Genomic DNA, 520,942 nt, shown 5'->3' with positions numbered 1-520,942 from the left:
AATTAGTATGTAATACAGTGCCAGCCATAAGTGGAAAAACTTTTAAAATGCAATTGATATTTCAACCACTGTAATGATAATCTAATAAAATGTTTATGTATGTATGGAGAATAGTTTGTAAAATCTTAAAACACACGAGTTTTCAAAAATATTGTGTATTTTCGAAAAATATAAAATAATAATACATTTTCTGCGGTCATAAATGGAGAAACTTTTTTTTCAACTAACATTTTTACATTATTGTTGTTGAAGAAATGTCTTAAATTTTTCATAGTGAATTTACAGTATTTAGACAAGATGCGTCGAGGTAAAAATTTATCAGATGATATTAGAAAATTAATGGCCGGTACTGTAAGTCAAAAATTGATAGACAATTAAAACAATGTAACTTTAGGTCAGTAATTTAAAATTATTATTCGTCGAGTAATGCTATGAGTGAGGGACAAATTTAACCAGAAAATATCAAAAACTGGTTTGCACTTAGGTCACGCCCATTTTTTGACTAGTTTTTTTCCAAGCATGTAGAAAAATATTAAAGATCCCAGAGAGCATTAATACTAAAGGTGAAGACGATTGGATAGGAGATTTGCCAGATTTGACCCTACTATAAATTTTGTTAAATAATAAAAAAACATCGATTTGTCTGTGGGAATTGGAATCCTGCAGGTCAAATTCAAAAGATTCATAATCTCGAAAATTAGATGTATAATTTTTTATTTCGCACGTGATGAGATAATAAAAAAAGACAAAAACTTCTAATGTATCACTTTGATGGTAAGTTATAGAGCTGTTTCTTGGGGAAAATTCAACGTATTTCCAATTTCTTCATGATGAATCTACAAATTTAATTCAAAAAAACGGAAATTAAAGATGCGTAATTTTGCATAAACCATATTTTTGACCACATTTTCATACAAATTTGCACGAAGAATACGCCAGATTAATTTCAGTTTTTTTATGTTAGTCCCATGCACCTGACATTTCTTCTAATTGATCTATTATATAATTAATAATCAGCGAGTTATAAAACTCATTATTTTCTCTAAACAACCGAAAAAGCCCGCCGGTATATACAAGGTGTAACGTAAGTAGGGGTTTTCCTTTTAACACGACATAGACTTCAAAAAACTAAGCAATGTTTTTATATAACATTTTTTCGAAATCTCAAAAAAAACGAAATATGCCTAGATGAGTTTTCAATAAATTTTTGTATAAAATCTAAATCCATCCCTGTATAAAACAATAAATTAAATGTAAATGAAATAAAATGTCCCACAAAAAATGATCAGCTATTGTAAAAATGTAAAAAACATTTAATGTTTACTGTTTTTATGTAATTTGCCCACGCCGCTTAAAAATCAGTCGTGAAGTTTAGCTCCAGGTGTTATTTTGATAAACTATCTCTATTGATACTATTAAATTGACAATTATTGTCCATTATGCAATGTTATTGCACAATAAATAATTAGAGGAAAACCATCTATTCTAACAGAGCATACAGAGTCGTGGATAAGGTGAGCGACAATTTGTGCAAATGAAACCAATGGCGACAATTTCGAATGCCTTTTGTAGCCAGTCCCGGAGTGAGCGGCAGCTGTGGTACTTGTTAAAATTTTCATAGACGCATATTTCGGTTGTTTTTGAGATTTCAAAAAATTTATATAAAAATATTGCTTAATTTTTTGAGGTTTATGTCGTGTTAAAGGGAAAACCCCTACTTATGTTACACCCTGGATAATCACCAACAGCATATTCTTTAGGAGAGGATGACAATTGTTCAACTAGTAAATTAGCACAGAATTATTTATTCTGATATTTTTTAATTCGACCATCGGCTTCAATAATAACAATAAGTGACACATGTGATGTAATTGATACTGCAAGTTGATACTTTTGGCATATCACACACATGTTGGTCACTTTTGATAAACGTGTGGACAGGTAAAATTTGTTATCTTTTCAAAATTTTTTCTATTCCTAATTTCTGAGGATAACACACCACGCTGTTAACTTAATTTCCATCTATTAATTTAATTTTTTTACTATTTGTTTTGTTGGACAATGAGTACTATCCTCATATCGTCACGATTCATTCAGTGGTAACTAAGGGTTCATGGACGAAGTAAACATGAAGAATTGACTTCTCAGTTGTGATATCTTTCAAGTTATTTATTTTAACAACTATACCAACAAAGATAACAACTTAAGAACTTAAGAACTTAAGACAATGCTGGCAATAAAAGTTCCGGAAGGATATCAAGCGCACCCGCCTCGATTAACTTGCCAGAGTGTTCTGGCTACCTTTTTTTTTGTACATCGCCATTGCCTATCTCCCTGGTCCTTGGTCAGCTGCACACCATGTGCAGCACATATGTTTCTTACCCGTTGTCCACCTGTAAACGGCACAAGTGGACCCATGTGATTTTCAAATAAAGGGTATTATTTCCCTTGGCAATGATTTACAATGGGAGGTAGACAATGATTTATTACACGCTAGAAGTCCGAACATGTTTAATTACTAATTTAATTGACCACAAGACAATTATCTAGATGCATGGCCCAGAATATACTAATACTTCTACAAAAGCATGCAAAATTCAGAGATAAAAAAAAATGTGTGTATTATGTGCTTTTGATAATTAAATTTGGTTTCTACTGAATTAATAGAGATTGTATTGAATTTCAAAGCTACTTTGAATTCAAGAATCTAAAGTTCTTGTTTACTAAATATTTGGTTGTATTGAATACATTAATTATGCGGTAGGACAGGCATATTAAGAGCTTTCGTACTAGTAAAATTTGATTAAATTTAAGGTAATTTAATTTTATATATATTCTAGTCGGTACATATATGTCAAAGATACGTCAAGAAGTCTCCTATTTTGATTTCATAACATATTATTGAGGATCTGGTACCACAATGGTGCCTCTTTAGACAAAACAAATAGTTTTGTATTACAATGTAGAATGCATAGATTAATTTCTATTATATATGCATACTAAATAATACACAAATAAATATTGAATCTGTAAAAACATTTTCATGTGCATTAACCTGTTCATATTAATGTGGTCTTGAACCAGGGGTTACACCCATACATTTTGCAATATTCATGGCCTTATAAATTATGGAAATAGTTCAAATTACAAACGTGGGTGGTATATTCAATATTCAATTGCTATTATGTCCAAAACTATTGAATTTGGTGCAAAATATTGTAGATTAAAAAAAGGACGCTTAAAATTCCACGTAGAATATGATTCAATTATGATATTATGATCAATTTATCCAGAGCATCATTGTTAGGTCCAAATTTTGGCGCGTGTACGTGGTTGGGTCGATTCACCCCTTTCGATACGATAACCGTGAATTGCGTAGATCGTGGACTGGATTGATCGATTATGAAGGACCACCCTGAGTTCGCAGTCTCAGAGACACTGTTTTCGCGTATAAAAGAAACTAAACCTTCTTAACTTAACAAAGGTTTATTGGTAACATTAACAACTATACAATATCGAGAAATGCGTTATTTAAAGAATGTTGACGAGAGTTTAACGCGTACGAGTTCGTGATGAAGTGGCGAGAAAAGAGAGCTTCTTCAGTTTCGCACCCTCCTTAAGTATTGATACGGAGGCGTAACGCCCATAGACGTACCCCCGATAGGGCCCCATTAGCGGCTTCTAGGCTACCTTGTTACGTTAAAGCGTAGCACTTAGAGGCACGATCGCTGGGCTTTTATTGGAGCCCAGCCATTGTATTCGTTTGGCGGTACCTTTAATTTAAATTCGCAATGTTAGTCCGACAAAGAATAGTGCTGGAAATCCCAATCATAAAATAACTTCCCTCAGCCGAAGATGGGTGTTAAGCGCTGGGAATTCCAACAGTATTACCCAATGGCTGGGGTTGTCCATGGGCGTAACATCAGTTTGTTAAACTAACTTTGAACATTTAAACTAATAAATAACCCAACCATAATCCGTGATAAAACAATACGTCGCAAGTCCTAACAATCATTGTGTTCACGAAGTCACTCTAAGGTATTTTTTTACGAGGAAAATCTTTAAAAAGACACCCGACCTGCTATTCTGGCGGCTGGGTAGTGTGGGATTCATCAAAGCCTCTCTCTACTAAAATCTTCTAGATACTTAAGAAACCGACCCTCGACAACCCGGAACTCTCCCTGAAGGATATATCTTCAGTGTCCAGGAGGCATTAAAATTCTGCTTTTTACAATTCTACAATCTAATCGTTATCGTCGTCTTTCAAGGATCTAGAGATTATTGCACCTCTATTGTGTGGCATGTTGTTGACGCATTCTTTTAGCGTTTTTTTCTTCTTTAAATAATGAGAATTAAAAAATGCAGTGCTCCATGGTGTTGCCGACTATGCAGTTCCTGCAATTAGGGCCCGTTTTATCTATACGATAGCTCTTGAAGCATCCATGTCCGTTGAACCCTGGAGTTAGGTAGTAATTCACGAATACACGAAGTCCATGATCTTAAGTCAGGGAAAAATCTTTTTGTCCACTGACCCTTGTCTCTGAGATTTAACCAGCAATCCCGCAATTTCTGGATGCTCTTGTTCTGATCGCTCTCCTCTCCGCTTCTCTTGCTCGTGGAAGAGCACTGAGGGTTGAGCGTTCTTCCGGGAGGAGGTCGATGAGGGGGTGTCTGCTACATGGCAGATGGAAGAACAATTTCCATTAATACCATTGAGCACTCAGTCAAAAATATTCAGTTTACCTAGTCAGATTCGTTCAGTTTCAGGTGACTCGCACTTCGAATAATCCATAAGACTTTCGCCCAGACAGAACTTTCATCGCATGCCCTTTAGTAACCTCTTGCTTGTTAATTGGAGTGATTTTGCAAAAATGTCATTGTTTATATGGGCATTTTACGTATTAAGTAAATATTGACAGTAATATGGTTAATTGTCGGACTAAAACGTATATTCAAAATGAATATGCATTATGCATTTTGACCCGTATGGGTCAAATGAATTTAGGTTTATAAAACCTATGTGGCTTTGTGTTTTTTATGTTATTGAAATATTAAATAAAGAAAAATGCTTACTGAAGGTAGTAAAGATGTCGAAAAAAAACATTAAGTATATACAGGGTGTTTCATAAACATACCGACAAATTTTCAGGGAATGTAGAGTTCACAAAAACAAATATTCAGGCCGAATAAAATTAGATCCGAGATCGCTTCGTTTCCAAGACACAGGGTATTTAATTTCTTTTTTTAAATATTTTTTAAATATTTCAAAAATGTTTTGGGACATGGGCGTGAACTAGGAACACGCTATGGCGGGATAAATATGCATGTTTTCAACATTTCCACCTACACCAGTGGCATCCGTGCCGCCATTCAATGGCATGTTCTTAATGAAAAAAATGACACGCCAATGACTTTTTCTAACACCAATATATTTTTTTAATATTCCAGGAATTTTCACAATAAAAAAGGTCTCTTAGTGTTTTGTAGCTTAAATAGTCGTGTCTAAGATAAAAAAAATAATTTCCCATTCTTGTGCCTACCAAAAAATCGATGCGCTCACCATTTACAAATCGTGTACATTTGTGTAATTATGCAAGGATTCGTGGCAATAATTAGTGATTTCTCAATTCATTTTTTCATTGTTCGAATAAAATTATTATTATTGGTCCACCTCAGTTGAAAATATATATAATTTTTTTTTATTGAGGTGGACAAATAATAATTTCATTCGAACAATGAAGAAATGAGCCTGTTAGTAACACGTTAATAATTTGGCCATAAACCCCATTTGTTCTACTTTTCTTGTAAGAATAGCTCAGTAACATTTTACTAGATAATTAAGTATCAAGTTGATAATTATTTTTTAGCTCCCAAATCAGATTTACTTAATTTTAAAATGGTAGTTTAATAATGTGCATAGTTACTAAAAATTTTATTTGCTTTTGAAGGTTCAATGCATAATTAGCCATTGGCGCTTTCATCGGTTATTGCCCACATTTTGCAAATTTCTATCACTTTGCAATTTATAAAGTTGCATCTATAATGTGGCACAATTTCTCTGAAATAAAAGCAAACTCCACATAAAAAGATCTCACATATTCTAGGTCAATCTCGGTATTTCACAGGTATACGTTCAGTGGCGCCGCGAGCGGTGTGTGCTTGAGTTACGGCAGTGTGCACAATTTAAGTCCCATTCGTGGTATTATTCGCTTTTTCAAAGTGGTCGTAAAATAAACAAACAAATAAGCTCGTTTTTTATTGAAATGTTAAGTCGTTTTACAGTGGATTTACAACGATTGTTAGTGATTTTCGCTTAAAACTCGCTTGGTTAATTTCTTCAAAATATGTCTTGAATGTATACAAAATTGGGAGTATATAAAACACCTTATAGTTATATAAACCAGCTGGGTGGTATCAGCACTTTAACAATTCAGCCCTCAAGGAGGCCAGTTCAGGTCCAGGTAAAAAGTTATCCGGTATCCGACTAGTGGCGCCTAAAACTATAAAACGGACGGTCGCCAAACTAACGAATCTGCCCATTGTGCTCTCCTTGATGGTGGCGCCCTGGCTCGAAAGTGGAATTACGACAAATTAAAAAATTGATCGAATTCACATTTAAGATTTCTACATTAGACCTATAATGAACATTATTTTATGAAAATCATCGTTTAGATGTCACTGATATCTGATAACAAATTAAGTTTTTTGGGAATAACTTTACGATTTTTCTTCCATGCTTCAAGTTCACCGATTCGCGTAAACGGACAATGTACTAATGCATGAACTATACATTAACAGCTACCTCTGGTATTAAAAATTATGCTTAAATCTATCATAATCTGATATTTGCAATAGGGCAATTTACTAGTAGTAACAAGTTCGCAAATTAAATGAGCATTTAAGTTCAAAGGTTGAAATGTGTTTCTACTTATAGGCTTCATCAGGCATGTGTGCGTACAAAATAGGTACACACACATCATGCTGTGCATATCCGAAGGCAAAAGTGCATGAGTATGTAGCCTGGAAAGGATAAGAGGAAAAAAAGAGAAGGCAGAATAGGATGAGATGATGCTTGATTGTGATCCTTTTTTACAATCATCACCATTTGTAGTTGTTGTCAATAGATATCCTTCACTCAATCACAAAAAAACACTCCTTAATTTCCAATAGCTTCATTCAAAATACCCACAAATTTAAACCTTCCCATCCCCTCAATTCTAGAGTTTGACTGTCTCTTTCAGTCAGTATAAATAGTACACATAGTGTCTCTTGGGTCATACGCCCGAACAGGCAAAAACGTTGAATTTGAATTGAATTAAAACATAAAGAAGGGGAGATGTAAACAAGTGGCAATGAAACTGGAAAAAATGTCTCTCTAAACCAAAGTCATGAGAGTGTTTTGTGGTTAGTTTCCATGCTATGCACCGGATTTTCACGGAAAACGTACACTTCTCTGAATTGTTTTAGTCGAAGACTTATGTATAATTTCTTAAGAATTTTACAATTTTAAAGACAAAACAATTTCTCATCGCCCTTTCGACATATGACCAAAACTCGTGTCCTTTTAAACGGGAGACCCCGTATAATCTTCTCATTTTCATTTCAAAGATATATAATTTTTTATAGAATAGGAGTTTATGCTGCTATTTTAGTGTTTCATAAAAGTGACTACTCTTTAATTGAAATCCCCCTATCATAAAGTGATTTCAGGTATACAGGGTGTTCCAAAATTAGTGCGGAACAATTGAGCAGCGTATTTTACGTCGAAATATGAACATTTATTTACAAGGCTTGGATACGAAGATACAGGGCGTTAAATTTTATAGTTTTATTTTTTTCTTTCTCATAGCGTCTGCAATTTTAAAAAAATGTTATTCTTTGGAGCATCTGCAATACATTATACTCAAGTCAGGTAGACTTGTCAAACCATTGTGAGAACAAGGGTTATATTTTTTCCTGGAGTCAGACCCTTTTGCCGACCCCAAATTTTTTACTGGTACACCAATGACCGCCAGTGACCAATGACCTTAAAATTTATATTCCTGGACAAATAATTGGCTTTTTACTTTATTCCTATTTGCAACGATTTTTGAGTCGTTTGCAAAGTTATGAATAAAAGCGTTTAATTTTGGACGGAATTTTAATCGAAATACATAAATATTTAACCAAATAACTTAACGAGATATTGAAGTGAAAAAATAAAGTAAAGTCCTAAGCTTTAACACACCATATCTTGTTCTTGGCGGGTTTCTCTATCTATGTTAACGTGAATTTCTTGTTGTATATTTTGACGTAAAACATGCAGTTAAATTACTGCATACTAATTTCGGAACACCCGATATTTCAGTGGTTTTATTCATTCATACAATGCACAATTTATAAATCACCATAATGTTTTAAGACAGATGTGTAGGCCTGTAACTAAGAAACGCAGTAATATTCTTCACAATACCTCTGAATTCGTATCCAAAGCAAACGACTGGCCGACTAAAAAAATCGATACTAAAATAAGAATCGTCTCCCCTCTTAAAAAAAACCGGGAGGCAATCAAACGACCCTTCTAAAGAGTCTAATTCTTCGCCCCTCTTAAATAAGTTTTTCGTCCCCTCCTTCGCCGACGAGTTTTTCTTATAATGGGGACTGTCAGAATCAGCTCGGGTGAAAAATGAAGGAAATTAAACTGTGATTTTTCAGAGTTTTCCCTCGAGACTGGGAAAGAGTTGTGCAATTTTCTTAATCTTGATCCCTTTTAATTTTATTTCATAAAAAATCGGACACTATGGGGATTTTTAGTTGATGCAGTGCATAGCCGATGACAATATTTGTGTTTTTGTATTGAACGACATGGTATTACGGTGACTTAAACATAAAATGTTAAATTAAAATTTGTTTCATTGAAAAAGAGGGAGAGGCCAAGCAATTTTCTATTAAAAAGTTTTAAAGAGAGTTTTCGCCTTTGAGAGAAAAGTACAAGACTGCCTCGTTAAAAACTTTAATTGCGAGAAGTGGACGATCGACAATTCAATTTTTTTGGTCTCTTTGCAATTTGGGAATAATTAAGGAAGAAATTAAAGTTAAAAAGTAATTTTCGGTTGAATCTTTTAGAATGTGGCCGCGCCATAATTTAAGAGGTTGATTAAAAAGTTTCGGTAAATAAATTTTAGCTTCGAGAGCTTTCAAAGAAAACAGACTTTCAAGTATATGTTTTGTTTGCTATTTGTTAAACGCGCTACGAAGTAGTCAAGAGCTTAAATTTTTATATCTTGCTAAGATAGGAAGAATCGTAATTCATTTAATAGCTCAATCTTCTTTTAATAAGGATATTTTATGACTTTTCAGAAATTAAATAGTGAGAAGATTAAGATAATTTTAAGACGAATTCTTGTATAACGTATACATATAGATAAAATATCCTAGATAAGTGGTACACTTCAAATATTTTTTTTAATTATTCTTATAAGAGAATGTTAAAATACGTCAATTTCGGTCAAATTTATTGGAGGACATTGCCTTTTAATTTTCACCTCTCTATTTTTCAGAACCACCTCTTTATGGAATTTTCGAATGACGGTCGTGATATGCCAAATTTAAACGATACATTCATCTCACATGTATGTAGTCAAGTTTATATCTTTTATTTCTGTACATCATTCTTCTATCAATTAAAAACAGCTTCATAAGTCATAAGCAAAACATTTTTATTAATTCAATATCTATCGAAAGAAATGTTATAGTGTCCCCCATTCCCTTCATTATTCAGCATTTTTCGTGTTATTGTCCCCACACCGGAATGATTCAACCATCCGGGAGAAGAGAATCAAGTTATGTGGCCATCAACCAAAAAGATTTTGGTAATCACAAGTTCTTCATAGGAGAAAATCCAGTGGACTAAGGTCAGGAGATTTGGGGGGCCACTCCGCCGGACCTCTTCTACCAATCCATCTTCTGTGGAGGTTCCTCCAGTGAAAAATCGTCATACATCAGCATTGCAGTGTGGACGCGTTCTATCCTGTTAAAAGAACATTTTTTTAGTTATCCTGTAAGATATGGCTCGGAGCTTCTCAAGGTGTTAAACTTGGTAAGAATAACCTACAAGAATATGTGCAGGTATTTTTTTTAAATTTATTTTTTATTGAAATTTTTGTTGATGCTAGCATTTATATCCATCCATAGACCTCAGGTATTTTCATAGCTCGCCACTATGTATCTTAAATCATAATAACACCTATTAACAATCTGAAATCTGTTTTCTGTCAATAATGTCACTATCTGACTATCACTGACTGTCGAGAATATTGCTCTAGGGATCAGATTCCTGATCTTGGGCAATAGAATACTCCCAGAGATTGATGTCAAGATAAATTGGTAAATTACTCTTGTAACCGTTCTATAATTTACGACGAGTTTGCTGAGTAGGACAGTCCTGGGGAGTGACGTTAAAATATATTGTGTGATGCGAATGAGATATCAAATCTATCTTGTTATATACAATTTTCCTTTATCTTCCTTCATCATTGCTGTTGTTTTACTACCCGGTTTCAAGCATCAGCTACCTGTATTATTGGGATAACCAGCGTAACGCTACGGGGAGATAACACATCTCAGGGGATTTATGCACAACGTTCGACAAAAATGAATTTAGAAATACATTCAGAATTCAACTTTTATGTCTGTTGCTTTAGTGATAAGCGCCTATCTCACTGAAGGTTTACATTTCAAGGTCTGGGTGGATGTTGTCCTTTCCTTAGTCTGATAAATGCTAAACAGGGCTTTCATCTCAAATCCAACTACTCTCATTTGAGAAAAAAATTTATCTACATTCGGAGGAGGTGATCCATTTCGAGTTGGAGGGGCAGGACTCTTTTTCCACTCACCCTTCTCATTCAGTTAACCTCACCACTTTATTGCCGTTAATTAATTAAAATTAACACGTAACATCATACCGCTAATTGGGATTGAATTGGGACTAAATACTCTCGGAAACTCATTTATGACTCGTTTAAAGGTCGTTTTACGTTTAAGTATGTTTTTAAAAGTGGCGCAAGAAGATTTTAAAAATGCGCAAATAATTAAATTTTCGATCGAAGAACTAGATAGGTCATAAATGTTAAATAATTTTAAGGGCAGACCCGATACTTCAGTTGCAAATCTTTAATGATTCAATGGTTGAACGTGATCAGCCCAGACATTTTACATGCCCACTATCCTGGCTTGTTGTTGTTCCAGATCTCAACCCTTAAATGGAGAAGTGATACAGCATTTTATTGACAAGCAACCCATTAACTGCTATTTGTAAGAGTTCCCCCATTTCAAATCTCCCGAGCTATTACGCTTTCATTATAATAGTAAATGAATGGCCATTAGTCTCTTTGAGAAAACGAAGACAAAAAACCGATTCTTAGGGGAAAGGGTGGTCCCCAATATAAATCAGAAATGCTAATTTAAATTTGGAACTGAAGAGAGAGTCGACTAAGAAAATATGCAAATCGTCGTCAATAGTTTATACTATCTTTGAATATTTGGGCGTAACACGTCGGGATTCCTCTATCCCTCGGCTTAAAAAAACCAAACAAATTCATAAATAATTATTTATTTATAATATTCACTAGAAAGTTAAAAACCCCCAGATCGGACCCTGGCTCTGCATTTTGTAAGCCTCCGACCCCTGAGTATCCCATTTAAAATGGCGAGCAGGAAAATATCCTTCTCGTCGCCAAAAGAAAATCATTTATCAAGTCCAATTTGGTCTCTTAAATTTGGCACTTGTAATTCTAAAGAACGAATTTTAAAGTATAATTCCATTTGGGCCATTTTGAAATTAAGGGACGTGAATAAAATATTCAGGGCTGCTACGAGGAAGTTTTCACGTGAAAAAGGGGCTTAAAAAAAGGGGACAGGGTATTAATGTTATAACCAAGAGCAACACCAAAGATTTGGGTAAGATATTAGAAGAGGACTGGTCCGAATTTTTCGTTTTATATATAAGTGGAACTTAAGGTGTTGAGGATCAGAAATATTCGGGTCTTCTTCCTTGGATCTCTTCATATCTCGCGCGTGTGTTGTTTAGGATACTTTTTTCCTCTGTGCAGGAACTCGCCTAAACTGATCTGATTATAAGAGAGATACTACTTAGATTTTGGAGTATTTGATGAGATAAATGAATTGACTCACAAATTTATTTTAAAATAATTATGATCACGTTCACCAGCGTGAGCCAAACCTGCTCGGTCAGTAACATTAAATATTTCTCTACTCCCTCTATACAACATTACGTAAACTTTTCGTATCATTCCCCCCACAAAATCAGATTTCCGTACTTCCTTTTCCCACTGCTATAAATCCGCCATTGATTAAGGGTATAATCTAAGCGAAATGTTCTTTTCTCTATCTGGATTTCTTATCATTCTTTAAGAGCCCAGCTTCGTTTGATATCTACCCCCCATTTAATGGGGTGCTACAAAAATGGCTCAGAGATAAGCTTTTTAAAGCTAACTTCTTTGAAACTGGTAAATGAGAAGGGGAAGGCGATATTCTGAAATGGGGGTTTTGCAATAAAAGTACATGAGTTCAAAGTGGAATTATTTGCATTGTTGTTTAACTATTAAAAGCAAAAACAACTAAAATATTTAATCGGAATCGAGGAAGTCTGTAAGGGATTTTTATTCACTGTTAAAGTTTTATGAATTGGAAAACAGAAAAGAAATAAAACTTTCGCGAAACTTTTGTCGAAGTTTCGTTGAGCGTTGAAAAACTATTAAAAGAAAAGTTGGCAAGTTTAAATTAATTCCGCATAAAAACCGATAATTCCTTGGACTTGAGGATGAGGATTTTAAAAATTTATTATCAAGTCTTCTCATCATGGACGTTTCTCTATTTATGCAGCTTTTCCATTAAAACCAAAAATGCCGATTAGGAGCTCCTCGCCATTAAATCATATATAAAAACTGCGTGATGAACTAATCCAAATGGCAATGAATATTAAAAATAACGAAAACAAATATTTTTTGATGAAAAATTTATCAAAAATGAAAAGCGATATCGAGTAAATTAATAAAGCCAATTTTCTCAAATGGAAGGCCCTAATTCATGAATTTTGATCAATATTTCAAGTTTTTCTTATACAGCATACCCTATACTTAAAATACGATATGGCTTGCACGGTATTACCTTACGTTTGGCTGATCTATCAGACACGCTAATTTAAAAATTTTCAAAATTCGTCAAAACGGCAAATGAGCCTCAATGAAAGTACTTAAGATCCAGGGATTATCAGATCAACGATTATCGACTTAAAAAGTTTCAAAAATTTCTTGGAAAATGCGAAAGGGCCACGAGGTTCCCACTTTTGACCATTTTTCTAATTTTAAACACAAATTGGTAATTGATACAATGAATGTTATTAGTAATATTTTACATGGGTGTATTTCTAAGATGGTGCATGACCTTAATGAAATTCGGATCCTAAAAAAAGAACTTTGGCAAAATTAAGGACCCTACGTTTCTTAATTGAAATAGGTACGCGCATTAAGTGAATTTAAAAAAATCATGATTTTTTTTGAAAAACACGTCAAAACGATCAGTTTCTTCAAGCAGCTAACAGAGCCTAGCTCAGAAAAAGAAAAAGAATGAAATCCGTATATAAAGTTCTTTAACGTCGTTCTTCTTGAAGGATGAAAAGAAATGCCAAATTCCACTCTACAAGGAGTGATTATCTGATTGTTTTGAGCTTAATAAGGTTACTTGTTATGATTTCAAATGTCCAGACGAATATGTGCGGGAATTACTTAAAAATACTTAAGTTTGTACATGTGAGAATCTACGATTTTATATTTATGACGGAAATTAATGGAATCATGAAAATTAAGTAAAATATAATTATTTTTTCGGAAAGTTTCTGAAAATTTAACTTTGAGAAAATAGAAAAATACAGGGACGGAGCGGAACGTTTTTAAATTGTTATTAGTGACTGGCGCTACAGGTATGCGCAAGACCTAAAATAGGCTAGTAATTCAGAAAAGGCAAAATCGATGTAAAATTCGAAAATTCACGTGGAAAATATTCATTTTCTCAAAATTCAGAACGCGTGGCAAGACATCAAATATATTTTTTGGCAAGCTCTTGAAGACCCCTTTAGCTATTCCAGCACGAAAAATTAACAATAAATACCTCCATTCCTTTCATGCTTATTTAGCTCATTTAAGAAAATAGAAACGAAAATCTCAAATATTTGATACCCTGCAGATCTCTAACGAAACGTCTATTCGTTAATTATTATGTTGAATTTTAGGAATTTAAAATTATTTTTCATATTTTACTTTATTATCTGTCTTCCATAAGCCATGTGATCATAATTCTCATTTTTACTCAGTATTCCAATTATCGTATGTCTGCCACACATGGTGCTGGGTCCCTCGAACTCTGGGCACCTGGCGAGTGGTACCTTTTTGGTACTTTCAGATTACAAATTAATACTCGTGATTTTGTCGAATAAAAATTAAATTGTACAAGGAAAATTAACGAATGCTAAGTACTATAACGGTCGGTTCCTCAAAGTAGGAATCTCCTTAGTACTACCTACCCTAGCACTATCTAACCATGGTACCTGCCCTTTAAAATTTTATATGGTAAATTAAAAAAGAGAGAAATTAGAGAAAATATTTACTTACAAATAACAGAAACACAGGCACAATGGCGCGTGGGTTCCACAAACTATGGGTGCCCCGCGTACCGTTCCGCGTAGTAAGTACTTGTGAATATGAATATGTCGGGCGCTGTATCGGGAAATCTGGACATTTGGCTGGACATAGACTTATGAGATATCTTAGCCACATGACTTGTTAGTTATTCCATTATGTGTTATGCTCGCCCCTGTCATACGAAACATATAGTATTCCAACTTGAGTAATAAAAGTACGCAAAATAAATTCTTCCATTCTCGATTTGGTCCTCGAAACTAAGGCAGATTATTTTTCGACTCCACCACCCCCGCCTGTCCTTTATCTTGTCGTCCTAACGACTGGATATTTTTCACTGAACTTTTCCCCGAACTTTTAATTAGTCCAGCCCGATTCGAAATACTTTAAAGGGCCCAAATAATGCCCCTTCTACCCGTTCGCCGACCTGCGAGCAAAAAACAATTCGCAATTAATTAAAATTTTTGGAAAATTCTTTAATTAACTCGATTATTTTCCTGGAAAATGTCTGGATGGAGGGAATCTGGAGGTAGACGTTTTTTGGATACGGCCAGTAAGTATCTAAGACTATCAGACTGGCTCCTCCAGGCGAGATCTCTTAATTTTTCAAAAGAAAAGAGAGATTTCTTTGATGATCCCGCTGGCAGATCGGACCCTTTAATAACAATTTGAAATGCAAATAGCCTTCTTTTCAGTCGGTGCAACTTAGGGGATTTTAATTAAAAATAAATACAGGGCTCGCCGAATCTTCTTCGAATCATTAAAATATTGATGACTTCTTTTTAGCAATGGAATGCAATCTTTCGCCATTTTTACATGACTGCTGCAGAAAGAGGGAGAGAGGGAGCACGGTTTTCGAACAATGAGGGACAAACCCAAATCTGTATCAATAATTACGGACCCTTCCTGCTCTTTAAGTGGCTATATTTCTCTCCAAAACAAAAGCACAGAGAATCTAAATTGCGTTTTTGTGATATCTTTTTAACGAAGTTGGCTGTTGGTCGTTTGCCAGTGGCTCGGATACAGGGTGGGACACGTTTAGTGTTAGCACACTTCCCCCAAAAATGGAGTTATTATTTGTCTGCATTGGTCCATCTTCACTGTTTAATTGCTGTTTTCGTTCGTAACGGTTAGATCGATGCCAGAAACTTTTTTACCTACACCCATTTCACCTAAATGTATTCTTAAGACCAGAAGCAAAATATATACAGGGTGTTCAATAATAACACAAATGAATATTGGGTACTACGGTATGAAAAATAGAGCGATTTAGCTAAGCCAGTCTTGCTGTTTTTTATTCTACAGAGCGTCAAAATATTTTTTAATCCGGTAAAAAGCCATCTAGTTCTTTTTATCAGTGCTGATAACTTCAATATTTTTACGAATTCTTATACTCCGAACTCTTCGATATCGAAAAGGTATTGTGCAAAAAACTCGCATCACTAACGGTTTCCGAGATATTTTCACTTAAGTTTTTTCAGCATCACGCAGGGCCCATTTTTAACGCATTTTTAACGATTAATGTGTGGTTTAGAATTTTAGGAGATACGATTGTGAGACCAGTTGAGATTCCGGCAAAATCAAATGGGGCATTGACTTACCTCTAGTATTGGAGGATGCTCCTCTAGCTTTAAGACAATGTTTCTGGTTCGTGTAAGATGGGGCTCTTGCTCATTACCGCCATATACATGCAAGGGAGGTGAACATCTGTGGCCACTACGAAATCCCGATTTAAGCCCATTAGATTTTTTTTTCAAGTCATTGATATACAAGTCCGTAGCAAACAGCAGAGAGGAGTTTTATATTAAGAAGGTCTAAATGAAATCAAGGACCTATCGCAGAAGCCATTTATCCGCTAGCTTAAAGCAGATATTTGAAATAAATTAATCACACCTAAAAACCGCAGTAGAAGCAATTTCAAGTGTGAAAACCAAAAACTGTGAGATTTATTCTCAGTTTATAGGATTAAAAAAATCAATTGGACCCCCTGTGAACGAGAACGTCTAATTTTTTTTATGAAGCAAGTTAAGGTGAATCCTTTTATTATTTCAGAGAAAAGGACGACCTTTTAGGTAAGTCTCGTTATCAATTTTTGCTTTCTTCGTTACATGTTTTCCTAATTTTTAAAACCTATATGTAATTTCATTTGGGTGGGAATAAAGCACCTAGAGAGCTCTTAACAACTATATAGATAATTAGTCTGAATTTTGCGCTTTTTTTAGTTTTTGTACAGGTAGTTTTATTCAACATTTTTCGATTTTTTATAATTTTAACATTTAACATAATATGCAACTCTTCAGTACCAGATTGAGGGGACTGTATTGATATACATCCTTTTATAGGAGAATACCAACCAAACGTTTCACGTTTTACGTGTTTTTAATAGTAAAGAAGCCCTTTTTAGCTTCATATAACAACACTGTAAGATAACACTAAACTCACTGAAATGGAACCGATTAATTAGCAGAGTAAAAACTTAAAAATATACAATGTCTATTGTTACGCCACTGCGTTCTTTCATTTATTTCTTTGCTAGCGAGTCGACCGTCCGCAGTTACTCTTTTGTTTCCCCCTAACAAAATACAACCTTAACTACCTTTTGTCCTAGTGTCACTTTCTTTTGTTTCTTAGCTGAGCTTCTTCTGTTTTTAAGACCGATCGTCGTTTGTCGCTCAAGTTTTATGATGCTGGCTCCGGTTTTTATCGACGTCTCTTGAGATTTGGATCTTCTGGAGTCTAAACATGGAAAAAGGGACCTTATTATTGATCGAACTTTATGATTTTTAGCCGGCAGACAAAAAAAAATTACGAAAAGAAGGTTTTTCACTCTGCGTTTGGTCGCTTTTTGCCAGTGGATCGGTCTTAAATGAGATGGAGTAAAATTTGATTAACAAGCATTTAAACAGGAAACAAACAGCCAATTAAAAACGAGATGCGCCTGCAACAGAACGTCCATATAAGAAAATCGGCTTATCAAGACAGTCCACATTGAATAAACTGAAAAGTTAGGAACGCCATCATTTCTTCTCGCCAAGGACGCTACCGAGCCCTGGAAACAATTTAGACTTTTCTCCGACATTAATTTAAAGCATTCAAGCTCGTTTTCCAAAAGAGAAATATAAATATTCTGGCATCAAAGGCGAAATCTTTTAAAAGCATTTTCGCTAATTCTTTATTAGAAATACGGCACTGCGCCGCTCCTTACAGCGAAAATGTTTTATAATTTGCAATATTTTAATATTCAGACAAAGAAATTCTCTCCATCAGAAAGGAGCAAACTAGTTCCAGAGATGACGATTTAAGTGACCGAACGCGGGGGTGGAGACAAAGCTTTGCCGAAGGATATCTAGGAGGTTCTCATCGCCATTATCATATATTTTTGATATTCTCTATTCAGTTCGATACTCGGTTCTCTACTCAGGCGATGGGGCATACGTAACGCATCTTCACCTGATGGTTCTTCTCCAAAAGGGGCAGATCAACGATTGCTAAAACGAGGTGCCCTGCACTCTCCTTGCGCTCTATGGGTTGACTCAAGTTAGGTCGGTTCTCCGTCATTTTGCTCAAAATTTTACCCTTGAGGGAAGTTAATTCAATGCAGCTTTCTCTATTGCTGCAGGTTCTAATTTTGAACTCTCCTCAGATCCTATATTCATATTAATGGACAGGCGTTACAAGATGCATTATTTTAAGGGCGGTAAGGCTGCCAGCCCTGTGCGTTTAATTCCAAAATAACGCACCAATTTCGCAGTTTTTAAGCTTCATCAATTAAAATATCAGATTACGATCCTGCCCATATAACTTTTTCTTGCCACGAGTTCGCTCCAAGTTAAAATAAGAAAACCTTTTTAATATTCCGACCCGATATTTCAAGAAAATCAATAAAAACAGGGATCCCATTAATTTTTTACCCCCCACCTTCCATTCCAGATGGAAACGAGGTAATTTTTTAACGCTCCTTGATTAAAATCTCGGAGAAAGGAGTTTGAAATTAGTTTTTTATTACGTTAGTCTGTAATTTTTGCGGCGAAATTTGCGATTTAATTTTGATGCTGTTGATTCGGGCATTAATTCCGTCCGAAAATTTTGTTTTCAATTTGATTTACGCCTAGAAATGTTGCGATAAAGCCAAAGTGGCCGGTTTCCGATATTATTGACAATGTTATGGAATTCCTCCATGAACGCCATTTCGAAGAGGGTTCATACCTCCTTTCAATCGCCCAATCTGAAAAAAGTGTTTTGAAATATTTTGATGAAATTTAATGCAGTAAATAACGTGGCAAATGTGTTCCATACAGGATATTGCAAAATATCGTTCAGAGAACTCCATGAGAGCTTCTACATCTGAAAGTACGAAAAAACTTTCATATGGGTACCGAAATGATTCTTTGCTTCTTCAAAATGTTTCTTTTGGGGTTCTTTTGGGGTGAGTACTACTCCTGTTTAGGTCATTCGCGATAGAACAACGATTGGCGCAAACAAGCAATTGTTGAATGAAAAAAATGCCTCAAGTTTGGTTCCAAGTCATATGTGTTGTTTTGAATTTATTAGTGTTAGTCAGCAACAAGAATGTGCTCGTTAAAAGTGTTCACATTTAAGTCATTATTGCAACTTTTTTTTAAAATTTACTGCAGAAGGTTCTTTAAAGAAAATACGCGAACTTCAGGTCTGCAGAAGATGTTGGCGTTCGGGCCACGCCAACACAGTTCCATTGTTGAAAGTTGCAAAACTTGTAAAAAGAGTTACAATGTGTCATTGGAGTTTTATCGAAATTCTGACGTGGAAAATGCTAAATTCCTACAAAAAGTAAAATTCCTGATCACTGGCAATGGACTCAAGGGATAACTGGTAATTCCTTATTGAACACCAAGCTTTTAAACCAAAGATTATTTGATAATTATATAATTCTATCTACTGTTATTTCTTTATGGTACTATAAAACTGGAAAGCCTCTTTATTCACTGTCCAGCTTTATTGGACTCGGATAATCAAAATTCGGAATTTTTAGCGTTTACGTCGCAATAGATAGACCGACTATGAATTAAGTAATAAAATTACAAAATGGAAATTTGCAAGCAAAACTGCTTTGCGGTCACTCCACTGATTGCAATTTATTGTTACATTTATAGAATGACCGCAAAGCAGTTTTGCTTGCAAATTTCCATTTTGTAATTTTATTACTTACTTCATAGCCGTTGTACCTACTTCTGCGTAAACGCTAAAAATTCCGAACTTAAATTGTTTCTCGCAGGGAATAAATCTTCTATTCAATTAATCTCTGGCAGTCAACCCAACCACATGACCAACAGATTAACTGAGCCAACTGAGTATTCTTTGGGGTAATCTTGCGATCACTCCAAAGATTACCCTAAAAAGGAACGATTACTCCAAAAATTTAATTTTTTTGATACTGGACAAGGTCACTGATGATCTTTCAATAATCACTGCATTGCCTGATAATGTTCAATAGGTAGATCAAAATCTTAATGTTCATAAACTAATAGATCTTTTATTAGAGGCAGGTTTCTTTTGGTTCCTGTTAAGGGTGGAATAAACAACCTTGGGTGATGGATAGCCCCTTTTGCAAAAAATCTATGTAATCCGGTTGGAGTCTATAAACTTATTGTCCATAAATTCTTGCTCCAATTTGAGTCTAAATAAATCTACAGATTCGCAATTAACAAACAGAAGAGTGTCTACCTCAATCTACTGCGTTGAGGAAAGATGTATAGCGTGAGGAACATTTTTTGAGAACAACAACACTTGATAGTAAGGCAAATTTGCAGTTAGTTTACCTAAGGAGGATAATATGTCACTTCCGGGTAATAAAAGTTTTATAATCTTGGAAGGCAAATTGAATCTTTAAAAATTCAGTATCATAATTTTATTAAGAAATACAATGGACTTGGTCATATGGTGCTGGTTCAAGCGAATTCTTTCAAGTTCACATCTTACCATGCTCCGCATCATCCAGTAATTAAGACATCAAGTTTAAGCACCAAATGCAGGATAGTTTTTAACCTTTCTTGTAAAACTAATTCCGGTTTGCCCCTTAATGCGGCACTAAAGAACGGTCTTACTATTCGAGATGATCTTTTTCAGATTGCGCGCCGCTTTAGAACTCAAAATTATGTGATAATAGGCGAAATGGTCAATATACAGGGTGTACCAAATTAAGTGCGCACCACTATTAACTTTGTTATTAGTCGAGATGAAACCCTGGTTTAAATTGCAAAGAGTTGTATTTTCTTGGGTTGGTTGCGATGGTGGCACCAGAAAAACAAATGAACATCGCATGTAAGAGTAATTTTAAAAAACACTTTTTCTTTAATGGAACACTGTGTATATTTATAAACTAAAATAAAACTAATTTAATTTTATACAAAAAACTGCAGTAACTTTTTTTCTAAAATGAATATTTTTTAAAATATTGAACTACTTTTGTTTCTAATTGAATAAGCGGCAACCAATGAAATTAATTTAAAAAAAAGATAAATATATTTAAAGCAGGTATGTAAAAATACTCCCTTATTGTTGTATGCACTTTAGAGCACGTCTTTTTACACCATTACAAGCTTTAAAAATTTATCGACCATCTAAATTGCGAGGAACTTGACGTATTTTCTATTTAAGTTCCTTCACGTTTTGATACTTTTTCCGATACACCGCATCTTTTGCAGTGCCATAAAAAAATCTAAAGGAGTAATGTTTTTTTTTTTTATAAAATTGAACTAGTTTTCATTTCGTTTCTAAATATACACAGTGTTCCATTAAAAAAAGTGTGTTTTTTTAAAATTATCTTTACAACACGATGTTCAATTGTTTTTGTGGCAATCAGCCCAAAAAAATACAACTCGTAGTTTAAATTAGGGTTCTATCTCTACTAATAACAAAATGATCAATGGTGCGCACTTAATGTGGTACACCCTGTAAATAATGAGGAACAAAATTTTTAAAGAATTTTATGGCGAACAAACAATTCCGAAGATATTCAAGAAGTAACACAAAAACATACAGATCTACACCTGCTACGTTATCTACAACAAGTTGTCTATAATCTTATAAAGAAATATTCGAAGAAATTTCAGATTATATTATAAGACTTTTACGTCGACGATAGGAATACCTGACTCGGCTTTTATTGAGGAAACTAAAAATTTAAAAATCGAGATTTCAGATGCATCACATACTGCCAGGTTCAACCCAAAAAAATAGTCTTCTGAGCCACAAAATGAGCAGGATGCAATTTCACGGTAAACTCCAAATCCGAGATTCTGCCAGTCAAAACTGAGATTTCCTCTCAGTGACCTTTTGCCTGTTTAAATATGCACATTCGGCACGACCCTGAGATCTTTCAAGCAATCTGGAGAAATATGCATCTTCTCTCTTCTCGAGGAGTGCAGGGTAACTTTAACTTCGTAAGCTTGAGTCATGGTGCATGGCACATCCAAATGTACCCTTCTGAATAAAAACCCATGGGTTTTTGCATTTAGTAAATTTGCCCTTACGGCACAATTGCATGATGATACTATCGCCAGTCAATGAACGATATTGGTGTATTAAGATACGTATCCATTAAAGTTTTGTTCCCAGGGCGCATGCGCTTAGTCACCTCGTCATTACTTTTCCTTCTTCATGATCGGTAAATGGAGCATGCTTAGGCTTTTTTGATAGACGCATTTTTTCCGCGTGTGAATTAACTAGAAGGAAAGCTGAAATAATGTTAATTTCGCAAAGGTGGAGACCCAAAGTTCCTTTGTACTAACTCAAAGTCGTCATTTTTTCGATAACGCATGGACCTGTTTTGTATTGAGAATTTGAGTTTCCTGAACACCACATTTTGTAATACCCTGTATATTAACTCTTGGCGCTATTTTTACTTAAAAGGGGATTTCCTTTGATGACGGACAGAAACAATAATAAATTCATAACTAAACATCAGTCACGTCAGCCATATTTATCGATTCGCAGAGGGACATCATCCATTTTAAATCAGGCGAACAACCCTTTTCGTTTTTTCACAGAGCACCCTTGTTTAATAAGACTTGCCACCCCCTTTTTTGATCAATCGCCGAATTTCTTTACGAAGCACGAGGCGAAGTCTTTTTGAGGAGTCTGCATAAATTTGGCGTACTTCGGTGATTTTCTTAATTAAAGAGTTTGATTTTTGATAATTAATATAGATTCTCTTTGGCCGACTACACCCTCCGTCAGGACCTCACTGAATTGTTTTGTGTTAGTTATATGCTTCGATAATCAGAAGTTGCTTGAGTTGATACGGAGCTATTTATAATTAGCGAAGGGGGACCCTCTGTTTTAGAAAATAGCGGTCACATATTGTAAGTTTGATGACATAAAGATCTTTGGGGGATATGCAAAAGTGTGTTTGAAAGTGGGCAAGAACGGCATACGATTCAGCAATAAATTCCAGAAAGTTAACCGGGAATTATTCAATTTATCGGTATTAAATTCCTTTATTCCGTCGCATACTGAATAAAGGAAACTCCAGTTGGTTTGGTAATTTAACCAGAAGCGTAATATTGAGAACACAATGAGAAACCTTCTTAATCTCTTAAGATGAGCATCTGAGTACGTTGAAAGTCGAAGTGTTTTGTCCTGAGATTAACTCAAAGGTTGTGGAAAATTAAAACGAGTGTAACAAGTATTTATAATACAAGGGAAATTATAATTTTCTGAAATATCCGACTATCAAGAAATCCCGCCACTTCCAAAACCATTTTACAACATTCTTTAAAGTCCGTGTGTTCATTGAAGTTTCTTGCGAAACTCCATTTTAGTAATTCATGACCCCTATTGGATTCCACGAATTTCCGAAAATCGAATAGAACAAAGACGAAAAATTATCCCTGATATTCTACCAACTAGCCTACCAACGGATTAACGAAACCTAATAAATCGAAGTACCATGGTACCTATCACAATGTTCTCCAAAAGCCATTCGAGGTTTCCAAAAATCAAAGGAAAATCTATCAATGACATCTTAAGAGACACTTTTTCAGGTTTCATCATTGCAAGTTATTTCGAATTGGCTATCGCCAAAAATATGAATAAACTGCTGATCAAATCAACTGCATAATGCAAATTTTTACCAGAAAGTTGAAAATGTATAATTTGGAAGTGCAATAACGGATTTAAATCCAGTTGCAATGACTCGAAATGGCAGTTTTGGGGACTCTAAATTTAGAAAACACTGCAACTAAAGGATCTATACGTGTCTCTCCCTGTAGACTCGTTCAATAATCGTTTTCTCTTACAAAACCGGGTTTAAAATATTGATGAGTATATCAAAAGAATATAATGTAGAATACAAGAACAATTTTTGCGATTTTTTGATAACTGCATCATCTGCATTCGATATACAGGAGAAGCTATCACTTCTTACAACTTTTTAGTAAATGTGCTTTAGGAAGGTTTATTTTACGATATTTTGATGGTGCATACTATATCGCATATACCAATCGAATTTGGCACTCAGAGTTTTTCCAGGTAGCCGAGATTTCGAGTAACTATCGATATTGAATTCGTTATTTTTGAGCCACCCTGTATACGCGTTTATCCCAGAAACTATCGAAATTAGGCATGATGTCCTTCACAAATAATACTAATGAGCACCTTTGGAATTAGTAAAAACAGGACATATTATTTCACAAGTGAATTTCTGCGATATGAAGGCAAGGACCCCCTCCCTAAACTAACCTGAACTAACTTGAACAAGATCTTCTTGCTCAATGCGTTCAATACAGTTTTTCTTAATTTCAGAATTTTTAATGAAAAGTAAATTTTTATGACAAAAATCAATGAAAAGTATCATAGTATTTGAATTGAAGACAAATACGCAAATAATTTTTAGCCTCAGGAAAAGACTTACCGTTTCCTAAGGGCACGGAGCCGGAATTAGAAAATGAAATCCCATTTTCTTAACGATTAGGTACTGAAACATCTTTCAGAATGTAGAACGGTTTTGCAAAGTATCACTTTACCTGGAATCCTTAATCGAAAGAAAAAGATAGACTTTTGCACTTATTGAACCTATTGATAGTTGTTACTGATGGTCCCATTTAGCAACTGTGTTGGGAAATGAAGACACTTGCTCTCCTTTCAACAGTTGTAAAATTTTCCTAGTTTAGTCCCTAATTTCTATTACATCAACTATTACTTTATCAAAATGATAAGAGAGTGTTTTGTGATACAGCTCTTATATCGTTGATGTATTATAGAAGGTGTGCAAAAGCAAGTAATTTATGAATTTTAACGTGAAACGATAGATAGATCTACTAATAAGCTCAAGAATCGTCATTATTCAAAGACTAAGCTAAAAATTACTTTTATGAAAATGGCATAAAGGCCGTTTTTGAATCTCTTAGCAAACCTAATCGAAATTGATTTTTAACAACAAGAAAAGGCAACAAACCGGGAAACTAATATCCAAACAGGTGTTCATGCATCGACAGACTATATGTTCCAATTGGAAATAAAAACGAATCTCCAAATGCCATCAAGACCCTGTACATCATTCCCCTTACCACCCCCTTCCACGGCCCAGTCCTTTTCCTCTTTTGTACGATTAATTTCTTTACTTTGCTTTTAAAATGCCATTAATTCTGAGAAGAATTAGAACAAATTGCGAATCGTTTCCAAAGGGCTTAAGAAGTGAAACTTTTTACAACGGCTCGGGGATTTAGTTGAGAGTTACTTAAACGAAATATTTAGGTTAAAACAAAAAGCTTTTTCGCAGTTTTATCGATTAATGGACTTTACGGCTTTACACCCACGATTTCGAATTCAATGACTAATTAATAGTGAATTTATGTAGTTATGGACATTGCGCAAGGAAGTGCAAACTTATTTGTTTCTACGTAATTTTACTAATTATAATTATATTCGAAAACTGTGACACAAACGGCTTCATTTCGCGACTAGTGGTGAAGCGAAAATGTGACCAGTAGCAAAGCAACGGTTGTTCTATAATATTTCTGCATATTCGACAAGATGCTCAGCTTAAGCTTGATCAAATGTCTGCATTTTTCTTCCAGTTCCATCACCGTGAAACACAATTAGGAATAATTGTGTACGAAACTCGTTAGTAAATGCATGGTATTGTGTAACGAGAGCGATTTTGGGCGGCGAGCGCAACAAGGTATCGCAATACTGAGTAAAAGCATTAGTTCTAAAGCTCTCTGTTTTTTACTTTTTTAGGAATCTGAGGTGACTTCGTCAGTTAAAATGATCTTTTTATAATTCTTTATGTTTTGCAACACAAATTACAGTTTTATCGCACTGTTGCGACGTCAAAACAGTATCGAAATTAAGCTCTTTTTCATACCTTTTTTGGGGAATTACTCTTTAACGGTGGCAATAGATACTGCCAATTGCGAAACTCGTCTCTTTGATCTACTTTTCGAGATTTTTAACAGGGCTTTTAACAGGAGGTTTAACAGGAGTTTTAGCAAAAGGTTTAACAGGGGTTTAAGCAGGGGATTTTTAAGCACTCAGAATCAATCACTTTGGTTTATCCAAGTCTAAAAAGATTAATTTTAAATTTTTGTTTAGGCTTTCTCACTAGTGGGGCATGCATTTTTTCAATTTTGGGATTTGATGAGTGTTAGACACCCGAAATTAGCCAAAACACGAATATTTTTATATTTGAATATTCCTTCGCCTTGTGCTTGCTCATATAAATGTCAGTTACTTTCTGAAAATGTATGCAGATAGGGGAAAGTCGAAGCAAATCGAAATGGCAATTCCCAAACGCGCAAACAATTAGTCATATGAATTCCCATGTTGAATGGTCATTTTGGGATTGGAGAATATTATAAAAATTATGTAGGCTTTAGTCTTAACAATACGCTTGAAGCGTTGGCCCGACGTATTTTTACCTTACGTATTATAATTTCTATAGATGTTTTACAGTCGTAATGTTTACATTCTGATTGAAAATAACTTTTTTGCTTTGGCGCAATATGAATCTCCGTACTTTTTTCAAATCCATTCAAATTGAAGCCAATTCGAAACGATCTAAGATGGCCGCCTCGGCAATCAGCACTTTCCGATGTAAATTCGGTCCCTTTTTGCCCCTTTTTTCTACCCCTCGCGCCACCCCCATTCCCAAATCCCTCTTTTATTCTTTTTCACCCTACTTTTACACTTCTAAAAAGGGGCCCCGAAATAATTTCGTTTGAAGGGAGACGGCAACCTGGAGCGCACCGAGAGAAACAGAGATGCGAAATATGTCCGACGATTGTGACGGTGGGTGCACAATAAAAGGGAATTTTAAGGTTCGAAGTCTCAAATTTTATTGATTGGTTGGTTGGTTTGGCTGACGATGAGGCCATTATTCAAGTTTTCCCTTTAGTACCAAATTGTGATGCTGCAAATCTAGAACCAAAAACTCGATGCTGACCAGTAAATAACTTGTTGAATGGCCTTAAATTTATATTGCCACTTTGAAAATCGTTGACATTCTGACAAATCGTTACATGGCCGAAGGGTCCAAGGCCCTTCTTTGGACCTATTGTTGGTTCAATTATAAAGCTCCAATCAGCGGGGGTTCCTTAATAATTTAGGTTTAGGTGACGCTGTGGTAGAATGACCAACATCAGGGAGGGTGAAGCACCTTTTGTTTAGCCTTATTGTTTCTAGAGTCAACCGCATTTTAACTGCAGTCTGTTCTGCAAGTTACACTAATTACTTCGGTTTCGGCATTATCACCTACGGTGAGCATTGTTTGACTTTCGCTTACCGGGGGGTAAGTGTGTCCAAATCGGCTACAATGAGGAAAAATAATTGGTCACCCAGAAAAAAATATTACAGGACATTTATTCGGCAAATTAATGATTTTTTTCTTGTACAAAAATACCTACGAAAACATCAACCATAAGAATAGAAAATTAAATTTCTTGTCCTATTTTTGAAAATAAAGCGCCAATTTTCTGGTTCTTTTTAACGTCGCAAAAGCCATAGTTCAATAACAGACTGAGAAAATAGTCTCGAACTGTCCCGGGGACTCTAATCACCTTGTGCTGATTTGCGGTCGGTAAATTCAATAGTACTCGATGCTGTAACGTTAATTCTAAGCAAACTTACTACACACTAAAGGGGGGGGGGGCTAATAGACCTATCGTAGAGGTATTACGTGTCTTATATATCTTTTTATCTCCCATGACGTGATATTGCGGTGGGATTTCATAGAAAGTCAGGGCAGTAAAACGGATATGAGACTCCGGCAATTTTTGCTAAACATCTCAAAAACTGCAGGAGCTTTCGGGAAGTGTTGAGCGTTCGGGGATGCATATACATCTTGTATTTGTTTCCGGTAGCTTGCACTTACACTGCCACTATATGTTTTTCGTCATTTGACCTAAGGTCAAAAGAACGATGGTATGCTAATAGGATGCACAAATCCCGGAGGACAGCAGACGCCTAGGAGGGTGTCTAAAAAGAAACAAGGAATAAAGAAATAAGGCATCAGCAAAACAGAACCCTTGGCAATAATGTAAATTTTTCGCCCTTAATATATTCCGTTTTAAATTTCTCGCAATAAAGACTGCTATTCTCCGTTTTAATTTTTCATTTTAATTCAGTTTTCGCGAGTGCTTTTCTTATTGGTCCGGGCCGAGCGGACCCGTTCCCGTTTTCTTAAAAGAAAAGCAGAAAAGCGTCGGAGACTTTTTATCGGGAATGGGAAATGAGGGAGGACGGTGGGTGGTTTTTGGGGACCTTGGGGGCTTTAAAAACGAGAGGGGTGTCAAAAGGGAGAAAAACGGCTTTTCTTGGCATTGCTAAAGCAGGGAAATGCGTCATAGTGAAGCTTACACGTGAATGAGGTTGCGATCGCTGTAAGTGGTACTAAGAGGTTCAATGGACGGTTGATACAGGTCTTGATTATTTTAATATATCGATGTTATATAGAAATCTGCTCTACCCTCGATAAGAAACCGTATGGATATTTGCAGCACAACACTTATTTAATTAATTAATTAATTAAATTAACTTATTTATTAAATTATGAAGCTAAGCGTGATTGTGATCTGTCGTTTGTCTTTATTATATTTGCGATTTGTTGCTTTTCAATTTATTGAGCAATTTTTGCTGTTTACAGTTTACTTGATTGTAAAGCCACATGGAATCTTGTATCATCATCATTTTCCTGTAGCTTTCTACACAATAATAATTGAATCACTGATTTCAAAAACACCCTAAGTCAGTTTTTTAATATATTTAAGTTAGACACGGGATGACGCTTAGACGATATAAATCTATTGGTTAAAGTTAGAAACGACCGTAGTCCAACATCTCAAACGAATTTTATTTGGTTTGACATTGTAGACAAGGTGGAGAAACACGCTTAGTCCAAGACTCAAATTGTCTCGCACTAAGCAGGGTCTACATGCTGAGGGAATCACAGAAGTCAGATTGAGTTGGGTGTATTATATTATGTCTTAGTAACTTAGCAACTTAGCAACAATGGATTCTGTGGATCTAGTGGATTCCTCGTATATAAAATATTTCCGAAACTGGTTGAGCAAATACTTCAAAAAAGATGTTGTTTCAATAGGAACGTCTTCAAAATAAGTACCTAGTGATGCAAACCATCAATTCAATATATCAAAGTTTCACTACTTTTTGATGACTGCAGAAAATGGAAAAAGAGTTATTGTAGCCAAAGACTTTATCGCAGGATTGGCAGTAATGCACTTCCGTTGCTACAGTTAGGGGTGATGAATACTGAGTTCCCAGAAAATTTAGTTATGCCCAATGGAAAAGTTCCAATTTCTATAAAGAAAATGGACCACATCAAAAAGAGTCATAAGTTTGTAGACCAAAACGAAGGAGTCCAAAACTTCTGGAATGATATTTTAAACTGGCCCACCGTTGCAAAAAGACGAAGACCAATGAAGAGATTTAAGATAATTTAGCGATATTAATATTTAAGTCTTCTTTTTCTCATTATTAATATTTTGTTGTAGTTTCTTTTTTTGTTTCTTTGTTTGTTATAAAATCGTCAAAAATATAGCAGGGATGTTCGACATTTGATGCAGGAACGATCTAGGTCCATGCGAAATTCGATCATCTTGCATTTTAACATAACCGATCTTCATCCATTCTATCATACTTTGCAAGCTATTATGTTATTGTATATAGCAGTCAATTTTTAAGCTAACGAGAAGAGAGTTTAGAAAACCAAATTAATATTTTGTTATTATTTCAAAACTTGTTATTAAGGTATTTCTGAAATCAGCGATTCAGTTATTTTTTATGAGTTTTTGATTTTCTTCCACATCATTCGAACATGTTGAATTAAAAAGAACGCTCTTTATCAATTTTACAAAAATCGAACACCGTTCTTCTGCAACTTCATTTATAATTGAATTACTCCTCATTTTCAACAGCAAATGATACCCTCAGATTTTTGGTTCAAAAATCTCATATTAGAGCATTTTCTTTTTCAAAGTAATACTCACTCACGTGACTTTTCCTCTTCTCGTAAACCAGCAACTAATTGCCCTATATTCACCATAATTACTCACACGTCACTAGACTAGGAAGAACCATGCTCCAAACAAGGAAGACCACATCAGAGACCCACCCAGAAATATCACTTATTCTTGTGCAAGATCTAAAAACTAACTAGAGAGCTCGACCCAATGACCATACCCGCAATACTAAATCGCACTCATTTGGACCAAATATATCCTGAAGGAACAATTAATCAACCCTTTATCCCCGTATCACATTCGGTCAGTTGCGAAAAGGGCTGAAAAAAGGGGTCAGCTGCCCTTCAGACCTGAGAACTGGTCAAACCGGTCTTATATGCTAATTTCTGGCCCTTTGTGTCCGGAAAGAATGACCGATTAAGAGAGGTTACACCTTTGACGTGTTCCCAGCTGGCTATTTGGATTCTGTTGTGGAAGTAGTTCTACTGGAGCGTGCGTTAGGTGCTATACTGCCTCCTCGTGAGTTAAAAATATCGGACTGACATTTTTAATTTAGCAGGTCCTCTAGGCATCTAGAATATCTTCTAGATACGTACGTGAACTGGCTGGAGTTCTTACACACACATAGAAGAGTACAGGTGCTATTGCACTCATGTGACCCCAGGTTTATTTGTATTTAACAGAAAAACTCAATGTATGCGAAGCTCAAAAGAAGATCCTGGAGCACAAAAGCCCAATTTCAAAAATCACTTGTGCGTTAATTTATCTGCTCGCTATCACACAATAACCCTGCACGGCTCCGAGCAAACATTTTTTTATCCTTTTCTACCTGCATTCGGCAATCATCCCCTCAACCCCTTTATCTCAAGGGATGCAAGGGATGATCCTTAAAAATAAAAATCTCCCGAAACCGGTTGACCAGTCTTTATGCCTTTGAAGGCACAGGTCGCATTTTTTAAATTTTAGTGACCCTTAATTTGCATACTCGCATGACCACTGTGGGAACGTTATTATTTGCAGTTTCAGTGATCACCCTTTGTACGTATAAGGGTTGGAAAGAAAGTGCCCGAAGGAACAATTGACAGTTTTTTGGTGAGGTCAACTTTCTAACGGACTTTTAGAGGATGTAGAGCGAGTGTGGATGGAGACCCAGGTGTGGGTACACGATTTACGATGAAAGCATAAAACAAATTGATACGCCCCTGCCAGTTCCGCTAAAGCTTATCTTAACAAACAGACTTTTCCAGCAAAAAACAAAACAAGGACCTGTTCGTGGAGCAAGCTATTTTGAAAAACGACCCATTTTGTTTTGTAGCCATTACAAGCTAATTGCAACGTTTTAAAATGCGCTCCTTTAAGATAACTTTTGACAATCTCTTGAATGCCATAATTTATTATACTTTTTATCTCGAAGGATATTGCCTGCCTGGCCGGGGAAAATCTTTTGACAAAATTTATTCCCTCGGGATGGGGCATAAAGAAAAACATGAAAAATTGCAGTTTGCTCGGAACTTTCTTCGAACTTTTTTGCTATTGGCGCGAATGCGGTTTTGTGAGTTTTGTTTATAGCACTTTAATGAAACTTTTAGTTGGAAATCCTGAATAATTTGACCAGCACGAATCGTGTGTCTGGGCATGAGAAATTAACTCTTCCGGAAGGAAAAAACATAGAAGTGCGTTCTATAATTAATGGATACTTATCAATTTCTTCTTGGGCGACAGTCTTCGGTAGAACTTCTTCATCTTGAAGGGATCTCCAAGTGGGCATGTGAGTTACATTGCTTCTAGTCGAGTCTACTCAACAAAAAAACCTCTTCAAAATAATTCTCTTCAAGTTTTTTTGCCATTTGACCGTTTTCAGGGAGATCTCTCCATTATATTTAATTTTATCTTTACTATTTATTTTCATTTATATCTTCACTTTTACTATTTATTACGAATGGGCTATTGGTGCAGTGAACTTAGCAGATTTGTGCTCTATTGTTTATTAAATTATATCTACGTCACTGAGAAGGTTCAGGATTCAGCTTGCTATGGAAATGTGTTACCGCTCTTCTACCCAAATGTGACCCAAATCGAATGTGTATAGTTCGGGTTTCCAATGGAAAATAGAGACAAAGGCAAGACGGAGACTAGACCAGCAGGACAAGATGCCTGGTATTAATTATGCAAAAGCTTTCTCGTCAAGTCCATAAAGCAAATCAAGGATTAATGGTGATTTGAAAACTGATATGGTTACATTTCACTTGAATAATAGTTTGGCTCCTTCCAGTCTTCTATATCACGGACAGGCTACATATTACTTATTGGAACAGTCGTTCATGGCATAATAGCCTCCAAGAAGCAGAAGGACATTGAGACGAGGCTCAATGCAAAGGAGTACCTATCAAGTTACCGTGAATATTACGATTACAAATATTCCTTCATGGAGTAAAAAAAATTGAACAACCATCTGAAGCAGCAATGGCCACCTTAAGCTGTGTGAATTCAAGATTATCCAAGATTGAAGATTAGATGCTGCAAAAGTTAGCTCAGATTTGATTTTGAAATAAAGAACGTAATATAGTAAAGGATCGATTAAGTAGGACAGAATTATATCCTCTAACGACTTGAGGGTAATATGGGAGTTCCATGGCTCCCCAAGGGGAAAATAAACATCGAACCTACTATATTTACGAATCGAGAGTCACATTATTCGAAATATGAGGAAAATTTTCACCCATACCTGAAACTGTAAAATATTTTTTATAATCTTATAATTTCTATAATTTTCTATGATATCTCTGATTTTTTAAAAGTTTCTGGACAAATAATCGCTACTCGGAGAGCGCCAATTTTCAATTAAACTGTGAATTATAGAATAAAAATTTCCGATAAGCCACCGTCCTTTAGACAGCCTCGGACGAAGATAGAGTATTAACATTTTTTTGGTAAACTACTGGTTTTTCTCATAAAAAGAATTAAATGTTCGTTCAGTTTGTTAGGAACGCTCGTTGAAGTTATTTCTTTACATCGTCTTGAGAGTCTTTTTCTTTAGAAAGAAAATGCAAATTTTCTTTGTTCAATCCAGTCATGATATTTTTCGAAAAATTACTGACGTACCGTGTTTTCCTTCAGATATATGCGGTGATAGTGCGAGCGCATATCAATGAGCGCCACTGATGAACTACAAAAACAATTTCTTTGCGACAAACTTTCTATATTCTATAATCGTTGATATCAATAAAATTTCATTCAATCTCTGATTGTTTCGTAGAAATAAGTGTAGTTTCTTAAATTAAATACCCGACTTGCTATCTCAAAATGTCACCAACCTCTTCTTGAAGTGTGCCAACATTTTCTCAATCACTTTGTATAACTCATTTTTCAGTGTCTGTTGATATGAGCGGCTCCCTGTTGATACGTACATCAAAGAGATTATAAGTTCATCAAAAATATTTTCCTAACAAGTAAATGCGAAAAGTCACGTTCAGAAAGGCCAACAGAGTTGGGCAACTGTTGGGACAACAGTTGGGGCGTTATTTTTGTCGTTAACTTCAACTGTTGCCAGCTTACCTATGCAGAATGCAGTTATTTATTCTTATATTTACTATAACTGGTAGTTAAACCGATTCGTCATCAATTGCGGAAAATATATCGAAACGACTCCTAGCCAAAAAGTGTTTATTTCAAGCCTAATCAACAATTCCAAATAATAGCCGAAGGGCGGGAATCATATTCGAATGCTTCAGGAAATACGTAGGTAGGGGTAGAAAAGTGGTGGGGAAGTCTTGGAGAGGGGATGAAAGAAACGTAAAAAGACAAGGCCAACGAATAATTTTTGTCTTATTTTATCTTCTCGCAGCCAGAGCATTTTATACAATCGCCTTTGCTACGCTATTAATACCCGGCCAGGGATGCTGCCTCTCGCTTTTTCCTTCAGTTCTCCTTCTTTTCCAATTTCTTCTGGGAGCTGATAGCGTCTTATATTGTAGACATTTAAATATATTTTCTTTTTTATTATGGCTTTATAAAGTGTAGTCAATGTGTGTAGTAAAATAAAATTTCTACACTTTAAGTCTTTTCTACGGAAAATAAAGTATTTAACACTTTGCGGATTATAACAGTTCTCCTCGTTTGACCACATTTCATGAAATGTTTCATGATACTTTTGACACCCTAGGGATGATAAAACACTACTCCCAAAGCCCTGATCTTGCTTAAGCTCTGACCATTCCCTAAGTTCAGCCAGCAGGGTACAATACAATATGTAGTTAGACTTTATTGCTGTATCCTGAAGCAATCCTAAACTGGTAGACCTAAGTTTTTATGTTTCATTTGTAAGTGTACGAAATGCGAGGATTAGTAACCCAATATCCATGTTAAGAGATGGATGCTGGTACGCGAGAAATGCATCGATTAGCGATCCATATTACAGCAGTGCCCATATCATTTACCTACTCATTTCAGTCAGCTAAGAGAGGAAATGTTTAGGAAGGAAAATATGAAATCTTATTTTTGTATGAGGTCTTATGCTGTACGCCTGTTCTCGATTTATGCGCTAAAATGTAGGTTTATGTCCTGGCAGAAATTTATCCTCAAAACCCGAACTTATGGAATAATCAAGTACTAATCCCATTTTATGTCTTGCTTTACTCAGCCTTCCACCAAACAAACACTGAGATTATAAGATTAAAAACAAAATACATAAAATTACCTTAATAACATTTATCGCAAAACTCATATACATATATAGAATAATTCAAAAAATGTTTAAGCGCCATCTATTATCAGTTCACTAAACTCTTTTCAACCCCTGCTTTAATCAATAACCCTGATTTTAGGGGTGTAAAACAGCAGTGAAAAGCATTGCAGATTCCTAACTCGAGGGTTGGCTTCGGTTTGAAAATTACCTAAAAGGGGTTTGAGCCCTGATTGTGAGGTGGCGTTCCCGTTAGACCATTGTTGATTCAAAGGGAGGTCTATTAGAATATTAGATTAAGAACAAATTATAAATTTACGAAAACATATACAGGGTGTTTGGTAGGGGGATAGAAGATTTTCAATTGGAGATAGATGGGATCGTTCTGAATCTATAAAACCATATTATCCTTATGCCAAGTCTCATCGTTTTTGAAATATCGGGCTCTTTAGATTTTTACACGAAATAATTGAATTGATACAAGCAAGTTCATTTTTTTTTGTATTAAATATTGTCCGTTTTCAGATTTTTTAAATATTCTTAATACATATTGACAAAACAAAAAATAAATAAAAAATTTTATTACAAACAATTATGTAGACAAATTAATGTGTTAAAATACTTTAGTTCCAATTTATTTCTCAATTTTAAACAACATATTCTCCAATGCGGCGCCAGCTCAAAAAATTAAAATACTCTTAAAGACTTCTCTGTTGTACCCTCTTCCAAATGATATTTAGCATTATAACAAAATTATAGTTTACAAAACTAAGAATAAAAGGGACTATTACTCACAGCAAGAAAATAATCGATATTGAAACCAAATAAGTATTAATCATTTTAAAACTTATAGCGCTAATTCTAAATTAAACTACTACTAATTAATTTCATTTTCAAAATGGGATCCTTCAATTCTAATGCATTTACTTGCCCCCTCTGCTCCTCCTCCTTGGCTAATATTTCAAAAACTTTGAGACTTTGTATAAGGATAAATATGGTTATCCTTCTAAATAATATAGAATTTAAAAGTTTTATTTTTTAATTAATCGAACTAAGATTGGAGAACCCGCAAAGAAACTTTTTTATTTTTCACTTTGGTCATTTCCATACCCTCTGTTGTTACGCCACTGACTATTTCTAATTGCATGCTTTAGTTAAATTTTTAGCGACTCATGGGAGGATCCTTTATGTAATACACGGTGGGGTATAATTTGCGGTTGCAGTAAAATTTCCGGAATTTTCAGCTCGTTTTATTTTTTGATTTTGTTATAATTATAAACCTCCCGTGCTGCGCCTCTGAATATATTTATTGGCCGAACTGTAAATTATTAGATTTATGGGTTAATTTTAATGCTGTTAATTAATTCCCAAGAGAGTGGCGTATCAGGTGCCTTTTAACTTCATCAGAGTAACCTGAATATATTTTACCCAATTGAGTTGTGAGCTCCGATTACCAAATTTTGCTTGAAAATTAGGAGTTGAGAATTTCACGATAAACCCCAGCTTGTAGCGCCATTGAAAGTTATATTTGGAGCTTCAATTTGTCAGCTTTATACGCAATTTTAATGTTGAGCAGCATACAAATCAGTGGCATGTCCTGCATTTGGCAGCGGTATGAAAGTTTTCAAAAATTTCAAATTAAGAAGCTTATTTTGTTTTTCGATTTAATCGCATATAAACTGCCCTTTCTGTACATCTGACTATAATGCGATTTGTAAATGGTCGGAATTGCATAGTAGCCCATTAAGTGCTTTTTAAATTTTTTATTTATCTGAATCCCGGGTTTTCAAATTATTAATAACTTTACCCGCAAGATAATTTTCATGGAACTGGAGAAATTAACTATTGGTCTGCTTTAATTTCGTCATTTCTATGGAAATTATTTTGCTAGCAAAGTCACTGAGTTTGAAAACTCAGGTACCAGTCCCACTAAAGCAATAGACTGGTAAATTTTCTGGAAGGTAATTTCCATGGAAATCATAAAACTGACAAATATTCTGTTTTTATAATAATGTTTCCATGGGTATTGATGGATTCTTCCGTGGATCTTTTTGGGACTTTGACCTATTGATCCTAAGGCACGGTTTTCCAAACTCCAGGTAACTTTGCCAGCAGGACCATTTCTCATTTAATTTTCCATGGATACTATCCTCTTGATAAATTTGTTATCAGGACTTTGATGCATTGTCCCTAAGGCTCGGTTTTCCAAACTCGTAATATCTTTGCCAGCTAGATAAGTTTTTTAAGAATACACATGAGATTTATGAAAGCGCTATAATTAAATCAATGATCTGCCAATATCCCCAATCTAAGGTCCTTTCCCAATAACACATGTAGGTAGTGTAGATTCTGCAAGTTGTTATCTATATTATTTTGTGTTACATTACATGAAAGGAGAATATTGCAAGAGTGCAACTGTAATTAAAATAATCGGATTGATTCGTAGTCTTGACCTTCTGAACATGAAATTCGTCATTATTCGGAGAAAATTGGGGGATGTTTGATTAATAGAGAGTTTTCAGATCTCGAAACTTTACCAACTAAAATTATTTGCCACCTTTGAAATATCCGATGTTAGTTAACGTTAACCGCTAACGAACAATACCTTAATTAATTCACGGTAGACTCTGCAATAACGTTACTCGTTCACATATTCACGCGTTTCCATATGATACATATCAAATTTTGTGTGTCATATTTTTCGCTTATTTCAAGACCGGTACATTGTATGGACCTTTGAAACTCTTCATCAAACTATTACAAATTTTCCTCCTCTTTGATTTGCTCCATGAATTGCAATCTGAACCAAGAAAATCTCTGCATGAGCTTTCTAAAATTCAATTGCTTGATTTTTTCCATCACGAGCTCTTATACACGCTTCTAATTCTCCTAAATCCCTTCAGATTCTGTTATGTCCATTTTCAATTAAATAGCTTGAATAATTCAGTTACAGAAATGACTGAATGTTGTTCATTCATTATTGGTGTAAAATTTTGCTTAACATTAAGATTTCATTTAACGCACTTCAGCAAACTGTGTCAGCTTCTTTCCTCCTTGTTGCCATTTTCCTATGTACATTAATATTGCAAGTTCTTTGAGTTTCCACTTTCAAAGTCCCTTAAAAGGAATTTTAATTCTGTAAAGTATGCTCATATATGTGTTGTGTGGACTATCCAAGCTTCTCTCCAGTTATTCAGGAGCCTGTCAAATAAGGGTTGTTTAATGCAAAGCAAAAGCAGCAGCGACTTCATTACTTTGCAAGGATGGTTGATTGAAGCTGTTGCATGTATTTCTCCTGCTGGTATGAGGTATAGAGGTTTTCTTCCTGGGACTGCACACTATACTTTCCATTAAATAAGTCTTGAACTCTGGATAACTGCCGAATTGTTCAGTTATTGTTGTTTGAAACTTCTGCCTCCATATAGGTTGAGTGTGTCTAAGGAGAGAATGGTGATGTATAGGGATCTCGGAAACGATAAGAGACGCGAGGTTGGTTAAATTAGAAGAAAGTTGTTCAATTTATAGGGCAAACTAATCTCAAATTTGATGGTTTTACGGGATATCGCAGTTGTTATTGATGTTAGAAACACGTAGTGTTCGTAATCCTGTGTTTGATTGTTATAAACGGAAAGTTAGTAAGGAAGAAACTTGACATTATCTTGGTTTCGTAGATACAGGGTGTTTTAAATTAAATTTTTTTGGAACTCTCTCAGTATTTTCTTTATGCTATGGGATATCGAAGTGAAAACGGACTCTGCTAGAGTTTTTAAAGAATAATCCAGGGGCGTCATTCATTTTTTTCTACGCTATATGATTTAACCTCAAATAATTATAACTATGTTTTTTTGGGACACTCTATATATAAGTATTTTGAATCGTTTCATCAATAGTTCGAATCCAACTCCCTGACAACCGAGGATATCGAACCCTCCACGCAGTATTTTTCCCAGACCTTGCTTTGCTTACATTTCATTATAGGTTCAAGTATATTGAGTAGATACTTACTCCACACTAATATTAATCTAAATAAGAGCCTCAATTTAAGTGAAGCGCACACTACATTCTAATAACAAATTAGTTGAGAGAGTTAATGAGTTTTCAAATTGATTGAAGTAATCTTAATTTATTAATTATTAGTCTTAAATCGATAGTTAACTTACAAGCAAATCTAAAAATTCTAAGTAATTAAATTTTCATTCCCTAACAAAATATTTCGCTCCTAAAACTACACACACAAAAACAGTGCTCCAGCCTGCAAATTCACCTTCCCAGTCCAATCCTCAACGACCCTCCGGGTTTTTAGCCCTCAAAACTACCCGGACTCCGCTTCCCTTTACCTGGCCCGAGCCCCTAGATATGTCTTACACTAACCCCACCTCCCCTTTTTAAAATTTGTCCCTATCTCACGCGAAACTAACCCTTATTCCCGCATTCTTAGGTCTAAATTCAAAAAGTTAAGACGTGCGGCATACTTATATCTCATTGGCTAGACGCGGTTGCCTGGGTGACGGCTATAGGCGGCGCCTTAGAGCAGGCAACCAGCGGCACGTCAATACTCTTAAGAAATTGTGTAAGGGGTTGGGGGTTGTAGAGCTGGAGGGGTTGCGTAGGTGATGAATAATGATGTTGATTTAAGGCAGGCTGATGGCGGAAAAAAGTAATGGAGCTTGTGCGATATTAGATGGGGAAGGGAATAATGGATAGAGGATCGATATGATATTCCAGTATTTAGCTTTTATTACATTCTCAATGGACGAGTAAATATGCTAAAGGATGTCGAGAAATGCCGTTACTTATATGGGGATATTTTTCTTGTCATTTTCAAAAACATAACTAAAAAAGTATTTTTATTTTTTTAATAACAATAACCTTTAAAATATCATTTACAACATTTTATTACGTGACCAAAATGTGATTTAGAGCTAGGCGAGTTCCCTATTAAATATGGGTATTTGCTTCTTAAATGGAAATGTAGCTTGATGAGCAAATGGTAACAGTAACAAAATCTGATTGGAAAATTAACACTTGATGATTCTGTCTCAGGCTAATAATTTGGAGAAACAAAAACTGATTGTGAAAATAGTATGCATAAGAGAGAGATGGATAAATATACGTGTGTGCTTTAATTATCATTTATTCATGTGTAACAACAAGTGCACAAGTGCGTTAAAAATTATAAATCATTTTAAGAGAATATGACTGAATACCATTTAAGATAAAAAAAGTAAGAGTGCACGTAATATACGAGACATTTTTTCCATGCTCAAGTTATATTCTGCGGAGAATTATAATACATGCTACGTGCCGTGATGTGCTACATGAAATACTACATTGTCTACTAACTTTTAGTTCGTAGACAATGCCCCCAACTCATCCCCTCGGCGCATGTGTGTTACGGAAAAAATCGATTTGGAAGTTTTTATTTTAAAATTTGATTTTCAAGATATCTCCGGAACCACGGGGGTTGCCTTATCTTCAAAAAGATATTTTGTTGATTGGCTAACTAAGCGACTTTGCAACAGCTTAAATTACCTGGTATTTCTTATGTTTTCGGATCCACCCTGTATATTTTCTAATTTCTTTTTTCTTCAGATCTGAATGAAAGCGGATCGGTTATTAAAATCATAAGTGAAACTGACATATTTTCAATGATGCCAAACCAGGCAACAAGCCAGAATTGGCCAACTTGGCGACAGTGCGGGTCATTCGGTGACGTCATAATCGATGCGCAGTAATCCAAAGCGATTTATGTTGTTTGTTATGTATATAAGCAATCCTATAAGCTTCATTATCCTTGGTTTCGGAGAGCTCAGGTTTTGACGGATATTCAATAAGCTCTTCTATAGAGACTTTTCAGCTGGCCAAATCCTATCGAATTTGGTACTGGTAGCGTATACATATAGATATTATGGGTTCGGATGGGCAATGGAGTGAATTGCGAACATTTATTAACTTACGGGGTGATGCGAAGTTAAGGAAGTCCCTTGAATTACATTGGTCCAAAAATTGATCCGAAAGATTCTCTGGGAGTTTCAAAGTTAGAATCCTTAACACACTTCCTCCCCAAGTTTAAAGTTGAAACCACCATTTTCAGCGTATGCCCCCAAGGATAATTGAATTAAATGGCATGCATGTGCATTTTTGAAATAGCTAAATCGAGGAAAAAGAAAATCTTATAATGTCATATGCTTCCCACGATGACTTCCGGGAAATCGACGATAAAGCAGCAATAACGAAATTCTTGAGATCGTTCGAAATGATAACTTAGTTTACGTTGGAGGAAAATATCTTTAATCGCGTTAATGTCATTATTTACATTTCTCAGAAGTAATAATTCTACTATAGTTTTGGATTTTTTAAAAATAGAATTGAGGGGGGGGGGGAAATTAAGTCAGTTCTAAAAAGAAATTCTAGTGTGTTACATTAGTGTGACACAAACAAAAATAGCACTGATGCTAGGTCGGAAAAGAATCTGGTTGCTGTGATTTGCGAGTGTAATCTGAATTTCATGCGGAGTCTGGAAAGCGGCATTTTGCCGTCCGTTCACGGAGAAGGTGTATTTTACCGTAGCCTTGCGAAAAAAGTGTATTTCGGCACAGTTAACTACCTGGCAATTATTAATTTTTAGGTTGGTATAACAACCCTTTTACGACTCCTGTTATTTTCTTTCCATTTCTCTGTCTGTCTTGTTACCTCTATCAAGCAAAAAATTTGTCATTCTCTGTTGGCAAAATATTTCTATAACATTTTGAAAAATGTCTTCTTTAAATAACAGAGACTTGTTTTGGATAATTTCATCTGTTATCTATTGTCAATGCTAGATGTTGCATAGTAAATAATAGAGGGTTTAATTGACGCCCTACCTTTGCAGTTCTCGGCATATTATAAGATTTTTCATTGATCACCCGTTATAGGAAACGAGTAAAATATAAGCTAAAGTCGGTAATATTATCGCAGGACTCTTCAAGCCTCCATGTCTCCATGTCCCGTTTCGCCTGCGACTCACCCTACAAAACACTACTTTGCGACCTCGTAACAGAAATAAATATTCTGGTTCACTGACTGTTCGCTTCATGGAACTCGAATTTCCTTTCCAATCTAGAAATCTTTTGTTGCCATTTACACTTTTTCCACAACTGCAATCGTTTTTGAGCTATTATACATGACATCTTGTATTTGGACAAAGCACCTTTGAGTAATTTAACTACAAATCAGCGTTTTGAATAATGTAAGGGATATACTGCCTTAAAACATCAAAATTCGATACACTTGTCATCAAAATGACCGACGGGCTTTTGATAAATTTGTTATGCTTCGTTGCTATGGATACCGATACGAAACCGTGGGAAATAAGGGGAATTCAATTGCGCGCGCAACCCGTAGGAAATGAAAGTATACGGAAATCGAGTGTTTTTCGTTATCGTTTGTCAGTTGGAAACAATGCGATATCCTGATAGTCGCAGAACATTTCAATTTGAATTAATGTATCGGAAAAAGTATTGTTTGATACTTATATACCTCTTTGGCCAATATCACAGACCAAATATCTAATCAAATAGTTCTCTCATGAAACTCGAGAAGATGTAAAATATACGTATTAAGCAGGGTTTAAACAGTATTTGAGCGCGATATAAGAACATATTACGCAATGAAATCTGTACGACGGTCTATATATCTAGCCCTGAACTTAATAAGCCTTTGCTCGCCAACCTCCGTTATCCTTTAGGGTTATTTCTCCGAGATTGAATTTCTAATATGTTCTGTTTTTGATTAAATTTATGCTCGTAGTTTTAGTTTTGGGGCCCTGTTAGGAATTTTAGTTCTGGCCGGGAAATTGCCAAAGTTTGTTTTAAATTACCGCCCCATGAATTATTACTTTGGATATTTTTGGAAAAGTTTTGTACAGTTTTAGTAACTTTTCGGACAGTTCTGGTTAGTTTTGTATGTGATGGGTCTGTGCTCTTCTATGCTTAATTTAGTACAGAAGCGGATCTGGAGCATTATACTGAGATAATTGGAATTTTGGGAGGTTTTACTTTGCTTATGCAAACCTACTCAGTATTATAACTTTCAAAGCTACTTAAAGAACAGACCGCGAGTAGAAAACTTCACACAGCGTTTTAAACTGGTTCGTTCTTTACGAATTTCCAGTTACATGAAACCTGTTCCCGATTAATTCGTTTCCCACGACTTCGAAAGGAGAAATCCTTTGAAGCCAATATCCTCGAAATGTAAATTTGTTACCCATCGGACTGGAACTTCTTTTTAAACCAGTTTCTAATATCAAGTGCTTTTTAAGAACTCAGGCTTATGGCGAGTCCACCTTTTCCATAAATATGCCTATAAGGATATAAAAGCGCCGTTTACGAGGCCTTTTGGGCCTATTATTTTATTTTGGGGCTATTTTGTCATTTAAGGGTTATTTCTCCCCCTGGGCATTAGGATAGCAGCTCTAGGACATCGTGGAATCTGGCCAATTTAAATGATAAAACGCACCCATTAACTCTAAGACCCAGAAAACAGATAAATTATACCTCGCTAAGGTTAAGTTGCGTAGATTTGTGTTGCTCGGGCTCCCTAATTAAAATTGCTTTGGGATGTATCCCGGGAGTAGTTGGTTTTAGTTTAAACATCATTACCATGTAAAAGTAGTAAAGGATTTTAGCCTTCAATTACCGTTACTGATATTTGATAATTTTCACCAATCATGAAAGCTCTCTTTGGTTTTCATAGATGGTTTTACAAAAATTACATATTGGGTCTTTTTTCCAGCAGCTTTTTAGTGATATTCCGTACGTAGAGGTCTTGAGAATCTCATCGTGCATTAAAAATCCGATTTCTTTCTCGTCTTTTTTAATATTTACTGACTTCGTGAGTGAAAAAGTTTTTCCCGATCTTAAGGTTTTGTCTTTTTGTATTTTTTTCTTTGATACTTCTTTGTTTTCTTGTTATTTGATAATTTAGTTGATTTCTTTTATTTAGGTTTCCTTTTTAGCTTTGAAAAATTGTACTAAACGCGGTCGGTAGATTATAGCGCTTCTAGATCGCTACTTTTCTTGACCAGTAGTTTAGCATTGATTAATCTGCCGATTACAACCCATTGAGGAATAAGTCTTATTTCTTTTTTTTCTTCTCCTTCTGAACCTTAACTCGCCATAGCTTTTGAAAGTCTGCCCATTGAATTGCTAACAGCGCTTTTTATTGATGGGAAAACCAAGAATAATGTAGTCTTATTCCTGTTCAATTGAACGTTAATGAAATAATATAGTAGGTACTACCACGGAACGTATAGTGTATTACCAACTAAAGTATTATATCTTGTCTGTGGCAAAACGACCAACTTTGGTTTTCTGCATTTTTTTAAATATAATGTAAACAATATTTTAGCAAAATTCTTGAATTAACATAAGAGAATATGTGATGAATTAAGATTGAAGGATCTTTAAATTTGTTGTAAAGTTCTGTATATTGATTCAGTAGGGCAGCTGGACCCCCAAAAATGAAATTAGTAGATAAAGGGGCAGAAGCTGACTAAAGTTTCTGTAATTATATATGTTGGATAGTTAAACAGTTGTTCTGCAGTCGATTTGCCCATAGAAAATCGTATTACAATACCTAACTATTCCTACAATAGATTCCAGTCTCCTCTTCTGTTCGAGGAGATTCAAGATAAATGACTTTTTTTCAGTTAAATATTTATTTGATTTCAGTTAAGTCTAACTTCTTAATTTCTACATTGGGTTATCTAATTATTTTCTATAATTAATGTTTATTTTATGGCCTTCCTTCTTCTCTTTCTATATTTCTTAAACTTTAAAGTGAAAAGTTTTGCTTCTTATCTCTTCTTCCATTTCTAACATCCTTTTGAGTTCTTGTTTTAATTCACTTATTTATTAAATATTCTCGTCTTTGTACTCGTTTCTTTCTAAGCATGCTCTTGGAACTCTCACGTGGCTTTCAATTTTTTCTTTTCGTTTAATATTAAATATATTTTTCTTCAACACGCTCGAGATAATTCAGGTTTTATTCTTATAATTGAGATAACGATAATCTCTAAATATTTATTGGCTAAGGTGAATGGGTTTCTTCTCTTCTACTTCCCTTTCTAATCTCTTCCTGTACTCTTGCATTTTATATCTTCTGTTTTATATTTTACTTCTAAGGGAGATATCTTGAAATCTTTCATTTTAATTGTCACATTTCCATCTTCCTACTTTTAAGAGAGTTTTCCTTGAATTTCCCATATTTGTGAGGTTTTCAAAGCTACTTTCATCTTATGAACTGATGCTGCAGGTTTCAAATATTGCTAGTCGCCACAACTAATAACCATCAAATTTTAATCTCAATATCTGGTCAATTGATGGAAAATGAAACTTAATATTTGGGTACTCAATTCGTGCCGTGCAAAAAATCTTTTTTCAGGAACAACTGGAGGCTATAAATCGGAGACAGTGATCAAAGTAGTTTAGGTTCCCGAGTTTATTTTCTATCTAAGAATGCCGAAAATACAATGGCCAACTTGGGACAAACATGCCTAAAGTGATCAAGAATACATGACACACCAAAATAAAAATTATGGAGCAATAAAATCTTTGGCCACGCCCCTTGCATCGTCACTATTTGATTTTTTAAGTTGATGTGTAATTCCAATTAGTTAATTTAAGTTTCACGTCAGCTAATTGCCGATGATATTTTTGTTCTGGTTTCGACACATGATGCAATGGAGAGAATTTTAGGAAATTAGGAATATTGAGTGACGTTTTTTCAGCCATGCGAGTGTATAAATAAATTATTGGGGAGATAGGCTTATAATTGGAATGTTTGAATGCTTATATGGATAAGAATATAAGTACCAATGCCCTGAGGGAAGCCGTCTTCAGCTAATTAAAGTATTATTATCTCATCTTTCTCATCATATTATAACGTGTGATTATGAATTTCGTAACGGGAGTAAATTCGTCGTTCATTTGCTAACCCAAGAAGTTGTACTTCTTCAGTAGGTAAACTGGGTCCCGGTGTATGACGCTATTGGAACCCAAATCCAACTTAACCCCGTTTGCTCTTCCCAAGTATAATTAATCAAAATATGCCAGTTTCTGTATGTCAGGCCCCGTCAGGCCTGCTTACTTTAGGTCTATGTAATTTCCTTACTTATACCTCTACGTCTCTTCCACCACCCTTAGCTATACACTTTAGAAGATATTCGCGGGATGGTATACAGATCCGAACTTGTTCTTGGCTGCTAAATATACCTCTCGGTCCACTTCTAAAAATTTTCTAATTAAACATTTGTTGTCCTCCAGAGGTAATACAAAATAAGGTTTTCCCAGCCAGAATATTTCTAATTAACCTTAAATGTGGAAATTTAATAACGTAGAGAAAGGTACGTCCCTGTGGCACCGTTTTCCACCCCAAAAGCTTTCAAAATGGCTTCCATGCAAATTATAGAGAAAACTTAAGACAACGTTCGCGAGGATATTGAGTTAGCGCTTCCACGTTACTTGCATCTATTTTAGCCCTTAATTTAAGGGACTTAAGGGCCTTTTTCGGGTACGGTCTGAGCTAATTGATTTTATATTCTGCTCCTTGCCTCCACTTCGAGTAATACTGTTTCACAAAGTTGTAAATTGTCTAAAATATTCCGATGGAAATTAAATTTTCAGGAAATCTTTTTGCACGCTTCTTTTTAGTCAATTAGAATAGAATAATATTAGTAAGTATGGAAATTTCTTGCTCCAATCCCTGATTGGAGTTCCTAAACCACAAGGGCTTTTTGTCCCCTGCCTCTCCTAACATAAATTATTTAAGAGCATTATCCCGTTCCTTCAAAACTCGACGCAATACGCAATATTGATCCTCTAAGAATCAGAATGTCTTGGTAAGCCTTCTCGTAAGCCTAGAATTATTATCATTGGGAAGCTATTAATTAAATTTTCACTTTCCGATTAATAGCATATGTTGGGAATAAAATGCGGTTCACTCAGAAAGAAAACGCATAATGATTATTTTAGGGGAAACGGATTCATGTTAAGACAATTGGGTGGCTAACTTCAGAATTTCCCCATTAGGGGTAAGAAAACGACTTCAAGACAATTTTCCACGGCACTGTTTTAATTAAAGTTCGATTTAATTGGAGCATGATGTAGACATGACGTGACGGCACTGTTTTTACTTAGAGGTACCTACAGAAGTTCAAACTAGTCTCGTGCAAAGGATGACAAAGTTTGGGATTAATTTCATTAGCAAGTTTCCTAATTTGGTCTGTCATGTGCCGGCATTTTCGCAAGAAAAATTACCGCATGACGAGAAGGCGGAATCTGCGAATGTCAGAAATTCGTTATTTGCTATAATTAGATACCTGCCTAGGATAAAACTGCAAGAAATATTTTAATTTGGGCCAAATGTGAGAAAAATGTGAAAAATTTAAAGATATAGGCTGATGAACCGTTTATAGCAGCATAACCGGAGCGATATGGGGGGAGATATTCGAAGTGAATGCGAAACTCAATCTGACGACGGTGATTGTTACGTGTAGAATAGCTACCGAAGACTGGTAAAATCTGTATTGAGGGGATGTTTTAAGTCTGCAAAAAAATATAAAAAACTTGAATAAAGTTAATTTGATCCAATATAGGCGATTTTGAAAATTTGCAGCAGAAAAGCTACACACACAAATGAATTATCTCCTTCCTTCCCTTCTTTCCGCTTTCTCCCCTTTGGTGCCGTCTTGAAATTTAGTTGCATCGCAATAGCTATTTTTTTTGTTCGTTGTTTTATAAAGTTACTTGGAATTGCTGAAATTCCAAGTAACTGCATTTTTTTTCTGGTGGTTAAATTCGACAACTCGGCCTTAACCTCGACCATGAAAAAAAGAATTAAGTTTCCTGTGGCCAAGCATAAAACATAATGTTTTTCTTTTTTCTCTAAAAAAAAAACTCTATTGACCCAAAACCGGATGTAGTGTCACTTTTCATGCCTAGACTGTCAAATAACACTATTACTGCTTAGGCATTGAAAAAAATCAATTATCGCATATTTATTAGAAAAGCGGTAGTAAAAGATTTTTACTCCCTAAGCACAAGAAATTCATGGTGAAACATTATGCTTAAAACGAACCATCTATTTTGCACAAATATTTGGCAAAAAAGCCTTAGGTGACTAACTAAGCTTTTTACGTCAATTATTTATTATCATACCTTCTTAATGTATGCAAAATCATTCATTAATACCTCCTATTAATACATGATTTTCTATTAACCTAAATTATTCAATAGACAGACTTGTGTAGTTCTAAAGTTGAAAAGTTTATTTTTTGATTAAAAATGCTAATGATAGAAAAATATTAATTAATTTTTATAATTATTAAAAATACAGCAAAACTAAGATGGTTTCCTGCAGTATCTTTCATAATGAGAATACTCGCCTTTGTCTATATGATGACTGGTTCACATCTCGGCACCAACAACAATTACACGTAAATATTGATAAATACGCTTTTTCTCAAATATTTTCTAAGCAATCGCATTTTGAGAAATAGTGAAACTGGACACTAACCAACACTCAAAAACACAATTTTGCCTCCATGTCTTACCTTTTTCGAAATCCTCTTGTTGAAAATTGAATTTGGAACTTCCAGTACATGAACATTATATTTGTAATGAGAAACGACATAGACACACTTTGAACAATTTTCTTAATTAATCGAAAATTTGAAATAAGCATCATGTTGAGCTGTATGCAGAAATTTAATTCGATTTTAAGAAAAATGTTTTCATAGACAATGGCTTAAGAAGGCACTAGGTAAGGAAGTGACACAAAAATGTAGGATTATAGAAATTCCCTAGTTAAATGATGAAGGAGTTATTCCACACCATCCATTCAAAACTGAAAATCGAGTATTAAAGTAATATTTACCTTCGTCCTCAGGAAGTTAATCCTAACATTGTTAAGTACCTACACAAAGGAGAGAAATCGCACAGCTCATAACATATTCACGCATTGACGCTCGAAAAGAATACTGCAAGCGCCATTATGTCAAAAATGGAGGTCCAGGACAAAAAAACATCATTCTCTCTTTTTTCCTTTCACACATGCGCTATATGGCTTCCTTTTTTATTTTTCCCATTTCACATTTCACCCTCTCTTTCGCTCTTTTTGCAATTATGAATGTGCAAGAAAGATGCGAAAAATAATCGAGGGATTTTCTGTCTATGGGGAGCGCGAATTCGAGGGCCACAGAAATCTACATGGATGAGAAGATATTAGAGAGAAGGGAAGTTTTCAACAAATTTTGATTTTTACAAATATGGTGTTAAAAAATTAAGTGATGGTCTGTTCGCCGTATTAAATGCGTGAATACGCTTTGATTCAGGTTTCAAATTATATCTTTAACCACATCGTGTAGATTGCTCTCAGCCATTCTCAAATTTCGTCAGCTACATGAAAGGGTGAATTGACCTTTCTTTTTTGGTATCGGGGAAATTCAAAGCTGATTCAATTTATTTAAGTAATTTTGATGTTTGCATAAAAATCCTTTGTAAACCATTTCCGATGACATTCTGAAACAGTGATTTTTACCCCTTATCATTAGAGCTACGATTTCTAGCGAATGCTTATGAGGTAATTTGCAAGCAGACATCCTAAGGTTTCATTTACGTAGAAATTTAATAAAAACCGTATAGAAAATGTTAACAAAATTATAGAAAAAAGTCAAATTTAACCAAAAGGCCTTGGTTTTTAATGCTCTTTTTCGTTTTTTTTCAAGATTTCAGTTTTTTTTTATTTTACATTGTACCCTTTTTAGACGAATTTCAAAGCTAAGAACTGAAAGATTTAAAAAATTCTATATTGGACATCTAAAATTCAATATGATACCTGATGCGCAATATCAAACCTAAGAAGATGAATAATTATGACATCATATTGGACATGAAATTATTTTTGAGAAAGTGATTTCTTACTCATTATCGTCAGTTTGATTGTACTGTATTATCTCAAGATTGTATGATAAACTAAATTTCCTATCAGCAATATATCGACATATCGTATGTGAATGAGGGCTAACCAAAAACAGTTATTACCCTATCTATTGCCCGCTCCAACCGAAATTATTATACTTTAGATATTCACCCAAGTAAGCAAAGCAAGGTAAAGATTGAGATCCATTTCCGAACCTATTATAAAGGATTTTTTTGTGTATTTTTAGATGTATAATCTGACCTAGATTTTTCCAGCACTCTGTATATGTCAAGGAATCACCACCTATTTCATTTGGCAGGTTTGGTGGTTTACCCGTTCGTGTTTTTAATTGAATGATGGCGAATTTCATTCATGGTTTATTCGTTACGTTACGTTTATTCACGGATAGACAACTCTAAATTGGAGGCGTGTATATGGAGAGGTTGATTTATTGTTGATTCATGCATAAAAGGAATGTCCGAGTGGATGAATGGGGAATGGAGTAAAAGTTTGTTTAGTTTGATCAGGTTATTGTTGAATGCAAAAGAAAAAGAAAAGTCTGAACGTGCGTCATAAGCCAGTGCAGACATGGAAAGGAGTTTCTTCGAAGAGTTGAAAAATATTTTGATTGATAGAAAACAGAGTTTCAAAGTGGAACATTTAAATTAACATTTGGTGATTACTGGTTACCTCAAGAAATAGCTCTATCATGAATTATTTAAGAGAAAATAATATATTATGCAAGATGTTGCGAAAATAGCACTTTCTGTCACTAAAAGTTCGTTAATGTTGTTATATAACGAATTCCGACAAGTAAAACACTTTTCTATGACCATGCATGATGCAAAAAGCATTTAAATCATTAAATTATTTAATTAATATTAACATCGCCAACCTCACTCGTACACGCTGTGATTCGACCATAAATAATTTTCATGAATTTTTAATGAATCAACCAAACAGGTAATCATCAATTCCATTGCTAAATAATTACTACACTATTACATTGTTGTCCTACTCGGCGCTTACCCAACAGATAGAGATAGATTAGAAAACACTCAGTTTTTGTTATGAAAGGAGTCGTCTAGAAAATGAATCTAGAGGTGAAAGTGAACGTTGTGTGATTTTATCTTTAGAGTTGCAAACGCCGTTTTCCATTATGGGAAAGTGTGACAAAAATTGGCTTTTTCACGCGGTGGTATCAAAAATTGATTTTAACTCATGTTTGAGTCATCTTCGAAAAGGAGCTTGTTGTACCACTTTCATGCATATTCTGGGGTTGTTAAGCTTAAATAATGCTTTTTTTGCTTCAAATCACGTGCTTTTCATAATGCATATTTGAAGATTTTAAATTCGACCTCTCTTCTACCTGGTTAAAAAATTACACCGCCCCTCCTCCAAATAAATGTCGCTCCACCCATGAAAACTACACGTCCCAAATTAAGTCCAAACATTAACCGAGTAGTCTAAGGTATACAGGGGGAATCGTACATTACTAAAGATCGGCCCGAAAGTTTCTTATCTCGTTGCGCCAAGCTTTCCCAAAGTTCCTATAAATAAACAAACTTGAGGCCATATATACATGACTAGGGTAAACTAGAGGATAGATAAACTAATATTAAGCGTATACACGGGACCCGTTAAGGCGTCCATAACTCCATATAAATGCAAATATCTTATATTAAGTTTGGGCCGTGTATTTTCGTTAAGACAACATACCGTCTTATATAAGTTGGAGGAAGATGGCCGACGAAGTTTGGGGACAAACTTTGGAAATGGGATTATTCATTCGCCACCATTTGGTGGCGTTATTCTCTTGTGGAATGTTTTCGTTTAGTATAATGTGAATTTTGCTAGTTGAAAATTTAAATATGTTTATGATTCTGCGTTAGCCGCACTTAATTTTTAACGTGTCAAATACCAACTTAGTAATAAAGTTATTTTCGCCCGAGTTTCATGCTAAATTTTTTCGCAGAATTACTTGAGCATTATTTGGATTTTGTCTGCTGTTATTCGAATTTCTCATTTACCAAGTGTTATGGGTATTAAGAAATAATCTAAACAAGAAATTACCTTAAAAATCAGTTCTTATTCTTGGGCCTTGGTCTGATTGGTCATCATTGAGCCTACCTTCCACCAGTTGAGAAGGTACTGGGAATCCTTATTTAATTTTTAATCTGAAAGTCATATGTTTTTTCTCAGTTCTCTGATCAGTCTGAATTGTGAAAATGAAGGGAAAGATTGTGATTCAATTATCAATCGGAAGGAGCTGCTTCTTTCTTGGCCTCTTCGAGTTTATTAGCTCAGTTAATAGTTCGCCGGACTTTTGACAATTATAAATGAAAAATGGAAAAAAAACTCTTTTATTGTCCGATCTTTAATAACACCTGGCCGTATTGCAATAATGCAGAGTTTATAGATTCACGTAAAAATGTCTAGATCGTTTCTGCACTGTTTAGATCGACTGCCCCAAATTGTAATAAAAAAATAGATTTTTGTAGAAAATGGACATTTCTATTGTCTTTAAGAATACGGGCTTTTAGCGTAGGTTAATTATCTTAAAAAAAAGACTGTTGTGCCTGTACAGACTGTAATAAAGCTTATATTATTCTGCGAAAGCTAGTGCGCCCCTGGAGATTTAAACGAGACAATTTTATTTGAAAAGCGCCGTTTTAAGTCCAAATTAAAGTCCATTGTGCCAAAAATTCCTATTTGAATTCAGTATTTTAAGAGGTTTTCAGGAAATACCGCTTTAGGGCGATGACATTTAGGGCTTGATATCTCTTCGGGGGGTGGAGGGAGGGCCTGTAGAACAGAAAATACAGCAATCTGTCACGTTATTTTAATGTATTCGGTACGAGTTCGAGAAGTTGCCCATATATTCTGGGACGCCCTGTATACACTTCCCATATGTCATAAACGCCATATGATCTCCCTGCTTTGCAAGGGTTACTTAATTTTGTACATATTTTTTTCTTCGTCTTCATCTACTCCTTGTTTTTTTTGTTTATCGCGCATATTGTACTTCTTGCTGTTCCAGGAAGATGTTTTTAGTTGGAAACGATTTCAAACTTGGTCCTCAGCAAAACATCCCTGTGCTAGAGAACCCGAAACTTATCTCTTGGAAAATTAATCAAAATTTATTCCCATCGTCTCGAAAACTTGTTTCAATTTCGAAACTTCCCGAGCTCATCAATCTTAAGCGGGCGTACGTCGGTCTCGGCGAATTTCGCTCCTTAAATTGAAAATAACCCTAATTAACTCCCTAACAATGCGGCACGGTATCGATTGTTCCCTTCTCCTTCTTAACGAGCCTAAAAAGGAAAACTAAAAACCGCCAAAGGGGCGTTTCCTAGGCGAATAGCGGCCCAGCTTCCTCCTTATCTCTCCAATATTTCCTTGCGTTTATACATGTTAAAACAGGTACGTGGTGCTCCGCTTTCTTGCCCTGCGTTGCGCAGATCGTTTATTGCTATATTTTCTCTTTTAACCCCTTAGACGGTGGATTCTTGTCCGCGAGGTGCGTCCGGAATAGGGGACACACTGCGATGTGTCCCTGGGCTGGGTTACGCTGGAATATGGAAAAGTGCCGATTTGTCCTTGAATTTTGAGGAAAAAAATTATAAATTTCTTTCAGGCTTAAAGGGATTCAAGGGAAAAGAATTTGAGTTTTTTTATCTTCAGAATAGCTGTTTGTTTTAAAGGACGAAAGAAACAGAAATAGTTTTGCTGATGCCGCGGCAGTCGCCTTCAGCTCGGCTATGAAGCACACTAAAATAGCAAACTTGCATTTTCGCCGGGTAAAACACACTTTTCCCCGATTGATATCAATTGATTTATTCTTCTTTGACAGACAAAAAATAACACAAATCGAGCTACAAAGTGCTTTACTACTATGTTTGGTGCCAATAGGTAACTTTTTGTCCATAGCAGAAAAACAACATTTGATCACTTCTATCGCATGGAACACAGTCATACTGAGCATTCATAAGATCTGTTCCAACACAGAGGACAACCAATTCGGAGTCGTCAGAAACACTAACAAATGTACGCTCCAACAGGTCAGGACTACTTGCACATATTTCTGATTATTCCTGATCGTCCCGACTCTTTTCTTTCCTGTTAGAACTAAGCTATCGACGAATGCTCCTGTTTTGCAATATGCAATATGCAATATTATGTAATATTATAAACATTTGTGCAATTCTTAGGATCTTTTCTGAGTGACTGACGGTATTTTTGTTACGATTTTTTCCCTCGTTACACAGTTGTACTTGTAACTGTTGCCCCTGTTGAATGAGTTGATAGATGATTGATAGGTCGCGTTCATGTGTAAGTTCAACAATTAATAATATTAAACATGATTCATTTGGTTAATATAGGAAAATTATCATCGAACTCATCAGAGCGCTCTATCCGGTAGGGACAGTTTGCACTGTATTTATGTATTTCTGACTATTTCTGCCGACCTAGATTTTTTCTTTCCTGTTAAACCAGAGCTCTTAAGTATAACAACTAATAACATCGAACATCATTCGTGTGGTTATGACGAGGAAGTTATAACCACATTCTGCTAACAGTAACTGCTATTTTTACCAACATCATGGGGATAGATAGTAATGAGCAAATCTAGACCAAAACCTAGATTGGTATGAGTAATCGATATTGCCTTTATGAATATTGTATTATTATAATTGTATTTAACTTTCCAGAAGGTGAAGGTAGATGTGTTCCGCCATATAAATATAATTTATAAGGTTCTTGCTCACTCGCCCGTTGATATCTCCGAGATACCAATAGGTGCACTTCTGCAAGGTACTGAACCAAATGCGAGTCATCAAAAACAGAAATTTCTGCATCATTACGACCAGTAAACAGGGAGTTGCGAATTAATTCAAACAATTAATTATATTATTGAAATTCTAGTTACGAAAAAAGACTTCAGAATTAAGAATGAAAACGTGTTGTTTATAAAGAAAAAAAAAGAATATTTCATCTGCTCGCCAATAAGGCACTTTGCTACAATTCTACTTGAGTGCCATGTGATTTATGCTGACAGTGAATGCAAGAAATTTATCGGAATGCAATTGGCATACGATCAGCCCCCAAAGGGCTGTTATGTCACATGAACTCTTATTTAAATAAATTGATTTTCTGTATTTCCAAATCGCCAATGAACAATATGAAAGTTTTTTTTATCAAATTGGGAAGAATGGAATGGCATGTTGTTGGTATATTTGTTGCATTTACAAAGCAAAAAAAATAAAATTTCTTTCATTTTAATATGAAGAACGTGTTTTCACACTCTAAAAAGTCCCTTTTCCTAACTATAATTAACGCATTATTAAGGCCCTTCAAAGACACATTGAGTACCGATTTGGCCGCAAATAAGTGTATTAAATCCACAATTATGTGAATTGATTTAAAGTAAAAGCCCTATTTCATTTTAAAGAATTCTTACTATAGATGACGAGTGATTAGAAAAATATTGCACATCAATTGGTTTGAGAAGACGGAAGATTCGTTTTCGTGTGTGGATAAGGGATCTCTGCTTTCAAATAACAGCTATATGATTCACAGAAATCATATCACCCATATAAAAATTATAAAAAATGGTTCTATTTAAAAATATGCTTGGACTTTAGCACAGACCATCAAACTTAAGAAAAGACCACCGCAGATATGATAAAATACGAATTTAAGTATAGGTATAATTGTTTCAAATTGACTATTGAAGTACCTACAAATGTACATGGGTTTATGACTATAAAAGCTTGGATTACGGCCGAGATCTTAATGTACTGGCAATTTTAACTGCAAGTTATTGCCATAGTTAAGTTGAAATCGATCCAAGGTATTGGTCAGATTTTTGGTTTCTGTGGAAACTACTTTGAAGTAAATGGGAAAACTGCTAAATAATTTTGCTTGAAATATTATGGTGGGGACTAATGCGAAAAAGTTCTAGCTACTCAGATTTTTGAGAAATTTGAAAAAATAATTAAATCTATTATTTTTGAAGACATGTAATTCAAATGTGGAATAATATTTCCCTGATAAATTTTTAAACAATTTATTCCTGTGTAGCATGATTCTCAGGATATCGTTTTGGTATTCTTGAACCGTTACTATTTTTATTTATTGCAAAAAAAACTTTTGTGTGTGATTGGTACCCCATTTGACAAATTAATTATAACAAAAATTGTAAAAAAATATATTTTTGTCTACTACTGCAAAGATGTTTGATACTAATTCCAAATTATTTTTAGCAGAGGTAAAATTCTATACCTACTAAAAATAAAATAAACAAATTTGCGGTAACCGATAAATTCCACAGGAAATCTGACTTGTAGACTTCTACTTAAAAAAACGTTTCAGTAAAGCAGTTGCAAATTAAATTTCTCAATCTCTAAATGTGTTATGAGGAATTTTCAAAAAAGTCAGTGTTCTAGATAACCTAGATAATCGTCGAGAACCTCTCTACTATACTTAGTCTGCCAATTTGGCAAAGTAATTGCCCAAAATTTATCTTATTTAAATCTCCCTCTATTTATTATATTTAATTCGCAAATTGATGATATGTACATTAATCGCAAATTCGAAACGCGCTGTGTATGAGTAATAGGTATCAAAGATACCAAAACATAAATCAATGTTTATTTACCATGTTCACAGAGGACGTTACAGCATCGGACCATATGGGCACAGCTATTTAAAATGGATGAGTTAAAAACTTACTTTTTATGCACAATTTTCTTATAGCTTAATCGCTTATATGTTGGATGCAGCTGACCTGAGCTCTCTTAGAAGACATAAGAAGGAGTTATCAAATGTGCAGATCCCCATAATGTAGTTTCAGCACAGATTTCCCCACAGTAAGTACTAGCACCATTAAAGCAAAAAGTAATTCACACACACATATATCCAGAAGTTTGGCTCCCAATCAATGTGTTCGAATTTGAACTGTCTTGTTGTGTTTCTTGCGAAACTTGAAAACTTTCTTACGTTTTTTGATCATTATTATTTCAAATTTTTCCGACGGTAATAGCTACGTAAAGTTGCCTTACTAAATTATCAACGCGCTCTATACTTATGGGAGTTGGGCTTCAACTGATTTTCTGAACCCCATGAAAAATATTAAAAAACAGGTCACAAGATAAAAAAAGTTAAATTATTTTAGCCGAATAAAATACAGTAATATTCCCACGTTACCCAAGTGAATTAGGAACTAAAAGGAAAAAGAAGCATTCGAAAACTGGAAATAGTATTATTCAATCCATATAGAAACTAGTTTATCAAGAAATTGTCCTACATATATAGCATTAGAAAGCACGTAAAGTCATGAGAATTTTTAGGGTTATTTGAAAGAAGTGAGGGATTTAAACTTGTTCTTACAGATACAGGTTTTTCAGTACACTTACAAGTACCTACATGGGTGAGTTCATGTTACTATATCCGAGCTATTCATTTTTAACTTGACTGTAGACCGATAATATCTTTTGAAGAATTTATGCTTAGTTTACAGAACAGGTATTTGGTGTGAATGACGAAGTGTAGTACAACTATTGAAGAAACTGGATTATTGCGAATACAATTTGAAGTCTAGAAAATGCGGTGAAGTGTAGAAGATGCCGGCGCTCTGAGCAAATTTGACATCGATAGACTTTTGACAAAATTAACCGAATTTTATTTAATTTTCTTGTTAATTAAACTGCATATTTTAAAGAAATGACAAGAAAGATGAACAACTACGAAACATGGAAAATGCCGCCCCTTTTGTGACAAACATTTCTTTGCAGCAAACTAAATTCTGCGATTTCAATTCGAAAAATTGAATGTAAAATAATTTGATATTCGAGACAAAAGTACAATCTCAGTGTTTTTTGTGATGTAATGGACTAAAAATTTGAAAATTTTGGAACAAAGATGCATTGAATCTATTAAAGTTCAAGGAGAACAAGGAGGCATGCCAGCATCAGTTTTTTTGCCAAAAAATCTAGAGTTTTAATTGCAAGTTCAAAATATTAAAAACTCGCAAATCTCAGTCAGAATTGAACATTTTATAGCTTTACTTTATCGTCTACAAGACAAAAATTTGAAAATGCTGCACTGAAACCGATCTTCGTGGTTCCACTTCAGCATAAAAAAAATCAAAGCTCTCTAAAAAATACCAAATAAACAACAGAATTTGAAATTTGCTGGTTGAAATTATGTTTAACTAATGAGTGCTAAATGTCAAAAATTTCCAACACCGGAAAATTATTAAAATTAATTTGAAAATGTCTAGTGTTTCTGGATATTTCTGGAACTATTGGGATTTAGCTTAATTCTAAAGAGTTGTTTTGTTGAGTAACTAATTGTGTAACTTTGCCATAATTTAACGGAAACTATATCTGTTATAATTTCTGAAATCCCATTGGTGAGCCTCTAATTTGAACCAATCTATACACACTATATGCACCGTCAGGAGTGGTGCTGGTGCCTAGTATTTTCTTTAACTCCACCATGGTTTGTATAGTTCCAGGTTAGTCTAAGTTAGCAAAATATCATCAAGCCCAGTGCACTTTAGGATGTTTCAATTTAATTTCGCTGTTTAAGCTGATGTTCAGCTCTACTTAAACCCATATTGCTCTCCATTCCCCTCCGAGGTGTTCTAGAGCCTTCTTTGTCTAAGTTGGCGCTGCCGAGATTCGCCCATTTTATATAATATTGATTTAAGATGGCGTCTGGCGGTGCGCTAACGCCGTTCCTTTGTTTTTCCAGGACGCTTCCTACGAAGCGAGATGCGGGTCTTCTAGGAAGCTGAGATATACTCTGTTCAACTGCCACTCCTAATCCAGTATCCTGCAAAAATTGTCTTTTCGAACAGCATAATTTTTGAAATATTGATAAGTTCGTTTATCACGGCATATCTTTGACAGTTATGCTTAGAACATTCAATATTTGAACCGTCAAATCGGCCAAAAATCTGACAAATTTTAACCAACCAGATTATAGAAATTAAATGAACTCCTAATATCTCCTTGGTGCTAGGGTGTAGAGCGAGAGGGAGCTGCGGAAAGGAAAGATAGAGATATTTTCCGCTATGTAGATTAAAGTTTTAGAATATATTAAACTGGAGAAGCAATATAGAGTCGAATTTCGTACGCTAACTTAGATTAATACCTTTGAGAATTCAGAATTTGCTCGGTAAGTCATTATTTATGCTCCAAGGCATCTTGAGATATATATAATTTCGCCCGTTTCAGCTAAGATTAACATCTGAAGGGCTGGAAAGGTATTTTCGCTCTTGATAAATTAAAATTAGTCGGAATGGAAATTAATGAGGGTGGTTTGTTTGCCAGAGAACGAAGGGGCGGTTACGTCTGATGCGATTAGTCTTATATAGGTTATAGGATGTTTGATCTAAATATATGGACTTAAGGGAAGTAGAGCGGATAATATAACACTTTTTATATTTCAAGATTATTCATAAACGTTATAATGTCCAATGGACACCATCCAAGTATCATAAAATCTTTAGGGTACCAATCAGGCATAGTCCAGAATTCAGGTGTGTCTAAATGTATCTGATTGATACTACAAAAATCACATTTAATGACACCGTTTCGTCATATACAGGACTTAGATATGTACCTAAAACAAGGGTCTTTTTCTATCTTGCTAATAGCGACATGATAGAATTTTTTTCTATCATGTCGATTCCCGTGAATAGATAATCTTTCTGAATTATCCAATAATCCCAAGCAAATCTACTGCGACTGTGGAATATGAAAGTTTCTTCATGTACTCAATTTTGATACGGTAAGTTTCCATTTCCACGAGGAAACAAAATCAACTTTTGGCTTCAATATTTCACTGTTTCATACTCTCTCTAGGCGGGGCCACAACAGAAAATCGGTTCAATCTGTAACTTGGTTGATTATTTAATATTCGTAAGTTTACATTTGGACCACTTTATTTCGCTGGCTAACATTGCGGATTTTCCGGGACAATTAATAACATCAAGTTGTTTCAAGCTTGCTCTCAAGCGACTGTAAATTTAGATTTTTTAGACGAGACACTGTGTACTTTTTGACATTTTTGTAAAAAACAGGCCATTTTTTCTCTGCCAGGGCTATTGTGGAAGTGTTTATTTTTTTATTTTGAAGTATAATTATTCTTTAACCTAACAACTCACTACAACATTCGTCCAAACAATTACCACGAGTACGACAACGCACACACATGACCAGAGCAACTGAGACTGCAGGCTCAAGTTTCTTCTTGTGACTCCGTACAGCAAAATTATAAAAAAATAGGTACGAAACTCGTTAGGAAATCCTCTTTTGCGTAATTCCTGTCATATCCTTGGACCTCGCTTCGCTCGCCCCGCAAAATCTTACTCGTTACACAATTATTCATTTCCTAACCGGGTACTTAAATATTTATTCTCTCTTCCTGAGCAGCTATTCTTGCATTAACGGCCGGTTGGCAGTAGTTTTTTTCTTTGTCGTGTTGGCTACAATTGATGAATAAAATCTATATAGCAAATTTCGGAAAATAATGTTCAGAAAGTTCAACTATTTGTAGTACTCACTCATTACCGACTCACTGCTTCGCTAATTGTTCTTCAGATTGGTCTCGTGCGCTATTGTGCTATTTTATGAAGTTTGTATGTTAATATACTATATTCAGAGTTCTTCTTACACAAGCAGCGAATGCTTAGTGCATGTCCTTTTGAGGAAAAGACTTCCGTCACAAGTGGACCATTCTAAATCCTGAACTGAAAGGAAATTAAAGAATGATCCGATAAATACATGGTGCGATAATAATTCTCGGGTAGATTTCTCTTATCAAACTCTGGCAACACGTAACTATAATGGTTTCTGAGAAACAACGCGTTAACATAGCAGTTCTTCAAGGGTGTTTAATATATTAAATTCACCATTTAATTTCATGTTTTTGTGATCATAAATTCAACCTGTTTTTAATTATTTTCAATATATGTTGTGGAAATTTTAATTATAACGAACATCCTGATTGGTTCATAATTTCAGCTTATGAATCTTTGACTAATAAGAAAGTGATTTCCCGTCATTTGGTTTTGGCATTCTTTCAAATTGTATGTAAGTTATAAAAGAACAGAGAATTTTACGTGTAAATTGTTTTGATCTTTTCTAGGCTTGGTAAGGTTAGCCAGAGAACAAAATATGGATTTTGCGAATTTATGAAAGAAACACAAATATTGCAGTTTTCAGCGGGTCCATCAATCACGACAAAGCAGCGTGTTTCTTGATTTCTATCAAAGTTTTGTATTCGGGGCTCTATTTATCTCATTAAGGCTCTCCACCAGATGAGACCTTTAAGCTTCAACCTTCGATCTGCAATTTTCACTTCTTCAAGCCTTATGATAATGCTTACTGAAACTGTCGTTCCTGCTGCTTCTGAATCGTTCATTCATTCTTAATATTTTAGATACGTTATTGACATTTTGCAGTCTGAAGGACCAGTAAGCGACGAAGACTTAGATATGGAGGATATTTTCTTATTGAAGTTCATAATTGTTGCAATTTCTAACGCTCTTGTCATATTGCACACAATGAAATGTGTTGAAAATGAGATTTTCGTAATTTTGCTAAGTTGAAGACTATTACCCAGTGCCCCACCAGGGAATATTGCCGGTTTAAAAGTTTTCCTTATGCACAATGATAGTCATTGCACTTGACGGAACTTGTGAAAATCATTTCCCACATAATTTTCAATACAAGGGCATGCAAATATGATTATTGAAAGCTATTTTCTTCCATCGACCGATTACCATTTCTCGTAATTCTAAATTTACACCGTCTTCGACTTAACTGAGCCTGGATTGCATAACATCAACTGTCTTGTTTCTTAATATTCAATCCCTGTGTTCGTTATATGCAGAGTTGTTCTTCTGAACCGGAGGATTTAGGCCAATTTCACGCCATTGCACCGAAAAAACCGCATGCATTTGTTTACGATGTATTAGGTCTAGAGGAAAGTTCTGTCCGTTTATAAAGAGGAAGAAAACAATACAGTTTTTAATAGATTTAACAATATTTACTGTACGATATAATTTCCATCGTTGCTTATGACTTCTTTACTGTAGTTAATATCGACGAACACATATGTTTAAATGCAGTCATAAAGAGACACAGCCATAAATGGTTCAAAAGAGTATGCGTATACTTGTTTAAACTTGAATCAAAATTATGGGACAGAACTTTCCGGCGGACATAATATGACGTGTCGACAAATAACAGAAGCTAAATGCACCAAACTCACTACTCACCTAAAATCTATTTTACTCAAAAATCTGTTCCACCTAAAAATTCCATAAAATTCATAAATTTAGTATTATCCATATAATAAACCTGAAATTTAATTCAGGCTAATACATCCAATATGGAAGCATCTTTTTCCCCACACCCCAGAGGGTTTAAAACATCGGACAGCCATTATTTCACTAGATAAGGGTAAAAGTAGTCGGAGTAAATGGGGGTGTCCTACCCCCGTAAAATTTCAATAAGCCCTATTTTGTCGCGATGCTATATAAGGCTCCATCCTCTTCTAACCCATAGGGAGCATGTTCCTAGCTCAAGGGATCCACCTACAAAGTTATGGCAGTGAAGCTGTTTTATGGTGCAGTTAAAGGAAGAATTTATACCAGTATGGCCTGCATAACACCCGAGAGCTTGTCTAATTTGAGTTAATATTGCATGCAAAACTAAATTATTTAAAGATAAAATCAAATATCTACAACTTTGTTCCCACTGAAAAAGGGCACAATATTTCTTTCATTGAGACTTGATTAAATCAAATCCAGTTTTAAAGTATACAGTTCAAATGTTTCTCATACAAAACCTTCAACGTCCCCTAAAGCTGACCCCTGGTCAGCTAAAAATGACCACCAGCAACCTAAGACGGTCACCTTTGGCCCTTGACGCGAGAACTAGTCTACAGTGGACGCAAGTGTGCTGGTCAGTGGGGTCAAACCAGAATTTCGAGAAACGCAGGGATTGCTATCTTGGGAAAAATGTAATGTTTCTGATAGTTATCAGTCGAGTTTTAGTGAGAAGGTTAAGGGTAAAGGGAGTTTTCTTTATAAACTTATTTCCCACGAAACTTGAAATAATGGCTATTTTTTCACATGTCACCGCCAACTGTGGTTATTTAAATAGCCGTGGAGTAATAGCTTCTCTCTCGCTTGAGAAATAAGATTTCTATGGAGATGGAAAAGGGGAGCAAATAGGGGACAAAAGGGGGGCCAAGAAGCAGGCACCTCCTTCCTTCCGAAAGTGGCAAGAAGACGTCGAGAACAAAGGATTGCGCGGTAAATAGACAGCGTTTCTCATTGGCTGTCGTTAATAAGTTACAAGACGAAGGAAGCTGAGAGAATTAATGAGTTCTGCATGTAGAAACTTAAAGCCGGCATTGTGGTGTGACAGGATGAGGAACTCGTCCCCCTCCCTCCTTACGCCGCCCCTGTTTCCGGCTTCCATATTTCCTTTGTTTGAAGCCGCGTCCTTTCGTTTTCCATTAATTTCTTTGGTTTCCATTATAGTTGGGTTTGACGTTGCTACGTGGAGGAAACATGAAACTCTGGGAAAACAAATCAAAAGACGATGCTAAACTTTATTACTTGGAGGGTGGCGTCAAGATTCTAAGATGTTTCATTTATCGAATGCAGTCTTTGGGGGTTCTAAATAATGTGTTGAACATCGGCCTTTTATTAGAAAGGGGCTCATCTTTGTTTTCGTCCTCAAATAAAAATTAGGTTTAAACTAGGCTAGAAAGGCTAAGTAGACTGTTAAGCAATAATTTGTCATATATCCGTTCGCGAGGGATCACCATGTATATCAGCTCCGCTACATCCTGAACCCGAAATCGAACTCCCGGCTCCGAGTTTATCAACAAAACTATATTAATGAATATTTTATATCAAATGAATGAGTAATTTGATTGAAACAATACATTTTTTATTAAATTTAACGAATGCCCTCACTGATTCGGTGTGTCATTTTATTCCATATTTATAAAATGTACGAATCAAAACACCGATTCGATTAACTAGTTTTAATACAGCATGTAAAATTAATGAATACAATAAAAGAAACATACAGACTGTTACAGTTTTAACCCGCATAACTTTAACAGCGTATTGAACGTCCAAAAACAATGTCAGTTTGGTATATAAACCAACGTCCATTTAGCAGATACAGGGGGTTCAAATTCGTGTGCCTACCTCCATTTTAGGGAATATTTTTTCAGAAAAAGTGGTACGCTACTGGCTTTTCTGAAAACAAAAATTATTCTTGAATTCCTTGATCAATTCTGGAGAAATAGTCTCTTTTGAGATTTTTTCATTACCTCAGGAATAAACATTATTGACTTAACAAAATTTGAAAACAATAAACCAATGAATTAACCTCGTCAGCAAAATGGTTTTAACACTAATTAATAATTTCGCGTATCAATTGCCAATTTAAATTCCTTTCGATAATGTAAGATGAATTTTAATGCAGTTTTTCATTGTCCTGACATATTATTTTGTTGCATTTATTCCACTTTTTGGTTGAGTGCGGGCACTATTCAAACAAATTTAGCACGTCCCTAATGAATACGGCACTTGCTAAATTCTAACTTCAATTATTCAGTCAAACACAGAAATTTCGTACATGCCTAGTAAATTTAGATATTTGCTGAGGTCAGTAATTGCAGTGTTTGGCTATTTTCCATTGGGTCCATTGGGTTCCATTGAGCCTTCAGGTTCCTGTCTACTCAATGGCAATAGCAAGTCAATGAGCAGTAGGACGGCATGCACTAAATTTGCTGAGAACACGGTATAACTTTATGCTGTCTACCTTCAAATATTGGCATTTTCGTACCTTTTATTACAGATAGTCAAATACAATTTAAAAGTTTATAATTTAAATTTGGTTAGAGAAAGGGGATTGACAAAGCAGGCGCAGTTGCGTCTTTGTGCAAAGCGATTTTATAGTCGCTCTGTGTAAAAATGGAGTTTTCGCAGACTTCTTGCAGAAAATGAGTCTTCTACTCAATAAAATTATTGTTTGAACTAAAGATTCTTTAAATTTTAGATATTTCTGCAATTTTAATCTCAGTTCGGAGCAGGGCATTAATGAGAAATTGTGATTGTGTTTCAAATGCCGTCGAAATGTCCATTAAACCCGGTTCCCCAGCAAACATCTTAAGGAAAAAGTAGTTAAGGGCCACTCAACTTAGGACAGCACTGGGAAAAATTTGGGTACCACTAGATATGCAAAAGAGGACAGTTAGTTCGATATAGAATTGTACTTGATAATATCGCGAAATAATGACTATGTTGGATTAAGGTTCAGATTAGTTCCTGGAATTGAAAATGATATTTTTGCTTTTGCGTCGCTATATTGGAACCTTTTTTGGTCTCCACGGTGAAAATGTAAAAAACATAAAAAAGTGCAAAAAGTAAAAAGTGAAAGGAGCAATTTGCAATCAAAAAAACAAAAATCGAAAGGTTATTTCATCTCATATCCATCGCAGTTATGAGTTCACCACCTTACAGTTCATCAATGAGACAGAAATCTATTTTCAAATCCCTCAGTAAAAGACTGAAGGTAATGGAGCTGATTTGGCGATTAGTCCTCTTCAGTCCTTACATATTTGTAGGAACAGCTTTAACTAGAAGTAAGTAGGACGTGGACTTGCATCCACATATACATATAATAATTCCCATATACAGGGTGATTCACGTAACTGTTTCATTAGAAACTTTTGTACTTGTAACAAATTTAAATTTTTCATATTTGGGGGTTAAACTAATATAGACACACTCTACTTTTTTAAAATATTTTGAAGGTCATATCACTTCCGGTTATACCGGAAGTTGAGGTCAACTTCCTTATTTCAAATGGAACTCCCAGTATATTTTTACTTTTTTAGAATCTAGTGATTAAGCTGATTATATTTTTATTAGATATTTCTATACCTAAACCTAACCGTTTTAAAGATATTTTGGTTTAAAAGAAAAATCTTTTTAAAACACCATTCCTATAAAATTTAAAATTCTCTGCTATTATTGACGCTGGCTTTACGAAAATTTGCTGACGTGTTAACTGGGCATGGCAGATTAGGTTAATGTGAAAAGTTTTTATAAATATCATACAGGGTATCTAAAAAAACACGTCATACTTAAAGAACTTTGATGGCAAAAAAGTCGCTTATTTCAAATGGAACACCCCATATATTTTTATATGTCTAGAATCTAAATTTAATTCTGAATCGATTACTATTAAGCATTCCTATACCTAAAATTAACGCTCTTGCTCTAATTTGCGATTTTTTAATATTGTACGATAATAATTGTACATACAGGGCGGCTTCCTGTAACATGCGTTAAACTACTGAGCGAACTTATTAAATTGATAATTACATTAACTGCATTATACAAACGCATTTTACAGGAAGCAGCCATGTTGTTTTCAAAGCCAGCTAAGATACTTACAATTATTATCGTACAATATTAAAAAATCGCAAATTAGAGTAAGAGCGTTAATTTTAGGTATAGGAATGCTTAATAGTAATCGATTCAGAGTTAAATTTAGATTCTAGACATATAAAAATATATGGGGTGTTCCATTTGAAATAAGCGACTTTTTTGCCATCAAAGTTCTTTAAGTATGACGTGTTTTTTTGGATACCCTGTATGATATTTATAAAAACTTTTCACATTAACCTAATCTACCATACCCAGTTAACACGTCAGCAAATTTTCGTAAAGCCAGCGTCAACAATAGCTGAGAATTTTAAATTTTATAGAAATGGTGTTTTAAAAAGATTTTTCTTTTAAACCGAAATATCTTTAAAACGGTTAGGTTTAGGTATAGAAATATCTAATAAAAATTTAATCAGCTTAATCACTAGATTCCAAAAATGAAAAAATATACTGGGAGTTCCATTTGAAATAAGGAAGTTGACCTCAACTTCCGGTATAACCGGAAGTGATATGATCTTCAAAATATTTTAAAAAAGTAGAGTGTATCTATATTAGTTTAACCCCCAAATATGAAAAATTTAGATTTGTTACAAGTACAAAAGTTTCTAATGAAACTGTTACGTGAATCACCCTGTATTTATATTATGTTCAAGATTTTCTAGCAAGTTTTCTAGATTAGGATTTAAGATCATCCCTATGATGACATGATAATCTTCTTCAGATTTAGAACATCATGTTATTCATTTATGCATTACGCATTACATTGTCGATAATTGATTCCGTTCCATAAGTACTGATTTTATAAAGTACGTGCCTCCTGATGTGGTTCCGGCACCAAATGACCAAAAAATTACAGATGTGTTTCGAAGATGTTGCCGGAATTCCGGAATTTACAAAATGACTTGCCAATGACTATGGGACCTATTCACGTGCGAATTTGCAGTTTCAGATCCACTGTTTGTGTAAAAAAAATAATCAACTTTTTGTAACTACAGCTAGGGTTTCTTGGTATCGAACAATGGTATGCGTATAAAAAAACCACATTGAACAAAAACGAGAGATTTACGTGAATCACAAGACATAGCGAGCAAAAACAACATTCAAAATGAATGGTGTTAGCAGGGTGCCTAAAAAAAGGAGTCTGCTCTGATACTTAAACTCAATCATAAATATGAATATAAAGGCATAAAAAACAGCAGCAGCGAAGCAAAGACAGCGACATGGTCATGTCCATTAGGGCCTCGTACGCCCACACGATCTTAACACCTACCATATTCCAGAGCTTAAGAAGTACTTTTTTTAAGGAATGGGACATCCTGGATTCTGTGCAACTGAAGCTAATTTTGTTGGTTCAATGATAAAGAACGGGTTTTGAGCTTCCTTCAAAAAACTAAGAAGCTTGAAAGTGGAAATTCAACTGAGGGAAATATTTGAAGCAATGTATAGATTGTGGAATTAGATTCTACCCTTGCGCCTAAATAAATAGGCTCCTTCTCTCTGCTTTCAAATTTAAAATAATTAATACAATATTATTGAAAATGAAAATTTACCTTAAATACCGTTAAAAAGGAAGCCTCGAAATCTCTACATACATATGTATGTGTTTTTGAAGGGACTACTGGATATTAAAAGAAAATGAACTAAAGATGTTTCTCCTTCTCATAGCCAATATACAGGGTGTATCAGAAATTAATACATTAATTTTAACTAGTGGTAGAACTTTTCAAGGGCAACAACTCTCCTTAATCATTTTTTTATTACCCCTCGTTATCAAGATAAAATTTTAAAAAACTGACCTATTCGACTGAGCGATAAACACATACCAGAAACAACTGTAAAAAAGGTTGACAAGTTTTTGCATTTATACCGAATTCTTAACGTCGGAAATGTATCATGATTACTGGTAATTTATTTTTCTCATGGAAATGCTAAATTTACTTATTTAATTTCCTGAAGATGTTGAATTACATGCACCAAAGTGCATTCGTTAGGGTTTGGAAACTCGGAAACTTTCGTAAGTAAATCCTGCGAGCTGCAACAGCATTTTCGCTGGAGGCCCCATGTGCCAAAACCATATCTATGTGTTCACTATATGAAAAATGAATCTTTTTTACAGATTAAAAAAAAAATTTTCATTTATTGAAACACTGAATATAAATAATAACTGGCCGCAATACAAAATAAATTTGATTTATTATTGAAGGCACCAGTTCAACCTCTGACCCTTTTTTAGGAAAATAACATCACTGGCACAGCATGAATCTTAAGAAGGGAAACGTAAAAATAAAAAGGGTTTTTCGAGAAAAATGGTGCATAGAAAAAATGTCGCCCTTAACGAGAGCTTTCACTGGCTTAAATTAATATACTTATTTCTACCGCACTTTGTATAATGTGATAGTTCGGTTTAACTTGACCACACAGGGTGTCCGAAACCGGCGTGCAGGGTTTCAAAGAGGTGATTATTTAGGAGAAATCGAACGATCTTTCATTTAAAGATGATGTCGCACACGCCTTATTTTTGAACCACAGAGGGTATTACAATTCAAGTTTTTGAAGGTGTTACTTAATAATAGTGATAATGGTAATAATAAACAGAAAATAGCGCGAATTATCCCATTAGTAGTGCTAACAACATAAATAATTCAGTGGACGTCCGCATATCTATTCGGCTTGAGCCTTGAAGGGAAAAAAGCCAATGGCAGGCATGCTGCATGAGTGTATGATCGTAAATCATTCTTCGATGATAAATAATAATCCGAGGGACTTGGCCACAGAGCATTTACTGAAAGGAAAATTACTGGCTGGAATGCTAAATTTTGAACGCCCAAAGCTGCCTCCACAGGATAGCAATAATAATAGTCCAGATTCTAGATAATTTTAGGATGGCCCTCAATACACACTAACCATACTGAACTATCATTTTCTACCACATTGGAATTATCTACATAGCATAATGGGTCGATATGTAGGTTTTCTTGCTTGAATGTTTAGCAGTTAAAAGTGTAATATCCAGGTCACACAGATAAAGGTTGTATAATAAAATAATTATAAAATGTACATATAGCTACATGTACTTTTACAGCTTTTATGTACATATGTACATATGTACATAAAAGTTGTGCCAAATCTAAAGAGATTATGGGGTACATTGTGGTGAACAATTTTTCCATAGAAACCCCTAATCAAAAATGATCCGTTTTGGCTTTAAAGCAAGTTTTGTTCAAAAACGTAATGTTTACTCGTTAGCACCAAAAGACTTCGACATTTAATTTATTTTTATAAAAAAAATTAATAAAGGTTCGCTCTCCCATTACAAGATGTACGCATCTTACTGGACGAGAAGAGAGGGTGCCATCAACCTTCTCAACCGATCCTCTATGGTGGCTACAGGAGTTTCATTCACCAACGACTTGATGTTACTCCAGAAGAAATTGATAAACTTGTATCAAGAGATAAAAAAGTGTCTATTTTGTTTGTTTTTATTATATTCACTTAGGTTGAATGTAGAAGTTTTTCGGATAAAAATGACTCTGGAGCAAAAACCGGTCGCTTAACTAGATGTTTCTATGCAAAAATTGCTCAGCGCTATGCCGCCTATGGCCCCTTAGGTTTAGCACAGCCCTTTGGGAACGCCCTGTATACTCTATGCATATGTAAGTATATGCAGCAAACACAAAAGGAGAGTTGTGTTTGCCGTTTTTAATAATGAATGTTCCATGATTAAACAGCAGGGCAAGGCTGGCAATTTGTGAACCTGTGTAGATAATAGACCACTCATAATGACAACTAAATTTTAAGAATTCAGCATCCGGTGTCTGATTACAGTGAGCTCGCCCTGCGAAGTTTAACATACTCAAATCCATAATGTAGAACTTTGCAGATAGAAACACAGATGACCTATTGGAATTATAGTAGTAGCAGCTCATCCACATACTATGCACGAGCTATATTTTTCCTTACAAAGGATAGGATTTTAATTAATTGAATCGCCTCACTTTTAACACAAAACTATAGTGTTGCCGGGGATATACAGGATTTCATCACAATTATCACGAGATACGTGCATATAATGTGACTAATTTAACACGATGTATGAGGCTCTTATGGGGCATTCTTAAAGGTTGGAGCTGCAAGGTGGGTGAAGAAAAAGTTGCGTTTTTGTCTGTCCAATAAGAATCTAGGATCATATTATTTTATGTCTTTTCCGGGGCATAGATAGCAGGTGAAAATAAAAATTGCTAAATTTTGGAAAACCTGTTTTGCTAAAAAAAAAGAGGTATTTTCGGGATCTCCGTGTTTGGCAGTAATGCTAATTTAGCGAGTATTTATTCGATAATAGAAGATATATAAGGTCTTAAAAATGTGTAATTTTTGCATTTTCACCCTGGTTCTCCCGTTTTTAAAGAAATTCAAACAATCTAAGATTATTATTACAAAACGGAAACATGTTCTTCCTAATTTATAATCCACCTCGTTCCCCCAACAGGAAGAATAGAATATCCCCATAAGGACCTCACGTACATTATATTAAACAAGACACATTGCACAGTATCAAATAAATAATAAATACACAATTGCAGTTCAGAAATGTAGAATTGCTCTCTGTCTAGATTTAGACCTTTTCACTAGTTATATCAAACAATATCTCTGTCAATATCACTCTCTGATATCGTACTTTTAAATTAACAGCAAAATCTCCATTATTCGTTAACCAGTTTCCAGTATATTTTTTTTCTTTTTTTTTTTGTATTCATAGTATCAAATGTAAAACTATAAACATATGTAGACTAACCTATCTTAACAAAATCCACAAAAGGACGATAAACATATTGCATAAAATCATTTTATTCACTAAAGACAACATGATTAAAGCAAATTATTCATTCATTCAAAATATCCGCGACCTTTTGCTCATCTCCTTCAACTCCTCATTTGCATCTTGCTATTTAGGCGGTATAATGTGTATTCAATTCAAATGGTATTTATTTTTGTATTATGTTCCAAATTTAGTTCAAAATAAAGTTTTTGTTAATAAAGTATATGTCGGAATAGCGTTTGATGCGTTTTCCATTTTATAGGAAAGGTATCTCTTTAAAAGTCAAAGAATGAAAAGACAGACTAGCGAATTCACTACCCCACGACCGCTCTTCTGCTCGTCAATCTATTAACTGCCTGTTCTTTGTCCCTGTTGTCTTAACTTTCCCAGTTCTGGTGAGTCCTTCAGAACCGTGGGAAAAGTACCTGCTAGTCCCTATTACAAAGGAACCAATAGTTTAGTGTCACCCAAATAATTAGCACACATGGCCACTTAAGAGCGTCGTGGTATTAGTGACCTCGCTCGACAATGCTTCTTCTTAAGAAAGCTGTCAGCCTGCCCTACATCTTATTCTCTCTTCTAATATTACACTTACAGAACTAAAAAAACTAATAAATCTCCGACATATACATTAATAAAACGTATTTAACTTCTTTAATTACAGTGATTAAATGGTGATTGGCAGATGAAAAATGTTAAGAGGAGATTAAGTTGTAACGAAAAGTTGTAGAAAAATGCTGGTCATAAGAGCCTGTTTAGAAGTAAAATAATCGATTCGATGAAAAAGCAGAGATGAAACTGGATTTACAAGGCTTTAATGTACAGCATTGGCAAAAATCAATTATAAATATAGAAATTTTAGGTGATGCGTAAATTTTTCTCATTAGTGTATATTTTATAAAGATTATAACTTTGTTTATTCAACTATAAATTTCGCTTGCTATCCTGAAAACCGCAATTCTTCGGCGTTTACCAAAAATTAGTGCCACAAGTGTTTTGTAAGTGTTTACATTTTTTGCGATCCCCGTACAGATGACAACTCTCAGGCCTTTTTTGAGGTCGCAAAGTCATTTTTTTAAGTAGGTCCCATTACCAGAGTAAATAACAGGCCGACAAAATATTCCTATATGGCTGTTTCCTCGTAGACTCAAACACTAACATATTCTCCATCGACGAAGTAAATTGATAGTTGAGCTGCAACCGAGACTAGCGAGCATTAGAGAGCTCGAGAATATTATTTCCCTGGTTGTTGAGTAATTCCCGGCGGCATATATAAGCAAAATCTGGGCCTATCTGGGCCAATGACTTTTGCGACGCCAGGAAGTTGTCATTTCTATGAATATTGCAAATCATTTCATTACAAATCATTTTCTCGGCCTCCTATGCTTGCTAGCCTCCATTGCGCTTTGCGTATCAATTTGAATCGTTGCTGGAAAAGGCGGTTTTAATTTAATCAATTTTTTTGCTTTTAGAAGACCGTGGCAAGGAATGTTCCTATACATTTAAGTGTTGCATTCCTGAAATAAATACAAATGCATACATCGATTGCTTGAACATGCTTTAACGGTAGAAACTTCTACATTGTGGGTCAATATTCTTGCAACGTAGAGTAGCGTTTAAGAGAGTACCGAGAGATGGCGCTACGCTTCAATTCTGCCGTAATAAAATATGAAAGAGGACAGCGCATTCACCAGCATGAACAGATTTTAGAGAAGAAAAAATATATTTTAAAATTAAAAATAATTTTTTTCAAATTAAAATTTGATAGGCCCGTTTCCTCATTTAAGGGACTAATCTTTCACTTTTGTTATTTTATTCAAAAAACTCCTTACAAATATTTTTTTAACCAAGAAAATTAATATGGTTCCTGGAGAAGCTTAGCATAACAACAATTAGTTTCTACGCTGAGAAAAACCCTCGGACCTATTTTGTTAGTTAAACAACTTGATTTACTTGAATTATAAAGTTAGTTATAGCAAAAGAATTTTAAAGTAACTACACTTGTTAAAATATTCATCCAACAAGCTAAAAATGTTTTGTCCTGTTAAAATAGTAGTAACAAAATCGTTCGTTGCGGAAATAAATAATTTTGCTATTCATAATTGTGGTACTCATTGAGGTTCTGATAATCAACATGGGACTCAATGGTTAAATTGCATGAATTTTGGCGCCTCCTATTGGGATTTGAAACAACCTAATTTGTCCATAACATTCGTGCCTTCAATTGAAGTTCTGGTTGATTAATTAATCGACCAGAACTCGAATAACTGTATCAATAGGTTAAAATGGATTATTCGATAGTTTCTCTTAAAATTTGAACAGTTAAGAAGAAGAAGAAGAAGGGCCTTCGTAAAGGAGAAAGACCTTCGTGTTCCTCAATGTTAAATAATACAGTTATTGTTAATATTAATATTTTTTACGTCAGGCACCTACTGAAAATTTATGGCAGGGAAGACAATAAACGTGGCACTTCATTAGATTTTTAAGAAAAAAAAATATAACGTGCGGATCAAGTAAGTGAGTCCTTCTAACATCTAGCTATACCGAGATATTGAGGCAAAATCAAAGCATTTCAGTTTGGGTTGTGGAAAAAATAGCTTCCATAGCAGAAATTTCAATTATCGCAATCAAAAATCATCCATAAAATAGAACCTTATTACCCATTCCTCTCAACTCACTTCTTGTATTTGATTAATTAATAGACACTGTTGATTGGAGTAACCGAAAAAGTTACTTGATAACGTAATCTGCTTATATGGGATTATCAGAGCTGAATATTCTTAGTTATCGTAATTAATGTATTCTGTTGGGACAACTCGATCACTAAGTAATGACAACTTTGCCTAATATCAACGCAATCTACAGATTGTTAGTCATGACTGAATTAGAGGATTGTCCAAATGGGCTTGCTGGGGTGCTAGAACCATGTAGGGTAGTTACAGCAACTTTATCGCACAGTATGCATTATAGACCGAAAGTCGCCTCCCTCCTTGTCCTCTAATATCTGACCGCTTCGAGATATTAAACCAAAATTTCGGATGTGGATCAGACATACTGTTTGACATGTTAACGACTGTTGTTAATGAACATATCTTTGTATCGTCACCGGGAGCTCATATAAGAAAGGTTTTGTCAACTTTTAGTGATTTTTGAAAGCATTCAGACCGGTACAGGGGGAACAAAAGGGTACTATAAAATTGATAACAGTTTAGAGAACTCAAATTGTTTAACCAGTCAAGAAAGTTGGAGGGTCCTTCTCGGTGAAATAATTACTCCATCAAGATGCTGAAATCTTGAACTTTCGCTGAGTTCAGCCAATTTTTAGTACCTACTCCAATGCTATCCCGATATCAAAATTCAGATCTCAGAAGTTTAGATCGATATTTTCATTATCAAGCTCCTATTTTATCCCCAGTAATGTGCACGAATAGTTTGGCATTCAAGAATTAATGGCGTGCAAAAGTTTTTGGACGCAGATAGGGTGACTTTTCGAGGAGATATTTCGAGCTATTAAGGGTGCTAATAGGTACGCTAAGTGTTGCAATTAGAGAGGCGAAATTGGTTTAAAGTTTTCGAATACCTCTCCCTTTCATGTAGTCTTTCTGGTGTGAGTTCCAGATATGTGCGATCTTGGAAAGTGCCAACTGCATTAATAAGCAATACACGAAGGCTACGCGTATTGTTGCTACAGCAACAACCACATTGCATTTTCACAATATGCAGCAATTGAAGAACTGGGCGGTTGCCGATGTTTGATGGAAGTTTTGCGACAAGTTCTAAGAAAATCCAATCACTTGCTTTATCCCCTCGTTTCATCCTAATGCTATAATTAAGATTCGTGACGTTTAACTGATGACTGACATTACTGCCTCGACTTAACGCCAAAACTATTATATTTAATCTCAAGTTAAAGTTAGAGGCGTTAAATGACACGTGAAGCGAATTTCGAATTGCGAATTGTTATGAGGTTTCTTTACATCTTGATTTAAAGTTTCAACCCTGTCGATCAATAGCGAATTTAGCGAATTTTATTTCCGTTGTGCGACCTTCTTCCCCTCAAAGCTTCAAGTGCCATAAGAAATCTGACGATTTTTGACCACGTGTTACCCCAAATCATGGGTACGACCGTTGCAAGCTTGGAAATCCCTATAGGAGGCTCAGGCACAGTGGTTACAATTTTTTTAACCCAAATATATATATCAGGTACCACCTTTGGCGTATGATTCTTAGCTGGAGCTGTGGCAGAGAATAAGCACATCAAAACTCTATTCTCGGGACAGACCCCAGCAGCAGCGGTGACCACTGACTGCACGCAATGCATCTCCATTCCAATTTTTCCCCATAAAGCCATTTCAAAAAATTCAAAAAATTAAAAAAATGTGAGAAACTTCAAGGCTCACCTGTTAAGTAAGCCAAAGTGCATCGACGAATTCAACAACGAGTTCGAGGTTACCAAAGAGGACGAGGGTTTCTGGTGGAGATGCTCCGCCTTATGAGAGAATGAAGGGGCCCTTAAGGGATAATTCTTTGGTCTTGCATTGCAAATGCACGTTCCTGCATCGCTAGACAACCGCCTAAGTCGTATGGCAGGTTAGGGAGCACACACTTCTATTTCGACTCTAAAGAAGGAAGACATGAGGATGGTGGTCGACATACTGATTGGCCATTGCCGCCTCCTGCCGCATCAGTATCCAATGGGCACACAAGTGGACATCTGGACATATGATGGCGAAATGTCCGGATTTTAAGCATTCCAGGACAAAGAAGTTGAAAATAAGGAGAAAAAGTTACACTCTACCAGATTCGTCGGCTTTTACCTGCCCCCTTCTCCCTCCCAAAAAAAAGCTTACCAGAAGAGTCCTTTTCCACCATAAAGTTGGTAGTGCGTTTAAAAAACGAAGTTTACCCATTTTGTATATAAAATTTATGATCCTCTACAAAATTTAAAGCTTCACTTTTCAGAAAACTAACGAAATGAATTCCAAACCATCTTTATTAATAAAAAAATCCAATACAGAGATACAATAACCATATAAAAATAGAATACAGAGAAACTTACAACTATTACAAACATTAACCGAAAGTGAACAAAAACAAATATCCTTAAACATAAATTTTCACATAACCTCGAGAGTGAAGTTTATACTCTTAAACAGTTGTATGTGTCACTAAAATTAGGGCCTAAAATTAAACAATACACCAAAAAATACGAATCGCATAAATTACCGAACGTCCAAAACCGTAAGGGAATTTGCCGCAAGAGTAGGCGAAATGGATCATCCATCAAATCGCGATTAAAAAAAGCCAACAGACATTTTGAAAAAATTAAACAAAAATATGTCGAAAATACAAAAATAGAGTGATTAGAATTGAAGGATCCACTTGCCTTTACAATAACAGTGATAAAACTTATAACGTTAAAAATGTTACAAGAAGCAAAAGTTGTTGGGGAGGACGCTTTTTACCAACAATTTGTAGTATCTACTCTAACAAGAAATTCCTAAAAATATGCTTTAAAATTACAAAAATTTATCTTCAAAAGTGCCTTAGATTCCGTGAAATCGTACAATAACAAGTTTTGACGACTGTACATTGTTCTTACTTATCATTAACTTACGTTTGTTGTGTTTGCGCAATATAAATAAATGTCTTCTTATATTATACCTATTTTAGCATTATATTTCCTTTAATAACCTAAAAATCGATATAGATTTTTGGACATTAAAGCAAACTATTGCAAATGACGAAGTCAATATTGGACTATGTCTCTATTGGCGTATTTTACAGAGATCGATGTCGTATATACAGGGTAGCAGCGTCAAATTTGCTGAGTGCCGGGGGCACGCACTCTGGTAATTTGAGCTCTACCCCGTATGTACTGAAGAATCAGTCAGGGGGTATGTGGTATGACAATGCATTTAGTTACCTATAATTTTTGAGGTAGAAGAGTCATTTGTACTTTTTTTAATAATTTTTAAATAGTTTACGTTGCACGCCTTAATTTTCAGTTGAATGCACTAAATTTCAAAAAGAAATCTGATTAAAGGGTTTTATCTGCGTGTCACATATATAATTTAACAACGAAGAATCTAATTAGTTATAAAATAACGCAGGAATTATTGATTAAACAAATAACACGCAGAATTCAATTTGAAATTTCATGCCGACTACGATGGAGTAATTTGGGATTTTCAGTGCTGGCACTAAACGAATTTTAATTTCACAACTTGTTTGTTGTTCAGGTATTATTCATAAGCCGTTTTTGGCTTATTTTTATATCAATGTCTCAAGATTTTTTCACCTTTGATGTCGTCGATGTGGTCGACGTTGTTAAGTAACAGTTGTATGTGTTTAAATTATCATCATGCAAATAAAATAATATAAAAGTTATACCTACCATGATTCAGCAGAGAGATATCAAATTGTGATCCAGGGGAATGTTAGGATTTGTAAGAAGTGAGGAGGAATTTATAGCAGGAGAAAATTTTGAGTTTTTGGCATTTTTTTACGTAGTGTCCAGATAGTGTTCCAGAAGGTTCAAGTTCCTGAAGGTATCGTAGATGTGAAATAGCGAGATTTTGCCTTTAAAAAATCTATAAAAGCTTGGTAGGTAATATTGTGAATAAATGCTGATAAATGCTTTTTAGTGTTCAAAAATGGTTTTTTTCTTATTCGTGAAAATGATCGAAATGCTCCTCAATGCTGAAAAAACATAATTTACAAGAATTTAGAAAATTTTAAGTGTCAACAGTTTGAGTATGTTTCATTTGTATTAGTGGTATTATGAGGCTGATAAAGTCCGATGTATGAGTATTTTATTAACAAAGAGAGAATATGCGAATAAATTGAAAATTTGGGTAATTAATTTATAATTTATCGAAATTACACTTACCACGTTTACACCACGTGAATAAAATATTTGATCGAAGGACCAAATGATCTCACGAATGTTTTCTTCAAGATGTAAGTACTCAGGATCAAATGTCTAAATCTTTGAGTTGATTTTGAGTTAATGAGGTAGATCAAATAATTTTTATGAAAAAAACACTTCAGTACTGGTTCATGTACCAAAAACAAACATGTTTTCTGTTAAACTGTGAGCAAAATTTGTTCTATATTGGATTAAAAATGTCCTTCAAAGTTACAGTGCAAAGGCTCATGTACCATATTTAATTGCCAATTAATTTGACCCTTGACCTAAATTGATCCACGCGGTATAAACGCACTAAATATCAGTCTTTTATGGACATTGTTTTAAAAATAAAACGTTTTATTTATTTAGAAATGCATAGAATTGTCCTGTAAAACGCCATACTTCTTTATTTGAAATAACTTGAAATTTTAAGATATAAGTTTGAGGTAAAAACTATAAAGGCAAATTATTTGGTTTGGACGTAGCTCTTGTTTTGATCTCCGAAGGTTGGTCAATAGTAGTTAGTGTTGGTTAATATAAATTGGTGTCAGGTTTTATAATAGGATTTAAAGGATATTTTGTACCTGGAAAATAATGATTTCACTGAAATATTGGATATATAATTAAATCCTGATTAAATTGAATTTATAAATCTACTGACAGTGGTCTTACAAAATAGAAGTGTGCCTATTTTGGCATAAATATGTATTAAAGTAGGTATTATTTTGTGAGTTTAAAATACTTTTTTGTAAAAGACGAGGAAATTTCCTTTGAAAGGTTTAGAAGAAACTGCATAGAATAATGAGAAAATGTCTTTGGAAGTTTGAAAAAAAAAGGCTAAAGAATGACATGTAAATTAGCTCTGAAGATCCTGGAAGAAACTTTACGGAGGGATTTTGAAGTTCCCTTGGTAAAAAAAAAGGAAGTAAATTCTTTTAGAAAATTAAAAAAAAAAGTCATAGAATACTAAGAAAATTTCTTTCAAATATTCAGAGAAGAAGTCTGTAGATTGCAAAGGAAATTATCTTAAAAAATCAAGAAGCTCTAGTGAATGACAAAGAAATTCCGTTAAAACTTCAGAATCAAAGTCTACAGGATGAGGAGCAAATCCCTTTAGAAGAAAATCCATAAAATATTGAGTGAAAGAGTAGATTCCTTTGAAAGATTCAGAAAAATAGTTTATAAAAAGCGAGGAAAGTTTTATTAGATAATTCCGGAAAAACTTCTCATAAATGGAAAAGAAATTCCCTTGAAAGATTCAAAAGTCTATAGAATGCTACGAAAACTCTTTCAGGAGATCCAGGGAAAAAATTCTTTTGGAAGCTTTAAGACGAACGTCAATAGAATAAGGACCAAATTCTTATCGAAGATTTAAAAAAAAATTCATAGAATACTAACAAAATTGCTACGAAAGATTCAGGGGGAAAGTATATAGAATTCGCCAGACCTAGTAGCAGCTTTTGTTTGACGAAATCTGATTAAGGATCAATTTCAATTGACTAATTTGCTAAATGATATAAATACATATGTTTATTTAGGGTACGAAAATTTGTTCATCCCAAAAAGGATTCTTATTGAAGAGCTTTATTTGGTCTAAAAAAAACCGATTTAGCATGTAACTTTCTTAAGGAGGTTTACTGTCGTTTTGTCAGTGAATGCATTCCACTTTTTAGTAAAAACTTAGCCGATTTTTAATCCACATTATTGTGGATAAAACATGGATTTGTAATAGTTATTTAACCAGTAAGTGCAATAACGAAGGGGACTAATGTGTGACACTAGTACATTAATAAAGGTGAGATTATCGATCGGTCATTAATACACGAGTTACTTACAATATTTTTCTACCGCCCGCAGGTATTCGTCATGGTTCCCGAAGATCAAATTTTGGATTTAACATAAATAAAACGGTTCCTAATTAATTCTGACTTTCAAGGAAAGCTTGACTTGCGCGTGAACGTATCCCGCCAAATTTGGAGTATTGCAGAAAGTATACCAGTTGACTATGTCGAAAAGTGATTCTTATTGACAGTGACAGGACCATGACACGAAGCAGACATATAGATAACAAAAACTTAATGTTTTATAACACGTCTTTCTCTATTGAGTGAGCGTCAAATAGGACAAGAATACCGTGTTTATTGATTTTGTATATTTGACTGCCTATAATAAAATCTCGTTTTAAAATAATACAACTGAATAACTAAGCGTTAAAATGGATCATTTACCAAATTCGATTTTGTATTCATTAAACAAACATTTTGATAGCCAGTCGACGGAAAAAGTAATTAATCTGATTTATATTTGGTTTTAAAAGTAAACTTTTTGCACACATCAGTCACGTGATATTTGTAACAAAGGACTTTAATTTTGGATACACATGGGAAACAGGTCTTTAATTATAAATGAAGTAACCTCATTCCTAAATAACAAGGAGTTAACGAATTAATTAAATATTTGTTTAACATTTGTGGAGTTTAGTTTTAATATGCTGGCATATTAAAAATGTTTAAAAATTTGGTATTTGCATGTGGGTAAGTAATAAATTGGTTACAAATCTCAGTATACACACAGTAGCAAGTTGACCGAAGCTACATACAGACCTGGATACAATCGGCGGAAACATCGTTGGCTAGCTGTATCTTTTCTTGTGTCCATTAAGTCGGCCGATTTGCAGCCGACGCAACAGCAACATTAGGCCATATTTTATTGAAGGAATCGTACAGTTGTCTGCTTCAGATTTTAATAGGGAAACGTCGGCAAGTATGTATTGGCCTGGGATGCATTGGTTTTAGTTTATGGAAGGTTTGGTTTGGTTAAGCCATGTACAGACCTGGATACAATCAGTGGAAATGTTCTAATCTTTAAAGTTACTTCGGCCAGCATAAGAATTAAATCTCATTTAGTTCGAGTTAGTTCTTTTTGTCAATGGCCTTTTGTCAAACATGGGCGTAAACTATTTTCAAAAAAATTGATTTACTAACTAAATAAATATAATTAAATATATCTAACCATTCATTAAATTTGGATTATTGGATTTGGACACGGAAATTAATTTCCAACATTTTGGTCCGCGTGAAACGCGTAGAATAAGCGATAAATATATAATTTGCCATTTTACTTGCATTCATGGGGCAGAAAATTGATCGGTTCTAAGGCTGTCCATGTGACTTTAATAAAAATTTGCATGAATAAAAATTGCATGGAAAGGTGTTTGGTGCTTCTTGTACTGCATATTTAACAATTATTAGAAGGCGATAAATACAATGGACGTAAAATTCAAAGATGACAAATTCTTAATAAAAACGTAGAATAAGTTTCGCAGATAATTCATTAATTTACAATTTAATCCGGTCAAATATTTAACAAACTAAAACAGATGTATCCCAGGCCAGTGCACAGTTGCCGATGTTGTCCCAACTGATGTTAATGTTGTGTCGGCTAGAAATCGGCCAACTCAATGGACACAACGATAGACACAGTTAGCTGACAATGTTTCCACCAATTTTATCCAGGTCTGCACGTCGTTTAGAGCTTAGCAGTTAATTATTATTAAAATTCATGACAATCCATTGTTCTATTTTAAATTATTCTTTATTTGACCCGCAGTTTTTAACAACCTTACTTTCGTCTTATTTTCTTTCTCTTGTCAATTGTTCTCTGCGTAGTTTATGTAACACCACTTTGTGTATTGTAAACAAAGTACAGTTTTATGAGCATACAAAATTGGGAATTTAAAACAACGAGTAACAATTATAAGTTTACCATTGCACCAACTACATTTTCCACTAACACAGCTCCAGAACTCCATATGGCCATGCACAGTGTTGTGTCGTGTTGGACGTTTTAAAGGAAATTTAATTATTTAAATAATTTTTAAATCGAAGGTGCATGGTTTCGACAAGGTATGACAGCCTTTAATGTACTATTTTAATCTGTTTTTAATATGAGTACTACCACTTAGGGCACGCTCCTAGGGGGTGGAAGTTACAATAAGTTAGAACTTTGAACGTATGTAGGGTGAAATGAAGCATTTGCAGTGGTGATCCATAATGGTATGCACATGTCTTTGCTAAAGTATTAAGATGCGAAGCAAACAATGAATTTTTGGTTTTATGTCTAAGACCAAGTAGTAAATTCTTCTTATTTCCCGGAATGAAATCGGATTTTGTCATGTTACCACTAAAAATAAAATCGTTTCTTTTTATTACAAAATTGAGTTGGATTTTCACTTTTTTATTTTTTTTTTAAGTTTTAAAGGCTCCCATTGTATATCGCTCAATGTGTAACCAGTGGGGCAAAAATGATAAAATATCAGCCCTGTTGTTTTTCTGTTATTTTTGCCTTTGCCGAAATTTTGTCGATTTATTGCGAATAACATTACATCTTAACCCGTAAAATATGAACGACATATACTGAACACAAATGGTTGATTTGCTTGTTTCTGAGTCGTGACACAATTATATGAAAATCGTATCATTGTGTACTTCTCTCTCCTTTATAATGCTGAATACATCAAGTTCGCTGTAAATTTGTTCAATTTTGGTAGAAACGTTAAGGGTGGCATACCTCTCATCTGCCTAAATTGAAATATACAAATATTGCTAATTGTTTTAATTTTTTTAAATTTTCGACTGTTTCCTTTTTTGATTAAGGCAATTTTGCTCTGAACATTGCACGGTGTTAGTAAAATTAGGTCGGTATGCATCAATTTAATTTTTACTAATTTATGTACATTTTCTAGTGTAGCCCATCTACAATTCCGTACCAACAACAATGAATATTCATAAAAAAGTGTCTTTACTGATAAAACCTGAGGTCATAATGGCCGTATTACAAATTATGTCAGTTAAAACCCATTTGTAGGTTTATCATTAATGTAATTTGTTGCAACAATAACAATTATTACTTTTGAAGTACATAACAAAATTATTTTTGCAGTGTTGTTCAAAAAGACAGATTTCAAAAACTAGAAATCTTGCAAATTGACATATTCCATTAATTCAAAAACAGATGTGAGTACGAGCGTGAGCGTGAGAGAAATACTGTGTGTAGCATTACATATACAGTTATGACAGACTTAGCTTTTAGAATTTTATATGGAAATTTTGCTAGTTAAACGACAATAATTATTGGAATATTGGTATATTTGTTTTTGACTTGAAAATGCAAATAAAATAAAATAATTTATCAATATCGTAGATGTACAATAGAGTATGATTTAAATTTTTAAATTGATTCAGTTAAAAACCTGTCAATCACAAACAGAAACATAAACAAAAAAGAAAAGTTCAGACGGTGATAAACACGACAAATCTAATTATATCCTAATTGAATATTGTAAATAGCGATGAAAAAAATTCTATTCTGTGCATATACGTATTAATATTTTCGAGAGTAACGATTAATAAAATTTTAAATTTATTTAATTAAAATCTTTAAAAATTTTTGGTTAATTGTAGGATCCGTGAAAAATTTGTTAAGACAAGTTTGTTAACAAAATACGACGAAGCGACATTACTTTTTTGCGTTTAGTTGATTTTGTTTTGTTGTTATGATTTTTTACTTGTATTTTGAGACTATTAGAATGTTTCAAAAAACGGTACATAACCCAAGAAAGCATGGATAGTGTGATGTGATTCATTAAATTTAATTCGAAAAAGATGGAGTTCTAAAATGGTAAGTTGAATCTCAGTGAAGAGAAAAAATCCCTCTCTATATATTAAAAAATTGAATTTTAATCGTCTTCCATTCAAGTTGAAAAGATTTCTCAAAAGTTGGACGAAATTCAACTTGACCTTATGCGAAAAAAAATTCTGATTAAGGCTCCAAAAGCTTTATTTGATTTATTAAAAATTTTAATAATTTGAAACGGATTTGGAATTTTGTTTTGAATTGATTGAATATGGCAATTTCAGTGAATAAACATATTAAAATATATGTCATCAGTCAAATCGGTATTAATTTTCATGATTTAATATTAGATTTTTTGGGCTGGTAGTTCAAGCAATATAATCGGATATTCGATCTTGCTATTATTTAATAATTTGGGTTTATAAACTATGAAATTTGATTTAAACAATTTACGTGCTTTAATCGCTCTCATAATTCACTTCTTTTTTTTTTCATTTGCATAATTATCAAAATATGGGATACTTGTTTAACAAATGGTTGCGAACTAAATAATATCAATACTTTGTTCCACACTGCGGTTTTATCCATGTTGTTTTGTGATTAATGTTATTTTGAATGTTAATACTTTGTCGCATTTTCTCGACATGAGGAGAAATAATGTTAATCACTGTCAATATTGATACATACATTGATCAAATTTGATACATTTTCCATAAAGCACATTTTTTCCATAAAGCTAATTTTCTTCCTTTTTTAGGTTGCGAAGGTTAATGCGTTTGAATTTAAATAATCAGCAGTGAACTAACTACCCTGAATAATTTGCTGTTCACTTCAATATATTTAGAAATTATTACAAAATTAAAATTTGTATTCGATACTTGTTGAGTCTTTAAAAAAAATTGCGTGAAAATTGTGAAAAGCACAATTATTCGTTTTAAATAAGATTTTTCCAATTTACTTGTTCCGCTTTTGAAATTAATTTGGCTGGTTAAACTTACCTGTACATTTTTTGAAAATCGTCAATGCCAGATCAATAATAAAAGATCGATTGATCATGTGATACCATTTGGATTATTTGTCATTTGCTGCCTATCTTCATTCGCAACGTTAAAAAACTGAATTAATAAGCAATTTAAAATATCAAAAGTGATAAAAAAATAACAAAGTGAGAATTTGTTTTCAACCATCGATAAGAATATTTTGACTATTTTATTATCAGGTTCGGTTAAATTGCGCATTGTAAGATTTACACTAACTGGATAACGTCCCTATAAAAGGTAGTTTCGTACAATTTAGTCTCTAGATACGATGGACAAATAACAGTACATACAATATGTAAATGCGTTTTAAAAAATTAACGTGCCAGATGAACTCTAATTATCGCGCATAAACCTCTACCCGTTAAAGTTCAGAAAAAAATTAATCAATCTCCATCAGGTTCAATTTTTCACCCCCCTCAATCTCATTAAAAACCGCATCATTTTTCATCGTTTTAACTCTCGAGGACCTCGCAAATTAACTGGGTGATAACACGATTTTGTTGGGGGATTAAAAAAAGGCCTGCGTGACTTCTAAAACGAGTTGAGATAAAATTAATGGTTGACAGATTTTTTTTATCCTGTGTTTCTCAGTTTGCACCCAAATCGCGCCAGGTGAGTGGAATTTTCCTTGCTTATCAATTAGATATGAATAAAGTTTTGCCTAAGGGCTACAGCTTTGTATAGAAGGGCAAAAAACTGCAGGAAGGAACGTATAACAACATTCCAAGATATTTTTTTTTGTTTCAGACTGGAATGAGCAATGAAGCATAAGACTTGTTTTCATTTTTGCTGATACTCGTGATGTTTTATTGAAGATGCTGCATTTTAGTGAGGAGCTTCTTCTGCGTGTGGCCTTTTGGGGAATTGTCGTAATGGCAAGTAAAACCTGTAACAATATCAATTGTTAGTGTATTCATTTAGAGTAAATAACAAACACAGTCAAAACTGAATGAATTAACTTAATTTAACTTAATTTCAAGTTCACTCGAAGACCTATCAATTCGACCAAGTATAGGAACTAAGAAACTATGTGGTAATGGTGCGTGTAATATATCGTATACTTTTGTACATTGCCTCAAGAAAACACGAATTACGAGTTATCATCCTCATCGGTCTGATGGTACTTCTGATAAGCACAATGGAACCCAATATGTACATAAAAGTCTTTTTCAACTTAAAACTTTCTGCTCGATTATTAGTACGCGTTCCTTCCGTATCGTAATTGGTATTTTAATGGTTGTTTAAATTAAATTTAGTATTAAAATAAAATTCCTATTGCTTTAACATAACATTCACAAACATAGATTTTGTTGCTATTTTATAAAATAATAAATTAGTTTGTAACAATTCTAATGGTGATTTGGCCGGAGCGCCTGCCAGAGGTACTCAGTTCTACTTTTAAATGCGTTCCAATTTGTCTCCTCGAAAGAAGAATTTTTGGATACGAAAAGCACACCAGTACCCTTCTTCCTCCCCTCCATAGCGATTAATCCATACACCTGAGTTTCAGATGATTAGCTCTAGCAGAGGTATCTAACAAGAACACAAGTATCTCCTGAAGCAAAGAAAAATGTTCCAAAGTGACAAATCGTCAAAATTATCCCATCAACCCCTTTTTTCCACAGGATAATCCAGTCAACCTCATAAATCACTCCTAAAAAATCCCTGGAAAGCTTTAAACAAGCTTAGCCGCAAACTTTTTAGCACGTTTTCTCCCTAAACCGACCAATTTATCTTGTTTCGTTTATAAAACAACTTGTTGCTCTGAAAAAACCAACCCCATTCTGATCACGCCTAAAAAAATTTGCGTGAAGCGTGCCAACCCTAAAAATCGGGAGGAAGGCAGTATTGAGTCATGAAGATAGGGGATGATCCTTAAGAGTTCCAGTGTGACTCATGTTTCCATAGAAAAGTATATGGAATTATCGGTACCTAGCTTGATCTGAGTAGTACAACGTAATTAAAAGTTGTTTATAAATTTATATCAAACCTAAAAATTACATTGCAATTGGGTTTTCCTTTAACCTAGATGCGAAAGAGAGAGAAAGGTGACAACGTGGAAGTCTTTTATATTCCAGAATTTTAATCTTCCAATCATCCTGGATAGCAGCTTATTCAAAATTATAAGCTGATTTTAATTTAGTTGATTTTGATTGGGAAAGGTTTTTAGGCTAAGTTGCTCAGACCATCAGATTGAAGGGGGGAGATCTTCCAGAGCTGGGGCTCTTAAATGCCTACTCAAACCTTTTATCCTCATTTTAACATAGGGCTTTTTTCAATTTGAAGAGGTCCGGCTAAAGTACGCAATTTAAAAGCAATTTAGCTCGGTTTTTTATGCCTAAAAAGGCTGTTTTTCACTCCATTTGAGGTAATTGGGTAATCCGTGCGGTTGTTAACTATTCAGAGCTCGTGTCCACGATTTCATTACGATTCAACGTATCTGTTTGGATTTTTTTAGCGTTTTTCCACAGTATTCATCCATGCTAATTAAATATCTTCAGGACATATATAAGGGCATATAGCGATTAATTAATTAATTGTACCAACACTAATTGATGGACAGGACGCTATTTCAAATAATTGCTAATATTGTGCTGTTATTTATTTTCAAATTTCATCACACAGCCATACATATATTGATATTACCAATTATGCTAAGCATATAATTATAATGTTTTGTCTCTATAATTTAATGAATTTGAAATCTATTTATTGTATTGCGCGCTAGAATATGATTATATTCATAATTTCCCCCTTTTTTTAACACAAAGCTTGCATTGCTTGTTTTAATACCATTCATATTCTGATTATGCTTCCTATTATAAATTACCAATAGTAGCACAAACTAATGGTAAAACCCGGATGTCCGAGGTCTGTAATTTAAAATTAAAGTTTTTCTTCACACCAAGGGGCCACTAAAACACAATTTAGTGCATCTCTTGACTAAACACATGAAAAGGAAGATTACTATAAAATTCCGCGATTCGCTGGGTACCCAATGGAAAACTCCAATGACTGGATGCGCTGTTTCTGCTAATCTGGACAGAATCATTATCCCAGAATAATAATTGATTAGTGAGTAAAAACGGCTACTTACTGTCTAGTATCTAGAGAGTTTCTTTAAGAACACCAGTAAGATTTGGCATTACATTCGACCAAGAATTAATCGCCTGGGCGTTGAACTATTTGGCTTGCTGAGTCGATGAGCTTGAGCTACTTTTATAATTGGCTACAAGAGACCTCCGTTTTCTCTAAAAGACCCATGCTTGAACGCATAATTTACTCTAACTTGAAACGACATTAGGGAAATATTTGGAACAATCAGATCTATCCATCGAAAATAGGGCGTCTTTGCCAAAATAGTCGTGGATATTCAAGGTCTGTATGTATTTAAGGATCTCTGTTTTCAATTAATACAATCAGCACATCTGTGGCTATTTACGATCCCATGGAACCTATTTGGGCTCTAGATATTCTATGGTAAAATTTGTCAAGATGGGGAGTAAACTATTAACGCTCCGGGCATCAGTGAGCCTCACTCCTGCTGACTGGAAAGGATGGCGAAATACGAGGGGTCACTGCAAATGAGCTCTTTTCTATGTCCATTTATATGATAATAGTGCCAAATAATTCATATTTCAAATCAAAAATACATATAAAGCGAAATATACTAGACATAAAGTGCCAATAGGACAATACTATGTCGGAAAATTACAGAAAGTTCTTTAGCTAATTATAAATAAAAATTTAGACCACGTAGATAATATCTTGCATTTCCTGGATAATCTTGAATGCTATGCGAGGTGGCTTTTATGTCTAGAACCGGTCGATTATCTGAAAACCATACGAGACAGAGCATAATCGTAAATGCAAAAGGTTTATGACATCTTATAAAATTAACAATTGAGGTACCCTTCTGTGCACCGAATGTCCTAAACACGGGACAGCTATCAACGCTCTTTTTTTAAATAAAATTTTACGAGTAAAAAAACTTTATGAATCTTAATAACATTTCATGTAATATGTCTTAATTCTATAACCTGAACAGTTTTATTAATATGGCCCAAAATTTGACACAATTTGATGGGTTGAGTTGGGTTTAGCTTGTTTAAAGTTCAAAGTTTATATCATTACAGTTTTTTGTTTTACAATGCGAAAAAGTAGCCAATTTGTTGCCGCAGCGATATTTATAGTCGACTCGAAAACGAGGCTATGAGGTAAGCTAAGGCAATAAATGTACTTTTTCACCGAGCAAAACGTATAAATTTGCTCCAAATAGAACCGATTGGTTCACCACTTATATAACCCAATATGTAAAATTTTAGTGGTAAATAGGTCGAAAACTGTTCAATTTAGATATAAAAGATGCTACATGAAACATTGTGTAAATTGTACCGGGAGTTCAATTTCAAATAAGAGAATTGGCACGGTTTTTGAAAACTGTGTATATTCGAGGACACCTCAGTTTTAAATCCTTTAGAAAATACAAGATGTCTCTGAACATAGTGCCATAAATTCAAGCACATGCTCTAAGTCCCAAAATATGACGAAATCTTCATATAAGCATATATCGAAAAGCTCTTCGTTTTCGATATATTATAAGATGTGAAACGTTGCTTCCTGAGCATGGTCTTTTATTAATATTTTCGAAAAGTTTCGGGATAAATTAATGAAATTTTTTACTGTATTATAACTTTTTGTGCTTGTTTTGAGTTTCTATAAAGAAATTGCCACATTTTTCCAGGGGCGGGTAATAGAAAGGGGAGTATTTAAAAAGTACCTAAACTTGTTTGTACTGTATTGACGGTTTTATAGGTAAAATATTAAATTTGAAGATTTTTACATAAAAAGGTACTTTTATTGAAAGTCGAAATTTCCAAGATTTTTCGAGAAAATTGAGATCTAACAAATCAGTGGATACTATGTTTCATTAAATAAACGTCAGATTTAAAACCGTTTTTATTAATTATATTATATTTTCATCCACTATAGAGATTTCGACTTTCAACAAGAGTATTTTTTTATGTAAAAATTTTCAAGTTTAATATTTTTCCTGCAAAATCGTCAATCAATTTAAGCACAAAAAAGTTTAGATACTTTTTAAGCACTGTCCTCTTATATTGTCCGCCCCTGGAAAAATGTGGCAATTTCTTTATAGAAACTCAAAACAAGCACAAAAAGTTATAATAAAGTACAAAATTTCATTATCGCAAAACATTTAAAAAATATTAATAAAAAACCATCCTCAGGAGTCAACCTTTCATAATTTATTTATCGAAAACGAAGTTTCGAAATATGCTTATATGAGGGTTTTGTTATATTTTGGAACCGACAATATGTCGTTGACTATATAACGCAATGTGCAAAGACACCTTACATAATAATTGACCATATAATATCCAAAAACGACCTTGTACTTACAGCGTAATTTGATGAATGGCTAATATTAGCTATATCCCGCAATTATATAGCTGCAATTTCAGATCTCATAAATTTTGTATCTAGACAGCGAGATTAATATAAAGTTTTTAGAAAAAAATAGTGGGAGAAAATAAATAATAATTGCCAACATAAGTGATGAGAAGGCGTGATAAAAAATTGCGTTTCCCAACTAAATCGAAAATCCCATTTAGTGTAACAGTTTTAAGTGCGCGATTTATCGCTGTAACAATATTAGATACCTAATTCCCTATACATAATCAAAATAATATTTCGGCATGGAAACTATCTCCATTATGGAGCGCGACTGCAAAATTTAATTTGCATCAGTATCGATTCGCGTGATTTATCATTCGACAGCAACGGCAATAACTGTCAGAACAAAAATATTTCAGTCTGATACACTAATGTATTGTTTGCTTGTATTATTATAATTTATAATACATATATTACATTTACAATCGGACAGCTAAATACACCTGAAACCTAACATTATTGTCCGCAAAAACGTCAGCTCTTCGTTGCTGATTGCTGGGCAGATTTTTGTTTCGGGTGGTCCCAGGAAGGGGCTAAATCTGCACCCGGGGACCACCTTATTCTCGTAGACGGTTTTTAATCAGGCTATTAAAATAATAAAGCCACGAAACCCGGTTTAAACCGCAAAACTCCTGTCTGCCTTGAATTCGCAATCCGAGCCCGAGTAATATAATATAATAGCTACAAAATCTGTTGCCGAAAACTAAGCTTAGAGGCAAAATTTAAGATTCATAGAATAAAATATGAGACTCTGTAAAATATTCATCCAATGTGCTCTTGAGTTTGTTGGCGCAAAACGACACGATATAGCATAAACAAAGCTCCGAGAAATTGAGGTTGGGTTGGAAGTTTACACCTCTTCAAGTTCGTGGCTCATTCGGTCTTTTTCAATAGTTCTGTTCCAGTGTACTTATCGTTCTTGTTTCCTTAAGTTGGCATTTACGGAATCTATGCAAGCCGGGGCGTAATACGCTTTATACGATTTACCTTTGCCAACCGAATAATAATCCCCAAAATAACTCGCCCATAAAACATACGACAACTTCCTGCAATTCTCCAGTTACTACAGGTCTTTCAAAATAAAAATTCCCCGGCCTGGGCCTTCGCCTTTTGCACAGTCATTGATTTCTTACTCGCGTCGGCCACGCCCATTTTCCTTCTCTCCCTTCCTTATTCTTACCCCTTCCACCCCTCGTGCCCTAGAAGACTTATACCGGTGCGATTTTGAATTTTTGTAGGGGGTGAGTTTTCCCCCCTCTCAAGTGAGGCGAGGTTGAACTTTCACAGCTCTGTCCCCACTCCTCAAGCTTGGACGTTTTGTAAAAAGTCGTTGCTCCTTTGGAATGTCCAGGGGTTTGTCCTTGGCGACGAGTAGGTAGGGCTTTTTTATATTAATAGGCGAAACACAGTTATTAAGAATTAGCAATCAAAGGGAAAAGTGTCGTTTCGCAACAGTCTCTGCTAAATAACGGCGGAAAAGTGTGGCGGATCATAAAAATACAATAATTCACAAAATTATTTTGCCAAAAGAATATCACAAAAATCTCGAGTGAACTCCAAAAATAAAATATGACGGCATAAATATTACGCAAACAGGCGTGTTACAGGTGAATAAGCGTACGTGGAAGGATAGCAGGACCATACAAACGTATTTAATTAGCCTTGTGGGGTTTATTAAACCCCCAATGCTCAACAAAAGTATATGCACCGGCAACCTTTTTAACGCTATTGTTATGCGGAATTTAAGCAATAATTACAAAATAAATCCACTATTTCATTGGTTTCTGGTTGTCATATTTGCATTGTTAGAATTTTCGCAAAATATTATTGCACGCATTTTTGGTCAAAGCATTGTGGCTTTCGGTCAGTTTGACAGATGATAATGGATTTAATTTTCTGGCATCTGGCAATTAAATGTCGTTCAAAAAGTCATGCGCAGATCTTCCAAGAGTTCGTAACACACTGAATTCATTAATCAAGTCAAGTCACGTGAACACCTATCGAGAAGGTATTTCACTCTGGCAAACAAAGAGGAGACACTGATTGCCAGTTTTTTAAACTGCGGCAAGTTTTGCAGTTTAATTCATTTTTTTTAGATTATTATTCCACTTTTTATATTTTTTCAAATGTATTTTAATTTATTTTCAGAGTTGACATAATCTACAAAGTGATAGTTGTTTTTGGATCAGGCCCTCGTTTATTTTCCCAAACAAATTAAGCCCCAAAGAAACTATCAATCGATCGACTTATAGCTCCAACTAAGATGTCATATCGCGCATATCCGGAAGAGAAACACCCTGCCCAAATCGGAATTAAAAATCCCTCATAGATTCTAGGAGCCGTAAGGCAAAGATTGAGAGCCATATTCGATTTACAAGAATTGTTTCCCGTACTTCTGAGTGCTGGATCTACCCTAGAATTCTCTGAACAACATGTTACTACACACAATACAAAACAAAAGGACGAGCGGTGAATGGAGACACCTTATTTAGGGAGAAAGCGGATAAAAAGGACCACAAAACCAAATATCCTTTGTGGTCATTTAGACTTTTCTGTCATTGCCCACCGAGAATCATTGCATGTCCAATTTGACCTTTGCAGTAAACCTAACATACATTATAGTTGTTCAATGTAGGAAATATTCTATTTAAATGGGAAAATAGATGAATTACAAGTGATTAAATTCTGCAGTGTCCTATGCGCAAGCACCTATAGTATAAATCCCATAGAAGATTTATAAAATGGTTAATTTCCATAAAAATCATAAAAATTTAACAAAAAAGAGTAAAAAATATATGGATAAGATGTGTCTTAGCTTATGAAAAAATAATATAGACGTCTCAGTCAAGAACAGAACAATTACTCGCGTGATTTCTGCCCTCGCCTATGGCTCGTGCGTAACGTTTCACGCTCATGTGTTATGAGTTCTCCGCTTGTTATGTAAATAATTACTTCCGGCACCATAAAGTAGATAGATTTGATTGTTACAGTTCTGTATATATATTTTAAAATATATATCTTCAATCATTTTATGTGACTTCGTTATTGAAAAATATGGGAAACAGATTTCAATTGAAAATTGGTACCAACGCAAACGATTGCTAGGAAGCTACATAGCTCCATAGAGGTTACGTCTATAAACCATTCAACCTAGACACTGTTAGAGGGAAAATCTGGGAGTTTGTCATAAGTTTTAAATTCTATTAACATCAAGCAGAAATCCATTGAGAAGCAGACCGTACCAATTGTAGGATCAATTGAGAAATAGAAAAAACCATTAAGTTCCAATACGATATTATTATCATGCAAGTCAGACTGGTGAATCATGGAGCGAAGATGCCTCTCTATAGTTGTGAACGTCACGCGGTGCTTAGGGCCAAATTATTAATATACTGTTAGTCTTAACATCGACCTGGTTTCCATAGAAATCAGTAATCGGACCAATATCTGGGCTTTCTTTGAAATGCTTGGATGAAGGGAATTAGCCTTCAGTTAAAGCTGACAGCATAGGGATAATCTAGTCCTTAAATCCGGAGGAATTTTAGATATCTGTTTTTTTTTCAACTGTTGGTTGAGCTTTAAATCAATTAAAAAACACTTTATTTGCGAGTTAGTTGTTAACTGACTGATCCTAAAAAATTTAGTAAATATAATTGACAAACATGTTTCCAATTCAATATATTCCTGCAAACAACGGATTTAGGCTGCGCAGGTGATTTTTTGGGTATTCATTCATCAATTTGAAAGCATCCTTTAGGTGGGCATCTGTTTGCAATATGAGCAACCTTTTTGCACCTATTTAATTGTATGTAAATTTGTTTATACGCTTCGTAACAGGTGCCGCTAAGTCGTGAAAAAGCATATGAAAATACCTTTAGAGATGAATCTACATATTGTTTTCGGAAAGACTTACCGTTCTTTTTATGTCGAAGTGATAAATTTGGTGACGGATTCAATCTGATATCTTTCTTCTATCCTTTGGTTCTTTGTTAAAATTAAAATTTATTCTGAAAAAGGGTAAGCCGTTAATATATTGCTTCGCCTGCAGCACTTATAAAAAATACTCACGATCAGATTTCAGGGGCCGAAGTCGCCAAATTTTTAAAAAGCCCCTGTCCACTAAGTTCTGAAATTCGAGAAAACTCCAAAGGATAATTGAGTCCGGCTTTGGTCCAGGTTTTAGTGAGTATGGTCCACGTTTTAAAATCTGAAATAAAATTATATTTTGTATGAACGTTTATGGAAACTTTTATTTAAAACTGTCGCAGGAATCGTATTTTCACGGCACCCTTATGAGCTTTTCAATTTTTCAGTTCAAAATCCACCCCGTAAGCACATATTATAGTCTCCTGCTAACCCTTGTTAAGTGGCTAATTTTCCAGAGTAAACCGAGTACATGAAAAATGTTCCCTCGACACCGTAAAATCAAGAAAAACGATACGAAAGAGTGCGGAAAATGCCTGGAAAACCGCCGGGTGAGCCGTTAACTTTTCCTGGGCATCGTTTTTTCCCGGTGAAAAATGGCCCCGGACACTTTTAGCTAAGTGAATTTAAAGTGGAGCAGATTGTTTTACATTATTTAGACGTCAGACCGGATAATTTGTTTCTTTCCTGGGGAAAGAGTTCACTGAAAACATCCCTTTAGAACATATTTTTTGGGGGAGAGACAAAAAAACCGAACTGAGTCCGGCAAAACTGGAAATATTTTATACTGAGAAAAAAATGATAAATTTTTGCATAAATGGCTGCAGATTGCCTGAATAAAGACCAATGTCCATTCCAAGATGACGAATTTAATCGATCAAACTTAATTAAATTTAAGCACATCAATTATACTGAGTCCAATGCGCTTGGACATTTAAGTTGCTTAAGTTCGTATGATGTGTGACAATAACACTGAGGCCAAAGTAAAGCACTCTATAGCAACGATTTCTTGATTTAAGCCTGGATTGGAGAACTGAAATTGAGCTTCCTGATTGTTGGAAACTCTCATCTTCGGTAGGCCACCACAAGTTTCCCTGACTATTTGAGCCATAAAACTGGGATCCAATGTCGTCCATCTACTTGAATTAACCCGAGCATCTATGTTAGACGACTGATTGATTCTTGTTGATGGATCGATGTTATATAATATATCGTTAAATAACCTGAACTAACCTGAAGATGTAAGTTGGACGACTGACCGGTTCTTGCGAATGGATCAGCGTTATTGGAGAACTAGATGCCTCCTATAGTATGTAGTTAGTCTTTCACTTAATTTCAACAGAGAATATTTGCTAAGTCCAACCAAATGAACAATTCTAGGATTCGCAAAAGCACTAAGTTCAAGATTACCATTCCGATCCCAGAGCACAGTGTCTTCGACTGATCAAAATTTACTTCGACCAGGGAACGTGTAGCAGTAACGTGTAAAACTAAAATCACTAAAGAAACTATTGCTGAATTCATGCTGCGAGATGAAAATCATTGGGGAATTATTATGGAAATGCTAGAGACTATTATGAAGATTAAGGCTCAGGATGAGATGAGCAGAAATAGATAAGAATCGGTCACTTGTGCCCTCCGAAGGGATCTCTCGGAGTGGGACACGAGCGGCTAAAAAAGGAGAGTTTCCTGCCCCCATTCGAAGTGATGTCAGTGTGATGGTGCCGAATGGAAATTAAGGCAGAGAGAGGAGATTTTTAAAGGGTAGGCGCCCCCATCAGGGGTGAATCCCACATAACCCTGTCGCCAGTTCAACAGGCAGGGTACCTATAAAGGTTCTATGAAAAAAAAGATTGCCATTTCGATGGTCTTGGATTAGACTTCGTTGTGTTCATTTCTCGGAAGCACCAATATTATGGTTCTCGTCTACCTCAAGTAGGTCATGCCTCCTAGGTCATTCGTTATTTTTATGACCAATGTTCTGGTATTTCTTGAGGAAGATCGAGGCATGCCTGCCTGCTGAATGGTTACTGGAAGCATCAATGGCATAGATAGCTACTTTTATAGGAGAAATATTGCCTTTTTGTTCAATAATTCCCGGCAACTTTGAAGCAAAATTATTTAGCTTCACTTCTTGTTTTTTGATGCCAATGGTGACACTTCATCAGGTAGAAAGCAGAAGTTCTTGGTGCTTTTTTTGTTGTTGAGGTTTATGTCTTAGCTACCGGTGGACTGAATACAAAATTAAAGCCCTTCGTCAATAATATTTATTGATGGTGCTTAAAGCTCTAAAAATCTATTCGTTAAGTGGACTGCCAAAACATAGGAAGCATTAAGTGAATCGAACAGTTGAAAAGGTTGTATTGAAGATATAGCTGGAACAAAGCGAAAATGTATTGAAAGGCACGAGATACTGTGCGATGTTGAGACCCGTCCACATGGAAGCAACCTTTATTGTCGACTTTTTGGCTCCATGTTTCTCGTTAGTAAATATGTGAGAACCTGGGTGTCGACACACGAGAACTTCTAGAAACATGTCAGCAATGACAAAAGTTGCCCTTTAATCCCTCGTATGCGGATCTTTAGATTACTATAGCTGAAATGACAGGCATTAAAGCCACAAGATCAACAACTCGTCTGCATTTTGTGGGTCAAATTTGCGGAAATGCCGAAAACGCTTTCCTAACATGTCCCATCACCCTCGCAAACACTTCCTTGTTTAAAACTTCCCACGGTTAGTTAACCACAGCAGGTAATCATGGCCATGCTAAGGTGGAGATCCTGGATGAATGTCTTGCACATGGAAACAGTTTGGGCGAACCTACAAGATATCAAAGCTTATGCCCGCCTATGATTTCCATTTTCTTTTGTTGTTATTTTTCTTTATTCCGTTTTCCATTTACGCCTACGTGTGCGTAGGTTTCCCGACATATGTCCCATGACGTGGGTGTACGCACTTTTGTTGTTACAAGGGGAAATAGTGCGATAGATGGGGAGCCCCATAACTCCCGCGAAGAGTACACACTAAGCTACTTGAGAGCTTGTTTAATATTATTTATTTTAAGTTTTGTGGGGAACACACCCACAGATGTACAAACTCCATTTTACTTAAATTCATACGTCTTGGTTAATTCATAAGATGAATTCGCTTGACTGCGAACGAAACGTCAAAACAAAGGAAACGGTTAGAGTTAGCTTAACTGAATCATTAAAAACTTTCCTTAAAGCTTGGCGGAGAGAGCCAAATACGGCGTTATAGCGAGAGCAAGGGTTGTTATTTTCTTATCTTTTAATTTCCGCCAGTAATATTAGGAAAGTTTGAACCCAACTCCGACTCAAAACTAATTAAAATTTGAGTATCGCGGAGTTTGGAAGTTTTACGGGAGTTTTACTTATTCATACTCGCCGGATGATGGATGTTGATTAAAATTAAACTCCAAGAAATATGATTCGCTTGAAGTTTAAATTATGGGCGGACTTTGTGTGCTTACTGTCTTCCTTAAACTCATGGAATGACGCGAAACTTTTGCAGTCTTAGTCTTTCCTATTTCCACAGGGGGTTTGATTAATAATAAAGGTGCATTATCTGCTGGTATTTTTGCTCTAGATCCAGCGATGTCACCTAATAAATCAATGCAGTACAACGGATTAATTCCAAAGGTGTCAAAGCGTACCTAAATCAGCGTCGACTTTTCCAAAAGGGCCCCAACAAAGACAAATATATTCCATTTGCCAAATTAATCTTAGACACAAAGCAAGCACTTTCATCGGTCTTATTCAGACGGTGGAAACTCATTTATTTAGTAGTTTCCAGCGTTAAAATAAAGGAAAGACTTGATGGAAAGTCTCTCTCTTTGGCAAAGCCAAGATGGCGTAATATTGTTATTATACTTTGAAGACGGAGATGTTCGTCGTTCAAAGTTAAGTAAATTTATTCCCAGGGCGACATTAGAATTTGTTACTTCGTGACGAATTCTAGAGAGTAATTTTAGATAAAATACCCCGAGCATATTTGAAAGAGGTTTTAATGAGCTCCTTATCTTTTTGCTGCTTACTGATGAAGTTTCCATCAATTTGGTGCATTTTTCTATATAGGGTTTGCCGAAAGTAGTCGAACAACGAGCAACGACGGATTTCTGTCATTAAAATATTCAGATTCAGCGCAATTGTTGCATTCCAAAAGTTAATATTAACAAAGATACAGGGTGTTAAAATTAAAATTTTATTTTTGATTTTATTTCATATCTTCACAGTCTTTTGCCCTATGGAACTAAAGTTAGGTATAAGGGGGTTTTCGGACGCGGCAAACAAGGTGGTGCTGATGGTTCTATTGTAACTAATAAGGAGCGCCACTTGAAACCGTCTTGGCTAGTTCCAAGGGTTTTAATTTTTTTTTACGCAGCTCCAGTAGCCCCTATCTCCTTTAATATGGTTGAAATCTAAGTCATTTTTCGTCAAACTTAGTTGATTAAATGCCATTCCATGATTATTTGTGCCACTTTTGAAAAAAATATCAATTTATCAATTTTGGTATATTTATAAAATAAAGGTGGTGTAAAGTTTTCTTAACAGAATACCCCTCGCGCTAAAATTAGTTCTGGAATTTTTCCATAAAACACGAATTCAAGTTTCAGATTACCATTTGGGACCAAAAAATGTTAAACAAATTCGCGTTTAAAAAAAAAAAATCGGAAATAATTCATGCAGTAGGGACATTATAAGTAAAAATGTCACGATTACATTTGAGGGTCAATAAGAAGTTTTGTTTGATTTTTTTGATTTCCTCCTGGTATAACCAACAAAATTTGTATAAATTTTTATACAGATGCCGTGTTTCCAAAACAGTTAAAAATCAAAATAGGGTTTGTTACCCTAATGCACTTTTTTGAATCACGCTGTATGTTTAAAGTTATGCTCAGCCAATACCTCTGCCTTCATCTCTCGTTTGTACACCGTTTTTTTCCCTTGTGAAGTTTTGGAACTCGTAAAGTCTGGGACACCCATTATATCTCCGAAAATTGTAGTGATGTTTGGACAAAATCGCTGTACGAAAAGGTAATGAGGGATGAGATATAACCATTTTGTATCGTATGTAAGACCTATGATGGATGGAATCTTCAGGCTAAGCTCAACTATTAGAACATGAGATAATAAATCAGAACTCCTTGACTATAACGGATTTTTTCCTGTAATGTTTAGCACTCCGGAGCCTGTGATTTATGCTGCCACGAACAAAATATCACCAATAAATCTTCTTATCTTGCGCTGAGAGCGCCTTAGAAATTTCAGTTTGCGCTAACTATGCGAAACCTTAAACTAGGAATTTCCATTCTCCAAGTATTTCAGGTAATAATATATTTTATTCGGCCATATTTCTACGCAAATTGAAGTCGGTGCCAGGTACGTACTCGAAGAAATTTCACATCTTTCAAAGACATACTTTAAATCAGTAATAATGATACAGAATTCTTGACTCTCCATAGACCTATTAGTAAGTCTGGCAGTAAGTTTTGAGTCCCAAAAGAAGATCAGCTTTTAGATTTATCGCAGAAATTCCCTGCAAGGTTACTTTTATAGGTCTCAAAACATTTTCTTATATATGTTTATCAGGACACACCTGGTTGTTCAGAAAATTCAAAAGATTAATTTGACTTTGACTTACATTATGCCAAATATTGACTTTTTTGACTTCAACTTAGATTATGTCAAACTTTGACCTGTTTGACTATGACTTACATCATGTCAAAGTCATGTCACAAACTGTATGTCAGCGGTCTGTCACTGCATATTGCATAAAGCGATTATGCGGATTACGAACTAATGCATTTAAAACACAAACTGTGCCTCTTTCAGAATCAATTCAGTACGGCCCTATTTACAATAGAACCGACTATTCTTATCAGGGTAAAATTCTCCAGGGTATTTAATTCGCAGTACGTGTTTGGCGTCGCCAGCCACTGCTACCAACCGACCGAGGCTGATAACGTCAAACGTTGGCTCTCTGGGATTCGGGTGTAAGATGCCGACTTAGCATTCAAATTTCAAGCAATAATCATAATCATCATTATTATTTAAGTTAACTGTGGTAGGTAGTTAAATTACCGAATCCTTAATTTGTTAGCAGTCGTTTTCCCTTCAGAGACCATTACGGTACAAAAGAGGAGAATTGTAGTTTCGGAATCAGAGTTTGATCCGGGAACTGCCACATGTGGGGCCATCACATGTAGATGTCTAAAAGGGGCTACAAATGTGCTTTTTGTTTATACATTCCTCGATCGCATTTATTTTCTAACATTTCTTACATACATATTTAATATTTGTTCTTTATATTGACATATAATATACTTTATAAGCATTATAATAAATCTGGAATCTGATTAATCGCGGTTGTGGTGTTATCTTCACATTATCACCAAGGTGCTCTTTTAATAGTGGCTTTTGAGCAACTTCCAGACTACTCCAAACCGTTAGGAATTTTATGAGATTCCAACGGTTAATTGTTTCAAAAGAATGATTTTTCGTGTTAGATCCAGGTCCTGGTAACTTTCTCAGATAATTGGTGAGTTTCGTGGTGTCCATGGAAATTTATCCTTCAGATAAAATTACTAGTACATTGATTTAGCGGCATTTAGAAGCCAATTTTTATGATCAAGAATCATTAAGTAGGTTAATACATCATTTGCAAGTAAATTTCCTAGACCAATTACCTTTACTATTACCGATACCTAATTTCTTAGTAATTCTTGGTAGAATATTTCTCTGTTTTGTTAAACTGCCTATTTACGGAATGCAATTATTGAAAGATTACAGCGGTAATTTCCCGTTAGCTATCGATAATTGCACTGCACCATAGATGCCTTGCAGGCTTATTGACGGAACCATAGTGTGAAGTACAAAATAGAAGTAATTTTGACATTTTGTATTTATTAATTGCTTATCAGTATCCCATATAAATAAATATTCTCCGTGTTCCCTGTCTTGATTTGTGGCGAAATAATTTCCAAACATACTCAACACAAACATATAGTTAGGTAATTAATAATATTCCTAAAACCATACTCGTGCATTAAAATACTCAGAGAATTTCGCATTCTAGATTACTTTGACGATATTTTATTCATTTATTTTCTTATTGTGCTACAGAGCTCTTTCACCACTCTATGAAAATACTCGGGAATTTTTTAATTAAAAATTTTTCATGCAAGAGTATCGCTAATTTTGATGCCCCTGTCCAATTACCCCTGACATTGACCGGTAGGTAAGGATGCAATTTTTCCATTTTTTGAATTCACTAATAAATTCCGCCCCGAATAATCACCAACGCACATAATGAAGTAATTGACAAACAAACAGATTAAATCAGATAAAAAATCAAACATTAATCGTTAACCTGCATAGTTCTGTTCATTTTCGTTTTCCCAATAAGTTTTTCGCAGGTTCTTAAGACAGTGGGAAATGTGTGACCACAACGTTAACAAGAGTTTTCATCCGGACTTCAGTGAATGCTATTCTCAATTAGAGAGTGAGAATAGTGCGCAATTCCACCGCTCTAGCGACCCGTGCGACCGTGTGAAGGGTTATTCCCGAACAAATTGAAAGCCAAAATTATATTGTTTTGTCTCTGGCGAATTAAAAAAAGTTCATAAATGACACTGGTGAATCTCTTCTATTCGATTAAAAATTAGAAACTATAAATTTAGACCCGAAAGTAAACTGGGGGCTTTAAGGCCATCAGAAGAACAACGGACATTAATCAAACCGAAAGGGACTCTGAATTCAAGATAATGATTCGTTTTTGCGGCTTTCTGGGTTTCGGTGATGCATTTTGTTCGAGGTTTCAACTAAGCCAAACACTTTCTTGTGAAAAAAGTGGATACTGCCTCATTAATTTATTTCTTGCCTTGTCCCCTGACTGATGTACTCTCTACGATATTTTGAAGACTAAAATCACTTCTATTCTTTCTACTCCTTTCAATTCGTTTTATTCTTTATTTACATTAAGGAGTGATATACATATAAACATGCATAGTTGTCTAAAGATTGTTTAAACTGAATTTGGAACCTTTTTAAAACGATGCAGAGTGTGGTTGTGAAATATATAATGAAATTATTTCAGAAATTCAGAACTACTAGAGAATACTTCGAAATGTCGTTTTTTTTTTTTAATTTCACAACCTCAGGGATATTTGTGATATGTGATATGACGCTTTGAAATTTTTAGAAGAGTCCATAATCCATAATTTCCATATTCCATGGAATATGGAATTTATTCATATTCCATGGAATATGGAATTTATTCATATTCCATGGAATATGGAATTTATTCATATTCCATGGAATATGGAATTTATTCATATTCCATGGAATATGGAATTTATTCATATTCCATGGAATATGGAATTTATTCATATTCCATGGAATATGGAATTTATTCATATTCCATGGAATATGGAATTTATTCATATTCCATGGAATATGGAAATTATGGAATGCCATTTCCATCCATGGAATTCCATTTCCAATTTCCATAATTCTGACCACCATATGTTAAGGGCATGTTACTTGGCGTCCGGATACACGCGACTCATGATAGAGAATAAATATTTCAAAACTGTATAATTTTAAATCCGCATGTTAAAAACTTAGTTGTTATTTATCTGCTTTAATAACTGGTTCTTCACTATCCTGCCAAAGTGCGTGTGAAGGAACTTAAAATCAAGGACAACCCTCTGTTAAAGCGTCTCTTTTCATTGCGAAGGTGTGCCAGATAACTGGTGGTCAAACTTTAACTTCAGTTTGAAAGAAACTTCATCTGCCAGTTCCTCGTAAACTGGCAACTATCTCTCCCGAATTTGGCTTTAAAGAACCTGCCCTTATGGCCAAATTATTGATCCGATGTTAGTTTTAACATCGACCTAGTTTTCTCAGAAACCAATAATTTCACCAATACTAACGCTTAGTTTCAATGTTTCTATGGAAATTAACTTTCCATAGAAACTAAATTTCTATAGAATTGAATTTTTATTAATAACTTCTGTTCAATAACACCTGGAACAAAATTTGGTTCAGTGACTATGTATCTCAGTATGATATTAGGTCTATCGGAAAGTTCTATCCGACAATTTTGTTTCAAGTTTGAACAAGTATGCGCATGCTCTTTTGAGCCACATATGGCTGTGTCTATAACTGGATTTATACACATATGCCCTTCGATATCTAACTTCGATAAAGAACTCATAAGCAATGATGCAAATCATGTCTTGCAGTAAATATTGTTAAATCTATTAAAAATACGTTGTTTCCTCTCTCTTCATAAACGGACAGAACTTCTGGTAGACCTAATCTTTCCCTCTGAGATTTATCTCATGGATTAAAGCATTTCTTGTTTGATGTCTATAGTTACGATCCGATCCTTTAACAAGCCCCGTCAAATCTAATTTTCTGACAGTTTAAGTCTTTACTGTAGATAATTTCGTCTTGCGAGTGGTATACGTTTATTACCCCAAATTAGTACATTTTATCCTTATTTACCTTCATGAATGGAATGAACACACCAGTTTGAGGTATCAGATATCCATCAATCACCGGCAGAAATAAATAGTCTTTGGATTGAGATACCTGCCAGATTTCAATGTAAAAAATGCGAAATCTAGAAGTGCAAAAGTTTCTAGAAACTTCAAAATCTCCGATCCGGAGAGTATGTATTTTTGTTAAGGGTGTGGTCCACGATAGTTATTAAAATTCCAAGGTCGATAATAAATAAATTATGTACAGGCTTCCCTTTTGATAGCGGTCTTTCTGTTAAATAATAGCACAAATGCACTTAAATTCTTGCTAGGGCATTGACAAGATTTTCAGCCATTTTACAGGCACTTAACATAACATCTACTATTGAGAAATTCCTTGATCATTAAACAATTACACCATTAAGCACATATCAGGACCACAAAGACGTTGATTAGGGTATCTCCAGAATTAGGAATTTCGACCGGCCACTCGGAAGCCATCACCCCATACTTTATAATGCAAGTGGGTGGTAGTACTCCTTTAGAATTTCTTTATCGCAGCGAAATAGCTCTTTTTTTTAAGAGTGTTCTGTTTTGTCTAGTCCATTTTATCATTTAACATGTTTCTTAAAAGGTAAAATTGATTTTAGTAATCTAGCCATGCCTGAGAAGTGCTTAACCTTACCCTTTCTTTGGTTAAAAAATCCCAACCCCAGCCAACCTCATTACCGGTTTCAAGAACCAATACGGTATAGGTATAATTTGACGTCAGAATAGCGGCGAAGCGCCGTCAGGACGTCTTTCTGCTAGTGAATATCTGACGTTAGATAACTGTGGCGCGAACGTCGAATTGCGACTTCCATTTCATTGGACGATCTTAAAAGTTACACCAAGTTTCATGTTGTAATCAGCTCAAATTTCAACAAATTATTTCAGGTGATGTCCGAAAAACACAATAGCTCGTATGAAGAGTAGCAGGCAACTAGGACACCGTGGATGGATATAGATGAATTTAAAGGTTAACTACCATATATCGATAAAAGGTTTGTGGAAAAGTAGGAGAACATAAGCAAGAAAGAAGAAATACATTAACTCTGGTTAAGCGTTAATGTATGTTCTGAAAGAAAGACTCAAGAATGTCCACTAGGATCACTTCTCTTTAGAAATAGACTGAAGAATTTTCCAACTCTTCAAGTGGCTGTTAACTTGTTTCCCAAATGATTGAGCTCTCATTTTTTGATTCCCCAAGTTCTTATGTGAAATTTGTTATGCACAGATGAATGGAAGATGAGAGGAATATTAGTGTGTTATACACATAACACACTACACACATACTATACATTGTACACATAACACACTAACACACTAATGCATACACATGTATCCAAGTCTGACATCTCTAGATGTAGAATATTATATTTCTTAGAGGTAAATCTAGGGGGTAAAGGGCATGAGATTATCCAAGAAAGTTAAATCGTTGCCATTAACGTATATCAGTGATAAAGGTGGCTCGCCAATTTTCATTCACATATGAAATCACCCACTAGCCCTCGAGCTAGTGACCAGGACGTAACAGTCTTATCAACTAGTCATTGCTGCACTTCTGCTGATTCCATCAGCCACTAAGACTATTTTATGCGAGAAAGACCAGCTATGTTTAGCTTGAAAAATAGGTCATCTGGACATGCTGAGAATTCACAGAAGAGGTGGCGAAACTCCACCATAAAGGTATAGCCCTCATCTGCAACTGCCATTAATCAGTCACTAGATTCCTGCAAAGGGGCATGAAGCAGAACAACCAGTATTGGCTCAGCTGCGTCACTATAATATCTATGAGGATGTGTGTAAGGTGAGGAGGATGATAAAAGTAGTTAAACCTTATTGGACTAATAATCTAAACGTAGATTTCGCTGCTTATTTTTAAGAACGACAATGAGCATTCACCACAAACACCCTCAATCTACCCCCAGTGATACCAGGCCATCCATGACTTACTCCCCAGGGCTCAAAAAGGGACAAACTTAAAAAAATGATCGTCTCCTTGCTCTTCACCGAAATGCCCTTCGGCAGTGCCCAATTTGAAGGTTTGAGAGGACTATCTGAGGCTCTAGTGAACCTCAAAACTTAGTTGAGAGCTATTCTCACTGAAGTTCGATAAACTCCGATGAATCTCAATGAAAATTTAACGGGTCAACAGCTTGAGTTGGCGGTCTGCATTATTATGAATTTATAGTCAAACAAACCTTAAAAACCGAGCGTTGTATACTTAACTAAAAACTTCCATCCTTCCAGATTATAAATTCGCCAAAGCATCTCCTTCAAAGTTATACGACCCCAAGCAAGCATCCGACTCTCCGCGTTTATTCCCTTATTTCCGCCCTTCTTTAAACCTTGGATGGAAATCCTCTGCATGCAACTTTCGGCTGAACTCACCCCTTTTGTAAGGGCGAAAATTCCCCGGCACAACTTGAAAGCCGATCCTTGTAGAAAACCTGCTTTTGCTCGCCCCTTATTTTATATGTACGGCTCCGTTCCTTTCCTTAAATGCGTCCGCCCTTATAGCGAGAGCGCCTAAGGGCGCTTTTTGGGCCGCATTTTTGTTTGCCCGGTGGGGTTCGGAATGGCTGCTCTATTTAATGTAGGGAGAATAATACCAATTTGAATTTCTCTGCAGATTTTAGTTGTGTTTAAGTTTAAGGAGAGATTTTATGGGGGGATAATTGGAACGTCGCGACGCCGACAGCAGGGGTGGGTTTGATTCGATATAAAGTTTTGTTGAGGACTCGATACTTATGAGAAATCTACAGGGCTGTTCCAGGAAATGGAATAATGTTCTCTGTCGTTCAATGGGAAATTTATTGGTTTTGAGTGACTTCATTTCCTCAAGCCAGGAACTTTTTGAATATATCAGATCATGTACGTGTGCGACGCACCGAAAATTGATAATTTATGGAATCAAGTTCAGACATCGCATCTACTTCTGTTCCTTAGGAGGTGGGACTTTTCCGAAAATGTCAACGCAGGTTTTTTCAGTTTTGTTGGCTGATGGTGTGAAATGTCATTAGGATGTTGATGGTCGCGTTGATCGCCGAGAATAATAGGATGGATGATTTCTCTCTGGCAAAGAAGGGAGGGACGAAGTTCTAGGTGAAGAAAATCTGTGATCTCCTATCGAAAATCTATCCCTTAGATGGTATTATTAACCACATATTTCTCCACATAAAAGCGGTTTTTCTAGCTCAAACGAAGCCAAAAATAACCCCAGCTCTCTCATTCTAGATAACTCAAACGTGACCAACCCTCGAAGAATTACAATCAAACAAGGGTTTCGAAATCAGGCAAAACATTTTACTAGTTTTGCTAGAAATGTTTTATGTCGAGGTTTAATTTTCTCCACTCTCTCAATTTTAATTGGGCTCCCTCCCCTTTGGGTAGCAACGTCAGGGCTGAGGGTAGGGGGTAGAATTTATTATTAAATTGTGCGTTCTGTTATGTCTCGAAGATAGGGTTTTTTAGGAAAAAATTGGCTTATAAGCATCGGCAGCTGATGAAAATGTTACAGTCGAAAATCGATGCATTCTCGTAGAGAATGTGTAAAAATATGTAAATGTAATATCGAAATTGTTTGTGTCCGAAAACATAATATGGTCCTGAATTCTCTAAATATGAAACTATTTCAAATTTGCATTAGTTATGGTGCAATATACGAGTATGCCAGTCAGTGAAATATTCAAAAAGCCTGACAAAAAGATGATAAATATTCATGTACTAAATATTGCCTAAATTTGAAACTTGTATATTATTATTGCAGTGTTTGCACTCGAATTTTATTGGAGTTATACAGATATTTATAAAACATTGGTCAGGCCATCGGATTTTTTCTTCTTCGTTGCAAGCTATTGTACATGAATGCCAGTATTAATTGCAAATTATTTTGAGAACGTCTGCTTGAGTAATAATCAATTCTCTATTTGGAATATCAAATTCGAGGGGAGCTAAAATTCCCCCAGATGTATTTAAATCTTGCCCATTTTTAGATTAAAATCGTTTTCATTGTAATGACGTTATACAGGGATAATCCATTTGAGTTAATCATCTGATATAACTATTTCCCCACTAGCTGTGATAAGCCAGCGAATTAGACTCTTTAACAGTGAATATCGGTCTTGAATTATGCATGGCTGCTTTGCAATTTTATCTTCAGTTAAATATATTATTATGAAAATCCATTAAATGTACATTATTCTGCGATGGAATAGAGTGAAAAAATATGTTTTTGTCGCGCACAGTTCTGTAGATATTTTATGTTAATGTTGGCCTTCAAATTCAATTTCCAACGGTTTATTATGGCTCTATATTGCTGGTTTGCAACGGTGAGAGTGATTTCATTCTCTCAAAGCTCTCCGCGAAGTCACATTTCAGATTCTTGAATTTGAAAATGAACTTCTAGTCTGGTTAGTCTTAGAACATCTGATCAGAAGGTGGAGAGGCAGCTACTGAATTTGAACCGGTATAACGATGCCAATTATCTTCCTCTATATTTGAAGGTGCAGGCCATTTAAGTGGGAGGAGATGGATGCACATCATTTCAATCCCTAATTTCTCTCTTATCCATCATCCATCGCGGTTATGAGACTTCCCCTGACATCGAGAATTCCCTTTTGTAAGCTTTTTATCCGTTTATTCTATATGTTGACCGTGACTCACTTTTCAAAACCAAATCCCATTCTTTGCCTATTTTCTTCTGTGTAATCTATTTTCTATATTTTATCTACGTGTAACACTCAACTGCAACCAATGGAACGGCCGCAGAGCAGATGTGCCTGCAAATTTCTATTTTGTTTGCTCCTAAAATTCGAGATTTGAACAATTTCCCACACAAAAATAAGTCTCCTATTCAATTCGTCCTCATCAGCATGATTTTTTACCAGGATGGGCCCAAATTCCCTGATTTCTGTAATAAAACGTCTCCAGGGAAGTACGTTAAAACTATACAGCAAAACAGTTAATTACGTAATCTACGCTATCAACAAGTACATGTTCGTTATATTGATGACAGTCCTTGTGAATGATCTAGCCCCAAGATCCTAGAACCTAGCCTAAAATTAAGGACACAAGATCGAAGTGAAAGTTCTCCTCACCTTTCTGTATAAATCAAGATGGTCTTTTGTTTTCCAACACACTCGGGAAGACTATTTCTCAAGCTTCCATTAAAGGGCAATGGAATCATTCATATTCATCCTTAACCCTTTGCACGTATCACTTTAATATGAATATAATGTCCCTCCCTTATTCAGCCACATCATTTCTCAACTGAACAAGATGCTGATGGCTTTTCACCGCCAAAAGCTTTGTCTACACATAACAGTTAGTGGTCAGTTTTGCAGATCGTGATAGATTTGAACTGGACTTGGTTTGAGAAACTTGCGAAAAACTGGAGGACTGGAGTTTTGCGTTCGAACACGACAGCAGACAGGTTGACTGAGGAAGACTAAAGTTTGGTCTATACGTAGTACTTTGTTGTAGTTTTACATGATCTGAGAAAACCACCAAGAATGTTAGTGCAACTCGTGCAGTTACATTAATCAAACTTTCGCCATGAGTCTATTGCATTTGTCATCAGTCTCTTGCAAGTTTGTCAAACCAAAAACGTTATGTGGAGGCCCTGAAGTGTGTTTCTCTCTATTCAGTTGCATTCTGTGCCTTGTTCTGATACGGTTATTGTATGGTCTCATATTACTGATAATTATAATTAATCTGTGATGGCCTCTGATGACCGCGGTCATTAAGTAGTATTGCTTCCTGATATATGTGCAATTGCATTTTTCACCCAAACATCCTGAGGATTCTCGTTGGAGTTACTTCGAATTACTCAAGGTTTCAGAAACATATTTCTCAAAATAATCCAACTTTTGGTTTATATAAGAGGCTTGTCTAAGGAAAGATGATACATATTCGTTCCTGGTTGCATTCACTATTGTTTTCTTCAATGATCGACAAAAGCTGGATGGCTTTCTACAATGTGTTCCTCTTTATGACGAACGAAACACTAATCTATGGCGAGGAAATTTCGTCGCCATATCTCTTACTCTCTTATATGAGCAGATTGCTGCGGCGCATGCCAGCTGTGACGATCATATGACGTTACTGGGGCACTAACACATGGCGGCCTTCCATTAAAAAAATTAGACCAATTTCAATGGAATGTTGGCAATTGTGTAATTTATGCACTTCTTTTTCGGCATTGGTTCTCGTAATACAATGTGACAGGCAGTACTATAGGGCTCATGAACAAGTGAAATGGGATTTGGTACGTGCCGGTATGTGCAGGAATAATAGTGTGAAGGGATCGGTGCTTTTGAAATAGTTTCCATTTTGAAAAATTTATTTGAAGATGGTTGCAAACTTGACACTAAAATTGTTCATATTAGGTGGGTGTATCTTCCATTAAGTGAGATATTCTCTTGGAAAACCAGGAGATTCCTTTAAGCTTACTTATGGTAATATGGCACGTGACATGCGGTAAATACCAGCATAACCGGAACCTTTTTTTGTCACCAGTTTGACCAATTACTACACCATTTCTCAAAAATGCTAAAACATCTTATATAATTTGATCATTTTCTACAAAATAAAGTTCTGACAACAACTGAAATATTCAACAGAAATCCCTGCAGAGCCATTTTCTACCGTCGTTGTTCGTTTGTTTTAGAAAGGAGGAGGGCCTCCGGCCACAGCCCTTTCTTCAATTGTTTCCCGATCGTCGATATTCAAAGCACGCTTTTACAAATTGTTTAATTAAATCAAGGGAGGCCGCGCACAACGCGACGTTCTCTTGTTTCCAGCGCCGACTGTGTCTTGGAAATTAAATTTAAGACTTCGCATAGACTTTGACGCGTTTTGGGACTTTGCGTTCGCTATTCAATTGCTTTGTTCGCGGAACTTTCTTGGCACAGCTAATTGAACGGGAATCGTCTTATTTCAGAGTCCCCCTTGGAAATTGTCTATTTTTCCTTGTCCTGTTTCCCGACGGGTTAAATTGAGTTAGTTGTTTTGGAACAGGAAGCAGCCATCAGGCGCACGTTTGCCGATGTGATAACCAGACACAGAAGCACACGATTTTTATGCTTAAAATGGTGATGGCTGCCGCACCCTCTATCTGAGATAGTATTCAATTGAAGTATCGATTCGTGTAAAAAGTTATGGCCGCCTTTGCGTTTCCTCTCGGAGCCCCGTCTTTTTTCACCCCCTCATCAAAATTTACCCCATGTTCGCCCTTGCGCTTCTTATTTCGCCCTCCTTCCCATCCGAACGTATTTAACGTCATTTGTATTCTAAACAGAGCCCGAAATGTTTTACTAAAGTAAACTGAGACTTTAGGGGAATTTCCAAATTTTAATTGAGAATATAAGACGTGGAATGAGGGTCGACTAACTTTGGGAGCACGGAGTCCCTGGAGTTTTGTGCCGGCAGTTCACCAAATCCAAACACAATAATGTATTTAACGTAATTGTTCATTTTGCACAAAGTAGCGCCGAACATAAGACAAATTGCAATTTAAAATATCATTCCAATAACACTCCGAATCATATTTAACGAGGTTAAATTCCTTTATTTCGCCCTTTATGTTCCGAAACTAAACCCTTTCCAGGGACCATAGCTCAAAGGCAGGGAAGCAGGAGGCAACAAAAGCAAAGTAAGATGCAATTAAAATCCTCAGATTTCTATTGGTCCGCGACTACGCGACTATTCTGCTCGCAAAGCTCCGAGAATAAGTTTGAATTTTCAAGTTGTAGCTTTACGATTACCATTTCAGGTTGTATTGTTGCCTTTAGGGCCCTAAGGAACTTATTTGTATTTACCTCCTGGAGAATATAAAGAGAATTTCCAGAGTTATGTAATTCTACTTTATACGTTAGTTTAGATGTTTAAAATATCTACGGGTAAGCTTAGTTCGGATCCAGATTGCGCATATAGAATGTGTCCAAGATAAGGATGTCTAGCGTGGGGACCTCGTAACCATTAATACATACAGACTTGGTTAAATGGGACGCAAAGACTCCCGGTGCTACGCAAGGTTTTTGAGCAACAACAGGGCAGACTGCACTAAGATTGACCATGAGGATAAGGCACACGCATGACAAGGGTAGCTGAAGGACTGCAGCAAATTCGGGCAAAATGAAAGGACAATGGTCACAACTGCACTATTGTGAACTCTCTTGACGAGCAAGATAAAAAGTCTGTTGAAGGATGAAAACACATCAACCTCAGGCATGAGGATGATTCGACCCTCCAGAAGAACAACGACGCAATTGTTAACGAGTATCTCCTGTGCACGTATTAATACTAATTTTTCTCCATTTGTTTAAATTATATAATTTTGAAGGACTTGCAGAATGCGCCAACCACTAAAGAGTGACCTGAATTGATCCACGGTCACCTGCGAGATGGGTTGGGCTTCAGAAATGTGACTCCATGTGAGGCAATGAGGGTGCTGATATATGAGAAATTATTAGGTAACGACTTCTGAGAATCAGGAAGAATGTTCTTCGTTTCATTGGAGAGAAAAGTCAATTTGCCACATATGATGATTCCAACTTGCACTCTCGGTTTAGTCACGTCGGACGTTTGAGTCCAGTCATAATGATCTGCATACTCTCCATTGCAATTCTCTATCATTTCACATGTGACCGGAGACGGCATGAGCTCGAAATCAATTGTTTAGTAATAATCTGACTAATTATTTTTCAGAAAACACGTTTCCTTTTCAATGCAAAGAATCCTCGGACAGTAAGGTGCGTAAAGATACTTGCTCCTCCATGCACGTCTCAAATTTAGGGATTATTGTTTGTCTTTTCATTTCCAAGATGTTTCAGTTATTTCATACCAAACAAAATAGTTTTAAGCAAATATCCATGTAAGTGCACGAGTTCATCGTTGTGGCTGCAGAGAGCAATGAGCACTGAAAACCAAAGACGGGCTAAGCTCCTCCCCTAATTTCATTAAAACTTACGACATTGAAGCAAAACCCTCTTATGTCAAGAGACAAGATTAAGAAAAGGGAAAATAAGATAAATGTGTCCGCCATATTTTAGGGGAACATTTTACTTGCTTGCATTTCATTCAATGTAGCTGTCGCCCGGGGAGAATATTCGACGAATTCTGTTTATTCTTACATACCTTCCTATGAAATATTTGTTCCTGCTCCTTTGTCAACAGCCATGGAGACAATAGTGTAATGCTTTTATCTTGGAAATTTCAAAAACTTCTTATTTTGGGAGTAGCGATCCTGTATACGTCTGGATAACAGGTTTTTTTTTCAAAACTAAGCTATCGATATTTCTACATTTTTCAAATCTGTGTAACCCCGATAAGATGTCTAGGGTCTGAAAGATCGTCTCTTGGAAACTGGGAAGACTCCCTCCCCAATTTCACTTGTAGTAAGAGCCCCATTTCCCAGCTCATTCTCGGAAATTGGCATGTTTATTTAGGGCTTTAGAAGGATTTATATTAGAACTCCAGGAATGATTAGAAAAATACATTTTGAAGTGGGTTGCTCAAATTTTGAATTTTGACATTTGTGAGTTGCGTGACATTTCTAAATCCTGCAATTTTTGAGTTGCGTGGCACTCCTAAATTTTAACATTTTTGAGTTGTATGACAGTTGTAAATTTTGCCATTTCTTTCATATCTAATGAATGACATGCTGCTACGTTACAAATTTCGCATTATTTTAAGATACATTTTTCATTATAGACATTAATTCGCAAGCGCTTCATTAGACTTGCTCATTCGCTCAGACACGCCATTTGAACTTCTGTCTTGTTTACTCATTTATGCAGAAGGCGACCTGAGAGTGATAAATACCATTGAAGTTATCCGATTGTTAACAATGGCGAACTTTTCTTTGTCACCTCTGAGGGTACCGAGGTGCAGGATGGTAAGATAAATTTGAAATAAAAAAACTGAGGAAGTTATAAGCGAAATGTGAATAAACTTGTGAGGCGTGTCATTACGTAACACCCTGTGAGCGTTATCTGAGCAATTCAAGAAATGATGTGTGTTACATCTTCAGTGGGTATTGTAGAATATTCTAGCTGGGAGTTTCATAGTTTCTATGAATTCTATCGCATATCTTATAAATTACGACATCGAGCTTTGGTTTTCGGTTACCAGGAGGAATGCAGATGTAGGTGTCTGCCATGTCTAGATGTCTGGTAGCTATTAAGTGTGATAATAATTTCTGGAATTTTTAGCAGAAGTAGGAAACATCGTAGCATTGAAGAAATAAAGGACAGGAAGTATAAAAATTGAACAGAGGAAAATTTATAGACAAATTTAACGGCAAAGTAATTGAGAGTTTAGGTCAAGAAAGAATAAATTGCTTTTATGACTTTTTAAAACGTTCTCTGTTAATTTTTGTAACCATAATTATTTGATGATACACCCGCAATACACAAGCTTTCAAAGTGTAATAAAGTCAAAGTATAATAAACATTATAGAATTTATTAGTGCCTCCCTTATACGGAAAGTTTCCTCTCTCTAGTACGAGAGAGAACGCAAGTGTTAATTTGTTTTGCACAGCACCAGATAATTTATATTAAAGACACCTTTCTAGTTCATAATGTCAAAGGAAAGTTTCATTTTCTTGAAATATACAAGTTTAAAAGCGAAGGGCGTGGCTTCCCCGGGAAATTTATCGAGGCGAAACGCGCGACTCGCGAGCGAGAATAAATTTTCCTTTTAAGATGCTATTTTCCTCCGAAGCAATTTTCCACTCGGTTACAGTCGGAGTTAGAATTGTCAAAATTACCCTTTAATTAGTAAGTCGGTTGATTTATGGGCAAAAATCTTAATTGGATATTATTAGAAAGTTTAATGGTTACGAAATGGCATATTAGAGTTACAGCTAAATAAGTGTACACTCAAGTTCGTCAAAGGCCTGCGGAGTAATTACTTCTTTTTCGATTTTCCGGTTAAGAGCTGTCGAATATCGTAATACTTACATGTAAGAATCTGCAGCAATATAGTTACCAAAACCTCTTACTGGAGAAATATTAAAGTTCCTCGTTTATTCGCTCATAGATGCTTTTCAGACGTCAATGGAAAAAACCCTTAAAATCAAATGTGGTTGAATGCGAATCAATTCGCTATTTAAGAATGTGTATTTCGATTACATAAATTAGTCAAAAAACGTTATACAAATACACATACTTATATGTTGTGTTTTGCTACTTTCATGGTAGCCATTTCAAATCTAATACAACGCAATAAATACAATTTACTTTATATTAGTGTTAAAAGTGTATAGTGTTAAAATTTTCATTTTAATGTAGATTACCCTTTTTGATTAAAATCTTTCGAGCTCTATGAGCGAGATAAACGTATGGTTCAAGATCGGCCTATAGCTCATTAAAGGCAAGTCGCCCTGTAAATTCTCTTTTCGCTATTCAAGGTAGTCTAATCTGTGGGAAAAACACTTGACCTACGCACACCTTCACTATGATTTTAAAAATTTCCAATAACTATTTATATTAATTTTTAAGCATTTTTCACTTTACTTAGATCCAATGTCCGAAAGCCGTCGCTGTTCTTTTTATATCTTAAAAAAACTCTTCATCATAAATCTTTATCCCTCGACTGGCTATTCACATGTTTGCTTAAAGTACAAAAAATAAGTCATTTATGATCCATGAATATATACAGGGAGTCCCAGGAATAACTTCAACAAATTTTAGCAAGGTATTCTACGTTTTAAATTAAATCTTGGTAGCTTCCTTAGTTCATTAAACATTAAACTCTATGTGCATCACACAGCATGCGCTGAATAAACAGAGATGTAAAATGAGCTTGAAAATTTACAGGGTGTTGCTCTTTCCGGCGGCTGATCCCTTTTTACAATATCAAATTTCTTGCTTCCGTCAACGTTCGGAAAGCTCTAGCAAAGCTATAAAGGTGCTCCGGAAAATTAGGGAAATCTAAAATGTTTCCCAATTTTATTACAATTTATTACTTTTTATGTATTCCCCGTAGAGGTGACAATTTTCCAGCGCGTTTTGACGTCGTAAAAATCATTATTCCAGTGAAGTCCATTGCTCATATAAGCGACCGAGAATGTTCGTTGCTCTGCAATCAGGGTAAATAACAGGCCGGCAAAATATTCTTATACGGATACTCCCGTATAGATTATGTCTAAAGTTTACACATTTCGAATTAATCTTGAATTACAGAAAATATGGTATGTATGTGCACCGACTCGGAAAATAATATTCTCGGCCTCTAATGCTTGGTAGACGTGGTTGCGCCTCGGTTATCATTTTTCATTGTTGGCCGAGAATATGTCAGTTTTTCTACTAAACACATCATATACCAACGTTATTGCCACCAGTTTCGTATTATAGTCTTTCTAACTGTAATCTTCGCTATTTTTATATCAATTACAAAACGAATAAAAGAGAGGCAAAAAGATCTAGAGGGATCCGTCCTAAACAATAAACCATGTAACTGAACCAGGGAAGTATTAATATTCCACCACGCTGATTACAGATTAAGTTAAAGCTCACTCCAGTACAAAATCCTTAAATCTTGAGGAAAGGGTCTTAGCACCGCAAGGGAAATTTTAATAGAATCTAACCGAAAATCAGCGATTTCCTATAATAAGGATCTAATACAGAAAATTGATTAAATTTTCCGTAACCCTCTCGAGCTTAATCATGTTAAGAATTAATTTTAATTTAATACGAACCGCCAAAATGTGCTAGGGGTGCTAACCAACGGAAAGACATTTATTATCACCATGGGGCTCAGTTTTCTTTGGCACATTTTCAATAGAAATACTTAAACAATACAAGAAAATAACTCACCGAAAATGCTCTTAATTTTTACGGTCAAACAACAACCAACTCGAATCATAATCACATAACTCAAACTTGCAAAGATGTTGCCGATCGAAAATTCAAAGCCGGACTAAAGACCTCATGAATATCAAGCCGCGAAAAAATTACCATATCTCAAAAACTAGAAAAACGAGTCGCCGGCTTAGATGGACAATTCAACAGGGGCTGCAATTGTCTTGACCATGGGCCGTTCGAATTCAATGAGGACGGACTCGGACCAAAGTGACCCGAAAAGTGACCCTTTCTTGAGTTCTCACGGGGAAGAAACAGGTTTCTATATGATGACCCTTTGGGATTGGAACTCTGATTATCTAAGTTTTCAAAAGTATAGGTTTACCTTTGGAGAAAAAATGTGTCTAAGGGTATGATTTGTAGTATGTGTTCATGTCTGTTAGTCAAAGCAAATTGATACATTGTATTGAGCGAAAGCATCGTTATTGATATTCCAACAAGGTGATCAAGGAATTGCTCATTTGAAATAGATTAGTTACAAGCCGAAGTGGGATGGCTAAAAATTTTCCTAAATTTGGCTACTAAAATTTCGGCATTTCTTTGCTGATGTTGGATATTCAGCCAAAGATTAAACGCGGCATCTTTGGCCTATGCGTTATTGGTGTCGGGTGTTTTTTCAATTCATTCTCGTTGTACAGGGTATCAGTTTAGAGCCGCGAAACATTTCAAATTTTTAACCAAAAATTTGGGAAATGTGGTACATCCAAGAATTTTTTTTCCATATTATATTTAAAAATGCTGTGGACTTTTTCGATTTTTTTGGATCACCCGGTATAATCAATCTCCTTTTCGAATATCAACGAATTACATGTATACACCACGTAAACAAACGGAAAAAACTGAAACTTTTTTTACGAATTTTAATCTAAACCGCATAGCTCCTTTTTACACGCTCTTGCATTTAATGATTTCCATTGGAAAGTATCCCCTGTTCCATTTTAGATGTTATCTATTATTGCTTAAATAAAAATACCATATTGAACACATAACGCCATATTTTAATAAAATTGCGATGTTTCCATAGCAACACAATTGTTAAAAACCCTCGAAGATGCCTTGAGGTATAGGCCCAATATTTCATCTAACATTGAACAAAAATTCTAAGGCCCCTCAAATTTCTGAAATTCTTGTTCCAAAGTTTCAAATATTTCAGCAAATCCTACGCTTCTTCTCCTTAGATGAAAATCCATCATCGGCAAAGAAGTGTTGAAGTTATAGTTAGCCAAAGTTAGGAAAGTTTTTGGCTGTGCCACTTCATGTGGCGCTTAGTTCACATACTGTGCCAACATACGAAAAAGAGATTATGCAAATTAAAGGGACATCTTTCATATTTTTATCCTGTTTAAATCCAATCTGCAATCTCCATGAAAATCACAATCTTTTTGGTCAGTGGCGGATAAGTCAGGAATGGTCTAGCAACTAATGAGTTGAAATCAGATCTTAGGTGTTTCCTCTATTATGTCCTGCATCCGTGTTTTTAAGGGCATTTCACACTGTAGCGACACTCACGTTCCACTCAAGCAAATCTCAAAATTTAATACATTTAAAAGTAATCAGTGTATTCACATTAGAGTGAGCACCACGCATCCTGTGCATTCAAATGTGGTGTCGCGGTCATTTGAGTGTGAGCGTGAGCATCGCCGACCCTAGATGAAATGGGCTTTAGGAGGCTCTAGTCAGGTACCTAATGACTTTTTTGCAGGTCTCGGTGCAAGAACGTTATTTACTTGGACGTGCTAAGAGGGGATGGTGCCATCGTGAAAATTTCAATATGGGTCTTTGATGGTATTTGCATCAAACCAGAAGTATTTCTATAAGGAATACTATTCTATAAGGAACAATATTTCTATAAGGAAACACTCGCAGTTATTTCAATTTTTGAAACGTTTCGACACTGGTCAAAGCCACCCTCAGGACAATATGATTTTAATGGTGAGAACTTCACGTTTACGATTGAGTTCATTGGCAGCGTGAATTAACTGCGGACAATACAGACAAAAAAATTACACCAAATATTCGAATTATTTTGATTTTGCCAAAATAGTTAAAATTCTAGAGAATTTCAGGAAGAGACTTTCGATAGGGACAACCAAACTGGACAAACTGGTGCTAATGTGCTTAGCATGAGCAACGATAGTCAAGACTGTTGAAGCTTTAGAACTGTACACTGGACGGGGAAAACTGTCCGATCTAACCTGAATTGTTTGAGTAAATACAGTGATAAAAATAAAAAAGAATAACAAAAGTTTGACCCGAGGCATAACCGAAAATGTCCGTACACAACCACTGGGAAGTTGTTAGTCGGCTTGTTAAAATCCAGCTGCGTAAGCATTGTGAACTTACAATGAACACTGATTTTAATTTGCCCGGTACTGACCAGTGTCCAATACGTCAAACTGGTTTTCACCCTTCAGCTCTACCGAACGAAGTTTTTCAATAATGTGGCAACAAAAGAGTGTAATCTAGTCCGACAACCTAAAATTCCATAATTGTGTCCGCACAGGACAACACACATCGAACGACTATTTAACCATTATTATACATTTAGTGCCCTGCTCTCGCAATTTATGAGATATATTACTTACGAGGATACGATTTTAAAGGTGGAGATTTCACATTTCTCACAATCCGGCTGCCGCAGGGGTTGTTCGTAAGATTTAGCGGAATCAGAACGTTTTAAAGTGCTAAGTCTGGTTAATTAGGGGCGCAATTCCGCACACCTGTTTACTTCTATTAAATTTGTTGCCAGAGAAATCTTAAGAAAGTGCTGAAAACGTACAAGGGACTGTTTGTGTGTTGTCTAGAATGGGAGAATCTGACGAAAGCAAGTTGCTCCGGAAAAACATATTAAAGGTAACTGAAAGCTTTCGTGTAAGTAGCTGAACAGATTTAAAGCATTATTTTGTAGTTTCAAGATTAGTACCTTCATCTGTTGGTTTACGACTTGCAGCATCTGGCTAACAACTTCTGATGAAGTCAAATAACAATTTCCTCTGGTGTGGAGGGCCAGCATATCTACTTCCATCTACAAGATGTCTCTGAACATAGTGCCATAAATTCAACCACGTATTCTATGTCCCAAAATGTGACAAAAACTTCATATAAACATATATCGAAAGACGCTTCATTTTTGATATACGAGATGTGAAAGGTTGGTACCTGAAGATGGTTTTTTTAATACGTTCGGAACGTTTCAAGACAAATTCATGAAATTTTGTATTTAATTATTGCTTTTTGTGCTCTTTCTGAGTTTCTATAAAGAAATTGTCACATTTTTCCAGGGGTGGGTAATACAGAGAGATGTTAGGGATTTATTAAATTTCAATTTTCTCGAAAGCTATTGAAGATTTCGATTTTCCATAAGAGTATCTTTTTTATTCCTATAAAATCGTCAACAAAGTGAAGTACAAAAAAGTTTAGGTTGAACACTATGCTTCTATATTACCTGCCATTGAAAAATTGTAACAATTTATTCACAGAGATTCAAAAAGCGATAATAAAGTACAAATTTTCATTAATTTTTCTCGAAACACTTCGAAAATATTTCTAAAAAACTATTCTCAGGAACCAACCTTTTACACCCTGTATATTGAAAATAAAACGCCTTTCGATATATGTTTATATGAAGTTTTCGTTATATTTTGGGACCTAGAATATGTGGTTGAATTTATGGCACTATGTTCGGTGACACCTTGTGTATCTAGACCGGGAGTTTGCAAAATCGTCTAATAAAGCATTACTTGAAAGATGCTATAGAAAAAAATTCGGAATTTTAGATGAAAGTGGGGTTGCATAAATTGCTGAATTTTATATATAATTCTACATCTACAATGATTGCTTAAAAGGAACTTTGTAAAAAATATATAGTGTTTAAATTTCCATTTTAGTTTAATTATGAAAAATAATAGGATGGAGATTTAGTGAACTAAAGTTTGCAAAAATTCCCTGATTAGCTTAAGGTTAAATTTTTATTTCAGTTTTTCGCTAATTTGTTACATTTTAACGCTCTGCATATTTTATTGTATTAATATTTTGTAATTCACCGCATGGAAACCAAAAAAAATTGCGTTTTTACAACCATGGACAAAACTTTCATCATACTATACATTAACCGAAGGCATCATTTTCAGCTTTAGGGAGAGAATATCCCTTTAAGGCATAACGTCAACTTCCGTCTCTAGAGGTGGAAGTTTCACAGTGACACGTGAACGTAATCTGCCATTCATGGAAGTATTGTAGGTAATATGCGACTGACCCATTTAAAAAAACACAAATAATTTTAATTTTCTTCAAAATTTGGTTAAATGTTGTGTAAAATCAGCATTTTTCAAACTTTACACTTTTTTTGTGAGCGTTTTTGCACCGTTTAATTAGTTTCTTAGAAGAATAATTTAATTTCTTTTTTTAATTTTTAATTATAATTGCTTCTTTGTTAGTTTCGATTACTTATATATAGTTAGGTCAGATATTTCACACATTAATGAATGGCTAATGTGTTCTACGTCTTACCTATTTTTGCAAACTCTGACCTATGGTTGCAGACTTACTGTTTAAAAATTGAGGCTTCGGGGTGCTAAATATGATAAATTATCTAAAAATTAAAATAATATTTTAATTCAGACTGATCAAGAAATTGCGGTAAAAAAGTTGTTATTTAAGACTATTTGCTCACAATTCATTAATTCTCAAAACTATTATTCGTTATAATCCAAAGGGAAAATTTCACCATTTCTTTCCACCGATTTCTTGAGTACTCTCTAGGTACTATACTGAATTTTAAAAGCATAATGTCGTGCATTAAATCAAAGAAAATGTAGCAGTCTTTCTGATTCCTTTTAATTGGGTCACATTAAAAGTACGAAACGGAGGCCGCTTTTTGTTAAATCAGAAATGGTGTGAAATCGATTTTAAATGGAAATTGAATAACTTAAATTTATAAATTTTGCTCTATGCCACATTCAAATAATTTTGTATTAAACAATGTCGTAGACACTCGATATATTTACATTATTGTACAGGGCCCACATTGAACCAGCAAAACAGAAACAAAACGACAACTTCTTGTTTTCAACAATTTTACGCCAAAGCGGGAAGACTTTGACGACTTTCGTGTTTCATTTCTGTTTTGTCTGCAAATTTCGCAACAATTTTGAGTCCCGTCTGTTGTCGGTAATTATCAAAAGGTTTTTGTTTTGTTTGCTATATTGAGAACTGCGTCGTTCCATTGTGGACGAAAGCATCGTTTGTGTTTCGCAAATGTTCATTTAGTACCAATTGCAGAAGTAAAGCAAAAATATAAGAAAATTGGGCAGCTGAATAAACTTACGAATTAATAGAACCGTACCGAGAGACGTCAGTCAAAGGATTTCCCCAGATAAAGCAATTTCGCCTTCATGAATATCTTTCTCTGGTGAGTTCATGAGTTTGCCAGTCTTTGAAATGTGATTCCAACTATTTTAATCCGAAACCGTCTTCTTTTTCGTTTTACTTTCAGTAAAATATAATATTAACCAGCTATTAACAGAAACTCTTCGTTGCGTTCTGCTTCACCATCACGAACACGATGATGAAACATTTTCCAGATTTCCAGCCTCCAGGTTTCCAACCTCCAGATTTCCAGTGTGGGCTGCAAAAATAAACCTGAAACTTATTGTTCAATGTTCCTGTTTTGTTTGAAATAAACACTTTGCGGCAGGGATGTGGTCTCGAAATGATTTTGCTACAAAAAAGTTCATCAAAATGTTGGTATTTTTTGCGCTTACGCAAAAGTAGGTACAATGAACATGAAGGAAGTAATAAAATTACAAAATGAAAATTTGCCAACAAATCCGCTTTGCGGCCGTTCTACTGGTTGCAATTGATTATTACAGATAAATAGAGAATGAAATTGAGCTTAATTACCACTAAATAAAGCAGATAATTAAAGAAATTGAGCAAAAAATTAGATATGGTTTTGAAATGTGAGTCACAGTCAACATATGAAATAAATGAATTAAAAACATTGATTCGACGTTAAAACTTCCAAACAAAAAACGAAATGTTCTATTCAATTCAAACGTATACAACGGTTTTTTTTCAATATTTCAAAAATTCCTGTTTCTTCCGGAGATATCCGCAAAATCCTGAAAAATGGCTTTTTTCTTAACTTTGTAAACTAAATTCCAGTAACGCATAAGATTGAAGACGAGTCACTTGAAGCACGGTCTGCAACGTAAAAATTGTTTTTGCAGGACACCTCCTTCTTTTAGCATCGCTCAACTGCAATTGGAGCCGACGTGAGGTAAATCATCGCATCCCACACTTAAATCCAGCTTAAATATAATACATCTCGAAGGAACAACACACAAAAACACCCTCCCAACGATGCATTTTTCAATAATTGAAAATTGCCTTAATTACAGCTAAAGACTTAAAGACAGTCAAAATGAAATTTTCACTTGACTTTGGATGTTAATAAATCTATTCTGATCGGTACCTGCCGGGCATTTATTATGGGTAGCTGCACTAGTGCATTAAATCTATCAGTAATTTTGCACGAAACCGCCTGTGGCCTGGAGCACTAAAGAAGAGCATCGATCACATGAAGATCGTAAATATTTCAAAATCTGTGACAATGCCGGAAAATTCTTATCCATGAAATGGATGCGAATCTATCTATCGAAAGTTGGATATGGAGCATCGGTGTTGTGGATATCCCGTCCCGTCGAGATTCGCTGTCGACATGCAGCTTCCAAGAAAACCACGCTGAAGATGGTTTTGTCAAAGTCAAAAATAACATTTTGAAGATACCAATTTGAGTTATACCTGTTACTGAGTTAACCTGAACTAACCTGACGTCGTAAAGATGAACGCGAGAGCCAAAGCAAAAAACCTCTATTAACATTAGGGATTTGCAAAGACTCAGCTTGGTCTCATCAAGAAATCTCCTGCAAATTTACCTCAGCCTAATGAGCACCTCTCTGTATCGTCGATATCAAACAATCGCGCCAGTTTTAGGGCCCCGGGGCTCGTTTCTTTACCTCCTTGGGGCCCAACTTCATTTATATTATATAACAGTGCCACATTAGATATGCAAATGAACACGGGGCCGCGCCGCCGTTCCTCCAGGCAACATACTCAACTAATTGCCAACTTCTTAACATCGTTTATACTTACTTTGCTATGCCGTGCACGTTGCTTTGACAAATTTACTTCTCTATACCCATTCTCTATATTCTCCACACTCTAATATAATTTTATGTACGGTCTTGACAATAGAAATTGAGATATGTAGGTAGATTCACCGGGATCGCTTGAGATATAAAAGGATCGATTTGATTGCTTCATATTGCAAGCTGAAAATTGTTAATTCCCCTGTTAATTTGCCTTCTGGGGCACTGTAGCAACTCTTTCCTGCGCTGCCCATCCCTAAAAAAACCAGTTGCCATTCCCACGATCTGACTTGCTCAACAGTGGACATCGGGACAAGTTTGAGCGTCTTCAGGCCGTTTTACCCCTTTTGCGCCCTAGCTGACCTTTGAAACTGGTTTTTCCTCTGGACATTTCAGTTATGAGGGTCAACGACGAGCATATGCTCTTGCAATACTTTAAGTAGATCAAGAAGTTAGTATTGAAAATTTCTTCGAAAACAGAGGAGTGTTGTGTGGCAGTTTGCGTGCTCCACATCCAGTTCCTAATCCCGTTAAAGTAAAACTACAGCTAATTGTATATTCCTAATGACGAAAGTTTGCAGCAAAATATACAGACGGTGCTAAAGTTTGATTCGTTTCTAACTTTGTAATTTGAATTGTAACACAGACACCTACAGTTTATTTCTATAAACTTCACGTGCCTAACTTCACTGTAATTATAAACTATTTTACTGAATTCCAACTTAAATTCGTTAGATTTCCAGGAGGCGAAATTACATTGTGGTTTATGTTATAATCTTTATTTGTTTTTAGAACTGCGACGTAAGTTTATTATACCCAGAAACCAATAAAGCTGCACTCGCAGGTAGGTAGCTTAATTGTTCTTAATCATTTGACATTTACTTCTGAACAGAACCCAAATATGAAGGTACGAAAACAGGAGTGAAAACAAATTAATTTTGCTTCCCTATTACTATTTTAATGGAGTTATTTGGAACTCTAGTAATATCCAGGTCTGGGATTTACTCTGTAAAGAAGTTTATGAGTAATATAGGGAAAGCGAGAGTCGGCCTTTTCCGCCACGGGTTGAGCGGCAGACTCGTTTGCCGAAACTAGAAAGCGTCATTGTGAAACTCTGTTAAATATCCAGATGCCATTCAAGTACAATATGCAGTTTTAGCATTAGATGAAAGATAGGAAATCGCGTTTTGATACAGCCAGAGAACACTTCAAATTTAGATTAGGTAATGGATTCAACATAAATGCTTCAAAATTTAATTCAAAATCATTTCGCCAACGTTGGTGCTCAGTATCGACATATAATTTATATGAAAACTGTAGGAATTGTATGCATTGTATTGAATTGTGTGGACTGGGACCATAATCCCTTACCGTAACCTCAGGTCTATACTGAGCCACTCGATGCTGGACATCACAATAATGTTGCTATGTTCACAGCAAAGTTGTGACGTGACACCAGAATAAAGTTTCCTCTCAGGCTGTTTAGATGAAATAAAAATACAACCAGCTAATTTGTTTCTATCGAAACTCATAAATAAATATCACTGGGAACTCACAAGTCTTGAAACCTCCAGGAGTATTGAGTAGGATACTTCTAGAACCAACTTAATATTCAACAAATCTGTTTAAAACCTGAGATTATCCTATACCGTATTCCAAATTCCGGTCAAAAATTCTCCAAATTTCATCATTTTGTCAACTTTTTTGTAAGACCAATATTAACTGAGATTTTTATTAACTCAATTATAAACCATCGTCCTGTATATTTAGGGACATGAAGTCTCACTGACCAATCCCTGAGAACCCAATTTTTTCAACACTCTCAAATATCTTACAAATAGTTGCTGTGATGACTGCTCTGGGTCCAATACCAAATTAACCCTTAAATAAATGAGGTACCTACCAGTTGTGTGACGATATGAAAAGACCATATCCCAGTTTGATCTACAGCGACATCTGACCCCTTTTGAAGGTTGGTCCAGGTCCTTGGAGGTTCCATGCCACGAGAAATGCACATACAATATAGTTTTTGACCAGAGGACAAGTCTTCATTTCGTGGACCCAACTCTATGTCAGTCCCTCCACTTTCGTCAGTGTGTTGTTAATGATTTTTTTCTACCCTTTTTTTTCTTTGGGTTTCGTGCATGTTAAATTCTTGCTCACTCATATGCCAGAAGCAGTTTCCATACACGTGGTGGAAGCGCCTCCCAGCCTAATTAAAATCGCAATGATATTTCTTTGAGCAATCCTTCAGACGTTCGCGTGTGCGCAAGTCAAAAATAAACGATTTTCCCGTGAAAATTCCCTTATTTTCGCTAAGGCGTTTCTTATTTTCCTCTCAAGGCGGAGCGTCGAGAAAACGGCAAAGATGGCTGAAAAGCGCGCCGGGACGCGCGGCGCGGCGGCTCGCTTTTGATCTCTCCCAGAAAAGGGTTGATGAGAGATGGAAGAATCCGGGGGCGGGTGGGGGAGGTTGGCATGGGTCGATAATAGTGCCCTTTTTAAGATGAACGAAGACGACCGGTATTATTGCATTGAAAGCCTAGGAAATTCGAAAGCGTACGATTAGACGTGGAATTGATGAGCTTTGTTATCGATTTCATTTTATTTAGCTTACGTAGCATGAGACAGGGAGTGTCATTTTCCAGTCCCTGAAGACAGATATGCGCGAGGAAGGCTTGAATTAGTGTATGATAAGTCTTTTGTGAAGAAAAATCGGCTTAAAAAATTCGGTCACAATTTTGTACCTATTGACGATCTTCTAATTTTACTTTCTTGGTGAATTTCAATTCCTGGGATGTTCAGTCCTTAACAGTGACCTACATAGATGCGCATTCCGAACATCTAATTTTGCATAGTTTTGCAAGGTACCACAGTCGATATCATAATTGAAGTCAATTGATCTTGCGGACGGTCAAATTTGGTAATTAATAGCCAGCATTATATCTCGGCTGTGATTCTGCTGAATTTAAGCCATGGTATTTAGTAGCCCATACTATGGGCAGGTGCAGTTTGCAGCGGACCATTATCAACCTAAATTGCTGGTATTTCGAAAGCATGCGTAAAGGAAATTCGCAATTTATATTTGAAGTCAAATTAAATTGAAACAGTGTTAGGAAAGAGAATACTCTCGAAATGACTGCGGTAGCCAACAGTGACGTCGTTTTGAGAGCTTCTTAACTGCAGATAATTTTTGTTTGAGCCTTATTCTTAGGTGTTCAGAAAGGGGTTATACTAAAGAGGTTCATCTTCGCTGAAATTTCTTATTGGAGGTTACTCGGAATCGTGTATTCGACGACAACGCGAACATGATTTATATCCAATTCCAATATACCAATTCAAGGGGGCACCGTAGCAGAAAGATGCAAATAGCAGTATACAAACTGATAGAGTTTGTAGAGAATACGCTCAGTCATGCGTTACTCCAAATCGCCTGAAGTAACCTAAACCAACAATACATAAAAGGTTCTATTGAAAAAGTGGCTGAGGCGCTCAAGTAGGGATGATACCTTTAATTCACATTGAGCACTCTACATCCGAAATGTCTTTGACCTACTGGGATTCATTTTCTATATGAAACTCATGAGAGTTGGATTAAATCTCTAAAACCCCCTATCGACATCCAAACTCACGAATATTTCCAAATATCGACGTTTCAAAGTTAACATTATATTTGCCCAAGTTACAGTAGGAAGCTGCTATGATCATTCTTTTTAAATTCTCATTATATTACGGTCAAATAACGTGGAGTTATCAAATAACAAAAAGTTGCGAATTCGAAAGTTATATGCTATTCCAAGTTATTAAAAATCCAGTGGTGCCATAGAACTCAAGTTTGTATCGCAGGCAATATTTTATCATTCGTACAAAACGGACTTCCTCGTTTGCAAGGGTGTGAAGGGCCAGTTGAGAAAACATTAGGACCCCGACTAAAATTTAGAGCAGGGGATGAAATAAGCGGAGTCATCAACCTCTTTCGCCTTGGGTTATCGATTGCTTCAATATAGGGCGCTCCCAATAAAGTTGGTATTCTCCAACAGAGGGCGCTCAGATCTGAATCTTTAAAGTGTCGGAATGACAATATAGATTGCGCTAGTATAACTATTAATTTCATTTCAGAATTTTTATACGTTAAATATCTCTCATGGTGTAAGCATGGTAGCTATGTCAAAGCTTTTACAGGATGAAACATGCATACAAAATAGCGTATTTTTCAAATTCCTGAAAATATCCGATAGGAAAAGCTTGAATTCATCTTTCAGCCTATGACTCAAGCCCGGTCAAGCCGATAATGGACGATCAGTGTCCTATAGCTCATATACGAACTTTTCCCGCAGATTGGATAATTGCAAAGTAGTCTCAACTATGAATCTCTTAAGAGCCTTCCATCGAGCTTCCCTGGCTTTGGAAGATCGTCAAAAAAACTACCATTTTAACTCCATGTGGGCTTTTGACAAGATTTGCGTGATTTGTTTTTTGTTACATTGATAGGTTCAAATGGTATTTAATTACCAGCCTACCACCTAGCCTTAAATGAAGCCAATGGTACCGCCCTCTCAAAGCCTCCATCATGTGTCTCCAGTCTCAGGAATGGCTTAATATCCTGCCTTTTTGGGACTCAGAACAAGCTTTAAAGAAGATCTGAAGACCACAGCTATAGGGAAGATTTGCGGAACTACGTTGCGACTTCCTGTTGAATTTTTTACAGATCATAAAATTCCCTGTGATCTCCAGCCGTTCTTTCAAAAATTCAAAGCACATGTCATCAATTCGTCATAATGCTGTAAACGCAGCATTATGAAGGAAGAGATTGCCGTCGACAATTGTTGCACTCATGTTTTGATTACTTATTCCCATGTTTTTCTAATAGCCGATGCAGTCAAGAAGCCCTTACAGCCTTCACATGATCCTTATAAGGTCATTAATTGTCTATCCGATTTTGCCTTCAAAATCTGTATCAATGAAGAAAACGCACAGTATCTACTGAGCGAGCGATTTTCATTGAAGGACAATAATAAGTCGATATCCATGGAAAACCGCCTCCATGGATTGGTTCCAGAGCCGTACTTTCTTCGTCAGTGCCATTACAAACCTTCTCTAGGAAAATGACGTACTTAAATGATGAGTATTTGTGAGACTTGGACTGGATACTTGGTACTTGGACTACTAGTCCATGCAGTACCGGGTTTATGGGACGAGTGAGGTTGGGCGATGGTCCAGGGCGGCAGACCAGAAAAGGCAGCGAACTTTTTTGATTGATGGTTTTTCTTGAGGATGGGGGGATGGTGATTAAAAAATTCACTCAGGGCGCCAGACTTGTTAAAACCGGCCCTAAGTCCATGGCGTCACTTGGATCTTCCGCTACCTAAGTACTCGGCATTATTTACCAGGGTACCAGGAACGTGTATCTTCTAAACAGTGGACCCCCGATGTTCACCTGACCATTTTCAAAGCAGCCGGACAATAATATCAATCGAATTCTGGTTGCATGTTCCCTATGACTATTTATTTCGATTTTACCTGCAATGTGTATTTTGGAGCAAATAGGGCTGTATCAAATTTTTTGAATTTCTCCAGTAGCTGGCACGAGGAGTTTTTCCACAGTTTTGAGGTGCATCTACCAAAAATAGACTGATGACCAAATGAACTTACTTTCTTACTCGGATCAGTCAACATGTATTTCTTCCATAACATTCGAAAATTCGGGTTAGTTAGGAACACAAGAAAAATCGCTGAAATATCGAAATAGTTTGTTCTAGAAATTAGTTATTAGGTGTTTTTACGCTAGGAAACTAAAAACACTCAAATTGCTTGGCAAAGAAGTATCAAATATTCGGGGAAGCTCGATTAGAAATTATGACTCAGCTTAATCCTGAAGGCAGATATTAATTATCTCATCTCGATGGACCCTTAATTGTTTGTGCTGATCTATCTAAACCTGCTTCATACCATCCAAACCACTGCCATTTAAAATTTTTCCGTGGCGCCCATGGCTGATGACTGTTTTCCAACCCCAGGGATATTTTTGATTAATTATCCGATTTTCTTGGCAGTTTTACTCCCCGCCTTCGCTCAAAAAGAAATTCATCAGAGGGCTGGAGTATAAGCAAAGTAATATCTGAAAACAAAGTAATTTATCAAATAAATAGACTCCATTGTGCCTGAACCTTATGCTTTTGTAGAAAATTGCTTGAGGAAGTTTTTGCAATGCTTTTATTTAAAACAGACAAGGAATGTTAAGAAAAAGTTCATGGAAAGTTTTTAATCGAGCTGTCGCGAGTGTTGTATCAAATCTTTGTTTGATTTGTCACTGTTTTGTCAAGAAAAATACGAAGGAAATCGGATACCCAAACAAAACAGTTATGTAAACGTAAAGGCTTTAGCGCTAAAACTGTGAACTTCCAAAATATGGTCTGAAATTTATCATCTTCGTTATTTTGTTCCGAGATTTCTCCTAAAATGCCTGGACGATGCCGCTTTTGTTTTTCTCCTCAAGGCCGTAATGTTTAGTTTCCGCTCTGATACTTACATAAGCCTACTATATGGAATTCTGGTTGGCAATAAGCACAAATTTGGATTTTTCCATAGCTGCTATTTGCGTCAATGACATCATATGCGCCACAGAAAATGATCGATCATGTTAGAAAAAGTTGCTGGAGCAGTTAAAAATATCCATCAAACCGCTAGAGTGAACCTTAACATGTGAAACGTCATCGTGCTCAGAAAGAAGCTGAATTCAGAAAAGTAAAAATCCTATACGGCACCCACAAGAAAAACCCCAGATTGATGAGGTTGGCGAAAGCCGAAATGTCGGATTTCAAATATGGAACCGTCAAGTTGTGGAAGAGGAAAGGTTGCAATGATCAGTCATTTTGAATTACGTCGCCAAAGGAGATGAAGAAAAAATAAAAACATTTGAAAAAATTTCATTTTTTCCTGAATACCTCTGATATCCATCGGAACTTCGAATTCTTCACTTGGTCCCAATTTAACCGACCTCATCTCTTTTATGGTTACCGAGGTCCTGATGGTTGATCTTCAGAAAGGGACACCGTAGAAAATTGATTGCATCCAAGCAACTGTACCTCATATGAAGCAGGTTCCCAGGCCGTTTACGTCATGATATTGTTCGCTTTCACTTTACAACCACCCACGTGTTCTTTGAACATGATTCTCAAAGTTCTGGGTGCATAACATTTTCATGTAGGTTCTGAAAACAAAAATCAATGAACAATCGACCCAGCAAAATGCTTTGCACTACAACAATTGGTTTGCTGTTCAATAGTACCATGTATAGGTCCATGTATATACGTAAATTGCAGTTAATTACATTGGACCCGACAGAATCGTACGAAAAAAAAATTCTGTTGTGCCCTTCCCCAACATGCGAAACAGCAACGATCAGAGGACAAAATTGTTTTGGGATACAGGTCGCTTGAATTTAGTTGCAAAAGGGTTCGACGACAAAGCTTCACCATTATTTCGATCCCGACCAGAAATACAAAGGAATGTCCGTGACACGTCTAGTCCTGCGACGTCCCATTAAGAAGGGAACCTCTGGTAAGGCTTTCTGAGAAGAATCCTGAGTCAAGAACTCTGAGGTTTCTAACAAAGGTCACTTGGACGGTTTATGCGCCAGTAATAGGAGTAATTGGAGACATCCATTTAATAAGAAGGACAAAAGAAGGACAAAAAAAAATCCTACCAAAATGGATCTCTATGTGGCACCAGGAGCATAGATAGATGATCTCTATGTCATCGACATGGGCTCTTCATCTCTTGTGTACTATTAAGGCATTCACCGTTGAGTACTTTGACTTGAGAATTGAGGTAAATTATTGTAATTTATTGAAAAGTTTTTTCGATAATAATTTAAATCGTATTCCTCAAATTGATTTTGGACGATAAAAGGTTATTATAATGAATCGAATGCATCTCTACCACAGTTGCAAGGTCACAGTTTGTTGTGTACCAACATAAGTCGTACCCCTGCACAGTAGGCGTGAGTTTGACAAACGCAACCGTCGTGACAACAATAAATTTGAGTGATAATATTGTTGTCAAAGGAAAAATATTCTTTTGAGTCTACAGAATCACCAAAACCCAAAGAAATCTACCCGGAAAACCACTGATCAACCCCGAAAATGAAACACCCCCTACGAGCAGTGGAGCTGGCGTTTTGCGTCTTGCTGATGTTCTCTGCCGCGGCGGACTCTTTGATTTGCTACAAATGCGAATCTGGCAACTGCTCTGAAAAAGTAGGCGATTTGGAAGAAGAACTCTGCTCTGCAAGTGAAGTAGAAACTACCATTACTACGGTTGGAACACTCGTCGAACACCAAAATGAATCACCTGCAGAAAGCCTCAATTGCTTCGTCTTTAAAGGAAAGTCGCTCATGGAAGATAACAATTTGGTCTTCAGGGGATGCTCACCGAATGGAACTTGTGATCACCTCAAAGATAAATTAGATTCTGCCAATATGGAGTGCATTCGATGTGACACGGATAGGTGCAATGTGGGGCAACATATAAAACCTTCCGGTTTATCCTTTATGCTGCTCATTTCCTTGACATGTCTTGCATATTATTTCGTTTAAAAGCCATTGCGTTCGTTAAATGTTGTAATCGTTCCTCATGTTTGAAATAAAAGTATATTGTATTTTTTTGTGTGTGATTGCCATTCGAAGTGATGTGAGATCCAAGGCTTCGGGGCCTCAGACTTTAATGTAGGAGCCTCCAAGGAACGATGTCAAAATGACGTCTGTTGGTCATCCTTGTATGTGCTAGAACTGCTTTAATAGGCCATTTTGACGTCACTTTCTGGGGGAACGTTCTGTTCTCTAGAAATCAAAGAAATAGGCTTCTGGTCCTGTTTGTACAATAGCAGCACAAGGTCTGGAAGAGCAATGTGATGTTCATATAAGCATGATTTTCAGTGCAATGTTCCCATTTAAAATTCAAGTAAGCATCACAATAATTGCAAATACAGCATAATGCTCGTTCCTCGATCATCCTCATGTAGGAATACTTGGCACAATATCTTAAAGTATATGTCTGGAAATGTATGTGTCTTCACTCCTTCAGATACAGATTGCCCCATGAGAGCAAGTTTTTATAAGACTTGTTGGATGGATGTATGCATCACACTACTTCTATTGGTGTCGCTCATGTGATTTTTGCTAGAAACCTCAGGATTTTTGAATGGATGCTTCTCTGAACGTTTCACCTGAGATATTTACGAAGAGATTTTGACTAAGATTCCAGGCGCACTTGCTTTGATTTATCTTCATCTTTTTTGAACTGTGAACCCTTGATAGTGGTCATTAAGTTCTCTTCAATGCAGATGGTATTCACACAATGGAAACCTATATCGTATCTACTGGTATGTATATGAACCATGGCGTTCGTTTTACTGACCATGACTAAAGTTCAGGAGAACAGATTTCGTAGGCAAATCATGGTCTTCAAAACTATATTGATGGAGTACACCTTTTCGAATTATTCAAAGAGAAATACTGCTATGTCCTCAATCAGATTCTGAAAAGTGCAAAACCTGTCATATTTCAAACGAAAATATCTAGAAAATGGTTGAAAATCGACAAAAGCGAAGTTGAAAATATGCTTAGAGTTTTGAAGCGATTCCAAAAATTTGGAAATTTACATTTGAAATTTCGATGGTTCTATTGGTTTCCGATTCAACTGACAACAATGTGCTCATAAAAATTACTTCTGTAGGATAGAATATGACCTTCCATGTCCTCATACCAAATTTGAGGAAGTTGTTTTGGGAATTTTCCAAAATTTTCTAATGGACGAGCAACGTTATCGCACTGTATAATTTCCAAACCTGACTGGTATAAGTTCCCACAATAGTCGCTTCTCTGCCTCCTCTACCTGATGTTCCACGAAGCTGATGTACCATACATCTACCTAATTTCGGGTAGTAGATCATTTTTTAACTGTGATATAGAAGAAGTGACTTCCTTTCTACTTTCCGACGCCCAGTTGAAAACGTTCTGAGGTAACTTTGTTAAATAAAATTCCTCATCCGCGCTTAGATGTGCGTACTTATAACAACAAAACATCTTATCCTTATTTATTCTAATAATCTGAACAGGTCATCATCATCAGTTTGCCGCGAAAATTTCGTTCCTTCGTTCTTAGCCAAAATTACGATTAACTGTCATATCAGGTCCTCTGCCATACATTTCTTAGTATTCTACGTAATTTCTCCTAATTATCATCCTGAATGCACATTAACAGTTATCAGAAAAAACAGCAGATTTTCTGAGGAGAAGTTAAAATTCTATTACTATAGTAGGCTTCCCAGATTTTATAAACTCCTTCCAACGAATGACGTGAAACAAAATAAAAGGGCCTCGGAGAGCTTTAGATAGAATTTCTACTTAGAAATATGGCATCATTAATAACTGTGTATTAAATGGTGCACTATTTGTATTCATTTTCAGCAAATTTTGCTTTTCTGCTTTACATGGAAAATTTTAAATCTTACAATATTTTGTAGCTGTCTCGCATTAAGTATGATAGTAAATCATTTTAATTTTGCATCTTCTTTATAGCTAAAATATTTCGAGTATAACGTGTCTTGTTATATATTATAAACGTCCCCTTTTTCACTTTTTTGTTTTTTTTTCGCTTTTTTTTATATAAAAATGGGGGTTTTTATTCAAAAAATGAAGATATTTTATGCGAATCATACAGGAAGTGCCAAAAAACTGGAACCCTATTGTGTCCAATTTGTCTTTTTTTAATAACACTTAGTATATGTGTTAATATTCTGTTAGATGTGCCTTTCTTGCTGATTTCAAATATGCGCACATATACGGTTTCATCATTATCTCTAATGGATTTCTTGGAATTTAATAACATTTATACCAATAGAACGTGTCTCTCCAAAATGCAAAAGCTCATAATATTATACTTATACACAATGTTCTAATGAAACCATTATTATTAACTTTCAAGAAGTCTATTAAAAATAATGCCAGAAAACCCCTTAACCCCTTATATTTGAAATTTTAAAATATTAAAATAGAGGGTTTTTCGATTAAAACAAAGCAAAAGTTTAGTCTCCCTCGCTTTTTTGGGACGCCCTGTAATTAAATTTTTCTAAATAAAATGCCACAATTTTCATACAAAACACTTTTTTCAAATTTGAAAACAATTTGAAAAAGGGGCATTTACAAACTGCACGGATCACGTTTGAAAGAGAATTGGGCGAAATACATGAATTCAAAAGTGCAATAACTAATTGAACTTAACTCATCATTAACATATAAGCAGTCAAAATCACCAAAATTTATCTTGACATAAAATTCATTCTCGAATCATAATCAAACGTCTGCAAGCTCGCTAAAACACAAGAGCACTAAATTAAGGACAAGCAAAGCGAGTCAACATAAACAAGAAAACACATTTGCATTGGAAGAAAACTGGTAAAATAGGTAGATTAAGGGATTTTATAAACCCAAAGTTAGCGGCATTAGGAGCAACTTGGAGTTAATCCAGCTACACGGCATATAAGGAAGGATTAGCATAAACATTTGCTAATAAGAGTGTAGGGGTCTGTTCTTAAATTTAAATCTAAGTTATTTGCTCACTTTGAGCAATGCTTATCTGCGAATTTGGTTGTTGAGGATTGTTTCTAGATGTAAATGGCCTCAAAACTATTTATTTATTTTTATTCATTGATTTTGTTGGGTTAGTTCAGGTCACTTATCTTTTTGGGGTTCGGAAAAATGAAAAAAACACTTTTTGTGAGAAGAAGTACTTTATTAAAAGAGATAAATTTTCGGTGCTGCATTTTCCGTACTGCCACACCACAGGTTTAGATAAGCAATAGGTAATTATGAAAATTATCAGCTTTTCCAAAACAGCAGCATTTGCTTGCCATATTGGGTACAAATTTTTTAAAAAACCTACAAGAGCAGGCAACTTAGTTCGATATATTTCTTATCATTTTCAGAGTCTAATAATGAAAAGTATCGTGCATTACACGTCCGGAAAAGCATTTTTCCATGCATGACTTACCGTATAAGGCGAAGCCGATTTTGTCAAGCGCGCACGGGAAAATGTATTTTCCGGAATCTCAATAAAATATGCTATTAGTATATTACTTCTGACAATGTAACAGTCTAGTAGTAACGATCTACTGCTAATCTAGCCTTTTTAGTTAAAATATTACAAGTCACAATATAGAACTGTATATTGTAGAATTTCTCTAAACCTCTCTCGAGGAATTTTGTTGCCACGTAAGCACAGATATTTTAAATGTGGCAACTTCACAAAATGAGCTTCAGACACAGAAGTTAAATTATTTTTTGAAAGGTCCATTGATATTAAGCTCTTGCACCCGCTAAACACATCCACGTCCAAATGACTTAATTTATTATTAACCATTGATAAAAATTTTAAATTCTCCATCTGCAAGTTTCCGGAAATCGTTAGGATATTGTTGTTATCTAAAGTCAGATGTTCCAGCTGTTTTAAAGCATTAAAGAGAAAACTATCAACAGTCTTCAGTGAATTCCCAGACAGATGGAGCACACTTAAATTTTCTAAACTTGAAAAAGGGTATGGGTTGAGGTCCTCGAATCGATTTTGCCGCAAAGAGAGTTCGTAAAGCCCATTTAAGTCAGCAAAAGCAGTAGGTGGAATAGTGGAGAGGCTGTTGTTTGATAAGTCCAAGAGAACCAAATTTTTTAAGCCTCCAAAAGATCTTCGGTCAAGTTGTGATAAGCCGGCAGACGATATTACTAAATTTCCTAATTTTTCGAGGCCTAAAACATTGAAGGACTTAGAAAGGTGTGGCAACGTAGGGTGATAATGTATAAATTTAAGGAAAGAACTCCTGAAGTTATTTTAACCAAAAAATCCCTTAACATATCTATGGCTGATTCGTCGTGGTTACGGGGTTATGAAAACATACGTAGTAATGACACATTTTTAGACTAGAAATGACCTCTAGATTCCCAAAAAGACAAAAATTATAAGGCATTATATTTAAAAATCGAAAGTTGAGGTCATTTCCGGTTAAACCGGAAGTGCTAAATAACTTCATCAATGTCAATCAAGCGGCTTTATTCTCATATAGCTTCCTTCCAAATTTCAACTTTCTAAGTTTAAAAACAAAAAAGCTATAAGGGCGAGCTACCTTCTTAAATCACCCTGTATTTGTTTACTAGATTTTTTGTCTAAAACGAGCTCAATAATGCACCCCTTGAGTTTGTACACCGTATCGTGCAACACCGTGTATATCGCGTGACTGATGAAGAACAGCGACTATCAAAGTGATGACTAACGATGAATAGAAGAAAGTTGATTGACTTTTTTTTGGAATGTACTCAGAGAGAACGTCCTCGGTGACTCACCTGAGAATGTATCATTCCATATTACTGGCCAGCTGGATGAAGTGACTTCAATATATTCCAAATCAGAAAATTGCCTTAATCCAAAAGGCTCTACACTGACATCTCCGCAAGATGATATAATCAGTGACCTGATTTCATAAGATTTGTTGAGCAATGACTCATCTTGGTGAAACAGCAAGCGATTCACATCTTTGAGATGTAGTGCCGTTGTTTGGTTTATGATTCTTAAAGCTAAATCTCTCATTGAAATTTTTGCACCTGAGCATTGCAAGATCGATGCGTCCTGAAGGAAGATGCAGTTAGGTTCGACGTTTTCTTCTTGATGTGATAGATCAGGATTGGCCACCATTGTTTTTAAGAACAATAGGATGATTAAAGGTGTAATCTGAAATAAAAATACGTACCTGTTAGCTGTGAATTTGAGCAAGCAAGCTGAATTAAAATCAATATGAATACTGACCATGATATGACTCACTAGCTTCTTGAACAACAATAATTGTTATTGTATCGCACTTCGTGGGTAATCGATAATTTAGCATTTTTCGTTATGGACTTTACTTCTGGACTTGAGAGCAAACAGGGTTATCGCAATATTTTTAATTTTTGCGATTTCGGAGCAATGTGCGAATAAATTTGGGGACCCAATTTTCGAAACTCGAAGAGGAGCCTCATGCATATGATCTCGATGTTATTCGAACTTTTTTCCTTGCAGCTGTAATACCGGTCAATCCGTTCCTTTTGATGTTAATTTAATGCGAATACTCGCGTTCGAATTTTCAAAATAGGGCCCCAAATTTTGATGCATGTTGGGGAGTTTTACCCAAGGAATCTAACACAGTGAGGAAGACGTCATTGTTTTCTGTGAGATAACTGCTAATATACAAGTAATAAAAAAATAATATATGAATAGAAATATGTAGTAGTTTCTTCATAAAAGCCCAAAAAGAGCACAAAAGATATAATAAAGTACGAAATTTCATTAATTTATCGCGAAACGTTTCGAAAATATTAATAAAAAGCCATCCTCAGGGATCAACCTTTCACACCTTGTATATTGAAAGCCAAGCGCCTTTCGTTATATGTTTATAGAAAGTTTTAGTAATATTTTAGAACCTAAAATACATGGTTGAACTGATGGCACTACGTTCAGAAACACCTTATATAATCAATACATATTCAACTTTTCGAGGATATAACTCAAAATCGGTTAAAGTGTTATGAACATTTATCAAACTTGTATGCTGGATGCTAACACCCTTTGGCTAATTTCCGCAACCCCGCATACCCTTTTAGGAATTAAAGTCCACTTTAAACCAAGTTTTCAAGGAAAACTTGACCAGCGCAGTATATTGGCCTCCTCAATAGGACCTGTAATAAGTCATTATTGTTTATCCACTGCCAATGATGAGACTTTTTGTTTAGTATCGTATCATTGAACTATAATTTCATCTATTTTTTGATAATAGACATCCTGAAACTTAGATACTAGATGTTTTCGAGATTTTAATAGTTTACTCTCGATTTGTTCCACTAGGAACATGCCCAAAAGAATGAATGGAAACGATAGATTGTATTATTTGTATAATACATCGAAGGCTCCTATGAGCCTTCGATATATTATCCTGAACAATGAATTTGAAGCAAATAATAAAATTATAAAATGGATATTTGCAACCAAATCTGTTTTGCGGTTAGTCGGTTGATTGCAATCGATTATTACAGATAGATAGAGAATGGAATTGAATATAAATAGCCACAAAATAAAATAGATCATTGAAGAAATCAAGCAATAGTGAGATTTAGTTTTGTATATCAAAGCCAACATATGGTGTAATAAATGGATAGAAAATACCTATATTTGGACAGAGGGACTCTAAAATTGTTTTCCTCAGGTGAGTAATGGCGCCGGTTTCGTTGGTTTAAAATTTTCCATAAAATATATACGATACAAACAACAATATCTGATGACGTGATTAAATTCAACATCATGTAATAATGTGTCTCTTCGATATTTAACAATGGCATAAATTAACCTTCAGCTTGTATTTAAATATACATTTTTAGAGTTTTTTTTTTAAATCTTTTAACCCAATTAATCAAACTCCACTTATGTTTATATTGGGTGTTAACTAATAACGTCGCAAGCGTTGAGGATAGATTTCTCTTAAAAAATTATGATAAAATTCGAAATAACTCAAACTAACTAAAAGGTCTCATTTGCATAATACCGGGTGTTTATTTTGACTTTTTTTAATGCGTTGACTGAGGTGGTAGATAGGCCCAGCAGTTTTTAAATTAATACAGAGGGCCGAGTACCAAATTTTGATTAAAAATGTGTGTAGTAAATTAATTTTACTCAAAACGAAAACACATTTTTCACTCTAACACTCTGTATAATGGAAATGAGACGTTTGCGAATATTATGTTTTTTTTGTGCAGAGAAGTTTACTCTTCGAGTTCGTACCATGATCACATTAACACTCTACTCATGTGTAAAATGCAGACTTTGGAGTTTTGAGTCAGTCATTTATGAGAGCTCATATAGCGGAAACGCTTTTGTTCGATTTTCTTGAAAGAAAAGAGATTCTGAAAGTCTGCTTCTTCTAAAATTATTGGCGAACATTCATCCAGCGAGAAACATTTTCTCTATACCATGCAGAAAAAAAATGCCATGCAAAATTCTGGGTTTTCAACCCATGCGATCAAAACTATCGCATTAATCTCATTTAGAGGCTTTGGTCTATACGTTTTTTGGGCGTTTTTTGGAAAATTTTAAAAAGTACAGGGTATTTTTAAAAATTCGTCATTTTTCATTGCAATAGTCCTGTGTTTAGGAAATACCTCACTATAAAAAAAATTGTGCCTCAAAGACAATTTCGAGCAGGATCAGTGGCGTAGGCTGGTTACATTAAACGAAACTTTCCAGTCCGGTGAGAACTCAAAGATAAAAAATGTAATGCTCAACTGTTACGTTTACATTAATGGTGTTCCTATCACTGAATAATTAAAAAATAAAGCTTACAGTGGAACATCTTTTAGGATCCCTGAACGGTTTTTGGGAACGTATTTTGGGGTTATTGGATTTTTGGTTTACAAGAAAAATTACAGCGGATTTTCTTAAAGTGCCTATTATTTATATGAAGATTATCACATGCGAGTGCATTACCATCTTACTTGCTGAATCACGAACATGAAGCTACTTACTGAAAATGGTGGTATTCTAGGCGGTCTGGCTGCCTTCAATTGCAGTAAAAATAAACTTCACAAAAAGCTCCGTAAAAATCATCAAGCTCTCGTTGATACCGTTAACTGTTCGTCCAATTTTTCTCGAAATCGTTACCGAACTAAACACAAGCCGTGGATCAAACGAACTTTCCATGCACAAGGGTCAAACAATACTTGCCATATGCCGCTCTAAAAACTTATTGAAAAGTGATTTTTTAAGTCATTCATTATACTGCCAGTCCGATGCGGTTTTCATTGATTTCACGGATACTTTTTCACGTCCTATTTTTTATAATCGACATTGTTATTACGTAAAATTTAATTCATTGCCAACAATAGACAGCAGAGTACAAATTATAGCTAATTAGTCAAGAGGTATTTTCCTTGGAGCGAGTTCTTACCTACCGCCTTAAAGTTGCCGAATGTTATTTCTTTTACGATGGCACGTCCAAGTAAGTTACTTCATAAGAGTCTTGTGCGAACCATAATGTTACGCACGTGGGCCGTAAACCTCATATTATTCGCATAGGTTGATTACTGCGTAAAAAGGGAAATAGGAAAAGCAGAAATAAATAAAATTTTTCAGTGTTTAGCGCGTTTATTTTTTAAAACAAAGTGATCGTAGCTAAACTCGTTATCCAACGTTTTAAATTCAGGAAAACATTACAAAAAAAGTTCTCCAATGCATTCGGTCTCGTTCAATACGGACCCTCCTAACGGCACCTCATCTAAGATAGTATCCAGATAGCTTGATCCAGATTAATGAAAGTATTTTCTGCTGGCAATTTATCTTAGAATTAAGATTAAGACGTCCCGAATCGCAGCCATCTTAATTTGTCACCCGTCTGCGGTGCCAGCGGCCATCTTTCTTCTCCTTTTTTGCGCTGTTTTAGACGTTTCCCCTTGTCTTCTTCTTAAGTACATCGGGAGGACGTTTTTATCGAGAGATAAAGTGCCCTTTCAAAAGGTTTCTAGCGGTATTGTTAAATTTATGGGAATGCGATAGAACTTTGTCCTTTGTCAGCATGTTACATCTACGTAGTAAGCATCGAAATGCATATGACATGATGTATATAGTTATGGATTGAGAAAGTAACCTGACCCCAGACCAGGGCCGGCTTTAGCAAGTTTGGCGCCTTGGGCGAAATTTTTAATCAGTGTTACCTACCCCAAGGAAAAACCGTCGACCAAGAAAGTCCGTTATCCTAGGCTGTCGCTCAACCTCAACCCTCCCCCTTCCCCCCTTTTAAAACCGGTACTGCCGTGGACTAATCTGAATTAACCTGAATTAACTAACCTGAACTAACCTCAGAAAAGATGCCAACAAATCTGACCTAAGATACAATGCATTTTTGTGTATTTCTTGATGGACTATGGAGGAACCATGGCAACGCATGTTAAACACTCAAGCGCTTAGTCATAAATGCAGGTTTTCCTGAAATAATTAATTATTCCATTTAGATTTAAGATAAATAAACGTTAATTTGTACCAAAACGAAGAAAATCTTTGGTCATACGTGATAAAAAAACGTACCATTCTATTTGAAAAAATCAAGAAAATTGAAGTCGAAACGGTGAAAATTAAAGTTGTTATCGTGAACACTCTGTATGTATTTTTGACTAAATGAGTATTTGTTCCTGCTAAAGTGATGATACATGAGAATTCATCTTAAAATTATAAAAATCTAACTTAAGCTAACTGCGATATTATTTTTTTTTATGAGGCATCGCAAATTTCTAAAATTTCTTTTTAAACCTCAAAGCTTCTAGTCACTACATCCTAGAGTAAAAAAATTTAGGAACTAATACAGAATCAAGAGAGAATTCTATCACATGAAAAAAATACATGTGCTCCCATAAAAAATATGCACTTTACGATGTCCCTTTTTTCAGACACCTTATAGGGTTGTCACTAGTTTTAAAATTTACCTTCATTGGTCTCATACCTATCCCCATAATTGGTTTTTTATGAAATCACAAATAAACTCGTAAAAGTCCGAGGCGCTTGTTAAAGAGGGCTGTTATATGGACAGCCTGCATGCTAGCATGCCTTTGATAATGGTCAAGGAATGAAATGGAACGATGCTTGCATCGTTACCAAGAAACCATTATCAAAGAACCGTAAAATTAAATTTTATATACTATATTACTTAATAAAAACCGATGTGTGGCCTCTTGTTCAGCAAGCATGAATAACAATTGATTACCTATGCTTGGGCGAAAGGTTAAATGAGACAAATAAAAACAGCTAAACACTAACAAAAACTACTTAAAGTAATCGCAAAAATAGATAATGAAGAAATAAACAAATTAGGTTTAATCAGATACAGTGGTGAAGCCTCTGATTGGTGGACCACTCATAGACATTAAGCCAATTCATGTTTAAAACGTCATTCCTCAGTGAAAGAAAAAAATCAGTAATTAGCGTCCATGCCTTCCATTTGCAGTTGAGCAGTACCCCAGACGAGTACTTTTTTCAAGTAATTTTATTTTTGGAATTTGATTAGTAAATTATAGTAAAGTTAGGACCTCAAGTTTCACTTGTGCCAAGTTTCATAGCTGCAGCTCTGCGAGAACGGAACTCAACCAGGGGGTAAATATTTAATACGTAAAATCGTATGTAACGCGTAAAATTACCTTAAACTTAATAAATTCGTTTTATCCATATTTTCCAGAAACTGAAGAGAATTATCAACACTCACCTGAAATTTAGTTTTTAGTCAGATCAAATAGTTAGCCGAACATTTTCGAAATCGCGGTATGTCTCAAAGGGAGAACATTCCATAAAACCGCAACAAAAACAAAATCACAATTTAATAACCACCCAATAAGGGCTGGAGCAATTAAAAACCGAGATTCTCCCCTCATCCTCTGGCAATTCCTTGAAAATTCATTAAATTTCTGTAGCGTAATGGCTTGAGCCGAGCCAACAACTTTTTATGCTCCTCTCGTCTAGTTCCAGATTTTATATTTCTCCCAGTTTCATTAAAGTTTTTAATTGAAAGCTGCCGAGTTTCCCTTTTTGTTGTCCTTTTTGTGTTGCCGTTAGCATATTTTGTCGTGATGTTAATATGGCTGAGTTTCATGGATCTTTGTAGCGAGTTTAATTATTTATTCAGGTTAAGGACTTGTTCTTCATCAATGTAAAATTTGAATTACTAGTACCTCTCAAAAATTACAGCATTATCACGAAAATATACACAGTAGAACATATCGGAAGACGGCAGCTCACTGTTGGACAGATTCAAGAGCTGGTTTGCAATCCTTATTTTAAAACTGTAATGACTTATGAACGAGAAAACCCCTAGTTGATTAAGAAACATAAAATAATGCAAGATAAGGTCAATTACAACTAGAAAACAGTTAATGGCCTCCTGATAAGTGCGGGAAATAACACTTTTCGTTTACGTGCGCCTTTGAATTTCGACGAGCCATTAGCGCGAAAAAGCGTATATTTCAATCCATATTTTGCGAGCCCACAAAGTACACTTTTCTGCGCACGGGTATTAGCACACTATTCGTATGTTGCGCGTGCGTAGATAGCTATATTTACTTAAAAAAAAAAGCGGCTCATAGAATTAAAATACCTTGACATAGGGATATTGGTCAAAAATGTAGAATGCTCTACTAGGTACGTCCCTTTGGGTATCATTAAAGGGTGCATAACACATAAAATTCACCGTTAAAGATTAACATATAGAACTGACAGAAAACTTAATTTTCCCCTTTGTTAATTTAGCCTGCTGAAGTTTCTTATTTCTGATTTAATTTCTTTACGTTCGCCTCTCAAGGGTTTCGACGAATAAGGAAATTTGTTGAAATTCTTACAAATTTCTCCCTTATAAAACAAAGAACGAGGCGCTGGCTGGCGAATTTAGATTTCTCTGGAGATTTTCAACTTTCCCTCCAATTTCCTTTCTTTCTCAGCAAATACTACAGTCACGGTAAATTTGTATTTGAATTAGGTGTGTGGAATAACATTACGAGGCACTTTTTTGTTGCGGCCTATAAACTCCTACGCCAATGAGACGCTCCGCCGCTTTAAATAATATTCTCCTTTAATGGAAGAAAATTGCACGAAGGGTCGTTTAATTTCGCCATTAATAAGTCTTTACATCGAAAACGAAGGAAAGTTTTTCGTTCATCCCCTGGAAGAAGAATCGGGAGAGAAGTACAAAACGAAAATTAATGGAAAGCCCGATGAATAATGGAGCCAGTGCAATTAACAAAGGCAGGGGCTTTGAAAAACAACTTGCGCCTAGACGCTTGCGCTAAACCTGATATTTAATTAGACGTTAAATAAAAGTGTATTATTAGTAATTAGAGCCGCATAGAGACCTTTTGTACGTATCTTATACTTAGGTTTATCGACCTCTAGCATGAAAGAAATTATGTCTTTTTAAAAACATCTAACTCCAATTTTGTAGATAATCAGTGAAAATATCTGAAGCAAAATCTGGTGGTTTAAAATTGAACTGAATCGTGGGACCTTCACTGTCTTTGCAACCGGGGAACTTATTTAGTTATTTAACTTTCTTGCTTTGGTAACTTTTGCTCGCCTCGTCGGGACCCGCAATATTTCTTATTCACTCTTAAAATATGGCTTCTATTTTATGTTAATAAAGAAGTTCAGCGCGCTCGTTAAAATTTTAAAATGCTTTAACACAGTCGAAAACTTTCTTAAAGTATACAGACCAAAGCTCGCAGGCGGGGTGGCGTAATTTAATACAGAAAAGCAGAGATGGATTTAGGGAAATATACGAGTAAATGACTACAAATTTAGGCAAAATGGAAAGACAGTCGTCACAACTGGGTTACTTTGAACACTCTTGTCCTAGAAGATAAACCCAACTATCCCGCTTCCTTTTCCCTTTGACCACTCTGTTAGAAAAAATCTAAACGCATTCTTTTTTCTTGCACTTCATCAATGATTATTTTTATGTAGACGTAAACGTTTTCGTCGTAAGGGCAGAAAGACCAAAAGGTCAGTAACCTTTTCTCTGGAAAAAAATTGTGTTATACGTAAATGTGAATTAAAAGCGGATTTTCATCGTGAGAGTCGTCGAAAATCGTATGTACAAATCTAAGTTTCATGCCAATTTTTTGGTAGTATATACAGAAACTACGCCCAAATATTTTTTCCTTGTAGGCACCACGTTAGCTGAATAGCTAAATTAAAAATACAAAAATAGTAATACATTTTAAAATCGTTTTCATTCGTTAAAATACCACTACTGATTGGGTCGCCAAAACTTAGATGGTGATCATTTGATCAAACCAAGTGGCGCACTTTATTTAACGAAACCAGTAACATTCTTAGTTAAATTAAGAGCTTGCATCAGGAAAATTGCAAAAAATAAACTAAAGTAAAGTTTCGAAATGCCTACAGTGTACATCAATAATATATTTTCTAAACCTTAAACAAACATTTTGTCGCACGCTGAATAAGGTTTTGGTTATTGTTTCCGATTCTATCTGCACCTCCTTGAGTATGATTCCATAACTCTTTTCTTACATACATTAATGACTTCAACAACCCTCAGGAAAAAAATCTAATGGGTTTAAGTCGGAACTGCGTGGTGGCCACAGATAACTACCACGACGAATCCCTCGATACACAAAAATTTATTTTTCAAGAACTCTTTTGTGTTCATAAGGTCATGAGCAGGAGCGCTGTGTTGCATAAAACATTGTCTTAAGGCTATAGGAACATCTTCCAAAACTAGTCTGTTCTCAACAAGTTCAAGTCAAGCATCGTTCTTCTTCATTCAGTTTTTTGACCGGAAGATCAGATGGTTCTAAAATCTTACACCATATGCTAATTGAAAATTCGTATTAAAATTGATGTTTTCTCATTAAATGAGGATTTTCTGTGTTCTAAGGATGGCTGTTTCTGAAATTAAATATATCTCTACTTGTAAATGCTACCTAATAGATGAACAATATTTTATTCAAGAACATGGAATCATAATGTTGCTTTTGGAGTAATAAATTGTGAAAATCAATTATCGGTCAAAAATCTCTTTGCAATATTAAATAGTGTTTTTTTTCTCTTCTCTTTCCTTAGAATTTTAGCAGTTGATAACTTTCTGATATCCGTCGTTTGGTGCTAGTACCTGCATCTTCCAGCATTCAGACGAAAATTTCCTCTGCTTGATTCATAGTGAGACTTTTTGGTTCTCCATTATCCGGTTATGAACGAGATGAACTAGTTGTACTTGTACACCCATTTGTAGCAATGTTTCTAGGACGCCGTATATACACACATATTGACCTCTGCAAAACTAAAAATATACGGGCACCTCGTTATTGCTGCAAAGTCCTCAATTTTCATTAATATTCCTAGAACGAAAAAAATGTGGCTAATTTACTAGCCACGATTGCAGAAAAGTAATTCTCTTACCAAAGCCGTATATATTGCATGTAAATACAAAGAACGGCGTTTTAACCGAACTCACGGACTTACAAATTCATTTAAGCCATTAAAAATATACCCACTTCTGGTCATTCCCGTAGTGAAACATTACAAAAATAGAAGTATTTCACAATAATCTAGTGTCCAGCCAACCAGACGCCACTATTATCTCTTCCACAAATCGGAGATTTTTATCAGAAAAAAGCGTCGGCCAATAGCAACTGTGCACTGAAAGAAAAACCTACACGAAAATAAAAATTTCACCTATACCTTTCGTACGCCCCAGGTTTCCATGGCTCCAATGGCATTCCAAAGTCCTGGAAACGCGCAAAAGAAATCGGCCAATTCCAGAAAGAAATATCAATACTTTGGGGAAAGAATCCCGGGTGCGACAGAGAGGCCCCACCCTTAAACAGAGAGCCTCGGCCGGGCCGAAAGAAGGTAAAAAGAGGGGTAGAAAAGGGCGAAGTGTTGCTATTCGCCAAGGGATATTAGGCGGACTTCTTTTATTCGTTTTTAGCTGCATTGGGGGGGGATTTTTAAAACACACCTACCACTTTAGGAGTGGGGATGAAGTGGATCTAGCGTAGTTTAGTTCTCAGGTAGGCATTCAGAAAATATCTTAAGCCCCGGACAAGGTAATGTGAGTACATGTTGTTGGAGACCCATTTTTAGCCAAGGTTTATAACCGGCCTGATAACAGTAGATAACAAAGTCTTCAAGTCGTTGTTAACTTTTACAACCCCGTTCTCGAAGATATAAGAGACGTTTATGCCCCCAGCAAACCCGTAAAAATATGCTAATAAGGCCCTTGAATTGGCGAAAATAACGACACTGGGGGAGGCTCGTTTTGTATAACTTTATGTATCTTTTTTAGTGCCCTCTTAAGGAGCTTTACGACTTATTAGGGGTAGTTGGCCTGGCAAATCTTCCTAGGGTATGTAAAAGTTATTTAGACCATTTTCTGGGTTATGCGAAGTTGCCTAATTAAGATTGTCTTAATAATAAAATTAGTGGTAGACGGCATCAACACTTCAACGATACACAAAAATATAGCCGAAATTTCGAGACGGAATAGTGCGAATCCGGTTCGTGTCCGTGCGCGATCGTTTGAATACGGTTTGAGCTGGGTTCTGTTTAAAAGGAACTTTGTTAGATTTAAAATATCCCTCTTTTTTCGTGATTAAATGCGAATCGTGGACGTGAAAATAATGCGATACGCAATTTTACCAGGCAGGAGGATAAGGGTTTAGTTTGCCTCCGATTATTCTGAAATCATACTGCCTAGCGCCCATACTAAAGGGTCGTGCCCGCTTTCTCTATTCAAAATTTTCTTTGCCTGCGAAGCATTTCCTTGGCAAGTTCGAAATATTACTGTCTTGAAAACTCTTTAGATCCTTCATATGTGTTCGTTCTAATAAAAATTTGTTTTACCCATGCTGACAGCACAAATACCTTTTTAAATACATAAAAAATCTAAAATATGTAAGAAGTGAAATATAAATTAATAATATTACGCAATGCACATTCAGTAGTACGTAATGCATATGTAAGCATTTTAGCAGTGGAAAGAGAAGTTCAAAGTTGGAGTGCTCCAACCTGAACACGATTTTATATCAAATGGAACGTGTTGGCTCTCAGATATTCGTCAAGATCACCATATGAGGACTGCCGGCTGGATCGCCCTGTTATGCGAATCTCGAAGGAGCAGCACAGGTTTTCTTTTTTTATCAAACAACGCTTTGCAGAACTAAGACAAACAGTAATAATCGAAGGAATTCGAGGAATTCGAGGAATCGAGGAAAAATGAATTCAATTGAATGCGTGCGTTGCAAGTGACGTCATGTTGGAGAGTGCCGATTCCCCACTTACATCTGTGTTCACAGATGACACAAAGACCGAACCTTCGCTCCGTTTATGGCCGCCGCAAATTTAGAGATAGAAAGGGAAAGCAAGAAACAGCCTTCGCAGAATATCCTAAATATAATAAGTTGTAAAAAATCTAACCCACCCTTGGGTGCTTCCATATGTTCAAAGCCGACACGTCAAAAAACTATTTAATTCATTAAGCATCTTTAAAAATTTAAATTTATGGTAACCATATTTCGTTTTTAAGGCTTAAATTATTCCAATAAGACGCGAATCCAATTTACACAATTGTAATAGAGGTTTCTCATTGATCATTTTTTAACCCGCCGGGGGGTAGTACCCACACCGAAGGAGATAACCTGTTGCAGAATAGAGATATTTACCTCTAATATTGTTCATACCTTGAGTATGGTAATAGCGAAAATCCGGATTTGTCTGGTACATCTCGTAATTTCAGTTAACATTATGTAAAGACTCCAAAAAGTATATATGTATAAACACGGGAATGTCGCTAACACGAAACCGCTCCCTGACCTCATCCCTGTGTTTCATTTCTAACATAACAGCCGAAGATTGTTTTAGCGTCTGAACTATACCTCCGATACAAAATTCCATAATGGCAGTGAGAGAAGGACAGGAAAGGGGTTTTTTCTTCATTTACAGACAAATTGCTAGGAACCCAAACAGACGCCTCGGACTGTACATTTAACACCCTCAGGTCCTTCAACTCCTTCTCAGATCTTATGGAAGTGTATCGATGCCCGGAATCCCCAAGTCAATATCATTAATAAATGTCAAAAATAGGAGAGGCCTGAACACCAAACTCTGTATCGACTACCCCTGATCGCTGAAAAGTTAGCATTAATCCTACTGAACTGGTGCTTATGTTTCAAAACCGAATACAAAGGTTTATGAATGTAAAAATATCTTCAAAAAAATTATCATATTTAAGTTAAGAAATTATGTTAAAATCAGAGTCACAATCAAAAGCCTTGTGCAAATCGCAAAAGGTAACTTTAAGGTTATGTTCCCCTTCGAATTCCTCAAAAGGTTTTCTGAATACAAATGAAATAGCACCACTTGGTCCTCAAAAAGGTGTTTATCTGCCTTTGCAGCACACATTCCTACACTTTTGACAAGATAGGTAAAATAGATCTAGGTCTTTCTATCATCCCCACCACAACCCTTATGAACTGGAACCATCTTTGCTATTTTTATAAAATCTGGAAATATGCTGTTTTCAATGCGTTTGTTAATAACTTTCGGCAGCGGTGGGATTAAAATATCCTTTCCGTATTTAACGAGATCGACCCTCAAGTCATAATGATTAATGGAGGATTCATTTTTCGAGTTATTAATGATATTGCGAGTTTATTTGCAGCCTTATTAGCGATCTGGGCAAAAAATCATCTAGATCATTAGGATTCAATGAACTACAATATCATTTATAAGAATTCAATAAACTTAAGGATGTGCTTCATTCTGCGGAATAATATCTTCATATTTATGTGATTTTGCTTGAGCAAGTTCATCGCGACAGTACCTTCTAATTCTATTTCTATATTACCTCAATAAGGAATTATCAGACCCATGTAGCATTTCAGACAACAAATTGACTTGCTCGCGTATACCCGAGAGTTCATCATCAAACCAGCAAACACACTTATCACTATTTCCAACTGAGGTCCTCTCAGGGAAAGCAACTCTGGTTTATTCTCTTAGTTCAATTGCTAATTTACTGAATTACTTGAAATCATTTGAATCAATCGATCCAGTCGTAATAAAATCACGATAAACCCTTGGGAGAATTTTATAAAACTGTCGTTTCAGTGTAGGTCCGAAAAGAGTTTTGACGGCTTTTCGGTCATTTCAGTTAAATTGATTTCTAAAAATGTCTCTGAGCCTTTTTTTACGTACAAAAAAATTGAAATAAATTAGAGATTCTGTGCTTGAACGAAACTTTTCTAACACCCGAAAACAAATCGCCTTCGGAGTAGAAAAAATACTTCATATCAAGAACAAACTTTGAAAACGCTGTCTCCTAAGGTCGGTTTTTGACTCGTATATATATTTGTCTTCTAAATCTAATTTTGTCAACCTCAAATGAAGACCGGAACGATAAGTGATATATCCACATTGGAATATCAAATTATGAACTAACCCAATTTTGAGGGTAGCGTACGCGATCTTGCGGCTTTAGGGGAGGTCAGGGCGCGTTCAAGATGAGGGAGACGCAACTAGTAAGAAGTTCAAGTTTGCCAACATATAGGGGAGAATTGTTGTGTATGTGTTATTTTCAAGGGATGATTTTGGTATACTGAATAGTGAAGCGTAACAAATGGAAGAGAAATAATTTAGTTAACTCTCCAATATAAATCCCGCCTGATGCAGCATAAAATGTATTGATGAAACGGTAGGGTGAGTATTATTTAGGAAATAAAGTTGATACATTATAACAGTAACTGAACCTCACGAGCGTTTTGATCAGTTCCAATGTCCAATCAGGATTATTCAGCTTCAATTCTCTGCGATTTCCGATTTTTTGTTTATTGTTGTGATACTATAGGTAACATGATATACTGTAACAATTAATGAATTTGTTTTCGCAGCACTGAACCAAAAAATACCGAACGCGTCGAAATCATTTTTCCATTTTATGACACTGAAAAATGAGTATTTCATGGTTATTTGACTATACTGAAAATGTATCTTTCTCGTAAGGAGAGGCATGGGAAAATATACCTTTCCCGTAAGCGCACGGAAAAGTGCCAAATTCGGGGTCTAATAACGAAAAGTATCAATCATTATACGTTCTGTAATACCGCCACTCTATTGAATTTGAAGCCAGTTTTGGCAGTACTTTTATAAGTGCGTTTCACTAAAATTTCTCCATCATTTTTAAGTGTGCCCTTCAGAATTTCAAAATCCAATCAAATACCTGAAGACATTCTTTGAGAGTAGGACAGGTACTGCCGATTTCTACGTTGAAGAGAAAAAGGTACAAAATTACATTAACGATATTCCTGTTCATTTTGGAAGGTGTCTGCACTAAATTGTCTGGATTATAAAGTAAATTTCTGTTATAATAAATACAAGCTGCAGGCTAAAACGAAATAGCGGGGATTTCTTGCAAAATTGTGTGGTTTAATAATGAAAAATATCGTTGATTACACGTCCGAATGCACTTTCCCGTGCTTACATGACTTCGCATGTTTGACTTCGCCTCACACGGTAAAATGCTATTTTTCGGACTCGTGATGAATTATATTATTTATCTTACATGCATCATAATCCTTGGAGCGGTCTATATTGTTACGGCTAGCGGATGATCACCACGAGTAAAAGACACGGGCAAAAAAGGGTTTTTCGGGATGCGCTCGACAAGAAATTTGTTGCTACTTTTATGCAAGCCAAACATTTTAATATATTTGTTTATGTTAATATTTTCAAATTTTTTGGAAAATTCTGAAATATTCTAGTCACGCGTCTTTAGCTATATAAGGAGACCGTTGCCAAGGGTCAATATTATTTTTCACTCTCAGCTATTCACTTTGAGACTAGTATAAACATAAGAACGCACCCATTGCAATAGGCGATATTAAAGAGGTTGTGTAAATTGTAATTGTGTTTATTTTTCGAGGTAATAAATAGTATTTGCTTTAAAAAGGAGTATACTGATGCACTATGTAATTATGTTGAATTGGTTGTGGTCTAAACTTACTTAATTGACCAGTAGTAATAAAGAGTATCAGCGGAATGAGGGGCTTTCACTCTTTTCACTCCATAAGGACCTAATCCTCCTCTGCCAAACGAACCGTGCTCTTCATGAAGTAGAGTACACTATCCCAGTTAGAAGGTGCCTTCCACAGAACCAAGACGGCTCTGAAAACCTGTAGTGATACTTTGGATGTGTTCGAGTAGGCAAACATATCATTTAATCTAGTGATACAGTTTAATTTTAGTCTTTTCCACGCGCATGTGCTTGACGCGTGGGAAATGTACCTTCTGTTAACCCCCAGGAGTTGTTCAGGTTCGTGGAAACCTGACTTCCTCCCTTGTGACCACCTCAAGTATAGTATTAAAACATTGGGCTGAAAAGCCGTCCTACCGTTTCCCAAGGGAAAACATTTCTTTTCAAAGATATTTCATAATAAATTCCCAGTTCTTAGGAATGTTTACTCTCAACAACGTCCGTGACTCGGAATTTCCTCCTCTAACAGGACGATTGATACGTCTCATCGAAGGAATCCAGTAATTTTTGAATGATTAGTTTAGGCTGGTGTTTGCTTGCACTGTTTGCAGTCCTCAATCCTCCTATGGGAAGCCAAAGCCTCTCTCTTAATCCAAATTGGAACCTTCAACAACTTCAGAAAGGCATTAAGTGCCACATCCGAGGTGATTATGAATGCATCCGTGATGACCAGGCACCACTTTCTTCAGTCTCGCCAACTTTAGCACATAGTATTCATCCATCCTTTCCACCACACCACGAATCCATTAGATGTGCTCTGTCTGACTAACGGAGTTAAAGGTCAGCGTAGCATATGGAATTTCAGGACCCGCGTCTTTTCCACTGTCCTGCGCTGTTGCCGTATCAGTTATATTGTCTTTTGACTAAGAAAAATATGGTTTTTATTTGCAATTTATACGCTTTCTTGAGACTGTCCCATTTTTCCCGTAAATAGATCTAAAAGCGATTTTGCCGCCTCTGTAATACTGATACTAACATTAATTGGCTTTATTTTTCCTTAATCTGGGCTGCGCGCCTCTAGACGCATTAAAGGAACTTTATAACGTAGTTTTATAACTCTCGTTAGAAATTGGATGTCTTTCCGACTCTTTTATAACTTATTTGCATTTTGCGAAAGTTTCCGCATTTAACATAATCACCATCGCCTGGCGGCAGTCTTCATACATGTCTTAATTTTCTGCATTTTTATTACATAAAGTAAGATTTTTTCAGAATAAATTTCCCTTCACTTGAAGAATAAATTCATCCAAGAAGGAAAAACTCCAACTTTTGCATTTGCGCGAGGGCAGGTTTCATATTTTTAAGGGCCCTGGTAAAAAGGGTTTGGGGATATTAATAATACATTTCGGGGAGTGGGCATAAGGGCACGAAAAGAGGGAAAAGATGTCTGTTTTTGAGTTGCTTAAAAATCTAATTAGAGGGTAGAAGTTGTAACGGTCTCGGTAACAAAAATTTATTATTTACGAAGTAAATTAGGGTTTGTTATTACTGTCGAGGGGGTTGGGCATTCAGATTTTTGTAAAATTTGCCTCCTGCGGCTTTTAACCTCCTGGTACGATCGATAGCCCAAAGAGATGAGCATGATAAGAAGTTCCCTCCAAGAAAATTATTCTATAAAGTTATAAAACCTTTCGAAACGAAGTAATATCAGTTCGATTTAGATAAGTAAAGTAATATAAAGTTGAAGCTACCAATTTAAAATTGGCCTGAAGGGACTAACTTACTCAATTGGTGCTATCTCTGATAAAACACAAGTAGAAATTACCCCGATATTTTGACTTTTCCGGCCGTTTGCACGTTTAATTTATGAACTTGGGGGCTCAAGGCAAAACGGGAGAGAGTTTGATTGTTACCAGAAAAAGATAAGGAGCTCTTGATTGTCAAGTACAGACATGCTTACCCACTCTAGTACCACATAACGAATATGGAGGATTCTATTAAATAATAGTTCTAAATATAGGCTGATTCTCCGAAGAAAGCTCAAGCTCGGTACGACAATGTTATTACAACATAATTTATAAAATGTATTCACCCCCGTCGGAGCGGTGAAAGGAAAGGGGGTTGGAGGAGCGCGGGGATGAGAAAGAAAATGTCCGCCAGCCCCCCAGAAAATCCATCACGTCTCGCAATTAAGTCGAATTCAAATTTTATTCATTATAAATTACCATCGGCGTATAAAACGGGAACGCTTCTTTGAGCGAGGATGGAAGAAACGCCAATTTAAACTTTCTACTTTAAGTTTTATTGCTTGTAACGAGATCCAGAGGCGGGGAGATTGTGACAAAGGTCAAATTTCTATGGAGGTACACTTCTTTTGCACACATGCTTTTTCCGGTAATTTTTCTATACGTTTTAACTAAACTTTCATACAATACCTTATACCTCAATAGACGATGAGATTTTCAAGAAAAAACTTCAGGTTCTAATGATATATTTGAGGGGCTTTATCATATACTGAGTGTCCCATGCAAACGCCATGTGGCTCTATTTTTATCTTCGAAATGGTATGAGCTAAGACAACAATTAAACTAGAAAAAAAAAGATTTTGATAGGTCTCTTTGACGTGTCTTTTACAAGATTGCCAAATTGTTTTCAAGTTTTGAAATAGGGTGGAAAATGACCCGGAAATTGATTAAATTTGTATTGATATTATATGTGTAGCTTGTACATTAAAGAATATCAGTCAAACCCTTTTTTTCTAAGAATCTAAAATTCAACGTAAATTTCGAAAATTTTAATAAAATTTAGACATTTCATAGATGGCTAAGGGAAATGGCAAAAAATTGATATTTTTGGAATGAAAAAGATATATTCTATTTTCAAAAAAAGTTTTACAAAGTGTTGCAAAAAATGAGGTTGATGATTCGTCAATTTCTGAAGCTCATTTAATTTGTTTACAGCCTCACAAAATAATGGGGATGAAATTGCACAACTTTGATGAAGCTGTATGACAGGGATAAAAATTTCTATATTTTATTTCTAAAAATTACTGTTCTTAACCCATAGTGTAGAGGAATATTTAATTAATTGGTTTAATTTATAACAGAGGGCCACAAAAAGTTTACAACATTTACAAAAAATATTAATTATTAAATTTTCAGTAACGAAACATCGGAAAATGTGCATTTGTAGTACATGGTTGTATTTTGTAAAAGGGGTTTCTCATTAACGATTAAAAAATCCAGGTTCATATTTATGATAAAAACCGATGTCTTCAGTTTCAATCATTATGATGAGGCAGTAATACCCTCGCAAAATGGAAGAAATGTTAAATATTCTGTAACCAATTTTTGATAAAATACACAGTATTGGAAATTAAAGTTTTCAACCAATTTTCTGTTTTCCGTAATATCTCGAAAACTAAAAGTAAAATGGCCATACTGCAAACACTATATTAAAGAGCTTAAAACATTGTACCCTATTGTATAATTTAGCAACTTTATGGATAAATATGTGGAGCTCTAAATCCTAAAAGTAGTTCCACAAATGGGAGATGCAGTATTTCGCCAATCTACCTCGTGGACGAGTGAACGATGCCGGAAGCAGTTGGGATTGCAGCAAAAATACTGAAAGATTCCGAACAAAATAAGAACATGACTTTTCAGGTTGGTTGACAAATTCTGCAACAAGATGCTCATTCTTCTCTATACGAATCGAAGCCCAATCAAAGGTTCCATACAATACACAGGTTGTACCAGGTTTTGTGAGCCCTAGGAATCGTTAGAAAAACGTATTGGAAGTTGCTCATGAAAACACAAATCTAAATTTTTTTCTTCATAAAAATTAAATTTTTATATATCTTTTTGGTTTTTAATTCATAATTTCTACAATGTTTCAAGTTTAATGTTGAAAGTTTTTATAATTACTACTGATACACACATGTACTTACCACAACAGAGATCTTAAAAATTGCAGCGTGAGCCTATGGTGGTTATTTTTACACCACTGGCTGTTGACATGCCGAAATTTCGTTTCGGAGGTATTTTACCGAATAAAATATGATTCAAAACATAATAATCAAGTTGAGTAGTAACGGAAGCTGTGCAAGAAGTCGTATCCATTACAGTTTGGGTGGTCCAGCGACAGTAACTTCACACCAAAAATTTTTAACTCTTTGCTAAAATTTCGCAAATTACAAGGCAACTTTTTGTCGAAAAGCTGCTTTGCATAGTCCACTATTAAATTTCTCCCATCTCCATTAATTAGCAAGACCAAAACTTTTGAGTTGCCAAGCTAACAAAATAAATAAAGTTTACTTCTTTGGTAGAATTTCTGCTCCGGCCGAAACAGTGCCGTGAGGGAAATTTCTAATTTTAACAAATATTCATTCATTTCAATTAAATTTTAATCAGCCCCACTGCGAGTTTCCAATTAAACTCTTAAAATAATAATTAAGTTTTTACTTTCTCCCAATTTCCTACGGAACTGGGAACGCCCAGGACGGTAATTGAAAAGAAACACTGAAATTGAGCATTTATACTGATGAGAAATATGAAGTTTATAGATGCTGGGGAAACGCTGGATTTCACAAAGCAATGTATCTCACAAACATCTTGCCCGGTGAAGCATAAGATGTTCTTTAATGGAATTAAAATAATAACGCATTTTCTGTTGGTGCCACGTAAGTTTACGCAACAACTCTTACATATAATGCATATAAGAGTGAAGGATAGACGCAGTAAACTATACATCACTAATAATTCTAACTTCAGTGCTATAGCTGACGTTCTTGTGAGACACACCCTTCTTTGACTTAGTAGAGTATCAAGTTCCTTTTTCTACAACACCGCACCCTTTAGAAAGTGATAAATTTCATTAAATTAAATGGATAAAAACCCTTTCTTAGCGGTTGATATCAACGGAACGACGACGGTGGGGATCCTTAATTGAAAATCGATACACCCCAAATGTCGCTCTGGTTTCGGTTTTATTCTTTCGGGCCCATTCTTAATGTTCGCCAAGAAGTTTTGGGAATGATATACGAGTATTTACACTCGGCATATGGTTTGAGGAGCTTTGTATTCTATTAACGCCCTAGAAATAAAAAAAAAAATTTTTTTAACATTCATGTTAAATAGAACTTTCCTTCTCATTTGGAGGAGGAAAATGGCACTTTTGCTCCCCAAGGAGGAAAGAGCTGAACTGAAATGTACTTGAAAGCAAAAGTATTTTCCCCCTAAGGGTAATAAACACGCAATAGGTATTTGCACAACAAAGCAAGAAAGTGCTACTTTTACTCCCGCTGGTCTTTGAAGCTAATGGTTGCGTACCGTTTGTTCAAATGACGATTTTTGATTTATGAAGTGGAACATCAGTCCTGGAAAGTACTAGTGCACACCTCTGGAGGAAAGTGCCTTTCACTCCCTTCACTACCAGTATCGGTCGTCGTGCCTCAAACTATTCCCAGGAGTAAGAGTAGCAGTTTCCTTCCTTGTTGTGCAAATAACTGTTTTAAAGTAGTGGGAGAAAACATTGAGTCAAAGTTTCTCGAAATTTCTTGAAATTGCGCTATTTTTGTTGTGTAATTACTATAGTTCTGGATCATCCCACAGAATATGAACGTACATACCTAGTGCTTCCAAAGAGAAAATACACAACGCATCTACATCTCATAATTTTCTTATTATAACAAGAAAGTCGCAACGACCCGCGTTATTTACGTAACTAGTTAGGAAACGCACAGTTTTGCGTACCGAGTGAGATACTGCGGGACGAGAGGAGTGAGGTCCCGCACTACGACACAAGTTACATTTCTAATTTACTTAATAAATGCGGAAAATGATGCTTTACCGCATGCTCATTTCAGTTGCCAGCAATCGAATACTAAGGCGATACTTTTGCATGTGTTAAGTGTGTGTAAATTTGATTGTCTTCTGTGAGTTTAGTTAAATATTAACAAAAGATACTATCTTTACATGCACAGGTGTAGCAAAAAGCCCCATCGTACGCACGTAAATGTCAAATTCCCTAGCAAGTTTTGACACTGACCTATGTGATTTTTATTTGCGTGCGGTAAAACAGTTTACCGCCCACCTGCGGTAAAGTATTATTTTCGGCACTCAAATACATATATGCGTTAAAGCCAGTTTTTTTATTAGTTCCATTATCTGTTTTAGTTTGTGGCTATTTATACTCAATTTCATCTCGATCTATCTATAAAATCCATTTTGTAATCAATGAAATAACCGCAAAATAGATTTGTTTGGTAAATACCATATTACAGAATTTGTTCACAATGATGGATGATGATGGAATTTAGGTAGGATTTGTATCAAAGTTACTCAGAAAGTGTTTGCTTCGAACAATTAGATGTATGATATTGAATTTCACTCGTCATTCTCCTTCTCACATAACCTAATCATGCCAAGTAAGAAAAGCTCATTAAAACGAAACAGTCAAACCCTCCCTCTTTCTTTGATTCTTTTCCTTCCCCCTTCGCTCGTTTAAATAAATTTAATTAAAATTCGAGAATGGCAAGGTATTTCGCAATCTAAAAGCTTTATATAATTCTTGAAATAATTCAAAACGAAAGCGCGAGAGAGCGTCGGCCATCTTAGGACTCTTTTCAACCCCTTTTTACACCCCCTCGGGACTCAGGACTGTATCGCCTGGTTTAGTCTGGGGTGTCCATGACACCGAGGTAAAATATCACTTTCCTTGCCTACGAAAATTCAATTAACAATGATATTGACCTCAAAAAAGGAATTTCAATTGTCGAATTTTATAAATGCTATGGAATAAATTACTAAAGAATGGGAAATTTGCTCCATTGTCGCGGTTTAAATGAACCTTTGATCTTTTCATGCATGTGAAACTTAGTTCAGGTTATTTAAGCTCCATTTTATATTCAGTTATGGACAAGTATAATTTGGATACAGCTATATAAGGCATCCCGAAAACATGGCTACAAATAAGTATCTTGTGCAAGGAAATAAAAAGTTAGAATTATTCAGTTATAATATGTCTTATGCAAAACTTGCTTGCTTTCATTATGCAAAGTGTTTTTTTTTTAGATTGGGAATCAATTTCGCAATTTTTGTTACACAAGCTTGAATTTTATCACAAGAGTCATTTTGGGTGCGACAAATTCATATAAAATACTCTAAACTATTTGACATCATACACAAAGACTCCTGTCTCTAACAGTTTTTGAGATTTTTGCAAATCAAATTTTCAGTGCAAATCTGTGAAAATTCATGGATAAAAAAACTTACACACCCTGTAGAATGAAAGTAAGCATCTTTTGTGGATGGCATCATGTCTAGCTGAATCTCTTTATTTTTTATCCACTATTATAGCACTATTATTATTATTATTAGGTGTACAACTTTGCTTCCGCCGTTTTTTTTCCGAATTTCGCGATTTTATTGTAAAAAACTAATTATACCTTTAGGATCCAAAGTATTGTCCATCGCTGGCCACTACTTTCTCCCATCTTTCGGGCAGCATACGAATCCCGTGTTGAAAAAATTGGACATCTTTTGAAGCGATCCACGATTCTATCCAATTTCTTACTTCTTCATAAGACCGGAAGTGTTGGTCAGCTAGCCCATGTGCCATGGATCGAAACAAGTGATAATCAGAAGGAGCTAGGTCAGGAGAATATGGCGGGTGGGGTAGGACTTCCCATTTCAATGTTTCCAAGTATTTCTTGACCACTTGCGCAACATGGGGTCGAGCATTATCGTGCTGCAAAATCACTTTATCATGTCTCTCGTTGTATTGCAGCCGTTTCTTTTTCAATGCTCGGCTCAAACGCATTAATTGGGTTCGATAAAGAGCACCTGTGATTGTTTCAGTTGGTTGTAACAGCTCATAATATATTACGCCGAGTTGATCCCACCAAATACAGAGCATGATTTTGGAACCATGAATAGACGGTTTGGCCGTCGACGTGGAAGCATGGCCGGGATATCCCCAAGTCTTTTTGCGTTTGGGATTATCGTAATGAACCCATTTCTCGTCCCCAGTCACAATACGATGCAGAAATCCCTTCCGTCTTTGCCTTGCAAGCAACTGTTCACAAGCGAACAGACGCCTGTCAATATCTCTTGGTTTCAACTCGTACGGCACCCAATATCCTTGCTTCTGAATCATTCCCATGTCTTTGAGGCGTTTTGAGATTGTTTGTTGAGTCACTCCCAATGATTGTGCCAATTCTTGTTGACTTTGACACGAGTCTTCGTCAAGGAATGCTTCCAAGTTCGCATCTTGGAAAACCTTCTTTCTTCCACCGCTATGTTGGTCTTCGACGTGAAAATCACCATCCTTGAAGCGCTGAAACCACTCACGACATGTCCTTTCACTAATAGTGGCTTCCCCATAAGTATCTGAGAGCATTCGATGAGCCTCAGCAGCAGATTTCTTCATATTGAAGCAGAAAAGTAAAACCTCCCGCAAATGACGAGAATTTGGCTCGTACACTGACATTTTCAATTGCGAATAACTTTATGATGAAGACACAAATAGACTAATATTTTTATGAGGTTATGTTAACAGGTGCCCAAGGCTCCTGCATGCCCACATGGGGTTATTTATTTCGATCATTACTTACCGCTACATACATCTATTCAAAAACGGCGGAAGCAAAGTTGTACACCTAATATTATTAGCTATTATATTATTATACTCATTTGTGCCAATGTTTCTAAGATACCTTGGACAAGGCAAAGCATCTTTCTCTATATGGACGTAAGTTTTGCCTCCCTCAAATTCCTTTAACCTTCCAACATAACACATTGCCTTAATAACCAAAAGAATTTTTCGAAGTTCTGTTTCGTGGTTATACATTTAACATTGTGCTAATCCTATAAATCCACTGAAGTAACTAAATTAAAATCGGAATTAAATAAAATCTAATGTATCATTTCCACAGTTCCCGGACTAAAACCCACCCCATCTTTCCATGCTTTTTCCGTCGACGCAATTTCGTTTCCCTTTTGTCTTTAATTTCCATGGCCGCCTTCTTTTTGCCCTCTTAATTCCACCCTCGTTTTTACTTTGAGGGGCGAGCGAGCCGCCCCCTTTCCCCCCAGCATCCCTCCCGGTCCTTCTTTAGGGGATTGTTCGCGGGTCCGTATTGATTTTGTTCTTATATTTTTAATGGCGGACGGGAGTCTTATTAAAACTTGAAACGCTCTCAAACTTCCGTTTTAGATGGGAGCTACTTTTCATATTATTCGTGGAGTAGGTACTCCAGTACTTTTGACGATGTCGTTTCTAGTTTCCGCAGTAAAACTTTAGTTTGTTAGCCAGGAAATTTCATATTATGGGAAAACGAATTGAGTGGACTTTTTGAAGTTTCTAAATACATATTCTATAGAAAGCTCGATGTTTTTTAGGAAATGAGAACACATTAGAAGACTCTCTACTTACAGTAGTACCAAGTAACTTCATATACAGTAACTCAAGTAACTTAACATACATATGTGTTAAAACATCTATAACGGTTATTTAGAGCTAACCATTTGTCAATGGATTAAAGATAAATCGACGATAGGTTAACTCAGGTTAGTTTAAGACAGCAAAATAATTTCTAATGAGGAATTCAACCTCTACTGAAATTCCAAAAAAAAGCTTTTCAGTCTTTTAATAGGAGCTAAACGGCCAGGAAAAATGGTTTTTAGATTTAAATACTTAGAAAAATGTAAAGTTAGTCAAAACCTTATAAACATCATATTTTCCGAAACTATTATTGAACGAATGTTGGACTCTTTATATGCTCTACATAGCATGATTTTTACTTCGTGAAGTAATGAGAAAATGTCTGAAGTTGGATTTATTTTCTCTGAATTTTACTTCAAAGTTAGGAAAACGACTTGCTCTTTCTGATTCTGATTCTGAGATATAAAACAAGTTCACGATTATTATATTTTCGTATACAGAGGGTTCCTTTAACATTTCAACGTTTTTTTCAAATGAAAAGTAAGTTCTAAGAAGATAGGTAAGATCTAAAATAATATAGCAAGTTGTTATTTATGAAGATTAGTAGATGTTGCTGATGGTGTTGTGATAGGAATGTTCGTTGAAGATTCGCAATGCAACGGAAACTTCTCATTAAGGTTGAGTAGCAGGCAAGTCTGTTATCAACAAACATGTTATCGATGGATTTTTAAAAATATCTGTCAGAAATCAATAAGTACCTGTGTTAGTTAAAAGATAAAATGTTAGTGAGTTAGAAAATGTTAGTTAAGAAAACACCATCTGACCACCTTAATAAATAATGACTTTGGCCATCGCGTATGGCCCATTAAAAGAACATATTGCTTTGAAATTTCTATAGCTCATGATAAAAGCGCTATGTATAAAAAAGGTAAATATAGAATGAAATCGACAATTTGCCAAATTTGGGGCTTCAGCAACATTCACTAAACTTATTTCTGTAAATCACTGAGTATCGTATCGTAATCATATCTTTTAGTGTCAACATCATCAGAATCGTAACACAATAAATCAAGTGAAATTATTAACACCATTTTCTTCAAATTCACTTTCCTGCCAAGTCAAGGCTCGTCAAGAAGACGAGACACATTCCGAATGCGATACTGAATCGCAATTTTAATCACCCACATTACACAAATATCAACAGCAATCATATCAATATTAACCCGAGCAAACACTTAAGAACTTCACACGAGAGCTTATAAAAATATACTGACCATTTAAAAATCAGAGTAGGACGGAACACCTGGCAAATAAGTTGAAAGTCTCAAATATGTCACACGTTCAAGAAAGGGTCAACACCAATTTTCTACTTTTTTTGTCTGGCTTGCACGACTCGTGCATTACATTATACCAGGATGGTCAAAAAAGTACATTAAGGGCGTCACAACGGCGTCCTTCCATGCATCTCTTGGGCAAGTCGGAGTGATAAATGAACTCTTAGTACATTGTCGGCTGAAATAGTTAATTTTGATTAGAGTTAGTAGGTACCTCATAGTCTTTAATTTTACTATAAATATTTTACTTTAAATTAAAGAACGGAATTCTAGTACTCCTTGTTTGAACGCCTTTAATAAATCTCCACCAAAATCGTACGCATATACCTGCAGGCATGCATACATTAAGGAGAAGGGGGTTGAAAAAATTGTTCCGACAACTGCTCAATCCTACCGGTCATTTGAAAACTGGACAAACCGGTCTTGGCCATTATATCAAGAAATGGTCATTTTTATTTTTTAATTGAGAGGGTCGCTCTTTATTTTCCGGGCAAATGACGTGACCTAACACCACCCTTAGGACTTAACACGTGGGAAAGACCCGACGGCGATGGTCCCATTTACTTTTTAATAGCTGTCTGTTCAATTATTTCATTCACTACCAGATTTGACTGAGACTGCATCAGTCTGGTAAGCGTTTCAGGGAAGATGATGAGTATGGAAGCATGATAAAAATATGGAGTTGAGACAATTCGAAAAACTGGTCATATTAATATACTACACTTTATTAGATAAATTTTTATAATCGGGATAGATGTGGTCTTCTTATTGTCCATGAACACTTTATTGTCATGCAAACACCTAAAGACACTAAAGAGGCCGGATGCACTATGACGATCAGTTAATTTGGACCACAATGCTATGTCCATAGTGATAACTATAGACGCCAAAGCATATGTCTTTCCGATGGATTTAATCGCATAAAAATTTATTTCGACTCTATGTCTAGCATAGAATACCACACCAAGCACCACTACATAACACCTACACCGAACAGATGCTCAAAAATACTTCCTTTCATCTTCTATTGAACATTCTGCATTTGGTAAATTTATAGTCAGTCAATAGCACTAAGTTATCAACACTGAAAATCTCTCAGTGAGTGTTCCAAAGGCTGCTGGACACACAGATTTCACAGGGCGTGTAGCTATTTTGCAAAAATACTTATGATAATTAGGAGTTAACAAGACTTTTGAAAAACGTTAAAAATTATCAGGTCCGCATAAAAAAAATAAGATGATGACGATTCTGAAAATCCGAAACGTCACATTAAAAATCTAATGGCATCATTGTCTAGAGGAAAAGGCCTATGGTGTATTATTTATTTTTTAAAATACGTACTCAAGAAAAAAGAAAAACATTTGAGTAAATATCGAATTTCTTAGAATATTTTCGTAACCAGTCGGGATTTGTTTAACATCAAAACGTGCTTTTGTTGGGCTTATTTCAATTTAATTGACTTTGTGCCCATTATAGTTTTCAATGTATGGAAGGGTACCCACCCAAAGACTTTCCGAGGTACAGGATATTAATTTTTTTCTATTCTTTTTTCATATGTGTGTCTGTTTTTGAGACATTTGGCTTAATTCTTTATGATAAGTAATCCAGCCTGTATGGCTAAACTTCTTAAACTTTTCAAGATGGCAAGGTGATATTTTTCACTATTCCGAATACAATCATTGAACATTTCAAGAACTTAACAACGTTTGGACTATTCTGCCAGCTGCTTTGCCAAATTGTTTTATGCAGAGCATCGAACTGGTCATTAAATTCCCCTCAATTTTTGCCATTTAACCATTTTTCTAGCTCTAACAGTTTTCAAGATACCCATACACGTAGGCCCAATTTGGGTTACACTGTTTATATACTAGATCGTCATCATGCTCAACATAGTTTCCCCTAGCACAGATAGCTAGGGAAGAAAGTAGTGGTTATTCTTCCCAGGATCAGGCTTCACTTAGCAAGCTTTTTCTGATCCACTGACTGTTCATTTTAGCATCTTCTAGTGTATCATTTAGTCCTTGGTTCGCTTGTATTAGTGTTGGAAAAATATGCTTCCGCTCATGCTTAAATTCCTACAAAAACTTTCTACCTAGTGTTGTCAGTAATTAGCATTACCACTAAAAAACAGGTGAATTAGCAGACGCTATATTCTATTCAGCATTTTCAGCTAGGTAATTATCATAAAAGGCAAGGTGCAGACAAGCCCTTTGTGCAGCATCCCTTTTTCGACACGCGAACAGGTAGGTACCCGATTCATTCATCTCACGAGAGGGTGATTATAAAGGGTCACTTTTTGTAAGTGAAAAAACAAGTTAAATTCAAAACAAGAAATTTAATTTTAAAACCACGAGAAATGAAACGCAATCGCGAGTTCCATATTCGAAGGAACGAAACCCGGAGTTATTCCCCGGAAACAAATGCTGAAACAAAGTATAACAGAAAACCGAAAACAATAGACAACGAAATGTCGCCGCCTGGCTCGATTTTAAAAACACATGTACGCGATTCACATGCAAATGTTTTCCTCTGTTTATCAAGAGACCCGTGGCGTGTCCGCGTCCGCCGTCGAGGCGCTCTTTTGTTTTCCCAGTCATTTAGCTTTTCTTGGTCTTCCTCTTCGTTTGTTTCTGTAGTGTCCTCGTCTTTGTTCGACCTTTTGTTTCCGAGCACAGGAGGCCGTAAAAGCATGACAAGTTTCACCTTATATCTGCGGTTTTACGCATAGTACTAACTCGATCGTCGATGGAAATATTAAATAAAACTTTGTTATTGAGGAAAAGTGTAGGGTATCATCTTGCGAACGCAAATATGTACTTATTCCTCGGCGTATAAATTAATTCCATGAAATCAGGTCAGTCTTTTGTTCGGGCCTTGTTTCAAAGGCGGCCCAAGAACACAAAAACAGCCAAAAAACAAACGACGAAATACAAAATTACACCCTTTCTCTCCATAAATTAAAACCAGGCTGAAACGAAAGGCTGTGTGTGCGACAAAAACAAAAGACTGTCTTTGTCCCGGCCATTTTGTTTTTGCTCCACTTAGTTGATTTAATGAGCCAAAATACGCAATTTCTTATTTAAAGGCTTTCCGTCTTCTTTCACATGTCTTGCGAGAGTGTTTTTCGGTCTCTACTCCTTTGAATTGGATAATTTCAAGCATCCCTTTAGCTTTGTCTAAAAGAATGCTGTTATAAAAATTGTTTTGAATGTTAAGAGGTAGTTTGAATGGAAAGTTTCATGAAAGTAAATCCGAAAGTGACCGTTACAGAGAGACATTTAGCCGCACAAACTTTCCCATGTGTTATTGCAAGGGACACTCGAGACCCTTTAGTCGCAAAGGAGCTATTAAAGGAAAAGGTAGAAAAATTTACATACCAAACCAGTTTGACCGCTCGAACCCTTTTGGTCAGCAATAGAAAACTGGCGGTTTTTTACCCCCATTATTTGTCCCTCGGGCATTCAGATTTAAAGAAAACTCTATCACTTTTAGATCTTACATGGGAAGGGTTGTGCACGTATTTCATGAGGGTTGCATTCTCATGTGGCACTGTGTAGTTTCGATTATAAAGCGTCTAAAATATTATTTTAATATTCGAAATTTTAATACGTTTCATCAAAACTTAAATTAAACGATAATTTAAACTTAAATTTAACTTTACTTTAGAAATTAAAGTTTTGCTCTAAACTACGGTAGGACAGAAACTAAAAGACAATTTAAAACGCTCCTCTCTCTCCCCCCTCCTTAGCAGTGTTTGAGACCTATCAGTATCTCCTATTCTCATAATCACGCCACAGAGATGTTCGTAGTAAGCGGAGATGTTATTTCAATCTATAAAAAATTTTATGATGTTATGACAGCAACTCTTTTGCCCATATAAAAATAACGGATACTGAAAATGGCCGCAGTTGACAAATAAGTGAAGGTACAATTTCAGCAAATGTCAAATTTGGTTATGCATATGTCGAATTTCTAACCTCACTCATTTATCAGATTTGACCACTGTCATTGTCGATTAATCGTGAAAGGAACATTTGAATTTCATAACTAGCCAAGATTTTTAATAAGTTGGAATAACATATTATAATACATGGACTTTGTTGAGTTTGCCACCGAATCGCAGGCGAGGTCAATAATTCCAGCTAGCAAAGTAACATGCGTTATTTTCGAGTTTTGTATAAAGGTTTTTCTACGACTTGCTGCTGTTTCCCCGCAAACTGACTAAAATCCTAATTCTACCATATTTCAGAAATAACGTTGGTTTCGTTTGTATTCCGAAATCCTAAAAGATCATATATGATTCTCATGAAAATGCCAAGACATCAGCGCAAACGTGTTGTTAACTGTTGCTACGACTGGCAAGATGTTGCATTGTTACCGAATCAAAAGCGATATTGAAATATTCTCGATTTTCATGTACTTTTATTTTTCATGGGTTGCTCAAGCAGCAATGAAAAAATAAGCTTATTTCCTACCACCTCGTATCGGTATTTCCAGCAAACGAGGCAAAATAAACAAATAACTCACCTATGGCTCGTGTGAAAAAGTCATATTCATAAGAAATGAACAGTCAGTCTTTTAGCAAAAAAATATTTCTATGGGGTTTACGTCCAGGACGAATACCACCCTCTAGACTTAACTAAACTTATTTGAAAAATTTTACTGTTTAAATCCTTACGCCGAGTTGTTGAATCACGACTTAAGCTTCGTTCGCGTAATCCCGACCCACGTAAATATTGACGTTCATAAGAAATGTATTCAGCACGATATGCAGCAATCTTAAATAGACTAACTCCTTATGTACATATGTGTATGTGTAAAATATGAGAGACATTAGGTTTATGAAAGCCATACTTACAGCAACTCGACTGAAGTTAAAGTATGCTAGATGTTATTCCAACTTATTCAAAATCATGCAGTACCACGGGTGTCAACTGTTTTTCCCTTATATAAATAACAAACAATAAGAAATAAGATAAAAAATAAAATCAGAGACTGAGTGTCTCTGTCTATGTGTATGCACCACACGATAGATAACAAACTTATTATTGGATTGGACTGTAAAGGGTTCTTTCCAACACTGTTTTACTGCCATAAACTGGTTCATTATAGTCCTAGTACAATAAAGCAGATGAAATATGTGTTTATTGTGGAGCTCACTATGACTGAATATTAAATATAATGATAGGCAATCAGTCTATGGCCGAGCGAGCTTACGAGTTAGTCAATAATTGAGTGATTTGAATATGTTAAATGCGTACGCATTACCTACAATGGTTTATGTCTAATTTCATGTTAATTTGTTAATAATTTTTATAGGTCAAAATTAAAATACCTCTGAAATACCTTAATCGCCAGTTAAAATAAATTTATGGCCGTTAACTTAGGGTCAGTCAGGCACAGAAAATGCATATGTATGTTACGTATCTCATTTTCCTACGCTCATAAATGCAGCCGCTTTATTGTACTAGGACGATAATGAACCACTTACGTTCGCAAAATAATATATTATAAATAGTCGCTTAACATCAAATTGGACGTAAATTAACTCTATTCGACAAAATAGCTCATTAACATATTGTTTTCTAATGATGTAAGATCATCAACCCAACAATTGTCACCTTTACTAGGTGTTATTTCGGCACGTGCGCATTAATTCAAAATTTGACCATCACTAAACGGAGTACGTCTCAATGGTCAGTGTTGGAAACGAAAAAAATTGTGGACATTTTAATAATGGGCCGTACCATCTATTGTTCCTTTAGTCCTTAGCTCACCTGGCTTGTTACGCGCCCTAACCCCAACAACGCTCTTTGCAACAACACGCTATTAATATGCATCGCCAAGCTAAATATCTCCAAAACAGACGCAAATTCACAAACGACACAAATTTACTTTTTAGACGTCATCCCATTCTTACCTAAATATCTCCCCCGAGTCCCTTGATAAATTCGCGAGAAAGGCGATACAGTGACATTAAGGCAAAAGGGCTAAAATTTTAAGAAGGGCGGCTTTATATTCCTTCTGCATGGTAATGGCGAGGCATTTTATTTCGCCCCCTTCATCCCGCAGCCCGATCCTCCGGGAGAGTTTCGAGGGCTTAAGACGACTCTTCGAAGACGATGATATTTTTCACGAGGGGGTGGAATATAGCCCTTCTTAAAACGGCATTTGTTCCGGTGAGGTATTGATTAGTTAGAGGGGGTTAGAGTGAAAAATTACTTGGCATGGAGAAAGAGACAATCAGCGTTAAAGGTAGACTATACAGTGCGATTTTTGTAACGTGCAATATAAGGGTTCACGTGGTAAATTTTTAATCCTATGTTCCTTGCTAACCTCTGAAACTTGGGGAAACTGCTAAGTTCATGCTAATAAATCAATTGAGACAAAACTTGCAAATAGCGCATGGTCTTTTCACCCTCGTTATATTATAAGCATGTCACCTCAAACTGAGATATCAATTCAACATACTGAGGGTGCAAAAAGATTCAAACGCATGCTTGTTCGTGGTTTAGTTTGTCCAAGAAATCGTCCACTGAAGGACGATTAAGTGAATTTGCGAACGCAGACTTTGCGCACGCGAAGAACAATTAAGGCTGCTTTGCGCCCTGAAATGGAAGGCTGAACTTCTAGTGCCAGACCTGTAGCCGTTAACATAATCCCAGAATTCAGAATCTGCCGATTTGTTTCGATCGTGTTCTGAAAGAAGATGTAGATCGTGGGACCTCTAGTTACAATCTGTCTGTTCTGTTACAGATATTCTAATCGTGCATATTGGTCCACCAGCTGTTACTCAGGTCTTCCAAAAGCTCCAACTCCTGCAAGCTGTTACTCTAGGTCCGTTATCTATCTTCAGGAAGATCAACCGGTATCACCCGAACTGGAACCACCAGTGCCAGTTGTGTCCCGGGTGCCGGACACCAGTCATACATCTAGATATCGATACATGTAATTTGATCATTGAGAGCATTATTTCTTTTACAAGGCGGAAAAGTCGATTATTTTCTGCCACAGAGATATTCTTGAAGGAAGTTAAGCTCAATAGATTTATTGGCCTCATTTCAGCTCTGCGTTTAATCAATTCGAGCACTCTTAAGACCAGTTCCTGGAAATCCTATTAGAGCTCGTCAGTTCGGTTCATCTCGAGTCAATTAAACGCAAGCAGAAATCGGCACTATCCGCGGCAAATATGTTGGGCCTGCAGGAGAATGTCCAACAAACGCCATCTGCCGTATCCTTTCTGCTGCATCTCTGCCGAATCTTTGAGCAGTAGGACTTTGTTCACAGGGCCGGCATAGAACCGGGAGTGATGAAGACGAATTCAAACAGTCGTAGGAATAATCTGAGAGTATTAAGATCTATTTCGACTGAAAGTTGCACGCTTTAATTGTAAGACGAACCGAGTCTAAAACGGGATTAAAATTTTAACGCGTGATTTCCTATGTTGCGCCGCTAAAACGCACTGTGTAAGGGTTGAATTCAATGTCCGTCGACAGCTGGACAGAAGTCGACGATTATGGCCGGCGGCACACGTTGCACATTCAAAATAATGCATTGGTCAAACCGGTTATCCAGTAGGCTGCTATGACCAGAAAGGGTCAACGCTAAGGATCACTCTCCTAGAACTCGGCTTCCGAAGAATTATTTATGTGCAAGTTGCGAAAACTTCATTTTATAATCTGTGTTCGATGCCACGGAGGAGGGCAATAATAATATCTTAAGGTATTTAAATGAATAAGTCGTTACCCATCCACACCACTGACGTTTAAATCTTCACTAAACAAAGATGGCCGCCTTAAAACTAACCTCAATTTATCAATGTCTTCAAGATAAGGCCGCACAATAGAGTGTGTAAAACATCCTTTTGTTTCCAGTTATACGCAAAACAAGGAACACTGGCTGCCGCTAAAACAAACAATGTTCGTACAATGACCAGGGACCTTACATCTATTATACAATGTTTTGTTTTCCTATTTTATGTTTCCTTTATCGCGTGCTCTTAAGGGTTGCGGATTTTCTTGCTTTTATTACCTCCCTGTCGCGGTTTCAGGCTCGAAGAGTGGAAATAGAACACATCAATTTGATTTAGAATAGCAGCACGCATACACATAGAGTGAAGGACATAATGGGCCATTATTTGGCAAACTTAGTATATCCATTTTCGATGCGGCTGTACCCCTATCCACCCATTAAAAAGTTTTCCAGCCCTGCCTAGAGTTTTAATAGTTTTCAAAGCGGAAAATATGTGATTAAATTTATTCTGTGTATACAGGGAGGCTCTAAATTCAAATTGAGCTATAACAAAAAATTCATATGAAAATGGATCCCCTAACGGCACGGCATTTCATCACAGGGTTAAAACTGTGAGTGAGATCCCTTCGTGGTGCATTTGGATTGAGCCTCTTCATGTAGCTCGAACAATTACTCATTTACCTGGTCATTAAAAAAATACTTCTCCAACGAGAAATTTGATTAATTAAATCACTTAATTTTGACATTTAAAGGTCTATGCTCAAGTGATCTCACGTGACAGTTGTCGAATTTGACAAATTAGTAAAGTTAAAATTTCAGCTACTGTAAAGTTTCATTACGAACGTGTTCAAATTTCTTGAATAATTCAGATCAAACGGTCAGTAATTTAGCACATACCTAATAAAGTTGAACGCCTGGTGAATTTATGACCTTTATTATTTTCCAAATTCGGCAATCTTCGTCAACTTTAATTCATAAAGAGGAAAAACATTTACATTTCATCTGCATCCAAAATTAACCAGCTTCAAACTATGACAAATTTGGCATGTCAATTTCAGTGTTTTCAATGTTTTAAACGACGCGTTTTTTTGGTATTATCGTTTTTTCACGTCGCCCATGGCAAAGAGCGTTCATCAAACCTAACAGTGTGTTAAATGCCTATATCGCACACTATTATTTCAATTTTGGAAAAGACAGAGTGTGTTAAACCTGAATTTTGTTTATATTTTTTCTCACAGAATCTAAAATTTTTACGTCAGCCTGTAGTTAATACGTTATGCTTTACCGATATCGACTTGTTAATTTCTGGAAAAAACCCACAGAATGATACATTTATTTGCGTCAGGCCCCCTTTTACTACCCCTCATTTTTTGTGGTAAGTCAAAGATTGTTTATATCTCAAAATTCATGTTCAAAATTCCTTGTCAAGAGTATAAACATTTTCACCTGTTAAAGCTGATTAAATTGTGGCTCAAAAAGTATATGTTTTAATCCATAATTTAGTAAGTAACTGTAACACGGTTTTAGATACGAATACAAAAGGCATTTTTTTCCAAATTCAACAAATAATGCTTTCAAAAAATAAATAATCAGTGGCGTACCATAAAAAAATTTGGACTATAGGTTTTCACAATTATTTTACAAGTATGTAATAATATATGTCAAAAATGTCAAAGTCAAACTTTCATAAGTAACGAGATCCATTTTATAAGTTGGCACTAAATAGGAACGCGAATCTTATTTTTACGAACTGCGTATGTAGAGGATTCGTAGTTTTACGCATGGATGTGCGTGTGCAAAGTTATATACTTTACACAAAGTTATGTGAAAACGAGTTACCTGTTCGCTGAAATTATGTGTATGTTAGAGATTACAGCGAACATTGATCTTAATGCTCTCGGGAACCATTATCGACGTCCCGCAAATAATTATCAACTTCCCCTAATCCCCCGGGAAGCGAGGAAACGTCCCGATTTCCAGGCCCAGGACGTCGCACGACTCGGGGCCATTTTTAAAAGAATGATCGTCCTTTCTTTTCCCTCGCCACTAACTTGACGGCGTCGAGAAGAAGAAGAAGAATTCCAGAGCCGATCAATAAAACATCCGAACGTCGCAGAATGGCCGCCTGCCATTGGCCAGGACAGGCCAAGAATAAGTTTTTCGCGGAGGGTTGCGCGGGGCTTCCGCCTTGTTTTTCGCCCGTTTCGGGGGGTTTTTCTCTCTTTAGTTTATTATTTTCGCCGCTGCTGCCGGGACGGATTTCTCTCCACCCCCCCTTTCTTTTGCTTGTCAGAAACACCTTGTTTGGTGCTCCCCTCCGTCTCCCTTGCTTATTAGATTGGTCTTTTATTGAACTAATGTATGTTTAATGAATGTTTCGTCAGCACAGCGAATGAATTTTCTTTCTTTTGTTCCAAAACAGTGATTAAAAACTGAAGTTAATAGAAAGAGAACAACAGAACAGCGGTATTCTCTTTTATTAGTGTAGTTTATCACTGTTATGTTACTGCTGCAAAGCCACAAGTAGAACGTGAAGCTTAATGGAAATCGGAATCTATGTCATTTCCTTTACTTTCTTGTATATCCGCTCCTTATATTTTTTCGCATCTCGCTTTACTAAAGTTTACTAATCTACATGTCTGGCTGTCCTTCTCTTTCACCTTCTAGCTCATGTGTTCTCTCTATTTAAATTTTTTTGTTTCGGATAGATCTGTTTACTGTGTGCTGCACTCTGCTGGTTGCGACCGGTAAATCGAACATTACAGTAACTGTTACTGTAATGTTGTTGCTAAGCAACCTTACCGGGCTCCAATTAGGGATCTAGCCTTTAAAAAACTGCATCCATTTCCAGAATTATTCGTTTACTTCAATTAAACATTTTTCTCTTACTTTAACCATAGTGGGTGGTAATTTTAACTTTTTAATATTCCCTTTTTTGTATCAAAACAGTCAAATATGTATAAAGTGGATAGCACATGCATTTAACATTGGCAGGTTTCGATGAACACCTAATTACATTCTATTGCACCAGAATGACAAATATTGCCAAATTTTGCTGTTGTTACAGTGCTTGTTAATATTTTCCAGGCTTGGCTCCTTCCGTCGCCTCGCCCGTAAAAACTAGTTATGTAATAAGTCACTTACTGAACATGTGACGTAAATAAGTATTACATCACGACCCGGTATGAAACTGACCGCCCCAGTATGAAGCAAAGATGTTATCCAAATGATGTTCAGAGGCTTGCAGTTCTATAGTTACCTCTCATAATTAATATTGTGCAGAAATATGCTTATCTGTAGAATTTGTAGGTCAGTGAGCATTTACAAGTCAGTAGATCCTTATGGATACTCACGTTGTTTGTTATATCCCTATTAACTCCTGACTTTTAATTAGTTTAAATTATTTTAAAAACAATTTTTGTTCATATTTTATTGCCATTAACCCCAAGCTATTCGCACGCTTAGGCCTATTCAAAAGTTAGGAATCGGCCCATAGTGTGTGACTACAAAGGGCTACTAAAATTGCAAGTATAACATATGATAACGATTGTACCGAAAACTACATTGTTTAAGTTATATAAACTTTCACTTTAGATGAAAAAGTAACTTTTTAAAGCAAATGAATATGTGAATGAATGAATATTCCGGCAAAGTTAAAAAGCTGGTCCCGCATGTTTGTATAAATCCAGTAAACTTTAACAAGGTTTTTCACTCATCCGACTTACCCCTGTGCAGGGCTTTTTAATTACTGAATATGATATTTATATTAGCCTGTTAGGAAAAAAAATGTTGCTCTTCGAGTTAGGAAAACTGGAGTGAACAATGTATAATAGAATTGTCCCGAAGACTAGCACCGCACTCTTTTTATTCATTCCAAATTATTGCGAAAATGTTGCAACATTCTACAAATTGAAATAAATGTACATAAATTGTACACAAATGTACATATATGTGCGTGAATGTACATAAATTATACACAAATGTACATACATTTCATAAATATTTTATTCATAAAACTTTCTATTCATTAATACATTTTTACGAAATTGTGCCGGATGGCATAAATTCCATTTGAGACGATTAGGAAGAGAAATTGAAGTTTGCTTTATCGGAAATCCTTACATCAGCAACTGGGCTCATAATTGACTGGTATAAAAATGTTCCCTACATGCGACTAATTTCTGAATGCATTGAACATTTGACGACATACGCACATGCGCGTGCCGAACCGAGATCAAGTTAAGTCATTCATTCCCACTTTATCAAGGTTCAGGTTAATATCAGTATCAGGTTAATAATGAAGGTGCAGTACCTGTATCAAGGAGTGCAACAGTGCGCACCCAGTATAGCAATAAGGTTGACTTTTCCACTGTATACTTATTTCACAATTAAGTTCGCTCACGTGATAGTCAGGCACAGATACCTCTCGTCGGCATACCATTTCGTACTTAGTACGCGAAATAAGTACCGGTGCCTGAATTCGCCCTAAAATTAACGCTGCACCAATAAATTTGTCGTTAAAGAGGAAAAATCGGATCCACGTGATGTAATCAAGTATTCAAATCTTTTCTAAAGAGGAATAATTTATATGTGCCTATTTCGTTCGCTCACTACGTGACATTTAAAATCCATGATCATCCGATTTAATTGGCGACGACACTTGATACAATCTACAGGGAAGAAGGGATATAGAAACTGGGTAATTCGATGATATGTCAAGCCAAACCCCAATATCCGGATTTTCCCAAATAATCACTTTCATTAAATAATCGTTCTATTCGAATCTACATGAACTGTAAAGTTCATGTAAATAAAGGTGAGGGCTTTGTAAGATAATGTAGTCATTGGATTGACAGCGCTATAAGCGCTGTAAGCGCCCTCAACCCAGCGCTTGACTTATTAATCGTTGGACCAGTCGTTGAACTTATCAGTCGTTGGATCAGTCATAGAAGTTGTGAATCGGTTCGCAGTTGTCTTAACCCAAAGACTGATTTATCAAGATCAATCTTTGAAGCTTTGAATAAACTGCGGCCAGATTCTGGTGTCTGAAGGGTGGGGATTCTCGAGGATGACCTTAGAACCACTTACGACCTACAAAGTCACTAATTTTCTTTATGGCAAATCTATAACCTAACAGTTGTTTTCAACATATTGATCATTCTGGGGAGTCGTATTACCGAATCAGCAATAAGTTTCAACTCTTCGACAGTCAATTCACCGTATTTTAGCTCTGAATTATCGAGGCTCGACGCTGATTGGAATATGAGGATCTGGTTCTGAACGTGTGCCCCATTGGCCCGTTTACGTAAATCAACTAATTGTAAAAAAAAATAAGCCCTAAGTAGATACATAAAAAACGTGCATTATTTATTTTTTTGTGAAAAACCCATGCTTAAATAAAGCATAACTTTAAAAAAATAAAAATTAAACAGCAACGTTGTGTGTTACCCGTCTGCTCCAAACACGAGAAAGCGGAAAAATAAAATACCACCCGCCGGAAAAAGCGTTTATAAACATTTGCATTAACGGCGCTTTTAATTCGAAAAAAGTTTTGATGCACTAATTAAAAAGTGTAACTTTTGTAATATAAATAAAGCGGCGTTTTAAATGCCTACCGAGAATTATAAAGCAACGAACTTAAAAACCTGGAAGTTGCATGATAATAAAAATATGTAAAAAATAGGGACTAAATAAATGAATGAAGTGTGGCTACACAGCATGATAAAAAAAAAACATTTTTTATTAAAAGTTCAGAACGTTGAACTTATAGTTTTCGACAATATTCTGACACACCATCAGGAATGCTTTAAATTTTATTTTGTTATGTATACTGTTGCGACTTCGGGCACTCGAATGATTCCAGTACACTTGCTTTCAACGTAAACCAGGAATTAACTCGACGAATAAAACACAACTATCATTCAGACAATCACTACTAAACACTTTAATATAGCTTATTACAATTGCTTTGTTCTTATATATAGCTGTGTTGGTTTTGGATTAATTCACTCTTAACAATGATCTCCTTATACATATATAGCTGAAGATCTTAGGAGTAAAAAATTCCACATTTCTCTTGTAAACACGAAAACGTTCACAGACATATCTGCAAGCAAAAAATCACTCGGTCGAGCGCGCACGACTTGGTGATTTTTTAAAATTTCTTTTCGCCTCTGTCCTTTACATGCGAAAGCCGCACTACCGCCTTAACAATACTTTATATTGCTCTAAGTATTTTTCTGGTGGAATCAAGAACATGGGGAGAAATACGGAGAGAATGTTAGAAATCTCGGTTAATAAAAATAGTAAATTTAAACTACGATATATTTTAATTTGTTCTTTAATCAGTTTGCATGCCTTAGGTCAGAAATATTTTGAGAGTAATTTCGCTTTAAAGACGATTTTCAGCCCAAATGGCGCAACCTTCTTTGTCCCAGTTTAATTTAAAATTTGTCACTGCCGCCATTAATAAAGAAAACTTGGGCTGGGAAAATGGAGAGCAAATATTTCAGAATTTCCCAAGAAAACCTAGTTGGATTGCTTAACGGCTGTTATCCATCACTTTCCGCCCGCCTTTTGGGTTTTCTCAATTAAGTGCAGTGGCAGTCCCATACGCGTCCGAAATTTTCCAAAAATATCTCTAAAGTGTAATCAAAAATCGGCAAAACTAAAGTGTTATAAGTTCAGTTCTTTAATTTGCAAAAGATCTGTTTTATCAGCTTGATATTTCACAAACGGAATACAGAACGGGCCAAAGCAAACGTGATACGCCAATGTTAAAGAAGTGTCTTTTATCTTCCGAAAACCGCAGAGAAGGCTCTTCCTCCGATATATAAAGTGTATTTCTTAGCTTTTCTGCCATTTATTTAATGTCTCGTAAGGTATTTTGGTAAACGCCCTGTCTCGGTTAATGAAGCCCGCGGAACGGTTTCTGGCGAATTAATTCATTACTATCCAGATACATTTTACGTGCCTATCTATTTCGATGAGGGAAAAGTTTGAAAATTAGGTCCCTGATGGATATAAGACCATTAATTTTCGCAAAAACTGTGATATAAGCAGTTCCGCTTGAACGGGTTTTAGTTGGTTGATGGATTCGAAGACTTGAGGCAAGTAAAGTTTGTCAATAGTCACAATACGCCATTTAGCAACTTTACCAGAGAATATAAAACTATTAGATAACTATTAAACTCTCTAAAACCATTAATATTCAAACCTATAACGATCAAAGATGGGGTAATTTTGATATTCGGCAAAATCTCCAACGTCCGAATGAAAAATCGGAAAAAATCACAAATTTCTCAAATAACAAGAAAATGAAAAAACAGAAAAAAATTGAAATGTTTATTTTTTTAGTTACGTATCTCCTTATCCTAAAATATTTACTTTCACATTTTTCGCACGTTTTTTCGACACGTACAAAATGAAGAGAGTTAGTAGACGAAAAAATGGAACTTTCAAAGCTAACGAGAAATATTTAATTCGTGGATGGGATAGATCAGCTATACCTTGGGTCTCTGAAAGTATGGTTCACTCTTTTTTTTACTTTTGTCATCGATTACAAATAGCTTGTTCTATAATATACTATTTTTATTCCTAGACGACATACTGCGCGTGTTGAATAACTTTTTAAATTTTTATAAATGCCATTTGGTTCTTTAGAATTTTCTAAAAAAGCTTAAAAAACCCTATTCCGTAATGTATGTGCTTGATGACCGCATTATTACTATTATATTTCGAAAATGTAAAGTAGACCGTTCTGAATGAAATTTTTGAGCCCTTTCCAAAAAAAAAACAAAATGGCCTCCATAAGAATTTATTATGCAGAATCGAGAACATTCTACGTAAAAAAGTGTCCTATTAACGTTTTATTTTCAAAATCACTTTCGTTTGTGATTTGGAGCAAAGTTAATATTATGCTACATTTTTCAGGGAAACTGTGGAGTCAGGTATGAGTTTGTTATAAAATTCTCTAAAACTTTGCGTTTTAACCACCTTTGTATCGTAACTGATAAGATTCTATTTGCCCTAAGGGAAGAATAAACTATTAAAAAAACGATTTTTTATCAATTTGTTTCAACTAGAAATAGCCCTTCATGGCGTTTTAAAATTCACAGATTTCTCGACCATATACAGCTGCTTCCACAAAATTCATGTTAATATTGGCCCATTTCTCATTTAAAAAATATGCAGAATTTAGTAGTTTAATTCGCATTGAACGTGAGGGTAAAATTTAATTTATAACCACAAAACCCAAAAATCGCCATATTTCTATATGTTATAGTGGTTAAATTTGATTTTTCCCAAATTTCAAAATTCACCACATTTATTCAACCGTGACCAAATTGTAACCTAACCAATGATATAAATCGTCCCAAACTTTAATTTTTGAGAGTACAGTCTAATGGCAATTTTATGATATTTTATGATCAAAAATGACCATAAATCTCGTATATAATTAAAAAAGTTTGTTTTTGCCTGTTTTACAACGCAAATAATTTTTATGGCCATTTAAAATTAGTACCTTTAAAGTAAATATAACTGAAGTTTCGCTTTTTGGTGCATATTTGCTGAACTCGTGTAGGATCTTAAAATGTGATATGCGAGTATATTAAATAACCGAAGATTCTTACGTCTTCTTTTCGCCAAGATATGGAAATATGTATCAAATTATCTTTTAACAGCGTCTTGCCTGACTGCAGCTCTTGGGTGTAAATTAGGTTCTAATGTCAAGAAAGTGTTGGCGGCACTCCCGATCTTGGGAATCATCTTTTTGGCTCTATGGCCGCAAAAAAAATTCTCAGGCTTCACTTGAATGTGAAGGGGAAATATTTCACAATGAAACGAAAACGACTAAAGACGAAACTGTAACAGATTATTTCAAGTAGATTAGAGAAATTTTAATTAGTGCTTTTTTGAGTTAATATATTAAATTGCATTCGACTATCTCTTAAAGGTGCTTGGTGTGTTATTAGGCTTTTATGTTTATCGTATTATGCATATTTAAGAGCACCTTAGGCTCCTGTTTTTTCTTTAAAATTTTTCCATCAATGAACTCAACAATTTACACATACGACACTGTGTACCTGACAATTTACGATTCTCGTGGGCGTCCGCATTTAGGAGGTTTTACTGTACCTATACTCGGTAATAAGAATTTTAAACGGCCATTACGCGCTTATGGGAACCATTCCATAAGAGCGCAGGAATTTAAATTGCTAATTCAAAAGGTTGAAAAATAGTCATTTTTAGTTTATCCTTCCTAAAATTTAACTTTTTGATGTGTCACTTATGCTTGTAAATAAGAATTTAGCTCGTACATTTCGTAACTTTTTCCTGCTTTTGCTTGCAAATAAAAGCGAGGAAAAAGACGCATACGGGAAAAATCAATGTTGAATTTCATCCTAGCTACCGCAAAAGCAAACTCTTTGAGTTGAATCAATTTTTCCTATTGGTCGTTGATATTTTCGAAAATCAAATGACACGATTTTAAAAAAAAATTAAAGTGGTTAAAATAGCTTCATTTCCCAAGACTGAAGACGGATAATGCTGAACTAAACCTATCTAAAGTTAGTAAATGTGACTAAAATGTAATAAAAGGAATGTTTAAGACATAAAAGGAGTCCTGAAAACTAAGTGTGCTGGCCGATGCAAGGGGAAAAGACGTGCGATATACTCGTTAGTCACCATCACCATCTCATAAATTCCACATTCAACCCAATAATGAGCCATAAAAAGTGTTGACGGAGGAGATGAAAACATGTGTGATGACAAGCGTAATACACTCTAACCAATAAAAAAAGAAAAACAAAAACAACCCCTCCATACGAAAAGGGACATAATACGTTAACACTCTGTCACTGAGGGTTAAATAAAGTTACAAAAAAAGACAGAAAAACCACACTAAGCGCTTTGTTAAATTTGTGGCCGGCGCTTTTCGCCTTTTTTAAAGGGACCAATAAATTTTTTTTAATACTAAATTTAAAGTAACACGAATATATTTTTTAATGATGTAGTTGAAAAGGCCTAATGACGGTAGACTCTCTCAGTAGACTAATGTGGCTTACCCGATTGACGTGAAGCGAACTTCGGTCAGCAAATTAATGAATTAAAAGCACCTTCTCACGTGTTAGATACGATATATCTCCTGCGAGCGCATGTGTGTTATTTTTAATTTTGATTAAATAGTAACGAATGATAAAATCTTACCGCGCACACGGTTGGTAAATAGTTTTACCGTAGGCATGTCGACGTCAAATCTCCACAAAAAGTATTGACCCTAACACATGCATCTTTGATTGTTATCCAGTTTTTACGGACTTGCCATTAAAGTGTAACTTTTAGCTTGCAATTGTGTGCAATAAACACGCTTTACTGCACAGTCGTAGGAAAAATTATTGACTAATATGCATAACTGCTTTTTTAATGCGAATATTTAGGGTATTCTCAGGTGTGTGTATAATAGTAAGTCAATGATATTCCACAAGCTTTTGCCCCCATACTCTAATCTAAACACAACGCTTAACTCCTCTTATTCGATTCTATCCTAATCTAAACCTCCCTACAAGAAATTCATCGCTCTACCTATATATCATGCATAAAAAGCTTCCACCCTAAATACTGTTCACCCTTACAAATTATATTTGGGACACAGTTTCTTATACCAATAATCCTGAGGAATGATCATGCACCCCATGGGTATTTTTTAGGGCCCTCAATCCTTTCGGTGGATCAATAGTTATGCAGTTCTCTTTTGCGTCGTCGAACGTCATGTGTTCCTTCTCGTACAAACTAGATGGCTCTGAAGGGCATGTAGGTTGGCAGGTTTGGTCATAGAGGGCGAAGCATTGTGTTTGGGGTTACAAAAGGGCTGAGTGATTTTTTCAAAATCTACGATATTCGTATCTAAATGGAATTGTTAATTCTTTATACAATTTTTCTCTTTTATATTGTATTTATTTGTATTACAATTTGCTCTAGTTTTCATGGATTTATTATTAAAACTTAAATTTACACAAATTATTTGTATAAGAATTATTAGGAGTATAGGAATGTTGTAGTAAATGATTGTAGCTTTTGGGCACATGCAAGGTAATTCAAATTCGCTGCTCACCATTGGCGTCTCGAAAACCCTCAGAGATACGAAGGCGGTTAAATTAGTGCACATTTTTATGCCAACAAAACTACGCTTTTAAATTTAGAAAAATTCTATTAGTTCAAGAAATATTCGAAAAAATCCGATATCTGCACAAATGGCCCTTATTTTTTTGATGCCCTTAAAACAAATTTCTCTTTTTAATGTAACGTTTCAGATTTCTTGCACGATCATCTACGTAATTTGTTAATTTATGGACCTGATATTTTCATTAATGCCTCCTAATTATTGTATGTTTGTAAAAGTATTTTTTGGGAAAATACGTGCAAACCCTGCGAATTTGCGTTTCCAAAAGCCTTTTGGACATCAACTTGTATACTTTGAACGCCGTTCAACTTAATGCTTTTGGATATAACATAATACGTTTCACGATGATGATGATGATGTGATGATTTTCTAAAGTTCAATAATTTGAGCAATTCAGAACAAGCTAAAACGAGTCACTTTCGAACATTGGTTGAGAACTATTTGTAACTATTATTGCTTTGTTACAGGATTAGGGTGATGTTAGGTGAAAGATAAAACAGGAATGAATATGAAGGAAGTAAAAATTACAAAATGGAAATTTGTAAGTAAATCTACTGTGCGGCTATTTCATTAATTGTATTAAAATAAAAGAGAAAGTAATTTGAGGAGACAAACAGAAACAACTACTTCGAGGACTAATACCCCTACGCCGACATTGAGCTACTGTTTGCTTCAATGAGAAAAGAATTTGAAAAGAACGCAATTTCCTATCGAGCACTATACCTAGAGTTTAATTGAATAGAGGATTTATTTTCTTTAAAAAATTGACTAAGTATTGAATTTTTAGCATTTACGCAAAAGTAGGTACGCTGAGTATAAAGTAGTAAAGTTACAAAATGGAGAATGCTTGACTGCCCTTTCATTGGTTGCAATTGATTCTTACAAACAGAGAAAGAAATTGAGTATAAATAGTTTCGAAATAAAGTAGATAATTGAAAAAATTAAGAAAAAATGCGATTTGGTTTTGTAATGTGAGTCAAATTCAACATATGGAACAGTTATATGGTTATTGCTCATGTTTAATTTTTTGATCCTTCATGCTCAATTTCATTCTCTGTCTGTCTTCAATGATCAGTTGCAATTAATGGAATACCTACAAAGCAAATTTGCTTGTCAAGGTTGATTTTGTAATTTTATTACTTCATATTCCTTGTATGTCCCCTGTGCAAACGCAATTGCAAACTTAAACTATTTCTCGCAGAAAAAAATCTTCTATTTAATTATAATAATCATATGATAGCTCATTGGTCAAGGTAGCTTTATTGTACTTTCTCACTGCTTATTCTTCTATATATTTTATAATAAGACAAACGATCGGCTGTTGGTCAGATGTATCTCAGAGATCATGGCAGAACATTGGAAATACGAAAATTAGCTAAATTAATCATGAGAAATTAATCAAATTTAATTTCGCAAGGACAGCTGGGAGAATACGAAAAATTAAAATTTTTGTAAACTTTAAATTTTTTTAAATTTGGCTCGAAATTCATCAAATATTGCATAATACATAATACATTCATGATTTGTTTTTGTCTAAGAAACTATTATAATTCTGAATTCTGGAAATATGTTTTAATAGAGACATAAAGTGGTTCCGATCCTTCAGTACCCGTTCAGCATTTTTTTTGAGGCTCCGCTCAATAACCAAAAAATAGTGTATTATTAGAGCTGCTTATACTTAAGGCTATTATCTTCGATGGAGAATTCTTCCGAGTGGGCACAGTACTATTACAAATGGACCGTAATAAAGCTCACATTCTATCACTCCCGATAGCAATTAGGGCACTGTAGGGCATTTTAGCACTGTAGGGATTAATAGGTGTATTCAGTGTTTAAAAACAAACGCAAAATTTCTATATTTTTATGGAACCGCAGATAAAAATGAATTTTCTCATACAATTCATGGTTTTTTTTTAAATCAATATTGATATTAACAAAAGAGTCACAATCATATTAATTTCCTAAATACAGGGTTAATTCGTTTTTTTTTTTTTCGTTTTTCTCCCTGTTCACCGTTTTTCTCTAAATTCAAAGGTTATTAAAATTCTCATACATGGACCGTTCCATTAAAATATATTGATTTGATCAATATTTATTGTGAAAAATTTAAAGTTTAATTATAAACATACCACAGGTGTATCATAAGACTTCTTCATCGAATTTTCAGGACAAAATCGCAATGCAATACAAAGAATGGTATTTTCCATGTGTTTTTCTGCACGCCAACTGTTCCATCCTATAGCTCAAACCGCAAGAATAATACTCGTTCGTTAACTACCTGAGTCCTCTTATATAATTTCATAACCGGCAACTGTCCCTCTCTAATTAAAAACCCCGAACCCTTTGCCCTTATGTCCAAACTCAATTAAGTTTGAAAAACGGAAGTATAGTTTTTTGCCACATCTCGTACAATAAGACAATACCTTTGTGTACTAGAAAGGTCCAAACCCAACTATCCCTTTATAATTATTAGATTTTTTTGGACTTGTGTTACGGGGGGACGTGCAATAGAACCTGGTTGGTGAGTGTCAACTTTCTATGGCCCCGTTTATTTGCAATTCCACAGAACTAGCAAATTGTCTTCGTGCCCATTATCTTCCTTCGTAATCCAGGCGAACGTTATTTTGTGGTGTATAATTTTTTTCTATCACTTTAATCACTTTAGATTGGGTTTGTTACTTTCAGAATACCCCAGGTATATCGTGGTTTTATCCAACAGCCGTAAGGGTTACACTAAAAGGGGACAAAATTAAAAATTCGTACCTGTTTCAATTGAATGTCCCAGAGGGGATGAAAATTTTTTGCGTCTGAATTGAGAGATTTTTGCATGCAGACAACTGACCCCTCAGTTTTTGAAGTCTTTAGTTCAACGGTCGAATCTTGTGAGTGAACATTCGATATCGTCGGCATTTTTCGCCATCGTGATGACTTTTTCGGGCAAAATCTGGACATATCTGGCGAAAATCAAATTCAAACGCAAATGGACCACTAGAATTTCCATAAAACATTCTTTCAGAAAAATTATCGGCAAAATGGGCAAATAAATTACGTCATCAACAATGCAACGTATCTCAGGGCATATCAGTGCAAATACCGGGCTATTTATTTATTGTTAAGTTTCGTTAATTAAGTTTCCCCCAGTTAATTTAATTAAGTTAAGTTTAGCGTTGTGCAACAAGCTGTAAATAGTGTTGAGCTTATGTGCGTGTACATAAAGAGCTTTCTAGGATATTAGTCTTCCGACCCATGGAAAGAGGGGCTGTAAGATCACGTAAGGTAAGCACTGCTTGGGGAAGTTGAAATGTTTAAAAATTCAATATAAAAAGTTAACTCCAACGAGGGAGAGTTTCAGTAAAATATTTCAAAAACCCGGACTAAATTATCTGTCCGGTTTTAATTAATATTCCATCCGATCTTAATAAAATTACAAATTAAATCCAAATTTCTAAATTAATCCAATTTTCCTAAACAAACCCAATTTAAGCTCGCCCTATCTCTTCAACTGGCGACTTATCAAATTTTAAATTTTAATATTTTTCTCAGATTTGAACAATTGAAAATTAATTGGAGTCATTTCTTCGTGTCGTCTTGTTAGGGATGTCGACCAGTGACGTCCTTAGAGAAAATTAGAGCAGTCTTTGTGTGCCTTCCATAAATTTTTGTTTGTTTTCTAATGAAAAGTATTATTGCCTAATGAAAATGTACAATTTTCAATTCGTTTTTGTGAATTTATTTTCCTGAATTTTGATTGTAAAAATCGCGCGTTCCCTTCAAATTGCGCCAATTTGACTGTATAACTATGAAGAATTATAAACAATATATGCAAGAAATATAAGAAATATACAAGAAATGTTTAAAACTGTCAGAGAACGCTAATAACAGAAAATATCAGGGTGATTTTTAATGATTTTATCCACCTATTATGCTATATCGAGAACTTAGCAAAAAACTAACGCTCAATTGCAGAAAGGTTTAGATGGGTGTATATACAGAGTGTGAAAATTTTAAACAAAAATTTCCTGTTTTAATCTCCCTAAAAGTTCGAGGGATGTGGTAATGAAAATTTGTAAGAATTTACAGCGTTAAAAGCTCCCATTTCGCGATTAATTTTCGATCTTGTCAGTCACCAGTGGCGTGCAAACTAGCAAGTCACTATTTCCCCCACATCTAAGATGTTCCTTAATGTCCCTCGGTATCACATGAAAACTATATATTGCGCTTGCGTTCCACAATGTTTTGTTAGCTCGAAGCAGCCATTGGCTTAATTCGAAACAATTGAAGCTCATGATAGCATGTTTTTGAATGTCAGTATATTTATATTTACACTAACATTAATGCATTTATGCAAAATTTGACATTATGGGAAAACACCAATACAATTTTTAAAATCTGCATTTATGGATGATCTGAAAACGATGGTTAATTCTGAAAGCGCCATTTTGTCGCATTGCAGCGATAATTGTCAATTAAATTATGTTATGTGCATTGCTGTTACAACCATTCACCAACGGTTTAACACCTTTTTTTGATAATGTCTTCCTCTCTACAATAAAAGCCAGATAATATATGGCGCTCATAATATCGATAGTAGTCCAATTTTTTTAAATGCGGGCCTTGATTTTTTCATTCTTAGTGTCGATTTAGGTAACGGCCTTGAATTGTAACGCGTTTATGGATATAGTATTAATTCAGGTTAGATTAGATTTTTTCGCTCTCACTGTAGTTGTCTTAGTCTTTATCCATTTCATTTCCGCCTGTTTCCAGAAATTATTCAAAAATAAATAAAGAAGATTTGTATATTAATTTTTAGCTCATATCGTCTCTTCCAGCAGCACACTTTATATGTACATAACAGTTTGATTAAAATCATTAAATCATTCACAATCAAACTGATTTAATTATCATGTTATGCAAATATAAGTGGGACAAAAATAATCGATAATTAAAAAAAAATTTGCATGAATGCTAGTTAAGTTAACAAAAGGCACTCATTTTCTGTTTGACTTGCATGATTTTCATTTCCATGAAAAGCCCATCAATTTTCTTGCTAAATTAAAACATTTTAAACGTATTGATGTAGTGCAACCGATAGTTGCACTTGTGCAATTCACCTTGTGAAAAAATATTGTGTTGTTAAGATACCAGATTTGTCAGGTGCACGAAACGTTCATCATTTTATAACAGTCCAGTTATTAAAGCATATGTGATCATGAAACTTTAAGCATGAAACATGAAATTAAAGTGATTTTTTCCAAACTAGATTATCCTGTACGTGGAAACTCATAATAATATTCAAGAGAAGAACGATAATTCTGCTTAAGAAGTGATCATACTAGACACCTTAAATCATACGCAATAATTGAGGAATTCCTCCATCGTCAAATTTAATGTTTCGACAATACAGATATTGTGCAAATCTACACTCGTGCGACAAAACAACCCGATAACTCTCACCTAAGCCTGTCTTAAAAAATTTTATTTTCATATTGTGCTATAGGAGAACTCTTCGAAGACGGGTCCTTTCGCCACAATATGAACATAAACTCATGCAGCTTTTACACAACAAGCTTTATGCATTTGTCCAATTACTCCGGAATATTTCCCTCCTATGTTCAACTGTTCATTTGAGGAATGCAATTATCGAAGAATTACCGCGGTAATTACCCGCTGGCTATTGATAATTGCACACTCGATTTAGAATTTCCCGTCTTAAATTATGATAAAAAATTTTCAAGGATCTCCGGTGTAAGGAAGTAATTAACTAAATAATATACGCGGTGGGCCAAAAAAAAATTCCTCATGTTCGTTTTTTCACTTTTTATGTACATTTTTCTCATTTTATCAAGAGCTTTTATATACATCACAGTAAAGCTTCTGTATATTTCGAAAAAATATATAGAGTACTAAGAAAATTTAAACAGGAGAAAAGAAGCAATAAAGTTAAATGTGGGTATTTTTTTGGTCCACCGGGTACTTCTTTATTTACTTAAAAAACATTCTTCAAAATTCGAATCGTTCAAGCTTTGTATCTTGGAGAAATTTGATTCGTTTATTTTTAAATTGTGTTAAAAGCCCTTCCCCTTGGTAGTCGGACCGCAATATGAAACTAAACTGATTCTCATGCAGCTTTTAGACAACAAGTTTCTAAGCACAATTATCCATAATTTCTATGCACTTGTCCAATGACCCCCAAAAATGAAAAAAAAATGGCAAATATTGGATAATTTCCTTTCAACTACCAATGTTATAACAAACTAAAATATTTGAATCTTACAGGTCCATTCTTCGGTGATATAAGTCACAGAATTTTCTTCTCAAACACAAGTTGTGTAATCAAATAAATATATAATTGTTGACAATTTTTGTACTTTTACACTGTAATTTTTACAGTTTTAACGCAATTATCGAAATTTTCGATATGAATCCATCATTCCAAATAATTTCTCATCTGGTGAAGTTCAAAGTTCAGTTTCACACAATCAATACTATCCTACCGGCAGTTGAATTTTTTTCTCCCCTATTGGCTTTTATTTTTACCCTTACTTGCATTTGCCCACCCCCTTAACTACCACCCTCCGAGTCCGAAGGGACTGACTGAATGCAAGATTAAGTACGCCATTTTTACAAGACACGCTGTTTTTGAGGGGTTGGCGATATTAGCCATTATGGTGTCCGGTTACGCTTTTTTCCATTGCAGGAAACCTCTACTGAAATTAAAGGTTTACTCCAAAGGCGTTCGCAATTATTTTATCTGTAAATAACAAGAAACGTTTAATACAATTATCCCACGATGAACCCTTTTAATTTAATCCTCTTCTATTTACAATTAGCCAAAAACTCGTCGAACCTCCCGAGCCTTCTCTCCAACAATTTTCTTTTGGGGATTTTCTTTCCGAAGGATAAATTGCCCAAGTTGGAAAAAGTTTCCTGTCCTGAGATTAAAAACAGCCCGCTAGAAAACAAATGGACGTCACCAGAGAAAGAGAATAAGAGTAATAAGGCAAGGATAGATAAATCTTTTCTCTCTGGCCTTTAAAAACTTGCGACTTGATTAAAGATACCCAGTTTTTGTCCCCTTTTACCCTCTTAGAAGATATTTTCGACTAATTTAAGTTTTGCCTGTTTCAAGGGACCTTTTCACTTCTGCAGATAAACGCTTCAAACTTTTTTAGAGAAATTGTTTTATTTATATTCGTACACAAAAAAGAAAGTGCAAAGAAGCAATAACGTTGTTAGGCCTATTTTTCATGTCAAAATCTTCTATAAAAGTAAGAAGTTGATTTCCTGCCTGCGTGAGAACGTTGGTCGCTTAAAACCGCTTTTTTAGTACAGGGTGTTGAAGATTAGGAAAAAAATCGTATACCATTTTTAAAACATGCTTAGAGTGATTTAATTAAAATTTTCGTCGATTAATAAAAATATCATGACGTTTTGATGATTTTAGATATATCAGAGTTCTTTCGGAGATTTCATCCAGAGACGTACTCGCCAGGGTGGGGACTGGAATTTTATGTAAAAATAGGAATACCTTATAGATTTTTGCAATTACTTACTTCTTATAGAGCAACTAAAAATATCACTTTTCTGTCTCCTAATATTTTTTGTTACTTCTTTGTATTTTCAAAATTAAATAAAAATTCCAGTTTTCACACATCTCTGAACAAGTCTAATACCACTCAAGAAATTAATGTAAACGTAAGTCGCGCTTTAAAAATCCCTAAAACTTATGAAAACAAGATTATAATTTTCTTCTAAGCAACTTTTTCGAAAATACCAGGGTTTTGTTTTTTAATTCTCTATATTTCGGAAATAACGTGATTCTAGATATATGTTTATAGGAACATTTTTTGCCGTATATTTAGGACACATACTGTATATAGAATTAAAGTAAAAAGTTGTTTTTACTGGCTCTTGGTCCTATTCATTAAATGAGTCATACAAAATGCATATAAAAATACCCGCTTCTATTCTATAACTAGTTCCAAAATGAAATCCGTTTATTCATCGGTTTCGCTTTGGAAATCTGTTACATTATTTTTGCCAAAATTAAAAACATACAGTATCCGTGAATATTACCTAAGCCATCGATTTAAGCGTAATTTTGCAAAAGGCTGAAAAGTGAAAAAACTCTATGAGGATTTCAGAAATTTGTATAAAAGGATCAAAATATTAACAAAAAAAAATGTCATAAATGAAAGCTCAATATCCATCAATCCGCATCCTGTATATGAAATCGAAGTCCGAAAATTTCCGTTTGTAAGAAACACTCGGTGTATGATATGTACAAATTTTCAACAAGTTGCGATAAAAAATTAACAAATAATTTTAAAAAGTGTTTTTTAACACCTTGTAGATCGAAGATGAAGCATATTTGGACACGTCTTTATATGAACTTTTCATCTTAAATTTGGCTCAGGATTCACTCATTAAAATTTTTGCCATCTATTCAGAAACACCCTGTAGTACTGTAAGAGGTTCCTGTGTACTAGGTGTGTCAAAAAATATTTGAAGCTTTTGATGAGCAACATTTTCATCCCTCTTTGGTTCTTAGCTGATAGCGGACTATTCCCAGGTTTTTTGGATCTCTTCTTTTACCTTTAAATTTCGAATCGTTTTAATACTTTGAATTTTCGTAAACTAAAATTGAATCGTCTAGTCAATGATTTTGAACTACCCTTAAGGTCTTTAAGGTTATTACTCAACTTGCATCGGTAATTTCATTTCCTTACAGATATATAAGGAAAGTGCATGACTTACTCGTGATATCAAAGTTCAAAAGGCTTAAGGCTTAAATTGAAAATGCATATCGTTTTCGTGTAAACTTTCTAAAAGATATTCTAAATGGATGATTTATCGGTCCAAACCTTTGATTCATTTAACCAGAACCCATAAAGCTGGCCGTAGGTTTAGCAACTACATATGAGCAATTCAGGAGATCTGTGATTGTTGCATATCCTTATTGAACAGTAATACTTAATAATTAATAATTACTAACCCTACATTGGAATCTTTTGTAAATAACTATTTCCTTTTCCTAAACCTCTAATAAAGTTCCATTACACTTTCCATAATCATCCAATATAATGTAAAAGGACCTTTTCTCCACGCCTTAACTCGATTATCAATAAAAACTACGGCAAGCTGGTGGAAAACGAGGGACTGTTTTTCTTCGCTTTTCTTCGCCAATTAAGTTTTTCCAGTTTTGTTATTTTTTGGATCGTTTTTAATTAGGAAAATAAGCTCTTAAACGGAAGCACGTTTCGGAGCAGCCCCGGAACGAACGGGGATTTTTAAAATTGGTTTCAAACCCGAAAATAAAAATAGGTAGTCGGTAGACGGTACGTATTTAAAGATTTTTGCAGAAAATTTTGTAATTTCACCACGAGATCATTTATTGTCATTCTAATTCCATATCATTAAGTGCAGTTGGTAAAGTTTCGGTTTTTTAAATGAATGAAAAAAAAAAGGAAAAACAAAGGGCGATCGAGGCCAGGTAACAATATGACAATCTGACCTGGGTTCATTCGACTAAATTGAAAGGGTCAGCTGCGTCGGCCGCAAACAAAAAGGTCAAATTTAGGGACATTGGCCATGGGCAGATGTTCAATTGTGTGCCTCTATTTTTTTTACTGTCTCGTGGCCTGCTTTCTAGTTAATCGCTGGAGAAAGGGGTCGAGATTAGGGCACTATACGGGGCGAATGTTCTTCCTCTATTTAATGCACATAAAAAATCGATAGGCAATCAGCAAATTGTGACAGAACAAAGTATCCAGCGAAACAATGCGAAGAAGTTCTCCTTTTAAAACATTCCTCGCCCGGCGAGGGAAAAATTCCATTGGTCCGTACTTAGTTTAAAGGGCAAAAAGGGGGCTCTATTTAAGAAGCGCTTTGTGCAGGTTTTCGTATGTTATGAATCATACTGAAATTTAGCGAGCTGAAATCAAATTAGTTGATGTAATTACCCTAATATACCTTCTGTGGCATTTCTTTGGAATTCCCTGGAAAATTTCATGTAAAATTGCCCACGACTATGGAGTAATAAATGCACGGAACATAAATAGAACATTGCACAGATGTTTAGGGAAAGGCAACCTAATATCTGCTCGTTTTTGAAGTATATCTGGAAAAAACGTCGAGGGAGAGAACCGGCAAAAACTGACTTCTCTAAAGGCTTTTTCTACTTAAAAGTAAAATGCCTATTGATTTTGCTGTCAGGTGTTGCAACAAGGAAGAATACACCAGTGGGCAATGCATTTAGTTGTCAACTTTGCAACGGCCCCTCCATTTTCTGGACGATGTGAAATAAATAAAACATCCAGATGCATGTTTCATGATTGCTGCCAAACGAAATGGAGCGACAGTGCTAGAATTTAGATAAAATCGGTAGATTTTCGGGCAAACTACCTGCATATGCTGATGGCCAATAACTGCATGAAAATATAAATCTCATAAATCTATAATAATTTTAAAAGTATTAATATTTATAAACCATGACAATCCTATTTTATGATGGAAAACGAAGAAATTTTGATATCAATTATCAGTATGCCGTTTGGCAATGGCCAATAAAAAAGGCGCTCGTGTTACACGGGCAAAGAGGGATTAAAAAATATATATTTTTTTCATATTTAATCTCTTAATTTAGTGCCCTTTTTGGCCTATAAATTTACCGTTTTATAGAATTTCCCTGCAATTCATTACGTTTATGCGTTCAACCTCAATGTGGCAATTTGCATCATCATCATCATCACCAGGGAAATGGGTTTCTTGCTCGGTCTAAGCAAACGTCTATTTGGACAATATCTAAACGAGACAAAATTCCTGAAATCGGCTGGATGTGTTGGTTTGCACAGATAAACAGCCTACAAAATGTCCTAGATATAGATGTAGGTTTGAATTGGATTGCTGATTTTTTCTACCGCTCTTTCTTCGGAAAAACCAAATTGGGATTGTTGGAGCGGTGGAATTGCGCGGTATTCTCAGTTAAAATGAAAGTCAGACTTAAACCCTCGCAAATCTCTCTTTGCAAAAGCCGAGGATTTTTTGAGGTATAATTATAGTATATTATGCAACTAGTGCTGGAAATAGCACTTTTCACACGGCTAAGATATTTTATTAATAGGAGCCAAAGGCGACTAACCACGTTCGCACTTTTTTGACATTATGCTTTTTTCTGTGCCTGCGGAAGCCATGAAAAATTCCCTTCTTATCGCGTTAATTTGTTTCAACCGATGATGACCCAGAAAGTCTTGCCCTTGCAGTCTCAAAATTCAAGGCGAAAATAAAGACCGGCTATGCAGGAACAAGACCAAGACCAACCTTGCAAAACTCCAAGAAATGCGAAACTTGTCTGGAAGAATGTTGGATTTTTTAGATCTTTTTTTTTGGTAAAAAATTATACACTTCGTCCCAAAATTATGCGTTAATTTATATTTTAAAAGTGAAAAATTTTAAATCTAAAATATTTTTTGGTCCATATCTGTATATATATAAATATTCCTTAAAATGTCTTATATTTATAGAGTTGGATGAAAAAAAACTTCTTTTTTGTGAATTAGTAGGAAAAATAAAAATATCTTATTTGTGATGATTTATTACTGTTTATTTTTTCACGTAAATGCGTCTTGTGGGTACTTCTATTGCAGTTTTGTACTAATTCTAAGCAAATTTGGATGTTAATAAACAACGTAATCGCAACTTATCCGTAGAAAAATGTGCAGTTGTTGGTGCTCTTCAAGAAGAAGGAAGAAACCAGGTTTGCATTGCTCAACGTCTCAATTTGCCACAGTCGACAATGTTGTGAAACGATTTTTTCTCCAAATATATTACTTATTTTTAAGAATAAATGTTAATTTGTTTTCATATTTTGCAATTTTTTTATTGCTCGTCTTTTAAAATACACTACATCACATTTGTAATGAGTTTGTGCAATTTTTATTATTCTGCGTTAATTTTACGGCGAAGTGTATTTAATGCTTGCAATATTGTTCTGCTATAGCGTTTCGTTCCTCAGGATTTGAAAAGAGAACTTTCAATACATTTTAGTCTTTCCAATCAAGTTCCCACAGGTTCTGAAGACGGCGCCGGATTTGGCGCTGAAACGCTAACAAGGGTTTTCCTCCTAGCCCTTAGTGAAGGGCAAACGAGATTCTCAGTTAGTTTCAATAGGAAATAGTGTAGAATTCCACCGCTCCAACAACCCCTACTAGGAGGTGAGAAAAATTCGCAAAAAATTATTATTATTTTTTAATTATTTGGTTAACCAGCAACTTTGCTTCGTGTTCAGTTACCGCAGGATAATTTTAAGAGGTGGTAATGTCCTACAACATTGCTATCGGAAATGATGCTCTTCAAAATCGATCACGATCAAATCTCCCCTAAACGTCGCCACTGTGTCAGCCAAAGAGCACTTCACCAAAAACAGGACTGCAACGTGGACGCGTGTGCGTTCCTATTGATTTTAAATTAAAATAATTAAATTAATTTTAGTAATTGCAACACAGAACTGGCCCGAATATAGATTCAATATATTCGTCAGGCCGTAACTAGCGTGCCATGATGTTAAATTTTAACTAATGTATATGGCCGAGGCCATTGCAAACATCTAATAGATTGCATCGATTCGCGTGTGTGATTTATTTATAATAAGCATTTTATGCAAAAATCAAATGTTGTGAATTAGAATTACTTACATTTAATGAATAACGAAAATGCAGAGCTTGTAGCGCCCTTTTCGCCGGAGGAGATTCGGCATCGGCCATTCTTTCTGAGACACTTCCAATGCCGCCCTAAAAAATGAAGGGTCGAACACGAAGGGGTCTCATCTTGACAGACAGTTTATCAGAAGCGCGAAAAAATAATTAGATCATTCTTTTGCCGAAAAATTTCCCACTTAAAATAACGCGGTTTTCCTTTTTCGCCCTCGTGTTCTCCCTTCAGGCTCTCCCCTTTCGGTTTTTTAATTTCTTTTTCGTGATTTGAATCTGTAAAAGTTTCTTTAGGGTTCGCTTCTTCTCGGTTACGGCTTTATGAAATATTTGATCGGTTATTAAAAATGGTTACAGTGCGTTTAGACAAATTTAAATCGATATAAAACACTGCTTACTGTCTGTGAGTGGTTTGGTGGTTTATGTCCACGAGGACGGGGCTTCTTAACTTCCCATGTTCATACATTTAGGATGATACGATCGACTAAACGTTCAGATTCAATTACCCCAATTAAGCACTTCGTTCTCTGGAGAGCATAGTTGCGTGCGTCATCTGCTGTTACCTTATAAGCCTAATATAATTAGCCATAACAGTCATCAGCAATGACTGATTTATCAGCAAGGTCATAATTTATTATTCTAAGTATTCTGTTATTAAAAGAAAAATTGGAAGAAGCAAATGCTTCACAAGAAATAGAAATGGTGTAAGCTGGAAAGCTTTAAAAGAAAAAGAAAAAAGGCGCTCCACTGAGATGGTTTTTTATCGTCATATGATTTCTAGAGTGAAAGTATATTCAGCAAATGGTCACTTCGGTTCTTCTTCCATTCAGCTTCTGTCGATGATTTTTTATGAAGAAAATTAAAAAGATAGGCACACGTAAGCATCATAAAAAAGGACAGGAGGTGGATGCTGATGTGGTGTGGCGGAGGTGGTCTTTTTTTTTAGAAAAACGAAGTAGATTGCCCTAATTGCGGAAGACCGATACGACAGAACAGGTCAACACTGCAATGACCAAGTTACCACGCAATGCTGGCAAATGAGCGTTCAAGAAGTTGAAGCCAATTAAGGAGAGTTCTTTGATCCATTTCTTCGCCTTTTTATATTTAATGGATATTTTGTTAAAAAAATACCTCTAAACATAGGCTATTAATTCAGATGTAAGTAGATGACCCTTTCCTTCAAAGCAACTGTCTCCCCAACATCTGCTCAAAGGAGGGAATTCCGCGTTGATTCAAATAAGGGGTGAAAACAGTGAAATCAATTAAAAAAAATTATTTACTCTTCAATTGCCAAAAGTATCGAGGTCGATATCTTGCTTCGTTTTCTTGTAGCTGAAATATAAAAAGAGACCAATTTAATTTAGTTTACTGACATGTGCAATTACCTGAAATATTTACTTGCCCAGCTTCTTGGCCATTTTCTATACTCGCCACTTGAACATGTTGAACGCTAATTTAGTGACTTGGTTTAATTACTTATGAGAGTAACTAAACTCCTATGCAAGCTCCTTTATTAAGTGAGTCACCATTTAGCTTGCAAAGACTGAATTCTTACTGATTACACTGATAGAATTAGTACTTGGATACGAAGTACCAAATCCATGGTTACAACGTTATGAATATGTTAAGGATGTCCTATTGTCACTTAGTCTTCTGCAGAATAGGAAAATTTCTCTAAAATTAAAAGGAGGTTTATTCTAGATGGAAATAAGGTCGTTTCCTCACCTTGTCCGATCTCTAAGTGGTTTTCTGAAAATACGAGATTCCTATAAGAGGATGTTATGAATTAGGAAAATTTTTTAAAATGGATCAATAGCTTCTATTAACCGTTACTTCGAAGTTATGAACGGCCATGCGTTAAAATTAATATATCCTGCTTAGTATGGAAAGATTGAATGTAATAGCACCTATCAATAAAGCAAATTCCACTTTAAAGCTCTTCGGCTATACGAGTACACATTGGGCAGTGACGCATCTTCCCAACGACCCTATTTTCTCTGCCGTTCCCGACTTAAACGACCTCGACAACAAGAATTGGTCGAGTTCCAACTTACTATATGGTTGTTTAGCTTTAATTACTTCATGGCTTACTTTTTGATCCCGAGTCCGACAATACTTAAAGTTAAACATTTTTCATCAAGCTGAATGTATAATGCTTATCAATAAAATTTCCTCATACCTACATCGTCATTTAAAAATCCAAAAATAACAAAAAACAGATTTCCACAGACAAATATAAACCATACGTTAAATCCGGATCTTAATCCTCATAATGCGAGTTAAGACTGAGGAATACAACTGGCCATTACACACAACGTTACATACTTGGTTAATTGCCTGCATTAATGAGGATTACTTTTAATTGAGATATTCAGAGGGATTTTTTTCTATCAATTACCTCTGTTACTGTGTTCAGCTTCAAGTTGGTCTATGATTAAAAAGAATTTTTATCAGTCTGCCTTGGTAACTACTGAAATAATCTCCTCATATCATGAAAGGGAGAGCTCAAGAGAGATATCGCCTTTCCAGGTTTTCCACTGTTGTACCAGAGCAATAGTAGTCAGCAAAAGTCTTTTCCTACATAAATACAGGATGGGGTAATCTTAGTGACAATCGCGATATGTTATACGGAATTATGCTGAACTATGCTGCCATGATGTTGAATATTCAGAGTATTTAGATGCGGGAAAGCGTGCTGCATTTCCAATGGGAAATCGGAAGTACATCGACCATAGCAATATTTGGCCTTTTATTAATCTGCACCCTAAGCAAATACATGCGTCTCCTATGAATTGAGATTAGTGTGGGGAAAGTAGTACTTTATCGCTTGATGTGGGTGAGGTGAGAAATTGAGACATATCAGTCCCACAATTGTCGTTGTCGCTGGCCCTAAGGGTGAAACTGTGTTATTTTAAGTTAATCCTTCGTCTCTGAATTAGAGTTTATGAAAAGTCTATTTGGCCAAGTCCATTTGATCCTATGTCGCCCAAGGATTTTCCTCTCTGAGTAGATTTTTGCACCTATCATGCACTCTGCTAGCCGGATTTACACCGGATTTTCTAATGTGCTTTTCATTGATGAAGCTTTATTCTCTCGTAATTCCAGCACTCATTTTCACCCAAACCATGTTGGAGCTGCAGCGAATCCGGTTGCGCTCACTGAAAACCATCATTAAGCACTATTTTCTCTCAACAATTTGGTTGGAATTATCGGTGATTATCTTTTAGACCGTGCATTGCTCCTTAAGAACTTCATAGCGAACAGTACTAAAAGTATTTTGAATACGATCTTCGTGAACATTTAAGTGTTGATGATGGGTGATTATTTAAAGGTTAGAAAAAAATGTGGTTCATGTGTGATCACATCATCCACGTCGAGCATCGCCACAATTTAGTTTATTTGCGCATTAATTTCTGGATACCAACCCTGACCGTTAGATAGGAAGAGCAGGACCACATGTATGGCCTTCCAGATGACCCGATTTGAATCCTCTAGATAATTCCTTCTGAGGTCACTTGAAGTCGCCAGTTCATCACAGTTATATCACATGTTAATATAAACTTTTTATTTTAAAAGTTTTCAAAGATTCACCCCTTAAAGTTTGTCTACAAATTTAACTAACACCCGGTATTTACAAGGATTTTCATCTACGCCTATGGAGATGCAATTTTCCATTCCATCCTTTACGCGATGCACTCCTGTCGACTGCACAGAGTGTCCCGTAGTTGCGTATATTTATAATGGCCACTTCTGAAAATGTATAGTCCAGTATTGCCATGATGGGAATTCTGTTTTTATTAATGGGCTTTCAGAAATTTAACGTCATAATGAGATTGCGTGGAATTATACAATAGGAATTATTATCACATAATTTACATCACGGGAACTTTTCAGGTACCCCTGCGCATTTTATGAAAATTGTTAATTTTTTGCAGAATAATGAAGTGACCATCGGATCTCGCCCATCCATACAGGCGATCTCTTTAATTTCATCCATTGAATACAACAATGTAAAGAAAACTGTTGCAAGAAGTGTCACATTATTTTTATACAGTTTCACCTATTTAATAGTAAATGCGAAATCACCCGTTAGTGACACTTAAATCCCCCTACTTCTCACATTTCGAACTGGACTATATCACCCTCATATCGATTACATGTGAGGCCATCATATTAAGGGTAATTGTCGCTGTCATATGAGAAGTGAAAAATGCGTTTAGGCAAAACAGGGCTGTACAGTCCTTACTTTCGGTCCTGGGATTTTCCAGGACCGGAACAGATCAACTGCGAGTAATTTTGCACATCAAAGAGTGGCATCGGTGTTATTTAATGAAAGGTTAAAATAAAAGAAGGTCGACTGGGCCCATTATAATTTCCTAATGGCTTCTTTTCCTTCGCCATTGTTATTTTTGACGATGTCTTTCCTCGAACAATGCTTAATTTTAAATCGATAAGTCTCTTTGGTGTCTTTTATATAGATTCTTATAATTAGGTTTTTTGGGGCAGGTATCTATGGAGAGGACGAGAAAAGCAATTTTCCAAATTTATAATTAAATGTGGTTAAGAGCAGTTTAGATTTATATTTATAAGTCACATAAACAAAACCAATAATTTCTTAATTATGAAAAACGTTTAATGAGATAAAACCAAATGAACACTATTAATTCAATAATAATTGTGATCATGTGGCAAAAAATAAAACAATATTTAAGATTAATTACAATAAACGGAAGCACAGATCATTCGTGAATAATTTAAATTAAATAATTTATAATGGTAAAATAAAACCCAAATTAACCTGAACTAACCCGAAAAAAAAGAAGCAAAATCACAAAAACGTTTGCCGTTACTGCCCGATCTCTTAAACTTTCGTTCATAATTCAAATTCTGTTTGGTCTGAATATGGTGATGCACTGGAATAGATCTGCTATAGCGGAGAGAGAAAAAAATGGAATGCAGAAAGTAATCCTTAACGCTTACCAGCATCATCAAAAGCACCTGGATTATGAAATTCTACAGAGTGGAATCTTAGTATTTGTCTAAAAATTTTTCTGTAAAAAAAACTAAATTTTAGCTTAATCTAAAGTACTAATACTTTTTAACGCGCGTTTATCAGGTGCTTAAGCGAAATGAATTCTTAGATAAATCGCTCAAATCCTCTGTTCCTAAATAGTTATCTTAAATGAAATTTTGTCGCCCCCCGTTATGTATTAACGTGTTCCAGTAACCCCTTTGCCACTCTTTAAGAATTACATGGTAGGAACGTTTGTAATAAAATTATTTATGCAAAATATTTCAAAACCTTAAACGTTATGCTGCAACAGTTCCCAGTTTTTTTTAACTAACAAATGATTTTTTTTTCATATGCAGTTTTTTAGCAAAACTGACCAGAGGTTCCAATAACCCTTTTTGCATCATTTATGCTTAATACGGCATCAGAAATGCATTTTTGGTCTGTAGTACCCTGTTCCCATGGAGTTTTTCGGCACTTCCTGGTCCCCTCTGTTCTCGGTTCGATTTTTGTTTGATCATCCTAACATGTAATTTCAATTTTTGTCAAAATTATGTAACTAACTAACTAACATGTAATTCAATTTTCAATAACCAAGTTTGACATTAGGGATTCCCTGCTCTGAAACTACATTTTTTTCCATTTAATATTAAATTTTTATTTGCACCATTAGTTCTGCGACACCCTGTATAAAAACCGTAATTAAAGTATGTGGGTTATGGCTAGGTTAAGTCTCTTCAGTTTGATGTCCCATTTGTGTCGCCAGAAGGGCAATTTGCCTAGCTATGGCGTCGGAATCGAGGCCTAATGTGCGAAAATAATTATCAGAGTCAGTCGAGCCGATCAGATATCGATCGATCGATCTATGGTGAGCAATCAGTTAGCTGAGGCCAGCAACTATTGTACAGTTCTGTTCGCGATGTAATGGGATGGCCTTTGAGGATAAACAACATGTCTTTGATTACTTGAGGCAGGTCAGACACCTACATTGGATGTTTATTGAGTAACTATTTAGCGCTATGCAGTTTAATTATGTTTGCTTGGGGAGGGTCTAATATGTTAATTTCGTGATGTTTCCAGAAGGTATTACTTTGCCGGACACAGCACAATGCGTGCCGATAAAACTAAATATTTGCTGGTCTGTCTACTCTGGATTATAGTATAACGAGAGTGAAACTTTGACCATACTTCACATACATGATATGTATATTAGGCAATTCTAGTCAAGTGTGCGTGCAAGCTTAATTGAATTGGATTTATTGATTCCAGAAATTTCTTCTGAAAAGCTTCTCCATTTTTGATGTCTTTCCTAGTAATACGAAATTTTATTTGACATTTTATAAAAAATAAAAATTATAAAATTCTCGACCCTCATCACTGTATGCGTTGTGATGTTGCGATATTAATAAATTATGTAGTTATTATTCACCTTCGGGCAATCAACCAAACTACTTTTTATTCAAACACGTTTAAGAAGCATTTTTAACTTTAGTATTGCATTATAGATTACTTTAATTACATATACATAATTAATTAGTTTAATTTAACACACCAGCATCACGTTTTTTATCATAAAATCAGCAATGTGTTTAATAACAAATGTGCCGTAATGTGGTGGCAAAAGCGACAGAAGCAGTGGAAAGCTTGTCAGGGCAAGGGGACTGAATATGTCCACTTAATGTCACATGCATTCTCTATGTGGAAACATGACCATCAGTGGCGTTCAATCTATGTTGTTTCATATTCGTACTGTATTGCTGGCTCTTCTCCTAATAAATTTTGCAATATATTCTTAAGAAATTTGATATCCTTTAATAAAATAATGGTATATTATACAGGATCTTTTCTAACATATGAGAAGGTGATATTTAGGTAAAAATTGCGTAATTATTCATATGAATATAAGAGATACATTATAACATAACAAAATATTCTTCTTCTTCTTCTAAATGATTCTCGTGGAAAGGTTGAGCTTTATAAATTAATTTTGATTATTTTTCCAAATTTGGACACAGCGATATTAATTAAACTTGGGAAACAGGATCTACTTATGCAGGGACATTTTACAGCATTTTTTCTCATTTTCTCTTGTATCCGAAAAGAGAAAAATGTACAGTCCCCTTCTTTTCTTACTAAAACTTTTTAAGTAGGCGCAATTATTTATTCTTACAATAAATAATTTAGCGTTATTAAAAAATACAACTATTCATCATCAAAATCGAAATGTGCCTGCAGAGATTTATTGTAGCTCTCATAATCTTTCCAATTTTATTTCCCACAGTACAGGATACATCAAATTGCATTCGCATAGGTGGATCAAATAGGGGGGAGAGGGGTTGAGAGAATGCATTTCGTATCACAACACCACCAAAAAATTTTAACTTTTAAATCATGGATGAGTTCAGCGTTGACAAATTGCACATACTTTTAAATGTACATTACTATCCTTAAGGGTGATTACTCTTTTTGTCTGAAACGCATCTATATTTTACACCAAATTGTAAATACCCGATTGATCTCGAAATCAATGCATTCAAAATTAATGCACTTTCTATATTTGTTAGGTAATTAACTAATAAAATAATTTCCTTACACTTAAAGCGTGAGCTACATTCATGGTTAAATTATCCTTCATGGATCTTCTATTATAGCTTCATTTCCCACCACAAATGTTAAGGTCTCAAAATGTGTAAACTTATGACTTAAACTTAAGCTTAAATCTTGGAATAAAAATATTGTCATCATTAAAATACGTCATTGAATGAATTCTGGTCTTATTCCGGTTTTCCACACTAAATTTATCCTACCATTCAATAGGAAGATGATTTCGAATTATGGCCACGTCTAATAGTAAATTATCATCCTCGTCTGACTGAACCCCTATTTTTACCATTACAGTCACATGATAAAGTTCTTACAGAGTAGAGTAGTCAATACCATCGGTTATGATACATAATATGTGCGATATTTCTACAGGATAGAAGAAACTTCAAACGTTTTCCCGTATTGGAGACATCTACGATGAAATTTTTTCGTCCTTTGTGTACTCACTCTTCAGCGTTGGTTTACCGTCCTCACCAATTACAAAGGCATGCTGCCTAATCGTAAGATTCATCTAATCTACTAATTCTGCAGGATCTGTAGAAGGAAGTTGGTTTTACATACAAGAAAATGGCACCTTTCCTCTCTTCACACCAAGAGCGCAGGATATTAAGTTTTTTTCATCAGAAAAACGTTCTTGTTAAGGCATTTTTTGCAGGATACCCACCCACAAACTCAGCATAAGTCATAGATTTTTTCTTGAAGAAGGCAGTAGCGTGAAATTTTTTTTCTTTGACAATCTTAGACCGGTACTGTTGCTCACGCCACTGGTGAAACCAAAAATTATTTATTAAAGTATACTTATTTTGCGATAATTTATGAGCGGTTTGAGTTTAACATCACAATTCAAAAACACCCTATACACACGTGTATAGGTGCATGCAAAATTCTTGGTTCTTGGTTTATAATAGTACGTTAAGGTACAAGTGTCATAAAAGAGCATATTGCCACACGAATCCAAGTTTGGAAGATGATTAGCGAAGCGATGAGCTGGAAATGGATAAGTACACTATTAGTCTTATGAAACTTATGAAATATTTTGATATAAAAATTTAAAAATTATAAAACTATAATTATAAAACTGGAAAGTAACCATAAGTTTGAAACATTTAATAATTTTACGAATGTTAAAAGTCAGGTTAAAAGCATTATAAATATTGCAAAATAATTTGTGTTTCTACTCGTCATACTGTTAAATTTGCCATTTGAATTGTATAACTACAGCAGTACGATAATGTAGCTCATAATCAAACTGCTATGAGTATGGTAAAGTAGCCATAACTATTATCATTTAGAAAAACAATCCACACTTCACACTTACTCTCATTAGCGAATTTTATTGTATTAATTTATTCTTTAAAAAAATTACTAAAAAAAAATTATTTGTTCTTCCAACCTTAAACCAGTAAAACGAAATTAAAAACAGCCAGCGCATTGAGCTTTTAAATGGAAACGCATTTTGTCATAAATTATCCCCGGGTGCATTTCGAAGGCAATAATTGTTAAAAAACGTTTTAGCGTTTTTATCCCTGCACCACCAGAAATTTATTAATGAAATATTCCGGTGCATTTCTGTATTGCACCAAAATTTTCAGAACAATTGTTTTGCTGTGCATGTATTTTAGATGAATTAATGGAAAGAGTTATTCAAATGCACACGAACGAGAGGAAAAATGAGAGAATATAGTTGAAATATACTTCCGTAAATTTTTTGATTTTTGTTTAATTGGATTTCATAGCAGTGGGACAACACATTGCTGCCTTTAGCTGACAACAAAATGATAACATGAAATCATAAAATAACATAGAATATACTATATTATTTCCATAGGGCATGTCAAACAACCAAAAGAATCTTATAACTAATTTATTTCCATGTGAATTATAATATTTGAAAAAAGATAAAAATTATGTACCTCCCATTCTTACAAGGGAAGGGACCCAAGTGTCTTCCCGGATTTAACAACGTCTCATAATTTCTCACATTTAAAGAATATCAAAATTTTAAAAATCTCAAAATCTCTGATAAATTATGTTTCAAAAATCCCTGGCCGCTGGTCGCTGATCCCTTTAGCGGCTAACCTGTGGTAGCTACCTTCAATTAGTAAAATCTGGCAAAAAACTGAACCTTTCAAAAGATATATCCTAGTTATTCGTAGGTCCAGATTTACTACAATAATTTACCTTTTTACTTTACTAATGCGCATTTGGATATCTACATTTGTGGCAACAGCATGTAGTGGCGTAATCACACCATCGCAAGACGAAGGAGCCCACTGATGGAAAAGGCTCTTCATCGTTTTCGAAATCGAGAGCCGCAGGGGACGCAAAATTTGTAATTACACCGCTGGATCAAAGATCAAGAGTAAGATTAAGATTCGCGGTTTTGAAAAAAAGATATCAAGTCAAGATGTAGTTTATATTGGAGAAGAGGTGGCTCAACGAATTCAATCATTTCAATGGGTACCTTGTGTGGGTAGTCAGGGTCTACAGAACCCAGACTAATTCAGAAATTAACATGTGGCTGATATTTAAGAAGAAATAGCTCAGTATATGGGTTCTGTTGACCTCCACTACCCACGCAAAAGTTTAAATACTTAATTGATCAGTGCCGTGCAGATTCTGAGTTCTTACCTTTCTCTAAAGAAGGTCAATGGCAAATATCTGTTTTAAACCAAAATTTCATAACGTTGCTGAACCCATGCCAAGACTAAAATTGTGAGGGTAAAAACAATATCGAGGCTTATCGTATTGACGTTTGTCTTGGGCTCTCTTTATTTATCATAACTCATCATGCAAAACTTCGTATATTCCTCCCAATTTTCTTTGATATCTAGTTGATCTACTTCACTGGTGATCTCTCGTCTCGATTGTAAACTTTATGAAATTTGCACCGTCTTACACACCAATACCATATTTAGTCTTAGAGTATGTATCTCCACTCTGACAATATCGGCTTTTCACCAAAGTTAGCTTCTCTACTACTTCTCCCACTTCTTGCCAATTATGCATCAACGTCCTCATTAATATATTCCACAAGAAGTTGATGCCGCTTTATCTCTTCAGTATCAGTTAATAATAATGTGGAGAGAATAAATTGATCCTCCAGTCGCTACGTTGCTCAGGTTGGTTGCTAAGACTTTTGTTGATGAATTAAGCAGCAGGAATCAAGTTTGCAGTACCTAGAAAACGCTTGTCGCATAGCAGCTGATGAGTGGAAAAAGAAAGAGAAAAATCTATGAGTACATTGGATGGTCCAGTCTTAATTCTCTTAATTTTCAAAGGCACAATTTAAATTGACGTAAGTGGTCGAAAACACCTGGATGATTGAACAAAATTTGTTCTATGAGGTGATTTTCTGCAATCGCCAGAATTTCTCTCGGGAAGCCATCCGACCGTGATCTTTAAAACAGATCTATTAAAAAGTAACAGACAAACTCTTTATCTGCCATACACTAGATTCTGATCACATTTTTGTCTTCACACTTCGTCGTGAATTTCTTCTTATGCTTGGCCAAATTGTAAGCTTTAAACATAAAAATAGTACTAAAGAAAACATAACTTGAACTAACCAAAACGTGATCTTATCACATGTATAACGTTTGCAATTGTAGACGCAACTAACCAAGAAGAAACTATAAATTCAAAATGCTCTCAGCACAATGAGTTCCACGGGGACCCCATCACACTTTCCCCATCCCCAAAAACCCCATCCTCCGGACTCAGCCCCAACACACCCTCCAGCACAAGTCTACCCCTACAACCCTGAGAGAGAGAGAACGCATATAGAGACTAGTGCTATGGCCGATAGAGTGGGAAATGCACATTGCTGATGGGAAATTCGTGGAAATATCAATTCACGTCTTGATGAACCAACTCATTTTTCCAGATTTTTAATACCATTTGGTTAGGGAGGGTAGGAAGCTGCTATTATTGGTTTTGGCAGTCTTGAAGATTTCAATAGCGGTTAGGTTCTTCTTGGGGAGCAGGACAGTTCTGGGGAATTGCCCACATAGAAAATGCACTCCATGGGAGACAGACATAGTAAAGATAGCCAGATGCAGCGATAGAGAGGACAGAGGCCCCCCTTTTAGCAAGCTCGGACTGCACAACGCGCATAGCCGATTTGTTATATACTTTACTTATATACTGGAAATTCGGGGTTTCAAAATTTCAGGGATGTGAATTTTCAGTATCTAGCTAACTGCGAAAAGAACCCCTTCACAAAATCCCCTCAACCTGTCTATACCTACAGTTTTTCTATTGGAAAAAGTTTTATACCGGATAAAAGTGAGTTTTTTACATTATTTACTATGAATGGATATTTTTGTCCCAAAAATTTAAGTTAGTACCTTCGATAGATGGATTATGAACTTTGGTCAGGTTTGATTGAATATAAGTGCATCCCTTTCTATATTTTAGGCATTTTTATCATTTCATAACATGCCCCTGCATGCTTAGGAGCACAGATTGCAATACCCGACGATCTTTTTCAATACATGATATTATGTCAGAGGCACTTGTGAGCCACTTAATGATTGATAAAAATCTGTTGGGTTTGGTAGGAAATGCTTTTTTTCATCCAATTGATTCCATTGGTACATTTTTAAGGTAGAGTCATGGTTTTACTTTTATCATTGCCAACAGCACACAAAAACGCGATCACATTTACCATTTATTACATATTATTAAAGTAGATTTTCTCTTACCAACACCATGTATGTATGGTTCTAACATGGATATGTTAAGCAATACATTTGATTTTAAACAAGTTTTTAACATTTAACTGCAAAGCTAAATCAAATTCTCTTCACATCATCGGTTGGAGCATGCTTGAGGCTTGTTTAAACATTTTCCACATCGTTACTTCTGCTTAGGCCCATTTTTGTATTTACTCATCTCCTCACGCATTTTTATTGCTTATTTGTTATTCATAAATATTTTCCTCTCTTCTCCACGATTCGATTTTCACTATGCTTCTCTATAGGTTGTTAAAAATCGCATGGACATATTTCAGGAAGTGAAAAAAAGTATTTCAGGAGAAACGTTACTAAAAACTAACGTAAATGTATGTGACTTATTAAGTATTGTATTTTATAACTCCTTCGGCTTCCGAGATATTCATCGGCATATGCACTTCTCTAGAATCTTCAAGATAAGTTCTAATTATACCCACCTTCTTTGGTATACATCGGTATACGTGGCTTATTAGATATAAGTTGGAGCATCAAAATTCATCCAGTACAGATAAGCTAATTGAGCAGTTTCACCTGGATCAATTGAGTTCTCAAACCCGAACTCTTCAGGGACAAGGAGACGTATAATATTCAGCATTATGTGCATTTTCAGACCAGTTTTTTGCATAATTAGAGAGCCCAAGGCCTCCGCTCCAGATGTAACAATTTTCTCTTCCCAGGGAGAAATAATCACTTCCGACCATCTATACATATTTTGTTCTGAGACTCTTCTTCTCAAGCCTCAGCTATTCTACTTTGAATGTCGGTGTTATTTCGCAGACTGATGAGTAAAAAGTCCTGAACTTGCAGTCTTGCTTGGTGCACAAAATGGCACATCCATACCAAATATACGAAAGCAAGACCTAGACTACCTATGAAAGAACAAGACCAAGACCAATCTTGCAAGACGGCAAGAAATACCAGACTCGTTTGTAAAAGGCTTGCACTTTTAAAACACGAAGCTCTAACTTCAGATTTAATAAATTCGCATTTCAAGTGATGAGGAGATCACGATATGCATCAATATTTCTGAGTTTGGACGAGTCTTTGTGTGTTTAGATCTAACTGAGGGCTAATGTGCCTGGTCTCTGTATTTGGCCTGATAAGTTCCAACTGCACCGAAATCAGTAGCGACCTGGTCAGAGATTCTGTGTGATCACTTCAATGTCGTTTTTCAACGTGGGAGTGTAATCTGTTCTGATAATCATGAAAGTTAGTCGAATTTCTTTAATTTCAAGTATTTACTCAAAAATTCCTTTGGAAAACAGTATAGTTCAATGCAGATAAGGGAGCCACCCTCGGATAGTACTTGTTTCTGTTCATTTCCATCGCAACGAAGCTTCATCAAAGCTATTGCTAAAGCTGCACTTGGGTCATCCAGCATGGAAGAAAATTAGTTTCAAAAACACGTGTATAAAACTAAAAATTAACAGATTGTTTTTGCGCTATTTGCAAAATGACAAAACTAGCAAAAGTCTTGCAGAACCAAGACTTTATCGACAAGCCCAAGATAATGTTTGATTTTGCGAAACCAAGAGTTCCAATAAAAAGCAAGGCCAGGGCCAGTCTCTTGGTCTGATCTTGTGTTGCTCGTCACTAGTTTTACAGAATTCGTTAATTTCGAATTAAATTCGATATTAAAAAAAAAAAACCCTCCCATACTCTTAGAGCAAAGAGCGACCATGTCGCTACGAAGAAAATACTACTGAATTAATTTTCACTTGCAAATGCAACCCTTTTGAATTTACTCTCCTTCAACAGAAGTTTTATCCTCTGCCTTCACTCCCCTAATACCATTACCGTTGTGAGTTCTCATCTAAGATTTCAAATCTTATACATCTACACTTAATATACACATGGGCTATTAGACAAATATCTTCTAATTCACTGATTCCTTAGGGCCATATTATTAATATGCTATTAACTTTAGCATCTCGATAGAAACCAGGAATCTGACCAACACCCAGGCTGTATGGTAATTCCTTGTAGTTAAAGTCAACGTCTGCAGTTAGAGTTAACCTCACACTCATAATTTGGCCCTTAGTGATTTCTGCCTCCACCTGCACTTTTCTTATCTCCAAATTTTTGCGCACTTTTTGAGATCTCAGACTTCTCCTATAAATCTTCTTGCTTACTTAGAGAAGCTTTTAAGTGTGTTTTAATGCGTTCTAGAACGTATACCGAGTGCATCCCACGAGTAAATCAAGTTATTCACAGTGTTTATCCCTCATTTAGTTTATAAAGCAGCCGACTCACCGCCGTTCACCCGACAACGACTGTGAATACGCCTCTAAGTCTCTTAGCTGAAAAGTATACGTTTTCGAGAATAAGTTTCCGTTTAAACTTGAAGTTGAATTTCTGTGTTTTCTGGAGGAGTTTCTTTGGGGAGATAGGAAAAAGCAGCAACAACTACTTTGAGAGCAACTACCTTTACAGATAAATTCCTAGGATTCGTCCTCCACTGATCAAGTATAGGGAGTTCTTCAACGCGCGAATGTAGTCTCCTTTGCGGTTAGTGAAACTGCCCAGATGTCAAGTACTTCTCTTAAGAGAAATTATTGAGAAAAATAGTGTAGATCAATTTTAATAGAGATATTATCACCCAAAGGAGTTGTTTCTAGTTACATCTTCCTCAACCACTCCCTAAACGAGGCCATTTACCTACAGCCGCCTGATGAGGGCGAGCAATCATGAAACTAGTAGCGGCCTGGCCTGGAATTCTGACGTGTCCACTGATGCTTTGTGAAACTTTTGCCACACTTTGGGAGGATGGATAAATGACCCCGACTTTCTGATGGTGAAGGTTTAAAACTGGATGCTAACACTGACAAAGGCCAATATTACTAACAACTGACGAAAGAAAAACATGTCGGACCCAAAAAATATGTGATACGGTTAGATGAAATGAAATGTGGAGAAAGATAACATGAGAGAGGAAAAAAGGTTGACTAAGTGCCATGAAATATCTAGTTTGATTTTTGGTATGTTAGACTAACTAAAAAATATCTCAAAGATGATTAAAAAGGCCACATACGAATTTGGACGCTAACCTTTCACAACGCGAGGCATTCCTGATTAACCTTAGCAAAACTGTTCTTTAATCAACGTATCATGGACAAATGTGTAGTGGAAAAAGGAATTTCCAGATTTACGATTGCTTGCAAATTTCATGGGAATTGCTTTACAATAATAATTCACCATTAAGATCATTCAATACCCACATTATTATCATTTTTACTGCTATGTGGCGCGTTTCCGATAGATATGCATGGAGATAGCCAATATGGTAATAGATAGATGAGATCTGATTTTATGACACAGAATTCAACAGTGTCATTCATTTTCTTCCATATCGAATGGTTGAGCCACGATAAATGGAATTTTCTGAAACCTATTAATGAGAGAATTTAAAACAGTTAATAATTTATAGGGTATTCCATTAAAAAATTGAACTCTGCATCACGATCTAAAAGTCGTTATCCATAGACAAAGTTCGAGCAGGCCATTGAATTCCAACTGAAATTCTTTAAAAAAATCACCATTGGACCTTTCGTTTTATCTTTTATAATAATAGAAATACGGTTCCACATTGAAGGTTTTTCAAAAACGCCCTGTATGTCAAAGATGAGTTAGCTGTGACATAATGATGCAATAAATTGTCCCGTGAAAATCGGACCCGAAAATCTATTACCATTTTGCCAATATCCCATAAATCCGCTGAATGGGCAGCGCCCTGTACAGAGTGATTCGCTACGTTTGGCCAAATGAATATTTCCGTTACTATTAATTCCAGGGAAACCTTGAAATTAGAAAAGTTTCATTTTTCCCTCCAACTCGTCAAAACCTGCTATGAAATTGTTCAAATGAGCATCACAAATCCGTTAAAGCAACGCCGCTTTGGTTCTCTTAAGTTTGAATCGTTTTACAGAAGTGGAGATATCTCTTTTCCCTGATTTATATGTATATTTACTCTTATATTTATCTCTAGCCGTTTCTCAGATATTTGAACCTAAATCTGGGTAATCAGGAAAAATGTTACAATTTGTGTAGGGAAAGTAATAGTAGATTCCGTCCTGAGACGCGAACTTAATGATGAGCAACGGCAAATGTTACCTTACTGTTTGAGCTTTTTTATTGTTGTTTGTAAGAGAAAATGATTAATGTAAGTTGTCTTCTTTTCAGAATTCATCACTCGTCGATAGTCAATCAAAGTGTTCCCTCCAAATTTCGGCTGAAGAAAACTACTACTACAATACCACAAAATACATATACCAGATGTCCCCTAACCTATTCGCAGTGAGCTATTCATACTACCTGAAGGATATTGAGGACTTAAGTTAAAAACCAATTTCTCAGGATCCGTTTCGTTGATTTCGCGTTAATAAGGGCGTATTTCCACATAAACATTTTTCACTGATACCATCACAATTTTACATTTTACATTATCGTTTAACATTAAAGTTAGCATATTGAAGGGCTGTTTCGGGCAACGTGAAAAACATCACAACAGACTCAATAATTTAACTTTAATATTTCCACGTCTCTGTTTTTTAGGGCTTCACTGATTTGGATTTAGTAGTTTAGAGTTATACCACATATTAACAGGGCAATATTAGTATAACAAACGGGCTAGTTTTATTCTCATACAGATACAATAAACCAGACAAGTTTTTAATCGGTTAAAGTTCAAGTTTTCGACAATTAATTCCAGAGTTATCAAACGTTCAGTTTAAAAGTTTTCAAGGAAACAAAAATCTGTGATCATATACGAAGAATTCTTATTCTTTGCCACTTCAGGAATAAATAAAAACCTATTTACCAATTATTTTAAAAGAAAAAAACTGCTTGAAAAAGTATTTTTCCAAGATTTCGACTTATGTGCCTTAGAGTGTCGGCCTTAAAGTAACTTACCTTAGTAACTTTGTATATTATTAAAAAAAACATATTGAAAAAGACGAAACATAAATTTTTCTCTCGTGTTAGTACAAAAGACATCTAAATTTTAAGTCGTGTTATATAAATAATAGGAATTGTAAAAATATTAACACCTGTACAAATTACACCCAACTGTGACACCATACCGATAACCATAATTTACTTATACACTACGTATACCGGGAGACGCGAAAGTGTCTTTACTCGCGATCGTGACAATATCTCGCGTAGTCAAGGAAGAAGACTTGGGAACTCCAAAGCACAACATACCGGTGAGTTATGTGTATGTTTCAGAATAGCCAGCTTAGTATTCTCACACTTTCACATTTACTTTGTTACACACAAATTCTGCTCTATCATTTTAGTTATTTTCATCGTATTGCCCAAATAAGTATGAGTAAAAAAAGTCGAAAATTACCTGCATATGGAAAGTGCTTGCTGATCGGTGATAATGCTAAGAATGCGGAAGCACTGAGACGACGACGTATCTCATTAAGCACAAAAAAGCATATTGAGGATGATGGAAATAGTCAGAACATCAAAACCGACAAATGCTAAAAATTTTGAAAAAAAAAATGAGTGCAAAAATTTTATCTTGAACTGAAGGAACGTTCTGATCAATTAGTAGTCGGGAAAAACGAATGAAAGATGGCCACAGCACGGTGAACTACTTTGACCATTGTATTGGTGAATTAGACAAAATATGTACCAATAGCATAGCTACGTTCTGCGCATCTCCAAAAGAGCAAAAAGACGTTAATTTCGATAATAGTATGATTAAAACATTCACGAAGTATCAAAAACATCAAGAAACGGCATCGTGAAATAATGTGCGAAAGTGGCTTTACCGCACTCTTTTGCTGGCCGAACAACGCGAAGTGAGAGCGGTTCACAATCACAGTACGGTAAAGTCTCATTTTTTCCGCTATTCACTAATATAATACGACCTATGAACTATAGTATGACGATATTTTCTAAATTACACTTGACAAATCTATAGTACCTACTAAATTACATATGATACTTCTTGCCTCTCAACTGATTATCTTCAACTATAATAATTGCCGTTTCCACAACGTTTTCGACAACTTATAGCGTGAAAATCATTTTGCCAAAGTATCAATTATTCTTATACAGGATGTTCAAAAATAATAATATAACACCTCACGAAGGAGAGATGGAATTGCGCACTATTTTCAGTTAAAACTAACCGAAAATAGCACACACCTGAGCTAACCTCCATATTCTACATAGGTTCGCAAGCAGAGTTTAAGCCTAATAGTGGCTTAAATTCGCACTTCTACATGTGAAAGTGTCAACTTGAGCCACGCGGGTGCTCTAACGGAGAATATGGGAGTAACGGCTCAGGCGAGAACCTTGGTTAAAGGTTCGGTGACGAATTTATTATCGTGTTCAGAATTTAGGGAAAAAACAATGAGGAAAACGAGAATTAACAGTTAACTAAAATGTACGAAATGGGAGCATGTAAAATGTGGGAGAATATGTAAAATGTGTGAAAATCCCTACAAATTCCTCTTCTTAATACGATGTTCGGGTTTAGTGGCACCGAGCTTAAGCCATGATTCAATAATTCGGCCTTTTAGTGTTATGAGTTTAAATTAATTTTATATATTCGAGGTGAAAACTATCTCTGGCAATTGTAGGGGTTAACTAGATGTAGGATGAAATTTGGTACGTAGGCGTAAAAGCATTATTTGCCTCAAACAGTCACTTCGGCCATGTTCCTGTATGGTACTTTTCAGAAATTAAGGGAAACATTTTATTATTAAATGGAATTACGACGTTTTTATTTTAATTTTGGATATTGGCAAATGCAGTATGATCTCGTATTAAAGTTAAGTTAAATTTCTCGACCGAACTTGATGCGACTGATAACACTATCTAGTACACAACTTTTAGATTTAACTTTTTAATTTAGTCTGAGGTTCAGAGAGTGAGCGTGAAGTCCAGAGGTTCCTCTGGATCTCGTGACTCTGGGAAGAGCAGTTCCTGGAAAGAAATTTCAATACCTGGCACCAAGCAGCGTAACACAATATTTATTTACAAAAATGGCATATGAATTATTTTTAACACTATTTGCTATCCTCATTTCCTGGCCCATTTTAACTCTAGAATTGTCTCGCACGTTTAGCATAAGGTTTCTTTGGTTTCTTCTATCCGCTCTTTTCTATAAAATACGCCCTTAGCAGTTTTAGAGCTTAAATTCTTCACGTTCTTGGCAAGAAACTAACGTTGATATGACGTTAGTTGATTCACGTCAAACAAACGTTTTAAAATGACTGATATCAAATCAAGAAACTTCATTATAGAATTATTTAGAATCATAGATACATATTATGGTTAGTGTAGAAAGTTTACAAAGTTTCGCTGCTGTCTCGAGATTATAACCTCGACGCTCCGCGTCTCGGTGAACTATCCATCATATCTCTCGACAGCAATGAAATCCTATCCATCTCGCCATGCAATTACTATAATATGTTTCATACGGTACTTATTCGAATACGTATGCACGTATTTGGTATTACTCAGAAATGAGAATGCTCTTACGGTTTATTTAAAAATTTACGTTACCGATTTTTTCAGTTCGGCTTCGTCGTTTCGAGTTAGTTCAAGTCAATTCAGGTTAGTTCAGGTTAGTTCAGGTTAGCCAGGTTGTTGCGCGAGTCAGCACTTTTTGCTTCGCTCGAGGCAAAGCTTATTTGTCCGTAGAATTTTCCAATTTTTCTGAGCGTACTTATGAATTTTGCTATAGGAATTAAATTTCATAATCTAGGATGAAATTTCACTGAAATTATAATTAAGTGTGCAGGTATAAATTTCCAGAAATGCATTTTAGCACTAAACCCTGAGTCCCATAGGATTGGTTAAATCAAATTTTCGATATCAATTACAGCAGCATTTTTCCGTTGCGAACTAAAAGTTATCGGAAAATTGAATCTCGTCACTCCCAAAAGTTTTGGCATGCGCAGATCGCTCGCAATCTAAGCCCAGAAATCCGAAAAATCCCAAAAAACAGTCTCATTTCAATATATTAAAACAAATGACCGCCGTTCAGCCAGCACCGTCCAGAGGCCTATGTAAAGCCCAAATCCAAAATGGCCGCTTGTATATAACGCTGCATCTGTGACGTGGCGCGATGGTGGGGCGCCAATGACGGCGTTGCAATTTAGCCGGCCATTTTTATAAATATAAAATTTATTGTCAAACCACGCCCTTTAATTTGTAGTTGAGTATTGATGTTAGGCCGTTTTGAAAAATGCTGAATATGTAATTCGAAATTGGGCAAATAGCGCTCGCCAGACCCATTTGCTACTGTATTGATCGCTGTTTGCGTTGCATTTATTTATGTAAATACATATTTTATTTAAATTGGTGGATATTTGAATTTACATCTCTGCTAGCAACAATGTTTTGTTCCACATGAAATTGTTCATTTGTTTGGGGAAAAAAATTGTCAATGGAGAAAATATGGGTTTTCCGCATTTGCTGATGCAACTAAAGCATTTTAAAGCGCATTATGAATACTTTGAAGTTTTAATCTGCAGTGAGAGCTGAAATGATATTAACCATCGGTAAACATTATAATCTACTTCTACATTCACTCTAAGTTGCAATTATTGCTATTCAAAATCATAATTAACATTCAAAGTACGTCTGAATGAAAGACATAAAATGAGTCTGTTAAATAGGTAACATTCCATAGTCATCAAGAACACGCAATCTTGGTCAGCCTTTAGAGTTGAAGTTCTTCTATAGCGGCCACCGGACATGCCTACCGTCCTCATGCCCAAATACTCTTCAATCAATTAACATAATTTAATTGTTAGTAATTTTAGTAGTTTTTTAATCGGATTTAAAAAAAAAGAAAAAGTCGCAAATCGTTATGTTTACTGTATGCACTATATCTGTAAAGGAATAAATAGGGAAAATTGTGAGGCAAAGTAAATACCTACATGATATTCATCGAAAATTGAAAATGATAGACAACAATCTGCAATAGATGTCAATCAAACCAAATCGAATTCAGCAATTAAAATTGAATGTCTATTTCATTGGAATTTACTACTCATTAATGTAGAACACATTTACCTAGTTCTGCAAATTCTTCCAAAACATATTTTCAGCTTCTACATGGAAGTTATGTGTCGATTTGTATTAGTGGAATAATTCTTATTGCTGAAGTCCAATTAATGAAGTAATACGTTTATGATTCCACTGTCTGTTTTGATCATTCCCACGTATTTTGCCACACAAAGCATTCTATCAAGAATTGAGAAATTCCCTTTAGAATGGAGGAAATAAATGTTTAAAAATCAACATCAACGGTGTTAGAAAACTATTTTTGAGAAAGGCAAATCCGTGAAAATAGCCAACTCCTTTTGCTTGTTTTACGAAAGAGAATATTTACGTCCACTGAGCTCTTAATACTTACTTTAGGTACCTCCCTTCCAAAAACCTCCCATGCACTCGTAGGGAAAGGACAAAGTAAACGATGTCTTGATTTGATACTTTTGCAAGTTTCTTGGCCATCAGTTTAGGAAAAAAGTAAGCAAAATATCGTGTACCTGACTTTCAAAGAAGTGGAAACACCCACAAATAAAAGTTTGTAAAAATTAAAAAATTTTAAAAAACGCAAATTAAAAATAAGCGGCAGTGATATGTAAACCGATTCACTCACCTGGTACATTTCTGACAATATGGTGAATAGACGACAATTACTTGGTACTACCTTGCACCTTACCAATACTGACTAAACTAATACTAAAGAAATTAAACATTTATTATTAATTTTTGGTTTTAAATATTGACTTACCAGTAATTTCCTTTAACGTCTGATTAGATAACTATCAAGCCCAGTCATCTCAAAAGCTGAAACTTAGAATTAAATTAGTTCGGGTTAAGTTTATCGCTATAAGAAACAAAGAAAAGAGGTAAAAATCGGGTTCCCTACGACTCTCTAAGGAATTAAACATAAGAAATGAAAATAGCAGTTGCGGAAAAAATGCTAAATAACACACGTAGATGTTAGAAAAACACATGAATGGTGGGCACAGTGAAATGAATTACTTCGATTTTATTTAAGGCCAGTTACAGGTGACATGTTAGGAATAGAAAAATAATTTAAAAAAAATAGTACTCTCGTTCTAAGTACTTTATGAAGTTCCGGTTTTGCAAACTTCTAATAACTTCGCCAGCAGGACCCTTTTCATGGAAATGGAGAAATTGACCGATGCTCTATTTTGCCGGCAAAGTCGCCAGGACTGAAAAATCGAATTTTGAATTTGGGTAAACTGTTAAGGGTAATTTTTACAAAAGTGTTGTAATTTATTCTTCTTAATTACTAACGTAACAAAAAAATAATTGTTATAGTTAATTTTGAATTAACATTTTTTAAAATATATTACATATAAATTATAACATACTTAAGACTAACTAGCTGTGCCCATTGTACAGTACTCTGCGTTACGTAAGTATACTAATCAGTAGCGCGTACTACAGCGAACAATACCACAAACTAAGGCAGCATGGGTAGTTCCACTAGTCGACACTAGATGTTCCTACATTATTAAAATTATGAATTAAGGATGATGGATAGTGTCGAAAGTAAAAGGGTTTGAAAAATATAATTTTCCACACTAGTGCAGTTATAGTCATTTTTGTCCTTAGCGTGAGAAACACTGATTAAACTACAAAGTTTTTTCATGAAGCATAAAAAATTCATTGAATCGCCACAGTGATCTTTTGCATTCGAACTGCATACAATAGTTACTTTACAACCGATGTTACTTGGATATAAAATGTCATAAAAGTAAAATTTAAATGCATCTTCATGTCCTCAAAATAACAATGTGCGTAATAGTCACTTCTCCTTTTACTTTACTTCGCACGCGCTGCTATGAACTAAATGAAAAAATAGAAACGGTTAAAACTTATGCTCCTTTAGGCATTCGTGATTGTACGCAAAACTTAATATACAAGATGTCTTCAAAAAGGAAGCTAATCCTAGCTTATTTGTAAATTTACCCCCAGAAAAACTTTTCTGGGAAAAAATTTATTTTCTCTATTAGTACATAGCAGACATTCTTCTATTTGGCCCTTGGCATATGACATCGAAATAGAACATTTCTCACATTGCTCGGAAAAAAACTCGAGATATGTTAGATCAGGAAATCTTGACGGCCATTCTATTGAAACTTTCAGCATTCCGAAAGGGCGTAATTATTGATTTGCTGAATCGGATAAAGTATCATAAAACTATTGTTAAATATATGAATAAATATAGTTTACTGCTGGCAACCATCTCATATTGACAGCAACGTATTTTTTACTCGACACTCTGCTTATCAGTACTTAAATTTGTTTGTGTTCAGTCCCATCTAATATGAAAGTAGAATCATCATTAAAACAAATTACTTTTATCTACACATAACCATTATGCAACGATTCCGTAATTTCTTCACAAACTTCTTTGTTACGAACCTTTTTGATGCAGGCTGCGGCACGTGGAAGATTTGCATTTTCTTGAGGATCGGGAAAATGGCCCACTTTCAGTACTTGACAAATAGAGTCATAAGAAGTACAGCGTGTTCCACGAGATAAGGTCACTACTTAGTATTCGTTATCTTCAGACCAAATAAAGTAAAAATTTTTAATAAGTGTTTGCCTGAAAGTAAATAATTTTGATGATATTGATTAAAATCCGCACAACCAGAGAAAACAACTTTGATTTACTGTTCAGCAACTTAGTAAAGTAATTTCCATAGGATGATAATTTAGATTTGAAATTGTAATTAGTTGAATGATAACAAGTTAGTCCTCAGGATTGCGAAAAAAAATACTTGAAAGCCAAGCTTTATTAGAAGGTTTTGCGCTAGTTGGTCTGAAGTTTAGATATACCACGCAGTGATGTCATGTCATGGAACACCCTGTATATATCACCTTCGTCGCAAGCAAAAAAAATGTTTTGAGGATCCAATTCTCTTGTGAAAACTCATCCAAATTAATTGAACATTTATTGATTGACTTATTGAACGCTTTGCAAATATTTTTAAATATAAATAAATAAAACAATCCCAATAATATCTATAATTAAGCTGTCCATATACCCAATTAAAATCGACGAAATATTTTTTCTTGTTGCTATTAGCTGATAAAAATGCATTTAATAGCTTGTGTCAATATTAGAACTGATTACGGGTAGAAATTTTGAATACTTTTCAAGGGCACGAAACGGAAAATTAACTACTTGCACGTAGACGTGGAAACTGGTAACAAAACGCCTCCACCAGGAAAAAATTACTCTGCAAATAAAAATTAACAAATACATAGGACTTAGACCTTAACAACAGATACAGTGTTTTATTGGATGGTTGCTAGCAGCAGACTTCCGATATTTTTACTATTATACTTTAATGAACATTTACAAATGTAGCCGAAATGACTTGCATGTCGCTATAATATTGCATTATTCTCTTTCACATCTTTTGGCGAGTCATACAATTAGTGTAGGTATTCACCTCATAACCCTGTCCTAATGTAAGCATTCTTTCTCGATTATGTTTTAATGAGTCTTATACAGCATTTACAAGCTCCGGTCACTCATCTACATTTTGCTCATTTCCACCGCAATAATAAAATTATCCAGTTCAAAACATGCCTGCGTCGCATAAACAAATCTCTGGAAAATGCGTAAAAATGTTTTCTTTAAGAAGTTGTTGAACTCTGGCAACGAAAATATTATTTCAACTTCTTTTATTTGCTAAAATCAGATACACTTACATGCAGCCAGTTCAAGTGAAATTAGCATGTGTAGACATTTTATTTTTAGTTATTTTAAAGTTTTAACCTATTTTTTGGTGGCCTTTTTGAACCAAGGCAGTAGAGAGCGATTTGTCAGCTTTGCGGGTTTCCTGGTAACACGAGCACCGGTCAACGTTAAAAGGAATGGGCATTTTTATTCTGCATTTATTCTGCAGTGCTAAAGAAGCTGCGAACCTGTCCTTCCTTCTCGTTGTGATTGCCACTAAATTGCTGCACGACTTAAGTAATAAATGTCGATTTTGAAGAAGGGCCAAAACTGGCATTCAAACTTTCGGGTGTTTGTCCACTCTAGAGCAATCGCCGTGTGACCAATTGGACTTGATCAGGTTAGTTCGGGTTAGGAAGGTAAATCCGAGATTATTAGTACTGTCCTCTTCGTCACCAGGACGACCTTTCTTGGAGAGTAAGCTTTGCAATTCAACAGAATGAATACTACTGTCGAAAAAAGCATTTCTGTGTCAAGCCGTCTATGATTTCTTGGCAGTTAACTTCAGGTTAAAATAGCTCAAAAATCCACATTTTGCCCACAGTCAAACTTTAAGTGCCTCAAACGACGTTAATGAGGCCAAAACCGAAAGAACCTTAAATTCGGGATGGTTCAAAATATATCAACAATTCATGAGGGATGCTGGAGACTAGCGATTACGATAACGAGATCGCCATACAAACCTGGCCGACCTGAATCTGCCGTAAAATAAATAAATAATTCATAAAAAATTAAAAAGTTTAGTCAGATAAGGAGTGAGAAGGTGACCAGAAGGAGAGCTCATGACGCGTTTAGTTATTTATACTAAACATTAACGAACAACAATAATGATCAGTAGATCGAATTTTAACAAATGAATCGCTTTAGTTCTACAGCAAGAAAAGTGCACGATTAACGTCGCTTTTATTAAATTTTATGAAATTCGTCAGTGCGTGTGATCTAAGAAACCATTGAGCATCTAGAGGCTCAAGAAAACTTTATAGCGTAAATCATAGGAGAATTTTGAAGGTTGTTGCAATTTGAGTTTTAAACAAGGCTTAACACAAAAGTTAAGACAAAGAAAAGGACGATTCTCTGAATTTTTCTTAGATGACCAACTGAAGAAGGACCAACTAACTATTGCTTCGGAAAAACATCTAGACAGCACTTTGCCTTTCTTTCATACTTTTTACCGAAATAATCCTGCTGATTAATTGACTTGACCTCAAACGTTTATGGGCTCTTGAGTAGTTAAGGGAGCAGGTATAGTCAATTACTGCCGAAAATGGTCACGAGACGTTATTTTAACCAAACCAAAGCACGCAGGCAAAAATATGCTTAAATTAAGTAACAGTTTTTTAAATCGAAATGGATGGTAAAACGGGGTGCATTTCATATTCGATGCATAATTCGATAATGCCAGCAAGCTTTCGATATTTTGCAACTCTGTTAAGAAATTGGATCGTTAGCAACAATGGTTGCCGCACTTCCGCAGATTCGGAGCGCAACTTGCAACGTGCCAAATCCTGATCATGCAGCAAAATTAGAAAATAACAATTTTTTGTGTAACTTAGGTCATATTGCAGAACGAGCGAAGTTGGATTCTCACTCGTTACCCAAAAATTTACATTTCCTAACTGATTGCATAATTGTCGATTTCACCCATATTTCACATTATATTTCTGCTAGAACTGCAGCAATCTTTCTATGGCTGCAAATGACTGAAATTAGATTCCTACGAATGTCATGTGTAAAGTGCACTTTGCACACGGTTGTATCAGTATGCAAAGGACGCACATTCATGCATGCTTGCAGATACACCCAATAGATATACAGTGGGTTTATTCTCACCGCGTATGAACTATCCATAAATCATTTCGTGCGCCATTTCACATTTATTTCAGTTTAAATGTTATATCAAAAATATCATCTAAACGAATATGAGTATTAATGAAGAACCAGGTGTTATAGGATCCGCATCCCCATTCTCAAGAAGTAATCTACACCAATTGGGACATCTTAATTTCATCCAAGTGTGTAAACATAAGAATTTTATTGTCTTTATGGCAATTTTTACTGCCATATAGTCGGCTCCGTGGGTAATTCTCCTTCGACACGCTTCACAGTTGTAACATCTTATTTATTAAAGTCCTGCTACAGACAGACCGTAATGGTGTCACTTCAAGCTCTTGATACCTTTTCTTTACGAAAATTTAATATTTACCCATTACTATAATAAGAGCATTATAAAGCAGGTCGTTTCGGAAAGAGTAAAAGTCGAACCTTTTAAGTTAGTGTCAATTTACATGTTTGTGCTTTGGATATGTGCTCATAATTATGACTGAACTTTGCATGTCTAATCAGATAAAACTAATGTTCATATGGCGATTTCGTCACAGGGGTTATGGCCCACCTTGCAGTAGATAAATGATCCTAATTATGTAGGTAATTTTAATTAAATTAATTTCGATTCATTCGATTGTTTCTGCCACAACTTTAAGAGCCAATGGAGCTTTTCATTGTCAAATTAACACCAAAACTTTATAGAAAAATAGATCCGTAAACACTTCGTTTTCGAGATACAGAGAGTCGATGCTTCAATTTTTGCTTTATAGTGCACGAGTAACCTTTCAGGGCCTACATCCTCAAAAATGTTAACTGATTAGTACAGGGCATTATTTTTTACCCATTCCCCCCCCCCCCCCCTCCCAAATTTTTTCTGGTAGTTTCTTTCTAAAGGCCTAAAAGTCGAGTTCAATTTAAAACCTGGTTTGTTTCTCACATTTCCTCCTTATCTGTTACCATTTTCTAGTATTTGCAAGAATATCTAAACATTCATATGTTTTCTTTCCAAAAATAGTGTATATGCTTAATGCGTTCCCATTTTAGTCTCCAAATACAATATAAAAAATGTGCTAAATGCACGGTGATTTCTCCAATTTTTTACAAATAACTAAAACGGTGACAGATACAGAAACAATACAAGAGATACAAAAAAAAACTGAAAAAAGGCGTTAAGAAGGAGCGATGGGCAGCGTGCCACAAAACAAATTTGGGGGGGTGTGAAAGGGGAATACCCTTAAAAAGATAACGTCCTGCAAATTCTTTTAATCAGTTGTCATATCTAACAATGTAGACCACACCAGAAAAAAAATTAAATTTCAGCTAAGTATCTCTCAAACTCTGAGAGTTAAAAAAAAATAAATAACTTTGGCACCCTGTATCTCGGATCTCTCTGTATCACTATCTATTCTCTATCGTACCATTTAACTTTATTACATTCCTTAATGGCCAACTCTAAAGATATGAGTTAACTCAAAGGCATAAGTTTGGTAGTGCATGATAAAGCTGTACAGCGGCCCTTTCAGCCTGTTTTCTCTATTTTTATTGCTTTATCCCTTCGAGGCCAATGATATAGGTGCGTAATTCTGGAAAGATGATTTTATCACCACATTAGGCATTAACCGAGACATCACACTGCTAAACTCAAAATTCCCATGCACGACATAAATTGCATTAATTCAATGATTCATCAGTGCAAGTCATGATATACAATACGATGATCGTTAATCGATTTTAAGGAAATACTTGGGTTTTAGGGATTTGGAGTAATGAAAAAGTTTAAGTCTTGTTACAAAACTCTAAAACTAAATTGATTTTAAATAATAACACCCAAATGCCAAATCAGTACTTACTAGGTACTTACTTATTTATTATAAGTATTCCCCAAATGCCTATGTAGTTACTGCAGAATTCCTCATCCCACATCTTGAGAATTCAAGGTTAAAACTTGTCAAGATTATCAGTAATTTCCATGTGATTTCAATATTTACTCAGGTTTTATCGATTTAATTTCTTAATTTCATTAAATTTTCAATATTGCAAACACTGATTGCATATGAGCTTCTTCTTGGACCATTCCTAAAGTATTGAGAATTATAATTTACTATTGGTGATATTAACCTGACTTAACTGAACTAACGTAAAATTATGATCAGAATCAATCAAGATTTAGGGTTGTTCATAAAAGCAAGAACTTGACCAGTGTACGGTGCGAAGTTTTCTTCAGGTAAATAAAAATTTAACTGAAGTAGCGGAAATTTCTATTTAAAATGAGTATAGGCAGAAATTCATAAAAATACATTTGAACAGTCTGAATTCACATTTAATAAAAAGAAAGGGTAAAAAAATATTAAAAGGGGGGAGGGGGAGGTAGTATTAAAAAAAGGTGTGTCTGTAAACTGAAATCCGATTACGAATAAAATGGAAATTGAAAAAGCAGCACTCCTCGAGTGAAATTCAAGAAACTGAGTAATTTGTAATTCATAACCACGATTCTAATGTTCATGGTAACTATTGCTGGCAAATTCGTAATTTGCTCCTCAGATCCACTGAAAGTCTTCGTGATCATAATTTTATTTTACGTGGTTTCCACTTCCTCTGAGCGAAGATTAAAGGATGTAGAAGAATCTTTAAATTTAGTAATTTTCACACATAACTCAGTTATCCCTCTGGAGGACCATTTTTGGAGAAACACATTTTTTCGAAATAAACTCATTCTTCGAGGTTAGTTCAGGTAAAAGAACTGTCTTAAGAATACTTTTGTCCTGAGAATAGTGATTAAATGCTCAAGAAAATAGAAGATCCCTGAGCTCATAATAAGAAGCACTGGAATGCACTTTAGGCCCACATTTTAATTGAAGTGACAGAATCTGTGTCAACTAAGGCGAAATTTGAAATTGTGGTGAAGAGACTCGTCGCGGCATCTCTATAAGACTTATGTTCTTCGTCATATATTCTTGATGAATGAAATGTTTCAAAGCGATTTTCTAAAAGCCAGAAAGCATATTTGTGATTAGACCATCTTTAGAGGTCAGTGCAACTTAGAAAAAGTCCATAGAAATTGATTTGCCTTGAAGACAGCCACGACAGATTTCACGAAGATCTCCAAATGTTGTGTGTGACAGAATAAAAATACAATTTGTGGTTATTTCATACGTCCCAAAAAGGTACTTATATTCATTTTGACGTTGATAAATAGTAGTTTCACCATCGGGTAAAGCCGCGCCGAATGGCCTGTTCACTATCTGGACTTTGATCACTTTGATTTTTACTTCCAGTCTATATTTGAAGTCTCATCATTTTCTGTCAAGTTATTTACTTAAGGTTCGAGCATTATAATATAAATCATCTCAATACATCACAAAGCCTAACAAAATATAATGTCCATTAAGTTTTTTTGACGTATTGAAGAAGCATACGTACTCTCACAGTTGGAGAGGAAATTCCAGTTCAAAATATTTACAAAATCCGTAAAACCCCAAAAGAACAAGTACTGAAAATCTGCTTCTCGAGCATCATCGGGTCCCGATTTTAAATAGGAAAATATATTTTAAGATTGGACTTATATTTTACATCGCGAATAAGCTGAGCCGCAGCGGCGCAAAAAGATCAAAAGTGCATAAAAGAACTTTGAAAGAGTATGTTTCTGGTCGGAAAATAAAACAAGTATAAAATACGTTGACCTACCCTACACAGATTCAGTTAAGTATAGGAGGCTGTGCATGTATACATATAAGCCAGAGGCGGGCGAAAAAATATTTAACGGTTATGCGCAACCGAAGCTCAAAACAAGACCTTTTAGAACAAAAAAAAAACACTTTATGTAGTGATATATAGGAACTAATTAGGAATTAACTTATGCAACAAATCTTGAACCGTTAATTCGTCGTGGTATACGTATTTGGTACCACTTAATAGGGAAAGATGACAATCGACCGATCGGTAAATTACTGCAGAAATATTTAACCAAAAAAGACAAGTCATATTGAATTGATCAAAACTGACCATCAGTTTCAATAACGAATGACGTATGTGAGGTATTTGTCAAGGAATGTTGACGCTTTTGACATATACAATGAAATTGACCGGTAATTTACCCGATAAACGCGTGGACTGGGTTGAAAACTGACCAAAATTGTTGGGTCAAATCTCCAAAAAATAAAATATACTTTATTGCCCGGAAATTTTACAATCGTACCGCATTCAACTTGCTCCAGTACCATTATCGGTGGAGTTACATAAAAGGTTGAAATTAACAAAGGGCACTGTAATAGCAATGTGTTAAGTTTAAAAAGGTACTCTAGAAATTGCAAAGTTAAAGCTCGATCTGCTTCATACCAGCCCAGTAGAAAAATGTCCCGTATGGTACGCCTCTGGGTTCCCGCCCGATCGGCTCGTGTGTGGGAGAGAGACAAAGCTAAGCTCTCGAGTCGATGACCCCCGTTTCTTTCTGCAGCGCTTTATTTGCATGTCGTTTTTTTCTATCTTATTGCGTTCTTTTACAGCCTACTTTAACTGAAATAACTCAACTTAAGATAGGTTATGGTAGTTTGGAATTTATTTTTACGATCCCTGTTTTTTGCCTTATTTTTTACGGTTCCCTGTATATTTCTCTCATTACGGGCAATTCTTGATGGGCAATTATGCCGTGTGACCTCTGACGGGAACAGGATGGAATATGGGCGTGGTAGTTTTACCTTTCTCTGCTTTGTTTTATTGGACCTATCAGCCCTACGGCACAGAAAAATATTCCATTAATAGTTAATAGAAAACGCGACAAATTTGTTTGTGAGTCATTCTTGTTAAAACACCAATTCGGGAGAAATGTGACAAAGTAGGAAGTAAATGCACCACGCCTGTTTTAGATGCTTCAAATGCTGAAGAAGACTGGTCAACTTCAACTAAACCAATTCTATTGATCATCAAATGTACTTAATTTTGGCCTCGGCTGACCTCGGAAGTCATTAGAATTTTCAGAATGTATAGGTAGTGTCTCGGGGCTTGAATTTATTGAAAGAATTTTGGATATTCTCGCAAAAATAAGAGAAATCTAACATTTTCTACAAATGATATTGAGAGATGATAAGATTTTTTTGATGTTATGCCTTCCTCGATTCACGATTTTAAAAACACGTTTTAAGAGATTTTAAACGTCCAGGTGAGAAAGAAAAAACTAAAATCTTCTTCTTCGTCTTCTTACGATATTTCTGTCCCAGAACATCGCTCTAAAATATGTTTTCCTACAACTGACCTAGAAATAACTCAAAACACTCTAAACATAACCGGGAAATCACACATAGTGCGTGCGCACGCTCGTGGTTGCACACTTATGTAAGTGCGAAAAGGGTACTTTTCACACGCCAATCAAGCTGTTAAAATAGTCTTTTTTTCAGCTCAAAATATCCAGTGAAGGAGATGACAATATTCTTCCAGCATTTTTTCAGGCGTTTAGGCATCTTTGCGTCTCATATTTAAGCATTATCATATTTTTATCAATACTAAATGTTACTTCTATCAAATTTTGACACCTGAAAAACTCAATATCAACATTGAAATTTTTTGACTAACATAACATACGCAACGAAAAATTATCGATAATTTTTGGGAAATTTGCACAAATGCAAGTCAAGTAGAGAACGAGCATGAATGCCTCTCTTGATAGACCCGATAATGCTTCTTTTCACTGTTAATTTTTTTATCATGGGGATAACGCAAATACGCTGCGAAAGGAAATTTAATAACGAACGGTTGAATAAGAGAGAAGGATACGAAAAACAAGAAAATCAATGGCAAACAATGTAAATATTTAGAGCAAATGTTTGGTAGAAAACAACAACAAATTAAAAAAAAATAGTGCTCATACATTGGAGATCGTGATCAGTAAAAAAGCATCAATTATTGAACATGAGCACCAATTAATCTAAATCCAAGCTAATCCAAAGCCAATACAGTACCTTGTAGTGGTCTGGGTATTACTTAGTGATGTTTTGCTCGCATCACGCAATTATTCAAGTAAGAAAAAATAGAACTAGACATTAGATGTGAAATGATGGGTCTGAGGGCGAATTCAATTAGTCATCCAGACTTTCAGGAGAAAGATTTATCCATAAAAAATGGCGGTAGTAAAAATTGAGTTTTGAAGGCCTCGATACCAAACACTTCCAAGATTCCTCTCTTATTTCAGCCTCCCCAATAAATGAATTCTTCACAGTAAAGCTGGGAGAAGACAGAAGGTTTCCAAATGTTTGCTCAATTTTCTGAGAGCATGATTTATTTGGAAAAATTAGGCAAATTTAGATATTGAGTATACAAACCTCAACTTCAAGTTCTTGAAGAAATTATCTCTCATTGCGATTTCTTTATAGCACCTGGATTTTCCAAATCCAAGCTAGAAGAGATTACTTGGAAGACTCTGTGCAGCCAAGTTATGCAATTTTAAATAAAAATAATACACCAATAAATTCCACACCAATTTCCTTTAACGTTAAAACCTCGTCATTTTAAAAATTTGGGTTTTGGGAGGTTGGGGGCACTTGCGTAAAACTACCATAATCTCCCAACCTTCCATCCATTGATCATGTCCAGCAAAGTTCTGGTGGACGGCACGTCAAAGAACAATTTAATTCCAATAATGAAGCGATATCTTCATTAGTGGTGTGCAAAATAAGACTAAGAAGCAGACGGTGGTTAGTGTTGCAAAATTAAACTGGTGTTGGTCTTCGACTTAATCGACAAAATCTCCGCTGCAAGTGGCAATTATTTATTTGAAAATATTGTTATAACTACATTAAATGTTGCGAATGATATTGAGGCTTACTACAAGACTTAAGTATCTACACATAATTACAAGGCTTCATGTAAACCTCGCAAGTTGTTACAAATCATGTCTTAATTGTATGAATAATGTTAAAACCCGTTTCACACAACAGCTGCCAAAAATTATGTACTTAGGTGCTCAAAACACTGAATATCTCAAATTACTCCCATAATGACTGAAAATTACTATCTTCTCCCATACGTGATATTTTAATTCATATTGAGGATATTAACTTGAAAAAAAATCTGCGGAAGGTTCCCAGGGCATAAGCAAATATTTTGCCAAAACCTCTAGGTACGCAACATGTTAAAGTGGTTAAGGCCTTTATTTCAGAAACCGTTGCAAATGCAATTTAAACACGCCTTAAGACCATGCAATTTTGTCACTCTCTGACAATTATTTAAATTAAATAATTATTGACATTTCGAAGAATCGGCAGAAAAACATAGAGATTGCTGAGCAAAAAGCAATTTTCTATTAATTACAAGGTGTTTTACATTTTACAGATACAATTCGCGATATCCCGCAGATAATCTAGATAATCGCGGAAAATCTTAATATGTTTCCATCATGTGAACATTTTTCTTTCTGGGGTATAATAATTATTAGTTCGGTTCCTCGATATGCGATCGATATCAATTCCTAAAGAATTTATTCATTTTTAAACGATGTTCTTCTCAAGGAACAGAGTATGATCAAATATGCTGAGACGAACAGTAAAGGGTGTGTCTAAATCCCAAACAGGAGCTTCAAGTAAATTCTAATTAAGTTAAATGGTTTATGCGTGGGAACTGCTTGTGAAACATATGTAGATTAAAACATCGTTGTAAATCTCTATGATGGGTTTGATTTTCGTGAAGACGCAAAAGACACTTCTACAAAATTTAACTTTTCACATAAGACTAACCTAAAATACACTAAACAAAAATTTCCTGCACTTCCTCCTTCCACAAGCTCAGAGTTTGTTGCTTACGAATCCCTTAAACTCTCCTTATAAAATTCCTATCATAAATCATATTCACGTTGCACCATTCAACTAAGCTCTTTCCAACCCTCCCAGGAAATCTCCCCCTACAGAACGACTTACTCGACAACTGCTCTTAAAGATTTTCCAAGTACCTATTTAGTTCATCACGCATTCGTCATGCAACTGCTCTTCAAGAAACTCTTTTAGTTTCACTTTGAAAGCTTTCCATTACTTGACGTTTTCATCATCTGTTCCAACCCCTAAACTTTTAAAATCTACTATTTCATCAGATCCTAGCACAACTCTTAAGTTGGCGAACATCTAGTACCGATCAAGGAATGACGGGGATTGACGAGGTTGGTCTTAGAAGAAATATTTAAGTGAAGGTGTGATGACAATATGAGGCAGATCTAGAATAGAAGAGCCAGTCTGAGCTGCTCGGTAAGGTGGAAAGGTCCTCCAGCATGTTAGCCTGGAAGTTGTCCAATGCCCGAAAATGATCAATCGCCACAGTTAGAGGAATCGAGGACTGAGCTAGGGCTGTCCTGAATCTAACTTGCCAAAATTCTATTGAACTTTTGTCTTCATCGACAGAGTTGGTGATTATAGATAATTAGGAAAAAATGTTCTGTGCCATACATTCGATTTTTGACGACATGAATAATGACATGCCGATAAGGAGTGTTTGGGGATAGGTATGGGATGAGCAAACAAAATAGATAGTCGACTGTATCTCAGTTAGTAATGGATCACTGGAAATTCACGTAAAATGTTTTTCACTTTCAAAAATGATCGCTGGAGGGAGTAACTAGGAAAATAATATCTACAAGAAAACGTATTAAACCCGCAAATTTGCCATGGAAGAACCAGTTACCCCTTCCTATGCCCATCCATGACATTGTATAGGGAGAAGCACGCCTTTTCATTCCAGTGGTACCCAAGATAAAAGGTTGGGGAGAACGGAACCCTACTTGTCAAAGATTAATCCAATACACCCATGCAAACTGTTTCTATGCGATAGCTCTGAACTTTTTGCATACCATGAAAAAACTCGAACCACTATCGCTCGGTTCAATACTTTGCAATTCCTCGCTTTGAACGGAACCACCATTTTTGCTTAATGTTTGTAAACAACACAGGATATTTCCCTTGATAATTGAGAGCAACTGGTTCTAACTCTTTGCATTTTATTAAATAATTGTCTTCCTTTTCCTTCTCTTTCTTGCACACACACGGGCTTTATTCGTTGACGATGGTCAATCTTAATTATTAAAAATTAATAATAGTCGCACCTTAATTATTCTTGAGGGCAATTCTTTTGGTACAAGGACGGTTATGGGGAAGGCGTACTTTTGCAGCAAGGATGAGGGCTATTCATGTGTTTCGAAACCGTGCACGATCATCTTAGATTCAAATATTCCTCCTTCATCTTGAGGTGCCCAATGTTAAAGGAGTCGCACGTAACTGTAACAGTGATCAGCCAGGGGTGCTTACGTGCTACAAGTCGCACCAAACACAACTCCTATAACGTCGCTTATTGGTAAAATCTTCACCTGGTTCCTCATATATTTAAAATTAATGAAGTGAAATTAAATTCAAACAGTTCTCAGCATGACTTTCTCATGCACTGCCTCATAATATGATTGAATGACATGCAGTTATATGAATTTTTTTCAATTTCCCGAGAAAACTAGCGAAACATCTTGTCAGCCGGTCAAATACGAAACAGTTTGACACCGAGTGTAAAGGTCTCGGGTTCAAATACCGTGTGTTTGGCCTTTTTCTCTTCTTTTATCTTCTTTTTGTTTTAATGGCGAGCGCACCGCTGCTCCGACTGAGATTAATAGGGAGTTTATATATTATAAATGGTATCTTATTCTTAAAGCTCATTATTTTCTTCCAGTATGATATCTGACCAATCCTTACAATTATCTTTAGTGCTCGATGCAATATATAAAATCTCTTCCTGTATCGGGCATTCCTCGCAGATGCTTATTGGATATAGTACAGTACTCTCTGCTGGATATTTTTGCTCGAATAGACTCGGTGAGAATATAATTTGTCGAGGAATTATGTTTTATACGTTTAATGTCTTTTAGATCTTACGGTGTTGCTGGGAATTAACCATATTAGGTAACTTTATTGCTCTTTAGGAAGCCCTTTCTAAATCACTGCTCGGTGATTTCTCATTGCCGCTATTGCGAACGCCTTATAGAATAGAATATTCTACAAGGCGTCTGGATGCCCTGCGGAATAGAATATCCTACAAGATTTCCGAACGCACTATAAAATATTTGTGTTCAAATACAAGACAGGCATGCGCAGAAACACCACAACAAATCCTGTAGCTACTAAGTCTGAGATTTAACGTTAAAGTTAAGATGCTAACCAAATTGCAAAAAAAATGTTATACCAGACCACTGCTGTGTAATAATTACTTTTATCTCTGATTCAACATAAAATATTAATCGCCCTTTTTCTCTGCAAAAAAAAAGTTTAAGCGCGATTAAAAGAGAACCTTCTGATGGCCCAGTCCCACATGCGAATGTGACCAAATATGCCTCCTTTAACTAATCGAATGTGATTCTACATGCTACCCACATAGCCTCTAATTTGATCGCTATGCCTGCCGTCTCTGCCGAGCCCAGTAGAAGCATTAAACTGCATCTGTCCGACTTGGCGGGCATAAGTCAAAAATAGTGAGATTGAGCAACTCTGGTAGAGCTCGAACGACCCCAGTCGCCCTAAAATACGCCAGTCTTTAAATTTCGTCCAGTAGCACACCTGGGTTGTCTCTTCCCACACGGGACTACCACCCGAAGGCCTGGTGGCCCCGTGTTGCAGAATAATCCTTGCCACTGCACAGGAAAGCCCTTGCGGGCCCCACGAGTTAAGACACCAAGGCAGCACTTTTATCTGTCTCCAGTGCACCAGTTCTCAATTGTGTGCGTTCATGCCAGACATCCAGCCATTTTATCGTTTGAGGAAACTCAAATATTCCCTTTCACGTATTTGGACTAAACCTAATGTGGACTAATAGATTCAATTAGCTTGTTGTCCCGTTCAAAGCTACAAAGAGTTCGAGTAATTACTTTTGGATCACAGTGTGGCTTGGGCGCAGTCATATTCCAAAAAAATGTAATTTTTTCGAGTTTTGAAGCCTGATTCGACCTGAAAGCGTGGATAAAGTCTCTCTTGAATAATAGATTTGCCACATATGAAACTATTATAGTTTTTACATTTGCATTCAGAAAGCTCGAGGTTTAATACGGTAACAGCTTCTTGCCTCTTTCCGGGTTCCTCGAATCCGATAACTCAACCTCTGGTGAATATCAATATACAGTGCGATTCAAATGGCTCCGTCATGTATTGCAAGGTGAAAGCAACTTTTAAACCAGGTATGATTTTTTTATAAGATTCTCTAAAACTTTGGCCGTTTGGCCGTCCCAGTATCTCCTACAGTTTTCGAGATCCCATCATCCAATTCCGAGTGCCAATTTATTTAGGCTACGCCGTATGTCTAGATACTAAGTGCAATCTAGAGGATACTATAATCCGGTTGATTGAAAATAACTGGAATTACTTTAATCAATAATTTTATATCCAGGATGCAACACTAATCAATTATATTCAGCTACAAAAAAGGCCTACAAGGGGGTTTTACTGAAACAGCGCTTGCTCCTACCAAACGCATTAGTTGTAGTTCAATAGCGAGGAGAATGTGTTGACTTTTCATTTGCTACATAAATTACTACATAACATATAAATTTACCATATGATGAATGAAAATTATCAGCATCCAGTCAATCATTTATATAAATTACTTCCATTGGGGTTTTTCCTCGAGAGAAGCTGATGCTAATAATACCAAACCTTCCAAAGCATAAGATTTAAAGAATTGTAATGTGACTCTTATCACAGTAGAGCGGCAGATACATGAAAACTTATAAAAGATCAATGCATAGGTTCAGACTTTCTAGACAAGGTCATTTATTAGATTAGATATCGTTTCCCATTATACACTATCTACATATGTTATATTTTGCAAATTTTTCAACAAAAATATTTCAAAATTCAACTGTCTTCCTTTAAGTCTGTTAGTGTCTGCTTGGCCGCGGATTGATGGCCATATCAAATGGAAATTGAACAAGTAAGAAGGTAATTTTCCCCAAGTACTTTGAACTAATGATATAATAAGTAAAACTAATAGTTATCCGAAGCGGTACTTAAGGTCTATAGGTCAGTTCCCACATATAGGCACTAATTTAATCAAGTAAACCGAAACCAATTTGACTTTTTAATTTGAAGCTCAGAAAAATCTGGAAATGAGGAAGTAATTACGGTGCTATCTCCTCTACGAGAAATGTGCGAATCGACCGTACAACCTCATACCGTCTGCTCTTAATTAAATTTCATCGATAGCACACATCCTCTCGGGCGTAGCGAGGGTACCAGTACTACTCGCCTGAAAAAAGCCCCTCTGGTACGGCTTTAGCGTCGTACCGAAACGCATAATGCCTTTCTTATGCAATTTCGACCCCCACTTCTGCACCTCGGAGCACCGCCTTCGATATTCCAAGTGCGCTTTCTTATGTGTCTAAGATTCTCGACTCGCCTAATCCTAGAATTCGCCAATATACATTTGAAAATGTTCAATTTTAACTCGAGTCGTCTCGCCCACGCATTTTTTGCGCAATTTTCCGTCGAAAAACTCGCTTTCTAGCGCGACTTGTCGCAAAAAAAAGTCGACCGGTATAGTACCCGCCAAACGTTTCGCGATTGTTTATATATTATATAGATCGGACTTTTTCCCCGGGCGCGGAAACAAATGAGTGACAGTTCTATGATTGTTTTGTGAGGTTAGGATATTGGAGCGTCTATGTGCGGGCAAGCTCTTGAAACTGCTCTTTCACTACCTGACCTTGAATTGAGGCTAGATAAGGTATCTACTTGCATACACATATAACAACAAATGAAAAATATTATAAAACTAAAAAATTTTAATAATTTCAAAAACACTTTTTTGACGAATCTTCCTGATATTTCACTGTGGCAAAAACATTATTCATAACATACATTCATAACATTCATAACATACAGAGTGTGTCCTAAATATACGGTGAAACTCTAGGAGGAGATTCCTCAACAACAACAGATAAAAATTATTATAGAACTAAAAAATTTTAATAAATTCAAGATGTCTGCTCTTTTATTGCCTAATTAACCACGAGTACCTCTTCCTGATGTTTGGCTACTTAGCAGGAAAAATCGCTTGTTTCTTCAAAATACACATTAAGCTATCTTAATTTGCCCAATATGACTAGTTATTTTTCTTGAACGTCTCAAGTAAAATTTAGCGTATTTAAAAAAAAAATCATTTTAGCTTTACTAACAGCAGTTTCCAATATTGTACCATATGTCACTATTAGTTAAATTTATGTTAATAAAAATTATTATTTTGAAGTGCGTCCTGGTATGATAAACGTCTATTATTTATAAATTTTCTCATGTTATCTACAAATCCCTTATCTAAGTTACATTTGAAATATTCACATTCCAATAATATAAATTTTCTACTTTTTATTTATCCATTGAAGTATATTGTAGAAATTCCAAGAATTTCCTAGAACAACGATGATATTTCTCCGACTTTTTCTACTTTTATCTTATAGCTTCTATTTTAGTATTTGTGTGTATAATTCAGAGATTGAAACAACACGATCTCTATTTTTGTAGTAATTTTGTTCCTGAAACTGGACACGCACTTAAACAAGAGATATAAACAATAAGAATAGAAAAAGTGTTCAAAGTCATAGCCTATTTCTTCTTCGTTTTTTCTAATTTACCTCACTTTCTCTTAGTGAATATCATTCACTTCTTCACTGCCATGAGATGGATTAAAATAAGACAAAAGGAAAAATAGCATCACTCTGGAAAATTACTTGAATATACAGGGTGTTTCCTATACATATGGCTCATCTTAAAAGGCATGTTTCTTGAATCAAAACAAGAGAAAACTTGCTATAAATATATGGAGTTGCTTTATTTCCAAAATACGGTTCCTCGAATTTTAATCGGCGTATCTGGCTTTATTTTCGTGATTAAAATTAAATTTCTAATTGTTTCACGTCTTTGGACCATCTTAAAATAGAAATGAAGATTTTAAATAATTAAATTAAAGTTTATTTAAATCTAGGAAAATGGCTCAAAGTGGCTCTCATCAGCTAGGACAAAACTCTTTCAAAAATACCAGGATTTTTTCTTCTTGAATTGCACTTATAAATTATCCGATATCTTGGGACCTCATGATTTTCTATCCGACCGCAGCATAAATTGATGACTTTAAATATCTCCATAGGAAAAACCTGATTAAAATTTACCTAGTAATTTTTGTAGATTTTAATAAACCTTAATTCAGTTATTTGAATTTCTCAATATATATTTTAAATCGATTAACAGACGTGGAAGAATTTGGAATTATATTTGAAAACGAAGCGAGATATGAAAAAAAATTGCGTGTTTTTAGTTGCCTTACTTGAAATCATTATGAAAATTCCAAAAATCTACCGAGAGTTATTATTTTTGTGTAAAATTCCGGCAGGCCTGCCGGATATGGCCTCACGTGAAATTCCTGTACCAATTCTGATAAAGCTAGAAAACTAAAATATTGTTATTGAACGATGAAAATTTTAATTAAGTTGGCGGAAACTTTTTTAAACAATAACAAAAAAATTATTATTTTAAACTTCGACTCGGTGATGACTCGGTCTTGGACATGCATTTGAAAAAACTTTTTTCTGCTTTGAACCAAAGAATGTTTAAGTTGCGCTACATGTTTAGAAAATATCCTGTGTATAAAAAACAAAAGTTGTATTTATCTTCCTTTTCATTTTCTTGATATTATTTTAAATTTCTCTTCAATTTCTGTCATGATTCAATAAGTCAATTTTGGTATAAATCATATTGTATTTAGATAAGTTTTAAAGGGTTCACTTTAAACCGTTTTACAACTTGACTAAATTAAGACACATTTTTTTTTAACTACCAAAAATTAGCGGTCCCAAAATATTAATTACCTTTATCAAAAAATATGTTTTTTTATCACCATGTATCCCCTAAAGGAAGTATTTCTGGACATACTTTTTTGCCCTACAACCAGCTCCCAGAATTCCATGCAGAATTTGGTTACTTTCGGTATAGAAAAAATGTCCTTATTCGTAGATGAAAGTACATTTGTGTGTGATAATGTATTTTTGCGTTAAGTGAAGGTACTTCCTGCTTATTTTACAGTACATTGGCTTCAATGAATTATCGCGAGACATATCCTTACTACACCCTACACCACACACTTTTTGTAACCTCTTCAGGCAGTGACTCACATGCAGTGATATTAGTAATAGTCGGTCAATGCAAATATACCATTCAGAAAATGCAGATTTCCGCCTCTTCGACTAAACCAAAATGATTGATTAACCTATAGAAATGTTAAAACAGAATTGAAAGTGTCTGAGACCAAACAAAACTCACTCATGCCCTTGTACGGTTTACTCAACTAGCCCTTCATTAAATCTTCTAATTTATTCTCAAATTAGTTTCAATCAAGCTTTTTTAGGCTTTATCTGTTTAATTTAATTTGGTTCTACGCCTGCTCAGATTCCGCAGTACCTTCTAAATGTTTTGCGGTACTTCAGGTGTACCTGAACGCAGAGGACAGTGATAAAAGAGGTGTTTTATTCATTATATTAATGAGAATATAAATAGCTAAAATAATTCTCAAACACAAATCGTTTTGTGACAGAGATTGCGATCCCGATGCATGGGACTGGAATCCGTGTGCTCATAATCAATATGTTTCATGTTAAGTCGATCTTAATTATACACAAAAACATTGTGCTTGAGATTAATTTGATGAGACTTTAAATTCATTGAGTTTTTACACTGCATCAAATTTAATTTGAAAATTAGACAACTTGGGGGAGCGATGTTTGGGAAACAACATGTACACTTATCTGTCCACTAATTATGTTCTTCAATGTGTCACATTGCCATTGCTATGCTTTACTTAATAGACCAATTAATAAAATCTTGAACGATTTTTGACCTCAAACTTGGCATCAATTGGAAGTATAATCGCTTAAAGGAAAATTTGCATTTTTGTAAGTTCGTCTTTCCTACACGAACTAGTGAACAGCACTACGTTTTGCATTACATACAACATTATGTCACGATAACTCATGTAGGCAAATTTGCGACATGCTTACCATACGCAGGTTTAACGAATAGGTACAAGATACATTTCTGAAGGTTGACTTTTGAGCTTAAAATAATTTTTTAATATTCCCTTCCCACTGCTCACTATACTGTACTTTTCGTTTCACCATTCCTGCTTTATTGATCGTTCTTAATTCACACGGTTTGACTATTTTTGTTTTTTTTCTCCAAACTCAGCTTTTTTCATCTTATCCCTTTCATTTGGTTTTGCCAAGTTTTCTCTTTAATTACATATCAAAATTTGTTTACTCGTCTGCTAACCTGAATCTACGTTAGCTATTTTCTTCGAATGATCTTGTGATATACACTTATCTCTATAAATTACAATTTTTTAGAGTAAGACAGTTTTTTCAGACACTTTTTCAATTGTTTACTTTCCTTTACTGGTCATTTCCTTATTCCTGCTTCCCGCTTTACTTTCCTCTTATTTAATATTTATCATAATACTATTAATTATTTTTTTAGTTTTCTTCTCTCAGATAGGTACATTTTCAATACTTTTCCTTACTAGTTCTCTTAAGAATTTTATCCTCACCTGCTTTAATCAACCTGCATCAACTTTTTAATTTCCTATTCGTCTGTATAGGTTTTTTTATTCCACTTTGATTGTACCCTCTGTTCTCATTACTTTTATATGTAGATTTGATCGCTTGATAAGTTCATTGGTTCAAATCGATGTTTGTCTGCTGCTCATTTTTCACTGCTTCTCAGTGCTTCAACAACGCTTTCCTTACCCCTTTCCGCTTTCTCATGATTCAAATATTTCTGTCCTTTTTTCTCCAGTACAGTCACCTTCACACACTAATCCCTTCAACGATTTAATCCATTAATTTAATCTTCATCAGAGTCATCGTCATGTCATTCAGACAATCGCTAACTAAGCGCTGCTTCCTGTTCCTCGAATTTTGACTGTTTTTTTAACGATTGATTTAAAAACTTAACTAAACGTGTTAAATCATGTACAGAAATTAACCCCTTTCCCTCGCCAAGCCGTGGATTGATACGCATCTGCATATTTCATCAACCACCGGTATATGCAAGTATTGGCAAGGGTCCAATATGCTCACTAGAATCAAATTATGAAAACAGCTCAATTAACAATTATCAAGAACTGATATATAATTATAAGAACTACGATGAAGTAATAAAACTATTATTACCTACTCATTTTACACATCAGCAAATACGATAAACCCATAATCTGAGATAATTCTCAACAAAGAGTAGGACTTAAGTCCTGTCAATAGTAAATTGTCATATATTTTAGTACATTTTTATTTAAGCCGGTTGACCGATAACGCACGTCATAGCAGAATGTAATACAAATATAAGCTTTTTATGTAAAGGAAATTTCTAAGTAACTGCGTCTCTCCAGGCTAGTTTTTGCGCCGTGCGCAGGAACAACTTAGTTCCGATGACTCATAAGCGCTACAAGTTCAAAGTTTGCAATCAAGAGCAAAAGGTGCCCTCAGAATTCAGACGGCGGAAACAGAATAGAATATGGTTCCGAAGCACACCAATGGCAGTACGATCTGCGACTGGGTACTGCATGGCCGAAGTATCATTTGGGTAACACATGTGTGCACCGTGTTATTCTAACAAAGATAAAAACGATGGCGGTCGACACACATTTTTCGTTGGCTCTCCAAATATTTGATAAAAATAGACGGTATTTATCCAGCCATGTTCGATGCCGAAAAAATCGGCCAATAATTTTTTCGAGGTTTTTACTTGCACTCCGCCCATTTTTTTAAACAGGCTCGTGTTTGGTTAGTCGGCGGGATTAGATGTCGTTTGTTATCTCGAGCACTTTTTTCCTTCTATAAAATGGAGGAGACCTAGAAAAAATATGATATTATTATATTTTTCCGATAATTTGTTCGAATAAGTGGTTTTGGATATTTGTAAGTATGTCATTTCAAGTGTTTTAATTATTATTAGCCACGTTTCGAATATCCTCCAAGTATTGAAAAGATACTTACACCATTTTGAGGTCATTAAAGATTACTCCGATTACACTTATCAAATGTTCCAAATTGGTTTGCGAAATAGTACAAGGTGTATTTCGAATCGTACTATTTTTCCAGGTATTTTTCTCATATCTTCAAGAACTGATCGGTGCGATAAGAAAGTTGAAGATTTTGCCAGAAGGCAGAATAAACTATAAAAACCCGAAGTGTGCACGAAGTGTAATACAATTACCGACAAATTTATCTAACGCCGGTGCTAAAACAGGATTGAAAAAGGCAGAAAAATAGTAATATGGCGCGGAACTAAAAGGCAGAAGTCACCGTTACATTCCAGCTTCCTTATTTTTTTACTCAAAGCTCCTCACGGAGACGCATCGCAATGTTTGAACTGCATTAGAATGGAAATGATATTATGCCGTGCAGATTTTTTTCTACGAAGAAAATTTTCTAGGAACGGCTGAATTGCGATTGAACTATCGAGATTTTTTCAAAAATAAATTTCCGTAAAAAATCGCGAGCTTTTCTCCCAACGACTTTAAACACTGCTCATAATCTATTTATTATTGAGGAAGGTAACGGTGTAAACATTTCGAAGTGAAAAAAAACATCAGTATGATAAGAATTTAGTCACATATAATACCGGGTATGGCGTGCATCAAATTCATTAGCTAACGTGCAAGTCCCATATGTTCCCACCTTAAAAATTGCAATGAGCTTCCAATATTTGCAATATAATCAGCGCTCGTCGGCCGCTTTATATCGACGACTTTTAAAAATAGCTTGTTATTGCAATTATATTTTTAGTGATTTTTTAGTTCGCCATATTTTTAATGAAAATTTATTCCTTGGCATACTTACAAAAGTTACATTTTTAGTTTCGGAAATTTTTCAGTTTCCATTGCGGAACGTCTTTGATATTTCATCTGGGGCATGGTGATTCATGCAGTATTTTTGATCGTTTTTAATCTAAGTGTTTATTTCTATGTGGGCATTCGACAATAATTTATCTTATTAGCAAGGTTATACTTCTCGTATCATCTACCTATGCATATACTATTTAAATTGCATAGTATTAAGAACGCATGCTATTTGAATTAATGGTTAAATGATAGTGCTGACTAATATTGATACTCAGGGGCGTGGAAATTTCAGTACCAAGAAGGGGTGGAAACTCTTTGGTAAAACTTTGCCGGTCCTTTAGCTGTTCAACAGTAATAATTGATGGAAATTTTGCTGCTGTGGAAGCAACATATTTGAAGCTTTCCAATCGTTCTTTGTGTTATTATCAGATCTATTTCTTTCGCCTTTGCGTCGATTTTTTTGTTCGGTTTCTTATCGTTATTTAGGGATTTTGGGTGATGGAAACACACGAACCTGTGTAATCGGATCCAGATAAGCCCGCTCCCGGTTTCAGGGATTTAAGTTATAATGTAAAAATATATACATATATATGTACTTAAATCTCTTCATATCTAAAAATAAAATGAGGATTCATTTTGCATTATCTAAAATATTATTCATAGTTTCATTTGCTCGTTCTGGCCACATGTGATAAGGCACATTGTACGTAATAATAATTCCTGAATGATGTCTCATAAAGAAATAATAAATCGCGAAGGGTCGGTTTTTGTTGCACGACAAACTGGATGTTTATTACTATTATTATTTTTGTTTATTATTATAATATTTGCCTCTTGGTTTAGATTTTTTTCTAATTAAGTACCCACGTAAACCGCATATTTTTTACTCAGTGCATTTTCCGGATAAACAACTAAACGACCAATTTATTCCAAAACAGTTGTTTCATTCCATGTGCTAAGCTTCTAATGGATAAATCAATGTCTAACCGGAACTATTCTTTATAAGATACCTGCTATTAGCTAGACTAACTTATGACGTAGTAATTAAAAAGTATTGCAATTTTATTAAGACTGTCAGATTCTCCGATAAGTGAACCTAAAATGTTTTAATAGTTTGAATTTACTTAAACCACTTTTCACTGATAGTTTACAGATAGAGCTTTGCAAGACCGAGGCCGAACCGATACTTGTAGTCTCGGGGGGTATTTACAAGTAACTCTCGCTCTGGTATATTGAGGTCGAGACCGAGACTTGTAGGTCTTGTAGCAATTTAAGTCCCCGTCCTAGCCTTCTATCACGAGACCCAGATTAATCTCCTAGCTTTGCAAAACATTTAAGTCAAGTTCATCATTTTTAACAGCATAGTTTCTGGAAAAATTAAATCTCATTATTCTCTTTAAAGTCTCTTTTTACATATACTGAAAATATATTAATTAGCGGTATTAAGCATCCTGAAAGGCATACTGACTAACATCACAACACAAGAAACCAAAATCCGTCATCTGGCGGACTATAAATAAAATGAAAACCTTGAACTCGTTTAGTCATCTTCATCAGAGATTGAACCAATTAGAAAGAAAATTAATTAATTCGACAGCGAGCCTTTTGAAAGTCTCAAATTATAATTGGTCTCATACTAAGGCTGAGACCGAAATCAAGGTACTATCCGACTCGGTCTCGAAGTGAAAATCTTGGACTTGCGAAGTTCTTTCTGGTTATGAATCAGTCAGTGAAGGAAGAAAGTCATTTGAAATTAAAGGAGATCATTAAATTGCTGCGATAAAAAATCACGACCAAAATTTTGCCTCCTCATTTCTAAATATCTCATTCGGGATATTTGAATTCTTACAACGTCAAGTATTGCACTACCGTAATTTCAATTTTCACAAAGACAATTTCATTCAACAAAGAAATTCGATTCGATATATTCGGTAAAAGTACACCCTCCCTTCTCGCACATACAAGAACCAGTGCCTCTTCAATAATTAATTATTATTCTTTTCCTTCAACCTCAGTTGGTGTAGATCGCAACCCAGTTAGTTCTTCCTCCCACCAGTTTTTTCATGCGCCTTCCGAACACCCACGCAATTGGTACTACTTTTCTATTAGGAAAATAGAAGTTTATAGGCATAGAATGTAGGAAGGTACCTACTTTAACGCATCAACAAAAAAAGGGTGGGTATAGGTAGAAGCGTAGGGTGTATAGAGGGTGGGAACCCACAGGCAGGTAGATAGATTTAATATCTCGTCAACACAGTATGGTGTCCCCAAAATCTTGAGGAAATGAATAATATATTGTTCTTCGATCGTGTAAAAAAACTTCCAACATACTTTTTCTCGGTTATATTTAAAACAACAATGTGCTTATTGGGATCAAAGAATAATAACACTGTATCCGATTTCTGAATGTAAAATGCTCTTTTCACTTACAATACCACTAGTATCTGAATTATTTTCGGAAATTTATTTCTGAATGCCAATTTACTTTTGTTGCCCTCAACTGCTTGGGCAACAGGAAGTGTTGTACCTAACTCGTGCGGAAAGTGCGTTTCCCGCCCCCAAACGCGTGCGCAACGGCAACGTAGTGCGAAAAATTACTACTTTTCGCACTTAAAATAGAGGGAATATCTTCTGTTTAAATGAACGTTTAAAATAGATTACAGCGAAGTATTTCAACTTTATCATTTCGTTATGATGCTCGTTATCTGGAAGGAAAAGGGATTTAAGGCTTACGAACCTAGCAGATAAAATGTATCCCTGGCCTTCCTCAATAGTCAGTAAAATCCGAAAATTAGCGCCAATAATCGAGTGAGAGTAAACATATATGCAAACATATCCAGTGCACTGAACCACCGATGTGTACACTCTTTGCGTTCATGGTCAAGTTCAATGTTGATGCGTTTGTATTTTCCTGAATTATGCAGCTTTTCGCGAAATGATTGTCCTGAACTAACAAAGTTTAGTACAAAGAAGCTGATTTTGTTACATTTTATACAGTTTTTAGTCGGATCTAAAGATTTTGTTTGCATTGACCGAAATGGGATGTTCCAACCCCTAAAACCTAAAACAGGACTTACAGCAATTGTTATCGCAGTACCTATTTGGATTTCTTTATTGTTCGTCTGTACATGATTTCCTGAATGAATCTTTGGTACGCAAGTACCAATCAGATAGAAAATGTAACAGCATGTAATAATCAGAACCATTTATAAAGCTTTCAACATTTGCCCCAATTGATCAATGAGGTATAAGATAATAGAGCTAGATATTTAAAACTTTAAACATTAGCATTCTTAATGTGACCCCAAAAGAAACGTATAACTAGAACCTCGCATGAAAACTCTCAGTGTTAAACGCGTTTAAAACAAAGAGCAAAAGAACCAAAATGCAACTACTGCCTACGTACGTTTGGTAGGTACTCCGGCCAAGTCGCCATTATAATTATTAGAAAGTTGGTTATTTATTATTTAATAAAAGAACAACAAAATAAATATTTATGAACGTTGGGTTAAGGCGGGAAGAAATCGTGACGTCTGGCTTTAAACAACCATTAAAAAACTAGTTTTGAGATATTATGATGGGCAAATATGAGCAGGGCGTTTTTGCTAATACAGTCTATGTAAATAGGAAAGAAATGCTCACTGCTCATTGGGCGGCAAGTTTAAATAAATAGACATATACGTTGGATATAAGTGCAACAAAGTTAGGGGTATTTCTGTATACAGGGTATCCCAGAAACATTGGTCCAAATGAGTGTAGAGCGCTAGCGGGTAAAGCAATAGAACGATACCGCTAAATGTGCCTTATAACAGTTGGTCGTCTATAGGACACAGTCTACAGGATGTTTAAGTATTTTTTTAACTGGGAATAAATCTCACAGTTTTTACGACAAACTGGTTCAGATTGGTTCGTGTTATTCCAAATTGAATAATGAAAGACTAAACATTTTCAAAAAAGAGGGGAAATGTTCCAAATATTGGAGAATTCAAAAACTAGCACCAGGCATATTTCTGAAACGACAGTGCTACTTTTGTATAAGGCAAAATTTGCTGAACATCCCGTATATCAGGAAAGAAATTACCTTAGACGAAAAGAAAGTGGATGCACCTGTGGTATTCTTAATTATAAATAATTTATCTACCCTCCATAATACTATAAACATCAAGTCTGCAGTAAAGACTGGTACCATACACAAGAACTTCTGTAACCCTGATAGAAAAATGGTACAAGTTGCGTGAAACTGTGAAGAAGAATATAGAGAATAAAGAAATAGGGGTGGATGATGATAGCGTTGCACCCTCTTAAGATTGTTCCTTTAATTTTTAGGTCACCAAAGATTTAACAACTTCTTTGTTAACCGTTATTGCACAAGCTCCAAAAAGTATCTTGACATAATTTATCATCAAAGTCTCAGAAGTTACTTGTAGAGTACCAACTTTGAGCTTTATGAAGAAGCCTTCCTTCCCATTTTAAGGTCTCTGCAGGTACAAATTTTAGTTTTCCTACCTAAATATTAGAACCAAGCTCCCTTTACGCATATTGGTTCCTGTAATCCTAATAGAGAAATAGTAAATATAGAAACACTTATAGCACACTTATCAATTAATAAAATTCGACAGGTATCTAAATCAGTCCAAGTTAGTTCGAACCGCAGTGTATTTTTATATTAATTAGAGAGATCAAATATACACGTGTGAGAGAAAACCACCTGCTCCCAACCACATATAAATTGGAAGTATTGGTAGCTTGTTCACAAAGGAAATCAATCTTATTTTAAAAGGTTTCGTCTCTCTTTTTTCTTAGGACGTTGATGGACTGACCTTAACCCCCCCCCCCCCCCCTCCATAATACCTTTCCCTTTCTTCACTTTCTATTTTCAGAAACCATCGCTAAACCTTGCTTCAGGTGGAGGTATTTCTGAAGAGCTTCTTATACTATAGTTTTGTGATGAAAACACGCTTCTGGTATGGGCCCTTATTTTCTTCGAACAAAGGGGTTTGTTTTACACTAAAGAAGTCTTGGACAGAAAGTTACCATCTCAAGTTCTCTTTTTTATTGGCCGATTCTCGTCAGGTCACTTTTGTTCTCTTGTCGAGAATTCCCTCAGTCTTGTTCTTTTGGTAATGAGGATTGATTCAACAGAAAAGCATCTTGGGGAGAAAGGTAATTTTTACGCACTTAATTGAAAAGCAATTTTTTTAAAGAATGCCAACACAAGTGGGCAATAGTTACGGCATCAGGATGATTTCACAAATAAAACTACAAGTTAAAAGGGAATACAGGAGATTAAGCTCATAAGCCAATGAGTTACAAAAATTAGGGTTTTCAGTGCTTATTTGACAATTCCTAAGAAGAAATCGAACTATAAATGTTGGTTTTGCTTCGAAGAATGAAAAAGGTGCCAAATCTCTTGACATGGATAGCTCTGAGGCCCTGTCAGAACCACCTGAGAAAGAAGATTGAAGAAGATATCTGCCCTTTGAAGGGGTCATCAAGTTTTCCATTATGATGCCCCTGTGAGGCGTCTGTGGTTCTTTCTGGCATGTAGCCGCTAAAACAGTGTTTGGGGCGAAATGTTTTTTGTCACAGGTGGTACCTCTATGAATCCCGGGTTCTCGCATTGCTCTTTGCACATAATAGTTGATGAAAAAAGTGGAAAAAATCGCGAGAAAGCGTCGTTATGTAACAGATTTTTTTTTGAAAAATAGAGGGAAATTCTATAAAATGTTGAATTCTGAATTAGGATCTGCTCGAGAAAGACGTGTCCACAAATTGCATCCCAGGAAGATAGATTTGCTCAAGTGCTAACCTAATTACGTATAATTAGCAGGATTTCTGTGGCACCATTAATGAATTTAGGAGGTAGAGAATCCTCAGGGAATGCGGTCAAAGAAGAAAATCAAAGTGCATTTACACTGACAGTGAGACCTTGTTGCAGCTCAGATTTAACGATAATCTCGTATGCGGAAGATATTCTAACCTCCAGTTAAACCTACTCAAACTCAAAAGAAATGCCTGCTCCAATTACTCTCCAGAACTCATTTATGTTAAATTGTGAGTGATTGATCACTCTTCTTATGTCTTTTATTGACAACATAAGTATGTCCTTCCAAGAGCTTTCTTCCGGCGCTTTTGATACGAAATGTTCGCGAAAAAGTCCCACAAATTCTTCAGCATTTAATTGCACTAATATTTCTTCCTGCAATTTTCCCACATTTCATCTGTATCCAAATTAGACGGAAAAGAAATTGCCATCCCACTAATCACTCTCCAATGCTCAGGTATTTTACATAATAAGCAAAACATGTAATTGACCCGATCAGGACCGACAAGTAGGAAGTCTACTCACATTATTAACTCGCTTCCAAGCACATCTTGACGACATTATTTAAATAAATCAACATAAAATGCGACTTTTGGCTCTCCTATAGCTAAATTCACACGGTATATAAAGCTAGTACCAGCTGGAACTAGTTCTCTTTAGTCTCTTTGCTCTTTTTGATTTTAACTGTAAAGTCTTGTCGGCGATAGGTATACGTATATAAAGTTGCAAGTTTTTTTCTTTCCTGAAGAAATTAGTAGAGTATTTGCGCTCTTTAGATTAAGCTTTAGATTAGGTCTTTTTAGACTGAGTCCCACCTATTATGGTTACATTGTTATGTGATCTACGATTTAAGTTGAAAGTATAATGCATCGCAAAGTAACGTGAGCCCATGCGATTTGGTTCCGTGTGGTCACGTGTTTTTGCCCCTGCCACTTGACGACAACTGCGTTGTTGCTAAACATCTCCAATAGCCCCATTATCAGAAAGCTGCATATCGACAAAATTATGTGATTTTCATCGTTTGAATTTAATTATTCCTTATTTTATTATCCACCGCCTAATTAACGAAAAGAAAGTTTCTCACGACCAGATAAAGTATAAAAAAAAGTCAGGAAAAAGACGTTTGTTGACTTTGAATTTTTTTCCCTGTTACCTAATTAGGTCAGTTACTTATAAGTAATTATCGGTGTTATTGAGCTGTGGAAATATATTATTGGAAAGTTAGGTTTGATCATTATGAACCTATTAGATTCATCGATGCTATTCAAGTGCTCGGGAACCATTCGACAAATCGTGAAATTAAAACGTTAAAATTTCTGTATGAGGAATTTTCCTACGCCTTCAGTTTTTTTCATTTAACTTACTTGACGACTCATTTTCAACATGCCTGCGCAATAATCAGGAAGGATTTTTTACAGAAAGCTTTCTGTTATTCTAAGCCACATATAAACTTCTCGAAATTTTCTAAAAGTTATGTGTCAAATAAAATCTATTGTTAGTTTAATTTAAAATTATTTTCCAATAGAAAAATGGCTGAAAATTAAGAAAAATATTTAGTTGAATGTCAATCAATCAGGCCTTTATAAAAATGTTTATACTAGGATAAAATCGGCTGGCTCTGCGAAAAGTGAACTATTTTTAGGATAGTTGCTGAGAAAAGTCAGATGGGTCAATAATAGGAAATTGAAGGATATTTTTTCAAATGTCTTTGAGGCAAATGAAGCCTTGAAACAATCATTTTTTCTCATCTCTCTCCTATGCTGTAAAGCATTCTCACTAACTGCTCTAAGCTTTCCAGGGCAAAAGCTTCTCGCCTATATTACTTCAAACAAAACTCCATATTACATTTTTCCTGCAAAAGGAAGCATGTTTAGTTCTGTTTTCGAGCATATGGCATTCTGATAATGCACAGGGTGCTAGTAAAGTTCTTTATCGAGTCATAACTATAGTAAATTATTCAAATTACGTAAAAGGGCACTTAAATTTCTCTATAGTGCTGCAGAAAAATTATTAAAGTAGATCTTTACTTTTTTTTCAAAATTAAATTTGGTAACTTTCTCATTGGATTCTTACGTTTAATCTGAAGCCTAAAATGTTTAGCAATTCTTTAAAATGTTCTACTTTTATTTCCATTCTACTATTCGAAAAAGGAGTAGTCTTTTAATCAAGTTTCTTGGTTTAAACATATTGGATACTGGGATTCCCGTAAAATATGATAAACTTGAACCATAAGGCCTTTTCTTCAATCTTTTACAAAATGCTTACTCGAAACATCGAGTAACATATTTCTTTGAGCCATCCGTCTACCTTACGAGACTTCTCTTTATTCCCGTGTTATGTCCTCTTACAGTTCCTCTGTCAACTTACAATTAGCATTTTTTTCATTCTACAATCTATCTTAACCTGACACTAATGAACTTATCCAGGTTAATTTAGATTAAATTAAATTTTTTTACAGCACCTTTTTGCATAGGACGCAATGAGATGCCTTCTAATGACTTCTGGTTGACTCGTATTAAGTTGTTCTGAGGATGTGCGAAAGTTCGAATTTTAATTTTAACTTCGAAAACGAAGCGAGGTAAAAAAATCAAAGGAGAGAAAAGTTTAATTTTCAGTTGCTCTATTTGAAATAATTATGAAAATTGACTAAATCCACTGGGCGTTACTATTTTTGTTTACAACTCCATCCGACCAACCCTGCGACCACCCCCTGTAATTCCTCAATCAACTCAGATGCCATTCTGGACTTTCGTTTATGGGGACATTTTACCTGATTTTGACTCAAGAAGTATCTACTTAAATTTGCGCGATATGTTTAGGAAACACCCTGTAAATTTTTTAAAAGTTAAACTCGAAAAAGGACTGAACAATAAACAATATGAGATACAGGATGCTATGTTTGCCGTGGAGCTCTGAAGGACCTGAATTAAGTTAAGACCACTTAACTGAAGTATTTTTTAGAACTTTGTATTGAGAACTCGTACAATTTTTAGCTGCCAATTTAATGCCACACATTTTTTGCTTCGGTAGCCCAGCATCAAAGTTATTATTAGTTATTATTTTTCGTAGTAACTTAATCTAGATAGGATGCATTTTATGAGAATGGATGCACAATTCGGAAACTGCGTTTCAATTTCCTTTCAGACCACGAATCGCCATACAACTGAACTAACCTGGACAGTGTTTCAAACTTTTGCCACTATTTTTTTTTCAGCATGCATTTAAGCTCCAAATTGCCCATGAACAACACTGAGTTGCACCACAAGATATCCCCATTTTAACTTGTAAATTAAGCAAAACTAGTAAATTTTAACAAGATGCCACATAACCCAATTGAAGCGTTCGCTTATGGTTGTTCGAGTTGCTTATCTCATGCCAAACAAACACAATTTCGCTCCCACTACTTACTATATGGAAAATGTTAAATAGAGGTCGACACTCATAATCATCTTATCTCGAAAAAATAGGGAAATTTTTTCGAAAACTGTTTATCTTTAGATAAGGGAATGTCTAAGTTCAAGCGAAAAATCAGTTATATTAGAAGGAAAAAATTGGCATTTTTTAGTCTGCCAGCGGACTGTATTCGTGTTACATCTTTCGATTTATGCGTGTTAGAAAACCGCCCCTTAACACACTAGTGAAGTTATGATTCCAAAAACTAAAGGCTCGTCTGTAGGTAACCAAGTTTCGAGGACAAAATTAACCGGATCAATCTACAGTCTGTACTCCTAGGTCACGTCAAAATCTGTTGTTGATCTCCTTGCGCGATTCATTTTTGGCTTTTGGCTTAGATCCTGCTTTTGTTTTTCTCCACTTATTTTCACTTAATTAATTAAAGTAATAAAAAAATAGACTTTTGACATGTTTATCTGTTCGCAATACATTGTGCTTTCGTTAAGTGCGTGATGTTAAAAATAAATCCTCGTTTGTGATTTGCTTTAACGATATTTCGGTTCATGGAAAAGTTCGGCTGCAAGATGCTTTTCAATCAAAGTTATCCACTTTGCACCTGGTATGTACACTTTCGAGATTTTTAATAATAAGAAGTCTCTGATGTTTCAAATGACCCGAATGACGGTTGAACCTATTATAGAAGATAAACTCACTGTAAAAGCTTCAGATTATTGAGGCCCACTTCTCACATATTTTCAAGCAATCTTTATTAGAAGTATGAAGTTGCATTTCTCAGAATGGTAAGGCGTTTAACCTATAGTTCACATAAAAGGGGGGACCGACTCGGAGGGAAATTCAGACAGCACTCATTTTGCCGACATTTGAGAGAAACTGTTTTTATAATCGATATTTTATAAAGAACTGCTTGGGCACCACTAATCTCACTCAACACAAAATTGTGGAAAAAAATTCCGCAATAAAAAACATTTCCGCACTAGTGTATGAAAAAATATCATATTTAGCACTCAGATACGCGCGAAAAAATAATTTCCGTGCACGCGAGTAGAAAAATAAGATTTCACATTAGTTTTGATGCAGTGGACTAAACTGATTGCGCAGTTTAACTATCTGTATGTAAACTAAATTGCTCCTTAGCAGATTACGAAATCACAAATTTTTTATTTAACTTCTAACAGTTGACATTACAAGCTAAATTCGCAGGAACGGAATATAAACTATTAAATTCTAATTGGGTAATCTCTTTGCAGATATACCTAGCCATAATCTTGCTATCTTATTGTTTAATAGAGGTTTTTCCCCTTTAATCGATTTTCGCCCATTGAAAATCAATTCAAAAAAGTAAGAATGAAGTGCACTTCAATTACTGCTCTTAAAAAACTAATACAGACAATTTCTTTAAAATTTTCATGAATTCAGATTTAGGTCTTATAAAACCATAACACTAGACACTTCTTAAAGAAGTTATGCAAATATCGTTTGACTGGCAATTGAGCCCTCAACTAACCGAATTTCGTACAGTACTCTCCTGATGTCACCTGAACGATCCTGAAATCCACACAATTTTGGCAAAACTGGTAATTGATCATGTCAAATTAATGAGATAATCTAATTTTACACAGGTTTGAACTGAACGAAAATTAAATACAAGCCTGGCCTAACTTGATGTTCCATAGATTAACTTAAGCGACCCTGCCATAAAATAGGATTTTTATTGCTTTATTTTTATTACTATTAGTTAGTTAAATTATTCAAAAATCTTTACAATTTTGATTTTCAAAAATAGATCGCCGCTTATAGGTACGCTAAAAATTAATTATTTCTAAATATAGTTAAGATTAATTTAGGATTTATTACGTACCCAGAAATTTATATGCTTCACATTTCACAGGTTTATCCAACTAGGTTGTCCGATTATCCCATTATTGTTACAAACATTTAATTATATTTAATTCGCTTCGTGAAGTACTCATTTAACTGAGGGTTACATTTTATCGATCCTAAAGGAGGTACAAATTGAGCAATTTCACATTAAAACAATTGTCGAAAATCACAAAGAGACATCATAGGTTATCAGACACTACGTAAAGCCATTTATTTGTTTCACGGTAATGTGATAACGACTATTGAGCTTGCCCAATTACTGGTGTTACGTGAAAGACACAATTGAGTATATTCTCTATTTTGCAAAAATGCCGAAGGAATTTAATGAAATGAAAACTGAGAGTTTTAATATCGTTTCCTTGGTAACCACATAAGCATCCGTAACACGCACGCTGCAGCGTGAATAATACGCCGTTGCACGTGTAATAGAGTGCATGCGTAATAAAAAATGCTATACGCCGTCGTCTCTTAAAAGCGTTATTCCTGGCTGAAAGAGTGTTTGAGTAACTACATCACTGATTATTTTTTCAATTAAGTAACGATTTGATTGCGTACACTATTATTACTATTATTCCATGAGTGTAACATTTTGATGGAAGAGTGTGTATAATATTAATGTAAATAAGAGTTTAGCAGATCATCTGGATAATGTTAAGATGCGCTAGCTAGATGTTTTTTTTTCTATGGAACAATAAACTTTTTAAATTCAATGGAGGTACATTTGTGCCCGGATTATTTGACTCTCGTTTTAAACCAACCACCGCCATCTATCGTCGAGATCTTTCAATATTTTATCGAATTTCCGTTCCCGCTCTAAGAATACAGCGCCTCTATGGAACAGCTAAAGTCGTAAGGAAACTTTTGAAATTAAATAGGGACCGTAGGAAGAGGTTGAAACTCCAGTTAATTAAACCACAGTATTTGCATCACCTAAATTAGGCATTATTATTTATTCAGCACATACCTACTGCTAATTACCAATCCTATATTTGGCCTACAGATTACTTATCATATTCACTATTGCTAACATTAAGGTTCTAACCCTAATCCGCCTAATCGGTTACAGCTAAACCTCGATTCTTAACTTCTTGAGGTCGATCGAATTATTAGTAATATTAGTATCAGAAAGGACTTTTTTAATCCTGTAGGCTCGATAAAACCAGCAATAAAACATTCCGCATATTAATAATTGTTGTAAAAACTGCAATTTAAACGCAAATAATACAAGAAACAAGAAATGAGCATATTAGCACGATGTTGCGTAAGGTCACGCACACGTATAATTAGCCGCCATACACAGTGTATCAAATACAGGTACTGTTTCTTTTTTCCCAGAAACTCGTTTCTGTTACATGAGCCTATAACGCTAAAACGCAATTCAGGAAAAAGCTTCTTCGGCCTTAGCAAAAATGTTTCAACACGCGTGTCCAATTACAGAAATTTTGAATTGACATAAATTTGTTTGGCGTACTGTGTATCGATAGAAAGAAAATAATTGCCCGCTATAATAATCGGACACGAAGCTCACAGTGCGTATAAAGATAGGGTTTATCACCTGCAAGATAATGCAGTTACGTAAAAATTATAGGTGGATTTCCATCTTTACATGGATTTCATGTGCCCCCCTTTATAAAAACATTCATTATGGTGCTTGAAGCTTCGCTGGTTCGTTTAATTGCATACAATACATCACTTTTTTGGGCCGCAAAAGTAACTGAAAATTAGCGAGATATATGGAGTAATGATAGATGATATGATTATCCTGCAAGGCTTAAGGGAATTGTCTCCCCATCAGTAGATAGATTTTTTTATTGCACGTGCACCATAATTCACGATTATACGCGACCATAAACCGGCTATTATAGGGCATGATATGGTTGCTAGGGAAACAATATGGAAAATTTCATTACCAGCATGCCAAAGCACTTTGACAAATTCATAATCCCTGACCCCTAAAGGCATCGATTAAACATATCGTTGATGCACTTCTAATAAGAAATATTGAATGAGTACACGCAATGCTAAAAATATTGTGTGAAATATTAATTGCTTCACTCATGCCAGTAACTCTGTGTGAAATCAGTTTTATTTGTAGGGAAATTGATCAAATTTGGCGGTAAAGTCCACATTTTATGTTAGTTAAACCTCCGCGAAATCTGTGAAAAATCCCGATGTTTCTGTTCAACTAAGAAAATTGTGAAATCGGTTTAGCAAATTCTCTGTGGAATCAATTAATTCGTAAAAACTAAAACTATCAATTCGTCAAATCGATAAAATATATGTTAAACCACTTTAAATCGGGTTAATAAATCTATATAAATCTAGGATTATCTGTAATTTTGGCAAAAAACATTTGGCAGCAAACTCCATGTGTGATCTAGTTGACACCTGTGTGAAATACAATAGATTCAATTTCGTTCAGTTAAGACCCGTGTAAAATCCCATTAGCCCAGTTGATTAAAATAAATGTGAAATTGTTATTTCAGTTAACTTCATAGATACATCTGTTATTTCAATTAATTTCATATATATGAATTTTAGTGGAACCTTGGTGATATTTAGCGCCAAAATAATAATTTACATCAAATTAGCAGTTGAACCTAAAATTTATTATGTAAATTAAACTGAAAAAGCCCTATCAGGGATATGTGATGAAGCTCACGTTTGTAAATTTGGTATGAAAACAATGCAATTCCAATTCTAGGGAAAATTTATTATACCAATGTTCTAATTTAATTTAGATACACACTGGACTCATGTGAGTTCAACTGATTGAAATACACATTATTATGTGTGAAATCCTTTTAGCAAAGTTATATAAGGTAGATATTAGAATCGAACACAGATCAACAATCAATCAAAACAGAAGATATCAAACCCAGATTAATGAAATTTGTTATATTTTTTGAGATATTGATTAATGATGAAGGAGCTGTGGCCAATTCGAAGTATTTTGCCGTGAAATTGTACATTTTCTTCGCTTCCAAGACCTGCAACTCTTCGGTTCAAAAATTATGTCCCATTTCGTAATTCAAAGCTGAGATAGGAAAGTGCAAGCCGCATTAGTCTATATCAATTTTCCCGCAAACTGCTTTTAGCTATTGTAGCTAAGAAGTGTAATAACAGATAGCAAAATATTTGTGAAATCACTTCAGTTGGGATTGAAGGCAATTCAAGTTAAAAAATAAATAAAAGGAAAAATCTGCTGAGTTCTAATAAAATTCACATGAAATCAATTTAGTCCATATACAGCTGAAAATTGTATGTTTGTAGAAGATTGCACCTTAAAGAGTCCTTCCAAAACGCGTATTTCACACAAACGACTGACATGTTCTATGACTTAGGTATCATAATAACCATGATTCGTAGTTACCTTTCATTTCCAATACATTATTCCAACCTTAGAAGATAATGGGATTATGTGATGGTATGGTTCTAGGCCACTTCCTGGAGTGCAGAAGAAGAAAACACCGACTTTAAATAGTTTTGAATCAAGCGATTATTGGCTTCTGGGCATGAAATCAGTCTGTTTTAATAATTCCCATAAACCAACTTAGGAAAAGAACAACGACTTCGAATAAGAAGCAAGCAAACTTCGATCATAAGAAATTCCATTATCATAAACAATAATGCGTAAAAGTACTTCTAAACTTCTAGCAGCCCTACTACAGGATAATGCTAATTAGAGCACTTATCGACAGTTAGAATCGCAAATCAACTTATTACACGAACTTATGGCAGACCTCCCTCGCCGGAAATGCAAAATTAATACAGTTTAGGTCAGATAGCCGATGCCTCTACCAGTTTCACCATACATTAAAACCGCTATCGAGCCTGTCGATCTGCCAGATATAAGTGCCATTGATTTTCTGTTTTCTACTCCCTATTATGGTGACTGCCTACGTAAAGCTAAAATTTTGCGAAAAAATCCAGTATCTCTGGTCAAAAAGAACAAAAAAATTGGTGACGATTGCAAGGTTGGTGTGGTGGGTGGCCCTAAAATTAAAAATGCCCACCCCTGCGTCCTCATTGTTCACCACCCGGAAAACATAGGCCGTTACATTTTTATATAGGAGGGTCTAAGAATGGGGTGTAGTGGGCGGAGATTTTTTCTTTCAGCACAATTTTTATGTGGAAGGGGGTCGTCTGTTTCAATTGGCAATGGAGGGGGTGAGGCAGTTGACTAACCGTTACAAATTTAGCTTCTCTAGGTGGTCTGTAGATTTTCAAATTATAAAAATGTATTTTTAGATATAAGCTGAAGTGAAGTTTTGTCTTTTGATAGATTTTTATTTGGCAAATGTGAGTTCTTATTTTTAGTGGCCGGATCCTTTGAGCAGCAGCCAAGAAAAATATTTAAAATTGGATATTATCTAAAATAATGTCGCTGGTAATTTTTTATTAGGGACGGCAGTGTTTTTGAGTGTCTTTTGCTGTTTTGGTGATGTTTGAAAAATGTTACATGTTACATGAAAAAAACTTAATTGACTTTCATGTAATGTTCAGGTTTTTGGCAGAGGTGACAAAGTCGTCCAGACGTTAAAAACTTAATTTCAATAGGTGTGCCTACATCAATGTTCATTTGAAAATATCGTCGTTGATATAGGTATCAATCTACCATCGTAGATCAATACTTGTCATTTAAAACGTGGTTAGTATTGCACCGATTATTGTGTATTTAAATTTTTTCCATAATTCTAAGTTGTTTTTATAGTCGTTTGACGGAGCAACAAAAGTTCAACCACCACTTCTAAAACATTGTTACTCTCCATAATTTCGCATCATAAAATAAAGATAATATTCAATATTAACGGTAAAGCTTACCGTATACTTAAATGGGTTTCCCAAGATATTGAGTGTCATTAATATAAAGTGTAGAGGTTAGCTGATGGGTTAGTATTTAACGTTGGGTACCAATTTTCTGTCGGGATTTTTTCTCTAAGTAGAATAAAACGGTTTTTTCAATCTCATCGTAATTTGTCGAAATGTTACAACTTATTTTTCTTAGTTTACATTTGTCACACCGTTTGACATTTTCAATAGCTGTCAAACAAATTATCTACTTTATGAAGTTAAGATAAGCCATTTGCATAACTTTTAGGTTTTTCTTACTTACATCTTTCTCAAAATCAATCGAAGCAGGGTCTCGATGAGATCAAAGGTACACTTAATGGACCATAAAAAAATATTTTTTAGTTAGAAAACAAAAATGTGAAATACAAATTGTAAATTTTAAGTGAAGTTTTTCTATTTTTGGGTTAGAGCAGGTTCAGCATATATTATGTTCTGCCACTGCAAGCAACTTCTTGGGCACCAACTTGTAAATTTGAATTTAAATTTAGATTCAGATTTAAATATTTGTAAGTTTAATGACAAACAAAGATTACCTTTTTTTCAAAAATACTTAAAACATATTCTGCATAAATGTATAAAGATATAAACAATCTAACGTAAATAATTATTCATAACAGTTCAACAATCATAAATTTACAGACTTAAACTTAGGTACACATAAGCAACATAAATTAATCTCTCTTACAAAATGGGTAATTTTAGTGATAGGTACACATGGGGATGACCGGCTTTGTGTTATAGTAATTTTATTTCTTTGAATTTTAATCAATTCGTGGAAAATTGATTCAAAAAAATAGATACTTCTCACAGATATAGATAAAGAACACTTTTCAAAAATTACTTTTTAATTATCGAATACTTCAAAAACGAAAGGAAGTAGCATTTTTAAATTAATAGCGTTCGATGATTGAAAAATGTTCGCGTAATTTCAATGTCTTGGCACTTTCTGCACAAAGCAAATGAAACATAAATAGGTAATAACTAGTTACCTTACTAGTACAGTAAGAACATTTATTGTAAGTGTTTGACATCGGTTCTTGACTCGTGATGCACATAAAATGAAAATATTATACAGTGGCCCAGATTAATTTTCAAAATACTTATCTATATATAATACCTAAATAGCTAACACACATAATAAATTAAAATTTCCGGTGCGCGGGTCTATTTCATATATTGCTTCCAATTTATAATCTCGCAAACTATTTAATGTACAAAATAACTAATAAAGATTATAAAGAAAAATCATACATTTACGAAAATTAACTAAAATTGTGTCGGTTCGAGTTAGTTTCAGGTTAATAAAATGTCTTCAAGTTAAGTAATCTGGATTCACAAACTATCCCGAGCGTATGCTCAATGTAATTTAATCATGTTTCAGCATTTCACGGCTCATCACCAGCTTTTAGTCAAAGATTAGGATTTTCTTTTATATTTATTACATTCCACTTTTTATTCACAATACAATGATATATGATACATAATATTTATTTGATATTACTTATTTAGTTTTATTTATTGTAGCTGGTCAGAAACAATAATTGAAACTATACATATTATGCTTCAGCATACTTGTTGGGTTTACACAAACGTGATGTTCAAATATCGAGAGTGAGTGATGGTTTGTCATCAAAATCGTTTTAACAAATATTAAGTGTGATACGTAATTGTATTCAAAATAGAAAATAAAATTTTCTGAACATGACAAACGTTTTTTCTTTTAGAAGAAAAGGTTGATGATGACCGAAAAGTGCTGAAACGTTGCCTCGAATGTTCAAGTGCATCATTTTTTAACAAAAATGGGATAAAAGCTCAATGAAAACGTAAAATACGGTTTTTTCTAAATGTTTTCTGAAATAACCATTTTTATTTCGAAAACGTGATCACACTCACGTGACACATTTTTACTCATTTCAAGTATTTTTTAATTCAGGAGATTCCTGTAGAGAACATTCTCATCCCACGTATCAGGTTTCTATACCTCTGATCGGATAAAGTGTTAAATAGCTTAATATATACATATATATATAATAATCATAATTAAAATAATATAATAAATAAATGGCTAAAAATGCGTGGTGGCATCAAATAATCCGTAGAGTTAAAATTTATATTGATAAATGTTATTTTTGTCTATATTGAATGTGAATGTGATTATACTTCAATACATACTGAATACAATTACTTAAGTATTTTTTGACCTTTATTTAACACCACTCAAAATTTAGCTATTGAATATCTACTTTTAGGTGATACTTAGGGGTATGCAGGAATCACGTCGTTAACCCTCACCCTTCCGATAAAATATTTTTAAAACTTAACATTGCTCTAAGCAGATTTTCGCACTCTTATTATTTTATTTTATTTATGCCACATTTGATTTTCCGCACAGAGTAAATATTAGCTGAAATTTATTTCGATAAATTTTAATTTTATTCATTATAATCAATAATGGAAGAAATGTACAAATATGCATTTAGAGAGAAAAATTAATATTCATTTCCACAATTTTACATCTATCGAGTTTGTATTTTGCCATTATTCATACGTCTCTAAATAAAGCTGATATAAAAACATCAAATATACGTACATAAACTGGTTAATATACTCACACATCTACTATGATGGGATTTATTTTGGAGACACTCTCCTACGTGATATACAAATTATTATCCGGCTAAACATACATGATCTAGACACATTCTCATTTGTAGCTCTATTTCTATTGTAACTAGTACTAATACAAAACCACTGAACAAAACAGGACAATTATTCATATCTGAAATGAGCTATGAGGGCAGATATCCATGGTGCGAACTAAGAAATTGCACATTAATAGTTAAAACATGAAACGTCTGTGAGCACTACTCATTCCTTCGAAGCTTGAAATAACCCCACCTATTAAAGACAAGAATCAATGAAACGTTACCTGTTTCGACCTCATTCGGCACTATGTGACACAATGGGAAGGAAGAATTTAACCCTTAAAAAACACCCAAACACCGCAGCCAAAGCCAAACAAAACGTACACATCCACATACGGCCCCAAGTACCAAAAATTTCACCCCTTATACACGTTGCCGATGTCCAGTCGCTCTCCAGTTTTACGCCCGCACACGCTCACCCCCTACATCGCCCCTACTTTCTTACCCCTAACACCCCTCCGCGGTGGAGGGGATGCGAAAAAATCAAGACAGTTTTTTCAAACCCCTTTTTCAGTTTTTCAGCGGGGGTGGGGAAACGCGAGGCCCGTATTCCTTAGTTCCTTGCCATGCGCGCTGTATTCAAGATTCTCTTCTAAGGTTTGGCCGTCTCTCTCGCTCGCGCGCGTCTTGCGTCACCCCGTCTTTGTCGCCACCCTTAGACGGTCTCACTTGGAAATATTAGAAGTTCCTATAAGCGTTTCTCTGTTTAGACGCGCGGGGTGTCTCTGTTTCGCGCGTTGTTCTTGCGTATACTCGTCTCTGTCGGGGGTATATTTTAGAGTATATTCTTAGTGTTTAGCAAGCGAAATTAGGAGATGGTTGTTCTTCGAGTATTTTGGCGTCGCGATGCCTTCTTAGTTATCAGCGACGCTCCTTGCAAGAAAGACGCGGTTCGCGAGACGCCGTCGGGAAATCTTGATTCGCGGAAAAATTTGCCTAAGTCAGAAATTTTACCGGTGTTTCACTTTGATCGTCCAAAGTTGCCGACTTTCTTAAACTTCATTTTTTCCTTATTGCTGTCAAGATAATTACTTGATTTTATTGAAAAATTTAGTGCTTTACGATTTTTCTTTAAGTAAGAGACTTGGAAAAGTTTTGGTTCTTGAGGATACATAAACGCCAACGTTGGACTCTGTGCTTGCTTGTATTTGCCAGTGCAATATTTTCATATTTTGGTGCTCTCATTTCTCACACAAGTTTATAATGTAAGTGATCTATTACCGCTATTTTCTTTATTTAAAATTTTTGTTGATAGACCTTGGTCGATGCCTGATAAAATCTTCACTAAATTGATTAAAAATAGACGGTCACATTTTGTGCTCATCCTCTTGCCAGAAAATACCTTTCATTACAACTATAACATTTTTCATTTTTTGGCAACAAACATGAAAAATATCATGCAGACAATTGAATAATGTGACTTTTTCGAAATTTGTATACAGTAAGTGGATGTTCACATTTTCTGTGTCCGAAAGTGTTTCCTATAGTGGGTGAGGGACCAAGATTTATTATAAGTTTTCCCATGAATTTTAACGAGGCACCTTCACTGTGCCAGAATTCATGTTTTGTTATGAGAACTTCGTATCCGTGAAACTGCGGTTAGTTCAGGTTAAACATTATTTTTGCCCTGGAGATCCTATTTACTAACGCCTACCTACTAAGGGGAAATTAACGTATCAGTTTGTAAATCTTCCAATTTTGCGTGTAAATTCGTGTAGAGTTATTTTGCATATTTTTTACCTCCACCAACATCAGGTCATAAAATAAAAAAGTACCAAATTAGGTCGAGCCACTTCTCAATTTTGAGAAAGCATTGCAAAAGTCGGCTGTTCCTAAATATATCTTCTGTTTTTAGAGAAATTTACTTTACCTCTTCAGCTATTCTTGTCTGCTTCCACTCTATCTTCTCTTTACACTTTTTTTATAAATAGCAACATTCTCCTATTATATGTGCACGTCGTTGTGCACATAAACTAGTTTCCTAAATTAAGACATAGACATTTTAATATTATTTTAAGGTTGTTCTATCAACCATGTTTGCATGATTTAGTCTAAGCAAATGGCCTTTCCCAACTTTCCTCTTTTCACTAAGCTTTATTTACTTACACGAATTAATTCAAATAACAACAAAAAATTATTAAACTTTTAATTTGAGGGGACTTGAAATTGTTTTGTTTCTCGATAAATCGTTTTTTATTTTTTGATTATGTTACCATATTTCTTTATCGATTATGGGAAGACAAAAAAGAAAGATAAGCATTGTGGTAAGCAAATAGTATGACTAACCTTCTGAGTGCCGCTCGACAGAAGAAAAATAGTTTGACATGCCTAAAATGCCTAAAAACAAGGAAAAAATAACAATATATTTTTTCTAAGTACAAAAAATGGAAAAACTCACACAAAACTTACACTTAAGCGATAATTACGATACTAGAGATATATTTTTACGGCCTATTTATTAATAACTTACGGTTACACTTACCAATTTAATTTAAAAATTAAGGCTGAAGAGTCAAGAGCCCTCAAAACACCCGTGAATAATGCCACACAATCAAATGAGAGTAAAGCTGAAAAGTTCGTCGTCGAAAAATCAGAGGTTCAGCCAAATAGAAGGGCTTTAGAATGTACGTACAAAGACATTCTTTGAGTATTGGCAATACCTAACTATTCGTATATTTCGTTTAATAAATTTTACCAATTTTTTAGACTTATTTTCATAATCTTGTAAATAACGTCTTTCTGGAACGACTTAAAAACTGGCTCTAAATAAATTGAAGTCGCTTACATTTTAATTTTTTTAATTCTAATATACTAAGTTATACAAGTAATCCCGTATTTCTCTCAATTTTGTCCTGAATTTAATCGCTGTAAAAAATCAGCTTAAACTGAACTTATACATTAGAAATACATACATTACATTAAGTATCTACTAAAATAGTAGTATCAGAGGCTAAGAATATGATTCTCCTACTAGATGCTTATACTATTTCTTTGGCAATTCAATATTAATTCAAAATGTGGAAACTTTAAACATAATCTACACGGGAACAGTCGCACGGGAATACTTTGTACTGGCCAATTATTGCCCTGGTTGGGGAATAACGAACATTTCCGGTCGCCTACATGAGCAAAACCTGGACCGATGACTTTTGCGATGTGAAAACACTTTAAAAAATCTCAATTTTACGGGAACTACAGAAAAAATATTACTTAAATTTATGACCATTAAATCCGAAATTTATAAGTTCAAAAACTTCAATATCTAGTAAGGGGTTGAGAATGTGTTGTAATAAAGTTGAGATAGATCATTGCTCTTTCGGAGATAACAGAGTGAAGGGGACTTTTCGATCCAAGTCCATAAAAGTAATAAAATTTGTGAGTTATTAAATAGAATAAATATCAATTCAAAATTGTGACTATTGCTCATCTGCAAGATGAAGGCTTGGATAAAAGTGCAAGATTCATTTTCATCATCTCATAAACACCATCAGTGTAATTTCTAGAAAATTGGAAAATTGGTTCTGGAGGTCTTATATTAATTTCATCGATTTTATGATCTGAAAAAAACCTAATTTGTTTGCTGGGAAACCATTGGCGTACCAACCTGGAGTTTCAACACATCAAAAGCGAATACTTAGACGTCTAAAAACTGAAAATTAGAATAACTATTATCCTTGAAATCTCATTTTGCGCCACTGGTTACTGCTCGGGACAGTACCTATAGAGCATTAAACAGTGGGTAAATAACATCTGAAACATTAGCAATGTCTCGTGAAACGTTTATCCGAATTTTATGACACATATCCCTTCGGGATTAAATTATGGCGTACCTAATCCGCATTGTTGCCGTGCTTACTATTTTTCTGAAATATGCAGGAGTTTTTCATGAAACACCCTATATTTGAAAAGGTTTTTATCACGCTCGAATGAAATCACTAGTGATCATATTTTTAAATTGATTAGAAATGAAAATTCATTTTGCAGCTTGTCGCGAATTGAAATTTGGCTAATCATGGAATTCGATTAAAAAATTGTTTTGTCATGCGCTATTGTGTTGGACTAAGGTTTTTGAAATTTCGTGAAAATTAACTCTTGATTTTTTTTTTTTTAATAAAATTAATAATTAATTGTAAATTGAAATAATTAATTGTTAAATCCCTCCTGCGTTGACTATGTATAAAATGGATCCAATAATGGGAATGACCCTCCCAGATATACATGGTGATTCACGTAGCTCGTGTGTTAGAAAATGTTGGTTAATTAAAACTGACAATTTAGGAAATCTGATATTCAGCCATAGGACATTCTCCAAGATTTCCTAACGAGCAGACTACGTGTATCACTCTCTATACCTGTACCACTTCCTCAATAGCACAACCTGTCTCCTTGGTAAACTGAAAGTCGCATGGCAAAAAATTTAGTTCTAAACTAATAAAACGGCAATTTTTCCGATGTTTTTGTCAAGGAAACATGCGTGACATTCTGAAAGAGCTTCGATAATGTCCACGATGCATTTAATTGACGTAGTTAATGAAAGCTATTAAAGGCCGTATTTATAGAAAGCAGAAATAATAAAGAGTCAATAGTTTAATTAAAAAGTTTATTGACTGTTCTATAGTTTCGTAATAATTAAGCTGGCTCGGATATTTTGCCAACACTCGATGCTGATAATGGTGAATTACTGAATGAAAGCGAAACTCTATGCCTAATGAGAATTTTTACAAGCTCTAGACGATACATCACCCACTAGACACTTTATTCGCACACACGTAAAACTGTAGTTAACATGCATTGACCTGCGTTTCCTTTTTCCAGATAACCATTTAAACTGACCTGAAGAAAAGGACAACTACACATGCCTTTTCTTGCCTACTGAAACCCAAAGTTCCTACATATATACCTATCGTGAGGACCACCACCGTCCTCCACGACTACTAACACCTATTCTGAGGACCCAGCCCTCAGAAGATCTACCAGGAGTGACCTCCGTTGCTGTGCTCGCACAGCAACCACGATTTGACCCCAAGTCGTAAAAATAACAGCCAAAATTTTCACCACGGAGGAACAAAACATCCTCAATAACCTAAAAGTAGAACATGAGAATTTAGTAGCAAAATGGCTACAGAACTCATTTAAACTACAGGAGAACGCCGCTTTGGATTTGAGGTCGACGCCATTGCAACCGTTACAAATCAGCCCCCAAATGACCGAGGTCAATAATAGATCGATTTTTAAGATGAACAACGATTTTTGGAATCAGGCGCGAGGCCCGCCTCAGAACATGCCTCAGAACCTGAGTAACTCAAACCAGAATTCTCCTGTTCCTGGCAGCACGCATTCGATGCCGGCGCATTCACCGTCCCAGCAATCGAATGCCAGTCCGATTAATATTATTACATCAGGTGCCATGGCTTTGCAACAAGGTCAAAATCCGAATGCTCAGAATACTCAGAATGCGCAGCAACCACAGCAAAATTCATTAAATGCGCCGCAGCAAGGGAATGGGCAAAGCCATCAGCAGCAACAGCAGCAACAGCAACAGGGTGGACAACAGAATGCTCAGAATCAGAATGCTCAAAGTGGGGCCCAAGGACCTCAGCTAACACCTACAGGTGAGTCCCGCTTGGCGTAATACCATTTAAAATATTTTTAAAAATTGACAAAACACTAAATTTGTTAATAACGTTTTGTGTTGCACTATTTCCTCCATCGTTAAAGACGTAGAAATTAGAATTCTAGAGGGAATTTTCACCACAAATCTGAAGACAAACATTTTAGGTCAATTGGGTCAAGGACCTCAATCAAACGGTCAGGGGCCTCCCAATTCAGTACAAAACCCATTGGGCAGTCCCAATGCGAGCCACATGAGCAGCCCCACTCCCCAATCCACCCACGGGCACCCTTTTGGGCAGCCCAACATGATGGGCCCACCCTTTGGTAGTGGCACCCACAGCCCGGATAAACTTATGACTGAAAAGATCGTAAATGAGTTACAGGTAGGTTATTTTTGAGTTTCATAGTTTATAAAAGTCAAGCAGAATTTAGTGTTTGAATTTAAGGGATCTCCCCGAAATAGTGTATGGAATGCCATGACTACCTCTATTCTGTTTAAAGCGCAATGATCTAGAGATGTCTTGACTCCGTTTAGTAAACTGAGAGATTGAAAGATTGGATGAATGATGGGATTTTTTTGTTTTCTTTGGTGGGTTAGTTTATTTTCATTTTCTAAGCGAACATTTATTTTATTCCTTCTCAAACAAATACGGTTGCAAAATAGTAAAAGCGCCCGTTGAAAATTACCGTCCTTATATAATTTCCGTGACAACAAGCACAGGTACCCATAAATTAATTCAGCAATTAACTCGGCAATGTCAAGTCGCAAAAAAATCATCTAATTGGTACCCCACGACGTGCGCCACATGGTGTTTATACCTGCGATACTATGACCATGTGTGGACGAAAGGGTTGTTTGCTAATTTCGGTGGTTTTTCGCCCTAAAGTGAGTTGGGCACCTACCATTTAAGTTTGATGGTAGGCAAGAGATAAAAAAGTTAAACGGACGTAAAATGGCTGAAAGGAGTTTCGCGGTAGTACCTACCTTAATAAGGATGAAAAAGCACTTTTATGGGTAAACGAAAAGAAGAGCTCGGAAGGTCGTTAAATTTTAGACGATTGGTTGCGGAATTTTTAAGTGGAATTATTAGCCAGCTCGTACTGGGTACTATCACAAAGTTCGAGATGATTTTTTTGAGAGGTAACGGGACCGTTTGAGAATTCCAGTTTAAGGTTCAACAACGCGTTTTGATAGCGAATAGGCATATTTTGTGCTCGTAAGAAAATCATATCTCACGAGTAACGTAACTGTTTTTAGACTAATGCAAACTAAAATATTTGCATCGTCTTCTTCTCCAAGCTCACTAGCACTTTGGCATCTCCCATTAACTTCCATTAAAATAGTAAGGTGAAGTAGATTTTCTTGAATTCTTTCTCCAACTTGTCTATCGGTTAATTAGTAATTTTAATTTTTGTTCACTAATCCCGAACTAATCGGCCAAACTCGGTCTTGTTCCTGCTTTTATTTACCATTTTACAACCCAAATCTCTTAAATACGACCCACCCCCGACTGTTCTTGAATCGGGTAATTTCAACTACCTCACCTGATTTATTGTTATAAAAAATAGTTTCACTCTCTATTTGTCCTTTCTTTTTCTGATATTCCGGTACGCCGATTTTAGGACTCAAAAGCTCAGTTCGAGATCATTCGGCAATCTCGCTCTCAGGTCTGAAAATAGGGAGAAAGAACGCGTCGAGTTTATTATGAAGACATCTATTTTTCGTGGAGTTAAACTGAAGTACTAAAACCATTAAACCATAGGTACCTATTTCCAAGTACGCACAATTCAATTAAGTAAGCGAGCACTTTAAATGCAAATGGCTACTTCTTCGATAAGGCAACATTTCCCGACACATCTAAAAAAGCTTTACTGCTCATCTGTATAAATTAAAGCTAATAAATGAAAATCTAAGAGAATTTAATTCATAAAAACATCCAGAGAAAATCGTTTAAAATGTTTAAAATTTCATGATTTCTCCTTAAAGATCTCAAGCAAAAACACTGTCTACAATTGTTAAATTGGTATTTACTGTCGTGAGGTCGCATTTGTAAGCGAAAACTAGTAGTCAGTGATATTCAAAACATTTTCAAACTCCATAAAACCCAACTACCAACTACCAAAGATGATTACATCCTTGGTAAAAAATTAATTTTAATATGTAGCGATAGCAGTCTTTCCCACGGTCCTCTCTTTTGTTTCTTTGTGCCTCGGGATAGACAATTTTGTAAATACCCCTTTAATTTTTTATATGAAGATTCTAGAGTTTTATAGTAATTGGTATGGAAATGCAGGAGGCTCATTACAAACTTTCGGCTTTAAATACTCAGGATTTGTTGTTGATTATTGGTAGAAAAACTAAGTGGAACTATCGCTAAGTGATTTTGCTGATATGCGCCCTGGCATAGCTTTTTATGCCAAAAAGGTGCCGTTTCGATTGACTATGTATGTACTCACATGATTTGCTATTTGATATTCGTATTTATCAATAATATCCGCCGCATTGCAAATAACACTTAAAAGTAATTGATTTTTCTGCTGCAACACTCCTTGCCAATCTATACTATGATTGTTCTTCGAACGTTATAGGCAGGTGAAATTTAATCTTGGCACTATATAAGCACTTGTGGGAATTTTTCGCCTATCAAGAGGATGCAAAAACTGCTTAATTTACCCCCTTCTATCAGTTCAAAAATACATTTTCCCGCCATCTGGTGGGCCGCCTTCGAAACAGCATCTCGGCGTCGTTTTTTTAGACGCTGAGATCTGCATCGAGGGCAGCAGCGTCGCGACGCCTCACGACGCTCTCCCCATTTGAAGCCCGAGAGAGAAACTAAACGCATAAGATACCATTTGTTGCTGAAATTATTTATATATTTTCTGCAAATAACTGCAGCTTAATTGAGTTTTCTTACTTGAATCTTAATTCCTTACTAAATTTTAAATGTTTCGACTTCCTCGAGATAATGCAACTGATGTTGTTATCGTAATTCTGCTTCTTCTCATAATTCTCTTGTATCGTGACTAGTGGCATTCAAATAAACTCCCAATTCTCCCGGTTTATATGTTTTTTTTTAAAACTTATTTCATTAATTAAGTAAATTTTTAAATTAAAGTCCCCTTAAATAATAAAGCTTTTTATTGATTAATCCTACATTAAGAATTTTACGTCTCTAAAGTAGTCTTTTAATGGATTTGGAGAGCTCAGTACTTTCTGATATAATTTGAATTACTTGAGATCGTTCCTCGATTTTACTTTTGACTGGAATAGTGGTATAATTTTTCAAACTTAGCAGCCTAGAGTGCTAAGTATTTCAAAAATATACGGTACAAAGTTCAAAATATTTTATGAATTAAAGAGTGTAAACAATACTTTATAACCTTCAGTTTCAAACTGATAATTTGATTTTTCTAATTTCATTTTTTGTATTTAATTCTTCTTTGTTCTACAGACATCTAATTTAAACGCACTTACATGCGATTTCATAAGTAAGGTCAAGAGCGAGCAGATTCCTTGCAAAAACAAAGCTCAGTACATAGGTACATACATTGCACAAGCGTCGGGTTCTTAACCGTTTCTTAACGTTTTAGATAATTTGTTCAAAGGTGTTATAACTACAATACTCAAGGTACGATGCCTCAATAGTGTTGAAAATGTATAAAATAAAAGTTGCTTCGAAGTGTAAAAGCTTTTAAGAACTAATGCAAGGTTTTGTTAACCTCTGATTTTTTTAGCATTTCATTTTTTTTTTTATATTGCATATCGTATATCAGAACTAGAAATGGAAAGAAAAAATTTTAGATCAAATTCCACATCGACTTTCTCATACACCACCGATTTAAATTCAATGTTCATTCTGCAGATTTTGATGGAACAAATTTATGGCTAAAGCGATGCAAAAAGAGAATCTTTTCGCACATTATTTTTGGTGCCAATAACATATTGTTGTTTTTCAGTACTTATAAAAAAGTAGTTCCGAAGTCAGTAACAGTAATTATAACTGCTTTAAAAATGTAATTCTGTGTATCTCAGTTCATCCATGTCTTTAGACATTTTCATATGGTGTTCGTCCACATTCCCCATCATACATACTGCGACTAAAAACCCGTCTATATGTCTCGAAAATTTATTTCATGCTTTTATAATTAAGCACATAATAGTATGATTATTAATTAGTTCCAATTAAAGAAGTTCTGGTGAAATCCTTTAATGCAAACGTTTGTTGTGAATTAATTTTACAGTCAAAATCTAGTTGTATGGAGTTATTTTCAGTAATTTTATTTGATCTGACATGGAAAATATTCCAACGTTAGCGTTATAATAAAAAATTAATTCCACACACTTTCATCAATTTATTAATCACGATTATTTTACAAAATTCACATTCTTGTACGTCTTCATCCATCCTCTTCATCACTAACTAACTCTGTTCCTAGATAGCACAAACATCTACATTAAAATAACTTTTTTTTCATTTTTCTATAAAATTTTATGCACTTTTTCATACATTTTCAAATTTCCTTTTAAAGTTGGATTCACTCGTAAATTTTTAAACTGTTTCATTGTTTCATTGGTTTTGGCCACTACTTTCGGATGCAAATCGAAAAACATATGATCGATGGACGTTCATTGTGACAATTTAGCAATTCAGCTATTTTTGTGTAAATATAAATTTTGAAAATTTCTGTAACATTTTTTATTTTCATCATTATTATTTTTAATTAATTTAAATTAATTTTTATGTGTGTTTTGCATAAAATATCCATTAAATGATTTATCTACTGCCTGGAAATTTGAATTATTTACCTAAATGCGGTGATAATTAGCATCAATAATTTTCAACTAACACGAGCAACAATAATTTAAAAAAGTATAAATTAAACCCTCCCATTACATTTGAGATATAATAAAGCAATCAAGAAATATGCTTATTAATGTAAACTTTTTTAAAGTTGTATAAATGGTGGTTAATTAGAGTAATTTAACTATTAACAACGATCAATAAGGCACACTTCTTTCAGACTAAATACATTTATTACGCATTGTAATAGCCGAGTAATTATGGCAATCCATTTTAACACAAACTACACACACAAGATAAAATCTAATGAGAAAAGTGGTAACACGAAAGAGTGAAGAAGTCTGCTGCAAAAATGGCAGACGATTTAGAAAAAAGCTCGTTTAAAAGTGTAGAAATGAGTTATTAAATGAATTATTTTCCGGTTGGGTAATTTGAATGAACCTCAGCCATAAAACCGGGCAAGCAGCCATTTTATGAGAGTTAATACCCATGGCGAAATATGTTAAATACCTCTCCATGTTATTAGGTTCCCAACCATTAAGATTTTTCTGTTTTACTTCACTTGTAGTAGGTGTTGGCTAGAACCTTCATACCCGGTGAATTGTTTAAATTTTATTTTAAATATTTTTTAATTATTTTTATTAATTTTTGTTTTATTTTCCTGTATTTATTAATGTGGTTTGGATGAGTTCTAGATGTTGGGTGTTCAGACTTTTATATGTTAACATGTTGTAGCGTATATGCCTGGACGTTTTTGCTTATTTAAAATAGGTAAATGTCGTGTGTGTAATGGTTAATGGATGTGGAATCTAAGTTATTTACCGAAAGGGAAACTAAATTCCAGTCTCATTTGATATTTTCAAGGCATTGAGGAATAATCTTATTAGAGGAATCAAAAGATGGATTTAGCCGTGGAAACAACAAATAACTAAATAGTTGAATTTCATGTTTGAATTTTTCATGCGTCAAATGAGTCCAAGTCGATGTTCAAAGGAATGAAATACAAATTAGTGGAATTTTGCCACATTTTGTAGAAATTTTTCGAAATTCCCGTGCATCTTCCAGCTCAAGATCCTTACCGAAGACGATAAGATTATTCCCAAATTACCTGTCGTGGTGTGTCATAACCATTCTGTAGCTTCAAAACTGTACTAATAACTATACTAAACAGCTTCTTTCCCAACTAACGCTGCCGGACTTCCAACTCCAACGCAACTCTTCGGCGATTTCGGAGAGAACTCTGGAAGAATGCTGGACAACTCTTCAGCGAGTGAGTTGGCTTCTTTTCAACCGTGTATAGTATCTGCCCACCAGGCGCTTTTTGTAGAATTTTACCTCCTCAGTTCATCATAGCTACTTGATTAATTTAGCTCACTGTCTCTGAATTTGTTTTACCGTTTTTGCGCTTGAAATGGGGAATTTTTTTAGCTTTGAGGCGATCGCCAAAAATATCAAGATGAAGTCGAGATTTTAAATTACCCATTTCTGAGCTCGTTTCAAACAAACTTTTCAATTTAGTGTGGAAGTTTTCATATCGATGTTTGTTGCTTTTGTTTTTCATGATTATGTAGGACTATTTTGGGTTGATAGTGCATGGTTGAGTAGTTTGCGCGTATCTTTATATTCTGGAAATGACATTTTGGGGTATTGGAATATGTCATAATAAAAATATTGATGGTAAGTATTTTGGTTACCTAAAAATCACACTTCAACAAAGCACCACCACACACCCCTGCATTCCTCGATCTCCTCTTCGCGGATTCTAAAACCCGCACGTAAAAACGAATAATTCATTTCACTCATCGGAATGGAACAACCCTTATGATATACTCCAGCAATTTGTAGAGCTGGAACCAGAATCAATAACTCACTGAATCAATTCACGTATAACAAAGTTTTGAAAGTTTTAATTATTGCAAGGTTTGAAGTCGGCATGGAAGTAAATTATCGATAATTCGCCATGTAAACTGGATACATTGCGCTGTAAATTTCTTTTTGATTGCCCGTAATCACGAATATTATCAAATTTTCAAGAGTCATGTTAAGTAATGGATCACTTCCACCCCCGAATTATGGTCTATTTGGTTTATTGGTTTCGCAGAGGCGATACACCTTAATGCCGTTTTAAGAAATTGCCAATTTTAAAATTATACTGCAACATACTGCTTTTTGCTCGTTCAGAGTTTCGGGAACAATAGTCCTTAGCTTTCTCACGCGACGCACTGCTTCCTGAAGGAAAACAAAGCAAAAGTTGTCAAACCACTTATACAATGTGTCAACACGAAACCGTGTTTCTCTTTCGAAAAAAATCGGTCACAATGAAATTTTTAAATACTCATTCGGTGGCTGATGTAAAACAAAAAAATTAATGTATGCGCAGCGGATCATCTTTCACGATGTCACCCCTTTCGGAAACTGTATTCAGAGGGGTGACGTTGTGAGAACACCCTGTGGATTACGTATTTGTTTCAAGCAAAAAATTAACCCTCAAATTGCTCTAGAACCGGTTAGTTACAGGTAATATCTTAGAAGCAGGGTGAGTAGGTTTACGTGGTCGGTGTGACCAGGTAGTAAGTACCTGTTTTCAAAATCCTGGTCAGAGATTCAAGAACTTATCGCTTACTCAAAGCGGACATTTTTTACTTTACTATTTTCATCCTAAGAACCCCGAGCGATTAGAATTTTATAAATCTTCCTTCAGCGGTCTGGAAAAGTAACTGAATTTCTGAGACAAACGTAGTCAGGTCTTTCATATTCGCTATGGAACATACGAATTCTCAGATCCTTTCTCACGTCTGAGGGGATAAAACGGAGCCTTAAAAAGACAAAGACATGCTTTTTATAGAGCATCTTTTGTTTAAAAAGGATCTATGAGATAGATTTTAATTATTTCAAATCTCGATAAAAAGTGTTAATGTATGCGTAAAGATATTTTAGGTGACATAAATATTTTTAAAGGGTGTTACTAATGCAAACAGTCGTCATAGGGCCGTTAGGTTTGTTTGTATATGAATGTAACTGTAACCTCTAGATTTATGTAAGATAACGGTAGAGCTGGGACGGTAAAGAACCCTGTTATGTCCCTTTAGAAGGAGTCAGATCGTTCGATTCCCAGAAATTCAGGGGGAACAGTAATGAATCCCCGAAACCGAAGAGAGGCTTGAGAACTGAAGAAAGTCCCTGGAAATCAAAAAACGTAAACTTGTAGCTGTGCACTGAAACTAAGTCTGAAATTCAGAGTAATATTTTGAAGACAGACGTGGTGATTGTAAAAGAGAAGATCTTCCAGTTCCTAAGGTCTGGAGTGTATTTTAACAAAATTAATTTTTAAATTTATTACGGAATATGAAGTAGGATTTCTAACTTAAAATGTAATTGAATATTTCGAGAAATTTGTAGCGGGACGTTCTAGTTTCAACAAATCCAGATTATACAACCTTCCTTCATCAATCAAAATTTCCCCTTCATTAAAAAAATATTATAAATTTAATGAATATGAATAAATAAATCTGAGACCTACTAGGCAAGTGTCCAACATCCTGAAATCTGAGAAATTCATAGACGTCATTAAAATTATAGAAATGATTTGGAATTCATCTGGGTCGTAACGAGGTATTCTAAATGGACATTACGTGAGTACGTACTAACCTCTCTGTAGTCTAGATTTGATGTATCATTCACATCTAAACTACATGAGTCACCCATCAAAAGAATCGATTGAGTGCGCTTTCAATATGTGTTCACTCTCCCTCCGCAAAGGGTACCAATACAGCTGTTACGCACTATGGTTCACTGTAAAACGCAATAATTACATATAATTAAAATATTGAATAAGCTTTGAAAAAATGCCCAAGCTAAGTGAAACCCAGACGTTAGAGATCTTATTTGACTGTCGCATTTCAGACTGAACGGAGGTGGGTAGCAGCTATTGACAAAATATCGATTCTGGCAATTACGAATATCGAAGAAATTCAGGCAAATGGGTGAATGATGGACATGTTGTGTCTCTACAACTGTGTCGAATCTGTGAAATAATTCAAAGAGTGCATGATATACGAGGGGTTCCAGAAGAAAAGCTCATTACGTTCATCTACTACACGGGTGATCGTAGTGTACTTTGCGTAAAAAAATTGCAACTAGAAGTAAAATTTGCGTGTTAAAAAATGTCCGTTGAAGAGAATTCTTTGCAATTTTAGCGAATCTATGCCAAATTTTTACCGCTCTCTGTATATATTTTATATTATCTGGAATACCTTTCGATATGTCCCTGTTTATTGTTTGAATCAATTTTCTAAAACTCGCCACGTATGTAGTTCCATCCCATTTGGTAGGAAACTCATAAAACCAATTTAATATCTACGCATGGTTTTTACAAGGGGGTAATAAAATGCCAACCCATAGATAAACTAGTAATTTATTAAAAGAAAATTTCCCATTGACTTTTATAGACGTTTTTATGGTGATTTTACTGCAGTTTGTTTAAATAAAAATGCCACCTTTTTGCGAAATTTTATTAGTCCGATCGATGTGAATAACCCTATAAAACCTGACCTGGGTTTATTAATTTACAACATCTACGGCTAGGATTATATTATACATTCTACTTATCATAATCGAATGTTGCTATACGCTCATACCATCAAGGAATAAAAATGCCCACATTAATAAGACTCGTGAAACATTAGGGTGCTGCGCCCCAATTTTTACCAGACCAATACTTATCGACACCCCAACATGCGACCCTAACAATAAGGGTGGTCCCTCTGAAAAAAACCTATTGAATGGTTTCGATTTGTAATAATTTGTAGGGAAGAAAAAATGGATGCATCCAGCTATTATCGAATTATGAAACTTTTTCGGTTGGGGTGCGAAAAGGGTGCAAAATGGCCTAAATTTGATTGCCACCCTTATTCCGCAAGGGATGAATCGGTTTCTTGCGCTCGAGTTACCTCAATCCCTCCTAATAAAACGTACACGCACCTTACAAATGGAAAAACTTTAAAATAGGCCTGTGCCAGTATTAAAATTTATCGCATAATGATACGCATGATATAGTGTACCACCATGTACCAAGGCTATGCAAAACACACTGGTTCGATATGTAGAAAATTTTAAAGTTGGGGTAGAAAAAGCGATTTTACTTCCATTTAGTGACCCCTAGGAGAATGAACTGTGTTATTTTCAAACGGAATGAACCGGAAAGAAGGCAAACTATGCCGCAGCAAAAAGGCAATAGACTGGGCGGGATAAAAATAATAAAACTGCTGACCCGCACAATATAAAATCTTAGACCGTTCCTGCGAGTCAACGGTCGAGAGAGAGGAATGAAGTGCATGCATCGAAGACTTGCCAACTCGATCTTACCTCTGAAACCATCTAACTCTCAAATCAACTGAAAAATATCCCAGCTATCTCATCTACGACGTTAGAATTATCATTCGCAGCTGAAAGATACAAAAATGTTGCCTAAATTCCACATTATGATTTTTAATCGAAGTCGATAGTAACAGCGCATCTCTAGCGGTTTTCGCTCCTCCTGCATGCAGCAAAAAACCGGTTATTGGGCTGGCCTAACAGGAAAAAATCGGCCTAGGCTTTCCATACATACATAAGCAGGAGAAGAAAAAAGAATCCCAGAAGAAAGGAGATTAAATGAAGAGCGGCCATAAAAATTCTGCTGCAGAAGAATGCACGCGAAGCACGACGTTAGTTAGTCGAGAACCGCTTTGGTACATTAGAATCTGATTGAAGAATTATGGGATGAGTTTTGGATGGAGATAGAGCCATTAATTGGAAGTATAGTAGGTAGTATGGGTTGTTGCTGGTATGGTATTCTTAGTTAAACTCAGAAGTATAAAAAATTTTTAGTTTTGGTCGACATCTTACAAACAGAAAAATCATTCGCTACTGCGGCTGATAGCTGTCCCTCGAGGAAATCCCCTCCCTCCAGATAGCCCTAGAAACTAAAATTAACTTGAACTGAAAACTTATGGACGAGCCTTAATAATGTAGATGTAAACGCACTCACCTAATTTTCGACGAACAAAATAAAAAAGTGACGAGGGTCAAGAACGGTCAGGAATTTTTAGTGCGTTTTCCTGGTTCATCGACATGACAAACATACGAGGACACGTATAACAGCGAATTAGGGATATTGAGAATTTGAATGAGCCGCATCTTTTTTTTATTGAGACGGTCAGTGGTTTTTTATGCACTTCATGGGGGTCATTCTACGAGAAATTTTATGCTCTCACAAACGGGAAACTTTTCCGTAGTCATTCCTCGCATATTTATTTTATTTTTTGCCACTCTTCGCTGCAAGACCGCATGAGAGAAAAAACAATATTCATAGACCAGAACTTCAAAGAACAATGTAACCAAATTTACTAGTAATCCCTGGGCAAAAAATTAACCCCTTCATTTAAAACTAATAAGGGGTAGTTTTTTCTTCGTGCGAACGGGATTTTAACGCTGTATCACGCTGTATTATGGCAGTGTGAGGTGTTGAAATGTATTTTTAATCATCATCATGACTTTTTTGTCGGGTTTCATACATGAAAAAGAATGATCATTAATAAACGTATTCATATTCTTGAAAAGGTTAAATCAGTCCGGAAGAGGTTTCAATATAGACTGAGAGTTTAGTGGTTGGGAATTGATTAGGTTTGGGCAAAAGACATTTTCGGCTCATATAGAAAAGTGCTCATACCTATATTTGCAATATCGTTTCTGGAAAGAATTTACAGCATTCGAAAATTTTATTTAGAGATAATGGAATTTTGAATTTAAAGATTGTACTTTCTGCCCCTGTGGTTCCTCTGTGTCTATCACTGCTTAGATGTTTCCGCTGGAGTCCGGATCATCGTGGTCTTTTTGGCCTGTTCACATTTCCCCCATCGGGCACAGAACTGAGTCTTTTAGCTTGCCACATGAAGAGGTCAACTCCCTCCGAATAGCGGTCAAAATCTTCTCGTTTGTAACACAGTCACTCAAGACAGTTTCAAGCATGGCTTCTTCCATGTTCACGTCTTCCAGGGCCACGGAATAGTAATTCTCGTTTTTATTATTTTAAGCCTTTCATGTGTCTATTATTATTCAAAATTGTTGTTCACAAAGGCGAATTTCTTCATGATCTAGCAGTTCCTTTAATCTTATCGCCTTAGTTGGATAGTTGTCTTATGTGTGTCTATGTGGCATGAGTAGCATAAGCAACCATGTTATTCATAACGATAGTGCTTCCAATATCTGCTGGTTCATAAGCAGTAATCCAGTGTAAACGAAACCACTCGCGCGTTTTACCGTCGCTGTTTAGATTCGGGAGTCTTTGACACCGTGGCCCAGAAAAAATCCTGCTGAATGCTAAAAACGGCCTGCAGCTTTTTTGCGTCAAGGCCGCTCGTAGCAGGATTTTAAAATGTTGTGTGTGGTCGGGGATTTTAATCGACGTCATACGTGGCGCGAATAAAAATTCGCTTCTCTTGAGAAACCGTCTGCTGTTAATTTTTATGGTGTTTTGTGCGAAATTTTAAATGTACCTTTAAGACGTTTAATATTCCGAAAGTTCATTCCCAAGGCAAAAACCCCAGCTCCCTCCCGAGTGGAAAAAGCCGGCTGAATAGCGTGATCGACGGCCATTATTAGCTAAAAATTTTCAAATTATAAGTTTGAAATGTAATTTCATCATATCGCATGTCAATATCTTCTATATTAGAAAACAAAATTATCGTCTCAGCGTTTCCTTAAGCTTCGCCCCGAAGAAAATTGCCACTGTATATAAAGGAAACCGTACAACCGGAAAAATTCCTAACGATTGCATGCCATCCTGGCTTTTATTAGTTATTTTGGCCTTATTACTGTTGAAGTGCAGAATAAACGTTTTCTATTGATGAATGCTATGACCTAATACTTCAAAGTATTCAAGAAGTTTTCCTACTTGGTCCCTTTTCCCTTCAATTATTGGTAATAATTTTCATACAATTAAAAACGAAAAGCCAACCGAAGTTTACTGAATCAAAAACAACTCCAAGTTTTACCACTAAAACGGCCAAAGTGTACTCTTCCGAGCAAAAACCATCCGATCGGGTCTCAAAAGGTAAAAGAAAAACTCCGGGAAAAACTTTCCCACCGTCCGCTTTAAAACTCGTGTTTTCACAAAAGAAAATAAGAATTTATTTTTAAGTGGTTTGAAAGAGATAAAAGAATGGAGGCACTTAGCGGTAATTCAGTTAGAAAACATTTTCTTTAACTCTTTGGTCTTAAAAAGTTGTCGAAGTGTCTGATAATTGAGAAAAATTACGGGCAACGAGGGAAAAAAGAATGGTAGACGCAGAATAGGGATTTTTATCTTTGTTTCTCGTCAAACTGAACGGTGTGTTTCAAATTCCAATTGGTTTCTTTAAATAAAATAACGATGTCACGCCTAATAAGGCATAACCAATGAAATGCCTTGGGAAAAAGTCTATTCACGTCGATGTTCGCCAAACAGAAAACAGGTAATTATAAGAGATTATCAATTCTGCACAGGAAGAAAGGCTAATTACCTTCCACTTAAACGAACATATCTCTCCATGGTTGTTGCTAAATATAATCCGACATATTAGAAATTTTAATTACGTTTTCAATATTTATTGAGAACGTTTATCTAGGTATAGTGCGCAATCACAAGACGCGAAGTCCTTCGCATTTATGCTCTGAAGCAAAGATTAGAAGTGTAGTAGAAATTATTGTAATACACGTCAGAGGCGACAATTACTGCAAACGCTAAAAAGCTGCTTCCATCTTTTCTTTGGTTAACTTGTGAGTTTTTCGACTGATCCTCCAAATTAACGAACACTGGTTGCGTCCAATCTTAAAGGGCGAAATGCGGAATTAAGCACCTTCAAAGCGCCAATGCCTGAATCGCTCACTAAGCAACAAAGCGGTGACGTCTCGAAGTACGTTTACAAATTCTATTTACCACTGTTACTTTTAGTCGATTTTCACCTCTAAAAGGCACACTCTCAGACACAGAAACTATGATTCACCTTCCATAAAATTAAATTTCCTGAGGTTGCTGTTCTCACCACATTTAGACGCATAGGTAGCCATCGAGCTTTCAGTGACCTAAACCGACAATCTTCCCTACTAAAACTGTAGATTGAAGGACTTTGAAAATCAGGAAAAATAATGGTGATGGCAGTCAATCAAGTAGATGGCATCTTGTTGAGTTCAAACTGAAAAGCTGTTTCATCGTTTATTATTGCAAATGAAATTTTAACTCTCCATTTGACCATTTGAACCCGGAACACAAATATTAACTCGATAATAAACTAAATGTGACAGTTTAGTTGATTAGACTTAACATAACATGTTTCTGCTCTCCGAATTTTTTCCTGTGTTAAAGGGATGGGGTAGGTGATACACATTTATGCCAGCAAGGTTTTTAGATGGTACAATTGCGTCCCATCATATGAATCGCATGAGACAAGTACGTACCACCAACACGCTACATGGTTTACGCGATACATAGAAGACAGGCTTCTGATGCAGTCACCATAAACATGTAATTAATGTTCGATTGAACTTTTAAAAATGTTCAAATCAAGGTGGGAAATGTATATTAAGTGAAGTCGCTAGTTGAATCATGGCTTAAGCTTCACCTAAAGCGACCTTCGTAAACCTTATGTGTATTATATGTGTATAGAGTCGGGTTTAGCGAAACTGAGCTTGAGCCATGAATCAACAACTCAACTTCTATTATATTTCACTAAAGCTGCTCTCGAAAAAACAACATTTTTTTATTGTTCAAAACTGTAGAAGAAAGAGCCTAAAACGTGATTTTATATTATAAAATATCTCAGAAATTCAAACGATCTACACAGGGCGTTTTAAGTAGAACTGAAGATCCCTTACCTTTGAGTCACCTTGTAGTTTTTTGTACGTTTATAAGCGTAAAAATTAAAAAATATGTGAAACTGATCTTTCGATATCACACCAGAGAGCTATGAAACAAAATTTCGATTTTTGTAAAAGTACACTGTGTATATTATCAATTTACTTAAAGGACTTCTTCATGCCGACTTCAGAAATTATGGGGTTTCGTGATCATCTCAATAGGTGGTCCGATTTTTGATTTAAAAAAAATTTAACTGGCTTCATTTATAAACTTCTGCACAAAATTATTATCAGATAAAAAAATTATTACTGATAAAAAAAAATACTGTGATAATTTTGTCGAGATAACCATAGTTCCTTTATTATCAGAGATATCGAAGTGAAACAAAAAATAAAATGTTGAAAAAAATATGTCTCAAATATTATTTAAAATGCGAATTTTTTAGACGCTACTCTAATCTCTGGGAGTTCGAATATTTAGGAATAATCAAGGTGACGCAATGTATAGGGCGTCCCATTAAAAAAGATCAGAAACAGCATATCCAAAAACGTATTTTTCTAGAATTTTTATACACTCTACAATACGCTTATTGAATCACATTAACATCTTTAGAGATTAAAAAAGTTATAGCCAATTGAAATAGTTGCAAGTTAAATGGAACGCACTGTACCTTCCTGCAATTGGTCGATTTACAAATTTAAATTTAAAAGAATTACACTTCCCACCATAAAGCCACTTAAAGCCGGTTTAAAACAATATTAAAAAGTCCCTAATTTCTCCTGCAGAGGTGACTACATTTTTTCTGGAAAAAAATCTCCCAGATTGCGTTTTTAATCCACGATTAAGCGGGGTGTTAAAGCAAACAATCGCCGGAGGGCCAAAAAATGAATCTCGCGCCCTTTTATTTGAATAAGGGCAGAAATTAAAAATCATCCGGGTGTGAAAAAATTGGATTTTATTTGAACAGCATTAAATAAAAGTTCTGTCGGCCTTAGTTTAATTCTTTTTTCGGCTCTTGTTAAGATTTAAACGCCAATTATTTTATCAACTTGTGCTTAATTTAATTCCTATCTTAAATTTTGGATAGGACGTTTTATGAACTTTATCGTTGTCTTCCATGCAATTTGTAGATCTTTTAAATTGATCAAGGTAATTCTTTCGGAAAGTTTAAGAGACTAAAATGTTTTTGACCAGATGAAATAATTATGTCATTCAACAGACTTTACAACACTAACTGTGCTTTAGCAAAAATTCCACAGTGAAAATTTTATGAAAAAATAGGTGAAGCTTTTGTGTCCTAAATTTCGACTTAAAAAATGACTTCTTCTACCATTTTACAGTTCCGCTAGAAAAGCAAAACCTAAAAGAGATTTATTTTTTTATGGTCAGTAAACTTAAAGCAACTTCGAACGTTGAAGTAACCTGAACTATCGGCCAAATGTTACTCAATTTATTTTTCATTTATTTACTAAATAAACAAACACATAAAGAAGTCATACTGTAGGTGTCCGGTACCCGACAGTACAGCGGTGCACTGAAATAAGAAATCCCGTACAACCTCCGAACAATACACGAATATTTGCTTACACATCAATCCTCATTTGGTACCCTTGAAAAACCCCCCTCTCGTCTTAAAAAAAAACGCCTTTTTCAATCGGGGTAAGCCATGAATCAATGCAAGGCCGACTTGATGCAGGCTGGTTGCAAATTCGAATGCAATGCGAGACGCACACATGCATTTTACCATCGAGTAGTAGGCTTAGGCAGCGTGAATTTACGCATCTTTTCCGTTTGTCGCTTGTTTTTTGTTTTTGTTTTCGAGACTGTCGCGCGTCAGTTTTGCCGTTTCGGGAAAAATTTGAACATCGGCGTCTCGGATTGTGGGCGGCGGTGGAAACAAATGGGCACCGAGTGTGGCGGTCCGGCAAATGTCAGAACTGTCAAGTTTGGATTCTGGGAGGTGTTGTCAAGACATGAATAATCGAGTTTGTTTGGTTTTCAGTGAAAAAGCACTATTTTTTCTGTTTGTGTATCCTTTTTGGAAATAGTGGTAATTTAAGGTCTGTACAATGATGGATGCTACAGACCCAGCGGTAAGATTTTTTTTAATTTTCTTTTCTAAAAAATGTCGCGTCCCTGAAAAAATGTATACATGGACAAATAAAATGCAATTCTATTTTTTATCGTTCGCATAATGCAGCTATTAATGGAAGGAAGTATTGCCCCATTTTTAAAATGCGGAAAAACCGAAGTACTTGCATTCAAACGCTTAGAACCAGCAATAAACGTGAGAAAACATTTTAATACACTCTATAGGCTTGTTTAGATACGTAATATGCAAGGGCTGTCCAAGGGATCGACAATTTTGAACACGACTTTTTGTGCGCATTTAAAACCTTTCCTTACTTGACCTTCCGGGTTTCAATTTTAAAGGTTTTGGTATACTCACTCGGACACAACAACTAACGAGCAGAATAATTGCTATAATTAACACCACTGGCAACTAAAGGCGAATTAACTAAAACCAAGAAGCGTTTTGGAATTATCTATTTCAAATTCAACCGTAGTAGACAACCAGCAACAAGCTATTAAAATTCGTCGCAAATAGACTTCCCGCAACGATCGGATTCATTGCCGTTCAAATTTTACTTATGCTCCAACTTAGCCGAATCTGAGGAAATAGGTTTGGTCAGCCTTGAAACAGTGAGAATATAGTAATATATAGAAGAATGTAACAATAGAAGGAAAGAAACACTGCAAAGACGCAGAAAACAAACAAGAACTCAAACAATGGATGAAGAACATTTTTAATACCTAATCGATTGTTTATGGAAACTTAATTAATTCAAGGCAAAAAAATTTAAAATTTCAACGAATCTATACAAAGACATAAATATTTATTACTAAGATATTTATACACACTTTGAAGTAATCGTCATTAAAGGTTTGGCGCTTTTCACGGGAATTCCAGTTGTTTTTAAGTAAATATTCAAGTAGGTATACCATAAAGGGACACATCCAGGGAATGGCAGCGCTGCAGCGCTTTCTTATAGTGGTTGCGTTTCGCTGTAGCACTGAGTTAAAGCGGGAAAGCGTATTACTAAGGAAAGCTGGAATTTCGAATCTTTCATTTTCGCCAGATCAAATTAAGGGCGGTTTGTCATCTCAAACTGGCAGACGAACGCATTTGGGCTCGATCGCCGCGAACTGTCTGAATGCACCCAATAGCAAGTTAGTGCAATACAAAATTCGACACGAATCGGAGGAGTTATTGTGACCGTAATTTAAAAAAAAATGTGATAACGTGATTAGTTGCTTCTGTGGCAGAATTAGAAATCGGCCGTGCAATCGAGTTGATTTTTGCAGTTAGGTGTTGTGATAATAAATTCGGATTTATTTAGCAAAACTTCTTTAGGAAAAGATGAAAACTTCTTTGGGAATTTGATACGTAGAATATCCAGATGTTTTTAACAAAATCTGTGCCTCACCTTCTTGACCCAAGTGTGCTTCAGAGTAACTCGGTCTTCGCTTTAAGATCACGCCCACCCCATATTATCTTGTGCCTCTTCTTTTTCGTATAATTCGCATTGTCATAGAAGTTCCCCGCTCTTAGCCTCTGCCTCATGCGGAAAAGTTCAGGTAGGATTTCCAGCCACATTTCCTGTCATGAATAGACTTTTTTAAACGTTTATGTTTCGCATTTCCTTATCTTGAATAATAAGTCTTCTTTCGAGAAAGAATTTCTTGATTGTGCTTTACCGGAGAACGATTCAATATGACATCGGGCTTATCTTGATTTGATCAATGCTTCATGCCTCACAATTGATAGTGAGAATTGATAGAAGTCTTTGTTGAAATTTCAGTGTGATGACTAAAACTAGTAGTTGGAAGTAAATTGATTAATAAATTAAATATTTACTCAGAGGCCATAAAGAAATCGCAAACGAAACAATTCTTAACCGAACGGTAATTAACAATCCTCGATTTATGTTAAATGAGTATATGTATATAGAAGTGTAACGCATTCGCAGTGTAGAATAAGGTACGATATTGATTTACAATTTTAATTTCACATTGTTGTATACCTAGCCCAAATATCTGTTTAGAATAATCTATATGCAAAATATATATTTACCTGATTTTATGCACATAAGTACATAAAATTAATAAGTAATGGCAAATCGCAGAGTCATTTAATACAATAATTGAACAACAAAATAACCAAGTAGCTCTGTTTTAATGTCGCGGCCCTGATATTACGGAATGGGAACGAAATAAAACCGGTTTAATTTTAAAGTACATAAAATTCTAAGACAGCGGTTAATATACATAATATGAATATCGCAGATATTTGCCATTAAAATATGACTCCATAAAGTTCATTTTTCAGGAAAAACGGTTATCACTAATTATTCCCTTTCAAGAGATACTGCCAGTCTCACTCTAGAGAAAACCCCCTTCTCTCCATCAAGAAGGCACTCGGAACCGAAAGAGGCGAGCTAACGAGTCCAGTGTCCAGTGTCGGCTTCCAGATAAAAAAAAGATAACACAAATATTGATTCACGTAGCTCTAGACGGACTTTGCAAAATTAACCCCCACCACATTTCTGCGTATGTTTTCAAGGAACTACAGTTGACATTTGACCATTTTTGCCCACCATTTCATTTTGCCCATTTGTTTAAATTATGGTGTATTCCAGTTGACGAGAACATAAGTGTGTTAGTCAAACAATATCTGCGTTTTGAAATCGAGTTATTTATACAATATATTATGAAGAGGAGTTTCCACTTTGTCTATACAGGAAGAGCAAATAGTTGAAGGGCCGTTCAATGGGTTTGCCGGCCTCGTTTGATGTGCGGCTTCGTATTTGATGAATCGAGGGGATTAGGATAAGTACCTGTACTAACCAAGAGCATTAAGAAAACATTGGAGTAATTAGAGTTGACTTTGCTACTTCGGCCAATTGCTTCAATAGGAAGTGACTTTTGGTTTGTTATGTGTGTTTTTACCTACCTAGGTACATATGGGCGTTATGGGATTTTTTATCATCTACGATTAATTAATGTGAGTATTAACTGGCAATGGAAAATGGCCGCGGTGAAATGTATTCGACATATATGGTGCAATTCGAGTCATAATTGATCAGTTATTGAACGTGATTAAACATGAAAGAATCAGGAAGTACGGCGCGTAGCTACCCGAATGAGAGGCTGAAAGGTCGATTTCTGGAATGTGATTAAAAGCGTTCCTACAGTAGAGCTTATTGTAATACAATTTAACGAATTAATTAGGAAATGAGAGTACTCTCACTTTTCACTCTAAATAGGTAATAAATAGCAGTAGTCAAGGTTGTCGCTTGTAAGGAATTTGCCGACGATCAAAAGTTCATTCTCGATAGAAAAATTGTTACATAAAAAAAACAGGCCTTTTAAATGAAAAAACAGTTCCTGCTCAAGTTTTCCACGTCAACCACGAAAAAATTGTTTATAATTAGTATCAATGTTTTTAAACCCGCAATTATGCCTGCGTTAAGAATTATAAATGGAAAAACTATGGCAGTGAAGGTCTTATTGATAATTGCATTTGAACATACCGATTCATTAAATTTGGTTATATTTGAATAGTTATTTTTAACCTTTTATGGGGCGTTTAAATACTTGCTCCATTACAATTGCAAACCTCAAATTAAAAACATATTTTGCAATAAAATATTGGCTTTGATAGTTTTCACAAAACAGAAGAAAAAACCAGCAATCTAGCTCACATGGATATGATCGCATGATTGGCTGTGGACAGCCTCCGGCTTTTCAAAGCGAAAAATTCCGAAATTGCTGTTATTATACCTAAATCAATAAATCTACTCTTATAGCTTTTACTAGTGTTATTTGGGGAGTTATTGCACTTACTTTAGGCGAATCAAAATTTTTCTGAAATATTTAATATTTCTGCTAAAGAACATTTCCACACATTTTGTCGTTTACGATCTCTAAAAAACTCTACAATCGCAATATTTTTAGCATTAATTCCTCTATCATTGCAAATGTTGCAACTCAGGCCGGCACCACTGACTCATTCTTGGACTGATCGAGGTAAAGTTTCATTTTTCCTAATTACCTGTACATGCTAAGACTCCTTTATTATCAGGCTTATTAAAATTAGCCCGTTGAGCTGTTGAACATAAAATATAAGCATTTTTGTTGTCTTCAAGAATATTACTGTGAAAATGGGAACAAGTCGAGCCCAGGGGGGCTTAGAAAAAGCTTTTGGATTGTTAAATATGAAATCATAGGCGTAGGCATTAGATCTCAGACACTATTAAGACATTTCCGTAAACGCTGACTTTTGTAATCAGCATATTTTCAGTCATTTTTGCACTGTCGTGTTTACATCATATATACTGTTTGGTTTTCGGGTTTGATATTACATTCGTTTTCTTAGTTTTACCGTCGTTTATCGTGACCATCTTTTCTGCACTCACAGTTGACTTACGTTCGTACGGTCCAATCTATAACCCCCACCATGAATCCACCTTGGAAAAATTTGCCAATTTAAGGAGATTTCACCCATCACATACCCGAGTGGTATGCGATTGATACTCTAAATCGACATATTTTATCCTCGTTTAACCCCACCCCACACAAGACAAGAACATAATAATTTGAGATTCCAGACACCTATCAATCGCCTACCACGAATACTCTACGAAATCGCCTCTGGATATCTTTGATCTCTGATGCTGGCGGGTTTCATCATTGTCGATGCTCTCATGCAAGTTGAATTTATTCAAACTTCTTCTTCAGGCCCACCTCATGTTTTCATCTTGCAACATTCATGGAATTTCTCTCGTTATGAAATAGATAAAGCAATGGCAACATGGTTCTTTACACGTTTTTCGATTTAGAGTTTCTAAAACGGCGATTTTATTAAGATATACCATGTACTAAAATTTCCAAGGTAACTCTAAAAACTTATATAGTCTTTAGGCTTGTCATCATGAGGCTGTTGCTCTTCTCTGAATGCAGAACACGACATAAAGTGCCCTTTGGCACTTCATGTTAGGTGTCAAAGGGCACTTAACATGACATACAACAAAGGGCAGCGATTTCTGTGATTGTCGATTTATCTCTCTCGATCAAATCTCCATAGTGCAGAAAGACCTTCTCCTTCATAGTTGGTTAAAAAAATCTGCTCTTCTCTCGTTCAGTTTTTCTCTCGCGTTCTGCGCTCTATTTACAGAACCCTCTGCTGTCTGCTTCGTACCTTAGAAGCTTCTCAGTTTTTTCATATTCTCCCACTTTTTGATCCAAAAATGGTCCTGGATGTGGGTCCGCATCTCACTTTAATTTCTCGCATTCCGTTGGACACTCCGCCATTTCTTGCGGCGCCTACCCCATATCGCCCCCCTCCCCTCCACTCATCCCCTCACTATCGCAGCTCTCCTGCCTCCACCTCGCATATTTTACAGTTTTTCTTTGCGATTCCGAATCAAACTATCGAAAAATCGCTCAACGCCCAACATCGACGAGACGATCTTTGCTCTACCGTGCCCTTAAATTCCTCACGCTTAAATGCCAGTTTTGCCCCCACGTGTAACTCCGTGCAAGTGAATCGCCCTTATCGAGTACATTTAAATCAGCACAGAATGGCTTAATGCAGCAACGCAGATCTCGAATAGTTTAAATATTCCGACGTGTATTATCTCAAAAATAATAAAGTTATTTCAATGTCTCTGTGCGCATAAATAAGTCTGGTCATACGCAAGTACGGCGTATCTCTTGAGATTAAGAACATTCCTTTTGCACAGTGTTATAAGAAGTTCCTTTTTCTTTTGGTTTATTGTACAACGAAACGTGCAAAATATTAGTCAGAGAATATTGTGAGAACGGACGTGTTATGCCATTTCCATTGCGCTTTCTTATTTTCTTATAGAACTAGATTTAATGCAAACGCAATCAGAATGAGTTATGTATATCGATTAAAAAACCGTTTTAATAAGTCAACACCGGATAGATGGCTAAAAAACCGATGTTCTAGATTGGACACTGGCCATACAATTTTCTCACGCCCGAGTCCACTTGATTAAGATGGCCGGTTTACTGTCATAATAATATTTTATTTATATGTTCATGAATGCCGGTATGGCCATTGGACGAATGTGGCACATAGTAGTTTTAATAGTGCATTTCCCATTAGCAGTTTGCTTGTTACGGATTTAATTGAGCACAAAAAAGAGATATTTGTGAAATTATACTACATCTGAGGATCTAATGGAGGCGCGTTTTGCAGAAGACTGGGCCGTTGACTCGCCAAATACACAGGGAAAAAAATTAATGAAGCATGCACCGCATTCAGGAGCTATACATTCTGCATAAATAAATAATAAGGCTGAACGCTCCGTGAAGCCACTAAACTAAGGACAACAAACAAAATGTGATTGAAAAAGTTGAACAAAATTGTTGATTCATGAAAATCACACGGTCTTTATTAAATTTCCTGGTATTGCCTTATTGAGTTGTCTTTACCAAACTGTTTTGCCTTAATCGAATCTGGAGGTTTTTGCCAAGATTTACGGAATTGTCTTCCCAAAAAGTTCCATACGATTGAAATTGCTGCTTATGCATTTTTTACCCAACGAACTGGTCAATTTACACAGCTTTTGCTGTTAACTAACACACGTTCAAGACTTGATTTACTAGTTTAAGGCAGTGGGAGAAATGCGATAACGAACAAACTCTTATTTGCCTTCTCCATTAAAACTTCGTATTGTTGATTTTGATATACACACCAGATCTTTTCACCCCGTCCAAATGTCGAATCATCAAACCTTTTAGACTCAGGTCCCGTTAAAAGATGGAAACTTCTATTTTTAGGAGTCCACTTTAATATCCTTATAATGCGTGGGTATTTCTATTTGCCTATCTTCAAATGCCGTCTTGCCTATTGAATTATCACTCGACAAATTATTCTTTGAATTGTGCCTCATTGTTTGTTATTATTATGCAATGTAATCATCAATACATCAAATGTTAATTATATTGCATTGGTGCTAGGATCCAATTGGAAAGGGTTGGTTGTTGTGGCTTATAGAATTATCTATAATGGTCTAGCGCAATCCACTTAAGAAGTTTTCTCGAATTAATGAAAAGAACTATTTTTTGACTGTTCGTTGCACAACACGAATTTAATGTTCTATGTGCTCTTATTCATTTACAGTCCCCACATTTCTGTTTAAATTCAAACTGGAACCGAATGGTCAATTAAAACGTAGACTTCGCCATGCGACCAGTTGATAGCGTTACTGGGGCTGATCTCCTCAATGTGTAATGGAGAAAAGGCTTCGGGCCGAAATTTTGTTATGTACCATATTGACCATCACTTCATAATCATAACATCTGCTCTCAGTTATATTAAATTTGGGCAGTCTCTTGCTGAACGGAACCTTACAAAATCATTTCGGTCGCCTCAGATTTATGAATTTCTTGTTCCTTCTGCAGTAAGGACGTAAAAGACTTGTGTTCCTCATATTCTCTCGCTTGACTATTTCAACTTAATTAGACATTTCAAGCTCGTTCACCTCTTAAAGGCATATTTCCTAATGTTTGGTTAACTTATATATATTTCCTCTAAATGAGCTCTTCATGATCCATTAAATGCTTAATTAGCTTTTCCCTTCTTTTCTTCACTTTAGTTGATTACCTGTACAACTAGATGCACCCTTCACTGCCGAAGATTTCTGGCGCGAGATGTCGAGCGAAGTGATCAAAAACCGTTCGATCTTCAGTAATTTCTTCACCTGTGCATGTACAGCTGGCATCTGATTGTGTTTCAGAACACGATCATGAATTATGTCCTGAGAAAAGTACATTCGCTATCCGTGGTCAGTGCCTTTTTGCTGCGTTGGGTGTTGCTGGTTAAAGATATCAGTGACCATTTGCTAGAAATCTCTTAGACTATCTCTTTTTCTATCAATTGACATGCTACTGATTCTTCGTGGCAAAACAGCTCTCCATATGTCTTGACTGAAGAGAACATCTGTGGTAAAAATATCGAAACAGAAGTATTGGAAACCCCTAGAGTCTCACTTTCACGCCCACCCACAACCATCCATTAAGAAACAAACCCGATCCATTTTGCCTGCACTGGAGAAGCGCGGATGAATTCTCATCAATTACTGATGATGGGTGATGAGGGGTCAATAAGAAAGTTTTCAGTAATTCTTTCCCCTCTCCCAGATCACGCAAGGGTCGCTTCGTGAAGCGAGGAGATGAACACAATAGTTGTGTCGACCTAACATTGTCATCGGTGCTCCACATCTAATAAAATGTCACAATAGCAATACAGCAAAAAGCAACAACACTCCTGGTGGATTGAACAATCAACACTTTTTACCTCTTCATCTTCATGGTCTAACGGCAGTTCTTGAAGACTCAATCAAACACATACCATGCTCGACTATAAAAATAATTGCGTAAAAACCAAATTCTATTTCGCAGTGTTAGTTACTATTATCTTTCGAGATTGATCTTTTACACAACATTTACAGGTGGTTTTTTATGGCCTGACCACAGCGAGAGCTGCGTGTGTGGGGTGTGCCTCTGGCATACAATGCCCAACCAGAACCAACCAGGCCATTGCCCGAGATTTAACTTTTCCCGAGTTTAGATGGGCAGTGTACTGGATTGATACCAGCCAAAACGCCGATTTTTTAATAGAAAAACAGTTAAAACTTCGTAGAACTAACCTGGACTAATTTATATCTGCGTGTAACGGAAATACTCGTATTACGCCTTCGTGCGCCTCTGTGGTGCCGAGGCTCTTCGTTAGGCCTTATACGGAGATTTTCATAAAAGGTGAAGTTTTTCTCATTTATATTGATCAGACAACTGAGGGAAATCAAAGCGCTGCTAATCAAATCGTTATTCAAAGGAACAAGGTTGGATAAAATGAGGATAAGTTGTAATAACATGGGTCTGTCTAGAGTGTAGGTTGTGGTCTTGACTTTGTGTCCTCTTTGTCTGCCCTTAAGTTAAAATAAAAACCACCTTGAAGTCTGGGTATACAAAGCTGCTGATAAATATAAAGGAAACAAAAATGGTGCAGTTGTTCTTGAAAAAATCGCATATTAAGGCTGTCGCAACGCGATCTCGCATTGCTGTTTCTCCGAAATTCCGATTGAAGACAATCTGAGGGCATAGATTAATAGCAAAGAGATGTAGGTCAATGAACGACGTTGTCACAGGCACCAGCTGTTGAATATTCACAACACATTAAAAATGCACTGTTCGAAAAGTAAATGAGTCATTTTTTCCTCATTTTTTTATCGCTTAAGGCATTTATTTAGATTGCCAACAATGCTCCTTTGTCGTAGGTCAGGAACCTTTTATCAAGCCATTCCAATGCCATTTTTATTTTCACAATAAACACCACAATGTTTTTAATATTCTTTACTTAAGTCGCAGGGTGGCTCTTTTTATAACAATCGATCTGCGTTGGAGTATACACGGTGAGCCAATGTAAGTTTCTCCCGAACTAACCTGAGCGATAATGGTGCGGTTTCACGCAAATATATTCTAGTGCATTATTATACTTGACTCTTGACATTTAAAAACGCAATATAATCATCGAAACGAGAAAAACTGAGAATTATTCAACAACTAGCCAGTGTGGTGCAGAAAATAACTCGAGTCTTGTTAACTCGTGCTATTTTAAAATATAATTATGCTTTGGGTTCAATGACTATAAGTACAAGGTGCGCCATTTTGTAGGTGTTGGAACTATGGAACACGACCTGAAAATCTTGATTGTACGATTAACTGATTCATCGATCATTTAAGACAATGTTGCGAGATGAAAGTAGATAGTGAGGACTAGAAATAGATCTTCATGTAGATATTATTTGTGTCCCCTTTTGATATGAAAAAAGAAATAAAGTGCCATATCAGCTCAGCGAGATTACCTCTTAAGCTTAACTAAGCTGAAACGTATAATTTGAAAACCTCATTGATATTTTTATCGTGCTGTTGATGCAAATGTGCATCGCACTCTTTTCCTTGAGATGTTATAATTTTATTATGCACTTTTTATTCAACAGAGTGTTTTGTCGCCGTGGCTTTTTATACACAAGGCCATCCGACGTCGGGTGACTGTACTGCCTCACTTAAGTCTGTTCGGTACACACACACACACACATACACACACACACACATACGCATTTTGTGTACTTTTTTCAGTTTATTTTCGAGACTCGGGTCGCATTTTTCAATAACGTCGACATTCAAGGCGTTCGAACGCTGCTCATTGCAGGCAGGATATTTCAACTAACAAAGAGTGAGTTTGCTCAACAGGAAAAAGGAAACGACATTTGACCTACATATTTCATAAAGAAGTAGTATATTTGCCGTTTAATCAATTATTTCTTCACGTAACCAGTTGTCATGAAAAGAACACCGAAAGGAAAATGGTTTACAACTGCATGATGTGTGGGCACTTCACAAACGGTCTTTTTCAGGAGTTAGTAATAGTGTCATCGATATTATGAATGGGGATTAGCAGGCAATAACAAGTTAGTATCAGTACGGTTAATGATAAATTATTCAGACTCCATTTCTTTCCCATTGCCCTGCGCAGCTGCCATCACAGTTAAGTGCTTGCCGATGATCACCCCCAAGCTTACGGCTTCAGTAGTTCCGTTTCCCGCACAACGCAAATTAAATTACCAAATTTTGTGTTCATCCCTCTTCTGCTGTGACATGCCAGCTCCGCTTTGTCAAGATTGACAGACAATTCCGTCTCCTTAGATCAAGGTTCGACTGCCCAGTATCCGGTCCCGGCATTTCCAACGAGTTTGCGCAGTGGGAAATAATGTAGTTTTAAGAATGTAACACACCGCCATATTAGGCGATAAAAAAAGAACAATCATAGCTCTAGAAGCTGAATTGCACCTGAACTTTTTTCGTCGCAAATCATCATGTCTTGTAAAAAGGATGAAGGTCCTCCCCACCGGACAGTGTCAATATATTATTTGACGGTCCTCTCTTCGGAAATTTTAAGTAGATAACTCATATCAAATTTGAAGGTCCTTGATTTCTTTTCAGTTCAGCTAAACTTAAGAAATATCATTAACCTTTAGCGTTGACTCCAATTTTTCTATGTTACTTTGAAAAAATGTGAGAATTAACCTAGACTAACACCTAGAGCATATGTTTCTCATTACGACTATATGCTATAAATATATAGAGATAAATCGGACTTTTGGATAAACTCACACACATGATTTAAAACATTTGATGATATGTGTATGTGTGGAATACTAACCTGAATTACTCTAATTCTAGAAGGTCCGACGTCCAGAAAGTCTCATTCCTAGTTAATCTGAGGAAACAGCAATTCATCTGGATCTAAAGTGCCTAAACGAGAGAAATAATTTAAGTGAGACTCTAAGTTAAAGTTTTTTCCGGACATGGATAGAACTAGGAATGTGATTTTTCCAGCATCGGACGTCAGATTTTGGACACTTGTAAATCTGACATAGTGTTAGTATCCATACTGCACGAGAGATGCAATGCAATCAATTACAATAAAAAATGTAAATAAAAAAATTAAAAACCAATTAAGGAAAGTGATAAAAGAAAAAATTAAATAGACCAAAATTGGCTTTCTAAAACAAATATGAAGTCACTTTAGCCTCCTAGCCATATCGGAAACAGGTGCCATTCACTACTAAACAAACCTTAATTTATCATTGTTTTTTTATCAAAATAATGGCGTAAACGGATCCTTGAGAGAGCTAACTTGAACTAATTCTCAACTATGAATCGATGGTTCAGGTTAGTTATTAAGATTATGAATAATCTTTGATAATAGTTGGAACAAACGTTTTTTTATCATAGCGATTTACTTGGTAAGTAGTGATACCAGACCTAATTGGGGCTAATCTAAATTAAGTCTCTCTTGTTTTTTGCCTGATATGAGGAACTAAAGCCTGATGTATCAACAATAATGTTCCATTGAAGTTGAGGCAGAATGACGGTAAACTTGAAAACTAGTTAAAGGCAAGTCTCTATCGATTGATAAAAATTTAATAATTACCAAAAATAAGTGCTTAGGCACAGATTAATTGATTTCTGTAATCTATTTGATTTTGAATTTTTTGTGCGATCGCAGGTGCGTCCTAACGAGACCAAATAATTAAAGAAACAGCAGTTTTTGCCAGAAATACAAAAATGATTAATTATACGAGTAGAAGACAAATTCCTTCGAAGAAACCTACTTCAGTCGGTTTGCTAAAAAAGGAAACATAATCATACTAGAATATACCGAAGTACCTACATACACACACATATAAAATGTCATATAGTCAGTATTCTGAGAACCAATTATAAAAATATTAAAATTTCTTCAAGAAACTCGCTGTAGCCGGACTTGCGCATTTTTTGCTAATTTTTCCTGTTTAAAAGGCTTCGCAGAAAGCAATCCAAATCAAGGATTAGAGTCATTCCACAAGCAGTATAAACTCCTGCTTAACGGAATGTCTATGTGGGATTGTTAGCGGATTTTAATTAGTTTCCGATAACTATTTTTCTAATTAAAATGCCGAAGAGGTGGTAGCTAATCCAAACGATTTCAGGGCTATATGGAGCCATATCTCGTGTCACCTCGGACTAGGAGAATGATACAAAATGTGGAACAACAATGTATCATTATTGTCGTTTTCTTATTATTTTTTACGCAACGGCTCCAGCGCGAGATTAAATGCTATTTTTAAGCCTGCAAACAACATTTTCAAAGTAGAGATAGGTTATGGTTTTACAGTCGCTCAGCTGAAAAACCAAGCTGCGTGAATGTGACTTAAGTCTATTGCGCGCTTGGCCCGTCCCGGGTTAATATACTTTGAAAAAGGCTCCGAGTTTAAAATAAATAAAAATAAAATAAAAAATCGGGGGGGCTCTCCTTTGCATCGTGCGTCTCCCTCTCTTTCTAATGCACTCGAGATCTGGTGGGATTTGCCAGTGGCGCACTACATGAGCACACTTCAGTACCACGCTAAAAATACAGTATCACAAACAAATGGAAAGGAACCGGCTTGCTGCATAAAAAGCTGTTTGATTATGTACCAGTACCACTTTATCAGCGACAATGTCACACAACTTAATTAAAACCTTCGATAAAGCAATTTGCACGGACAATTCCGCCATTAGCAAGATTAAAAAAACTAATTTGTCTTGGTACCACGAACACACAATAATTGATAATGTACGCCACTGATGGCAAAAAAGGCGTTCTTCTACCATGCAACTCGGACATAGTTCTAGCACACCACACCATGATATATCGCTGTTTATTTTGTTTTTCTTTCTCGTGTAATCTGCATTTGAATTTCAGATTATCGATTTTTATTCGCGATAGACTATCGATCAAATCTAACATACCTTGACAGAGACGCAACATCGGAGGTATACTCAATGGAGAGAGAGACTGAGAATTGCCCAGATGTGGATGGGCAGGGTTGTCAAATCGCATTAAGTGCTCTTCTAGATGGGAGTGATATATTATTTATTGTTGCCCATAGGCTGAGAAAGAAGCAATGTGGTGCCTATTGTTTATTGTGGGTTCCCAACGAGTACTTGATACTAACGACCAAGAGGAGGAGTGTGGCAGAATGGAATATATAGAAAATTCTCACTCTATCAGTCAAGATTCCTAATTCAATAACGGGTACCAAACCACAATCAAAAGACCAGATGATTTGCAGGATCGTGAAAAATCTGGGCACTAGAAATTGAGTCCGCATTCTTCGCAATGTCAATTCAGTTACGGGGTCCTCCAACATATTCAGAAAATAGGCGGTAGCTCTGGACTTAAAAACATTATTAATATTTTTAACTTAAACCTATTATGACCATTTATTTTCAGCTTCAATTAAAACAAATCCAGAAATTCAGCTCTAATTAGAACTGGACGGTTGCCTATTTAACACTGAATAGGGCAATTACCTCCTTCCAACCCAGTTTGGAATCAATCTTAGTTGGTTTTGAAAAAAAAACATTTACGCCTCATCAGAATGTCTATTTTTCTTATTGACCTGTTGACTATCAATCCCTTCGCACAGTCCAGGGTTTCTTTGCCAACACCCTTAATGACTATCTCAGATGTATCTTTCCGAGGATGGAGAAAATCTTTTGTCCAAATTGTGGACATCCTGGTCAGAACGTCGCTCCCTTTACAATGGTGTTTGGTCTCAAACTAATTGAAACTAAACATGTGTGCATAGACGAAAAGGAGGAATCTTTTGATCCTGAATTCTGCGGCAATCATAGCCAGCTGCTCCAATTTATTGGTCTCACTTGGGAGCCTCAATTGAATAAAATGGATGAGTAGAAAGTGAAATGAATTAAATCGTAACCAGAACTAATCGTTTGCTTAAATTCAGTGTTATAGACCGAGGTGAGATCAGAGAATTGGTAGAAGCAATTCTATAACGAAATTTTCTTGAGAGTCGCTTTATATTCCTGGGTATTTGATCTTTGAAGTGCTATCACTCCCTACTCGTAGGTAGATTGTAATTTGTTGGGTCACAATCATGGAGGAAATCCTGGAGAGTCACACGACTACTATTTCGCTAATTAGTATTTTGAGTCATGGTCCATATATTCAATTTCCTTTGAAGCTGATCTCTCTCAATAGCTAGGAATAGGATTCATTGCCAGCATACATACTTCCAGAGTAGGTATATATGCTGGCTGTACACATCCAGAGTGCGTATGCATGCTGACTGCATACATCCAGAATATGCATGTATGCTGGCTGTAGTGCCTTTGTATGCTAAAGCATGTACATATAAATCAAACAATTCGCAATGGAATTCATATTCTAAGCCATTAGGAGCTTGAATATGAATGTGTGATTAGCTTGAAAGGAAACTAAATATGAACATGACGCAAAATAATAATTATAGAAACGTTAATTATCCGATTCGACTTGGTCCTAGAAGACATCCTAAAGCATAGAAGTTCTCAGCCTTAAAGAAGTACTCCTTCACACAATATATCTTCAGAGATGGATCAACTGTGTTCAAAAATGCTCTGATCGCATAGGGACGCCGCAAAGGGATTGAGGTGGTTGAGGTTCCACGTTTATATGAAATTTCCTTGCAGCAATACCCATGAACCTGCAACGTTATGATGCCCCTCAAAAGTTTGCATTATCAGCAAAAAATATTTAGTGTAAATATTTTGTTTTTTAACACAAATTGCGCAAAGTACAAAGTAATTATTTATTAAAAGAGCATCATTATGTAAGCGACCGAAATGTACTCAAAGTCAAGACGAAAACAAGCGGAAAATAGAGATAGTCCCAACAACATTTAAAGATGCGCAGATAAACCATTTATATTAATGGGCATTTTGTTTTCGAGTTGATATAGGCCATAATGCTGCATTTGTCCAAAAGCTCAACATATTCCTCATTACGGTGCGTATCAGTTCCAAAACAACCAGCTCCTCTTTAGAAATAAATCAACATAAATTATTAGTAAATATGTAATAGCAAGTTTCATTGTCGACCTGCGCGACACCCTAATTTGGTTTCGTCATTCACATTTTAGTTGCATGTGTACTGAAACTCTTTTGCGCAATAAAAAACACACACGCAAAATAAAGACATAAATATAGCGAAAACAGAAAGAAATTAAGAATGTACTAATTGTACAAGCTTAATTCGTTCCGTAGAATAGAAATCGTCATATTAACGCTGCTCAGTGACATAAGTTGTAGCTGTCCAGTTGTGCGTCTTTGTTTGACCCCTAAGACAGCAGCCAGGAGGAAGAGAGAAGGAGAGAGAAAAACGCGTACGCCAGCAAATCTTGTCGGGCGCTTGTTATTGCCTATATAAATTTCTGCGCGAACGCAAAAAAGTTTCTTTAGGTATTTTAATGAGGCTTTATAAGACTTTAAAGGGAGCAATCGGAAAAATGCAATTAAAGGTGATTTTTATGGTTCTGAACGTGTATTATGCTGTTTTTTGCCTTGTTTGGGATTTATTCAATCCATTTGTCTAACAGTACTGTTTAGTCTACGATCATAATAAGCAAATAAAACACTATTTTCCCATGGCTTCGTTATTGCCCTCTTTTGAGTACTGTGCACGCTCGAGGATCACTTGAACTAACACACCAGAAGACCAATTTTTGTCGCCATGCAGGAGTCCGACTATTTTTAAAATTGATAAATTTTTATCAGGACCAATAAGAAAATTTCGAGTTTATTTACATAAAGATAATAAAAATTGCGTTTTAATGTGGAACACGACTTTTAGGCCATCAACAGATAAAAGAGGATTGCTTTATTGGTTCGGGCGCAAAAATAAGTGTGTGCGGTTGACCTGCAGCCATTTTGATTCTTTAAACCCGTGCTTGTTTGATATCAAATTTAAAACAATGAGTGCGTTTGTTATGTGCCATAGCAACAAAAATATTTGCACAATTTATTGAGTTTTTGCCCGGTTTTTTTTTTCTCAGCTGAGCTATGCACTCACCGTGCGTGCCCTTTTAAATTCCAGTTGCAGACCAAACCATCGAGGAATTAATTATTTTGCATATAAAATTATCAAATTAGCTCAACCTCGCTACTTAATAAAAATGGGATTAACTCAAGTTTGCTTAAAGGCCTTTGACGCACCGCGAATGGATTCACATACCAAATTTATCTTGATCAACACTTGTAAACATGAATGAGCTTTCTCAATATGCGCAATTCGAAGTTTGGAATGATCATGACCTTAGTTATCGTATTTTAGGAGAAGACTGTCCCAGAGTGGATGCGAAAACAGAATTCGAGATGCAAAGGTCAGGTTTGCATTAATTGCGCAAAGCTGGTTCAAAATTTTGGTTCTAATTGGGATGGTTCGCTTGAAAAAGGGATGCCGCTTTTCGGATATTCGATCAAAGTTGTTGCTTCATCAGCACCTGCTTTGTAATTATTTTCTGTGCTTTTAACTTCTTAAAGCTTTGATGGATTCCAAAAAGACTCTAATAATGGCTCAAAAGCAGCGACAATTGAAGAGAAATCAACACCTCTCTGGAACGCTCTTTTCTCTAACCGGCTCAATGGAACATATGATGATCTCTTTACTACTGTAATTTGTTAAATTATACTACTGAAACTAATCCTCATGCCACACATCCTTTTTTGACACGTTGTACAGGGTGATGTCTTTTCCGAAATTCGATATTGACAAAACGATAATAAATACATGAAATCAGATTACACATTCTCTAATTAAATTTTTAAGAGAAAATTTATGATATCATTGTTTCACGGCTTACTTTTTTCGTTTTTGATATCCAGGGCGGTTCAGAAAAACCTTCCACTTAAACATACCGTTAGATATTTGAATCGTCTCGTCAACAACTTGGAAAAAATCGGAATATTTTTTTTTCCATTTTTTCATCGTCACTGGTGTTAAATTCAACTATTCGCGCAACCTTCCGGATACCATTTCGACTTTACTGAAAAGGCGACTGAAAAGGCGAATCTCAAAAAATGTCTAGTTTCAAAATCACCCTGTATATCGATAACGAACTAAGTTAGTCGTGGAACAGTCATACCATAAAATTTCACTTGAAAATCGAACTCGATAAAGCGCAATCAGATTTGATGTATTTACATATCTATTTCCAATCCCCATATAAATCCATCGTCAAGGTCCCCAGCGTGAACAATAAAGGATTAAATACATTATCATAGTCTTAGTCTAATGAGCTCCTGCCTCAATCCTCTTACATCAACAACTCTCATCCTCCGAAAGATAACGATATCCACCTGCTTCCCAGGAGTTTTTGAGGGTGTCAAGGAGGACCTTTGACTATCTTATTTTGACTCTTCTAACAGCTTGCCTTAGGCTGAGACGTCTAGCTAATCTGAGCTAGTCTAGTTTAATCAGAATAACAAGTGTTACTCAGTAAAACCTTATTAGGGCGAGAGTGCAATGACGTAACAAGGAATATGCTTTCATCTCTTATTTCCCAGTTAAACATTTTCGTTAAAAGTTTAAAAACATTTTTCAACGATAATTGTATGTACGATTATTATTGAGTTTTTAAGCATTTTGAAGTGCAGCTTTTTAAATTGTGAATTGTTTTAAGTTTTTTCAGAAAATTAATATGGAGTCAGAAAATAAGGATTATGAAAGAAGAGTAAGAAAGATGTATAAAAATGTACGAAGTTGCCATATAGAAATCGAAAATTACTGTTTGAGTCTTATAAAGTTAAAAAAAAAATTAATTACTTTCGACTGGGTTGAAGACTATTGCAGAAAGTTTAACATGATCCGAATTCTCTGTTCCTCAAGATATCGGCAAAAGCCAAAGTAATTTTTTAAATTTTGCCCGCATATCCGCCGCTGCATCTCTTACGGTTTCCGAGATCCCAGTATACAGGGTGAAATATGTATATTGTCATGAAAATATTTCAAGGGGCGATAGTACTTTGCAAAATATTTTAAAAAATGCTAATAGACCCATGGTCAAAAACGCACTATTATCGATATACAGGGTGGCAAAATTTCACATTTATCCTCATATTTTTCGTATTTCTCAAGCATGCCTCGCGTTGAAGTTGTTAAATTTCGTGCACATATTTTCTTTAAGATTCTACAACAAAATATCAAAATCATCAATAGCGATATACAAGGTGTTATTTTTTGGGTCATGTAGTTTTTATGTTTTGAATTTTTTTTGAACACCTTGTATGAATTCAGATGTCAAATTAAAATTCCCTTTTCAATTCCGTAGCTTCTTGGTCTCTTGCAGTATTTTGACATATTTCGCAGTTTTCGTAGATTTTGCAAAAATATCTATCGATGCAAATTAAGAAATACACATTCCGGTCTGTACTCTTCTATGCCATGGCTTAGTTTCAGTAATTTCGATAATTTTGTTTTGATTTTTGGCGTTTTGCGTTTCAAAAGTTTAATCCAAAGCATGCGTGACGAAAACGCAAAATATGATAAGAAATGCAAAGCTTTGTCACCCTGTATATCGAAGATGGTGCGTTTGTGACCGTGGCTCCATTAGCGTTTTTTTATTATTTCGCAGAGTACTATCGCTTCCTGAAATATCCCCGTGACGATATTTTACTCCCTGTATGCATCACCAATTTTGACCACCATGAGATACTCCTTTCAACTGCATTTTCTTGGACGCGTCAAAATCAACTCGACGACGTCGATTCTGTTAAAGCATCCAAAAGTTTCTGATACCAAGGCTTCAGCCCCAAATCTCACAGGAGTGATACATTCATCTTTAGGCGTCGAGAATTTTTATCTTGATGCAACGTTTCTTGGGAGGAGTAAGTTCAAGACTGATAACAGGAAAGGTCAATCAGCTGGCACGTCAGCTACACTCATAGATGTAAAATAATAAGCGAGATCACTTTAAATGATAGCAGATCACAAGTTTTGCTCCACTGTGAGAGGAAAGAAATGGAAGGGACATAAAGTTACATCTCGGCCATTAATCTGCATGCTATCCCTATTTTTCTCAAATACGATCAATGCGTCCAATGAGTTGTGTTAAATAAAGCGAACACTGTTTCAATAACACCCATGCAAGACTTAAACTGCATTTCAATGTTTAAATATGCATTTTATCAATAGTTTGATTTGAATTGACCCAAATTCGATATTACAACTAATTATTTAAATACCACTTGAGCGAATAAATAATCATTTTATGTGAACCGGCGCGGATTAGGCGAAGTCGAAAACTATCTTAGTCATAAGTATCAATTTTGCGTAAATTCGAGCAAAATAAAAGCAAGACTTATTTATATTATATCCCGTCAATTATTAAAATTATAAATATCATAGAATATTTTATTAATTGTTAGTCTTTTGCTGGATTCGGTTGTTTTCGGTTCGGTGGTGGTGCCTACTAGCGTCGGAAGCTGTTACGTAACGGCTGGGTACTACCGTTTTTTGATTGTGGTGATGACGTGAGCCTGATGAGAGTGAAACTAGTGATGGGGAACGTGCTCTGAGTGGATATATTTCTTGACCTCCTCAGTAGGCCAGATTTATTTCACTTTAGCAATGAGTGTATTTTCAAGTTTATTATGCAAACTTATAAAATTCCCTTTAAAACTTATGACTGGACGATTTCCTACGATTCAAGTTTAAGTCACAATTTCAACGATGTAAATACTCATATTAAAACGGTTTCGTTCCGTTTTCATTCATAAGGAAATATAAAAATGTGCAATTCAGTTTTACTGTAATAATAGATCATTTCCTACACACATCCTTTTACGAGTTAATTCATATTTTTCTTTCTTTGCATAGGAAGGCAAAGCTAGATGGGTTATTGAATGAGTACCACACATCATGTTATTTAACGTTCATTATTGTTTTTTAATGTTACCACGAATTATCGAACCTTATTATTTAACGTTTCAGTCAGTTGTAACTCGTTCTTAATTTCTTTAACTCCGAAGGAAGCAACTGGTACTGGAAAATTCGTCAGCCATTTACTTGTGTTGATTTGGATAAATGTCCGCCTTTTTGTAGGAACTTTAATTTGAGCGACACATTTTGCATTTGAAAGGAATTTCAAACTAAATCCTTTAGCTGTCCAATTAGTCCTTTAGAAGTACTGTACACAGAATTTGCGTAGTTCACCAAAACCTATAGTAAGTTTTCAAACGGAAGAGTACCATGGAAATGGCGCCTCAAAGCTCCCTTTAGAATAGTATTCGATTATTTTTAGGAGACATCAGATTACTTCGATCTCGAAGAAAACGAGTTCTGTGCAAAAACGTTTTGTGGAAGAAAAGCAGAAAAACTTATGCATAACTAGGAGGAAATACCTAAAGAAACCTTGAGATAATGGCGCATCATTGGTCGGTTTCTTGGTCTCCAAGGAAATTGTCTTTTAGGTAAAGTTGCCAGTACTCTGATCTATTGGCCTTCAAGCAAAGAGTCTAATAATATGAAAATATTTGTGGCTCCATTAAAGTTGCGTTAAAAGCGAATAACGGAGATCTTAAGTTAGGATTACTGTGTTTCTGGGGAAGAGGTCCGAGTATTCTCAAAAACACTGATACATCGCCGGATATAAATTTTTTCAAATTAACCGAATGATAAGGTGTGGAGCTCCCCATGAGAGTTTTTATATGTTGAAGGAATTTAGTTAGAATACACTTTCAGACAAAAATGCGAAGCTTTCATTAATGAGTCCTGAAGGAATAGTATATTTCAATTCGTGACCGGAAAATCACACCCCGAACGAGTAGCACGAGAAAAAACATTTCGGGCGTGTTATGAGCGACACTTTTTATCAGGAAAGTGAATTTTCAGTTTAACCATTTGGAAAATACTCACTTTAAGTGTCGCATAATGAATGTGAATTTTTTATTCCAAATTGTTGGATTTGCACAACAAAAACCTAAAACGTCTCGGAAAATCGATTTTTGAAGATATAGAATTTCCCAAATAATATATGAGGCTTAAAGAAACTTTTGAGAACTGTTCTAAAATAATTATCGCAATTAGAGCAACAAAGTAACTCTTTTGCACTGCTTCCTTTTGCAAAGCAACTTTCTGAACGTGAAAAATATCAATAATTTTCTGATACTAGTGAGACGTTTTTAACCCCTCTGACTGCCTTTTTGGCAATGACATAAATCAGACAAATGATCACTTTTATGTAGTTCCTTTCATAATTCCTGCAAAACATAGCACGGCACTAAAAGAGTGCTTTATTACGCCTACTTCAGGTGTTAGATAATGCCTAGTTCACAGTAGCGTGCAGTTCAGTCCCTTATAAAGTAAAATGTGGAAACATTTAGCTAGATTTAGGACATGACATGTGTGACAAAAGACAAAATTTAAATTCAGACTAAAATATTCGAAGTTCTTTAAAGTCGGATTAAAAATCAATCACAGAATTATTTTTCCTTTACATCCATTCATTCAGGCAAAGTTGCGCGCTTTTATCATAAATCCGTATGTTATTACGGAACGAAATAACCAACACTTTTCTCATGATTAAGACAAACGAAACCGCGCGTTGAACCAGTGAGTTAATTAAAACTACCACCTATAACATAATTCTATTAAAATGCATTTAAACCGGCCTTAAAGTAGCACTTATTTCGTTTGACACACTTTTGCCTGATTTAAAAAAATTTACATTCACCAAGCCTTGCAGAAGTACTAGCCGACCATTATAAGGTTTTATAATTTTATAGATACCTGTTGTTATCTTTTTTTCAATCAATTGCATAGTAGGAAATGAAAATGCTAATGGAGCTAAAATCTGGTCTGCTAGGAGCCTGAACCAGCTGAAAAGAGACGGAAAACTTTTTCTAATATGTACTCCGCTTACTCGGTACCACCTGCGTCGGTTCACACTTCCAATGAAGGTACTACGTCCATAGCTACGTCGGTTATAAGTACCAATTCGAATAATGGTTTGACGGCTCCTACGTGGTCAAACAGTGGGAGTATGGCGCACCCGCCTGGCACTAACCACCTGGGACTCCCCTATACTAGCTTTGATCCAGGCCCTAGTACTTCGGGGGTGTATGGAGGTCAAGGAGGGGTGTTCCCCTTCCATGCCTATCCGGGAATGCACATGCCATTTGATTATCAGCAGGTATTTGCTGGATAGACTAAGTGAAGGTTATACGATTTGGAAATCCTGTTTCGTTCATTAGTACACAAGAGCTTCTGATTAGTTACGTGAGGACCTTAGCAGTATTGCTTCTTTGCTAACATTTTCTCTAGTTACATTCATTTTTTTCTAGATGGAGGGTCAAACTTCTAACAGTCTTTCCGACCCATTTAAAATTATGTTTCGCTAACTTCACTTCGTTACCCCAGTTTTTTCAAATCTTATGCTCAATAAACACTGACAACTCGACTTAAAATTATAATTTACATCTACCCCTTTCGGTTGCGCGTCCCCAGAGATAAAAAAGACATTATGGAGAGCGAAAAAAGCAATATTTAAGAGTTAGAGGGAAGATTTATCAAGCGGATGGGCGTTTTAAATGCAGCAATTCCTGGTCTCTGTCCCTAATGACGTGTTGAAGGTTTTTTTCAAGGCAATGAGTTAATTTTACATTTTTTAAATTTATTTAGCCCATTTTCTGTGTCATGATTGCTGTAATGAAACAAGAAGGCACCCAGGTGTACAAGCTGACCTGACTGGCACCCACTCTACTGCATACGGTATAATACATCCACATGGCTGGGTCAATTAAATTTACTTCCTGGTTCGGATGGTAAAAATGCGCACTCAGAGAAGCAGAAAGGTACCATGAAACGAGTTACGTGGCCTAGAGGCCCTATAAGCCCCAGCGATACCTTCTTTTGTTCCTATGATTGGCTCGAGTTTTTCAAGCATCGGCACCCGAAGAACTCTTAATTTCTTGACCAGCTGTTTGAAGTATTATTTAAAGCTTGAATGCATTATCTAGCATTTACAGCCTCATAGAGGTTTTGAAGATTTCTAAGATCTCCGACCTCGTTGTAAAAAATTAATTGTAAAACAACATTGTAAAACATGACGTTGAGTTTTAACGCATCAAAGGTAGTTAAGTCAGGCAGAAGAAGAGGCACGCGTCACCAAATCAAGCATAACTGTCGTTTGAAAAACTTTCCGGGTCGGAAACTTTTCCGAAATCAAGAACTTTCCGTAGAGGAAAAAACGTCCCTAGGAAAGTTTCCAAGGGACCGCTAAAATTGGTAAAATTCATTCAAGGTTTCCAAATCTATGTTTATGTTCGTATTTTCTTTCAAAAGTGTCCATTGTACACATAGTTAAAAAACACTCAGTACACGGTTCACGTATGTATTATTTCGAAAAATATTTCCTAGAGTAGCACTTTGCGCTTCTATTGTTCATCCCTGTGGACATGAACAACAGTTCTGGAGTAGTCAGGAGCAGTACTTTGAACTTTTTTGAACTTTGAGCTTTTTTGAACACCCCAAATATCGAATGACAGCTGTGCTTTAACAGAACACTGCCCATTTAAGGGACAAAAAGTTTCTGGAACCTTCCAGAAACCTTCCAGAAAATTCTTCTTAGCATCAAAATTCCTAGTTTAATTCAACATTAATTCTAGCTTAGATGTTTATACCTATATACTTAGTTTTATTAGCTGCCTTATATTTCAATAATAAGTTGTATTATTTTGTTGCCTTATTTTTCTAATCTAACCACTAGTTATATCGCGTGTACATACTAAATCACGGCACTGGGTGGATAGGAAAATCAAGGCGAATTAACAGGCGCCCATTTTAATATGTAATCACCAAAAAAACGTTTAAAAACCAAAATGGCATTTACTTAACTTCGAGGATCATTTGAAAATCGACTTAATCCATATGTTAAAAAAGCTTTTTTACCAAAGGTACTACAAGTTAATTCCCTTTAATTTTCCTATCCACTAGTTGGATGATTTAATTGTGGGGTTTTTAGAATTTGGTTGTATTTAGCTTTTTCTCCTACTTAATTGAGAAATTTTTTTAGACATATTTAGTGACGAAAAAAACTACTACTACTACTTAAGGTCTAGTTTACTTTTTCATTTATGTTCTCCCCAGCCGTATGCGTTTCGAAAACTATTTACGGTTGAGAAATTACAAAATGACCTGTAAGAAAAACTTGTGCCGTTAAAGTGAATTTAATGACCATCTCCAGGCTATTGTCGAAATTGGTCTCAAACCTTCTCAACATTGCTCTATTCAAGGCCTCAACAAGACTCCAACAAGATGCATTCTTGAAATTTTTTGGCCAAATCGTTTTATTATTCTCTGACTCTCCAGAATCAACAATTTCAAACTGCACTTTCAAACAATCGCACTCGATGTCCTCTTTGCCGCTCAAGGTCTTCAGCATTTTAAAACGATGTTTTGATGAGGAACAAATTTTCGCTATTTTCTCATCATTTATACGATCATCTGTAGCGTTGAAAGATTACGAGATGCTCACGTTCAAAAATGAATCTATGGTACTCCGTTTACTTTCAATTCCATCAATATTATTTCGAATTTGAATTGTATATTGTTGTTATCTATCTGTTTTCACTTTCCAAGATGACCGCAAAGTTTGTAGATCTGAATAATATTATTATGCTGATAACCCATCAATCACAATTAGAATTGGACAGTATAGACCTAACATTTAACACCGTTAATTGCATGGAGGAATATTTTAATAGTACAAATTGTACATTACAAAAGCCGATCGTTTGCTAAGGAAATGAAAAATTACGTGTCCTCTTATTCTGTTAACTTATTACCTTTCTTTTGAGGATGAACCCAGTCCAAGCTTTTGGTTCTAACAAAAATGTATGTGTTGTAGGAGCACAAGCCTGCCTAGCTTTGCAAATTTCTTCACATAGAGACCTTTCATAAATGTTAGAAACAAATTGAAAGTAATGTATTTGCGCAACTACAATGATATACGAAATCCAACAAATAATCCCAGAAGTAGTATATAAGACAGAATTTTATTTCAACACCCGCTTACTTTATTGTGTGTGTGTGTGTGTGTGCGTGTTTTTAGTTTCATTCACAATATTACAGAATGGCCTCCTGGATCTCAAGATTTAAAGCTCAAGAATTTTTCCAATGCTACATTATGTAAAAGAGTGATCATTAGAGAAAATCTGGAATAAGTGTTAAAATATCAAAAGTATATCTGGAATCGATTGATCTGTTAGTCAAATGTTTGATGGTAAATAATAAATTGCATAATCTACGCCCTATGTTTACGGTCTTTCTATTGCACGCAAGCGGAAAATACGGACACAGAAGAAGTACCAAAAAGTAGGAGTATCATAGAATTTTGTATTGTTGCTCGATGACCTCCTTGACCTCCGGATTTAACGTTTCCAGACTTTTACAAAATCAATACCAAAGATATTTATTTCGAAATTATCTGAAAAAGTACCTATCTAAAGTTGAAATTATGAGACATATTTTGTATGTATTATTTGAACCACTAGGTATATTAAATGAGGAAAAAACAAAAAAAAGTAAAAACATATTTTTTCGAATTCTGGCTATAAGACACCACATCTTTTCTTATGAGACAAAAATTAAGGATGTTTTTTATCGTTAAATGAGGGGTAAAATTCTTCTGGAGCTAAAAAAAAATTATGTCAAATTCAAAATAAGAAGACCCGTAAATTTTCGTTTTTCTTTAACAAAGCGATTGGCGATTTTAAGATAGAATTTATTTCAAGTAAATCTTCTCACTTACACTTAACACGAAATTAATGTTTAGTAAATTTCTATAGAAAAAAAAGCTTCGATATTGAAGTTATTAGTCCTGATAGGTAGCGATTGTATTTTTAAAATATACCTCAAAGTGAAGATTGAAATTGGCCTGCAAAATGAACAACCCGAACTAAATACTGATATGACCCCACAGCTCAAAGCAATCCCCAAGGGTCTATTACAATAATCTGACCTAATTAACAAACTCTTTCTGGTAATTCGCGGACCTGTTCGTATTAATCTCGGCAAGAGGTTCAGACAAGGAATTAAATATTTATCCAAAACACTGTAATATCCAGCTAAAATTAAAACCCTTTAAGAGCGAACGTTTAGCGATTAAAAATAAAAGTATTTACGTTTCTTTAACAGCTTATATTTCGAAATGAGCCTTCTTGCACTTGCTTCTACCTGATGGTTAGCTATTCCTAAATGTTTTTCTTCTTGTTTGGAGTAGTCATCAGTGGTGGAGACATAGACTTCGCCATCTCTATCCAAGCCTTGCAATACTGGCTTGTGGCATTCGATAATGAATTGGAAGTAGCCAACCCATCAATCTTCGAATTTTAACAGGTAACGAAGAGACATCGAGATACAACATAAGGAAACGTATGCGGAGGATCGGTGCGCCTCTGAGTTGTCCCCTTTTAATCACAGTTGAATTTCTACGCTTACCGGTGCTCGTTTTAATTCGTCATTATTTTACTTTTAATATTTCATTAGAAATTAAACTGTCTTTTTTTCACCTCCAAGATGTCAGGTTCCCAACCAGCCAAAGCCTCGTCGGCGGACGTTTAAAAGCAAAATTAAAACTTGGAAATCTAAGTTTTAATTAATGACTCGAATTCGAGTGGTAGTAACTCGCCTCTTAATTGTGCGCCTAATGAATGCGAGGAGTGTCGGGGGTTTACTTTTTCAACACGCAGGAAACTCACACAACACCACAACCCGACCAGGGAGGCATCTGTACTGACCTCAAATACTTTCAGATATTCATGCACAAGTCGGCCATGCAAATGCACGCCAGGGATCTGGGAGGCCGGTCCGAAGTTAAGCCCCATCAGTGCCAGCAATGCCTGAAGTCGTTCAGTTCGAACCATCAGTTGGTACAGCACATTCGAGTCCATACTGGGGAAAAACCATACAAATGTTCCTATTGCGACAGAAGGTTCAAACAGCTGAGCCATGTCCAACAACATACTAGACTGCATACTGGTGAGTGATTTTTGAGTGATTTGGTAGTGAGCGCAGCGTTGGGAACGTTTTTGTCCAAGGGCGACAATTTCCTCTATTAGCATCGGTTAAAAGGGTGCAATTATGAGTCTGAGTATAAATAAAGCTGAAACCTACCATTTATTTCCCTCTGATAATACGTTTTGCGCACACAGCTGGTAAATTTTTGGAAATAAAGTTGCGCCTACCCTATTTGAGGTAATGTAATATATGCATGAAGGATTTAATAATGCAAATTTATTTGCGAAATATCACAATGCAACGTTAATTGGTGGTTGGAAGTTGGGCAAATTGGGAATGCAATTTTGTCCTTTCACAGTCAGCATTATCCACGGCATTTTTGATTCGCGGGATCTCTGCACTACCTGACGCTAAATACTAAAAAAGAAGGAGTGGAGTGGAGTTCGGTTTAATAAATATCAATAAAGAATAGAGGGTAAGAAAAAGAACAAAAATGTCTGATGTGAAACGACCGTATAAAGTTGCGTTACAAGCCCCATCATGCACTGTCTGTTGGTGTGTATTGTAAATTCAAAAAAAGTGCAATATGCTCCAACAATACATATTACAGAAAAAAAGTTAAAACTCGGTAAAAGACTTTTTAATCTCTTTCTGCTGCGTATTTGCCTTGTATCGAAAACACAATATTAAATTTAACAAGGGGTGGCAAATTGATTCCACCAAAAAAAAAAACCGAACGAGCAAAAAAACGGCCCCTAGCTCGTGTTTGGTTTTCACCCGATGTTTTCTGCCCTTTTTTAATCGTTTGAATCGCTTTGAAATGATGAAAATTAAATACTTCCTTTCTGGCAATTAGAAATGGATACAGAAGGGGTTGTCCAGGGCGAACTTTTTTCTTCGGACCCGTTTGTTTTATCATACTTGAAACTTGGCCGCAAGACGATGACCCTAGAGGGACGACTTATCCCAGGAATGAGGGCCAATTTAACCTCAACCGCAAATGCATGCGTACAGAAACAAATCACAGATCGGCTAACGGCGCGTTATCGAACCACATAGGAGACTATTTGGGCGTCATTACAATATATTGTGAAAATTTATTGTAAATTACCGATTGAGCATTCGATCGATAAGGCATGGAAATGCGTTTCTGGGTCCGGGTCGTTAGATTGCAGCCCGCAATTTCCATATTTGAATCCAGAGTTTTGAAAAAAACGTTCGTTCCTAAGAGTAGCTATTCAGGAATAACCGTCGCAGTCAGAAAAAGGCCCTGCAGTTCTGAGCCTCGATTTTTGCTTGATCTGAAAGCTTAAACGCGTAAAATTTTACGTTACAAGACCGAAAAGTAGTCTTTTGCGTTGCGAGGCCGGTGGTTTTCGAGACGAGCGGTGGCCGAGACTTGTAGAAGCCTGGAGAGCCCTGTTGAGCATGTTGTCGCTCGCGTGACGTACAGTATTTTTTACGGTCTAAGTTAGCCGACCTTTTATTTCTTTTATATAATTTACATTTAAGTATTCAACATATTTCCAAACATATCGACACTTTTCAAAGTTGTACAGCATTTTTTCAGCAGCAAAGGGATCGTGAAAACAAAATAACAAGTATCGTAAAACGGTTTTGCCGATCTTGGCTTTCCGGTCTCGACCGGCAAAACGTCACCTTCAAATAAAAAATTGACCAAAGTACTTAGATTCTGGCCGATTCTAACAAACGTTTATTGCAGGGACTACTATAGTGCTTACTTATACCCTACCCATGAGGAAGTTACTGAGACAACCACGGGATTATGTACAAGTTGGTCAGATTTGGACTATTTTGATATCTTTTTTTTTTAATTTTAACCCATGGCCTCTACATCAGTTTTTCTCTCTAATCTGGAATGGGGGTGTCCACAACAGTCCAAATCTGACCACCCCGTATTTAATTACCCATGGTAATTTCTTCACTAGCAAGCAACTAAATTCTTGTTGATGTCTGGAAAGCAATTTTTCTAATCAGGAATATAATACTTCCCGCAAAAAACTCTTTTTAGGATGAGCCAGAATCTACGTACTTTCTTGCCATAATTTTCTACCTGAAATAACGTTTTGCCGGTCAAGACCGAAAAATTGGCATCAGGGATTGGAAAAACCGTTTTCCGATCCCTGTTATACTTACACTCCTAAGCAACACGCTAGTACCATCAGGAGAGTTTCTTGTGATCAGGATTTAAAGGTCATTGGACTATGTGTTCCTTTCGTAAAGAAAATGGCCAGCTTTATAGGAAAAATTGCCATAAACGTAAAACTCTAGCTCAGGAGAGCTGACGATCACGTGACAACCATAATTCCTTTAAACCAAGAATCAATATAAAAACACCACAATTCGCACATATTTTACAGCCACCTGTGAACACACTACTTTATTACTAAAGTTATTACGGCTGTGGATCACTATTTATCTTTTTCTACTTGTATTGTGTGTAAAGAAAAGGATACGTTTGCCGCGTTTTTCTATTTACTTTATTTACTTCTATGACAGTTGTTATAGGCGTTGTCCTTTTTTCGGTTGTGTGAAAAGCGAGTAGGCATTATCTGGCACAAAGGATTCTCCTAAATAAAAATCTGGATCGGGTCCATTCTTATCCTAAAACAGCTGCGACGGCCACAAAACGTCTGTGCCTGACGCACTGCATTTTTTAAATTGTGATTGCCAAGCAAAAAGGCGGAAAGTTTTAAAAATCACAAACTTAATATCGCTTTTTTGCGTATATTATGAATAATATGCATTTCCTCCCTTTCACAAGGGATTACCCGTTTCGATTCGGTAAAGGACATTTATTTATCTCTGGCTCGCTCTATATGTGTGTTTGTTTTTAATATCCCCCACTGCACCCCTCCCCCCATGCACGCATTTTGGGGGTTAATTTATCCCCGGTTTTGCAGTCTGGTTCAATAAAATCTATATATTTACAGCGAAAATTGCATTTTGATGCCGAAGGGATCGAAATTTTAGACGAAATTGGTAGGTGTTCGGCAGGGCTCAGTGAGGGCAGCAAATTTCCTTTGGCAATTGCTACACAAAAACTTGCAATAATGAATACTAGAATTCAATTTTCTTTCATTAGGAGGCTTCTTTTGGATTTCCTGGCTATAAATCACGTATCGTATTGTTTCAGTTTTTGCCCTGGAACAATAAAGGACCATTGTATTCCTTTATCTATGAATAACGAATAACCTAATTTTTTCCGAAACTTTTTAGTGAATTAATTAAAAACTTATTAGGAACAAGATTATATGGTAAATTTCGTGTTCGTGTAGGTTTCCGTTAAGGGCTAAATGCATTATACTCATCACTATTACTGGCTACAGCTTAAACATTTAATCGCAATTAATGATCAACGCTGAAATTGGGCAAGTCCTGGTGACCTATATTAAATTGAGTAAAAATGCAGTCCCCCCCCCCTCTCTTAAATGAAGAATCAATAGTGGGCCAGTGGCATTAGTTATGAAGGGCAAAAAAAAAGGGATATAATCTCCACAATGCCTATTTTAATTGCATTTCTTTTAAAGCAATATTAAGTTAGAGGGCGAAAAACAGAGCTCTTACAACCCTTTCGAGATTTTTTGCTCCCCTCAATGAATAATATCAGGATTTTTTTCGTCGACAGACCTTCTGCCTTTTTAAGGGACCCATGGCACAACATCAGACATAGTGCGTTTCTTTTAATCTTCCATATTTCCCATTGGTCTTTGAAGAATCTGCGAGTAGAACGGTTAACAGCAGTTTTTCATGTAAAGGACCATGCATCGTCTTATTGGATGCTATATCCACCTAATCGGGATAGCATTGATAACAATCAGATTGAGGCCCTTAAGGGTAGGGAATACTTGAGTATTCTGAAAGGGAAGCGACAGCCGTTATCGAAAATCAAGATAGATGAAAAACTGCGGCAAAAATTACAAAAACCATTAGTTTTACGATACTGTGATGCAATATTTTAAAATTAAGTCTAAACTTTTCACGTAGGCTTGGCTGAGGTGTTGAATTTTAACAGTTCATTAAAAGGCATTTTTATGGTAACGGGTTACGCAGCTTTGAAAGGTTTGCCCATTGGAAATCGTGTTTTTTTAATGCGGCCAATTTAAAAGTCCTTGATTACTCAAAGCAAAATTTTTACGCATTAAGTATTGGATTTATGCGAAATTTGATAGAAATTATACTACCGACAAAGATTTTTAAAGATCGATGATTGATTTGATGCGAAATTCTGAAGCCCATATTTCACAAACTTCTGATATAGGGTCTGTTATAAAAATGGTGGCTTAGCTAGACCTGGAAGAACTGGACGTAGATTTTTTGGTTTGACCACTCTTTTTGGCCAAAGAGCCACCAACTCATCCAGACTAATTTTAATCGGTAATTAAACCTTTTACAAAATTTTGATTAAAAAATTATAATAAATATTTAAAAATCTCACTATTCTGTTAATCTTAAGTATGTGTTTAACGTCCGTGATATGGTTAAAAGAATATTTTGATTAAAAGTCAGAATTTATTTTTACACTTTCCTAACAAATAAAGATCCATATAACCTAAGTAGTTCACACAAGTTTTCAATTTTTTTACTAGTGTCTTAAATTTCCAAGTTTCGAAGAGTTTTCTTAATAAGTAAATACATTGCTAGTGCAAATCTTTATAGAGAGTTAATTTGCACATTTAAAATTTGATCCCAAAGTGTTAAATAAGCAAGGTCATCATCGTCATTTATCAGGTCTTATATGCGTTTTATATTGAATTTTCTGAACTTTCGAAAGCTTGTAAAAATCCCATTAACGTCTATTAATAATCACATATATGCAATCGTTAGATTTTTTATTATCAATGCATCATAATCGACAATTATAGTACACTGCAATGTGTATAAAACGACTTTTATAAAGCCTGGTATGGTTACTAGGGAAATAATATTAGAAACTTTAGTTCATGAAGATTTAAACACTTTGATAAATTCGTAACATTTACTGAGTGTCTATTAGCTATAATGTTGAGGAAATTATAGTAAAAAAATATTGAATAATATTCGTGTATAAGAGCCTATAGAGCACAACGAACGGCGGAGTACTTTCTAGCACACAAGGCCTTTAAAGGCCTTCTTGTACTTTTAGATATATCACAAAATACTATTAATATATACTATTTTATTCAGTGTCCGATGAATTTTACTCCTACGTTAATCCTACCATTAACTTCTCTCTAATAAGTTGTGAGGTTCAGGGTGTACCATATGAAAGCACCACGACTTGTGACTGGAACAGAACGTCGCACAATTTCTTCAAGTTTTTGCACCATTGTTACTGAACTTCTAACCTTTTTATTATTGAGTTATTTTAGCCAAAGAGAGGGGGAGGGGGAGCAAAGCAGGATGCCTTGCTTTTGAGCAATGTACAATGCTTTTTAGGTGTGGGTAATGTAGCTTCACACCGTGCGTAACAATAGTACGTGCCACGATGGGTGTGTTATATATGTTGCTGCAGGATTTCGGAATATGAACAAAACGAACGCCATGTAACAAGTTTATGATAAAATTTCCCGTACAATTCTCATTCTCTGGGGTTATTGAACTGGGTAAGTCATAGAAAAGGCAGTGTACACTACTCGAAAGCAACGTATGTTACTTTTCTTGACAAAATACTGAACTCGCCTACAGGTCAGTCTTGAACTTTCGTCTCGCTGGTAGCATGTTGGTTAGTATTGCAGTGTAATGTATAATTATATTCCGAAATACTGATTCAATGCATAACACATGTTATATTAGTCAAAAACCTGTGACGTATTATTATTACGTACTGTTTGAAGCATTATTACACACACTTGTCTGTAATTGTCAATTTTCCATCTTCTTTCACCACCGAAGGTTATTAATTTTAAAGTTCATAAAATATCGGTGCCCGAACCTTCGTGGCCAAAATACAGGACAATGGATGTTTCCCTTTTAGGTTCCATCAAAACTCCTAGAGTTTTTGAAATATTAACCTTGCAGAACTCAATTGGTCTACAGTTGACGCAATTAAACTTTTCAGAGGGATATGAATATCTCCTTACATCCATATTATTTTCCGAGGTTAAAGTAAAATTTCAGTATGATAGAAAAGAGTCAAAGGCCTGATTGTGCAAGTAAGGCGTAAGCTATATTAACAAGCAAAGCTTTAGCTCACTTGGGTCCTCCCAGAAAAAATCAATCTCCGTCAAATTAATTTAATTTGTGAAAGAAGTGTGATTCTTAAGTGCGCTGAAGCTTAAATTATATTTGAGCTTTAGTTTAAAAATGAGAAAAATCATACAGATTTTTACAAGCACACAATAAGTACGTTGTTGGATTTGTAGAGAGGGCTCTAAAGTGATCATTATAAGTTGACGACGATGTGTCTAAGTCCAGTTTTAAGATGGACTTACGATGTACAAATATTTAAAATGGATTTTCAATAAATATATCAATGGCTCAATTTCCCAAAGTTAAAGAGCCTGCTCCCAGTCGGAGCTATGTCAGAACCATCAAACAAGAACTCTAATAAAAATGCCGGAAATGAGCGATCGATAACCAATCACCCGAAATTTATCTTTTTAATAAAGATTTGATTCTTATAATGCCCCCGGGTCGGTCCGGCCAAATTAAAAATCTGCAAGCTTTAAATCGGGCGGAACGGCGAACTTTTTGGCGATTAACATTCTTTCTTGACTTGACGCGTATTTTTAATAAAGAAAGTTTTGCGCCCAAGTTTGCGATGACATTCATTGCTCTCGGGGACACAACGTAAAATAACAGCTTTTTTTAAATAAAAACTTTCGAGTGAGGGCTACGTCGATGGATCACCCAAACACTAACAACGCCTCTGGGTTGACTTTTGCACCCTCGTGATGTGTACGTGCTCTAAAACTATATACTCCGGCAATGTACATAGAGGCCTCGCCAGAGCCCCTCCCTTCGCATATATATACCGGCCGTAACGCATCGCCACCCCCCTCAACCCCCGCAGGGGGTGAGTGGGTGGCTGATGCACCCGCACTGCAATTGCACTGTGTGTGTCGGCCACCGGTCGCCATTTTGAAACTGCGAATTATTGCGTAAAAATAACGTGGAATGTATTTGGTATTGATCGCAGGAACGGGGGTTGAGGGGGCAGCCAGTCTGTGTGCCAATACTGGAATATTTGTTCCACAGTTTCAAATTTATTATTAACATTTCAGAGTGTTTTGTTAAATTAAATTCCCGGGCGCGTGAATATATATTATTTTTCCAGGCGGCAGTTTTGGTTTTCAATGGTACGAGTATCGAATTAATTTTGACGGGCGGTCAACTGAAATACCGAAAATGCATATTTATTAAAACCGATCTATGCAGTGGGAAATAAAAAATTGTGCAATAAAGCGCACCACCTGCGTCCAAAAATAGAGACGTTGCTTTATTACTCACGTGAAGCTAACCGCATTTGAAATGCGTACGTATTTATTTCGTTCAACCCTTCCGCCCCAGCCCTGCGTTGAAAAAGGAAACGAATAAATTCTTTTCAGCCAAGAAAGTTCTCTTCCTTCGCGTTTTATGCTAATTTTCCCGTTTCGAAATTCAGAGAAATAAATTTTGTTTTGTTGGGGCATGAAGGCATACACTTTTGTATAGCTAAGCGTATGTATAACACATGATCACGCCTGCGTTCTTGGCGTTGTTCCGCTACGAGTATATTACTTTTTCCTACTTTGAAATGAATTATTGTGCCTAAATGGAGCTGTCCTATTTCTGTTTACTTTGTAATACTTCGTTAATGTTGCTCTAAATCTAGCATTCCAATTATCTACTTGGGCCAATTTAACGTTTTGGCAAATCCTGTTACCGCTTACCAAGTGACTTGGAGGAAGAACTGAATCACTCCTTCCTGTCCACGTTCCAAGCCTCCGTCCCACCTCAATGGCCTTAGATATGACGACATTTTCTTTCGTCTTCCTTAGTCGATTACGTGAATGAAGCGACAGCCCAGGAGACAGAAAAATTTCCTCTGCCACGCCTAGATCACCGACATACCCATCACATCCAGACTGAGCGGAGTCACACCAAGCGCTTCACAGCATGAAGCCGAGGAGCCTGAAGGAGTATTCTATATTTATATATTGTGTTCAATTCTTCTATCTACACCTCCTCCTTGATCCAGTTGGGAAGTTAAATTGGTTGACCCCAAGTGCTCCATTCTGGCGCGAGTGAAATGCGGATATTGCGCTAGCACGCGTTTAGATGCTTCGTGGTGACCAGATGCTGATGCCACATCATCCTTATGTTCCTCTCTTGAAGTCGAAAGAGATGTTTCGTCCACATGACATTTGGTCCGGCTATGCGCTCCTGCTAGGGGGGTATAGCCCTGCTGCTCTAGATGGGTTGGTAGAGGACTACTCCGTTGGTATCTCCAACAGGAAGTCAGCGGCAATCCTCACCTTCGTCAGAGCCTTTAGAGAGGTCGGACTCCATGCAGAACTCTACGGGCATTACTTCGGAGTCCCGAGTGAGGGCTTTTTATTCTTCAGTTGCCTCGTGGTGTGCCCATGAGATGCTGATGACACACCATCCTCGTGCTCCTTGTTTGATGTCTAAGAAGTCTCATCCGCGTGACTTTGATGCATTCCTTGGCCTGCCGCATGCCATGGGGGCGCCACGGGAGCCTTTTGCTGGATGGACTGGGAAAGAACTCCCGGTCGGTGTCCTCCAAAGGGAAGTTAAATAATTAAAAAGGATTTTTTTTTTATTTTCATTGAAAGCGATCTATTTCTCTTCTAAACACTGTGTGCGTCGTGAAAACGCTTGTGATAATAGTTCAAATGTAATATCATTTTGAAAGTAGGTTAGCGCCTATAGGACGGGAATAGCAGGTATTATGATGTCACTTATCAATCATGCTGACAGTCAACAGCTAATAAATAAAATAAAGTAATAAAGAAGAAAATCGAACTAATTTTCTTAAATGCATGTATCACGAAAAGGATTGGAAATTGAGACATTTATGTATATATAAATGGCCATATGGGCAAATTCTTGTCATTTTGAAGACTTAAAACGGGAGTAATTATCTATAAAAGCCAACTTACAAATATCTGTGAATCTTAAGGTGAAATACACCGTTGGCAGCTGATTATTCTTAATTGTTTGACATATTTATATGCCAGCAAATAGAAATATATAATGCGTTTCCAATTTATTAAAAATCGTAGATCGCCATGGAACGTAGATGTGCTCCGCTGTGACGGTGATGAAATTTGACAAATGAAATTTGTCATGTTGACAGCGACTAAATTTAACAGATGTAATGTGTCAAAATTAGTTATATGTCACAAAACATAGACATAATTTTGAGTGATCTTGATGAGAGAAACAAGAAAATTCGTTGAAACTTGGGCAGCATGTTCCGTTGCATCCGTTGCATGTTCAATTTAATGTTTCCATAAGTTTTGGAGCAATATCAAGTATGAGAACCGGCCCACAAGAGTCAAAGATAAAGCACTTAATGGTGAAACAGAGAGATACATATGCTTTCAAAATTACACAGAAATCCAACAGTGCCCGATCTTTACGCAGTGTTGTGCTGAGACCCTTAAATTGATTAATTGCAAATCCTCGTAAGACAGCAAACACTTGACGTGTCTTGAAACACTCGAAGATGCAACTTTTTGCAGAAAATGAAGGAAAAATCAAATATCACACGCGGACAAATATTGAAAGACATCACCTTCAGAGGCTAGAAAAACGAGTCAAAAAACGAAAAGGAAGTGTTTGTCTAAGATTTGTTCTTCGTTTTTTTCCTCAAGCACATCTTGTAGACACGACATAAGGGGTTAACGCGTTAACCGACGTGTAGTCAGTCCCGTCGAACATATGCCGGTGCATACGTGAAAAACAAAAGCAAATCGAAGGAAAAAACAAGTGAAAGCTGATGTACGAAGCGAAGCAACCATGTGGGTGAAGTTCAATTGTTTTCTGTTAAACGTTATTTAAAAGTTGGATCGCCAGTATATAATTAAGGCATTATAAAAAGGGGTACAGGAAGTTGGATTTTTTAGGCCTTTAGGAGTTTTCGGTAATTGCTTATTTAAGAAAAAGGGTCCAGTATTTATAGCTTCTTGCGTTTAAGGGGGTATTATTTTCCAAATTGATATGCGCATATGGAGATTATTGCATTTCCTCCATCACCGCCTGTCGACGCCACACATCATCTCGGTACATCAAACTTCCCTCCATTCAGACACACTTGCGCGCGCATAGACCTACATACTCACGATCCGTGACCTATAACAGACCCCCATAAAACCGACGAATCAAACAGACAAAAAAGTACCCAGCAGAGTTCACGGCTATCTGGAAAAAGAGCTTTTTTATTAATGTATGCATATGGTCAACGTAACTATTGATCTTGAAACTTAACCCCCTATTTTAAATAGAGGAGTTCCCGAAACATCTGCTTGCATAGAAAGGGGTCATCACATTATTAAGCGCGATCCGAAGGAAAAAACCATTGAAATTGATTTTTTTCAGGGAAGAGAAATGTAAATGACGGTTTTGCTGGGTCTGAGGGGGCGAAAGAAGAAGAGTCATTGTCATTAAGTTTTCACTTGAAAGTCGGTTGGCGTATCCAATTGCCCTAATAACTTTAAGGTACCGTTATGTACCATATGTGTACATACATTTGTCAGCAATTACTTTTATAGTATTTGCCAAATTTAAGGTGAATTATGTATCAAACGAACAATTTGGAGCAGCCTTTCTCTGCTTGTCTCTTTGATCGTCTGATTTGTTGCCGGATACAAAAATATCTTTTTTGCATAAGAGGCAATGGAAAGTAATGGAACATGTTTATTTGTTGCTTATTTCTTGATGTGTATGCAGTAGATCATTTATTATTCATAAAATTACGTAATTAAGCCACCGACATTAATCCCTAGGAAATATACTATACCGTTGCCTTCGCCATTTTGCCAGTTTTGTTTTTAAGTCAAAAACTGACGTTGACATTGACACCGTAGATAATCCCGAAAACAGGTTTTAGAAAATGAAGTTCATAAATTATTTATTTATTCATGTATTTTCCTTTTAGGGAAATTACTTATGTCAGCGATTACCTAATTCTAAATTTTATTTATCCTACTTCCTCGCCCATATCTGTTTATTAATAATATATATTAAATAGCAGCCCTCATGAGTTGACTTATGCAAAATCCCTAAATTTTTGCTCAAAATTCCTAAAGCTGCGCCCTTTGAAGTGCCCGTTTCTAAATTTCTCTTCCTGATTTAAAAGGAGCCTTGATGCTCTTAAACTTGATAGATATAAATTGAACTATAGATATAGGTATTTAACGAACGAGTCTATTAATGACGGCGATTAATAATCGAGACTGCTTAATACGTGAGCATAGCGAACGATTTAATAAAGTCAAGATTTGTAATGGCTCATTAATAAACATGTAAATTACAAAGTTTTTTCCATGACATGGCAAAAAATTTAAAAGTACAACATTTCTATGTTAAATTTAAAGGTCATTGTTCTCGCTCTAAGTGGATTGGTCTTAAAGATTGAAAACCCCTATATCAAATATTGAAACCTTCGTAAGTGACAGATAGCTATCACGTTTCAAACATAGATATTGTGATTGGTTCAAAATCATGCATTAATAAAGCTTCATATGTTTAGAAAGATCATTAATAAGTGAATGATTTTGAACTTTGAAACTACCTTGAATATTCACAAAATTCTCTGTAATGCGGCTGAGTACTTAAGCAGGAAAAACATACTTTACATTAAATTTATAATTTTTTACATTACTTGAATTACATTTATTTTTAGAAAACAAATCACTGTTAGACTGAAAGTTTCGATAACGAAAACCGTTAAAACTCATGTCGGGTAAAATAAAATTTGATACACAAGTCCTGGCCACCGTAACCACCAAGCTTATAACCGCTTGATTTTGATACTTCTACGACCTTGATAAACGACATTAACGACCTCCCATATCGGCCTGAAAAAAATCAAGCATATCAAGCAGCTGATATTCCAATAGGAAACGTCCATTCTTCAATTGAAATTAAAAAAAATTGGACCCCTTTGTGTGTGGAGGATACCATATGGTAAAAAGAATAATTGTTCCTTATTTCGTAAAGATACACCTTTACTTGTGTTTTAATGCTGAAGCTATGTCAGTTAATCTTTTATAGCAGTGGCGTAGGAAGTGAATTTTTCCTCCGATATGATTTTTGTTTATATGGCCCTATCCTAACTTATTGCGCCTTAGAAGTAAATCACGGTTTAGTATCTTGCTAGAAGTTGACTTATTTGGGGAACTTATTTAGCTAAAAAACCTTTTTTTCGGTGGAAGGAAAAATATTTCTGCACGCCTCTTTGCCATGTTCAACCACCCACCAACTAATTACAAGCATACTTACACCTGTCCAACCACGGGCTTATCGAAAAACCGAATAAATTCGATTTTTAATCCCCCTTATCTCCATTTAATTCGACGCTATCTTCGCCATAAACCTTGTCTTGAAGAACGCCAGACAGGTGGTACTCTCACGTCTACCTCCAGGCAGAAAGCCATAATTATCAACGCAAATCGAGTTTTTCCTTCAAGTTTTATGGGCTCCCAGATTTAAGCCGATATAATTTGAATCTATTCGACGGTTGTTAATCTTTTTATTTTCCCCATTACAGGCGAACGTCCCTACAAGTGCCATTTGCCCGAATGCGGCCGGGCTTTCATCCAGCTTTCAAATCTGCAGCAGCACCTGCGCAACCACGACGCGCAGGTCGAAAGGGCGAAAAACCGACCCTTCCATTGCAACATCTGCGGCAAAGGGTTCGCGACTGAATCCAGCCTGCGCACGCACACGTCCAAAGTAAGCCATGTACGTATGACACTTAGTTATTTTTTATTTCGAGTTTTAAAACGACTAAGGGCTTTGGGTCTAGTTTTATTGGTCCAGCAAAAGAATAATTAAATGGAAATTGACCTGTAAAACTGGGCCTTGATGCATTTGAGCCCTTATTCCAATTTTTATTTCTGTTTATGATTGTGTTCACAGTTTTGGCCGCCTATTTGAGTTTGAATAACACTTTTAAATTAAGCTCAACCCAGCTACGGGTAATAGATGGTGTTTTCACTTCTTTTGGGTATCCAAACTCGATGGGCGACCAAAGATTCAGGTGTTTCAAGAACGACCAATGCAGAATTTCTTGACGCATCCCCTTCTCTTTTTTTCAGTACAGTTATTGTTATTTTATACACTGTGGCTTTATTATTATCTTTCTTTCAGATTTTCTTTAATTTTTATTTGTTTCAGTTTCCATTCAACTGGGTTAGTTTGTTATTTTAGTTGCAAATTTGGATGTACACCTTATCTTAAGCGATAATTATTATTAATTGTATAATGGGGTATTTGGTATTTACACTTATTTACATGAAAACGTGTTAACAAGTGTTGAAACGGCGTTTTGTATCGTGGTATCTAATCTCTATATCACATCTGTTACATGTGTATTTTTCGGCGAAAGTGGGTGGAATTATAAATTTAATATTATGCCCCCCTCGAATTTTGTGGTTTTTGGCGGTGATAAGATCTACGATGGGGTAATTAGGCAGATTATGCCATGGCCGGCTTCCCAACATGTGTAGAAGCAGTTGCAAAGTGGCGATTTAGAAACATTGGTTGGTGCGTCTATCTAAAAAGTATCGTGGCAGTCCAGTAATAGTAAAAAAAATTAATATAACAAGCGATACATTACACAGTGCGTTTTTAACGTTAACGTTACCGTTAACGTTAAAGTGTTTTTAACGCATTTTTGGAATCAATCAAATCATAGTTCACCCCTTTACAAGTCATCATCTTCTTGTTTTTGGGCTTATGCTATCATTCTGTGGATAAAACAAGAGGAATATTAAAACATACATTAACTGGTATCGAACTATCTGCAATTTTTTTATAAGAAAAACTGACAAAAGGCCTAGCCGCCCTTAGCTCAGCCCCCTACAGATATTTTCGAGGCCTCTTCCCCCAACCCTCTGCAGATATTTGCTATTAGCACGAGGTTAATACCAGAGCCTTTTTTAAGCACGATGGAAAATTCTGAAGGAAATCGGTCCACTATACACTTTTAATATTTATCCTGAAGTCAAAGCCGGCTCTAGCATGAAGATATTTAAAGCACCCCGCTTGCCTTGAAAACTTTGTTTTGTTGCATCACTAGAAATATTAAGAAGTTATCTTCATTCTTCGATAAAGGAGTTGCATAAATCACTTGCATAACTCACTAATCACACAGGGAAAGCTTAGAATTACAAAAATTTTCAACGCTCATAAACTGGGAATTTGATAATAATATGAGGATACCGTTAGCAAATGGGATCTAAGTATGAACTAAGGTTGATTTTGGACGCTATTGCGAGGACTCTTGCATTGAACAGCTCTGAAGATGAACACATTTCAATTTCAGTACACTCACTTGCCATCCAATAGACGCTGATTTTTTCAAAACAAGATCATTAACTTTGCCTTGCCTCTTACAACAGGTTAGTTTAAGTTAGTTCAGGTTAACGCAAGTTAATTCGGATTCAGTTCAATTTTAAAAGTGTAACGAAACCAAATTTTCCCCTCCATTCTTTTGTCTCAAGATAGGATGGTAAATTCCCAGATCATAATATCATTTCGACCCTCTGCTGAGTAAATCCGTAGAATAGGTGTTGGAAATAGTGAATTCCTTGCAAAAGGCTCTAGCCCGACCTTTCATCCCAAGAACAACAACGTTAAGATGAACATTTCTTGCTCATTGCCAATAATTTTTATTATCTAGAAGATGATGTAGATATGCAAATGGTTATATTTTAATGTACTCTGACTATTAATGCTTTGAAGCTCAGTGGTTCATAGGTCACCAAAGGGATAAGTGACAGTTAAAGAATGACTGGCAAATTAAAATATTCTCTATCAGTGTTGATATTTAATATACTTGATTAAAGTACTAGATATCATGCTATCAATAGTCTTGGGTTCATTTATGTCCACAAGACAGAGATGGAACCGTTGAATTGCTCGAATCTCTTGGACAAGAATGGACAAGAATAGATTGTGTGGGGGTTGAAATCAAACCCGAATTAACGTATAAGTTCACCACCTTTTGTTCATCACCACTCTTGCCAAAACAAAGACTCTTAAGGTTAGTTCAGGTTCAAAATAATTTGAATAGACGTGCTGCACAATTAGCTACTTTAATTAAGAATATAAATTTTCCATACGCGACAAAGACATATGGAGTGTTTATGTCTTGGGATTACCCTCGATCAGATTTGACCTAAGAAATCCCCCGAAAATTTCGTAATTACCCAAAAACCAGCAAGTGATGCCCACAAATCATCACGATCATTTTTCAACCCCTTTCAGCTATATTTTAACTAACGTAAGAGTTTTCGTAACGCTTCAAGGTTTAGCGTTACGAAGAAAATTTTTGCTCGCCTCAACTATTTAATTGTGTTATACCTTCCACGAATAAAAGAATGTTAATTTTGAATTCTCAATGTTTTGCTCTTTTTAAAAGTAGTTTTTTCACATTTTTTAGATATTTCCGAATTCCCATGTAAAGTGCGTTTTTGGCCATCACATTTAATGCTGCATCATGCTAGCCACAATCAAAAGGGTTCATCGATGAGAAAAAATTCTAAATAGTAATAAAGTTAACTAGTTTGGGCGTTACAAAGTTTCAAGGGCGCGATTATGCAAAAACTCTCCGTTGATAATCCGTAACCACCAAAACGTAAAGAAAAGGGTAGGAAAAAAGGGGCTGAAAAGAAATCATCAGATTGCCGTAGCGAGAACCGGCTGGCATCAGGTGCGACTTTAATCGAAAAATCTCGTCGTAATCCTTTAATTATTTTCTTAAATATTCAAAAGTTTCTGAAGACGATCCAAACCTCGTTTCCCAGTATTACGAGAATTACTTTTTTGCTAGGCATTTTGTTCGGGCCACCAGGCGAATTTCTTAAACTTAACGCAAAAATCCTTTTTGTATTCATCCCGCATACTATTATTATTGCAACAAAAGCGCCGATCAGGGCCTAGAGCATAGATCCTTCTCACGAACATGTCCAATTACTTAATGTCCAAAATTCATAAGACAATTGAATCCCCGCCATAAATTAATATGAAAGATGGCGCCGATTACGGACAAAACTTTAAAAAGATGCGTGTATTTCGAACATTAAAAATAACTAGCGTGCCACGGGCCATTTTGTATCTGCTTTATTCTACTTTTGTAGTTCTCTACTTGTAAAATCCCCTTTACGAATCCGTTTTTGTCTTGAATTGCCACAGGACCGGCCTAAAGGTCAGCTACTGCGATTTTTTTCTATTAAGACAAATCAATCAATAAACCATACGCAAATCAATGAAAACACGAATTGACATTCTTGATGTGAACGTAAAATGCTATTTTCAAGCAGAGCTGGAGCTTACAAGGGCCGAATCCGGCCCTGTCTTGAAACACCCTTTCTTTTCGCTGATTTACATTTGGAAGACAGAGAGACGGCATTGCATGAAAAAAGGCTAATCGTCGAGATTTGTTTTGTGTTATTTGTGCAATTTATGAGAACGATAGAAAAAGTTTTGTCTAGATGATAAGCAAATGATAATACTGCAAGGCGCGCGGTTTCGTGGAACCAGGCAATGGAAGTCTATGGTATTAAGACCACCATCAAATTTCACGTTTTTCGACTCGCTTTAACAGAAAAAGCTTTAGTCAGCTTTATACGCTAATCGTAATCACATGAAATAAATATCCCCTTTGTATCGCAATTTTATTTAATTTTTAATTGATGTTTTTGAAAGTTTTAGACGTTATTTTTGACTCAGTATCTAAAACTTAAAGCGTTTTTGAAAATCCTTCTCACATATGAGTATTTATTATTCACATCATTCACGGGTTTTATTATATTTCTGTGATTTCCCGTAAGGCTTTCATGCATTACCTCACGTTACTTTTATACTATATTTTTTCATGCGCTTCTCCGCTTCTTAACACTTTCGAAAATATCCATTAATTTATCAAAACACAAAATCACAATCAAAAGAGAATTTTACATTTTTTTGGGGAACTTTCATTATCAAGCATAAAATCTTTATGCCCCCTCAGGGATCTTCTTCAGAACAAAATTCCGCACAATAAAAATGTAACGAATTCTTATTCAAGTCAATTCAAAATATTATAGATTTCGTTGTTGACTGTGAAGCTTTAGGAGTAAACCGAAGTTTTAGGGAAATCGAGAAAAGTTGACTCACACGTGACTCTTTACGCGTTGGGATTTGGCGTTAAAAAGCAACAATAGCTTCTTCTGGCGGAATTATTCAAATGGGATTTTTAGCTAAGCTGCGGAAAGAACGGATGTTTAGTCGTGGACAAAGTATATTATTGTATTTCCATATAATAAGCATCATTCCCGCAGGAGAATTGCGCAAGCTTCTCCATCGGGGATGATGGCCTTCATTATATGCTCGTTCAAGAATATACCATTATCCTCCAGTTTCATAAAAGATTTTCATAATTTCTCTTCCATCTAGTTTTTTCCATATTGGAGACATAATTGTTAACTTTCACATCAAGAACGTGATTCAATCCCAATGAAGATTAGGGCAGCATCGTCACTTCCTTGATTCAGGAACAATTTTTCTCGTTTACTCTCCATCAAATATTGAATCTGATTCAATTAGCTAATTGCTAAACTGCTTCAGAAACCTTTCGAAACATAACTGAACACTGTGTAAAAGTGACAGGCCTCTAAAAAAAACAAGCATAAATCACCATTTAAACGTGTTAAAGTGAGATAAGCACACTGCAAGGCCGCTGGATAAAAATAATAACCAAGTTCATTCACTTGATATTTTATTGCAACCTTCCTAACCTATCTCAACAATATTCCGCATATACAGGGTCGGACGAGGATCTTACGTCATCAGTATTTTTATTTAAATGCAAATTATCATTGTTATAAACCGGCTGGTCGGTTCGTAAAGGTAATTGTTATTATTATCGATCGCTTTTTCTATTACGTGTTGCACCATAATATTTTATTAGTCGTAATCAATTTTCTCATTGCAAGATAAACGATCTTGTGATAGACGAGCAAAATTTGAAATGTTGTGTACTAAAACGAGCCATTAGATTAAAGCAATAAGGTGTTTATGCAATATGTCCAGATGGAGTAAGGTAGTAATTAGAGATAATTTTATTAAGCAAGATGTTGCGTCTTTTAATGACAGAACAAAATCAATTCCGTTTATGCATCACTCGGGGACCATTTCACATAGTAGCGATATCGATGAAGAGGTTTATCAGATGTGTTCATTTTTACTAGACGCGTAGGTTTCGAATATTTTCACAAACTCGGCCAATTGAATGACCATGAGCAATTCAGATACTTCAAACACCAATTAATTCTCGTACTAATTGGTGACCTCTTAAAAGGACCCACTATCCTTTGCTATGTTGTCTGACCTCTCCTGCATTTTTTTTCAACATTGACTCAATTTACCATCAGACTCTGAAATATTTCACTGTCACAATTCCAATTTCGGGTGTCGTTATGTGTATTTACCCCCCCCCCCCCCCCCGCGCGCTTTTTTTTTAAATTTTCTAATAACTTCCCCATACCATCCGACGTCTCAGATTTCAGTTCATTTTTGTTATAATTTAAAACATTTTCTCGTGCTTATGCTAGCTTCAATTGATCGTGAAAGTTTCTATATAGGTCAAGTTTTTCATTTTTATTTCATTTGTAATTAAAATTCAACCGATTTTCCCGAAGATTCTATAGATTTCTTCATGTCATCCCTCAATTTTCGATTTACTTCAATTTCTACGAGCTCTTTCTACCATGAATGTATGAGATTTCTTTAAGGTTTTACAGTTGTTTTGTGTAAACCTCTCATTTCTCAATATCCTCTCAATTTTTTTCTAGTTTCTTTCTTCACATCTATTACCTTAAACTAGTACGTCCCCCTATGTGTGTGGATAAGTGGACTTTAATGCCCTTGATCGCTTTTCCAACTCGACTTGCATAGTGATCTCTGTTCCAAATTAACTTAGCGTGCTTCAAAGAAGCCATGCTTGGCGTTTGAGGCTTCCCTCAATCCTGTGGTTTTCTGGAAATATCTGTTGAAGTTGTGTAGCTACCTTGATAGCATGTGCCAACTTTCGTATCACACGTTTAAACTTCTGCAACTTACGGATACGTATCTGCGTATCTTAGAAACTGGATCTTCATCAAGGTTTCAAATTTGGCCTCCTCCTTCTGCGTTAATTCAAATGAGCGATGTGGAAAATACAATGCATTAACAGCTCTATGGAAATCCCAAAGAAACTTTAGACGAGACCATGACCGACTTCGTATCTTTTTACTTTATTTGAGAGTGACGCTGCACGCATAAATAGGGGTGCAATTGCACATTATTTTTATTCAAAACTAACTCATAATAACATTCATCTTTCGCTGAGCACTCGGACAAAAACCCGAGAAATTGTCTTCAAACCGAATCATCGAAGGCCATCACAGTTTCATTCTTGAGGACATTTGTAGACAGGCATTAAAATTGAGAAACTGTACATTTAAGATTATTCTCAAGGAAACTGTCCTCAAACCGCGTCATCAAAGGGAATCACAATTTAATCTTTGAGATAACATCTTAAGTTCTGAGGTATACGAACATCGGGGAATTATCACTGTGCCCCTGGAGGCCATAAAGTGTTTAGAATCTCAATAAGTCGCGTGTGAAGCCTTTCTGCTATTGCTGATTTTGCAGCGGAGTTGTCCTCAGCAATTGGATTTGGTCAGCATGTATTTGATTAATTCGGGTCTTGGACTTTCTCGGAATTAACTATCACGACTAGAATTGACTCAGGGGTACGTGATAGTTATTTTGGTCAGGGTTCAGCCGGTGCCGTCTTTTTACGGTTGCGACGAGCGGTTCTGCGTTATCATCGTTGTTGTACCTTTCAATGACCATACGATATCATCGGCAGACACAAACAATTCAATTTCGAAGATACTCTCGACAATTCGAATAATGTCCGTCCAATCAATCCACTAAAGGGAGGCAAGAGGTAAAACCCATATTTTAAACTTTATTCTTCTATTGAGGCGAAGAATACAGAACAAAGAATACGTCAGCATTAAATATTTATAGATAAAAACGTCCTGTGCTTTTGAGACATTCAGCCGCTAAGTGCCCCAATATTTTACTAACTATACATTTTCTCATTTTTAATACTCCCCAGACTATATTTTTCTTAATTGCACGTTGAAAAAACGAACCTCGGATGGAAGAAAACTATCGTCGGTTTCCATCGACCGGGACTTCTTTCCAATTATTTCGCCTTTTTGTATTTCCCAGGCATTTCACTGTGAGAAAGATAACAGCTGATTTCGCCGATTTGAAATGATACTGATCATTTTTTCGCAACAACAGGAAGATAACAAATGTGTGTAATTCCATCCTCGACCGATAATTTCGCATCATCGTGCCACTGACTCACGAACTGGCACCGACGGTTTATTGTTTCAATAAAAGATATTGAAAAATGAAAAAATTACCCATCCAAGGTCCCATCCAGGGTCGGCCGACCAACCGCGTGCTTACCAATTTGTTTGCTGGATGCCTTAAGTAATCGTTTGTATTTGTCATACATTTGTTGACCTCATATCTCTTTGTTTGCTGAGATAATACAGACGCGGATTTTAATGTTGCATCGCAACTTTCACCTCGTGCTGAACTAGTGTCTGTAAACTGCAAAAGTTGAACGCAAAGAGCAATTATTACGGGCAAATGAACCTCATAATTTCAAAGTGCCGGTGAAAGACGTAATACTGGTCCTTTGATAAAGTACACATCGTGTCGACCCCTTTTTGGTCACTCGAGCGTTGGCTCCTTAATTTTTTTTTTCCAGGGAAAAAGCTCTAATAATACATTTTTACCCTCATTTGCTCTAACGAGACCGTTTACCATTTGCACACGCACATCTCCTTTTCACCGTCCTTTGTTATCGCGTGTTCTCGGTCTCCTTTGCTCGCGTGATTGCCACGCTCACATCTCCACGTTTTTTCCATCTTTTTTCCTTTTTTTCCGGAAGTGGGTGGAGTGAAAAATCCGCTTGCGTGAAAAAATTACAAATAAAAAATTTCAGTGGGAGGAGCCGCAATTCGTATCCGACTAATCGCAGGTTATGTAGGAGAAATTTGGGGTTTACGTATCTATGTAATTTTAGTTTGTGCTCCTATTGACCAGTTCGTCGTTTTCCTGTAGGTCAAAGGACATGTTTGTTGCCTTATGTATAAGGAGCATCGAAAAAATCATTGCTGATTCAGGGGACAAGGTCCTGTTGGCTCTGACTCGCATACAGTGGGTCTACTTAAGTTTGGATCATACGGCAAACTTTCTTATCAATTTCACGAAAAAAGTTATTCTTCATAAAAAGCTCTAGATGGAGCTCAACCTGGAATGGAATACTCAGACGCCACATTTTTGGAGTCGGGCACCAGCTTCCTTAAAAAAATTAATTTTGCTCAAAAAAATTTTATTATTGTTAGTTTCAATAGTAAACATTTATCTCTTGTTTATTCAAAACATGTTAACTTTTTGTCTCTTAATATAATTTCATAACAATTACGCAATACAAATAGGTAATGCATAACAATAATTTATTTTGTTAATAAAAAAAGACAAAAAATTAATAATTTATGCAACTATACACAGTTAGTGCAGTAAATAATCCTTCAGGATTATTTATTTTAGTTTTGAGTCTCTCTATAAGAATCTCAAAATAGTCACCCTTTCTTGCAAAGACGTAGCACGCACACTGCTACGTTTTTGAATGAGCTACTGCTTCACCATATTCTATAATTATCTTGTATGTGTGCTCAACTTTATCTTTGCCTGTATAACATTTTGTTCCACCTTCGTTGATTGTAACCACGGTATTTATTTTCTTAGTGTGATAATTTTGTCTATTTTTTCTCAGTCCAATTTTCTTCTCTTGTTCGATTTCTTAGCATGTTTCCATCGAACTCGTAGTCTAAGCCTGAAGTGCAGTTCCTTTTATATGCCTTACGCTGCCTCTTCTCTAATCACTTGTACAGATGGTATTCTCTACCAATATACGCTTTCCCATCCCACATGTTTGTCTATATTATATTTACCATTGATTACACAGGAACTGAATCGTCAATAATTGAAAGTACTCAATAAATTATTAAATGAGCAACTATCAATATTTTTTTAATTGTCTTCTCTCATTTTGCACTCTATTTTTGGTATAATGACGCAAAAAATGCTAATGTTAGCGTGATAAGTCTAATACATCGATGAACTTGTATTAAAATGTTGTCTTAAAAGTGGTCCAAAACCTACCAGGGCCGTACTTAGGAAAAAAGATTATTGATCATTCTTGACAGATCAATTTTGATGGGATGAAATTTTGAAGCGTATAATAAACTGCAATAGAGAAAAGGTTTTAGCTTTTCTCTATCTCTTACCACAACTCGGGAAAAAGTTAAAAAAATAAATTCGACAATTTCGATTTTTTCAAAATACCTTAAAAATCAAAAATAATTTTCTAGATTTATTTCAATTTACGCAACTTTTCTCCCATTTAATTAAGTCTGTATTCAATATCGTTTACGAGATTCCCGTGCCGAACTTTTTTTATCTCGGACACACTGTATCTATCAGTAATTAATTTTCTATCAGGCTTTATTGGAACATTGTTCATATAGGAATTTGATTAAAACAGCACACTTGATTCAAAATTTAGCTTTGTTTTTCATTATCTACATTATTTATTTGATAAATAAATAGTACTATTATGTTAAGGTTTTACGTTCCCATGTAAATATAATAAAAATTAGTTTCTGAGAATTCATTTGTGACGATTTCTTGATTATCTAGTTTAGCGTTTAACCATATTAATTAAATACATTAATATGCATTAACTTAACTCAGGCTCGTATAGAATTTCAGTCACCTCCAAGTTGAAATAAAACATTTTTTCGTCAAAAGAAAATTAAAAAAGGTGTAGATCCTCCCTATTTTCACGGCGTATAATTAAAAGCTTATTTCTTTCTGCGTCAGCCGGAAAATATGCCTCGTTAATAAAAAATGCGCAAGCAAATCTGTTAAAGAATACAGGTAATTACCTCAGCTGAGATAACCAGTGGCGTCCAAAGCTATTGATAAGAACATTCTATCAGCGCAGCATTGCAGCACACAATGCCACGTTCATTTTTAAACAAAAAATCATAATTCTTTAACTAGTTTTGGTACTAGGGACCTCGCTGGCTATCACTGAAGTGAGCATCTAAATCTGAAAATTCATAGTGATATTCGCACACGCCACTGCGGTCATTAAATTTTACCTTCGTCCTTTTTATCTCATTTTATTGCAACTCTAAACTCCATGTTAATTAGAAAAACATAACCCAACTAGCTAAAAAGTAAAAACAGACACTTAAACTTTATTTAAATATGTTCATGTAATGAGTACCTACTTACGATACAAACCTCGTTGCCAGCACTTTTCAATAGAACACCCAACAATCCAGACTTAGATCCTCGATAATTAACGCGAGCTTTTGTCAACAGTGTATTGGTCGTTTGCAGCAACATGCAGCTTTGATTGGAGGACCAAATGCCACGTCATGTCCTCTCTGTCACAAGGTGTTCCTAGGTGGGGAGGCTTTAATGGAGCATATGAAGCATACCCACAAGGATCCCAATGCTTCGGGAGTAGCCAGTAAGTATTTAGGAGGTTGCGTTGTTTTTGATTTTATTGGCTCGGCATGAATAAGTGCTTTTGGTAGTGAACTAAACGCATGTTTTTGTTATAAGCGTAAAAAGAAAATTCATGCAAATGGGCCTGTTAGAAAGTTTATGTTCATTAGTAGAAACAGGTTATGGGGTTAGGCGTTGCCGAGTTTTTCCTTGAGCACAGATTTCCTCGGATTGGGATACTTAATTTTTCCAAAGTTGAGACAACGATTAAAAAATAAAGATGACGCGAAGATAAACGAAAAGCATCAAACAAAAATGCTTTCAAGCGCTCAATGGCTCCCCAATGAAAAAACCCTTTTATATTTTTTAAGTGCTCTCTAGACGCGTCCCGATTTATAATAAATCACCCCCAAATTAACTTTCTTTTCAGTTATTCTTTCGGATGATTTTCTTTTATATTTTTAGGCCACGACGATTCTTTTAGCTGAGTGCGTTCTGCAAACCACCTATATAGGATCTTAGCAAAAGTTTTTTTTTGCATGTCGCATGTTAGGCACGGTCTTGTTTTATTATTTGCTTTTTTCGCGGTCCTTTCCCCCTCTAGGCGCTTATTATTTGCCTGAGGCGATTTCCGCCAGCGATTGGTGGGGTCTAGTACCTCAAATTGGTATGTCTCTCCTCAGCCATTCGTAGCATCAACTGAAAATTAAAAGTACCAATTTGGGCTACCAAATGCATACCACTCATCATGGGAAATCGCCTTTGATCTAAACAACCGCAAACTGTCAAAAATAAATCCTAAATTTCCAAAATTTCGGTTTATCCTTGACAGGGTGTTTGTGAAGGTTTTCTTCTAATATCGATATAATTTAAGTTATTTGGAGACTTCATGACTGCCCTTGCACATTGTACGATTCATCAGCCAAGGGTGCTGAAAATACAGATTTTCCCTAAATTGAGGGAATAGAGGTTATTATATCGATATACAGGGTGCAAACACTGTTATTTAAAAGCGATCTTAAAGTCGGCGAATTTGCTGTAAATTGCCATATCCTGGACTGAAACTGATTGGTTTTGATGACGGATCCTGAATGATACAGAAGGGTGTTTCCTAACTTCAGAGCTAACGGAGAAAGTGGAATGATCAAGATTACCTTATCGTATCTTCGACTTCCCTTCATGAATCTGAGGAATTCATAGATCTAAAAGAACTGGAATCTCAGAAAAAAGGTCCGTATTTCAATTAGCTCGTGGTCTCAGTTAAAGAAAACTCCGGTTGCAAATGCCAAAAATTTAACTCAAGTGATGTCAGGAAGTATAATTTTAATAAAAAAGTTAATATGTGAATATAAGTCCGAACTGCTCCCTTTACCAGAGCATCAGACAGGGTGTTACCGGGTATCAATTTTTTTACCACCTAAAGATTCTTGCTTTGCTTCAGATCTCAATTCCGTTCATTATGAAATTCAAAAACTTTTTCGTCTCTTTGGTGTTCGGCGTATTTAGAACGATTTTCGAATTCGAAAATTCTTTTTCCAAAGCTCCATTCTTATTCTCATTTTTCAGTATTCAGAAATGCGTTTCACACTGTGGCGAAATTCATTCTCCACCCAAGTTAAATTTAAACTTCACACTATGTTGAACAGTAATCAGGGTGTTCATCCTAAGTACGCCCCACTCCCAGATCACGCTCCTATAGATTCAAATAGAAGGAGCGCTCATTTGAGAGCGAGCGTGAGCATCGCTCGGCTTTAGTATGAAACCAGCGAAATACTTGAATAAAAAAGCAAACTATGTACCGAGCGTTCAGATTTCGATGTCTTTGCCAGATGGGTACTTTGCTTACTAGTGACCATAGAACGATGCAGTTTTTCTTTGCTACTTATTTTTTACGAAACAAATAAGCAGATTTTTCCTGCGAGAGTAGGGTAAAGTAGCTTTGCCGCACGAGTTTGGTAAAAATTTTTACCGTGCACAAAACAAAGTGGTATGTATTAGAGTCAAAACGTTTGTGGACAATTGAAGCCGCGCACGTTGACATGCGTGAAGTAAAATATTTTAATGCGCATATGCGTGAAATATTTTATTGAAGATGACCGACATGCGCTCTTAGGAAAACTGCTTTCAAATTCATTTGTTCAGATTGAAATAACAACAATTATCATCGAAGCATCTGAAGTGTAATAGTAAAATCTCAAAAACTGTAGGAGGCACGTACTAATAATTTTGAAAATTCTGAGATTTTAACACCTTGCATCTTGGTAAAGGATTGTTGACCAAAATGTATTCACAGAAACTTTTTGGCATTTGCTACCATCAGGCAAATTTCTGACATCAACTCAAAAGCGATTGAGACTCGAAATGATTCGTGAACCTTCACGTTCGTGAATAAGAGGAGAGAAAAATAAGATGGTTTCAATAAGGTGACGAATTTGATCACAAATTTTGATCAAACGAATTCCTGTTACAACCAATCTTGCTCTGAATTGGGTTAAAGGTTTTGAAAACGAAACCCAAGTTAAGAAGTAGCGTGAGGTCCAGGATATTACGATTGAGATCCTATAGAAGGCATTGAACACTATTTTTCATTGATCAGAAACACGTTTGCACCCTGGTCGAGGTACTACTTTAGGTGATAGAGTATATTGTACTGACTAACCAAATAATCAATAATCTTATATTAACTGCTTCTTGATCAAGGTTCCTGGGGTGCTTTGCTTTATCTTTTTTTCTTTCTGTTGTTGACGCCATCGATCCTTATTTAGCAAAGAGAAGGACGGCGAACCATCCTTGTCCGGTTTGCGGAAAACACTATGTTAACGAAGGTTCACTAAGAAAACACTTGGCCTGCCATCCGGAAACGTCACAACTGTCAAGCTCGCTCAGAATGTGGCCTTGCTCGGTGTGCCAGGCTGTTTTCACACACGAATCAGGTACTCAGCTCGATGGAAGGACGACGAGAATAGTACCCCGGATTTGACAGATTTGAGACTTTCTGTCAAACAGGACAACGCAGCAAATTAGTACCTTTCAGTCAGATTTGTGTACATCCTCCCAGTCCTTCCATGTTTCCTAAAATTTAGGGAAAATTTCTGTTTTTTTGATCTTCTAAAGCTTCAGTCCACATATGTGTAAGGGCGTTAGAAAACCATCGAGCTACCCCAGTTGACGTTTTCAGTTGTTTTAATTCACTAGGCCAGTTAGATCTTTTGACACTTCTCTCACCTATTGATGTCGTGATTTGTACATTTATTTTACTGGAAGTTTTTTTGCAAAATTGTAGTGCATGACGATTTAAAATATTTTCCATTTTAGTTGTGTTCATACACATATGTGGACTAAAACGCTTATACAGGGTCGAAGCCCACGCTGGACGCAATTCGATCCTGTATATGTAGTCAAAACTGTGTCATTCGAGAGACGTAACTGCTTGCACTCACTAACGCAAAGTACTTGAACTTAATGCCATCTTAACTTTTAGAACCAAAAATTTTTGCACTTCTCATTTTTTGTGCGTGCAAAAGACTTATGAAAAGAATTACATCTCCTGAATGCTCCGAAATGACAAAGTTTCCATTTGTGTACCCTGACTAATGCTGGATTGTTATGCTAACAAAAGGATTGCTCACCCATATGGAACACATGCGCATGGACCCGAAACATCAGTTTGCTGCGCAGTACGTTTTGTCCAGAGCTGCTGCCGAGCGGAGGGAAAGAGAAACATTGCTAGCTGCAGTTTCAGCTTCGGCTCAGGGTAGCAGTTTGCTTGGATTGGCTGGAATGGGACCAAGTATGTAATCTATGTTTTCCTCCGTCGAGATGTGCGTTGACGACTTTCAGCAAAAATCGAATGGTTTTCCTAACTATAAACTAAACAAATGTAAACTAAAAATTACGTATAAACATAGATAACAATAAACAATTATAAAATAAATAAAAAACATCAGTGATAAATCTTCTCTGAGATCTATACTACAGATCGATTCTCGAAACTGTCTTCACTGGTCATTCAGTACAGTTCCTACAATCGCATAAAGCACTTAAGTAATTAACTCGTAAGTTACATAGCCCAATTTTTTACTGTCAGGTCCCTTTCATAAGAAGTTCCGATGTTCTCGCTTTACGTACAATCATTGCCACAGCCAAAATTGGGTGAAAAAGCAACTTCATTTTTAGTATATAAAATCTACAACGCTACGCAAAAACGTGCTCCTTCTTGACCAGTATAAGAGCAAAAAGACCATACTCGTTGATACTGTTTTTAATCTTAAACCTATTACCACTTTCTGTGGTGCGCCGTACATAAAATGTGAAGATTTGCCGGTCAATTTTCGGATGTCGATAAGAAGCACCATCAAAATCAGCTTCTCAAAGCAAAAATTCAAAGTTTTTTCTCCTCATTAGCAAGCGGCTCCCCAATGTGCGCATCTCCTAGTGCTCATAGCGACAGCTCTTCCGGCAACGGACGACTGTCTTCAGCAGGATCGGAGGCAGGAGGATTGAACAACAACAATAACAACTGCAATACAAAATTAGGTGATATCTTACGAAGTGAGTTCTTATGCCTCGTGCTTCAATAATGTCTGTAGCGGTCTACCTCCACTATCAAACACTTACACCGCACCTTTCTTGCCCCCAGGCAACAACGGGCTCCACCAACAATACAACATGGAAGACCAACTCCAGGCCAACAGGATGGCCGTGATAGCCAGCATGGTGGGCCAAGGCGGTGTACCGCCAGGTTTAGGATCCGACCCTGCCGCCAATATTGCCAATATTGCCAACCTGGCAATGCGATTGGGTGTTACACAGGTACAAGCCCTCATGGTTAGATGAGTAAATGCATTTATTAACCTTATAATTGGTTAGGCTAATCAAGTCAATAATGCGTCAAATCCCTCCACGCCCCCGATCACCAACGAAGCTCTTTCTTCGTCCCTTTCCATGAATGCTATGAACGCCATGAGGGCTTCAATGGATATGCGAATGGACGCAATGCGGAACTCGGTAAGTATTTGTTACAAGAAAAAATTATTCCGTTGGAAAATACTGACTGAGGCATGTAATTGTCGAAGGTGATGGATATGTCTCAAGCCTCGCAACAGTCAGCAGCTTCGCAGCAATCGGTCGCCGCGCAGGAGGCCTTACGCATGCAGGAAGCAGTTCTTCGATCTCAAGCTGAGGCAGCTTTGCGGCTGGCCATGACTCAAGGCCTTTCTCAGCTGAACCAACACCAGCAAGATAATAACCACAGCCCGTTACGTCACAACGGTGAGTTCACTTCGGCTTAAAATTTATCTTTATTTTTTATTAAATTTTTTATTTTTATTTTTTAGAAAAACATCTTCAATCTTTCTGGCAATAAAATGGTTCTCTTATTTTTTCTGTAAGTTCATTTTTTACTTTTGGGTTTGGTTTTTATTATTATGCCGTTTATTTATCGATTTCAACTAATATTAGGGGGTAAAATGCAACAGAAATATTTTCTTACTGTCGCTGCTACTACTTACCGCTATCTGTTTCCGTAAAAAAAACGCATATTTCCGAGGCTTCTCGACAACCTGCAATCTTGAACCACCAGCCTCACCTTACCCATTCTTCTCAATAGGTCACTTCCAAGGCCACCAGGCTCAGTCCTCCCAACAACTGAGCCCCGATCTCACCGAAGCCTTGAGACTGCAGGAACAGAGGCTCGAACAGGCCTTAAGACTTCACGGCAGCGATCCCCGGGCACTTGGTTTTTCTTTGGGCGGAGCTGGAAACCTGCAAAATTTGCAACAAAACTTGCAAAACACCTTACAACAGCAACAGCAGCAGCAGCAGCAGCAACAACAGCAGCAGCAACAGCAACCGCAACCCCAACAACCGCAGCAACAGAACCAAGGTCAGCAAAATAATTCGAATCAGCCATGAGAGTTTAGCTATTACTGAACACGCAACTAGGGCGGATAGTTTGTTAATTTGTTGCGACATTGGTGAGAAAAATGGGTGATTTGATCTTTGGTAGGTGGTTGGGAAGGTCTTGTTTTGACAGTGTTCAGGAACAGCTTTTTGGTACTGGAACGAAATTGATGATTTCAACTCTTTTGGGAAGAGACTTATAATGTGTTCGATTTTATTTGAAATTTTGGAGGCATTTTAAAATATCATTGGAGAAAAAATTGGTCAAAATGGCTAAAACTGAGTCAATTACAAATATTCTGTGAAGACTCTTTAAGGGTCAATACATCGATATCCTGCTAACTTTGCCAAAAAGACATTTCAATGGAAATAGAAAAATTGACCAATCTGCTGCTCTGTATTATTCATCGTTTCCACGGAAATGATCTTATTAGTGAAGTCACCAGGAGCTTGAAATATTGGCCCTGAGACTGTCTCATCTACAGAGCCATCTGGGTACCAACACGATAAAAGTCATATTTTCCAAACCATTTTGGAAGCGTTTCGGAAATTTAATATACAGGAAACTCATTTCGTAAATGATAAGAGATAACACAGGGTAAGTATAATGTTGGCATCGCTATAAAAAAAGAGACCTATTTCGCACCCTGATAGATATCCAGGGCTCCAAAGTTAGAATATAAGAAATTAATTTAAACGGTTTCTTTGGCAGCAATACAATTTTAGATATTTTTATTATACAGGGATAGTCAAAATTCAGGTTTTCAAGTCAGTAAAAATTTTGCCAAATTTGACCCTTTTTTTTTGAAATTCCAATTCTTGATATCGCCTTGATAAAAAAAAAAATATATCAAGCTGATCCTATACCGATACTTCTAATAGACTTGCGAAATAAATCGAGGTTCAGGTGGTGCAGGCAAACTGCATCAAACCATCAACATAGGTACTTATAGGTGGGTACCTAACATTACAAATTGGGTTGAAAGTAAGGGATAAGAAGTTTTTTTTGCCGACATTATTTTGACGTCTCTGGTTCTCTCTGCCATTTACGACATAACTTTTTATGCTACCCTGTATTATTTTGCGTGGACTAACATCCAGTACAGGGTGTTTTATATGAGTAGTTCCATTGTCGGCATCGCCAAATTGTTCCTAGTTGTCGCGATATTGCGAAAAATATAAACTTTCTTCAAGACATGGGTACCAATTCAATTTTTTAAGTAAGCAACTGAATTTTTTATCACCATAGGAAAAGCAGTTTAAAATCTGGATTTTAGTAATGTAATATAACATCATATAACGTTTTGGCTTCGAAAATTGCATCATAATAATTTTTAATATTAATGCGACTTTGAATAATGACCTTATGGCTATTGTTTTAGGGTCATCCATTACCTAAAAGTAGCCATGTACAAAAATATTGAAGGGAGATAAAGGCTTAGCTGCAATAATTAATGTTACGAAAATAAATTCGGAATAGCATCGGCTCGTACATACAAAAGTGTAAAAAGAACTTAAAAGAAAAAATAATAATACGAAATAATAATAATAATAATAATAAAATAATAGGCTTGAAAGAATTATAGTCCAGGGCCATATAAGCACTAAAAATTGTAATGATGCATTTTTGAAAGCCGAAACGCTGTAAAATTTGTTAATATATCGTTAAAGACAGATCAAACTATTTTACAGGCAGACAAAAAATCAGGGTATTTAAAAACGGAGGTGGTATCAATATCTTGAACGCCTAATGCAATCTTGAAGTAATAATAAACCTACGTGGTAATTTTTGTTAGTTATTTTTGTACCAAAGGCGTAAAAGTCGTTTTAAACCTGTCAATTAAAGCGTAATAGTTATTTACACCACAAGGGGTAAAAGTGCGACTTTTTCTCCCGCGCATAATTTGATGCTCACCGCGAAGACAGAAGATCAACATGTGACATATCAACACGATTCAAGGGAATAAAAAGCAATTTTCTCCAGAATGTTCTTTTTGCAAAAAAAAAGAAACAGGGCTTCTGGGTGTTTATGATGAGTAAGGCGGTAAATACTATTGCTCCCAGTGGAGTAAAAGTTTTTTCCCCTTTAAAAATAACTAGTGTGTTTTTACGATTAATAGGGAAAAATACTTTTACTCCCTAGGAAGTAAAACCCGAAACTTTGATAAGTAGGAACATATAAATTCGTCTCTCCCCTACAAAAGTGCCTAAGATTCCCGCCAACCACAAGACCCTTCCAATATGGCCTACACTTTACCACCTTAATTTTGAAAATTCTTCGTTTATTTGTTAACATGACACCCTTAATATTGAAAGCAAAATATGTGCCAAAATTATTGACCGATTATTTTCAAAACAAAGTTGGTGTTCAGTATACAAACGATGCCTAAGGCATTAAAAAGAAATATATTTATATATCTACACTTTAAAAGTGTACAACTACAAAATAGAAATCAGTTTAAGGATGTATAGATTATAAGTGTTGAAATTTAGAACCAACAGCTATTACAGCCCTACTTCCCGTAATAGCCGTTTCCGGTTTGCAGATTACTTAAGTTGTAAATGTAAATATTATAATAATTGTTTTAGAATATATTAAGAATATATGTATGAATGACTTATTAGAGAATTTGATATAAAACGCGTTCAATTGAAGCTCATTTGAATCGAACGAAACTGCATCAAAACTAATAATTTTAAGGCGAAAAATTTACTTTTTTATTTTTATGTTTTTTCTGTGATTTTTTTATAACTTTGTGGCCGGTGATTGTACGTTTAGCAATAATAATCATTTTAACATTCGTTTTGCAATTATTGTACTGTGATTTTTAAATATATCTTATTATTTTGTTAAAAAAACTAAAATACATATTATAAACGCGGGGAGCGGAATTGATTAATAAATTAACGAACTGAGCCATTTAAATTAATTAGTTTTTATTCGTAACTTTGCTCCCCGCAGTAATTTTTCTTAATTTAAAAAGTACAAAATAAAATATTGAAAAAACCTTGAGAGAATGAAGTGTGAGTGAGCACAATGATATTTTTTCAACGACGAAAAATGATTCCTAGACCCGATCGTACTTAAAAAATTTTAACTGGCATTCTCAAAAAATGATTTTCGTTTGATGTATAGGATGTGGTTTTATCTTGTTTCGTTTTTCGTGTACATATCTCAATACTACAGTAAGCAGCCTTTTTTGTACATATATGCCCCATACTAATGCGTCCTCCTAGGAAAATTCTCGAAAGATTTAAATCACTCGGAAAATCTTCCAAAAAACCTTTTCTGACCCCGTCAAAAGTTTAACGCAGACATGCGTAAATCGTGGAAAAAATTGCACCAGAGGCTTTCGGCAATAGTCCAACAGAGGGCGCTCAATAGCCACTTAATAGTCAATAGTTATAAAAAAAAATACGTACAATAGATATATGCAACCTTAAGGTTGACCATAATTTCCCATAAAAGTGACATAGTATTTTACACAACGAGACACTTGCACGTGTAAAATATCTAGCGAGCGCGCGTAAAAATCATTTTCACACTTTTGGTTCAGTCATTTCAAAAGTTTTCTTGGTTCAGATGATGAAAACTAGTGGGGTTACATTCAGTCAGAGGCGCCGCACTTCATTTTTCAACTCCGTATGTGCACACCCCCGCAATAACTGAACGGTGCTACGCCTCAGCATTTTCCAAAAAAAAAAAAAAAAAAAAACAAATTATAATTTATTACCAAGACTGAATGCATCCTCAGTAATCCCGCAAAAAGTATCGTTTTAGATAAATGCTGACTGACTCCTCAAAAAGTAATTTTATGGCAGATTTTTCAGGATGTTCCAATTGGTTTCTAGAACATTCTGGAAGCGAATTTGTCAATTTTTACGCTCCATACCCGATAGCGACGTTGCCACGTTTAAGAAACTCGCACACCCTGCCAGTTTCTTGGGCGGTTTTCTGGCAACATTGGCATACTTTTGGAAAAGTCCAAGCTTCGTCAGTTCTTTAGACACGTCTCGAAATTCTTCTAAATGAGGCTTGGGACATTTTTCATTAATACGCTCAAACATTTTCACACACGATTGTGACACAAACGACATTTAAAATACATACACAAAACATTACAATAGCCCGGTTGCACAGAGTGCTTCATATTTTTTGCCCGTTATAATATAACTATTTAAGAACTCTTAAGTAGTTACCACAGTAAAAGAAAATTTTCCATAGCCCAAAATCAGAGGTCTACTCCTTGGGGCAACTTTTTCGGATACTCCGTATATTCGACGACTTTCCTACCGCCTGGAGGGAAGTGAGCGGAAATGGGGCTGTGTTCCAAAAACCGCCCCTTTGGCTGGGGATTAACATGCCCACAAAAAATCCCCCGAAATGGAGTAGATTTTTGAGACCATATTATTTTTGATTACCTTGTAGAGGGCGTCGGGGGTTTCTCCTTTCTTTTGAAGCGGCCACGTTTTGGTAGCGCCCCCTGTATATGTTCTCTCCGGTTAAAAAATTTCAATTTGGAAAACCAGACTGACCGCTGCCACGATTCTCCACGGCGGCTGTCGCGAGCACAAATTTCACTTTGGCCTCCAAAAAGCGTTTCAAAGATATACAGAGCGGCCCGGGAAAACGCGGTCGCCTCATCCGGAGCTTTCTACCAATTTTTTAAGTGTATTTTACAAAATATCACGACTAAAATGCCCGATAACGTCGTATATTTATTGTAAAATTACATGTAAAACAAAATTTTTATTTGCAATAGCCCACAATTTACAAAGTGTCGCCTTAACGACACGCGTTTTTCAATTTTCTCACCGATCTTTGGTTCGGATTTTCGGTTCACTGTTTTGGACCGGCCTTGCCGCGCAATTTCCTCGTTGGGGCCCAAAAAAATGCTGAATGTGTAGATGTTAATGATTAATCTAATACTTATTGTAGATGCCGATGTCATGTTCGTCGTTTAAGCTGTTAAATACCCACATCCCGCAATACTTTGAATACATAAATCGAATTTCTGCCCTAGAATGTCCACAAAAAATTGCACAGAGTGATGGTTTAATGGCCGCGGAGGGTGAGAAGATATAATGCCTCTCAAAATTTGAGTTACTTAAGAGCCGTAGATAATGACGAGTTCAATAACTGAGTCTTAATGTCTTTTGGTGCGCTCTTCATGTAGCTAATTACAAATGTGAATCTTTGCTTGATCATACTTCGTTTTTCGGATGAAACCCAGTTGTCAGTGGTCGTTAGAAAGTCCCAATATAAAATTATTTTTTGTGCCCATCAAGCGGTGTTTGATGGTTTGCCTGGCAAAAACTTAAAATTGCGAAAAAATAACCCAGTTAAAAATGTATTATCGAGTTTTTAAATACAGGGTGTCTCATCGAAAAGTAGCACCACATTTCTCGGCTCGAAATTAAAATGAAAAAGTCAAAAAATTGAAAAGTAAAAATGACATCAAAGTCGTATTTGTACGTCGTATAGGTAGGGACATCGCCCGCTTCTTCGCCCATTTTCTTCCTTGTTGAGTAACGATAAAGTAAGCAGTCGGTGAAGTTGGAACTCATCGAACATCCCGAAGAATGCTCTGCTTGTTGCGCCAATACGCGCGCAAGACAAAACTCAAGAAGTTCGAGGCACTTGCCGTATTCGCTCCGTTCCTGCATTTTCCGCTTTTGCTGGCTGCTCACTGCATAATTACACGACAAAGAAGGAAAAGGGCATAAAAGTGCCCGTTTTTACCACATATAAAAATTAGCTATGGGGAATGATATCGAAGGGCCGTAGCTTTTTGGAAATTCACACGAATGAGCAAAGAATTTTTTGGAAAATTGATATGAACGCCTGACAGAGCCCTGAAACTGCAATATGCATCGAACCAACAATGTTTGAATAAATTTTGCCGACAAAGTTCGGCGCGTTCAGTTCTGTTCGGGGCGACGTACTCGCGACAAAATTTGCGGTGTGCGCACGGCGCGTTCGGTTCGTTCGAACGAAAATGCTCAGGTGAATAAGCACCTTTAGGTTCCTTTAGTGCAAAGTGCTAAATACGAAAACAATCTTTAAATACGAGATATATAAAGATACTTATTATAACTAAAACAAATTTAAATTATTTTCAAGTTTAGATACAGGGTGTTCTGACACTCTTACAGTCGTTAAAGTTCCTCTATCCCTTCTACACTTCCATTATTATTTTCTTACGCCTTGTGTTGAAACTGACTCGAAGTTACAATGTGATTGTGAGGACAATTTTACAATGAAAATCCTTTTCAAGCGCAAAAATAACGAATTAATAAACGAAGGGAATATTAGGCCTAAGTTAAGACACATCTCAATTTGGTTACTGCCTTCCACGAAATGCCTAATAACTTAAATTTCGATATTTTATGAAAATGTTAAAATGAGCGTCAATAATTAGGACATAAATGCTTAGAGGGAAAAATGACCGTTTCCATCTATAGGTGTGAATTCGCGAGTAAATTTTATGACCATTAATCCTAACGCTAATAAGGTAGTGAGAATTGATTTTAATATAAATTAAAAAATTTGATGAAATGAATCATTTGCCATTTTACCTTCTTGATCTCAGAACCAACTTAATATACCTACACGGATAAGCCAGCCACCCAGAAATCCTTCTCCACTAATGTTCGTTGGTCTATTAAATTGGAATGTTTATTACATGTTAGCTTTACAGTACCATATAGATCAAAAAAGCATTCAAAATCCCAACGAGGAAGTAAATGATGTGAAGAGCGGCAACGTCGGTTTCTTTTAAATTTTTCGTTAAACAGCAATAGTCCAAACGGGGATTTCATTCCAGGAGATCGCCCTAAACAAAAACGTTCGATACTCCATACTTCAGTTTCGAGTTATTTCGTGCCATTGATTTTTGGGAAAATATTCAAATTCTTGTAAGAGAGAAAAAAAACACTTTTTCAATATTTTTAAGTTTCCGCCGTTATGAGTTTAGTTATAGTGAAAACAAGGGTTCGTGTATTTTTTCAAAAAGAGGTTGCTTTATCATTTTTTTACAATAATATATAAAAATCGATATATTCCATTTTTACATACACACATACAACACACACTTTTCGGGTAATTTTACCAAAACGGTTACACATTTACTTACAAAAAATGTCACTCCAGGGATTTTTGTCTTTGTTTCACTTTTTATTAATACATACGAGGGCGTCTCAAAAAGTGCCACTCGAAAACACCACTCGGGTCGATATGACAGAATATTGACACTATCACTTGGCTACACTCCGAGCACTTTTTTAGCCACCCTTGTATGTGCAGTCTTCCAAAATTTCAACAACAAAGTTCAGCGGGTGTTTTTTTTAAGTTTTGCATTCAAATTTTACACATTTACACTTCAAACTTTTCCGCGCGTCCTAAAATTTGTCAAATTGGATTAGTGACGATTTTTGAAAAAAAAAAAAAATTCGGTACCACTTTTCTTAGAAAAAATCAAAAGTTTTGAAACAAAAAACTCTAATCCCCTGTGAGAGGTTTTTGGACGCGGGGTTTATATAAATAAAGAAAACGTCACTTTTGGGAAAACTACAAACTTTTTGGCCTTACATAATGACAAACGGAAAATTCAGCGGTGAAAAATTGCGTTCATTAATATTAGCATAAAACCACATACATAACTATTAAATGTAGTTTTTAATGTTTAGCCAATAATTGTTAAAACGTTATGTTTTTGTGCTATTTGTTATCAAATTGTTATGTTAAACGCCCATAAAAATTGCTTCACAGTTTCCTAAAAAATGAGTGACTGTATTAGATTTTACCTTTTGCGTCTTAGTAAGGCTAAAGCCACTTTATAAAAAAGATCGTGTAGTACTAACCTGCTACAAGTCGGTTTAAAAGAACAAGATATATTTGTTACCCATGGAGGAGGTTAGTCTGAATAAGTAAGCGAGAATCATCCTCAAAAAATCGAGGTAAATTACGAATCCAAAACAGCTAGCCATAAGAAATATTTCAGAAAATTCGCGTTAAAACGTTGAAAAAATCAACAAACGTCCATTACAGTCTTTTTGACTAGAACTATGCCATTTCGACACAGCCATTATGCCACAAGTAACTAAATTGATATTTCTCCAAAGTTCATTTTGCCACAATAGCATTAAACTACACACCGGCATATACCTATGCGTATACTATAGGTAGTTTAAAAACTAGGCTAATATGTTGTTAACAGTTCCAATAGTACAATAGTTACACAAGTGTCATTTATATTTCTTTAATATAACTTATTATTATTGTTTCAATGCAATGGTGAAATATCAATAAATCCGAAACTGATTGAAGCAATTTTGGCTGAGAAGGACCCATTTTCTTAGCAGCCCTACCAAATGAAATTTTAGGTCTTTAATCGAGGTTTAAGTTTGAAGTTTAATTTCCATCGACTCTTATGGGTGTGTCGACCACGAAGGCACCTCGGGTGCTTTCAGGCGACAGATATTGTGCAATATGTTTTGACTAAAAATCCAACGAGGATCATTCAGGTCCAAAGAAAAAGGTTGCTAAGAGGCCTTTCTTAGTTTGTAAGGGAAAGTTTTTGATAATAATATCCTCTTTACATATACCATATTATAACGATGTAAGCATTTTAAAACTGTATTTATTTGGATTAGGTTTAAAAGTACTTGCTTCAGCGCGTTTAAAAATAATTGCCATTTCTAGTTTAATATTCGTTTTCCAAAGTACAGCCCAATTTTGTCTACATATCTTTGCCAAGCCGAGATAAATTAGAGAAATTGAGCTCCAGCCAAACTTGATCCTGTTTTAGTTTAAAAAAATAAGTGTTCTACAGTTATAGATGTATTTATTGTTTTTTTAATGTATACGTTAAAAGCTCTATTAATAATGTTTTTTAAAAAGTTCTATGAAATAATTTTAAGAAATCATATTATTGTAAACTTTTATATATTTTTATTAAAATTATTTTAAGGTTTGATGATCTTAAATAAGAGAACTACAATAAAAACGACGACTTCGAAACAGAGCCACCTCCCACTGTACCATACGGAGAGACTGTTTTGAGGTCTCTTAAGAATATAGCCAATAAGGGATTTTTAAAAATTATATAGTTCAATTTTTTTACTGCATAATAATTGTGAAGTTTTGCCATTTTATTTTTGAATTTGACTGCCATTTTTTTAATTTAACTTATATTTTCGCTTCATTGTATGATTAAGTTTAAGTTCCTATCTTTTACTATACACTGTAGAGCAACACTTTTCGAATGTAAGACTGAATGTGTGCGAATTATTGTCTTCTATTTTGGGATTGTAAATTTCTTATTGTAAGTGGTATTATTTCTCTGGTGTCCTAAAAATTATCACGTGTGTGTACAAAGTAAAATTAACCTTTCAGGAACTGTTTGTAAATTTTGTATCATAAAAAATTACTCTAAAGTTGTATAAAATTATTGGGTCAACTAAGTATGTACTAGTAAGGGTATATTTGGCACCAGATAGATTATATCACCAAGACAAAACTAAGATTAGGTAAATCGGAAACATCACTGAATTCGAGGCATTATTTGAACAGAAATTAAATAATTTGTATAATATAGGCGTTTAAAAAATTGTGAAATTTTAGAGAAATTATGTTGCAATTATTTTTAACCAAATTTGATGTATGAAAATTGTATGTGTGACAATGTATTAATTCTATTTACTGGAATAGCAATCATTAAAAAAATTAAAAGGGTGTTTTATTTCCATCACTTATCCATTTGGGGCGTCAAACACTTTCGACGGTCACGATTGTATCTAAGTCCAAGGCAATTACAGAGACACGTCATCGTTAAAATAACTACTTGTCGGTAGGTATCTACTTTAATACGATTAATGGTTAGTTGCTTAAACATTTCAATTCACTTTCAGCAAATCTGCTAACTTTGATATATAACTCTGGAAATATCTAGTTCTGAAATTATTGATTAGCCTTGTATGAATTAGTTATTTATGTCATAAGTTCAGTAGATGTCTTGTTATAGAATGAGCTTTTTGCTGGAAAATATGAACGAGCACTGAAACGACCGTAAGTGTATCAAATTTAATTTTCTTTCAGTGTTATCTAATTAACAAAAGGTTTGTGTTCCGAGTCAAGATGCTTCTTGAAAATATGGCGAACTTAAAATTTACCTACATTTTCCACTCTGATACATGTACCTTGATGCAACCAATGATTAGTTGCTTGAATATCTAAAATCACTTTCAGCAGATTTGATACTTTTAATAGTTGAATCTTAAAATAGCGAGTCTTGAGATTATTGAATAAGTAGTTAATAGATTTTTTTAGATTGTCTGAAAACTTATTGATATTATTGCATAGATACGGTCCAGGTAAATCTGTTTGTTTACAACCATACAGTATATAGTAATGTATAGTGATTATTCATGAAGATAGTTTAGGTGTTTTGCAACTCATACTATCACATTAGGGTGTTGTTACAAAATGCGGTCTTAACTGAAAGAAAATTCATGTTTTCTTTTATATTCCTCACGATCAACAAACACGAAGGTTTGTACTACGGTTTCAATGAAATTATTATTAAACATTTATAATATAGCAGAAACAGTAAGTGTTTCGTATAATATTTTCTTTTTTACTGTCGCTTAATCTACAAAAAGATCTGCTTTCTATATAGGTCAAACCAAGTCAAGAATATTGACAATAAGGCGAACATATTATGTACTTACATTTGCGACATTTGAAACCCGTCAATTTCAAATACATTTGCTACTTATTTTATAAATATATTATTTACACGCGAAAAATTGAATATTGCAATGTATATAAGATTACCTGTAGGATAACATTATTATCCACTAAGGTTACAGTAAGAAAATACGTTGATTTTAAGAAAAAAAAAATTTAAAAACGACTGCAATTTTTCCTAAATAATTATTACCGTTTACTTTGTTCACTTACTAATTTTTTTACACTGAGGCATGCTTGGTGAGAAATAAAACAATTATAGTGTGTCTGGACTTTTTTATTAACATTTTATATATAAAATCTTTTCTTTCGATTTCATGGAAAAATAGAGAAGTTAAAAAATATCACAATTAAACTTTTAGAACAATACAAAATCACTTAAACAAACTCTAGTTTTTGAAAAAAATACGAAGACATCGTCGTTTAATTGATAGAAAACATATGTAATAAGAAATTTTACATTGCCTATAACAAAGAAAATTAAATTTCATTCGGTAACTTTAGACTTAATCTAATAATATTTCAAGACTAATAAACTTAAACCTCCTCTAAAATGGTTAAAACTACCAAAAGCCGAGTACAAGACTCAACAAAAAAGATCAAATATGTAGACTTAGAGCGGCAACATCTTGGTATTTCATTAAAAACATGATCTTAAATCTGATTTTCAGTCTCTCAGAACTAATTAAGACCGGAAAAAATATACATATCACGCAACGAATAGCTGCCTGTGAGAATCGAATTTGCTTTAAAAAATTATAGTACTTTGGTTAACTTTTTATTTAACTTTTCGGTTTGATTTGATCGCATTCTACTGTTTACTCAAGCAGACGAAGGCGTTCAAATTATTGAATGTTAAATATTCAAACTGCTTTCAGTTTACTGTTGTTTTGATCGTTTTTTATGTTCCCTTTTTCCAAAAAAAGGGTGTTCGAGTTAGGATTTGTAATATAGACCTAAAAATTCGTAAAAAAAATGAATAACAGCGCTTCACGGACTTGTTATAAATCATACTGCTGCAGAAGTTCTCAGTACGTATAAGAGTGATAAACATTCCACAACGAAACAGTTCCATCCGCCGAGCCTAAAACAAGAAAAAGATTATTATTTTACGCAGATACTCAATGTTTCCGAGAAATTGTCCGTCTTTATAACTTTTTTATTGCACTGACTGAAATAAAATTTTTAGACTGCTACTACTATAATGTGATATTAATAACATGAAAATTTCACCTTAATAGAAGCACAAGCAAGGCTAAGCACTACTTTAGGTTCCAATTTCCAAATGGTTTTAATTATTTTTGAAAATTGTATAAGTAGAAGGCATTAACAATCTAGATGTAGATAAATGATGTATAGATAAATCAATCATAGATAAGATACATGGGTTGTAACCTTTTTTCCGTGTCATCCTGTAAGTCAGTCAAACTAACCTGAAGCAAATATTTTTGAATCCCAGTAGCGAACAATACTCGGGGAAAACTGAATATCAGAAACTTGCTTCTTGTGTTCTCTTAATATGACAAGGGTCCTGAGTGTTCGCCAAGAATACACCCTATAACAGAAAAAAACACATATATTATTTATCATTTCTTGTTTTTTATGCAATTTTAATACCTCAATCGCCCATCCCATCCTCCTGCCAAGAGCAATTTATGGTCAGGTCTAAACTTCACTACTTGGCAACCGGAATTTGACATGGCTAATTCTGCTTGTATAACAAACTTAAGAGTATCTAGTTCAAATCTAGAAATTGATACCAAATCAATCAAATAGAAGCTATTGAGATAATTTACACAAATTCTACATACCTAAATATTTGCAAAGTATCTGATGAATTAGCAACTACACCTCTCAAAGTACCTGGATCGAAAGTTATTGAGGTAATGAATTCCTTAAATTTTAACTGGCAGCATTTTTTGGCAGTAACATAATCAAACACAATTAAAAGTCCTGAAAACATATTCTATTGCTACACTACTGTCAAGTATGAAAATAGGAACTTGATAATAGCAACTTTTGTAATACAAACTTACCACATTCATATCCAGCAAACAAATACAGTGTACCTCTAATTTCAAAGAATTCAAGGCACATAGGGTTTCCAACTTTGTCAGTGCGATCAGGTACAAATTGTCTTACAGTCTTAAAGGTCTCCAGATCTATCGTATCAAGTCTTCCTGCCTCTTGTGATAAAACTAGTTGATTGCTGACCAGAATGCTTTTACAAAAGCCCCCATATGATTGGATACTTCTTTGTGGTCTACATATAAATAAATTACATATTTCCTCCAATATATATTTATAAAAACTAGATTAAATATCATCATGGAAAATTATCCTCTTTTATTATGATTTTATTTTTATACTCACTTGTATCCCGTGTTGTTTTCAATGGACCACAGTTTAATTAAACCACTCTTTTCCTGAGTTATAATGTGGTATTCTATTGAATGTATAGCTTGAATAGACTGACCCATCTTCTGTTTGAATTGTAATCTGTTGCACTAAAAAAAATAATATACCTTGATAAGGTTTAAGTGTTATCCCTATAACAAGCAATATTGTAAGTTGTTGCAGGTAGATATGCCATGAATTACATATATGAGTGCAAATGATATTTTTAACTAAAAAGAAACTTGAACCCCAAATGTGAGCTTGTATGTAACTACCAAAATCTTGACTTGCATTCAATAATAAGATATCAAAAGTAATGAATATAACTGCAAGTACTTAAGCTCGCATGCTGTTCAACTCAGTGTGAAGACAAGAAGTAAGCTGAGAATAAGATTACTAAATTCCATAAATTCGCTTTCAAGAGTCTACGTTCACTCATAATGAAATATTGTTTATCAATTTGTGTCAACAAACCTCTAAATCCCAAAAGAAAACCTCTCCCCTCTCAGTTCCAGCCAAAAGAATATCGGAGTAGTCCGGGTTCCTTTTTGGAAAATTCAAACAATGTACATGCCCCATAGTATCTTTGAAGCTGACTAAAGGATCTGGCGGCAACATTCCATGTCCGGAGGTCATTTTTGCAGGTAAATTAAGCCAAAATTAATGAAAAATTACAGGAAAAATAAATTATGGTTCAAACTAAACTGCAGCCATAACTTTTTTTTTGTGGTTATATCGACTTCGATGTCGATTTTCAACTTCAAATCCGAATAAATGGCCGATTTTGAGATGTTGGAATATCGATAATACATTATCGATAAAACATCAGTTTATGTAAGGATGAGATAAATAAAGTCTATTTATTATTGTTACTCTCAATCATCGCCATTCACAATGTTTTTTTTATCAATCTTATCCTGAAAATTTTAACATAACTCCTTATATATTACATGTCTGTTCCAGCAAAAATGTAAACCAATTTCGGATGATCGAAAATAGTCAGAAATTTGCACAATATATCGATCAGGATTCTAAATCTGAATAATATTCAACCATTAAACAAATTTTCATGTGGTCAGTTTCAAAAGATAAATGACGATGTGTTCGTCATCAAATGACTGACAAAAATTTTCAGCAGAATTACCTAAAATATTACTCATTCGTGCTATCATAACAAAATTCTTCTTTCATAGAAACGAGTGAGAATGAGAATTAAATTGGTTGTGCAATGAAATTAGCTGATTAAATTTTTTTATTAATTGTGTTTGCCAAAAATTTCATTTTCACTGTCGCATGTTCCTTTAGAATAAGATCTCTAAAAATGTTATGTAACCTTTATAGTTATTTAAAAACATATAACGAGATTTTATCTTAGATTTAATCGGATAGTAGACTCTATCTTAGTAATATTACCAACGTAATATTACGTCAAAATTGTTAAATGCAGAAAAATATCTATTTTTATATTATTATTACCCTTCGATCTCTCTAAATTAAGTCTATTTCTATAAAATAAGATTTTGTAGATATTTCCCAGCTAACAATCTGAATCCGGATTTTGTTAGAACATGTGAGAGTGAGAATGAATATCGATTTACGTCACATGTTATTGACTGAGACTGAAGTCTTGTCAACTGTCATTATTCGAAACCTTGAATGTTTTGGTTTCATATTAACGGTTTTTCCAAGATATTTAAAAACTAAGGAAGGTGTATTGATAGTTTAAATTATTAAATTCAGTTTTTATCTTTGGTGCATCATCGAACATAATTATTATGGATTTAGCTGACTATATGAAAATGCACTGGACAAAACTTCGATGCGGTAACCCTATCCGCACAATAGAAGATCGTAAAGAATCCTTATTGTTAGAGAGAAAAATGAAAAGGGAAACAGACACTTACGCCCGAAGGAACATTGATGCTAATATGAGCCCATACGTTTCACCATTCCCTAAAAGGAATTGTAATGTAAATGTTCCTGACAATAGAAAAAAGTCTCCTGCAAAAAATTATATCAAAAGTCCTTCAAAAAATGTGTTAAGCAAGAAAAGACTGGAAATGTTAGCAGTCTGGAAAACAGAGAAAGAAAAGAAGAAGCGATTAGAGAAGGCCAAGCAAAAACCTATTTTCAAAGTATGCCATGTTACTCAAGAAACTAGATTGAATCTCGATAATGTGAACAGAACTATTAAGGGAAAATTAATACCAACAGTTAACAAAAGTTCACAGTTTGCTCCAAAGAATCATGTGTTTGTCCCTCCAAAAGGCCTTAGTACCTATAATTTTGCAAATAACAACTTTTCAATAAAGACGGTAAGAAATTTAAAAGGTGACTACTAGCATTGCTATGTGTAGGTAATAAATATGTTCAATATGTCTGAAGAAGATTGGATTATTTGCTCTTTTTTTAATTTTTGAAAATAAACCCACACACAACAGTAAAGGTTGTTGTTACAATGGAATTTCACACTATTCTCAGACATAATTCATGTAAAAGAAACTATTATCCCTCAGTACAATAGTCATTATATTATCAGTTTGGGTGTTTTTCATAATTTATAAATAGGTACCTCAGAAGACTAGTACAGTTACAAGTGCTCGGACTAAACCATCTACATCAGTACCACATGGACGGGTTTTGCGATCTGCAGCTACAACAAATATAGGAGGAACTCAAGAGAAAAAGGTAATATTTGTAGTGTCCTCTTTTTGTTAAGAGGTCATATTTTTTTATGAACAGTAATTTGAAATCAAATTTCTTAAAATAGAGTTTTATTTTCTTTAATTAGGTAAACAAATCTAGTGCAGGACCCATCAACACGCGTAAAAATGACCCTTCGAAAGAACGTAAACAAGTACTTAATAAGGAGAATTTGAAAAATAAAGCCCTTAAACAACTAGTAAAGGGAAATAGTAAGAAAAATGGTATCCCTATAAACATTGTTCCGGCAACATCACGAAAAAATGAAACAGTCTTAAGTAAAGAACAAGGGAAATCTCACATTTCAAAAGCTACACCAGTTAATATGCATGTTAACGAAACACCTAAAACCCTTGCTACAGCGCCAGTATATATTAGTCCGTTTGTTACGCAATCACGAGGTAATAATGGAAACTATAAAATAAAACACTTAAAAACTGTTTTGTTTTTTTTCAGGAAAAGATAAAGCCCTACAAGAATTTAAAATATGCCATAAGACAGATGAAAAAAAGTTGGAACCCGCTGTGGGAGATTACCTGAGAACTCACACTAGTCCACAAAATGGGGCTGATTATTTTATGCATGTACTCAACTCTGAAATTGACAGGATTAAATCGGTATATGAGGTAAAAAAAATATAATATAATATGGTAGACACATGTTTCAATAAGATATAATATACTAATACATTGTTATATTTTTTGTCCGTTTCCCTATGGATTTTGATATATTTATTTATAAATTTTTCATAAAACCAGAAATGGGAAGAATATCTGGAAAGCCCTGACATTCTGGAAGAAGCCACATCATCAATCAATGTAGCTGTAGGACAGTCAAAACTGCTCATTACCAAAAAATTTAATCAGTTCCGAAATCTAATTATTCAATGTCAGACACAGAAATTCAATGAAAAAACTATAACTTGTGAAGATCTTCACGGTTTTTGGGATATGCTCTATATTCAAGTAAATAATAATTGTTTGTATTAAATACTTATCAGGTAAATCTTATAAGACTTTTACAGGTAGAAAACTTAGATAAAAGGTTTGCCAACTTGGATCGTCTAAAAGAGACCAATTGGGTCGAAATGCTTCCAGAAAAAAAATTGGAGCAACAACAACCGATTGCCGAACGAACAAGACAGAAGGTGAAAGGACGAGGTGGAACGAAACCAACTGCTTCATCTCGTTTGAAGGATATGATAAAAGCTGCTAGAGAAAAGCAAAAGAATACGAAGAATCTGGAAGAGGGCAATGCAATTAGTGATGAGGTTGACCAAATTACTACACCTTTGAGGGAACAGGTATTTGCTATACTTTTCCAAGTAATCTTACCGCGTAAAACAGCTCTTATTTCTTTCAATTTCATTTAGGTACCTCATAGGGCGATTTCTAACAAAAGAAATCTGGGAAAGAGCATCTTAAAACCTGACGGATATAAATCAACTGGCAAGAAGTCAGTTGTTTTTAGGAGATCAATGAGCCCAAGCTTCGATGATAATGCCACCAATACCGTCAAACAATCAAATACCGCAAAAAAAAACATTTCTTTCAGCAGCGACGATGAAAAAGAAAATACTCCACGCATTCGCAGGAGATCTGCAAGGCTTTCAATGAAGTGATTGTTAAATATGATTAAGAGATTTATGCACAAAAAAATTACTTTTCAAATTATATTTTGTGTGTTACATATACATATGTTCATTTTCAATTTATTCGAGACTGGAATATAATTTCTGTAGAATAAAATTTTTGTTTCATCCTATTTCGAAAATCTAGAGAAACTCCCAATATCCTGTTGCGGAAAAAAATTAAATGGAGATCACCAATAGACGGTATTTTATATGTTACAGGGTTATCCTGCTAAGGTTACCTATAACAGACCTGTTTGGTTAATGTTTTTGCTCTATTATAGGGATGGTTATCCAAAAAAAGGAGTAAAGAATAAAATTAGTCGAAATCATCGCAAAATTAGGATCACTTATCGTTTTGTTTGTAACAAAGGCAACTTGTTAAAGTGTTGATACCAAAAGTAAAAATTATTAAAAATGAAAATAGCTGTTAATAGAGCAACTTGATTTTCCATATTGTTTCCTCATACATCCACTGAATTCTGAACATTCTTCACTGTTTAAAGATTATTTTAAGGGTTATAGCGGTTCTTTTGCGGCTCAATTTAAAGAGTAGAGCCATGAGATTTATCACGTTATGTGAAGCGATGCCGAACAAAAAGGTGTCACAAATGTAGCAATAGTGAGCACACCTAACGACGTTTATGACCACGCTTATAGAAGAAATTGACAAAAAACTAATAGTGTTCTTTTAAATATTTATTTATTAAAAAATACCGTACTATCAATATTTACTTACTCTTATAGCATTATTCAAATTGATAAAAAATATAATTTGCAAAAGGAAATTGCAACATAAAAATAATAATTGATTGAAGTGTTACTCCACAATATAAAAAATACAAATAATCAATCAAAAATACGAAAAATTAGTCCTATATTATTTACAATATATAATAAAAATAAAAATAATAGAATGACACCTTTTAAGTTCATACTAACTTTCCCTGGATAATTTTGCTTATTGAATTTAAATATTGTACCAGTTCAATAGAGAATATAAAAATCACCATTTTAAAAGTCCAAATATGTCAGTCTGTTATTGGTCAGTATATGATAAAAGTTTCCTTATAAGTTACTTATTATTAGGTATCTATCAAGGAAAATTAAAAATATGAATATCAAATTATTACTGGTCATTACCCCACATTCTAAGCGCGGTAAGGGCTGCATTTAACTTGAAACACCACTCGATCCTTTCCTCTTTAGTGTCTGCAGACAATAAATGCCTGAAATGGTTTAAAATAAAGCATAAATTATTTCTATTGGAGCATACAAGAAAATATTTTGAACAAAACATATTTTAGTATAATTAACCAAATATGCAGTGGATTCGTTAAATAAACCAAACTTAAGGCAAGAAAGAACCCGTCCACTTTTAAACAAACAATTATTTATATAGGTAATTACCTAATGATTATTTTGTCTTTTTTCCTAACTACAACCAATGTGTCCTTATCTTGGGGGTACGCCGGTCTTTCCCTCTCCAACAAAAATGTGTGCAATCGAGCGCAAATATCGCGGCTTACAGGCCCTACTTTCTTGGTTATACAGCTTTTCAGATCTATGGTGTCTATCGGGGCCTGAAACAATCGAGAATTTTCTAGAATAATTAATTACAATATTATTAAAAGATTTACTCAATTAATAATTTTATAATATTCAAATGAATATTTTGATTTCCTACATCTTTGAGACTGATAATTCACTTAACTGAACTTCAATATTTACCTTTTTCTTCTCGTCTTCCGGATATTTCCAGTAACTCAAAGATTGTCCTTTCAACATGCACCACCGCCTATGCCATGCTCCAAATCCTGACACGTCTTCAAACATCGTAAGAAAGCCGCGATGTTCAACCGAGACAGCTAATTGGCAAGTGATTTTCATTTCGACGCTTCCTTCCAATGGGCTCATTGAAGGTGTCTAAAATAAAATCCAAACATGAATAAACAAAAAAAATTCAAATAGGTTATCCTATACTATTGAAAACGTACATTATTTAAACTCCAAACCCTCTTACTGACAGCTTGTACTGAAAATACGACATATCCCATAAGCGCAAAGGACGATGTCCGAACAGCTTGGGGTCCTGCCGGAGATTCTTTCGGGGGTCGTACTAACCTAGAGTCTTGTTTTGACTTTTTTGGAGTAGTTATTCCTTTTAAAGGCTAGAACAAAATAACTTTGGTAACTTACAATTTAGAGAGCAGTGTGATAAATAAACACTGGGTCTTCCCGTATAAAATAGTTAGACCATCAAGCTGATGTATCTAAAAAACAAAGTGCCGTTTCATCACAGTAGCAAATCGTATTGCTATAAAACTCTCGTTAAAAGTAATTTTTCTTTTATTTGACAACAAACTTCAAGTCTGTATCTCAACTGTATACGCTCAATAATAATTAAATTAATCCAAGAAATAGAAGAGATGTTCAACTTGCCTTCTTGTTTATATGATATTTTACTTCGTGCGGTAAACACTCTTCTTGGGCTTGGAGACAGTAGACCTCAAAGGTGACGGTAAAATCACTGTAAATATCACTCAAAATCACCGACCCGGGAATGTACAAATCGATATCTGGATTTTTGCTGTTGCTTGCCACCGTTGACACAAGCTTGGTTGGCTCTACTTGTTCTCCACACTTGATAAGGCAAACTACATGATGCCCTTTTCCACCCGCTAAATTACAAATATAATTAATCTTAAAAGTAATTTATGAGACATTTTGAAATTAAGCATTATGAAAACTGTTTCTCATTGGGATAAGAATCATTTTTCAATGGCACATGAAAGGATGAAAGGCTCACCTGCAGCTAAAGCAGTTACATATTTTTGCTTCATAGGCAACGTTATATTCGATATAGTCAAAGTGCCTTTCTCCAAAGGTACATTTTGAGAGTGCTCACTCAAAGGCCTGATAGTACCCTCAACTTTTAACCTTTGGAGTTCGTGTACAGCTGCTTGTCTTCTATGTGCTATAAAAACAATTCAATGCAGAGCATTGCAACACTTTAAGATCCAAGTTTTTATACTTGCTAGAAGGAGTACCCGCTCTGCTTCAACCTGTTCAGTAGACCCTGAAAATTCTGGCGTACTGCTACAAAGATTCAGCGCCTGGCTAGTTTGCGAAATAATGTTTTGCTGTTTATTTACCTAGAACAAATTCAAATCTACCTTTGTGTCGGCAATAATTTACTTCAGTCTAGTTTTACCTCTTTCTCTAACCGGGAAATTTTAGTTTGCACTTCTTCACTTTGAGTCCTGTGATTTCCACTGACTTCCTCGACTATTGGCTGTCTGACAATATGTTTGACTGGGGTATGTACCTAAATATTAAAATTGTTTCTTTGAAGGTTTCTACTAAATTAGTTAAATTGCTTTTCCACCTTTACTACCTTTACCTTATATACATATCTTGCATTTTAATGTGAAATAAATGTATTTATGTCGGATTGGAAACGATTTTTTTACCTCGTTTTGCTGTTTCCTATAAAAACTAACAGTATGTGTTAGCGTCATAATATTGTCTCCGTCAACTACCAAGGGCAAATCCATGGACTGTCTTGGAGAAATAATCGACTTGCTGGGTGATTGAAACTGCGATTTTGAAACAGGCGCAGAAGGCGAAGAGAAACTTTTATAATGGAAGGAATTTGATGTTTGCGGCTTTTTAAACTAAAAAATAAATTATTAGCTATAGAATTCGCAGTAAGGGGATGCTTATACTGGGTCAAAAATAAGTCTTGAGTATCATTAATATCTCATAAGCTGTTTGATGTAATTGAATCAAATTACTAATTAATATATACTACCTTTGGGGAAATATGACGCGCCTGTTTCGGGGGTGTAGGCCCGGCACTGCTGTCATCATCAATTTCTTCCAGGATTTCATCTAGTTCATCCATAATATAAGAATCTTCGCTTCCAGAAGAACTATCTTTATATGTAACCTAAACAAAAAATCACTATACTTGATGTCAATATATTGACTGATCCGTACCTTTTTGATTGGTGCGACGTTTTTGCAAACCGCTTGCAGTATATCCCTTCCAAAACTTGTATTGGGATCATCTGAATCGTAGTTATTGGCATCATTACTGAAATAAATAATTGTTTTTTTGAGAATTCCACGATTCCAAATTTTATCACATAGTATAGAGTGGACAAATTTCGATGTATAGCCCTTTAGACAAGGGCTATAATAGTATGTCAATCGTTTTCTGACGAATTTCTTATCTTCAATTTTCATACAGATCACATGGCAGCCTGTGTAAAATTATAACAAAAGCTTAGCTTGCAAACAAATTAAATGTCTTTTTTTTTAAAATTAAACCTTCAATCTACAGATTATTAAGCCCCTTGAAAGGCTTACTGCGTAAAAGTTCAATAGAAAATCTGTCGTGACCTGGCACACTATAATAACAATGACTCATATAAGTTAATAGTATAAAAAAAATGAAAAATGGAAGAACGTTCTTCTTCCACAGTTACTGGTATATTTGTAAATACTGTGGTTAGTTGTATGAAAATTATTGAAAATTATTGAGAAAGGTTAATAAGTGATTCTGTGATGTGGTTAATAAAATTATTTGGGAAAACGTGTAGGAATAAATGAGAAGAATGACAGGAAATGAAATGAAAAATAGGTGAGAAATATGCACTTTATTAAACGTTAAACACAGTATTTACAAATATACACATACTAGGAAGAAAAAGATTAGTAATAAAAACAAATTAAATAAAGGGAAAATAAAAGCTGTCATTTTCATATATAGAGTATTTCAGTTTTAAGCTGCGTCTTTTCCCCCGTTTTACAAGCCCACTTTGTAAATAACAATTGCCAAACGTTCACTAATAAACATACAAGTTTTAAAGGAATCATTTTTTGTCATTTTTATTTGTGTCTCTTTTAATTTTTGAGATATTTAGTTCAAATTCGAAATGTGAATTTCTCATAAAAATGCCACATTTTTAGCCTAATTTTCGAAGAATTTGTGGACGTATAGTGGCTAAACATCATAGGCTACAATAGTTTAACATGACGTTTTCGAAACTTTAGTTTCATAATTATCGTACATTGCTTCTGCAATTAAAAATTTTTTGAACTTTTGTTAAAGTTGATCGCAAGTATGTAGCAAGATTTACGCTCTTCATTGCAATGGCCAAATTATCAAAAAATGTTTTCTGACTTCATTTTCATCAATTATTGTAATTTTAAATACCTCATTAAAATTCTGCCTTTTTCCATTAAAAATGGTTCATGAATCATTAGTTATATCTGGAAACTTGGAAGTAACAATGCACACAATGAGCACGAACTTAACTTTCAAATCATGTGTAGCACATATTTTCAATTTATTCAATTGACGAATATCCAGAAAATTGCCAGCACCAGCATATTGCTCTCAAGGCACATGAAATTGGGAGTTGAACTTAACTAATCATTTAAAAACAGTGAAAATGTTTAATAACCAGTCTTGTACTGTAATACAAAATTTGAACTTAAATATTTCTCCCAATTCAATAGGCCTAAGTTTTAAAAAGCATCATAATAAAGCAGCAGAAGGGAGTAAACGTAAGCCCCGGCGATCATGCCAAACAAAGACAAAACAAGATCCAATTTGTAATTTTATCGCACCTGTTCTCTTCAACTGGAGTCGGGGTCCTGGTTTCAGGATCGGTCGTAGTAGCATCGATATCGGACAAATTCGGATACATTTTACCAGGTTTCGGGGTGATGATTTTGATGCGCTTCACATCGTCAAGTACCGACACTACATGTGGACTGTCCGCTTCACCTGCAATAATAGTTATGTGAAGTAACTAAATTTACTAGGCAACTTGCACAAGCCATTATGAATTAGCTTTTGTGGTGGACTGTAAAGTTCCGTTGAAAAACAATCTGGCGCACAACATTCGGTGCCTAACTTGCCCACTTTTATTACCACTACTCATCTCAATAATTAAGATGTTTAAAATGTATAATTACTTGATAACCTGCTGCCACTTTTTCTCTTTTCAGCTGATTTTCTTCTCTCTTGAATTGAAACTATTTTAGGTGTCCTTTCTTTTAGCATGGCAGTTCGTTCATCTACTGTCTCTTCTTCGGAACCACTATCACTGTCGCTGTTAATTTTTTGTATTTCGTCTTCTTTCTGGCCCATCTAGACAACAAATAAACCATTGATTTTTCATTGATGAAAATGATTTATATATTTTAAAATTCTTGATTGGAATGATGATGTCATGGTCCATAGCCTACAGCTTCACAAAAAATAAATGTACCATGTTTGTTACAATATGCCATGATCCCAATGACTAGTAGTACCAAAAGTTTGCACTATATATAATTTAATAAAAGAAGTTCTATAAAAAATAAATATAGGCATAGAATAAGGACATAGAGATAGGAAGAAAATTTTGTTACAAGATTCTCCCAGTTAGGGCATTCTTGCGTTTCTCATCAGAAAAAGTATACCGACACAACGGCAAAACTTACCTTTTTATTATGATTGAATCGATTCAGCAACATATCCAACTCTTTCTGCCTCTCCTCCTTCATTTTTTTAGCAATCTGTTCTTCAGAAATAGTCGACTTATTTTTATTCTCGAGTAAAGCCGCCATTTTGCTGGCTATACCTCCCGCCTGATGCACAACTGCAACTGTCGGCACGGTGCAAATTGGGGCTGGCGGTGGCGGTGGTGCTATATACTTAGTTTTTTCCTCACGTCGAATATCATTTTCTTTATTATCTTTTGGAACCTCAAACGTATTCTTATGCGACTGAACTGTATTCTTCACGGCTCCAATAAACTTGGACTCGCAAGCTTTCATGGTAGTGTCAACTTTTACCGGAACTGCCATTCCAAATGCCGCCTTGGGAATTAGTGCCTCACCTTTGTTCTTTTCAAATAATGCTTTCCGGTCAGCCAGGCTCAGGAGGGCAGGATCTTTCTCAGGTTTCTTAGGCGACTCATTTAATTTTTGTTCAAACATAGCTGCTTTATTCGCTATGGCTCCGGATCTGAAGTGTTTGGAAGGCGATTCTGGAGTTAACGGATTTTTCACATTTCTCGCCGGTAAACATGTTTTCAGGTTGGCAGCATCTTCCTGAGAGTCTTCTTCAAGAATTGCATTATTACAAAGCTCCAACTGAGTTTTAGTTATATGGCATTGAGGTTCAGAGACGGTTTTAGTGTTATCCTGCGAATTATATGAGTACACTAGACGTGAAGATGACTGGGTTCTGGTAAAGCCTTGTGATTCCTATAATTGACAAATAATAATACCTTAAAACCAATAAATATTGATGTTTAAATGCAAAAATTTAGGATTGATGAATTGTAACATGGCATTCAATAATACCCAATTAACATAAGTCATTTGCTAAAATCTTAGAGAAATCACAATGACGCATGAGGTTTTATTCAAGTGCCCTACCTCTAAAAGTTTTACACAGAAACATTAACAAGAGGAAAACTCACCAATGTATCCAATACCTTTTTATCCCAATGAATCTGCTTAGGAACTGCGTCCCGACTTGCCTGCCTCCCTGTAGAAGCATCTTTCTTAGGACTAAACTCCAAGGGTTTTGTGGGTGTAGTATTGCCATCTTCTGTCTCATTGCTGTTATGCACAACTTCAGAAAACAAAACCTTCTTGGGTCTGCTTGTAACAATATGTGGAGGAGTCGGGGCTTTAAGCTTTTGGGATTTACACGCAGATTTTTGTGGAGAAATCTGCTTTTCAGTAGGAGGCTGCGGCGCTGGAGGTTTCCAGGCCCTTCTGGGAGAGACATTTCTTTCTACCGGCCGGGACTAAATTTTCAATTAATGCGATGCAAGAGAGAAAAAATGGGGAAGGTAAACATACAGGATGGTTTGAATCATCCTCCCACTGGTTTATAGTGTCTGCGAGATCGGCCAGCCTGCTGAGCCCTTTCCTGCATGTAAACTTAGGTTTTGTAACTGTATTTTCCTTGGACCCTTCGCCTTCCAAATCTTGGTAAAATTTTGCCTCAGTACGATGTATTGGTGAAGATATATCCGCCTCATCGCCACCTATTATTTTAACTTTATGACCTATGATGTACTACCACTACAAATTAAGTTAAAAAGGCCCAAAGTAAAATATAACATAAATGAATTCTGATAAGATCTTGGAAATAAGGTGTAACCATGATGTGTCACCTCATGATCAATGCTTATCATACCAGCATACTTTATCATACCAGCATATAACTTTCCAAGTCGCTTTAACCTATTTTTTGACTCCTCTCTTAAGCCAAAGTTTTCATCTGATCCATGATTGCTTTCTTCACAATGTTCTTCAATCTCCACCTCAACTCGGACATTATCGGCGCTATTTACTTTAATTTCCATGTTAAAATTGTCTTTCTGTATGTTCAATGTTTTGGTTTGTTGTCCTGGGGAGCCTTGAAGGTCAGAACACACTCGGGTTATTGAATTTTGTCTGACAAGTTGGCCTGAAATTGCTTTTTTATGGTGGGAATTCGCAAAGGTCTGAATAAATGTTTTAAGATAGCTACTTACTAAATATTATAGGTAGCCACTATGACTCACTATTTTAATATGGATATGCAATTACTTCTACCATTTACTTATTAAAATTAAAGTCCAAATATCCTGACACCAAAATAAGCACTTCAATTATTAATTCTTAAAATAAATTGTTGCTATTAAATACTAAAGGAACTCAAAATTTAACTACTGTTGGTGGATACAAAGTTTAGGAATATCTTCAAAGACCAAGGAAAAAATATGATTTTATTGTCTTAAAGTTGTTAAGGGTTATTTCTCTTTAAAAGGACATTACATATGAAGGTTCTTCACCCTTTAATTTTCTTTGAATTAGTAAAAAAAAATCACCCATTTTTTTCAGGATTACCTTTTGTACTAAAACATTTCCCTATTTAATACACATTCAATCTATTTTAATGTTAAATAAGGGTCTCAGACAATTTTCAGTGATGTGGATCTTGTGACGTGATGATGCTAAGTTAAAGGATAAGGATTAAGGAATGCACAAATTCTATGAAAACTCCCATTTCAGCAAACCAACCTTTCCAATAATATAATGAAAATCTTGATGCTTACCATTGGGACTTTTAGATTGAAATGCCCTCATAAGAAATGTCAAAAACCCAAGTTTTATCAGAATCAGATTAATAGTTTTAACAGTATAACAATTTTTTAATTAAACCTGTTTTAGCACTTATCCAGATATTTCACAAATTGTGACAGATAAATCAACTTTCAAGGTGAATTTTTAGGGAACATTAAAATATGCAGCTTTTTCCTAATTTATTCAACCTTGAAACTGTTATTTCAGAGATCCCATGGAGGGCATCAGAAATTCTGATTACTCTGTATACATACCACATACACAATGTTTATGCTAATAATTTCATTTCAGATTGAGTTGAAGCTAACTTCAAAAATGAATTGATGAATAATATTGAAAACACAGTCGGGCTGCCCATCTTAGACATTTATATCAGCACTTTCAGTTAGTTTTTCCCCTGCCCTTTAATTCTATCCCTTTTATAACTATTGACATAAACATGCTGCATGTGAGTTCGTGAGTTTGGTAGTCCAACTACAGCCTTACCTTCACGGTGTCCTTCATTTGTTGTTTGTGACAGCTTCAGCGGAATATTAGGTTCTGAACGGGTCTCCTCAGAGTTAACCCGAACGACTTTAGATTCAGTTAAATTGGGCTCAGAAACAGCTTCCCTATTACATTCACGTAATGGAGTTGCACCATCTTGACTGTTAGGATAATCTTTTAGCATTCTCTGCCTCTCCCTAGCTCTGGTCAGTACATTCTACACACATTAAAGTACGAGTTCATGCAAGTAGGTATGTATGCACTTCTTCCTTAAGACAAAAGGGTATTTATGGGAACATTTTATTACCTCTGTAAAAGCGTCCATGGCGTTAATTGAGTAAATAAGGGGTTCAGTTCAAGCTCGGGTCTCCGATTGAAGTAGGAGAACGAAAACTATCCAGGAAATTTGCCAAGAAATAATTCACTAGAGGAAACGACACTACAGACGTTGGGTGTTATTACAACGGTTTTGAAACAACGGAAAACTGGAGAACAGCTTTTCCCAACAGTCATCAAAATTTAAATCTGACAATGATGAGTGACTCTTATGACAAGACTGAGTTCGTGCACACTCTGATTACTCTTGGATTTGGTGTAACGTTTACGCCGAAGTTCTATGCGTCCGGTATCCGACCATACGATCTGAAAGCTCTCGAGTCGCTTAAAAATAAGGGTCCTGATTTCTCTATTTGAAAATGTCTAAAAACATAACCTCAATAGAAAATATTTTTAAACATTCTAATAGCTTGAGGGAAAAATTAAGAAAAAAGTTAAACAAAAAAATAACTGGCATCTGATACTGAAACAGAATCACCAAATAAGTATTTTGAATAAGCCCATAAATTTTATTTTGTAGCAAATCTGGATGATAAATTGGAAATTATGATTGCTGCTTCAGATCCACTGGTAAATTTCTGTAAAGTGAGTACCTACTGGTTTTTTCATAGGTCTAAATTTAGGAGTTTGTACCCCGTGGTCGGCAGCAAATTGCCCGGCATCCAGGACCACCAGAGCCAATTTTTAAACACAAAGACTCTGAAGACTGTTTAGAAACTGGGCTTGAAAAATTCTCACTTTCTGAAGATGCATCTGTTGAATTTTGGGTAATTCGAAAAACACCCCAAGATGAGTTCAGGTATGATCAACTCAGTAGTTAAGTATTAAATTCCTTTGTAACGTTAGGGTTTTTATTGTAATCTTTGAAAGCACTTTTTATCTTTGAAAGGTCAATATATCTGTGCACTTTTTTTTTTAGTTGGCCACCTAGTTTGCCCCATATGATTCCAATGGATTTTTCTATTTGGGGAACTAGAGAACTATCAAAGACCTATGAATCACCACCAAATAATATTGATAATTATATTGATATAATGTTAATTGAAAAAACAAAAACTAAATGATGCATTGATCATTCAGGAATGAAAAACACTTTCAAAATATCAAATAAAAATGTCAGGTCCATATTTAACAAAAGTGAATTAGTACTGATATTTCCAAAGTGAAATGTCACCTTGGGATAGTAATGAGTCTATATTGCAGAGAGAAAGAAAGTAACAAAAAATGTATTAAATTTTTTATCCAACTGGTGTTATTATATATTGAAATATTTTTGATCCAAAGTTTTAATCAAATCTACATGTTTTGTAAAATTTTAAAAGCCAAAAACAAATTGACAATGCCACTTGAAAAACGTAACTACCCATTTAACCAATTTTGTAACTTACCATTTTGGAAATAGCAATAGTGGGCATACCTAAGAAGACATCTTGTATAAACAATTACATATATATAAGACAGTTTATTCATTTCATAATTTATGTCTTATTTCTTATTTTATCTTATTTAAACCTTATCTTCACCATAATGTCTAGAACTTTTCTAAATTTACTAACCTGTTTTTGACAGGCTTGATTTAACTTGATTATTAATTTGAAATTCAAATCATGCTAAATATTCATGGGCAATTGTTTATAAAGTGGTGCCCACTTGTGCCACTTAAATATTTTTTATGGTATTACACTGATCAATTGTTTGCTAAAAATTAAAATCCTTGTTCAATTTAGAAATTTATTTAACTCTTGTTTTTCAATCCATGCTGTAGCTGTTTTCATGGTATTTAAAAAAATAAGAGATAATGAATTCAAGTTGATTTCTCTCTAGATTAGTTTAAATTAAGTGTCCTGAAACAAACAGTCAATTAGGGGCCATAGAAAACTTTGAAGTAGGAAAAGGGTATTAGATCCCAGAAATATAATCACCCTGTAGATTTTTCTATTCAATTGGATATTAAACAAGGTAGATTCTAAAGTTATCCATACACTAAAAGTTTCAGTAGAATATCTCAAAAGCTATACAAAACAAGTCAAACAAAAATTCAAAGTTCATGATATTGTATCTCAATAATGAAGATAAAATATACAAATTCATATGCATTTTCCTTCTGGTTCTAATTTTTATCATCCATTAAATTTTCCCAACTAAAACCTGAAATAATACCTTGTATTTTAGTTCTGAAAAAGATCCAAAGTGTGCCTCAAAGTTGAATAACTCTCTGAATAAAAGCAGGAGAAGCGCTTCAATGTGTAAAGATCATATTACTCACACTAGTGAATTGGATTTGCTAGACGAATCTGCAAGTTTTAAAACCCCAGATGGAAGTTTGCATCAGAGAGTTTTTGGTAAACGAACCTCAGATGTTAGTGCCAGGTATTCAAATAAGAACTTTATTGGAAGTGCATCAGATAGGAAGAATGAAGATAATAAAACTCAAGGTACTTAGTCGCGTGACTATTGTGAAATTTTTAAATACATATAGTATATATCTAAAATTTTCTTTGGTTTTTCAATGTAACACTTTAATTTTAATTTAAACTCTTTGAATTTTATAATATCCCACATATTAAAGATATTTCGTTAAAGGAGCATCTCGAGAGTTGAAGCACAGTTGAGCTTTTTTATGAAATTGTCCACAATTTCCGCCAACATTTCTGATTATGTTATGTTGCCTATTTTTTCATAGTTATATTTTGTAATGACCCTCTTGGGCAAAGGACTATTTAAAGTAAATTATTAATTTTAAAAGAACAGATTGAATTAAACCAAAACCATTACATAGTATTTGTAGTAATGCATGCGATGGTACCTGAACTATGACATGCAGTACTACCTGATTTTAAATAATCTGAACATTCCTAAAAATATTTTTTAATCATTTTTAGGAGAATGTCAAACCAACATGTCATATTTAAATTTTCAAATTGATCCTGGATTTATGGAGGATGAATTATATGTTAAAGGTCAAACTGCAGTTTGGTCACGAGGCCTTCTCAATAATATTGATCAGCAGGAGAATGGAAGGAAGGTATGAATTTAACCCATAATGTATTTCCATCACAAACGAAGTCAAGGTAGCTGGTTTGTATCGGTAGTTTTGAGTTCATTGGGCATCCAATGTTATCTGTTTCATAAAAAAGTTAACTTTTCAAATGTGCCTCCAGCAAAATTTATTGCGAATTTTTAGGCTTTACTGAAATGCAAACTCCGCACATAATTGACATGCATTAGGTATTCAATATTCTTGAATATAAAACACGCAGCCTTCTTAGTTTTAATGTAATTGTGTAGGTGATCAGTTGCTATACCGTGCCATTACCCATTAAACAAGCCACTTGGTCAACTTTCTACTGTGAAAGAGCCGATTTCGATGCCACTTTGAGCGACCTATACGCTCGAACAAATGAACCCTCCGGTATTAATTCTTACCGAAAAAATATTATATCATGGCAAATATGACATTGTAGGTTCTCCAAGTTCAGCAATATGTTTAGTGGACTCTCATCACGTACGAATATTCGTCGTTAAAGGTGAGCAATATGTAATTCCAATGCCTTTTCCTATTGAAAAAATTTGGAATACTAGATTCGGGATTTTTGTTGAAAAAACCCTGGAAGGTAAGCTTGTAATAGCACACGGCTAGAGTTATTGTTAGTGTTGAATGGTTATTTTAGTTTTACCGATAAATAACAATAAATTTCTTGAAGACAACCCCGGAACTATATTCTCTTTAACGCATCCTCTTGACGATGTGTGTCCAGTAGCTATTAGCCGCAATTTGTCAATCACTAGATTAATGGTGAATAATTATAAGTTGGTATACACTAGTGAAAATCCCAGTATCTGTATGGTTTATGACGTCAACACTAAGGAGCATAGTGTTTATAAAATACGAAAAGTACGCCCAGAAGAGAAAGATTATGGAGATGTTCGGAGTGGATTTCATAGCGCTACACAAAATTCACAGAAAGTAAGAAAAACACCAAAAATTGATTTGAATTGAATTAATATACCTTTTTGAGCAGCTCTATCGTTAAAAAAATATTTAGCCTATATATATCTTCATCTTATTAATGTTGTATTTAAACTGTCCCTCTATCTCTACCAGATTTTGGGATAATCGTTGTTGTCACATAAAATTATGTCTTGTATAACATATGTGGAAATGGCTCTAATTTTTTAGCTCAAAAGTCGTCTTTCCATGTGGGACAATCTCATGACAAGCGGGCATATGATAACACCCAGTCCGATTTGTACCAATAAACCACCAATATATGATAAATTATTTCACCCATTGAAATCTAAGTCTTTCAGTTCGATGGCAACAATGAGGTACGAATAAATTGGACAACCTATTGAAAATTATTTATGAAATATATAATTAGTCGTTGCCAGTCTCCTGCTGCCACAGACATGGAGAGTCCCTGGAGAACCAGGTCTTCAAAGAAAGATAACATGTGTAGGAGCTTCGTGCAGGATAAAGAAAGCGATTTGTCACCAAAGTCGTTCTTCAATTGTTCCAGAGCTATGTCACACTTAACTTCAAGTCCTCAAATTTGCATGGAGTATGTGTGGACTGATACTTACTCGGTTCAGTAAGTTTCAATGGTATATTATGGTATAAAACCTGTACCTACTGATATATTTATAGAATAAATTCATCCTCATTGTTTGTATCTTAAAAAGTAACAACATTTCTTCAAATTTTTAGAGATACGGTTACAGGTACTGCAGCATCAAACGTGTTTTTATCGGAAGACTTTGTGGGTCAGTGGTACCTCTGTTACATTTTGCCTTCAAGGTTTCAACTCTCTGTTGTGAAAGTGGATTTTTCTGGCGGAAATATGAGTTGCGGATTGTTGACAAGTATTAGTGCCAAAGAAGCTATAAACGTACCAGTAAGTAATAATTTTTAGGGTTAAAGTATTAACGTTCCAGCCAACTTACTAGGCATTTAATTTTTATGAAAAAGCAAAAGGAAAGGTAATGCATCGGTTCATTACTTGGTTGCAAGAAAATTGTTGTAAAGCCACCAGTACATTAGCCAATTTTTCAATAATGATGTATTTCATCTTATCATCATTTTAAATATTATTTCATAGAAACGCTAACTAGTAAATATTATATAATTACCATTTTCTTAAAATACTAACTAATCAGTATGATTAATTGTCAATATCCTATTCATTCCACTTTTTTAGCATTTGCGCATGATGGCCTTATTAGAACATAGTGGGAATGTGACTTTATATTCAGGGCTCACCATGGTTGGAAAACTGCATTTAGGTGGGACTTTGTTGAAGCATACTCCGTCTCCTTGCGTTCGACGTTATATAGCTTCGCCTTTCCCCAAGTAAGTGAATTTAAAAAATATAGTGTTGTTTCATTAAAGCTTCACGAGTTGAATATCCCAATGTATTTCTAATGTTGACATGTTTAATTCTGAGAATTATTTTAAAAATTAGTAAGCATTGAAATTCATGTATTTACAAAAGTTTAAGCAATATTAAGCTCAGTTACATAATCATAGCTCTAAACTCAGTTCAGCTAAACGCGACTGATACTTGAACCACTCTATAAAGAGGGGTGGTTCAAATTTCTAAAGTGAACCACTCTTTTTTGCGCCTACTATTCTTTCCTGCACCCAAATTCAAACTCGAAACATAAAAAGACAGGCAAAATACTTTCTGAAAAATGTATTTTGATTCCAACTAAAGAGGAATACAATTTTTATAAAAATTAATATGTTTCTATTTTATTTAGACGTAGTAGTTTATTGCCTTTGTCCAAACCAGTGGAACCTATGTTTGATGAACACTTATTTTCACCGGTATTGCCATTATCTTTGGCTGAGGCGAGAAAGATGTCGACTACCAATCAGAATTCCTTACCGATACGGTATGGAGTTCAAGAAAGTTAGTATTTTTGTCCGTATTTCAACAAATCCAATGAAGACTACTTTTTCAGGGAAAAGGGCTAGTCTGGTAGGCTTGATAGATCCTATAGAGAACCGAATAACTTTAAAATACTCGGATGGGACATTTTATCGAATAACGTTACCCTTACTTACGCATTCAGTTTTAATAGAACGTTGCCTTGTGGCTCTAAGACAATGTTTACCGAGAGATGCTGTCTTAGTTTTAGCTTGCAGATGGTATTCGATGAGAAACGTCATTGGTACTGAAGATGTAAACGCTAAGCAAGAATGGGAGATGTTTACTAGCCTGTTATTGGGTAATAACTTGTTGCGATGTTATATTTAATTACGGGTTATTTTGTTTTAGAGTTGTTTGGTTATGAGGATGATGATCTCTTCGAGAAGCCCGAAACGCCAGCTGTAAAACGCTCCAAAACGATTCCATTAAGTTCAGATGACGATTGGAATTGCCTTTTGGAGAAACAACATAATATTGTGAGAAATCCGCTATTTGAAGTGCTACAGATTCCCTTATTGCCGTCAAATTCCAAACCATCTATAAAACCTGAACCTGCAAAAATCAAAGTTCTGATAAACCCTAAAGGCATTTTGTTTCCTTATATCAGATTCGTGCATTTTACTCTACATTTACTCTACGAAGATTTCAAGTTGAATACACTTTATACGGAGTGTCTTCTGCCATTAGCTAAACTTTTAAGTAATATTTCGAATGATCTGGGATTAAGGGAGTATTCTCTTCATTACTGGAAAGACTTTCCAAAGGATGTGTTTGTTGGTGGTCCCAAAATAGAAGTCAGTTTGATGAAATGTGTTAATCAGGGGCAAGGTTTGAGCGACGTGCCTTTAAGTGTCATGGAACAGATTTATAAATTGTTGAAAGGAAGTTGTCCGAGTGCATATCCCTATTTTGCTAATGTAAATGGGAGGTCCAGAGATATTATTCAGGTAAGAGAAATTATTTTGTTGATTTAATAAATGAGTTATGCAGACATACTCAACTTAAATTGTTTTTTACGTCACATATGTGAATGTACAACATAATTCAGATTTTAATAGGTAAAATTTAATAAACGATAGAACTGGGGAAAATAAAAGAAAAGTTTCTTTTAGAAGCATTGGCGGACACTGATCTTTAAACAATAATGTCTTGATTTAAGTATATAGGCAGGTTATTTGCCAACATTTTTGTCTATTTTTCAGTTGTGTGGAATTTTATCTGAAATAAATAGAGACGACCCTACTGAAGTAGCATTGGACAGTTTTATAAAGGATATATCTCAGGAACCAATCCAAAATGTGCATCAAAAAAGTGTTTATATTAACACGTCGTCTATCGAACAAGTTATTTTAATTATGGTAGAAATGAAAATTGATCCGAGGTAAGTTCTAGATATAGTTTTATAGCTATTGCAATTCATTGTAATTGGACCTTTTAGATACTTAGAAACATTACCGCCTGGAATTTACTACTTACTCCATAATGCTTTGTGGAAACGTAGAGAAAACCCCCCTTCTGATTGGCCAGTTGATGCTTATTCCCTCCTTTGTCGTGATGATTTGGTAGCGCAAGCTCAAAAAAATGATATGGTAATAAAGCTTATGAAATAGGCCCTTACGAGATATATTAGTCATTTCAGATTTTACCAAAAAATGCAAACCTGTAAAAGCCTATTTCCTAAGCTCTCTTTTATTTTGCTGCACATGAAAAAGCAACTCTATGATACAGGGCGCCTCAGTTTTTCTGATTCGGATTTCTGGAATTGTTAAAAAGGACATTTTAGGGTGGATTCATATCCCTCCTTTTCTTATTAATGCTCATTTTTAATATTTCCTATTCTTATTTATGGGTAAATGTAGTCACTGGATATTTTTTATTCGTGTATCACTTGCTTCCTGAAATCCTGATTATAAAAACTAGGCTACCCTGTATAGTATATAATATAATATAAATTTGACAGGAGAAAACAAATATTTGTTTTCAATTGCAAGAGACTATGCCAAACACCAAGCAAGAAATCGCGGATTTGGATGGTATGGAAGATATCGATTGTAGTTTGACTAAAATTCGATTTAGCGATGATATTAGGTAATATTTCTTTTAATGAAGCAATAATTAGAAATGGGTATATTTAGGATGATATTATAGAGTAACGGAAGCCAGAAAAATGTTAGCGAGTTCCAAACCAGTCTTGATTACTTTAACCCAGCGACCAGATGTTTCCGATCATGATTTTATAGAAGAACAAGAGAAACATTTGTATGGAATTTGCATTAGAACCATGGCTTTACCTGTGGGGAGGTAAGCATTAAGAATAAACCCCAAGATGGTGACTCAAGGCAATAAAGTAACTTGGGGACTAGACTTGGGGAGAGTAAAAGGTGGTAATGACCTGATTGAATGCTTTAACCTCTAGATGTTATGTAATAATAATCATTTTATTCTTCTAGTGGTGTAAACCTAAAAAAAATATCATGTCGAAATTAAATATATACATATATCTTTAAAAAAAATTAGAAATCAATATTTGAATTTTTAAATTATGTAACTTTTATCTTTAATAAATTAACATAGCTTGATTTTTCCTTAACCTAGGGGAATGATGACTCTTCGCACTGCGATCCCGATCATAACAGAACCTCTTTCAGCGCCAGTTCTTTGCTTAACTGGTAAAGCTTTGCCCAGAGGCAATGCCGTAGAGCTTAATCACATAGACACCCCACCTAACATGAATTTGTGGCCGATATTTCACAATGGTGTTGCAAATGGACTTCGGATAACTCCTGATGCCCAAAATATTGATAGTACTTGGATTATTTTTAATAAACCTAAAGGTATATATAGTTCTTCAATTAATATACATGATAATGTAATTGTAGCGTTACAGGAGGTGCCGATGCACAAATGGAGCATGCAGGCTTCTTAATGGCTTTAGGCCTGAATGGCCATCTTAAAAATTTAGTTGTTATGAGTACTTTTGAGTACCTCAGCAACAGTAAGACTCATGAAATGACGAGTGTCGGGATATTATTGGGTGGGTTGGTAGTTAGGCAATAAAAAACTCATGTGATGGAAACACCCACTTGTAGGACTTGCAGCCGACTTTAGAGGAACGTGTCACCATTTTCTCACCACTCTTTTGGCGATACACATCGAAGCTCTATTGCCACCCACGTCTATGGAATTAGATATTTGTTATAACTTGCAAGTAGCAGGATTATTAGGATTGGGGCTTCTTTATCAGCGAAGTGCCCATAGACATATGACAGAAGTACGTAGATCCGAAAGATTTCTGATGAGGAAAAATATCGATGTTTTATTCAAGGTTTTATTGTCCGAGATTGGTAGACCTCCGGGCCCGGAAATGGAGAACAGTATCGACAGAGAGTCGCATTCTTTAGCTGCTGGTTTGGCTTTGGGGTTAGTTATGCTTAAACATGGTGATCAGCCTACAGGAATGTCCGACTTGAATGTTCCCGATACTCTTCATTATTACATGGTTGGAGGCAACAAAAGACCTCTGACAGGTTTGAGCATGAATTATTCCTAGTATATAATTTTAAGTGTCTTAAATCAGGTTCTCAGAAAGACAAATACAAGACTCCGTCCTTTCAAATCCGGGAAGGTTCTTCGGTGAATTTAGATGTTACAGCCCCTGGGGCTACTTTAGCGATAGGGCTGATGTATTTAGACTCTGGAAATAAAGCCGTTGCGGATTGGATGGCTCCTCCAAAGACGCAATATTTACTAGACTTCGTCAGACCTGACTTTTTAATGTTAAGGATCTTGGCTAGATGTAAGTAGACCATTGAAAAAGTGCTTTGTAGTTTAAGATTATTAATATCGCATGCAAATTTAACTTGTTTTCGAGGCAGTCTCGGGACTCACATTTTCATATTGAGATCAAAAATATACCACAGCAAGTTTTTAAAACTATGAAGATATCGAAAATGAGGCAAATTAGTTAGCTAATTTTCAAACTTATTTATTACCTATAGTTAGATATTTGATGTTTATTTTGTATTGCATACATTTTCTATTACTCAATTTTCAGTGATTTAGTTCCTTTGCATAATAATTACTTCATTGTAAAATTTTTTTCCAGCATTAATATTATGGAAAGAGATCGAACCCACTAAAGAGTGGGTTATAGGTGAAGTACCGGCCTCCTTACGTCCTTACTGTATGGTCACTCCCACTAACGATGCTGATATCGATTATGAGGCAATGAAGTATGATGTTTTTATAACAAAACAATAAAGGCATTAAAATATCCTTTTTTTAGTCAGGCATATTGCAATATAGTGGCAGGAGCCTGTTTTGCCTTAGGCTTACGTTATGCCGGCTCAGCAGATCAAGACGCTTTCGAAACTTTACTATATTTCTGCCATATGTTCACTTCGTTAACCGGAAAATCTATTGCTGAACTGGCGGGAAAAGCCACCATCGAAACATGTTTGAATGTTTTGTTGATAAGCGCTTCGATGGTAATTGTTATTTTCACCTGAGCACAGCATTTTTCCAGCAGTTTTTACAATAAAATTTCAATTGTAACTTAATGTAACTTGTTCACTTAATCAATTCTTTATGAGAGAAACTACAATAATTTAATGATAATTTTTGTTTCCAAGGTTATGGCCGGTACCGGAAATTTAGAGATAATGAGACTGATACGGCACCTGCGCCGACGTGTGGGAATTGCGAACAGTGCTATAGTGACCTATGGATCTCATCTGGCCATTCATATGGCTTTAGGACTTTTGTTTTTAGGGGGTGGGCGGTACACTTTGAGCAATTCTCCGGCGAACGTGGCGGCCCTAATATGTGCTTTTTATCCTAAATTTCCTACTCACAGTAACGACAATAGGTTTGTGAACATACGATTTGTAATGAGAAATAAAATCAAAATTTCAATGATTTTAGATATCATCTTCAAGCGTTTAGGCATTTATACGTTTTGGCTGTGGAACCCAGATTAATAATACCCAAAGATGTATTCTACGATGATATTTGTTATGCCAAATTACGGGTTGTTACGTTAATAGGACAAGAAATATCCATAAAGGGGCCGGGACTGATACCAGACATAAACAACTTAACTAAAGTTATGGTTGACGATGATCGATATTGGCCAGTGGTGTTTGAGAGAGGACGAAATTGGGATTTATTAACGTAAGTGTTTTGTAAGATTGTTTCAGATTGGAAAATCATTCTTAAGTGACACATGTGGTAGTTTTTGTCAACGGCAAATTTTCTAATTCAATAACTTCACATGTTTTTGATTAAGTTACGTAATTTTGTTGCATTGGTTGGGATTACAATAATCACAAAGATTTTCTTGAAACGTAGTCTTTTTTATTGGTCATTAGTGGGCTTGACTAGTTATCGGTAAGTGTTTATATGGAGAATTCAATCCTATATGTTTTTTGAATGTAAGAAAATATCTGTTAGGAGCTGTATGAATGTTACATGAATCCGCAAAAACGATGTATCAAGCATTACTATTCTTTCGATATAACTGAATGTAACCCTTAAGTGAAGGTATTGTAGCAAAACAGCTCTGAATGACTTTAATCTACCTCCAGGCATTCAAATGTTGCCTAATTGTAATTATTTCATTATGAACATTCCATGTGAGCTATTCTGTATATGTATATACGTTTCTTTGCTCGATTTTAGGAAAATCCTTTCCACTACTGGATATATTGAAGTAAAACAACGCGCCGGCTGTCTAAGCTACATTTCAGACAAACTGGGCTATCACAGCGATTTGGCTCGAACTCTAACACATTCTAAGATAGTACCTTGGGATCCATCTTCAAATGCCATTGTGAGCTTCACTTCGGATGAAGCTATCAGAAAATTTTGCGAAACTGTTCTTAACATTGACAGGACGAAGGCCAGTCAGTTTGAGCAGCGAATAGTTCAGATTTTAACTAGGACTGTTTACGATGCAGTCGTTAAGGACAAAATGATGGTGGTTGTCGTCATAGTGGCTTTGTTGAAGGTATAGTAATATCTCAGACATGTTGTTTCGGGATTGATGTACACTAATGCATTTTTTAGACAATTATGAATCTCCAGTATCAATCTGATTCAGCAGGCTTGTGGCAACTAAAGATAATAATTCAACAAATACTAGTGGAGCCTTCAAGTTCCAGTCTTATTTCCAAAGAGACAATTTTAGCTCTTAAGCAAGAAGTTACTTCTTTATTAGACCGACACGAAGAAGGACTTAAACCAGCCATACAGCAATATCTTTGCGGAAAAGATTTTGACAGCAACGAGATGCTGTCCTCTTACGTAACATTTTTTGACATTCCTACTAGTGAATATTTAAGCGATATTAAAAAAATGGGGGTTTTAGAAAGAGCAGCCTTTCTTAGGAGTCATTTTTTTGACACCGATGTTCTCTCCAAACTTGTGTGGATATGTGAATAAAGTTTACATTACATCTTTAGATAATATTCTACACAGGTTTATGCTTTATTATTGTTATTTGTAAACAGAATGTTGTGATTTCAAGTATTTTGAATTCAGTATACTGAATTAAATTAAACGCATATTTTTCTGTTGGCATTTTTTTTATTGTACTTATGGTTCCATAGCAACAAAATACGACACATAACGATTATATCAAACGACAGTCAAAACAATGAAGCTGTTGAAAACGCGAAAACTTCAAAACAAAGATAAGAACAGCTAGAAATGACCGCTCAAAATCAAGCAACTCCATTAAGCACGAAGAAAAGTTGAAGCTGGAGTATTTCACGTTTTAATACATATAGTTACTTATTATATTTATATATAATTTTTCAATTCAATTTATTTCAAATTTTGTATCAAAATGACCCTATATTTTCATTGTTTATGTTTTTATTAATGCGCAATAAGACAATAGTATTTTAAATATCCATAATTTTTGTTAATTGTACACATATACCATGTTTATATACAATATAAACATGAACAATGAAAAATATGGGCCCTTTGGCATTTTCAAAAAGAGCGTTTTTTGTCGCCATTTCCCTTTTAAAATCATCTTTTAATACATCGTTGCAAAGAAAATTTTATGTCTTTGTTGAAAAAGTAAAATTGGGATCACTTGTTAAATTGGAAGTCGTAAAAAGCTGCTATATATGTTAAGAATTAAAAATTGAGGACATATTACATAATTAAGAGTTTTGACATTTTTGTTTCAAGAAATGATGCAAAAGTGTGAAGGGGGGAAGGGTTGTGAATCACTGCAGAAATGCTTTGTATACATTTAATTTAAACTACTTGCTAATTAGTAGTATGTATCTATTGCGCTTGAGACGAAATACAATTTAACCCACATATGTAGTTATGCTAATTTTATAGTAATTTTTATAGTGGTAATAATGCAATATGTAACTATTAGTTCATGCAATATGAAGGCGAAATCTGTACCTACCTATCTAACATGAATATATCTCCAAATTAAATATTCGCAAATTATCGCTAAAAAATTATGATCGGGGTGGGTAAACTCATTCAGTTTTTAGAGGAAAATACATATAAAGGATCAACAGGTTATTTTTTGCAGTTGCTAAATGAATGTTATTAAATAAACCAATATGACTACAATTCGAGCAAATATTTTGTGTTTATTAGTTCTGGTATGTATTTTTGCATGATTTTACGATGTAGGAATTAATAGCGTAATTCATTAACTTCTATATACTATTCATATAATTTAACTTCAATAAATTAAATAAATAATGAAATACAATTTATTCGGTTTCTTAAAGCTGTTGACGGGTGGATTGACAATTCAAAATTTCTGGTAGTAAACAGAGTATTCCATTAAAAAAAAACCTCTATCAACAGGAAAAATTTCAAACATTTCACTGAATTCTACCTCAAATTCTCTAAAATATTACTTTTGATCTTTTTTTCTGTTTTCTACAATATCCAATATACGACAAGAAAAATAACTCTTTCGCTTTCAGATTTTAGGAGTATCTCTTATAAAGTCAGAGGATTCTGCCAATGACACAGATGTAGTCGATTTGCCTACGTCCAAACCTGAAGGTCATCCCACTGCAAATGAAGAAGTAGTACCACTGCTCGTGTCAAATACACCGAATATGGATTTTCCCGAGAATTTCTCACCCCCATCACACGGCCTCAATAATTTACCACCAAATATCTTCCAATTTTTTACTCAGCTTTTTAAACCTGCAAGATTTATGGAGAAAACTTATGGCCCTCACGTTATCGCCATAATAGGAGATAAACCCTACATTTCAATGGAGATATTTAATAAGTTTTCACCGTTTAAATGGCTTATGCATGCATTCCAGGTAAGTGATTTCAGTATCTATTGTTCATAAAAAAGGTAAAAGAAAAATTACTGAAAATTCTCCGTTTGTTCGTGGGATTGTCAAGATTTATTTTGTAGTTTTGCATTAAAGGGTGAATGTTGGATCAGTTACCATAAGGTAAACCGTTGAATGACCTCCACCTTCGAAAAAGGTCCCGAACAGATACCTTTTTTGGGGATATTTTCCTATGACTTGTGCGTTTATGGCACGGTATTCGTCTCTTTTTGTCAAATGAATTGTCTGAATGAAGTTCAAACAGATTCCATTGAAAACATCAAAATTTTCCGATGATTCTCAAAATAGTGAATGTTACATTAATGAGATTCTTTATTCTCGAACAATGAGTTCACTTAAGGGTTGTCTTCAGGACATTTACTTTGCACTTGACCAGCCCATATTCCTGAAAACCCTTAAAATATCAAGTTTCATCCTAACCATTTCTTGGACTTCCTGCTAGCATTTTTGAACGCGGCCTTAAATTTCCATGTGGATCGATATTTTTTGACGTTTCTACATACGAGTTCCTATAATGCTGATACTGTGCTTGTGCTTATCGTAATTTGCTGATCGGGAAGTTCCTGGCACGTTCTTATTGTTGCGCCCTTATTTAAATGCAGATATGGAGCAGCAATATTTTATTTTGATTGCAGGGCAAAATTCAAAATATATGCGGTCTTTTAACCTCTCTTCCGGGCGATGGGGCAGGAAACATTCCCGAAAATATTTTCCCCCAATTTGAAGAGCCACAACAGAGACCAACAACAGGTAAAAAGATTAAAATCGATCAGTTTTGAAGACACTACTGAGGTAAACAATAATTAAACCTAACGGAATGGGATTTCACGAGATATCCCATATATGATGCGAATTTCTGAAAATAGCATTTCTTAATGAGTTCCATACATATATGTTTTTTTTTCTAATTTTGCAGCGCGATAAAGGAATGGTAAGAAAATGGCATAAATTTGAATATATTCAAGTTGTCACTGTATCTGTAGAATTCTGCGGCAGCTCAGTTATGAAATGAAAGTGCTTACTTTCATTGTGAAATTAGTTGCGAAATGAAATCGATTTTTTTTGGTTTTTATTTAAAAAATTATCGCTTTATTATGCCAAAATTATGGAAAAACCTTTTCATTGTATTTTGACACGTACAAGACATAGTTTTTGTAAATTTTATGCGTTTATGATGTTATCTGAGAAGAACACGGGAATTTTAAATAATGGTTAGACTTTTACCTAAGACTTTGATATTGTGATTAACTTAGGTACTCGATACTTTACTGTTCCAGGGCCAAATTGCTAATTTTCTGTTAAGTATAACATTAAGCTAGTGTCCTAAACATAGATTTTAATAATATAAACTCGAACGAACCTAAATCATATACAGGGTGTAACATATCGTGATGAAGATATTTCAGAGAGCGACAGTACTCTGCAAAATATTTAAAAAACGGTAATAGACCTAGGATCAAAAAGGCATCATTTTCGATATAGCAACGTTTTATAAGAATACCCTTTTTACGTAAAAATGATAGAGGAATTAATTTTTTTGCTAAAAAATGTGATACAAGCATGCGCGAAAAAGTTATGGCTTCAAAAGAGAAAAAGACATGTAGGTAGCGCCCTCTACATGTAAGAGTAAAACTAAGGTAAGTTTCTCATGTTACAAAACCTCTAAGTACCATGTTTCGTCTAAATTCGATACTATTTCAAAAATTACTTAGAAAAAACAAAAATAAAATTTTAATCTCCCCCTGTAGCTCGATAAGTAAGGCCTTGCAGGCCCATGCTTATATATACTTTTTATTTTAAAAATACCCGAGGAAGCGTCCTGTGAAATATCGGACATTTATTAAAAAACACCCTGTATATTGAAAGTGGTGCGTTTTTGGCCATGAGTTTACGAGCATTTTTTTATTATTTTACAAAGTACTATCGCCCCTAAAATATCTCCACGATGATATGTTACATCCTGTATAATGTTGAAAGTATCAGTTTAACTTATTTTCTTAACATCGGTTTCAAATTTGATGGTGTTGTTTTTGTCTTGCTCCTGTCTGAGTTATTTCTCATTACTGTGCCTTTGTTTTAGTACCAAATAAACCAACCATCCATGCATCTCTACCTATACGAATCTACGATATTCCTGTTGGTCACAGACACCCTTAAAAGTAGTCTTAACTCATAGTGATTTAACATACGTATTACTTGTAGCAATCTATCTGTTATTATTATATTGTAATAGGGGAAATATAATTTAATAAATATAAAAAATTCGACAATGTCGAGTTGTTAAAAGTCATAAAATTGTTGTGATAAAATCTTTTGATGAACATTCTTGTTGCTTTTTGGGAGTGATTATTATTAACGGTTCGTCGATACTGCCGTTGTTACGGCATTTAATCGGATCGCTGTTCCTTGTGGTGACTGTGCGAGATTTTTAGTACTTTCCCTAAGAATTAGAATTGTTAAACAATTATGTGGAGTTAAAACTTCTCGAGTATTTTGGGTGAAATTAAATGAATAAGCAATGCTTCCGACTTTCAAACCCACTTTTTTTAAATCGGGGAAGGCATTTCCTAGAAACAGGGTAATAAAGAAAAAATGAAACGTTTTTGAAAATACCCTGTAGTTGTTTATTGTTCAAAAAGAAACATACATGATCCGAGATATCACCGAAAGCCAATGACATGCCAAGGATCATCATAAACTCATAAAAAAGGTATTTTTTAGGGAGGAAAAACCTTTTACTCCCTAGGGAACAAAAGTATTTTCTTCACTACGCCTCATGAATTTTCATACTACCTGTTTTTTTCTATAACCTTGGTCGTAGAAAAAATCAGGTGCACACTTCTGAAGAACAGTGCCCTTTACTCGTTTGAGTGATGATACTCTCTACTTCGCGCCTCAAATTATTCGTAAGAGTAAACATAGCGTTTTCTTCTCTTGATATGCGAATAATTATTCTAACCAAACCAAAGACTATAAGTGGAGGGATATGAACGTTCAAGTCGCCTGCGAGTGGTTTCAGAAAATAGAACGATGGCAATTCCCATAAAAAAATTTAACTCTGGTCTGTACCGAGCTTAATTGGATATACTTTAAAATATACCAAGTTAAAATAAACTTTGCGGAAAGATCTCTAACGTTTTTGGACGTTTTCTTATCGGATGTATCTTTTCGAGCGTACCGGGATCCGGGATTTTTTGAACGCAATATATATGAAGGGTCTGCTGTAACCACTGGAATATAGCACATCCTATTCATATTCGCTGCCTATAACTTATTAAAATGTATGGAATTGACGGGATTTGCGGTTAGATCTGTTGGAATCAATTATCTTTGAAGGTTCTGTTCGCTACAGGACATCCGTAAGTGCGCTAACATCGGGACGACATGTATATTCACAGAACTATACCATAAAATTCATATCTTGTTTAAACTTTGGGTGTGCAACTGGTCTTTAGTCGGCATCAGTACAATATGACACTGACCTCACATTCTCTCTTCTTGTTATCCTAGCAAAATAAAAAAAAATCTCATGTTTTATCGAATAAATAATGATCATTAAGAGCGGAAGAACCCTGTACTTACATAATTAAAATGATCTTTAGGTTGTTATTGACCTGACTTCGTATAGTCCATATCAGCCAGAAGACAATACCATTCATTACCTGAAAAGGAACTTTGCAGGGTTACCGCAAAAGTAGTATAGAAGGTCAGTAAGACGCCGTTGTCTTGGCAACCAGCCGGTGCGATATTGCCACGTTTAAATTTTACGCGAAAAAATTGAGAATGTAGTTGATGTTTTTGCAAAATTCGGCAATTTACAGAAAAGTTATCTATCTATGTAAGTAGTTTTCTAGAAAATGCATTGTCGAATTAATCGGCGACAAATTTTGATAAAGCTGATTTCGGTTCGCTGTGGATTGCGTGTCCAGAAATAGGACAAAAGATTTTGTATCTTAAAGATTTACGTGTTCAAGATTTTAGTACTTTTACATTAGCTTAAGCTGAACTTGAATTAATCCCTCGAAAACGAACTGCGATACAGCTGACCAATACCGGTACTTGAACCCTCCCATAAGAATAGCATTGCCTTCGTAATGGGATGGTTTAAAAATACCGGTTATCGTCCGGCTGCAGCCATTTTCATACCACTGGGTCTTGTACAGGGTGTTCAGATTTGGTTTATTTTGACAGGAGGACTTCATTTTTCGATTAGGCAGAGAAAAACTAGATCATATCTATTACCGTCTCGCAGCTACAGGGTGTTCTTAAACGTGTGAATTTTTTAAAAGGGTATCTGCAAGTCTTTTTCTGTTGAAAATTTTTATTTTTTATATCAACATCTTCAATGCATTTTTAATGCATCTTCATTCAATGGATCTTTAATGAATTTTTCAGAAACGATTAAAGATAAATGTATCATACTTTATGTCATGGGAATTACTAATATCAGAGTGTCCCACTTAAAAAACCATAATTTCTCTCTATAACTCTGAAGATGTAGCTTTTTACAAAGTGAAATTTAAATTGTTGAAATCTATTTAAAAAGTGCTTTGAATTTCATTGAAAAATCAAAATTCCAAAAGAATCACGTTTTCGAGAAACACTCTGTAGCTCCGAAACGGCGTTCGGTAGCAAAATGAGGTTTTCGCTATTAAACGGTTTTCAAAAAGTGAGTTCATCACTGTAAGCTACTTTCTCTGTCTAATCGGGAAATGGAGTTTATCAAAGAAACAGACTAAATTTGAAATACGGCTCTGAATGTTTACAGGAAAAACTTTATAAAATGGTAGTAAAAATAATCTCAGGATAGTTTTAGATTAATTAGTTAATATATATTTTTTAATTAGGCTGTTTGTGTTCAGGCCAATCTTTATTTTCTATGGCTGCCTTGAAAATAAACGTAATCGCAGCAATAGGTGCTGCCCAGCATAGAAAATCCTGCATTACAAAATAATGTAATAAATTACTCACTTTACTTACATACATAGATGTGCAAAATGCACTTTTTAACTTACACGCTCAAGTAGGACTTATTGCTTTAATTTGATATTAGATTTAAGCATCTTGCGTAGTTTTAGTAAACAACGAAAAAATGGCCAATTCTTTTTTAAAACTAATGCAGCAAATTTGAAGTGAGCTTGTAATCAAGCTACATTTTTTATTTAAATAATTCCAAAACGTTTGAGTTTCAGTTCTTGCGTATTTAACATTTGTATGTTTATCATGCTGTCGTCTTCCAGACTCCGGGGTTTCACACCGCGCTGAAACTTGGCAACATAGTCTCGGATCGGCGGAATTTCATCAATCCGGCAAGCGCGCCGCGACGCTCAGTTGGTTCCCGACCGAGGCCGATTGAGCAGTCGGTAGAGCGAAGTTGACGCCTTTCAAATTTTCGCGCCAGCTGGAAGGTTTACGCGAATAGTGAATAGAGACCCGGAAATCCTGGGAGAATAGCTTCGCAAATCGTCGTTTTGGCTCATTTTAGAGTGACCTTAGAGGCTCTAGCTTGAAGATACTGAAATTGAGCGGTGCGACGACCAAAACAAACAGGTAAATGTTTATTATGAATGCTGAATGATGTTCCCTGGATTTCTGTTTCAACAGAGTTGAACGCAAATTGTATGTCCTGTTTCTGTGAAAAATTGTCAATGTTTCGTGTGGGGTTTTTGTAGCAATTAGTGGCAAATTACTGTTTGATTTACATATGGTTAATTAATTTTTTTTAGGTGTATAACCTTGCCAATTAAAATAGATAAATGCCTTGCCTAAGACCGAAAAGCTTTGGCATGGAGATAATTTTTTTCTTGCATTTTCTGCATACTGACCATGCAGGGTCTTGTTGAACATAATTTATTACTCTCATTGAATAATTTTATGCATAGCACGCGAGAATAACTTTAATATTATCTTTAACTTTTGTTCGGTTTCTAAAGAAACACAAGTTCTCCTCAAAGCTTTATCACGTTGATTTGCACATCTTAAAAAACCTAAAAACGAGCATAAAGGAACAATGAAAATATTTTTGAGAGTAGAACATATCGTATTTCAGAAACGGATCGTTTATGTATTAAGATTTTTTCTTAAATATATTTTTTTGAATAATGAACATGTGTTTAAATGGTTTTCCTGCATCGTTTTAAATTTTTACCAGAATTGAAGTCTCGGATTTTTTCTCTTCAACAATACAAGCTATCTCTTAAAAATAACACAACAAAATAATAGTTCCATCGATTGATTATTAACACGTTTGTTTAGTGTATACAAAATCGATCATTAATTTTACTTTGACTTGCAATTTTTTAATTGCTTTACCTTAATGTACTATCAAACTTTTAGTTCAAGTCGGGATTATTAATTGTTTTATTTTGTTAAATCCAAAATCAGATTTCCTTCAAGAACCATTACAAGTACCCGCAGTCGATGGAAAAATATTGTAACTGACTCGTGGTTAATGGACGATTTATGGTATCAAGGATATTATTTGTTTTGATTATGAATTGCTTTCATTAATACGTATTGGTTAAATAACTATTAAAGGAACACGTAGCATAGCTATTACTAGCTGATTAGATTTCCTCATAATATTTACTGGCCGGCATTTGTATGTCATTATTATGTCAGCTGGTCAGTTTATTCTTGACGAAAAATTACATATTTGTAGTGTCACATTGGCGCCTGGAGTAAGTCTGGGTAAAGTCAGGTTGGGCATTGAATCATTTACTATGCGGCAAAATAAGTTGAACGCTATAATAAAACTTTTCTGGGAAAACATAAATAAAAAATATAATTTGACATATTATTTAGCAAAAATGGGAGACTGCTTAGTGGAATATTGAATGAAATTAATTTTTTAATTCCTATCAAGATACTCGTTTAGCAGCGCCTTACCTGAACTATTAGGATAACATTGATTTCATTATGAATTGTCTCTGTGGAGTTTTTTAAAGGCCAAAATATGCAAGGAAAAAACATAAACACTGTACGAAATCTAAATGAAATTTCGTAATAAAATCAAAACTGTTCCTGTAGCTACCTACGCTTCAACGTTAATGTCCAATTAGGCCTCGAATTTGGTACTATTTACACGAGTGCTTTGGCATTCGATAATGATGGAAACCATTGACGCATTGGATTTAATATTTCACAAATCAATCTCTCATTTTAAGTAAATAATATGTCAATTATGATTGATGTTTTCCCAATACAGTATTATTAGCGTTCAAAAATAGTCCACTTATTCTGCCGCTCAATGTCCACGTACAGAGTGTTTGAAACTTTGTGCGTCATGACATACATGTAAAAATTGAAAATGAAATTTTAAATTTGACTAGGAGTCCTTGAAGGACGAACATTGAGCTCCATTTTTATAGAGAACAGTCGATTTTTCTACTTTTCAAAAGAGCGGAATAACGTCATAGTTAATTGTAATAATTTGTGTTCCCAATATCCGAAAAGGTCTGATCGCTCTTATTAACTTTCATTAAGAAAGTTTTTCCTATTCACTATTCTTCCAGAATTACAGAACAATATAAACATTAAATTACATCTAAATAATATACATGATTTTCCATCGAACGAATATTCCTACTACCACGTTCCTATAAAATACAGGTCGATTCAGGGTTTAATCGGGAAAATTTAATAGGCTATAGAACTCACTTAAAACTTTTTTAAATAAAAAAAAAAGCATTTTTTTTTAAATCCGAATGGTTATGGTTACTTTAGCGCATTGCTAGTAGTTTGACTATGAGTTGTATTACCGTATTTCTATAGTTATTTTGGCTCTATTGTGTTGGCTATGATTGATGTAGGCAATTTAAATGGCAAATTTAAAAAAATGGCGACCAGAACGTTAGCTATTTTTTCGCAGTGCTGTCAACCCAACTTTTAACTATCCTAAAATTATTAGGGGCTTCAAAATCGATCCTGTTTGTGTTGATTTACAAAATTGCTTTCTTCTCAGAAATCTTTAATAATACATAGAAAATGTTCAGAAAATAGATGTTTGTGTTTAAAATTACGATATTTCTCAAAACAGTTAAAAAATTTCCATTTTTCTGCAGTGAAAGCTTAAAAATTGGAAGAGCTTTAACAAAAAAAAAAGAAAAAACATGAAACTTTGACTCCTTGTATTTTTGTTAATATGCGTTTGTCAAATAATGTTTTCCTGCAAAGTTGATTTAACGATGAATTTTTCCATAATCGGTACCACTCTCGAAACGGGCTGAGATTAAATTTGAAACGTCCTGTATATTTACTGAAATTTATAATTTTTATCGTTTAAATCAATCAACTAATTCAAGTCTTCACTAGTGCTAAAAAACTTTAGTATAAGTCGGCACTACGATACTACTGAAATACTAGTTCATACCATAAATAAATTTAGTAGAACCGATAATGGCTAAATTTAACATTGACCTTGCTAATCGAGACTCTTAAATACCACCAACAGTTCCATTGTTGTAGAAGAATCGTTAGTCGGTCATCACTGCAACATATAATAAGAAAAAAAGGAGAGTAAGGTCATCGAAAGAATCAAAACAGATTGGGTACGTGTGGGTACGTTATTAAAGCAATTTTTAGAACCATGAGCATGGGTACTATTCAATGTTACCTCGACTTTTATGCAAGGTTAATTCAGTACCGATCAAACAAGATGTAGAACAAGAATCTATGGGTGTAATCGTCTATTCTGTGGGGGTGTTTTCTTTTGGTCACTATGGGCAAAAAGTGAGAAAGATCATTTACATAGAATAACCATCACCAGGGTTTAAGTGTCGCGTTAAGTGATCTTATAGCAAGTAATATGAAGCGAATAGTGACCATTTTAGTTTAAAGCTCCTAATCATAGATTCTATGCCTTTTTCTTTTAAAACGTTTTATACTCATAATATTGTAAAATGCATATTTCATGGGTTAATTTGATTGATGGGACTATTCACTTACTGAACTTTCTCAAGTTTTTCCCGAATTACTTCATTTAGATTTTCCTATAACACTGGAATATCAGAAAAATTTAATAATCGTTTTATTTTAAAAATGAGATTTTTTGTGAAGATTTTGCCCTAGTATGAATTCTTAATTAAGTATAATTTACCGTCACGTGCAGCGATCGATAATGTAGTAGGTATTTATAGATGTTCACAAGGCTGTATCAACAGATCGTTCATTTACTTAAGGGTCATTGAAGTGCAGTTAATTTTTCACGCCCCTAAAATTGGAACATAAACAACTAAAAATAGCTTAAAGGGATTGATTGAGATAAAGCTCAGCGTTTTTCGCCTATTATCCCTTCCATAGGAGCAACACGAACCATTGTGGTTATAATATCCGCTTTGTTATAAGTTGGGTTGAAGACTATGGTCTCCACCTCGTAAAATATATGACACTGCGCTTAGATGCAAAGTGATGAAGTCATGTACATTATTTAACAAAACTTTGCAGATAATATGAATAAGAATCATTGTTACATACATAACGTTTCTTAACACAATACCTTGATGTTCAAAGTCGTTTCTAACCGCTCTAAAATTCGCAATGCCGAAAAGATACACATTGACACGGTTAAAGCTTGCTCGAATGGAAAATTTTTATTCGATTATGCATCTGAAGAACACTCTGCCTTTTCTCCTTTGACGATTTTTGATGGGGGTGATACCTTTACATATATTCCAAAGTTTCACATCCGGTCCTCTCGTAGGTCCCCGCTGATGCTATTCCTCGAATTTCTCTTTGGATTTTATCGTATATCCACTTTAACAGCGCGTGATGCGACTGACGTGACTAAAGTGTTCCAGTCTTCCAAAATAGACTAAATTTTTACAATGGCATGCCCAAGATAACATTTTCGTTTTTCTTGGTATCTCAAGCATGTTCATGGCACAAATTTGACTCGCGTATACCTAAATGGTATAGGTCGACTATTATGAAAATTTTTTCCCCATTTATAAATTGACGCGGTAATTTTAAAATAGAACGAAGAGTTATATAATTCACGTACTCAAGTAAAGAAGGAACTTTCGGCTACATCAGCTCCGTACATTTTCAAATTATGGCCGAAGCTCTCAACGAAAACAGCTATATTAAAGAAATTCGCCAAATTGACAAGAATGACAAAGAGCGGTTGGTCGATATATGATACATATACATTTTTAACATATTGACTTATAATGCTCCTCCTTGCTATAGGAACTTTTCCGAGGTTTTTAATCTGGTTTTATCAACTGAATTATTTTTTACTATTGTTGAGTCATTACAAAATGGTCTGTACAAATACTAAGGCAACTAATATTCTATGATATACATGTTTGATCATCATTAATTGGCGAATTAAACGGAGCGTTTTTATCACAGAACGTATAAAGTGGTTTCCTTTAAACTTTTCCTTTTCGCAGCCACTTTCGTTTCGGTAGTTATTTGATAACGATTTGCAATTCTGTTCGCTGTTAACAAAATAAAGAGTAAACCGCGAATAGTATTTGGTTAACTATACTTTTCTGTTTCTACCATTTTTTTTAACGTGCATTCCTATTTCTACCACCTCGCTAATCTTTATTGCTATTGTTGAATTTCACACTTTAATTTACGCAGTCACCATCTCTAAATCTTATAAACCTCAAGGCATTTAAATTAACTTTCTTTAAATGTACTATTTAAGTTTAGTAGAATCTACCTTGTGAGTCTAGTAAAACTATACACTGGTACTTGTTATAAAATAACTATTTCCGAAATTCGAACTTTAATAGCGTTCGTATTATACCTGCAATAGGTAAACTTTTGCTTCCATGCATTATTTTCCCATAAATCCGAAACTACATAGTTCTCTATTTGCACATCAGAAAAACTTTAGTAATGAGAAATACCACGGGAAATTTCAAGAACAGCTGACATTTGAACAAATTGTTCTTCAGCATTTCGTTCAACTTAACACACAAGAGGAAAGAGGTATAGAATTGAAATTTTTCAAGATTGGAGTACGAGCAAAACCAGCAGTTATGAAACTTTTCAACAACGTGACAAACATAAATATATCCAAAGGGAAAAGTGTGCCCTAATCCCTAGAGCACTCATCCCTTTTTTGATGGAAAGGGCCCTCGGGGCAGGCTCTATCGATTCGCCTTGCTATTAATTTCATTAAAACGGAACTGGCAAATGTGTAGTCGTTGGTGCGACAATGAACACGAGAATAGCATCGCAAATTGAACTGGAAAATGGGTCATTATGTTACAAATTAAATAATATTCTTTCTCAATTTGTTTTCATTTTTTCGAGTTGGAAAATTAGCATGAACATAAAATCAAGGATATCGAATGCTTAATAATTATCCAGATTATCAATTTATTCTGTATAATATATTTTATTTGTTGCGACAATTACACTAAACTCAATCATCTAAGAATTGATATCACTTCGAAATGTACAAAAAACTTTACGGCCTGCTGTATACAAAGGTACAACTCATAGCTCATGCAATAAAAATGACACGATGGCTTCCAACCATACAATACACTTTACAGGCTTTTTTGCAAACATATAGCTTACCGGTCTAAAGAGGATGACAACACGTCACATGAAATAATATTCAGTGTCTCCAATATAAGAATAATGTTGGACGTTGAGCATGTACAACATGGGGATCTTGTAAATTGTAATACATACAGATTTGGTTAAATAAGACGAAAAATATATTCAAGGGAGTAGTTGCACGACACAAGCAAATCCAGTGTTTTTTTCTGGGACACGCTGTATAAAAAGGTAGTAGCAACTCCGTCATATTAAATGGAACAGCGTATATAATATTTCAATTTTACGTTCGCTATTCCCTTTTGATTATTTCTGATTAATAATTCCTATACCTCTTTCTAACAGTTTATGAAATATTAGTGTTTTTATTATTCTTTTATTCGAAACGAGGCCCCGGGAAAACGTGTTTTATAACGCGATTTGAATTTACAAAATTTACAAATTTTGAAGATGTTTCGGAAAGTTCCACGAATGTTCCCCATGTAGACAAAGTGGATCTACCTTGTACAAGGTGGCTCAAAATGAATGCTTTTATAAACACTAAACCGACCCAAATTGCGTTTTATTTTTAAAGAGAACATCCTGTATATTAGCAAATACGTTGAAAGACAATTAAATGTTCTTTCCAACGCTGCATCATGTTACTATACCTAAATCATCATATTTCATTAATAAATCCTGTTTGTGTATTGTTTCCAAATATTGGATTATTTCAACATTTTTGCCGAAAGTGGCTGTGGAACGCCATGATGGTTGGGAACAATTCAATCGCTCATATAATTGTGAATATTCGTTTGTGCGTTTAGTTTTGGAACAGGCAAAAAATGATGGTTGAGCTGCAATTTCCACGCTGAATGTGAAAAATACAGTGTACAAACAATTAGCTTTGTAGAATTATATTTGGAAATAATACCTTACTCAACACTAAGGGCGGGATTGTATGCTATCCTCAGCTAAAACTATTTAAGAATAACGTTCATCCTTTACTAAGAGCTCAGACGAACATTGAACAATGTTAATGACAATGTAGCTGCAAATCTTTCTAACGGCTTAAATTACGCTATCGCTTCCAAATACGTTCCTAAGCAACTTCTATATATAGCTGTAGAGCTATAGAAGCTATAGAACAAACATCTCAAATCTTACTACAGGAACAGTAACAAGAGTTTAGAATTAGGCCAAAACAAATCTTAGATAAACCTGTTAAAACTAAACAACATTTAATTGCCATGGAAAAAAACGCATACACTTCTTTGTATAGAGCGACAATACTAAAATCCTTGACCTTGAAAATGATCAAGGTCGCCCCAGCTAAGACAGAGTAAACAAACATATCCAGTACACTTGTACTGGTCTACATTCCAGACATTCCATTGTCAAGTGTTTCAGCGCCAGTTAAAGGGGATGTTTCCTTAATAAGAAGATAGACCTGAAGGAATGTAGGTCGGTCGGTCACCGCAGGTAAGACAGAGTACGCAAACATCCAGACAAAGACCGGATGAGCACGTGACATGTGTCATACAGGACTGCTTTATCCCTCTATTTTTGTCCCGGACCCTCTGATCGTACGACTCAGAGAGAGATAGCATGATAATATTGAAGATTTTCCCGCCGTTTATGTCGTTTATTTTATCATAACCTCAAAAATATTTGTTTTGAGTTTAGCCAGAAAATTGTTATTATTGCGCTATTTGTAACTAGAATGTGATTAAAATAGTTGGAAATTATGCTTGGGGGTAATAACTATGTGTCTAAGGCACTAGGGTGTCCTTGTGTCTCTTGGAGCAGCCCTTCCCGGAACCAGAATACAGTACATCAGATTTATGTGATTTTACACCCTATGCTTCCCCATTTGAAGAGTCGATTGATTCCCTCTCGAACTTATTCCTAATATGACCCTCATAGGATGTCCAAGAAAGTATCCTTCCTCCTGACTGTGCGGCAAACTAACAATATAAAGAAGCAACTTTTATACAAAGTAAGTTTAGCTGAATCACTCTTTTTAAACCTTAGCACCCAACACTTACTTCTACCATTGCTTCTGAGATACTCTGTATATGTGATTAACATTCAGTTACTAAATTATAACTTTAATTAGATACCCATTACCATTACTTTTTTGTCCAAACAATTATAATAAGACCTACACGCATGAGGTCGTTTAGATGCACTAGATGAATGGTTGCACAACTAGATCGTTTTATGGGTCTACTTACTAAATACAAAGTACATAAAGCTGTAGTAATACGCTGACCCTTTTTATCGCCGTTCTTTGTTGTCCTGAGTCTATAAGGCATACAACTGACTGCCGTGTAAGCTTCCTTGATTGCTTTAATTGTAAAACATTTGTGTAATTGTGTAATTTCCTACTCATTTTAAGGGAAATACGAGTATACGGGCCGGTTTCCAAATGGTTTGTTACATTAACGAACTGAGCATTAAGTTTTAGGTGCAGAGCAAATTTCTGTTATTCCCCTATTCTGTACATTTTTATTCTCACTAACTTTTTCTTGGTCTCCTTAATTCCCATTTAAAATTTTCAACCTAGCAGTTTGTTTTAACTCTCATGAACTTCCACTTTGTAGCTTCAACTATTCCGACGAGTTAATGTAAAAAGTTAAACATTTCCACTCTCATTATATGTATCTATATCACTTCCGTGTGGTAAACATAAAAGTTAGCGACGACGCCAACTTGGTTAAGTGGCTATATTTGACGCATCTTAAACAGGCCCTATGAGGTCTGTGTGTAATTAACTTCAGAATACTTAATTAACCGACTCCATAGTGTCATGCTAGATCGATGCGGTTGTGGGGCTCACATGCTTTATTAGGCGTCCTGTAGTGCATTTCAAAGTAATAGGAGTAATGAGAGTATTAATGGGAGACACGTGTGGAAGAGCACCCTATTTAGTTCAATTTGGTTCTCGGTTGTTTGTAAATATCTTAGTCGTAGGTATAGCTCGGTAGCTGATTTCTGAAAATGAACGTAATATTTTTATATGTAGCAAGTGTGAAGTAACTTGGAACGCATGAGTGTGAAATGTTCACGCTCACGCTCAAATCACGTGAGTTTGAAATGTATCATCTTTCCTACTAGTCAAGTCTTATTTTTCGTACCCTCGGATATCTCATATGTACGTATACATATAAGTGAATTCCAAATCGTTGGTTATCTGGATATGTATCTATGGAGATGTGACTAGGTATCGTATGTTTTATCTAACACTGGGAATACGACTTCTATATAGGTAATAACGCTTCATAACCAAAGTATCAAAGTAGACCTATACAATAATATATTTTTGTTGGAATCTCTCGCAATAAGTTTTAATTAGAAAAGTTTTCTTTCTTCTTTTCGAAATCACACGAGTGTGTTAAGAAATTTTCGTACACTTTACATACACTATTTTTCCCACGGTTGTGGACTATACCTATAAGAAAGTAGGGTAAAGTAGTTTACCCTACCGGGGGACTCGAATCTTGACTGCTGCAAGTGAAGCTTTTGACATTTTTTGATATTTTGTTGAATATTATTATTGAAATTAACATCATTTAGGAATTTTCAAAACACGTAGGATGTAGCTAAATTATTGATGAGGACATAGCAAAACATTCCAAACAAAGCGGTACCGCAATATAGCGGCCGCTGTGTAAATATTCTTGACCTGTTTACTGAGCAATCACTAAAGTAATCAATTTCAAATAAAAAAGTCAAAATAGCATATTTATGAATTTAACGAAATAGTTTGACGTTTAAAAAAATAGTAGGCGGGTCAATAAAAATACGAGCTATAACTGGTCACTCTCATATCACAAAGCGGGCCGTCATTGGTCGGTTTCATATCTGAGGGATAATACCAGCTGCGACTTGTTCGTTTCATATCTTATGACTGGATTTGATACGTGGTTTAAATAAGTAGTAGAGGTTTGTCTGTGGAAAACGTACACCATGTTCGTGACGAATTTCTAATTATTTACTTTTAGCATCTTAAATGGAGCTGCCGGGCAGTTACAACCGAATAATTGTCGAAATAAGGAACGCCAGTAGCATTTTAATTTCGTTGCCAATTTACTCCTTAGCATGTTTTTCAATTATTATTTTCGGATTTACGACATATCCTGCTTGCTCTACAGGGTAGCCTATATTGATATGAAATTTTCTTCTTAAAATAAGTTTTCCTATTGACTGTTAAAGTCCTGCTACAAAAAAGTGGACCACCCTATATATTTAAAAAAAAGTTCCATCCTTTACCTTTAGTTCCTCTCGTGAATGAATAATATTAAAAAGCTCGAAGCGAGCTACATAAAGAAAATTTAATATAGCTTACATTTTCATAAATTTATCTCTAAGCCAATATTACAGGCCATTTTGTAGAATATTTCAACTTCTTTGTCGAGGCCTTTCCCCACTTTATAAATTTTCTCGGCCTGCTTGCTACTGCTGGAAAAAAGGCAAGTAAAATACCTACTCGTTTTTCCTACCTTGTTCGACGTTAAAGCTCGTGGGAAACCAAAGTATTGAGGCCCTTCCAGGTGGATTTCCATAAAAATATTCAGGAACTAAATTGCATGTGTGTCGGCAAATTTCAGCAACAAAGACAAATGGCTCTCACCGGGAAATTGTGTTTCTATGAAGTTGGATAAAGAGGATGGAAAGTGGATTATCATTATCCAAAACTTTTCTAAGGGCACCTGAAAGGTTTTCCTAATTTACCAGGTATACCGGTATGAAATGAGCGTCAGGATATAAATGTCTCGATATAGGGCATTTGTTGTAAACAAACCTTTTTTTTTTTATTGCTTAGTTGGTATACAAACTGACAAACATATTTAGTACAAATCAAGTCCTTGAACAAATAACACTATATTATTTCATTGTGCCAAAAATGTCGAATTTTCTACCACAAAATGATGATTTGCGGAAAGCATTAATTTTTTGCTTTCATTTGAAGAAAAGTGCTGCAGAGTCGCATCGAATGCTTGTCGAGGCATATGGTGATTATGCTTTATCAGAAGCAACATGCAAAAGACGGTTTTAACGATTCAGAAATAACAATTTTGATATGCAAAACGTAGAACGTGGCAGACCACCAAAAAAGTTTGAAGACGCCGAACTGCAATCAATATTGGATGAAGATGACACTTTAAGTCAAAAGCAAATGGCAGAAATGTTAAATGTTGCACAACAAACAATTTCTGATCGTTTAAAAGCTATGGGGAAGATCCAAAAATGTGGAAAATGGGTGCCGCATGAATTGAATGAAAGACAGATGGAGAACCGAAAAAACACCAGTGAAATTTTGCTTCAAAGGCACGAAAGAAAATCAGTTTTGCATCGAATTGTTACTGGAGATGAAAAATGGATTTATTTTCAAAATCCTAAACGGAAAAAATCATGGGTTGATCCGGGACAACCATCAACACCGACTGCAAAACCTGATCGATTTGGCAAGAAGGCAATGCTGTGTGTTTGGTGGGATCAGAAAGGTGTGGTGCACCACGAGCTTTTAAAACCTGGTGAAACCATTAATACTGTTCGCTACCGACAACAATTGATTAATTTAAACAATGCGTTGATCGAAAAACGATCAGAATGGGCCAGAAGACACGGGAAGGTAATTTTGCTCCATGACAACGCACCTCCACACAAAGCAACACCGGTTCAGGATACCATCAAAACACTTGGCTGGGAGTTGCTACCCCATCCGCCATATTCACCAGACTTGGCTCCTTCGGACTACCATTTGTTTTCATCGATGGGACACGCATTGGCTGAGCAGCACTTCGATTCCTACGAAAAAGTAGAAAATTGGGTGTCTAATTGGTTTGATGCCAAAGAGGCACATTTCTATTGGCGTGGTATCCATAAATTGCCAGAAAGGTGGTCAAAATGTGTAGAAAACAATGGTCAATATTTTGAATAAATTTTCTTTTTCTTTCCTTGTTAAAATTGGTGTTTTATTTTTACAAAATAGCGCTCATTTCATACCGGTAGACCTGGTATATGCAGAGAATCATGAGTAAAATTTCATTACGTATCGCTTTAAGGCAGAACGGCTAGGCCTGAATGTGTTGCAGTATCAAATCAATTCTTTAATGGACTTTATGTTCTCATTATTGATAAGGATTCGTTTAATCACCTTGGAGAGGTCAGGAGGTTAGAAACCCTTATGGGGGCCAACTCTGGAAAATCGAGCAAATAGAGGTATTTATTTGGGATTACTGCAAACTGGATTTCTCAATCCAGATCTCGGTTAGCATTGTCAAATTCATTTATTAAAGCTCGTTTAAGATTTTCCAGTTTCACATACAAGAGATTGAACAGTTTTTTATATACGGATAATTTCCCGATTTCCAATTATGTCAAAATTGTCGAATTTTAACACATTCGGAAAAATGTTGAATGTCTTCTAGCTGGAAAGCCTGAAAAATGATGATTGATCTTCAGACTAGTAAGTATGGCAAGCAATAGAATGCTCATTAATTTACATTCTTGTATGGCTACAAATGTAACTTTGGTTTCTTTAGTATTAGGGCTTGAAGTTTAACAAATTTAACCAATAGATACAAAGAATAATATTCCAAACAATTAACTTAATATTCCTTTGTGTCAGAAGGTGCCTGAACGTGGGTTGACTTGATATTTTACTCCATGACTGTTCTCTAAATGTTCCCGTACTTATGTGACTAATTCGGAATTTATTGGCGAAAAAAATCCGCAAATAGGCAGGAAAGTGACTCATAAAAATGAAAATTAAATAAGCAATGTTCTCCTGGGAGGAACAATTTAAAATTTCCACACGCTTCAATATCTCCCTAGACGCTCATATTTTGCACAGAATAGGAATGAGTCGCGCCCTTAGGAAAGTTTTATTCATTTCTCCTCGGATCTTTGTATTCCAGGTCCTGAAAGCTTTATGAAATTCTTGTTTAATACTGTTTGTGCCCGAGCAGCATCCATATATCTCCTATTTTTGCCCCTAATATGCAAATATTCCATTCGGGGCTCAAGTAAGATGTTCCGTGGAAGGCATGTATATGAGACTTGAGAGTGGACGATATTATTTTTTAGGGTTTTCTCGAAATACATGTAAATAGAGAATGCCGTCTCAGGTCTAGTAGTTGGGCAGTTTGATTTACATTTGAAACAAAAACGTCAAAAGGTGTATAACTTGCGGAAAAATATGCTTCCTTTAGGGAAGTATAATATTAAAACAAAGAGGGGCTGAATTGAGTTATTGTCCTTCGTACCCCCAGAGCAGTCATGCTTCAAGCTTAGAGCTATGTTATAATCCGAGTTTATATACCCGCCTTTTCCATAAAATAACTTATTTCGGTCCATTCTTGTATCCGTTATGATCAGAAAAACCACAGCTTCTTATTAGGATGTGATGGGCACACACGATTAAGAAGAATATAATGGCAGATGTATGATTTAAAAATTGAGGTTGCTTCCTGTCACCATATATTCCTGTCCACAAATCAACGGTATATTTTATTACTTTAATTTTACCTATTAGCTCTTATGATGAGATGATTGGAAAATTACGTCGCTTTACGATAAACTGTAAGGGAGACTTGCGTGTGGTGGCCCCCTTAACTTTAACCCTTAATCATGTCGTTTATAATCGTTCCATGAAGTAGCTACATGCCATGTATATGTGATGGGTTCATTATACGAAAATAGATGCCAATACGGCCGACGTAAGGACATTTTAATAAGAATTTATTTATTTATTCTTTTAACAAAATCTAAATTTATGAGAATAGAAATAATTTGGCACAAAATAAGCACGTTTCTTTTTCATCTCAATCACTCTCAAAAACTTCAATATCTTAATCAGAATTATAGTCAAAAATCAATTTTCTTTTTGTGTACACTGCGTCTGTCCTTTTGTGATTTTACTTCTTGTTTTGTGCTCTTAGGGACTTTTTCGATACTTTTCTCTCCCTTACTCCATCAAGTTCCACAATTGTAAGCCTAAGAACCAGTTTTTCAATGTCCAGTTAAGGTGCGACAGCTCTGACTTAACTACTAACTGAAGGTGAAAAGTTTTTCAAACTGCAGTCAGGCTCAACTAACAAATGAAGGACGCATAGCTATCTCAAACACCTTCGCAAGAACCAAACACACTTTAACTGATGGTTACGCTCGACTGCAAGCTACGTAACATGCACTTTAGCAGGACGTTGAAGAACCAGATCTAAGGGACCTTTGCCTTCATAGGATAAATGTTTGGGAGCCATCATGGAGATGCTGGAAATATTTTTTTAATGAATTTCTCTTTCTTTTTAATGAATTTTAAATTTTGTTATGAATTTCTCTATCTTATGATATCCTATTTTATACAGAGTATGTGAGATGGCAAGACAAAAAGTCACTGAATTATCAATCGACCCTCGTACCTTATTGACCTATAGATATATCACACTAAAGTTGATCAATGTAAATTGTACCATTTAAGAAAGACCGACTTTTCCGATTCTTTCAGTTATTTTAAATGTTTCCTATTTAAAAATTGAATAATTATATCTGAATCATTGTGCTTTTTTCTGCTTTCATTGATTCACTAATCAACTTATAATCGCTTTTTTACATGCCTTACTTTATAATGTAAGGAAGCCTTACAGCCTTGAACTACCATGATTAAAATACTTTTAAAAAAATCATCTATTGCCATAAAGCCGCTACTCGGCCTTAATAATCAGGATTCAAATTTAAGTTTTATGAGTTGTCTAATTTCACATTAATGTATATTACCATGAATTATTTTGTTATTTTGTTGGTCTAATGAGCATATCAAATTTATTTCGATAACGCTGCGGCATAACACGGATATCATCATGAGGACTACAATTTGTCTTTGTCGAAGTCTAGTCCCTTAGAATCGATATTTTTATGTTAAAGAAGTGGTGTATTGCAGAAGCAACCTCAAAGCCTCTAGGGAATATCAAAATTGTTTTGGTTGTTCGTCGAAGTTCGCTGTTTTTCAAATAATGAATAATGAATATAAGCATGTCCCCATTGGACCAACTTATATTTCTTAAAAACATCTCATTTGATTCCAATTACATCGTAGGGTCGTCAAGGACGCACTCAAGGAAATGTCTGAAATAGAATCACAGTTAATGAACCTCGATTTTGCTGAACTTTAGCGAAGGTTCATTGATCACTGTGGGAATAGGAATATTGGTTTAATCCAAGGTTTTTATAGCTGGAAAATAAGTTTTTAACTTTTTTGTTTTGCATCTTTTTAGTAAATTTCCAATAGTTACTTTTGTTTTACCTAAGTATTTTGCTTTAAATAGCTACGTAGGAGGACACACCTGAGGACGCACAATAGGCGTTGCCGCTCAAACTCTATTAAAGTTATTCAAAATGTTTATGGTCGTGAAAATCTATTAAAATTCTACCAAAACCAATTTTATTTACCTGTCACAGGATACCTACGTACATCTTGTGTCAATAACATCATAGTTTCTAATTAAACTGGATGGTGTAGGTTCGTAACAGCCCTGAACATTAAATCTATTTGAAATATAGTTTGAAATATTTGCAATTACAGCCAAAAATGACGAAGAAACGTGGATAAATATAGTCATCCTAAAATCAATAAATCCTGCGTAATGACGGGACCGGCGATATGAAACACCGATAGGGAAACCTTTTACTTTGATGAAAGTAATTTGCTTTCCTTATGTGTTTTTTTTTATTCAGTTATTGTCACAAATTATACTTTATTACAATCAAAACACGATTTTAATGGACAGTTGATGACTTTTACACCTACTCTTCCGAAAATAACTCTGCCAGAGCTGGTACAAAACTGGTACAAAACTATAACAACTTCAAACCGGTACACTCGTAGTTTTAAACCAATACACGTGAAGTTGCCATTTTTACAATGCCCTATAAATTCCATGTTTTATGATTCTCCGTAAATATAAAAAAAAATTATAACAGAGCTTTTCTTTCAACCGAGGAAAGGCATAAAGCTCGATTTTTTTATCTCAACTATGCCAACATGCGTGAGCTCTACACCTACTTAGCTTTTTCAATAATCATCTCCTAAAAATAGACCTTTTAAAAATCATGTTTAACATTTTTAAAGTCCTTTTACGCACTTTTTATATGTTTGCGTGTTTTGCCTGCTTCAAAAACATTGTAACTGAAACGTAAAATGGTTAGTTTGAACTGAGTTTATCGCACTAGATGGGCTTGAAGATGGAAATTAGAAAAACTAGTTTATAACTATAAGATTTAGTTTTGTATACACTGATGGCCAAAAGTAAATTGGCAATCTTATACGTAAGGAATTTTTCTATCTCAAAAATTTAAAAACTATATCTGGCCAACAAACATGTTACAAGTGTATATGTTTAAATATAAACATTATTTATTTAGAATGGATGATTAAATGGTTAAAAGAAAAAGAATAGGGCGATTGTTTCTCTTAGTAAATTTTGAAAAATGTATTTGTCAATTTACTTTTGGCCACCAGTGTATATTTCGTTGTTTATGCATAATTTTTTTATTTATGCACTGCACCTAACAGAAGGAGGGTCAATAAAGGGGTCTCGGAACGAAAAGTAATGGTCACCTACACATTTGGGTACACTACATAGTTCAAACAAACAAAGCATTTTTAATTTTAAAGTTCTTCCAAAAAAACATTTTTGAATTTCGCTTTTTTTTTCATTAAGTAAAAATGTAACCATTTTTCCATCGCACTTTTTAATAAAGTTCAAGATGATGCTTTAGATTTAGTTCTACGACATTTGGATGGTCAAGAACCATCAACTTTTTTCTAAACACGACTCTGCTGAGAGGCTACGGCACCAATAAGCTTGGCACAAGTTTAAGTCCAAATTGGGTTTATTATCAAAAATTGCATCACAAATTCGATCAATAAACCAAATTTAAAGACCATCAATTTATCTGCTGGTAATACTTTTTTTAATTTGTAAAATGGGTAGTACTAGAGAGCAAAAATTTAAAAAATGGGAAAACTCCTCGTTACACAAACAAGTGTAGACTGAGATAAAATGCCATTTTTTTGTAATTATTATTAATACTAAGTTCTTAGGAATATTAGTATAAAGCAAAACCACATCCAATGAGACCAACACATGGTCTAGGGATAAATTCTGATGGGTAAATCGTTTCTTAGATTTATTTTTAGCCTTGAGACTTAATCTGGAGAACAAGTTTTTGATTTTTTTGTCCTAAATTTTGTATATTTATATCCAGGGAATTAACGTTATCCTGAGTGGTTTTCGTTTTTATTTAAGTATTTATTACTTGAACTTAGGAAAAAATAATAGTAAAATTAGAAAATTTGATATTTTGAAATAATTAACTAATTTTAAATAGCGTGAACACTGAAAATAATTCTGTAGGGCTGTTTCCACGGTGAATCTACTATACTTTATTGAATGCGCAACTTTTTTCCCTTTTAACCAAACCTGTATCTATTACCGTTTATAAGATCCCCATATTAGAGATTTTCAAATGTACATTCGTATAATTTTCTAGCAGAATACTTTCGTTTGGTAAATAAGTAAACAATTCCTGACACTAAACCTCATTACTGGCTGTAGCATTACAGCATTACATCAACGAAAACACGATATTTTTCTTTCCTTTTATTGTTGGTCGTGAAAACTGAAATGAGGAGAGCCTTCGAATCGTATTTCCATAAAAGTAGGAAATATAATACTCCAGAACTAAATTACATGTGTGTGTTGGAAGTTTGGGGAACAAGAACAAATAAAAATTCCTTCATGACTGTTGTTGCTTGGATGCACTCAATTCGCAGCCTCGAGGAAAGTAAATTATTACATTATCTTTATAAAAATATCTTTCTTTAAAGGAAAGTCTCTGCAATTGAAGTACCTCCAAGTTTTTCCTCTTGAGTGAACTTTGTTATATTTCACTCTTTAGTTAAGTTGTAGCAAATGAATTTTCAGCGACGTACTTTACTGTGGTCTTAATATTAAACTTGTAAAGTTGAGCCTTCAATTGTGATGTCATCTTTAAATGGCTGCATGTCCTGAATAAGATTAACCTTTAATTAGAAACTTGTTTTAACTTGTGTGTCCCTTAGGGGTAGTTTGCATTGCTGATAAACGGCTACTAATTTCTTCACGGGCTTTGATAATGAGAACGGCGTTCCTACAAACTTCATCCTCGAATGTTCTTTAGGCTTTTGCCTTCAAAATACAGTTTTTTCACTGACCGGCAAAAAACCGGTTACATCGGAAGTTTTGACAAAGCCACTTATATAAATATTAATTTATTCAACTTGACCGTAATAAACGGGTTAAAGATATGGGTAGAATAAAAATTTTAAAGCACTAAGAACCAACGAACAACCAATAGATAAAAAAATACATAAAATGAACCTTTTCGTTATTTATTAACATCTTCAATATTAGATTTTAACATAAAATAATGTATATTTCAAGTTCGTATACGAATCGAGTAAACGCCCACGTCCGTATTTGAAGTTGCTGAACTTTGCAGCAGTTAAGTGGAGGAAGAAAAGTGCGTTTAAGATGTTGATTTTCATGAAATGAGATATTTTTCCAACATAAAAATATATAAAAGAAAAATTGCGCATTCTTGTACAATTTCTGCAGATGGATCTAGAGCTATGAAGGATTTATAGCAAGGTTTACTGTATGATCATTGAAGGAGGATCACCGTTCAACAAAGCAAAATTTCAATATTTTTTCTTAGAACATTTATTTGGTTTTCTCTCAGCCTCCTGCCTTTCCGAGTGTTCGGTGGTGGCTTTTAAGACACCCTGTATTTATACTATACAAGCTCAGTATTCTGAGCTTGTTAAATTAATATATTATATCAAAAACCAAAAAAAAATACCTTGTTTGTTAATGACTGATTAGTCATTAGCATTTTGTTTATATATTAAAGACAAATAATATAGATATACAATTTCTTTAGGGATCCATCGTGGATCAGGATATTGATAGATGACATCAAGCCCTGCCGGAGTCAACCACCGGGAGGTATCCGGCCCATATGCAAGCTACTATACAACACAGTAAGTAAAAAATTTAGTAAATTTTTGGCTTTTTGTACTGAGAAATATTTTATCGTTTAAATAGGGCAAAATCGCATAATTCTGTGGTTACCAAATTTTAATTTCAAAAATTCGGGAATTCCGAAGACTTCCGGAAATATCCTGAAAAAAAACTTAGAACCGCAATTTTCATAGATATTTTTTCCTGTCTTTAATTTTGAAGGAGAATACTTATTCAAGCCATTTTTGGGCATCGACGTATTTTTTCTGATACAGACCTGGATTTTGGATTACATACAGTGTTGGGTGTTAACATTCTAAAATATATCACATGCAATACATTTTGATATTATGACGTTTTAATTCAAAACATTTATCCTCGAGCAAAATTATTTGTAGGAAAAAGTAACTACGAACATGGCAATTTCCAACATTTCCAGATATTTCCGGAAGCATTCAGAATTACTTAAATAAGCAACTTTGCACCCATTTAAACGAGGCTGTGCCTCTTACGGTTCAGGGCCATATGTAAGTCTCGAATTTGAGGCACCATGTACGTCACTAACAAACGGAATTATTACCACGTTCCTTGCATACAAAATGAAACGAACAAGCACGTAATAATGTGGGGAAAAACGAGGAATAATGTCGACATTGCTATTATGTGTTTGGAACATGATTGTCATGCTTATCATCACTTATGAAGCCGATCCATGGTACTCTAAGGGAGGAAAAAAACGTGGCTAGCAACGACGTTGAAATGGTTTCAATAATACTTCTTTGGTATTAGTCCTACAATAGCAAATTTTCTCAATTGAGTGAACTTCTCACAGGACTAGGGATCGTGGTTTTCAAAAGTTAATGTTTGTGCAGGGATAATCAATGATCAGTTATGTGGCCACTATATTTTTTCTAGAAATATTAAATTCAGTAAATTTTCTTCGGTTCCTGGTAGATGATTTAATACATTTATTTGAGGAAATACCGTTGGAAACAAGATATCATTACTGGATCCAACTTGACGATGCTCCACCTTAATACAGACAGATCGTTCGCGAATGACTAAGCAAAAATTACTGTTTTGGATTGGTCGTTTAGAAATAGTTGTTTGGCCACCTAAGTCACCAGATATTACACCCTTAGATTTTTATTTGTGGGCAATAATAAAATCAAAAGTGTGTGAAGTACCGGTTAAAACTAGGGATGATCTAATCCTTCGAATACAAAACGCATCCAATGGCATGAAAAAAAATCCGTATCCGGTTTCAAGCGCAGTTCAGTCTTTTGCTAGTCATTGTATAATCTGTCTTGATGTTGGAGGTTATCAATTTCAATCTATCAATCAATCAACAACTATTCTAAATTGAGTATTAAAAATATTTTTTATTTAGTTATAAAAATCATTTAAATTTATTTTCGCAGTTTTGGACTGTTAAAAGAATATTCTTTTTTTATATAAAAGCCAAATAAGTGCACAATTATTTAAGGTACAAAAAATAATTTTTTAACTTTTCCAGTTTCGATCTGATTAAGGTTTTTCAAATGTTTCTTTAAAATAGCTAGTTGTGAGAACTCACCGGTCAATTAAACATAATGTTAAATTGGTGTGTATTTACTGGTACGTGAGCAAATGGCGGGAAAATGGTGACAGATACGAAAAAAATCTAAGAGGCAAAAAATTATATAGGAAATTCAAAACATAGGCCACTGAAGATCAGTGATGGCCCACAAACAAGTTGGGGATAGTACAAAGAGGCTTGACCCCCGAAAAAGTAGCACCCTGTCGATTTTCACAGCGACTTCTTAAATCACATCATGTAGATTCTAAAAAGTAATGTATTTATAAAATTTCAAGTTAATATCTCAAAAACATAGGCAGCTGTGAAATAAAATTTTAAAAAATCTGAAAGTTTAACATCCTGTAGGCAACGAAGCTTTAAAACGTTTAATTTCACAACAACTTTCCTCATTATTTTTCCGAGTTCTGTTGTTTGTTAAATTTTTCCGATTAAAACCTGAAATCTCCCTGTATGTGGTTGGAGAGAGATCAATTGTACCACGCACAGACTACCCTCCAGTTGTACACAAATAGACGTTAAAGGAGAGATGACTCCTCTATCACCACTTAAATTTCCACTAATAGAAATTCATTTACATATAATAATAGAAATATGAGAAATACCGTAAAATGAGCCACTTTTCTGGCTGAAACATTATTATTCCCTCATCATTTCTTGTAGCTGCTTCGAACGAAGGCTAATTTATGGACATTGGATTATTTTCAGTTCCAGAACGCTGGAATTACTAATTTCCAAATTTGTATGAACAAACTTTGTTTTACTTTTATATTATCTTTTCAACGTTCCCATTTTCTGGTTGATCGTTGTAAGGCCCCTATTATTCATATTGAACCGCTCAGCTTCTGTCAATAACTGCTATACACAAAACTAACTGATTTGGGCTATTAGAGCAACTCGAACAGTTGCAGAAATCCAGTTTCTTTCCAATGAAGCCACTGAATCGTTACAGAATTTTATGAGAAAAAGTTAAGAGTCGAGCGATACGTCCCTATTTTCTGCGAAGAAAACTGTGTCGACAATCAAGTCACGTAACCAGGTAAAGGTTGGCTAAACTTGATACAATTATTGAGAAGGAAGGAAGTATCCATAAAAAGCATTATAGCAACCTTGAGTTTTGCTTTCCACGTTTCAGTGAATAATTATAAATAAAACTGAATCAGTTTAGTAGTTTTGCTGCGCTGTGGGTTTGATAGACATCATTGAAGTTTCGACAAAGGAACACGAACCTAATTTATTAAGACCTCTAGTTTTGTCCCTAGTCCCAAGACATCTCTCCAAAGCGAATACAGGATTGTTCAGTTTTGAGGTTGTTCCTCTAATTATTGTTCTCCATTTTGTTGTCGGAAATTAATGCTCCCGGGCATACTTTGTTGTTGTTATTCTGAACGGTATGGATTGTAACGAGTCTCGTATCGAGGAATCTTAATTAGCCGGCAATGTTGTTTTAGACTATTTAGTTGTCTAGGAAATGTACATTCGACCTGAACGTAATTTCATTCTGATTTTCTAGAGATTTGAATTTAAAGTGAGGCAGTTGAATTTAACTTTTCGCAAAGATTGTTCAAATTTCTACTGAAATGAATCGCCTTATTACTTTTTTATCTATCGCTGCTCAGTCGACTGAAGAACTGCTCCTAAATTATTTGCAAATTAAGATGGTTGAATATAATTCCGGAGATATGAAGAATAAGGAAGTCGAGTCCTGAAGAACAAACACCGATGTGGGGTAGAAAACCGTGGCGAAATTCTTTTTTTTCTTTATGTTCTTCATATTCTTCACTTATAAGAACGTCTATTGAGAAAGATGATAGCTATTTGTATAGCTGTGATCTTTTACACATTTTTCGTCAACAACGCCTCAATTCCACTTTAAAAACAGGAATTCCAGCTTCGTGAGACTAAAGGAACTTCGTTCCCGGAAATGGGCCAGAAAATTTTGAATTTTAACCATATTATGTGAGATTTGACGATTTAATTTCCTTTATATCTTCACATCCTTTTGTTGAACTCTTCGGGGTTTACGACATAATAAATTGCAAAACATTGCACATTTTACGAGCAGAGCTTAATAAAATATGGCTTTAAAATTGGGAAAATTTCTACTTAGTCCTTTGGACTTCTTGATGCGAAAAGTAAAAATATTTATCATCTCCATTTTTCACACTTCACAATGTGGTACTTTCAGCTTTAAATTCCCACGTTTCGTCGTTCTGTGATCATCAACAACTTAATGTTTTTAAAACGATAATCCGATATAAGCCGAATGTATTACTAACTTTTCTTTTGACTTTCGGTTATCCCAATCGACCTTTCCCTCAGATAAACCAACTAAAAGAATTAAGAAAATTGGGCAATGAAAGTTAAATTCCCGGTTTCGGTAAACACCACATAGGAGGATATGCTCCATCCATAGATTGGGATGTAAATGGATTGGGGTGTGTGGATGGGGATGAGGGCAAGTAATAACTAGATATGGGAGGAAGAGGTGTGGACATCCCTCCCTCCCATATCTAGTTATTACTTGCCTATATGCAGTAACTTCAGCCTTGTTTACTGACCATCCATTGTTATGGTAAACAATCCTGAGCATAAACAATCACCATAAGAGCCTTTATTTAGGGTATGAGAAAAAGTAAGTTTCGTTTTCTAATAGAGGTCCTAACGCATACTGTATGTATTATGTGTGAACTGGCTTAATATGTATTTGAAAGATCTTAATGTAAATGTAAAATTGCACTATCTTCATTCAATGAAATTATTAAAACATTTAGTATTTCTTCGATTGAAAATGGAAAGTTTTGTGCCTAGTAAGCGCCATTGGCGGGAAATTTTATTATATTTTTATAATTTAAAGAAGTCCGCTGCTGAAAGTCATCGTCTACTTGTAGACGCTTACGGTGAACATGCTCTATTTGATAGTATGCGTAGAAGATGGTTCAGATAATTTAAAGAAGGTAATTTTTAAGTTGAAGACGCAGAACGTGAAGGTGGACCAAAAAAGTTTGAAAATGGATAGTTGGAAGCATTACTTAATGAAGATTCCTCTCAAACTCAAGCAGAATTGGCAGCATCATTAAGTGTTGAAAAACGTTTAGAAGCAATGGGACTTGTTCAAAAAGACGGAAATTGGGTCCCATATGAATTAACTGAAAGGCAATAAAAAAATCGGAAAAATTTTTGAACTGCTGCTTCACAAGCAACAAAGAAAGGGATTTTTTACATAAACTAATTATAGGAGATGAAAAATGGATTTATTATAAGAATCCTAAATGTAAAAGAGCTTGAGTAAAGCCTGGTGTGATTGGTCCATCTCAGCCAAAGCGAGATATTCATTGTGACAAGGTTAGGCTCTGTATCTGGAGGGATATGAAAGGTGTTGTATATCACGAGTTGCTGAAACCTTCCGAAACTATTACCGGCGATGTCTACCGACGACAACTAATTCGTTTAAAGCGAGCTATTGAAGAAAAACGACCTGAATGGGAGAATAGACACAACAAGGTAATTTTTCAACATGACTAGACATTGCTCAACCAGTCAAAAACTACTTGGAAGGGCAGAAGTGGGAAATATCACAGCACCCGCCATATTTACCCGACATTGCTCCTTCAGATTGCTATTTGTTTCGATCGATGCAGTCAGCCCTTAGTGGAGAACGGTTCCCTTTTTATGAAGACATCAAAAATTGGCTTATTAATTGGATCGCCTCCGAAGACGAGCACTTCTTCAGAGATGGAATCCCGCAAATTGCCTGAAAGATGGGCAAAGGTCGTAGCCTCAGATGGAGCATACTTTGAATAATGTACATATATGATATAGCTGCTAAACACTCGTTTATTTTTACCAAAAAAAAGGAACTTACTTTCTCTCGTACCCAAGAATATGACACAATAAATTTATAGCATAAAGATCAAAAAAGCTATGCTCGATATTCAAAGAATGCTATTGACTAAACCGGCGTCGTTTCTGTTTTCGCCTGCCCTTTTCAGGGCCTCGTCTAAGTTGAAATAGGTTAAAGGTTAATATAATTGTTTTGTTTAGATAGGTCTGTGGGTTGATATAACTTTTATTTCACTTTATGCTTCGGCATAATGCTTCGAGGCAATTCGTTGTAATGTTTCAATACGTACGTTGTACAATTAGCGTCAGAATGGATGTGAATACTAAACAAGGAAGCTGAGAAGCTCTATAATTAAGATAAAAAGGTTTGTCTCGGTATTCGAATTAAAATGAGCCCTTTCTTAGTAACATTAAGTTCATAATAAAACGGCAGCGATGAGAGGTGTTGGAATTGAATTGAGTGCGTAGGTATGAATAAAAATCAGTGCCAGTGCATTGAATGGGGCTATGCCGTAAATGGAGAAGTATATCTTATATACATATACATACGAATCAGCATTCAACTAAGCGACACTTAGATCTAGGCGCCTTATAGAAAACTTTTATTTCATTGTAAATTTAAGTGAAAATTTTATAAAATCGAAAAATGATCGGCGATAGAGTTTACTGCCTGCATTGATCATGTTCTGGATATCACTATTTCGATTTTTAACATACCGGAATTCTACAGATAGAAGTGTTTATTTAAAATGCTCTGCTTGAAGTACAATCGAAAGGGTACTCCAGAACGCGAAGAAGTTCCTTAAAATGACAAAAAGCTTCCTGAGTAAACTTAGTCAAGCTATTAAAAACCCAGATTTAAGATATCCATAATAAACAAGTTAAGTATGTGTTCCAAAATTTTCAACATTTAGATACAAGGCCAGGTGAAAATTGATAAAAATGTTAAACCACCAGCTGGCTTGTTCCATCATAGAGACATATAACCTTTAATTAAAGACGTGGGAAAAGAGCGCTAAACCTTAAAAAGTCTACCTACATTGGTTGCGACATCGATAACCGTTCAAAGAAGAAATTCTGAATTATGGATGATATAATAATTTTGATGTGACATACCAATTTGGGACACCAAGCGCATATCACTCGCTAAAGCATGCCAAATTAGTTAACTAACAGTTAACGCACTTATGAAATGGAGGTATTCATTATGTAACTAGTCACGAAATGAAATTGATTTTGTCACCGGCCATTTTACCTAAACTGCCATTTTATTTGTGAAAAATTAGAAAAACTCTATTATATGTCGAGTAGTTTCTTAACGGCTGAAAACTTTTAAATCAAACGCTCAAACTTCTGTCACCAGGAAAGTAGATTCTCACATCGAAGCAACTATGGGCTATATCGATGAAATATACTCGACACCAACATCCTGTAAATCAGCCCGTAATGTTTTGATCCTTAAAAAATTTAAACGTAGATTTACTGCAGGGTGGAAAAACGCGACAAAAATCCATTTTTTAACCTCATAGTGTCTCGTTTTTCCCAAAAATAAAGGTAAAAAATGAAATATTACTTTTTCCCCAGCAAAAAGTGATTTGTATTTTCGGTTTTTTGTTCATAAGAGCGCTTTGCGAATAACAGTGAGTGTATGTGAAAAAGGTATAGAAACTCTGCCATGATTTTTTCCCACGTCGAAACACAAAAGTTTGAAAATTATCTCGTTTTAACACCACTTGACCCCATGTTGAGAATTGCGGCAACTGAAAGCACACACTTTCTTTTTAAAATAAAATAAGTCAGGTTTTTCCATCCAATAAATCAAAATACTGATACGAAGACATCTAAAATTTCGTTCTGTTTCTAAATCGTTTCTTCATTTTTCATATCAATAGCGAGTCCGGACATCGTTATTGACAGTTGACGTCTTTTTGTCTTCATAAATTGAAGCGAAATAAATCCTTTCGGAAATTTTTCTCATCATATTTTCTGTTTATCCACTTTGTTGACTGCGAATCTGAATTATCTTGACAGAAATTAATGACTCCTTAGTGGTGTATAATAGGGATTGGTTTATAGCCCATTTATTAGTGACATATCAGTAATTCTGTATTCTTGTCGACAGCACTCCGCTTTTCGAAAGAACAGTTATTTGAATTTCCTATACGAATGCGGTAATTCATGTATGTCTACAATGTAATAAACAAATAAATAGTAATTTTTACATTACTACAAGTTGCGTAATATGTTGTAAAGCTTAATAATGTATTTGTTGCACAAACAAGTTCTTGCGACTGTAAACTTATAAGGGATGTCTCATAATTTACGCAAGATTTGAATTTGGCGCTATGTGTGCTAATTCTAAAATGTTAAAACAAAAGAAAAAAAATGGCGTGACAGCTGACAGCTGACATGTTAAGGTTATTAAAAGTGGAGAGATATTCGAAAGAACAACGCGTTTTCATTGTTGAGCGATATTTATAAAAAAAAAAAAGGTTTAGTACTACAGTGCACAAATTCCAAACAAACTATGGTCGAAATAATGATTTAAATTCATCAGCTGTGAAAAGACTAATTAAAAAATTTATGGAGACTTGATTATTTAGTGATCTTAGACATTCTGGCCACCTTTCAACAAGTCGTTCAGCACAAAACATCGATGCAGTTCAAGAGAGTGTTGCTGAGACTCCAGGAACTTCAATTTGACACCGTTGTCGAAAATTGAACATTTCAAGAAATTCTCTAGAGCGTATTCTCACGAAAGATTTGCATCTTCATGCATACAAAGTTCAATTGACTCAAGAACTGAAGCTTACTGACCATTACAAGCGAAGACAGTTCGTTTAATGGATTGTGGAACATCGACAAGTGGATGCTGATTTTTCAAACAAAATCATTTTCAGCGATGAAGCGCATTTTCATTTTGATGGCTTCGTTAATCGTCAAAATGTCGCGTTTGGGGTTCAGAGATTTCGCGCGTTATTGTTGAAAGAAAAATGCATCCACGTGTCGCTATTTGGTGGGGCTTTTTGGCTGGAGGAATCATCGGACCATTCTTTTTCGAAAACGCGGCTGGTCAGGCGATAACGATTAATAGTGTTCGCTGTCGCGACATGATAGTTCAGTTTTTGATACCTAAATTGCAAGATATGGATGTGGACAACATGTGGTTTCAACAAGAAGGAGCCACATGCCATACGGCCCTCGACATAATTCAATTACTGCACGAGTTATTTCCGGGTCATGTAATTTCCCAATTGGGCGGGCAATCATAATTGGCCGCCACGATCATGTGATTTAACACCACTGGACTTTTCCTTTGGCGTTTTTTGAAGCCTACGGTCTATGCTAACAATCCCACGAGGATCCACGCATTGAAAGAGAAAATTGAGCGCTGTATCAACGAAATTCAGCCACATTTATGTAGAACGGTTATGGAGAATTTTATCAAAAAAGTGCGTGTACGCCAGCAAAGATGTGGAGGCTACTTATCCGATGTGCTATTCCGCACATAACCCTGTTGTGTATACTTTATGAATCAATTAAGAAATTGTCGTTATTAATTAAAAAACTGTGTTTTCTAGCAAAATTACTCCTTGTGTGAATTTTGGGACACCCTTTATTTGCAAATGACGTTCTAACCTGAATTATAACCACAACTAACCTAATTAGCAGATTAATACGTAATTATCTACTGAATCAAGATCATTTATCACCTTCAAGGAATGAAAAATGATCTAAATTAGTTAGGACAAAGTAAGTGAATATTGTCGTTAGATCGTTTCATATTAGTTTTTTTTTAGCAGATTGTTTTACTGAAATATGGTAGGGGCGTTAGTTAGTTTAGACCCTTTCGTGCAAGTGATACTTGGTTTTGAGTACATAAAAATATAAAAGTTTCTTCATTGACCCCATTTGTCTCAAATTTCTAAAGGATAGCAGTTTCCGGTTTTCATGCGGTGTTGGTTTCAAATTTCGGGGGCTAAAATACAACACATATTTCTTTCGATTTTCAAGTTGAATAGATTCGACATTTTTCTGCCTTTCCAATACAGAACTTAACTCGGGGCAGGGAAGCATAACATTGGTAAATATCGCATACATTCTCAGTTAGCGCGAAACAGAGTCAAAAGCTTCGACAGTCCATGTTTGTGTATGAGGCGTTATTTTCAAACATAGAGAATAATAGAAAAAGTAATATTGGTAATCTGAGGTTATTGGATATACCAAAATGCAGTTCCTCATTTTGGAAAATCAAGATTGTGGCTTAGGTCACTTTCTATTTTTAACATAATTGCTATGTGACGCTAACAGCAAATTAAGCTACCTCATAAAAATCGCACTCGCAGGATTCTTTAACAAAGGAGACAACAATTTGAATGCACGAGGAAATGGCACAAAATAGGGTACAAAGCCAGTGACAATGCTATTTTGCATTGTTGCTACCACAGGAAAGCATATCCATTTTCCTGAAGGTGCATATACGGCTCAAACTCTATAAATAAAGCATGGAAATTTAAATAGACGTCATTATCCATTGAACGTCATACGGTTGCCCTATATATATCAATAATTTCCTAGAGTTCAATGATAATAATAGTATATGTGAAATATGCATTTAGAAAATATTACCAATGCCACGTAATTGTATGTTAGAGTAATAATGTGAGCTCGTAAATTGTCCCTTTTTCTCGGTTGTAGAAAACGAACGTTAAATATTTAAACGTACTCGTTAATGAATGAATTAAAAACCTGCAACATTGTCATCAAAAAGGCACCACATTGTATTCCTACACTGTAATTTGCTAATATAATAGTGTGTCCAAGATATGGATGATTGACTTAAGAATCTTGAAAACGGTAATAGATCTTGGTCAAATGGAAGAAAAATTTCTCATTCAGAGGAGTTTCATGGTGCAAGAGCTCTTTTCCATTACACCTTTTAATCGCTTCAATACAGCGATCTCCTATGGCGCCTCGTTTATCAATAATAATCATCTTTTTTTTTTAATACGGCCCTGTTTTTTTTACTGCAAGGCTACTTTTTACTAGAAATTAATTGATACTGTGTGCGACACCTGATCACTCGCATACATTTCAATTTATGTATATGATATTGTGTTGACGCAAATCGCCGACTATATTGCCAATTACATTTCGTTTTTTAACACAATTTCGTCAATTGTCTATGAGAATAATCAAATATCGCTCACCAAAAATCCCATAAGTTTACACATTTTTTCCGTTTTAAATTGCATATTTTGTTATTTTACATGCTTTTTTGCCAAATATGATCGGATCATTATATTTGTGCGTGCACGACACTGACATGATGCTATTAACATTCAGTCAATCAATCGCTCCAACTAGTTGTTATTTCAGTGTTGCCGAGAAAGTATCTATTATTGAGAATGTCGTTCATCACTCAATCTGCATTAAAAATCTAGGTAATTTTAGATCAATATGCATTCATGCATTCTGAATCAAATCGAATCGTATTGCCCTAAAATGAATTGATAATTTCCTATGAATTGTCTATTTAACTGTTCATTTAAGAAATACATTGATCGACAAATTATAATGGTAATAGCTCGCTAGCTGCCGATAAGTGCGGGAAAGGAATTAATCGAATGTATCAGAGTGAAGTGCAAATTAAATGTTGATTAATATATGAACGTTTCTCTAAAATTATCTGGAGTTTTTGATGTATGGGTTATGTTCGGAAGAGAACTTCGTGAAAATTATAAATCCCTCTTAGAGAGTCTTCTGTTTCTCCCTCTATTCCTGATGACGCACTTCTTGCCCTTCTCCCTCCTCACGATAACATCTGTCCTATTTTTTTCTGAGCAGCTCCTATTTCACAATAACAAGTACAATTTGCAGGCTAATAGTCCAGTAATAAAGCGCACATGTTCTTGTAGCGGCACCAGTCGTAAGCTCTCCGGTCTTAACAATAGTCTCCTTCTGTACGCAAAGATTCTATGAGTACTAGACTGCACAATTTTCATACAATTACATCATCATGAACATTAACGAAAATATCAGAATATTCGACATACATAAGAAGCAATTAATCACTTCTCCAGCGCCCACCCCCGATAAACCCTTTTTTATGTCTGTCCTTTACCTACGGCGGCCGCTCGCCCGCCGTAACAATATTAATAGGTTAGCAGAAGAAGTTAATCTTGCGTGATGGTTCCTATCGACAACTGGAAATCAAAATAAATGAAATTCAAACATGCAATGTTCCTTAACGTTTTTGCGCAGCTATTACCTGATTTTTACCTGTTATTGTTAAAATGCCTAGTAACTATAATATCGCGTGTTTATTAGCGGACAAATATTGCAATGTGCGTCACAGAATTTACTCGGGAAAATAAAGTTTATTTAAAATAAAAAATCGAAGCCAAGAGTCCAGCTCGTGGACATGAGGTAAACATCTCTCGTTTCAGTAATGCTTAGTCTGGAAGTCGGCGTCGTCTGCAAAGACGATCCATCTTTCCGCGACGAGACTAACTAATTTTTAATTGAAATTTGCTGCCATTTCCACCCACGTTTCGGTTTGTTAAGTTGGCGATTTATGACCTATTGACTTATTGTTAGGGTTTGCAAATTAGTGCGGTCCAGGGTGGAATAATAAACGTTATTATAGTTGTGCTGGAATAACCAACGCGCTTTAAGGTATTAGAATTAGGACTTTCGGCAAATTAAAAAGCTTTCCAGCCTCCGTGCGTGGGCAAATACTTTTAGTAGACATCTACAACCTCCACAAACTGCCATATATAAAATGCATACTTTACCGAAACTGAAAAAGGTAAAGAAATCACTCATCTATCCAGATCTGTATAGCACATCCGCTGCGCCCTAATGCCGATTTAAAATTCGGATTTGTGGGAATGCAAAGCGGAACCGGGTTTAATTCACTTTTATTACCCGGTTTAAATGTGAGGCTCGACCCCATTCCATGCTCTGGTTGGAGGACTGTGAAATCCAGTTTTTGTGGATGAGAATGAATTATTTGTCGAGTTTTTACGCTGGTAGTTGAGGAGGTAAATGTCACGAGGACATATATATCCAAAACTAACCCGAACTAACCTCACCTGAATATTTTTCGGGTAACGCGAAAAACTCATATTTTTTTTATATCACTCATATCTTAAGCGAAATAGAAATTGTGCGGCGCTAATGTACGCTCGAAGATATTTCCGACGTTAATTGGCTGTTCCGTCGGAAAAAGCGAAATGTTTTGTTACCATATCATTGTTTTCCTGTTTTATATTAATATTTCACTGTTTTGTCGGTACTTTCGGAGTTCCATCAAAAAAATTTCTCAGCCAAAAGCAATTTGGCTCCGATGTTTGCGGCATATTAAAAGTCCCAAACAAATGACATTTTTTTTATGCCGATTTTACAACTGCACGGTTTTACAGCAAACAAAAGTGGGCACATCTAAATAGAACATTCTGCATATGAAAATAATTAAAAAATTGTACTAATTCGCAGAAAAACTCTTATGTGTAAAAAACTTTTTCACATAACTAGCATACTTTTTGACGAACCGTTAGGCCCCGGTAGGAAAAAGGATGGACGGACGATCTCAAACAAACTTAACCGACTAACTGTTAAACTACATGTTTTGGAGGTGTCACCAAACATAATTTGTGTAGGAAAAAGTGGTAGCAAGTCAGCAGAAGGAATAGAGATTTCCATTATATGCATTTGGAAAAGAAATGCTGGGAAACCCGGTAAGATGTGTTACGCACGTAGGGGTGGTTCTGTAAGAGGTTAAAAGGAAAAAAGAGAACCACGAGGAGGCGACAACTTAGCCCACAATGGAAAAACTCAATTTACGTTCGAGAATAACTACTCAGAATTAATCTTATGCAAAACTACATAACTTCTGCGAAAGTTCAACTCGTGTTATATGAATATAATAGAAGCCTGGTTCTATAAGAATATATTTGCCTCTGTATTCGCATGAAATACGTACTTTCCCATATCGAATATGTATGGAGACGAAAATCATGTGCTGTGTACTCTGGAAAAAAAACTCGCTTAAAAGTTGTACGAGGGAAATTTCCAGCTTTCCAATTTAGCTGCCGTTTATGCATATTTGAACGAATCAACTTTTCCCTAAAGCCAGGAGCCAGCATATATTTAGATAAGGCATTCAAAGTGATGAGAACAGCTTCATTAAAGTGCACGTGAACTTTGAGAGAACAAAAATATTTAGTCGACTATGTTGCACATATGTATGTGTTGGAATGTACCGATACAAAGCCCCATTTTTCAATGGTTGTAATATTGTTTCAGAGCAAGATGTTTCCTTTAAAACGGAAATTGCAGTTCGGGAAAAAGAAAATGTAATTCTGACGGTAAAGAGAAAACTAGTTAGATGAAATCTGGAAAAATTCCCCAAAGACAGATTGCGTCTTTCTTACCTCTAAAATTAACACATTCTTTCACCATCCCAGACATAATTTCACTACTTAATCTCTCTCTTCTAGAGATGACCCCTTGAGAATTCATTTATCTGTGGAAATTTATCACGGACCCCTATATAGGGTTTTATTCTATCTCTTTTATCTTAGGGCAAAGAACTTGTTGATTTAAGTATTTCTGGCGTTCGGCGTCTGTGTAGTCTCATTACCATCTATTAACGGTGTGTAAACATAAATTAATCCCTGACGTGGTTAAATACATTTTCATTTACTCCTCAATATCAAATTTCCTCCGTTTAAGCACAAAATTTCTTTGCAAGGGACCTAACTATCTTCCGATACGATAATAGGTGCGGTAAGTAAGTTACCGCACGCGAGTGCAATTACTGAAGGGCGGTAATAACCAAGTACCACTAGCATTATATACAGGGTATCCGTTTCACAACTTCAACCGTGAGGATTTCGGTTACAATAAAATATACGAAGTCGGTTGAATTGAGGCAAAGTTGCGCAGTTTTGAGTTCAAGAACGTGCCGTTTCGCGATTTAAAAAATTCTGATGGTTTTCGCAGTTTTTGATTAACTGGACACATTTTTTCCATTTCAAGTTTTTTCTTGCATATAAAAAACACTCCAGAAAGATGGAAAGTAACATTTTCTCCCTAAACATTTTAAGCTCTAAAAATTTTCACCACAATTTTAATAAATCCATTTTCTGTCTACTTACTTTTAAATGACGTTTAAATTCATAAATTCAGAACTAATTAGTGACTTATTTACAAACACCTGTAAGGCACTACAAATTCGTGTTTAACTCGAAATTGCCCCTCTGAGAAGAGTTTCCGTTCAAAAGTTTAGTTGATTGAACTAATTACACGCTAATGATTTGCTTTTTGTTTCCATTGAATTTATAGGAAATTAATTACAACCCTATTCAGGAAGCGTTTACCCTCAATCAGTGCTGGTGTAATCCGCCCAAACAGGCTTTTACGTTCATGAAGCACTCTTACTCCATTGATTGAGTTAACCTCAAACAAAATTAACAAAAAGTGGCTGTGGTATACCGCAAATTAAACTGGACTTGAGATTACCTCTTTTGTGCAGTTTCTTGATGGTTAAGAACCTAATTTAAAGTTCATTTTGTCCTGACACACGATATTCCTAGGAGAATTCAAAGTAATCAAATCCTTTTTGCGCTATACGCTTCTGGATTTTAAAGCTCCTGCTAATACTTGTAAGATTGGCGGTTCATTTTCCGGGATATGGATATGAGGTTACACCTTGGAACGCAGCAAGTAGTTGTCAGCAACAACTAGGATTTCTAGGGTTTTCGTCTGAAGCCATAATCCGGGTTTTAAATTGAGGGGGTCAGAAGCCAAGAGGTCCAAGTCGACTTTTTTTCAAACAGGACTTAAGTGCAGAAATTAAAACTTAATATATGCATTTACTTAGTGCCAAAGAGATTCAAGTATAAAGTAAAAGTTCATGCTGTCGTCATCAGTGAAAAATCGTACTACTCACCGTACTTCAGGTTTTGTATGGAGCTAAACGGGTCCAAGTACACCTGGACCCTTTTGCAACCAAGGCAACTCGTCAATTTCATTTCTTTATTATTAGTTCTGTCGGTACTTTCTCACGTATCAAAATCGTAAAAATAGCGATTTGGGAAAATTTTTTATTTGAAAATGTATACATCAGACAACGAAAAAGATAGGTACTTATTAGAAGGAAAAATTTAATAACTTATCGACATATTCAAGGTTATGATTAAACATTCTATAGTTTTTATTCGAATTTATATATTTATAACCTTTTAAATTTAAATAAAAATACATACGCAATCATGTGTACTATTTTTTTTTCTAAGTAATTTTTGAAATATTATCGAATTTGGACGAAACTTGGTACTTAAGGGTTTTGTAAGATGAGAAACTTAAATTTTATCTTAGTTTTACTCTTACATGTAAAGCCCTATGATTTTAAGTCCATATCAGCCGCCATGGATAACATAATGAAATTAATTCTTAAAGGACTAAATAAAATGTATTGGCTCCATTTCAAAAAAGAGCGTCCCTTCAAACTGTTTTTTAGAGAAAATTATAATACTGATTTTTCTTTTGAAGAAATTGATTTTTCTGAAAAACGGCGTTGCGTGGTGGACTTACTACAAAAATAACACTACTAATAAAATTTAAAAAAAAACAAACTACGGCCCTGTAAAAACAATAATAATTTAAAACATTTTGAATTTATTTTAATCTTAAAATAAAAGCAGAATAATAGTAAGCAATCTCAGATAAAAAATGTATGTATTTCTGACGATTAGATTTTTTAAAAGTAAAATTAATTTGAATTAAAATATCTCAATATATACAACCTATATTTTAGTACATGGAACCCTTGGCTTCTAACCCCCTAAATTATTCGTGGCACTCATACGGTTCGTAAGAATTTATATTTTGTTGCTCTTAAAGCTGAACTGTCTAGTAAATTATTAAGGTACCCATTTAACTAGTAAAAGTTTGTATCCTCCATGGCAAAATTTAGCAAAATTTTATGAGCCATGATAAGAACTTGTAAACTAAGTTAGGACATTTTTATTAGGGGATCCATAGACGATACTGCAAAATTTTAAAACTTTTAATTTATGGAGTAATTTGTCCACATGAGTATCACTTTTATTAAATCCCACGGCAGTCACTTGAACACCTCGTCCTTAAAGGAAAAGTTTAAGGGTAAGCAAGATTTACATCTTATAGATGTAACTGAGAGTGAGGGGTTTGACACCTAATTCTACTAACAACCATAATGATTGATGATAGTTTGAGTGGTAACATTTTTTATTCAAGATATCGATACCATCTCAATTTTTTTAGTTACAGACCTGACATTTTAATTTCACATTCTCTCATATTTTTTTGCTTCAGAAAGATCGATATATAGTTTGCGTTTTATAATTCAATATCGTCATCGACATTTTCTGGTGATGTTTTGTATGACACGACCTTTCACAGTTCTCCAAATAGAAGTAACCATTGGAGGTATATCTGAAGAACTGGGTAACTAACTAAAAAGTTCATTTGTGCACTATTTTTAGGTTCAGGTTAGTTCGGGTTATATCGATTTTTCAGCAATAAAACGCGCTTTGGAAATATGAAATAACAAAGTGTAGTTCATTGCCGACCGTAGGAGCAGTTGTTTCTGTTTACCTCTTTATTTGTTGCTGACAAGTCGATGATTTTTGTACAAGTCAGCTACGAATGTCTTTTGAGGTTTCATTATTTTTTCGAATTTGCAGTTAGTGTAGTCTTGAACCTCTTCAACAGCTCTTGTCACGGGCCGAAATTAATTGTTGCGGGCAACTTCCTGCAGTCCTAGCAGTTGAGCAACGAACTTTGATTAAAATCCATTGTCCTGAGATCTCAAATTAATACACACTTGAATCTCCACAGCAGTTCATGTTTCGAGTCGAAATTACTTGTTGCAGACAACTTTCCGAATTCCCAACACGTCTCCTAAGAAAGCTTATTAAGATTTCATTATTCTCGTATATCCAGTTTGTATAGGTTGGCTGCTTCACTAACTCTTGTCCTGATTTGAAATTAATTCTTGTGGACACATTCTTGCACTTCCAGCAGTTGCACAACAATTTTCCATTAAAATCAATTGTCCTGGGATTTGGATCGAGTCGGAATTACTTATTAAGAGCAACTTACTCAATTCCTAACACGTCGACTATGAATTCTAGTTAAGATTATATCCTACTCGAATCTGGAGTCGATGTAGTTTTAAACCTCTGCAGTGATTCGTGTTCTTGACTACGAATTGTCATTAAAACATCATTGCCCTCGGATCTGCAGTTGATACAGTCTTTTACCTTATGACCAGATCTAGAATCTATATCGATTATTATGAGGGTATCAGAATATGGAGGGCTTAAAATTAGCCATGCTCAAGGCCTCTTCTTGTTGGTTACCTTCTGCTTGCTCGATGAGCCAGGTGATTACTGAAACTAATTAAATCTATCCGAACTCCAAAAAAAAGTTCTGGATTAGAGAGGAAACTTTGTAATCTGTATTCAGCACAGCCAATCAAAAACATTCACCGAGTTTTGAACAAAAAAGTCTCATACAGGGTGGTTTAAAATGTGCTACATGTGTCCAAAGCTTGCCCATGGTTTTATATTTTCATAATTGAGTTAAAGTTTTTCATAACTTCATCAAAACAATCAAATAAAGGATACTAAAATGCTATTTAGGACTGAATTATTAATGTGCCGCCAACTTTAACTGCAAATTAATTGACACAGAAACGTTAAAATTGAGCCCAGGTGTTGGCCAGATTTTTCATCTTTCTCACAACTAGCTTGATGTTAAAGTTAATAGTAAATTAATAATTTTGCTTTAAAGTCGGAGGCTCATGCGTCCAAAATTGGACGTCCAACCTTTGAAAAATCTCATTGCTGATTAACTTCAGAAAATCAATTTTAAACGCACAGCGGTTTATATGGGTTTAAAATGACTTAACCAGAGAAATAACAGCTACAAATATAGAGGACAGTGGCTGGATTGTAAGACTAAATTAAATCTTCTTTTCGGGCATGACATGAAGGTCAACAAAGGAGGAGTAATTTCGGATATAGGACGTCGGATATCGGACGCATGCGACTCCAGCTTTAAGCGATTTCCGATAACTTTATCCGTAGGTACTTAATATACAGGATAAGGGTAGGTTAATATTTTCTGATCCTTTTTAACAAATGTGTTGGAGGGACGTTAGATTATCGGCATCTTGAGGTCATATTGGTAAATCCATACCGAATTTGCCTTTTGAAGTAACCGCCAACCGCATTTGAATACGTCATAGGTCCTTACGTTTTCAAATTTTGTGTTTTTAAATTTAGGGTAAAAATCATCACTATGCTGTTGACTTGGCCAACAGTTTAGGTCGTCTGTTTTAGGATGGTATAGAATGCTGCATTATTGAAGTGGGTCTCGGGATTCTATTGTTTCTGAGGTTGCATGGTCGGAACTTCTAAAGAAATTGGATTTTTACGTTCCTTTGCGATTAACTTTAATGCAGCGGTGCCATTCCCTGTATATAACGGGAGCTACTCGATCCTGTTCAAGTGAAAATATAATTTATGTGTAGTTCTGTATACAGAGTATTTGAGGTCTAGTGATTTTATTTGTAAGGGGTAATTAATCACGAAGGAAACTGATAAAATCTAAAACACCGCAATCATAGTTGCATAATAAGAGACATATGTACTTCCAAAAACTTATTAATTAGTTGTTGTTTCAGTTTACCTTCGTTTTTTGCTTTAAAAAATTGTTTTAAAAATCATATTTACAAAATAAATACATATTTCTTATTGTGTTACTTTTGCTATTGGGTTTCAGGTTTAATCAGTTTCTTTTCCGATGATCAGTCACCCCTTAAAAATAAAATTACAAAACTTCAAACTCTCCGTATAACAACACCTAAATTTGCTTTAGCGGTTTTTAGATTTTTTACAGTTTTATTTGAAACGTTTTAACTGCTGATATTGAGGATTCAAAACTCACATGTGTGTAGAGGTCGCATTAACTTCCCACAAAAAATCACTCTGGTGACTCATTCTTGGACCTGAAATCATTAGCCCCATTTTACTAGAAAAAAATTCACAGGGCATTTGTATTTGATTGGACATCGTTTGAACGGGATCAAGTCTGCCACATTTTCAATCGTTTCTCGATTAATCATTTATTGATAATATAATGATAGATAAAATTAGGGCAAAGCAAAAAATATACTGTATTTGCAGTAAAACGAGGTATTTCAAGGATATGGTTTCATAAATATTTAAACACATTTAAATAACTGTAGGTACTATGTTTGTCTCTCATTTAAAATCATATTTGAATTGTTAAATTCCGAAGCAGGAATGACGAAAAAAAATCGAAAGAAGGGATTAATGGTGACTTGTTTCCTAATACTGTCAGGTAAATATAATTCTGTGTTGAAATACGCCACTGAAAAAGCAATACTTATTAAAATATGAGACTTCAACAACGAGGGCCCTTTCGAGGAAACGACGATTTATTTGCCCCAGGGATATTTTCTAGCTTCCATTCAGTCTACGTCATTGACCTAATTAGATGATACTAGTTTACCTTTTGTTTTAGCCAATTTGTAGGAAATTTTAATTGCGACTTAATTGCGGTAACGTTTACCCCCAATCAGTTCCCTTGTAAACCGTCTTAAATAACTTTTTCCCCATAGAGCTCTTTTATTTCGTTTATTGAATAGAGCTTCGAATAAATTTAATAACAAACGGGAAATAGGAAATGGCTCTATACCACAAATGGAACAGAATTTTAGATTACTTCTTCTATACAATTTCCTGGTTAAGAAATCTAATTTAAAGTTAATTTTGTTCTGAAACAGTGCCACGATATTCCCCATAGGGCTCTCACATCACATCCTCGGTGCTCTCAGACAACTTCGAAGAACAGCATCATAAATTAAATTTGTTTATTAATTTAAAACATGCTTTTCGCTTGTGCAAACGTTTTTATCGCCACGCCAATTTCCGCATATTGTATGCAGTACTACTCATTAAAACCATGTCGCAATATGTCACGTCTTGTAAGATAAATAGACAAAGTAATTAGCAGTTTTATTCTAATGACGTCGGCTATGCAAATCTTTTGTAATTGAACGTATTAGATATTCTAAATAATCATTTTCCTGTCCTGCGGTTGCCTTTAACGCATAAAATGTTGGAGAAGTTGACAGATATTGAATATAGTTATCTTGCATAACCGGTTTATTAACCGCTATCTATAGAATATGAACCGGTGATTAGAATGCAAATTCTCCTTTTTTTATATGAATTTACCCGATAAATGCCCACTATGGCAGCATGTCGAAACTAAATCATGCTGTAAAAGCAAAAAACGCGTAAGGTTCCAGGTGATCGCGAGCAATACTCCAAAAGCTCATAAAATTCTTAAAATGTCTTTTAGAGCCCTTTAGAGGTAAGTGATGGTTATTGAACACAGAGAGAGAGAGAGAGAGACGACGGAGGAACACGTAGAATCTGCAACAATTTATCCAGAAACCGCCAACGGTCTTTGCGGAGCCTCTGTCGAAACAAATTATGGCTGTTTCTTGGTTTTCAAAGAGAACAGTTGGTTTTCTCTAAGAAATGAGTAGTGGCTTTTCTAAATATTCAAATGGAAAGTTTTGTTGCCAAGAATAGTCCAGATGTTAAATAGTATCTTTTTGATGCGCCGAGTTCTAATTTTTGACATTCAGCTCCCGGTACAAGTACTTTGCACTTAGGACTTTAATTTAAGTTCATAATTTCCATTAAATGCTTGTGAAGTTCTTGCTCAAGCAAATAAAGCCTCTAACGGCCGCTTAAAGGGTGTGACGTGGAACAAAAAATACACGAATACTGATAATTAATAAGTAATGTTTGTATGTAATAAACTTCAGAAAATACCCATGTTGGCTTGAGAATCAAATATCCTGTCGCAACTAAAGTCTGTCCACATGTTAAATGGATCTTTTCCTGTTTGGAAATTTGATATGTAGCCGCAGTATTACATGACAACCACTTTTATTATATTAAGGTTGATGAAGTAGAAAGATACAAGTCAATACTTCATAACAGTAACACTCCTCATCTTTACGGTTGCTCCTGAGACATACAAAAATGACACACTCTTAAGACCTATCGTTAGCAGCATAATGTGTCCCAACGTCGTAAATTTATCGGAAGACACAGTGCATATAGCATGCAATGAGTCGTGGTGACATAACTTCTTCTGATTTTGCTGCCATGGATGAGTATCTCATTTGCTAAAAACCTGAACGTTGTAACAAACAATGTCGCATTAAGCTCTTTTAAATTATTGCAAATATCTATTGGTTCACGACAAAAATGGACAACAAATTTTGGCGGCCAGTTCAAATGTACAGGCTTGATAACCAAGGATTGTATGATATAAAATCTTTATACATTTCAACTAACCTGTGAAAGACCCATTGTGAGCCATTTCCCCAAAGGACATTAAATACCTCTTAGGGAATGTCCTGTATTGTATTTGTATAATACACACGACCTACCGGACCCAGAAGTGGACTACAAAGGCCCTGCTACACGGTTCTTGATGCACGGGTCTTGATTTTATATCTGTACGTACATAATTTTAAAGCCAATTCCTTAGGTCCAAATAAGAAAAAACACGCCTATGAATATGTATCCAAAAATACCTCCTAAGGGCGCCTATGAAAATTACAGTGCAGATATAATGTCCTTATTCCTGCCTACTGAATTTCAATAAAGGGGTATGTCAATACTCTAGTTCTGCACTAAGTTTCCAACAGAAAAGGCTATTAATATCTCTCCCAATAGATATGGAAGCCTACTATTCTGTACCCGGGGGTTATATTTGCTAGAAATCCATTGTCTGCTTCAGAAAATCTGCGTCGCCATCAGTGGCATAGGATGAATTAAGCTCAACACCGACAACTTTACTTTTTGAAAAGTGAGATGAAAATCAGTGCAGCACCGTGCATTGAATTGTAAAATCGCCGATTCCTCGGGAAAGGTGAATTCCACGTTCTTTCCTGATAAAAATGTCCGGAAAACTTATTAGCTCTTCAATTTACAACATTCCCCAAAACAAAAAGATATCGTCAATTTCTGGTTCAGGTCACCCTTGGTTCTACGCCACTGATGGTTATACGGATTTTCTGAAGCCAAAAGTCTATTTGTAGCAACAAATAACCCTCGGGATTAGAATTTTATCCATATATTTGCTATCCACTTACTAAGTATATTTATTTATCCTTAGAAATTGGGTATTGATATTTTTAGCACGTGTACCTTCTTCGTATGTGTAATAGGGCCAAGGATGGCAGAAAAATCAAGGCTAATGCATGAGATACACTTAGTTAGTGGACCCTAGCTCTTAACTGAATGCTAAATGCTTTTAGAGTGCCCTCGATGTGTTGGAAAAAAATACTGGGTTTAGAGTGAATAATGCATGCTTAGAAAGTTGGGTTCACACCTTTCTTTTCCACTTTCTATGCAGATCTTATGTGTTATGCATTGTACTAACCCAGTTTTAGCTGCTTGTAGCCTGATGTCAAATATGCTACAAGTAAACTCTTAATAAAACTGCTACTCTCATCTATTTATTTTGCAATTGTTTATTTTCCTCAAATCCTCCAGGGAAAGAGCCTCGCTCTTCCCTCGGTGGACTAATTCCAGTTAAATTCTCGTTTTACTACACCTCAAAAAAAGCAATAAAACCAGAAATATGCCACAGGTAAACTCGTACTAAAACCGCCTCTCCCATCTGTTTACAATTGTTTATTTTCCTCAAATCCTCCAGAGGAAGAACCTCGCTATTCCCTCGGCAGATTAATTCCAGTTTAATTCTCGTTTCACTAATCCTCAAATTAAGTGTAAAAAATTAATAGAGCCATTTATGCATCAAATTCGTTTCCCAGCCCGGATTCCTAATCCTCTCATGGATCTCGCCATTGTTCGAATTTCAAGAAAAATATCCACATTGGAGTTCCAGGCAAATGTAGGTCATCCTTTGCATCACCAATGAAAATAGAAGGTAATTAAACCTGCTTTCTGTATTAGATGCCCCATCAGCTGGATATCAATTACTTGCATTGGCCTCCCTACATTCGAATTAATTATTACTAGCTATTAGTATATAATTGCTTAATTATCGAGTCTGGGATGCGGATTATTTCTACGTGTTGTACAGGGTGGTCATATTTGGTCCGTTTTGCCAGGAAAACCGCATTTCCTGGCTAGATTAAGAAAAATTGCATTTAGATATCTATCGCTCTTTCGAAGGTACAGGGCGTTTTTGGAAAACTTTTTTTCTTTTTTTAGAGGTATCTTTGTGTGTAGGGTTTTCATGTGAAAGCATTCCAAATCCGACCACCGCGTATATCTATAATGCGAATAAATAGAATGAAACTTTGAGCTCGAAGCATTAATCACCAATAAATAAACAAACATTTGTTTATGTCGCAAATATTCTTAAGTAAAGAAGGTCATCTAATAAAGATATCTTTGGATCCCTTGAGGTTAGCAGCAGCATTTCTTATTACGCCCCTGCCGTTAGGACCGTAAAACGCTATAATAGACCATCAACTTAGAGCTCTCTCCGATTGGTCAAGTGTCCAGCTGGCCCACGTCGCCCACTTTTTCAAACCAAACATCTTCGTAAAATGGAAAACATCCTTATCTCTCGTTTGTCACACATTTAAATATTCATAAGAGTATTATTAATAGTCGACTGTTTGTTGTTAGTGTAGGGATATCATTGGCGGTTGTGGAAGCCGGTTGTGTTTTAGCACATTTTAGTGTGTTTTTAATTGTCGATAGGCAAACACATGTTTCGGACAATTCGAATCCTCAACAGTGTTAATTAGTTGAGTTAATTGGACAATTGCGTTTGCGTTTTGGTGGGCTATGGACGCGACAACTGACATTATTCGTAAGTACATTCGCTTTTTTTAGGGTTTTTTCGGGTTTTGTAGCTGAAAAAAGGTGTCTCTTAAAATTTCTCAGCTGAAATTTGCTTTGTTGTTAATTTGATGTTTCGTTACGCTTAGAAGTAAATACAGGGCATTGCGGAATGTTTAAAGGTTTTTTTGAGCAAGCAAATTTGAAAACATAATACAAAAAAAATGTTCATAAGGACCCTTACAAGCTACAAAGTCGACAAAATATTTGAAAACAATCCGGATTTATATTCCGAAATTTTAATTTAACCATTTGGTCAACTGGTGGTTTTAGCAATAGTCAATTGATGAGTTTTAACATTTAATGTTTAAACTATCGACATGAACAACGAATATACTAAACCAATTTATCTTTCAATGCATTGTGTTATCTTACAAGTTCAAGGCAAGAATGAACAAAATGCGGATGTATAAATCACTAGAATTCTGATATAGAATTTAAATGGAAAATCGCAATTTGGGGCTTATTTAAAACAGTTTTCAAAAAATCTGATTAAAATCTGAAATATCTGATTTTTCATTGTTCTGATCCAAATAACCAGTTTCCACAGGAACATTTTCGATTGAAGTTGAAGATAAAAGTGGTAAAAGGCAAGATTCACACAGAATTGTTTTTTTTTACATATAGAGCGGTCTTTGTCGTTCGTTCTTCTTTTTATAATTTCACAAAATGCTAACTAAATTTGAATAAAAAAACAACGTTTTGGCATGGTTCCTTAGAGAAGCTGAAGAGTTTTAAAATGATGTGTCATTTGACCCATGTTTCCCATTTAAATAAACGAAAGGTTGCCATCCCTGCGATATCGTCGACTGAGGGTGAAAACTTTTTAATTCTTCGTCTTCCCCCTCCATTCTAAGGTCGACGTGTTTCAGCATTTTTAACTTTAGTTTAGCGTAGAAATTTAGGGCTGGCAAATTTTTAAAAATACACCCGGTATATCTATCATTATCAATATTTATATTTAGTGATAAACACGAAACATCCATCGGCATCGAAGGTATTGGAGACCTAGCATATTTCCGTATTTCCATTGACTCCCAGCTATTTTTAGCCAAATATGAAATCAACAAGTTATTTTTTTGTTAATGCATAATATATGTACTCGTATCAACGGACAAATATATTGTTTTCCAAAGCAGAGTTCCAGATCTCGATTCTTTATTTGTTTATTGACCTGTTTAATATTCTAAAACAACAATGTGTTATTATTTATCTTAAGACGCTCCAATCTCAAAACGATAAGAAATTGCCGAACCGGATTTTAGAGCACTTATCCAACAATTTTACCCATTTCAAAGGCATCGCACGAAAGTCATTCGCTTAACTTTTGACAACTTACTAAAGGTAATTATAATTACTCATCCAATGTTGTAAAACTATGGAAAAACATTTTCAAAAGGGATAAAGGTGCTTCGTTCAAGCTCTTTCATTGTATTGCATTCCGTCCACTTTCCAGCTTTCGAGCTGAAGCTTTTGTGCTCGCTTTCCAGTTTGAGATCGAGCTTTTTGTTATTTGCAGCAGACTTTGAATTTCGAATTATATTTCGGATTCTTTGTAAACTATTGAAAGGAGGAATAACTTATTTTGATTTTCAGTCGCCTTTGCCTGGTGCTTTGTGATTGCAAGAATATGATCAATTCCTCTAGGTAAAAAACCCTCAATATGTTTGGATCTAATTTCTGTCGGATTTTTCCTAGTGAACTATCAGGCTTTCTGATCATAATTTGCGAAATGGGTGAACACAAGGTAATTCATAATTAATCAAATTGTAATTTGCATTCATGAATTCTAGAACCTGGCCAGTTTCTGCTTGTCTAGACAGTAAGGGCAAAGTAAATATATTAGTAGTTGGAAGCGTGATTTAAAAAGTTGTTAGATTGCGATAGTTAATCATTTCGTGTTGATGTATTGCTGCACCAGTTGCAAACGTCATTTTTCTTGAAGGGATTTTTGCAGAAAAATTATAAAAGCTGGTTAATGCCTATAAATGAATAACAGATATTGTTGAAGTTCTACCTGTTCCTAAACAGGTGAGTAATGATCGCATTATGGCAAGCTGTAATACAGTAATACCCACTTTATCAAATATGTTTACTTGTAAATTTCCTTTTCAAAGAAATCGGTGTTCGTCTTCAGCCAAGGTAACAGTTATCTAACTCTTAGATATCTAAGTATTTGAAATTCGTAACAATTGTAGCGTTAGCCCCATTGAAGTGTATTTGAAGGGTGGAATTTCATTCTGCACAAGTGACGACAGCTGCTCAACTCTTGACTTTGTTGAACGCGGACAATATACTTGAAAGAGTAGGTGGTATCAATACACCTGATTGTCGCAATTTATCTCGCTAACAAGCTCATAATATTTTATTGTAGTGATTTCAGAATGCACAAAATGTTTCAAAACACGCTTGAAGCCCTATTCAATGCATTTTCTATCGCTCTCTCGCGAGAAACCGAACTTAGCCATGAAGTATAATTATTTTTGATATTAAAAAAAAAACGTGATTTTGTGCCGTCAATAGCGGATTTCATTAGGCGACCACGCCTTGCTACGGTTTTGCTACGAGTGTCAACGTCAAGAAAAGAAAATCAGTTAACCTCCGACGGCTACTCAACGGCGACTCAGCGCCAACGTCAGTTCCGATCTCATATACAAATGCGGGAATTAAATTTACTGTTACTTACTTTTCAGTGTTTGACTCTGAGCCAAATCTGAATCCAATATTGTCTTGATAAATCCGCCTTAAGTGCTTCCTCCTTTTTTCAACTTTGGGGCCCAAAAACTTCTGGATGACATGCACAATTGAAAATAAATTGTGGAAAATAACTACTTGGAAAGATTTCAGTTGTTGAGCAAAACTTGATAAATATTTTAAAATCCGGGTCAGCCACATAATTACAATGCAATGTTTATTATTTTTGTTAATTTGCTGCTAAATTCCATCGTCCTAAGACAAGTTTTTGTTATGAGTTCCGACGAGCCGGATGTTACACACGCTTTTTGTACTTTCAAAATCTGATAATTTTACGGATATTTCGAAATGCAAAATGGTAAAATTGCAATGGAAAGTTGCCTAGCAAAAGGCCTCAATTTTTGATTTTCGGCTTATTAAAATGGATTGTGTCTCAATCAAGCCTTCTAAAGTACATCTCTGTTAACAATTTAATAAACTAATAAATGTAATAAAAATTCAGAGGAGTGGAACGTTTATCGAAACAGTAACGCTATAGTTTGAAGAAAAAAACACTAGGAATGACGCAAATATAATATTGTGGTTCATATATCATTCTAGGACACGAGTTGAACTTTAGAAGATAATTACGTCCATTCAATTTAAACCAAATACTGATTGATGCGTAAGCTGCTTATAATTTCAAAGATAATTTTTGGTAATGACTGGCCGATGATTTTCTGATCGAAATTTGATATGGCACTAAAGATAATATGGTAAAATTAAATATTCGCAATTACGCTGGAGGCAAGGTAACTGAACGTATACAATCATTTTGCAGTTATGTATACGCGTTAAATCACCTACATCAGAGATATATAATTTCGCTGAAAGTTAAAACGTTTTTTTATTTTTATACTGAAACGTAGGTACTTTACCTTCCAAAACGAATGAGGAATTTCCAGTTAGTTATCGTAATAATAGAAATACCTCCGAGGGTATATTTCATTGTTAATCATTACCTAGTATGGACAAAAATAATAGACCCGGATTTTTGGTGGTGACACAGAGCACCAGAACAGTTCATCGTGACCAAAATAACATTTATAAATTAAAACCAAGAATAGGTATTTGATAATGTATGAAATGCGAAGCTAAAACGAAACTATTGTAAAATAAACTGTTCTAAAATACTTTATATTTAATTATCTGCAAATTAGCCCTGTTAAGCTAATATAGCCTATATATAGCTAATATATAAATGAAGCATTTATTTTTCAAATTTCGGCCATTTCCCACAAGAAAAAACAATTACTTTGAGTCTAGGATGCGATCTTTAACGCATACCTCAAACATACTGCAAGGTAACTAAATATATTAAATCAAGGTAACTAAATGAATAAATACACGTTAAATGTTAATAGTGAAATAAAATCAATAATATGCGCAGCTCTATCTGGACAAGTGCTCAAAAAGAGTAACAATTGATTTACAAAATACAAATATTCTTCTAAATTTGTAAGGCAACTTTTCCATATGGACAAATATACGTATAAAGTAATATTAATTGACATACGTAAAAAAAGAAGTTATAATAGTGTATTTAAGATGTGCTGTATTTGATATCTGACTAGATGATAGAAAGTTTTGATAATATTTGATCGAACAGTGATCTGAGCGATAATTTGAATCGTCCATAACACATGAAAATCTGTGACATGATACTTGTTTACTGGTTTTACAGCGATTTAAAGCAGAAGCTATGGTCCAGGTTGTATAAAAAATTACAGTGTAGTAGAGTGGAGTTAATAACGAGTAGGGCCCCCTTAGAGGAAAATAAAGTCTGAACGTGCTATACATATCAATTTTACGATAAAAGAATATAATAAGCATTTTCTTGCGTTTTAAGTGCTGGGCAGTACTTTCTCAGACGAAGTGCGAAATCCCATTCCCTTCGTTCTTGATCTGTAGAATTCGTTCTATCAAGAACCAATAATTTCCCGCTAATTTTTTAACCAGAATTAACTTGAACTAACTTCAATTTATAAATTTCCTCCCTGTTACCAGCTAACTTAGCTCAATACTTCAAAGTACCGGCGACTAGCTCTTTTTATTTTCCATGGAAACCAAAAAACCAGCAATAGCACTAAGCGCCTAAGAATCAATGTCCAGGTAAGTTTACCAGAGAGAGATCTTACGGAGATTTTACAGAGATCAAAGGAAGCATTAAAGCAAAATATTCGTTATTTAATGAGCGCACTACTATTTTGGTGGATGTGATAGAAAGTTTTTCTGTTGAGACCTGGTGAGACCGAAAGAAAAACTGCTAAATGCATTTTTTTTATAAGTGATGGAATCATTTGGTATAGGACAAGGAAACACCTTATCTCATTCAAGCAAGGGCCGACGTTTCTAATTCCACGAATCAGTAGCCGAAATATTTGTTTTTGCGACTTTTATCATTCCATTCGGTTCGGTCTCACTTTCGACTTTCTCAGTGGATTTTTGGAATATGCGACATCTATTTTGACTATGTTTTCCTTTTGGATTTTCAGTGAAAATGCGCCGTCTGGCCATGACGTTAAATGTGCTTAAAATTCTTAACTTCTAACACCAGTTTTATAAGCTTTCTCTCCTTATACATTAAATTTCAATAGTTTAGAGTTGGTTAGCGTTTGTTTATTCTCTTAGATTTATTCTGATAAGGAATTATTGCTCCTATTGCGGGTTTTTGGCTGACAAGTCAATAAAACCTATGGACTTTATCGAAAAACGGAGTTAACTGCGTTATGCCATTCCCCGTAACAGAATGCGATCGACTTTTTTCCATCAAGCTCGGCCTATCTACACTTACAAGCTCCCTTTAATTAAATTACGTTAGCAGTTTGTGAGATATTAACGATATTATAGACACAGAAATGTCTACTGCAATATATTCTCTTTAACGATATTTCCTATTACCGTTCTCGATATATGTACATATTCCGTTCTCAAGGAAATAACAGAGACTATTTATTTTCGTATTTACACAATGCAGCCCAACGACGTATGTAAATTCCCGTTATGTATCATCACATAGTAATTACGACTGTTATGGCATCGACATTGTTTGCTATTGTTGCCACAAACCGCAGCCAGTGTTTGCCCAGACTGATATTCATATGTGACAAATGATTATCGTGTAATTTAGGTTTATTAATGATATTCATGATATTGAGTTTGAAAAGTATTGTATTTGTTCACTTATTAGTAGTAAATATTTAGCATTTTCACAATAATTATATGATTATCTGTACATACTAAAGCGTTTTTAATTCCTATTTTTAGCGATGAGATTTTCTATTAAATTAATTAGGTTCCAGAAATTTCGTCTGGTTATTATTGAATTTTTCGTCATAAACATAAAGTTTTGTAAAGAGTACTTTTTTATGTTCTTTGTAATCTTTATTGAGAGTAAAACTACAATAAAAAAACTTGATGATGTTCATCAAATTCTTAATTTATACGAACTTTGAAAAGTTCCAAATATTTCGGCCAATACTGTATATTATAGGCTAGGAGTCATATTATCTCTTTATTTCCCACCTTCTTTTTCTCCCCTCATTTCCCACCCTGATTTCCTGGTCTATTTTAATTAATTACTAACATTGCTAATAACTTCACTGCCCACAAGGTTTATGGTTTCTTCTAGTTGGTTTGTTATCCAAAATACGCCACTAGAGCGTTTTTGGGGTCCAAATTCTTCACCTTCTTAGCGAGAAACTAACATTCACGAGGTTTATTTATCCATGCCAACAAAAAATTTAAACTGCAGACATCAAATCAAAAAACATCGTTATAGAATATCTAAATTATAAATACATATTATGTTTGTAAATAAAATAATATACAAACCACGGCAGAATTTCCTCTACCGTATCGAGATTATGACCGCTCTCAACGCTACGCGTCTCGGTAAACTATCAAATCTCTCGACTAATAAAACACGCCCTCAAATTACAGAAAATAAAATTCTAATGTCATTCTAACTACTTCAATTTCACTTGCAAATTATGCCTAAATCGTTTTTGCATAATCAAAGATCGATTGAAAGATGGTATTAATCTGGTCAGTTTATGCAGTCGATCAGTCTATTAGTCTATCAATTTATTAATTCATTAAACTTTAATTAACTTCCATCCTTGGCACATCAATTAAGAACACAATTTTAAATTGTGCTTAATTGCTTGGTGTCAAATTTAACACGTGTTTACATTTTATTTTCGATAAAAGTACTGCGATGCTGCTAATGGGCACAGTTGGTCATTATTAACGGTTGAAACTCCTTTAGAAAGGGACAAGCTTGTTTAGGTAAACGCAGCTAAAAGTATATTTTCTTAGTGAATGTGAGTTTTTATTGAAGTTGTGAAATTTGTTTCAGCAAACCTATGGCAAGATGGGTGTGCTTGCCGAAAATCCAGACCACCAAAAATAGGAGATATTCAAAGGTAAGACTCTGATTTTTTTTACGCAAAATCAACAATTACTAGATGAAGATTAGTTGATTATTATGTGTGTTTCTAGTTTAAAGAAAGTAATATCTCGAATTTATGGCGTTTATTTAATAGCTCTATAAATGATGCTTCAGCGATTTCAAACAACACTATAATTTATTGGATGACTACGCTGAGCTTCCTCATTTGGTTAGTTCAGGTTAGCCAAAGCGACACTTCTTCACATCTTCAAATACAATCCCACATAATTAACTTTACTTTGTAACATTGCGTCATTCTCTGCAACTTTTATTAAACCAAATTTTCTGATCACCAAATCAGCGACAAGGAAAAGATTTAATAAAGAATTTGATTCATCTGACTACAACGAATTTGGACTCTTGGTCAGCGGCGTACACCTACGTAAAAAGGGAGCCAAGGCTCTAAAAAATATCATCCTATAGATTTTCGAATTGGCTTTAGATGTCAGTTAATATGGGTTCTGTGCGAAATGAGATTCAAAATATGGACTGAAATCTGAAAAATTTAAAGTGCTGCAAAGAAAAATGTGGATTTTTACTTTTTGTATCTGTATTAATGTGCGATAAAAGTCGCCTTATTTTCGATTTTCTGCCATCCTCTGAAAACAGACAGGTTAAAAACTAAAACAGCTTTGTATTGTAAAATCCTTTACCCAGCATGTTATAAAAAGTACTCAAAATTCTAAAGCGTGTTATACATTAAAATCTATAGAGAAAAATTCTATAAATATTGTTTCGAAAAAGGTTTGCTACCTATATACAGAGTGTTGGCGTTTGACACTGGTTTTCAATCTTTATATTATAGCTCCTAAAAATGTAAGATCTTTAATTCAAATTGGGAGTGTATAATACAAGTCTCTAGCAGCTTGAATACCAAGCTAGTTTCTGCCCAAAAAATAATCTGGCCAATATAAGTCGTTTTTAACGAATTTAACTTGCAATTACAGCGATAATACATTAACAATTTGAACCTTTCTGATAACTTTTCTAGCAAGATAGTTTCCATGAAAATTCAGAAATATACCATTGCGCTGTTTTGACTGTGTCGTTGCCTGATTTCGTGGACAATATTTTCCTAACTAAGTTACCAAAAGGTTAAACAACTGGTCCAGAATATGTATACACGGCATAGCATTTCAGTTGAAGTCGATAATCTTCAGCACGGTAGAAGTTTGTTTGAATCAGGCATCCATTAATCTTTGTGAACATATTGCGCCATAAAGCACAATTACCCTGTGTATTGTCGACTGCCGCTGTGATGTTATATCGTATATGTTATATTAGGAACAGTACTCAACCAAAATTTTAAGTAAACATTGAGGACTGTTTTTAATTTTTTAACAACCTGTATTTGACCTATGTTTATGGGAAATTGTAAATAATGGAATTATAAGTGTTGCCACGAGTTCTACTAATTTTGCGAAGATTTTTTATACTGCAATGATATTTCGTTGGTGGCTGAATACGAACTACGCTTTGGAACATTTTAGGAAGATTCCCTGAAAGACGTTGACAACAGAAACCAATTTGATTTTATGACACGATTGAAGCCGGTATATTAAAGTCCAGCCCAAGAAGTTTCAGGCACCGCACAAGAATTGAAATAAGAGAGCGACATATCTCTTGCACCAGACTCTTTACGCACAGAGATCAGTAAGAGAATCAGAATGCAAACTATTTCGTAAAGAAAATTAACTTGAAAGTCTTCATTCATACAGAAGCAAGGCGTTTTTAATAACATAATATCCATTTTTCACATAACAGAAATCTAAAGCTAAGGAAAACCTTGAAGAATCATCAAACATGTATGGTATGATGGAACATCTAGTTTGCATCAAGTCATACCACCGACATTTGTAGCAAATTATTTTTCCAATATTGAAAAGGTTCATCAATTTTCACCCATGTAGGAATTCAGTGTTTCAAAATTTTTTTTTTATTCCTTTAGGTAAGTGTTTCTACAATGGGTTTACCAAGTTTACCTTGAAATCGTCTACCTGCACCAATATAAATTTTGGCTATTCAACGTCCGTTTGCCCATATTAACGATGAGATAAAATAATTGCCCATCTCAATATAAATTTCTTTAAGGTCCGTATATGGAAATTTTGGTCGTTCTTGTTTACGAATTTTCGAAACTGCGCCAGTAATCGATTGATTTGCCTAATAGGCACAAGAAATTGCGAATATTCAGAGCTGCACTTACTAATGGACTGACTTGACTAATGGACACAAGAAGTAAAGATTCTAATCTTACGGAGCATTATCCGTTCGTACACTTAATGCTGAAATTTGAAATAACACTCTCAGGACTTGGCTAGGCTTCAAAAGTTATCGATGAAAAGGCGAAAATCTGAACTAGTACTAAATTTAACGTGATATCCAATTAATTTCTTTCTCAACTCAAACAAATCTTAAGCCAATAAATATTTTTTGAATTTTCCCAAGACGAACACTCGACAGTTAATTAACCTTTTTCAGAAACTTTGATCGTCACTTTTATGAACTTACTCCAACGTTATGCTTAACCTGCCAGGTACATTGCTTTCAATTCTAGACCCCCATAATTCACGATTATGATTCAATAAAGAAAATCGTTTATCATAAACAGAATATCGTTTGTAAAATGAGACTCGAGCATTTATTACCCTATTCTCTAGCCATTAAATTGATATAAATAACGAGCATTGATCATGTAAAACAAATATTTGCGGCACGCCACGGCATCGTCATTGTATGGCATGACAGAAATCATTTTCCAATTTTCATTCACATCCGTACAAATAAAATACTCTTGTGTTCCTAGAATACATTATGTTGAAATGGGCTTGCATTCTCACGCCCATCTAAGATCGATTTTTTTCTTTAATAAATTAAATTTTACCTAGAAAGGTAGTCCGGAGGCGTGACGCTAATCTAGTTAGAACGTCCTATAATCCATATCCTCGTTTTTTGTTTAAGTCTAGGCATTACTATATCGCTTTAGTTAAGAGCTGGTAATCATTGTTTTCTAAGATTGTCAGGATATTGCATTCTTACCTCCTCATGGCGAAACACCTCAATTTCCGTAAATTTTCCTTTCCTGCAGGTTGCGTGCGCATTGGTGAGGAAATAAGCTTATTTCCCACGACTGAATAGCGGTATCCATAGCAAGAGGGAAAAATAAACAACCCGTTTTGACCATTTTTCATAATTTGTCGTATAGTTGGAAAAATATTGTGCCCTACCTCATAATGGGTATTTATGTAACCTGTTAGGAAACCCATACTTTTATGTAACCAGTAGGATACTGCACGACGAGCAAACCGAGGTTCCGCAATGTGACACGAGATACGTAAAATAGCTTTTCCTAATGAGATTTGTGCTTTTGCTTTGTTATTTTGATGCGCGACGAAGAAATTACAAGAGAGGGCAGATATTTATTAACTGAGATGGAAAAATAAGATTCCTACCTTCATTTCATAACCGGTTACTAAATGAAACTTGATTAGTTACCCGTTTTGATTACGAAAATTGTCACGTTATTTGCCAAAATTTGAAAAATATTTATTACACATCGACGATCATAACTTACTGTACGGAGCATAAATGGGTACATTACTATACCAGCTGTTTATACTACTCCATGTGATTATTCCCTAAAGGAGGCATTACATATATAACATGATAGGAAAATGCGTTTTCCCGTAGACGAATAGAAAACTTCAAGTATTTTTACAGCACTGGATTGATCATCGCGGTACTCATGAACTGTAGTCAGCGTGCGGTAAAGAATCACTTTCCGTACTTGTTAGATGACTAACTATTACTTTTTAAGAATAAATTTTATTATGGAGAAGCTCGTGGAACAATCCTGATATTTCTTAACTACAATTGCTAACCTGAACTAACCTGAAGTTTCTAGAACCACAGTCAGACTTTTTGAAAACTCCAACAGGGACTTATGTCATAGAAAACTAATTTTTGAAATGGGTAAAATTTTTTTAAATATCTGGAAGAAGCCCTGAAGAAATCGTCAAAGATTTTGTAATGCTCAGGAGAAAACTCAGGAAAGGGGAAACTCAAAAGTCAGGAGAAAAAGTTGCCGGGAAAGTTAACAGGAGTTTTAAAAGTCATGCCTTAAATCAAAGTTCTCTTAAATTTAACAGGAGAATACTTTTCGTAGATATGATGAGAGACAGCATTGCCGCCTTTCATATTTTCCAGGGGAAATATCTTTTAGGGAAAGTGGGTGGAAATGTAGCAACAAAATTTGCATATAAATCCAAATAATCAAGAAGTGTACTTCGTTGCTAATCTTAGTAGTTCTTCAATTTGTCACTGTGCATTATTTCGTTCTAAGTAGGAACCTTAGATTAAATTTTCGCCAAGTATCAAGCGGTTTGAAAAAGCTTGATCAAATCAAGCATTAGCATGTAAAAGTCAAGGTCAATTTAGGGATTTTATCAAGAAATATCGAGTTACTAAAATGGAACTACTAAAAGATGAACTCATAAATCGGACAAACCAAATATTGTAGTCCTTTACAAGTAAGAGGCCCTAGCTGATTAAAAGCTTTCTGTGGAAGAAAAAAGTCTTTCACTAAAAATTTCCTCATTGTCTTTTTGTTTTATTCCTCTGTTCTTTATTTTATTCCTGGTTTTCACCAGAATTCGCAACTCTTCTGGTCATAATTAATAGTTACGAAAGAGTATCGTGTAATAAGTTCATAGCCCAAACGAAGAATGTTGTTGCGAGCTTACACAGTCTTTTATGTCTTGTTGTTTCTCCACAAGTAAATAGCCGCATTCAGCACAGTCAACAGTGCTGCAGCTGTGTGAATATGGGTTAAATAATCCGCCACCTGTGTGAGTAACACCGCTGAATTCATGATTTTTTTGGAAATTATGTTAAAGTTAAATTATCAAGAGTTTTATATATTGGCGCTAATATGATTCCTGACGTCAATTTTATAACGAATTTTCAAACAAATGTACAACTGTTAGCTCTGCTAACTGAGGTTAGTGAAAAGGTGTCAGCCGATCAGTCTTTGTTCCATTAAAGATTATTAAGTTGGTGGGATAACTATTGAAGTCGTTTCGACAGAGTAAAGTTACTGGTAATTCTGTATACAAAGAGCGATGCCTCAAGAAATATTACATTTCATTGCAGAATAAGTCTTCTGCATTTTTATCTTTTCAAGACTGCTCAAATTACCGATCTTGAAATATCTACCGGAGCCGAAACATTTTACCGTAAACCCATGAACGTCGGGATTTTATTACATGTATTGTGAAGTTTTAGAAAGGCTAAAGCATTAGAATTACTTTTAAAATAAAACAAAAATACACTATAAGTTTCTTTTTTCAAAAAGCGTTACGTTAGCTAAAAACGAGTTCCAGAAATCCCCCTTGATGGAAACGTCATGTGTAATTCAGATTGACCACAAACACTTATCCCCAAATACAATCTAAGAAAAGCTGCTTTGTCACCTATTATATGGTTAAAGCATTTCACCAGCAAACCATTTATAACCTGAAATGGAAAAACCTACTTACTCAACCTTAATTTGTAAAACTCTATTTTTACTGTCCCACACAGATACTTTTCAAATGCACATGTAAAATTTGCGAATATAAATTTAATGAGGCTTCAACCTGACTAACATCCCCGGGATTCATTTAAATGCGATGAATTATGTGTGGTTGTTCATTGTCGACAGGTAAATACCCGCGTTCAGCAGAGTCAACAATTTTACAGCTTGTACATATCTGCTGAATAATACACTCCCAAATGGATTCAGGGCCAATATATCAATGTCCTGGAGCCTAATAACTTTACCAAGAAAACGATCTTCATGGAAATCCAGGAATTAACCAATGCTTTGTTTTAAAGTCGTAATTTCTGTGGAAATTATCTTATTGTTAAAACTACCAGGAGTTAGATATATCGGCCCTTAAATGATTTCTGACCCCAATTTTGTTGTGAATTCCAAAAATTTGTGCGACTGTTAGCTCTGCTGAATGAAGCTAGTGAAAGAGCACGAACTGATTAGCACTTTATTTCATTAAAGGTTGTGAGTCGGCGGGGTACCTGCCGAAATCGTTTCGTTAAGCAAAGAGGTTGGTAATTCATTATGTAAACTGGGGGCGATTTATTGAAAAATGCACTGGAGGATGATTCTCTTCCATTTTTTTCTTTTAAAAACTTCCCAAATTACCGACCTTGAAATATCTTCCGGAGATGGTTCTTGAAAAGAATAAAGCATCCCAATTCCGTTGAGAAAAAATCCCTTTTTCATCTAAAAACGTATTTCAGAAATCTGCTTTGATGGAAACGTCTTGTTTACCTTAGATTGACCACATGCGCCTTATCCCTAAATTCAATCTATGGAACGGTATAATACTTTATCAGCTATTACATTGTTAAAGCATCTCAGTTGCAAACTTTCCGAAGTCCGAGACGGAAAAACCTAATGGAAGTTATATTAGAGCTTACTGTATTTAATTTGTAAAACTCTATTTTTATTGTTCCACATAAATACTGTATTTTCCAAATGCACATGTAAACTTTGCGAATATAAATTTAGTGAAGCTACGTGCTGACAAACGTTCCCCTAATTCATGCAAATGAGATGAAATATCTGTGGTTGTTTTGGATTTAAAAAAAAGCATAAAATTATAGACATAATGAGATATTGGCTTTTAAACACGAGCAAACACAATTCGTGACCTGACAGATTCTGGTATCGATTGAGCCCAGAACGCGTGTGTTCTATTGAAGCAATGTTTAAATAACCTGAAATAATAATTAATCTCCTTTTGTTTACGCAAATCTGATTTTGCCGATTCAGAAATCCTTTAATTAAACCATTCCTGCGGTAGTGAAGGAACAAAAGACTTTGTGCCCAATAACCGTTCATTTACCTGCTAATGGATTATAAATAATTATAAGTTACATCAAGCTTGAAATACGAAAGTCGATAGTTGGTTGTTTGTTGCTTCGAAATAAAAGGTAACGGTATGGCCACATCAAAGGTCAAGGGTGCACTTAGAGCAAAAATCATATTTATATGGTAAATGTTTCAGCAATCTGAGATAACAAAGTTGAAATATTGTGGTAAAAAAGTTAATGGATGATCTGTTAAGTTCCGATAATTCAATTAAAATTTAATAAAACGGATATAAGCGACGGCTGGTTTTAGGAAAAAAAAACATACAACATCCAGAGATTCAATTAACATGAGAGTCGAGTGGCTTGGAGAGACATCATTTCGAGTTGGATGACTCTCATCGCTTGTCTGGACAATAATTTAATTAAATGCATACAAGCTGTACTGAAATATTTGTTTTTTTCCAGGCGTTCAGCTGTTGACGTCGACATAAAACTCAAAGACAATGATAGCACCAAGTCCATGCACAGTACTCTACCGCAACATCTGGCGCAAATCACCTACAGGGAGAAGCAGGATACAAAATTACTATTACCGACTACCCCCGATGTCAGTTTTTTACTGTCCGAAACCACCCGAACTACCGTGAGAACCTCGCGGATTCCAGGTCGGGCGCCATTGGTGCCTGATCACGCTGATGATGTAGCCGCGGGGACGGCCGAAACGTCGTCGCCTGGTAGCCTTCTTCCCTCCCGTCCCCATTTAAAGAAAACAAGTTCTGTGATAGAAAATACTGTGCCTTCCCCGAATTGCTTATCTGACGACGTGTCCAAGATGAAAGTGAAGGGAGTTAGTCCCAGCAAGCTTTTTGTGCAATCTAAATCCTTAGGTAAGTTAATTTTGAAGCAAAATCTAGTAACTGGATTTAAAATATTCTTAGTATGCGAGTAATCGTATCTGACATTTAATTCTTTGACTCTGATTCAGAGATTGTCATCAGTCCTGCTTTTCCCTAAATCGGGTTAGTCATATCATTTGGAATTCAGAGCATGGCAGGAATATGTCAGTGCTAATTAATGTACGGCTAATTAGGACATAATCGCAAGATCTTCTAGAAAATCGTTTTAAAATATTTTATATTAAATCGGAATAGAAACCTGCATTTTCTATCTCTATGGGGTGTCTTGTCTCCACCTAACTGAACTAACTACCTGAGTCGTCAGATGTAAACCTATCAAACAATTAATGATGGACAAATTATCTTGGTCCGAGACAGTGCTGACCTTGATCTTCGGCTTATTTTTCTCATCGCCAAAAAAGATCTCAGTGGCTGGAATTGGTCTATTGAGAGTTTGGCTGTTAGCCCATGTTTAATTTGCCACATTACTGGTATCTCGAAAACGGAAAAAGGTTGATTAAACGGAAGGAAAGCTGGGCACTTTTGTGGTCAATAACTTCGCGGTAAAAGACGCCGGCAGAAATTTTATCACGATAAAATTTATGAAGATTTCTGAGTGAAATTCACTGAATAGTCACGATTATTCTACAATTTTGATATAGAAATCAAAGTTTAGTGGTGGGATATGTGTATGTTATATGCTCATCAGCTAGCCCTCTTTACCCTCGTTCAAATGACATAAGATTTCTGATACTTGTATCTCTTAGTTCTCCGAAAAATTAATTAAAAACTGTATCCAAACTCACTTTAATGTATAAATGCACGTGTCTCTTTAAAAATAATCCGTGGAAAAGATCCGTATAAAGAATGGGTTATATCCAGATTGCAGACATTCCACTGGGAGCGCCATTTAAAGCTCAAAAAAAGTCGCGCCACCAAGAACCGGTTATATCCAGTACACCTGTACTGACCTACATTTCCGACATTCCATTATGAAGTGCTCTAGCGGCAATTAAAGGGGATGTTGACTTAATAAGGAGATAGATCCGAAGGGATGTGGGTCAGTCGACCACCGCAGGTAAGACAGAGTACAAAAATGTCGAAACGAAAGCCAGATAAGGACGTGAATACATGTAATACAGAAGTGATCCCTCATATACACATCTTTGTCTCGGGCTCTCAAGTCGTACAATTCAGAGAAACAGGATATAATACGGGAAACTTTTTTGCCACTCATTTTGCTTTTTTTATCATAATTAAAAAAAATATTTCAATTGATTTCAGCAAGAAAATTGTTGGTGTCGGATTATATTTATAACTGGAATATAGTTAAAATAGTCGGAAATTATTTTGGAGCTAATAACTATATGTCTAAGGGACTAGGATGTCCTTATTTGTCTTCGAGCAAGCCGTCTTAAAACCAAAATAGTGTACAACATCAAAGTCATGTAATATTACGCTTAATATTTCCCCATGTAAGGGTAAATTGATCCCCTCTCGAACACATTATACGGGGTGGGCCAACGAAACGAAACAAGGCCAATTTCTCATATTTATCGTTTGCAGAAAAAAGAATCGCTGGGACCCGTCAATTTTGACTTCGAGCGGGAAATCTTTTGCGAATATTTTCAACCTTGCCACTTCCGACCCCTTGGGGAGGGTAAGATGCACCCCTTAAATTTTAAATGGGATTAGGTGTCAAGTGATGCCTCATTTTAAAGGTCATCGAATTCTCTTTTCAACGCTTCCAAGTTCTTTGAATTTTATGCATGTAATTTAACCGACTTTGTTTCTTCTTTGGTCTTCGAGATTCTCTTGATCAGTTGATTTGACTATCTCTATATATTGATAACCAAACCATATCGCCTTTGGCTCATCCAATATGATATGATTTACTTTAAATTAAGATTTCCAATCTGCAGACGATGATTAATTTAGAGTCCTGAAGTCCGTCTAGCTGTTAGAAATAACTGATTTTCATATAATGGAAGGTTTCGATGTTCCGATTAAGGACGGAAATAGCCTGTCGGATCTAATTGATTTTCGAGGAATAGCCGTTCATTAATTTCGCCCATTACCCGATGGTCGACATGGAAAAGGATGAGTGTTTTGGTTAAACCCTAACTCCCGGATGTGATTTTAATTTTTCCATGATCTGCGCTAAAAGTACCGTTTGTGATTAATTTGTGGCTTTGACGTTTTCATATCGAAACGCGAATGAATTATTTTTTATGGATTTAATCCCTATTTAATATGATTTGCAAACAAGGATTTATGCTCTTTGGCTGCTGTACTGCAAATTGGGAAGTTTAATAGGTACTTATTATAACCGGATTTACAAGATTAAAATCGTAAATATAAACGAACGATTTTAAGGCATTAATCTGCTTAGCTCTGTTCAGAATATATAACATCCTATACAGGGTGTATCAGAATTGTTCTATCAAATTTTAACACCCTGTATCTCGAAACTAATGGGTAATTAGACGTTTGTTTATATAAATGTTATTTCTTATTTCGGTCATAGGAACCTACAATAAACAGATGGCAGAACAATTTCGATGCGCTCTGTATAATAATTACTATTCCTTTATATTCTTATATATAGGTAAGATTAGTGACATGCGTATTTTTAACTTGGCAATTAATATTAAATTTTCCCTTTTCTTTGAATGATGTTAATTATTGTTCCCCCTTCAAGAGACGGAAACTGTCTATTCAAACAGCAGAACTAAAAGCTAGGATAATGAATCAGCTTCTAATTTGATGTTTCCTTCTATCTTGCATCAACAGAATGAAGTTTTTCTCAGTTCTTCTTTTGGCGACTCTCTTACTTTCTCTTACTTTCTTCTATAATATTTGTCACGTGACAGATTTCAGCGCCTAATTAACCGAAATACCCTCATAATCTAAACTTTACACCTTTAGCTTCAACCTTATTTAGTTCTTTTAGGATGTTCTTTTCAAAGTTGTTCTATACTCTATAATTTTCCTATTACTTTATGATTTATTTCCATTATGACTTTACCTCTTTGAGCTCATTGTAAGGCAAGATTAACAAGAGTGTCGCAGCAAGACTAAGACCATGACCAACCTAATCTTGGTCTTGGTCTTGTTCCCTTTATCGCTATTCTGAAGTAGTTAAGTGTGAAATACATCTGTACCTACTTAATGTCTAATTATAAGTGTGACTTCCTGCAAAATTCTTGTAATTCACGCCTTATTGTCTCGAAGTTTTGGTATGTCGGTGTTTCAAGTACTGTTTGGTGTGTTGTTAGGGTCAGCATTAGGATTAGTGTTATGTAAAATATTCAGGGTCAGTCTATCATAAAGCTATTTTTCCCTTTACAATAATCCTTTCAACCTGACAGTTCACAATTTGATAAAAATTATTCCTTTGAACTCTATTCTCTATGACATTCCGCGCGGATGGTGTTACGTGTTATTTATCTCTTTGAAGTTAATGGTGATAGCACGTAATTACAGAACGTGCCTCAAACCGCATCAACACTCCCACCCCTCCGTTCCATTGTGGGTATGTTCGCTGAAATATTCAACAGGCGTTTTCATGTTATTAATGAGATAACCAGTTGTTGATTTATGTCCAAACAACGATAAACAAAGAAAAAAGCCATAATGGAAAAATAATTGAGAAATACACTGAATAAAAATATAATGGTATAATCAGTACAGACCATACAATGTTCTTAGATGCGAGAAGACAATAGTGGTAGAATGGGCCACATTTTAGGACATCCAAAAAGTTCCCTATTTCCTTACCTACTGAGTATGACGCAAGTTAGGAAGAAATGTTAAATAAGAAGCTTCAAAGAAGCAGCGGCAACTGCTAATTTTCATAATATAAATGATGTCCCTTGAAGAGTATGTAGTTCATTTTTACATTTCAAACCAATTAGCCTGAACTAACTGAAAATAAGTAGCTTTCGAAATGTTGGTATGCGAAAGTTGAAATGTGATATGAATATTATCACCTACAAGGTATTTTCTTCGATAAGTACTTCCTAATAGAGAATAATTTTCAACAATGGAACTAGGAATCATGCTCATAAACAAATTTCAATTCTGAAGCTAAAAATTACTTAACACCTAAGTACTAAATGCTACTGGGAGCGTACTAAATCTGGTTTTAATAATGTATTTTGTTAATCATGCGCATCATTAACAATTCTGAAAATTTCAATCCCTTGAAAAATATGTTACCTAATAGTAAACCTTCATAACTGCCCTTTTATCGCTTTTCAATATTCAAAAGGTTCTGACGTTCAGAATTTTCCGTGGTTTTAGCATACACCATTAATGATTTATTTTTGAGTGAAATAGTGGATCAAGTGCCGAAAAAAACTTTTTCGCACGACCTGCTTATTTTTGAATGATCAGCATATCTGTTTTCAAGACAGTAAGGACTGCCCCGGACACGTCCCGGTTGTTAAGGCCAATAATCGGAGATGTGATGAACGTACCGTTCACCCGAGCGATAATTAAAATGTACGGTTAATTATGAATTTTTAAGATTTTTCAAACATCAATGCATCTACTCACTCACAAATAAATCACCCTGCGAATGGCGTTTCCTATTAATTGAAGTTAAAAATTTACTAAAATGGGATTTTTCTTTGCGTCGTTATGAATATTATTTGAATCTACTCCATATGTACCGGATACATTTTAGTTTGTTTTAACATGCCTACGGCGACCCAGGGAAATTATCGCGATAAATGTAGTAATGCAAATTACCGCTGTTGTCCTGCAGTGATTGGTCCAACGCAACAATGAGATGCCAATATTACATTGTTGAAATATCACATTTTATGAATAAAATTAATTTAATTAAAACAACATAAAACACGTCAATAGAAAATTTCATTGGCAAATTCTGTTTAATTTTTTAGCATTTGACATAGCCCCCTGATACTATCGAAGTGCCTTTTCACCCCTAGCGGATGCTGTCTATACGCATGGTCAGAATAGAAGGCCGGATTTTGTGCAGATTTCAGTATTGTGCAATTTTCATGGGTCATTTACCTACATTGCTTTTGCCCCCTACCTGATTATTACATTTTTCGTTATGATAAAACGGAAATAAGTGTGTAGAAGGTGCATTCAGAGATTTCAGATTAACGATCTTTTTGATCATTTCTTAGTAATGAGTTTGTTTGTTTTCTTTGTTAGTTACTGTAAATATCCTTTGAGTGTTGCCTTTGGTGTGGAAGTTTCATACGAGTTTTCGCTACCCTGTTCTTCATTTCTAATGTCACTATTAGGCATGGTATAGAGTTGTTTCTATCAAGAGGCTTCTGATACCTCCAAAATCATTGTCACTTAAATGAACCAACCTATCATGACTGACAAAAAATTAAATTATGTGACTAATGATTACTTTATGAATCAAAAATTATTTCATTTGGAGTTTCATTCAGAAATTTAATTATGTAATCCATAGTGAAAATATACTCCACGTTCTTCCTTTTTAAGAAGGATTAACGTAGAAAACTTTAAAATTTTGATAGTCCTATAGAAAAAAATGATTCTCACAACTTTTAGAAGCTCTTTACTTACTTTACTCTCAATAAAGAAAGCCCTACTTGTTGCGCATTTTCAACATCAAAATCTTCCGAGTCTATATTAAATTTAAGATAAATCAGGTCAATTTAATTAAATTTAATTCAAAGAGATTAACAAGAAACAAATTAACGGAAATGAATAAGTTTTTCAATTCAAAATAAATTTATTTTGGCGTCAGTGGATAGCAACCATTCATAAAGATCCGTTGCAACTGAAGATTGTCCACCAGTTAATACTTGTTGATAATCATCCGAATTAAATCATGCAATATTTTTGAAAATTTATTCCTTACATATGATGATTATGCATAAAGAATCATACAAAAATTAGTATAAGCATCACGAACAGCAACCGGTTTTACTGGTCTCAAACAAATTAGAGGCGTCGTTTCGCTGAGCCTCCAAACTTTGCCTTCAACTTTGCCTTCCTCACTGTTCTTCATACTTAATAAACTATTTCATTCGTCTCGAATTCTTACAACCTCGAGGGTCGTAACTTCCAAACAGCTTAGTTGTATATTACGTTTATGCTTTCGTACTTGTTAAATCCGCATTCAGGAACAGTCGAATTACGAGATACGTATCGACCCTTGTTAGGGCTTTTTCATAAATTTAATTCGGTTTTAGTGTTTATTGTCGTGGATAGCGCAGAGGAGCATAAAACTTGCCTCTATTTCTCCACTTCCCCAGTGCACTTATTTTATCTCCGTGAATAACCTTTTGGATTTGTTTTATATTTTCAAAATAGTAATTAATTAAAAATGTCTAAAATACAGGAATTGCTGAAGAGGCGGTTAACCTCTTCAGAATGCACATTACTAGCCGGGGAAGTGTCTATACATATGTTGTATTATTAAAAAATATCTACTTAAGTCACATTTACCGAATACCTATTTAGAGGTAAAATGCGCATTGGGAACTGTGCACGATTCGGATTAAGGGCAATACGTATTCAAGTAATGGATAAAAGTAATTGAGAGTTGGTGTTGATATTTTTGTCTTAGTCAGTCAGGAATCGTTATAAAAGTACATTTTAAGAAAGGGTTACTTATTTTTTAAATTTTTGATCCTAGGGTGACAAAATTAAAAAAATCAATGTTTTTATCTTTTTATTGCCAAACTGTTAATGTGTCCCAAACCAAATAGGATTGACAGAAGCCTTTATGGAGTGACACAAGAATAAACAATTAATACGTTTATGCATTATTTCAATAACTAAATAATATGTGCCAAATATACATTTTGTTTCACAACACGTATCGTATTTGATAATGAATTAAATAGATAGGTTCTGGGCGTATGTAACCTATGCGTAAATACTTAATTCGCGACTAATGCACTCACTCTGACAATATAACTGCCGTATTTTTGATTAACTAATTACTATTATAAAACATTACTCGTAGAGGGAAAAATAGGTGCAGGGAAATCGCGACGAATTTCACGCTCTTCTCCATTGTTCGGAACAAAAAAAAAAACATCCTAAAACCCAATTAACTACTAATTCGAATTTGTGAAAAAACGTAAACAAGGGTCGATACGTGTCTCGAAAGTCGATAGTTCCTGAATTCGCATTTCACAATGCGTATTGGAAAAGTATGAACGTTCTAAAAATGAGCTAATCACATTCACCAGTGGCGGAGGTACGGGTGTTAAATACTAATCATTCAGATCAATTGGGGTTTTTGCCAATTGGAAACAAAATTTTGTCTTTTTAAAAATGTTTTTAAATCAACGAAAATGAGGGACAATGTCCTGCTCAGTCAATAATCGCTAACGTGAACTAATCTGAACATAACGGTCTCTTACGTAGATATCTAATTTTTGTTTTAAGACCTGAGATCAAATATAAAATGGAAACATTAGACCAGGAAGTCATTAAATCAAGAATACTGAATTTGAACCGAAATGAAGGGCGGCGTTTACCTTATGAGGCTTCCTGTGCTTAAATATTTTAAACCTTGCTCTTGAACCAAAATTTTGAAGATTCATTTTTTTTTCAGGAGGTTCAGAGACCACTGCAGGCCGACCAATCTTCCCCAACTGCCCTTATAGCCCTTATGGCAGTCCCACTCATTCACCTCGAAGCAATCGGAAGCGGCAGCCCCCAAAGGAATCACGCAGAGTTTCCATTGAAAAATTAGGACACTATGATCAGCTCAACCAGTATAAATTAATGGACTCCATTGGACAGGTAAGTACCACCAATGTAATCAAATATTTAAATCATTGGTCGCCTCACCGTCATTTCCCTATTTTGGTCTAGATTAGTGTTTCGAATTCCGGTAAAGATTTCAACAAGATTACCTAAAGTGTCTGAAAAAAAGTTTCTGTAGCTCTAATAGAATAGAAGTCGAGAATCTAACTTTAATTCGACCGAGCGCTGCTTCTCTGAATCTAACTTTAATGCAATGACGCTTTAAATGGACATAAGGCCGGTAAGGTCAAAGATTAGAAATAAGAACGGAAAACTTTAAACCAACTTTCGAAACTCGATAAAACTTTTTGAGAAAAGTCGCTCTTTTACACAGAGCCATCTGTCTTTTTGAAGAAGTTGAGCTTTGATGTTGCTCACTTCAGAACTTTGGCAACTGCAAAATGAAATTTTTTACTTTGTTGAGGCTGGATTTAGAGGACAATTGATGAATACGTTGTATTCTAACGGTTAATAAGGAATTTCTAGCTGAAATTTCGTTGTGCTTTCACCGTTTTTACTTGTCAAGATCACTAAGTTAAATTGGTAGCGGAACATACGTATGTATATATATTTGAATTACCCCGTAAGGCAAACCAATGCTTTTACTTATATTTACGGGGTGTTTCATACATAGTGCGAAATAATTCAAGAAAGTATTCCTTACATGAGAATAAGGCAAGTCGCGTGCATTTCTAAGGCAGTGTGTATAAGGGTCTCAGTTATCTGTTTACTGGACTTTTAGATATTTACTTCAAATTTGGTATATGCATGGGGTAATGCTTTTTTTTATAAATTTATGCAGCCAAGGCAAACAATTATAGCCGTAAAACGATCACACCATAAAATTTCACTTGAAAATCGAACCCCTGAAATCGACCCGGAGAACGGGAGAAATTTCATCTCTCTCTTACTATCGTATTTTGCCAAGACTTCATGAATCTAAAGGCGCCACTCGATACTTAGTCTTCATATTCCTCCAAGATTTGAGTAAATTTCTTATATAACTATTAAACTCGTAAAAAATCTGTATTATTCATTTTAACTATAAAACTTTAACTAAAACGTAAGAACATTTTCGCTTTTTTTCCTTGTAAAAAGTATATATTTCTTAAAAACTGCTTTTCTTAAAATATATATATTTCTTGATAATTATTATTATATTTTCAGGGCTCTTACGGCGTTGTTAAATTGGCATACAATCAAGAAGATGATACACATTATGTAAGTATGGTTGATTCCAGTTAAGAGTATTAAAAAATCCCATTTTTCCATGAATTTATGTTAAAATGCATTTCGCTTGACGATTTTATTCAATATTTTATTGAAAACGTCTAAATCCAACTTGAATACACAGGATATTCGGTAGTTTTATGAGGACCTCCTGGTAGTTTAAAAAAGAAAAAACAAATGCGCCTCAGAAAAAAGAAAAATGAGCATCATCACGGGATAGAACATTCTATTATACACTAAAAATGTTCATCGATAAGTCTTACTTCCTATTAACGTTTCACCATAAACGTGATGACTACTTTTGCCTGGATGTTTTATTAGGCACTTTTCAGGCACATCAATTTCCCTAAACTAAACTAAGAAAAATCGGTACTCATTCAAGTTGTTAATAACTGAATTTTCACACGTTTCTTCAGTCTGTGATAACTTTGTCTATAAAGTGACTTTTCTGAGTTTTATGGAAAAGCGCGCTTTTCTCCTTAAATCCAGACTGGCAGAACTAATGAAACTTTAACAAGTACCTTCGGGATTTAATTATTTCTCATATAACTTACGGAAAAAGTGACGGAAGAAGTTTCAAAGGGACTTGTTAGGAAAACGATGATATTAGGCCGGTTTCGTATACGCTAAACGTAACTTACCTACGACTACGAAGTTACCGCATATGTGTATAAGTGTTAGCGTGTTAGGGCTATTGTTAACTGCCATTACAAAATGAATCGACTTCATCTTTCTTTTACGTCTCTACCAAAACTTACCTGTACACGACAAAAAACAATTAGAACCTCTCCTATTAAACTAACAAGTAAGTCTGTCTTACCCCGATCTTTTACTTTCATGGCCCCATCCTGGGGTTGGCACCATCCAACGGCGCCTTCCCAATTTCATCATTCTTCATGACCTGCCAAAACTTACCTGTAAACGACAAAAAACAACAATTAGAACCTTTCCTTTTAAACAAGCAAGTCCGTCTTACCCCGATCTTTTACTTTCATGACCCCATCCTGGGGTTAGCACCATCCAACGGTGTCCTTCCAATTACGTCATCCTCGTTGACCTGCTAAAACTTACCTGTAAACAATAAAAACAACAATGAGAACCTCTCCATTCAGATCGATTCACATCTTACCCCGATCTTCTACTCCCATTACTCCACCCTTTGCGTGGAACCGTCCAACGGCGCCTACTTAGCCTTAAAGAGGAAAACACCTCTGACCACCAGGGGTACTTTTACCACATAAGGAGACAAGTTTTTGACGACACTTGTTACGATACACGACACTAAACGACACTTATGCGACACGCACTTTTGTTCCCTGAATGTCAGCTACTCGCACCCACGTTCGATGACTAAATGTCCACTAAACTAGTGACGTATCTCACGTGTCTTTGAAACAAAAGAAAAACGATTGTCCCGATTAATAGTTCCAGAGTACGAACGTCTTGTGTTGCCACGCCACCACACGATTGAATCACCTATGAAACGATATTAGCAAGGAAAGATACAAAAACACTTTAGAATTTGCTTTTTGCAAGGTACGAGCCATAGGCCGATCGAAAACGACACGATACAATGGCTTTCAAACGTTCAAAAAACTTTACTGGCGTTTTAAGCAAGGTAACCATACGCAAAACGAAATAATATACAGAGTGTCTTTCCCATATTCCATGAATCTTTATAGGAATGCAAACCGCACCTAATTAGGCCCAATCCAGCAAACAATGGTTCTTATAAGTTCAAACCCAAAAAATTGTATTTAAACGATCCAGAAGTTTCGAAGAATATTATTGATATTGCTCTGAAATTGTAAAGTAAATGCGAAATACATATTAAATCAATTGTCTTGATTAAGCATTAAATGATTTGCTAAAATAAAACGTACTTAACAAAGGTTCTGTTGTTTTTCCAGGCCATGAAGATTTTATCAAAAAAAAAGCTGTTCAAGAAATCTGGAATGTTTGGTAGGATGCCGCCGAAGAAAGAAGGCAGATCGAACTCTTCTCCTGTCAATAATCCACTCGATAAAGTGTACAGGGAAATAGCGATTTTAAAGAAATTGGACCATCCCAATGTAGTTAAATTAGTTGAGGTAAGTACTCATAGGTGGCGGTTTTTGATGGTAACTTTTCCCAAATGGTAAGTTGCGAGATTTTTTTAATTTCACTTTAACAAATTATTCAGCGCTCGATTGAGCAACTTTGCCTCAATTTAATTAAGTCTCTATCTCGTACACCTACAATAACAGCTATGGCAATGTGTCGAATTTGTAACACCCTGTATATATACAGAACGTCCCATTTTCATTGTCTTTGCCGAATGCCTCACTTATTAACAAAGATATGAGAGTACGCTTTTCGCGAAGGTTGACTTCTTTTTTTCGGACGAACAAAGAAATAAACGTACTTTTTATAGCGTCACTAATTTTTTTATCGCAGTTTTGCTACAACAAATTAAATAAATAACGCAAAAAAAGTATAAATGGTACTCGCTGTTTTGAAAACTATTGACGAGACGATTCAAAGTATCTACAGCGTATTCTTTCGAAAAAATCACAATTTTAATCAATTACGGCTGACTCATACATTGTACTGAAAAACGAACTTCGCTACTGAATTCTATGTGAAAAAATCTATGAGCTAATTTACGCGTTTTGAAATGCGACTTATAAGGGAGATCCCAAATGGCAATTTTTTAAAATCGCCCTATACATATATTATAATAAAAACCAAGAGAGCTAGGACAAATCTGTTTAAATCTTCGTTCGATTATTAAGTCATATATCAGGCGAAGGCAATGAAAATGAACACCCTGTATAACGGTAAAATACTCAGTTTTTATAAATATTATTCAGAAGGTACAAAAATATTCCATTTTCTGCAGGTATTAGATGACCCAGACGAAGACCGCTTATATTTAGTTTTTGAGCTTTTGGAAAGGGGGCAGGTACTAGAGGTACCCACAGACCACCCTCTCGACGAAGAGAAAGCTTGGAGCTACTTCAGGGACGTAGTTTTGGGGATCGAATATTGTAAGCCCATTAGTCTAAATCTCCTCAATTTTCCCCTCAATTTCCGCGTTTGTGATTTAGTACACTTCCAAAGGATAATTCACCGAGACATCAAACCCGCCAATTTATTGTTAAACGATGAAGATCACGTACAGATTACTGACTTTGGGGTATGTAATGAGTTTCACGGGGCAGATGCCTTTCTGTCAGGTACCGCAGGCACGCCTGCTTTTACGCCCCCTGAAGCTCTTGGTGAGGAGAGGTCTTCTGGGTTCAGTGGAAAGGTAATGTTAACTTGAAATTTAGAATTCTTCAGAAAATTGTTTCATTTTAAAGTGCACGGACATTTGGGCCATGGGAATAACTTTATATGCCTTCGTGTGCGGCCGTGTACCGTTCCATGACGAAAACATCATTAGCCTCTATACAAAAATCCGAAATCAGCAAGTTGATTTTCCCACAAATCCAGACTTATCTGAAGAACTGAAAGATCTGATTGCAAAAATGCTCGTTAAAGATCCTACGAAGAGGATGACCTTGTCTGATATAAAAGTAAGATCTTAGCTACTATTACATATGTCTGGATTTACAGTGGTTTGCAGGAACATCCTTGGGTGACGAAACAAGGGCTCCATCCCCTTCCTTCAGAGGAAGAGAATTGCCACCTAGTGGAGGTCACTGAAGAGGACGTGGCCAGAGTTATTACGTCAATTCCCAAGTTAGATACTCTCATTCTGATCAAGCATATGCTCAAAAAACACTCTTTTCAAGTAAAAAAAGCACTAAGTCTCCATATACACATCTATCTATTAATCGCATCTATTTTCCAGAATCCATTTTTATATAGACGAGAAACAACTGTGGGGTCTCCGGATATCCGAGGAACCACTTTTACAGCAACAAAAAAACACCTGGGTCGCTCAGGTCGCTCCAACTCTGCTCCCGACTCTTATGATTGGGCCCAAAGCCGCCAAAAATCAATAGAGAGTAATCTGGAAGCAGTTGAAGAGGTCTCTTTAGATCCCAATGGAGAAGAAATTACGACAACATACACGAGAATGAATCCAAACAAGCCGCAACGTAGAAAAAGCTTATCCAGAAAACACGGAGAACTATCTCGGACATCAACAATCTCAGCCGAATATTCGTTAAAGTCGTCTGACTCTGTCAGCGATTGGAGGTTGAATTGCTCGGAAGGGGTTGCGTCCACTTCAGGGCAAGTGGAGAATGCTGACGGCTTAAAACAAACTGCTGGAGTCGAGAAGAAATTTCCAAACTGTGATGGTCAACCAAGAAACGGGTTAAACGGCGAATTAAACACAAACAAAGAATTTCAACCGACACAGAATCGGTGATAGAATTTATTAAGCGTTGTGTTCGGTTTTAGTGTTTGTTTTTACTTAGTGAAGTCTTAGACGCGGTGAAATGGCTATGTTTGTTTCACCGTGTCGATGCATTGACTGAGTTGTTATGGTTTGAAGTTCAAAGTTTGAGAGAAATTTTTCAAGTCAATTCTTACTTGATGGTCAATGAGAGGACTGTACTGCTGCCAGTTTTATACCTTACTCAAGAGTGCTCACTTCCATGTGATACCAGTAGCTTGATCTTAGGTGTACTTATAGGGCAGAGATTGACTTGACAAAAAAAATTGCTCGCTAAAAGTACCTACATGGCTGTTTTACTTAAAGACTTTTCCTCTTATTTATATTACTTTTATTTTACTGCTTATTTTTATTATTTAACAAGAACACGAGTAATTACTATAAGAATACCTATATGATTTTCATCAATTTTATTCCACCTGTACTCTGTGAGTATTCTATTGTGTGACTTCAAAAACAATTTTTAATAAAACCATAAAAAAATTTAATTTCCATTAATTGATTTTCTTATGTAATGTGTCCTCATCTTTAGCTTTTATTCAACAGCAGTTAACCAGGAAGAAAATCTCAGCCGCTCTTGAAGATTTTTGACTACCATATTTTAAATTTTTGATCAAAAGTTCTTAAGAGTGAAAAAGACAAAAAGACAACTTTCTTAAATTCGGTACATAGGGATAGTAAATCAACTTTTGCAAATTGTTTTACTCGGGCAGAGTTCCAATTTTTACCGAAACCAATGGTAACATTGAAATTGCAAAATAAATATACGATATATTATAACATTTTTCAAGTTGCCATGAAATTCTAAACATGTTTTGTATAAATACCATATTCTGATTTAAAACTCTTTTTAAGATAATGCCGAAACTTCAAGCTTCAGGCAAAATAACAAAATACATCTCCTTTGGATTTCGTAACACATGGGAGTTCCGGGTAACGAGGAGGCAGATTGTTTAGCTAAACTGGCCTTTGAAACAGCGCTCAATAGGCCTGAATGGATCGTGTAGATGACAGAACATGCGGAGCTATTCTCGAGGTCTTTATGTGTCAAAAACAGTTTTTGTACTTCCCACTTCTTGCAATCAATCAATCTGTCATTTAGTCAATGAAGTTTGAAATTTGTCTATTTTAGGCGGATCGATATACTATGTTTGACAGGTGTCAAAAAAATTGTTAAAAAATGACATCTGCCAAAAGGACATTAGTTAAACCGGTTTCTTTCGACTTGCAGTTTCGGATGAAAAGGTGGTATGATTGAAAATCAGGTAATTTTTAATAATAATATAATTGAAAAATCATATGAATTTTAACGTGTGCTGATCCGAAATCACATAACGAAAGAAAGAGGTTCACGACTCGTTTTTAAAAATTAAGATTGAGATGACAAATTTTAAAGGCGAAACCGTTCGAAGAATGCCTAGAATTTCAAGACGATTGCAAAAAATGTTAAAATTTACCAGGTTGTTTCATTTAAAATGTCTGTTGCCATGGGTTTCGATTGCAATTGGCAATTGTGTAATCGTAAAACTACTTGCAAAATATAGACCTTGAGCATACTAGGTACTCAAAAACCATGAACCAAATTTATGAGAGTTGACCACCTTGTATACCCAGAACAGATTACGATGTTTTATATTTTAAGCACTCTGTAAAAAAATTTGTGGAACCAAGTTCGTTCTTCAACGGATAAAAAGGTCACTATGTTTAATCATACCTACAGCTTTAATATCCCAATAAATATGTATGTCCTGCTTATATTTTACTAACACTAGAACTTACATGTGTCGCTAATATACATATTAAAACAATCATATACATAAGCTCACAACACGATAAAAAGCTTTCTCTAGACCCTAGATCTCCTGAAATTTTATTTTTTTACCTATATGTTAATTTAGATATTTGTTTAATTTTTGTATTATTTAAATATTATTTTAATAAATCTATTATTTCACTTTTATCTACTTTTTTATTTAACGCTTATCCAGTTGAATAAACGATCGATGTAGGTAGGCAAAGGCCACTGGAGCAAATATAATTTATCCGATTTCGAGGCAAAACAAACACGCTCCTTTACGTTTTAATTTCGTTTTTAGTAATCAATTAGTATTAGATCGTCTATTGCTGTTATTGTAAGCACTGGGACCATCGCCTAACAGATGATCGAAATTATTGCCTTTTCACATGAATGACGGCGTTCCTCATCCAATCTCTATAAGGTGATCAGGGTAATATTGCAGAAGAGATCCACCTAAAGTGTAGCAAGGCGATACTCGAGAAAGGACCAACTTAAATAAAATTAAATTTAGGATTAAGCAAAGGGGCTTATGAAACGGAATGTACAATTTGCTTTTCGTAGTTCCGTAACAGTAAGACGGGAGAAGCAGCAGGAAGGAAATTAAAGCAGTAAGGTGTATCGTTAATAGTTTACACATAATTGAAATTAAGCTGAATGCAATTTGTCACTATTTTACAGTTGCAAAGCGCCTTTTATTCCTAAATGTATCATTTGCACACTTTTCACATTTCAACTAAAATGAACATATTCATTTCGCTCTGCAACACTTTAGGTAGACCACCCTGTATAGAATAAACAAAAAGAGTCCAGATTTGAGGGTAAAATTTTCCATCATGCGATAAAATAAATGCCACACATTTTACCATTTTTTATTGGGCCCATAGTCCCCTCAAATAACTAATCTCGGTACATCCACGGTTTCCTGGGAAAGTGGTACCGCAGTGTAGCCGCCGCAATAAAATGGTGGAAAATATTATTAACGACATGTTACAGGCGCTCTATTACGATAGTTTAAGTGTGACACCGATGAGTAAATTTAAGCCAGCGTTTCCTAGGAAAGTGGTGCCACGATATAGTGGCCGCAATAAAGTCATTGTCACTCGTGAGGGTTAGTGCTAGATCAGACCGTGAATGACGATCAAAAGCATTACGGCTACAATAGTACGGTAGCGCTTTTCTAGGAAACAATTATGTATAAACATTCCTAAGAATGTTCGAGTTAGTTCAGGTTAGCATAAACATTCCTAAGAATATTTTTAGATGTTTGTTGCAAAGGAAAGGAAAATGCTTCAATGAATATAAGGACCATAATGTAACTGCAATTTATAGAACTGTAGTATTAGTATGACTACTGCTATTACACAATAGAATATTTATAAAAACACAATGGTAATCATAGGTAGATGCCATTTAGAGACTGTTGTCGCAACAAACTGTGAAGATTTACTTTCAGCGAAAAATAGCTTTAATTTGAATTTTTTATCGTTTTACGCAGAAACGTAATGAACATTAAGGAAGCAAAAATTACAAGATAAAAATTTGTAAATGTGTGCGCTTATTCCATTGATCGAAATTGAGTACAAATAGCCTCAAAGTGAAGTAGAGAAGTGAATAAATTAAGCAAAAATGAGATTGAATTAAGTGAAAATCAACGTATGAAATTAAGGGATAGAAAGCTTACCCATGTTTGAACAGTGACTTTTTCACAGAAAAAATACAAAAAATGTAATGGATAGCGTGAAAATCTTCTCTTCGGTGAGGAGCACCTCCTTCAGTCGCCCATCGCTGATTCGGCATAGCATTCAGCAAAAAATTGACAATCGCTTCGCCTTCATTGTTTCAGTAAGTAAATGGACGTGAGTAATTTTGTAACTCCTCAGTTTCAGTTTCTTTATGACAATGTTGCCGATGCTTTCTCGGCTGATACGAAGCTCCTTCACCGTTTTGCACGTTAAACGCGCGGGTGTTCTCCGGAATCGTGGCGGTTGGACGACCACTACAAGAACGGCCTACAGTTCCTCTTGTCTCTTTGTAACGTTTTACCGCATCATAGACCATTCGCTTCTTGAAACTAGTCATGTGAACAATGCCAGCCATCTTCAAGCCCTTCTTGTATAAGTCGACTACAGTGATACATAAATTTTCACGAGGCATGACGCTAGAACTGACAACAGGCACATAACTAGTATACATCATAGACTAAAATGATACGTAGAACTCAATAAAAACAAAAAATAATCGGACTTGACAGTATCAACGCCAAAAACTCCTCGCAGCAAAAGTGCGAGAACTGTTTCGTTATCCTGTATTGACTTTGGCTCTTAGTTCAGAACCAAATTTCATTTTTTTGCTCAATTTATTCAACTCTCTGCTTCATTTCGTGGCTGTTTGTATTCAATTCCATTCTTGAACTATTTGCTCAAAACAATTACAATCAATGGAGCAACCATAAAGCAGATTGATTTGCAACTTTCCATTTTGTGATTTTTACCTCCTTCATGTTCATTGCGCAAGAGCTTCACGCGAGAGTGTCTTCGCACAAAAAGCCTGTACTCCTGCCTAATCCCTGAAAATTTAAAATGATTATACTTAATTATTTAAAGTTACTGCAAAAGGACTTTTCCAAAAGCATTTAGATTCTAATAGTCAACCTATCAAAAACACAGCTCAGTGCAACTTTGTAACTCAAAAGACTGCTAAAATCTTTTACAAATCAGAAGCACATAAAAACGTAGATCAGTGCATTTTTTAAATTTGTATTGATTTTTTTAAATGAGGAACATTGAAATTTGAACTCATTCATGCCTTTGCGTTTCCAAGGCCAATTAGAGATAGTTTGTCATAGAATGCACGATATTTATATAAAGTTTTTGCATGCCTTTGTCTTTTGGCGTTCACCATTTACACGCATATAGAACTTTAAGTAGTTCTTTGATAACATATTGAGTGTTTATAGCATTTCTGTTGGGTGTTTGTTGCATTTTTAAGAATAAACGTACTGTCACCCCAAAACTTCCATGCACATTTGAACAATTTTTCAATAAATAAATAAAAGCTGAATATTAAGTACGTTAGATGTTTCATTTCAGTTACGACTTCCTGAAAATGTTCCTGGTATATTATTATTGCTCTACTTCAATAGTTATACGATTCATACGAGGGTTTAAAAAAAGTAGACATTACAACATTGTTTATTATCTTTCTAACAAATGCTTATAATAATATTCTAACAGTTCTAACGGAATATTTATTCAGAGTTTCAATCCCATTTTTCTTCATGTCTTAAATGCGCCAGCCTGGATTCGATGGAAACATTGTCATAATATGGCTTCCTTGTTGTCATTGTTTTTATATAATTTGCCTCATTCTTTCCTAACGCTCTCGCATGGCCAAAAGATTGTTCCTGTAAAAATTAAATTAATTTAGGCTGAACTCGGAATCATTATATTAAATCCAATAAATATTGTGAAAGTTCGATATCTGAAAACAAGAAAACAGTATACCTCGTTCGCAAATATCTAAAATCTTGTCACACACATTTTGTTTTACACCTGGTTATAACACGTAACGAATTATTTTGCTCTCCGTGCTACAAAGTAAAATATTTTGAAACCTGGAATGTCACTACTATTGCAGTAAACAAAGGAGAATTGCGTTGAATTACATATTATCTGAAGGTCAGTTTGAAATCATGAGAGTGCTGAGGAATCTAAGACATGGTGATTCATAATTGGATGGCATGGAGATTTCATAAAATTATAACAAACTCGTCCAAATTGACAACAAATTCAATCAAAAACACTAAAATACAATGTGTCTTGAATCAGAACTTCAATGATTTCCAAGGCAAACATTCCCATTAGCTCACTAAGTGATTAATGAGTCATATACAAGGTGTAATATATCATCATGAAGATATTTCAGGGTGCGATAGTACTCTGCAAAATAATAAAAAAATACTAATAGACCTATGATCAAAAATGTATCATTTTCTATACGCAAGATAGCAAAACTTTACTTTTTTCTCATGTTTTGCGTTTTTCTTACGCATGCCTTGAATTCATTTTTTTTTTAAATTTCATACTCCTACTTTTGTTAAGAGCCTCTACAACAAAATGTCAAAATCGTTGGTAGCCATATACAGAGTGTTATTTTTTGGGTTATGTACTCTTTTATATAGAAAATGTGAAATTTTGCCACTCTGTATATCAAAAATGGTGCATTCTTGAATAAGGGTCTATTAGCATTTTTTAAATGATTTTGCAGAATACTATCCCTCCCTAAAATATCTCCATGATTATACATATACATATCATTACTAACCTGTTTTAGAACCTGTACATGTCATTACTAACTTGTTCTAAAATCAAGGCAAGAAAAAGGGTCTTTTGAGTCTCACCATGTCTCTGTCTTACCATATCAGTGAAAAGTCTGGTTAATCGTCGATTTTTCAACCCTAGCTCTATATGAGTTTCAGGCCTCTAATGCCCTTATTAGCTTTAACAAAGATAAAAATATATGTTTTGGACAATATGGTGAATCCACCTTAATGGCACAAATTTATTAGCAGCAACTCTGAAAAAATTATAACTGTGTGGGTGAGATCTGTAGTGACATAGTGTCATATTTTAAAAACCAGCAGGGATTTTCTGATAAAAATTTCAGTAAATGTATGTCTCTAGGCACATAAAAGGTATATATGATATGAGCAGCTAAATTCACATTTTTTTCAAACTCTAATAGTTATCACAAAATATTATTTTTGCTTGGAGTTATAGGCCTTATAGGTGCAAGGAAAGGTTAAGAGTTAAACATTAACCATTAAAATAAAAATTTGGAGTGAAAAATAAAGAGGCACAAAACTGGTCTTAAATGTGCTTGTCTTTGTTTAAATTATGGATGCGAAGATGCAAGTGCTTGGATTGGGATTTAATTAGGGACTCGAGCCAGTTGGTTCATCATAATAGACATTGCAAAGGTCATGAAAAGCATGATAGATATCAAGGATTTGGATCACTTACGGGACTTAGAAACGCATGTCGCAAATAAAACATATTCTTTTCTTCGATTTCAAGTTCCTCCTTCAGATGGGAGAGATGCAGATTAGTAACTTCAGCGTAGCGGCGTTTTTTACCTCTCCAAAGGTGACCAGGAATACGGGTTTTTCTAAATAGGGGAGCAAAGAGCCGCATGTCTTATATAATTCTTTGGCTTGGGTATCAACGAAAATAAGGATTTTTAAAGCTATTATTATAAGTTAAATTTATTCATTCAATATTAAAAATAACATAGAATATGACATAACCTTAAAAAAACTGTGGGATAAATAAAACAATTGACGGTTTGGAAATCTCGTCATTAAAGAGAGAGATGGAGCTAGAACGGGAAACATTTTCCTACAAGAATCGCAACCACTCACCAACCAGCATAAATTCTGGGTGATATTAAGACTAATGGTTTCACGACAAATAATTTTAAATAATATCAGGTTTAATACATTTTGTACTTTAATAATGAGTCTTCATGTGTGACGTGTTTTCATCTTCATATCCGCGAACAGAGAATCATTTCAATTTGTTTGCTATAGTATGCTTTGGTTAAATTTGGGGCTGCTTTTAGCATGTATTGGTCATTTAACTCCTTGAGGCACGTCTTGAGTTGAGATTTTAGTTTGAAATTTAATTGAGTACACTGAAAGATGAGTACTAGATAAGTAAAGAATAAACAGATACATATGTGCTATGCAGTTTTTTCCATTGTGAGGTTTTAAGTCGAGGTGTATCCGTACCGAATACAACCTGGTTTAAAAATCTATTATAAACGCTCCTGGTAAAGTCAAAATTAAATCAGCTCTTTCGACACTGTCCTCATACTCTTAACGAGTTTGATGTCTGAAGGAACAACGTTAAGCCTATACAGAAGTTGACCAAACGCCTAGTTATGGTAACTTCATTTAGTTTTTAACTGGATTCTAGAATAATTTGTTGCTAAACGAAATAATTTAAAAAAAAGCAGAAGTTTAATTCAAATAGTTTATTTGTAAACATCTATGCAAATTCACAATATTGCGTAGTATTAACAGTTTCATGTCTAGTGTTATACAGGGTGGGCAAATTTCGATATTTATATAAGTTTCGGGAACTATAGGACATAGAGGGAGAAAAACGAATAGAGCACTCTGAAAGTATTTTTTTTTTAAACCAGTTTTGTGGAATAATTAAATATTTTTTTATCGTCTTGTCACCGAGCTAGAAGCGAAAATTCGATTTAAAAATTATCGTAATCTGTTCAAAAAAACGTTCTAATAATGTAGAAATTATATTTCTTAACTAACACAATAACTAACTAACGAGAGTTTACTCACTCCGCTAAACGTATCTTCAAAAAAGATTCCTATAGTTACCAAAATTTCCTAACATAGAAATTGAAATAGATCTACATGAACCGAACATTAAATGTTTAGATCTAAAAGGTAAATAAAACCACTCATTCTCCATGTGATAAAAAAAAGATTATTCACTCATACTTAAAAAAAAAGATATATTACTAACATAACCAAATTCTATACATCCATTACAAAACATACTTCTTAATATCACTAACCAAATGAGACATGTAGTCAGAGTAATTTATAGGCTCGACTCGCACTGCAACAGTTTTCAAGCGTGCTTCATCCTATTGGGGAAAAACTGTGCGTTAGATCATTAAATAACTTTTTGCCAGACCAATATTGTGGATAATTTGTTGCCAAAAAATATCTGGTTTTTATCAAAACTACAGTTACACTTACATTGTATTGTTCCATTTTAACTCTGCAAGTGAATATCAACTCTTTAAAGTGGCATTTCTGGACCGCTTCTTCGTAGTGCAAAGACTCAGTTTCAAAAAGTTCACCAGCTTCTTGCGCGGTCATACCGAGCACCTTTTCAGCCTCATCGCTAAACATGCTCACCCATTGGTTACCGGTCCAATCTCCCAAATTCATCTTAAAAAAGAAATTATTTCTCACAATTATCCTCTTCCTATAAAGTGGCTATGCTATATAATTTATTCTAGATAAGGATATCCTGAGTTGCACTTAAAAACACACTATAGCATTGTGCACGCAAACAATTTTCAGACAAACACATCCCGCTTTTCTTTGCGTTTGATTGTGTGTGTAAAGGGCTACTTTCAGCTCGCAAATATGCGCGGTAAGCTACCTTCTCGGAAGCTCGTAGAAATAACTAGTTCTGAAGTAATGAGGTATTTTCTAAATAGATTCTAAACTCTATTGAATATTTCTAAATATTCAATAGATTATATTTTCCATTAGATATTTTTCGTAGAAGAGTTAAAGAACATTTGCTCAGTTGGAGTTGAATAAAGTGATTATCTCAATTCTTGGCAGTTTCATAAAATTAGATAGAGAATTAGATCTAGATTTAACTTACTCCGCACAGCAGCCTGTACTTGAAATTGGTATCGGATGTCTTGCATTTTTCACATCGATATGTGTTATCCCCATTGTCAATGACTTTCTTGTTACACCCGATGCAGGCCTTATAGATAGACTTTTCCACTCTAATTAGCAATACTGTTGCCTTTACCTTGTAATAATCCCCTTTGACCGGGTCAATCGTACCGAATTGTTGATCCTGCACCTAGACGGAAAGTAGGGAAATATGATAATAACTTAGCTTTAAATCTCCTAATCGAGTCATAAATTCATTTTTTTCTTCCACAAAAATTATAATTCTATTCGGACTCTTATACAGAAAAATGGAAAATTCACTGGTCTACCGCTTTATAAGCTGTGATCGTTAATAAAAATTAATGAATAGCCCATGAGCTTGCCTCAGATTTACAACCCATATCTAACGAAGCAAAAGTAATCAAACCACCTTTTCTTACCTCTCTGAAAGTCATCCAAGGAACGTTAAAACTACTGGTATTGTTTCGTGCACTGAGATCACTGGCTGTAATATTCATTCCTTCTCGTTCGTACCAACCCTTAAGAGCAAAACACTCCTTCAGGTCTGGATTAACTTTCATTATAGTCCCCAAACCAGTACCCAAACTTTTGCCGCCTCCAAATTCATTGATTTTAGCCCCTTTTAGAGCAATCACTGGGTGATCGGTCGCCACAAAGTTTTCGGCTTGACTCCCCCAAAGAGTTAAGTTGATCTGCAATAATTCACTTTGTAGCATGTTTTATGGAAATGTGAACAATTCTATACAGTAGAAGTAGATTCATCCAATAGTTGAATGTCCCTTTTCTTTAGTGCACGTCCGGTCGACTTAGCACTGAATTCGAGAAGTTCGCCGACCGAAGACACGATTCCCAAGACATCTAGAAAATCGACGATAGAAAATAGTAACTTAATGTGCCAAAAACTTAAGAAGTTGTGAAATGTAATACGAAATTAAAAAAGAGTTATTGAATTAATGGATTAAGTTAAAAAACTTTATTGGTACATAATAAAAAAAGCCTATACAAACCCACTAGTTTGCCCGTTTCTAAATCCCCAAGCTTCACAATAGGAACAAATTCATATTTGGTCTCCAAATTTGACATTTTGTCATCAGTACATTCCTGAATGATAGTGTCCGCGGTCATGGCCATTTCATAATGATTTTTCGACGGGTTAAACTGTTTGTTTGCAGGTTTCACTTGGCATTTTGAAATGTAATACACTTTGTCGACCTGAGGAGATAAACTGCTTAAAAAATAGAAAAGGTTAAAAAAGAAAGTTGTACAAAGAAGTTCTGATAATATTTTAAAATTATTAAAAAATATGATATGGAGAACTTCATTCACCACCTGTTCTACGTTAAAAATTAGGTATTTCATTATTAAGTAGGAATTGTAACCGCACTAACTGTACTACGTCTAGGAGTCAAAAATTATTAACAATAACAGGTAAATTTAATTTAAAACTGCCACATTTTTTTGAGAGGCCTTACATATTTTCCTGTAATTTTAAAATACGTGCAGCCCTTCTTTATACAATTCTCATGTTTAACCTTTGATCGCCTTTTTTGGTTGGGCCTCCAGGTATGTTATTATAATCGGATCTCACAGAGCTACATGAGAATGAAACGCACCAACAAACTGGATGCAATCAAAAGTAGTCTTAACTGGCGGGTACTTTAACTCGTATAATTTATGAACTTTGGATTAGTCAGTTATGACCTGTTTCAACTATTATATGAATTTACACATACAAAGTAGTGTACATTATCACTTAAAAATCTTTAATGATTAATATATAGAAATATCAAATGGTTTCCTTAATATTTTGTTGTTTCAGTACGCGCAGGTGCAACATTTATAACAATTAAAAGGAAAAAGAGTATATCAAAACCCATTTAATTAGTCGTTGAGGATGGCAAATTTCTCTCATTTTTTCGGCCCTAACCTGGAACACGGCACCTCTAGCAGTTAATGTACCTCAAGCAAATTGAAGAATTTGTCGACCTGGTCTCGGAAAGCTGTACACCTAATGTCTCCACTTTCATCAGCAAACTCTACATTAAAAAGTTGACCGCTGCCTCTAGCATTCTCCCATTTTTTTATGTCACTCTTGTTAATCACTTTTGCCTTGACAACCCACCTGAATTAATAAAAAAAATACCATAATGGTACAATAATAATAATAGTATTTACAAAATTGGTGCAAAATATCAATTTTTTTCAAATGAAAATACTACAGTGAACTTGATATTAGCGGTAAAAGTAATTTTCAAATTGCACAACACTAAATTCAAATAAAATGCTATTAGCTACAGTAAGCAATTCTCTAGCTCAGTGCACTCTATGAGGTCATAGGGCAATTCATACATATCACTGCTGAGGGATCAAATCAATGAATATAAATAGTTACATTTAAAAACAGTACATTACTTACTTCTTCCTGAATAAAGAAACGACTCAAACACATTTATTTATGGAAAAATTTGGATCTTTTATTATAAAAACATTAAGAGCTACAATACTTACTTGTTATGATAAGGGCTCAAACTTGCAATTGGATGTGTAATATGGGTAGCAAGGGGTCCCAAATTATTAGCTGTGCCATTACTGTTACTACTGCTAGCAGCACTTGCAGATGGCATCAACCTGGGAACTTTCGCTGGACGTTCCACATCTTGATTATTGGAGACAGTATTTGAGCTACTATTGGAAGAAGCTGCTGGCTTTTGAGGTACATTTGCTTTCGAGACAATTTGATTTTCAGAATAGGGAACTGGATCCCCAATTTTAATACCAACTTCATCGCCATCCTGTATGACTTTCATATCCATAATAAGTAGTACACGACTTAAAGAATGGAAGCAAACATTAATGAAATGACACTTAAGATCTTTCACACTACATAGAGGGAAATATCAACAGATTTTTTTTTAAATATTACTTTTTTGATAACTTTAAAAGTTTTAAACTAAATAAAGAAAAACATCCTTTATCTCCATGTCATTTTTCTTGTAAAAATTAATACCATCACATGTTGAAAATAGCTTACATATCTATGATTATATAGCAATGCTCTTGGTTTAAAATTTTACAGGGCTCTTTTAACTATGCTTCTGATTATGTATATGAGAATTTACATTTTAATTGAATTAACCCAAGTGACTTTCCAAAAGCTTAATACATAATTTATTTACCTATTCACTCCCCCAGTATTATTCACAACACTGGTAATGTATCGTATAAGTTTGATAATAGTATACTTGGGAATTCCTTTTTCACCAGCCTTGAAGAATACAGGGCCAGTCATCATGGCATAAGACAATGAAGTTGTCCCATCAGACACATTTAATCGATACCTATCCTTGTCTGGGTGTCCAGAGCCTGTATTCATTTTTTTGATGCTCAACACTTGAATTATGGGCTGCACATCTGCACAGTCCTTTTCCTGCATTATATTCTAGAAAAAATATTTGTTAAAAACAATAGGACACCTAGAGGAATCATTGGGAAATATTATTGCGTACCAGGAGGGCCCCATCAGTGAGAGGTACAGCTGCCATTGTGCTTTACTGATTTCTCTACTTTTCCGAAACTGGTGGCCTAAAATAGTCCTTACTCGCCCAATAAGTTAAAAGTAAATGTATAAGAGAATATACCGAAATAGTGATTTATGAAAAGCTCTAATTTGGAATCGTTTGTTAGATTTCGCTTGAAGGCCAATATTGGCGGGAAACTGGCATAGATAAGAAATATGTCAGTGTCACTGTAGAAACCAGTAGGTTGCTGATACTTTTGACAGTCAGTGATATGTCAATAAGCGCTTTTAGAGCTGTGCTCCGTGTCATACTTAGGTGTCAGGTTTTTTAACTCCGTTAACAGCTAAAATTCCCTTCAAAATGACTATACTTTTATCACAGGTATCAGAATAGTCAAACCAAGAAACGCGTTTCTCCAAAATTTTCTACTACGGCCATTTCCAGCATATTGTGTGAGGTGTCATTTTAAGGGATATTTTATTCTTTCTGAAAAATTCTTGCACTTTCATATCAAACGAAAACACTTTTCTTAATGGCATGCCAGAAGGTGTATAAAGATTTAATTATGGGCGTTCCATAAAAAAGTTGAACTAAAAGTCTAATAAAGAAGGCTTTACTATGATATTACTAATGCTTAAAATCACTTTCTGTTATGATTTTTATCTTGAAGAAGTGACGTCATAATGGCATCTTACACCGTGTATATGAGGCACGATGTATCCTGGTGTCAAAATGACGTATGTTGACGAAATGCCATACTAATGCGTAACCCAGAAGAAAATCTAAAAACCTAACCTCACACTCCAGTAATTTTATTTTTCATTATTTTTGAATTCAAATTCAAAATAAATATACAAAGTGTTCAATTTTCGTAAATAAATCAGTTCTTTTAAGAACACAAAACTAAAAGTACATAAACCAGTTGTGCCTAACAGGAAAACGGCCTTCTTAATATTTCGTTCATTAAAGAAAGCACCTCCAGTACCAGTTGCTTAATCTGTCTTAAAGAGTTCTTAAAATATACTACAAAAAAAGGGAGTTGTAAAAAAGCTCCTTTGCAGTCATAAGTGATATAAACTGAGCTGCAAAGCACTACAAACAGTAGATAATGTCAAATGAATCAACTACTAGCCATAGAAGACAATTCACTCCTGATGAGTGGACTTTCCTAACTAACTACTTTATTGGCAACAACTATAGGTATCGTGAAAATATCATAATTCCAAGGAACTTGGGTCCTGTTCAAATAAAAACAAATGAGGAAAAAATGGTTGAAGCTTTCTTTGAGAGTTGTCCTTTTAAAGTTATCATGAGTTGTGTAGCCGGTAAGAGAGAAAATATTTCAAAATTTATACATAGGTTGTCCTCACAGTTTGCTTTTCGTTCATATATATAATTTAATATTAGAGTGAGGACAAAGTTAAATGCGAGAGTTTGTAGAAAGAGTTTTGATGCATGTATATTGAAAAATCTATGGTGCAGTCTTCAATTTGTGATTTGTAACATGTATTTCATATAAAATGGTAGATGGTATCTATCCTACTTTGAGTCTTTGTTAAAAACTTAATTTAACAATGATTTGTGTGTGTTTAACAAGTTTATACAAAATTATACAGGATCTGTCATATATATGAAATAATGGCAATATCTTTTTAAATAATTTTTCTATCAAAAAATGTTTCAAATAAAATTTACAAGGCTCATTTTTAGTCATTTTGTGATGATCTTGAATTTCTTTCTTGCCCTATAACAGTTTAATAATAAAAATTATTTAAAAAGCTATTGCCGTTATTCTGTATACATATATGAGAGACCCTGTGTATATCTAAGTCTCAAAAAGTCAAAAAACTATTTTAAAAGGTGACATCTTGTATCTCAGTTACTATCAATTTTTTGATACAGGTAAATTATATTTTTCCTTATGTCTTTTTGTGTAAGGCCTCTATGGGGTAATTCTATACAATTATATAACATCCTGTATAACTTCAATACCCAACTGAATTATGACAGTTTTTTTGTTTGCATTCTTTGCATTCAAAATTTTCAAAAACCTAATTTACCAAATTAACATATAAAACTTGAATAGATAGATGGTTACAGCACAAGTGATTGGGTAAATTAGACCAAAGATAAAAAAAACAAATTATGTATCTTGATTTTAGGCTATGGTTTGGGTGCAGTAATTGGTTTATTCTCATCAAGTATTGGACCCCAGTCTGCTACGAGTATTGAAACTCAAACTGCTAGACAAGTCTTTCAAGAAATGAAAACCACAACTCTAAGTTATGCAAAAAATTTTGCTATAATTGGAGCTATGTTCTCTGGAGTTGAATGCACAATAGAAACAGTAGGTATACTAAAATCAAAGTAAAATGTTTTTGCCCACATTGTGATGATTGAAGATAATTTATAACTCCCAAATAGAAGTCTGTGATGTAATTTATTAGTTAATTTTTGGAAAAACTGAAAACAAGCAGTTACAAGTAAGTGTGTGTAATGAAGCTTCAAACTGTGTATAATAATATTATGTAACAATATTCAGCTGGGACACGCAGAGGGATTGGGGTAACAATGACGACTTGCTCCTTTTTCATTCCTTCTACGTCTTAGAATATAAACACAACAAATTTTATCTCTGGAGATTGGTATAATTATTATAACTTCAAAACTGTTATTTTTTTCAACGAAATTATAGACCTGGCTCATGACTTGATTACAAACTTCCCTCTTTCGCCTCGAGTAGGCAATATAGGTATTAGGTATAGCTAAATATTTGAATTCCATTGGCACTTTTACCAGAAGAAAAAAACTGCCGCTAGATAAAACTGCCTATTATACTGGTTGATAATGTTTAATTACCATGACCATGGTCATTACCTTGACTATGATTTTGATATTCTAAAATTGTATTTAGTATTGTTAAATCATTTAACATTTTACAAAATCATTTAACATTTAACAAAAATTATTTCATAAAGTTGAAGAATCATTCTTTCAAAAGGTAGGTAGTTATAGGTTGATTATAGGTAATTCAAAATATTGAAACTCGTTCAACTATTAGCAGTTACCAATTGAAGTAATAATTATTTGATAGTAACGGTCTAAACATTAATGTTCCTAGAATATTTTTATGTTGCTTCAGATGAGAGGAAAATCAGATTGGAAGAACGGAACTTACGCAGGAGCAGTTACAGGTGGTATGATTGGACTTAGGGGTATGTACCGTTATAACAATATATGGATGCATAATTTATCATTATTCATTATTATTATTATTATGTAAAAAGTACATGCAATGAAGATAAAAATCGATATTGCAATATGCAAAAAGACCTGACCTTTTATTTTCATGTAAAAGTAAATGTGTGTTTTATACATTTTTAACAAATAGAGGTCAATAGTTTTCTGGAATTTTAACTATTAATGGTAAAAATATCTTTCGAATACCTTTTAAGCCGAACTAACCTGAACTTATTGTACAGGGCGTTCTAGAAAAAACAATGAAGATAAGTAGTAATACTAAACTCGATGGGATTACTTTATGTAAAATATACAGGAACCCTAGATCAATTTTCTTATTTTCAGTAAGACAGTTGATCTGGGGTGTTTCAGGCATCCTCCCGCCACAGACGTGTCGTTTGATACTTGTAAAACGATTTGCCACATCTCAACTAAATTTGAATCATCAGTGTACCTTCATAGGGACCATATCTTTTATTTAATGAATCTTATAGCTATACAAGATGTCCCACATAAGTTTATCAACAGGGGAATCGTAGAAACTGTAAGAAATGGTCTCTTAAATGGGATGAAGTTGTCTATTTTAGAGCCTGATAAAAGGCAGTTTTAATATTTGTAAATCTGGGCTACATCCGCAGATATTCTGAAAATAACGTTTCATAAAAACTTATCATTTTTTTCCAATTTTATTTAAGATGTTTCGAGACTGTCATTGCGGCTTTTTGCCCTCTGCAAGGTGGTATCATCAGACTTAAATTTCGATTTTTCTATTGCCTCCAACCATCGTCAGCTTTCATCCGTGGTACTACATGCCTATTACGTTGCATGATGCATTTAGTAGTGAGATAATAAGACATTATAGCGTAATTCATAGCGCAATATTAAAACTGCTATTTAAAAAAAAAAGGAAATATTGATGATGGATTTTTCACGTATGGAGCGGTTTTTTATTTACGTGTTAGCTTCCCTTGCGCAAAACAATGGTTTTACAGCCAGCGGACTTTGTTATATTTTTACTGCCCGTCTCTCAGAGCAACAGGCCGTAAAGTAAAAGTAACGCCTGTTAATTTTTTATCTACCGCTAATCAACGTAGAAATAGCACGTAGATTATTAAAAAAAATATCATTTGTGGGTAAAACATTGTATTTACCACGGGCCGAAAGAAAAATTATCGTTGACTGAATAAAGGAACACGTGCGAAAGTGCATTCGATCGCAACTGCAATCAGCGTGCGGCATTATTTTTCGCACTTGTTAAGTAAATAACCATTTTCGATCTTAATTTTTTCAAAGGAAAGCCTCTTCACTTGATTTATTTGGCGCTGCTTGAGTGCAATTAAGAACACAAACATATAAATCTCCACATTATTTATTTATTTAAAACTTGACATCTAATACTTAGGTGCCTTCGGCAGAAAAATATTTTTTGTATTATTTTTCTGTTTGAAAAACCCTTGAAATAATAAGTTCAAATCGAGCGAGGTGAATGATTGTTTTATTAACAGGTCAAAAGCCTAAAAATTGCATCTCAAATGATTGTCAAGAATACTAAAAGGTGACCCTCGTAAGAAGGCTGCTGGGGTATGATTATCAAGATTAAGAGTCATATATGGCTTATACTCGTAATATTAACAGACTGCGAGCGCCAAGTGCCGAAATGCATACTGAATTGGAGTCAAGGAACCCATTTTTTTTTTTTTTTTTTTTAAAGAAAATTTGATGAAAATGGAAAAGTCATGTATTTCTTTTTATGTTCGACTAATGTCTATTCTCATTTTTGAAACCGTTAAGTATGGCAAAATTTAAATAAAATTAAGACGGGGTTTCGGTCCTAAATATAAAATACCAAATATTGAATATCATGCCGAATAAGTAAAAATGTACACCTTTTTTCCAGCTGGTGTTAAGGCTGGCGTTGTGGGAGCAATGGGTTTTGCAGCATTCTCGACAGTTATAGATTATTATATGCACAGTAGATTTTAGAAACTAGCATGAAATGTTTGTGTAATAGTATGATAGATAAGTAAGTTTTTAATGAAATATAAGATTGTTATTTGTTAAATCATCGATCTTCATTATTTCGCATCACCACCGTTGAAGAGCAGTTCATCTTCAAGAAAGGTAAACGGATCCTGTCGTTTTACTCTGTTTTTAGTACATTTCTTTGAGCAGATAATTTTAAAGCTAAGCCCCGCATGGTTTTTCTCCTCTCGTTCTTATTTTAGATTGACTGGACTGGTTTCAGTGAAACGTAAGAAGATGCATGGCATTGATGGTACTTGCATTGTGTGTCTTCAGAATTTTAATTCTTTCGAAGGCGAATAAAAATTCTTAAACCACTCTTTCGTGCCTTGTGGGCAATGGTTACTAAGCAACATCTTATATGTTAAATCATTTGATAAACCTGTTACATTTTAGACCTTTTATGTTGGGTAAATCGGTGCTGCAATTTTCACTATAGAAACAAATTGTATGACCCTAATGGCAGGCGGAGATAATGTTGGAACTGTGGAACTAATAAAAATTGATACACATTGCACTATAATAAACCTCTCATGCGTACCGGCGGTTTCATTCTTCCATCTCTCCCCACGGTGCCGGTAATACCTACCTGTGAGCCTCGTACCGTGCAAGTTACTTTTACGCGTCTTCGTCGATTAGTACTACCGCTCTGAGTTTGTTTTTATTTTTGTTTGTGATTGCTGCAGTTTCTGAGGAGTTCTGTTCAGGTTCAGAACAATTTGTGAACTTTTTCAAATTTCAAGGTAAGTCTGGGCAACGCCGGGAATGATCATTTGTTCAGAATTTTAAAATAATAATTTATACAACTCCTGTCTTTTTCTTATCAAATCTTATTAAATACCTAACTTTCTTAAGATATTTGGTGATACCTATAAGAAATGCAAGCTCATTTTAAGTATCTTACGTTTCCTGACTTAAAATGTGGTCAGAGAGATGGTAAGAATTTAATTTAATAAATACAAGTACCTATTCCAACAGTCAAAACTGTGTGATAGATCACAATAAAATATATATGGGAAATGTACATTACTTTCCTATTGACCTCCTTACTCATAAATCCACTAATATCTATTTTTGAACGACCATTTTTGCCTTTTTAATTTTTTTTTAATCATAAATTAAGAAGAGAAATAACTGAAGCGGTAAGGGCCAAATTACTGAAGGTCCACTCCGTGGAGTCAAGTTCCTGTTCGGTCGGAAATGCAGGCTTGCTATTGGTTCTTGTTCCGTTTTAATGGTACCCGACAAAATTTCCAGTACTTCTGTAAATTGGCGTTTAAAACTTCGAAATATTCCAGATAACTGTAGTTACTTGCGGCACGTAGGGAATTTATGGCGAAAACTTGGACCTATTAAAATTTCATGTAGGCATCTGAAAACAGGATCAGTTAGGTATGATTTTAAAAACTAAGCGGCATTGCATCGTTCCGAAATTTATTGGGGTGTTCACCGAGTATTCCTCCACTCCCTTCTTTAAGCAATTTCTTTGCATACTTGCAAAAAGAAATATTTAACATTAGGGGCCAAATTATAAAAGAGTACTTTTATATCGAGCTAATTTCCATAGAAACCAAGAATCTGGCCGATACCTGACTTTACTTCAATGTCTCAATGGAAATTAGCCTTCAGATAAAGTTGACAGAACATTGATAATTTGGCCTTTAACCGTAGGTACGAGCACCTACCTGACCATAAGGAGAGATGTCACCGTATCAATTATTCGAGATTAATTTAATTAGTCCTGATCTGATTTTGTTTTGTTAATTCTTTGTGCCCATTCATAAATTCATAGCATGTAAAAGATTATGTAAATGAGGAATACGGTAAATGGGACCCTTGTCCCCTTGTTCCATTTTCGAATTTGGAACGCTCGATTAACGCGACCTTTGTCGTATCAAGGTATCATCAATAGTTAGAAAAGTATTGCGGTGTCACACACTATTTCCTAGATGTTTGAAAGAGTTGATGATAGCTCATAAAAATCATAAAAATTATGTTCCTGTTGCATACGGTTGCAAAACGCGCGGATGCCCTCGTGCCGATGCAATTAGGGCATTGCATGCCGCACGAATATAAGTCAGTAGAATCGTTAACTGTCGATATGCCTTTTGCAATAATATTTTTGTAGCCCTCCGAAACATTAAGACAAACGACTTTTTACCAACAGCAGACCACAAATGCCCATCAACTCAGTTTTCCTTTTTTTTTTTCATTTTTCCAATAAAAAACCAAAACTGTGGATGCAAGAGTGCCGTTTTGTTTTACTCATCAGAGAAAACATGCCCATTATTTTTTAATCCGAAGAAATTGCTCCAGTTAACTACAAATAATTTATTTTTGCTGTGGTTTGCGTTTTTTTCCGTTAAACACAGAGTTATTTACTTTTTCGTTACACTATACTGTTATATAGAATCACCAGGAAAAGGAGGCCAATGCCCTAATTGCAGATTTTTTAAGCATAAAGCAAAATATGAGGGTAGCAAGTCGGATTCCTAGTTTTCAAAGTTTTAAGATACACAGGGCATTGTATTTTCACGTAGCTTTTACAATTTTTTAAATATTTAATAAAAATTTGGAGAATGTGCCTTATGCAGTGATGTTTTGCTGGAGCCAGACCACCTTTTTCCATACCAAAGTTTTATCGTGGCACGTTAGTGGCCGTTTATTTGAGAATATTTGAATTCCTTGTTAAATTTAGAAACTTCTTATCCCACGTCTTTTTTGTATCTCTCACCGTTTTCTAATTATTTGCAAAAGTTTCCAGTAATGCACATGATTTTCCCTAAGAAGCGCATATGATTCAGGTGTTCCAATCTAGATTTCAAGATACGCAGTAAATAATGGCGAAAATAAGGTAGCTTTTCTATTTCCATTAGACTAGCCTTATTTTTCCATAATTTAGTATGCTTCTGGAAAGATCATTGGAAATACATGATGCACATATGCACTTTTTACCAGAAAGTTATGTACATTTTTGGATACTTCTACAAATAAGTGAAAAACGGCGGTGGATCCAGAGAAGAAGCAAGAACATTTTCTAAATTGCATAGGAGATTCATTTATTAATAAATAAATAACCGTTGACGACCATTGACGTATTACGATAAAGGTTTTATATGGAAAAAAAGAGCCTGATCCAAGAAATATTATCACCGTGTAAAAGCAGCCGAGATGTCGATTTAAGTAAACTCCACTTAGCTGCGAAAACTCAAAATTTCTGCTTAACGTCTCAAAAGCTGCAGGAGTTATAAGGAAAAAAAGATAATTGGAATCGAACTTTAATACCCTGTATATCTTGATAAGAATTAGAGTTTTAGCCTCTTTTTTCGGGACACTGTGTACATTTCTCTACTTTTTTACCAGTAAATTGCAAGTGACGTTAAAGTGACCTACGGCAAATTACCAATTACTGGTAAGCCCTATGTAATAAATATTCATATTGTTATGTAATAGTATTACGCACACCCAGCAGTTGATTCGCGTTGGTGTCTTTTCATAATAACCACGTGTTATATATCATAAACGAAATAAATGTCATGTCTGGAGATTGGCAGAACTAAGATTTCAATTATCTTATGATGAAACAACAGTACTTCATAGGAAAAGTACTGTACACACATTGAAAATAAAGCATGATACTTCGCTCGTCAAAATTGGTAACCATGTTTGAAACTTAGACGTAAATTTTCATCACATCGCATAATTCATACACGATGATAACTGCCCTCGATTGTCAAGGAACCTTCACTTCGTGTCGTTTGGTTAATTGCAATCGTTTCATGCGGTAAAGTATCACTTTTTGCACTCGCTAAGTAAATACCTATTTCCTATTCTAGAATATTACGTTGGTATTGAATCTTTTTTGCAGAATTAACGACGCTCAAATGTCTACAGATGATGACATGAAAGCATTCTAATATATTTTTTAAATCTAAAATTATTCAATTGTGCTAAATCAATCAATCTAAATGTTATTCGATTTTGCTAAATCACTAATTACTGCACTGAAATTTGATAAAAGCGCCAATGGGCAGCGTTTTATTGCGGTCGCTATGCACATAACGGCCGCGCCACAATTTAACACAGAATCATCCGGACTGCGCGTTCCCAGGCCCAGATTCTTTGATGGCGCTCTTAATGGTGAAAGAATGTAGGGGTGATTTTTTTTTCTGATTATAGAAAAGCACACAAGTCAAGTTCAATGGATAATTTACGAGAACACGAGTGAAGTGTAAGTATTCGAGGAAAAATTGCAAGTGCGAATTTGTTTATTTAAAGCACCATAACCGCGAGTATATGATAGTAATTAAGGCAATTAAGTACCTTAATATAATGGGTTATAAATTAAATTCCTTATTGTATTTTTATTTTATGCGCAATTCAATCTGCAACGATGATGTTTATCTGGCTGTTGCATGATTGCTGTCGTCGATCAGGCCAACCTTCAAATATGTTGCCGTATTGCTTCTACTTCCACGTGGAAATACCGAACGAGAAAGTTTAATATTGATCACAGTCGATAAGATTGAGCTTTGTTAATATTTTGTGGACAGCTAATTAATTATGATATGTAAATGCCTGCTCTTGCTTGCAGCCTTCTTTGGGAGTGGATTTGGTCAATTGAAATCCTCATCAAAGTAGGTACCTTCCGTAACGGTTTCGCCACAATAAGAATATCCAATTTCACATGGTTGTAGAGCCGTTGAAGACACAGAGCGGCTAGTAAATAAAGGAGAGACCAATGATCTGAAAACGCACGTAAAAAGTGCTTTGTTGCTAGATTATTGAGTTAAGGATCTAAGTTCATGATTGAATAATTCCTCAAATTTATTGAATTAAATAAAATTTAAATTAAGTTGACCTTTTAAAGCTACAACTAGTGGGTCTTGTGTGTCAATTAATTGCTTTAATTATTTCATGGATTCTTAAATTGCTCCATAATAAGTACCTATGCCTACATAATGCGTCGCACCGTTGCCTTTAGGGGGGTGTGTCTCATTCAAATCCACTTTCATACAATGCAACGTAGAAAAACTATTACCATAACAAACGTAATTATGTAATTATCATCAGCAGTAGACAGCAATATACTAAATAACATTAATTATTGATATGTGAAGTGACGGAGCGAAATTGCTTGTTGAGTACTTACCAGCAGGAAAAGATACTTCACCTACCACTAATATATTCTTTCATTAATTTGTATTTCTCAAGTCGTCTAGATATGTAGAAAAACGGCTAGAAACGACACCTTTCCTATTTTGGAAGGGACTTCTTTCAAAGATTTCACAATCTTTATGGGAAACGTATTGAAGGAAATTTGAACCTGCTCTGATTGAAGCCTATTTGACCTATATGATTTTTTACCTTGAAGTATCTCACTTGACCGAGCATTTAAGGACCGGCTCTTCAATGTCCAGTTAGGAATCGACAGCAGTCAGTTAACAAATCACTGGCAAATGAAGTCTTTTTTAAGCCGAAGTTAAAGCTTGATCAATACACGAAACAAGGGAACACCTTCGCCAGCTAAGAGACATCCTGACTGATGGTTAGTCCGAGTTAGCAGGACGCTGAAAAACTGGCTCTAAATAGATTTAATCCAAGAATGCTATTGAAGATTTCCAGAACGAGTTCCAACAGTTTTGAAAAACCATTCTTGGGATTCCTCCATATTTTAGGAATCTCAAGAAATCGCAATAATTGCATGAGTTCGACTAGAAATTCGGACCTGGATAGTGCTCATTCAGAAGATTTAGTATTAAAAAGCAAAAAATTTGATAATAGAATATGCTTTTTGAACGCGAAAAAAATGATCATGTGCTTCAAATTTATGATTATTTTTTAGTTTTTAGTATAATTGTTTTAAAATTTGTACTCATCCATTGTTCACGCGTCACTTCGCTCCTCGTGCGGTAAACCAAACTCGTGCGCCAATGTGCGCATGGTGAAGCTTGTACTTTTTAATGTTAATTTAAATAAAATTAAGTTAAATTAAAGTTTCTCACATTGTTGAAGTAGTCTGCATGTGATTTTAGAATGAGTTCATATAAGTACGCACACGGCCGTGGACTATTATATTTTTTATGAACCGATGAATTAATGTTTAGTCTCGTTAATTCGAATCTTATAACCGCATGTCCGTCGCCATCATAAAAACCCAAATTGCTTAACGTTAAACCAGCTGTAAAATTTTTGCTTCTGTTTAGGTATTAATTAAATGCTGGCGCGGGTTCGTTTTGTAAAGTTTATGGCTTAATTGAGCAAGTAACGACGATAATTTCCTACCATATATCAGTTTTGCCGCCATATTTCAGTTCTCATCGGTAGCAAGGAAAGTACCTGTGTAACGCGTAATAGTATGTTAATTCCTAAAATTAAAGAAAGATTAACGACGGAAATGGTAGAAAGAGAGCGCATCAACCATGATTAAAGCGGTCATGCGCAGATCTGAAACAATCAAGGAGCTGGCTAAGGTTCGAATCTCGGCAGGGGAAATTTTTTTATTATTATTTTTTGTATATGATCTATGGTTGGGAGAAAAATAGGGCACTTAACTCGCAAGAAAGTTTCTCGCATCATTACCGCCATTGCCCATGGCTGCGCCGCAACTTGTAATGCTCGCACATTAAGAACTACTTTCTTCACTTATGTGAATAACTATAACAACACGAATAAGGGTTAAAGTTAAGGGGCCATCACAGGCCAATCTCCCTTATCCGGGCGAAAGGATCGTCCCAAACAAACAAACGAATGGACAACTCAGTTTAAGCTTTCCAGATTACATGGTTCAAAAAATAAAGGGAGAGGGGCGGTTATATGTGGCCGCACTGTATATGTAGCAATAAAATGGAAATTAAATGAAAAATTGTTTCGGGCTGTCACAGGTTCATGCATGCACGATAATTCTTCGAAAACTAAATGGGGAAATAAAACATGACGAATTTTTATTATTTATTTATTATTAATTAATGCATAAAACCTGTACCCAAAATCAAGTTTGTCTGTCGATGAATATTTGCAATAATTATAGCGAGCTTAATTATTATTGTTTATTTCGTGGATACGAAGAGGCGTAGAATAGTTTTAGTACTACGTTTAACGATAATATGTGGTTTGAATAATGCGAATGTAATACGAAAAGGAAGTACTTATCAAATTATAACAATGAACGAATTAGAGCTCATAATAACTCATTTATTAATAAATGTATTATTTACTTGTAAAATTGTTGCGTTAATAGAATTATTTTTTAGAATTCGAAAGCAGTGAAGTCTCCAAAGAAAAATGGGCTTCAGTAGAAAATAAAGATTGTTTTCCGATGTCCTCTAAAAGATCTAAGTAGGAAGAGGTCCTTTCAATCAAAACTGCACTGAAAACTTGATGAATATCAATAATATATGAATAAACTGGAATCTGGACTTCGTTTCAATCCGGGATTATTACTCATTGAAAATGTTTTTTGAATGAATTGAAAATGTTCAATTCAAAATGTGAAATATATAAACAATAATCTGTGTCTGGTCCCTTAAATTCTAAACCTCTTATTAAGTAAACTGTTTAAGACCATACGAAGATTTATTCAATATACCAGGTATACCGGTATGAAATGAGCGTCAGGATATAAATGTCTCGATATAGGGCATTTGTTGTAAACAAACCTTTTTTTTGTTTGCTTGGTTGGTATACAAACTGACAAACATATTTAGTACAAATCAAGTCCTTGAACAAATAACACTATATTATTTCATTGTGCCAAAAATGTCGAATTTTCTACCACAAAATGATGATTTGCGGAAAGCATTAATTTTTTGCTTTCATTTGAAGAAAAGTGCTGCAGAGTCGCATCGAATGCTTGTCGAGGCATATGGTGATTATGCTTTATCAGAAGCAACATGCAAAAGACGGTTTTAACGATTCAGAAATAACAATTTTGATATGCAAAACGTAGAACGTGGCAGACCACCAAAAAAGTTTGAAGACGCCGAACTGCAATCAATATTGGATGAAGATGACACTTTAAGTCAAAAGCAAATGGCAGAAATGTTAAATGTTGCACAACAAACAATTTCTGATCGTTTAAAAGCTATGGGGAAGATCCAAAAATGTGGAAAATGGGTGCCGCATGAATTGAATGAAAGACAGATGGAGAACCGAAAAAACACCAGTGAAATTTTGCTTCAAAGGCACGAAAGAAAATCAGTTTTGCATCGAATTGTTACTGGAGATGAAAAATGGATTTATTTTCAAAATCCTAAACGGAAAAAATCATGGGTTGATCCGGGACAACCATCAACACCGACTGCAAAACCTGATCGATTTGGCAAGAAGGCAATGCTGTGTGTTTGGTGGGATCAGAAAGGTGTGGTGCACCACGAGCTTTTAAAACCTGGTGAAACCATTAATACTGTTCGCTACCGACAACAATTGATTAATTTAAACAATGCGTTGATCGAAAAACGATCAGAATGGGCCAGAAGACACGGGAAGGTAATTTTGCTCCATGACAACGCACCTCCACACAAAGCAACACCGGTTCAGGATACCATCAAAACACTTGGCTGGGAGTTGCTACCCCAGCCACCGTATTCACCAGACTTGGCTCCTTCGGACTACAATTTGTTTTCATCGATGGGACACGCATTGGCTGAGTAGTACTTTGATTCGTACGAAGAAGTAGAAAATTGGGTGTCTAATTGGTTTGATGCCAAAGAGGCACATTTCTATTGGCGTGGTATCCATAAATTGCCAGAAAGGTGGTCAAAATGTGTAGAAAACAATGGTCAATATTTTGAATAAATTTTATTTTTCTTTCCTTGTTAAAATTGGTGTTTTATTTTCACAAAATAGCGCTCATTTCATACCGGTAGACCTGGTAATTACATGTTACCCTTCCTGTAAGAACACGTATTACTCCCTACAGAACACCTTAAATGTTACCTTGCCTGTAGGAAGGGTAACACATAGGATGTCCTGTATGAAGGGTAAGAGAAGATAACATGATTGTTACTCTCTTTCGAGGGTAAACATACCGTGCTGTTCTAAATTGCCCTCTCCTCCCCTTCTGTCAATTTTTTAACAAATTATTTTTTTTAATTCAAAAGCAGCATTAAACCACACAAAAAATACTCTTTTGATGTTTGATTATTTTTTTAAATGTTGGTTACGTCACCGATAACGCAAAACGACCAATTTTTTTAAATTTTAAATTGAAACACCTCAAATTAAAAGTCTTTCAAGACCACACTCAATGGTGTATTACGATTCAAAATCTATGGATTAGTTTTTCAAAAAAACAATTATAAATTAAGTAAAAAATGCAACACAAACTCAGTTAAATAGTATGTAAACAATAAAAAAACATGTTTGTTGGTAGGAAATTGGTTTGTTTTTCATTTTGTGCTCACAAACAAGTTTTTGTTTAAAAAAAAGATTTAATTAATAAATAAAAATGATCAAAGACTCTTTGTGAACAACAACAAACCAATTTTCTATCAATAAACAAGTTTTTCCATTGTTTACGTACTGTTCAACTGAGTTTGTATTGCATTTTCTATCAAATTTATATTTGTTTTTCTCAAAAACGGATCGATAGATTTTGAATTACAATACACCATTTAGTGTAATTTTAAAAGCCCTTTAATTTGAAGAGCCACTTGACCTATCTTTCAATTTTAAAAAATCGACCATTTTCTGCTACCTGTGAAGTAAACAACATTTAAAAAAATAAACAAATGTCAAAAGATAATATTCTTTTGCCCTATTTAATGCTGCTTTTAAATTTAAAAAAAATTATAATTTGTTTTAAAATAAAGGGAGGGGGCGGGGATTTAGAGCCGCAGGTTATATTTAAATCTTCATTTAATTTATCATTTAGAAGAGTTGTTTTCCGAAAAATTTTAGTGTGTCTAATGATAATGCCACATATTTCGAATGAACTTGGTAATCTTCAGCGCTTCCGACCCTTATCCGTTACGTTCTTTTTACAGGTCAAGTTACAAGTCTATAATAATGAAAGTGAAGAAGCAATTATGACATTAATGCTTCCGTTTAATTCTATTGAAAGTTTGCTTGTTTTCGTATAGAATTATTATCTGAGGTAAATGCATAAGTCCATGAAATAAAGTGGTTTCGGCTCAGGATTCACCCATTAAAATTTTTATCATTTGTTCAGCAACACCCTGTGTAAGTAGTCAAAACAGATATTGGAATACAATCTTCCCAACTGTTTTGCTTATCGACTTTCCCCGGCTCTCCCAACAAAGTGAGGGAAATAATTGATCAGTCTCCAGCTTATGATAAAACATATTCACAACCTATTTTAATGTTATACATTTGTTTACAGTTCATCTATCGTCATTTAAGCAGCGCTACACAAACATGATGGGCAACTGAAGAATTATATTTAAGGAAGAAGGACACATCCATCTAGTGATTTTATTGAAGAGATGGAATTGTAGATAGGACAACTGCAAGATCTGCTAAGGTGCACTAAGATTTCAAGGTAGATAAGTATTGAATCTTATCGCAGATACATTAGCAAACACCCCAAGTAGCATTATAATTACAGCACTTGATACTGCCTTTCCGATTAAGTGATATTTATCACCGCAGTTATCGCTATAGCATAAAGAAAAAATACATGTTATAAATTACTCCTAACTTATAACATATAACCTCCTATTTTTTAATTTATTAAAAAATAACTAAGAATTTTCGAAAAATTAAAAATAACATAAAAACTACATCTCGAAAATTATCGTATGGCCTTCCCTAACGTGTATAACTGCTTCACATCGTCCTGGCATCTTTCGATGAGATGGTTTATCTTGTCTTGTGGTAAATTTTCCCATAACTGTGGAAGTTTTTGAAGCTGTGGCAATGTGGTCGATGTTCTTCATCACTTCTTTGCAACATGTCCCACACAGATTTAATGGGGTTAAGGTCAGGCGATCTTGACGGAAATGATAAATGTTCAATACCTACATTTTCAATCGCATCTATAACGATGCTACACGATGCGGTCGGACATCGTCGTCCAAAAATCGGAAATTTTCTCCTACAGCAGCTTGAAAATTTGGCAGAATGTTGTTGACGGTATCCTCTTCATAGCTTTGTGCATTTAATGTTTCTTTTACATGCGTACAACTCAGTTTTCTCACCATAGCAAATTCCGCCCCAGACCATTATTGCGACTCCCTTAAGGGGATGCACTTCTTATACAGTTCTTAAGTCTCTGCTTACTTCAGGGTTGGTCCAAACACGGACACGCCAACTATCTGAGTAACGGCCAAATCTGGACTCGGCCGTGAAAAATACAGAACGCTGCTCTTCATCTCAATTGATGTGCTCTCTTGCCCACTCTAGTGTTGCAAATTTATTTTTTTGGGCAAGGGTAACTTTTTTAAAGGCTTCTTGAGACTATGTTTACTGCTTTAAGTCTCCTACCAATTGTTTCATTGGAAACCTGTACTCCTGTAGCGTTTGATAGGCTATCGGCCAAATGCCTACATGTCGACAGGGACTCTCTTAAGCAGAAACTGTATAAGTTGGTCTTGAGCACCAGTAATTTTCTTCGGTCGCCCTGTGCGTCATAAAAAATTTAAAAAATAAAAAATTCGTTTTTCCAACTTATTAAAAACCAGGGCTCGCCACGGAATACAGATGTAACCTCCTCACCCCCTCATAATTAATGAGCAGTGACAGTGACGACAGTGGCCCGTTTTAACCAATGAATGCGTTTAGAGGTTCAACTAGGAAATGTCAAATTTTATTACGTATCTGTTAAATTTCTAACCTCAATCATTTGTCATATTTAGACACTGTCATTGTCCATGATTTAAATAGAAAAACATCTGCGTTCCATGGCGAGCCGAGATTTTTAATAAGTTTGAATAACGTATACTCGAAAATCTAGTAGTGTCGCATGTATCTTACTTACACTAGGGGTGACCCGTTCACCTTAAATTCATCCGTAGTTGCGTCTACAGACTTACGCAACCCTTTTCTTTTTATAAAGCAAATGTTTATATTATGACTAATCTTTATTACATGTAATTATGTACTAATGAATGGGTCAGATAACCTCTCGCACATAGCGTAATAGCGGTAAAAACTATAAGAGAAACATTACTTATTGTAATTCTGAGTCTTTTAAATACGTTCTATCAATATGTTAAGGTTTACTTACGTTTGTTATTGCTGTTACGTAGACCGTTAATATCATATCAAACATGGTACGTAAAAATATCGTTAAGACGTATTAGATTACGAATTTGATTGATGTTTTGATTGATATTGGTTTTGTCAAAACAATTCCGAAATAATACAAATAGGTATGGGAAATGTAGATTTACTAAAGAGTAACGGGCATCTCAAAAATCCTGGTCAAGAATGCTTTTAAACGATTTTTATTTATTAAATTCATGTCGCATTGTAGGTCGGCTTTAAATTCGACTTTCTTTGAGTAGGCATTCTTTGAATCACCCTTTATTTAAGATGTCCTCTAGTCCTCTGTGAAAAACCATATGCGCGTAAACGACAAAAGTTGCCATAATGGACTTAGTGCGCCCTAAAACATCTCTAAGCTTTAGCATAAGTCATGCCTTTTTAAATATTTAAATAAATGCTAATGCACTTATAAATAATTTATGAAAATCAGGATTGTTTATGAGACATCTTAAACTGGGGAGGGGGGGGCTATTTAAATCCGACGGTCAACAACTATGACTAGTTCTAGTAGCAAAGTCCGGATAGTGAAAAATATTTTGTTTTTGATATAACAGGACTGTTCTTCAGGATCAAAGGGTATAACCAAACAATGTATTTGAAAATTTACAAGGAAGTTCTATTATTTGCGGAGAATCTGACGGGCACATTAACACTCTTGACCCCTGCTATGCCCACGATTATATCGAGATATATCCTGTTTTTTATCATTAAGACCACTTATCATTTCCTAATATTATACAAACCAGTTTAACCGAATTAAATCGATATCACTCAAGTTCGTTTCCAAGAAGAAAGTCCAAAAGAAATTTGGCTTAAATCGTGGCATTGATCTAAAACTTTCGGAGTTATTAATTTGAGGGCATATGCTGGGTCAAGAAACATGTTTGTTGATTCAACCTTTCGCAGAGCAATCATGTTCCGTATGCGACAGCCCCATCAATCAACAAATTGCTTATCAACATTAGGCAGTTTGTAAACTTCACAAGAAGACGTAAAAGCTCACTATAAAAGGAAATTTCTTTAAAGCGATTTCTTAGTTTGTGCCGATTTACCATGCGCGTCTTTTTCCCTAAAATAGTGATAGAGTTCGATTTGCTCGAAAAGCATTTTCACTGGACAGCTGCTGTCCGGCGATATCGTTAGTGAACGAAACATTATCTTCATTTGTTGAAGCAGCGTAACTCAAGTAAAGGGGAGGAAAGTAAGTATTGTGATCGAAAAAATTATCCATCACCGGTAACAACCAAGAAATACAGTGTGACTCAAATTGGGCCCACATGTAGGAGTATTTTGAAAATTAGAAGAGCTAGAAAATCGGTCCTTTAGGAGGAGGGGAGGTGTTAATAGGAAAAATGGCCGTTTAATGACCGGTTCAATGCCGTTTTCAAAACGATTTTTAATTTTTCGCTTTTGAGTTGTTTTCAAAAGACTCTGAGCGTTTTCCAAAAAGTACAGCAATATTCTGAATCTAAAATATTTTTTAAGCCTCTAAAAAGTTTTTTAGGGCAATTTTAAGCGAACCCCTGCACATTTAATTTTAGTAACCAAATTTCGATTCTGAGATACGAACGTCAACATGTTTTTTTTTTGTTTTTTCACATGAGAATATTTCGCAAAAAATTGCGCTAATAGATTTGAAAAATGTGTTGAATTCGAGGAGTTATAGTACTTTTTCGAAACCCTAGGGTTTTTCGATTTTTAGAAATTAAGTCAAAAACTTAAAATCTTTATCACAACAGCGTTGAACTGCTACTAAATTCCCTTCAATTTTTCCCATTTAACCCTTTTCCTATCTAATACAGTTCTCATACATGTAGATCTAATTTGGGCCACACTGTATTTTAAACATTTAAATATATTGGTGAACATGCCAAAGTTTGAAGTTCCTACATCAGTCCATCGTACACAATTTCTGATTAAATGAAAAAGGGGTTCTCCTCGAGCTGCTTTTAATTTTCGTCAAATGATCTTACCTAACTAATTGATATATTAAGTAGGTAGACATTTTAAAAGTTTGTAAAACAAATTGGAGATCCTTTTTTAATTGCAAAAAGGTCGAATTAAAGTTATACCTAATTCGTCAAGATGATATCCCATTAAAATGTTGTTTTCATGTGCCATCACTTAAACATGGCCTCAAAAAATGTAACGTGTGAGGTTATCAAAAATTGTTGAATTTATTAACACTATTACTAATTGGATGGTAATAACCAACAATGCTCGATCATTGTTTATGCCATTTCCTAGTTATCTTTGGCATATAAATTAATTGTCCGAATAAAGGTCGTGGGGGCGATTATTGCGAAACTTCGTGGGAAAGTTTGTATGTGAGTCGTGTGTTGGTAAGAAATTTGAAAACAATTATTTTGCCGTGAAACAATACGATCAATTCGAAAAATCCATAAATTGATCAAATTGATCAAAACAAGATTTAAATGAGTTAAAACAGCGAACGTTCTGTATAAGCATTTCAAAGCTACCAGATCTCAAAGACTTACCAGGAACAATGAAAAAAATGCGAAATTTAACTAATTTGGCGAAATCTCTCTAATTGAGTGTCGCACGAACCAGGAAAATTTAATTACCTTCAATATTTCAATTCACTTTGAATGTCTTGTAACTGATGGAGGGTGGCGCTTTACCAATTATAGACTCATCAAAGGCATCCGACAGACCTGATTACGAGATCCTCATTGCGAGATTGGACCTATAATGCGCAACATTTACTTACTCTCACTTGCTCTCACATAGGGGCTCGTACAATATGCAGTATCGGCCTTATGGGGGGGCCCAGGGGGCACTTTTCTGGTTGGCGGTTTTTCTTGGCGGTAGGGGGGCGGGGATTAAAAGTTTCGCCCAGGGTGCCAGACTTGCTAACGCCGGCCCTGGCAATATGGTTTAAGTAGCTCATCGCATATTAACAGTTACTGAAAAAACGTTAAAAATAAAAATCAACGTAGCTGTCCCTCGTTTCCTGGAGTTCCATTTGTGATAAGAGCAATCGAATGCCGTTTTTCAAAAAAATGACTAAAACTGCTTTTTTTTAATATTTTTTACACGAATTTGTGTTTATATTTGTTGGAAAGGGCTAATCGAACTATACGGTTTCATTATGATACTCGGTATCGGAGTCACGAAATCCGCAGTTTTATTAACAGAATTGTAAATGAAATACAGAGTTTAGACAACAGAAGAGAACAAGTTTAGACTGGTTTAAATCCTATTGTGCCTACGCGACGAATGGTTGCGATGGAAAAAAATTATAAAGAAACTTTCCAAGAGAGTGCAACATTAAATAAAATTTGTGCAAATTGTATCAATTGCAAATATGGGTACAATTTTGACAAAAGCACTTGATATGATAGATCATAAGCAATACTTGAGCAACAGTCTGAGCAGGATGTGTGGAACACTCCTGCAGTCATACATGGATGGGAGATTCCCTCGGTATGTGTAGTTAGGAGGCAAGTCAGTGTCGGAGCCTACGGGAGGGCACAGGTCTGAGTCGAACCCGGAGAAGCCCCCACAAAATTCGATTCTTGGCCCGGTTTCTCTTCCTGCGGTATGTTAACGATCTTAAGGAGGTACTCTCGGCTATCTCGATCATAGAACTATCTGGGTATTTTACTGAGGTAGTCCGGGACGTGCGGTGATGGTGTGGCCATTACGGGTTAAAGCTTAATTAGGGCATTTATTTGAGATTAAGAGTCGGCTAGAAAATGCCAGAACTGTAACTATTTTTGACGATATCGAGACTTTTTTAGTAGTTTGATTTATCTTTAGCTGGGTAGGTACCTACCTGGGTACATGATTGAACAACTCATCCCATTGCGAACTTAAGGTAGTTTGGTTGAATACCTTAGGTGGGCGGTGAGTTGTCGCTACAGATAAAAACCTACAGAGAAATTAAGCATGGTTTGTGAACTATGTGTATGTCGCACCCTCTACGATTTAGCTGAGAATCTTTATCAGTTCTTCATTCCGAAAAACCCACGGCAACTTAATTCCATAAAATTTTTACTATGGTTAAAAATATATATTTTAATTCTCACTTTGCCACTTTCTGTTATTATCAGCCCATGGGTTAAGGAAAAAATAGCTATATCGTATTATTCTGATCCCAGCAACCTGCGGAAGAATATCGTAAATACCTTTTAGAAACACCCTGTATGATGGTGATCATCGCCAAAACAGGTATGCGCATAAGAAAAGAAGGTATAACCGGCGATATTTTTCATGAAAATTACTAAGTAATGAAGTGGCAATCATTTTTCACTTCTCATTATGTTGCTGCCCAGTTTCTCATTTAAAAATGTTTTTATTAAGTCTGCAAGGTTATGACAGTCCCCAATAAAGATTTTGTTGAGTCATAAGAGAGCGATAATATTTATTAATAATATAAGATATAATAATTTAAAAATAATATACATTAAATTAATTGTTATCGCTATAGGCACTAACCTTCATTTAATTTGTGATTGATTGGTTCACCGAGTCGCATTCACCCGTCCTATTAAGCCGTCATTAACCACTGTCAATCGACTTGTTACCATGGCAATCCTACGAATTTCATGAATTCCGTTGTCAATTGATTAAGATTTAATGAAAAACTTCAGGCTACGAAAATGGTCAAGTTTAGCGTTCACTTTCTTTTTAATTATAATGCACAATAATCTTGTTTCCTACTAATTTACTGGTTGGACACTGTTGGACATCAAATTAAGTTCCGACTTAGAAATAATGTCGGAAAAACTTTCCAGCTGTTACGTTTTAAAATATAATGGTGAAGAGCAGGTACCCATATAGAACTATGATATGATAGATATAGATATGTTACCGACCTAATAAGGGTAGAACTACTGGAAAACCTTTTTTTAATGGTGATTTTTTCCCATTGATTTTTTGTGCGGCATATTTTTCTATACGCAAATTTTCATATAACACAAATACTACTTCCACTATTTCCCTATTTTCTTAACGCTTCATGAACTTTTGTACATTAATCTTATCGCCAACTGTATACAATTCCCATTATAGAAGTTGTAAACTCACCCAACTTATAACTAGATTAATTTCAGTTGAGGTTTTTAGCGAATAATTCAGTTTTTCTTTCCAGTGAATCCTTTAACAAATCTATCATCCAACATGGCAAGTGGGGGTCAACTGATACTAAATGCTATGCGGATATACTGGAAAACCCTGTTCATCATTTTATATCCAATAGTCCTTCTTCCAATATTTATCCTCAACAACGTAGCGGCTTTGCGATGTCTTTACGTAGTCCTCCTTATGGCTGGTTATTGGTAAGTTTGAAGGTAAAAATCACTTAGGTGTTTTAACTTTTCTTTTTGTAGGGTGTTTGAAGCTTTACCTTTGCCAGTGACGTCTATGATACCAATGGTATTGTTCCCTCTAATGGGAGTATTAGATTCGGACCGGGTTTCTTTATGCTATCTGAAGGAAACCAACATGATGTTCGTGGGAGGGTTAATTATTGCCCTAGCCGTAGAACATTGCAATTTACATAGGAGAGTGGCTCTGCATGTTATTAAGATGGTAAGTATGACTGGCGACTGTTTCAGGTCTGGTGCTTAATGATTCTTTAAGAAGTTGAGTTGAGCATGGATGCAACTTTTGCTTCAGCCTCAGCATTAGATATCCCGGGAGTATTAATACATCCTTAAGCATAAGTTACTTAAAGCCAAATTACATTAGAGTAAATTATTGAAGTGCTGATAAATTTACCAGGTTGGTAGTTTTTATGGAAGTGAACAAACCAATGGTAATTTTCCATTTTCAATTTGACCAAAACTTTACGTCCCTGCTATCTAATCTTGGCAGAACTTCAATAATTTAACTTTCAGTACCAATATAAGTCTTTTCTGTTTGAACTTTTTAGGGTTTATGGAGAATAGGTATAATGAATGTGAAGTATCTCAGAAAAAAATCAATATTTAGATCTTGCTTTTAGCAAAAAAAATTTTCGCCTAAAAAAGAGATTAAATAGTTACTCAATTTTTGAAGGTTGATAATTAGTAGAGCGGTTTGCGGCCTACTGGCTTTGAAATTCCTCCACTTTAAAAAACAATAAAACTTCCTTATTCCTTTATCGGAATTATCTAAGAAGAGTTTAAATAGTTTGTTCGTGGATTCCCTGCAATGAAACAGTCCACTAAATCTACACCTGATTAGGTGTCCACTAGATATTCATTACCGCAGTCCAGGCCACTTAATTACGTTGACAGAGAAAGTTAAAGGAACATTGTCCCCCGACTTCCTGGAAGCCAATGATTTTCAGAAATTTACAGATTTTTTTTTCTCGAAACTTTGCATTTTATTACTGACTTGATATTGATTGTACCTACTTCTGCGAAAACGCTAAAAATTCTAAACAAAAAATTGTTTTTCAAGGAAAATAAATCTTCTTTTTAATTGCCAAATCCTTCAAATTAGATATTTTTTATAAAGTTTTTTTGAAAGTCATTCGCCAATTCCTTAATTAAATAAATTCATGGAAATTATTTTCTTGGTAAAGTTATTAGGATGTCCCTATATGAATTGGCCCCAAGAGCCAAATTATTAATATGCTCCAAACCTGGACACAAACTAGTTTCCATAGAAATTAAGAATTTCACCATGAGTCAGCCTCTATTTTAATCATTTTTAAAAGGCCAATTTGGCTCTTAGAGTCAATAAATCAAAATCTTGGTCGCTTATCAAGAGGGCATAATCCATAGAAAACTTCAAATAAAGACCATTGCCAGCACACATCTTGGCCTAGAGGCCCATGTGCTGGCAAACTTGATAAACATGAACTAGCAATTAATTTTTATGAAAAGATGAAAAAGAAAAATAATTTTATATTAATGGAACTGTAATTTCAAACTCAACCAAATTGGGGTATTACAATCGAGCACTTCCTGATTCTTTTATCATTATTTTTTGATGTTATAGGTAGGATGCAGCCCAAGAAAACTCAATTTGGGTTTAGTAACAGTAACTATGTTAGTATCGATGTGGATATCTAATACAGCAGCTACAGCCATGATGATTCCAATAATAGAGGCCACATTAACTGAACTGGAGGAGCAAGGCATAGGGCAGATGTTTGAGACTCCCTTTCTAGATGAGAAACCTGGTGAGAAACTTAGGTATGTTTCTTTATTATTATGAATTATTTTTTTATTATTTATTATGAAAAGCCGAATGTAATTAAAGATTCTTTTGATATTTCAGGGAAACCAACGTTGAAGACGAAGAGCAGCAAAAGAGGCCGACAAGAGAAACTATGTGTTACTTTATGTCAACAGCATTCGCTGCTTGCATTGGGGGTAATGGCTGCATCATAGGAAGTGGTACTAATTTAACATTTAAAGGTAGGTAATGTGGTTTTCTCCGTTTGATTGTCTTGATTATTATTTTCGTGCTGTAAGTGCAACTTGAGCCTGCTTATCCACAGAAAAAACCTAAATATTTTTTCCTCTTCTGATTTTAATTAGGTCAAACTTCAAAGTGATTATTATTGCTCTCACTTTAGGCGCATTATTTTTGTTTAAATAGAGTGAGGTATTTTCTAGACATAGGGCAATAAGATGAAAAAATTACAGCTTTTTGAAAACACCTTGTAATTTTTTTAAATGCCTAAAAAACCGAAAATCTGCCAAATATGTCCCGATATACATGTAGGTTTTTAGATAGTTGTCTAGGGTTTTTGAATAATACGGTTTATTGATATTAACGGATTCTGCTTGCGGATAACAGTTCTGGTGAGCCACTCGAAAAGAAAGAGGACCCTCTAGATTCGTGGCGCTCTTAAATACTAAATTAAGGGTAATTAAAACAGTATCGTACCCTGGCTAGAAAGCAATTACTGACTTATGACACCACCTGAGTCGTTACCATGGTACTGATAACGCTTTGTCGGTACATTTCCAGAGATGCCGACAAAGCGCGGCCGCGCGTCTCATCCACGCCGACAAAGGGCGGCTATCCTTTACCACAAGTACCGACAAAGGGTGGCTAGACGTTAATCATAAAATAGCAGAATTTCATGAAGATAATGATTGCGAAACCCTCTTACTTGACGAAAATACCTCTAACCAGGTTGCGACATACATAGGCGTCCTATGAGGGCAACATCAGCCCCTTTACAATTCTTTCATCTTAAATTAAGACCTAACCTAATTAACAGCATTAGAGCACTATCACTATTTACAACTCAACGACTTCCGATTGTGCCTCGACTTTATCGTAAACATGGAAAAGTCTATATATGTGCCCAAGGGTTAGACCTATTCGACCTAAGAATCCCACATACATATAAATCAAAGCCACTAAATAACATTAAAACTGTAGGTTTGAAATAACGGTAGCTACCAAATACAGGAGAATGAAAATTGACAATTTTGCATGACATTTTTCATTGCCCCGTGTGGCATTGGGAAGAAATTTTTTTCCATATGAGTGTGCCTCAATGACCCTAAAAGAAGCGCACTTGCGAGAATGCGCTAATCTAATAACTTTAAATATTTTCAAAATTTAATATAAATGTTAAAAAAATTTCAAATACCTACTTCACTTGCGCAGTAAAAGAAGTTTCGTATTGATTTTCAGGTATCTTCGAAGGGACTTTTGGTGACAGTCCAGGCGTAGAATTCGCAAAGTGGTTGTTCCTCAACGTACCAATGATGTTAATAATGATGTACTTAACCGTGATCTGGTTGCAATTTTGGTATATGGGACTTTTCAGGCCGAATTCCGCTGATGCAAAGAGAATCAAGTAATATTAAAATAATCATATTCTTTTTGAAAATCTATACTTAACTCGACATTTTATAATAATTCATTTTTAGAGTGGGCATGCAAAGCGAAAAAGTTGCCGGGAAGCTAATCGGCCGGAAATTAACTGAAATGGGACGGATGTCTTTTCACGAAAAGGCTGTTGGTTGTTTGTTCCTTCTTTCTGTAGTATTATGGTTTTTCAGAAAGCCCCAGTTTATTGCCGGCTGGGCTGAAATGATCACCCAACATAAGGTACATACCGGACGTTCACTTCAAAACGATCTATCCGAAATATATCTTGATTGGTAGGAAAATTTAAAACAATAAAACAAAGCCTATTTAGACATCTAGGGATTTTTATCTAGGATATTTGCAATACTACGCATTGTTCTCTCCAATTCCCGACTCAATTAACCGATTTCAGTTTTCTTGATGCAGTTACATAGCAAATTGAATTCCGCTTGCAATGAGGTAACACTCGATGGGGGTACCATTTAAAATATTAAAGTGAGAGTAGTGAGGGGTGAGGGGATGACTTATATACTTCTCTCTAATGTCAAATTAAACTTCTACCTAAATATTTAAATAGACATTTTTTATCATTTTAAATTTTCTTCCCAATCAAAAGACATTTCGGGTGGATTTTTTAAAATGAACAGCCTGTGCATCAGTTCTAGTAAGATGAGAATGTGGGAATAATGACAACGAAAATTTTAGGTCAAAGACGCAACAGCAGCCCTGATAGTAGTCCTTTTGCTGTTCGTAATACCTTCAAATCCCGAGTTCATCTATATATTCAGCAAAGACGAGAACAAACGACCTAAGGCTCCATCGCATGCGCTTCTTACGTGGAAGGTTTGTTTAAATTTCATTGTTGTGTTATTTGTTAAAAAATATAGATACAGTGCACCCAAAATAAGGATGTTCAGCATAGGGGTAAACAATAATAGACATAGAATTGGACATGGTGAAAGAAAAGTGCTGAATTCAAAAGAGTAGATTCACGATGTGAACAGACTTATAAAATTGTTCTTGACTTTTCAGTTATTTCGAAAAATTAAAGTTTTTTTTCCAAGTTACGGAAAAAGATCCCGTCCAACCAAGTCTGTTACCCTTTACGAGATCCTCATGCTGGACATCTTTACCTCGGACACACCCTATATAAAACTTTCAGGTGGTTCACCAAAAACTACCATGGGGCCTAATTTTTCTACTTGGAGGCGGATTTGCCTTGGCGGAAGCTTCGAAAGAGAGCGGAATGAGCGAGTTAATCGCAGACCATCTGCATGGATTTGCTACGTTGCCTCGTTTCTGGGTTATGGTAATATCGTGCCTTATTGCCACTCTCCTTACCCAGTTCTCCAGCAACGTTGCTGTGGCTAATGTGGTTTTGCCAGTATTAGCTCAAATGTCATTGGTAAAAGTCCATACAATGCAATACATAATTTTGTACATATTTATTTTATTTTTTAGGTGGCAAAGATTCATCCAATGTACTTGATGATGCCTGCCACCCTTGCTTGCTCGTTCTCGTACTGTCTACCAGTATCAACCCCGCCAATGGCGATAGCAGCCGCCCCTTGCAATATGTCTTCCAAAGAAATGACTAAAGCAGGCTTAGGAGTGGTGGTAATATCACTGTGCACCTTGTTCCTCGTGTTTCCTTTCTTGGGCAATGTTATATGGGACTTCGACCAATTTCCAGATTGGGCTATGAATGCGATGCACAAGGGCGGTTAAATTTACACTGGGTATTAGATAAATTAATTAAATTATTAATTAGAAGTGCTGACAATCGACGCTTTTGTGGATAGTAATCCGATATGTTTGGATTGGAAACCAAAATTGTGATACAAGTTTTTATAGCAATCTAGAACTTATGGGGACTTTGCGGAAACCGTGCAAGATAGATTTTAATTAAATAATAAATTTTAGTGTATATGTTTTATTTACGACTTGACCATTCTCAACAATAGCCTCGAATCCCCCCAATTCAAGGAATCTCTCGATTGGGTATGAGTTGGAGAACAGAGTATGTAAATTCGAATACGAAAAAAGAAAACAAAATTAAGAAAGAATCATTCGCTTTTTTGAACCCTATTGAGGAGATGATCCGGATATTTAATAATATACAGGATATACTAGCGAATGAATTTTCAATTAATATGTGGTCTGAGATATTGAGACCAGTTGAGCTTTCGGCAATACTGAATGGTAGTTCTTGAAAAACGACTTACCTTTAGTTTTGGAAAATGTTCATATGCCTTAAAACGATGCTTGTAGTTTGTGTAAGGTGAATCTCTGGCTCACACTCTGCACATGTAAGCGAGTTCTTAAATATGAATTTTCCACATCGATGGATTGGTCGGGGTAAGGGTAGATGTAGGGGAAATCTCGACTTAACCAGGAATACCAGTATTTCTGCCACATCTGGGGCTAGTCACTCCCTGCTCCACCATTTATCCTGCTTCAAAGCGGCTCTGTCACCCCGCTGTTGATCCATTCTATTATTTCTATTTAAATTATATGTATATATGAATAGAGCTAACACAACAGAGAAAAAATGACCATAGGGGAACTGTAATATAACGTATAATCAAACCGTCATAACAATCCTAAAGTTAAAAAAATGGTCATTGTTCGCTATCAATTACAACAGTTTTTGCACCATTTCGTTACACAGACCACTACTAGTTGCAGCTTTACTGTTTAAAACTCCAAAGATATAGAGTGTTAAAAAATAACTTAATTTTACAAAAATTTAAATAAAAATTAAATATAGACTACTTAAGGAATTCTAACACGATTATTACTAAATATGTATGATTTTTACTAAGTTGAAACAACATATACGTTATGTTAAATTTTTTAATAAAAATTTCAGTTTACATACCTATTTATCGTAGGTAACGGACCGATGAAGCGTAATATGAAAATGTAGAGGAATATAAATATCTCCTTCGGGGACATGAAAGGTTAGTTTGGGTTCTCACTGTTATCTCTGATAAAAACACATAATAGATACAGCTAACTGAACACTTTTTTATTCCAAATGTTGACAGCTGCTAAGAGAGTAAAAATAATTTACCTACCAACTAAATCAATTATCAATTAATGTTTTCTTTCCTGATTAATGATCGCGTTAACTAAAGAAAAGAAAAAAATAATATAATAATGGATACACATAAGCCAAATTATACAATTTATTTAAAGTAGAAATCTCCTAAGACATCATACATGAAAATAAATATTTCTGTTAAGATAAACTCCAATTATCGCACCACTCATTCGTCCCAGTCAAATACACTCACTTAAAAAATCTATCTAATTAGAAATTCAATCACATTATAGCTCAGTGTGTTTTGGTTTCAAATCTTCTATTCTATTCAAGTATTCGCTTTTCTCGATGCAGCCTTCGCATTCTTCGCCCCAGTCATTTAGAATCTTTTTCAAGTCCCTAACTTTCAGTTTTTTGAGATCGACAGTTTTTAGGTCTATTTGGACGTCATAACGGAGTTCGCAAATTTGAGCGTCTTTTTTCTTCAGTTTCTCACAGATTTTATCTGATGGTAGAGACCAGGACATAGGCTTAGACATTTCGCCTAGAATACCGGTTGCAGATTCTTCTAACCCTCCAATATAATAACACTGAAAATAAGATATTGCAAATATTATCGACATGATAACATCGGCGACCTAAAGTGTCAACCTGCTAAGTCTGCTCTTGAACACTCAGGTGCAAAAAAGGATACACCTTAAAATATTATTAAATTATGAATTTATACAAGGTGGTTCCTTTAAGTAAAACTACTATTGGAACAAAGCGGAACAATATTATTTTATGAACGTCCGATGCAAATATTCTTAAAGCATTAGAAGAGAATAAAGATTAAATAATACAATTTTTGCAGTTTTTTTTAGATTTACTGGTAACCTGAACTAACCTGTTCAAAATATAGTAGCACTTCTTACAACGCGACTTAATTCACAAAAAGCAAAAATCTTGAAGATTGGACAGGTTGAGGAATTTTCCTTAAGTAGAAAAAAAATGTTCTACCTTGCATAGAGTACCTCAAAATTAATGCTTTTATGGTGAGATATTAAACCTGCCTAAAGTGAATTTTTTCTTTACCTAGAACGCCCTGTATATTAATAAATATGCTGAAAGACTAAAAATATGGAACATGTTCCTATAACTAAGCCGTAATATTTCACAAATGAATGCTGTTTTGTCTATAGTCTCTAAATATTGAACCATTTTAACCTTTACCAAAGGTAGCTCTGTAGTACTGTGATCAGAAGTATCTACCAATTAATCATACATTATGAAAATATCATTTTTTCACTTCCCCTGTAAGAGTGGTAAAAATGAACTCAGCAGGTTAACTGAGAATCTAACAAGTTATATTAAAAGTATTAAAACAAAAAACTATAATATTTTTGATCCCAAATATACATATAAATAGTTTGTCATATAACATACTTTTCTTGAAAACATATACTTACAAATCTGTTTTCTTTGTTCTTTACACCTTTGCAAAAATTTTTGAACTCTGTCTCAATCTTCTTGTAGTCTGTCAAAGCATTTTCTGACAATGTGTTCCTGAATTTATCAAGAACTTTGATACACACTGAAGAAAATAAATAAATGATTAGAATTGGAGCCAGTTTCCCACTAGTTATAGATACTAAGAACTGATTAATGTGAAAATCAATATACTATTAATCAGAGGAGTAGGTATGTTTAAGTGTAAATTAAGAGGGGATGTCGTTTAACCCATTTTGTCCCAGTGGTGCATTATCGAACCACACATTTTATGATTTTTTTTTGCTAAATCCAATATATATTCTTTCATATCTATTTAGAAATTTTATTACTATTAGATTATAGAACTTAATATCGTACATACTGTTGATTTTTGTTTTAAAACAAAAAAATTATGACATCTTAAAGTCATGGAAAACGCTGCATAATTTTGTGTCAAATGTTGAAGTGATTCAAATATAGTAAGGTAATTTATTTTTGCAAAGTATAATCATTTTTGATAAGTCTATAATATGTAGATTACATAGTAGAAAAAGTGCATTTGAATTGTCATATAAATTATCACTTATTTTGTGTAAATAATACCGGTGCCTAAACGCACCACTGGTTTTATCTATGAAATAAAATCAAGTTATTGCAATTTTCGAAAAGTGTGTGCATTCAGAGTGAATAGTCGCCGATTAGTGTATTGTTTAGTATTCATTTGTTTCTTGTGTTGGGAAAATACCCAACACTATTCTAGAATAAATAAACCCATCTATCTGCCCAATTTATTGCTCAGACTAAATAATGTCATTACTCACAAAATCTACCCAAATTATTGCTTAGACTAAATAAGGTAATTACCGATAATGTTGATATAGGCATAAATTTCCAATCAATTTATAGGTTTGAAAACTGATCCTCATGAGAAAATCATTTGGATTTTTATTGACTCAATACTCTTTTTTGTGGCTATGATCTCACGATGAAGAAAAAACGAATTAGTTGGTTTGAGTCTCTCTAAGCGAACAAAACTCACATCTCTCTATAACCCAGGTGCCTATTAGAATTTCAGTAACTATACAGTGTAGTTTTGTTGAGTGACCGTGTATTCATCCAGTGTTTTTTTTGTATCGGTTCAGCGCCATATAAGCTGTAGTCCGTTCATTTGATATTTAATTACAATCAAAAAAATCCATATGTCGTTTTCGAAGTATTTTACTCAAAAAGAATTAGAAGCAGCCTTGGAGGAGATCGTGACGGATTTGCAGAATAATGATGAAAGTCGTAAGTATTACTTGTATTTACATATTTTTATATGTATATATTAGATGCAATATGGTAATATTCAGTTTTTTGCGAATTTAAGCTAAAAGTAAGAAAAGATAATATTTTCAGAACTTATTGACGCTGTTTATATTCCACCCGACGTGGATACTTTGACCGATGAGGAAAATATAAACGATGAAAATAATCTACAAGAGTTTGAGGAACCAACTGATATAGTTGGAACTTTCGAATTGCATCTACCGGAATATACAAATCAGTCGTGTACGAATCAGTCCTGTACTTTGTTGACCAATGAAGCTCAATGGGATTCATCGGATGATGAAACTTTGGGAGTCCAAAAGGAGACGTTTGCTTTCGGCAAATGAAAGGCTTGCTTCTACAGTCAAATGGAGGAAAGGTCAGATTGAATATACTCACGCACCTATATCTGATGAATTTCAATCACGCGAGAAACTAAAAAATAAGCTCTCGGGGAAAACTCCCCTTGAAATATTTTTTATGTTTTTTGATGACGAAGTGATTGACTTGGTTTTAAATTTTTCGGTAAAATATGCTCAAGACAATAACCGCCATGAATTTTTATTATCAAAAAACGAATTTTTAAATTTTATAGGAATTTTACTTTTTTCTGGTTACCATTCATTACCACATATTCAACATTATTGGTCTACTGATGACCGTCTGTTACCAGTGGTGCGTTAATGCACCATGAAATATTATGCTGTTTTTTATATGAAATAAAGTTTTATGTACAAAATAATTCAATTTTAGTTATTTTATGTAAGATTGTAACATTATGGTATAAATTTTCGTTAAAATTATTAGTAGTATCCTTATGTGTCCCAAAACAGTATTTCATATATATTCCCAATGGTTCGTTTACGCACCAGTATTTTTTTTTGTACATAATTTTTTTCTAGTTTTTTTGACATATGTAATGTATTCTTAAATGTAACAAAATAAATATTTACAAACAAAAAATTCGTTTTGTTTAATTTTTCGATGCTTGGGACAAGATGGGTTAAAATAAAGCAAATTAGAAAAGAAATTAAATAAAATTTTATATCCTTAATGCAGTCAGAACAGCAGAAATGGGTTTCATTTGCCTGTTAATAATGTACAGCGAGCAATTATTGCAACAATTACATACTGGATATGGAATATTGTAGTCTGAATTTAGTGTATGGTAAGGTGGGTAATAACTGTACCTAAATAATTCGAGAGATAGACAAATGCCTAGTTGAATGCAGGCATGCAGTTATCTCATACCGTTTTAACACTTTTTCTTACATTGAAAAAATTATTATAAAGTTCTTTATTGCCCTTTAATGATTCTTAGGTACAGTGTAAAGAAAAATAGTATGTAAAAAGGATCACTGATGTTTAAAGCATGTGCAATGTAATAATGTGTAAAGTGTCACAATTTCTGTCATACACTTGAATTGACCAAAACTAGCTTAGTCCAAGTAATTTTATTAAGAATCACTTGAAACTTGACCATATTTCATATTGTTACGGATTTAATGGGCAATAGGTGACGTCACCAAAAAATAACTTTAAAATATGATATTTAGGTATTCACAAAGTGGAATGAAGTCAAGATTAGGATTGAGCTTGGAACAACGTTACAGCTGTTTGATATTGGACCTTAAGTTATTTTTTAAAGGGGTCATATGTATTAGAAGTTTTTGCTTGTCGTTTTGGTTTTGGGAGAATAAACACTGCAAGAAATTTGAAAGGTTATATGAGTTTACTTACCCTCACATTCTCCCGGTTTAAGAGCTTGCACAGATAGAGCAAATGCCAGACAAAATAAAAACACTACGTGTACCTCCATTTTAAGTTATAATTTTGCAAAAAATCCGTAAATAATTGGAGGAGTACCTCTATAGGTTAGAATAAAGAAACTGAAAATTATTTGTTACCGGATTGTTATTGATTGATATAAGAATTTAGCTTTGCAATTGAATGTTTCGATACCCAAAAATTAATCTTACTAACAGGAACAAATTATTCCTTCTGAACACTATCACTTTTCGGTGTTTTAAAGCAAAATTCTCAAAAATCAACAGCATAAACGTACAATACACAAATGAAGGAACGTCAGTGTTGGCGAAGTGTGATTGGTCCACGTAGAGTAATGTCAAAACGGACGTAACATCGCATGATGACGTTGCTTGTAGTGATGTGCTTCTAGTGCTGTTCGGTAAATTACCGATCACCGGTAATAGTAATAATTAGAGATGGGAAAATACTGGGTGTATTCGTTTACGTCCACATGGCATGAATGTGGAACCGCATTGCGTCTAGGGAATTCAATTCAAGGACATTGCCCACGGTCAGACCGACCACTGTTGACAAATCAGATAAGTAATGTTGTCAATTCTATGTTTCTAGCTTGCCATGACATCCATTATATACAGAATGTATACAAAAAAACATTGATCAGTCTATTAAAAAAAAAATAAGTTAAAAAAATTGAATCAGAATAAATTTCGAAAATTTGATCTAGGTCTCACAAAAAAGACACATGACGCTCCTAAGGTATTTTTCTCCAGGCAATACATACTGCAGTTGACAACGCCAATTTTTGTCTGTGTTTAATTGACTTGAGATAAACCGAACTGACGAAAACTCATAGAGTCGGAACCAATCTTTCCAGCGCACACTAGTACTTTGCTTCATTGTTTCGGGGACGCCTTGTATAAAAAGGTGTTAGCAACTCCCGATATGTGTACATATTAAATGGAACTTCCTATGTGTTTTTTTATTTTTGGTTCGCTATGTCTTTTTTATAATGTCTGCTTAATAATTTCTATATCTATCTCTAACAGTGTCCAAAATATTAATTAATACTCTTAGTTTTTCTTCATAAAATGGTACGGATAAAAGATCTATTGGAATGCAAGTTGAATTCCCAAGGAGCAGAAATTTGGGAAATTGTTTGAGGAAAATCTACGAATTTTCTCCATATAGAAGAAGTGGATCTGCTTTGTTCAGGGTAACTAAACGTTAAAGCTATTACGATTACGCACTAAATCTACCTAAAATATGTTTCTTTTTTTAATTGAAGACCCTGTATATCAGCAAATGCGCTGAAGATCCATTAAATTTCCTTTAAAATTATGTATCATGTTCCTATACCTAAACAGTCATATGTCACTAATAAATGCTGTTTTGTCTCCAAAGATTGGATCCAATGATTGGAAGTTGAGAAATTAAGCAAAAAATTAGATTTGATTTTTAAGTATGAGTGTAGTTCAGCATATGGGAAAATAGATAAGAAACGTTATCCATTATTTGTGGAAAGAATAGCTGTAAAATCACTTTCTGCAAGTGCAAAAGTAAATCTGTTTTATCAGCGTTTTTTCTCTAATTAAGATAAACTCCTCACAGCGTTGTGAAAAAAAAATTAATGTGAACATGGATCTGGAAAGCTTAGTTTTAGAGCTACGTGGCGTTAATAAATTCACCAATGTTAAATATTTTCTATTCAGCCACCACATGCACCTACGCAGCTATAGAAATTAATTTCAGTCACTCTCTCTCAAAATAGGTAAATTTTTCATCCAAATATTTCATATGTTGACTTGGACTCACATTTTACAATAGAATTTCATTTTTTGCTCAATTTCTTGAACTATCTGTTTTATTTTGTGCCTACAGACGTGGATATAAATCCAACAAAAGTAGCAAAGCATAAAACACATTTTTTAAACATGAAGCAGCCAACAAAAATAAATTAAATAGAAGGTATAGAATAGGGAATTGGCTTTTATGGCATACAAATAATGTAAAGCTTCCTGGTCGTCTTCTAGATTGTGGACGTTTTATAGTTTACAATTACAGTGGCTCGAGTTCAGATCAGTGGCGCAGAAAACGAATTAAGTTTCATGACAGCGCTGTTAACCAAGTTTGTTATCCAGCAATGTTATAAAATAATCTGCTTCTTTTAATTTTATTTGGGAATAAGGCCTTTCTCAACAGTAGGGATAGAATTGCGCACTATTCTCTGTTAAAACTAACTGGGAATAACATTCACCATTTACTAAGTGTTCAGGCAAACATTGACCAATAATAACAACAATGTACCTATCTGCAGAGAAAGTAATAAAACTGTCCAGCAAAGATCTCTGAGACTGAAACTCTCGTTCTTTCTAAAGTCTCAGATTAGTCTATCGCTCCCAAATAGGTTTCCAAAACACGCTCTATTTTTTGCGTTAAGATAATCTCATGATCTTATGTGAATTGTTGAAAGAAATTTACTGGATAAGCACGATTTTTGAAAAATATAAAACCGTATTTTTCATCTCTACGGGGTGTTTTCTCTTCCCCTAACTGAACTACCTGGATCCCCAAACATAAATCTATCAGATAAATAGTAACGAACAAACAATCCTGATCCAAAACTGTACTTGGCCTTGGTCTTCGTCTCATTTTTCTTATCACTAAAAAAAGTCTCAGTGGCTAAAATTGGTGTACTAAGAGTCTGATTGTTAGCCGATGTTTAATTTGCGATTCAAGGCACATTATTAGGATCTCGGAAACGGTAAAAGGCTGGTTAGATGGAGGGAAAGCTGGGCTTTTTTGTGGCCAATAATGTCACGGTAAAAAACACTGACAGAAATTTCACCACGATAAGATTTATATAGATTTCTGAATGAAAATCGCGAAATAGACAACTTTCCAATATTAATATGGAAATTAAAGTTTAAGTTCTGATAGTAAGGTACGTGTATTTTATATGCTCATCAACTAGCCCTCATTAAGGTAATTTTAATAATATAAAGTTTTACATATACTCCTACATACATATATCTCTTTTAATTCCCTGAAAAATTAATCCAGAACTCTCTTCAAACTCCCTTTAACATATAAATGCAGGCGCCTCCTTAAAAACAATTCATGGAAAAATCCGTGTAAAGGACCGGTTATATCCAGATTGCAAATGTTCAACTGCGAGTTCTAGTTAAAGGGCAAAAAATGATGACGCCACCAAGAACCGGTTATATCCAGTACGCTTGTGCTGACCTACATTCCACACATTCCATTGTGAAGCGTTTTAGTACTAGTTAAAGGGGATGTTTACTTAATAAAGAGATAGACTTGGATGGCATATGGGTCAGTCGGTCGCTGCAAGTAAAACAGAGCACGAACACGTCCAGACGAATACCAGATAAGGAACGTGAATATGTGCAATACAGAACCAGCCCCTCATATATCTATCCTTGTTTCTTAATTCCAGTTTGTGCCACTCAAAGAGAGAGACAGGATGATAATATTGAAGGCTTTCCCGCCATTTCTCTTGTTTGTGTCATCATAACCTCAAAAACAATTGTTTTCATTTTAGCTAAAAGATTGTTGTTATTTCATTATTTCTAACTCGAATGTAAATAAAATAGTTTTAATAAACAACTGAATCTCGTGAAACATCTCTAGGCCAAGCTAAAAATAATAGTTGAGATGCAATTTACGTCCTGAGCTTGCAAATTACAGTGAGTCCAATCCAGGTGAGTGACGTAAATAAAATAAGTTTTATGATGATGTAAAAGAAATGTGTTATCCAACATCGTTATCAACTGTCTCCAATCAGCTTTTTGTCAACCCTTTGCTAAGGGCTCGGACGAACGGTTTAGGTTTCAAATGACCTCTATTACATTCTTGAGTTTTCAAAATATCCAAGTCCGGCGAGCTATTACACGTCGAAGTGGACGGTTCAATGCTGATCGTTGGAACTTTTGCGTTTGTTGGGTGTGGAGAACCAAATTAAAAATAGCACCTTTTCTTTAGTCAGGAGGTGAACCACTCTTTTGCAGAATAATCTCTTCTAGTTTTGGTTTATGCTCAAAACACACTAAACAAGTGCATTTTATGTAAATTCAAATTCTATTTGGGTACTTTGACAAATTGACCCGTAGATGGATTTTATAAATCTGCATTTTTTAAGAATATGTTGCCGAAGATCTTCTATTGAAGCAGGTTCTGAAAGTAACTCAAACAATCTCCTCACGAAAAAGCCAAATTGTATCATTAGATCAAGCCATCCTATTCACCCCTCCTCTCCTCTCCTTGCCACTCCTCTCGATCTACTGAGCTGCATTACTGAGCGTCACTAAGAAATTTTCTAATGGGTGCAATGTTTTAATTTTTGTTTGAAAATATCTGAAATGGCCATACAACTTTTCAGTTTTCTCAGCATTGCTCTACTGTTTATTCGCACATCACGCAGAGGATGCATTCAGCATTATCCTCCAGTAAATCTACTCAAAGATCAGTAAATATTCGATTAGTGTAATCCCTTATTTGAGATCTTTAGTTTTATAGCAACAAGGAACATAATGAGCAAATCAGCCATAAAATGTCCAGAGGTAGGCACTATTTGTTATAGATAAGCACCGCAAAACAACGGAAGGAAGGGAACCACTCCTTCAACGTATTGTTTAATCTGCACGTGATATGGCTGCTAAGAATAGGCCCTCTTTTTATTTTGACCCAAATCACAGCAGCAATAACATTAATCAATACTCTGATCTAAGAAGGCGTGTACAAGGAGTAATTTCTAATATACATAATTTAAAAATGATATACACCGCGTCTTTAAAAAATTATAGTGCGGTAATTTCGTAATAAGTATGTCGTTAATAGGGAAATAATGAAGTGTTAGGTCAATGCACAACCTCGTTTATTTGTTTTATGGGGTTTGCGTATTAAAATGTATTATTATTTATCTCTTTTTTTGGCTTAATTTTCCTTTAAGAAACAATAAATTCATGACATCATTTGCGGTTAGTCTGGAACGAATTTTGCCATAACTAGAAGGTATTCTAAAGTTACGTTTTATCCATGGCCATAGGTAAATCTTTCTCAAAATTACTTAGAACATTCACTGAAATTTCCCTATTTAATAATGTTGAATCAAAAATTTGAGAAATAAACTAATCATGGGGTGGCTACTGCGGGCGTAAAGTGGGTGGACATGAAAGGTAGTCAGACATATTTTCCTAATTGTTGAGCACATTCACCACATACCAAATAGGTATTTATTTCGGTCTTGACCGGTATATAAACAGTAATACAAGCAACATATTAATTTAGGCACCATAAAGTCAAGGACGGCACACCAGTGATCTAATACAGGATATCCTGAATTCCGCATTACATAAAAAAGGAGCAACTTTTTTTTCCAAATATTAATTTATACTTTTTTTGCTAAATAGTCCAGATAACTTATACGGAGGCCTTGTTTTTCTTGTGCGCAGGGCGGGTTCCAGTTAGGTGCGACTACTTGAATCAACCCATTTAAATAGTTGTTGTGGTTCCAGTTCCGTTTTAAGGATATGCTTAATAACGCGTTTAAATACAAAAAAAAATTGATGATAAATTCGGCTTATTACGTAAATATCATTAAATTATGATATGTTAATAGCTGACACGATCTTATGGGACGGTTAAAAAATAACAAAATCGATACCTATTTAAATTTTGTAGATTTCTCAAGGAAGTACATTGTGAGTTGCAAGAAATAACTGCTATTTTATGAACTTTAACAACATTACCAGATACCCAACACTACTACTAATTAAGTTAAAAAAAAATGGGTTGGTAATTTGCACTTGTAATAATTTAACACTAGCTAATTTTCTTTTGCCTGAAGAGATGAAAATGTTTAAAAGACATCTGGCAGTTTAGTGCCTTTGGTAAACAGCCCGGGGGTAACAGCTGGGTAGTGTGTGATTTGGGATAACTCCAACTCTAACCCTATCACCACTAAAAGTATCTCTTTTCTTCTCCCTAGCTCCGCATCTGCCTTGTCGGCATTACTTTGAGACATAACACACGCACAGTCACTCATCTTCTCTTGTTATTAACTTCCTACTGTCTTCCTCACTCATGTAATCCTCCACAGATTTCATTCCCATAATCTCCTCCACCATTTTTTTAAACCCCACCCACTTCATTTCACACTTTGTGAGGTTCTTTCCCTTTTGTTTCACGTTCCAGTTTTAATTCACTCGTTTTCGCTCTCTCCTGCTATGTTTGCGATTGACAACACATCAGCAGGATGCTCTCAGGAGTTTCCTCAACTCTTTCTTGGCAGAACCAGCAGTAGCTCTTACTTTTCACCCCTATTTTGCCCAGATACTTACCGAAGACTCCATGTCTTGTTAATATCTTGGTCACCGCATAATTGCACTACATCTATTCTGCCTTGTACCATTCGTTTAGGCTTGGCACTAGAACTTTTATCTGTCCTTCGCATTGCTCCTATATTTTCTTCCACTGCTTCAGCATTCTCTCCCTAGCATATATCCTACTCTCCTTCCTATTTTTCCACGTTAACTTCCTCTCGTCCATTCTCAGCCTTATTAGCGGCATCTAGTGCTAGTACAGGATCCTTTCCCACCGTCGTATAGGCACTTGTTACCCTTATCGCCTGAATGCAATTCCACGCCCTGATAGGGCCTTATACTTCTTTCGCTCTAGAAGTTGTTCATACATCCCAGCAGTACTTCGTCAGGAATACCATCGGGACTCGGCACCTATTTTATTTTGAACTCTTTGACCACTTGTGAGATTTCTCCAAGGATGATTTCTTCCATTTTGTTCTCCAAAATTTGCTCAACCCCCCATATATGTTTTTTGCTTTTTGGGAAGGGCTTGTCCTATCTGAGTATTGTTTCTTCTGTCTATTGATTCTGATGCAAGTGATTGAGCTTCTTCGCGATAATCTGGCAGCCACGATACCACATGTGAACCTAAATTAATCTGATCCTCTTACATGCCTGTTACACATAAATTCGTTTTTTTTTTTTTAGATGCTATATTGACACCCATGTAGGTGTTTCTTATGAATGCCGAAGTGTACGAAGGTCGGGTTTAGCAAAGCGTAGATTTAGATTCAGATAACCTAAACCAGCACGTCAATTGAAATACTGAGATAGTGAGAGCTAGATTTCAAATCGGTGAATGAATTCTTATCCGACACCGTGTTACCGTTTATTAAATGGAAAATATTTATTTTTTATATTAATTCTTTGACGTTGGCTGTATGTTTATTATATCATTATAAAAATTCGAAAAGCCATCAATTACCCACTAATATAACGACAGCGACAAAGTATACACGTCCTATCTCAAACAGGTGCCGCTACACAAACAACCATTGCTCCCATTAATTTCAAAACAATGTTTCACCCATTTACCTTTTCATTTATTGCTATTCTTGGAGGCGATTACTTATAGGTGCATTCAATTTATGAAAAATACCTTCCAACTAGGGGCATTGATTCCATATCATAAATCAATACGCATTTGCACAAGGTGTGATGTTAAAAAAATAATTAATCGGACGGCTATTGATTGCATATTTCTAGTAATTTACCATGTCTGAATAGATCATTTATCATAGAGGCAAATGCAATTATCTGTCAATGGGTGTATCAAGTAGGTGGCCGCATTTTTGAGTGTAATTATATGCGTATAATATTGTCTTCGCAGACTTTTGTAAAATTGCGTTTAGAATGGATTTCAGAATAAAAATAATACGAATTTAATGGTAGCTCTAATTTTTTGTAAAAATTAAGGATACATGGCGCTAGATGGAGACGAACTAGAAAAGTAAGAAAAAGTAAGAGAGTCGAATGAGACGCTTAGGAGTTGGGTAAACATGTTAGTTAATAGAGGTTGTGAAGAAAAACTATCTTCATTTAGGCACATACATACGCGACAATATTACTACCATATATACGTTGGATATAACGACCCAAACGTATGCAGGATTTTCGTTTCTAAAAATCAACCGTGGGAATCTCTTTAACCATAAAATACATGGGGTTGGTTAAATCGGAGCGAAGTCGCGTAATTTGAAAGCTTTCGAATGTATTTGAAAAAAAAACTAAAATTTTGAAAAAAGGTTTTCATTTTTCTTCACCTCGTCTGGTGAAGCAATTCAAAATGATTGACGCTTCATCATTGCATCTTTTGTTTTTTTACAACGCGGTGATGTCCTATTTGAAGTCCGACATTTCAATTTCCAACAGTCATCATCAGCATTGTGTTTTCTCATGTTTAAAAATAAAATTAAAAAATTTCAGACAATTATCGGACCGTATATGCTTAATTAATGAATTTATCGAATTTGCCACTACTTTAAAGGAATAAGTTTACCATTTTGCAATTAGATACCTAGTGTACGATTAGTTTAATATCTTAAGCTAATCTCTACCTTATTGACGAAACAATTTGTATTTTTTTGATAGCATATGAGCAATACATGTTTTATTTATTATTGCTTATTATTTATAGTACACTATGACAACAATGGTCGGGTTTTCACGTTCACATACCTGTGATGATTGGACCTTCGTGATTATCGAGAATGGGGCAAAGAGCAGGGAAGATCCACGGTGAGTAACTCTTAATTGTTGTTATTCAGAATAATAATCTTATTTATTATTCCGATTTGATTATAAAAGGATCTTTACGATGCTGTTTTGCTGCCATAAAGTGATTTATTTTGGTTCTAGTACTCTAAAAGGGGTTAACATACAATCCTAGCAAAATAATTCCGATACCATATGTGTTTGCTTATTAACTGTTAATGACGGAATATTGACTGACGGACGTAATTTTTTTTTAATAGGTGATTAAGGTGTTACGGAAATATTTTAATTTTGGCTTAATTTTAAATTATACATAAATTTACCTGAAACGGAAAAAACTTATAAATGCGTAAGCAAACGACTTGCTCACAAGCCAACTCGGGCATAAACTGATTCGTCTCATAAAACTTCATATTACGTACTTATTACATAAATAGCTATTATGATATCTTGCTGTGGGTTACCAAGTGACTACCTGTTCGAGTTTCTGGACTACCGCACTATTAATCAAAGCAATCTACACACACCAAATCTTGCAACCTCCATATTATATCAATAATGAACCATTTTTTGAAGCAATTTTTTTTCTTAAAGGGAAGCCAAAAATGTCAATAAAGAAGATACACCACAACTTTTTATTTGCTTCCTTGGTTTTTGTTCATAGCCATCCATACTGAGTCACCATCTCTGCCCAATGTATTATTTACATGCATGAAAATATAAATATTGAGGAGGTGCAAAACTTTTTCCGATGAGTGTATATTAGACAAGTTCTGAAATTAAGATTAGACAGTAGTGCCGATTTGACTAAGGAGGACTTCATTGACAAAAGACTAAGGCAGACCTTATTAAACCCATATTTGAGTAAAACCGTTCCATAATGGGTCTTTTATAACGAACTGCCTCCCTGCCACCAATTTATTAGTGGTTTAATAAGTTTTACCTTAACGCACCTTCCATGCGTCCCGCCCCTACATGTGGATAAATGGGTCGAACCTAGAGGCAGATCTGATGAATTGATTCAATATTTTTCCACTTCCCATTAAGGTGAACGCAGTTAAATTGTAATAAGATAAATCAAATCCACGTTCAGCTTAAATTCCCCGCCAACAAAGGCTTAAAGCGCTTCTTATTATCTAAAAAAGTATCAAGAAGAAAACGTTAAACAAAACGTCGCTTTCCTACTCCTTCGCTCCTTATTATACAGGGTTGACCAACAATGGATTTAAAGTTGCTCAAGAGACTCACCATAGGCGAGACCTGGGGTCGGTTTAATGATGGTATTTCCATTTATCCTCATTCAAACGTTTGTAGACGTGATGTTCCTATAAAGCATAAGGCAAAAATATTGCATGTTAAGTCTAACATTTATCATTATTACCATTGTGGACAACGAGCACGGAGATAAAAATCTGGGTTTCCCGGACAATTTTTTATAAGCACCCATCTTCTCTTAATCATTGTTTACAAATCCAAGCGAAACCGGCGAATTATAAATCATATTCCCATAACAATTTGCAGTATTATATTTTGCGCTGGTTGATTAAAATTACATAATGCCACTAATTTGTTTTTTATTATATCATCTCTATTATTTTGCGTTTAATTTTAATGAATTGTCACTCATCCGTGACTCCGGGAACATATTTGGAATATATAATTCTTTAAGGTGGAACACTCGTATGGACTTAACGGTCATGTCACACAGGGAAATCCTGGTAACAGGTATCGGTAACATGTCTGTTTGGGCAATATTTATGTTCCATCATATGGGTGATTAACAACTAAGTTATGCATCTTCTGTTTGGAGCTTGATGAGTATACTATAAGAAAAAATAATTGGGAAAAGCGGCATATGAAGAACTCCCTGCTGAGATATTGTAGAAAGCGCAATAACGAAAAAAAACGTTACTGATTATAAAACATTACAAGTCAAAATAAGCCCATTTCAATCTTCAATCAGCCAAGATAATGGGAAATTTTTAAAGGGAGAAAGCTTGTTGTCATTAAAGACGTGAATATTTAACAAAGCGTTTAAGTTCAGGTTGCAAGGTAATAAAGCAGCGGTTAACAAAGCACCTGACCGGCAAAAATCACGGTACTACAACTTTCTTCCCAATGAAATAAAACCGACCTCCACCTTCTTCAGTGGTCAATGATCCTGGGTACTTTCTACATGCATAATTTTTGCTTCTCTAAATGGGACTGAAGCAGCGAAGATTGTTAATTGATACACCACAATGACCTCACCACATATACGTACACTTGACTTTCTGGTCGTTACGTAATGAATTCCATTAATGAGATATACTTTTTTCGACTGTTATGATAGAAAATAATGGAAAACATTTATTTAAACCTTCGATTTATTGGTAAATAGACAATACTGCTTTGTAAGTGTATTTCAAAGAAATAAATATATTTGATTACGTATGTTAATGTAATTGCTATTGTGCTAGAAAGTTGGAAAAAAGAGTAATATTGGATAAACTATTACTCACTTCCAAGACAAAATCATACTGCGGACACGGTGTTTGCTGAAAACGATATTAAGGCTTTATTTGAAACGACTACATTGCATACGATTACGAAACAAATGTACAGGATGAACATTTTTTATGTTTTATTAAATATTAAAATTTTAAAAGTTATCGCTGTTCGCCGGATTTATTTTTCTTAGGTGATTTTTGTAAAATTGTAAAATAATCTAAATAATGCATTTTCAAAAAGGCTCTGTTTTTTTTTTAAATATCTTTGAGAAATATGAAAACGTTGTTAGAACACTTTTATAGCATTTCTTTCGGTGTACTTAGATTTTTAGCTTAACTGAGTAATGAAATGAAAGTATCTGTTTTCATTATATAACTGTTTAATCATTGATTTCTATTAAGAAAACTATTATTTTATTCATCAAAATTAGAGAAAATATGTTGTGTTCAGTGACTGGACTCTCTTTTTGGTTGCAAAATAATGATGAATCATAAAGTGCAAAAAAGTGGGAAATTTACAATTTGAGAAAATATTAGCCAAGAGGAAATTAGAAATTTAATTTTCACTACGATGAACAATGGTTATTTCTGTTGCATTTTAAAATTTTTTAATTCTTAATTAATTTTTGTCTGGCATCCTAAATTTAGTTCAAGTCAAAAGTTTTTATTCACAAACATTTATTCCCAAAAAAAAGTAAAAAACAAAATAAAATCTACTATACAAGGAGCCTGTATAATCGATATTAACTTCGATAATATTAGCTTTTAAACGGAATTAAACGAAGTTTAATCATAGTATTTTAACTCGACAGAAATTTATAATGTCGAAGCGACGTTATCTTTCTTCAAAAAAATATTTGAAAAAAATAGATTTGAAGTAAGCTCGTTCTCAGGCTCTTGCTAAGTTATAAGCGTTATTTCTTACTACCTTCATTGACTTTTGAAGGCTCTATAATATGCTTTTATTATTTCATAGACAATTTCTCCTTTCCTATTGTTCGTTATATGTGTTGTCATCGTTTGCTAAAAAAAAATTCACACAAATATTTTGTTTGCAAATTTAAAGTATCTCTATCCCCTTTTCAATGTAATTGACAATCCATTACGTTTATTACAGTCAAATATCTCAAGTGGTCTCTCAGTCAAAAATCGTTTAGTGTGCCGGATGCCTGCATAAAAGCATAAAACATGTCTTCCTACATCAAGGTCTCACGTGTCCACAATTCCAGCAAATAAATTACGTAGTGGATAAGGAATTCGTGACACTATTCTGCATTTTCTTCATTCCCAAAGTATTTATCCGGGAATTCCATTTCAAAATGAATGTCACTTAGACACGTCCTAAAGAAGCTTCCTCGACAATCAACCTCTTGGTGGCAAAACAACTCGAAGGCGCCGTGAATTTGCCCGCAAGGTCGCTGTCCGACCTTCTATGGAAGCAGGTTACGAAGATATGAAGATGATCTCCTAATTTATTGTTTATTTATGCGGATCTGAATATTTTCCACTCTGCGGATGTTGATTCAATAAACTTATTGTCAATTTAGGTTTTTTAAGAAGCCTGAGCTTAAAAGGCTCGACCGAGGCGTAGCTACATGCGACTTGTAATTACAGCATTAGGGAGGTTTGGCTCTCAAAACTACTAATCACCAAGAAGCTTTGATATTCACCTATTATTATAGCGTTTCAAGGTGAATTCGGCTTTTTAAAAAAATATAAAAAAACGTCCTTGAAAAGGAATAAGCAACTAAGGTTTTAACACACACCATGCGAGGACTTTTAATAAATAAGGAAACTCCTCGAGCAGTATGAAGCCCTAACGATATTAAACGTAATATAAAACACGCTTTTGGGATCACGTTAAGAGGATGGCGAAAACTGGGAACCCCGACCACGTTCGCATAAATTAAGTTTTATTTTTTGTTGATAGCCGTTCAACATTTTGGGGCCCAGAAGAATTCGCTATATCATAAATATCTACGATGTTTTCTTATGGAAATTCCACGCTTACATCGCCTTTTATGGGCTGCCAATAACCGTGGTGAGATTTAAACAAGAATGCGGATTTGGTGCTGAATGGGCAGAATACTGTATAATAACCCCGCACAAGGTTTGTTTTGTAAATATGCCATGCTTTTGTCTTGTGATGATATTTTCCGTACCTCCGTATATGAAGAAAAGCAAATTTTTCAGAAACGGCATTGAGATTTAAGGAGGATTGTAAATAAGTGTATACAATATTTTAGCCATCCGAATGACACTAATCCTAAGATGTTACTCTCTAAATTACTACGCATTTTGAATGTGTCCCCGTCTAATAACAATAATTATACGTATTTTTTATACTGATGAGAAATATATTAATCAAAAACAGAAGCCCTTATATCATGTGGGCACTTTATACTTATACATAAGAGTTATTAGAAGCAGATATAATAATAATTATGAAGTTCCTGAGAGGCCCAAGCAAATAAGACTGTAGGAATTAATGATGTCATAAAAATGAAGTAAAAGGTGATATAGTTGCTTTAAAAGGCGATTTTTTTACAGTACATGAACTGAACGGAAGTAGTATTGGTATTGACAACCGTAAAAGCATAATAATTTATATATAATTAATGTAATGAAAAGGGTCAACGGTTCAGGAAAAAAAATCACGTGCAGGTATTGGAATGGTAGTACTTACAAGATTTTATGTAACAGGCGAGTTCTATTATAGTAGTGATGTGATAAATCTAATATAAATGTCTTGAAAGATAGTTTTTAGGTTCTATCTGAATTTATACAAAAACGTAATAGTTGTATGGCAACCATTGATACATACGTATAGTCAACGCCAAAGAAAGTCTCGCACGTCATCTATGACGAAATAACATGGCCACATTGGTTATGTTTATCTCGGAAGCAACATATATGAAATTTATTTAACTATCATTATCATAAGAAGGTAAAACGTATTAATTATTAAAAATATAATGAATATGGTCATATAGGTATATAGTATATAATAAAATATAAACATAAATATAGTAAAATATGGTCAGAAATTTTGATGTGACGTCATTTAGCTAAAATTCGATAATTCCACTGAGATGTAAACTTGATCACTAGAAAAATTTTAAACCGACAGGGTTGCAGTCAATCACAAACTCATGTTTGTTTATGTATTGATTATTAGATAGATAGAGTTTTATTTACTTACCCAATAACAAAATTCTTTAATTAAAAACATTTTATTCAATCTTATGATTGACTGTCCTGAAACAAATTATATGTACATCGCCTCAAAGATTTGTTCGGAAGTCTGGCAACAACGTAGGGCGGCGCGACATAAAGCTTTGATGACGTGCAAGACTTTTTCTTTGGCATTTACTATACGAATGTTATTCCAACTTATTAAAAATTTTGAGCCGTCAGGAAATGCTGATGTTTTTTTCTTGAATAAATAACGGCCAACGGCACTCGCTGAATTTAACAAATTTTTGCTTTTTCCAATTTTTCGTAAACACCCGGAAAGTCCGGCTTCTTCAGGAATTTTAGAGCACCATACATAACAGCACCTTTTGGTGCACTTTTCGGTGAGCTAGATAAATGTTGATTCTATCGGCTGAGGTGTTGTGTAATTTAGCAGGAAATGAAATACAAAGTTTTCAAGTACAGCTACACCTGAAATTCCAAATTCGCAACATCACCTCATTGTTCTGACCAAAAAAAATCCTACGCACAACTATTAGATTCGCTTTAGGCATTGCGGTAAATGTTGCAACTAAAAAGTGAAATTGTTTGAAGTTGTATTAGAAAATTTTTTGCGTTCATGAATGGAAACCCCTGAACTTGAGCTCGAGAAAGTTAATAGATATTTCCGCACAATTAAATAAAATAATACGGGGTTTACAAACCAGATAGAAATCCATTCAACGTCATAAACGATCTGAAGAGTGATTAATTGAGTGCATACTTTTCCTGGGAACCATGTTGATGTATGAGCAAGTCGTAGAATTCATTGACTGTGCATTTTGTTGCGTAACGCAAAAGAGAAAATTGTGATGAAAACTTAGACAGCCGGCAGGTATTCATCATAATAATTCATCTCGTATAATTTTATAGGTATAAGCCCAGTCGAGCCCCAATTGCTCCAAAGCAAACAGAACTAGAGAAATCATCATTGTGATGATGTATAAAATTACATAATGGCAAAATTTAACATCGTAAATCATTTTTATTGGTGTCCAATTAAAATAATTTTTTCACGGAGAGTCATTGTCTGTTTTAGAAATTAATTGAAACTAATCAAAATGATGTCCAATATTTGTTCCTTTTCGCCGTCAGTTTAATCTTTAATGACAATAATATATATTTAATACCCAGAATGATATTATGTTGGAATTCATTTTCAAAGAATCCGGTCTTTAATCTACATATGAATAATAATAATAAATATTTATTGTGAGCAACAGGTTATTTTATTCACTGTAACTTTTGCGATATATGCAATTTCGTCTATAAGAATCCAGTATTTGGTAGTTGATATGCTTATTGAAAAATTATTATTATTATTTTTATTATTATTTTTATTTTTTTCACGGACTGATCGATCTGATGTATTTCCAATAGGCGGGCTGATGCCAAGTCTATCAGAAGGTCAGTCATGGTTTAGGAAAGATCTCATGATATTGCAGGTGTGGAGTATCGTCGATTTTTGTGCTTGGGTGTGTATGGATTCTTTGAGATTGAGTTGACAGGTGTTTGATAAATGAGCTCGGTGTGATCCCTGTTACTGAGATAATAAAAGGTAAAATGTGTGTTTGTTGTTGTTTCCATATTCTCTGTATTTCTGTTGCTAGCTCTTGATATTTTTGTTTCTTCTCCCAGTACTTCTTGGCAATGTTATGGTCAGTCGGTATCGCGATATCTATTAGGTAGGCGATCTTTTTAGTTTTGTCCTGGAAAGTTATATCTGGTCTGTTGTGAATAACCGTCTTATCCGTGTGTATTGTCAGGTTTCAGTGTAATTTGTAGTTTTCATTTTCTATGGTTGACGGGGGGTGTAAGTGTAATAAGGTTGGTTGTTGTTATGCAGTTCATACCTTAGTGCTATCACTTGATGAATGATTTTTGCGACTGTGTTATGTCTATTGGTATATTTAATGCCTGCTAAGATTCTGCATCCGGATATCACATGATCTATTGTTACAAGAAGTAAGTGACACTTTCTGCATTTATCGTCTTTTACAGCGCCGTCTTTTATGATGTATTTCTTAGTTTTGTTTTTGGCCCAAACATTTACCTTTTTTGGAAATTGAGTGTGGGCCTCCATCATCCAATGAGGATTCTGGGGCGCCCAATAGCGACAGCAGAATATAGACCTGTTGCGTTTAGGTATAGGACATGGTACATGAAACACACCTAGAATTTTGCGTGGAATTCAAAAATGAAATAAAAAAAATAGATGTTCCCATTTGAAAAAACAAAGTT

The 520,942-nt window shown here is 35.1% G+C and overlaps 13 protein-coding genes and 2 long non-coding RNA genes across 21 annotated transcripts; 8 read left to right on the top strand and 7 right to left on the bottom strand.

Annotated features, from left to right (window-relative positions):
• Nucleotides 1–85,476: 85,476 nt before the first annotated feature.
• Nucleotides 85,477–116,551, bottom strand: LOC136412716 (uncharacterized). Its single transcript, XR_010752422.1, has 4 exons — nt 116,458–116,551; nt 94,232–94,370; nt 94,077–94,170; nt 85,477–85,574 (listed from the first exon to the last, which is right to left on the bottom strand). It is a non-coding gene; the product is annotated as an uncharacterized lncRNA (long non-coding RNA).
• LOC136412651 (uncharacterized) lies at nt 99,390–100,329 on the top strand. Of its 2 annotated transcripts, none has more exons than XR_010752410.1 (3): nt 99,390–99,433; nt 100,022–100,172; nt 100,227–100,329. It is a non-coding gene; the product is annotated as an uncharacterized lncRNA (long non-coding RNA). The 2 variants fall into 2 exon arrangements; XR_010752409.1 differs by lacking the exon at nt 99,390–99,433 and adding an exon at nt 99,471–99,487.
• A 9,739-nt stretch (nt 116,552–126,290) lies between the features above and the next one.
• LOC136412672 (leucine-rich repeat-containing protein 15-like) lies at nt 126,291–259,528 on the bottom strand. Its single transcript, XM_066395812.1, has 5 exons — nt 259,383–259,528; nt 137,045–137,429; nt 135,857–136,453; nt 126,518–126,556; nt 126,291–126,352 (listed from the first exon to the last, which is right to left on the bottom strand). The coding sequence occupies exons 1-5, from the start codon at nt 259,395–259,397 to the stop codon at nt 126,291–126,293; spliced, it is 1,098 nt and encodes a 365-aa protein (XP_066251909.1). The 5' UTR covers nt 259,398–259,528.
• Nucleotides 206,480–348,371, top strand: dati (datilografo). Of its 4 annotated transcripts, none has more exons than XM_066395851.1 (15): nt 206,480–206,565; nt 211,194–212,218; nt 263,974–264,770; nt 264,937–265,154; nt 270,745–270,843; nt 308,719–308,944; nt 321,645–321,838; nt 332,609–332,759; nt 335,479–335,670; nt 336,357–336,527; nt 337,142–337,288; nt 337,377–337,549; nt 337,607–337,744; nt 337,813–338,008; nt 338,346–348,371. In XM_066395851.1, the coding sequence occupies exons 3-15, from the start codon at nt 264,362–264,364 to the stop codon at nt 338,648–338,650; spliced, it is 2,619 nt and encodes an 872-aa protein (XP_066251948.1). In that variant the 5' UTR covers nt 206,480–206,565; nt 211,194–212,218; nt 263,974–264,361; the 3' UTR covers nt 338,651–348,371. The 4 variants fall into 4 exon arrangements, with proteins under 4 accessions (XP_066251948.1, XP_066251947.1, XP_066251949.1 ...); XM_066395850.1 differs by having other exon boundaries at nt 270,745–270,867; nt 335,503–335,670; XM_066395852.1 differs by lacking the exon at nt 270,745–270,843 and having other exon boundaries at nt 335,503–335,670.
• A 1,972-nt stretch (nt 348,372–350,343) lies between these two features.
• On the bottom strand, nt 350,344–352,503 carry LOC136412643 (guanine nucleotide-binding protein subunit beta-like protein 1). The gene is made up of 7 exons (XM_066395782.1): nt 352,260–352,503; nt 351,762–351,895; nt 351,425–351,651; nt 351,200–351,341; nt 351,006–351,134; nt 350,822–350,943; nt 350,344–350,472 (listed from the first exon to the last, which is right to left on the bottom strand). Exons 1-7 carry the CDS (start codon nt 352,419–352,421, stop codon nt 350,417–350,419), a joined length of 972 nt encoding a protein of 323 aa, XP_066251879.1. The 5' UTR covers nt 352,422–352,503; the 3' UTR covers nt 350,344–350,416.
• Nucleotides 352,504–353,434: 931 nt separating this feature from the next.
• On the top strand, nt 353,435–356,215 carry LOC136412696 (disks large-associated protein 5-like). The gene is made up of 7 exons (XM_066395862.1): nt 353,435–354,100; nt 354,354–354,473; nt 354,577–354,889; nt 354,945–355,114; nt 355,247–355,453; nt 355,513–355,791; nt 355,861–356,215. The coding sequence occupies exons 1-7, from the start codon at nt 353,561–353,563 to the stop codon at nt 356,107–356,109; spliced, it is 1,878 nt and encodes a 625-aa protein (XP_066251959.1). The 5' UTR covers nt 353,435–353,560; the 3' UTR covers nt 356,110–356,215.
• A 650-nt stretch (nt 356,216–356,865) lies between these two features.
• LOC136412715 (anillin-like) lies at nt 356,866–366,205 on the bottom strand. Its single transcript, XM_066395889.1, has 19 exons — nt 366,059–366,205; nt 365,758–365,968; nt 364,352–364,615; nt 363,994–364,181; nt 363,606–363,938; nt 362,620–363,387; nt 362,110–362,284; nt 361,759–361,918; nt 360,121–360,217; nt 359,933–360,070; nt 359,592–359,795; nt 359,333–359,446; nt 359,153–359,273; nt 358,928–359,095; nt 358,561–358,799; nt 358,116–358,289; nt 357,850–358,044; nt 357,529–357,701; nt 356,866–357,347 (listed from the first exon to the last, which is right to left on the bottom strand). Exons 1-19 carry the CDS (start codon nt 366,074–366,076, stop codon nt 357,248–357,250), a joined length of 3,840 nt encoding a protein of 1,279 aa, XP_066251986.1. The 5' UTR covers nt 366,077–366,205; the 3' UTR covers nt 356,866–357,247.
• Nucleotides 366,206–366,508: 303 nt separating this feature from the next.
• Nucleotides 366,509–378,594, top strand: shtd (shattered). Its single transcript, XM_066395826.1, has 29 exons — nt 366,509–366,657; nt 366,711–366,886; nt 368,260–368,522; nt 368,970–369,112; nt 369,376–369,499; nt 369,552–369,701; nt 369,759–370,054; nt 370,268–370,416; nt 370,470–370,679; nt 370,796–370,982; nt 371,286–371,437; nt 371,848–371,999; nt 372,052–372,318; nt 372,369–372,967; nt 373,223–373,401; nt 373,459–373,609; nt 373,981–374,108; nt 374,169–374,321; nt 374,616–374,854; nt 374,908–375,054; nt 375,110–375,291; nt 375,346–375,547; nt 375,598–375,816; nt 376,126–376,252; nt 376,306–376,507; nt 376,652–376,887; nt 376,944–377,192; nt 377,700–378,027; nt 378,087–378,594. Exons 1-29 carry the CDS (start codon nt 366,634–366,636, stop codon nt 378,459–378,461), a joined length of 6,009 nt encoding a protein of 2,002 aa, XP_066251923.1. The 5' UTR covers nt 366,509–366,633; the 3' UTR covers nt 378,462–378,594.
• A 759-nt stretch (nt 378,595–379,353) lies between these two features.
• Nucleotides 379,354–382,681, top strand: LOC136412552 (uncharacterized). Its single transcript, XM_066395633.1, has 4 exons — nt 379,354–379,660; nt 379,994–380,347; nt 381,019–381,133; nt 382,464–382,681. The coding sequence occupies exons 1-4, from the start codon at nt 379,619–379,621 to the stop codon at nt 382,538–382,540; spliced, it is 588 nt and encodes a 195-aa protein (XP_066251730.1). The 5' UTR covers nt 379,354–379,618; the 3' UTR covers nt 382,541–382,681.
• Nucleotides 382,682–385,703: 3,022 nt separating this feature from the next.
• Nucleotides 385,704–458,209, top strand: LOC136412694 (calcium/calmodulin-dependent protein kinase kinase 1). 2 transcript variants are annotated; one of them, XM_066395859.1, is made up of 12 exons: nt 385,704–385,933; nt 404,876–404,975; nt 436,457–436,523; nt 443,888–444,309; nt 451,904–452,094; nt 453,265–453,318; nt 455,238–455,417; nt 456,209–456,356; nt 456,417–456,619; nt 456,672–456,887; nt 456,938–457,105; nt 457,166–458,209. In XM_066395859.1, exons 2-12 carry the CDS (start codon nt 404,954–404,956, stop codon nt 457,688–457,690), a joined length of 2,196 nt encoding a protein of 731 aa, XP_066251956.1. In that variant the 5' UTR covers nt 385,704–385,933; nt 404,876–404,953; the 3' UTR covers nt 457,691–458,209. The 2 variants fall into 2 exon arrangements, with proteins under 2 accessions (XP_066251956.1, XP_066251955.1); XM_066395858.1 differs by lacking the exons at nt 385,704–385,933; nt 404,876–404,975 and adding an exon at nt 429,064–429,334.
• A 4,481-nt stretch (nt 458,210–462,690) lies between these two features.
• Nucleotides 462,691–464,838, bottom strand: LOC136412368 (large ribosomal subunit protein mL63). The gene is made up of 2 exons (XM_066395425.1): nt 464,537–464,838; nt 462,691–462,918 (listed from the first exon to the last, which is right to left on the bottom strand). Exons 1-2 carry the CDS (start codon nt 464,705–464,707, stop codon nt 462,775–462,777), a joined length of 315 nt encoding a protein of 104 aa, XP_066251522.1. The 5' UTR covers nt 464,708–464,838; the 3' UTR covers nt 462,691–462,774.
• Nucleotides 464,839–466,043: 1,205 nt separating this feature from the next.
• On the bottom strand, nt 466,044–470,650 carry RpA-70 (replication protein A 70). The gene is made up of 10 exons (XM_066395861.1): nt 470,496–470,650; nt 470,166–470,428; nt 469,498–469,818; nt 468,949–469,111; nt 467,997–468,201; nt 467,735–467,847; nt 467,409–467,681; nt 466,949–467,158; nt 466,306–466,500; nt 466,044–466,190 (listed from the first exon to the last, which is right to left on the bottom strand). Exons 1-10 carry the CDS (start codon nt 470,529–470,531, stop codon nt 466,089–466,091), a joined length of 1,881 nt encoding a protein of 626 aa, XP_066251958.1. The 5' UTR covers nt 470,532–470,650; the 3' UTR covers nt 466,044–466,088.
• Nucleotides 470,651–471,305: 655 nt separating this feature from the next.
• On the top strand, nt 471,306–475,809 carry LOC136412712 (mitochondrial import inner membrane translocase subunit Tim22). 2 transcript variants are annotated; one of them, XM_066395884.1, is made up of 4 exons: nt 471,316–471,832; nt 472,670–472,854; nt 473,650–473,722; nt 475,645–475,809. In XM_066395884.1, exons 1-4 carry the CDS (start codon nt 471,616–471,618, stop codon nt 475,728–475,730), a joined length of 561 nt encoding a protein of 186 aa, XP_066251981.1. In that variant the 5' UTR covers nt 471,316–471,615; the 3' UTR covers nt 475,731–475,809. The 2 variants fall into 2 exon arrangements, with proteins under 2 accessions (XP_066251983.1, XP_066251981.1); XM_066395886.1 differs by lacking the exon at nt 475,645–475,809 and having other exon boundaries at nt 471,306–471,832; nt 472,670–472,858.
• A 10,302-nt stretch (nt 475,810–486,111) lies between these two features.
• Nucleotides 486,112–498,712, top strand: LOC136412698 (protein I'm not dead yet-like). The gene is made up of 10 exons (XM_066395865.1): nt 486,112–486,270; nt 493,114–493,300; nt 493,352–493,553; nt 494,952–495,148; nt 495,234–495,373; nt 496,611–496,776; nt 496,850–497,030; nt 497,496–497,633; nt 497,953–498,195; nt 498,252–498,712. Exons 2-10 carry the CDS (start codon nt 493,143–493,145, stop codon nt 498,516–498,518), a joined length of 1,692 nt encoding a protein of 563 aa, XP_066251962.1. The 5' UTR covers nt 486,112–486,270; nt 493,114–493,142; the 3' UTR covers nt 498,519–498,712.
• A 1,088-nt stretch (nt 498,713–499,800) lies between these two features.
• Manf (mesencephalic astrocyte-derived neurotrophic factor) lies at nt 499,801–504,690 on the bottom strand. Its single transcript, XM_066395887.1, has 3 exons — nt 504,355–504,690; nt 501,285–501,409; nt 499,801–500,426 (listed from the first exon to the last, which is right to left on the bottom strand). Exons 1-3 carry the CDS (start codon nt 504,431–504,433, stop codon nt 500,124–500,126), a joined length of 507 nt encoding a protein of 168 aa, XP_066251984.1. The 5' UTR covers nt 504,434–504,690; the 3' UTR covers nt 499,801–500,123.
• Nucleotides 504,691–520,942: the final 16,252 nt, after the last annotated feature.

Source organism: Euwallacea similis, chromosome 12 (genome assembly GCF_039881205.1).
Source record: "Euwallacea similis isolate ESF13 chromosome 12, ESF131.1, whole genome shotgun sequence".
Lineage (NCBI taxonomy): Eukaryota > Metazoa > Arthropoda > Insecta > Coleoptera > Curculionidae > Euwallacea > Euwallacea similis.
This window is presented reverse-complemented; position numbering and strand designations above follow the sequence as displayed.

Bases quoted from the DNA above. Each gene is read 5' to 3' on its own strand.
- LOC136412672 (XM_066395812.1), bottom strand. The intron at 126,557-135,856 runs AATATTTTAACT...ACCGTCCGCAAG, and splicing joins AGTTCTATATTGTGACTTGT to ATCAATTGACTTCAATTATG. The intron at 126,353-126,517 runs GCAAAACTATGC...TCTTCACAAAAG, and splicing joins GATATCGACTGTGGTACCTT to ACTTATCATACACTAATTCA.
- dati (XM_066395851.1), top strand. From the start codon at position 264,362: ATGACCGAGGTCAATAATAGATCGATTTTTAAGATGAACAACGATTTT. The intron at 308,945-321,644 runs GTGAGTGATTTT...TCCCCATTACAG, and splicing joins ACATACTAGACTGCATACTG to GCGAACGTCCCTACAAGTGC. The intron at 332,760-335,478 runs GTAAGTATTTAG...TTCTTTCTGTTG, and splicing joins CAATGCTTCGGGAGTAGCCA to TTGACGCCATCGATCCTTAT.
- LOC136412643 (XM_066395782.1), bottom strand. From the start codon at position 352,421: ATGACCTCCGGACATGGAATGTTGCCGCCAGATCCTTTAGTCAGCTTC. The intron at 351,896-352,259 runs GTTTGTTGACAC...TATTTTTTTTAG, and splicing joins TTTTCTTTTGGGATTTAGAG to TGCAACAGATTACAATTCAA. The intron at 351,342-351,424 runs GTAAGTTTGTAT...ATATGTTTTCAG, and splicing joins GTTTGCTGGATATGAATGTG to GACTTTTAATTGTGTTTGAT.
- LOC136412696 (XM_066395862.1), top strand. From the start codon at position 353,561: ATGGATTTAGCTGACTATATGAAAATGCACTGGACAAAACTTCGATGC. The intron at 354,890-354,944 runs GTAATAATGGAA...GTTTTTTTTCAG, and splicing joins GTTTGTTACGCAATCACGAG to GAAAAGATAAAGCCCTACAA. The intron at 355,115-355,246 runs GTAAAAAAAATA...TCATAAAACCAG, and splicing joins GGATTAAATCGGTATATGAG to AAATGGGAAGAATATCTGGA.
- LOC136412715 (XM_066395889.1), bottom strand. The intron at 359,796-359,932 runs GTAGTATATATT...TTTATTTTTTAG, and splicing joins CGCGTCATATTTCCCCAAAG to TTTAAAAAGCCGCAAACATC. The intron at 359,096-359,152 runs GTATAAAAACTT...TTGTTTTTATAG, and splicing joins GCGGGTACTCCTTCTAGCAA to CACATAGAAGACAAGCAGCT.
- shtd (XM_066395826.1), top strand. From the start codon at position 366,634: ATGATTGCTGCTTCAGATCCACTG. The intron at 370,417-370,469 runs GTACGAATAAAT...ATATATAATTAG, and splicing joins AGTTCGATGGCAACAATGAG to TCGTTGCCAGTCTCCTGCTG. The intron at 370,983-371,285 runs GTAAGTAATAAT...CCACTTTTTTAG, and splicing joins AAGAAGCTATAAACGTACCA to CATTTGCGCATGATGGCCTT.
- LOC136412552 (XM_066395633.1), top strand. From the start codon at position 379,619: ATGACTACAATTCGAGCAAATATTTTGTGTTTATTAGTTCTG. The intron at 379,661-379,993 runs GTATGTATTTTT...TTTCGCTTTCAG, and splicing joins TTTTGTGTTTATTAGTTCTG to ATTTTAGGAGTATCTCTTAT. The intron at 381,134-382,463 runs GTAAAAAGATTA...CCTTTGTTTTAG, and splicing joins ACAACAGAGACCAACAACAG to TACCAAATAAACCAACCATC.
- LOC136412694 (XM_066395858.1), top strand. From the start codon at position 429,310: ATGGACGCGACAACTGACATTATTC. The intron at 455,418-456,208 runs GTAAGTACTCAT...CATTTTCTGCAG, and splicing joins ATGTAGTTAAATTAGTTGAG to GTATTAGATGACCCAGACGA. The intron at 456,357-456,416 runs GTAAGCCCATTA...TTTGTGATTTAG, and splicing joins AGTTTTGGGGATCGAATATT to TACACTTCCAAAGGATAATT.
- LOC136412368 (XM_066395425.1), bottom strand. From the start codon at position 464,707: ATGCGGCTCTTTGCTCCCCTATTTAGAAAAACCCGTATTCCTGGTCAC. The intron at 462,919-464,536 runs GTAAGTGATCCA...TAATTTTTACAG, and splicing joins GACATGCGTTTCTAAGTCCC to GAACAATCTTTTGGCCATGC.
- RpA-70 (XM_066395861.1), bottom strand. From the start codon at position 470,531: ATGGCAGCTGTACCTCTCACTGATGGGGCCCTCCTG. The intron at 468,202-468,948 runs GTACATTAACTG...TTATCTCCTCAG, and splicing joins AATTCTTCAATTTGCTTGAG to GTCGACAAAGTGTATTACAT. The intron at 467,848-467,996 runs GTTTGTATAGGC...TCGATTTTCTAG, and splicing joins AGAAACGGGCAAACTAGTGG to ATGTCTTGGGAATCGTGTCT.
- LOC136412712 (XM_066395884.1), top strand. From the start codon at position 471,616: ATGTCAAATGAATCAACTACTAGCCATAGAAGACAATTCACTCCTGAT. The intron at 472,855-473,649 runs GTAGGTATACTA...ATGTTGCTTCAG, and splicing joins TTGAATGCACAATAGAAACA to ATGAGAGGAAAATCAGATTG. The intron at 473,723-475,644 runs GTATGTACCGTT...CCTTTTTTCCAG, and splicing joins TGGTATGATTGGACTTAGGG to CTGGTGTTAAGGCTGGCGTT.
- LOC136412698 (XM_066395865.1), top strand. From the start codon at position 493,143: ATGGCAAGTGGGGGTCAACTGATACTAAATGCTATGCGGATATACTGG. The intron at 493,301-493,351 runs GTAAGTTTGAAG...TTCTTTTTGTAG, and splicing joins CTCCTTATGGCTGGTTATTG to GGTGTTTGAAGCTTTACCTT. The intron at 495,374-496,610 runs GTAGGTAATGTG...ATTGATTTTCAG, and splicing joins TACTAATTTAACATTTAAAG to GTATCTTCGAAGGGACTTTT.
- Manf (XM_066395887.1), bottom strand. From the start codon at position 504,433: ATGGAGGTACACGTAGTGTTTTTATTTTGTCTGGCATTTGCTCTATCT. The intron at 501,410-504,354 runs GTAAGTAAACTC...TATTTTCTTCAG, and splicing joins TAAACCGGGAGAATGTGAGG to TGTGTATCAAAGTTCTTGAT. The intron at 500,427-501,284 runs GTAAGTATATGT...TCTTATTTTCAG, and splicing joins AGAACAAAGAAAACAGATTT to TGTTATTATATTGGAGGGTT.